Here is a 576,716-nt window from a genome sequence, read left to right as displayed (position 1 = left end):
TGAGTACTTCTTGTTTAGTTTGAACTGAGGATAATGGTTTAGGAAAAGGGGAATTAACATAAAAATATGCCAACTTTTGAAAGAGAGGCTAAGCCCAAAAGCAAAATTAGTAAAAGATGGAACTTGCATAAAAGAGATACTTAACTGTCTTGCCCTCTCCGTTTTGCCTCCCTCCATTTCCCCCTTCCTTTCTTGGGACACAATCCTTAATGGAACCACTAGATGTAAAGAGTTTATTCAACTAAAACTTTTGCCTGCGTGGCATTGCATTAACCCTATTTACCAACCAGTGTGCCGCAGACTGATTAATAGTCACGAAGCACTTCTAAGAAAGTAAAAATCATTGTTTTCTATTTATTATCCATTTTTCTTCTTATTCCAATTAATTGTCCTTCCTCTTCCTAAGGCTCACAAACTAAATGGCATCGGAAATCTATTGATGTTGAATACAGAGAGACGGCTGCTGTCAGGAAGCAGGACACCCAGAGTTCTAGTGTCTTCACTGACAGGAATGGGCTGTGTGCTCTTGGTTAAGTCACTTGGCCTCTCTGTGCCTACCTGTGAAATGGGCATGGTGATACTTGCCTGCTGTTTTGCCAGTCCTAATTTAGGATTAATTAAGTAACATTCCCAAAGTGATTTATACATGTAGTACATCTGCTATCCCTCAGCATGGATCAATATTGCTCTTGTTTTTTCATTGTGATATACCTTGTTGACTCTCATCTTCTTTGAACCAGCACTTCCTGCCCTCATGAATGATAAAGTTATTTGTCTGAGGGCTCGCCTTCATAGGAAAGTTCTCTCAAGTAAACAAAGATGCGTGTTAACAGTGCCTAGCAACTCTGCACTCACTCCCCATATAGATACTCTTAAGTGCAATAAGGTTGAGGTGACTTAGTCTGCCTTGAAACATTTTGTCCTTAACTTAAAACCTGTTCCTGTACCTCTCCGTGCACAGACTTCCCATTGAAGTCAGTGAGTGTTTGGTATGAAGAGTGGATAGGTGACTTTAACTGTAAACTCCTCAGGACATCTTCCTCCAGCATTATGGTTTCAACCAGACAGAGAGATTTTGGTTTGGTCGGGATGGTTGGTGAAACATGGATTTTCCATCTCTAACCTCTACACTCATTAGATATAAACTTCCTTTCTGGAAACAAAAATAATACGTGAACATCAGCTCCTTCTAAAATGTCTTCCAACACAGTGCATGTCTAGGGAAAACTAGTTCTAGACAGTTGCCTCTGAACTCTCAAATCATGCCTAGCCTTTCTTATTAAAATTGCATATTAAAAAGATAAAAGCTGTTGCTGTGTGTTTACAGCCTGACTGCAGATACAGTCATGGTTTATAGGACAGAAACCTTTTCTAGAGTGAGTTGTCAGCAACTGCAAGTGAAGTTTACCTGTACGAATAAGCAATCTTGCTGATCTGCCATTTATTGACAGGCATCACTATTAAATCCATAAGATCCTCTCTGTTTTTAGTAACAGCAGCTTTTATTGTGCTCCAGGCAACATTTCTCTGCATGTTTTGACTTCTTCCAGTCTCTAAGGAAAGCAAATTATTACAAAGTCCTCTCTGCATAGCGGAAAACATGGAGCATTTTAATTTCTATGAGAATTTCTGAGGGGTTTTAACACCCTTCTTTCTTTATTTTTTTTTCCTGGTTCCCACCATTCTCTCTGAAGTTTGGGAAGAGGTTATAGGGTGGCTGTCATAGAGGACATTCCAGTTTTCTACTACTCTGTCCTCTATTGATATGAAACCAACACCTTTATGTCCTTTTCCCTTATCTTGAGCAGAAAAATAGAGGACATAAAGGCGATGGGCTTTGTATCAATAGAGGACAGAGGACAACCAGACTGTCCTCTATGATGGCCACCCTAGAAGAGAATGGTCTTGATACATGAAAGGCATGAAATTGCAGCAGCTGTCTTATGGGAGAGAAAGGGAAGCATCCACTTGAACTGGGATGGCAGGGAAAAAGAAAAAAGAAACATGATTACCAAACTGCTTCAATCTTTTTAATAGGTTCTACAGCACTCTGTGCTCCCAGAGCCCCTCCCAGCGATAGCACAGCACTTCTCAAATATTACTGCATCAAGTGTTGCTTCAGGAGGATGTGTTATCCTTACTTGGCACATAAGAAACTTTACTTGACCAAGATTGTGGCAATAGCAGAGCTAGTAACCAAAGCTGGATCACCCATAACTCTATGCATGGAAATGGTTGATATTGAAAAAGGACTTCAAAACCACTCTCTCTCCTTTGTAAGCAGTATTAGTATTGACAATATTTCCCACCGCTGCCAACTCTCGCAATTCTGTTAGGATTCTCAAGTTGTTTGGCATTTTGTTTTTAAGCCCCACTTCCTGCAGTCAAGGGATTTCCACTATAATCTCAGCTTCCATTATAAGAGCAAAAAGGAAGTTTCTAGCCTTAGTGAAAGCAGCTTTGAGAGATGACCCAAAATGTACCCTCAAAGCTTAAAAAGCCAGAGGGCTAATGCAAGACAAGCAAAAAATTAAAGCCTCATGATTTTTAATTTGGGTATGATTTTGGAGGGGTCAGGGGGAAATGACATGCTTGTCTCATGCTTATTTTAAAACACTTGAGGGCTGGCAGAAGTGATTTACAAAAAATAATCTACAGAAGAAAACTGGTTATAGTGTTTTTACCCTATTTAAAAATGAATGCCATCAGGTACATACTAACAAGACAGAGATAATTGTAGCTTTTATGGTTATTATTAGTCCTTATGTAGTCTATTTTAGTGATAAAAGGAGCCTTCACATCTACTAAAATATGGCATTTTAAATAATAATACCTCTAAAAATAAGTATTTCATTAAGTCAGATGCATAGCTACATGTTACTGTTCTTATCACACCAACTTTCTGCACCATGAAATAAAATGCGATAAAAATAGGTCTTAAATTGCATTCAGTGACAGCACCAAATGACTGAGTGACATGACAGACGAGGCCATTTTCCTCTGTCCAGTTCAGTCTTGGGTGTGTGTAGGTGGTCTCCCATCTTCATCTTTAGGTAAAAAACTGTGATGAATTATTCAAAGTTAGCGGACACATTGAAAAAAACCAACTTAAAGATTTGTTGCTTCCCCCCATACAACAAAACAGAGCATGATCTCGGCTCCAGCACAAGCCCTGATATGCTGAACCCAATAGATCTTTCACTCATACCAGTATCCATCCATTGACTTCAGTAAATTATCCTAATTTAAGAGACTGCAAATGAGGGGAGAGCTGGACACAACCATGTGGTAATGCAAGTACAGTAATTTCCCTGTACAAGCCAGAATACTCAATAGACATACCCAATAGCCCCTTTTTAATACAGGCAATGGAGTTAGAATAAGATATCTTCCTACCATGAACTACAGGCAGGAATACTCTAACCTCTGTATTTTATATCTATAGGTAACTTAGCTCCATTTGGTTGCAAAAATCACCCAAACTGCTTGCATCATGTAATGATTGCCTGTGAGCTGAATATTTAGGTTTGTTTTTCTCTCTTACCCACCCTTTAGTCCCTGGCCCCTGCTTCTGCTGGCAATACCCAGGAAGTTATTTTAAGCATGCCTTTAGTACAATTACTCAGGTTTCTTTAACCAAAGAGAGCATTAGACTCTACAGTAGCATATTTTATCAACTTCTTCCTATCAGTATCCTGCTGTTAATCCCTGCTGTGAAGGATGGCTGCAGTTAGGCAGTGCACATCTGAAGATAATTCCTTGTTAAGAGTGTAAACATTACAGTATTTAAGTCAAAGTAGAGAGGATTTTCCAGGATGTTCTCAGAAGCTAAACAAAAAGGTAGTGTAACAGGAGGTTTTAGCTTTGTTTCAGTTCCTCCCTCTCCAAGTGAAGTATCTTTTTGGGTACATGTAGAACAACAGCTCTGTGTAGTCAGAGGGAGCTGCAAATGTTTCACGAGCTTATTTTCCTTAAGTGTCTAGACAGAAAGTGCATTTTTACATTGGAAAAAAAAGTGTTGGGCTAGAAGCTGCTCCTTAAGCAGCCAAGGTTCTTTGAGTAGATGTGATATATTTTATTAGACCAACTGAGTAGGTCTAATAGAAGATATCATATCTGCTCAAAGAACCTTGCTTGCCTATGTCCTTGGACTAACACAGCTATAACCACAAACAAAAAACCCAGCTCCTTTAGCAGCAACACTTAACATATAGGAGGATCTTTAGTGTCGCCATCAACTTGGAATCCAGTCAGTTTAAAAAGTTGAAGTCTTTTCAGATTCTCCACATGCCTTCCAGTCCCTTTGCCAATTTGTGGCTTCACAATACTAGTTTTTCCTGTTCAAAAATTATTCCAATTCATCTTTGATAGGAAAGGTCTATGCAAACAATAAGGAAACTGGCCATGTAAAACACTAATAAAAGGGTCACAACATAAATCAAAAGGCTACACAAAGGAAAGGAAAACAAAAAATATATAGTAAAATTAAGTGGGGTGGGGTGGGGAGCCACCTCCCCATCCTCTAATCACTTTTTGTTATAAGATAGGCAGGGCATTGCAAAACAAGCCTAAGAACCCCTGACACAAGTGCAATTCATCTTCAGTGGACAGCATCAGATTAAAATGGCTTGTAAAAAGTGCCTTCTCCAATTACTGGAGTTGTTAAAGGTTAATGCAAAGTTAGTCCCATTAAGATGGCAGAATGGCCATGGCATCTGGTAGGTAACAGAGCCCTTTAAGCAGTTGGCTCAAACTCAGCCTAGATTAGTGACTGAACAAGCATTTCACCACCTGCTTGGTGTTTGCTGGCCTGTGCATGTGAAGGACCATAGAATCTTACTCCACTTTCCCCACTGACAGGTGTCATGTCCACAACTAAGGTCTCCACCAGGATTAGACCTGCTCTGCCAAGAAATGAAGGAGCCAGAAAGAGTGTCTGAATCCTAAGCAAGATCCCTCAAGGGGAGGGCAGAGTCGCATTGGATGATGCTTGCATTGCCATTGCTTTAGTTGAAATTCTTGCAAAAACAAAGAATGGGTACAGAATTAGGTGCCTTTCAACAGCACTGCAAGTCACAGAGGTTAAAACACCAAGTAATTAAAAAGTCACATTACTTTTAATTTAGGTTAAAAAGCCAGGAATCATTTCATGCATGTTAATGCATTAAAAAGGCTGGCTTTCAGTTACTTTGTCCTTGAAGCACCTGTGGGTGTGCAGCATGGAGCACTATTTTACAGTTACAGGTAGTTTTCTTAGATGTAGACTCCTGAACACATCCTTCCGTCGTCATGCATTGCACTTAGGGAGTAAGAGTTAGAAATCTGGCCATGAACTGTTCTATTAAGGAAAGGAGCTGGAGTCATGACTGCAGCGTGATCAGTTGGTATTCCATAATTAATAAATGGGGCCTGCAGGAGTCCACTGGTTGATGGAGGTGGCAAGAATTGGGAGCATCCTATGATAGGAAAAGGTGGAGCCATACTCATGCAGATATTGTTGGTCTGAGTATGACCACCTAAGGAAACTCTGGTGGCAGAACTAGAGCTAGAACTGGAGAGCCGAGAAGGAGGATCAGCTTCTAGCAGCCGACTCTGGATTGGGGCAGGTCCATTTTGCTGCTCCTCATCTTGTGATTTCAAACACCTGCAGCAGCAAAGTCCAATAAGGATTCCAATGACAACGAAAGCCACAAATACAGATCCAACAAGGAGGAAAGGCAAGTACATGGGCACTAGAAATTGAGAAGAAGTTGATTAATTATTTTATATATAAATCAGAGGTATTTTCACCTCTCATGCCCCCCAAATGCCCGAATTTTGTTTTATAACATTTCAATTCAACTTTACAGCATCCCACAAGGAGAGAGCCAGAGTATTTTGCATACATCACAAGAAGCTCTGAACCCTTTAATACTCCAAAAAGATCGGCAAGACCCCAGATAAAGTAAAGCCACTGCTTGTGTTCTTGCTGGCAAGAGCTCAAAATACAGAGTCAGATACTCCACTAGCTTTCCATATTCAATCTATTGTTATACCGGTGTAAATAGGCATTCTAAATTTAGTAGACTTGTATTTTCAGTTTAATTGTTGATACAAAGCATAAAAAAAAAAAAGTGAAGAATGAAGCCTGTTCAGTTTAGGAAAAGAGACACTTGGGGGGGAACCTGAGAAGGATTGAAGACAAAGTGAATAGGGATTTATTAAGACAAGGTTCTTCAGGTAAATCTGATATCTTTTATTAAATCAACTCAAAGAATTGATCTGTCGCTATTGAACACTGGAGCTAGGGATACTGCCTCTGAATCAGAACTTAACCTTAAATATTGGAGGCTGCAAGTGAGAGAAGAACAGTGGAAAAGACCCTGGTCATGCCTTGTTCAATCTCCCTTTCAGCATCCACTCTCTACCACTGTCACAAGTACTAGGCATGATGGAACCTGTAGTCAGACCCATAAATGGCAGTTCTTATGTTCCAACTAATTTGCTCTGTTTGATTCATGAATACTAGGTAAAGCTTCCCTATACAATTTATAATGTGTCCAAGCCTTTTCTTACAAACCAGTCATCATTAAAGACTAGAAGCCCACAAACCCCAACCACATTAGCAGTCAAGAGGCTAGCTGCACACACACCACAGCACCTTGTCACACAAACTTAGCACTGAAAAGCAACTGAGAAACAGTGCTATATGGATGCCTTGCATGTACATATAAAGCTCCAAAATCTAAGCAAAAAAGAACACCAAGTGAAGCTCTGACACTTTGGTTTCCACCTGGCATCAGCTATCTGCATAGTAAATCCTTATGGAGAGACCTTAGTCCAATGCAGCCTAGTTATTTCTGGCCATGATCTGTTCCATTAAGGAAAGCAGCCCTGCTAATGGATCAGCCCTGCTAATGGATTTCTCACTTTCCTCTCCAGCAGACAGCACCACAAGGGTTGTCCACACTCAGAAGTGGTTTCTGCTTTGTAGGAAGCAAATCTAAAGGACAGTTATTCTGAATCAACTAACCATGCCCTGGCAGGTAAAACTAAATAGGGCTGAGGCAGTCTTATGCCAGAGAGGGTATGTCCACACACAGCTAAATCAGAACTAATTCCATGAACAGATAGGCTTGCAATTTAGCCCAGTGTCTGGGCAGCTTTCTTCCTACAGCACTCTACACTGGAGAAGGAAACAGGGTTTGTTTTAGATCAGTGGGACTGTAAAGATGCCTCCTTACTCCCAAGCTTTAGATGATTTCCCTTCAATTACAATTAAATCAAGTCTTCTGGGGCACAGGAGAAAGGGAGTCTGTAACTATTAGGAGCAGCCTGAGTTGACCAGCTTTGGAAGTGAGGAAGGGGAAAGAAGGTCATGAGGTGCAGCGGAAGGCAAGCGCTGCTTAAGTAACACCTGCAACTATAGAGGGAGGGTTTTGGGATAGTGGGTCAGACTTCTTATAAAGAACACAAGCCAGAAATCCACTCTGATCTGCTCATCCATCCCCACGCAGGTCCCTTACCTGATGGAGGCATGGAACTGCTCTGTTCGTGGTCATTAGGACACAAGCCTTGGTCCAGCCGGGCCTCTCTAGATGAGCAGCAGTAGCGCAGGCTGCAGGTGCCACAGCACAGGGTAGCCTCTGGGATGTCATAGCGCTCTGGACACTGGAAACCCTTGTGCCAGAGCTGTGAGCTATCTACCCAGCCATGGCAATACTCCCCATCCTGGCCAGAGGCATCCCAGAGGATGAGCAGCAGTACCAGGACACACAGCAGCCCCCTCTCCATAGCACAGGATTCCTTCCTTAAGAAAGTCTCCTGTAGTCTTGATTATAGGCTTCGTACCCTCTAACCACTCAGGCTGGGCTGCCCCCAATTCTAGTATCCCAAAGAAAAGAGAAAACTTAAGTCATCCCCAGCTCTGCAAGTCTGCCTACCTCTTAAGTGATCTGTAACCAGAAGCTCCCCCTGGATCCCGGCTGATTTATCTCCTGTCCAATGACCTGCCTCCAGTTCCCTCTCCCCCACCCCCAATAAACAAACAAGGATCCACTCAGTTTGAAACCACTGACAATCCCCCTCCCTCTTTCCCCTCTCCTTAATTCCAGCAGGAAAGAGCCACTGGTTCTTGCTGGGGATGGCACATCTCACACCCTGGATTAGGTATTGTCACTGACAAGGGCATAGATAGCAGGCAGTTAAGTGTGTGGGATACAGAAAGAACTAGCCCATTCCACAGATCCATCCCCTCAAGGGCCTGCAGATGAGCTGAGGTGTCAGAGGTGAGAAGCTGGGGAGTGAGGAAAAACAATAGGCCATGACAAGTAAGAAATTAAATTTCACAAGCAGAGAGAAAGTACATGGACCTTCAGTTTCCAGAGGGCTCTTTAGTGTAATTGGTACAAATTGCTAAGGGGCAGGCATACAGCACCATGGAAGATCAGCCACTGGTTGCCTTGATTACTGTAGATAATCAACTATGTAAATACACAGAACAGGATTTGACTGTAAAAGATGCATTTTGAAAACACCAAGCAAGGCTGTTTTTCTGTGTTTAGCTGAAGGCTGCAACTTGCAAAGAATTGTACCTCATAAAGCACAGTGCAATCAAATTCAAATGTATGTTTCTGGGAACAAGATGCCTATTTTAAGAAGCTGTAGGCTGCATCTACATAGAAAAAAAACCCTCCTGTGTTGCCAAGACCCCATTATAAAATAGGAATGCTGACACCAGTCAAGCTTGGGTTGTAAATAGAAACAGACTGTGCCTTGTCTGTAACCTTGCCTTTATTAGAGATTTGACTGCCTCTGGACCCATCCTGATGCAGCTGGACCAGGTCAAGCCTGTTATAGTGTAGGTCTCAGGTGCAAAGCCCCTGCGTTTGGTTACCTGTCACCTGCAGTTACACTGGTGGCTAAGTACTCTCTACACATGAGCTTTATGTTCCTGAATTGTGTTTAAGTCATGCAAAATGACTCAGTTGTGCAAATTGTCAAGGACAGGCCTAACTTCCCCAGGCATAGGTGAATCAGGAACTAAACAGAGCAAAAAACCTGGGTCCTTGCTGTTCCCATTGATGCCTTCAGAAGTTGGTTTGGTACTCATTGCATTTGAAAATCAGGCCCATGAAACATCGTTCACATCCATATCATGACTATTTGCAGCAGTGTTTGGTTTTTTTGTGTAAAAATAATTATTTTTATGTATATAAGTGTGTGTGTGTGTGTGTGTGTGTGTGTAACTCCCACATGGCCTGGCAGCTGTGAGCAGGTAGTGGGTCCATGGGCAATACAACGTCTCTTGTCCTTACTACCACCTACATCTTACAGTGGTCCATCAGGATCCCTGGGGCCTCATCATGCAGCTCAAATTTGTTTTGGAAATGCTCCAAGATCCGATAGAACCACAGCGATTCCACGGTCCCCAAACTGACCCAGTACCAGACAGGTGCTTTTGCTCACATTAAGCTTGGCTTCTGCCCCCACTCTGTATACCTGGGTGTGTTGTAACGCTCTTTCAGTCAGTCCCTGCATAGAATATTGAGGTCATCCAGGAGCCTCGTCTCTTCCTGGTTGCTCCTGGGGATTGGCACTGTGCTGATCCCAGGGTCCCACCAGAGCTCCTGGGCCACCAAGTCTATCACACACATGAAAAGAATTGGGGAGAGTGGGGAGCCCGCCTGGATGCCCAACTCCACCACGATCGGGTAGGTTAGGAACCTGTTTACAAGCACCTTGCTGCTCGCATCAGTGTACAGGATCTTTATCCAGGTGACAAAGGTCAGGGAAACCCCCATCCTCTTCAGTGTTTCGGAAAGGAACAGGTAGGATGCTCAGTCATAGGCCTTTTCTAGGTCAAGGTTCAGCATGGATGTAATGATCCATGTAACTGCAATATTCATGAATGCTCACAAAAGCCTGCTCCCATTCAATTTAATGGAAGCTTTGCCACTAATAGTAGTGTGAGTAGGACTGAATCCAGTGATGCAGACTCAGAAACGCAGCACAGAATTCTCTCTCCTAGGATTTCTCTTGCTATATTATTACACAAACAACATGAACATCTATGCTTTATTAACGATTTCATAGGTTTGGTTGAGTCATATTTCCAGTCTGCCAAAGGCTTCAGCTGTCATCACCTTTGGCAGTCGGTTACTTTTCATGCATCACTTTTTAATTGGCCCTTTGGCAAACATGTTTATAGAGATCCCTACTCTCAGAAATGTTACACTGAAAGCTAAACAGAGATTTCATTTAACTAGCAACCTTTCCAAATGCTGCTCAGTGAACTGAAATGCACATTCTGCCCTGCTGTATCTTAGTTCTGCAAAAGCCAGGCTGACACATTTGCCTAGGACCTGATCCTGAAAAGTAATGAATACTGCTTACAAGGTACTTAGCACCCCAGATCCCTGTGAAATGGGAATTTGGGGAGGCCAGCATGTTTGCAGTATTGTGCCCATAAACTACTGGGATGGTGCTTTCTATACTGTCTAGTCACAAGGTGTTAAATTTACCATGTGGCAAATTCTGCTTTTTGTTACAGATATTCAATTCTAGTTGCATTAAACCAAACTAATTGCTCTCTTTCTCATTAGTTATTAAGAATAAAGTAAACCCTGAGAGGTTCAGAGCAGTTGCTTGGCTCTGTCATAATAAAATACACTTCAATAATAATTATATACATAATCCTCCCATTTCTAATTTAAAAGAATATTGGTGTCACTGCAAACTCAGGTAGTCTAGGAAATGCATAATTTATTTATTTTACTGTTGAAAATTAAGGTTGCCTTTGTGGCCTTAATTCTTTCCACTGATGCATATTTACTATGACACAGCTTATGGTGACATAGTGATGTGTTTTTTCTCCATGGGACCTGCATTTATTTAGCATAGAGAGTGATTCTGAACCTGCGTACCTTGAATTCCTTTCAAGGATACCACGGGGTGCTATGCAATGTTAGGACTGTTGACTGCGCATACATGATTCACAAAATAAACCTAGAGATTTCAAATAGGAATCCATGGTGTTAAAAACGTTTAGACCTGCTGTGGTCTTTCTGAGTTTTTTGCAACAGAAAAAAATACGCTTTATTTTTTTTTCCCCCCAGAAGCTGGCATTTTCCATGGAATGCCTTGATTCTAAAAAGGCTAAAAACCACTGGGATAAAAAGCCATGAGGATCCTGACTTTTTTTCATACATTTTAGGCATTGTCCTGGTGTCCTGATCCACAATCTCCCCTTTTCACACAACTGTCATGGTTGTCTATCTGGCAGCTGCACTTTGCTCCTGAAGTGATTGTATTTTGGTTGTAGATGAAAGCACTACATGGATAGAGTGACTGATGGTTGCAAATGGCTAGAGAAATGTTGAATAAGTTTCCCTTCTCATTCCTTAAATTCAGGCATTCTCACTTTTCTGAATCTTTCACTTTCCAAGTTGAATTTTTTTCTGACTTGATCTGTGCCCATTTCAGGGGAAAATTTGAACAAAAGTGATCCTGTCTTTTTTTGCATGAAGAGAGAGTAAAAATGATTGCATGTTATTAACAGTGAGAAATAATCTTGTTACATATACAAAGCATCCCGACAGCCAAAACAACTTGGGCTTTGAATTTGGAAGTTACCATGGAAATAGCCCTTAGAGAAGACTATTCTTTGACAGAAGAGCTGTTCCTCTTGACTAGGGAAATAGTACTTTTCCTCCAGTTAATGTTATGTAGGCACCAAGATGATTAAAAATGGCTGTTATAATAAGAAAAGTGTAAGAATTTCCTCATTTGCAGCTATCCTGACTCCCTCATGCTAACAGTTCTTCAGTGTCAGTCATTGATAATCTTTCCTTAGGTTTAAAGTTTGACATTAGTACCAGATTTCAGGCATTTTTTTCTTCAGTGCCAACTACATGCGCTTCAGCACAAGAGAAAGACACAGTCCCAAGTCCAAGAAGTATACACTCTAGTGTTTTAATCTTGAGCACTTCTTGCAAAATGCTGAAAGCCCTAAAGTCAATGGGGGGAGTGGGGGGGATACTCAGAATTGGGCTTACAGTATCAGGCCATAAATAAATCATCAGATAACATTCTTATCATCTGTCCAACAGCACCAAAAAATAAAATAATAAAACTTTGACAAAATGCCCCAAATCCCCTTGAGAACAGTTTTGCTAATTCCTGTTCAAAGACTTTGGGAAATGGCTTTGATACCTTACAGTAACTTTGCTCTTTTACATTTCACCAGTACAATTATTGACTAAATGATGCCCTTGAGAGATTATGCAAATATTTCAAGATAGGTACCCAGGCATGTGCAGTACTGTGCATCTGCACATCCATGATTCAAGGGTGTAGATTGTAGCCATGTTGGTTTACGGACATAGGCAGACAAGGTTCTTTGGGTAAATCCGATATCTTTTATCAGACCAATTCAAATAGTTGGAAAAATTCTTCTTAGCAAGTTTTTGGGTACAAACGCCCTTTGTCAGGCTGAGGAAATGTCTATAGATGGTCTGCACTGTTCCTGGATGGAGTGGTAAACCAGCCAGAGACCAGTTCTTGCAGACGTAGTGACCTCTGGCTGCTTTGACAGACTAGTAGAATGAAGGTTTCTGCTCAGTCACTGTTGAAATAGTGCAAGCTTCTACCTCGGTGATCTCCCAGTATGTCTTAACTCATGTAACAGGACACATCCAGGAAATGAGGGACAGGTTTAGAGCCCTGGTTTAGTTACTGGGATTGGCAGGAACTCTGGAAGACAACGGGGCAATGGGAGGTAAAAGGGTATTAGATGAGAGTAGGGGGCAGGGAAACTGGAACTATCTGGACAGAGAGACTGGGAGTTACAGTTGGGGCAGAAATCAGGTAAGTGGGGATAGGAGCTTTGTGGGGTGCTAAGTCTAGATGTCCTGGGGAGAGATGTTGGGTCCAAGAGCTGGGGGAGGAAGATAGAGAGTGAGAGCAGAGGGAAGCCAGGAAACAAAAGGTTTATCTGCACTTCATACACAGAAACTGGCTGAACTCCATACTCCTGTAGGTAGACCAGTGGTGCCAAACCTTTATGACCAGTGGGCTAGATGGGCAGTGCCTGGTCTGTCTGTGGGCTGGATCTGGCCAGTGGTCCTGATCTGGAGCCAAGGGCATGCATGGAGGAGCCCCTCCTAGCCACATGTGGGAAGGAGGCATGGCCTGGCACCAACCCAGCCCCGTGGGGGTGGCGAGAGGAAGGAGTGTAGCCTGGCTCCCATTTGGTCCCACTGGGGGGGGCGGGGCATAGCCTGAGGGGCTAGAGAATTTGGAAGCAGGCAAGTGTGGCCATATTGCCGCTGCTTCCCAGCTGCCAAATGTCTTGACCTGTGAGGAGTCCTGCAGGCTGGATACCAAGCTCCATAGGCTGCATTTGGCCTGTAGGCTGGAATTTGAGCACCCCTGGGATAGACTACTCAGTACTGGTACCTGAACTGCCTGGCTTATACCTAGCCTGAGTATCTCTGTGCTATAGTGCAATCCCTTCTGCTCTCCCTCAGTAGGACTGCAGTGTAGCTGTATCTGGAGATTGGATAAGGAGCCCCTGGTGAGGGAGAAACTCAGGCCATCTGGTCAGGAGAGGTACTGGGAGGGAAATGGGGGGAACCAGGGAGCTGCAAGTGACAGATTGAGACTGGTTGCTTAAGGCAGGGGTTCCCAACCTTTTTAGGCTGAGGACCAGCAAACTGTGGACCGGAAATGACCACGGACTAGCAAACTGCAGACCAGCAGTGAGTGGCAGGTAACCAACAGTGAGCAAGTAACCAACCCTTTTTTATACTCGGTATAAAAATGGGTTGGCTGCAGTCTGCAGTATGCCAGTCACTTCCAGTCCATGGTTTGTCAGTCTGCGGCTTGCCAGTCTGTGGTCACTTCCGGTCTGGCAGCCAGCCCTCCTGCAGACAGGCGCCCCAACCCTTCGCGGTCTGGCACCAGGCCATGGCCCAGGGATTGGAAACCCCTGGAGATTGGTATGGGTGTGAGGGTGCCTGTAAGGTAGAGTGGGGTTGGGCTCTGCATGTTTTTTGGAGGGACTTCTGTGTACAAGTGGCATGTGCTCCTTATGGGCATCAAAGAGCAAAGCTGTTCAAATCATCTCTGTTAGTGTGTCTGGGATCAATGCTGAGGGGTCTCTGTTTTCAGTAGGGAGCAAGACCAGATCCTCTACTCATTTAGTCAAAGTCAAAGAGCTGTCAGACTCATGGCTTACTGGTTAAGACACACCAGACTCTATAGCCAACAGCATGAAGCTAACATCATGTCCAGCCACTTCTGACCTCCTAGACCAGGCTGCAGCATGAGGGTAAGAAGTGGCATGGGCATCCTGCATGTGTGGCATATGACAGACTGGGGAGGAAACAGGCAGCACAGCCATCATGCAGGGCTGGTCTGGCATAGGCCCTGCACATCAATGGGAGGGCCTATTGTGTGAACAGCAGGCCCGGGAGTGGGGCCGATGCATGCCGCTTGCAGGACTGTAATGCACACTGCATGTGAAATGGGTGGCTGATCTGGGCAGCACACTGCATGCAGCACCCTGCCAGACCAGCCATGCACGCTGGTTCTGGGGCCATTCTGGATGGCACCCACAGACTGGCATCATGCACTGGAGCACAAAGCTGGTCTGGCACAGGGACCTCGTGCAGTTCATGTCCTATTTTGGCTTTGTGCAGAGCCCTGTACTGGGGCTGGTGCATGTTGTACACAGGGCATAGCGCTAGCCCAATACATGGGCTGCATGAGGTGCCTGCACTAGACTGGCCCTTTGTGCTGGGTCCTGGCCATACAGCTGGTCTATAGGCCCAGTCCAGCCTGCAGACCAGCCCTGCACCTTTCATCTAGCTGGCAAGGCCAGGTGAGTTTGACACCCCTGATGTAAGGGAAAAGGATCAGAGTGGCACTCAGGGAGGGTGCAGTGTTAATTTGTGGCATGCCTGGCAAAAAGGTTGGCATGGCCTCCACTGTCCAGGCCCATATTGCTAGTTATCTACATGCAGCCAGGGCATCAGGGCACAAGATCTGGAGCAATAGCAAGAGACTTGAACTGTTGTGCCACATCTTTTCCTCCCCTGCACCTCTCTGCTTATCTACACTAATGGTACTTAGGGGATTGGAGCCGCTCCTGACCTACAGTTGTGGTCATTTCGACATTGTAATATGCTTGAGGAGAGGTGGGGTATTAAAGAGCACATCCTTTAGCACAGAGATTGCTTATTAGTAACAATGATGTCACTGCTTTTTACATTATAATTCATGGAAGGGGAGGATGCTGGAAAACAAACAGTAGCAGCATAATCTAAGGCCCAGGAGGCCCATCTGAGGAGGTGATGGGTGGCTATACACCTCTCTCCACAGATCATTAGCGGAGGTTGATTAGTGAAGGGGCGTCATTGTCAGACCAGGAGGCATGCTGGGGAGGGTTATTTGGCAGAACCTGAGCACTGCCACAATAATAAAGAAACCACAGGAGAAACTCGTAATCATTTCCTTGTTCACTGTAATGGAGGAGAGGAGGAGGCTGCATGAGCTCTGAAGAATCTGATCCTCCCTGCCCCCCGGATACAGTAGCAAGATATTCTCACACTAAAAAAGACAATATCCCTCTGTAAAATACAAACCTGTCTGACTGAGTTAATTTTGCTAATGCTTGGGGGGAAGGCAGATCAGCGAATGAACAGTGCTCGCATCTACCACTGTGGCTCCTGGATATGCAGCAAGGCAAGGAGAGACAAAGTTATTAGACTGGGAAAGGGAAGGGAAGGGTATGGAAACACAGCACCATCCCCTGCTTGTTTTTTGTTCAGCAATGTTTATTGCTTCTCCAAAGCCTTCTGGCTAACCTCTGTGCTGAGCATCACAGTGAGCAGCCTCCTGCTGGCACTTCGCCGCATTTCATCAATAGGATGGGTTAGCAATGCTAGAGCAGGGCCGTATTTGAATGCATAGGATTGCAAGGCCCCAGCTTAATGTCTTGGATACACCCTGGGTTTGGAATTCACTGCAGCGGCCATTGGGCTTTAGTTGGGTAGTTGTGTCCAGTTACCTGCCGTGAGCTACAAAGGAACATGATAAAACCCCTGCTTCTTTAGAAATGTATGTTGAGCTAAGCTAAAAAAAGAGGTGCCAGCAGGGTAAGTCATGTTTGTAGAGATGCAGCTGTGTGCCGGATTTGCACACATGGTTGCATACATGTGGATATTGAATACATGCATGGCCAAACACCAGTGATGTAACTTGTGACTAGAGAAGTCGGGACATTTTTTTAAACCTCCCATCCCCAAAGCTGATGCCTTAATGGCAAAAAATATGAATCTGACAATCACCATTTCAAAGTCCATCCCCTTCTCACCAGGATGGTAAGCCATGGGCCTCTCTCCCTAGCTTGAAAACAAAGTCTGTATTGAGACCTTTTATCAGGGTACTAAACTGATTGCAGCAACAGCTTTCAGCAAACCCCAAATAACACAGATCAGTATAAACCCTATAGCTATTTTTTCCCTTTACCCAAGGGTGAGACGCCAGGGCCTCCTTGCTCCTGGTACCTCTTCCTCAGTCTGCCTACAGGTTAAATGCCACGAGAGCTAACCTGCTTTCTGCAAAACTCACTACTTCAATTGAACCTGTTCACTAGGCTGTCACCTGACCTCTTCCCAGTTGGGTTTAATCACCTCTTCTACCAAATCCCAACTCCTGTTCTTAAATGGGCTCCCCATCAGAGCAAGACTGGCTATTCATACACCATGGGCTAATTTGCAAGGCAGATGAGCACTGTAACTTTAGTTGGCAGCAGTGAGAGCCACAGGTACTCAGCATCTCAGCAGTTTAGGCCCAACATGTAGAGACTTAATCATCTTGTCACAGTGTTGATTTTTAAAGCCTAACACCATGAAGTGAACTCAAACTTTCAAACTCGGATCAAAATATTTTTGGAGTTTAGAAAGTTTGCTTACATTTTTTTTTATTGTTTTAAGCATTTTTGTAAATCACAACACTTCTGAGGTCATGGGGACATTAGAAGGAAGAAGCACTGGAAATCTAACAAGACATCTTGTTCTGTTTAAAACTCTGCATTGGACAAGCAGTTGATCCCCTGGGTCCTTATTATACAGCATCAGAGTTTGCCTGGCACTTTGCAGGTGAATATGAAAGACTGTTTTGAGGAACCTAAAAGCTACATTTGGATTACAGTGGTCTCTTGCTAATTGCTAACGTGCCAATTTGAGGAAACATGTCTCATATGCCTAGTTCAAGATCTTGGAAAATACTTGGACTCATAAGAACACAACTGTCAAATGATCAGGAAATATGTCCAAAAGGAACGCCTGTGAAGCTGTGGAATAATAATTAATTTTGTTGTATAGCCAAGACTCACAGCAGCTCTAGGTGAGGACCACAACATCAGTGTACTGGGTGCTATTAGACACAGAGCCAGAAAGCAGATACTGCCCCAAATTGTTTATTAACTGAATGTGAGAAAAGGGACCACAGATGGACACAAAGGAGGAGTGCCAGGAAATAATGAGAAACTCACAGGCAGACAGATAGGCTGTGCTCTGAGCATATCAACAACCTAGCTAGTAATCACTCTTATGTACACATCATGGCAGAGGAGGGGTTTGGCAGGTTCTTGGATGGTCACAGGTAACTCTTCCCATTCATGAGGAGCATCTTAAGGCAAAGCAGACAGGTTTAATGAGAGGGCAATGGAAATGGCATCCTGGGCTGACTGGAGGCAGGAGTTAGCATTTTGATGGTGAACGCAAGATGGTAGCTAGGGTATAGCAGGCAATGAAAGATGCTGAAAGTGTGTGAAGTGACAGAGCAGGGCTGATCAGCTTGGCAGCCAGCCGCCACATATGTTGCTGTCATGCAGCCCCCAGGCCACACTGCACAGGCCACAGGCGGTGGGGCAGCTTCACCACACCCCACCAGTGGCATGCGCCCCTCCTCCCACATGCAAGCTCCCAGTGGCATGTAGCCCCAGCTGTGCAGGTGACACCAAGAGGACGGTGAGCCACCGGGGGGATTAAGAGGTGATATGATCAAAGTGATGGGGTCAGGAAAGTGCCCTCACAGCAATATTCTGAATGGAAGCACTGTGGCAAGATTGCATGTGTTGAGGGCAGAGAAAAAGGTGTTGCAGTAATCAAGGCACAATGAGATACTGGATGCACTTCCCCCAAAAAGGGTGGTGGAAGGCCTGTCACTTGTGGCACTGCAGACAGTGAAGAAAAACATGAGGAAATGTGGGGACCAGCCCTGCAGTGCTTCATGGGGAGATAATGCTGGGATAAGCTCAATACAGAAATACATCTTCCATCTCAGGCAAGGTTCTTTGAGTAGATGTGATATCTTTTATTAGATTAACTGAGTAGCTGGAACAAAGTTCTTAGCAAGCTTTGGCGTACAGTCACCCTTCTTCAGGCATAGGGAGTCTCTGCTGTTCTGAGACTCCAAGGAATAGGAGAAGCTACAAGTGTAGCAGGATGTCAGTAAGAATGTAAATAGGTAGAAATTAGGTGAACAAAAGGTAAAGCAGGGAAGGGAGCTGGAGAAAGGGGGGGGCGGGGAGTAGCCAAAGGTGAGTAAGGGATGTATGTGGTAGCCATGTTGGTCTGAGACAAAAATAAATGCAAAAATCTAGAACTCCTGGTTCCAAAATGATACCTTTTATTAAACCAACTGAGAAATGCAAAAAATATCTTTTTCTGCAAGCTTTTGGAGAGACTACTAGTAATTCAAGGTAGAAAAGAGGCTGTATGTGAATAAGAAAATGGCTGGAAATTATGAAGAAAAGGAGGGAAAGGGGAAATAAAAGTATAAGAGGTGAAGTCTGGCAGGTACCTGGTGAATCAGACCTTAGGCAGGTTGTAAATGTGTCATAAATCCAATGTCCATATTGAGTCCATGATTTTTTGTATCTGGTAGATTTATGAAGTAAAAGTCATAGATTTGCCTTCCATTAGGCTAAGGAATGAAGTGAAGCAAATGAGATCCACAGCTTCTGGGTCATATTCACCCTCAGAGAAAGGGGGAGCAGCCCTTTACACCTAGTCTGGGTTTAAAAGCCAGACAAGACTTCAAACTAAAAAAGGCTCAATGCCTTTAAACTATCAGGGTTAGGTTACCACATTTCCAATTTCAACAAAGAGGACACCTGGGGGGGGGGTGGCGGGGGACTGGGATGATTGGGATATGTCAGTGATGATTGGGATATGTGATTGGGATATGCCAGTGATGGCAGTGCTATGCCAGGGCCCTGCCCCTGCCCCGACTTCCAAGCCACAGGACCCCCAGTCCTGGTGCTGCCCCTCAGTCCTGATCCACAGTACTGCACCCCCCAGGCCATACTGATGCCCCTCACTCCTGACCTGCAGCCCCCTGGCACTGCCTGTGCCCCACGGTCCCAGTCCACAGTCTCCCGCCCCCCCAGTGCCTCTGACTCCCAAGCCACAGCCCCCCTGCCCTGACCTGCCGCTGCCCCTTATGCCTGACCTGGAGCCCTGTGCTCCCCTCAGCCCTGCAGCATTTCCCGGCTGCTTTGCCCTTGCAAGTAAGAGGAAAGGCAGCCCCAGTGCTGCCAGGCAGGCCACGCTACACCCTGCTGCCCCCAAAGGGTTTCCCCCACCCCTGACTCCCTTCCCAGCATCCAGACAGCTTCCCCCTGCGCTAGAAGGTACCCGCCCCCTCCCACACCCATCCCCCCCTCCCACACACCCTGAACAGTCCCCAAGCCCTGGCCCACCAACCCCCATACCCTATACATTTACCTGCATCCAGCTGGCAGGGCTGCTCCCACTACCCTGCCTGGCTGCATGTTGGCCATATGTGTTCGTGTGTGTGTGTGCAGATGCACATGGTTCCCCCTGCCTCCAATTTCCCTCTCCCTGCTCTCCCCAGCCTCAAGTAGCTCCTTGCTAGGGCAAGCCAGGAAATGCTAGGAAAAACATCAATGCCGAGCAGAGCAAAATCCTGGACATTTGTTGATATTTTTAAAAATTCCCTGGATGGAAATGGGAGGCCCCAAAAAGAGGACATGTCTGATTAAACCTGCATGTATGGTAACCCTAATCAGGGTGGCTGAGTGCTTTCCAAAAAAAAGGATTGAGGTAATGGCCCAGCATTGCTGGCCTGGACAGCTTTGCTTATGGATATTGCAGTGAGTTTAGGGAATTGAACAGAATGGTGATATAGGAGATGTGAGTTGCAAATGTCATTCTGGTATTTTTCGGTTTGAGTCCTCATAGTGCTTTCTGTTTGCTGCCTGTTTCTTGAAATGACTTTGATGTCTCATGTGATCTTCTCTCTTGACATGTTCTTACATACTGTAGACACAAGTTGTGATCTCCTTGGCAGTTCTGCAATTGCTCTGAAACTCTGATGTTGGAGCAAAACTTTCTATGCCAATCAGTTACTTATCACTGTTCTGAATTTATGGTCACTCATACGCTCCCTGTGGAGTTTTCGATCTCCACTGACTTGTGTTTTTGGAACCATTTGTCACAATCCATCATTTTAATTCCTTTCTAGGATGGCACTGATAAGATATGGCACAGCCTACTGTCAAACATGATTTGACTACTGTGGATCCCTTAATTGGCAATGTAGGAAACCATAGAGCCCCACAGTGAGAGGGATTCAGGGTATATTGCCAGGAATACAGGCTGTAGAGCCTTATACCTATAGGTTGCTTGTTCAGATGTGACCCAGAATTACTTGTGATCAAAACCAGCTACGCTAAAAGAAGCTCACTTATTTCATTTATGAGATACAGTTCTGCCATATGGGTTTAGATAAAAGCAGAACGCCATGGGGCATAAAGCCACAGGAGCAAGAAAAGGGCTGTGTCCACACCATTTTTAATTTTTTCCTGGTACAATACCACTGAAGTGACACATGGGATGAACTTGGCCCAAACTGCCTACAGATTTTGACAAAACCTGCATGAACCCAAATCGATGTGTTCAGCACAACTCTTACTGAGACGACACTGTGGTGATGAATGCCTGGAGAAGTCAGGATGAAGCAAGGGAAGCTAGGAATGGTATTAAACTGCAAGCAAACGCATCTAGACTCATGCAGAACTTCAGGCTGGTTGAAACTGGATGAAATAAACACTGATGCAATCAGTTGCCCTTAACTCAAGCCCCAAAAATGAAACCTTTCAGGTAGTTCAGAGCAATTCAGCTAATTTGTTTTCACTGCTCTTTTTTTCCCTGCCTCAGCATTACAAGTTCTAAAAAATAAAGAGTTTGTACAAAAAGTTCCTGGCTGGGATAGGAAGCAAGAGTGCCCAAATGTAGCCGTTTCAATATGCACACAAGCAGGAAGTAACAAAAATGATGCTAGAAATTGGGTCTCCACCCCTTCTCCCAATAGAGTAGAAACCATTCAGAGAAACATCCTCACTTCTGTGTGTGTAATCAAAGCTGCCTTGAACCTCAGAACCTTTTGCAGTTTGACCATCACCTCTTCTAAACAACGTTTTCATTTTCTTCTAATGGCAAGAAAAGTCTCTCATTTTCCCAAGCTGGCATCAGAGATAAGGCACTAAATCCCCCAGCCATTAAGACATTGAAGAGTTCTGTCATGTGTTACATTAGTGTCTCGTTCAAAGTCTTTCTCTTCATCTCCCTGAGTGATCTCCGATATAATGCAGAATAATCTGCAAGCCAATAAAGTAAACACATTTGAAGTGCTGTGTCGAAGCTCTGTGCATGGTCACTTGCTGCTGCTCTTCCCTTTCTTGGGGTATGTCTGTACTGCAGACCAGGCTCTTAGGCCAGGTCAACGCTTGGAAATCTTTTGCTGCTATGGTTATACAGAATATGGGATACTGGTCAAGCACTTGTAGTGTGGACACAGCTTATGCCAACCACTTTACATTTATTCTGGTGTATCTTATTCCAGCCCCTCCTCCCCCAAGCAAAGCAAGCTGTACTGGCAAAACCACTAGTGGTCTTTGCTGGTGTAGTAATGCTTTGACCAGCACAACTATTTCTATGCACGACTGTAATGCAGACTGGGCCTGACTTGGACATTATCCGTAAACCCCTTCTTATTGACACACAAAACTTCTCTTACAAGTCTGATACTTTAAACCTGGATTCGCTGGCTGGCCAGGGAGCATGGATGGTATTGTCTTATGGAGACATAACCTACCTATTTGGCAGTGAGGAGGCAGGCTAAATCAGTTGAATGCTAACAGTCCTCTGTTGTTTTCCCATAATTCCTTCCATGACAGATATGTTTTCCCACCACTCACTAGGAAAGAATCATAGAGAGACTCAGCACAATGGATGTGTTATGTGCCTTCCGAGTGTCCAGAAATGCACATGCATGGAACCAACACTACTGGGGACCTATAAACTCCAGTAGGGCTTTGCAGTGTGGCTGCTCACACCAGGGTAGGCTGGCTTAGGTGTGGAGGCTTACTTATGCCATGCAAATGTCAGTTTGCATATGTAAGAGAAAGAGCAGAGCAGGACTGAAATGTTTCTTTAGTGATGTTTGTTTGTGCTTTGCCTTTTCAAGGGCTTGGGTCCATTAAGGGCTTGTAACTTGATTGTTATCCTTACCTCCGGTCCCATCCAGACACAACCCCTAATTGCAATGTGGTGCTGTTTGTAACTGGGTGAGCTGGCCTGTTAGGGAGTGTGAGCTACAGCTTAAGTTAGCACAATTCAACACCTGCTAACACAATCACTCTGTGCTGTTAATGCAATCAGTTGGGGTAAATCTACACTGAAGAGCAAACTTAGGCTGTTACCTAGATTTCAGATCAACCCCTTACCATCCACACAAAACCCTTTTCAGTGTTTTCATGTGCTTTGAACCTGAGTTTGCTTGTGTGGCTGAGAGTGTATGTTGGAGTCACGTTTTCTGGGGCATAAGTTTCATAAACTGGCTTAGGTCAAACCAGTTTATGAAACTTCTGTTCCAAATCCCTTCCCAGTTCAAGTTAACTCAGTCCCCTAGCATGCCAGGATGCTTTGCAGCCCTGGGCTATACTGCCTCCCCTCTGCTCCTTAGCCTACTTCCTGCCTGTGTTTGTTGGCCCATAGGGGCAATGGAGCAGCCTCTCAGTCCCTCTAGCCAAGGTCTACACAGCATGTGGGGGGAGAGAAAGCCCCTGTGGTGGTGGGGTTTCAGACCCTGGCAGCCTTCCCCCTTCCCAGCTGCTGATTTGCTTCAGGGGCTGCCACAGGAAGGAGGGAAAATCAGTGCTTCAAGCTGGGTGTCTGCCTGTGCAGCCCAGCATGGGGGCACTGGGGAGCCCCCACCTTGAGGGCTTCCCCCCAGCCTAGGGCACCTCCAGGGAGCTGAGGGGAATTCTTCCCCTCCTGAACTGCAGAGCTGTTTGCCTCAGCCCCTGCCGGTCAGCAGAAGGAAATTATCCTGCTCCTCTGCAGCCAGTTTTGCCTTAGTTACTATGAGTCGGAGGCAAAACTAATGCAGGAGAGCAGAAGAATTTCCCTTGGCTCCCTGGGCTATCCCTGACATGCAGCAGCTAAGGCAAGGGGTTAGGGTTGGGGAAGGCAAGAATCCCCCCAACCCCACAGGGCTGCCTGGGCCAGGGAAAACCTCCTGGGGGGAGGCTCCCTCTGGGTGGGCCAGTACCTGAATAGGGGGTCTGTAATCCCCTGTAGGGGGACAGCAGAGACTTGGGGACACTTGGTTAGGCTGGCAATGGCCAGCAGGCTGGGAGACCTGCTCTAGCGGCCCCTGCCAACTGGTCTGGATCAGTTCAGGCATTCCCCTGCTTTTTCCCAATTGAAAGCTGATGTCAGTTCAGTTTGTTATCAGGTCAACCTATGCAGCTTAGAGGAAGCTGTCTAGATTGAATTGATTCAGCCTCAGGCTTTTTGACTGTCTGTACTTACCCCTATTCTGTTACAGGTTTAAATCAGTTTCTGATCACTTAAACCAGTTTATGTGTAACTTCTGTCTCAGGGTGATGCATAGGGGGTTCACAGGCATGCATGTGCACCTCCTGAGAGCACTGATGTACCCCCTGAAGGGGAGTAGGGGGAGCAGGCTGGGGGGAGGCTGCCCCCCCAACTGCTGGCCGGGGAGTGGGTGTGCTGGATAAAGCCCCGCAGCTGCTTCCCAATCGGTTGCGAGGGGCCCCCCCCAGTTGGCAAGATTGGTTGCTGGGGGGGCACGTGCCCCCACAACTCAGGTGGCACCAGTCACCCATGTTCTGTCCCTAGCTTTTGTGACAATTTCTAATCCACCTTCTTCGCAGGATGGGTACTGCTGAAATACATGGTATGGAGTCCTAATTCTGATAGTCTTCCAGTGTCATACCATGATTTCTATATTTTTTAACATCTCACCTATACTCTGGAAACTGTTTACCAGATTGTATACCTCAGCACCTTTTACACCCCTCATGCCATGTGCCTGCTCTATTTCTGAACAGCTTTCTCCAAACAGACCACAGACTGAGCATGAAGACATGGACTGTACTAGAAAGAAAGTAGTACCAGAGCCAGAAATCTAGTCAGGTAAGCAGTCATCACCATGACTGGTGGTAGAGGTGCCACTGGGCACAGATAGCCCATTGATAACCATGTTTTGGACAGAAGTTTCCTTCTTGTTCAAACACATAACTGCCAGTTCTTGTCAGCACCCATGTGTTAGGCGCTTTGTCAACACATCCCACGTTGCTGTTCATGATTGTGCTTTTGTGGGTGAGCGAGACCTGCAGGATGATTGAGTCGTGTCCTTTGTGGCTGGCATGTTCCTGTGCTCCGTGTAGCAGGGAAACTGTGGGCTGAACAGATGTCGAGAGCCTGCACAGATGTGAGGCATTTCTATCCTCTGCAGGCTGAAGAATTATGTTCTTCCGGAGGCTCCAACTAGTGGCGGATGTGCATGTAGTGATGTGTAGGAGAGAAAGGGGCAAAGCAATGGATTCTTATTTATGCAGTTTCCCCCAGCAACTCCTTTCCATTTGTGACAGGGGGCTGACACCAGCTGCAGAGTACAAACCCTGCAGAGCCTTTTCTCACAAAGATGTCTGTTCTTCCTTCAATATGTGCATGTCAGGTCCCACTAGCATCAACAAGGTCTAGGCATATATCGAGGGGAAATTAGACCTTAATCTGTCTTTTGGATTAATGCAGAAGGAGTAAATTCCCAAGCCTCATTATCTCAGAAAAATTCTGAAACAGATACAGCAGGTCAGAACCCCAGGGCGAACAGGGAAGGCTGCAGGGAGTAAAACTGACAGATCAGTAGCCAGACAGCAGGAGATCAGCGAGATCTGCCTTTTCTTAGTCCAAACCTTTCAATCCAGACAAGGCTATTCTGATGGTGCTTTTCAGCCAGTGTTCTCTGCCACCAGGGGGCAGAATTGATTGGGAAACTCAGGACTGCCACCGCAGCTTTCCAGAGATGAGGGTGAGGATCTGTGCATTCACCAAAATAAAGAATGAAACATGCTGCCATACCAGCTTTATGTTTTCAGCTCCCTCACTAGAAGAGAAATTGCTTGTTGGCTGAGCTGCTAGTTTTGCAATAAAACCCCAACATGGTCAGAGAGCCATTTGAGAGAAACAGCTGACTTGAGTCTCTGCCATGGACAAATCATTAGCATCCCTGGGTCTCTGTAACTGAGACACAGCAAGCCATATCATATGCCGTAAAAGCAGCCAGGGATGCATTTCAGGATACCATGGGTTATATCTAGTTATTGGACATCACTGAAAATACTTACAGTCAAGACTCTTTTATTCAAGGTGAAAATCTACTATGTGTAAAACTGACGAGCCTGATTCACATCAGCTAGAGATGTGGACTGGCATGAGTTTTTCTCTGAAAGGAATTGTGGAAAGAGCACCTTTTCACTTGCCAGGTCTGTTTCCAGGGTGGATTCAGAATTACAGAGGCTACCCTTAGAGAGAAGGGCAAGTTTTTGGGGGATTTTTTTGCTCTCTGTCCTCCAGTTAGTCATCTAAGATGAGCAGAACTGAGAGCAAGTGAGCAGGAATCTAACTTATTATCTACAGATATACCAGTATTAGTTAAGACCCACTTGCAAAACCACCTGGGCAATCCCTTCATTTTAAAATCAAAACATCAGCTACACAATAGTTTTTTGGATGGCATTGCTTGGCCTCCATATGTTTACCAGTGATGATCTGTGTGCCAGAAAGAACCCCAATTGAGGTTGGATCTAGGCTGAATTTTATGAATCCAGGCTGACTGTACAGGAATATCTCAGTTAAGAAGTATAAGGATTTTTTTCTTCTAACAACTATGCAATGAAGCAACTGATAGACAATGCATGTGCCACTCTGATAAGATTTGTTTTTTCCAAGACACTTTTCAGAGTGGATTTGCACTTTTGTATATTAATGTATGTATCAGATGCTCTGCATTATTGTTTTTTTGGAATTAGCTGCCTCGCAGGCAGGGACAGGCAGAATTGGCAGAGATAAGTGTTATCCTAAGTTTAAAGAACCAGCTTGCGTTCATGGATAACATGGTTCAAATGAGACAGTTCTGAGTATTGACCTAGTGACCTTGTCTCAGCACTCAGTAGCCTCATACAATACTACACAGTTTATCCAGGGGGGTAGACTATATAGGAGCGGATCTTGGCTCAAATAGCAAATGGTGGTGTAGGTCAGGACTGGAATATGCTGTGGACATTTCAATGGACTAACGGCTGTTGCAGGCTGGGGCTGAATTGTACTGACATGGGCAGGTTGGGGCAACTTGCTTGCTGCCTCCCTGTGACACAGAGCACAGCATTTGAACATGACACTAAAACTTTGTTGGCGCTTTCAGTGTGAATACCAATTACTTATTTGCATTTAGTTGGATAAACTTACCTTGGACTTTTCTATAACGTTAATAAATAAAGCATGTAATTGATAATTAGACTCATATGATGGGAGTTATACTGACAGACCTTGCAAGAAAAGGGGAGATACAGGAATGGAGAAAAATGCTTACTCACAGGCCTACTTTCACTCCGTATTACAGTTTATTTGTTCTGTGCATAAGGCAGTCCTCAAGCCAAGGCAGCAAAAAACAGAAAGATCACCCCCTTTTAGAGCTGATGGAGAAGTCCCTATTCTATCTTTTCTTCCTACAGCATGATTGGGGTTTTCCTATGTCAATCCCTTACTGTTACAACAGTCCCTTACAGCCATTGGTAACTGAGATAATTTTAATCCACCTTGAGACTGCTTTGCCTTGCACTGATCTTCTCGCAGCTGACCTAGGATCATGGGAGTACAGAAGTCAATTAAAGCTAACTGATCTTTAACCACAGACATGGGTACAATTCAATATAACAAACTCACATAATAAAATCAGTAAAAACTGCAGACGGAGAAGACCTAGAAGGTCATCATTTCCATTGTCCTTCTAGTTCATGATTGCTTCATATGGCATATTGTCCAGTGCTTTGTTTATAATGCAAAGCATGATATGTGCAGAGATTCAGAAGGCTTGCTGGTAGTCAAAATGCCAACAACCGAGGCAACAGCTGTGTTTATTGACTTCCAAGTTGTAGCATAATACTGATTGTCGGTCAACCCAATATTGACCCACCCCGTAATCTCAGTGAAATCATGGTTAGTGATCTCTTACAAGCTGGATAGCAACTCAGCTTCATGCGGGACATGTACATTAAATCATCATGCCAGTACAGGCATCCATTTATGTTACTGTGCAATTTGTTTTTAAAAGTGACCTTCCTGTCTGTCCTCCACAGGTTCTAGTTTGGAGTCCTATGGCTAAGATATTCAAGTGAAACACCTGCAAGAATGCATAGTGCAACATGCAGGTATGATTGCAAAGTAAGAAGTGTGTAGACCAGAATCTAAGGATTGCTGAGGGCAATGTTAGTCAGGATCCTGGGGTTCACACATTTCTAGGCTTAACAAGACCATGCAGGTTCAGATTTTTGAGTCTTTGGCATAGCTGTTTGCAAACGTTGTGGGTTGTCTTGGGAATCCCATTCTCAACTCAAATCCCTCTCTGACCTTTCTGATATTGGTAATTATAATTATTTTCCCTTTTTTACAGGCAACGAGACAAATGCTGGAGATCACGCAGGGAATCACTGGGAGAATGTGGAACAGACCTCAGGAGACCTGTTACCCTATCCTTAGTTTTTACTCTTTCCATTTGAAAATACAGATGGGAATATGATGATAAACACCACCGACATCTGTAGCTTAATAGGACTGCAATGTAAATTGTTATACAGGCTCAGTTATACATGTCCATGAGATCATTGTCATTCAAGCAGTGCTGGAGGAAGTGCAGTGGAGAAGGGTACTTAGAACTTACGCCTTGGTTATTTAAAAAGACATGCTACAGTAGACTCTTAGGTGTATACAGATTCCCACTACAAGAAATGGGGTTTGTATGTTTCAAAGTATAGAGTTATTGCCAGAAGTCTATAAAAGTTACCAAGAATGGAAACTTAGAAATGGAAAAAGAAATAGGAAGTGTTGCCTGAAGGAAGAATTCTCAAAATAGCCATGCAAAAAGCTGTAAACAGCTTTTCTTCTGAATCCAAGATCCCCTAGCTTTAGAGGGTATGTCAGAGAGCTAGTTACATAATTTATAAATAAGGAGCCGCAAAAATGAAGGAATCCAAAATTAGTGCACAAACTGAGCGAGTCTTGCTTTGATTTGCATGTTTATGACTTCAGTGAAAGAAATGCTTTAAAAAGAGAGGGAAAGCAAGTGAAACTGCCAATGTTGCAAATGATTTGGCTCATCTCAGTAAGAAGATTTAGGACTTGTGAATTATGTTTGCCTCCCAGTCCAGCTTTATTTCTGAAATGGCCGGATTTCTCTCTGCTGTCACTCCACTGAATTCAATTCACTGAAGATGCATTAGGCACAGAAAGCACAGTACCTGATGCACCAAACAGTGGGCTAGAAACAGCTTTCGGACAGGACTGACACACGGACTGCCGTTTTTGCCAGATACATGTTTTAAACCTCTACACTCCGCCTCCTGATACCTGATACCTCCTCAGTGCCTGTAAGTGACAGAGAATTGAATAAAACAAGCATTAAATAAACTACCCTTTCCTGGCTAAAGCAAAAAGCCAGCTTTAGTTCCTTTTGAAAGTAGGCTTTGGTTTCCTCCCAAACTTTTCTTATTCTTTAGTTATTAAGTATTTATCCATAGGCTAAAAAGTCATTACAGTACATGTTGTTGTTTTTAATTTAGCCTGGGAGTGAATCCCCTTTAAATCAAGGTGCAATGAGTGTGGGGCAGGCAAATGAAAGGCCTTTTTCATGTTTTCATTGTTGATGGCTAGTAATGGGTTTAGTATTTAGAGATCTAGCTCAGGTTCACAAAAGGCAGTAGAAAAAAGAAAACAAGGAAAAGAATATTTGTACTAGAGGCCAGTAGAGAAGCAATTGTTCTGCAGTAGCAGGTCAAATGTTTGTACTCAGCAGATCAAAGGATAATTAAGTTGGAGTGCTTGCTATATTTTATTTTCCTAGATTTCATTATGGTCTCTGACTTCTTCTAGGAGGTCTCGCCAACATGGCCCAGTGGTTGGTTGCCATAAAACATACAGTAGAAGAATTCTAGATTTAAAAGCTGGGGCTAAATGCTGTTTTCACAGATGCCATTACCTTCAGCAGGAAACAGCATTTGGCTTTGTGAGTTATCTTTAATGGTGTTCACTTAAATTTGCCTGATCAGGTATTTTACTCACTTGAATCATTCCCTCATTAACACAAGTATGGATATGACTTCAACTCTCTTGAAGTATTATCAGGAGAAGTCAACAGCAGGACTGTTCTAAAAATATCCTACTATTAGAATAATAAATAGCTGGCATGCATATGTTATTCCTTAGGTGTGTTCAGGTAACCTGGGCCTGGTATCCATTTAGGATCTGCTCCTATTTTGTAATGGCCAAGCTACAGTTGTTGCCTAGCACCATGTTTGCTATTCAGCATTAAATATGAAGCACATGGTATAGGGGAAGTGAGGAAGAGGGATTGTTCATGCCTCTGGTGGAATATTCCCATGGGTAAGTAGAGCACACTTCTCCCCCATCTCTCCTCTATGCTACTGTTTGCCCACAGAGGTCAGTTCAAACAGTGCTGCAATATAGACACTGTGGCAGAGATTCTGCCCCCTGCACCAGGCCCTGTAAGGAGATGGGGATTTCTCTCATGCAGACACAGGGCTGGGCTGCGTAAGGGACCCCATGACACTTCCTATAAGTTCTCATGTTGGGCTGTGTGGGGATCATGATGAAGGGGTGTTTGAAGAAGGAGGCCACAGTGCATTCTGGCTTGTGTTGGAAACAAAAGGCAGCACTGGGGAGACACCTAAAACTTAGAGCAGTCCCCAGGTTGCCTTTATCTGGCTAGGGACAGTTTTGGCCCATGTGACTGCCTACATATCAGAAGGCAAAATTATGCCAGAGATGTTCTGTGCTGGCCTTCCCGGCGGCACGGTACAGCAACTGATTCTGTACATTTAAGAGATGTAGCATGTTGGAATAGCAGCCACCTGGTCCTCTGGAGGCTGACTGCATCCAATCCAGCCACCCCCATGGGGAGACTCTGCTGCACATCTCATAAGGAAAGGCAAGCTTCGTTCTGATTTGTCTTCCCACCTGCTCTGACGTCAATGGAAGCAGGATAGGGTCCTGGATTCATAGCTGTGTACATAACCACTTAGGACTCCAACCTAACAGTCGAATGTGCCTTACGTATCTGTGCACTGTTTATGTCTCTGTGTGTTTTGAGCACACAGAATAGTGCCGATGACAAACAGCCTACAATTGTTCATCTCTGTTCCCCAGGGTGCCTTCTATGGCAATGGAATGATTCAACTCAATAAGGCTGCCTAAATGAACACATGATTTGACAATAAAATAATCAGTCACTTTAAAAAGAAAGCCAATTTACGCAGCTGCTTGATGGAGAAAAAAAAGAGAAATAAAATGGAGCCTAAAACTCTTGTTTACAATGGGAGGTGACATGTGAATGGCAATGGTTAGAACAGTAATTAGCAAACAAGACTGGATTCACAGAGATGCGCAACATAAAGATGTACGTTGGAAAACAACATATGCAATCATTCCAACATGTACAATGAAGATACCAGAATAATCCCCTTTGATTTAGTTTTTAACAAGCTGCTACCTCCAAAAGTCCTTTTGTCCACCTCTGGACATGGTCTGGGTCCCTAGTGTACTCCCGCTAGGAAAACTACCAAGCCTGCAGTCCATTCTGGCAATTGAGCTTCATTACAGGAAAGGAAAGAACAATTTTCTGAGTGTGGCAGGGCAAAACCCCAGATGAAATTCTGTCGGCAGCCAAGTAAAGCCCATGTTTGGCTCTGGTCCTGAATTTTATTCCTTTCTGTACATTCTCCAAGCACAGCTTCTTACTCAGTTCTCCAAATGCTGCCAACTTTCTAATATAATACTCCATTTCAATACCTTGCTTTCTCCCCCTGACTATGTAGCACAATCCTTGGCATGTTTTCAATACCTTCCCTAAACTCACAGCAGAATACACTTTGATACATTTTAATAGTTTGCTGAGGGGCAGATAATCCACCTTCTGTCACTGTGGACTGGGTCCTGTCTTGAAAGAAAGAACAACTCCATATTCACCCAGTGAAAAATAAAGTTAATAATAAAACTGCCACTGCTGACAAAGTTGGTTAGGTCAGTGTTTTGTTTACTGGAATAAACAGTTTATGGCTGTAAAGCTTGTGAATATTGCAAAGCTATTTTATTTGAGGCAGTCTTTCTAGACATCTGTTTTCTTAAGCACAGCTTCTCTTATCTTTGGTTAGACGGGCAGTTCTGTTACAGTGAAATCACAAATGGTGACCTAGTCAGATCAACTTAATGAAGTGTCTTATCTATTTTAGGTCCAAAGCAACATATAAAATGGCTCTTATCCCTACCTATTTTCAGATGTAACGAGATAGTGAACTAAATTCAGCCTCTAACTTACTCTAAAGCAACCAATGGCAGTATCAAGAGGAACTTCTGAACACAAAACAGCCCCAATTCACAGGATATTTGTTCAGAGATTAATAAACTTGGGAGCTGAGCCCTTCAGCACAGCAGAATTCCCTTGGATGAATGTTCCCAAGAAATAGTGCACACATCCCACCATAGCCATAGGGGACTGAGAGAATAACTCTGCATTGCCAGGATTGCCCAGGGTCTCTGAAGTTTGAAGGGTCTAGGAGATTATTCTTAGCCCGTGCTGGTGGACACACATTGTAAAGCATATTTTTCCTGAAGAGATTTGTTTGAAATTGTAAGTGCTTTTGCTCTGGCCTATGGACTTTTTTGTCCTCCACCCCATCCCACCAACCTTAGTCAACCAAGATTTTCTTAAATGTGCAATTCTACACTCACATCCTCCAATACTTGAAGCCAGCGAGTTTTCTATGGATGTGCCTCATTATGCTTCAGGACTTGTGTCTACTCAAGAAAAAGCAGCAGGGTTGTATAAAATATGGAACCATTCACAGATAAGCAACCCAGGTTGAATTCTGGCTTTTGAATCACAAGACACAGACTTAACCTTTAAGAAAAATTTGGTGGTATAATTTTGAATAATCAACACATCTAAGAACAACACAGTCTGTTCACAGAGCTTCCCAGGAAATGGCAAGCAACTTCACTGAATAATTTATCCATTATGAAATTATTCAGCTCAGCTCATAGAGCAACAAACCACATCAAAATACACATTCAGTAATTAGCTTCCTAAACTCTGCTGGAAGTGGACTTAGTACCAGGAGATTTCATCAGAGCTGCTGTTGATGTCTTTTGTTTTCTTTCCATTAAACATATCTAGCCACAACAGCTATAAAAATTAAAACACTCATCTGAACATTTTCCTACTTGATGTCTCCTTAGTGGTTTTCAGTCTCTGCAAGTGATGCTTTAATTAGCTGAAAAGTCTCTGACTGAGTGGGCTGGAGGTGTGGTGACAGCCCCACCACGGCATGTCCTCTGGCAGATTATCAAACTGAAGAAAAGCAACATGGGAGCTTAAAAGTACCACAGACACCTGAGCCCATCCATTTGGTTGTGCTGAATTTAACTGAGGTGAGCAACGGACCCCTCTGTGCAGTTTGCTTATTGTGTGTTAGCATTTGCCACCTCTTCTGCAGAGCAAGGCAGTAAGATGAGAAGAGTCACAACTGGGTAGTTTTGTATAAGCAACACCGCTATCGATTGACATTCGGCATAACATCTTGGAGGCAGTGCGTGCTGTGTTAGCTGCATGACTCCTGGAGAAGAAATGAGAGGTGAAATAAAAGCCAGCATCACACATTTGAAAATGTAGTCCTTCATGTCACAAGAATTTATTTCTGGAAGTTACAGTGCCAGTACCATGGGCCCTGACCAGGCCATTGGAACCATCCTGTGTGACACAGACAACTGGCATGGAGAAGGCTGCTACTGCCCAGGCTCATTTAGGGTGATCTGGAAGGATTGCCAGCCAAATTGGACAAGTGAGGGAAAAGCTTTTAAGACACTGAGGTACCACTTAAAGCTGTAATACAGACTTTTCTTTTGAGACTCCCCCCAAGTTACATAAAAATGTGTCTCTTTGTGCAGGGGTGCCCTGGAATCATACAGTAAAACAAAACCCTGGCACCCCTGAAGAGTCTTGAAAACTATCACTGCTTTAAAGCCTCCTTCCCCTGAAAGGCATCTTAAATAAAAGAGGCTCTTGAGGTCACAGCAGAGATTGCAGGAGCCTACATCTGTACCCAAGTCTGCCTTCATGTTTCTCACTGGCCTCACAGGACTACTTTTATAAATATTCTCCTCTGGGAAGTCACTTAAGAATATATTTGTGCCAGTCAAAATCCTAAGTACGAGATAAAATCCAAGCTACCCTGTTCCCTAAGGCTCTAAAGTCTCTTGAAAAGACAGCTATTTCTTGAGCATTAAAGCAAGAAAGACAAACACCAAAGGCCAAATTCATCCCTGTCCTTATTGTACCAAACTGGATGTCATTGTACCAGCAAGGAACTTTGCCCCTAGAATACACCATGGGTGTCACAGTGTTAGGGGAGACCAAATTTCACTGCTTCTTTCTGAAATGTTTATCTCAGCCACACACTTCAGAAATACATGTGGCTGCAGTGCCAGGAGGGCCTAGCTGAATTACCATATTTTCTCATGCATAACATGTACCCCATCTCCAACAGCCTCTCTCAAAATTGGATGTGTTTTAAGCACAGAAGCTGGTTTTTCTGCCTGAAAGAGAAGCACTCCACTTTGATCCCTGCTTCAACACCAGCTACCCAGAAATGTGGAATTTCTTTTTGGGCAGCTGAGGGAGTCTTGTGATTTAATGACTCATTGTTCTTCACTCCACAAGTGTTAACAATAGTGTCTCCTTCTTACTGATCTTGAAGTTTTGCTAATCAAGCTAGCCTTTCTTCTGGTAGCAATTTTGCTGTTTGCTAGCTACTCCTGGTTTTTCTTCTCCTATTTCACAGCCTTGCAGACTGTTTTGAGCCCTGTCCATGCTCTATTGAGCCATAACTCTGGAAATATCTTTTCATCTTTGTTCTGCCTTCCCAAAACAAAGTATGTATTTTATTCTGGGACATGCTATACATGAGAAAATATGGTAACTCACTGGAGAATCATGATCCACAAGGGCACTCACTGTATTAAGATCTCTACTTGCAAAACTATACAATCCAGCACTTATTTAGGGGTCTGTGCATGTTCTCCAAAAGTGTTTCTTTATTCAGACCCAAGCACGTTACCTTGATGTCTGTGGCAGCTGTGCTTCTGCTAACACTTTTAAATTAGGCCTCTTTGTTAATAGGTACTTGGATGTACCCTTCCCAGTAATCTGCAGTTACAGGTGTCTGGGATCTGCCATTATTTTATTGGTAAACTCAATAAAGAATTTCAGTTCTCCCCAAATGTTTCCTAAACAAAATGCAATTGGTCAAATTATCCCAACCTGACCATTTTGGTAAGTGGGATTTGGCCAACGTGTGGTGAAGCTTAGGTGTTTGCTTAGATTCCCAAATTATGGGTGACTACAATAAAAATGAGGTTACAGGTATTTCACTGGAGACTAAAACAGCACCCTCACTTCCTAACATGTACTCCTGGACTTAAATAGAGTTTCAGAATGTAAAACAGCTTTAGGAAGCTAATCTCCCAGGTTGACTGGTTCAGAATGGAAATCCAGTTACTCAGAAATACAAACACCAGGACTCTTAAAGTAGCTTAATCTATGCATAAGGACAAATGAATTTTTGTAGCAATACTGAAGCCTCATTTGGCAATAGCCCATAATGTCAATGGCAGGATTAAAATTAATATGTGCCTCATTTGAAAGCTAAAAGAATTTGCAGGTCTTTTCCAAGAAAGAAGAATATGTGCAGCGGTGATTTCACAGTAGAACACGTGAATGAATGGCGACTTAAGGGAGAAAGGAAGAGATTATAGGCTGAACATACTGTGGACTGGACATGAGGAACCATGGTTCTGACCCCAACTCTCTTGATGTCTTTGAGCAAGGCCTGTAACTGCTCTGCCTCAGTTTTCCCATCTGTAAAATGGGGTTCATGATACCCAGCAGGAGCATTTGAATTAAGGTACATCCAGGGGCTTCCCCAGGCAAAACATCCCACACCAGCCAGTTCTGTAATGGACTAAAATGGGTGCAAGGATGGGCACCAGGTGAAACAGGACACATGCTGCTCTTCTGTGACATTGCAGCCCTTTGGAGAAGCAAGCCACATTCCAGAGCCACAACTGTCTGTACTCTTTCAGCCTGATGGCTCCGCTTGAAACCTGGGGATAATGAGGCCTCTTTCTCTCATTCCAAGAGTCAATTTCTGGCAGGCATTTGTTACCCTAGGACTGCAGCTGTTTCTCTCTCAAGCCTGCCTTCAGTTCATCACAACAGACGCACTATTCCTTATGAGCAAATCAATGCTCTGGTGTGTTTAATGCAGAGGCTTTTTTTAAAGCTATTCCAAGAGCTTAGATCTCAGCTTAATTATAGGAAATGTAGCTCAGTCTTATCTGAGCAATGAGTTTGATCAAGCTTCTTTTCTTTTCTTTCTACCACCCTTGGAAAATCACTAGAAAGCAGGGCATTCTGGAACTAGAAAAAACAAGAGAGGCACTTTATGAAGAGACTGCCTTGTCTAAGGCCAATCATCTCTTACCTTGAGATATTAGGAAGAATTTTCTCAATAGGAGGATAGTAAAACACTGGAACAGGTTACTCAGAGAGGTGGTAGATTCTCTATCCTTGGAGGTTTTTAAGACCTGGCTTGCAAAGCTTTGGCTGGGATGATCTAGTTGGACAAGTTCCTGCTTTGAGCAGGGGGTTGGACTAGATGAGCTCCTGACGTCACTTCTAACTCTAGTTTTCTATGATTCTATGTTATGATCTTCTCTGTGTTTCACCCAGTCCCCAAATACATTCATAACATGATTGCTGATTGATGGAACAAACTTACTGGTTCATTGCTGTATGCTCATTCTTAAACCTCCTTCTTTGTTCCCCCAGTTCTAGCATGTTGAAGACAAACCTATTGTTCCTGCTTTCAGAAGCCTCAAAATTTAGATACATCTAAGTATACAGTCTAATATACCTTCTCTCTGCCAGTGACACCAGCCACCATCGCTTATTTCTGTGCCTTTGGTGTTTTTTCCTGTGCAACCACATGAGTCAATGGAAATGTTCCCAGTCAAAAGCCACCTCTTTAGCTTCCTTCAGGTCCCTCTTCTAAAGTTACCTCTACAATTTGGTAACAGCTGAGCAGGTGGTGAACTGTGGTAAAGCTATGGGAGGGCTAATAAATGTGCCCATTTTGCTATATTTATTATCCCATTTCCTCTGTCTCTTGTCCCAGCCTGTTTGCTTGTTTCTTCCTTTGGACTGTCTTGTCTGCTGGGGAAAGGGGCTGACATTGATTATTCTTGTACTGTGCCTCATGCAATTGGTCCAAACCTGGCTGTGGCCTTCCATTACTGCCAACCACTATCTGCATCCATTGTTATTAAAATTATTATTAAAATAATAATAATAATTATTGTTTATTATTAAAAATAATAAAAATAAAATAAAAATCCCTCTTGAAAGCTCACGATGGGGTAAAGGAAAAAATGTTTCGGACTGAAATGCAGCATACTTTCCAAGCCCAAACAAAGATGAGACCAGGGATAATGCACCAAATACATCATCAAATTAAATTAGATCAGAGATGATTTAGCTTCACAAATTTCCTTGTTTGAATGTCATTGTGCTTCATTTCCTCCCCATCACAGACAGAGTACCCAAAGGGCAAGGCAGATTACAGAGCTTGGGGTTCCCATCTATTTTACTGAGATGGTCCTAAGAGTTTTGTTAGAGAAATTGGAAAATTATGCTATAGTGAGCATTTTTTCTTCAACTAAATTACCTCTGACTAAGGATGCTTAGATTGATGGATAGCAAAATGGAGAGGAAATAGAGAAAATCAGTTCTTTCCAACTTTCTAAGGGGCAAAGAAAACTAAGGGTCTTTTTGCTCCATTTTTTTTTCAATTCAGCTTGCCTGTTAATCACAATTGCTAGTTTCAGGAACTGTAGAATGATACTCACAACTGATACAAGGATATCCTTCCTGAAGTAACTTCTCACCAAACTCAAGGTGATTTTAGGTTTCTAGGGACACGCCTGGGAAAACTTCATCATCCCTGAGTTTGCAAGGTGTCATGAATATTCATTATGGAGGCAGCACTAGGTGAATGGTAATTACAGTAGAACTTAGTTAGCTAAGAGGACAGCATGCCATGAATATAAAATGAAACAAATGTAGAATCAAGTACAAGGAATCTGTGTTGTAAAGCATATCATTATTCTGTGAAACTTGCTGATGCAGGATATTGTGTGAAGGCAAAGAGCTTAGTAAATAAAAAATACAGTATCTGTAATAACAAAGATGCATTAAGTTAGATAAATTTCCAGAACTAACATCCTCTCTCTTCATGATGGTGTAGGATCACCTGAGAGGCTTAGGAAGAAACCCGTGTACTCTACTTCAGTGCATATTTAATAATGGCATAATTTGCTTTATTTATTTATTTATCCCAATATGTTGACTAAAACTTTCTGTTTACATTGTAACAAGCACTGATTATAAATGTAGTGCATAAACTGATTACCTGCACAGCACCCCCACTGTCTTTTGAAATCTGATTCTACCCCTTTAACTGCATAAATGATTAAACTGACAAGGAGCCCTCAATTTCTAGGCTTTTAAAGCAACCATTAACTTACTAGATACATATACTATCAATTTCAAAGCAGCTATTAGAGGCCTAAGGCCCTCTTCAAAATAAGGGAATAGACTTTTGCACAGCATTAAAGTTGTAGTGCCAGCTGTCCTAGTAGCTAATGAGCATTGTTTTCATTGAGTTGTGAAACCTGCCAGTGCTGGTCAAGTGTGGAGCCTTTCCTCAGCGAGTAGGCTGTGCCCTTAAATGCCGAGCACAGTTTATAAGTTCTAGAAGGTGAATAATGCACTTTAATGCCATCTTTCTGTGTACCCAGATTGCAAGGCAGTTTTGTAGCCCAAGCTTTAGTAAAGTGTATTACTTGGAATCTATAAAAGGAATAACAATCTAGATTTTATGGGATATTGTTGCTTTTCATTAATTCCCTCTTATTTCCCTTTGTGAAAAGCTCTGGTGATCCACAGCAGGTCTGAGCAGCTCATCTTATCTACTGAGTTACATTAACAGCAAAAAAATATAAGAAATGTCATACTGGGTCAGGGTTTACCTAGCCCAGGAGTGCTCAACCTCTGGCCCAAGAGCCAAATGTGACTTGCAGAGCCATGGTGTCTGGCTTGTGGGGTGCTCTATGGCTTGGGAAATATGGTGATAGGGGAACAGTGGCAAATCAAAATTCTAAGTCCCATGTATATGGGTCGGAGCTGGGCTACACCGGCAGAGCCCCATCCGGCCATGCAGAGGGTGGAGGGGGGGCAGCCTGGCCCCAATCCAGCTTCATGGTGGAAGGGGACTTGCCCTGGCCCCAACCTGGCTGGGTGCAGGCAAGGGGGGTGGCCCCAACTGGGAGGAGGAGGGTGTGCATACTGACCCCGACCTGACTTTGTAAAGGGGACATGATCTGGCTCTTACCTGGCTGTGCTGAGTGAGGCTCGTGGCCCAGCTCTGCCCCACCCAAGAGGGCTTGGACTTTTGCCCGGGGGAGAAGGGGTGGCAGTATTACTTTAGACTAGTCAGCCTCACCTCCGTCCCCTGAAAAAGTGTGGAGCAGGTCCTCAAAAAATCCATTTCTAAGCACTTGGAGGAGAAGGTGATTAGGAACAGTCATCATGGATTCACCAAGGGCAAGTCATGCCTGATCACCCTGGTTGCTTCTATGATGAGAGGACTGGCTCTGTGGATGTGGGGAAGGCAGCAGACATAATACACCTTGATTTTTGCAAGGTTTTTGATACCATCTCTCACAGCATTCTTGTAAGCAAAATAATGAATTATGGGTTGGATGAATGGACTATAAGGTGGATAGAAAATTGGCTGGAGCATCAGGCTAAAGGGTAGTAATCTATGGCTCAGTGTCTAGTTGGCAGCTGGTATCAAGTGAAGTGTCCCAGGGGTTGGTCCTGGGACTGGTTTTGTTCAATATCGTCATTAATGACCTGGAAGATGGGATGGACTGTACCTTCAGCAAGTTCATGGATGACACCAAGCTGGGGGGTGTAGTAGATACATTGGAGGGTAGGGCTAGGATTCAGTGTGACCTAGACAAAATGGAGGATTGGGCCACAAGAAATCTCATGAGGTTCAACAAGGACAAGTGCAAAGTTGTGCACCAGTACAGGCTGGGGGCTGGCTGGCTGGGCTGCAGATCTTCAGAAAAGGACCTGGGGGTTGCAGTGGATAAACTGAATATGAGCCAACAGTGTGTCCTTGTTGCCAGGAAAGCTAACAGCATGCTGGGCTGCATGAGTAGTGGTGTTGCCAGCAAATGAGGGAAGTCATTATTCCCATCTATTCAGCACTGGTGAGGCCACATCTGGAGTACTGTGTCCAGTTTTGGGCCCCCTGCTACAGAAAGGACATGGACAAATTGGAGAGAGTCCAGCAGCAGGCAACAAAAATAATGAGGGGGTTGGGGGACATGACTTGTGAGGAGAGGCTGAGGGAACTGTGTTAATTTAGTCAGAAGAAATGAATTTAAGGGGGGATTTAAAAGCAGCCTTTAACTCCCTGCAGGGTGGCTCCAAAGAGGATGGAGCTGGACTGTTGTCAGTGGTGACAGATGACAGAACAAAGAGCAATGGTCTCAGTTTAGGTTAGATATTAGGAAGCATTTTCTCACCAGAATGGTAGTAAAACACTGGGATACGGTACCCAGAGAAGCTCCATCCCTGGAGGTTGTTAAGATGTGGCTAGATAAAGCCTTGCCTGGGATGATGTAGTTGGGGCTCATCCTGCTTTGAACAGAGGGCTGGACTAGATCAGTGGTTCTCACCCTTTTGCACCTTACATCCCACCATTTTGTCAAAAAACCCTGGTCCCACCATGATAAAAACAAAATCCCACAAAGTTGCAGTGTTTGAGATATGCATTCAAGTGCAAACAACTGACTTTGTTCAATCAGGAAATGAGTTGAAGTCCCATCTACACGAACTTAGTGTCCCGTCGGTGGGACACGTCCCACTGGTTGAGAAACACCGGACTAGATGTGACCTCCGGGGGTCCCTCCCAACCCTCATTTTCTATGACTCGAAGGTGCAGTGAGGGAGGTTTCGTTTGGATACTGGATTTTAGGAAAAACTCTCTCGCTAAGAGGGAGGCGAAGCGCTGGGACGGGTTGCCTAGAGGTGGTGGGATCTCCATCATTGGGATGATCTAGTTGGGGTGATCTGGTTGGCTGGGATGACCTAGATGCGGAGGGTCCCCCTTTGAGCAGGGGGTTGGTCTAGATGTGACCCCTTGAGGTCCCGTCCAACCCCAGCTGTCCATGACGATCTGCCAGTGACGTGCGCAGTGCTGCCCCCTGCCCCCACCCAGGGACAGAGGTTGCAGGGAGCTTGCTGAGCTCAGCCCGGGGGAGGAAACCTCTCCCCCTGGCTCCAGGCCACAAACGCAGCCGTCCTACGCCCAGCCCCCCCGTGTGCGGCTCCGCGGGCAGCGAGGGACTCCGCGCGGTGCACGAAACGCGCCTCGCCGCTCCGCTCCAGTCCGCTCCTCCCCGGGGCATTTTGCCCTGCTCCAAAATGGCTGCCGCGGCTTCGCGCGGGTGTCGCGATGTTTAGAGCGGGAGTTGCCCGGCGCAGATGGCGGCGGCAGCACCATGGAGCACATCACCACGCCCAAGGTGAGGAGTCCGCGACAGCTCCCGCCCCGGCATGGGCTCCGGCCCGGCCTGGCTCCCTCTCCTCCCTCGTCCCCAGGAGGCCCCGGAGCTGCCCCCGTGCTCGGGGCCTTCCAGCTGCCCTCGGGGCTTCGGCCCCTGCTCCCACGCCCCGCACCACAGGCCCGGTTGAGAAGCCCTGAGGGGACCGGGTCCCCGGTTGAGAAGCCTAGATGGGGCTGGGCGTCAGGGCCGCCCCCTCGCCCTGCTCCACGTTTCCAAAATGTGAGCATGTCCACGACACATGACACGGGCATCCTGCCCTGCATACTCGTGCGCCTCCCTGACAGAGCGTGTCAGGCAGGCAAATGCGCATTAACGTTACAGTTTAGAGACTGTCTAAATCCGATTCTGGGATCCAGGTTGTAGCTGTATGGGTCGAGAGGAAGTGGCAATTGGGACTCATTGGCAATGAGTCCCGATTGCCTTGTCCTCTTGACCCATATGGCTACAGCCTGGATTACCTGAAGGCCCCGATTGCCTAAAGCAGATTTGATAGTTCATGTTTATTTTAATGAATGCCCTATTCTTGATCTCCCGGGTGCCTCATTTGTCTTCATGTGATTTACATCAAATTTCCGGGGACTCCAGGACAACCCCAACTGGAGTTCTTTCTGCACAGGACGCTGTCCTCGCTGCATGCTGGCAGCTTACAAGCGCCGTCCTTTCCAGCGGTAGTTTGCATCCTGCTTTAGAGCCAGGTTAAAGGATCAAAAGTTGGTTCGCAAGCTGGGGTAAAGCTAGCAGTGACTGGTAACTGGCTTATTTCAAAGCAAGTTAAGATCCATGCCGAATAATCAAAATTATTTCCTTACTTTTTAAAGAGAAGAGGTGTGAATAGGGCTAAAGGTTTTAACATGTATGTAGGTCCTGGCTTAGCTGTACTGTACTTGTTTTCCTTTGGGTTTTGGAACTAGGCACAGAAATTTCCACTCCTAGGTCACTTGCAAATGAATTCTGGTCACATCAGGTCGGGGTCCAGCTGATGATTCTGTGCTTGCTTTCACCTCTTTGGAGTAAATTTACTTGCTGTACAGGCCTATCAATAGGTCTGGTAGAGGGAAGCTGAGAGATTTTGGTGAGATGAGGTGGATGGTCTTGAACTGCTGCTTCCCCTGTGGCCAATCTGTAGGTAGGACTTGGAGCCTGTCTTATACTGTGTTACTTTGGAAGATGGACTTTCTCACAAAATATTCCAAAGATCAACATTTGTTTTCATGATTTTTTTGGTGTTGACAGAAAATCTAACCTTTCAACAAAAACTTTCTTTAGAAGTTCTAAAAAAAGATTTTTGGTTGAAAAGTTTGACTAGCACCTCTGGTCAGCCTGTTACAGCTTGTTAGGACTGATTCAATTTTAGATCCACGTAAGTTCCAGGTAATGCTTTATGTCTTTGCTTTCATTTAAGAGTATATTTTTAAAGTCCCTCACATTTTGCTCAAAAGGTTCACTTTCGAGTTTGGGGAAGTCAGTCAATTTGATGCAGCTTTCAGATATTTTCTCTGATCTGTAATACAACAGCAAGAGGCAGTGGGGAAGTGGAAGCAGAAGGGAGCTCCTGATCTTTGATTTGGTTGGAGGAGGATTCTTTAAATTTACAACTGTTTCTTGCACTAGAAAGTGGTAGCAATCAGCAGGTAACTTAATTAGAGCAAGTAAACTCTCAGGATGGTGGATACTGTTGCAAATGTTACTGTTACCTCTCTCAGTTGCAGAAAGCATATCCTGCCAGCTCCTTGTTCATTGATATGGACTAGCCGTTAACATTAACCTTTTATTCATATGTTCTATAATGCGTGCAAGGATCCATTAACTACTGATGTTAGTTCTTCGGCACTTTAATACACATAGGGCTTGTTTTTATTGCACGGGTAAAAAAACATTATGAAAGTTATTGGTATGCATTGAAATGCAGTGGGAAAGGATCAGCAGTCTGAATCTTCAGTTTCAGTTGCTTAGCATTTTACTTTCTACTGAAATTTTCAATTTTGTTTCAGGTCAGTGACTATCTTTTACATGCATGCAAAGTTATTTCCTAACTTTTTGCCTGATTTTTTACTCATCTGCTAATATTAAATTCTTTTATCTGCTTAGTGTCCTTTTTGAGACAGAGATGCCTGAATAAAAGGTCTTAATTAATTTGTTTTTTCTCCATTTTTTTATGTTGCAGGTAGAAAATGTTAAATTACTAGATCGTTATACAAACAGGAAGCCAGCAAATGGGACACTCTACCTGACAGCTACCCATCTTATCTATGTGGAAGCTTCAGCTGAAGTTCGAAAAGAAACATGGGTATGTTGTAATGTGTGCTATTTTTTTTCCCCCCAAATGCATATATAAAAATTGCTGATGCTAGTTTTGTCTGTAATTGCAGGCTTTTAAATTTTGAAGACCTACTAATAGCATTTTTATAGCACTTTACTTCAAAGTGCTGTATAAAAATAGAAGTCTTCACCAGGGAAATGGGTACAGCGGTAAAGTGACTCGATCAAGGTCACAAAGTGAGTCGGTGTTAGAACTAAAAATAGAATGTAGCTTGTCGGACTTTGTTCTCCAAGTTTAGTACTTTGACAGGAGTTAAAAGTACTAAAGACAAAGACCTAGCAACTTGTTATTATTAGTAATAGTAATTGTGGTTCCTTTGGTTTTTATTTCTAAAAAAAAATAGGTGAAGGTACAGTTACAACTGTCTTCCCTTTATAAGCAGCTCTCAAGTGCAGCAAGCACACATCTTTATTATATTACCTTGGGTTCTACAGAATTTTCAGCGGAAGACCTTTGAACCTTTTTTTATTCGAGTAGGTTCAGCATCTTCAGAGTTGTTGTTTTGGCTTTTTCATAATGTAATTCATGAACTTTGGAAACGATGCAATAGTTGGTGTCATTATATGTGAGCAGTGTAAATATTTTTCTAACTTTCCACATAAAAATAATTTCCAGTGTCACAAATAGTTTCCACCATAGCTCTTATTTTCCTTTCTTCATTTTTACTGTGTAAAGAAAATGCATTATCATCTCTCCCTTCGTTAACTAACTCAAGTTGAATGACTGTTTGTATTTTTAACATGACTTGATAAAAAGTCATTAATTCGTAGAGAATAAGCCTGTGTATTGCAAAATTTTTGTATCCAGTCTTAATCCTACAACCAGTCAGTGAAGTTTGAAAGACTTTCCCTTCCTGTTTTTCAGATTCTACATCATCATATTGCTACTGTTGAGAAGCTGCCTCTGACCACAACTGGATGCCCACTGCTTATTCACTGCAAGAACTTCCGTGTGGCACACTTTGTCATCGGACATGAACGGGACTGCCATGAAGTGTATACCTCCTTGCTTAAACTTTCACAGCCAGGTGAGTGTGAGTCTGTTTTGAAATCTGTAAATGTAATTAGCTGGCAGGTTTGTTTTTGCAGCAAGGGAAGTTATTATCAGGCTGTTGGCTTTCCTCAGTTGGGACAGAAAGGAATGATTTGAAAATGCAAACTAATTTCATTACTGCCAGCTGCTCTTTGTGCTGCAGCAGTTTGCTGTGTAAAGTTCTGGCCCTTGAATAAGGCCACTGGCTTGCAAGAATATACGTTTTGTGTAAATAAGGGTGTTGGAAAAGTCCTGAGGAAAGAATTGCGAGGTCCTGTGGAACAGCCGCACAGGCTTTTGCACTCTCTAGGCGTCCTCTTCTGCTTGCTACTCCAGGGCTTGCAGAACCACATTTGGAATTTCAGAGTCTCAACGCTGTACTTTCCTCTGGGGTCCCTAAATAGCAATTGCCCATGAGAACTCCAAACAAATGAACATGTAAAATGTCATCTGTCTGCCCTAGTCTTGAATTCCTAGGATCTCTTCCATTTGTGCTCAGACTCTTTTGTTTTCTTGCAGAAAAGCAATCTACAGTGTTTCCTCCTTGGGTTTTTCCCCCTACCGTCTCAGGGCAGTTTTTCCATATTTGGGACTCTCCCTTAATGACCTTTTCCAGCCCCTTGTTAAGGAAACCTAACTTCTGTGGGGATGTCTGATAACTAACTGCCTCACTGTGAGATGAAGACATGAGGGCTAATTAGGCCAGATTCTTATTACCCCTTTCTGCATTAATGTGGATTCTGCATTACCCCTTTCTGCATCCTATTACTCACTTTTGAAATGTTTGTCTGTGCTCTTTCAGAAGAACACGTCAATGATGTTGAAAAGACTGCGTGATAAAATGGGGAGGGGAGGCAGGCCAAAGAAGCCTTCTGTATATGGGCAGCACCAGCAGGGACACTGCGGATGTGAAAGGGCTGATTATAATTACTTTGTTTTTAAATGACCAATTTTAGTTATAAGCCAATAAGCGGGGACATTTTGATTCTGGGTATTGTTTATTTTAATCTGTGGCGTCTCTACTTTTTTTTTTTTTTTGCTTATTTTCCTAAAGAAAGGTTGATTCTCATAGTTTAATGTAATTTGGTGGTGTCTTTTTGCTAACTAGGGTGATGCATTTTGACTATATACATTTATTTAAGTAGTTATATCACTTCGTGGCCTTTCTGGCTCAGGTAATCTGTATTCAATTTCTTCCTCTCCCCTTTATCGCATTATAAGGTCTTTGTGATCCATGTCAAGTGGTTTTGGATAGAAACTGCAGTTCAGTTGGATTTGTCAGTGTGACTATATTAAATGTACTGAGTGTGTGAGGGAAAAGTTAATCAGGATATATTTTTTGCACATAAAATTGTTATGTGAAACAAGTAATCATAGGTAATTAATCTCATCCTCATGCTTTGTTTTTATTCATCGATTAGAAAAGGAGAGTAAGGTGTTCTGCTTTTTAACCCCCATTCAGTTTCTCATTGTCACTGAACTAGTCGGTTTCATGTACAAACTGAATAAAGTAAAACATAGAAAATGTTCTCTCTGCACCTGCTGAAGAGATGTTGTCAAAGCTGGTTTACTACTTCAGAAGACACTGGTTCCAGCGCCCAGGCATTGGCTTTTAAAAGCTCAGTGGCTTGCTTGTATCCACGTCAAGAGGAGCCCTATTGCATGAACATCATCTTCAAAGTGTTTAAAAATTAAGCCTTACCCTTTAGGGCCTGGGTGAGGCTTTTATCCTTTCAGAATTCTCTTTAAATGGGTTTCATTTTATAAAGTGAAATGTGGATTTCTTTTGTTTTTGTTAACCTGTTTTATATCCACTTAGGTGTAGACTTCTACCCTGCTGCCCTAGGAAAGTGCCTTATCCCCAGTACAGACCATCTCAAGGCCTGAATTAATAGGTTGATGTTGGGTGCTCCCAGCAAGGGTGCCATTTACAATGGAATTTTGTGGTATTGCCAGCTGTCTACTGGAAAATGACCATGGGACAGAGATTTGCTTTGTATTAGCTGTCAAATAATAGTTATGACAATGCATTCAGTTGAAGTTTTGTTGACCTAGACTAATTTCAACAGTTGCATTCCCCTAACTCTTAAACTATCCAGTCTCCTCCTTTATGCAGTTTTAATTCTAGTACTGCATGTGACATAGGATCATAAATAAGCTTCTGGTGTTGTGCAGAGTGCACATCACTGCTTATAGCTATGAAATGCTACAGGTTTACTGTAGCATCCCTATGAGGGGGTAGCTGGAGCAGTAAAGGAGGGAATTATTAGCCATTTCCCTTTTCCAGCCAGTCAGTGTCTGATTTGGTAAAGTAGAATTCAGTCATCTGGATTTATTTTCACTTTGCACTGCTAGGGATGTGTAACCATGTTAACTTTGTTCTGATGGACAATGTTTGTGTGCTTGCACTCATGAATTAGACTGAGTGCTCGTTGTTACAACAAGTGTATAAGGATTTCCTCAAGGCAAATACGAGAAAAGTTTTTAACAAACAACTCGTAAAGCAGTAGTTCTCAGCCAGGATATTGTGGCGCCCAGATCCTTTGAAGGGTGCCACCACGTGTGAGGCAATAAGTAAGGTGTGAGATGCTAGTTATGTAAACCCAGCTCAGGCTTGCCCCTGTGTGGACAATCCCCAACACCTACTGCCCAGTCCCTGTTAGCACTGTAATACATAAATTATTTTTTGAAATTGGGTGACAATTACCAGGAGTCATGGAGCCTTGTGTCCAGTGAAGGGTGCCTTTAGTCCAAAAAGGTTGAGAACCGCTGAGTACAATTACTATATACCATAATCAACCAGTACTGCACATAGAGTGACTTGCTTGTGTTTTTCATCTCCTGGTATAATATAATGAAGTGTGTGTTTCTAAGCCTTCCAGTTACAGTACTATTTTCTGAGGGCTTCAGCCAGTATTCATTCATTTGGAACACTTCTGCTGGATGGTGATTTGCATAGTGACCCTGAGAAAACCTTTAAGACTAAGTGGCAAACCTCATTTTTCTGTGTAAGAGTTTAAACTTTATAACTCTCTCATGATTTAATGTTTTATTTTGTTTCCACAGTGAAACCTGAAGAACTTTATGCTTTCTCTTATAACCCCAAAATGCCTAAAGATAACCGTGAAATTGGATGGAAGATGGTTGATTTAAAAGTAGATTACCAGCGAATGGGGATTCCGAATGACTACTGGGAAATAACAGATGCTAATAAAGACTACGAGGTAATTCTGGTGCAAAGTAATTGCGGTTGGCACAGCAATCCCTTCTGTTGTTCTGATGATGTGTGGCAACCCACTGACCGCTACCTCAGCAGTACCATGGAGGAGTGAGTCAATTGGGTTTAGCTGAAGCAACAACATCTTGTGAAATCTGATAGCGATACTGTAAAAGAACAGAGCTACCCTGATAGAGCTAGGTAGATATGAGGTAGGTAGAACAGAGCTAACAGATACTGTAAAAGAACAGGGTTACCTTGATTTGCTTGATCACACTGATAAAGTAGCTGATAGTCATTTTTCTAGAGAAGCCTCAAACCACTTCTCAGCCCACTAGAGAAGCCTCAGACCACTTTTGCCAGTCCTCAGGAAACTGATGTTTTTTAGCTTCCCAAAGTAAAAAGGGAACCCCCATCCCAGCATCTCTGTACTCTGGTGGGTAACTGCCATATAGAAGAAGAATGGAACAATGGTGTGTCCTGTAGGTGGTACCAAAGGTGGTGTGGGGGAATAATAGCCAGCTGGCTAATTCTCTGTTCTATCTAGAAAAAAAGACTTCATCCCCTTGCCCTTAATAAAATGTCACTGCCATTTCCCTGCTTTCTTTCCAACCTTGAAGCAATATAAGGCAAAAAATAGTTTAGGTATGCAAAATATCATGTATTCAAAAATCATAACTTTCTGCTGCTTTTGATGTTGTAAAACGTTTTTTGGCTAAAAGGCGTAGAAGACAGATCTGAGAGAGATGGAATATAATATACTAAATTGTTACTCAGCTTGAATCCCTTTCACATATTCCTGCTACCTTGTCTTGGGTACCCATCAAGGCACACAGGCCTCAGCTTTCAGAACTTAGTAGTAATTTGAGACCTTTTAAGGGAAGCTGACATCTGAAGATGTGCACCCAGTAATTTTTGAAGCTTTAGGTCCCAGGCTGTAACGCTTACTTTTTTTTTTGATTTTCTCACTTTTTTTTTTCCATTTCCTTAAGGTTTCTAGCTTTAGATTTAACCCATAAAACCTCAAAGTCAAATGGTGAGAATAGATTTTATGTATGTGATTATACACATTTAAGTGATTCACACTTCATTTGAGGTGTTGAAAATTAGGTGCCAGAATAGCACTTGTATTTGAGGAAGTCAGAGATGTGTGCTGAGAACTCACTCTAAGATGCATAGGATTCTGTAGGGAGCATTTTTATTTTGTATAATTTAAGAACAACCACTTCTTTATATCCAGTCTTTGTTCCTACACACAAGCTGTTAATTTGCTGGAATACCAAAAGGAGATCCTACTGAAATGTGTTTGTTGTATGTAGTCTTGCTTTTTGCATGTGTTGTTGCACTGTTTCATGATGTAGAAGAACAAATTGAAATCATACCACATATTCAGGTACCACATACATTTTATTTCATGGTTCCTGGTAGATTCTTGTTTTGCTGCTTCTGCTGAGAGATGCAATTGAATCTATCAAGATAATCCATGGGTACTGTGTATTAATGCTAAGAAACAAATATTTAATTTCTCTATTAATAGTAATAACTGATAAGTATTGTAATATCTGTATCTCTCTCTACTTCCTATTTAGGTTTGCAACACATATCCTCCAGAAATAGTGGTGCCTAAAGCTGCTAGTAAGGCAACCGTGCTTGGAAGTTCAAAGTTCAGAAGCAGAGGGCGGATCCCAGTGCTTTCCTACTTCTACAAACAAAATAATGTTAGTTATGTTCATTTTACTCTGTTGTTCTTGTTGCCCTATCAGCGTTCAAGTGGAGGAGGATTGTGCTCTATTTGGAGCAAGAGGTTGAGAGCTGCAGCTCTTAGATTCTGTTCCAGTTTTCCTGTTGATTTGTTCAGGGTGTTCGAGCAAGTTAGTTGAAGCAAATTGGCAGGTTATCCCAGAACTGAGTTTGATGCAGGGTTTCCCCACCAATGGTATGTAGGTAGTAATAGCATATTTTCTAGGAAATGCAGACTTAATTGCTTCTTATATGCCATAAGGTCCTTGTATGAACAAAGCTATTCAAGTGCAATTAGTTTTAAACGTTCAGAGGAGTTCAGTTATTAAAAGTTTTCTGACATTTTCTTTCCTCTGCTCCTCTTTCCCCAGCTTTCCAAAATTAAAGAATGCTTGATATGACCCTGTCCCTTAAACCTACATAAAAGGCATGTGTGTTTCCTATCTTTTGAGTCTTCAAATTACCAAATTAGTTACTTTGGGCAATCTTTAACAAGTTGCATCTGAACTCAGCTAAATCTACCAAAGTCTGAACAGAAGGAAATAGTTTAGAACAACTACCTGATTTTATATTAACTGAGAATAAGTGAATTTTAACCTCACTGAATAATAGTGTAAGTTATTAACTTTGCCTTCTCAGCAGTGTTTTGGGCACAGAGGTTAGCAAATGCTTTCACAGTTAAATCGCTGACTCTTGGTCACTTCCTGAGGAAGTGTCTTCTGACCAAGAGATTGTATGGAGTTGTGTTGTTGGAAACAGCTGCAATTATATAATCGCGTACAGTGTTCCCTCAAGTCTGGAACGGTGCTACCATGTTAAAGTCATAAAGAAGAAAAGACAAAGCTGTTCTTCAACAGATTGAAGTTGAGTAGCGGGGCAACAAACAAACTGGTTAGGAGTCAGTCAGTAGAGGAGTGGACTTTAAGAAGGTGGTAAAGGAGGATGGGGAAGGGTGGATGGCTGTTTTCTTAGTACCATGTCCACTTCAGATTCCCAAAGCTCTTGTGAGGAGTAGATGAAAACACTATTAGAGTTATTCTTTCAGTCTCTCCATTTAATGGAAATTTTTCAATGAAACAGTAGAATCCTGGCAATATCCAGATATATTGTTCCTTGAAGCTATAAACATTGCTAGCTGTCTGTATTATAAGCTGTGTAAATTATCTGTTTCAGGCTGCCATATGCCGCTGTAGTCAGCCCCTTTCTGGGTTCAGTGCCCGCTGTCTGGAGGATGAACAGATGCTGCAGGCGATTAGACAGGCCAACCCGGGGAGTCCGTTCATGTATGTTGTAGACACAAGGCCAAAGGTATCACTTGATATAGGAGTTGTGGATGTTTTTAAAGTTCATATTTGTGTTATGGCAACACAGTTTCCATTGGATGCTGGTTTTCATATCCAATCTCATGAAGCATGAAGGAGCCTTTGTAAACCTATGCTAAAAGTATCAAGGTCATTCCTTCCTTGCCCATGAAGCTGGGTGTCCACCCGCTGTTACATTTTAATGGTGGATTTGGGATCCAGCTGCTGTTTTTGTCCTTAATGTGTCGTCTGCCTTCCATTAATAAAACTGCATTCATGTTAGGAGCACATCTATTTCTGGAGTATTATGGATTATTTGAGATTATAGTTAAGTACTGTCCAAGGTTAACAACAGTTTCATGGCTGAGTAGGATAGTGCATCGTTCCAGTCTGGAAGTTACACTCTGAATTTATCATTGAGATGGAAATGAGAATCTAAACTACTGTTTCCACAAGACTGAAGTGCCTATATCCATATCCACATTACCACCACTTCCTACCTATCTCCCTCTTCCCCCCAACACCAAATTCCCGGACCCATGGGGAGATCAGCCAGATCAGGCTGGCATGCAGGGTTCGTCTTTGGCTGATGTGCTGAGTCTGACCCAGCACATCGCCCTGGACCCATCATGTGGAGTCTGACTCCAGTGCTGCATGCCAGGGTGGACCAGGTGAGCCAAGTCTGAGACCACATGCTGGCTCTGGGGCTGTGTGCTGAGTTGGACTTGGTGCACAGCTCCAGAGCCAGTACAGGGCCTCAGACTCAGTGTGCTGAATCGGGCACTGCTTGTATGGCCTGAATGCCAGATTAACCCCCGCTGCCCATTTCTCCAAACACAGATGCCTCAGACCTCAGTTACTTGCTTGCACTCCGAGGTAACATTTCCTGCCCTCCCCTCCTCCCCCTGCTCTTCATCACCACCACTATCCCTTCAGTCCTTTCACAAAAAAAAGGTGTATATTATATTTGGGGGGCAAGTTATACATGAGAACAATATGGTATTTTGATGAGTGCCCCAGGGCATGTGCTTTGGCTGGTGTTTCTGAGAGCTAATCCCATTGCACCATTTAGGCTGTAATTATCATTCATCTGGCATTTTAGTGCCCCTCACTTGCACTTTCAGAGGTGTTCCACTGGCATTTGTCTTGAATTGCTGTTAGTGCAACAAAGGAGGGAATTATTAGCCACATATCCTCTTCCAGGCAGTCAGTGTCTAACCTGGCAAAGTAGAATTCATAGATTCATAGATGCTAGGGTCGAAAGGGACCTCAAGAGATCATTGAGCTCTGACTCCCCTGCCTAGGCAGCAAAGAGATGGGGTTAGATGACCCCAGCCAGATGCCTATCCAGCCTTCTCTTAAAGACCCCCAACGTAGGGGAGAGCACCACTTCCCTTGGAAGCCCATTCCAAAGTATGGCCACCCTTACTGTGAAGAAGTTTTTCCTGATATCTAGCCTAAATCTGCTCTCTGTCAGTTTGTGACCATTGTTCCTTGTTACCCCAAGAGGCGCCCTGGTGAACAGAGCATCTCCAATCTCTTGCTGCATCCCCCTAATGAATTTGTAGGCGGCCACAAGGTCACCTCTCAGCCTTCAATTCAGTTATCTAGATTTATTTTCACTTTGCACTGCTAGGGATATGTAGCCATGTATATCTCCCCTCCCCCATCTGCCTCTTTTATTTAGTGGAGGTAAGCTACTCTGTTTCCAAAAATCCATAATTTTGAGACTGGAAGGTAAAAGTGAGCTACTCATTTGAGCATTAAAGATCTTTCAGTAGTTTTGATAATAGTTCTGACTAATTGTTGTTTGTGGACTCAGCATTTTTCCAAACTGCTTCCTACATTTCAGTTGGGTTCTTGCTGCTCTAAGTTTAACATTGCTGGGCACTATTAAAATCTGCCATGTTTTCCCCAAGGTGGCTATAGTTCAGTGACGAATTCAATGATCTCTTGTAGGAGTACTGTTTGTAAAATGTTTTGGAAGCCTGTACTATTTCTAAAGCACATGTATATTTATGGTGTTTCTGTAAAGATGCTCCTACTGGATGAAGGAGCTAGGTCCATCTGTAACTAGCACTTTGAGCTGATTCATTTCTCCCCAATCCCCTCCTTACAGTTTTTGAGTTAAAAAGAAAATGAGTCAAACCTCTCTGCCTGATAACAGACTTGTCAATAGTAAGACCAGCATAAAAAGCTTGTCTAAGGAAGCCTGAAATTGGCATCCAGGTTTTTCATAGGCTTTTGCTTTGTGTTAACTCACAGCTGATGCCTATGTAATTGTAATATAACTATTGGAAACAATTTATAAAGCAAAAAATACTTCTATGAATGACTTTGCTTGATATTTGCTCTGGGAAATGAAAAGCGTTTCCAAGCCAGGTTCATTTATGCATTTTTTTCTGTATAATTTCTTCAGTTAAATGCCATGGCCAACCGAGCTGCAGGAAAGGGATATGAGAATGAAGATCACTATGACAACATTCGTTTTAAGTTCATTGGCATAGAAAACATCCATGTGATGAGGAATAGTCTGCAGAAACTCCTGGAAGGTAAATTTTTCACTTTTGGCTGCTCTGTGTAGTACTGGTAACTGTTGCTTGATATAACAGCCTTACCCATTCTGGAATAAGTACAGTATATATGTGCACTTTGAGGGCATGGGAAAGGAAACAAATTAGCAGAGGAATTCTTGCCTTTGTGCTCAATTTACTGAAGTGGATAAAAGTGATCTCTTTTGCAAAACTAACTGATACTAAAGTATTTTTAAAATGTCTGGCAAGAAAGAAATTCTTAATTTTATCCTAAAATTAGAATGAATATTAGTATTTAAATATCCTACAACATATAAATCTCTTAACTGTTTATACAAATTAAAGCACATTAAAAAAGGACTGCAGTATTTTGCCACTAGTACAGTTTATCAGTTAATTGGTGAAGTATTGAAATGTGACTAAAGTGTAAGGGTGTGTGGTTTTTTTGTTTTTGGTTTGTGTTGTAGTTTGTGTGATGCGAGACATTTACAGAGTTCTGTAGGAAGGCTGACAACTATATAGAAAGACATGACAAATGAAAATGTGTGTGTGCATGCAAAAGCAAGTACAAATCTAGACTGCTGTGTGAGGTTTTGAGCTATCAAAATTTAGGTAAGACTTTCAGGAACTGAGGACCTGATTCGTCTCTCATTCCTATGATTGTAAATAGGAGTAAGTCTTTTGAAGCTGATAGCTGTGTCGTGTTACAAAAGTGATGCTAGAAATGGTAATGAAAGAAGAGCATGAATATTATCGTAGTACTCTGGCTGACTTATTGACAATACTCTTAGTATTATGCTGCTGGCAGGGGGTGCTGAGAAGCGCTGTAAGCTGATGCTGTTAGACCTGTTGCTCAGCCTTATAAACAAAGCATAGGTGCCAAGTGTGTGGAGCCCGAGGGCCTTGGCCCCCTTTGGGAAAAGGACTGTCAGGGGCCCACACCTGAGGAAAATTACATAATATTTCTATATTTTCTGTTGTGCAAGTTGGATTCAGTTATGTTGAGCATGCTGGATGTAAGGTGATGTGCTTAGGAATGATGACTGAGGCCCTGAGCTATTACCAGGGATCCAGGTTTTTTGTTTGCTGCAGAGAAAAATAGATAGATTTTCTCCTTTAAAGGAAAAAATGTGGGAAATGGTGGGCAGAGTTCTGGCCTGCAAGAGGCTGTTTGGGGCTGGAGGGAACAGGGAGGGCAACTGGTGCCAGGGGACACCATGTGGATATATGCTTGCACATGCACGTGGGGGCAAAACAGTAGTGCAGAGTGTCTCCTGCAGGTAAATCTATGGGAGTGTGAGGGGACAGGGGCAGAGGTGACTCAGTGGGAGGAGCATGTGCTCCCCAAGATTTCTGTGCCGACAGTGGGGCATTGGGCTGCAGTGGGACCACACCAGTTCTGGGGCAGGAGCCACCTCCGTGGCTCAGTGGGTGGGACCCAGCGTGGGAGGTAGAGCCATACTGCCATGACCACCAAGAGGTCAGTGCACGGAGTTGTCTCTGCTGCTGGCGAGCAGCACAGTGCTCCTTGTGTCCCCAGTTGCATCCTCACACCCCACTGGGCACAGAAATCTCGGTGGGCACGTGTTCCCCATGCCCTCCACTGTGTAGCCTGTGCCGCCTCCTGTCCCCTCACACATGTGTGCCCACACACGCATCCCGTTCCTCATAAACTGGTGGGCAGGGGTCATATATCAATCATCTTAAGCCCCCTCCCGCAAAAATAAGTAAGTGCCTATGAGGCAAAGGATAAGTACTTGTATATTATTCTCATTTTGTTTTGCAGTCACTAATGTAATGGTTGTCTAACTATGAAGTGATCAGATCACTGATGTTACAGATCAGCTGGCTTGGTAGCATCCACAATTTAGAAGTGACCTTGGGGTACAATCCAGAGATTCATGGGATGCAGAAGATGACATGAGCCAAAGTACTACTCCTAAAGCACCTTTTGCTGGGTGATTTATTTTGGGATGAAGAGGCAGAATAAGTGCTGCTCTTTTGCTACAAGGCCTTGACAGTAATAAAACGTCTGTCATAGTTGCTGAGGGAGAATTGCACTGTAATGCTTTTCAACATAACATCTGAGCCCTTCTCAAGGTTAAGACATTATTTTCCTCTAGAAATTAGAGCTCTCCATCTTTCTCATAAGCCAGTTTCCTACAGTGATTACTTGGTGGAGGTGATTGGATGTGAGCAGTGGCAGTGAAGGGCTGGAGAAAACCATAACGCCTTAATCACCTACCTTGGACTGAAGCATGCACTTTTTGAAATAAGATTTTGATTATAACAGTGGACAGCCAAAGGAGGCCAGAGTTATTCCTTATTAGATCCTGGACCTTCTGTAGTCTAAAAAAATGGTTTGTACACAAAATCGTGCAGGTGCAGAGAAAATTGATGCCTGTATTTCAACAATCGGAAGAGTCGTTTTAAGAAACAACGCAAACTTCTTCCTGTTATGTGGGAAAGAGTAGGAAGAGGAGACAGATCTCGTGTGCTAGGGATTTAGTTTTTGGCATCTCAGCTAATTCTTCTATTTCTATGTTGTCAGTGTGTGAAACAAAATCTCCCTCCATGAGTGATTTCCTTACCGGCTTAGAGAACTCGGGCTGGTTGCGGCACGTTAAAGCTGTAATGGATGCTGGTGTCTTCCTTGCCAAGGTAAAACTCCTACTCCATGTGAAATTTTTAAGAACATATACACTACTATTAGTGACAGTTGTGAAAAAAGACTTGCTACAGCTGTGGGTAAGGCATAATGACTGGACTCAACTATAGAAAAAGAACCTGCAGTGGCAGGGCTTAAAGTGGGTGACCTAACTGGCTCTAATGCCTATCTTCCATGCTTATGCTTTCTTACATGAATTGAAATGAACCTATCCTTGTATTCTGACAGAAACAAATGTACCTCCTATTATTTGATTTTACTTATTTCCATTTGAATAGTTAAAAAGGACATTTGTACAGACATCTGACAGTATTGCATACTAGGCCTGTGTGAATAGGGAAGTATTCAATTCAGATTCGGCCAATTTGGAGGACAGTGATTCGATTCGGATCTCTGTCCTGAATCTATTCGGCCAAATCTTCCGAAGCTGATTCAAAGAGATTTGGTGATTTGGATTGGCCAAGAAGAGGCAGGCACAGCCAGGCAGCTCCTCGTGCTGTGCGTGCTTCTCTCTGGGCAGCGGGAACTGCAGGAGAAGCCCCCATGGCTGGCCTACCTAGCCCCGGCACTTAAAAAAAAAAAAAAAAAAAGCCTGGCACTCACCAGTTGCAGGAGTGGCACCTGAGGCCTCTGGGTGCTTGTGGCAGAGCCCCATGTGTAGTGGGGGGCAGTGGGGATCCCTCCCCACCCCCGCTTGGCACCTGCGCTGCAGCTGCCCAATGATATGGATGCAGCGTGGCTCAGCAGGATGCCATGCGCTGCCTGGGAGCTGGGGCTGAGTGATACTGGGCTCTGGGTGACTGCTGGTGCTGCCCCAGCTCCCAGATAGCACGTGGCACCCTGGCAATCGTGCTGCACCCGCACAATGCGACAGTTGCTGCGCAGGTGCCAGGTGGGGAAAGGTGATCCCCGCTGCCCCCCAGTGTTCCATGCTGCGCAGAGTGGGGGTTTGCCATGAGAGCCCAGAGGCCCCAATCACCGCTCCTGCAGCTGGTGACTGCAGAGCTTTAAAAAAAGAAGAAAAAGCCCTGCACTCACTGGATCTGGCAGTGGCAACCAGGGTGCCTCTGAGGACTCGTAGCAGGGCCCCCCCTGCAGTGCAGGGCAGCAAGAATCGCCTATTCCATGATCTTCTGAGGTCCCTTCCAGCCTTAATGTCTATGAAATGCTCCCCCACCCCACCCTGGCTTGGCATCTGTGCGGCAGCTGCCCCATGGTGCAGGTGCAGCATGGCGCAGCAGAGTGCTACGGGAGAGCTCAGGCCACTGGGGCTGAGTGCTGCCGGGCTCTGGCTGACATGTGGAGTGCCCCAGCTTTCAGACAGTGAGTGGCACCCTGCCGAGGTGCATTGCACTCATGCCATGTGGCAGCTGCCACATGGGTGCGAAGCGGGGGTGTGGCTCTACCACAGGCCCTCAGAGGCCCCCAGTTGCTGCTTCCAGAGCCAGTAAGTGCAGGGCTTTGTTTCTTTTTCTTTTTTTTTTTTTTTCTTTTAAAGTGCTGGGAGGCTGGGCTGGGCTGGGCAGGGCAGCCATGGGGTTTCTCCTGCAGCTCCCCTGACTGTGCCTGCCTCTGCCCCAGCGGGAGGAGCCATAGGGGCTCTTCCCTGCTGCCACATGCACAGCTGCTGTAGGTGGGCCTGAAGCAGGTGCAGCTTGCTTCGGGCGGCAGCATGGCATAGTGCCTGCACCCAGCACTACCATGTGCATCAGGGCTGGAAGCAGGGGCTTTGCCACGCTGCTGCTTGCCAGCTAGCATAGAAGGTGCAGGATGTGGGTGTGGCAGCATTGGAAGCAGGGGCTGTTCCCTGCTGCCACTTGCCCCCTTCTGCCTGGAGTGAGCTGTACCTGCATCCTGCACTCTCCCCTATGTGCCCCCCACCCCAGCTGGGCCCCAGCCCCAATCCCTCCCACCCCCAACAGATTTACCAGCTGGAGATATCTGTCAGCTGCCTGTTTAGTCTATGGCCGAATTTCTGAATCAGCTGAAACTTTCCTGAATCTTTTTCCAAATGATTCGGGGCTTTTACTTGGTCTCCCAATATGATTTGGATTCAGAGATTCATTCCCCGAACCGGGCTGAATCTCCTGAATTGAATCGGCTGTCAAAGCTTCACACAGCCCTATTGCATACAATACCCAACTTTTTCTAAACTCTTCATTGGTTGTCAAACACTCTGGTACTTGAAGTGAGGGGTTATTGCTGGAAGTTTGTTTTCTGTTGTCACAGGGTGCAGACAGACTGTTTAATTTTGAACCTTTAACCAAGCTTTTGTCTTCCCAAGGACTTTTAGGAAGAGTGTGACCTAGCAGAATGAGAGATCTTGCCACATTGCCCAATTTTTTAGTAACAAATAGATATGCAGAAAGTGACTGGCAGAAGTCAGTTGTCTTGCATAAATACTTCATAGATTTCATAGATATTCGGGCTGGAAGGGACCCCAGAAGATCATTGAGTCCAGCCTGCTGCCCAGGGGCAGGAAATCAGCAGGGATCATAGGATCCCAGCAAGATAAACATCCAAAAGTGTCTTGAAGGCATTCAAAATGGGTGCTTGAACCAACTCCGGCAGCAGTCTATGCCAAACCTTGGGGGCTCGGACAGTAAAGAAGTTCTTTATGTCCAGCCTGAATTGGTGGTGGTGGAGTTTGTGACCATTCGATCTTGTCATCCCTTGGGGCACTCTGGTGAACAGACATTCCCCCAGATCCTGGTGAACACCCCTCATAAACTTATAGGTGGCCACCAGATTGCCCCGAGATTTGCTTGAGAATCATCTATGGATGGAAGCCAGTGTTTTACTCGCTTTACTAGCCGCAGCATCACATTGAAGGCTCGTGTTTATCTTGTGGTCAATAACGACCCCCATAGTCTTCTCTTGCTCTTTTTAGTTATGTTGTCAGTGTATTTTCAGAGATTACCTTTGTTCCTCTAGGGAGGTGAGCATGCTGGTAGGGAGGGGAAGACTGCAGCAAGACCTGCGTAGGTTACAGGGGTGAGCTAACAAAAACACAATGTGTTTCAATACTGACAAGTGCAGGGTGCTTCAGGGAGGGAGGGAGTGGGGCAGGTGCTGCCCAGCCAGGGCGGTGAATGTGACTCCGGGGCCAGGAGCAGGACAGAGCCACAGACAGCTCATCCAGGGGGCATGGCTGAGGGAGGGAGGGAAGATGGCTCCCTGCTGCTATGTGCACCCGCATGGGGGGCATGTGCCCCCACTGGATTTGTGTGCAGGGTGCGGGCAGGCTGCCTGCTACAGGCCCAGGGGGCTAGGCCAGGACTGGGAGTGGGTTGGGCTCAGCTGTGTAGGGCAGATGGCAGTGGTGCTGGAAGGGGTGGTTATGGGGAGTTTTGGGGTGGCTCCAGCCCCCTAAGCCCTCCTGCCAGGACTTCCCCTCTTGGACCACTCTGCCCTGCTGTCTTATCCTCAGGAGCCCCACACTGCAGGGTGGGCAGGGGGCATGCAGTCAGCTGGGGGGGCTCCCAAGGGAAAGGCAGCAGGGGTGGTGTTGGGGGGGGGAGGTTGGAAGGCTATAGGCACCCCAAAATTCCTTGTAGGCACCCCTCCCAGCGCTGCTTCCACCACCACTTGTTCCGAGCCCAGCTGCAGCCTGGCCCCCCCACCCCAGGAAGAGGCTGGTGCTGCCCCTGGCCCTGAGCATGCAGTAAACAGCCTGCATACCTTGTGCACAAATCTGAGGGGTGCAAATGTCCTGCATACATTCCCCGTGGGTACATGCAGCGGTGGGGACCCATCCTCTCCCTCTACACCCTGTCCCACGCCCCCTGGATGAGCTGCCCACAGCTCTGTCCTGCTCCCGGCCCCGGGGTCTCATTCACCACCCTAGCTAGGCAGCGCTTGCCCCTGCCCCATTCTCTCCCTCACGAATCTAATCCCCCCATGCCCCTTCTCCCCTACAGACTTACTGGCAGGACGCTGCTTTCCAAGCTACCTGGCTGCATTCTTGTAAATTGGCTATTGGATTGGTATCAGCCAATATGACTGGTTAATAATTGACTATCTGTATCAGCCAAGAAAATCTTTATCGGGCCACCCCTAGTTTCTGCCCATGCAGAGGATTTGCATGAATAAAACCTATGCTCATCCACTACTCCCAGTTTATTACCCCAGAATTGTATATTTTGCTCTGAAAACCCTTTCAAGTGAGGAACATATCTTATTTGTTCTCTAATGAGCCTGCTATGTCTTTTGCAAAAATACACTATTTACTTGAATGTAAGACAAGAGTGTTCCCCCTTAAACAGCATGGGGAAAAAGCACTGTAGTCTTATATTTGAATGCAAAGTGGAGAGGGGAGCAGGTAGCTGCTGCTGGTCTGACTGGCGTTGAGCCCCTCTTTCCCCCAATTCCCCTCTGCAGCTGCTTTACACCCCACCCCTACTGTCAGGGGCAGCTCAGCTCTGGCTGGGGTCTCTCTTCAGCACAGAACACATGGAAATGCCTTTCCCTGCCTAGCCAATCAGTAGTGCTGAGACTGCTGCATTGTCTGCCTGGCCAGTCAGCTGTAATGACACTGATGTGAAGGAGCAGAGACTGGGGGGAGTTTGGAGCAGGGGGCAGAGGCTGTGGGGGGTGCAGGTGGCCGGGGGAAGAAGTGGGCAGGGCAGAAGGCAAGGGGGCCACCTGAACCACCTCCCCCCAGTCTCCAAGCCAGCCACTGCTTTCCTTGCTGTAGCAGTGCGGAAGGGGGAGGGGAGGATTCAAGACATCCCTCGAATACTTAGATTTTATGCCTGTAAAATTATGAGAAACTTATACATTTTCCAAATGTAGAATCTAATTATGGGGGTTGTCTTATTTGAGTAAATACAATAAGTTATAAATCTAGGAATAGAGGAAGGGATATTAAAACCCTCCAGCCTTGTGCCACAGCTTCTGTCCTTTCTTGCTTGTTCAGGCCTGGTTGTCTGAAAATTAATGATCACTTTATTGCTATCTATATGCTACATTGTTAGCATGCTCCCTCTAGTTCTGTCCTGTTCTATTCAATATAAGTTCTTGGACTTGTCTAATGTAGCTCCTTCCAGTATATTATTAAGTGATGTGACTACTATGTTGCATGGTGGGGTAAGGAATTGTATAAGTAAGATTCTGTTTTAACTGCATCTTCAGATTGTTCCAAATCCTATGAGCGCCTTTAGCTTTTGTGAGTTAGTTCCACAGTCTCAGGCTGGCCTCCCAAGAAAGCTACCTCCTGCACAGACAGACTTCACCCTTGCAGTATAAATGTCCGTTGCACCTAAAGTAATCGAGTTGGCTGTGGTATTCATTCTCAAGCTGTAGGTGATCATTGAGGTATTCTGGGCTCAGAAGGAGCACCTCCAAGAAGAGGACTGAGACTTGGAAGTCTGTTCAGTGATGCCAGGGTAGAGAGCAGACAATAAATCTTAGGCACTTGACAGCCCAGGTTGCTGAAGAGGCATGCTACAGTGTTCTGTACTAGTTACAATTTCCAAAGGGCTGGTGGCTTCATGCCCAGGTATGTTGCTTTGCTGCAATCCAGACATCAAGTGACCTTCTTACCCTTGGATTTTAGGCAACTTTCATAAATGAATAGTAGACAGAGATGTAAGGACTGTCTTTAGCTTCAATAACAAGAGTAGCAAGTTGCCAAGTTGTGTTCTGTTTTATTCTCTTTGCAGGCTGTGAAAGATGAGAAAGCCAGCGTCCTAGTGCACTGCTCTGATGGATGGGATCGCACAGCTCAGGTCTGCTCACTGGCCAGCCTCTTTTTGGACCCATTTTATAGGACATGTAAAGGATTCATGGTAAGAACAGTAGTGTTCCACATTTTAAAAATAAAATCAACTCTGACAACTCATTCTTGAAGTTGTTTGGAATGTAAATAAACTCTAATTAAACATTTTGTACTGCTTCTAGCAACTGACTTTAACGGACTCAATGACCTATAGACATGGAGTTGTTTTCCTGTAAAGTTATAATCACTCTGAACAGCATTGGCACAACAGCTAGTACATGATTTGTAATTCCCAAGTCTCTGTATTCATGTTTATCCTCTAATGAGCCATCTCAGCAAGCTGCTTGCAGGTATAGGGTGTGAACATGACAAAGGCTTATCAAGAGGATGGGGAGGGAGCTTGTTTTTAAAACCTACTGTGTAGCAAATTATCTTGTCTGTAGAAGTTCATATTGGGTGACATTTATTTCTGTGCAGTGGGCCAGCATAAGTCTTGTGCATCACTAAAGCCCTGTTTTAACACTCTGCACCTGGGTGAATTATCCATTTTCTTTTAAAGAAATGAGTTGCTTTTTTGTACTAAGTGTTCACTGTCAAAATATAGCTTTGCATAGTTGGCTACATGTTGCTGCTTCCTATTAGGAGCCCTGTAGGGAAGCCACTGTTTTTGGCCCTTTAAGGGAAATTTAAACTCAAAACACAGCTACCACTCACCATGCTAGTGTGTTTGCTGCTGTTGGTCTGCTGGTTTTATACAGAGCTGGATTCTGCTATGGTATTCTTTTTAACCCTTAACATTCTGTTGCAACCTGAGAATCAACAATGGCTTGCTTGATGTATGGGGCATGACAAGTGTTGCAGTGACAAACAATGAGATGTGATCATATTGGAAGCAAATATACTGAAATATTTTGTATTCTTTTGTTAAGAAGACAAAATACCTTGCAAATCTTAAGACAGTGATCAGAATTAGATGAGTTTAACAAAAACCCTAAACCTCACAAAATATTAAAGTGAGCAATAGAGCTTGCTTAACTGCCAAATAACACATGTTCTTTCTCTTGTTCTTTAAATCCCCGGATGATTGGTGACCTCTGGGCTCACTTTACCATATGTTCAGAGGTGTAGCAAGCTCCTTCAGTGCCCAAGGCAGGTGTAGGGAGTGGGGTAAAGATTATGCAGACCACTGTAGAAGAGGACAGAGTCTTATCTGTCCCTTATCTATGCTCTGATATGGCATTTGCTACTGCAGTAGCAGTGTGGTCTTTGGCTGCTGGCAGTGGGGTGCAGACTGCACAGCAGCTGAAGTAGTCCTTGGGTGCCCTGTTTACTCACCTTTCCTAACCAGGTATGCCACTGGGTGCAGGACTGTGCCTGTTGTGGCAAAGGTTCCCCAGGAAGTGGGATGGGTGTCATTCCACTTGCCCCCAAATTCACTCCTGGGTGAGGGGCTGCACCTACCTGCCTCCTAATGGCTAGGCAGAGCAGAGCTATTCTGATAGTAGCAAAGATGCCTGGTGGGTTTGGGGGGCATTTGATAACCTGTCAAAGATGCCATCCCCCCTGACCTGCCTCCACCCTGGGGCTGCTGCCCTATTTGCAGCCCTGCAGATACACTACTGAATATATTCTAAAAAAGATGCCTTTTAGAGCTGTGATAATTGATCAAGATTAAAGCACAGATTTGTTTATTCAGCATCTCATTACATAATTACTTGTGAAGGAAAATACTGCTCCCAGACATGTTCCCAGATTTAATGCAGCTTTAATCAATCCAGATATTTTTATTTTAAGTAAACATAGACAGAACCCATCCAGCATTTTTAATGTTAATGAAAAATATGCGCAACCTGTGCCATGTGATACAAAATAACATGTAAAGAGTGTTCAGTTATTTTCTTTTTATAATTCTCAGTTATGATTTACTACTCTGTCTTTTCTAATGGAAGCAGTTGTGTTGCAGAATAAATGGATGCTTTCAGCATATATCTCAAGAGAAAAATGTTGAGGCTGCTTGGGTCTTGAATAGGTTTGTTTGGGTATTATGGGTCTGTAATATGCTTATCACAATTAATAGAGCAAAAGCACTCAGTATGATGGAACAAAGGATCTTAAAGAAATGCTAATCCAATTTGGAATAAATTTGTATCCCCATGGAAGTCTAATACTGTTGGTGAATTACTCCCAACCCATAAATCAAATAGCTAATAAATAGGCAGTGCATGACAGATAATACCTACCAATGTAAACTATGAGATTGTTAATGTAATGCGTTTCATTTTTTCCAAGCAATTTAATTATTTTCTTTTGCTTTCTTTCTCTGAACGGAAGGTTCTAATAGAAAAGGATTGGATTACAGTGGGCCATAAGTTCTCACACAGGTAAAAGCAGATGACATTTTGGTTACTAATAAGGAGAAGGTTTGAAGGCAGATTGTAGCTTTCATGTGTTTAGAGTGATATTAAGTATGAAATATTAAGGTTTTAAGCAGATGTTTTGCCTGTTGTATGCAGAACTGTTTGCCTTGTATACTGATAGGAGTTAAGAAAAAACCCTAACAAATGTTTTCAAAGTATTTACAATGTGTAAAACATTCATTTCAGCCTGTAAGATAAGTATTAAACAAACTATGCTCAGAGCATAAGGATCATCAAGTAGAGAGAATAACATTTTTGGTACATTTATGGAATGGAAGTCAAATTGGTGTTTTCTTAACAAATGCAGAACACAGAGGCTTACTGGAACCAAACTAATGATAGGAGGAAATGGTCCAAGCTGTTTTATAATAGTAAATGGTGGCGAACTGGTGCTCTGTACTGAGTTGAATTTTATTTCCTGATGATAACTGTGCAAATAACTCCTATTTATACTTGAAATCAGTCAACCTTTTTTCTTAGAAACCACACCCTGGAAATAAAACCCATGTAGCGATCCTCATAATGTTTTCTTCAAAGTGATCCAAGGGTGAACTTTAGCTCAAACGACCTAATTCTAAAGTCATTATTTCTGCTTCAGAAAGGACCATTTTCACCCTTTTTTTTTTGCCTTGAAGGCCAAAAAGGTAAATGTGTTTTTCCCAATGTAAAGGAAAAGCTGTTCGAAACTTTGCTAAGCTCTTATGAAAGACTGACTTTTCACCACTGCCTACGGAAATAGTTTTTCTAGTAGTGGTCTGTGCCTAGTACTTCCAAGGAAGGTTAATCTCTCCCTTGTAATTTGTCCATCGTGTGTACGGGAGCAAAACCAATCTGCCTTGCAGTGTAGTTGAAATGGCAGGTGTGTTGGCTGGGATTGTGTCTTCTGGATCAGCTTTTTCTTTTAAGGAACCTTGTTGCTTTCCTTTTACTTAAGGAAAAAATAGTACTGAGCAATTCAGGTACTCTGAGCAAGTCTGCAAAGTCACAGTTTTATTTTGTTTGTGTGGATTTTAAAGTAGTGTTACTTTGCAAACACCAGATTTCCCTCCTCCCCGGTGTTTTTTTTCAGGTTTTTCCTGCTTCTTCCTCTCCCCTCCCCTCCCCACATTACCACAAATTGTCAGGCAACAGAAGGTTTGACTGACTTCACACTTGAATTTTTTTATAGAGTAGCTTTAAAGCTAAATTCATCCACTTACAAGACTTTCTGGCTTAGTGAAAGCATCTGTATCAGATATCTATGTTGGTAGATTTGTCCTGCAGTTACTTAGATAGGTTGCCTGTTGCTCACTTCCAAGCAAGTATTCAACTGCTTGTGAGGGATGTATATTTGTACAGTCACGAGAACAAAGAATAGTTTATTTCACAGTAACTGGGATGTAGTGGTCTCCTGGATTTCATGACCTACTTCCCTTCCTTTCTGCTATATATTCTTTTTCCTCTGGAATTTAGTTTTGTCAAGGAATGGTTTGTTCCACCCTTTTATGCCTGGATGTAGGGTGAAGAGGGTATTAAGGCATGTGGGACTTTGATGCTGCCCTAACAGGCCCAGCTGGCCAAAAGTACTATTCACATAGGATTTGTGCTAAGATTTGATCAATATGAGCAATATGTCTTGAGGAACCACAGTTCCTATAGGGTAAATAACTATTTTTACTATCTGTAGAATTGTCTTTTGGTTATGACAAAAAGCAGAGCAGTATACCTTAAAATCATTCGATAGTTTTTAAAAATTGTTATTATTTATTATTAATGGTGGTGATGGTATTGCTGTTTTTGCTGACTGCTTGTAGGATGCAGCCTGGTAGCTTTCTTTCTCTTTTCAGGTGTGGCCATCTGGATGGTGACCCCAAAGAAGTATCCCCTGTTTTCACTCAGTTCATTGAATGTGTCTGGCAACTCATGCAACAGTTTCCCTGTGCATTTGAATTTAATGAGCGTTTCCTTCTTGAAATCCACGACCACGTCTACTCCTGCCAGTTTGGCAACTTTCTTGGGACCTGTCATAAGGAGCGTGAGGATCTGAAGTGAGTTAGCAGTTTATGGAGCAACGGTCTGTAGGCCTCTTCATGCTGTCTTAAAACTGAATTGGAAAGATAACTACAGGTTGAGGGAAGCATTCTCTTTATCTCATGTATTTTGCACTGTAAAAAAAGATGTACATGCATGCACAAGAAAACAAGGAAATATTCTCAAACGTAGGAGGAAAGTGTCTCCGAAATTCTCATGTTTTAAAAGAGCATCTGTTTAGGATTTGAAGTTGTCAGTTTTAGATTTTACTTTTTCTAAATTATAGACTCCCTGGGGACTGGACTATTATTTGTTTGTAAAGTTAATGAAAGGAACTTTGGAAATAGATAGCTCTCTTACCCAGTCCTAAGAGACTCTTGCATAGGGTAATTTAGAATTATGCTGCTACACTATTTAACTTTTTAAGTGATTTTTCTAATTGACAGAATCTTTGAGAAGACCCATTCTCTGTGGCCATACCTCTTACAGAAGAAGCAAGAGTTCAGGAATCCTCTCTATAAGGGATTTACAGTTTACAAAGAGCTTCAGCCAAATACGCTACCTTTCAGTTTCCAGTAAGTAACTGGAGGAGGGAAGAATCAGGGACCATTCTTGTATGGGTGTGGAAATGGGCATCTCCCTCATATGCCCTTTATCCTGTTTGAGATGCTTTTTACCAATAAGTACCTCATGCCTCAACTGTTACGTGAAGCTAAGGATTGATGGATAGATATGAAATCAGTACAAGCATTGTTTTAAAACTATTTGTTCGCAATCAAGCTTCTTAGTGTTATTGAAAAATGGGAATTAAAATATGCAAATTGCCTCCCCCAAATTCCTTGTCACGCCAAGTTTGACAATAATACTAGAGAGAGAAGTAATTGTTAAATATAATGCTCCCTCCTCCCTCTCCCCCACCCTTTTAAATTGGGGGTATGCATATCTGAAGCTAGACTAATGTGTGCATTTATGAGTGGCATTGATGCTTATGAGCATGCAGTGGTAGCAGTTAGAGTTGAAATAATTGTTGCGTCTAGTGGACTTACCCTTATATTGTTTTGTATTTGCTTTCTTAGGGTGCTTCAGTTGGACTAGTGTATTTCATTTTAGGTTTATCAGTCACAAGTGCTTAATAGTGTTTGAGATCTATGGATGAAAAATGTGTTTTTAAGCGTTACACAGAGGGTACAGGCAGGAAAATATAAGGCTTGCAGATTAAGTGAAATTGCAAGAGCTCACAGTAAAAATCAGCTGAAGAACAAATGTTACTGGTTTCATCTGGGCCATATTTGGCACAGGGCAGGAATATTTAAATCCTTGATTTTTCACCAAATTCTTAAATTTAATGGAAACCTGTCTGTTACTAAAACATTTTATAAAACCTCAGTTGTGGACTTCTTCAATCTGGAGCTTTAACTAGTTGAAAATCTTTTCGTTTGAAGAATATATTGAATCTTGTTTGTTTGTTTTTATCCTGTCCAGCAGGTCTTCTAATTTTCTTTCTCTTGTTCTTGAGGTTCTGGTGTGGCATGTATAACCGCTTTGACAAAGGGATGCATCCAAAGCAATCTGTGTTAGACCACCTCCTCAGTTGCATGAGCCAGAAGATGAAACTGGAAGACAATGCAACAGAGCTGGAAAATGTAAGTTCTGCAGGTGATAACAAAAAAGAAAAGAAAAAAGCCATGATGTCTCAGTAAATGTTCCTAAGATAGAAAGGAGAATCTTGAGAAGAGGAGTTGCTTCAGGAAGAAAACTGAATTCTCCCTCTCCCTATTATGAGATTGACCCAAAATATTTACATTTTTCTCACATAAACACTGTGCCAAAGAACAGTTATTCACACAGCTCTAATATTTGGGTAATTAGTTTACTTTGTCATATATTTGGTTCCCTGAGAGCTGTTAGAAAGACTACGTCTTAGTGCAGGGGCAAAAGAGTACATGAGTATTACAGACTGGGTTGGGGTGAGCCTATGTTGTCCAGAGGCTCCTGTTTAACAACAGAGTTGATGTAGGTTGGTGAGACTATATGGGGGAAGCCCGAATTGTTAATACTCATACTTTAAATGAGTACATAGTATTTGCAACTCAAGGGTAGCTAATTGATCTCTTCCAAACAGTAGTGCTGAAAAGAAAATTTTCAGTGTAAAATGTTTGTAATTTAATCAACTTCCCCAGAGTTGGGGAGAAAGACCTATAGCACAACTTAAAGGGTAGAGCTGTTGTTTGGCTTTTAAGAATTGTAGTTTCTCCTTTTCTCTCCCATCTCTCAAAAAGAGCAGTTGTGGATTTTCATTGCAATTGGACAAGTTTCTAGTTATGATTTATTTTCGTATAACTACAGCTGGGCATCTAAAAATAGACTGGTGAAAAGGACTATTAAGTCTTTTGCTAGTGTGGCCTGAACTCTGGAAATTGGAGCTTTGTTTCTCTAAACACATTTTTAAGAGGAAAAGTTACTGATATTTGTTTATAAATGTTGGGTGCAGATTATGCAGTGCTGTGCTCAAGATACTAGAGTACAGTATGGCCACAGAGGCATTGACCAAGAAGATGTAGTGCTTGAAAAGTGGTTGAGATGGATAATGAGCACCAGGGCATTTATACCAGGACCTTATCATTAGGGGGCCTTATCTTTTTGTTCATCATCTTCTCTGATTCCTTTCTCTTGCTACAGAAGCTGCCATTCTTAGATGGTCCCTTGCCAAATGAAGCGTGCTCCTTATCTAAAATTGTGAATGTTACAGTTGAATCTTCAAAAACACCAATGCTCAATACTCCCCAGGATTATGAAGGTGAACCACCAGCTCTATTGACCAATGGTACCACAGTTGGGGAACTCGATGTCACGTCCCAGGTGGACCAAAAGAACAAAGAGAATCTTGCTCATCACCAGGACCTTTCTGGCCTCAGTAACACTGCTGGCGTTATAGATTTGGAAACTGAGGAGAACCTGCAGCCCCAGTGATCAGCTCTAGTAGCATGAACCATGGGAGTAAAGCCTGCAAGATCTGTGCCCTACTGGGAATTTAGCCTTCTCAGCCATTTACAGTTAAATGTGAATGTGTATGTTTGGAGGGGCTGTTTGTGAGTTGTGTGAGTGGCCTAGAAAAGAGATTTTGCCTTCAGCTTGGCTGCATTAGCACAGGTTAGTCTATAAATGTGCATGCCGAGCTGCCCCAAAGGCAAGAAAGCTATCTCAATTTACATGGTGAACCTCATTTTTCAGTGGAAATATGGCCCCCTCTCCCACTCTTAGAGATGACCTTCCATTGCTCCTATTTCAGAGTTTAAAAGACGCTTTTGGTCATTTTGATATGGAGAGTTAAAAACCAAACTGTAACTAGAGCTGGAGAGACAAAATCTGTTGTTAAATGGAAGTGAAAGGCTGTAAATGCCATTTTGGTTCATCCTCAAACCTGAGTAAGCTCTTAGCTCTTCAAAGATGCTCTGCATGGAATCCCACCCTGCTGCAGAGGCTGGTTATTTTTTGTTCCCTATGCACATTTGTAAGGAGCTGTGCCTTTTATGTGGAGACCATCTTAATGTCCAACTGTGGCAATGTCATAATGTTTTATTCCTGCAATGTGTATCAGTAGTATTTGGTGTCCTCTGTAGTTTTAAAAATACTGACTGGCTTTTGTATCTCTCGTTGCTGTCCACTTGCCCAAGAACTCAAATGGTTGTGTGAGGTGTCAGTCTTATGGCTGAAACCTTCCAAGACTACTTATTTCTCTATTTTCTAGCTAGTGTTTTTGAGTGATCAGATGGTGGTAAGTCCCAAGGAGTCTATAGAACATGCATTTAATATACTTTTTCCTACTCAAATCGTAGGAGTAAGAAACCAAAAAGAAAGGAAATAATTTAAATTTATACAGGAGCTTCCTCTTCAGTTTTTATTTTGCCTAGAAAGGTTAATGGAGAAAGAGGTTGACTTAGCCGCATTTAATTTTAAGATTTAAAGACATTCTCAAACCATAAGTGAAACGATGATAGTAAATGCAATATATTTTGCTTAAAATTGAAAGCTAAAATGATTGCTTCACATCACATCTTGAGTGACAGTAGAGAATGTTTTATGTCTGTTGCCCTGAATCTTAAAACATTCCTGCAGATCCATTTGACACTGGCTTTTCTTTCAGGTCATGACAGGCAAACTCATTTTTCCCTCCTTTCAAAAACGTTCTGTTAGTTTCAGTAAGAGAAGTAGGTGCTCAGCCTGAAATTGTATGCTCTTTCAGGATCATGCTCTTACTACACAAATATGTATGTGACAGTTTCTGATCTGACGAAGCCAGAGTTAAGACGTTTGTGCTAGTTCTTAATGGCTCATTTTAGTGCATTGTGTTCAAGCTGACAGAATTTTAAGGAGCTTTTTGCCTTGGGTCATTGAAAATTGCATGGAAATGAACAACAGATCTCTAGCATTGGGCTTCTAGGTTGAGATATGGACTCACTGTGCTGTTTGCCGCATTACTTGTGTTCCTTGAATCTCACTTGAATTTTGAAAAAAAATGGGAAAAAGAAAGGGCTTGAAATAAGTAGATTTTATTGGAAGAGAACTTTCTGCTTGGCTCCTCAGAGGAAAAAGCCTGGAGCAGCTATTTCTCAGGTGGGATATTCTGCGAGATTTCCCTATATAGACATGCTTACCCTGTACTAAGAATGCCTTGTCCACTTTTCTGCTTTCACTGGTTCAGATGTTTGGGTTTCTATTAGATAGTGTCCTCTGATCTTAAAACCCGTTTTTTTTTAGAATTTTACAAAATCTAATAAAAACAGATAGAAATGGTTTCAGGTTTTCTTTAAAAAAGAGTTCCACTGCAGTATTGTAAAACAGAATGAACAGTCCTCGTTCTTTTGCGCATAAGCTTGACTAAGATGGTTTCAGTGTTCAAGCTGAGCACTGAAGGGAGGGCAGAGGGAAGGAAAGGGGACTAGTTAAACAACAAAAATATTGAGAAGTTGCCTCACTCTGGTTTTATGCTGATAATGCTCTTTTTGAGTATCTGACTTCCACTTAAGGTAGAAAAATATTCTCTCATTAAAGGGATTGAAGCATCTGAGCTACAAAGATGGATGTTGGAGAAGGGATAATATAGTTGGCTTTCTAGCAATCAGAAGACAAGCCTGTCTTTATGTTAGTGGATTTTTAAACTTTTTAAGCAAACGGGGTTTTTGCTGGGATTTTTTATTTTTTAATATAGACTTTTAAACATAAATTTATTTCTATTCAGGATATAAGAGGGAGATAACTGCTTAGTATCTGAATAATATCTAAATATGTTTAATACGTGCATCAAATACAGCTACTAATAGTGAAAGGATCTGTTATGGAGAGAAAGTAGTGTTGTTACTTAAGTTGTGGTACATCAAAAAATTCTGTGCCGTTCAAATGATTGTGTATTTAATGTTACAGTTTTAGGTTAATGGCTCTGTATAATGTATACATCTAAATTCATTACAGTTATAGAAAGGGATCCTGGATCTCAAGAGTTGCAAATCCATTCTTAACTCCATCTGTCATTAAAGAGAAAAGAAAGAGCTCTGTCAAACTCCTAAAATAACTAAATTTGTCTACAAGCCTTTTCTTCCTCATTCTGGCCACATCGTCATAAATTACCAGACATACAAGGGACCACACCTTCAATTATAATTCATTGGTCTGAGTTCATATAAGGCTTGAATATATCTTTAGATTTCCCTGGAAAAGTGTGGTGTGGGGAGAAATTCTTTCCCTGCTCTTGCTGCACCCAGAAGTTTCACACACGCACTTTTTGCTATTTGAGGAGCAAGTAAACCCCAGTGTTACTTTGTGTACTAGACTCTGTGCAGGTCATTTTGACATCAAGAACTTTACATTGAAAAGGAGGCCAGTTAAGGCACTTTTCAGGACCAGTCATTTTGAACTTTCTCGTTCTCGTTCTTGTATGTGATCTTTAAGGAGAACTACGTACAGTCTTTAATTTTCACTCACTACTGATGGATTTAGACTTGCTGTTAATATTTATATAAGAATAGTTTGCAAAATGTTTATACCAATAATGTTACCTTGTCTTTGAAAATGTTACCTTGTCTTTGAAATCACCAGTAGATTTGTTTTAAAAAATATATGATAACTTTCCTGTTCATAGACTGATACAACACTCGGACATCTCCGCAAATCCATTGTATTCTTGAATCTTTCCTGGCATGCAGGCCTGGAAGGATTACTCTGAGTGCTGACAGTTGTGCTGGACATTCAGTAATCTTGTTGCTTTTGACTTCAGTAATAAAACCATGCATGGCTGTAAACACTGAAATATAAAAGCTAGGGAAAAAAGGGTCCAAGACAACAGCTAAAGCTGCCACTTTAAATCCTTTAGGTTGTGTAAGTGTGCACAGCTGCAGTATGTTTCAGACCTCATTTTGTGTTGGTCTGTTAAATAAGCAGGCCTGAGAAGGAGTCCAAAAACTTCTAAGGGAACTCTGCAGTTTTTGCTATCAAAAGACCAACTCATTAGATGCTGCTCATTTTTGAGGAGGAGAGGATTTTCTGTGTTTCAAGACCAAAAACAAAAAGCAGATCAAAGCAGTGAGGCATGTCATCCAGATTCTGATCAACTAGGATTGGCTTCCTGCTGTGTTTTTCTGCCAGACTGTACAAATATATGTTCAGTTTATAGTATAATGTCCTGCCTGCTGATAGTGGTGAACAATTTGAGTATTCAGCCAGTAATAACAGAAGGAAATCTAAAAACTGTTACTGAGCAATTGTCTTATACCACCATCTTCTAGGAGAAGATTTACTTTAACTTTCAGTTTCCCCTAGTCAGTGACCTGAATGTTGTTAAGTCAGGAGTACAGTCTATGTGACAGGTTACTTTCCATTTTGATTTTCATAACTAGGTGGAAATGACATGTTAATGTAGACAGATTTTTTATTTGTACAAACATCTGTCTGTTTTCTCTTCTGAAATTTTTTTTGTCTTCAATTAGCAGTGCTAATGGCTGCAAATATAATCTGTTTTCCCCATCCTACAAAACTGGTATAATGTTACAATGCTTGTGCATATCTGTGTAAAATGTATTTTATTTCATAAGGAAACTACTGTGTTAGAAGTTGGAGTGGAAGAGATGTTTATATGGCTTTATTTTTTTTCATTTTTTAATATCAGCTTCCTAATGCCGGAATTTTTAAATTATGCTTCACTTTGCAATTATTTTCCACAGTGAAAGTAGAGTCAGTGGTATCTTTTTTATTGTTTGAGAGGGTTAAGGGGAATGTTTAACTTGCTTATAGCTGCTGTAGTTTTCCACTGGCCCTTTTTTAGGGTAAGGAAACACTGTTTATTAAAAACCTTTTATATGTGTGTTTTGTAGCCATGTGGCATTTCTGCTCTTAAGAAAACCCATCCATTTAAAGTGCTGAAATGAAGCATCTTCCTAGGAGGAAGATGGTGGTTAGGATACTTTCTGGTTTCACTGTTAGGCCACCCTCAATGAGGTAGGAAAAAAGATGGCTAGTAACTTCATAGAAATTTGGGGGGGTGGGGAGGGGTTGAGGTCTAACTTGAGAATGTGCAGAGTGCATGGTTTCCTCCATGTCTAATGGCTTTCCACTGGGAACACACTGCAAGACTAGAATCTGTTGAATTAAGACACCTTCTTGCATTTGAACTGACATTAGGCCACAGAGACAGATACACTCCCCTCTGAGGTGTCTAGCATCTCCAATTTTGCTTGAAGCGGAGGTCGTTAGGTACTGACCATGTCTGATGAGACACTGCACCTTGCAAGAAGCAATTCTTAAGGAACATGGTAGTTCATATGATGATCAGAGTAACTATTGTAGTTTACATTCAGACACTGAACAAAACTTCCACTGAAGTGTTAGTACCTGTTGATTAGGCCCCTCCCCCCCAGCCTAATTGTTTGACACTAACTGTATAATACTGTTATTTTCATACAGAAATCATACAAACTGTGTGCTATATAATTCCTTTTCTCCACCCCAACCTTGCATTGCATTGGGGAATTATCTTTGCGTGGAAGTGACAAATGCAAATATGAATCTGGAAGCGGATCCGTGTTTACATTCTGCGCCGTTAACACGCAGCACATGCTGTGTTTGGGTTCCTATGGGAAACGTCCATTCTGAATGAATTAGCCTTTAATTAAAACAAGCTCTTATACATCATTTGATTAACATAAGCAGATTCTCACAACAGGCTATGTTAAAATCCTTGGTTTTCTGTATATCTTTAGCACTAATGGTATCCAGCTTACTGCCAGTTGCACTCAGTAAATTATGTTTAAGCATCCTGCTGTCTTCAGACTGTAAAAGCAATGCAGAAAGAGAACTGGCTGAAATGTTTTGACCCTTGTCTCTTTGTGTAACATTGATTCCTGTGTGTTTATGTATGTATATGTGTCCCTTCAGTGTCCTATTTGTATTATTTGTAGCACTGGATTACACCCTCTCAAGTGAGCACAGAAAAGTTTCTTAAACTATCCATGAGTCAGTCTTTGTAGGAATGTCTTTGAAATTGTGTAGTGTTCAGCTTAAAATTTTAAATGTTTTCTGCTATCTTTGGAGGTCACTTGCCATTTTTGTTGTTACTGTACCTTGTTGATGGATAGTTGTTTGAAAATGAGTGATTAAATCCCCTGTTCTGATGTTTTCAAATTTGCTGCCAGGACTGTGTACATGTAAAACAATTGAGCTAATGCACTGCTGAAAGCGTTATTTTTTACCATGTGTATAGGAGCACTGTGCCATTTTCTGTAAATGCGTTTGTCTCATGACATTTCATTTGTACGTATTAAATTTTATTTTTATTTCCTACAGAAAATAAAATACTTTGCATTTCTAAGGAGAAGGCTTGCGATGGGTGTCCCTGATGGGAATTAATGGTAGATCAGACCCCCGATTAAAATTTAAAAAATCTCAGGGTGACAGGTGAATGACAACAGCTTTGTTTCCAACAGTTACCTTGCAAAGGTTACCTGTGCAATATGGCCCCTTTGGATTCATGGAACTATTTGCAAAGTACGTATTGTTCCATGCAAGTTGGAGGCATCCTGACATCTTATAAATGCTGCCACATGTGTCACTTTGCTACCCGAACTATTTTGCTGTACTTTCCTCCTCCTTATTAGAAGCAAAACCCCTTTACTGTTATGTTACCTTCCTCTTCAAAGAAAAATCTTTGTTTGCTATAAAATGTGCAGGAAATGGTGTTAAGAACTCAGTAATTCAAGGTCCCTCGGTTTATATCAAGCACTTGGAATTTGGCATTTAACCCTTTTATATCCACTCCCTGCCAGCAAGTTCAGTGGGAGCACAAGACTTGCTTGTTTCCTACATGGTTTTTTATCTTGCTGAGCTAAGCCAGAGCTCTGTATTACAGGAATTGTTTCCTAGATACCCTGTTACCCTTGCACAAGCTTCTGTAGCTTTCTGCTACAGCCTTACCATGTCTGTGGGTTTTCTCACACATGCATGTCTCAAACCCCACACTTCCTTATCTCTGCAGTTCTATCTAGTGACATGACTTGAGGGAGGAAACTTTTGCAGGTTCAGATGAAACCACACCAGCATGGTGCTTTAGAAGGGTTAACGTCTCTAATTTGTAGTGGGTGCTTGAAAATAAACAGTAGCAGGCAGCGAGTGCTGCTGAAAAACTGCAAGAGGGAAGATGGGAGCATATATAAAGATAGATTTTTCCTAAGTGTAGGCTTTCAAGTTGACTTTTTTTCTAAAGCTGAAATACTAGTCTGCAATTTATATTCTCCGTCTTATGAGAAATGCAGTTTGGATACAAGACATATCCTTGAGACTGAATTGAATTAATATTCTAAAAATATCAGTTCAGTTAACTTTTGAGTACTGTTACAAAGTATAGTCTTAGATCTTGGATACTATTTAAAATGCTAGTAGATGAGATGATGGCTCAACAGTTACTTGGTTGGAGCAGCCTTTATAAAGTAACTGTTTGGGTGAGAAGGGCTTAGTCCTTTGCAGCAGGGGTGATCAACATGATCTTCAAAAGGACACTAGATGCACACCTTGCTGGCGTTATTTGACCCCAGCAATCTTTCCTGCCCACAGGGAGCTGGACTCAATGATCTCATGAGGTCCCTTCCAACCCTAAACTTCTGTGAATCTGTGACCTGAAATCCCCACTTCCCCTCCTTTGCTTCATGCTCTCATACCAGCAGGCAAAAAGTGGACTTTTTATATCACATTTCTTAAATGGTTCTCTCCTCTTGTAGGTCTTTGCCTTTTAACTGGACAGTTGCCCAGTAGTGCAGGGAAGGCCCTTGGGAACAGATAAAAATGAACAGATCAGGAATGTCCAGTTAATTTTGCTTATCAAACAAACATTCACAAGGGAGTATGTTTTCCTCATTGATGGCAGCCCCTTGTTTGCTGTATCTGAACCCAATTAAATTTGGATCTGAATAAGGTGGAGTAAAATAAATCATACCACTTGTTTCCTGCTTTCCAGCCATGAATCCTCTAGGAATGGTGCCGAGTTAGGTGGGTTTGGGGTGTTTTTATCCCCATTTTACAGATGGCAAAACTGAGGCACAGAAATGAAGCAACTTGTCCAAAGACATACAGTGATCAGCATCAAAACTGGAGCACGGTACTTTGGGGAACCAAAAATAAGTTCACTGCTTCAATGCAATCCAATCACTGCATTTGCTGACTGAATGAAGAATAACATCTAAATAAATGGAGCTCATGATCCTGAGGCCTACGTGCATTGACCAGGGCTTCTGATCAGTGGGTATCTGCTAGCTACTGTGTGGAACTTGAAAGTGCAAATTCTTTCCAGAATGGGTAGGTGGGGATTCTAAATCCTTGGCAGTTTTTAAAAATGTGATTCTTTCAGTAATCTGAAATATTCCTGACAGCATCAATTAAATTTTTTAGTTGCCTAAATGAGACTTTTCTTGTGGTTAATTGAATTGTTCACTTTAATAATAAATTTGCATCTACAAGGCTGTAATTTATGTTTCAGGGATGTTTATTGTCCCTGACAACTTCTTTGGTGTGGGTGATTGATAACTTCCCTTCATCGGTGAACGTTAAAGTTAACGTTGAGGAGGCACATTCCATTTTTAGCTGTTGTAGGTGTATTGTTCAAACCTCTTTAAGGCTGCTAGTGAGTCTTCTGGGGGGGAAAAAAACCCTGCATTCACTAAAAATACTGATTGGGGAACTCAATGGGAACTGCGTAGTTGAACTTTAATTTCTAAATGAAACCTACTTTTCCATCCATGCAGAGCACTAAATAATTCTGAGCTGGGGTAAAACTCAACATGAAAGGGCACCAGTTAAGCTAAATAGCCTACTTCTGAAGATTTCTTTTGCCTGGAGAATATGTTAAAGTCTTATTTGACCCATTCTGTTTAATTATCCTTTAATATGGTCTCCTTACAGTGCTAAAGCCATTAATATTTCACCTCTTGCTGACAGCATAATTGTTGCAGTGACTCAATTGAATTTGTCCAACAGATAAGAAGGCAGGAGATGTACAGAGTAAGCACGCTGAAGCATTCTGAAGCGTACGCAAAATGACAAGCTCCTCCAGCGCTACACTGCAGAACATTTATATGGAAATCCTAAGTCGGTGACAAAATGTATCTCCTGATTTAAATATATGGAGGCAAATAGTTTGAATGTTTTTGTGTGGGGGCATTAGCAGGTTAAAGCTCTTACTGATGTTCTTCACTTTTTTTTTAATAGGAAAAATGCAAAATTCTCAGGCTGGGTTTGCACAGGTCAGTGAAGCTGGAATGTGTCTTACACTCATGAGTTCTGACGTTCAGGTAAAGCAGAAGCCTACCCTGAACAAGGCTTATATTGGTTAAAACTAGTATAAGCTTTTGCGTTTTTATGCCTCAATCATTTCTATCAAATATACATAGATTTCAAGTTAAGCAGGGGTGTCAACTTGGACTTTGAGTTACTTGGAAGTGCCATTTCCCAGTAAACCTTTTGCAGACTGATCAGATCTTCACTCACCTGCCTTCAGTGTTTTTGCTCCAGTGTAGTTGACTACAGCTTAGTAAATAATTCTGTTGATCAATAAAAGACTAGACCTCAGCTCCCTCTCAGCTAATATGAACAAGAAGTAGTAAAAAAACCCAAACCCTTTATCTGGTAAAGTGCAGATGTGACTACACATACAGACCTACAGAGTAAAAGGGTGCGATTCATCTGTAGTAATTTTTCAGAGAGTTGCTCTTTGAATAAATCACACATGCAAATGTCATAGCCCCAAGCCTGTCCACTGTATGACATTTGACTACAGTGGTATTGTAAAATGTATCTTTTTCCATTAATTAAGGAAAGTCCCTGTGCCACAGCATGCGTGATCCAAATCAAGCTAAACAATAACAGGATGGAGAGGGAAGTTCATATCAGGTGTAGCAGATTAGGAAGAGTATAAAATGAGTTTGTAGAATTGTTAAGTTGCAGTAGTTTCCTATTGACTTCAATGAAAGCAAGACAGATTCCTTTTTTTGATGACATGCAAATTATCTAGTGATATTCATATAAAATACTTTCTGTGGCTGATACAGGGCTGCCAACAGCTTTTGAAAGCTATGAAGCTTAATTATGCAGAGAATTTAATGCACAGAAAAATTTGCTTTTCAAGTTTAAATGTGGCAATTTGCAAGACTGGGCTTCTCTGCACTTACTCTGGAAATGGTAATGTAAGAGTAATGGGATGATCTGAAAATTATGGAAATAAGAGTGCCTCCCCTCCCTTTTGTTGGGTCTTGATCTCCCACTAATCACCTTTTCTTCTGCTAATTAAGTCTGCTACCCCTGAGAATTTCTCTCCTCCCCTCCGCTGTTTCACTGTAGTGTGCCTGGATTCCTGTGATCAGAGACCTGAGGAAGAATATCTCGCATTGGAAATGTTGTCTAACTTTATTCTGACTGCATAGTTCTTCCAATAAATGGTGTCACCCTAAGAACTCCTTGCCTTATCTTGAAATACATTTCTGGTACTGCAGTTTTCTCCAACAGTAGCTTTTTTGAGGACCTTACTGCTCCTAGTTCATGGTTCTGTGGATGCTGGATAGTTTGCAAGCTCAAAAGTTTTTCACTTACAGAATATGTAAGTCCCAGTTTCTGTGATGTTTCTCAAAGCTTTACTACTATGGTTCTGACTCCCCTAAAACCTGCTGTACTGAAAACAAATGCAGGTTGAGGTTGAGAGGCACCCCAGATTTCCCCCTGTGCTAACTTCCCTGAAACGTCCATGGGTTGAAGCAACATTAACAGCAAATATCTGGGCACCTGCTTTGACGTGTGATTGTTATGCAGGCAATTCACGAATTAAAAATGGAAACAAACTCAAATTGGCTTTCATAATCCAGGCTCCTAATTAGTTTCTTCTCTGGTCCATTTCTGGTGCTTTGGCTCCACTGACCCTCTGGGAATCTACAGAGGTACTGAGACAACTGGAACAGCTGCAAGAACAAGGGAATAGTCTTCTGCAGTTTGGCTTTGGAGCCCGTTGAACTCCTTCACTCTTGAGAATTGCACATCTAGCTCCTCTTCCATGAGCTTCACTGGCAGCAGTCACTGATCTGATTCTTGTGGTTTAGAACCATCAGCACGGAGGCGGAAAAGGATCTGGGGGTCATCATTGACTCCAAGATGAACATGGGCCGGCAGTGTGGAGAGGCAGTCAGGAAGGCCAACCGCACCTTGTCATGCATCCACAGATGTATCTCGAGCAGGCCAGGGAGGTGATCCTCCCCCTCTATGCGGCACTGGTCAGGCCGCAGCTGGAGTACTGCGCCCAGTTCTGGGCGCCGCACTTCAAGAGGGATGTGGACAGCATGGAGAGGGTCCAGAGGAGGCCACTCGTATGATCAGGGGACAACAGGGCAGGCCCTATGAGGACAGGCTGTGGGACCTGAACCTGTTCAGTCTCCACAAGAGAAGGCTGAGGGGGGATCTTGTGGCCTGTTATAAACTAGTCAGGGGGGACCAGCAGGCATTGGGGGAGTCCCTGTTCCCCCGAGCACCGCCAGGAGTGACCAGGAATAACGGTCACAAGCTGGCAGAGGGTAGGTTTAGGTTAGATATCAGGAGGCGCGACTTCACAGTCAGGGCGGCTAGGGTCTGGAACCAACTTCCAAGAGAAGTGGTGCTGGCTCCTACCTTGGGGGTCTTTAAGAGGAGGTTAGATGAACATCTTGCTGGGGTTGTTTGACCCCAGTAATCTTTCCTGCCATGGCAGGGGGGCGGACTAGATGATCTGCTCAGGTCCCTTCTGACCCTAGAAACTATGAAACTATGAAACCGTGGTGCTCACGGATTTAGCCCCATGGGCTGGTCTGAGCCCTTGGATTGGGACTGCGCTGCCTCCACTCAGGCCCCACACACTGGGATCAGGCCCTGTGTGCCTGACCTGGTACACAGGGGTACAGCCCAGGAGGTTCCCAGTATATATGGGCAGGGGCTGGGGCTAGGGACAGAAGTTACACATAAACCAGTTTAAGTGGTTTAAACCCGTAACAGAAGAGAAGCTCATTGTACATAAACCAGTTTCAAAATGGCTGAATCTGGTTTAAGATAAACCTGGTTGAATATGGTATCAGACTAAACTGTTACAGGGAAGTGTGGCCACACTTGAATATAGGTTGCAGATACAAGGGGACCTAGACAGCCTGGCAAATAGGGCAGACCAGAACCAGATAAAGTTCAACATTGAGAAATGTAAAATGCTCCATCTGGGGATGAACAATCCCCTGCACGTGTACAGGCTTGGCAACGCCAACCTGACCAGGACTACAAATAAAAAGGGACCTGAGGGTAATAATAGACCACAGTATGAACATGAGCCGGCAGCGCGATGCTGTAGCCAGCGGGGCTAACAATACTTTGGCATACATCAATCAATCCACCTCCAGCAAAACCAAAGAAGTGATTCTCCCACTCTACTCAGCACTGGTGAGACCGCAGCTGGAGTACTGCATCCACTTCTGGGCACTGCACTTTAACAAGGACATGGAAAAGCTTGAGAGAGTCCAGAGAAGAGCCACCCATATGATAAGAGACTTGCGCAAGAAGCCATATGAGGAAAGGCTGAGGGACTTGGGACTCTTCAGCCTTGGGACTCTTCAGCCTGAGAAAGAGGAGACTGAGAAGGGACTTGATAGCAGCTTACCGCTACATCACAGGTGTACATAAAGGACTACATGAACAATGGTTCACCAGAGCACCCTTGGGGAAAATTAGGAGTAATGGCCACAAAGTCCTGGAAGACCGTTTCAGGCTCAACATTAGGAGAAACTACTTCACAACTAGGGTGTCCAGGCTGTGGAATAAGCTCCCTCCAGAGGTGGTGCAATCACCTACCCTGGAAATCTTCAAGAGGAGACTGGACAGTCACCTTGCTGGGGTTACCTGACCCCCAGTTGTCTTTCCTGCTTGGTGCAGGGGGCTGGACCTGATGATCTTCAGAGGTCCCTTCCAGCCCTGTACAATCTATGAATCTGTGAATTAATCTATGATTTGGGGTCAAACCAGTTTATGAAACTTCTGTCCCAGACCCCTTCTTGGTTCAAGTTAAATCAGAGCCCCCCAGCATCCCAGCATGCTTTGCAGCCCTGGGCTGGGCTGGGCTGTGCTGTCTGCTCCAGAGAGCAGGGTTGGCCCCGTCCCTCTGCTCCCTAGCCATAGTGGTGAGGGCTGGCTGACAAGGGGGTGGGGGAGGGGGCAACCCCGGCTGGGGATGCAGCCCAGTCTATGAGGGTCGCTGCCCCCTCCCCACTCCAGCAAACCCCAGATGGGGTCTGGGGCCAGGGAGGCAGGTTAAACACCCCCTCCCCCAATCAGATTTACTGTTGGCTGCAAATCGCAAAGGCACCTAGAAGCAGGAAGAGGACATGATGAGCAGCCCTGCAGAGTCCTATTTCTGTGATTCTAGACTGCAAATCCCAGAGATCTCAGGGGCAACAGGAAGAGGAAGCAAACACACAGCCAGCAAGCCTGCTTTAATGCGCCCCAGGGGCTTGAGCCACTGCAGGCATGTGGCTGCATTTCCTGAATCAAAACTAAATGTCTGTTTACCTGTTTCAATTTAATCTGTGCAGCTTAAACTAACCTTCAAAAACTGAATCAATTCAGCCTTGGGCTTTTTGACTGCCTGTACCTAGCCTAGATGACATTGCACCTGGGGGCTGGATCTGACCTGGGGGCTGAGTGCCTCTGGTTTAAAATAACAATATAGTAGATGTGGTGCTTTACAATAAAATTAATACTTTAAAAGCTCTTTGTAGCTAATGAGGCTTTAAAATAGAGAGAGAACATAATGATTCTCAACCAGCATGCTCAACCCTTGAGAACATTTTAAGGGTATTGCAGAGTTAGCACCGTTACATGTGCAAACAGGATTCACAAGATAAACCTAGGGCTTTCAAATACGAATCCATGATGTTAAAAACATTCTGATCTGTTGTGGTCTTTTTGAGTTCTTTGTAACAAGAGAATTGCTCTATTATTTTTATTTCATTAAAAAAGAAGAGTGAAAACTAAGAGCTGGCATTTTCTGAAGGGTGCCTTGAGTCTGCCAAGGGGTGTCTCAAGTCTGAAAAGGTCGAGAACCACGGAGATAGAAGGATGGCCAGACAAGAAGTGAGTTTGTGTACCACTGCCCTCTACTGAATGAACTGCAGAATGTCACAGACCTTGGACTGCTCATGGTTTACAGAGGTTGACCTTAAATTTAGGTGGTAAAGAGGTTTAAGCTTTAGGATAGCAATATATTAATTCTGCCCTTGCTACCATGAAGCAAAATGTTGTTTGTCTGCTATGACCTCTGCATCATTTTTAGTCACTGCTTTTCCAGATCATTCAGTAATTTGGCCTGCATTCCTTGTTCCTAGATGAAGGTTCAGCTTTACATTTGACTGTATTTAACAATTGTTTTGTTTGCATAGACCTAACTTACCAAATGATCCAGATTGCTCTGGCTGCTCTGTACTGCTCACTATTTTTTTTTCATACTGCTACCAGTCTTTGTATTTCCACATTATTGATGGAAATGTTGAATAGCATTGGGTATGGAACTGATCTTTGTAAAGCCCTGTTTGAAACACCCCTTTCAACTACAATTCCTCACTGGGGGGCTGTTTCTGAGATCTGCTAGCCAGTTCTTAATCCATGTAATGTGTGTTCTGTTGATTTTGTACTGTGCTAATTTAAAAAAAATCAGAATTGTTTACAGTAATAAGTCAGATTTCTTATAAAAAGTTTATTGACTCTTTGCTATTACCTTAATAACCAAAATGGTATTTCCCCAAGAAAAAAATCAGTTGTGTGATAGGACTCTTTCCGTAAAAGCACATTGATTGCTACTAATTATATTTCTAGCCTTTCCTTTTTCATTGATTTAATTCCCACATCAGCTTTGTAGTTATTTTGTGTGGATCTTGTCATGCTAGCCAGTATATAACTCTCTATCATTTCGCTTGCTGTTTTTGAGGTTTAGCACAGCATTAGGTAAAATGCTGTCTCCAGATTTTCCCAGTATTCCAAGATTTATTAAAAACTAATGTTGATAGCCCAGATGTCTCCTTAATTAACTGTTGGGATTTTGGAGTCTTAGTTACCTATGCTTGCTGTCCAAAAAGTATGTATCCCATGTAAATGTTTTTAATATCTTTCAGTTACTAATAGACTATAGCAAAGTACTGCTTCATTCTTACATTATATAAATGCATCATTACAAATACAGAAGAAATACTGAATGCATTTCCTGTATCATTAATTGTTTTACCATCTCCAGTAATAGGCCTATGCCAGTGCTAGAATTTCTTTTTATTTTTTAGATACTTTAAAAATCAAACAAACCTTTCTATAGTCTTAAGGTCTGACAGCCAACAATTTTTTCCTTGACATCATTAGCTTCCCTTATCAATGTACTATGCATCATAGCTTGTATTTTATCTCCTCTTTTCATTTGTATTATACAGCCTATTTTTATTTTTAATTGCTGCCTTTACTTCATCATTGAACCAGGGAGGGTTTTTACCCAGAGCTGTCTGTCTTGATTATAGAATCCTAATCTTGATAGTGGCTTCTTTATTACCTAATAAACCCTTCTTAAGTGTTCCCAATTTTTATTCAAATATTTCTGTGCACATTGTTCCACATAATTGCTTTCACTCATGATTTCCTCAGCTTTGGAAAAAATGAACATTTTGAAGCAATGGAATCTGCTTTACAGCACATTTGGAAATGGCAAAATTACAGGAGACTGAAGTCCAAACAATCTGCAGCAAATTGCAGATTTGATTAATTAATCATACTTAGCATTGCCTGGCACTTCACATTCTTCAACGTGCTATATGAACTATTCTGGGTATGCTGCTGGTGAAGGGCTTAAAGACTTCCTTATCAGAGAGCCCCCAGATTTAGCTCTTGCAGTATGGGAGATCTTTCTGCTGGATAATTCAGTTTATTTCTTTTAGTATCTCATAGCACTGATAATGCTACTTCACACTCAGACTATTTCTTCTTGTCTGCAAAAATGTTTAAAGAGAACTGGATAAGATAAAATGACACTTTTACCAGCTGACAGCTGTTGATAAGGCAGCCCCAAACACTACCAGTCCACCTACTTGTTTTAGTCACTATTCTGAGGCACACAGAAGCTTTTTTGCCTTACTGCAAGTTGTTTAGTTTTGTAAAATAAAAGAGGTGGTAGGCCGGGGAGGAAAGGCAAATATTAGCTAATCTGCCTGATTGTCCATGGTCTGGTAACCAGGCATCATAAAACTTCAAACTCTCACACCCAGTGCATCCTGGAGTAGCCAGCAAGTAGCACAGTCTGTCCATAATTCAGGAATAAACCAAAGTGTTGGGAATCATTAGCCATAATTCATGTTTCTCTGGAGGTGAAAAAGGCCTTGGAGAAGGGGATGCAGGCTGGGAGAACATCAGTTTGGGAAGAATTAGACAAGATTTAGAGAGCATGGAAATCCCAGGGACCAGTGTGGGTGTAATCGATAGTAGGAAGGAAGCTGCCAGCCCCAGGCAGGGAACTGACCAGCATCACGAGTGTTAGGACAAACACGTGAGTGAATCTGGGTAAATTTGACTCAGGATGGGAAAAAATAACACAAATGCCATGTGCGTGTCTGCTCTACTACCCCACATCTCACCCCCTGGAGAAGCACCTGTCTGCTTCCCCCTCTGGCTCAGACCTCCTCCCACCCCCATCTATATATACTCATCCCAGTGGGAACTTTCCAAGAATGGAAGTGGTAAGATAAAACGCCTGTGGGGCTAAAATTAGCTTGCAAGCCCTGGCCCTTCTCCCTGCCCCTGGCATTTCAGTTGTGCTCCTGATGGCCTCCCTCTCTCTAGTCACACAGAGCTTGATAGCTCGCCTCTTGGAGGAGAATTCTTCTTCTTGGAGGATTGTCTCCCTTCTGCACAAGGCGGAGGAGAATTAGCCCTGGGAGAGCAGCCTCCTGCACAGCACTGGGTGAGCGCTAGCTACCTCACAAAGGTCAGACAGCCACACAATGATAGCCAGGCAACTCTGGCAACTTCAAGGTAATTCGGCAACCTCAGCTTTCAGTTTGTGAGTATGTTTCCTGCTGTTCTAAACAGAACCTGTTAGTTTTGACCCGAGCCCCTTTTCTTTTGACTGTCAAATGTGCCGATGTTTTGCTTTAGGGGATTGTCTCAGTGTCTGGCATCAAGTGGCTATTTTGATCAGCGATCATGTGAAATATATGCTTTTTACTCTGGTGTTTACAAGTTGAAGGGAGGGTCACTATGTAGACACTGATTCCTGGTTTTAATGATCATTACAGCTGTCCTTTACTTTCAGCATCTTCCTTTTAAGTATAGCTGTGCTTTGCTTTCAAGTCGAGACTTGCTTAAAAGAAAATAAGTTATAAGTAATGTTGCTTCTCTGTTAGGTCCAGGGCTTCATTATTTTATTAACTGTTACTTTGGCTTTTGCTCATCCAGTTGAATAGATTCAGGCTCAATAGATTTTTTTTTACAAAACCTGCCTAACAACTTCAGAAAATATTGCTGCTAAAGTGATGTTTTAGGGACAGATATACTTTATTGCCTCTGGTGGGTGTATATATCATTTGTCCAAAGCTAGTGTGTATGTCCTTTAACATGCATCTTTCTGCAGTAAGTGCCACTCGTATTGGAAGGGGTGTAGGTTGTAGCCATGTTGGTCTAAGGCAGGGATTGTCAACTGAGGGCACATGTACCCCCAGGGGTACTTGAGAAGACCCTAGCGGGTACACATGGGTAGGCAGGGATGGAGCACTGCCATGCACCATCCCACACTGCTGTGCAAGTGCTGCCCACCTGGCTGGATGGGGGGGCAGGCAAAGTTTACACGTGGCAGCTGCTGCCACCCCGCATTTGGCCACGTGCCACCCCTTCACCCCCGCTTTTTATCCAGCCACCGGGGGTACACTGATCCAAAAAGGTTGAAAACTCCTGGTCTAAGGACATAGGCAGACAAGGTTCTTTGAGTAAATCCAGTATCTTTATTAAACCAACTCAAATAGTTGGAAAAATGCTTCTTAGCACTCTTATTGGAAGTGTATTTATTGGTTTCACGATGCAACTAACTAGAGGAACAGAATTTCAGCTTCGTCTGAAAGAGTTTGACACATCTTTTAGGGGTAGGAACAGCAAGGGCTGTCCCTTGTGGTGGCTTCTGTGGGAGGACTCCCTCGATGTTTGGGGAAGGGAATGTGTCAGGAATTCCGGTAGCCCGTCCCTGCCTCCTAGCATTTCACAGTGGGTCAGGTGCAGCCTGGGAGATTGCACATTCCTCTGGAGCATTATGTATTCTTGCAGAGGTTCGCAACCAGATCTGGATTGATCTCACAACTCCGATTATTTGACTTCATTACAGCTTCTGTGCAAAAACAAACAATTGGTCAGAGGTGGAGAAGATTTCCCCCATCCCCTCCCTCTTCTCCTGCTGCCCTGCTTTAGGGTGGGGGAGGAAGGGCTGAGAAGGGAGATATATTGGATAGTGAGATACCTGTATATTTAGTACAGAAAGACCCTTCCTGCCTTTCTGAAAACCCATAATTGGATTTGTCTGTTTCCATTAGCTGCACAAGTCATTTTTCAGCATAAAGAATTGAACCAAATCCTGTGACTTTTCCAGTCCCTTTCAAATTGCAAGGGAAAAAAAATGGACAGGGTAACTGTGTCTTCTCCTGAGTAAGCATCAGCAATGGGTCTGGCTCTCCAGCCTACTTAAGCATTTCCTTTAGATCTCAACGTGCTTGGGAAAGTGGCTGTTGCTGATCATTTTCCCATTTCACTGACGGTGTTAGCTGAGGCAAGGTGAGGGGGAAGGAGCCTGATTTTCACAGATGCTCAGTACTTGACCACTCTCATAAACAGCCATGGGGGCTGGGGAGTCCTGAGCATTCATGAAAAGCCAGCCTCCTTGTTCGCCTTTTAGATGCCAAAGTTTTGTTCATAAGTGACCTCCCCTAGTCACACCACAGGGCTGTCCTGACCAGGTGTTACAAATCCTAGCCCCAGCCCTAATCCAATGTCTTCTTCCTCTCACCTCAAACAACCACTGTAGAAACCATGGTTATAACTAGTGGCCAATACCCCAGGGAATGTGGCTTTCTGAACAGCTGCACAGGTGTTGCTTCGAGGCCTTGTGGTCCATGCTTACACTGAAGCAACTGGCTTAGATCTTTTTAGATCTAAACCAATTGGCTTAGATCTTTTTGGTTTCGATCTTAGCAATTGGTTTAGATCTTTTTGTCCTAAAACTTCAGCTTCCTGGGATCTATCAGGCATAAGAATGAACATATCTGCATGAGGAACAAAGGGTGTAACGTGATCGATTACTTCATCTTTATGTTCCCCCCACTTGAGTCTGAGGAGAATGAGACTGCTTTACTGAACGAATCCTGCTTTTGTTCCACAGATCTCATGCATTACAGCTCATGATGAAAGTCGTGCTTAGGAGACAAACAAACAATGAGTCTCATAGACGTAACCAAAATTTTCTCCATGCTCCAGCCCTGTGAAGATGAAGATGATGATGGAGAGAGGCAAGAGTTGAATCAGGCGGTGTCCCAAGACGATTACCACACTGTAGATGAACTCTTGTGCCAAGACAGATACAAGAGATTTATCAACAGCAGAAGTGGCTGGGGTGTTCCTGGGACTCTGCTTCGCCTAGCAGCGTCTAAGGGCCACCTAAGAAGTTTAGAGGTTCTCCTGGCTCACGGAGCAGAGGTGGACAGCCTGGACGTGAAGGCACAGACTCCGCTGTTCACTGCTGTTAGTAACGGCCACCTTGACTGTGTGAAAGCCCTGCTGGAGGCAGGGGCCTGTCCTTCTGGCAGCATCTACAATAACTGCTCTCCTCTGCTCACAGCTGCTCGGGATGGAGACCTCAGTATTCTGCAGGAACTCTTAGACCATGGGGCAGAAGCTAATGTTAAATCAAGGGTCCCAGATTGGGCTGCCAATACTGCAGCTTGTTCTGGCCCTTTGTACCTCTCCGCCGTCTATGGACACCTGGAATGTTTTAAGATGCTGTTGCTCTATGGAGCTGACCCCGATTACAACTGCACTGATGAGAAAATGATTGCACGCATCAAGCAGCCCAAGACACTGCTTGAAATCTGCCTGAGACATGGCTGTGGGAGTGAGTTCATAAGATTGCTCATTGATTTTGGAGCCAATGTGTACTTACCTAATATTGCAGTAGATAAGATCTCACCGAAGACTGAGGGTCTGGAACTGCTGATCAGGGAAAGAGGTAACCTGTGTGCACAACTATTGATTTGAAAACTTTTGCATTACCCATAAATAGGGGTCTACCTCAATTGTGGGGGCACTTACCAATTTTCACAGGTTTGTTGCAGAATAAAATTCTAACTCCACCGTCATTTCAGAGGCCCCACGCCTCGGTGCTGATTGGCAGAGGGCCTGCTCTTTGACACTGATTGGCAGGGAGGTCCTGGGGGGAGGAGGGATGATGGGACAGCCGTCATATTGTCTGATGCCCTGCCAGCCAGCTGTTTTCCCTCCAGGCAGCAAGGACTGCTAGCTCCCACTGGGGAGCCAGCGTTTTATTTTTATTAAGTTTTTTTGTTCATTTGGTAGATTTCATGGACAATCCCAGATTTCATGGTTTCCACGAAATCCATGAAGCTGCAAATGAAATCGATCCCTACCCATAAACTACTTGGCAATGATCATTTTTCATTCATCTTCTCCCCCAACAAACCAATTGCCGTCAATTTGGAAAAGGGTTTGCAGTAATTTGTCCCCCCTAAAATTTCAGTTGGGTGCCATATTCTTTACTCCCTGTCTTAAACCCTGGGAAAGTGCTGTTGTGCTATTAATTGTGACATTTACTCCAGCTGATATTGCTGTCAGTGCAGGTTACATAGGACACAAATCACCAGCTCCTAACGTTCCCACAGTGGGATGTTAACCAATGAGCCCATAGTCACTTTTCCACAGGGCACCTCTCCATTCAAAACTATTTAGCTCCTTTCCTTTCTTCTCCTACTAAAATATTCAGCTCACAGGGTATGTATCTGGCCTGAGTCAAGGCTACCTTCCTTTCCTCTACAAGTGTAGCTTGGTCAAGAAATGTCAGTTGCTTCTGCCCATGTTTGTTGACTGCAAGAGTTGTTACAGCCACGGGGGATGAAGGTGAGGGACGAAATAGGAGTGACTGTCCAAGTGCTCCAATGTAATCAGGAATCAAATCAAATGCATTCTCAGGGACCTCCTTCCCCTACCCCGTACTGGCAGGAGTCAAAGTGAAAGCAAAGTTATGTTGGCTTGAGGTTAATAAAAAATCTTGTATAGGGACAGTGAGTATTTAGTCTTCCAGAAGCAGATACAGCAGAATGTAGGATAAAGAAGGAGAGCAGATGGACCTATTAACTTCATCCCATGGATGTTCTCTTCAAAGGTATAATTCACCATTGATGCAGCTCCTCCATACTTAGTAAGTGTAGGAACATGAGCATTTATAGTGCTCAGCTGTCATTACCAATGAAACCTCTAGCCTTGTTCTCAGTCGGTTTAGGTTGCACAGTGGTGACCAATGTCTACTGATGTTTTCATCTCCAGCAAAGATGTAGTTGTACCAGTGAAGCAATGGGAAATGTTCCAAAAAGTGCCTAGGTAGGTACAGCTCCCATGAAACTCCTAGAGCTAAGCTTATTATTTAACAGGTACAGTACCCTGGCCATAGGAAGGACCTTGTCTTGTGCCTCTTACATGCTTTCTGCACTGACAGGAAAGCTGGAATGTGAAAATCTGTGTAAAAAAAGTGGTTTGCTGAACAAGCAGATTATTCTGTAGGTAGTGACATGGATGCGCTGCAAGTTTGTGATGGGCTGAAGGCTCACTGCGTTCACAGACGTGTGACAAAGGTTATAAGGGTGAGAAGACACAGCTAGAGGTTGTTTCACAGCAGCATTTGAATTCTGGCCATCTAGAGCAGAATGCTATCGTTGTTGTCACCGATGATCAGACCGTCCGCAGATTATCATTCAAAGCACAGAGCCAGGCCACTGGCGTTATGCAACCTGAACCATGCAGGCCCATCTGCTTTCAGGAACACTACTGTGAGACTGTGTCTAATGTCATGCCCATTGACACAGTCTCCAGGTGGCAGGCTGCATGGTGATGCAGTTTATTCATTGAAATGGTTGCAGTAGCCAGACACCTTGCAGCTGGCAGAAAGCCAAAGCGTGTGCATATTGCAGTGTACCACGAGCATTTGTGCGTGAGAGAAACAAACTGGGTTATCTATCCATGGAGTACTAATACTAATGCTTATGGGGGTGCATGAGGTTTGGAGGTTTTGTGTCCAGAAAGCTTGTGGTGATTCCTCAGTCTTTGTTTGTCATCTTTTTCCTCCACAGCTCATCCCAAATCCCTGATGTCTCAGTCTAGGTTGGCTGTCAGGAAGCTTCTGAAACGTGCCAGGAGAGCCCGAGCCATAGATCAGCTGGAGATTCCCCCTGTGCTAGTAAACTACCTCAAGCACCGATAGTAAGAGGGGATCAGAGTAATACCTTGGAAGAGTTACAAAGCTCAAGACCAAAGCCTTGCACCATGTGTTGACCACCTGGCTGAGAAGATGTTACCGAATAGCAATTATACGTGTATTACTGCCATCTGTTGCTCATCTGTACTGTCTGCATTTGCTTGCGTTAGACCTCTGAAAGGCATGTTCGCCGTTTTGAAAACAAACCACATAACAGGTATCGAGGACAGAAGCTGAAGGAAAAAGAACGAGCTCCCTCAGTGTGCTGAAAGGCCCAGAGCATGGTGTTAGCAAAGAATCGGGTTTAATTGCTTTAGATCGTCTTGGTTTTCTACCCTCATATTTTAGTACTTTGACCTCTTCATATTAGTGACTGTTAAGTGGAGACAGAGTCCATAGGGCTGTGGCAGAACAAAGCAAAATCTGAAGGAGAAAAAAAAAGAAAAGGAAAAGGCTGGTTTTCCCTCCTGCCTTTAACCAGGAAAGGAAAGATGGTGCAATAGGGTAAAAAGTACAGTAGTTGATCTTTCCTCTGGAGTGTGACCTTAGATGAATGTAATTATTTAAAGGTCTTATTTTACTTTTAAAAATCATTTTCCTGGGAAGTTGTACCATTGCTTATCATGCTCTCTCAGCTGGAATAAGAAGCTGCCATCAGACTTGTGATTTACATGAGGTGTGTGAATTTGGGAACTGATAAAAGTTGTCAGACTGGAGCCCTCCATGTTAGCTACAAGCAGTAAATGGGTAAGGTGGTTGGAGAAGAGTAGCATGCACCTCTTGCCCTTCTTCACAAAGCATAACTTATTTCTTAGCAAGTCCCAGTAGAAGAAGGCCTATCAGTCTCCACAGCCTATTCTCTGTGGTCCCTGCTAGGACTAGGAGGAAGAAGGACAACAGTACCTGATGCCACCCACTAGTAGCTGGCCTGAAACCATCTGCTCATTTTTTGGAAGATCCTTCAGGCAGTGACCATATTGTCTCCACTATTTTGTACAGCACCAAGGAAGTGATGGATACAGGGATACCCATCTACGTAGCAGCCATTCAATGGTAACAGCTTCCAGTCAAGGGCTGGATCTGAAATGGTGACCTGAACAAAAATCTGCATATTTTGTAATAGATCTCTTGAGCCTTTCTGTCCCTGTATGTTTAAAAGCTAAAACACACTGGTTTATACCCATTTGGTATAAACAAATGGGTTCAGTTGGATTGAAGGGGACAGGAGCTTCTCCTAATCTGTTGCATGCTTCTGATTTTACAATTTAAAAAAGGCATGTTCTAGTCCTAATTAAACAGTTCTGGCTTGTTTAATAACTACTGTTTAATTGTTAACTGGAGAGACTTGCTGCCTTCTGGTGTCATATGAAGTATGAATTTGGCAAATATCAATGGAAACTTGACTCTGTCTGTTAGCTGTTTCTTAACTGTTCATATCTTGGCTCATAAATACGTAAACAAGCATGGCGTGCTTTATTCTATAGAACAGGACTGACAACAGTCCATCTGATGGTAAGCAAAAAACATCCGAGCCTGGGATTCCTCCGACCCCATTTCTAATTGACATTGGTTGAGTACAATACTTGACTTGGATCTTTAAACTGAGTTAGTTAAAACTTTGACAAGGCCTTGGATGCAGTTTGTTCCCTGATCAAACTTCTCTGCAAGCTGTATCAGTTCTGATCGAATTTTAATGGATAAGTAATAAGCTGCTGGAAAAGAGATTTATGAATAACATCCCTGATCCATCCTCCTCAGAGGTGCCAACAGACCTAGTGCACCATGACTCAGAGGAACATTTAGAGTATGTGGGGCTGGAGAAGCATGCAGAGGATATGTTGACTCCATACCACACCAGGACCCCAAATGAGCGTTTTCTGAGGTTAGAAGCAATTCTGTTGGCTTCTGCTGCTTCTGGACTTCCAGGTTCTAGTGAAGGTGCTGGATTATTGGTGGGGCCAGTTCATTGGCATTTCTGGCTTGAATGGAAGCAAAGCACTGAAAATCTCTTGAGGAATCCTTTAATAAGACAAAACTTGCTACAAATTCCAGTGGCTTAAGTGGTATCTGATACTAGCCCTAGATCCTTGGCTACCCAGACCTTCAGAGATATATATCAAATCTTAAAAATGGAGTTAGCCCCAAAACATCACCATAGATGGAAACGTCCCTGTTTGGGGGCAAGGTTGGATCTACATCCAAGTTTGAGTCTCAGGCCCAACTCAGCAGAACAGTGCAGGCAGAGCCCTTGGGTCATAAAACCTATAAATTGCTTGCTTCACAAACAGGTTCTGTGTGTGTGTGTGTAAATTGTATCCATCTCTTTTAGGTAACAGACATTTATTGCCCTGCTAGACAAAGTCTTGGCTGGCATGATATAGTAGGGGTTGGTCCTGCTTTGAGAAGAGGGTTGGACTAGATGACTTCCTGACATCCTTTCCAAACCCAATTTTCTGTGATTCTATGATTCAAGCCAAGAGCCAAATGAAACAGGGATCAAAACTACTGCTGACTCCTGCCACAGATGATCAGCGGTGTTGTTATCGGGAGTCATCCCAGGCCAGATACTATTACAAGTTCTGTTCATCTGAACATATATTGCCATTAAATCATGGTTGGGAATGCTTACAGTCACTGGTGATGTAACTGTTCTTAAATGCTGATCATCATTAGTAAACCTTTAATGTTGTATGTGCTCAAGCACACCGGTTGGGGCCACATTGTGCTAGGAGGGTTTATAGACAAGATTCAATTGCAATCTTTACCCCAATGAAGTTATGTGTCTAAACAACCATTTCCTGTAGGTGGAAGAGAAACAAATGGGTTGGGGGGCAGAGGGTGAGTGAAGGGAGTGGGGATGAAAATGGGAAACAAAAATACACAGCACATTTGGTCACAGAGTGGCTTCATGTAAATCACTACGCCTGTCAGTAAATATAGCCCCAGCTCACAACAGTCAGGTCTGTTCTCTTTGTCCTTGTCAGCAGACAAGAAACTTGGCTTGTTAAGTGCAATCTGGAGTGCCTGGCACACCTGCATGCACACGGTGAAGCCCTCCCTGGAAGGTGCATGTGTATCAGTGACTATGGATTTGCCTGGCTTTCTGATTAACACTTCTTTCCTGTAGCAGCACATCCAGCTCCCTAATTTAACCCAGCCAAGCAAAAGAAAGACACAGTGCTCAGACATCAGTCATGGTTTTACACAGGCCCCAAAGTGTGCTGGAAACCTCCCCAGATAGCTGACAAAACTCCTGGCACAAGTTGCTTGCAAACTAATTGTAATGTGACACAAGGCAGGGCCTTGAAACACTAGGCAGCCAGCTGGGGGCAGGGGGTGGGTGGGTGACAGCAGGGGGACATGAGCAGAGAATATTAGTAAGGTCCCAAGGTTAGTCACCGAGGCACACAACATGATGGAAGAAAGAATTGAGGGTTAAAGAGATGCATAAAATTAACTTGTAGAAAATTATCTGCCAAGTTTATTGAGCAACAACTCAAAGTCCTTGTCTCGGGCTGAGATGGCACCCTGCTTAGTACTGTACAAACGCACAACAAAAAGAAAGGTCTTTCCATTGAACATCTCCCATGGTAAGTGTGGCCGTAAGTCTAAGTAATAGGTTAGTGGTGGGAACCATCAAAAAAAGAAGTGGTTCTACAGGGGAGTCTTTAAAGGTTTGATGCTGTTGTCCACTATCTGCCTTATTTCAGGCTTCTACTCTGCAATGTCTCCTGCCAGGTGGTGAGGGTCTGTCAGCCCCGACCTGCTGCATGATCAGTGTTGTGATGGGGTGATTTCCCCCCTGCCTTGTAAGGTAAATAAGTGGGGAGATGCCTGATTGGTTCCTCCTGTGGGGAAGATGAATGGTGCCATTTGAGAAGTGTCAAATAGGTAAAAGCTCAGAGTTGGGATTCAATGCAGATGCCCATTACACTCTTATTAACAGATGTTGTAAACAGCAGGGAGTTGATGTGCACCTGATTTTGTACTGCTGCGTTCCAATACGTATAGGGAAACAGCACTCAACTCGTGAGAGCCATATACTGTATGTGGCATGTGTGTCATGCACAGCACAGCAAGAAACTGCAGAGAGAATGAGTTTAGAAGACACTGTTCTTTGTTTTAATAAGACTATTTTTAACAGGCACCAGGAATGAAGGATCCCCCTAGTTGGATGCTTAGGTGGGTACTCACCTTGGATGCATAACCACACAGGGTCACTGTTGCTCCATGCACTTCTAGATGCTCCCACAGTCCTCTGGCACTTAAATTCTTAATTATTAAGGCCCTTCCTCCTCCTCTCTTCTATTTTTTGGATCTCAGGACCATATCCCTTGCATAGTTCCTGATATATTCTATACTTGTGTCCTAACCCTCCAATGTCAATTAGGCACAGGGAAAATAGAGACAACAGAAAGCTCTCAGGATACATGCCCATGCACACGCGTCACCATGGCAACTGCTGGAGTGGTTTATGATGCTGTCAGAGCCTCGGGGAGTACCGATTCCCTGAGTTGTGTTTTCTTCACTTGCTCCTAGTCTTTGCTGAACCCATGTGCCAGATATCCCCATGGCCTGGGTGTCAGTCAGATTACATTTGTTTGCAAAACACAGACAAGCATAGAAGAAAGTTCTGCATTATTTATAGGCTTATAATCTAATTGTTATTTCAGAGGTTATAGAATCTATTAATCAAAATCTATTAAGATAGGGAAGAGTTTCCTTGGGGAAGCATTAAGCTCCACGACTCCTGGCATATTTAAAATTAGACTGGACAAAACACTAGAAAATACTCTGTCGGGAACCATTGTGCTTTGGCTGGGAAACAGGCTGGATGATCTAAGAGGTCTTGCTCATCTGGGGATGATCTGAAATGGCCTATTGTTGAGTGCTAGGATTAATGACATGAGAAATAACTCATCCCCCAGTCATTTGGACACTCTAGTCCTGGCCTTAAACACTGTACCATTTGCCTTATGTTTTCTTCATGTATTATAAACAATCCCAGTAGCAGCATCACTTGGGAGGCACTGAACTAGTTGAGTGGATATTTTTTCCCTTATTAATACCTACAGCTGCCAGGGGAGAAACTCAGCAGAAGGGTCTTTCAAAATACTGTTAAGGCCAAACCAACTCCTATTAAAACATGTTTCCCGATGGCCTGAAGGTGCCAAGTATACTATCACACAGTACTTACAAACTTCTTAGATGCTCACTTTTCTATTAGGCTGCATGATGTGTATTCGTGGTATTTAGGGCAATAATGCTACGTATAGTGTATATTTAACTATCTCAGTCTGAGTGAACATGCTCGTTGGCAGGGGTTTCTAAGTCTGTGATTCTTTCATACCTGCAAGCTTTATAGTACATAAACATCAAGAATGGCTACATCATCCTCTTTGTTTTGGTGGATCAGGATGTCTTTCCTCAACCATGTAGAGCAGTAGTGGGCAAGATACAGCTCATGGGCCAGATCTGGCCCACCAAGGGATTTTGTTCTGCCTGTGTAGGTCCCTTGATCCCATCCAGCCCAGGTACAGGGGGCAAAGCAGGTGCAAAGCAGGGCTGGGGCGGCGGAGCACCTGGACTCACTTCCCAGCAGCCCTGCCAGCGGTGGCTCTTTCTAGCTACCAGCCCCACTGCCTAAGCACCCCAGTGAGTCCACCCCGCACCCACCACCAGGACTTGGACCCATGTGGGCAGGGCATGTGGTTGGGTGGATGGGATGGGACCGCGGGCAGGCCGAGAGCTTTGTTCGGGAGCAGGACATGTGGGCAAGGCCAGATCATGGCTCAGGATCGTGGGGTGGTGACAATTCAGGACCAAGGATGGGGCAGAGCTGCAATCTGCTCCCCGCATGCCCCTGTGACAGGTGCGGGTTCTGTGGGCAGGGGCATGCGGGGAACGTGGTGGCTCAGCCCTGGCTGTGGCCCCACATTGTCACCACCCCAAGATCTCATCCCAAGCCCTGGATGCAACTCCCCACCCATCTGTAGCCCCATCCAATCTGTCTGGATGTGCACCCTGCCCACGGGGGTCCCAGCTGTCTCCATGGAGAACCCAGGATCATGGGGTGGTGACAGCGTGGAGCTGCCTCTGCTCTCAGAACCAGTGCCTGTTGCAGGGGGTTGTAGGAAATGGATCATGGCTCTGCTCTACTTGGCAGGATGGAGCCATGGGCAGGCGGAGAGCAGCATCCTGGAGTGGGGTGAGCAGGCAAGGCCAGGCCTGGGATCGTGGGGCAGTGACAGCATCTGCCCATCCTACTCCCAGATGTCATTCCCTGCCCTTTCTAGGATTCATAAAAGGGCTAACTTTTTGTCTCATGAAAAACCCCCAACAATAACATTAGTTTTTTGCATGAGAAAAGGACATTATATTTAGTTACAAATACTGGCTAATAACAGCACTATGACAGGAGACCAAGCAGTCTAATGCACAGAGCTTGGACACGGGAGACTCAGATTCTGTTCCCAGTTCTGACACTGACCTGCTGAGTGACATGGTGCAAATCACTTAATCTTCCTGTGCTTGTTTTCCTGCCTTGAAAAACAGAAATAGTGACACTGACCTCCTCTGTCAAGTACTTGTTGAGATCTTGTAATGGAAACAGCCATAAAAGAGGTAGGTGGTAGTGGTGGGTTGATGTTGTTGCTGTTATTATCTAACTGTATGACATAATTTAAATGCAAACCACCATGATGGGCTTATTAGAAATTCATATGGAGAAGAGTTAGCATTCCATTCCTGTTAATATAGGAAACTAGTTTGACAAGTGTGGCGTTATGCTACTGTTTTCCCTGTGGATATATGAAGTGATATTAGTTTAAGGAATGGGAAAAAAAATAAACACACAGATATTTTCATCTTTTTTAAAAATGAAGTGGGAAGATTAAACACTAAATGCGATCCTGCTCCTTGAAGTAGCAACTTTGCACATTTGAAAGTAAGGAAATGATTGGATAACACATGCTGCACATTTGAAACCTGCTTTTACCCCCACTGCATCCATGAAACACTGTTTTGTCCTCACGTAAGTATGAACAGCAGTGGGTGAATTCAATGTCCATCAATCACTTAAGTGTACAAGGAAACCATCACTGCAACTCCAACACCCATTGGGTCCTCAGCCTCTCTTCTGAGACTGCTAACAAGAGTGCCATTATCCCAATGGCTGATTATGGCGGCTTTTCTGATGTTGTCACATCCTTTCTAGGAACAGGACTATGGCTATCCTCTCATTATACACAGGCCACTGAACAGCCATCAGAAGATAATGATTTTCATTCCCTGCTGACCTGGGATAGATTTGAACCGACAACCTGAAGGGGAAAGTAATTTGTTAATACTTGAATGGATGAAAATTTTCATTTTCATAGTAATCAAACCAAACAAGTACCAGCTGGTGGCTCTAATAACAGCTGCACATGTATATTAATTAATGTAAGTTTCATGATAAGAAGCAGCTCTCGCTATTGTGTCTAGCTCCAAACTGCACGGGATCTGTAGAAGTCGGATCTCTGGAAAAACAATTAGTTGTTCAGATGGATATAAGTGAGGACTATTTTATGTGACCGTCCAGTTAGGAAGGACTGCTCCATGGTGAGGAAGCTTTATCATGCTGTCTCCAACCATACCAACTGTGGAGGCTAAGCCTACATCAAATCTGACAAGAGGATCTGAGTAGGAATATGTCAACCATTTTGGATAAAATAGGAATTGACTCAAAAAACTACACCAAACCCAGGAAGTTGAGTGTTTAGTTTCCAACTGCATCTGCAAAGCTTCTGTCCAGCACAGGGGCTGAGCTACCATGCAGGAAGCTATTTTGCTTTTTCTGATATAACAGGCAGTGGCAGACATCTCATAAAGAGCTCATTTCTAAGAAATTTCCACTCTAAATGTAATGTTCTTAGAAGTTCAGATGAGACCTGGAGAATCCTTTGCCTTAAGCAAACTCTCTGAGATTTGTCTGTCGCTGTAACAGTGGATGATCTCCCATGTTCAGACACTAGATGGATGCTTTTCAGGTACCAATAATGTCTTCTTCCTTCTTGTATTTTCTATTTGAGGATCTTGGTGCATTTTACAGATGTTTTAAGCCTGATGTGCTGTGTTTGGATGTGAGTGCCCAATCCTGGTCAAAGACATCTTCCTACTTCCTCACAACTTGGCCCTTCCTGCTCATACATGGCAAAGGGCATCTCTGGGATTCTCTTGCTGTAGACTTACGCTGAGTTGTTTTAATAGTTCACTTCCTGTCCTCACGTGCAAATTTCTGATTCATGCTATTCATCTCTGCTTAGCTTGACAGCTCATCCATGGAGTTTCACCAGCTTTCAGGCACCATCTGTCCAGGCACCGAGTCATCTGCCCATTTACAGCCAACATAACATCCTCCTATCTTTCCCATGCTGCCCCTTGCCTCTACACACTTGTGATTACTCCTTCGGAAATTAGAATGATTAGGCAGGTTTACAGCAGATGAGAGTAATGGCTTAAGGTTACCATGGAAATGATAATGCTTTATGATTTGGAAGACAGATTTAGTAAAAAAGCCAAGGGCAAAATACCTTTTAGTAACACCTGCCATCCATGATGCATAGTTGTTCTTAATGTGTTATCTTGGTGTGTTTTTTCTTTTTAAGGGCACTCGGTCAAAATGATTTATTGTAAACAATCACTTATTTTCCTATATTACTGATAACGCAATCAAAAGGGAATTGTAGGTCTTCAGTTGACACCCTTTATAATTCATGCTGTCACTCAACTTTCCATTTCAGCTTTGACAGGAAACATCAGTGAAATTGGTTTTGTTTCTAAGGGAGCCAATATTTGGAAGTGATTAGCAGGTGAGGGGTAGGGGAGCTTGTTTAAAACCATACTTTTTATTGGATTAAAAACCATCAGACAAACATTTCCTTTTTGTTTTTGTTTTTGTAGGAAACCTACCAGAACCAGGTTGAAGGAGACAGCCAGTGTCCCATGGACACCCTGCACAACCATTTTCTTTTCATGGAAAACCACGACAGAGCTTTTCTCTTAATCATGAAGGACAAAAAACTCTAAGGGCACAGATGGTGCATTTTACACGTGTGCTAAGTGACACCGAGTGAGTTGAGCCTGGAACAATAAAGCAGAGCTGTATTCTTCGATGGATTTGTGCGTGTTGTTCTTGGATAGCAAAAAGTTAATAATACGTTTTATTTAGAAAGAACCGTCTGGTTGCGCCACTTGGAAGGGCACTGAGAGCACAGTACACTGACAAGTAACAAATGATAAAGGCATTATAAAATACAATACCAAAGAGAAGTCAGCAACTTGGCAAATGTGGCCCCACTGGAGCACAGTAGCATATGTGCTATGCATGAAATTAAACCTGTTAACAGCCACCCACCAAAATGGGCTGTAGACAGGCTTTGATTCCATCAGGTTTCTGAGCTGCTACCCAACTAAAACCACTAGGTGTCCTTCCAAAGCTAATCCAGAGTGATTTTCTCATGTCCTTTGACGCTGATGACTTAGTGGTTTGTGCTTCTGTGAAGTAATTTGGAACAAACCACACTATGATTAAAAAGTGAAGGTCTTGGAGGCATAAAACATAATTGTGCAACTGGAAGAGGAGGAGGGAAAGAAAATTCAGTTGGGCAGAATTAAGCACAGAACTGCTTAAAGATTAGTAAGTGGGAACTTCAGTTTCAGCAAGGAAAGAGTAAGTTATAAACAGTCAACTTATCAAACATAATAGAAATCATGATTATAAAGCAAATTGTGGTCTTAAAACAGTAATAGGTGGGGGAAGGTAAAATAGGGAGGGTTAATGGAAAATGGTATGATTTAAAACAGTTCTGAGTCATAGCTCCTACCTTTAATGAGAGTGTAACAATGCAATCTGTCCAGTTAATGTGACTGTTTATGCAAAGCAAACCCTCTTACAATGAACATTTATCCCTTATAGCCTAAGAAACAGCTTGCGTTTTTTCCAGTTTGATTAGGAGATTCTGAGTAGAATTTTCCCTATTATTTTTGTATTATTGCTGATTTAGTTGCATCTTAGATGTAACTTGAAAACAGTGTCTTTGAAGTGTTTATAGAGTGCTTCCACCACGGTGTCTGAGCATCTCACAAGGTCTGGTCTTTCCTGCTAAAAGTGAAAAAAGTGTATTTTTTTTCTGCCAATGGGCAGAAAAATCAAAGTACATAGCTGTCCTGGTCTGAAAATGCAGGGAAGACCAGGTTCCTGCATGAATTAAACTAGATGTGGTCAGAACTCTGTAAATACCCTCTTTTGAAGTAATGAAGATGATGTTCTGGTAAAGGGAAGTACAACCCCCGACCCTCATTTTATGTTCCAGTAGATGGACAACTGAGGCACAGTGAGTCACTGCATCCATGGAGCTCTTGGGGTCTGTCTACCTGCTTCTGCCAAGCCAAAAATGTGGTAGTGAAGCTGTTCCAGATGCACCCCTACAGTGTCCTTGAGCACACTGGAGGCAGATATCTCAAAAAGTGTTCCTTGGAAGGGCTTTACTGCTTCATTTCAGGTTTGGCAAATGAAAGCAGAAGTGGGTGTGTGGAGCAGGATGTATGCTTAAGACTGACCTTTCCCAGAAGAGCTGGGCACACAGTGCAAAAAGACCCAGAAAAATCCAGTGTATAGCTCAACATTTCTCACAAGGTCTGTGTCAAAGCAGAGATCTAAGTCTAGGTCCCTGAACTTGCAGCTGGGGCCCTAACTACTGGTCAGTCCTTTTTTTCCAAACAGTAACTATTAACAATGGGTGATGCACCCTTTTTCCATCCCCAAATGATTTTTCAGGGCCCATAGAAAATGTATTGGTGAAAATTATTTAGTTCAGAAATAATCATGACCAGAAGTTGTGAAGTCCATTTTCATTGACTAAAGCAGTTTTTACAGAATTTTAATTTTCCTTCAGAAATAATTTTCCATATTTGGGTTTTTGTCTCATGTTATATCATATTTGGGTCTTGACTGCTTAAGTGGATCATAGCAACTGTCAGGAGATGGGCCATTCCTAGCCTTGAGGTATAGGTTTTGGTCCTATGCAAGCATAAATAGGAGTCAATTTTATGAATTTTCTAAGGTGGGTGCAAGAGCTATACAACACAGGTGGCAGCCATTCATAATTCCTGCTACTGTACCTTAGCCATGAGCTGGAGACCAATTCTAGGGGAGTTTAGCATCTACAGAGCAATCAATATTTGACCTCTCTAGTGGGACTAATGACAAGGATAATGCCAATTTTAACATGTCACTTGTCCACAAGTAAATGCTGGTAAGTCTCGGAACAATCAGATGGCTACAGTTGCTCAATATTCAAAGCTCATGAGTCAGTAGACTGTCCTGCCCCCGTTCCCCACCTCCACCCCAAACCCCACCTTCAAAAAATGATGTCTGCTTTCTGGTCTTGAGTTATTAGGATTCGTAGTTTTTAAGTGTTCCACAGTGGCTAGAAATAAACCTTTAAAAAAAGAGGTTAAAGCTGTGACACTCATACAATCACTTGATTTCAGGAGCTGTAAGAGAGACACCAGGTAGTATAGGAACGGTGATAAAATAAGAGCTGGCAACACTGTGGCTCCCTGAAGTACCCCTACAGGATGCAGCTCACTATGTAAAAAAATCTAGTATTGTACTGATGCAAGAAAGCCACACAGAGGACTTTTCAACAGCAGGGATGATGTAAAATATGACGTGTTTGATATTAGAATCTGGTCTTTCACTGGCTGTGGAACAAGTGGGTTGAGATTCAGGCGCACCACAGGAACGACTGCGTTCTGCTTTCCTGCCAGCTTGACCTGGCGTGTTTGACTATGGAAACATGTTTTGAATTTTCTTTTCCAAATGCGGTAGAGATCGGTACTCTGAAAGCCTCAGACACTTATTCTTGTGATTACAAGATTCCCCTTTAGAAGCAGGAAGTACACCAAGCAGAAAGGGCTGAGGATTGTTGCTTACCAAAGAAGTTATGTAGTTCATACTTCAGCGTCCTAAGCAGGCTTGCTGCTTGCATTTCTTGATGCTTTGCTTTAAACATCCCAAAGGATGAGGCTGGTACTATGCCCCTAATGAGACTATTCCACATTGAAACCTCATCTCATAGATCATCAATTGAAGACATTCTCCCCATTGTAGTGTTGTAGCTAACAGGCCTTAAGTGATCCTGGGATATATAAGTATGGGAGTAAAGAAAATCATAATTATTTCTGTATATGGCATTAATTAAATGACTGTTGGAACACTGTGTCTAGCTTTAGTGTTTACACTTCCAAAAAAAGATATTGAAAAAATGGAAAGGGTTCTAAAATGAGTTACAAGAACAATGCAAAATCTGGAAAACCTGCCTGACAGTGGGTGCATCTACACGAGACACTTAATGCGCATTAGGCTAATTCTACTGTGCATTAGCATGGCTAGCAAAAATTATGCTAATGCTCAGTAGACTTAGTTTAATGCACATAAACATCACAAATAAGTGTTCATTTGTGCTACTGCGCAGTAATGCCAATTACAGTGCGTTAAGTTTAGTATCTGTTATTACAGCTACTAAACTGAATGTGTTGTAATTATGGCACATTAATGAACATGTAGACGTGCCCGGTGAGATCAGAAAGCAGCTTGCTTTATTTAGTTTACCCAAGAGAAAGTTAAGAGGTGACTTGAGCATACAGGTACCTACATGCGGAAGAGATTTCTGACACCAAACAGCACTTTAATCTAGTAGAAAAATACACACCCTAACAAGCTCCAATAGTTAGAGCTGAAACCAGACAAATTCAGACTAACAATAAGGTGCAATTTCTTCACCATGAGGGTGATTAAGCACTGCAACAACTTATTTAGAAATGTGGATTCTCCATCACTTGAAGCCTTAGTTCAAGATGAGATCACTCAGAAAGTACCAGTAATGGCCTGTGTTACATAGGATGTCAGACTAGAGGATCAGAATGTTATCTGTTGACCTAAGATCTCTTAAATGTATTAAAGTGAAGACACAAAAACTGTCAAGACCAAATGTCCAAGCCCCTACTACTTATAACTAGTCTTCTCTGGCAATCCCTCGCAGTCGAGGATGACTGTCTTCCATAGTTGTCTTATGTGTGTGCCCAAAGATGGCTGATGAGGCCTCTCGGGGATTTACAGACTCTACCGCAGCTCGGACATGTGTTTCTGTGTAGGTTGAATAGGGCTGGATTCTTGATTTGGTCTGTGACACACTGTTTCTGCCACTCCACTTTTTCATCTCCTGTTGTTGTTGTGAGGTTTCAAAATACTGAGATCCCTGCAGCAGTCTCTTCCTCCATTTGCAGTGGTCCTGGGTGATATACTCCCACAAGCTGACATCAGTGTTGCATGTTTTTAGTTGGCCTTTGAGGATGTCCCTCAAGCACTTTCTCTGCCCTCCTCTTAAGCTTATGCCTTGGCTACTACAGACCTCCCACCTAAAGTCCTGAGCTCAACCAGGAGTCCGCCTGGGAATTGGCTGAGGCCGCATGCTCCAGGACCACGGTTGTCATGGGTGACTTCAATTACCCAGACATCTCGTGGGAGGATCACTCAGAAAAATCCGAGCGGTCGCAAAGCTTCCTCTTGTGTGTGGATGACCTCCTACCTGACTCAAGAAGTCTATGGGCCAACGAGAGGCAAGGCACTGCTCGACCTGGTACTGGCTATGGGGGACGACCTAATCGGCGACCTAGTGATTGATTGGAAGCTGGGCGACAGCGATCACGAGCTGATCACCTTCACCATCCGCCATAAAGCTGGCAAGTCAGTCAGCCACACTGAAGTCCTTGACTTCAGGAAGGCCGACTTTGACAAGCTCAGGAGGCTTGTCAGTGAGGCCCTAAGGGACCACGACCCCAGGGGGAGGGGAGTTCAGGAAGAGTGGTTGCTCCTCAAGGGAGCGATCCTCAATGCACAAGCTAATTCTAGTCCATCTTGGAGGAAAGGCAGCAAGAGGGCACAGCAGTCCCCCTGGCTCTCCAGGGACCTAGCAGACCTCCTGAGGCTAAAAAGAAAGGCCTACAAAGGATGGAGGATGGGATTCACCTCCAAGGAGGAATGTTTTGCACTGGTCTGGTCCTGCAGGGAGCAAACCAGGAAAGTCAAGGCTGCAACTGAACTCCAACTAGCTTCGAGTATCAAGGACAATAAAAAGTCCTTTTTCAGATATGTGGGGAGCTGGAGGAAAAGCAGGGGCAACATTGGACCCCCGCTGAATAGGATGGGACAACTGATGCCCAGAAAAAAGCCAACTTATTAAATGGGTACTTTGTGTTGGTCTTTCATCAGTCCCATGGGACGCCCATGCCCGCTACAGGACAGGGAGGTCTGGATGAGGGAGATCCCCTGCCCTCTATCAATGCTGACCTCATAAGGGAACACCTTGAGAGGCTGGATACCTTCAAGTCAGCCGGCCCTGACAATCTGCACCCCAGGGTACTCAAGGAGCTGGTGAGCATCATAGCCCAGCCTCTGGCACGGATCTTTGAAAACTCCTGGCGCTCTGGTGTAGTGCCCAAAGACTGGAAGAAGGCCAGTATAGTGCCGATCTTCAAGAAGGGGAGGAAAGTGGATCTGGCTAACTATAGACCCATCAGCCTGACTTCTATCCTGGGGAAGGTGTTAGAAAAGTTTATTAAAGGGGCCATCCTTAATGGACTGGCCGACGCCAACATCCCAAGGGACAGCCAGCATGGGTTTGTTGCGGGTAGGTCTTGCTTGACCAATCTCATTTCCTTCTATGACCAGGAGACCTATCACCTGGACGAGGGAGAAGAGATTGATGCCATATATCTTGACTTCAAAAAAGCCTTCAATCTGGTATCCCATGGTCACCTCTTGGCGAAACTGGCCAGTTGTGGCCTTGGGTCCACCACGATCCACTGGCTGTGAAATTGGCTCCGTGGTCGGACCCAGAGGGTAGTAATTGATGGAAGTCATTCATCATGGTGTCCTGTGACCAGTGGGGTCCCTCAAGGCTCTGTCCTTGGACTCATATTGTTCAACATCTTCATTAATGATGTGGACATTGGAGTCAGAAGCAGACTGGCCAAGTTCGCCGATGACACCAAACTTTGGGGCAAAGCATCCACACCAGAAGACAGGAGGGCGATCCAGGCTGACCTGGACAGGCTCAGCAGATGGGTGGATGAGAACCTGATGGTTTTTAACACTGAAAAATGCAAGGTTCTCCACCTTGGGAGGAGAAACCTACGGCATCCTTATAGGCTCGGCAGTGCTACGCTGGCTAGCACTATGGACGAAAGGGACTTGGGGGTCATCACTGACCACGAGATGAACATGAGCCTTCAATACGATGCTGTGGTTAGTAAGGTGACCAAAACGCTGGCTTGCATCCATAGATGCTTCTCAAGCAAATCCCGGGACGTCATTCTCCCCTTGTACTCGGCCTTGGTGAGGCCGCAGCTGGAGTACTGCGTCCAGTTTTAGGCCCCACAATTCAAAAAGGATATGGAGAAGCTTGAGAGAGTATAGAGGAGAGCCATGCGCATGATCAGAGGTCAGGAAAACAGACCTTACAATGACAAGCTGAGAGCCATGGGGCTCTTTAGCCTGGAAAAGCGCAGGCTTAGGGGTGATCTGGTAGACACCTATAAGTTTCTCAGGGGTGACCACCAGGATCTGGGGGAATGTTTGTTCACCAGAGCGCCCCAAGGGATGACGAGGTCGAACGGTCACAAACTCCTGCAAGACCATTTCAGGCTGGACATAAGGAAGAATTTCTCTACTGTCCGAGCCCCCAAGGTCTGGAACAGCCTGCCATCGGAGGTGGTTCAAGCACCCACATTGAACACCTTCCAAAGTAAATTGGATGCTTATCTTCCTGGGATCCTATGACCCCTGCTGACTTCCTGCCCATTGGGCAGGGGGCTGGACTCGATGATCTTCCAAGGTCCCTTCCAGCCCTGATGTCTAGGAAATCTATGAAACCTATGAAACTTGCTTCAAGAGTCGGACATCCAGACGACATGCCCAGACCAACAAAGTTGGTGTCAGATGATCATTGCCTCAGTACTCCTGGTATTTGCTTGCAGGAGGATACAAATGTTGGTGTGTCTATCTTCCTACTGGATTCAAAGGATTTTCCACAGGTAATGTTGATGGTACTTCTCTAACAACTTTAGATGGCTCCTGTATGTTGTCCATGTCTCAGCTCTGTACCGCAAGGTGGAGATCATGCCTGCCTGATAAACTATGAGCTTGGTTTCTGATTTGGTGCTGTGATCTTCAAACACCCGTTTCTTCAGGCATTTGAAGACTGCACTTGCACATCTGAGGCAATGTTGGATTTCTTATAACTAGTAAGCAGCAGGCTGATAACAGTTGCCTGGCACTTATAAGTGGATATGACAACATAAAGTTAGGCAGTGCAATATATATTTCCCACCCAGTGGTTGGCCTCAGAAGCTACCACTCTCTCATGAACAGACTTAAGGCAGCATACTACCTCCTTTAATACCAGTAGCTTGTACCTTGGGTACCAGAAGTTCGGGGTTCATTCACTGATGACAACTAAATGACCACAGTGAGTCCGTAGAACTAATATGTTAACCAATAACCATCTGATACATTTGATATCAAATCCTTATGTACTTGTCCAGATCCTGGAGACAGCCATTCATCTTTCTTAGAAGATAAATAGCAGTTAATGTAGTCTTCTTGTCTGTCAGAGGAAAATTCAGATCCAACATCCTATCTGCTTTGAAATCTGCTTTGTACTGTAACAGTACCAAGAGGCAACAGTCAAGATCAAGGCCCCCATTGTGCTAGGTGCTGTACATGAAAACACAGACCCAATCCAGAAGACCCCTCAGCCTTGGGCTGTGATTATACCAGCATTTGCTTAACTCTGCTGAATAAGCAGATGAACAAGAATAATTGTGGTAGTAAAGTTAAGCAAATGCAGAGGTATTTACTGGGCTGGATCTTTGCACATTAAAGAATCCAAAGAAATGTGGTAGTTATTATTACTGCTGTTAACAATAGGTTCAACAAGGACAATGCAAAGTCCTGCACTTAGCATGAACCGGTGCAGGCTGGGGGTTGACTGGAAAGGCAGCAGCTCTGCAGAAAAGGGTTACAGTGGACAATAAGCTGAAGATGAGGAAGGAGTGTATGTACCCCTGTTGCCAAGAAGACTAATGGCATACTGGGTTGCATTGGTAGCCGTGTTGCCAATAGGTCAAGGGAAGGGTTATTCAGCACTGGTGAGGCCACATCTGGAGTTCAGTTTTGACCCCCACTATAGAAAGGATGCGGACAAATTGGAGAGAGTCCAGCAACAAGATGGTGAGGGGGGGTGGGGACATGGCTTATGAGGAAAGACTGAGGGAACCGGGTGTACTTAGTGTACTCTAGAGAAGAGGAGACCGCGAGGGGATTTAGTAGCAGCCTTCAACTACCTGAAGGGGGGTTCGAAAGAGGATGCAGCAGGACTGTTCTCAGTGGTGGCAGATGACAGGACAAGGAGCTAGGGGTTGGACTAGATGTGATCCCCTTCCAACCGCAATTTTTTACGATTCTGTGATTCTATAACAATAGTAACAACGATACTACTACTACTACTACTAAACATGCTTTGTATTTGTTGCGCAGCATCCTTCGTGAAAGGAGCTCAAACTATGGTAGGAGCACTCATTAAATTAACCTCGCAGCAGCCACTTGAAGTAGGTACTGTCTGGAGAAAGTGAAGTGACACCGTTCGTGTCAGGTCGCACCATGATTCAGGCAGAGCCAGGAACGGAGACGAGGGGTCCCGGCTCCATCGTTGCCTGCCTCTACCTGCCGCCCGGCCCTGAGCCCTCTCCCTCAAAATCTCCATCGTCCAGCTCGGCAGCGCAGGCGGGTGTGCCATCGCCACCGCGCCCCGGCAGCCCCCGAGACGGCTTCGGCTGCCCCTGGAGGACACAACCTCGTGGGTCGCCTTGGGGGGCTGGTTTGGGGCAGGCGCTGGGGGCTTCGGCGGGGGCCTGTGAAACGCTCCCCTGGAGCCGCTGTGGCGGGTGGGGGCAGGCGTGCGCGTCTGTGTGCGTGTGCTTGTGTCTGCTTGTGTGCATGTGCGCACGTGTCTATGTGCGTCCGTGCTTGTGTGTGCGCACGTGTCCGCGCTTGCCCGTGTGTGCGCGCACGCGGGTGTGTCCCGGCCCGTGGGAGGGCTGCGGCCCGGCCCCGGGCGCGGATTGGCTGCGCGACCCGTCAGTCGCGCTGGCCCCGCCCCGCGCGTGTGACGGCGCGTGTGCGTGTGTGACGGCGGCGGCGCGGGCCGGGCCGGGCCGGGCGGTTGCTCCGCGGGCGCCGGCGGCGGACAATGGCGGGCCCCGGCCTCCCCCTGGCGCGGCGCCGCGGCCCCCCCGGGCGGGTGAGTGCGGGCCGGGCGCGGAGCCGGGTGGGCGCTGCCCCAAGTGCGGCCTGGGCCGGGGGGGGAGGTCCCAGGTCCCAGGTCCCAGGTCCCGGCCCGCTCGGGTGCGCTGGCAGCTGCTGTGGCCGCCTTTGTGTGCGGGGTTCAGCTCGGCCTGTGCCGCAGCCTGTCCAGACCCGTCTGTCCGCCTGTGGCCCTGTCTGCCTGCCTGCCTGCCTGCCTCTCTCCCTACACCCGTTTGTACCCACCGATATCCGTATGTCTACTCCTCCCCCCCCACGGATCTACCTCTGCTGATTTACCTGTATCCTTACGTTGATCTACCTACCGATCTCCCTGTGTCCATCTGTCCTGTAAGTCCCTGATGTTGAGACTGAACCTGACGGCCCTTGCTCCTTTCTCCTCCAGTTTGTAGACAAACCCGCCATCCGTCTCCTCTTGCTGTAGCCCCCTGAAACAAGAATGACCAGACGTTGGTTAAAACCTCGGGTCCGTTTTGTCCGGTCTTCTGTAGTGAACCGGGGCAGGGAGCGGACTGGGTACAACTAGTGTTTTTTCCACTCTTCCTCTCTCAGTTGCAGCCTCCAGCATTTAAGGTCAAGGAAGTTGTGAATTTAAGGTCTGGGAAGTTGCCTTGGGTCAGCAGAGTCTCTTGGGGTTAACCTGGTCTGTCTGTGGGAAATGAGGGTTTTGAATTTAAGGTCTAGGACGTTGCCTTAACTCCTGGGCTGAGTGTGTTAAGGCAACATTTTCCTGGCATCAGCTGGGGAAAATGAGGCCCAGAGAAGCAGTACTTGCTTATCCTTGAGCAGTGAATGAGCCTCTCCGAGCTGGGAAAAGAAGCCCTGTCTGCCTGACTTGCTAGTCCTGCACTGAGTGCAAGTTTCCTTCCCCCTTAAACTTGTCCCATATAAACACTTATTAACATACTCGCTTTTGATCCTGCAGGCAAATATTTAAATACCACTTTTCTGCTCTCTTGTATTTCTCCTGACTGAGCTAATTCTTCAAAATATTTCAGCGTTTCTTTCTGACACTGTTCCTTGTCATTGTGGGAAAAGGTTTGAAGTGGTGATTTGGGGGGACTCCTTCATGTCGTGATTGCCTACAAATGCAAGGGGACAAGACTCTGGCCCAAGGAGCCCTTTCCAGTCTTGGGTTTCTAACGGTCAAGCTTGATCTCAAGTTTTTAGCAGAGTGACTCATGGGGGCAAACCACTACTTCTTAATTTTCAGATGCTGGGTTGACAAAAATGGCTAGGTCCTGTTGTTTAGAGCAACATCTAAATCGGGAGGGTGACCTGAAATTCGCTTGCAGAAATATCAGATTTATTGGACTCTGTTTAAAGACACTATATTTCATGTTCTGCTTAAATGCTTTCCTATATACAGGTGTCCTCTGGAAGCGGGAGTTAGTGCCTACATTTTGGGTAATCTGACAGTAGCCACCCAATTTCATTGCATGCCACTTTGGAAGATGAGGACTTTTCACCGACAATGGTAGTTGTAGTTCTTACACTTCCTACCAAGTTGATTATCTGTATCAGTCATTCCTAGTCGGGTACCCACATGTAAATGCTAAAAATTTCACAAATAATGTCGTCCCCTAACTTTTCTTTGGAAGGAAGAAAGCATGTCAAAACATTGTAGCAATGCAAACATCTAAGGCAAATCTTGGCCTTATATTGTATCCTGTGACAGTTATTATGTAACCTCGAGAATTTAGGCATTTTCATGGTTTGTAGCATCAAGCTCAGTGTTGAGATGAGCAGGACTTTACTTTGTTGATAACAAGGACAGTCGTGCGTGCTTTCGCTAGAGTTAAATGTGGTTCCTAACACTTTGGGCTACCGGGTAAATTGTAAAGGGAACCTGGTGATGTGATGAGAAACTTTAAGGTTTTGCCAGACTTCTAGGAACCAAGATGAGCTGTTCTGTCTCATTTTGTTGCTGAGAAGGAGACGGCATATACACGTGGTTGTTTTGCAGGCTATAGTGGAACAATTCATATAATTTGGACTAAGCCAAGTAGATGCTGCACATCTTTGCTGGTTGTCAAAGCCTTGATAAGCTCTTTCTTCAGTTCACCAGAGTGAAGTCTGCTTCTTCTCAACTGTTCTATGAAATAGGCTGATTATAAGCTGCTTTGCTTGTTTTAAGCCCTTTCCCCACCCCCACCCCAACCTTTTTTTGTGAGGATTGAACCCTTTGAAGGTGTTGCTCATTAGTGTTCCTGAGACCATCTGTCTGATTTGATGCACAAAATTGGTTGCTTTGATGACGCTAATATATCAGGGAAAGGTTTGTGTGAGCTCAGTGTGTATCCTTACTATGTGACCAGAGCAGGTGGAGGACCTTGCTTGAGACCTGCTAAGTTTGGGCTCAAAGTTGTATAAAAGCCTGTAGGCCAGGAAGAAAAAAAAAAAGGTTGATTTAAGTTTTGTTGTTAACTCAAACATGTTTCCAAACCTCTTTGGGACACGTGTCCCATTGTACTTCTCAACTGATACTTCAAAGTGGCTTCTAGTACTGAATTTGGCTCCAAACAACATTCTCTTTTGCCAAAATTATGTGTCACCCAGCAAGGACAAGAATACAGTATTTTTAAATATAGCGTGCAGTATGCCAAATCTTGCATATTAACTGAATATTTCATTGAGTTCATCAGTTAATGTTGATGTTGTACTTTCTGGACACGATCATATATAGAAGCCTGTGTATTACTTTTTTAGTTTGTGTAGGAGTTAAGCTACTTGACAGCCATTTTGTTGTTTGTATTTCTGTTTGCTATTGATGGGATCCAAGTAGGTCATTTGAGATCTGGTAGCCAGATCCCTGGCTTTGATTTGAAACTTACTGGGGTTTTTTTTTGCTTTTATTGTAATCATTCTTTTCTGTTTTTTGCTCCTGTAAGTGATTATGGGAAGGACACAGGATTGTTTTACTTGGTCTTCTGACCTTTATGCAGAACACACTGAACAGCAAAGAATAGACACAGAAGCCATGCATAGGAGGCTGTGAATGGGGAGAGGCAGAGGAATGCATATGTAGGAGGAATCTGCTTTCCAATTTTGTAGCAGACTAATGGAGGCGTTAGGAGCTCTTCAGGAATAGCTGTTACATTTACACTATGCTTGTAAAAATATTCACTCACAAATGTAACATGCTTACTACTTGCAACTACAGCGTAATGTAAATGAGTAGAGTGTGAGCAAGAGTAGATGACACGTGACTTAACTCTTGAGGTTTGACTCCTCTGTTATCTTTAAAGAGATGCATGAGTTAATGGGTGTTCTCTATTCCCCTTCACCCAAGTGATAGATAACAAGATAGATAAATAAAACCAGCTGGCGGGGTAAAGATCGGAGCCTGGGAGGCAGCAAGAGAAACTCTTGTTTTTGGTGGGGTTTTTTCCTCATCATCGCGTGCCTGATGCTAAAACATTATGAACATTAAATTGTTGGCTTTTTTAAAACAAGACCATTTTAGAGCTTAGGAAATTGCTGGGCTGAAAGCTGCCTTGATTGGATTTTTCTGTTTACTCCTAACATGGACAGTGAACTTAACTGAAACCCCACCCAGCAACTTACTTCTCACTGTGGTCAGGATCTGGGGGAAGTTCACTATTCCCATATCTGACTTACCTGGTACTGAGATGCTAGACTAGGGCCCAGGTACTGCAAGTGGCTTTTTGATGGGCACTTAACCTTGTGGGAATTGGATAGAAGCCCCACACCACACATTCATGTGAGGCCACAACACTGTGCTTTGTTTGTAACTTCATCCCGTCATAACCAAACAGGGCTGAATCCATAAGCAGGAGTTGGAAGGTCTTGTTTCTTCCCCCCTGAGCCATCCAACCTGCATTTTTCCCTTCTTTTCCAATATAGGTTTATTTCAAACATTCTCTTTGGAGCAATATAGGTTTTTTTAAAAGACAATTTTGATCTTATTGTTTTAGAGGGAACACATATCTAAACTTTAGCCAGGGCGTTATGTGACAAGGCAGACAGACCCCTGTCCTGGCATCTCAGGAACTTCCTGGAGAGATTTGGTATGTCTCTTTTAAAAAGAAAAAAAACATCAGTCGTAACATTTGTTTTATAACTAACAGATGACAAATGTCTGTCTGAGATGCAGGCGTAGTCCTCAGGCAAGTAAGGCCGTGTCTAAATCCACAAGACATAGCACTTTAATTACCAGTATACCAAGATAGCTTAAAGCAATAAAATGCCCTTTGCAGATGCTACTTGAACCCTTCTGGAAATAGCTATTCTAGTTCAAGATGGTTAAGACCCCTTTTATAGTGATGTAACTCTGATGATACTAGAGGGGAAACTGCCTCTAAGAAAGACAGATCTAGTGATATCAAACTTGTTTAGATTATAATGGTTTAAGTTGTCCCTTTGGAGGTAGTTTTATGAAGGGTTGGTAATACTCTGGTACTCCAACACGCTTTCTATTGCAAGAGGTTTTCAGAGTTTATTAATGAGGGTAACTAATGCAACAGTTTATTTTAGGTCTTGTGGAAGCATGTTGTAGCAGGTTCACATCTGTCAGTATTGACCCCTACGAGAGAGTCTCTCAAAGCATTAATGGCGCAAATAAATAATCTCTATAATGTGCTGTTGCTTTGCACACTGCTTCTGGAATTTGTGTCTGATTTATTGGAGGAGGGAGTAATATTTTTGTGTCTGTCACGTAGAACGCCTAATCTGTCTCTTGCAAGAGCATGCCCAAAGCCCTATGTCCTGTGGAGTAGGCTGGATTTAATTTATATGGAGAGATGTCCAGAAATATTCGGCTCTGCCTCTTGCTTTCCAGCCCTAACCCCCTCCTCCTCAATCCCTGTCTCTCTTTGCCCTTCCCCCCTTGCTGTTTGCTGTATCCTGTATATGGTAAATTAGGGACCTACTTAATTTGCGGTTTCATGGATTTCACAGAAACCACAAAATCCAGGATTGTCTGCAAAATCCATAAAATCAACAAAAAAACCCACCTTTATTTTTATTAAATGCTGGCCAGTGGTCCTCACTGCTTGGAGGAGAAGGCACTGGCTGGTGGGGCAGCAGACAAGATGGTGGCCATCCCCTCTCCCCCCTCCAGGGCTGCTCTGCCAGTTGGGGCTGAGGGGCAGGGCAGCCAGCAGCAATCAAGATGATGGTCACACCCTTGTCCCTCCTCCTCCCTCGCCCTCTCTGCCAATCAGTGAAATCAGGGCTGCAGTGAAATGCTTGCAAAAATTGGCTCTGCGCACCGTGAAGGGGCTGTGAAAAACCCTTTGTCTCGCTGTGATTTAGGTAGGTCTCTAGGTATAATCGGTCCGGCATATCTCATGTGTTTTGCCATCAAATTCAATTGTTGCGGTCCCCCCTGGGGAGTTGGAGGGTACTTGCTTTCGTGTGTTTGGCAGCCAGGTGAAAAAGGAAGTTCTTTGGTACTGTGGAGGAGCTGTCTCTCTCCTATCTCCCCCTTCAGGGTGGGCTAAGGGTGGTCAGGACTTGTAGGGTTTAAACTCCTCATTTTCTCCATCTTTCCCAAGAAATCTTGGCTGCTAGTTCCTGCCCTATTAACTCCTCCTCTTGTATCTGCTGCTACATTCCACACCCTGATGGAGAAAAAGGTCAGCAGTGAAATAATTAAGTGTTGGCATTTCAAACTATCCTTGATGGGGTTCAGAGCAGTATCCCAAATGAGATTAAAGGGATCCTAGCTTTCTGAACAGTCTGTGAGCTCAGGGTGATGTTGCTGCATTTCATCACTTCTGAGTGAGAAACAGTTGTTTTAAATGAAAATTGGAGCATGATTAAGTGCTCTTTATGTAACTGAATTGTCTTTTTACATGTGGGGTCCTCATGGAAGCTTATTTTAGGATTGTGAGGCCTGGTCTACACACAAGCTAACTGTTGATCAGCAGCTTCATTATCAAAGGTATGCATACTTGTAAAAATTGCAGCAGTAATGGAGTTGTATCCATATAACTAATGAAGCTTATTTTCACACACCATAGAGAAGTAGCACTCCTTTAACACTAGGATGGAGAGAGGTAGTTAGTAGCGTTAGTCTGAAGTCAGGCAGAAGGCAGGACACAGTGATACTTTGTAGGTCTCTCCGAATTAGTCTCTAAGGGCACTGTACACGAGCAGTGATCCAGCTTCGACACACTGTAGGATGTCGGAGCAGGCTTGATTAATTGAGTCTGCAGGAGCATGGTAATTACCATGCTCCAGAGTCTCAGGTATTAGCATCCCCATGTTTAAAAATGGCAGTGGGGGTGCTTTAACTAAAGCTCATTCAGCAAGCTTTTAGGGCCCTTTTGGTTGGAGCTACCCTGTGATTCTTCCCCACTTCCAGTGCCACCACCCCATGGACCTGGGGCAGCCTGGAGGTGGTGTGGTGTGGCAGCAGTGGGGAGGAGCCCTAGGACAGCCCTGGCATGGGCTCTGGGCAGCTACACCCAGAAGGGCCCTGGAAGCAGTGTGTATGGCTGCTGCTGGGTCCTGCTTTTGCTGCTTATCATGGGCAGGACCACCTCTCTTCTCCCCCCTCCACCAACTCCTACCCACACTGTCCTATACTTCCAGCATTGCCCCGCAACTTACACCAGCTGCCAGCCTGTGCTTTGGAAGCAGTACCAAGTGGGCGCTGGCATCAGCTGCGGGTACAGGCAGCTGGTTCCTACTGGGGATCAGGGTGTCCTCCTGGGTCTGCAGGTAACACTGCTGTGTCAACCGTGGTCCCAGGCAGTCGCCCCAATCCCTGGCAGGAACCTGCAGACAGCATCCACAGCCCATGCAAGTGTGTACCCAGCGCTGCTTCTGGTATGCAGGGCAGCTGTGGGTGGGGCTGGGATGTGCCTGCCTGCCCAGCACTATGCTGCAGCTGGAGCTGCCGGCTCCCTATGGGCTGGATCTTATGATTTTGCAGCTGCTGACCTGCATGCCAGATGCAATCAGTTTTCAGGCCAAATCCAGCCCATGGGCTGTATTTTGTCCACCAGTTTTAGGTTTTTATCCTTACTGTGATATAGATTCCTTTGCAGCTTTGAGAAATTCCTTAATTCATGGTCTCTCATTTATAAGGTAGGGATGATGGTAGTCTTCCCTCCTTGGCAGTTGGGAGAATTAATTGGTCATCCTCTGAGTGTGAATCCTTGCTTAATTGCAAGTTCTTCACTGGGAACCTGCACTTGGATGGGGGCAGCAGGCAGGCGACTTTGGTCCCTGCTTTGTGGGGGCTAAAAGGCAGCTGGGGAAGACCCTAGCTGGCCCCATAGGTGGAACCCTGCTGCCTCCCTCTCCCACTTCCCCTCCTTTCCCTCCTCTCCATCCCACTTGCCCTGCCAGTCAGTGGGCCCCAGAACCTGCAAAATCAGGCGCAGGGGCTGTGAAGGAACCAGGAAATTGCTAGCCCCCTCATGCCCAACTCTCAGCCCTCTGCCACCCCAGCCCTGCCAGTGAGGGCCCCCAGTTGTCCCCAGGCCCTGCTTACCCCAAAGGCTGCAGGAGGCAAAGTGAGTCTGAGCCAGCAGTGGCTGGTCTCAGATTCTCAGGCTGTGCCCACTTCCCCTCCTGCTCCAGACAGGGCTTAAGGTTTTGTACCCTTTTTGCAAGCAGCATCTTGCAGGCTGGAACTCTGCCAGCTGGTGGAGAGCTGTTTGCAAAAGGGGAAACCTGTAGTTTTTGGCTTTAAAGGGGAAAATCTATTTTTTTCCTTTAAAAAGGAAAATGCATATTTTTGCTCGGGAAACGGAAAACCAGGATCATTGCTAATTACAATCTGCTGCTACATAACGAATGGCTACAGCAGACCTGTTTGCTATAGAAAGTGTCATTTTAAATGAAGGAGACTGATTTGACAAGCTAAGATGTCACCCATTTTACTTGTTTAATACATGACATCTGGGGTGCAGAGAAGCTTTCCTTGGCTTTCAAACATCACAGCTATCAAAATAAGCAAGCCCGGTTTAATTTTTTAACTTTCCTATCAATGCTTTAAGAGCCCAGCTTGATCCCTTACCACTGACAGAGGCACTTTCTTTGCAAAAATTGGAAGAAAAAAAATCTTTTGCAGCTTGCCATTGTAGTTAAGGGTGTGTCTGCACTCTAGATTTGGGGCTTGCAGACTGGATCCAGCCCACGGATGTGGGAATTCTGCATCATTTGGTGGCAGAAGGCTTTGGCTGTGAGTGCTTACCATGTGTTGCTGCGGAGACAAGCGGCAGTGGCTGAGTGCTAGGGTGCCTGCCCATCCACTTGCCTCTGACCTTGGGGTGGGGTCATTCTGGCTTCAGCTGAAAAAGGTTGCCTGTGCATGCTCTAGATCGATCTATTGACTGTGGATCTTTGCCACAGTTAGGAGCATCCATATAAGGACATCTTTCTCAGTTGCAGCATGATCAAACAAGTTTATCTATAAGGTTAACACTTCCCTTGGTTCTTTCTGTGCTGTAGGAGAGGTAAAATTGTTTTCTACATAGTGAATGGGAAATACTAGAGAGCTATAGAGTAGCACAAACCTTGGTACTGCTTTAAAATTTAGACATGCAGCAGAGTAATCATCACAGGGCAGGACCTGTGTTTGACTGTTGCTTTGTCCAGTGATACCTCTTCATTAAGGGGGTTTCTAGATACTTCTGTACAAATAATCTGGAAAATTAGTACCCTTCAGTTAAAGTAGGTAAGATTTAGATGATTTCCCCCATTAAGTATTAATAAAGCCATTCCTTATGGTGGGATACATGAGATTTACATTCCTGTTAATAGCCCTAACACTGTTTCTACCATCAGTACACTTTCATCCATGATAGCAGTGCTGATATGTCTACTACAGAGATCTTCAGGTGGTTCCTCCTGTTTTAAGCGACCACTTTACTTTTAATGAGTTACTCTTGATGACTGTGGCTGAGTTTATTCCATTCTAGGATAAACAGACCTAGGCTGAAAAAAGCGCAGCGCACATAGCAGATGAGGTGCTTTTTGTCAGCAAGTTTGCTGTTGTTTTTCCTATTTTCTTTCTCTGTTGATATTTTTGTCCCTGCTGATCATATTTTTCTAGTGTCTATAAATATCCCCGTGGTTACAGTTGTGGGTGTGAGTTGATTTCAGTACTGAGTGTGCTAAAGTGAATTTTTATAATGCTTTTCTTTCTTTATTTTGCAAGGTTTCTTCTTTTTTTTTTTTTTTTTTTTTTAAATTTTGCTTCTGTGCCACTTGTAACAGGAAAATATATTTTATTGCAAGACTGGAACATTTCCCTAGCAATGTTGCCAGCCCCAAGGGACTTTTTCATTAAGTTGTGTTCTTGAAGTAGGTTTCCCAGATGATCTAATATGAAGCAAAATTATAGTGAAAAAAGTTATTTTTTTAACTGGGATTTATTTGAGGCAACTTGGGTCAACTTTAATCTGCTAGTTAAGGTAAAAATGTTAAAAATCATGAGATACTTATAAGACTTTCTAGAAGTTTTTTGTGCTTAAATTACTTCTGTATTGTTGAGCCTAAAAGGGTACATTTGAGTTGGGTTTTCAAGATTTACTTCACAATGATGAGGACTAGAAACTCCATTATTTTTTTTTCCTAACTGGAAGATGGTTTTCTTACCTAATCATAAGATAAAGTTTTAGAAAGACTTGGGATAAAATTGAGGGAGTTGCCAACAGAGATTTAGGTGGAGTCTTTTTTTCCTGTGAAAACAAGGATTGCTAAGGCATTCTTCACCTTTTCATATCCAGATGAGGTTTAGAGTTGGTTTAAGGCTGATCTAATATCTGGGTTGAGATTAGATGATGATCTTGCCAACTGCTGTCATGAGATTTAAACTAGATTAAAGGTCCCTTTTGTTCTTTTGAATATCAGAGCTGTAGAGGTGGCTTCTATCCAGGAACTGATTGCACAATCACCACCATCTCTAATTGCACTTCAGAAGGCCTTAAATCTGAGCCTAGAGTTTTGATCACTTTGTCGTTCTTCAGAGCAGTGGTCTCCAAACTTTTTTGATCGTGCACCCCTATCAGTAAAAAATTTTTGAGCATGCACCCCAATATATGTATATTTATATAAATAGAAATAGAAATTCTAGTATTTTCTTCCCGCACCCCAGTGGATGGTCTTGTGCACCCCCTGGGGTGTGCATACCCCACTTTTGGAGACCACTGCTTCAGAGGACTGGTGATTGACCAGCCCACCTTTTCAATAGCAGTTGCTCATTGCAAGAGGCATATACCCTTCTCCATGGCTTTTTCTTTCCCTTTTGAGCAAGCTCGGTATTATTAATACCATATTTACTCAAGTATAAGATGACCCTGAATATAAGACAACCCCCCCATACTTAGCTTCCATGTATAGTAAATTTAATAAATTTGGTATAATTTTCCAGAATCTGAGTATTAGAGGGGTGTCTTGACTCTTCCTCTCTGCCCTACCGCTTCCCCTTCCCACTGCTACAGCAGGAGAAGCTGTGGCTGGGAGGGGAGGGGTCAGGTGGTCCCCTGCCCTCTACTCAACCCACTTCTTCCCACTGCAGCCTTCCTACCACCTCTGCACCCCCCACACCCAGCTCCCCACAGCCTCTACCTCTTCCCTTCCCACACCCCTTTACTATCAGACACTGCTTGGGTTGCTCCTTAATGGAGCGCAGCATGTGGAAGCTCAGCCCTTCCTTGGCCATGCAGCAGTGTAGGGGCTGTTGATTGGCCAGACTGGGGGGGGAAGCATTTTCATGAGCTGAGCTGTGCCTGACAGCAATGGGGAGGGAAAGGTTGGGGGGGGGGGGCGGCGGCAGAAGCTGTAAAGTGGAATTGGAGTGGGGGGTAGGAAGTTTCTGTGGGTCTGATTCTGGCCCCAACCCAGACTCAGGGCCAGAATCAGAGCCACAGCAGCTACCTGCTTCCCCCTCCTCTTTGCATTCACCTGTAAGACAAGGGGCACCCCCCCCCCCAGCATGCTGATTGCGGGGTACAATCTTGTCTTATATTTGAGTCAATACACTATTACTACTTAGCTTTCTCTCTTCTCCCCCTCCTCCTCCAAACCACCAAGACTTCAGAATCGGAGGTCCTGTGATTGCCTTGGAGGATTCCTGAGCTAACTGCAATGCATGGTTGGGGTGTGATAGGTCTGAAGGAAAGAGAGAGTGGTATATGTTTTGACAAGACTTAGCTTCTGGAAAATGAAGTTGTCTCTTTAAATTTCACTCCACCCTTTCCATTCCTGCCTTGGAAGTGTGGGCATTGGTCAGGGATTAAAAGGGAGGAAAGAGCATTATCTTGCAACCTAATAATGTTGTTAATCACAACTTCCTCTTGTGATCTCTGACTTCAAAGCATTTGCTTGTCACTTGACAAGCTTCTAGAAGGGGTGGTATGTGGCTGTTCTGTGTAGGTCATAAAGCCGTGCTTTCCTATTGAGTATCTTTAACGGTATCCATGAAACTAGCCAGATAGGCATATAGATATAATTCCTGCTCCCTCATCCCATTTTCCCCTCCATCTGGAGGATGAACCTGAGGAGCAGAGCTGTTGAATTGGCCAAGGTCACACAGCACAGCTAGAAATATTGCTTAATGGCTGCTTAAAAGCTTTAATACTGTAGAAGTATTGGTTTGTTGTATGGAAGGGGTATGTATGCCTGTGTAGAGGCATGTTAAAGGGGTCTGTGCCTTTGCCTGTGTTTTCAGTGTCTGTATGAATGCCTGCCTATCTTGACATACTGCCCTTGCCTGACAGAGTCTATAGTAGTAGGGGGAGAACAGTTCAATGTTACAAATAGCTACCTGCCCATGGCTTTGGTCTGCAATGTTCTAGTAACTGTCATTTTAATATAATTGCACGCTGTCACCATCTGTTTTCTTACCTGCTAATTTTTGTCAGCAGGGTGAACACACCAAGGTTGTCATTAATAAAAGAAGCAAATAAACATTCTGATATTCTCCAGGCCCAGATCCCCCAAAGACTTGAGAACAAATTTTTCTTCTCAGGTTTTGCCCTTGAGTCTCAGCAATAGAGAGCCCATGTTTGGGGTGTGTTTGTCATATAGGATCTTTATTTAAACTCCATGAAAAGCTTTTCTGGCCTCGTACCAGAAAAATTCTAAGCTGCAGGCAGAAGCAGCCAGCAGTGCATTACAATTTTCATTGGATTTATTCTCTCGCCCCATCTCACCCCTGCCAAAGATATCTTTTTTTTTATTGATGTCAAGCCAGCATCAGATTAAAATCTTTCTCTGGTGTACCTGAGCTAATCTCATCAGGGAGGTTTGTATTGAACTGCTTTTTAATACAATTTTCACTCTTCTGAAAGGTGTTTTAAAAACAACTGAAATCTGGTACAAAAAATGTTCCCTTTACTCAGATGTGCAGCATAATTGTTAAGGCTTGCTTATTGATTTGGTTCATTGTGTAAATATTTAATAAAAGTTACAGCCAGAGGATACTGGAACATTTTCAGTGATGAAATGAGTTTGGAGAGTCAGTCTACTTCCTTGTGGAGACGAATACATGTGTATTCACATATGGACACACTCCCACACACCCACCCACCTTCCGACTAGGCCTGGCTGACAGCTTGGAGCCTAGAAGTAAGGGGAATGAATTGGAGAGTGCAAACCTTCTTATATACCAAATACCACTTCACAATTGTTCAAACTGAAGAGACAGTACTGCCGTGGTACGGATGAAACGGAGGCTTACCAGGCTAGCAGCCCAGCAGTCATCACTGGCATTACATTCATCCAAGGAGTAAGAACAAAAGGAACTAATAAAGTCGGTTGAGGTGGTCTCGATAGTTAGTGTTCCAGCTCTTGTTGTGAATGTGCCTAAGCTCTTTCTTGTTGCATCTATTCAGATGATTTCCAAGCCAACCACTAATTTTGTGTTTCTCCTCTCTCTCTCTCTCTCTCTCTCTCTCTCCACTTTAGATGAATTACCATGCTTTGGTCCACGTGCTCTGAAGAAGATTCTGCTGTCAGGGTCTTGGTTTTCAGCTAAAGACATCTGGGCCTAACAGCTGCCATGGAAACAGGCTGCACAGAGGAGACAGGCAGAACCAGTGCTCCATCTGTGGTCTGTAGGCACCTTGAGGGAGGTGACCCCCTGCAGCAGGAGGAGAACGGAGCAGCTGACTGTCTGTCTGAGCAGAGTGATGCTTCTGCAGCAGCTCAGGAACAACTTCTTCAGCAGCAAGCACCCTCTGGCAAGCTGAAAAAGACTGCTTTCAAGCTGTTTGGGGGGAAGAGGAGCATATGCACCCTACCAAGCTTCTTTGGGGGAAAAACCAAAGGCCAAGGGAAGGGAGCTTCCAAAAAGGGTCTCAGTAAGAGTAAGACGCACGATGGGATCAGCGATGTTGCATGTGAAGAGGGCAGAGGGGGGCATTTGGAGGGTCCTTTGAATGGGAGCACAAGCTCACACCTGTGCCAGCTGCCGAGCTCTCAAAGTGCTCATACAGCAATAGATGCTGGCTTCAGGTTTGATTTCAGCAGGCGGGAGAGCTCTCCACCAGGGAGCACAGAAGGTTTTGAGAAAAAGTCCAACGGGGACAAATCATTGTCTTTGCCTAGGCCCAAGAAAGGATTGAAGGGGCTTTTTAACAGCATCCGGCGCCACAGAAAGAACAAAACTGCTGAGCCTGAAAAGGTGGGACCGCATGAGTGGGTTGCAGAGGTTAGAGATGGAGAGCAAACCAGCAAAACACGAGGAACAGGAGCTGAACCCCAGCAAGCCTCTGAGGTGGAGAGTCTAAGGGGAGATCCTCTTTCTGCAGCATGCACTGGAAACTTGGTGGAAAACTGCTGCCTGGCATCCAGCCTTAGAGAAGCCACTGAGTCAGAGTGGCTGGTAGCTGAGAAATGTAGCTTGGAAGGGAACGGAGCAGTAGCGCCTATGAGCAAAGACTGTGTTCTAGATATGAAATGTGAGGCAGAGGCTATTGTTTGTGCAGAGCCAGGCTACAGCAGCCTTCCTGATGTCCTCCATTTAGATTACATAGAAAATTATCCTCCATCTGAACACTCAGGAGATCAGCTCAGCTTGATGTTTGGGGATGTCACTTCCCTTAAAAGTTTCGATTCACTCACTGGGTGTGGAGACATCATTGCCGAGCCAGATATTGAGAGCATTGCTGAGAGCACGATCTCTGTGGAGCGCAGCAGAGATGCTGCCAAGAGGAGTTCATGTCTTGTCACGTACCAAGGAGGAGGGGAGGAGATGGCCATGCCTGAGGAGATAGAGGAGTACATCCATCAGATGTGGGAAGGAACCACTGAGGCGGACAGTAGCTATGAAGCCAATCTTCCTCATCTCATGAACAGTCATGAGCCACAGGGAGTGAATAACAAGCTGGAAGGTCATGGCTTGTGCATGGAGGGAGCCCACCCATACACTGGTGGGGTGGTAGACGATGTAGAGCTCTTAACACCACAGAGTGACCAGCAGGAATCTGCCCCTAATAGCGATGAGGGTTATTATGACTCTACCACGCCTGGTCCAGAGGATGAAGCTGGGGATGGGCTTGGTGAAGGCAAGAAGGACCGTCTCCCAAGAGACAGTTATAGCGGTGATGCACTTTATGAGTTTTACGAGCCTGATGACACCTTGATGAGCCCATCCCAGGGGGATGAATCCTTATTCGAGGGCAAAGCACCTCATCCAGACATCTTCAGCTGCTTCTTAGACTTCACTCTCCCTGCTGAGAAGAACCTGATGCAACTGGCAGGGCAGAAAAACAGAGTGATGGAAACTGAGGAAGAGAGGCTGGCTGCCATTCAGAAAGAGCTGTTGTATTGGGAGCTGCAGAGGGAGCCGGTCTTGAAACGGCTGGATGTTCCAAGCAAAGATAAATGTGCCAGGGAAAAGCAATATATTGAATGTAAAACTAGAGCAGCCAACTTAATTGGCAAAAATCAGAGTTGCCTTGGAAGTGAACAAGTTGGTCCTCAAGCCTCAAACAGAAGTGTAAACAGTGGGGTTTCTCTGTCCAGACTTGAAAATTCAGAGTGGAGGGATTTTCAAGGGACACTATATCCAGAGAAGTATTGCAATGGCCAAAAAGCACAAGGAAGTTGCCTTATTGAGCTCATGAAAAACAGTTCTGTATTTGATTCTGATCTGGATCATACAGTGTTTGGAGGACTTGTCCACAGTGGGTTAGCCCCAACCAAAACGGTGACCTACCCCAGCTATAGAAAACATGACCATGATGGCTGCTTGCAAAATGAGAACCACAGTGGTGTGGAAAATAGCCCCAGAGAGCCCCAGACAGAAAGTGAATGTGAACCTGAGCATGCTGTTAACTTTTCTCAAGCTCTGGTGGAGTTCACCAGCAGCGGGACTCTGTTTTCTAGCCTTTCTGAAAGCCTTGGTAGCTCTGACTCTGGTTCTTCCTTCACTCAGAACCTTCCTGTCCTTCCAACCATGGTCACTTTTGATATTGTCGATGTGGAGCAGGAAGGCGAGGGGGAATGTGAGCAGCACCTGGAGATGAACACAGATGAGGACATTGCTGCATCCTTTGAGGCTTTTGATGACAGCTATGTGCAGAAGGAGTCCTTTGCTGAATGTGACGAGAGAATGTTCCCAGGGTATCCCCACGGCTCTTTCCAGAGCTGCAACTGGGGAGTAGCCAGCCTTCCCCGTCACCTGCGCCTTCATGGATTGAGCCCTTCCATGCCGGCACCTCTCTCCATCAACAGAAGGAGCAGGTCGCTTGACACCGAGAGCTTGGAGTTTGAACTTGCAGACTTGCAACTCTCCAAAAATGGCCTTAAGCCTTGTCAGCTCTGGTCTAAAAGGGACAGCAGCAAAAAGGACTTTGATGGATCCCTGCTGATCAGAAGCAAGGAGAGCACTCCTCCCTCTCCTTCAGATGGAAGAGAAGCTGATGGTGTTCTGGCATGGCCAGCTTTGCAGTGTGTGCAGTACAATGCTGAGTGTTCCTCTGGTGGGGTGACAGAATGGGGCTGTGCTCCAGCTATTGTAGAAAGCAGCTGGGATACATCTGAGCAGTCAGAAGTGGATTCTCCATTTGTGTCCCTTGCACGGAGCAATGCCTTGGAGACTCTGGACAGGAGGCCCCAGGATATGGAACCCAATAACCCAATGCTTCAGTCCCCCAGACACATGGTCAGGCCATCCAGTTTACCTCTGCAGATTGATACGAGACAGTCCCAAGTGGTATGTAGCTCCTATAGGTACCATGGGGAAAACATGGCCAAAAAGCTTGCTCATGTGTTACCTTTGGGAGAAAAAGGGGCTGACTTACCTCAGAGCTTCAGTTTCACTCAGTCCCCTGAGAAACCAGCAAAGTGCAAACCTGTTGGTGTTACTCAAGGAATACCCCAGCTTCACGATGACAACACTGAGACCTTAAAACTCCCAGCCTGTTTTGCTGAGCATTATGGAAGCCCCAGTGCCGACCTGCTGAAAGGGAGAGCTTCGCATGGGAACCCGCTGCCCATTAGCTGTAAAAGCACTACAGTGAATGTAACGGTAGCCAAATAGCCAACAACACAGGGGTGAGGGGGGTAGGGTTTAGGGTTCACTTTTCAGGGAGGGAGAAGGCAAACTTCCAGGAGTGATTTTTAATTTAGAATTGGGCCAACAAAGATGAACTCTTTTCTTGCGGCTGAAGTAGGGTGCAGCAAAGTGGCAGTGCTGCTAGCACTCTGCACGGCTTTGGGTGCTTTATTTGTGTTTTGTACAAGCAAGCTCCTAGACTCCTAGACTACCACTGAGACACCCTGGTTCAGCATGTACCACTCTTCGGTTGAATATAATACACAATGCAGAATGTATACTAGTCTTAGTACATAATATTGTCACTGCTGGAATAAAAATCTGGAAGCAGACAAATCTTTAGTACATCGGGCTAGTTTTTGGCAGCTTTTAATTAAAGGGATACCATCAGCTTCTAAAAATCAAAGCTTTTTTTCCCCTGAATTTTCTTTAAAATATGAAGCTGCCTTAACAGAAAAGTAAGAAAGAGGAGTAATAAATAATATTCAATTTGTTTATTTGCTTTGAGCATTGGGCAGCACTTGATATTCTCTGTTTTATCCGCGGTGGAGTCATTTCTCTCTGATTATGTGGCTCTTATACAGTGATGAGGATGAGAGAGGAAAAATAGGTAGACATGGTAGTAAAATCACAGGTCATTCTGAGACTTACTTCATAGACCCGGAATGACTTAATTGGAGATAGTCAAGAAAAGGGAAATATATTCTCTGAAAATGTCCATTAAGAGAAAAGGGTGTGTGGGGGGGAGGGATTGGAATTCTTTTGGCAAGGTTTGATTTCCTTTCCAGTGGAGAAAGGAAAGTATGGGAGGCGAAGGGAATTTCAACCAAAATGAGAATGTTCCTGTAAATGTTTTCATTTTGGTTTAAAAAAAATAATCCTCCAACCCCTCGCTCCAACTCCCCCTGCTGTGAGGAGCTTTGATTTTTTTTTTCAGGCAGCTCTACTTTTTATTGATTGGATTCCATGTTGATGATGTCCCTTTAAGAACAAAATGTTCACCCATTTATTCCTTTTGAAGTGATCACACTTCATAAAGTAGAACCTTCCCTGTGTGCATTCCCTGCCCCAGCCTCCTCTCCCCCACCTTAACGTGAATATTTGTTTTTTAAATAAGCTAAATTGACTCATGCCTGTAGCTGTTTAGTTGCAGATGCTGTTACTTTTCTTCAAAAGGAAGTTTTGTGTTAGGGATTTTTATTTTCTTGCATAAATGCATACAAGGAGAGTATTCTGTTAATTGGAATACGAGGTGTAACACAGCCTAAATTAGGCTTCAGAATTTCTCTTCCTCACACCTGGAGGAAATGAAAAAGCTGGATATACTGCCACTCTTCTTCATCTGTTGTTTTTCTAGGTTTTTTGCTCCTACACCTTGCAGGAAAGGTTGAGGAATGAAAGCAAGCTGTGGAGAGATGCACTTTGCTCTGAGGAGGTCTTTGGTTGCATGGATGAGAGCTCTCTGAGGCACGTGCGTCAGGCTCTTGGAGCACAGACTCCAAGGAGTCTTCTGTGTCCTTGTCAGTCTTGAATGACATGATTTTGGTTTCGTAAAATAGATTTCTCTTCTTCCTAACTGACTTTCTAAGTGTCCCTATGCTTCTATCAGTGTTACATGCTTTGACTTAATTTGGTTAATGGTGAACTGCAGAGCATTTAAAAATGCCCTTTTCTGCTTCTGTCATGCAAAAATACTTTCTTTAATGGCTTAAAACTAACTGCCATTTTTTAAATTGGGTCTTCCTTTGCCTGGAGGCTTTTGCAAAATGTTTTGGAGGATCTGAATAGTGGGATTACACAGCTGTCACATTCTCTTATATACCAACTTCATCTGATACCCATTTTCAAGCCCTGTGTAGATGCCGGTCAGAATGGATAACCTGGCTACAGTTCTTCTGGCCCATAACCAGATTACAACCGGGTTCCAAATTGCAGTGTAGACTGGGTCTTAATGTTTCTTCCTAACTGGGCTATAAGTTATTCCCATACTGATTTAGAGTTGCACTCTTCACTGGCTTAGCAAACAGCCGAGAACATCTCTGCAATCATTGCATTGGTACTAGTTAGGCATGAAATACAGACTCCCTGGTGAAAGAGGCACGTGAGGGTCTAATATGTCATATGGAAAAGACACCTTCATGGGGCTGCTGCTGTGCATATGTGAAGGAGCACTGAAGGACAGAACAACAGCTGTGCTCTTGTTTGGCTCTTCGCTTTTAAAAAAACAAAAAAGCTAAGAACAGAGAACACCTACTTCTGTATTTGTACGTTGTATTGTATCTTAATTCTTCAGTGTTACCGTGTTGGTTGCACTGCTGAGCATTACCCTCTAGGACCCATTGTGTCCCATTCTTCAGTGCACACTGCACAACTATACAACCCCACTGTAATAAACAAGATTGCATGGGACAAATTCAACCCTGAGAGAATGGGCAGACAGATTATTACTGCCAGGTTAAAAGGTGCAGGAATTTACTGTATGAAGGCCAAGCTCTCTCTAGCTTTCTACAGGGCAAGAGTATTCACACTGGTACAGCAAAGCCTCTTTTTTTATATCTTGCAGTAATTAATTCATTTGCTGATGTCCTTAAACTGGCCATCTGTAACTGAGAACTTAGTCGTTACTGCGCTAAATCAGCGTCCTTGGTGCGTTACAATCTGACAGTCTTACATGAAAAGGCAAAGAATTAGCAAAGGGAGCGACCTTGGCTTCAGGCTCATTCCTTTTCTGAACTGGGAATAAAATCCTATTGAAGGCAGCCTTTAAGTTTTCCTAAATCAGGGCCTGGAGTATCAGTCAAATTTGGGGCATATTCCAAACCAGATCCTAACTTCATAGATCTGATCCACTTTTCTCTACCTGCTGTAGGTCACAAATAAATTACTGTTAACAAGAGCAAAGAGAATACAGGCAAGCATTCCCAATAGTCACCTTTTTGTCTTGGTTAAAGCAACAGCCTCTTACTGAATTCTTTTTTTGAGCATGTCACCAAAGGCATCTTGTGGGGATGGGGTTTTGTTTTGTGTTTTTGTTTATCAATGATGTGGCCTTTGCCAAAGTTTGGGTGAAACATAAAAGTGTCTCAGTGCTAAAAAGAATGTTCAGTTACAGATGCATGTCTCTAATAAGCATTTTGGTTGTAGGTACGTAATGGAAAGACTTAATGCAGGTGGTTTCAATACACTAATGTGTGAAAGCAATACAGCTAGGACTTGATCATCTGACTTCATACCAAAGGTTTTCTTCTTAATGTGATTTAGACTCTAACAGAGAAAATATGTGACATTGATATACATTGACTAAAGTTATGCATTTTGGAAATATGCAAGCGTTAATTAATTTGCAGGATTATTGAAATATTCTGCTCCTTGGGCCCAAAGATAAAAGAAAAGTAAGGTTTTTTTAATTTGAATTGGGAAGAAGGTGTTACACAATGAGATCTCCTAACGCTACTAAAATTTTTGTCCGTCAAGGGATAAATAAGACCAGGTTTTCCATAATGATGATACACTTTTTGATGTTTCTACTAAAATCGTAAAAAGGGTCATGGATTTTATTTGAAGGTAAAAAAGCTTGTGGTAGGTGGAAGTGACAAGCAGCAATTTCTTAAGTGCTTGTTCATAAAGCAAATGGCATTTCTGAACTGAGTTTCAAATTCTGACTTATTTCCTTAATAACCCTTTAAGTTCTGTTGTAAAACTTAAGAGGAATTAAGTGAGAGGAATTAAATCCATTATGGAATCTCAAGATCTCCTATTTCATTGTGGGTGTGGGAGCCTGCTACAGGTTTTCAGAGTATGCTTTTGCTCCTGACTTCATTCAGTGTCAGAGCAGACTATGGGTATGAGCTGGTGGGTCTTGCCATTTTCCTGAGGGAGACTGCTCTAACCGCAGAGTTGAAGCAGTTGGTGGTCCTATTACAAATCTGTCTCTCCCCATCCCCCCATTTCCAAAGGTTTAAAACCAATTTGCCCTTTTCCTTTCTTCTTCCTTCCCACTTCCATGAGAAAAGAGATCTTGGCATGATGAAGTAGATTGAGACTCATCCCTTACACTTAATTAATTGGTAGTATAATTGATCACTTATCAGGCATAGTAGCCACTCTTTTAAAGTAAGACTTAAAAACTTAAGGATTTTTTAATCCAGTTAATATTGGCCAAATGCATGTCAGATTGGAGGGATGGACCCTGCGGGGTACATCTGCTTTTCTATGCATAGGATCTGCAACATCCCAAAAAGCTCTTCTGGGGCTTGGGTTTCTGGTGTGGGCTCTTAAACCTACAGCATTTACCAGTTTGAATTAAGCCCTTTGGCCAGCACTTTTGACCTGGGTTCCCAGTAAAATGCAGCTTAGAGCTGTTAGTATTCAACACATTGCAGAATCAAAATCTTGTCTTTACCTGGTTAAATGTGGAGTCACGTTTAGGCACCAAGTTGCTAAGTATCAGTTTAGGTTTTAGTAACAGTAGGGTCTACGGAGCCAGTCATCAACTGTCAGAAGTCAGGAATTGTCCAGCCAAGGCATTTAAAATAGCAGGATTGTACCAAGCAGTGGCACTTGCACAAAATGTTTTGCTATCACATGGCTAACCATGGCAGTTTTAAACCACTGACATTCAGGTCAGACTACCAAGTTGTGCTGTATTGCATTTTTATATGCATATGAAAACGGTCAATTTTATCTATTTTTGTATAGTTTTGCATTTTATATTCATGGAGAAATTTTATGGACTATTGTTTTACTTGTGTATTTTATGTTAAAATGGTGCGGTTTACAGTTTCGATGGAGAAAAAGCAAATGCTGCTGCTACCACTGCCACCACCTGTGCAATGAAGAAACCATCTTGCTTCTAAAATCCCTGTGTCATGTGCTATTCCACTTTTATACTGAAGGTTTATTCTGAAGATCAGAAGCCTGCCAACCCCCACACACCTTCTGTGGCTACTACTAAAATGTTTGTTTAATACTGGTTTGTCACTCTTGTCAAGTGCCGTCTTAGTTTTGTTTTGAATCTGGGTTTGTGGGCTGTATTGATCACTTTCCAAGAGTATTGTTGACTTTTTTTAAATTTAGAAATCAGGGGGGGTTGTTTTTGTGTATGTGGGTTTTTTGCCTTTGAACCCTTTTATAGCTGATTTCTGAAAGGGAATTCTATTAAGTAACTGCCTGTCTTGGAGTGGAAATCATGTTCTTTGTTGCCCTGTGATATTTTAATTGAAACTGTTGGGAAAAGCTCCTACCAAAGTCTGGTTTCAGTTGGGTCAGTCTTGGGATTTTGAATATTCATCTGGGGCCTAGTTAGATGCCATCAGTGTAGTACTGCTGCTTGCGGCCCTCTCCCCTCTGGAAAGGATACGATGGGGTAGCTAGCTGCCAGCCGGTTTACTGGAGAAGAGAAAACCACAGAATAGAGTAGGTAGGTCTTTCCCTCACCGGAGCAAAGCTGCTACTACAGGAAGAGGAAGTGAAGGAGGCAGCAGCTGCTGCATCTACACAGTCCTGTTCTTTCTGCCGGGCTGAGCTACAAGGGTATTGCCAGCCCTGCTTTAGCCCATCAGGAGTAACAATCTTGGTGCCTGCTTTTTACCTAGTGCAAAAAATTTTTCCTGTTCCCTGCTCCTATAGGGTAGCCTCTTTCATCTGGTCCCCAATCAAAATTGTACTAGAGGGATTTCCTGACCGCTGCTTCTGCTCTATCAACTCCTGAACTAGTCTCATACCTCAGCAGCCCCAGAGGTCTGCTGTCTTTTCAGCACTGTTCTAGGAAAACCTTTACCAGTTATAGTTAGGGACTCACTTCATTTGCAGTTTTGTGGATTTCGTGGAATATGTGAAAACGACAACAAAATTAAAAATAAAATGCTGTCTCCCAAGTGGAAGCCAGCAGAGAGCAAGTGCCGGCTGGTGGGGTAGCATGACAGCTCCCTCCCTTGTCTCCCTCCCTGCTGGCACCTTTTTGCCAGTCAGTGCCAAGGGATGGGATGACAAAGGGCAGCCAGTAATCAAGGTGGCAGTCACCTCCTCGTCCCTCCCCACTCCCCCAGGCCCTCTGCCAATCAGCACCAAGGGGTGGAACCACTGAAATAATTGGCTCTCTGTGCCAGGTGTGGACCGTAAAAAACCCTTAGTCTTCCTGTGATTTAAGTAGGTCCCTAATTATGGTAACTATGCTGTTTATTTTAAGAGCCCCAGAATCTTTCACTTAGCAGCTGCTCTTAGTTGAAAGGAGCACTGCCAGTAGGGAGGGGTGTTGAATTTTAGGGTTTTTTGTTTTTATTGAGGTTTTCTTATAAGTGCACCCCTGTCAGGTTTTGGAAACCCACTCTCAGTAGCAGCAGAACGGTGTATGAGAATCAGAAAGTGAAGCGAGTTTTCAAACAGGAAGTGAAATTGACTCACTTCTGTTCAGTCTCCAAGCTGAGTGCAAAAGGTGAAGTGGTGAAAGCTAAATTATGAAAAAGGGAAAGCAGTGATTCAGCCATAGACACTTGCTGTGCATGAGGGTTTTTGGTGTCTTCTAATTAAATGACTCCTTAAGCAGACAGTGTTCCTTTTCATTATTTTTTTTTTAAATGGGTTTTGCTTCTGTTTCTGAAGTGCAAAGTGGGCAGAAATCTAATTTGCAAACATTCCTGGAGTGTTTTGACCAACACTTCATTTTAACATTCCCTGAACTTAATTTTGAAGCTGTGTAATCTCATGCAGCTAAGTGTTTGCTGAGATCACTCTCCTCTGCACTGCTGTATTCTCCTGCAAGTTAGGGAAGGAGAAGACCCATCAACATATCCAAATAGTCTCCCTGCCAGTGCAGGATAGTTCCTTCCAAAGCATCATCGAGTGCCCTCTTTTCTGTAACATTCCAGCAGGGTGCCAAGTCACTTGCTCCTCTTCCTTGCATCCTCCACACTCTTCTATCTCATCTAGCAGCAAATAAATGAACAAAACTCAGCTGGGGTAAAGCTAGGGCTAGAGGGATGCATATGTCCATTACAGAGAAGTGAACCATTGGCCAAGTCTTCCTCAGCTCTCCTTGATGCCAGTTGCAGAATCAAATCTGTTTCTACAAATAATTTCGGTACAACTTGGAACCTTTGAAGGCTATGCACAGTTTGATCCACTCAAGGGCAGTTGGTTTCTCCCTTGCCCCTTTTAGATATTTTAGTTGAGTCACACTTTCTTTTCTTTTTGCCCCTTTCTTGTTCTCATGGCTACTGGTTCTTAAACTTTTTAATGTATTTACTGTGTTTTAAAATGAATGTTCCTTTCACTGAATTCTAATGAATAAACTTCAGGTTTCTAGAGAACATCTTAAAATGTCTTGGTGTGGTTTTTTTTGTTGTTGGTGTCTCTCTCTTTTCCCAGTGCTCAGTACATTGGACTTGTTTCCCTCTCTCTTAGCTGAAGAGTAGAGGGAAAGTTGCTTTTAAGAATCAAATGAAATGGGGAGTGGAACGGGAAGAATATTTCAGAAAGCACAGTCTGAGACCAGCTGGATTTTGGCTAGTTCTATACTTGCTATACCCAGCTAAAGTATTTGCTGTTAAATTAGCTCTACAGAATAACAGTCAGTCAAGAGACTGGACCCAAGAGTCAGATTTTCATTTTTAGGAGCATGTTCCACTGTTGCTTTGTGCAAACAATAAGTAGGAATTTCATTTATCTGTGAAGTGGGGAACATATCTCTTGGTACCATCAACAGATTCACTGAGTTCATGAAAAATTCCCTATGTGTACATCTTATGGCAAACAGAAGCACAAAGATATTTAAAAACAGAGCTAAATTGCTCTGACTTCATGGCAGAATAAGAATGAACAAATGTTTGTGCAGTTGCTCATCTGCTATCAGGAATAGGGAGAGCATAGTGAATCTGCCTGTGCTAACGCAGCTCCTTTAGAGCAATGATGACATGTTATTTTTGCAGTTTTTCTTTGCTGATTAGAAGGCACAGAATGGGACAGGAATGACTTGAAGGAATTTTTTTAATTTGTGTTGGAAGAGGCACTTGTGTCCCATGAGTTGTACACTCTGTAATAATATTTTTGGAATATTCTTGCTCCCTAAAAACCTTTGGGTTTACTTCCCTGGCCAGCTGTCTAAAAACTTGTCTCCAAGGGGTGGAATTTAACAGCATAACTGTAGCATAATCATACTGGTGTTACTCATGTGGATGTTCTTATTCTGAAATAAGAATTTCCACATGGGGAGTTATGCTGGTTTGATTACAGCTGTATACATTTCTTACTGTAGGCCTATCATCTAGCTGGGGTCAGCGCAAACTACAATTCCTTTTTCTGCCCAGGCAAAATAGTGGTCCAGAATGGATCTCAATTCCTGTTGAATTGATGGGGTCTGCAAATCACCAGAGCTAGGAGTTGAGGCAAGTATTTAGGTTAAATCCTGAACTTTAAATAGTAGAACTTACTGTGTTGTTGAGAATAGAAAATGCTAAAGCTGTGTGCTTGAATCTTGGGTTGGGCGTAGAAGAACAGAGCAGAACAGTGGTTCTCGGGTTTCCTGTTCAGTGCCTAATAGCTGGTTAAAAGGGCCACATCTATTTTTTAGTGCAGAAGAACACCAAACAATTGCACTAACTGGGACTTGTACACAGTTGTCATAACATGCAGTCAATAGGCAACTATGTGTGCAAACTCTAGTTGCAATTTAAGTGCAGCAAAACTGTAACATCTTCAACTCCGTTTCATTTAATATAGAACTTGTAGTGGTTTAGCTCATTTTGGCCACTGCAGAATCATGGCAGAGGAAACAGCCACAGCATAACAGCTAGTACGTGCTCCTAAGGGGTGGCAGCTCCTCTTTCGGAACAGTTTTATGTTACCACTGTCCATAGCCAGCAATTGCATTTTAAAGTACTCCTAACAAACTTCTAGATCAGGGGATATAGAATGGTGTTTCTCCCCACCCAAGCTTTCACAAACAGCAAGAGACTTCCTGATCAAAGAGGAGCAAGAGCTCTGTATAGACCCTTGAGAGGAGAGAAAGGACGCTAGAAATAACATACAGTTGATTGGAGTGGGGATGCTTGGCATTACTGTCACTGCACCACACTGTTCTGTGTGTCTTCATTCTTCAGTCTGGTTGTGGCCCTTATGTCTGTGTCCAAGGGGAAGTTCACTGAGTGGGATACAATTTGCTACAACTCCCAGATGAGCATGGACATGCAGTACGTGGTGCTGCAGACCCATCTACAGCACCACACACTGCACGTGCAGGTGTTCCCTGTGCTGATACGTTGCAGTGTGTGTGTGTGGGTGGGTTTGACCCCAAGAGATCCGGGAGTAAAAAACAAACAAACCCCCATGCCAAAAAAAGTGGAGTGGCACACTTACCAGCACTGTGCGCCACTTAAAGTGAGCCTGGCTGGCCAGAGCCATGCTCCAGCTGCTAGCCAGGCTTCCTGCTGTGGCTGCAGCTCCCAGAGGCCCCCAGGTACGGTTGCTGGGGGCAGCATGGTTGCTGGCCGTAGCCTCCCCTACTCCATGTGTGGTAATCTGATGTACGTCAGCACACGTAGCATGGGCAGTCTCCAGGGAAACAAACTTTTCTGCTCATCTGGACAGACCCCCTGAGTCCAGACAAGGTAATACAAGGTGGGTGGTGGCAGTGAGTCAGGTTAATCTGTGATTCCATGAAATGATACTGGGGTCCTTTTACAGTCAGTGGCATATAGGGTCCATTGTAATAAGCCAAACCATACTGTAAGAGAATTAGGGAGAGGCTGAGTTTTAGTACATGGTCAGGTACTCAAGGGGAACAGTAAAATGGAGATGGACCTTAGCAGCAACAGGTTACGGGAATCTAGACCTTGGCCTGAGTCAGCAAACTTTCAAATCTATTACAAAAATGGTGCTTGAAGGGTGTATAGACTTGAGCCAGGACAGAAAATTTTACTTCAGACAGAGTACTTCTGGTGTCTAAGGTCCGGTCTTTGATCCCTATGGACAATTCCTGATTGGGGGACACAATGCAGATCTGTAGTTATATGATCTATGACCTTCAACAAGAGGACTTGAGTACAAATCAAAGGGTAGTTCAAGCATAATGACTATCCCCATTGGGCTAGCATAGTTAAGGCCCTCAGGTTTCTATAGCCCATGGCATGCAAAAGAGCAACATGGCTAGAATGACCTCTAGCCACTTATGACCCCCTAGCCTGAATGACCATGTAACTGCATATGGATGGGTTGAAGTAGTGGGGGTAGCTTTCAGTATGAGCCTGAAGCAGGGCTTACAACTCTGGAGTCAAAGCAAAATGCCTTAACTTCTCTGCCATTAAGACCAGCTCTTGAGTTCAAAAGGGTTCCCAACACCCCAGAGAGCTTGTGTGGGAGCCTACCTGTAACTTTCCTGTTCTTTAGGGGTTTTGCTAAACCTTGTGATCATTTTAAAAAGCAATAAACCAACTAAAAGAACAATCCTCACCTTACAGGAGAGAAATTGAATTTGCAAAGAGATATAATTATCTGTAATGTATGACAAACTGATACATTAGTGTCTCCAGAGCCGTTCTCAAAAGATTCTGTCTTCTATGCCCAGCACCCTGGGGAGGGTTTATCATTGCCGATTCGACCCACTGGAAATCCATGAGTATTGATTATGCTAAAGGAAAGTTTCAACCTTCATCTGAGTGTGAATCTAATCTCTGCTTCTCCTTGTGCTTCTCTCTTGCTGTCCAGTACCTTCTCCCTGCAGAACTGGAAATTGTGCCTTTCCTACACTTTGGGCATGATTAAAGATTCTTTTAGGTTGTGCTTGCCCTTTGCTGTTCTTGGCTAGCCACCAAAAGAACTGAATCATTTATGGATTCACACCAAACAGAAATAAAATTGGAGAGGGACTTTTAAGTCAATCCTAGGGCCCATGTTGCAGTAGCATTTGCCTGTTTATCTAGGGCTCACATGCTGATCTGGATAGTTTATTCCTTAGCAGACTTTTGAAAGTCAAATTTAGAAAGGTTCCCCTTTTTGGGGAGTGTATAGTGGTCATTGATTTTGATTACAGACCACTAGATTGTGCATTATGATTGGTTACAGGTGAAACTGCTCAGTATTGGATTAGCAGATGCTCTGCTGTCCCACCATCTGTTACATTTTTGTTGTCCATTGCCCAGCTCCCTGGAGCGTGTGTTTGTAACCAATTAAAAGCTTTTGTGTGCACACAATCAAAATATTTCCACCTCCACAGAGATTGGTCATATTTGCACTTGATCTCTGCAATGAGAGGCAGTTGGAAAATATCAATGAGACAAGCTGTTAAAAATACCATTTTATTTTAATAGTCTTGTAGGGAAGTAGCACTCATGATGATGTATTTTATGGTCAGAAATAATTGCTGACTGATTCCTTTCTGTTTCTTGGTATTCCTACCTTTCTGCATTTACAGTGGGGGCTTTCTGTTTTTGTATTATGTTGCATTAAATGCATTAGGCACAAGGTGGGGAAAGGTCACACCAGAGCAGTAGCATAAATCAGGGGAGCAAGAGAGGTACCAGCCCTGCTTGCCACTTCATAGGAGGTGCCAGAATGGCAGCCCCCAGCTCAAGCTGTCACCACAACTCAACTGCAGCAGCCCCTGCCCTGCTCCACACTGCCCAGAGCACCAAGAGTTCAAGTTATTCCTCTGCCTTGGAGACTAACTGGTTCAGCGAGGGCCAGACTTTTGTACAAAACAACCTACTTTGTCACATGCTACGAATGGACACCTTGCAGTAGTGTAATGAGGGGTGGTCAGTTGGGGCATTCAGGGCACGCAGACCATGGTAATTATGCCTCTGCCCTACCTTCCTCCTGACTTCCAACTAATGTGGCTATCCATCTTTGTGCTTATTTGAATTTCACTAAGCTTTGCCTATGGTTTTGACTTCTGAAGAAGCACTTGAGTGGAGCTGTACAAATGCCTTTGTGACTTTGGCTTGGACATAGCAGAAATGCTTTCTAGTTGTGCCCTGCTAAGGCTTTAACAAGATCCTGTTCCATAAACTTGTTGCTAGCCTGTGAATCGATCCTTTTTTCAAGGGTTGCAGAGAGGAAGGGGTATTTAAACCTCTTTAATATGTTTTGCCATTTAAACAAAAATGCTTTCTCAATACTACAGATCAGGAGCTTTGAGCAAACAAATTCTCATTAACTTTTTGCTAATAAAAATACTGAATAAAATTCTGGCCTCACTGAAGCTAATGAGAGTTTTGTCATCTACTTGCATCTTTTGTTCAGCATCTTTAGCAACAAATGGGAAAAGGGGTAGGAATGGCAAGAACTAACTTCTTCCTCTAAGAAATATCTTTTTTTAATTACTGGTGCTTTGTGCGATTTAGCCATTTCTAAGGCAAAGCCAAAATTGCACAAACACCTGCAAAAGAATGTGGATGAACTTGAGGTACGTCCTCTAGCAGCAGGGATGAAGCTGAATGGAGGCAGGAGCTTTCCATTTTAAGAAGACTCTCCACATGGGTCCTTTGGAGGCTTGGTTGTCTTTGTTCATATATATCAACAGAATGAGTAGACTGGCCTCATATAACAGCTGGTAGTGATCCTGGAGGCATGAGGCTGAGAATTAGCCCTGGATGTGGAGCTTGAGCCTCTTGAGTTATACAGCTGCTGCAGGCACTAAAACAAGGATGCCAGGTTCCCTTGCCCTTCCTGGGTCTTCAAGACTTCTCAGGGAGAGTGCTTATAAAGGGAGGGATTGCTAAATTGAAGGAGCAGTGAAAGCACTGTAGGAAAAGCAGCATCCGTTAGCTTATTGAATGTGTTGCTGATACTGGTGAGAAACAGATGCCAACAGCTGTGTAATTTAAGTTTACCATAGAAATACAGAAGTTCATTGGCTTTTCTTGTTGTCTCAGAGGAGACTAGCTGGTTCAGGCCAAGGTCTGAAAATGAGATAAGAGATTTGTAGAGAGACAGGCTTGTTCTGAGCACAGGTGCGAGACTTGGAGCTGTTTCCTCGTCAAACTGGGCCAGTGCTTCATGTCTCAGAGGGGAGCTGAGAGGATTAATTTGCTAATATATGCAAGTGCTTTCCAAGGGAGAAGCACCATATTATAATGATGATGAGGCTTTGAAATTGAACCAGCCTCATGACCTTTCCCTAAAGAGCATCAAGATGGCAATTTACAAAAGAAACATCTGAGACCGGGTCTTCAGGAAAAAACCCAGGGCCACTCAAATCTGTGGGACCACAGGGAGCAGGTTAGGCCATCAGACTGGTATTTATCCTTTGAGACCAATGAAACTGAAAAGCAGCCTGTGCCTAGTTATGCTTAATTGAATTAGGAAGAAAAAACACAACAAGAGAAAAAGTAGAGGGCAGAGGGCAGGCAGTAACCGGCATTGATTGATGAGGTACAATTATGATACTTTATTTTAAAGCAGGGCAAAGAGCTGAAATGTAATCAGTTGTGAAAATGAAACACTAAGCTGAGGTAGGTGGGACACTGGTGACAGCTTCTCCATCTTGCCAGGGTAGGGATGATATAAACCTCTTCTGAAACTAAGATCATCAGGCAAAAAGCCATCCCTACTTCTGAGGAAATCACAAGCTCCCTTGTTCAATAGATCTGTTCAGCTGTCTACATTTTCTTTTATCACAGGGGGAAAGGAGGGAAACTGCCAGAGGAGCTTGGTGCTTCTAATCTTTTCAGAGAGAATCAGAAAATGCAGTAACTGGGAATGCATGGGGCAGTCTGCTTTGCTTACATTAATCTCCACCAGAAAACAACCTAGGTTTGACCTTTAATCGCTTTTCCTGATCAGTTTTCTGTTGGAATGGCTCAGGTGAGCTGTTTCAGTTCATTTAACAGCAAAAAGAAGCAGAATGCTAAGCATCTCCTTAGTATACCAAGCAGTCTTTTTAACTTTGTGGAGACTGGGGGTCTTCCATGCTGGCTCTTATTCACACCTCCATATCCAAGATCTTTTGATGCCTCAGATAACACTTTCAAAGTATTGAGTTCCCATTTGCAAAAGCAACTTATTTAAACCCAAAAGCTTGCTAAGAATTTTTCCAACCATTTGAGTTGGTCTAATAAAAGATGTCAGATTTACCCAAAGAACTTTGTCTGCCTATGTCCTTAGACCAACATGGCTACAACCTGCACCCCTGCAAAAGCAACGTAGGCATTTAGGAGCATAACTTCAAAGTTCTTACAGCTTAGGGACTGGAAGTGAATGGGCTCTTGAACTGCAGCAGGATGTTAGCTGAGATGTATATCTCATGTCAGCTCACTTCTTCTATATCTATAAAAAGGGCTATTTTTCCATACTGAAGCAAGTGGAGCAGAATCCCAAAGCTCATCTGGCCCACCGAGCACTACCCTATGCTCCTTATCCATGTGCTCATGAATGACACAGTTTGGAGCAATCCCAGCCAGGTCATGACAGGCTACAGGGCTCTGGGAGCAGGGCTTAGGGTGTTGGGGGTGCAGGTGGTGTTTTCCTCTATTCTCCCGGTTTTAGGTTATGGGCTGAGGAGGGAGAGGAGGATTGAGGTAGTTAACCAAAGACATGGCGCTGGTGTCATCATGAAGGCTTTGGCTTCTATGATCTCTGTCCATTCTTTGGTGAGAGAGGCAATGGTCTGCTGGGAAGAGATGGCCTCCACCTCACTGCTCTGGAAAGGAGGCTCTTCTCAGCCAGAATGGCTGATCTGCTCGACCAGGCTTTAAACTAAGCCTACCAGAGAATGGAGGGATTACTGCCCACTGGGCAACTTTTGCAAATCCAGCAGGCTAAGGCACTTAAGGGAACCCATCCCTACCCCAGCCCCAGAATGATGTGTAGGGAGGACTAGGGCCTCCAATGGGACACTTACATGCCTATACACCAATGCCAGGAGCCTGGGGAATAAACAGGAGGAAATGGTCCTCCTACTAAACAAGAATGACTATGATTTCATACGGATAATGGAGACCTGGTGGGACTCCTCCTGTGACTGGGCCACTGGTATAGATGGCTATACCTTGCACAGGAGACATCATGTAGACAAAAGGGGTGGGGGTGTAGCTCTCTTATGTCAAGGAAAGCTACACGTCCCTGCAAGCTGACATTGGCGTCCAGGGTGGATGACAAGACTCTCTGGGTTAAAATCCATGGTGAACATGGCACAGGGGACATAATGGTAAGAGACTACTACAGACCTCTTAATCAGGATCAAGAGCTCGACCAGGAATTCACCAAGGAACTGGCTGAGGCTGCACGCTCCCTGTGCATGGTTGTCATGGGAGACTTCAACTACCCAGACATCTTGTGGGAAGAGCACTTGGCCAAATCCAAACAGTTGCAAAACGTCCTTACGTGCGTGGACAAACTCTATCTGATACAAGAAGTCTATGGACCGACAAGAGGCAAAGCACTGCTTGACCTGGTATTGGCAACGGGGGATGATTTTGTCAGTGACCTAATGATCGAAGGGAAGCTGGGAGACAGTGACCATGAGCTGATCACTTTCACTATTCACTGTAAAGGTGGCAAGTCAGTCAGCAATGCTGAAGTCCTCGACTTCAGGTCGTGGAGGCTTGTTGGTGAGGCCCTAAGGGACAATGACCCAAAGGGGAGGGGAGTTTGGGGTGAATGGTTACTCCTCAAGGGAATGATCCTGAAAGCACAAGCAATGTCTATCTCATCTCAGAGGAAAGACAGCAAAAGGGCACAGCTGCCCCCTTGGCTCTGCAGGGAACTTCTGGACCTCTTGCATCTAAAAAGAAAGACCTACAAAGGATGGAGGACTGGAACCACCTCAAAGGAGGAATATTCTGCACTGGTCTGGATGTGTTGGGAGTGAACCAGGAAAGCCAAGGTTGCTACTGAACTCCAGCTAGCTACATGTATCAAAGACAATCCCCTTTTTTAGGTATGTGGTGAGCCGGAGGAAAAGCAAGGGTAACTTTGGACCCCTGCTATACCAAATGGGGCAATTTACAACCAATGCCCAGGAAAAAGCAAACCTGCATAATGGGTATTTTGCATCAGTTTTTCAGCAGCCCCAAGAGACAGCCCTGCTCAATATGGTACAGGATGGCCAGGGTGAAAGAGAATATTTACCTTACATCAATGTTGACCATGTGAGGAACACCTTGAGAGGCTAGACACATTCAAGTCAGCTGGCCCTAACTGTTTACACCCAGGGTATTTAAGGAGCTGTAAGGCATCATAACTCTGCTACTGGCACAGATCTTCAAGAACTTGTGGCATTCAGGTGTTGTGCCCGAATATTGGAAAAAGGCCAATGTGTGGTGCCTATCTTCAAGAAAGGGAGGAAAGTAGATCTGGAGAATTACAGGCCCATCAGCCTGACCTCTATTCTGGAGAAGATCTTGGAAAAAATTATCGAAGAGACTTTTCTTAACAAGCTGTCTGATGGCAACATCCTTAGGGATAGCCAGCATGGGTTTGTTGTGGGTAGGTCTTGCTTGACCGATCTCATCTCCTATGACCAGGTGACCTATCACCTGGACAAGGGAGAAGAGATTGATGTCATATACCTTGATTTAAAAAAAAGCCTTTGATCTGGTGTCCCATGATCTCCTCAAGGAAAAATTGGCCCACTGTGACCTTGGCTACATCACAGTCCGATGGCTGGGGAGTTGGCTCCGAGGTTGGACCCACAGAGTGATAATAGACAGAACTGAATCATCATGGCACTCTGTGACCAGTGGAGTCCCCCAAGGCTCTGTCCTTGGGCCTATACTCTTTAACACCTTTATTAATGATGTAGACATTGGTATCAGAAGAGGACTGGCCAAGTTTGTTGATGACACCAAACCTTGGGGTACAGCGTCCATGCCTGAGGATAGGATGGTGATCCAGGCTGACCTAGATAGGCTCAGAAAATGGGCAGATGAAAACCTGATGGTGCTGAACACCGAAAAATGCAAGGTACTCCACCTTGGGAAAAAAATCTATGAAATTTATGAAGTGCTGGTAGTTCACTAGAGGCATTTCACAAATGCTAACACAGGCTGTTGTGGAAAGTGAAAGATACTTGCATCTTCAGAAATATGGGATATTCTCCTTGACTGCCATCTTTCTAATGATGATGTTAAAATGCCATCAATAATTTTGGGGGATCCAATCTATTTTTTCCTGACCTGGGTCATGAACCTATACACTGGCATTTGGACAGCAGCATGGAAAGATGGAGCTACTGTCCAATCAGCACAGAATGACCACTGAGTACACTTTTGAAAGGTCACTGGCAATACTTCGTGATTAGGCTGGATCTCAAGGAGGAAAATATTCCACCTTGATTGCTGCATGCTGTGCATTGTGTAGTGCTTGAGGGAAACTTTGTCAGCAGAGTGGTAGAAGATTTTGAGCAGCTCAGATACATGAGCAATTAGAGCCCATTAAGCAGCTCTTTGGCTCAGGGATGCCCTATGGGCTCACTGTGCCTTAAAAGCATGTTGCTTTCTTTTCTTTTCTATTGTGGGTGTGTCTTGAATACTGATTAACAACAGCATGTAAGTTACTGCTATAAATCCTTTCCAAGGCAAGGGTGAATGGTGCTGTGGTACCGACCATTTCACAATAAAGCCTTTTGTATCTTAAATAATTTATTGCATGCAATAAAAACAGAATTAAAATGGAGTTGCACACAGAAAACAATGCCCATGTTGGTCCAATCTGAGTGCCAAAAACACATGGAGAGCATTTTGTCTGTGTTCAGAATTCATTAAATGTATTTTTTTCAGGGATTGAAAAAACAAAATGAAAACATTTCACCATTGAGGAAAGTGCAAGCTGTTTGCAGAGACTGTGACCCTTGGAGGCCAGTGCGTGTGGGTGTAGTCAGAGGTTTCTTTGTTGTCTGCAGGCCTGGAATGGAAGGAGCCTCCCAATGGCTTCAGTGTAAAGGTTGTTCCTCACAAGGTCATTCCAGCTGAGGACACCGGTAAAGGAAGACAGAGAGATTGTTGGCTTTACAATGGCAGTGGTAAGAGTAGGATTAGACTAACTTATCCACCATTCTGGACAGTTTTCCTCTGGACTGCGATGCAGCTGCAGGAATGTGTTGCTTGGGGTTTCTGTAAGGCCATAACTGCAGGGTGAGCTGGTGGTTGAGATCCCGGACTGTGAGCATGGGAACACTGTTGATAAGCTTATTATATGCAGTGATGGTTGTAGTTGAAATATCATTATGTAATGTATCACATAGCCCCCAAAACTCAGGATTGCCTGGGCATCTTTGCTGCCCAGCTGTCTGAGGTGATGGTCTCACCCAAATTTACCACAGAGTGGTATTTGATCATGGTTGAGGAATAAAGCTGCCAGTCCTAGAAACATTAATGAAAGAATCAAAGAGCATCTGGTAGAAAATAGGGTAGAGAGGACAAAAGTGACATCCGGGCTCAGGTCAACAAGATATTTTGCAAGAAAAGAAGGCTTTCTCCTGGTGCCTAATGTCACCAGCTAAAGGAAAGCTCATCCATGAGGCAGGTATATCGCTTCTGCTCCCTTCTACCTCTACCTGAGCGCAGATGTGTTTGATTCATTCTGGAGTAAGGCATTGCCTTTCACTTGCACCTAGTGAATACACCTCATCTCTTCTGGGTCTGGCTCCAGGAGGGGTGTTTCAAAGAGGTCCTTGGTCTGTATTGGAGGGTCCACATGATCTTTAGTGTCTCCTTCCTATCCATCTTCCTCTTTGTTGTACAGCATCAGAAGTTGCTTCTTCTTTTTCACATGAGGTGTCTGCATTAAGAACCCGCAGAAGTCTGGAGAAGAGAAGACTGAGGGAGGATTTAATAACCTTCAACTATCTGAAGTGTGGTTACAGAGAGGATGGAGCTGGACTGTTCTGAGTGGTGGCAGATGACAGAACAAGGAGCAGTGATCTCAAATTACAGCAAGGCACGTTTAGGTTAGATATTAGGAAAAAATTTTCTTGTGAGTAAAGCACTGGAACAGGCTACCCAGAGAGGTTGTGGACATTTTTAAGACTGGCTAGACAGAGCCTTGACTAGGGTGATATAGTTGGGGCTGGTCCTGCTTTGAGCAGGGGGTTGGACTAGATGACCTCCTGAGGTCCCTTCCAACCCTCATTTTCTACAATTCTACCGAGAGTGGGCTCCTCACTGTACGCTATGATGCTTTTTGTAGAAAGGTCCAGTTCTTAGGACAGCTCTACTTCTTCCCCTACCGCTGCTTATGGTAGACCTTATGGTAGGTCTGTGGCAGAACTATCACCTTTGCTTGACTTTGCTTCTCTTCCCTTTCATAGCCCTTGGCCCACATCCTCAGTGTCCACGCAAATGCTCCTGTGGTGATTGTGGTTGCCTTGCAGTGCACCTGTGCACTTCCACTGCTCTAAGCAAAGGTTAAATTGGTTTAAATGCATCTCCACTAGTGGGCTTGCACCCATTTAATTAGACTGATTGTTTAATAGTTTAAGCTAAACCAATTAAACTAATCTGGACACGGCCATAGTTAAACAGCAGCCTCCATTTTAACCCAATTGGAACTTTACTTTTTTGCCCTGCAGTTTTCCAGGGCTGACCTCTGCCTGAAAGTTTATTATTAAATCTGTGCAAAGTATGGTAGATAAGACTTATTGATGCATTTTTTCCATATGTTTCACCTTTTATATTTCTAACAAATATAAAGGCAACTGGTGTCAGCAAAGAATTTAATGGGCCAGAAAAACAGAAGTCCAATTTCTTTTGCGGTACTGCTGTGCATCAGACCCATCCTCTCTACAGTTAACAAATGCATAAAAGTGAATCATTTCAGCCACTTCCAGGAGGAAACACAGTGTCTGTTTAATAGCATGTAGCACCCCACAGTAGTCTAGGGCCTTAATTCAGGAAAACATGCACATTCTGAAAGCTGAGCACGTGCTGTCCCAAACCAGAACGTAGGGCATGAAGTGAAAAATAACAATCCCATTGAAATTGCAGAGGGAATGTAAGGGTAAAAACAACAGAGACAAGAGTTTTGTCTACTCTGACAAAAATATGTTGGGGTCTTAACAACACAAGTATTGAAGACCACTGCTTTGAGCTGACCTGAAAAAAGAAATTATCCAGTATCAGAGCAGTTCAGCAGTGACTTGGAGGATGGAGCACTAGGGCTCATGTACATATATTCATGGAGTCATAAGTTGTAAGGACTGGAAGGGACCCCCTCCCCCTTGCACTAGGCAGGAAAGACAACTGGAGTCAGGTGACCCCAGCAGGGTGACCATCCAGTCTCCTCTTGAAGATTTCCAGGGTAGGTGATTGCACCACCTCTGGAGGGAACTTATTCCACAGTCTGGACACCGTGACTGTGAGGAAGTTTTTCCTAATGTTAAACCTAAAATGGTTTTCCAGGAGTTTGTGGCCATTACTCCTGGTTTTTCCCCAAGGGTGCCTTGGTGAACAGTTGTTCGCTGAGCCCTTGATGTATTTCCCTGATGTAGCGGTAAGCTGCTACCAAGTCCAAGTCCCCTCTCAGCCTTCTCTTTTTTAGGTTGAAGAGTCCTAAGTCCCTCAGCCTTTCCTTATATGGCTTGCCTTGCAAGTCTCTGTTCATATGGGTGGCTCTTCTCTGGTCTCTCTCAAGCTTTTCTACATCCTTGTTGAAGTGTGGCACCCAGAACTAGACACAGTATTCCAGCTGCAGGCTCACCGATGCTGAGTCAAGTGGAAGAATCACTTCCTTGGTTTTGCTTGAGATCCATTGGTTGATGCATGCCAGAGCATTGTGTGCCCTGCTGGCTACAGCATCGCACTGATGGCTCATATTCATACTATGGTCTGTTATTACCCCTAGGTCCCTTTCAGTCATGATGCTAGTCAGTTTGGTGTCACTGAGCGTATGAGTATGTTGGGGATTGTTCATCCCCAGATGGAGCACTTTACACTTCTCAATGTTGAACTTCATCTGGTTCCAATCCGCCCAACTTGCTAACCTGTCTAGGTCCGCCTGTATCTGCAGCCTCCCATAACTTGGTGTCATCTGTGAACTTGGCCAGTTAGCTCTTTACCCCCACATCCAAGTCATTGATAAAGATGTTGAAAAGCACGGACCAAGCTCCGACCACTGAGGGACACCACTGGCCACTTCTCACCAGGACGACACAGATCCATTCATGAGAACTCTCTGGGTCCTACCCCACAGCCAGCTTCCTACCCACCTAACTGTTCATCAGTTAAGCCCGCAATCCTCCAGTTTTCACCATGAGAACATCATGGGATGCTGGATCAAAGGCTTTTCGGAAGTCTAGGTATACAATGTCAACCTTCTCCCTCCTATCCAGGTGGTGAGTTACCTGGCTGTAGAAGGAGATGAGATGGGCAAGACAAGACTTGCCTGTGACAAAGCCATGCTGGCTGTCATTCAGAATCCTACTTTCTGTAAGCCTATCACACATAGGTTCCTTGACGAAATTTTCCAGGATTTTCCCTGGGATGGAAGTTAGGCTAATTGACCTAGAGTTGCCTGGGTCCTCTCTCCTCTCCTTCTTGAAGATGGGCACAACACTGGCCCTCTTTCAGTCTTCAGGGACCTCCCCCAGGTACCACAAGTTTTGGAAGAGTTTTGCCAGAGGTCCCACGATGACTTTGGCCAGCTCCTTCAGTACTCTTGGATGAAGTTCATCCAGTCCTGCCGACTTATAAATGTTTAACTTTTCTAACTCATTATGCACCAGCTCAACATCAACAGTAGGAAGGAGGTCATTCCCACCATACCCATTCTGTACCCTGTCTAACATGATTTTCCCCTTAATCTGGTGAAATACCGAAGCAAAGTAGTCATTCAGGAGTTCAGTTTTCTTCTGAGTGTCAGTAACCAGCTGTCCTGAGTTGTTAAGCAATGGCCCCATGCTTCCATGTGTTTTCCTCCTGTTCCCTACATGCCTAAAGAAGGACTTTTTATTGTCCTTGATTTCTGTTGCTAGTTTAAATTCAGTTGCCACCTTAGTCTTTCTAATCTGGTCCCTACAAGTGCAGGCCATTGTTGTATAGTCCTCCTTAGGGACTGTCCCTAGCTTCCACTGCCTGTATAACTCTTTTTTCTTTTTCAAGAGGACCATGATATCCCTATTAAGCCAAGAGATCTTGCCGGCCCTTTTGCTACCTATCCTCCACACAGGAATGGTCTTCTTTTGTGCTTCGAGGATCGTGTCCTTGAGAATGACCACTCTTCATGTTTTTCTTTCACCTTCGGTCCCTGGTCCTGCATCACTTCCCCTACTATTGCCCAGAGCTTGTTGAAATTTGCTTTTTTGAAGTCCAGAATTTCAACCGTGCTAACTGATTGCCTGCCTTGCAACGGACAGTAAACGTGATGGTTTTGTGGTCACTGTCATCCAGGTTACTCTCTATATTCAAGTTGTTCAACAGACCATCTCCTTTGGCCAAGACTGAGTCTATTAGAGTGTTACCTCTGGTTGGCCCATGTACCTCCTGAGTGAGGTTGAGCTCTTCGATACAGGACAGGAAGCAATGCAACCCATCTGACTTTGCCGAGTGTTCCTCCCAAGAGTTGTCTGGATAATTGAAGTCGCCCATGATGACCATGTTCCATGCACGTATGGCCTCTGCTAGTTCTTGAGAGAACTCCAGATCAGACTCCTCCTTCTGGTTTGGTGATCTGTAGTATACAACTACAGTTAGGTCTCTCTCACTGTGCCCCGCTCCCCCACAGCAGTTTGATCCAGAGGGTTTTGAGCCACTCACCTTTGGAGCCAATGTTGGCCTCCAATGAGGTGTACTTCTCCTTCACATAGAAAGCTACACCTCCACCACCTCCATCACCACCACCTTGCATCTCCTCTTGGGGGGTGGCAGCTCGCTGTTTACCCTTCTTCTCCTCCGGTGTCTCCATTGGACCTTCCTCATGTGTGGTGAGGGGAGCATACCTGTTGTGTAGTGCCAGGGGAGGAGCAACCCTAGCCCTGCATGTCCTGAGACAACTGTCTTCCAGGTAGCTCTGGGTGGGTCATTTTGGCCAGTCTTTTTGTTGGCCACCTTCTCTATCTTCTCTTCTTCTGGAGAAGGGCCCGGCAGTAACTATTGATGTAGTCTTTGTGGGCCCTGATGGTACATAGCTGACATTCCTGCTCCTTGAGCTTCCACACCCAGCCCTCAAGAGACTCCACTAGGGAGCACACCCCACAAGTGGAGGTGCTCTCATCCCCAGATGCCAGCAGCTGTGCTCGGCAGTCCCCACATCCCAGATCCAGGGGCTCTGTTTGGGCGGGGGCCAGAGCCATGGGCTCCGTCTGGGTAGAGATCTCAGCGGTGCCAGGAAGCCTGTGGGCACGATGAGTCTCCACCATGGCTGAGAGTGAGTCCATGCCCCCACCTAGTCCCACGTGATGGGGTTTTAGTCCTTTGGTTGCATTTTATTCCCCCTAAATTGAAACAGTGAATTTTTAATTGAAACAGTGGGTTTTATTTTTCCATCACTGCATATATGTTATTGTTGTCCTGGTGGCTGCAGGTGCCTGCTGAAGGCAAAAGTGGTGAGGGGTCCAAGTCATTTTTTGTTTTTTGGAGGAGCCTTCCCACCTCTCTGGTGGCTGGGGGCAGGGGCATTAATCTGTCAGCTCACCCCTCCCAGCCGTGGGAGAGGCAGGCAAGCTCCATAGAAAAAAAAGGATTGGACCCTCGCCACTTTTTTCTTCAGCAGACTCCTGCAGCTGGCAGGACGTCTGGGGCTGCCCAGGAACAGGCTGGCTTGCCCCTAAGGCAGCACGGGGAAGTGGCAAGAGGGTGTCTGGGTGTGCTGGCAGCCAGCGAAGGTGGCGGGGATGATGCATGGGTCACACGGCTGCCCACTGCCAGCTTCCTTGAGCCGCCCAGGCTTCCAGTGCCCCGTGCACCATTCCCACTGCTTTCTCAGGCTGTCAGCCCACCCAGCTCCCCTTCTGTCACCTCTCTGCACTGCCCCAGGGGCAAGCCAGCCTGTTCCTAGACAACCCCAGGTGTCCTGCCGGCTGCAGGAGCCTGCTGAAGGCAGAAGCGGCAGGGGGCCCAATCGTTTTTTTTGGAGAAGCATGCCCACCTCTCCCATGGCTGGGGGGTGCGATCTGACTAATAGCTGCAATGTTCCAAGTTGCAATGTTGCAAACTACATCCCAATGTAGTTTAGTTTGCAATGATGGAAACTCATTTAAAACCCCCAAAACCCACATACATGTAATGTGTAATGCCAGTAAGCCACACAAAGGGAAATTTTCATTACATGTATATCATGACATTATCATGGGTACAAGCACCCTACAGCATCTAAATATTTCCCACTGGTCTCCTTCCAAGCTGAGTCCTAACTCTGTGAGATCTGATGAGATCACAGCTGGAATCAAGTGGTTGCAGCTGCTAAACAAAGCACAGGCTTTCACAATTTCTTAAGTAAGCTAGTAGCCATAATTAGTTCCCAGCCCATTAATCAACACAGTTTTCAGAGGTTTGGTTTTATTAAGACATTCTCTTTGATTCAGGTTTTGCCCCGAGCTCTGGTCTAACAAAGCTCATTATATATTTATTCTGATCTTTGTTTCTCCCAATCCTCGCTTTAAATAGGATCCTTTATACTCAAGGGCACTGGCTGTGAAAGAGAGAACTGCAGATGAACTCCATTAAAGGTAAATACGATTTAAAGATATCTTTGTACAAAGCCTAGAGCAATTGTGCAGGGTAGTAATGTATGAATCAGCGAGGACCTATTTAACATTATTAGTATTACAGAGGGAAATATTTCAATCAAAAACCCTCCTAAAGCTTCTGAAGTTGGCAAAGATGAGACACTAATTGAAACTGGTTTGAAAATGTTCTCACTCCTAACGTCAACTTGGAGTTTAAAATAATTCATCATCTCTGAAATGGGTAAATCAAAATGGCCTTTATGACTGTCCAGTCTTTGTGCTTGAAAGGAAGAAATGGCTTTCTGTTCATTTGTAGTGTTTGAAGTTGATGTTGTCTTTCACATAATTCCTGGACCATCATGACTACAAGGATTTTTATGGGTGATATCTTTTATTGGGCCAACTTGCTGTTTAATCAAGTAGGACTATTACAACCCTAGAATATCCTCTTATGGGGCAAAATGCCACAGGGCACAGCTTGGTCTAGTCTTGAGAAATGACGCATGCTTTTAGACCAGTGTTTCCTTCTGTTCCATTTGGACCCCAAATCTTCTCTTGTTATTTACCATGATCAGCCTTTGACATCAGAACTGATGGATGAGGAAAAGGAGGTAATCATTGAGGTTAGAGCCTGCAGGCCCAGGCTGAAGCCTACTGCACTGTTGAGATTTCTGGAATTTGCTCATTTTAGGTTTTCAGCTTGCTTTTATCCCTATAGTTCAAATTAAACCTCACAAAGCAGAGTATATTGTAAAGGGCAATCCTCTATTGGCTGAAAGGTGGGAGTTAAGCAGTGACATGCTATTTTTTCCAGTTACGCTTTTCCATAGACAAAGAGCAAATAGGTGCTTGAGTTGAAGCCTGAATGACTTTTCTTGTACGTTAAGAAAGAGCTGACCAAGAAAAATTAAATGTAAGGGCTCTTCAGGAAAGCACAGCATGAATGTGTACCCCCTTTAACAGCTAACAATAAATCCACTATGAAAGGGCTAGCGATAAAACATTACAGCTATGAAATCGTCATGGCCTCCCCCAGGGTCTTGCATCCGGATGTGATTAGAAGGAGATCCTAATATGGGGCAAAATCTCCTGGCCAGCCAGCCAGATTCGTTACTTCCTGGGGGTGTTTGACAATTTAGTGTGTGTGTGTGTGCTCACTCATGCATATTCAGTAACTTTTCTTCTGAAGCTATGAGTGAGGCCTCATTGTCTGTGATTGCAAGGGATGGGAGGCAGGTGCACTGGTAGCCCTTGAGCTCTGATACCTTCTTTTGTGTTCCTGTTGAATTAGTTCAGGGAGGGGAACCCTAAAAGGGAGTCAGTCATGGAGCATCTGTTTTTTTCCCCCCTTCTCTCTCATGGATCATGAGAAGAAAGAAAGAACAGGCAAACCAAACCCCCAGTATCATAAACTCCCAGGTAGCAGTCTACTCTTTTCTCTTTGGCCCCCACAAGCTGGGCATTAGTTAGAAAATATGCCAGCCCAGCCAGTGATTTTACTGAACCTATTTTTTACAGCAGTCCCGGGAGTGTTTTTATTCCAAGTCATCTTCATACAAACAAAATCATAAGTCTAGGAACTTAAGGTGCAGAACAAATGACTGAAAATGTGTCTCCTGCTGCTTTACTTGAAAGCTGTTGCCTGCATCAGATGGTAAGATGGGTACGTTCAGACCTCAGGTCACTGAAACGCTCCCTTTATGTCATGGCAACATTTTTGGAGAGTTATTAGAAAAGTGTAACTTGCTGTTTGTTTGTTTTTAAATGAACTTATGTCCTTCCCCCACATCTTTGTCATGTCCAGTTCCCTGCAGTGAGTGCTAAACATGGGAGCATTTCAGGTGTGAAGAAGAGAACTCGGCAAGATGACTTGGGGACGGCAAAATGGAGTTTTGGGGAGGTCCATGAGCCACATAATTAGCTCTCATGCTGATTGAACTGGAGCTGTATGGCCTCTGCGCTAACTTGATTAAGTCTCCCCTAACAATAGTCCCTTCTCCATCTGCTTCTGAACCCATGTGTCATGCAAGGCAGTTTAATACCCTAAGGATTATACTGCTGAAATGGTTAATTTAATTTTCTCCAGATTGCTATGGGCTCTGTAGCCTTTTGCTCCATTCCTTTCGGACACGGATTGACGTACCACATCCTGCTTCAGGCTGGGGAAGGGTCTGGGGGGCAGCATAGGGCTGGAGCCCCACCTATTTGCTTGGCAGCAGCTAAAAGGCAGCTCAAGCAGCAATGTTAGGGGGCTGTGCCACAGCCCTGCCTTCTCACGGCAGGCAAATGGGGTAGCTCCGGTCAGAAAGCAACCTGCCCATATTCCCCGTTCCACTGGGTACCAGGCCAGGAGATGTCTTGTCCTAACTATCTCTTTCATCAACCACTCCTGGGGAACAGAGGGGTACGTGACTGAGGTTGTCATGGCGACCAGATCTAAGCCTCTAGCATCGCTTCTCATGAGCTGGGTTTCTATAGATGTCTCGCTCCGTTCCCTGCTGCCATCTACAGGACAGCAGCAAAATCTCCATGTACCTCTCACTGGGAAGTACTGCATTCCCGAGATTTATTTTTAATCTTTCTATTTTTAGTACGATGCTGAGAGCTTGGCCTTGTTTTGAGTCAGAAGGGTTTTTGAAGGAAAAAAAAAAGAAGCAGCTGTCTTTGTGATGCACAAGCTATGGCTGAGGGTCTTTCTGAAGCCCTATTGCCTGTTAGCAAGCAAACGGTGGGAAATGAAAATGCAGCTGGAAGGAAAATGAATGGAACTAACACCACCCACTGCTAAACTGCACTTGCATCCGGGCTGTAGCACAGCAAAATGTTTACAGCTCCTAGCAGTGCTGTGCAGTAGCTTGGAGTGGGAATTGGAGGCAAATCTTGTAATTCTAATGCACGCTCGGGAGATGGGGAGTGATTGCATCTACAGGCAGTCCTCAGGCTTAGGATAGGATGGGTTCCGAGTTACAGTGTTTCGACTTGAGACGCTGTTTCCAGGAACCAATTTTCCCATAAGAAACAATGTTATACGTGGGGGATTGCTTGCTGAACCAAAGCCCCGTACCCTATTTTCACCAAAAATAACCCCAAATTTTGTACTCCTCAATTATAGATGAGTAATATAGCTACATTAATGTATTTATATTGTAAATAGTAATCAGATCGATTTGGAAGGACTTCTTTGAGGTGATTTTGTTGGACCTTTTGAAGGGTTCTTGGCTGAAGCCTTCTCAGGAGTCTCGGCTGCAGGCTTTTCTGGAGTCTTGTCTGCTTTCTTAAAGAAAGTGTCCAAGGCAGTTTGGACAGGTGTTCTCCAGGGAGATGGGTGACACAGCAAACTTGTTCGCTGGCATGGTATGGCATTGGATCAAGCATTGTAGAGTCAAAATTAACATCAGAAAGTTGAAACAGGGTGTCAATTTATAAATGTTGTAAGTGCGAAACAGTGTAACTCGAAACATTGTAAGTTGAAGACTGCCTGTACTGGAACTGGCTCTGAAAACTATCCTTAACAGTTGCTTGCAAGGAGTACCGTGGAGCGTCTAAGAACGTTATCATCCCAAAGCACCTTCAACAGCACTGTACCCCATCCAACACCATAACTGTATGTAACAACCATAGGCTAGATAATTACCTGGCTGGAGTTGTTTGACCCCAGCTTGCTTGCTTTCCTGCCCATGGCAGGGGGTTGGACTTGATGATCTGTTCAGGTCCCTTCCAACCCTACTATGAAACTATGAAACAACCATCATAGTTGTTTAGTGGGGACACAACCTCAGACCACCAGTACTAAAAGCACAAACTTTCTACCCCTTGAATTAAGCTTCCTTGGCTCACAGTAGTTGTAGGCTCATGTCCTCTCTGGACCACTGGGCTTCAGGTCTTCTCCAGATCCACTAGAGAGGGACATGTAACACACAACTACTTGTTATGTACATTAGCTTAGCACCAATGATTTGCAGGGAAGGATAGTACCTCCTGAGTCGCCAGCACAAACTTGTGGTAGTGGCCTTGATTCTCCCATTCTAGCAAGGACTTTGGCAAAGCCTAATTGTTTTGTGAGCTCATACATTGAGGTGATGGCCATGGACTACTTTGGTTGTTGGAGTTCAAAAAATGAAAGATATAAAAGATCAGCAGGGGAATCATTTATACTCTGAATCTTCTTCTTTGGCAGTCCCTTATAGTTGAGGATGATTGTCTTCCATAATTGTCTTATATGTGTGTCTGAAGATGGCTGTCCAAGGATAGCTGATGCGGCCTACCTGGGACTGACAGACTCTACTGCAGCCTGGACGTGTTTCCGTGCGGGGTGGGTTGCACTGGATTCTTGATTTGGTCCACAACATGCTGTTCCTGCCGCTTCCGCCTTTCCATCTTCTGCTGTCATCGTGAGGTTTCGAAGTAAGTCTGATTTAATCTGACTAAGGAGGACTAATTCGGCCTTTCTGCAAGATACGATCCCACTATACGGCAGGATCTTTTTGTCTAGCTGCCCTCACTCTTTATCGCTTTTTTAATTGCCAGAGGTTTCCAATGAACTTTATTATGAGGTAAATCAAGAATGACTGGGAAGCTAAATAGATTGCAATACCTGGGAGCTCTTGTCTGGCCAGAATGATGGATTCTGTTTATTACAGCCTGACATGGGTCAATCTTTTTTTTTTTTTTTAAAAAGGTTACATTGTTAGTGACTCTTCCCCTCTCCCCCCAGGTGAAAGGTGCTGGACTGACAGTTCTGGGGACTGAAATCTCCAATTGGTTTGCAGATTCAGTATGGGGCAGGCTGATAAACAAGTCTTTTGACAAGACTCATAAAGGATTCAGATGATTGCCATCACTGGAGATAACACCTACAACAACACATGCCAGGCTTGAAAATGGCAAGGGGATGAAATTACCCCATCCAAGGGAAAACAGTAGTACTGTTGGTCATGTTATAAGAGGATTTTTACTTTTTCTCTGAAACATTTTGCAGTGGCCTTGAGTAGAGGGGGCATATTGCCCTCGATCACTGGTTCTCACTTTTTTAGACTCAAAGCACCCATCAAAAATTGCCAGTTTAATTTTCACTCTTTTTTTTTTTTTTTTTTAACTACAGAAAAACAGTACAGCAATTATCCTCTTGCAGAGAACTCAGACCACAACAGGTCAGAATGCTTTTAACATTATGGATTTCTATTTGAAATGTCTGGGTTTATCTTGTGAATCAGGTTTGCACACATAACTGCTAACATGGTGTCATACCCCACAGCACCATTAAAAGCCACTCCCAGAATCAATGCCCTGGATCAGTGGTTCTCAAACTTCCTTTTTTCATGGATCACTTGAAAATTGCTGAGCATCTCAGCAGACCACTTAATAAACTTGTTTTTGTTCTACAAATCAAAGCACACAACTCATATTTTAGTATCAGTAGTCTTGCCTTACAAGTACAGATATTCTTGATTCTTCCTCAGCCTTTCTGTGGACACCTGAATGGAGCTTGTGGGCCAGTGGTGGTCCATGAACCACAGTTTGAGAACCTGTGCCCTAGGTGGATCCTTGGCCTGGTCAGGTAATTCTTGTTTGTCTGACATTTTCACCTGCCTTAACACATTATCATCTATTCATCCTCAAACATCAATAGACAAGGTTAGCTAAGGTTTCTAACAATTCATTCTGGACTTTAAGCTTGGTGCAAACCAGCTGTTTGAAGTCATGAGCATGGTACAGGACTTTCATGGACTTGGTAGCAAGAATTCATCCCTTCCTCTCCTTCCACTACTTTGTGAATGAGGTTAACACTACATTATCCACCCCTGGAGCAACTTAACCTTATCAACCAGTACTGATTAGACCCTTTTGTGAAAGCACCATGACTATACTGCTTTCCTGATTAGTTATTCATTGTTCCCCACCCCCACCCCCAGTCACCCCTATATAAAGTATTGTTTTATAAGTTCATAGAAATAGGGTCGGAAGGGACCTTGTAGATCTTCAAGTCCGACCCCCGCACCTGGGCGGGAGAAAAACTGGACTCAAATGAGTCCAGCCAGGTAGGCATCAAGCCTCCTCTTAAAGGCCCCCAGGGTAGGAGCCAGCACCACTTCCCTTGGAAGTTGGTTCCAACTCCTAGCCACCCTGAGAAGATCTGCCCTGTTGTCCCCAGATCATGTGGGTGGCCCTCCTCTGGACCCTTTCAATGTTGTCCACATCCCTCCTGAAGTGTGGCACAGAACTGGACATGGTACCCCAGCTGTGGCCTGACCAGTGTCATGTAGAGGGGGAGGATCACCTCCTTGGCCCTGCTTTAGATGCACCTGTGGATGCACGACAAGGTGCGGTTAGCCCTCCAACCGTGATCTCGCATTGTTGGCCCATGTTCATATTGGAGTCAATAATAACCCCAAGATCCCTTTCTGCCTCCATGCTCTCAAGAAGGGCATTTCCCATCTTATAAGTGTGCTGCTGGTTACTACTGCCCAAGTGCAGCACCCTGCACTTGTCAGTATTGAAACATATCCTGTTTTTGTTAGCCCACCCCTGTAACCTATCCAGGTCTTGCTGCAGTCTTTCCCCCCCTACTAGCATGCTCACCTCACCCCAAATTTTGGTATCATCAGCGAATTTAAACAGGTTGCTTTTCACTCCATCGTTCAAATTGCTGATGAAGAAATTGAACAGTGTGGGCCCAAGGACCGAGGCCAGGGGGACTCCGCTGCCCACTTCCCCCCAGGTCGAATATGACTGGTCCATCACCACCCTCCGAGTACGACCCTTCAGCCAATCTGCAATCCATCTGACTGTGTAGGCATCAATGCCACAGTCGCCCAATGTTTTAATGAGGGTGGGTTGGGAGGCGGTGTCAAAGGCCTTGCTGAAGTCTAGAAAGACTACATCCACAACAACACTTGCATCCATTGCCTTTGTGACCTGATCATAAAAGGCAATCAGAAACTGGAGGGCTGTGGTGTAGACACCCACACAGTCAAATGGGTTGCCAACTGGCTGGAGGGTCGCACCCAGAGGGTGGTAGTGGATGGGTCCTTCTCAACCTGGAGGGATGCGGGCAGTGGGGCCCCCCAGGGCTCGGTCCTCGGGCCTGCACTGTTCAACATCTTCATCAGTGATTTGGAGGAGGGGGTAAAAAGCATCCTGTTCAAATTTGCTGATGACACTAAGATGTGGGGGGACGTGGGAACATTGGAAGGATGCAACAGGCTACAATCTGACCTAGACAGGTTACAGGGGTGGGCAGACGAGAATAGGATGGGTTTCAACACAGACAAGTGCAAGGTGATGCACCTCGGGAGGAACAACCGGCACCATACCTACAGGTTGGGGAACTCCCCTCTTGTCAGCACGGAGGCAGAAAGGGATCTGGGGGTCATCATTGACTCCAAGATGAACATGGGCCGGCAGTGTGGGGAGGCAGTAAGGAAGGCCAACTGCACCTTGGCATGCATCCACAGATGCATCTCAAGCAGGTCCAAGGAGGTGATCCTCCCCCTCTATGCGGCACTGGTCAGGCCGCAGCTGGAGTACTGTGTCCAGTTCTGGGCGCCGCACTTCAAGAGGGATGTCGACAGCATCGAGAGGGTCCAGAGGAGGCCACTTGTATGATCAGGGGACAACAGGGCAGGCCCTATGAGGAGAGGCTACGGGACCTGAACCTGTTCAGCCTCCACAAGAGAAGGCTGTTATAAACTAGTCAGGGGAGACCAGCAGGCATTGGGGAAGTCACTGTTTCCCTGAGCATCGCCAGGAGTGACCAGGAATAACGGTCACAAGCTGACAGAGGGTAGGTTTAAGTTAGATATCAGAAGGCGCTATTTCACAGTCAGGGTGGCTAGGGTCTGGAACCAGCTTCCAGGAGAAGTGGTGCAGGCTCCTACCCTGAGGGTGTTTAAGAGGAGGTTAGATGAACATCTAGCTGGGGTCATTTGACCCCAGTACTCTTTCCTGCCATGGCAGGGGGGCGGACTATATGATCTGCTCAGGTCCCTTCCAACCCTACAAACTATGAAACTATGGTCTGACATGACCTGCCCCTAATGAAACCATGCTGGTTGCCCTTGAGCATCATCCCTGAAGCCAGCTCATCACTGATGTGCTCCTTGAGGGTCTTCTCAAAGAGTTTCCCTAGGATTGAGGTAAGACTGATGGGCCTATAGTTGCCTGGGTCCTCTCTCTTCCCTTTTTTGAAGATGGGGACCACATTAGCTATCTTACAATCATCTGGCACCTGGCTCGAGCACCATGAGCGCCCGTAAAGCCGTGCCAAGGACCCTGCAGTAACCCCAGCCAGCTCCCTCAACACCCTGGGGTGGAGAGCATCTGGACACACTGACTTGAACAAGTCCAGCCCCTCCAGAAGCTCTCTAATCCAGTCCTCCCCAACCTGAGGTCTGGAGGCATTCTCCTCAAGTCTGTCGTGCATCACAGTGGGGAAGTCCTGGTCCCTGCACAAGAAAACGGAGGTGAAGAATTGGTTAAAGAGGTCTGCTTTCTCCTCTGGCACAACCACCAGATTGCCCCGCCTATTTTGCAGGGGCCCCACATTACCCGGTGCCATCTTCATCCTCCCTATATATTTGAAAAAAGACTTTTTATTATCCTTGATTTTGGACGCTAGTCCTAGTTCTATGTCCGCTTTAGCTTTCCTGACAGCCCCCCTACAGGCCTGAGCAGAGGAGGTATACTCCTCTTTGGAGATACACCCGGTGGAAGGGGGTGTATGCTGCCTTTTTGGCAATCAGGCATTCCTGGACGCCCTTGGTGAGCCAGGGGGACTTTCAGGCACTCTTGCCCCCCTTGCTTCTTGTTGGGATGGACACCCCTTGGGCCCTGAGTATCGTCTCATTAAGGAACGACCACTCATCTTGGACACTGAATTCCCCTGCTCTCACAACTGGAGAGTTTTGAATGCTCTCTAGTTGTAGTTCAAGTTGTGGTGCTTCTTTATATAGGAAGCTGCTTCTGGATACACTAGCAACAATCCTTACCAGGAAGTTGGGGTAGTCTGTTTTGCTGAGTGAACCACAAAACCTGGTAGCAGAAAAATTAAAGTCTCACAAGTCTATTCAACAATCTCTCTTTAGGTCCCTCAAAACAATGCTTCGTTACTCCTCGCTTAGGAATCACTTTTGTTTCAGGCCTGTGGAATTGCCGACACCTTTATTCACTTAGTATGGCAGTGGCATTCACTGAGCTCTGCTTCCAGTAGACACAGCTCCTGGGAATAGCACCATTTTAAGCATGCAAGTGGCAAGTCCTTTGTCTGAAGGTTTTAAAGCTGCTTGCAAAGATTGAGTGTAACATTATTTCCTGTTGTAGAAATGGGGAAATTGAATTACAAAGAATGAATGGCATGCCCAAAGTCAGCAAGAGAACCCAGGACTTCCGCCTCTATACCTTATATGCTGCAGGATAAAGTGAATATGTCAGAAACATAACAACCATAGGTGATGTTGTCTTAAGCACCTGCTTAAATGAGAAATTGGTCATTCTCCTCTGCGATGCAGCTTGGTTTTGACTTAGAGAAGTCTTAGCTTGCTTTGTTTGACTGGGTTTGTTGAACACCTGATCCAAACCCCATTTCAGCTGGAAAGACAGATTCAAGCCAGAACCCCTTCGGGTTTTTTAGCTTGCACCCAGCTTTTGAGGAACAAGTGGCTTGAGCTCCAATATCTCAAAGTGGAGTCCTATAGGCAGGGGCTAACTTCAAGACTGCTCCATTTCTAATTGGGAGCCAGTGGCCTGGCCAGACTGGCTGGCTCTCTCCTTCATGCCCCACCTCGTGCCGAAGCAGAGAAGATGAATTGCTTTGGGAACATCCTCTGGCTAAACAGGCAAATAGCTCTGAATGAGTCTTGTCTCTGAGCCCCTCTGTCTCTTCCAGGAGACTATCATGTTAGGCTGGCAGGGGCAATCTGTTCTTTTTGTAATGTGTTTTGTTTAGCAGCCACTTGTCTGTGGGCAGGGAAGAATAAAATTACATTTCATTGGCTGGGCTTTAGTTTAGCTTTGTGGTGAAACAAGCCCAACTAATGGATTATACATCCTCCAAGTATGTTATGGTTTGATTTAAATGAGACATTATGAGAGTTTGGGATGGAAAGACAGTTTGTCAGATGCAATCGTTGTTTGTTAGTATGGAAGCGGCTCTGATTCTCGTCTCCCACATGTGCTATCTTAGTAAATGTCTAAGCTATAAAAGTGCTCCTTTGTATCCCGCTCATCGTTATCAGCCTAGGACTTCACAGCTGTCATTGTTCTGCACATTTGGTGCTCGCTATGTTTTGGTTATAGCAGGGATCAAACTCAGACCATCTTGTTCTTGGAGCAGCTGACCACTGGAGGTGGAGGAGACCCTCTGTTTGCTGGTGAGAATTATAACAAACAGGGAAGCGGCCCACAATCCATCACTACAGGGGCAGTTCTCAACCTTTTTTATATCACATCTTAACAATGGCAAAGTGATCTGCATAACCCCTGGAGGTGGCCTACCCAGAGCCAGAAGTAGTGTGGTATAGCCAGGTTAGTGGGGAGCTGTGTTTGGTGCAAGGCAGTGTCGTGTACAGTAGCATGATGCTAGTTAGCGCTGTGCACTCTACTTCTGGAGTCAGGGGGGCGGTGGTGACACAGCACCACACCCAAGTAGCTCTGCCTCCCAGCACAGCTGAATTGCCTACCTGCAGGCATTTGCATTAGCATGGCTCTGTGTTCCTGTTCTGGAGGCAGCATGCATGAAGTGGCATGTTTTCAGACCTGTGCTGCCTGGCTCTACAAAATATTTGTGGGAGTCTGGCTGGTCCCCTTGTTCCCACTTGTAGCATCTGTATGACTCACTGGTGGACCATGGGCTGAGGGTTTGGGAACTCTTGCATTACAAGACATTGGTTCACATGCTCAGTAGCTAACATATATACACTGATATAGCGTTCACCCTTCATATATATAAATATGAAGGGTGAAAGCTGTATCAATGTTATGTACATCAATCTTTCTCTTCCAGCTAAGAGGGAACAATTTTGCAGGAACAAAATAAGGTGAAGTTATTGCATCTTTGCATACGCTCTTCCAAAATCGCTGCCGCCTTTCTCTTTCAATGTATTGGTGAAGCACTATTCAGTCTCTCCATTCTGTTAAAAAGGGGTTAACCAAGATAATGCTACTTTCTGCCCTTAGATTCTGTTTGCTGGTTCAAATGCAGACCAGATTAGTAGTGACCAAAAGTAGCTGCTATCTGACAGCTGTTTTGTGACTGCTTACAGAATATATAGCAGGCCTCAAGCCTCAGTCCAGTTGCTAGTGGGCAGGTGTCCGCATGACAAGCACAGCATCACAAATGGCACTAATCAGGCTTCCTGTGGTCTCAGGAGAAAAGACCACGTGGGCTGAGATGACTGATTACCTTATCTCTCGCAGTCAGTCCATCCACACCAAAGGGAGAGCAGCATGTGGGGAAAGTTGGGGCTGTTGTTATCTGCACCATACCTGTTCTATAGACACAGAGAAACTTCAATCTTCAGTGTCAACCTGGTACTTGCATTAACTCTAAAACTATGCATGTGTGTGCATGCACATACTCATTCTCTCTCTCTCTCTCTCTCCCTCCCTCCCCCTGGCCAATATCCTCTCATTTCGAAATACCCAGCATGCTGTGTCTCTCGGCAGGAGAGAGAGACAGAGAGAGAGAGAGAGTAGGCTGGAAGTGGGCTTTTAAAACTCACATTCTGTAACCAGCACAGTTGACCAAGTGCTTGGAAATGACCAGGATGAGAACCATAAACCCCTTGTTGGCGTGCATTTTATGGTAGAGTGACAGGTGGTTTCATACAAGTTTTGAATGATCTAAAACCCTGAGCCCCTCCTGTGAGATGAAAGAGCTAGGATTGTTGTTATGAAAGCCGTATCTGGCTCATAAGCCCTCTGGTCCAACTACACAGCTAGTTTGTTCTGGGTTTAAGTAACCGTGTGCAAACCCCTGCCTTCCTACAGATCTAAAGGGCTCCGTCACTTGGACGGCTATGTAGGCACTGAGCCGAGGGATGGATCTGTTGCTGTGAAGGCAGTGCTCAATCAATGAAGTCTGTGAACAAATCCCTCTCTGCAGCAGCAGCTACTGTTCTTGACATGTAAATCCCTCTCTGGGGAAAGAGCCATACTCTTCGTAATGGGATCCCAGTTTTTATGCTAGGCTGACCTCTAAGGGGGACTATGAGTTACTGCAGTTTGTCCTTTCCCGGCTTCTGACAAAAGTAGGTTGCTGTCTAGGAAAGCTTGTGTGTCTCAGAATCAGTTAGTCTCTAAGGGTGCAGACAGATATAATGCTTGAACCTTTCCAAGAATACCATGGATCGGAAACCATTTGCAATTGTCCCTGGACAGAAGTGTCCATGCATATATCGCAAAGGGATTGTGGATTGCATTGTTGCCCAAATGCCACCCGGAGTGGTAGACTAACTAGACCATCATGCTTCCAGGGGTCAGTGCTCAGAGTTTCCCCAGGATTGCTTTAGAGGCGGGGGGGAGACCTGGATTGGGGCATGGGGATTGGAGTGGAGGGGTAGCCAGGTGCTGGGGGACCTGTGTGGCCCCCAGTGCTCTGCCCTGCCCCCTCCAAGAACTCCCTGCCTTTTCCAGCCACTTGCGTTGCCAGCGATTGCATCAAGATGTGTATGCAGGGTGAAACCTGCAGAGGCTGACTCTGGTCTCTATAGGCGATAGCTCTTTGGGCAGTAGAGTCCTGGTTGCATCCCAGAGCAGCCCCCCTGTTGGAGTTTTAGAGGAAGGACTGAACAGACAGTAGGCATGGCATGGCCTGTGTGTGCACAATACATTAAACTGGCTCCAGAAGAGCCAGCTCAAAATAGTACTTGATTTTCCTGCTGTACTTCTGAAATGTTCTGGGAAGTATAAACCAGTCTAAAGTGACCTGCATGTCTAGATTCCTGGGGTTTAAAGTGTATTTGGAGTAGGCATGGGAAATTATTTTGGTTGGAGGGCCACTTAAGGAATTTGGGTGAGCTGCCGGGGGGAGGATGCTGAGTTGACCCAGCACAGAGGTGGGGAGGAGGAGAGACTGATATTATTTGTCCTGGGCCCATCCACCCAGCACCAGATGGAGCAGGCAGGCGGGGTCTCCATGCAGACCAGCCAGGACCCCTGCAGACAGGGTGTGCTTTACTGGGCAGATGGGGTGGGGCTGTGGGCTGGTGGGGAGTGGTGTCTGGGAGCAGGGCGGGCAGATGGGGCCTGGGGAAGAGCCACAGTCTGCTCCCCACATGGCAGGGAGATATGGGGAATGGATTGCAGCTCTGCCCCAGACCCTGGCCCCACACGTTTACTGCCCTGTGATCCTGGCGGTGGCCCTGCTCACCCATCCCATACCACATCCTATCCACCCGGCTGAGTGTGCCCTGCCTGCAGGGGTCACGGCTGATCTTCATGTAGACCCTGCCCACCCGCTCGCCTGGTGCCTCCAGCAGTGGCTGTAGGGAGGACAGGCCAGAGTGCCCAGGCAGTAGGGCCAGGTCTGGCAGTGGCAGCAACACCAGCAGCCAGAAGGAGCTGCTGCTGGGAAGCGGAGTCCAGCTGCTGTGTCCCCCCTCCCAGCTGCACGCCTGGGGGTGGCAGGACCAGTCACGTATGTCATGGCCCAGACTGGTGGCCATCTCTGGGCTGGGTATGGCTGAAGGACCTACCACAGGCTAGATAAAATCCCTTGGTGGACTGGTACCAGCCCGTGGCTGTTCTTTGCCCACCCCGATATAGAACAATCTGTTGCATTAGTCCATACCGCATGGTGCCACTCTGCCCAGCTTTCTGCCTGCTTCTCTTTTGCTACTCCTATTAAACAATAACTATTTGCTTAGAAGGGTGAACCATTTGGAAGGACCCATGCTGAACAGATGAGCTCTCAAAAGTACAGCATCTATTCATTCAACCAGTGGTGCTCGTCTGGATCCGGCCCATGAAGCCATGTCATCCAGCCTACAGGGCTCCCCACAAGTCTGGAAATTTGACAGTGGGGGAGCAGTTGTAATGAATATTGCCACGGTTTCCCTGCTGCCTAATTTCCAAGCCCTTCAGGCCAGATGATGTGGTCCTGTGAATGGGGCCAGGGCTGTGGGTGTAATCTGGTTTGGGCTCATATTGGTGCACAGGGCAGGGGGCCACACACTGAGCTGGGTTTGCAAGCCAGATCAGGCTCAGAGACCAGACCCATCCTGTTAGGGGGCAAAGGTTAGGCACTGCCACTTAGTACTGTAATTAGGGGTGGGCAATTGGGGCACCAGTTTTGGGTACCAAGTAGAAGGGGCACCAGAATTGCCCCCCTGCTCTTGCAGAGTCTGTGCCCCAGCAGCAGAAGCAGCCCCGTGATTACTCCTGCAAGCTGCAACAGCAGCCACATGCATGAACACCGCACAACTGCTATTAGAACAAGAGCTGGGGTGGGCAGACCATGTTGTGACTCTGGCAGCAGCAGCAAGGGGCTGTTTTCCCTGACACAGGTAAGACACCTGCAGCCCTTCCTTCCCCCCCTGACTTTGGAGCCCTTGCCCCTCCGGTGCTCAATGTACCTCCCCACCCCTTCCCCCATTCACTCTCTCGCAGGGTTTGCCCAGGGCTTTGGCCAATACCTCTGTACTGCATTAAACCATTTGGCCATTAACATAAACTGAAGCTCATTTCCCTCCAAACTGCAGAGTATGTTATGACAACATGTGCATTAATGTAAGCCTGTCAAAGCACACTAACCTTTCAAAGGGACTTTCTACTGCGGCCCTGTCAGACACCCTTTTAAGACCATCTTTCCATTAACTCACCTTTTTTTTTCTGGCTATTCACCTCATGCCAATTGCTTTACTCAGCTGAACTGTAGCATGTGTTTATGGCCTTGGGGGACTGCTTAAAAAGAAGGTGGCAGTAAGTTCATCTGTAGATTCCCTGAAATGAGCTGCTTTTCCGCATGTCTAGTTCCTCAACGTGACAAGCAGCTTTTTACATGCTCTCATGTAGCAGCTGAATGGGAATTGGGGCTTCAGCTGCTATGAATAATATATTGATTTAGTTTGAATGTGGGTCAGTAGGTCTGACTCCTAATCCTGCGGTAGTCTTGGCCATCAACTGGCAGCTTGATCTATTCAGTTGGTGTAGGATCTGGGAAGGGGCTTGTAGTTGTCCTCCCTAATGATTTCTCTTCCTCCTTCTGTTAATTAACCCTGAGCTCTCTTTTGGGTCTTTCCAAGAAGAAACCCCTGGGAACTGAATTTTTCCAACTATTTAAGTTGGTCTAATAAAAGATTCATAGATGTTAGGGGATGGAAGGGTCCAGCCCCCCTGCACTTGGGCAGGAAAGACTGCTGTGGTCGGATGTTCCCAGCAAGGTGTGTGTCAAGTCGTTTTTTAAAGATCTCCAGGATAAGTGATTGTACCACCTCTGCGGGGAATCTGTTCCAGACCCTAGAACAGGGGTTTTCAACCTTTTTAACAAGTGTACCCCTTCTGCCTCAAAGTTTCACTTCATGTACCCATTTATGTTTTGTTCTTGTTTTTTAAAGGGAAGGGGGAGATCGAGACCCTGTCAGTGGGGGGAGGGAGGGGGGCTGGGGCTATTGGATTTACCCAAAGAACCTTGACTGCCCGTGTCCTCAGGCCGACACTGCTACAGCCCACACCCCCAGAAACTGCTATGCATTTTCTTGGTACAAACTAGCCTGAGTTGCAAAAGGCTCCAAAGATCAGAGCCTTGTCTCCTTCATTGTGTGAGTATGTGTTAAAGGAGCTCTGCACTCCATGTTCATAGTTTCATAGTTTGTAGGGTCAGAAGGGACCTGAGCAGATCACCAAGTCTGACCCCCTGCCATGGCAGGAAAGAGTACTGGGGTCAAATGACCCCGGCTAGGTGTACTTCCAGCCTCCTCTTAAAGACCCCCAGGGTAGGAGCCTGCACCACTTCTCTTGGAAGCTGGTTCCAGATCCTAGCCGCCCTGACCATGAAGTAGCGCCTCCTGATATCTAGTTTAAACCTACCCTCTGCCAGCTTGTGACCGTTATTCCTGGTCACTCCTGGCAGTGCTCAGGGGAACAGGGACTCCCCCAATGCCTGCTGGTCCCCCTGACTAGTTTGTAAATGGCCACCGGATCCCCCCTCAGCCTTTTCTTGTGGAGACTGAACAGGTTCAGGTCCCGTAGCTTCTCGTCGTAGGGCTGTCCTGCCCTGACCATGTGAGTGGCCTCCTCTGGACCCTCTCCATGAATGAACTGGGATCCACCAGCCCAGCAAAGTCACCTGCAAATGACTGAAAGCCTTCAACAAAGAAAATGGGACTCAGCCACCCCACTTTTCTAGTCCAGGTGCCTAGACATCGTGTTTGCTGTTGTGTGAATGGGTTCTTTCCTCCTAGCCCAAGCACAGATTCTCCATAGAAAGCTGGGTGCGTCATGCCCTGAGGGCCTAATTTACTGATCAGTTCCATAGAAGCAATGGAAAGGATCCCATTGGTTTCAGTAGTCTTTGGATAAGCCTCACTCTGGAATGACAGTGAATTTTATTGTGTAATAAAACAGGTTCTGTGTCCACGTCGGTAGATGAAGAACCAGCAGAGTATCTGCAGGACGGGAAATGACAAGATAAATACATTGCATAAAGTTGTCCAGCAGCATTAATGTTGCACGTAAACGAGACTTAAAACCTATTTAATAATCAGAAAAGGTTTTGACATTCCACAAGAGCTTTGCAATACAAGTGCAGGATTATTTCTTAAACATGTGGGCTTGGATTTCCAAAGGAGCTGACGGAGGGGTTTGGCACCCAGCTCCCACTGAATTTAGTTTGAAAATCCTGTGACTTGACCATTCCTGCATTGGAAAACTAGTGCGTATGAGAAGAGAATCAGACCATAGGAGTGCACGGGATTTTCCCTGTTGGTTTATAACTGTGTTAAGATGTTGTATAAATATGACTCAAGCCCTGATGTTAGCTTTTGTCACATTCCAATTCCTGGAACTTGGCAGCAGAGCTTCAGGACTCAGTTCTGTAAACAGAGCCCTCTCTTTTTAACATCCACTTTCCACCTGGCTAATTGGATCTTACAGACTCCAGTAGACAGGTGGCGAGGTGAGCATTCAATCAGCCCTCGTGCTTTTGATGGTACAGCAAATCTTCCTGTAATTAATGGATGCATGTCATCCTGACTTCATTAATGCTCAGCAAGCTGCCTCTGCAGGAGAAGGACAAAGTAAGAAAGCTGACTCCCCCCTGACATGCAAATGCCCTACCAATTAGCTTCATAAGTCCTTCAGCTCCTCATTGCTCCATGTCAGAATGCTGTAATGTGGAGGGTTTCAGTAGTAGGTGTTGTTTGAAAGGGCCCTGCTAAAGTAAAAGCCTTCCCTTAATATCATTGATAAACCTGTAATTTTATTGACCAGGAAAGAATGCTGACACTCAAAAGCAGGTTTTTCCTCTTGCATTTCAGTCCGTAGGTGGCCCTGACCTCCTGGATGGCATGGGCTGGGCACAGGTCTCTTGGGCCTTGATTCTGTTTGCCATTTGCATTGTCCAAAAGCCTCTAATAGGAGCTTCTGTCTCCTATTGACCTCAGTAAAACATTTCACTACTGAGTCCTGATACGAGACCCTGAGCCACAGGTGAGGATTTTGGCTTTGACTTCAATGGCAGTTGTGCTTACTTCTGCCAGGGCTGGATTTGGCTCCAATTAGCCTGTGTTCCTTAAGGGAAGCCTCCAGAATTTCACCTTTTTCAGCAATGGCAGAACAACAAATTTCAGTATTTCTGCCAGTGACACAGCTCCAGGGCTTAAACCCATCTCAGTGGGGTTTCATGGGGTCTCCATTCTTCTTCATGGATCCTGCAGGGCAGAAGCAGTCACATCATATGTTCTGGCCTCCGGAGTACCAGCAGGTTCAGGGCAGTTGTCCAGTGGATTTGAGAGTAGAATTTAGCCCTGCGGTTAAAATATAGTAAACCACATTATTGAGGATGAGCAAGCAAAGATACAATCCAACTTGCCCTCCTGTAGGTTTGTTGGCTTTGCAGTGAGAACTAATTTTAATCTGCAAAGTCAGCAGATATGACTCTGAATACACATAGGAAGATCAGCGGAGTGAGAGAGAGTGCAATTTTACATTGTCTTGTTGGGGTTTTTTCCTGCGGAGAAAATCTATAATCTGCCTGGCTGCCCAAGCATAAATGTTACTAGGTCATTTTTAAAACTTACCTCTTCATCTTCTAGTGGATTCCCCAAATAATGTTATTTATAGGAGCCAGGAATGGTAGCTCTTTGTCCCTTCAGCTCTGCTGAATGTCTGGTTGGTATATCTGGTTGGTATATCAACTGCCCTGTTTGAAGTGACTGTTTCATTTGGAAAACAGAAGAGACAGGGCACTGGGAGTGTCAGCAGCTCTGCTAGGGACTACGAGAAACCGGAGACTGTGTGGGAGGAACACTTCAGATTGATGCTACCATGTAGTACCATGGGAAGCAGAATGAGAATGTAATACAGGCAGTCCTGGACTTACAACATTTTGAGTTACAGTGTTTCGCACTTACAGCTTTTACAAATTGACACCCTGTTTCAACTTTCTGACATCAGTTTCGACTTCACAATGCTTGATTCGATGTGACGCCACGCCAGTGAACAAGTTTGCTTTGTCGCCCGTCTCCCTGGAGAACATCTGTCCAAACTTCCTTGCACACTTTCTTTAAGAAAGCAGACAAGACTCCAGAAAAGCCTGCAGCCAAGACTCCTGAGAAGACTCCAGCCAAGAACCCTTCAAAAAGTCCAGCAAAGTCACCTCAAAGAAGTCCTTCCAAATTGATGATTGCTGTTTACAATATAAATACACTAATGTAGCTATATTACTCATCTATAATTGATCAAGTACAAAATTTGGGGTTATTTTCGGTGAAAATAGGGTATCAGGCCTTGGTTCAGGAATGAATCCCCCATTTATAACATTGTTTCTTCTGAGGAAATTGGTTCTGAGTTATGACATTTCGACTTGAGATGTGGTTTTCAGGAACCAATTGTGTCCTAAGTCCAAGGGCTGCATGTAATATAACCCAAAGTAAAAGCCTGCAGGTTGCAAATGCACAGGTGAACGTTACGGAAGGCACGTGGAAATGATTCCCCCCCCTTTTTTAAATAGAGGAATTTTCAGCCATTTTGTGCAAAATGATCATTGGCCTTAAATAGGCACTGGAGCTGGTCAGCACAAGGTCTGGCCCCAATGGTGCAATGCTACATGGAAGGTAAGATTGGGAGGAAATATTTCTTCCTGATCCCTTGCAGGCAGTTGGCAGATGTGTGAGATTTGGTTACTCATGTATCCTGACTTGCATGCATGCAACTGACATTATCAGTATTGGTTCTCAAAAGAATTTGGCGGTAGTGTTTCTCTCTATGGCCTCTGCACAGACTGCTCAGTTTCTGGTGCCTTTGGGAGGTAGGCACCAAGCTCCTTGCAATCCTGAAACTCCCAACCAACAAGCTGTTTGTCCACTATACTGCGCTGTGTGCGCTGTAATATAACCTGGGCCCCCTTCCTGCTTCAGGGTATGCATCCTTAGGAAGCTATTACTTCACTTCTCCTTTCTTTCTGAAGGATCAGAGGTGGTGTTTGACCATTGCCAAAGGAGCTGTTCCTTCCACCTGGCAGCTGGCTAGAGCCCTCCCTTGGAAAACAGGAGTGACCTCATCTCTGAGTGGCACGGATATGCGAAGGCTCCAGCTTGTTGGTGGACATAGTAAAAAAGAACAGCTCTCATGGCCAGGAACAGCTGATAAATCATACATGAGACATGGAAAGTTAGCATGAAGATGGCACTTGCCTGGGAAGAAGTCAGGGAAAACTGGCAAAAAACACTTGGGCTTTTCAGAGCTCATTGTTATAAAAGGGGAAGTGAGTCAGAATGTAGTGAGGGGCTGTTTTTCTGGCTAAATACAGTAATTAGTTTACATCCTGTAAGGACATTAGAAATACCCAGGAAAGGTCTGACTTCCAGCCTCCTTGCTGGGACAGCTCTCCCTGTCTGGCTTGGATGCCTTCTTGCCTAGGCTTCTCTCCTCAGGTTCCAAGATTAATTTTTTCCTTGGCTTCCTGGAGTCCTTTGTGCTAGCACATCGTCTCCTCCAGGGCTTGCCAGTGTTAGAAAGCTATTTTAATAGAGACATTTGGAGGCAACAAAGGCTGCAGATGTACCTTTTAAATCCAGTGGAGGGCAGGAGACTTATAAGGATCATTGGGAGAAGGAGGTTGAAAAAAAATGCTAATTCTTTTACTGAAAATTAGGGCTAGTCTCTAGGTTAATAATAATCAATAATTCTGTTGCTCCCAATGCATAGCTTATTATCAAAGTCCAACCCTGCCAGGCTTTCCATACAGCTGTGTGAAGGTCCAGAGATGTTGCCTGCCTGGACCTTAGTGAAAGATCAAGGACTTAGTTTATAAGCTCTTTGGAGCAGGATCCTCTGCTATTTTGGGGGCTTTTCTCTGTGACCTTAGGGGACAGGACAAGAAGCAATGGCTTCCAGCTTCACTAGGGGAAACTGGGTTTGAGATTAGGAGAAACTGTTTGACTCTAAAAAGCGGTCAAAGCACTGGAATGGGCTACTTGGAGAAAATGTGGAATTCTTGGCAGTTTTCAAGAGCGGTTTAGACAGACACTTGGCTGGGGTGGTTTAGTAAGAGATGACCTTGCCTTGAGCAGGGGATGGACTAGATGACCTTGTGAGGTGCCTTCCAGCCCTACTTTCCTATGGGCTGTAGAAGTATTCAGCTTGCCGTGCTTCTGCACAGATGATATTTGCCTAGAATCCTTCCAAAAACACCGATAATGAATCTCAGAGAGCGGGATTTTTCCTGGTGTTTTGTTGAAGCTCTTTCTGATCATGGTTCGGGGGTGCAGGTTGTAGCCATGTTGGTCTAAGGCAGGGGTTGTCACCAGGGATATGCATACCCCTGGGGGTACTTGAGAAGCCCCTAGGGGACGGAGCACTGCCATGCACAATGCTGTACTACTGTGCAGGTGCCATCTGCCTGGACAGACATGGGGTGGGGGGGGAAGCTCACACACAGCGGCTGCCACTGCTCCACATCCGACTACACGACACCCCCCCCCCCGCTTGGCATCTGGGTGCAATACCACTCAGCGTATGCCCATGTGCCACTTCTCCCCCCCTCCCTGCTTGGCGGCCAGGGGTACGCTGCCCCACATCCAGCCACTGGGGGGGTACAATAAACCGAAAATGTTGAAAACCCCAAGTCTAAGGGCATAGGCAGACAAGGTTCTTTGGATAAATCCAAAATCTTTTATATTAGACCAACTAAAATCGTTGGAAAAATACTTCTTTGCAAGCTTTTGGGTACAAACACCCTTCATCAGGCTGAGGAAGCATCAGTATCCAAAAGCTTGCAAACAAGAATATTTCCAACTATTTTAGTTGGTCTAATAAAAGATATCAGATTTACCCAAAAAACCTTGTCTGCCTTTCTGATCATGGAGCTTTTTTATTTTATCACACATGAATTTTGTTCTATTTTTTAAAATTTCCCTACAGACAAAGGATGAAGCATGTTTAGTCACGCTTTATTTTAGATGAAAAGTGTGCAAGTTACATTTCCAGAGGAAAGCATGGTGTCTGCACTGAGCAGGGAGAACAAAATGGCAGCTGAGCTTGGTGCACGCAGGGTGAATGCTTAGCAAGATAAAAGTGCAGTATACAGAAAATAAAAGGCAGCACCACTTCAAAGCTTCATGCGCCATCTCTGTTACCATTCCTGATAAAAGACACACAAAGGAAAAATCCGTCTGGGATTTTCTACCATTTACATTTTGCTTTGAAATAATCCCCTGGGGTCTGCTGCTTTTTTCAGGTTTCCTTAAACATCCTCAAGTCCTCCTAGTCAAAAGGAATGGCCCACAGCAATGCAGCCTGTAGTACAGACTTGCTGCTGCCAGAGAGGCAGGTAAGGGTCAAACCCGACACTTGTGTACACAGCATGTGGGTTTATTTCACTCTGAATTGAAGCATTGTTTTTAAAGACTGACCGCTTCAAGTTAAAATTGGTTCTGAGTTATGACATTTCGACTTCAAGTTAGGGAGGATTAAACCGAAGTAAACCGCCGTGGCGTGTACAAATGCCCCTAGCTGCCAATTACCTTTCATTAGCTACTGGAATAGCAAATGCCCCTTTTCATTTCTTTTGCCTGATGCAGAGTGAATTCATCTCCTAACATTGATCTTATTGATTTCATTGGTCTATTGTTACCTGAAGAATGAAAATCATGGGCAAGAAATTTCTATGGCTGCAAAATGGAAACCAGGGTTTTTGCTATGTCTTACTTTTGACTGATTTATTTACAGGGTGGAGAACAGGGGGCACATTCCACTTTCTTTTCCAAAGGAGAGATGATACTTGTCATCAGAAAGATAACTTGTCATCAGGCTACAATCAGATCTAGACAGGTTACAAGGGTGGGTAGATGTGAATAGGATGGGATTCAACACAGACAAGTGCAAGGTGATGCACCTGGGGAGGAACAACTGGCACCATACCCTACAGGTTGGGGAACTCCCCTCTTCTCAGCACGGAGGTGGAAAAGGATCTTGGAGTCAGCATTGACTCCAAGATGAACATGGGCCGGCAGTGTGGGGAGGCAGTCAGGAAGGCCAACCGCACCTTGTCATGCATCCACAGATGTACTTAGAGCAGGTCCAAAGAGGTGATCCTCCCTCTCTATGCAGCACTGGTCAGGCCGCAGCTGGAGTACTGCGTCCAGTTCTGGGCGCCGCACTTCAAGAGGGGTGTGGACAGCATGGAGAGGGTCCAGAGGAGGCCACTCGCATGATCAGGGGACAACAGAGCAGGCCCTATGAGGACAGGCTGTGGGACCTGAACCTGTTCAGCCTCCATAAGAGAAGGCTGAGGGGGGATCTTGTGGCCTGTTATAAACTAGTCAGGGGGGACCAGCAGGCATTGGGGGAGTCCCTGTTCCCCAGAGCACCGCCAGGAGTGACCAGGAATAACGGTCACAAGCTGGCAGAGGGCAGGTTTAGGCTAGATATCAGGAGGCGCTACTTCACGGTCAGGACAGCTAGGATCTGGAACCAACTTCCAAGAGAGGTGGTGCTGGCTCCTACCCTGGGGGTTTTTAAGAGGAGATTGGATGAACATCTTGCTGGGGTCGTTTGACCCCAGTATTATTTCCTGCCATGGCAGGGGGTCGGACTAGATCATCTACTCAGGTCCCTTCCGACCCTAGAAACTATGAAACTATAACAGAAGTAGGCCCAGTAACCCTGGCTGTGGAGTCCTGACTGTCCCTAAGGTGTTGCCCTCTCTCTCTCTTTCTCAGAAAGCCCTTCATACAACTCTTCTGCTGTCAGTCCTGCTAGATGAGAGAGAAGCTGCCTTGGAAGCCAGGTGTCCCTGTACACCACTACAGTAACATGGTGGTTACCGCATGGTTTTCATCTGTAGCCCCCTGTCCAGATAAGTGATGTGGTGGCTAGCAATCAGTGACACTGGGCTCTCAAAACTGGCATTTAAAACATGTTGCCCTTGTTAGGGAAATGCTAGGCCAGCAGCTCTCCTCGAGTGACCTCAGATTTCATCCTGTGCGCTCTGCCGCGCTGTAAATCAGCCTAGTAAAATTCTCTCATTCACTGGCCCTGGGCAAGGCATTTCTGTTTGTTTTGACCAGCAAGTGAAATCTCATCCATCATCACTGGGACAAGGCCACTTCCAAGACCGCTGTGTCTCGCTGCTGTAGGTACTGAGCAGCATTTAGGATGATGCAGTCCTGCACTAATTTGCATGCTCCCAACACAGAGCTACAATCCTACACTGGAGATTTTAAGGTGATGAATTAATTTAACAGGACAGCAACTAAATCTCTCTTCAGAATACCCCAAAGGAACGTTAGCCTCTGGAGACCTGAGGTCTGATCCTTTAGCTAGATCACAAGCGAAACGAGTTTATAGGTTTCACGTAGCCCCCACACAAGCACGTTGCCCTGTGTCAAAGCAGGGAGCCAAGGCTCAAATACCTCTGGTGCCCCTGTCAAGTTGGAGACGCGCTGACAAAGCCGAGTGGTGATGCTCACACCATGCCTGGATCAAACCAGGGTTGTCAGTACCTCTCTCTGACCAGTGCATTCCCTGACGCATGGAAAAGCCTCAGGTGGGACCTATATGTGGTTTTCAAATACGGTGTTCGGGATGAAGTTGCCCGGAAGGGATCACTCTAAAATAACAGGAGGCAAACTACCTGCACAATCACCTTTAATGAGCACAGACTTGTAGTCAATCTCTGTCTGCTAAAGCCCTGCTGTTTCAATGCTTAGCCGCCAGAGGGCATCAATAATAAGTCCAGACTTACAGTTCTGCTCTGTTATCTGGTGCCTGCAGAGAGCACCAGCAGCAATAACATCCTGTATTCTCCAGGGATCAGCCAGGGAAAGGATTTCATTAATTTTGCTCCTGAGGAAGATGTTAAAGCCTGAAAATTTGGTACAATTTAAAGAGCTATTTGTAGGTGAAAATAAATGGAGGTTAGAGAACGTGTCAGAAGGATGCATTGCAGATGATTTATTTTTTTTAAGTGCCTTAAAATATTTTGGCTATTCTTTAGCTATTTAAAGGTTCTCAGCAAAAGGCCTTATTGCTGCCGTCCAGCTCCCTGGGGTCTAAGGCTCGGCTTCTGGCAGCAGCAAAAGTTCTCGTGCGCTAGTCCCGGGTTGGCACAGACGGTGCGTAGCCAGAGCTTCAGCTCGCCTGCTGCTTCCTGCCGGAGCGAACGGCAAGCGCCTTGCCCTCTCTGTGCCCCTTCAAAATTGGGATAACACTTGCTTCGCCCAGCCATGTTTTGCTTAGGAAATATCTATACAGCATCTGGAGGATTTGAAAAGAAAAATGCCAGCTATTGTGTTATTAGAAATACCGGTAAATTCACTTCTCATTTACCTAAATACAACCCATGGACTGCTGAGGAGATTGTGGGGTTTTTTCCAATTCTGTTCCATTGAAAACATTCCTGGCTGAAAACTAGATAGGCCAAAACGATCTGTTGGGTCACTGAGCATGGACCTGAGCTATCTGCTATATTATGTGTTAAGCACATTTTGGTGTTTTCCCACTGGTACCATCTATGCTAGGAGACCATCATTTGAGTGAAAACAGGATCATTTTCATTCGGGATGTGTTTTTGAGAGAGCCCTTTCAAACATTTTTCCTCTCCAAAATTGCACCAATTTGATGAATTCTTGAGGGGGTCACAGAGCTGTGATTTCTGGGCTGTCGCAGCTACAACATCACTCTAACGCTACTACTATTTCTAGGGGTTGGGATTTTGCTGGTGATATTAAGCATGGTCCCCATCTGCTGCTCAGAGACAAAGATCACTTCAATATGAAAAACATCTGGTCATGGAGATTAGCTCAGTGCAGTTAGCTGATCTCACCTTTCTGCCAAGGAATTTCTACGATTTCAGTGTATCTTGATAAAGCTGTTTGTATTCAGTGTCTGGTGCTGGCAGAGTTGCTTGGGTGTCTGCTTTATGCTGCAGAAAGATAAATGGCATTTTATTTCCCTGACCGCTCCTTTGTGTCCCTCGGGAAGTTTTAGTGCATCTCGGAGGACGGCTGGGGGTAAGGCTGATTGGAAGAAGGAATGGGGAAGATGCTGGGAGTTGAGGCACCTGAGACTGCGGAGGGAAATGAGGAAAATGCAAAGCTCAGTCAGGCAAATTAATCACTCTTCACTAGGGAGGCTCCTTTCATCCAGCCCCAGGGGAGCCGTAGACCAGTGTCTGACGGACAGAATGGAAACAGGACAGAGGTTGCAGTCTCCTAGGCACCAGCTTTTTATATATTTCCTCCTGCTCTTGTTTGTTTGGTTTGTCTAGCTATGAATTGGGAATGGGATGTGTGAAGCCTTTTGCCTCCAGGTCATGAGTTCAAACCCAGCTAGGGCTGTAGTGACTGTAAGCCCTTCTCAGTGAATGGGCACCTAGCAGTCTATATGAAATTACCAATGACTTCTCATCCAATTTCTAGCCTGTCTCTTGTAATCTATCATCCCAGCTAGCTCTTGACAGCAGTCTGTAACCTTTACCCAGGGGATAGGTGTCCATATTGGAGACTTTGTCCCATTATACACAGACCACTTACTGGAAGTATCAGAAGAGAGAGCAGCGACTGAATGCCTACCAAGATGGAACTGTCCTCCCAGCCACCTCCTTCAGTACAGACAGAAAGAGACTCTTTGGAGGTATCTACATGTGCGCTTTACTGCAGTTGACTAATTGGCTCCATAGTAAAGCATCACCATTAATATGTGTGGTGCTATTAAGCTGGAGTAAACTGATTAACTCCACTGCAGGATAGCGCTGCCCAACATATGTACTATCCTACAGGGGAGTTATTTACTCCATTGAAATGCACATGTAGACACTAGACAGTAACTGGGGCTGTCTGGGGCATGAGGGTGCTACAATGTAGAAGCTGCTTGTCAGCTAGCCCCACACTAGAGCACCCTCATGCCTTAGCCAGGCCCTCTGCAGCACATTGAGCCAGGGCAGAGTATCCCTATGCTGGCAGAGTGGCCCTTTGAGCCCCCTGCCAGCCAGGCCTGTGCTGTCCTGGCTCAATATATTGCAGTTCTGGGTGCAAATGTAAACACTGCTCCCAGGAGCAATAAACTCCAGCATGAACTGCACCAGCATTTATTCAGCCATGCTAATTGCACAAGTAGATGCCCCTTGAGGAGTTCACAGTTGTTTGCCAAGGCATCGTGCTACATATACAAGGTGAGAGATACTGGGCACGTCTATATGAGACATGACTGTGTAGTGGTTACTGCACATTTATTTAGTTCTTGTATAATCAAATACTAAATAAACACACAGTAACCAGAGTTACTGGCGAATGGCAGTAGTGCTGGCAAATGCCTTTTAAGTGGCACTACTGTGCAGTAGCCTTCTAATACAGCGCTGTAGCCTATTAGCACTGTCAGTGCTGTGACGTGCTACTGTACAGTATTATTCGGCTACTGTGCACTTAGCGTCTCATGTAGATGCACCCACTGAGTCAAGGACCTCAGGTGGATTAGGATTATGTCAAAAGAGACTTTTAAAACTTCAGAGGAGCAATTTTGATTTTGTTCTCCAGTCAATGAGAAACTGGTGGGTCTGTCTACGGAGGATCCCAGTAGATGCTGCACTGAGCTTATCTCCACTTGTCTCCCTGATGCCTGTCACAGGTAAGGGGAAAATTGGCTGAGACATTGCCATGCTTTCTTCTGGCTCATCTTGATGTATTTGTAGCCTAATAAGCCAAGACAAATATCTCTCTCTGAAGGTGACAGTTCCCTCACCACTGATTTCTTAGTCTCACCAAAAAGTCCTTTTTCTTCTGCATAAATCCTGGCTTTTAGGGGTGTTTTTACATAGCTGCCTCTCACATTCAGTTATTGTTCTTCTAATTTGCTGTCTGGAAAATACCAAGAGTGAGTAGTCAATCAGGGCCTTAATGGGAGACACTTGTTTCCTGTTCATTAGTATAAATGAATTGCCACCATAAATCTGAGCTAAATAAAGAGGAGGATTTAAGTGTGGTCATAGATCAAGGAGAAGGATAATGCAGTTGATGTTGGTTAATGTTGATGTTGGTGTTGTTCGGTACAGTACGGTACAGTAGCAGGTAAGTCTTTTCTTACATCTCTCCAAGTTCCTATAAATGGAGGTCTTCCTTGGCTGATGCCCATTTCAGGAATGTACAGATATTTTTTGGATGAAGTGTAAAATGTTGGCTCAGCCAACTTGGTCTATAATAATCACACAGTCCATTGCACATGAGTTAGGTTATATTGATCCTAGTGCCCTCAGGACATTTTAGCCTGGATAAATACATATTTCTCACTTAGCTCTTTCTTAGATGGGATTTCAACTGAACACAGCAGTCTTTACTACCTGTCCTACCACATTGCAGTATTTGCTACATTTTGCCCTTAGAAATAGTTGTATTTCTTTTGGGAGTGAAGCAATTCCTTAAGAGATAGAATCCAATTGTGCCCTCAGTTACACCCAGGCAAGACCACTTTATCACAGGGCATAATTCAGTTTCTAATCCGCTCAGAAGCTTTGCTGAGGATTTTAGGAACCCTCTGGATGAGAGACACCAAGTAAATGGAATACCTTTTGCAGGTGCCAAAGACTTAAGGTTGCCCAATCTACTTGTGTAGTCATCCAGACCTGTTGAAGCAGATTGTCTTGGCTATTTCTGCTTTAGGAGATAGTAAAAGGAGCAATTAGGAACGTTGCAAAACCTAAAGTTGTGTTGAATATTAGCACTTGCTTATAATAAAGTACAAAGAAGGTCTCTGTAGCTCAGGGGTGATTATCTGGTCCTAGGAGTGGTGAGGTCCCTTGGGGCAGCCAAAGCATGAGGGGAAGTGTTCAAAGGATGGAAAAGTGCCCAGTTCTTACTTAAAGTCAGTGGGAGTTGCCCACCTACCTTCAGAAATCTCCCTTGATGGCTGGGAGAAGCAGTAGTCCATGATGTTGTCTGTTTTTAGCTAGGCAGAAGAAGGTGGCAGTGTGATGGAGAGGAGAACCAACAAGAGATGTGGAAGGAATGGGTTCTTCCTAAGTAGTTATTGCTCTTCTGCTTGAAGCATGCCAGACTGACCCTGGCAAAGTGAAAGTGCTGCCTCAGGCCAGCCCCTGGAGTGAACACATGCCAGAGATGCTGTTATTTTGGCTCTTTCCTAATACATCCCAGTTGTGTGAATATAAGTGTTCCCCTTCTAGGGGTGCCCCTAATCATAGCCCTGCATGTTTGTCTCCTGCTTGCTAGTTGAGTGTCTTTATAGAAACCATAAGGTCCTCAATGGCCTTCCTTCTGCAAGGTGACCCCGCCCACGCTGTGCATCCATATCTTATGGGCTGGACTCTGTCAGTGCAACATGAAGTGAGAAATAAGCAGTAGCTGTAGGTGATCAAAGGAAGATCCTGTTTTCCCTGGGGGTTTCCGGCACCGAGACACTGCATCCCTTTTTAATAATGCACCGAGACACTGCATCTCTTTTTAATAATGTCCAGCTTTGTGCAATGTTCTTTAATAGTGGAGGATTTTTAAATAGACCCTCAGTTCCCAGTTCAAAAAGAAGTTTAGGGCTTCTTTCTCTTGCAAGTAGAGTAAAATTATGCTTTGTGTTCGATCACTCAGCGTAGTGTTGTATTACAGTAGCAGGCACAAAGCTGGACATAATTAAAAAGGGATGCAGTGTCTCGGTGCTTTTTTGGTCTGGGCAACTTGCTTAATAAACAAAGGTTGTCCTCCTCAGAAACAGTATGGACTGGAAACAGGCCCTGAAGGGGAATCAATTGAATGAAAGAAACCGAGCTGCATTTTCCTCCAAGACTTCTCTTTTGGCTGCTTTGGCTTGTTGAGTGCCAATCACAAACCCAACAGCAATAATGAACATCTCCCTCCTATCTTCAGGGCCAGAGGATTCAAGCTGCATCAAGGGCAGGCTGACCTGCAGCCTGCCTTGGAGGGATGAAAGGCAGGGCCCTGTTATTGGCAGCATCTTTGGGATTAGGAAATGCCAAAAGCTAGAAAGCATCAAATATGATTAAAAAGTGATTACGGCTGACTTTAAAGAGCAGGACTCAAGCAAGCAAATCCTGCGATGAAGATGGGGATTTCTCTGCTTGCTTTCTGTGGTGAAATCGCTAGAGGTGGGAAAGACAATGACAGATACTATCTATATTACCCAGATCTTGGGGACTCTACCTGATATAATTTACCTCCAATTTATTTGAAATGAAATTAGTCTCGCTGAAAAGGATTGGACTAAGAGCAATAGAAATCCCACCCAGCCCAGGCAGCATGGAAAAAGCAGGGATAAGGCTGGCTTCCTCCACATTGGTGGTTGCCTGTAAGTCTCCGCACTCATTGGGTGGGATGCCTCTTTAAGAATGAAGCCAATACACTTTAAAACTCATTTTAAATCAGGGCTAGTTTTGCTTTGTCAGCTTCAGCCTAACTTCTTGTTATTTCCGTAGCTGTTTTAGGCCTTGGTAACTGTTCTGTAGGTCAGATTCTGTGCTTTGCTACAGGACAGTCAGCCTGATCCAGGGGAATGAGGCAAAGCTGTAGACTATCTTTGAATTCTCTAGATTCTGGGTTGAAATAACTCTTGAGGTAAATTAGGGTAGTGCTAGCGATGGGCTACAGGTCCAGGCCAGATTCCCCGGCACATTGAGCACTATAACTTCTTCTCTTTGTGAAACCATCAGGTTCACTCCAGCCCAGCCACCGTTGGCATCTGCCTTCACTACACCTGCACTGTCGACCCTTAATTAGTTTCTATTGTCTTGACAACATCTTCAGGATGGGGTTGTGATGACTGTGTGGCTTGTTCCCTCCTGTTTGAGTTTCATTTCCAAAGAGAAACTCAAGTCCTAGAGTGTGGTGCTATTCAGCGCAGCAATGGCCCATGATAAAGAGCAAGGAAATGCTGCGGAGAAAATGGAACAAATCAGGGCCGAGTTGCCTGGCTCAGAGATTGGTGAATGCACAGGGGTGGGGTGCGAGGCACTCCCCTGTGTGCTGAACATAGAAGTCATGAAGGCGGAGTGGCAGATATGTGCTAACACGTCACTAAGCCGACCGTTTATTAAACCGAGTGATGGAATAAACACAATAAGTCTCTCTGGGAGGGGTGGCTATTGAGGATACTCTATTCTCTTCTCTGAGTTTGGGAAATGCATGGGAAAGGTTCCAAAGTGTTACACAGTGTTTTGATGATGGAGTTTAATTTACTGTGGCATTACTGCAGATTTATACCCATGCGACCTCTGATAAAACTGGAACAACACAATGGAAAGTCATGGGCATGGGCTTCAGGCCTGCTTCAGCCATCTCTGGGAGAAGTGCGTCTCCTTTTGAAATGCTACTCTGAAAACAATTAGGCTTGTGTTTTCAGAAACAGCAGGTATGTGGACACCGCTAGTTGGGACAACTCTAAAAGTTGCCCTCAACTACCCCAGACTATACCAACTGTTTCTCATTTGCTTACCTTGCTGCTCTGCACAAGGAAACCACTAAAGGAAAGAGCAGTAGTGGATGAACTGATTCCAAAAAAGGTTCCACAAGGGAGTAATAGGAACCCAAATGGAGCTCTTCAAGGAATCACACACCCAACTTGTCTCATTTTCCATGCTTTGCTTTTACTGTAGGCAATAGACACAGGCAGTCGGGTGCAGAAAGGCAGCTGCCAGACTTCCTGTGATTCCATCTTGCTTGGCTCAGGGCAGTTCTGGACACACAGCTGGGAAAAAAGGGTGGAGGAAAGCTAAGCCTTGAGATGTGATGCTCAGCAGAGCTTTTAGAGCAGGGATGGCCAGGGAAGCTGATCAAGCAGGGAGCACAGGGCATGAAGCAGAAAGCGGAGCAGCAGATTGAGCAGAGGAAGGGAATCAGAGTGGCACTTGGAGACGGTACAGGTCTAATTTGCCGCACAGCTGCCAAAAATATTGGCCCCCACTGTTCTAGAGTAAACGTGTTCAACCATAGGCCCACATGCCAGATCTGGCTCCTGATGCCATGTCACTTGGCCTGCAGGATTCCCCACAGGTCTGTGGAGAGCCGTGGGCCATGGCCCTTCCTGCTAGATAGGGCATGCAGGGAGGCACCGGGCCTAATCCCAGCATGTGGGACCACGCAGAGGCAGTGCAGGGCCCCCAGGGCCTGATCCTGGCAGGCAGAGGTAGCACAAGGCCCCCAGGGCCCAATCCTAGCATGCAGGGTCCATGACCTGCCCTGAGCTTCTCATTGGCCTGGAGAGCCAGAAGGTTAGGTGCCGCTATTCTAGAGAATGGCTGGATGGCTGCCAGAACCCAGCTTTCAGGGCTTTAATGTAGACGGTCAGTGGGTTAGTGCTAGACAGCAAGCCTGGGGGTGGGCCTAATTAGCAGTGTAACATACCCTGGGATGGGGCTTCATGCTTGTGTGTGCTGGTAGGCAAGGGACACATACCAACTTTGATATTCTTCATGATAGTATATCATAGCTGAGATATTCATGGGATCATAGACATCAAAGACCCCATAAGCTCTCTCATCATTCCTCTGCTCAGCATAGTACTATTTAGTCTCATTCCAAATGATGCAGGGGGAGGATTTCAGTATTTCCCTTGGGAGGTTATTTCACAACCTAACCAGTGTCAATCGGAAAACAATTTTTTTTTTATATCCAGCCTCAACATTTCTTTGCTTATTTCCACCCAGTTCCTCCTTACAATGCTCTTCAGACTCACTGTGAGCCACTGAAATAACTTAGTTCTTCATCTTCACACAGACATAGCTTCACCTTGGTATTGCACCCCATGATCTTCTTAGAATAAACACCGCCAGTGCGTTCAGATGGGAATCTCACGTGATTTTAGAATTGGGATGGTACAGCTCTAAGAGGGCTGAGGAATGCTTTACCAAGAAAAGGCTGGCATTCACATGCTAATGCCCGCATCCCTCCCCAGTGTACAAAATACAAACCTGTTTTTTTTTCTGCTCTAGATTGTTACTGTTCCCTTGGAACACACAAGGTTCCTTTAACTTTGATCAGGATGTTTCCGTCTGGTTTGATATTTCCCACTCACGCTCAAAAGAAGCATTCTTTTTTCATTCTTTGCCAACTTAAGGAAGTAAATTATATATTTGTGTTGCAGTGTTGTGACGAGAAGATAAAATGCCCACTTGCACCCTTGTATTCCACCTTGGGAATATAGTCAGTTGCTTCCAGAAACAAAGTGCACTTGGTTCGAAGCAGGAAAAAGGTGAAATGTAGAATTAAGCCAACATTTTGATTGTTTGTTTTTTTTTAGAAAAATGGAGCTGTGAAAGACTGTCTGGAATGCTTCTGAGGATTATGCATTACAATAATATTATCCACTGCAATGGAAATAGCTGAAGATGACTGTGTGGAACATCTGGTATTTAGAAGTTCAATGTGACGCCTGCTTTTCATGTTTTCATTCAGCACCCAAAACCCCTCTTCAGTTCTCCCATATTTTGGGACAGCACTGGGGTTTGAACCACAGCAGCGGAGTGGGGGTTGGAGGATGCTGTTGCATTTGTGCAATGAGCTGCTTTGTAGAGTGTGCTTTTCCAAGGATACTAGGAATAGCTCTTCCTGGCTTTCACTCCCTGTAACTGGGTTCAGTTAGGGATTCTTAAGCTTCATAGATGCCCACTGGGTATAAGAGATAACAATGTAAAGCTCATTACTTACTGCTGCTGAAGCAAATTGCTGAGGTTAGACTGAGCACTCTGCTGACCACAGTGGTGGGTGAGAGGTAAATAAAGAAACATTAGAGTTTGTAAGGAAAGATTCATACCTACAAATTTATACTGGTATAAACACCATTGACTCCAGTTGACTTTACAGTAGGGGTGAGTGGGGCTGCCTCCAATTTATTATTTTTTAGACAAAACTATTGAAGTCTTCTTTACAAGCAGCAGCTTTTCCTTATGTTTTTCTCACTCGTCTCCAAATCTACTGTTGTTTTAGTCATCCTGGTATTTCTAGCCACTGCATGATGAGGACAACCTCTGCTTGTGGTGCTTTCTGGCCCCGAGATGACTGGGATGTGCAACCTCCAATTGGACTCTATTGTGCATCTTACATGACCATTAGAGCAGTCTTGAACCCTCTGCCAAAGCAGCTGGTACTGGTTAGCGCTGGAGAAAAGGATGTCCCTTCTGGAATCCACTGGCTTCGAGGGGTAATTCATCTGTTCCTACGTTCTCTATCATCTGGTGCAGGCTTGGGCTGGACAAATCTTTCCATGAGGATGCTGGGAAGAATGTGTCTCAGTTGGCATTTCTGGCCTTTGTGTTCCACTTAAGTGAAGCAAACAAGGACATGGTCTCAGCTTGAATCAGTGTGATGTACTTTAGAGATGGACTGAGGTATGGAAGGGGTTTTGTCAGCTCTGTGGTTGGAAGCAAGTGGATTGGAAACAAATCAGCTGTGTAGGTGTTTGGGGGCACAAAGGTCGGGTTTAAATCTCTCATTGAAAAGCAATGAGATCCACAGGCTGGAAGCTGAGGCTGGATAAACTCCAATTAGAAGTAAGACGCACATTTTTAAGCACGCATAATTAACCACTGGTACAACATAGCTGGAAATAAAGTGGGTTCTTCATCACTTTGAAGTCTTTAATTCAAAATTAGTTGTCTTTCTAAAATACATATTTTAGCTCACCTCCGCCTTATGGGCTTGCAGAAATCACTGGGTGATTTCTAGGCTCTGCATGAATCATGAGGTCAGACTGGATGGGCTTAATAATGGTCCCTTCTGGCCTTACAGTCTGTTGGTCTATTTTGTTAAGCCCTTCAGAACCCAGAGTAATGAATCCCGCACAGGCCTCTTCTCTCCCCTTCTTCTCTGTCTAATGGCAAATTGTGTCCATCTTATTAAGGAGAAAGGTATGAAGATTAAGGTTATATAGTACCTTATGGCTCCAGGGGTGTGGATTTGAGTCTGCTCTGGATTTGTGCCAAGGGCTTTCCTCAGTTGACCCAGCTGTAAATGGACACTTGGTCATTTAGCCTGAGAAGTCGAAAGCAGCTGGTCATGATGGCAGCCACCTCACCCCCTGGTACGCTGTTGGCTACACAAGTCAGTGTACCTTTTAACCTCGCTAGGCTTGGGAGAACTTTTGGTCCATTAAGGAGGAAGGGTTTGTTCCTCCCAGGATTTATTTCAGTGGAAAGGAAGGAGTCTTCTAGACCACTGTTTCTCAGTCCATGGGTCACAACCCAAAAGTGGGTTGCAAGAATATATGAAAGGGTGGCAAACTTAAAAAATGGAGTCTCCTTTAAAGGGGAAAAAGTGGGAAACTGTGGCTTTTCCCCCACAGGCTGGCAGATTTCCAGGCTGCAAGGGGCTGCTTGGGGCCCCCTCTGCCCCATATACCCCCTGACCCACAGACTGGGGGGCTGGGGGCAGAGGGCAGTGGGTTGGCAGTGAGGGGCACTGGGTTGGGACTGACCATTGAAGTTTACAAATGGGTCCTGGTACAAAAAAGGTTGAGAACCACTGTTGTAGACTTTCCAGATTTCCCCCTTCATCCTTTCCTCCTAAAGCCTCCCTTAGTGTGACCAGTTGCTTTAACTGAGGAAGCTTAGATTTTGCTCTAAAACCCATTGGCATCAGTACCGCCTCAAGAGGACTTCCCTTCCTATGTGAGAGAACGGGGTCTGATGCCTCTGTGACGGGACTGGGGTTCCCTATGCTGGGTGCAGCCTGTCTCTGGGTGAGCTCTTGATCAGTGTGTGATGCTGTCTGGAAAATTCTCCTCCGGGCTGTTTCTGAATTGCAGTTTTGGAAATTACACTGTTTCTAAGTGCACGTTTGAACTGGTAGCCGTGCTGTTTAAATAGGTTAATGGCTTGGCAGAACCTGAAGGATGTGTGACAAGCGGGAGGGTGGGAGCACTCTTCTAAAGCTAAGGGAACAAGGGAAAAGCCCCAAATCCTCTCTTCTCTCCAGTTGCTGCCAACTCGGGCTCATCACCTCCTGGTTTCTACTCTCTTCCACAGCAGGAACAAACACCTTGAGCTCACAGACACTTCCTGGCGTGGTATTAGAGGTGCCTGGTGGGGGGCATAGCTTTGGGAGTGGAACAGCACCCCTGTGTATCGCACCTTTATTACAGGGAGATTACCAACAAATAATCCAAGCTGCTCAGCTGCTTACAGAGCACCCGACCTGTGTACAAGAAGGCGGCAAAAAAGGCAGTGATGTAATTGAGGCCTCTTTCCTTGTATTGTCAATGAAAGCAGCACTTCTCCCCACCTTTACGCCTGTAGCTACTGGCTACCTCCCTTTGCCTGTTGTGTAATACATCAAAGGGTATTGATCAGAGTCACTGCTGAGATGAACACCAGTCAAACAAGACTGAAAACCTCTTCATTTCAGGTTTAAGGTTTGCTAAACATATCATTGTTCCTCCTTGCTGCTTGCCTAAAGGGACATCACCAAGTTAGAAGGAATCATAGTAGACTTTAAAGAAGTCCAAATGGTCTTGCCTGGGTTAGCAGCAAGGGTTGAAGTAATTGCAAATGGTTCTACAAAAAAATCACATTGCTCTCAGCTTGGCCTGTAAAATTAGATTAATCCGTTTTGGTTTATAATCACGTTCTGCTTCTCATGCACTAGCCTAACGCTAACATTTGGGTTGCAAACACAGTCAAGGAAAACTTAACTGTGAACCAGTTCCCATTTTCATGGAATACAAAATAACTATACTGCTGGAAACATTTCTAGTTTGATCTTTAACATTTGCTTTCCAGCTTCCGTCCTGCAGCAGCAGAAACTGCTTAAGTATTTGTGTTTCCCAAGTCCTCACTTGATGACATTTAATTATAAATAATTTACATTTTGTGAAAAGTGAATATTATACGTGCTGTTTATTGTATGCTTTTTTTTTTCTACAGAAGCAAGCGCTGCTATTGTTAGCTAAATCAGGAAGCTGGAGGAAGAACTGACCAATCAGAACTCCCCTTGTGTTCTTCAGAGGGGCACAGAGGTCAGGACTCTGGGGACTCCTGAATGGCTGCTGACCAGGAGGTAATGCATGATATCATCTTAGAAAAACATGTGCAAGAGAATCCAGACTCGGTGCCGTACTATGGGCTAGCTCCAGTCGCTGTGTTCAGTGTGCTATTAATAGCCACGTCCACCGCAATTTGGTAAAGTCGTTAAAACTACAAGGAAATGAAGTTAATACAAGGGAATGTTTCCTTGTTTACTGCTCTGCACTTCTGGACCTGATTTTTGCCTCTGCTTTCCCCCATCCCAACGTACAGCCATCCTCAGACCAGAGCTCTGCGGGTGTTGAGTTTTGGTGTCAGGGTCTGGATGGATCCTGGGGGTGGAAAGGAGACTTTTAGCTTTGCATGAAGGATGCAGAGCTGTTTGGAGGAAGAGAGAGGCAGTTTCTTGAGGGAAGGGAGAAGAAAGAAGCAAGCATCTTAGTGGAGGGAGAGGAAGAGACTTATTTGGGCAAGGTGGAGAGAGACAATATAGTCCCTTACTGTATGACAGCTCCTTATTGGAAGTGATCAGAGAAGGAGGCAAGTTTTTAGACCTCAGATAATGAGAGGGGATATTCTGGAGGCAAGGGGATAGAAGGAAGGGAAATGAAGACCTTCAGTGGGAGGCAGAAAAGGGTGCACACTGGTGAAAGGGGGTCCTTGGTGTGGGTGTAGGGGAAGGGAAGGTTCTTCAGTGGAGTGGGAAAAGGCTGGTTGCCTAATAGGGTGGAGAAACTCTGCCTAGGCACAATGGAAGGCATACAGCCCAATACCTTTGCGTTCCCTGAGGGGAAGGGCTGATGGTTTCCCTGCAAGGCCTGAGTTTAATGCATTTATTTCTGAGAGGTTTTCCACTTTAATTTCCTGTTTGGAAACTGAAAAGCAGTTTACACCCAAAGGATTTGGGTGTGTTGGGCCCACACTGATTCTGGGACTGCCCAAAGAGCTCTCCTGAGTCAGAGACCCAAGTGCTTTCTCTGCCAGCTTCCCACACCAAAGAGTGTTTCTTAAACAAGTTAATTCCTGCAATCCTACCTAGGTTAAAATGGCAGAGGCTCTCACTCTACCTGCTTCAGGGCACAAACTGTTCCTCAGCTGGATAATCCTTCCCTACCACACCACTGCCAGTCTGACAATGACCATAATGTATGAGAGGTTTTGCTTTCCTTCAAAGCATCTAACATTAGCCATTTCTGGACAGAAGAATAAAGTTGGGCTAGATGAACTAATAGTCTATTCTCTATGCAACACAAACTCAGAATTGTTAAACATGCTTTTTAGTGGAAAAACTGGGAAATGAATTCCTTCAGGCTTTTTTTTAAAATGTAGAGATATGCTTAGAGAGAGAGAGAGATGTTGCTAAGATGGTTCTTATGAAAAACACCAAGCTGGTGGGGGGAAAGCATACATTTCAAATTGCATTTGATCCCAAGTTTAAACAGACTCTTTCTGACATTAATATTCACGTGCACAGCAAGCTCTGTCTTGCGTCAGAGGAAACATCTTTACACTGCTCCCCTGTGGTTTTGGAACGTGCATATTCCAAATGGGATCAGAGAAGGATCTTCTCGTCTCTTGTCTCAAACCAGGGATGAGTAGGAGGCATTGGCACCATGTCTTACTGTGGGAGGATTTGTTTGAATATCAGGGGACCTTAAAATCCTCCTCCTTGACCTTGCTCAAGGTTCTGGACCCCTTCTCCAAGCTGTGTCTCCTTGGTGTGAAATAAAGGCCCTGCACATCCACTGTCCTCTCTTTGGACACATGTACAACCTTAAGAACCCACAATGTGTCCTCTCCTTGATCCCCTGAAGCTCTCTGGCCACAAGCTCCTACTGCCTGATGGTTAAATCATCTAAACACTTGTAAACAAAAGGTTTCCATCTGACTGCACACCATATCCACACAACTGCTTCCTTCAACCCATACAATCTCAAGTAAGTCCCCCATTCACTCAGGACCCAATTCATCAAGGTGCATAATCACGTCAGTGCTTAAAACTAGGCCCTCTGCTGAACCATGGGCTCAAATCCTTCTTTTCCACACAGATAGCTACAGGTCCTTTAAGCTGACTGTTGCAAATGTCTTTCCTGGTGGTGCCACACAGAGAAGGCTCCTCGCTACACTGTACTCCTGTCAGCTGCTGCACTCCAGATTTACATGCTCGCTTTCTTGAGTCAGAGCTGCCCTAGAGTGCATGGCCCTCACCCTGATGCTGGGAGGATTTTACACTACATGAAAGTGTCAGCTAGTTCAGCAAGACACCCTGGAACATCAGTGCGGTGTCCCTCCCTGCAGTGTGGGAGGAGCTCTTCTAGTATCAAGTGGTGAGGAAAGAGTTGACTAAAAGCAAAGTATGAGCCATGCATGCATGAAGCATCTGAATCTACCCTACTTCATTTTATCCACCAAGGCATTGGCTTGGAGTCATGGTCCAGTGGATAGTGCACCAGATCTGGAGTTCTATTTTGAGACCTGTCACTTGCTCACAGTATGACTTTGGGCAGATTCACTGATTTCTGTGGCCCAAAGGGAGCATTGTGATTAATTGTGGACCAAAGTTTTCAAAAGTGTAGGCCTTGATCTTGGTGCCTCAAGTTTTTGGTGGCCATACATAAGGCCTCTTGGGCACAACCTTCAACTGGAGTTCCAGGTGCTCAGCACTACCGAGGATCATGGTTTGGAAACCTGGTTGGGCATCCAAAAATTCAGGGACCCAAAGTCACAGGCAACTTTTTACCATTCGGGCCTAATACCTCTCTCCATGCTCCATTATTAGCTGTCTTTTAAAAGAATGCTAATTATATTTAGCAGCCTTTGTGAAGTGTTTGACGATGCAAAAATGCCAAGTATTATTCAAGTGCTCACTCCTATTGTTGTTGTTTATTTGTCTCCCTGCAGGTCTATTTCTTGTTGAGACAAGTTCCTGCTTACAACTGTATTCTCAAAGCAGGCCCTTCTGTGAGTCACGGAAGGGTGAAGCTGCTGGAAGGGAAAGGTGTACCACAAGGATAGAGCATGACGTGTTGATGTGAGCAGAAGCAGGTCACACAGGACCGTGTGGGTGAAATAGAAGAAAGTGCTGTGTTAGAGATACTGCCCATGAGTGACACAGTCGGTTCTATGGCCAGGTGTAGTAAGTATCTCAGTCGTAAATCTTTAAATATTGGCCCACACAATGCAAACTCACCGTCAAGCAAGGGGAAATCAGCCATGAATATACAAAAAAAATTTTCAACAGGCAGAAAGTATTAGATTGTGAATTAGTGCCAGTGACATGCTCCTCTTTTAAGAATCTGGTCCATTCTCCCAAGTTATCTCCTCCTTAATCATTTTGCCTTTCTAATGGCTCTTCAGGGGTTGTTAGGAAGGAAGGAAGGAAGGGTCTCCCTGGGACACTTTCAGTGCTGTTACTTTTCTGTGTGCCAAGAACACCATTCTACAGTTTTTTCCCTGACATAAACCTGCATCATGGAAAAGAAGTAATTGAAGCTGAGAGCAGGAATTATAGTGTTACTTCTGGCCAAACAGAAAATGTACTCTGATTATTGAAAGGGGTAACACACGCAAATGAAAAAGCCAGGGTGACTTGTTAATTGTCATGAATAGGTGAGATATTTCAAAGCAGCATGTTTTTCCACTCCACCCTTGAAACTTACCCCCCCCTCCTTCTGTCAATAAATGGACCATCAGGATTTGGCTATTCAATAGAAACCTAAATTAGAGCAACCAGCGCCCTAACTCCAGGGTGAAGTTCTACACCATGCCAGCAGGCAAAAGGTCTGCTAGCATGTAAATAATCAAAACCAAAGTCTTGTGCCATAGCAAGCTATTGGTGCATGTTTTAATGAAAAGGTTAAAATGCATGGTTCTCATAGATATTGGGTTATGGCCTGCATGAACGGTTTTGTAATACAGCAAAATACTGGACCTGTATACTTTAAGCCAGTGGTACCCAATCTTTTGCCCCTGCAGACTGGATGGGTAGGGCACGATCCAGTCGCACAGCGAGAGAGGGCAAGTGGGGATGACCCAGCCCCAGTGAGGCTGCATGGGGCGGGGAGGGCATGACTTAGCACCGAACTGGCCATGTGGGAGTGAGGGGGCCACCCAGGTCCAGTCCAGCTGTGTGTGGCTTGGGAACTTGGCAGTGGTGTGGGGGTGGCAGTATTGATTGCCACTGCTTCCCTGCCACCAAATTTCCTGGCCTGTAGGGAGCCCCACTGGCTGGATGCCATGGCTCCATGGGCTGGATTTGGTCTGTGGACTGGGAGTTAAGCACCCCTGCTTTTAAGCAATTTGCTAGTAAGATATTCCCTCACTCATGTACTTGTACCAAGTCATTTGTTTAAGCACCGTGCTGAATTGCGATCCTACAAAAGAATCTGATCTAGCCAATGGGTCGAATAAAGGATTCATTTGGAGACTTCTCCTTGCTCCTTGACTTCAGTGAAATTGCAAGGTGAGAAAACAATGGGGACTAGGGAGGAGTCAGGTTTTGGTATTGGGGATAGAGGAAAAAGGACAGCTATAGGCTATTGGAACTGCGACTATAAATCCAAACCCTCTTGGACATCAGTGAGGTCCTGGCCTGAGAAAGGTACCTTACTCAACCTTTACTCACAGGGAAAGCTTGGCTGGGAACAAGTTTTTGCATTGCTATAGGCTGGTCCTCCCTACAGGCACTTAAGCAGCAAACAGGAAGCAATAAGGCTGTTTAATTATAGAAGTGCAGACACTTCTCTGATGCCTGAGCTGCTCTAGACAGCTTGTTTGGGTTTCTAAATGCTGTTAATTCCTTATCTGCTTTACTTTTTTCTTACTTCAGGGATATCAAAGGAGCTGTGTTTACAAGGCTCCAGAACAGTATATGTCCTACAATGCAATTTTAAGAGATGCATCTGCCTGGGAAAGAGTGGAGGGGTGAAAGAAAAATGAGACTAGGGAAAGGGTGGGAGAAAAAATAACCATGTCTGTTAAACAAACCTCTTGCAGATTCAAAACACTGAAGGGAGGTGGAAAGGGGTCTATCCTGCTAGATTTCTGGGATGCTACAATAAAAAGACTGGGAATAGGGAAGATGGTTGTGTTTGGAACATATTAGCTAACACATTATAATTAACAGCATTTTGCACCTAGTGTACAGAGGGCAAAATAGGTTTAAGAAAAGGCTGGAAGAACAAGGATTATTTAGTCTGGAGAAGAGACTGAGGAGGGATCTGATACCAGTCTTCACATTCCTGAAGGGTGGTTATAAAGAGGATGGTGATAGAATATTCTCTGTGGTTGCAGGAGACAGGACAAGGAGCAATGGCCTCAAATTGGATCAAGAGTCATTTACTTTGGATATTAGGAAGCACTTCTTTGCCCTAAAGGTGGTTAAGCGTTGCAACGGGCTACCTAGAAAGGTTGTGGAATTGCCACCCTTGGAAGGTTTTAAGTGCAGGTTAGACCTTCTGAGGTCCTTTCCAGCCCTGCTTTTCTATGTTTCTATGTGATGGCTGGTTGTGTTCAACCCCAGACTCCACCCTCAGTCCCATGGCAGCTTCAAGTTTTGGGAAACTTTCAGAGTAAATGGGGAACCACAGGAGTTTTAGGAAGGCCTCTTGTCAGGGATGCTGAGCAGGCAGACCAGCCTGAGCCAAGTAACTCAGCAACCACACCTGCAATATGCCTCAGATGATGAACTCTGCCCCAGCTCAGGAGCAGTGAGCATCCTGACTGTCTGCTGGGGATGCTGCCTATCCATTAGGCACTAGCTGGGGCCCTGGGCTTGCAGGCCAGTCAACAGTGCTGCTGTGGCAAGTCTCCCAATTCCTGGCCCTGGTTTTTGGCTTATTTCTGGACTTCAGCTTTGGATTTCCCTGCAGATCTGTTTCCTGGATCCTGACCCAGTTTGGCTCTGTTTTTGGATTTTGCCTTGTGGATTGCCTGGTACTCAGTATTTGACCCCCAGATCCTGACCCTGGACTGTGTTGCAGACTCTGCTTCTGGATTTTCCTCTGGTTTTGGTATAGGGCCCTGCTCAGTGGTCTAACCCCTTACACCCTTCATTTCACTTGCAGAGAACCATCAAGCTTCATTTAAACTCACATCAGAGCCACCTGAAATCACCAGTTTTCCCAGCTTTTGAAGTAATGTGACAAATTAAAATTAGGCCTGGGTTCACCCTAAAGCAGACATTATGCTCACTCACAAGACTTGATACTCTTTTGATGAAACTAAGGTGAACATGTTTTATTTCCCACACAAGGCCCATAATTCTTTGTCTGAGAGAAAAAGAATTGCTAGCATTAATGGAACAGTCTGGCTATAAATCCTGTAGCATAGTGCTCTGTATGGCATTGGAAAAGAAATCCAGGGGAACTTTCACATTATATCGATTTAGGGTCTCTCTCCTGACATTTTCCAATGTTTTCTGAAGGTTTTAAGGTTTCATTAGAACTAACAAAGTATGTGTCTGTTCCTTTTGATTCTAAAGAAAACCTCTGGAGTAGGAGTCAATGGACTGCTTGTTTCAGAGGCTACTCTTGTAAGTAGGAACTATATATGTTAGTTAAAATTGGCCCAAATCCTGCTTGTCTTACTTGAGTCAGAAGGACTTTAAAAGCAAGTGGGATTTGACTCATAGGTTGTAAAGTGTTTGGAATAAAAGACATCTCATCTGATTTTTGCAAAAATTTACTTATCTTAGTAGTCCCATTGGTCTCCGTGGGTAAGGATCACTCATGGGTAAGGATCACTCACATAAGTAAGGATTTCCAGTACTCATTCGTAACTGATATATATAGATCTTGGTTGGATAAACATTTACAAGCAGTGATAGTACACACAGTACAGTTATAGGTGACCACAGTTATTTCCATTTCAAAGGATAGAGAATGTGTTATTAACTTAGTAACCATGGTAAGTCAGCTGTTGATAAATGAACCTGATCCCATCTCCACTGTAGAAATAAATCCCATTGACTTTAGTGGAAGCAAAATTGGACCCTTACTTCTGAAGAGTCACTTGCAAGTGAATAAATTCAGTGTTACAGATGGCTTTTCATGAGGCATGAGCTCATTTTCATTGAGTGATAAGCAGAGACCCTGGTTTTCTCTGTTTAAAAAATCACAAATTCTCTGATAAAACACAAATTCACTGATTTAAAAACCCCAAATCTGTGTTTTTCAGAAACTAACATGAAACACCCGTGTGTGTGTGTGTGTGTGTGTGTAGGGGTATCAGTTGGGCACAATGTTTTATTGCTATATTTACAATTTTAAAGACATTTGGAAGGCTACTAGTGCCTCAGTTACTATAATAACAAAATTAACCTATAATTATTAAAATTAATAATAAAATTGATAAAAATATAATAAGTACTAGAATAATAAAATTAATTCTAAATACCTATAAATATTGGCATTTGATTTGGGGGGTTTTATCACGGAAAATCAGAGCTTTTGCTGCCCCCTTCACTCACCAGGAAATGGGTCCTGCTGCAACTGTCCCTCCCTCCTGCTTTATGGTGCTGAGCAGGCATGATATACCATGCCCTGTCCATGCCGTTGTCCCTCACTGCCAAGCCATAGCCCCCTGGCCTGGCAAGTGCCCCTCACTCCCCACTCACACTACCTAGCCCTGACAGAAAGGGCCTCCAACTGCCAAGGCTATGGGGCCAGGGACCTGGGTCTGCAGCCCCCTGCCCTCTGCCCCCAGCAGCACCCAAGCCCTGGTTGCCACCCGTGGAAGGCAACAGCTGCTTTGTGCAGAGCAGATCACAGAGCTTGGTTCCTCCTCTCCTGCAGGTGGTATGGCTGGAGTGGAGCCCATGGGTGGGGACAGGTATGGACTACCTGCTGTGGGCGCAGGGCTCCCCACCCTGCTATCCTCCCCTTGAGGCATCTGCAGCTCAGTGGGCAGAACTCAGTGAAGCAGGGCAGGGGAGATGGGGGGTGCAGTGTGGTCGCTGGGAGCCTCAAGCACGAGGGGCACAACCCTGTGCCACCACCCACACTGCTGCTGAATGGGCAGGGGGCACCTTGCCTTGGTGCTGCAGGGCTCGTGGTAGCGGCAGCAAGGCTTCCTGCTCTGCTATGCCCTGCTACACCAGGTCCCACCCACTGGGCCACGGAGGCCAGTAGGGCAAGGGCACCTGGGCAGGGAGCCCCAAGCTTGCAGCGGGCAGTCCGCATCCACCCCTACCCTGTGTACAAATCTGAGGGGCGTGTGCCCTCTATGCCCCCCCCCCGGGAGTGCACGCAGTGGTGGGAAGCCAGGCCTCCCCTCCCGCTGCCCCTGGACAAGCCACCCATGGCTCCCTACCACTCCTCACCTAGCCCCTGCAGGATGCATTTGAGCCCCAAGCCCCATGCACCATACAGGCGGCCAGCGGCCCCAGCCTCAGCCTTGCCCAACTTCCTCCCTCCCCTAAGAGTGACAACTAAGAGCTGGCATTTCCCAAGGGGGAGCCTGAGTTATCCAGGGGTGCCTGGAGTCTAAAAAGGGTGAGCACCGCTGTGCTAGAATGTGAGAGACTGAAACTGAAATTGTCTGCTACTAAGTTTAAGCAGCTCTGAAAGCAGTGGGCAGATTTTCTTTGATCAAAATGTGAGACGTATAAAATTGCTTTTCACCAAGCTACATTTTAAAAGTTTTTTCCTGGTTTTAATAATCTCAGCTATTGCCTATAATACAAGGAAAGATAATTGTGTTTTTTGAAAGTATATTATTTTTAATCCAACTTTGTCACTTTAAAAGATTATGCTGCGTGTATGTATGATTACAGATCAAACAGTGCCTCTGCAGAAAGATGGCATCCCCCATGAAGAAAGTAAATTCCTCTGTTTCCCACTCTATGGGCAAATGGTCATAGTTCTGTTACATCTTTACTTTATCTATGCAGCAACCTTACAACATTTTCTTGTAAAGAATCAAATCCTGCTGCGCTCAGGATTTTATATGGTTTCTCCAAGAAAAAAATTACTTTACACAAAATTACTTTACACAAAACCCCCCAATGTTTCTGCCTTGCTCTGCATGGCAGTGACTTGCTTGGGCAATTCTACTCATATAAGTAGGTCTACCGATTTAAAGGGAGCCAGAATAGTCCAGTGGATTGTGCCCTAAACTCAGGTTCTGGAGATCCTGGTCCTAGTGTCAGCTTGCCAGTGGCATGCAATACGACACTGGCAAATCATTTAACCTGTCTATGTCTCCATTTACCCATCAATAAAATGAGGCAATAGTGCCTCTCATATATTGAAACCTACTGATGAAAAGTGTTGTGCTTATATGCACTAGGAATGATTATTATATGGAATTACACCTGAGCTTTTTTGTCAGTATAGTTGAGAGAGATCAGGCCCAGTACATGTATTATACAACTTTACCAGTGTTATTAGGATAATATAAAAGCACTTGTGGAAGAATGGTGGAGTTTTTCTTTATATTTTTTACCTAAAGGATACTATGAAGTTGTGACAGGAATACCTTTACTTTTCTTGGACTCTCAGGGATACTGAAGGGGTGTGGGGCACTCACTGAAGAGTCCTGGGGGCCTCCTGGGGCTTCAGCAGTCATGATCTTGCTACTTAGAGCCTGGCCGGCAGCTGAAGCATGCTGGCCAGGCTCCAGTTTTGAGTGGCATGTGCTGCCTCCATGTGTGCTGCTCCACTTTTTTTTTGCACAGGTTTTTTTGACCTCTGGATATCCAGGGGTCAAAGAAAGCCCCCATGCTGCTTCATTGTAGTGCAGAGAACAGCTGAATGTGTGGTATGTGATTTGTATGGTTTATCTTTCTAGGCATTTATTTGGTAGTATTTTTCAGCAAAAGATTAAGCCTCGCTTCTCCTCATGCACCAACATGCAAACAAAGGTGAAGGTTCTGTAATGTTATTTTGTAGTAGGTGCAGTTTTTGTAAGGCTTTAAAAAACATCTTGGTGTTTGTATAAACACCAGTAATAGAAACTGGTCAGCCATGCATACTGTTTTTGAACCAGTATGGGGGGAAATTGAGGGGGGAGGAGGCCAAGCATGTCAGAACAGCATATGAATCCATCTTTTGCTTTGGTGCACTCAGCTGTTCGCTACTCCAGCTAGGTCAGAGAAAGGGCTGGGACTGAAAATACTCATCAGTAAGGCAATAAGAAGAGGGAAAGGGGCTGCTTTTGGCAGGGAGGAGGAGGGAACACGATTGCCTAAGGCAAGTGATTTGACAGGGTAGCTCATGGGAACTGCAGCTGGTGCCACCTGGCTAGAAGCACCAAAGCTGCTGGGAAAACACTGGCTTTCAGCCAGTTCCATCAAATGAAGCAAAATGGGGCTGAATAATGAAAGACAGGATGCTCCATGTCCAATTAAGCAATACTCTTTAAACAGATGATATGTGTAAATCATGTTAACGCTCTTAAGTGTGAAGTATTGCTCTTACTAATGGCCCGGATTTAAACAAAACATTTAGCATGTCCTACAGCCCGCTGACTTCAGTGACTGAATTGGGAGGCTGGTTACTTCTATGCCAGTTCTGTGATGCAGCAGGACTGAAAGGCAAGGGAGGATAGCCAGGGCTAGGAGAAGTGCAAGGAAGGGCAGACCTGCATGGAGGACCTGTGTGAGGGGCTCAGGACTAGAGTGACAAAGGGTGCAGTACAATGGATAAGGCAGCACAGTGGTGAGGCTGGGGACAGTAAGTCAAGGCAAAACCTGACTGAGGTGCAGTGTCAGAGTGTCTGAAGCTTCAAGATGGGAACAGAAGGTTTTCTGGAGGTCAGGCTTCAGGTATAGCAGTCCAGCATGAGGGATATTGTTAAGTACTTGTTACCAGTGCAGTCATTATAGGCCGTTCTCCCAAACTATCATCCCTTCCTGAAGGCAAACCAAATGATTCTTGTGTGTACTCTGCCACCTCTCAAAACTTTTGACTGGATGCACATTTTCAGTACCAGTCTCCTTTCCTGGTCATACTTCCTTCTCTACCAAATGGATGGATACTGCAAACTCTGCCGATCTGATGAATAGCAGTGTCCTCAGTCATAACCTAAGTCCAACACTAAAGGAGAATAGGAGCTAATAAATGGATAACCACTCTGTCTCCTATGGCTAATTTTTAATTCTTAGAAAAGTCTTTCATATAATTTTGATGGTGTAAAAAGTCTGGCTAAAGCCTTGCACCCTGTCTACAGGACATAGCCAAATGAAGCATTTAAAATCCATGGAAGCAATCAAAAAGCAGGGTAAAAAACACAGCAGGCTTTGCTACTTTGGGAATGATTGAAGAGATGATCCTAATTTTATTTAATCATGATTATCTTATTAATTATCCCAAGAATATATTATTTCTATGGTACCCACCTGGCTCTTCACATTTACATTCAATGAAAGGCAGCAATTAAAATTAATCTTTGCCTAAATAATACTTTCATTCTCCCCATTATTTTTTGAAGTTATAAAGAAAGATGTTTTTTGAAAACAAAATTTTGTTATTTCTCGTTTCCTCTAGGATCATTTATTTCTCAATGCAAACACACACCAACAGAAATACAGGTAAAAGCAGGATTGATAACCTTTGGGGATTTTGCGTTTGCTCCCAAAAGGCCTGCCTTGGTGTGCAGTGAGAGATTTCAGCATTATCTTCATAAAATATAACATGTGGCTCTGTTTACCAGTTTAATCTTATGCTGCCTGTTACCTGAATTCAAGGAGTTAACATCTCTGGAAGGAAGATGACTCCTTTCTAAAGACACTGGTTGGAGGCAGAAATAGGAAATCAGTTTGTGTGCGATATAGCCCTGAGTGGACTGTTAAGACTCATTGACATTTTAATAGATCTGCCTGGGCCAGTTAATAGATATGTTAAAGGTGGTGGCATAACCAAGAAAACTGCGTGTGCTAAGATGAGCTGCTGTGAAACGGTGCATCACCTGCTGAGGAACTCTGGTCAAAGGGGGAATATGTCATCTGCAAAAGAGGTGGGAAGTTATGCAAGCAAAACTCCTTCCTCGGAGACAGGGGAAGTCAGAGAGAGGCCCTGGCTCAAGCTGCAGGCTAGGAGCAGAAGCTGTCGTGTGGTTGTCAGAATAAGAGCCTATGATTTGGAGAAGGCAGAGCTTCAGGAAGGGAACCCTGAATGCCCTCCAGCGCTCTACCCCAAACCCAACACATGCTTCCGAGGGATGCGGTATCCAGGTTGTAGCTACATTGGTCTAGAGGAAAAAGCAGTCTGGGCTTGTAGTAGAGACGATATGTTTTATTAGACCGACATTTTTACAAAAAGATGTCTCTAATTACAAGCTTTGGGGCACAAGCACCCTTCATCAGGCATTGGAGAAAAGATTGTAAAGTTCTCCCGAGTAGAAATGAAAGTTCGTATTTCGTAGGATTTCCCAGAGGAGTCAATAGATGGAAAACTCCTCTGGGCAGGCGGTCCATAGCTGGTATGGAGCCTCTCACCCCTGTGTGAGGTGTTGAGTGGTGAGGGAACTGAGGCAGGAAAATGCCCATTTATCTGTTTGTCTAATCTGTGTGTTTCTTTTGCTACTGTGAGTAAGGAGGGACTGGTTTGGGAGGCCTTTACGGAGCCTGTGTGTTTGCTGCTGCTGTCCTGTCACTGAAGAAATGAAGCGGGAGCCTGGAATAAATATGCTCAGGGGACAGTCCAGGAGAAGGCTTGTTGAAAGTAGCGGGCAGTCTCCGCAAAGCACTTGGCTTGAGGCTGCTGGGCCGTGCTTCCCTAAAGAGATAACAGAAGAAACTGTGTGTGTGTGTGCGTGGTAAATATAAGGTTATATATATCCACACTCCAAGTATCACTCCACAAAGAAAACCTTCACCTGTTATAAAAACAGCACCCGTGCATCCTGCGTACCCATTCAAAGGCCCACTGGCCACCTGGACCCGTTACAATAGCTGCCTCGTGAGCTACACGCACAACCAACCTCTGGTCTTTCAGACCAGGCGACCCTTCCTTTCATCCCCGCCCGCTGGCGGGGTCACGTCCTCGGTTCACCCCAGCTCCCGCCAGGCCTGTCCTCAGTTCCACTTGTCCCTTCCTCTCCCCGCTGGGGCAAGTTGGGGCATCTCTGTGCCCAGTGGCTTTGGCCGTGTCCTCGCTCCCCCCTCCGCCAGGCAGTCGGTCTGGAGCGCGCTCGGAGCCACGGTCACCCGGCCGGGACGCCAGAAACACTGCCCCAGGGGCGCCGGGCCCACACCAGAGCCCGCTGCGGGGCACCCAGCCCCGCAGCGCCGGGGGTGCGACCCTGCGGGTGCGCGCCCGAGCCGCCGGGGCCGTGACTCAGTTTCCCCCGCGAAGCCGCGCTCGGGAGGCAGCGGCGGCGGCCGGCGCGGCGCTTCCTCCCATTGTCTGCGCGGCGCGGCGGCGCGGGGCAGGCGGCACCCCGCGTCCAGCCTGCGGGGCCCCGGCTCCTCCCCCGCCTCCGCGGCAGCCCCGCGCCGCCCGCGCCCGCGCCCGCCGCGCAGCCCGCGGAGGTGTGGCCGGGAGAGCCCGAGCGCCGCGCGCGGGCAGGTGAGTCTCGGCGGCCCCGCGGGGCTTTCCCAAACTCCCCCGGGCTGGGGCTCGGGGCAGCGACTTCCCCTGCCGCCCTGCCCTGGGCCCGCGGACCGCCCCCGCCCCCTTGTGCTCCCGCGTGGGGCAGGAGCGGGCTCGTGGGTTACGGACCCGCTGCCTTTGGCTGTGTACCTGCCGCTAGGGTGCCCCTGTGACTGGGGCTTTTAAGATCTGGGGATTTTTATTTTTTTCAGGGGAGGGAGATGTTTAATCTGCTCTGCACACATGTAGTCAGGGAATGAAACCCACCAGGAATACCCCACTCCTGCGGCACGTCCTACAGGCTTGACTAACCCCAGTAATCCCCAGGTGGGCTACTTGGATGGCTGGAGTTTGTGGACTGGCGTGTAGGCATCAGCATCACTGCAGTTCAGTCGTTTAAAGGAACGCTTGCGAAGGAATGGCTTTCGCTGCATGTCTGCCAGGGAATAAGGGATGCGTCCTGCCAGCCTCTGGAACAGGTAACTGCAAGCCAAGAAAGTTTTAGCGCTCTGTAATTTGGATTTTCAGCCAACCCACTCTGAGCAGAATTTGTATCTGTCTGCAGAAAGCAGTGTAGCACAGAGACACTTTACGTTCATAACTGAGAAATGTATTTCTTTTTTCACTGGAAAAGGTGCTTCCTAGATGGGCTAGATCCTGCGTTAAATCTCTTTGTCTTTGTAGAGCTCTACAGGCTGAAATGGGGCTCGTTGTGAGCGACACGGATGTAGAATCAGGACTTGTGTTAAGCGCTGAGGATTTGGTCTGAAGTCCAGGGCAGCATTTCAACAGACTTTTGGATTTGTGTCTTGGGGCTGAAACCCTACCGTCCTTACTCCTATTACTCGTCCCAATTAAAATCGATGGGACCACTTGCTTGAGTAGGATTGACTCATGTGAGTAATGTTTATAGGATTAGGTCCCTGTTGGATATGCTCGGACCTCTAGATCTGTGCTTTGGTTTTGTACCTTTTATACTTTGATCTTTCAAAGCATAACTACTAAACCTGGGAAGAACTGGTATTTTTAAGACCAGGCTTACTAATTTCCCTCCAGGAATGACTGACGCTCTTTCTTGACTTATTTACCAGTTTTTGCAAGGAAGTCAGCAAGTTCCTATTTTTAAACCAGGCTGGTCTGCAGGACAAACATTAATGCTTCACAGATCTGAGAGGTGGTTGATTGCAGGCGATTAAAACTTGTATGCTTGATAATGGCGAACTAGGTCTAAACTTGCTGCAAGTGTTAAATCAAGTATTCATGGAATGTTGGTCACTCCCTCCCCGATATCTTGAGTGATTGGCTCTAGGGAAATGGAGAGAGATTTGGCATTTTTTTTTAATCTCAATTAAAATAAGCCAACAAGGCTCAGCTGTGGCTAGAGACTTATGGGGGGAGGGACCCATTTTGCAGTTCTGCCTGCATGGAATCTGACCAAAGTTGGTGGGATTCATGGGTGGATCTAGAATTTTGAAAAGGGGGTGCAGAGGCCAAGGCGCAACATCACATATAAAACAGCACACATTGTTTTGCAAGTTAAAAATCAACCAAAAACTTTACTAACATGCTCAGGGCATAGGGCTGTGTTATTCCGATTAAGACTGAAGCAAAAACAAATGTAACTTTTATTGGAATGCATTTTAAAAACAGTCTGCAGGGCTGTGAAATAGGAGTTTCGACATCAGGAGCAGTGAACACACAGCAGAATTACAGAACAAAGGCTAGCTTGATTGCTGGAACTTCAAGACCATTAAAAAGAAGAGAGGGTCATTAATACTTGTGGGATGAGGAGTTTGCAAGGGACCAGGTAGATTACAATGAGCCATGAAGTCAATTGACTTCCTTAGCGTTGCCTGATTAGAAATTCAGGTTTGTTGCCACTGTCAGGCAGTTGGTTTTAAACTTTGGATGAAGCAGGAATCGAAGTGGGGTAAGTGCGCTAACGCAGCCCCGCTGGATAGACCCCTGGTGGGACTGCTCACCTGACTGGAATTCAACCATCAAATGAATGCATAGATTTGGGTTGTAATACTGAATCTTTGCTTTCCTGGGCTTTCTTCCTTATTGCAATATAATGCTAAAACATTCTGATATTCCCGAATCCAGTAAATTAATTTAAAGGATTGGATGGCTGGAGAGTTTATCTTGAAGTGGGACATTTTCCTGCTTGAAATAATCTAGTAGTTGGGTGATGGAGCTCCCAACACTCCCAAGACCTGTAAAACCAGACTAGATAATGCAGTGGGGAATATACTGTGAGCAGCAATTCTTGGGGTTGGGGGAAGGGTAATCAATTGAGCAGAGAGCTCTCTCCAATGTACTGCTCTGATTCTGAATTGTGTTGCTTTGCTGTTTGGAGGTCTTGTTTTATTGCTTCTCATTAGCTGGGGTGGAGATAGCAGCTTTCTTGACTATAACATTTCCAAGCAGTGCTTTTCTGGGAGGTCAATAATTTCTGAAAAGTTGCCCTAATGGATGGCATTTATTTTGGGTCCTTTGCTGTTGTGCCGTCTTATTGGAACAAATACCTGCTTTGAAGTCCCATCGCAAGCACTCCAGACTACTGCTGCTTTCACGCCGTTTGCACAAAGTGGTGGTGGTTGCTGGCAGTTGTTCACTAGACAGAATACCACCAACCCATCAGCCTGAACCACCAAGAAAAGCTGTCTATAAGGAGGAAGAAGCAGGTACATGTGACAAGTATGTGTGCATTGGGCATGTGTGTGTAGAGAGGAGGAGCAAAGGAAAAGAAAGCATTGTTTCATGCAAGGAAATTGCACCTAGAAGTGTTGAGAGTTTAAAAATGCTGAGTGAGTCTAGATCTGTTGAAATCAATGGGAGATTGGCCATTGTCTCCAGTTGGATCAAAATTTCATCTGCTGGCTGTGCAGTAGGAAGCTGATCTTGTGAAGCAGATCACGAGTGGACGAGAATGTCTGTGGTAGTATTACCTGTGGAGCTATTTGATGCAGCTTGCAGACATGGACTTTGGCAGCATTTGAGTGGGGGCTTCAGCAGCAGTCATTTTCTCCCTGCTGCCACTGGGAAAAGTCCTAGCACCTGCCTTTCTCCTCCTACCCAGACTGGGTCCGTTTGGGCTGCAGCCTTAAAAAGTTGCCAGCTGATGCCCTAGTCCTAGGCATTTACTAAACTTGATTCTCATTTACATCTAATCTTTTGGAAAGAAAAAGGGGGCAAGTAAAAAGAGCAATCCATGAAAAATGGAATTTAGCCTCAAATAAAAATTCCTGCAATAATATGACAGACGGGGTAGGGCTTTTTCCATGTTTGAGCGGCTCTGGCACTAAGTATCTTTGACCCTCTTTGCAGTAGGATGTGGCACTTAGCACCTCCCAGTGTCGGCACCCTAATTCGTTTCTCTATTCTGTGTCCATGTAGTGCCATTCTCTTTATTCAGGGAATATCTGTGATTCCAAAAGTCCCCTATAAGACACCGTCATCACAGAGAAATTGTAGCACTCGTTGCTTGCTATTTCCTAATAGAAAGTCTGAACGTGCTGGATAATTGCCTTTTGATTGTCTGTACCTTGGCAGGGGGTAGACACAGAAAATGACCTTAGCATAGAGCTCAGTTAATGCTGCCCCTGGTCGGCCAGCTGGATGTCCGTTATTTCCCCCTGAGAGCTGAAAGAGCTGCTTCTGCGGTGTCCTCCCCGATGTACCAGATCCCTGCCAACCCAAGCAGGGAGAAACAAAGGCTGGAATTTGAATGTAGATCTCCCATAAGGTGGCCAAGAAAGCGTGGCAAAGCTTTAGATTTTGCTCTTTAGGACTTGTCATGTTTCTCTGGACTTTCTGGGTCAGAGGGGTCCTGCAGGTGCACGGAGATGCATGGATCTATTGGGGAGCTGAGGACATGAGTATTTTTTTCATCCTCTTTTTTTTTTAAATGGGGCTCCTTCTTACAGGCCGAAAACCAGAAGCTTATCTCTGCTCATTCTTGAAATTTTGGACACTGGCATTATAAGAGAAAGCCTTTAATTTTCTTGTAATTAATAGATTTACTGTAGCTTTGCTCATTTAACGTAAGGCCCATAAACTCCAGTTATCACTGTAAGGGAGCATTTTACAAACATTGCAAAGCATGTCAGCTGCAGATGAAAACATTTTGTTGGTCTCCGTTTGATGATTAACAGGCAGCAATCCAGATATAGAAACCACCATGCTTCTCTGTGATGAATGCCTGCAGGCTTCTGCTTAGGGGAGTTTTTCAGTTGCATGAAATGTAGTAAACTTACTTTTCCTCTTTCAGGCAAAATGACCCCCTTAGGCTATTGTCCAGGAAGGAACAATAGTCTGTGGAGCCTTCTGATCGGAAGGCACCGGCCAGTGAATCCAGAAGTGCCAGTTACCATTCAACGCCTTACAGTTCACCCTCTGCCCATAAACAATAAAGAAACTAAGTGATATTTACTTTTTATCATAGATTCATAGAAGTAGGGTTGGAAGGGACCTTGTAGATCTTCAAGTTTGAGCCCCCGCCTGGGCAGGAGAAAAAACTGGGCTCAAATGAGTCCAGCCAGGTAGGCATCAAGCCTCTTCTTAAAGACGCCCAGGGTAGGAGCCATCACTACTTCCCTTGGAAGTTGGTTCCAGATCCTCGCCACCCTGACCGTGAAGTAGTTCTTACCGATGTCTGCTCTAAACCTCCTCTCCAACAACTTGTGGCCGTTATTCCTTGTTATGCCAGGGGGCGCTCGGGGAAACAAGGTGTCTCCCAAACCCTTCTGGTCCCTCCTGGTGCGTTTATAGACGGTCACCAGGTCCCCCCTCAGCCTTCTCTTGTGAAGACTGATCAGGTTCAGGTCCCACAGTCTCTCATTGTAGTGTCTGCCCTGTTGTCCCCGGATCATGCGGGTGGCCCTCCTCTGGACCCTCTCCATGCTGTCCACATCCCTCCTGAAGTGCGGCACACAGAACTGGACGCAGTACTCCAGCTGCGGCCTGACCAGTGCCGCATAGAGGGGGAGGGTCACCTCCTTGGACCTGCTTGAGATGCATCTGTGGATGCACGACAAGGTCCGGTTAGCCCCGCCAAGTGTGACCTTGCATTGTCGGCCCATGTTCATATTGGAGTCAATAATGACTCCAAGATCCCTTTCTGCCTCCGTGCTCTCAAGAAGAGAGTTTCCCATCTTATAAGCGTGCTGCTGGTTACTACTGCCCAAGTGCAGCACCCTGCACTTGTCAGTGTTGAAACACATCCTGTTTTTGTTAGCCCACCCCTGCAACCTATTCAGGTCTTGCTGCAGTCTTTCCCTCCCTACTAGTATGCTCACCTCACCCCAAATTTTGGTATCATCAGCGAATTTAAACAGGTTGCTTTTCACCCCATCGTCCAAATCGCTGATAAAGAAATTGAACAGCGTGGGCCCAAGGACCGAGCCCAGGGGGACTCCGCTGCCCATTTCTCCCCAGGTCGAATATGACCCATCCACCGCCACCCTCTGAGTACGACCCTTCAGCTAATCTGCAATCCATCTGACTGTGTAGGCATCAATGCCACAGTCACCCAATTTTTTAATGAGGATGGGGTAGGAGATGGTGCCAAAGGCCTTGCTGAAGTCCAGAAAGATTACATCCATGGCGACACCTGCATCCAATACTTTTGTGACCTGATCATAAAAGGCAATCAGGTTGGTCTGACATGACCTGCCCCTAATGAAACCGTGCTGGTTGCCCCTGAGCATCATCTCTGAGGCTAGCTCATGTCAGATGTGCTCCATGATGATCTTCTCAAAGAGTTTCCCTAGGATTGAGGTAAGACTGACGGGCCTATAGTTGCCCAGGTCCCCCCTCCTCCCTTTTTTAAAGATGGGGACCACATTAGCTATCTTCCAATCCTCTGGCACCTGCCCCGAGCACCACGAGCACTTGTAAAGCCTTGCCAAGGGCCCTGCAATAACCCCTGCTAGCTCCCTGAACACCCTGGGGTGGAGAGCATCTGGACCCACTGATTTGAACACGTCCAGCCCCTCCAGAAGCAATCTAACCCGGTCTTCCCCAACCTGAGGTCTGAAGGTGTTCCCCTCGAGCCTGTCATGCATCACAGTGGGGAAGTCCCATTCCCTGCCCAAGAAAGCCATTTAAAATGGCTTATATAATGTATTTTATGAAGCCATTTAAAATGCATTTCCCAGATGCCTGCCAGTGAATGGCTGCTTTGATCAAGGTTTTGTTCACAGATCTTTATGTAGTGCTGCAATGTCCTTACCAATAGCTTCTCTTTGCTCTTGGCCCATGAAAGAGGATGTGGCACAAGCTGCATACAGAGGCTCCACAGATCTCCTGGCAGTTCTGGTCAGGGTTCTTCCATTTGAAACGCCTCCTGAGAACTTTGCCTGTGGCCCATCCTGACCCAAGCCGGGAACGAATGGTTAAGCAAATGCTGCCTTTGCCCTTAGCAAACAGCACAGACTTTGTTGTTCCTTTTGGGGTTTTGTCCCCTGAAATCCTTCCTTGGCCCATTTCCTACCCGCTCTAGGGCTTCCACTGTGGTGATCTACCCTGTGCTTACAGATGGCTGGATGTGACTCTCATTGGTGCTGCTTTGTTTTTTTAGGCAGGAGGAATTTGCTTTATTTTTCCAGTCCCTGAAATTCTCCCAGGTTCTGAAGGGTTTGGGGAGAAAAGGACCAAATGCCAACCCTTTGAGTGTGGTTTAACTGTATGGTACCCCTAGCCTTTTTACCTGGGAGCCACCTACATGGTCTGATTGCAGTGCCTATACTGTACTTAAGTGGTATAATGCAGTTTAACACCAGTGAGACTTTTCAGGGTCAGGCTTGTGCCAAACTGTAGTGATGATCTAGGGGGACTTTAAACGTCATGAAACAAAACAGCAGGGAACATCTGGCGCACACATCTGGAATGTTGCTACTGCCAAGTGCACAGCCCCACTCAGGGTAAGGCATGCTCTTCTCTTCTTGGGGAGCGCTATGAGGTGAGAGTAGAACAGGCTGCTGCTAAGCTGTTCTTTTATCACAGAATCTTTCTGGATTCTGACGGCGAGCTACAAAATCTGATCCTGTCAAGAACGTGGCTGGAGCTAGTTGCACTCTGTCTGGACCTTGTGGGACTGAGGATCTGTGCCCAAAGCATGCATGCAGTGGGGAACCTATAGGTCAGTGTCTTCAACCTTTTGGCCTTGCAGGTAAGATTTATAGATTGTAAGGGGCTGGAAGGGACTTTGCAAGATCCTCGGGTTCAGCCCCCCTGCACTAGGCAGGAAAGACGGCTGGGGTCAGGTGACCCCAGTGAGTTGACCGTCCAGTCTCTTCTGGAAGATTTCCAGGGTAGGTGACTGCACCACCTCTGTAGGGAGTTTCTTACACAGTCCGGGAACTCTGACTGTGAAGAAGTTTTTCCTAGTGTTAAGCCTGAAACGGTCTATAATCTTAGTTGTGTGTTAACTCCTTATGGATGACCCTAGGCTCCCCCTAGCACTGATATACTGATCCCTTCAAAATCAGTGGCTCCACTTCACATTCAGTGAAAAAAGTTGATAGCACTTTTGTCCAGAGTTGCACATAAGTTATAAAAGGCATTTGTGGTCCAGGAGGTACAATTTCAGTAATATCAATTTTGACAGTGTTGATTCCTGGTCAATATTCTCTCTCTTCTGAAGATTTTCAGTTCTGTAATATATCAGTTATAAGCTGGGGGCAGTGGCAGAAGGTGTCCATGCTCTCAACAGCCTGTCTGACCTGGTTCAAAAACACTTGGGCTCTCCAGCCACTTTTAAATCAATTGCTGAATATAGTGATGAATGATTTAAACTGGGTTGGTTCCAGGAGCTCTGACCTGAACTCACAAGGCTGCAGGGGTGGTATGGATGTGTTGCTAAGCCAAGTTCAGGAGGATGGGGCCTTATTCTTCCTGATAAGAGCACTGAGGTCTCTGCAAGTCCAGAGAGTGATGACCTAGGCTACTGGGGAAGTGATTACCATGCTAGAGGAACCCTCTGATGCCCTTTGCAATCAGTCATTCACGAATCCCATCCCATCCTCATCAATAAATTAAGTGACTGTGGCATTGATGCCTACACAGTTCAATGGGTAAAAAATTGCCTGATAGGGAGCACCCAGAGAGTAGTGGTGGACGGGTTGTACTCAACCTGGTGAGATGTGAGCAGTGGGGTACCCCAGGGCTCGGTCCTCGGGCCTGCACTGTTTAACACCTTCATCAGCGACTTGGACAAGGGAGTGGAAAGCATGCTGTCCAAGTTTGCTGATGACACTAAGATGTGGGGCGAGGTGGATGCACTTGAAGGGAGAGAGAGGCTGCAAATAGATTTAGACAGACTACAAAAGTAGGCGGATGAGAATAGGATGGGGTTCGACATAGACAAATGCAGGTTGCTGCACCTGGGGGAAGGAATCCACAGCATACATACAGGCTGGGGAGTTAGTTCCCTTCTTGAAAGCACAGAGGTGGAATGGGATCTTGGAGTCATTACTGACTCCAAGATGAACATGAGCCACCAGTGCCAGACCGCAGCCAGCAAGGCCAGCCATACTTTGTCATGCATCCAAAGATGCATCTCAAGCCGGTCCAGAGAAGTGATACTCCCCACTCTATGTGACTTTGGTCAGGCCGCAGTTGGAGTACTTCAAGAGGGATGTGGCCAGCCTGGAGAGGGATCAGAGGAGGGCAGCAGGACAGGCCCTATGAGGAGAGACTGAGGGACCTGAACCTGTTCAGCCTCAGCAAGAAGAGGCTGAGGGGGGACCTGGTGGCTGCCTACAAACTCATCAGGAGAGATCAATAGCAAATAGGTAGAGCCCTTTTCTCCCCGGCACCACCTGGGGTGACCAGGAACAATGGTAATAAGCTGATGGAAAATAGGTTTTGGTTAGAGATCAGAAGGCAATTTTTTACAGTTAGGGTGGCCAAAATCTGGAACCAGCTTCCCAAGGAAGTGGTCCTCGCCCCTACCTTGGGCAAATTCAAGAGGAGGTTGGATGATCACCTGTTTGGGGTCTTGTGAACCCAGCATTTATTCCTGCCTGTGGCAGGGGGTCAGGCTAGATGATCTGTTCAGGTCTTTCCTGACCCTAGCTACTATGAAACTATGAATCTAAGCTGAGAGGCGTTTCCCATCTTATAAGTGTGCTGCTGGTTACTACTGCCCGAGTGCAGCACCCTTAATGAGGATGGGGTGGGAGACAGTGTCTAAGGCCTTGCTGAAGTCCAGAAAGACTACATCCACAGCGGCACCTGCATCCAATGCTTTTGTGACCTGATCATAAAAGGCAATCAGGTTGGTCTGACATGACCTTCCCCTAATGAAACCATGCTGGTTGCCCTTGAGCATCATCCCTGAAGCCGGCCCATTGCAGATGTGCTCCATGATGATCTTCTCAAAGAGTTTCCCTGGGATTGAGGTAAGCCTGATGGGTCTATAATTGCCCGGGTCCTCCCTCCTCCCTTTTTTAAAGATGGGACCATGTTGGCTATCTACCAATCATCTGGCACCTGGCCCGAGCACCACGAGCGCTCGTAAAGCCGTGCCAAATGCCCTGCAATAACCCCTGCTAGCTCCCTGAACACCGTGGGGTGGAGAGCATCTGGACCCACTGATTTGAACACGTCCAGCCCGTCCAGAAGCTCTCTCACCTGGTCCTCCCCAACCTGAGGTCTGAAGGCATTCCCCTCGAGTTCGTTGTGCATCACGATGGGGAAGTCCCGGTCCATGTCCAAGAAAACGGAGGTGAAAAATTTGTTAAAGAGGTCTGCTTTCTCCTCTGGTGCAACCACCAGATTGCCCAGAGGTTCTTGCAGGGGCCCCACATTTCCTGGTGTCTTCTTCATCCTCCCTAAATATTTGAAAAAGGACTTCTTATTATTTTTGATCTTGGATGCAAGTCCTAGCTCTGTGTCCGCCTTAGCTTTCCTGACAGCCCCCCTACAGGCCCGAGCAGAGGAGGTATACTCCTCTTTGGAGATAGCACCCCTTTACTGGTTGTACACCTCCTTTTTGGTTATCAGGCATTCCCAGACACCCTTGGTGAGCCAGGGGGGCTTTCAGGTACTCCTATTCCCCTTGTTTCTTGTTGGGATGGTCACCCCTTGGGCCCTGAGTATCATCTCATTAAGGAACGACCACTCATCGTGGGCACTGAGTTCCCCTGCCCTTGAGAACCCCAGTGCCTCTCCCACTAATCTCAACTTGTTGAAGTTGTCCCTCTTGAAGTCTAGGGCTACCACCTTGCTGTAGGCCCTTGATGCCCTGCACTGGATGGTGAATTCCAGCGAGTGATGATTGCTATCATCCAGGTGGTCACGAAACTGGAGGCCCCTTGCCAGGTTGTCACTTGTGGCCAGGACCAGGTCCAACAGGGCCTTTCCTCTGGTGGGACCATGCCCCTCCTGAATTAAGTGAGAGGTCCTGTATCTCGGCTAGGAACCTCCAGGAACGGTCTGACCTGGCTGACTGTTTCTCCCAGCAGATGTCTGGGTAATTTGAATCGCCCATGACAACTACATCCCTTGCCTTGCGTGCCTCTGCAAGCTGGCCCGAAAATTCCCAGTCCAGCTCCTCCCATTTTTTGGGGGGTCTGTAGTAGACCCCCACCATTGGATCCCTCTCCCACGGCCCCCTTGTATCTTGACCCAGAGCACTTCAGCTTGCCTCTCCTCTGACCCCATTCTGCTGGCAGAGGATGTGTATTGCTCAGAGCGCCACACGCCCGCCTTTCCTTCCTTCTCTATCCCGCCTGTAAAGCCTATAGCCCCTAATGCTAACTGCCCAGTCGTGGGATGAATCCCACCATGTTTCTGTAAGCCCTATTACATCTGGGTCTGAACTGGTTATTCTGAGGGCGAGTTCCTCCTGTTTATTCCCCATACTATGAGCATTGGTATATAGGCATTTAAGGTCTTGCCTAGCTGCGTGTGCCGCCCCCTAATTTGGGAGTCTGTACAGACCCCTGTTTCCTACCTGGGCACTCCTTGCTTTTGTCACCTGTCTTGCTCGGGTGGTATCTCCTTGTCTTCCTGTGGCCCCCTTCCCCTGCGAGGCTAGTTTAAAGCTCACCATACAAGATGTATGTAAATATAGTAGCACATCAAACAGCGAAATACTCTGCTTCATGATTTTTCCCCCTTTCAGACTGGAGGTGGGTGCTGGCATGCCTAATAGGTCTCTTCTTCTCTAACTTTTTTGCATTGTAAAGACAGAGCTGAGAGGTGGCTTTTGTGGGATGGCTGCTAAATCCATCAGTGAACACTGATCGATCCATGGTATAAATCAACTGTGAGCAGTTCTGCCGAACTGCCTGCTGGAGAGCTGGGAAAATATATGCAGGGTAAACTTAGTGATGGGCCAGAGCTCAGAATGGCTGTATTCAGAGTAATTTGGCAGAGGTACAGACACACATTACCTTGGACGGTCATGCACATGAGCTACAGAACTGTGGAAACACCTACTTACTGTAGGAGGGGCCTGTCGCGGACTAGCAAGAAAAGGGAGTTGAATATTGGTGGGATGTGTGATGCCTGTTAGGCTTACTGGTATAATGATTTTCGTTTGCTCACGGGTCTCAGATGGTGCTGTAACAGGCAGAATATAAAACCCTAGATGTGGGAGGAATTGGCCCATATTTCATGGAAAGATACAGCAAGAATTAATCCCTATTTTGTGGTGGTGTCAGAGGGTGACAGACTGCAGAACTGCATCATGCACTTTCATAGCTCAAAGGCCCTTAGTTCAGGACTCTTCTGCTAAAATAGTACAGTAGGGTGGTATTGGAGAAAGCTCCCCAGACAGCATGGAGCTTGGAGCAGGGCTTGGCAATATCGAAACCTTGTTGTTAACTTACATCTTTTCCAATTTTACTATTAATGCCTTACATTTCCAAACTGGAGATCTTTAAACATCAAACTCAGTCTTGATGCCTAAAGGGTTTTGAAAGGGGTTTTGTTTTCTTTCCTACTCAGCTTGGACAGTGAAACAAAGCCCACTCCCCTTTCTGCTCATAGTCTTTATGATTCTTGTGCTGCTGGTGTAGTGGGGTTACTAGTGTTTAAAGCACTCCCCACCCACTCATTTGATCTGGCTTGAATCGTGATGGAACTTTACATGCCTGGACCTGCATTGTCCCTAGGTCTGCCTATGTATTATGCCCAAGGATGGTACATTGGGTGTTTGTCCTTAACTTACAAAGAGGGCCCTAGTTCTGATCTCAGGGTCATGAAAGAAAGCAATGGGGTTAATCCAGTTTTACACAAGTGTGGCTGAGATTAGGGTCTGCCTGATTGTGTTCATAGAGATGTTCCCCACTGGCTATGACAGGGATACTATAAAAGAATCAAAATATGGCTTCTCCTGCCAAATGTTTTCACAAAGATTGTGTTAAGTAGTGGAATATCCGTGAGAGAGTGCCACATCCAGATGTTCCAAAATGCTGAGTGCGGTAATTAATTATCCACACATTTCCAGCCTGAATGGCTTTTGTTTTTATCTACCAGAGCAGTTTATTCCAGACTGGACTTCATCATAGAGCCCCTCTCCTCTTTGACATCTATAGCTATAGAACTGGTGTCTCCGGGAATCTTGCAGTTACCCTGCCTCGCTGTAATGCTGCCTTTCTTGTCACCGAAAAATTACTAATACAGTTTCTCACTGACTCTGGCATGCTTTGTTGTACAGGAAATTGTAGTTGTGTAGAGTTCATTATTACAACAGCTCTATTGTGCAGGGCAGACTTTCAAGAGTAGGGTACAGCTTTTGCTTTTACTGTGAAAATGTTTTGCACTTTGACAGGATGCTGTGAAGTCCTTGGACTAAGGTTGGCATGCAATTCTGAATGACCCCAGACTCCAGAGGTGTCTGGATCTGCGGTCTGGTTCTGGCCCAGCTTTGAGTTAGAGTAGATTTGTGCGCATCAGATGTTTGCAATGAAGCCCTGAATCCCCCAGTTTAAGTATAAATTTGACATGCTTCCTCAAAGGAATCTTCCAGGCTCACAGAAAGTTGAAGGGAAACTGGAACCAGTTTATGGTCTGAAATTAGAATCCTGTGGCTTCTGCAACTTTGTATGGTCCTGCGTGAGCCTTGATACAGGGCAGCCAAACCAGACTAAGAGAAGAACAGTGGTCACACAAGCACCAATGCAATGAATTCTCCATGTTTGGCTTTAAGTATAAAGACACCTACCTTTGAATGTCATAACATTGTAGAGATTATATCCTGGATTGCAAGGGCAAAATTCTCCAGTTGAATCCAAACGGAAGTCTTCTCAGATATATTCTGCACTTGGTCCTTAGACAGTTGAATTCCAGCACTAGGCAAAGAGGGGAGTCAGTGCACTCTTGTTAAAGCATGTGACTGGGAGTCAGCACTTGGCTCTGCTACTGACTTACTGCATGACTTTGAGGAAATATTGTTACTTTGCCTGTGCCTCAGTTTACTCTAAGATGAGGGGTAATATTTACATTGCAGGACTGTAATGGAGCTAAGAGGAAGATTGTAACATATCTTGATATATCCTGGAGAGAGATTCTATATAAATTCATGTGATTTATTCTCTATTGACTGGGATTGTAAAAAGTCTAGATTGAATAGCTGACACTGATTACTATAGCACTGTTTCCACAACTTTTCAGGTGAGGGACAGACATTCACAAAGCCTGAGCCTGAATTGATTCAATCTCTGCAGGTTAGTCTAACCTAGCTAAGCTAAACCAGTTTGTAACAATACAGACATCCCCTCTGGACTGAGGAAATGCAGGTGCATGCTTCCAGTGACTGGGTGGGTGCTAAAGCAGCCCTCTTTTCCCTTCTACAGTGCTGAGTTGATGATGTGTGGGGTGTGGGGGGGTCATGGCCAGGCCCCACAGGATGCTCTGATTAAGGAAGGGGTGCCCCCTTGTTGCTTATGACCAGGAGGGAGCCAGCAGGCAGTTGATAACACGGCATTTAGTTACACAGCAGGGAGTTCACAGGGCATGTTAACATTTATCAGCCCATCAACAAAACCAAAGCCTCTCTCATTAGTTCAAGCTCTTCTTAAGCAACTCTTTCCAAGGAAGGAACGGAGGGACGTTACCAGCTACCTGTTGATTAGCTCCAAAAAGCCCTAAGCCAACAATGTCTTGTCTGCCTTTGTCCTGTCTCCCACAGCATGGACCATAGCCAGCATGTGATATGCTAGCTAATGCTGAGAGTGTCTGTGTAAGGCAGAGGGGAGGGGGAATCCCTGCTTGAGCAGGGAGTGGTGGTGGGGAGGGAGCAGGAGGAAGCCAGGCAGACCCCCCCACCCCCCCACCCCGTACCTGTAGTCTCTGCCAGAGCTTCAGCCAGGGAAAAGAGGGGCAGGGCCAGCCCTGTTGGGCTGGAGCAGAGCCCCGCCCAGGGTTGCAAAGCAACTGGGATGCTGGGGTACTCTGGTTTAACTTAAAACAAGAAGGGGTCTGGGACAGACATTGCATAAACCGGTTTGACCCAAATCAATTAAGTCTGATACGACATTCAACCAGATTTATCTCAAACTGCTTTCAGCTATTTTCAAACTGGCTTATGTGCACTGAACGTCTGTTTTGTTACAGATTTAAACCAGTTTCTGATCACTTAAACCAGTTTATATGTAATGTCTGTCCCTAGCCGAGACGCTGTCCTGTTATTCAAATATTCAGCAGTCCTTCTGGTTAGCCTGATGTATGGCTTTTGGGATATTGCTTATGCATTGGCTAAAACAGAGGTTTGTCTCTGCTGAGGATCTGATAATATGTCTACCTTTGTTTCAGGAGCCTGCTCTCAGTCCTGTTCTGATTTCCCTGTCTTCTGGGACTTTCATTTTTTTTTGGCTGGTGTCCCAAACTAGAGAAGGCACCAATGCAGGGCAGGTGGAACAAGTGAAAGCTGCGTGCATGACATTCCTCAGCTGGTGTCACACCAGGGCAGCATATTTCCCAGGGCTTTCTCAAACTCTGAGTCCAAGTTATGTGTCATCACTGCTCTGTGAAAGCCCCAGAGAATTCCTCTCAGCAGTCTGGCTCCATGACGATGAATTGTGCGGAAAGGGGCAGACTGCAGCCATTATAATCCAGTAGTGGAAGCTTCCAAGATAAACTGATGCAGCATCTGTGTGTAGATACTATTACATTGGTTTAAAACTGGCTTCTTTATGTATTCATTAATTTGAATTGCTTATGCTTGTAAAATTACTAGCATTTTTGTTTAAATTTACATTCATACTCAAAGCAGCATCCATTTAACTAAACTGAGGTAAAATAAATTATTTTAGTCACTTAGTGGAACTGATGCAATTGGCTATACCTATTTTGCAGGCTTTTCTTAACTAGATTATAACTCAACTACCCACGGGCCTTTCACAAAGCTGTTATGCCTTTGATTAGGTGTTTTGAGCCAGGTTTGGCATGCTTATCCACCTGTTGTGGGTATAGGATAGAGTGTAAGTTTCTCTTTAAGGCAGGTTCTGACCTGATCAAAATGAAGTGAAAATACAGGTAAAACCTGGGTAGTATAACCACTACCATTTTGTTATTACTTGCACATCTACGCATGTGCTTTAATGCGCATTAGCCTATTATAATGCACATTAAAACTTCACTAAGAAAAACCCCTTGCTATTTAGTTAGTGTGCATTAAAATAGACTAAGTATTTAAGTATCACTGAAAACACATGCTCTTTAGTTGATGTGCATTAAGACTCTAATGCACATTTTAGTACCTCACAATGAGGGTGCCTATAGAGGTGCAGTGAGGCTACTCCAATGTGCTGTAATTACAAAGTGTTGGAGCAGACTCAGTTAATGGACTCTGCTGGAGCATGGTAATTACCGGACTTCAGCAGACTCCAGTGTTGTGTGTATCAGTGTGGCTGAAAAATGGCAGCAAGGATGCTTTAACTAAAGCTTGTTGAATGAACTTTAGTTAAAGTGCCCCTGCTGCCATTTTTCAACATGGGGACGCTGATATGCGTGATGCTCTGGGCACTTTAATTAGAGTGGCTCTTGAAGTTGCTCCAGTTAAAGTGCCCTCCCCTCCCACTCCTGGAGCACATCTATAAATGCCCTTAGGTACTAGATTTAATGCTCATTAACTAAAGTCCATTAACGCATGTGTAGACATGCCCTGTATGTAAGGTAATCTTCTACCAAGCACTCTGATATTGGGATTAGGCTTCATGAACCAGGACAGAAGAGCATAAGCAGGATCCTGAAAGGTAATAGTGAGCACAGATGTCCTATTAACTTACTTGGAAGGAATAAGGTCAATGGTGTCCAGTTCCTTCAGCACCCTGGTATCTTTTACTTTCCCAGTGTATTCCACTCTGGTTCTTCTGCATCTGCTTTGATAGTCAGCCAGTGTTAGCAGGACAACTGTAGTTGACTCATGTTTCCTTTGTTGTGGGCGTATTATGAGTATGAGTGTCTGGTGGCCCCAATGCACATAAAGGGGCCTATTCTTTGTGTCAGTGCAGGACAGCTGTATGGGCATGGGTTGCGTGCAGCTCTGCAGAGTGGATACTTGTAGGTGGGTTTTGCAAGCATTTGCAGCACAGTGTCATCATGTATGTGTATAGATTAGGCTTGAGAGGGAAGTCTAATAGTTCTGTGGTTGGAGACAGTGGTGCATATATGTTGGTATTGTATCATTTCCAAGGAAAATACTGTCGTACAATGAATGAGAAGAACTAAGCACAATTTACTGTAGAGCAGAAGGCAACCTCTGCAGGCCCTTTCTCTCTCTTTTACTAACAACTGTTACCAAATCTTCTACATTAGGGAATGTCTCTAAATTCTAACGTTTATCACTACAGTAAGTACTGCCTAAACACGTACTGTACAGACATACAATTGATCTCCACCTTCTGTCCCTACCTCACTGGAACACATTCCTTTCCATCTGTGTTACTATCCATTATCCATGTGACTCTGAGCTTATCACTTGCTTTCCTTTTTTTCTTTCCCTAATTTCTAGTTCCTTCCATGTATCCCTCACTGGGCTGAAAGAATAAATAAATTATCACTTTTGAATTTCACCTTTGCTAGCAGAATCTTTGGTTTCCTCTCTGCCTGTATAAACTGCTGTAATCCAGGCTCTGAATGGGGCTTTGCACTATTTGGAATGGCAGTGCCATATACCTGTAAGCTGCATGTCATTTCAATAGCAAAAAAATGGCTTCTGAAAGGTAACAGTAACCTACAACCACATAGATGCCCTGTCTCTGATCTACTTAATAAGAATACTAGTTCTAAAGAGACCAGCTGAGGACAGGGTGGTGGTGGAAATAAAGCAGGTGATGTCTGCTTTGTGTTGCTCCATAGGCAACACAGACATATACCTATGTTAGCTATTCTGAAGCATTTTTTCATGAAATATGTCTTTGGTTACTGAAGGAAATACAGTAGAATCCTGATTCTTTGGGGATATGTTCCTTATCTGCCCTGCAAAGATTGGGGTTTGGTAAATAATTGGAGGTATGGCTTGCAAACAGCTGTGTAGGATTACTGCAGTGCTCTGGCTATTTACTGCAGCCATTCTTTCAATGTACATCTGATTTAGTCTATAAAGGTACAAATCTACCCAGCCCTCTTCCATTTCTCTAATCAGTGGCTTGGGTCCACTGATATGCTCCAGTTGAACAGAGAGGTGGCACCCTCTGATGTAGAAAAGAGATGGAGCAAAGAACTGGGAGGCTTGTGCTTAATTTGGCAACTTGCTGCCAAGTAGGTTGTGAGCCACCTGCATATAAATTATCTCTACTGTAGATGGGAGGACCGAAGTCCTTTGACTTAGAAGCAGTTTCTTTGAGGGGCCATGTTAAGATAGAAGATCCTATATGTCTGCTAGAAGCTGAGTACCCTATGGTTTTATTCCACTCCTTTTAAAGCCAGTGGCAGGTTTTCAGTTGGCAGAGGGCTTAGGCCTTAAGGATGCTCATACTGTCCCCTCTTAGGCTGTTTTCTTCTCTGAGTCGATGTGCTATCTTTTATTAGACCTACTGAGTAGTTGGAAAAAGTTCTTAGCAGGCTTTCAGAAGCAGTCACCCTTCTTCAGGCATAGGAAGTCTCTGCTGTTCTGAGACTGCAAGGAATGAGAGAAGCTAAAAGTATAGCAGGATGTCAGTAAGAATGTAAATGGGTAGAGATTAGGAAAAGAAAAGGTAAAACAGGGAAGAGAGGGGGGAAAAAGCCAAAGACGCTTAAGAGAGACAGTGTAGTAGTAGTAATTCGAAGTAGTAAAGAGGATGTCTGTGAAAAAGGAAATAGCTGGAAATTAGGAAGACAAAGGGCAGAAAAGTAGGAGGGAGGAGGGGACAAATGGGGAGGGAAGAAAAATGTAAAAAGTTGCGTCTGGCAGGTACCTGGAGAATCAGATGTTAGGCAGGTTGTAATGTCATAAATCCAATGTCTTTATTGAGCGCATGATTTTCTGTATCCAGTAGAACTATGAAGTGCAGTTTGTGGGCTTGTCTATAAAAGATGTTTTGTGAGTTCCCTTTGACAATTAGAAGTGAGAGGTTGGGAAGAGAGTTATTGTCTTGTGAGAAGTGTGCCCTCACAGGTGGTTAGGTATTCTTGTCTTCGATAAATTTTCAGTGTGCATTCATGCTGGTGGGCCATTGTTTAGGTTCTCCGACATTTTCCATTAGGTCATTTGGTGCATTGGATGAGAGAGATACCATTCCTGGAGGTGCAGGTGTAAGATCCAGGAATGGTGATGGTTCTGTTCTGGGGTGTACTTATTGTATGGGTGGTGGAGATGTGTTGTCAGGTTTTGCATTTCTTGTCCTGGCATGCTCTGGATCCATTTGGTGCAGTTTGGGTCATAGGGAGGTTGCCTCTGGTGATGAGGTTAGCAAGGTTCAGTGCTTGTGTAAAGGATAGGATGGGTGGTTCTGGAAAGATCTCTATAAGAAATGGGTCGTCTTCTTCTAGTGTGGGTTGCAATTGTTTGAGGATTTTCTGTGTTTCAGGGAGGGGTGGTATGCCATAACTAATGGTGTGTGATTTGTGGGGATTTTCTTTTTGTAGTGCAGCAAATCTTCACATGGTAGCTGGGTGGCTCTTTTAAAAGTGCAATCTATCTCTCTGGAGGAGAGTCCTTGTTGGCTGAAGGCCATTTTGAGATTTGTGAGATGGCGATCACAGGTATTCTCCTTGGTGCATCTTACACCTGCACCTTTAGAAATGTAATATCTCACCCAGTGTGCCAAATGCCCTGATGAAAAATATGTAGGAGAAACCAAACAACAGCTGCACACGAGAATGAACGCAAACCGGATTTATGACGCATTGCAACCCGCCTGACGTGATTCTCCAGGTACCTGCCAGACCTGACCTCTTACATTTCTCTTCCCCCTCTCCCCCATTTCTCCCCTCCCCACCCCTACTTTTCTGCCCTTTGTCTTCCTGATTTCCAGCTATTTCCCTTTTCACAGACATCTTCTTTTCTACCTTGAATTACTACTACTGCACTGCCTCCCTTACTCATCTTTGGCTTCTCCCACCCTCCCTTCCCTACTTTACCTTTCCTTTTCCTAATTTCTACCTATTTACATTCTCACTGACATCCTGCTACACTTTTAGCTTCTCTTATTCCTTGCAGTCTCAGAACAGCAGAGACTTCCTATGCCTGAAGAAGGGTGATTGCTCCCGAAAGCTTGCTAGGAACATTTTTCCAACGACTCAGTTAGTCTAAAAGATACATCACATTTACACAAAGAACCTTGCCTCCCAATGCTTTGCTTTTGATCATAGTACTATATGTGTACCAGTGCTTCATAGGAGGCAAGGCAAATCCTTACTCCCTATACAAATGGTACAGTACAAGACTACCAGACCTGGATGGAGCTTTTCATAACCAAAATGCTTTACAGACTAGGCTAGTTTTTTGAAAGGGCAGATTTGCTTGGATTATATTTGATAAGAATGTGACATGTATCTTCTATTACTTTTCATCAGCTCTGTTATCACTTAGTTGTTTTGCCATTTCTTGGCAGATGGAGCTTGGTAGACGGGAGCGCCAGAGAGTCACAGTATACATGAGTAGAAAGGCATACCTCTACTATCCCCAAAAGGAACAAGGGCATAAGCTGTGAGGGTAACTGTTCTTACTGATTTTTTTTTTTTTGACACTGATTTGATTGCTGAGTGCTATTACTCCTGATTTCTAATTATCTAAAGGATAAATTCCTTATTTTTTTTACACTTAAGCTTATTCAATTGTACTAAATTAACACCCTGAGGTTCCTGGTCTAGCATTGATGGTGGCTTTTATTATATTTTCTACAAAATTTGCACTTTATTCCATGATTTAATCAGCTTCATTTTTATTTGTAATCAAGTTTCCTTTCCATTCACTGAGACAATGCTACTGTATTTTGGTTTCCAGCTCTTCTGGGAAAGATTTTAAATCCAAACTCAGAATACTTTAATTTTATATAAAAACAAGCCTTGGAAATATGTTTGTTTGTTTTTTCTATTGGGGTTTGCCACATTCCCCTTTAATTTGAGGCCTACCTTTTGAGATCTAAATGAACTGTCCTTTTTTAGTATGTGACCCTTGTCACAGAAAATGTCCCTGTATATGTTTGTGTATGAGTAATTTTGGTCAGTTGTGGGGTTGGGGGGAGGGTGATGGTAGAATAAACCTCTCTTTATTCAATCTGCCAGCCTTATAAATAGTTTGGGAGCAAAGTCGAGATGGATTCTTGAGTCATGCCTGGTTAAAATTCTGCTAACCATATGCTAGAGCAGAATTTATTCTCTGAATTGTGTAGATGGCTGATGGGCAAAAATCAAGAAATGCTTTCCTTTTATATATGTATACCTTATATACTATCTTCTGTATTGCATATACACACTCATGTTCAAAGTAACGCAGGGCAGATATGTGGTGAAAGAAGCTTCCATTTTTATGTAGTTTAATTCAGGGTAGAGCCATGCTTTTAACCAGAGGGTCTAGTGATATGAGGTACCTTGGAAGCTGCTCTAAGTAGGTTTGGTCATCTCTCTACAGACTGCTTGGATTACACACCTCTTGTTTACAGGGCTCTGTAATAAGAGTGTTTGGCTGCATGGTGATACTGGTTTTTGTTGCCTAATTGCTACATATGACAGCAGCACTACAAGAATCTCCTGCCCTTTTCATAATTTCATTACCCCTGCTAGTACTTCTGTCTTGAGTGACACTTCATCCCTGGGGGTCTTGACAGCCAGCCAGCAATTTCCAAGGAAAACACTTGCTGCCTGTTGGGATGGAGGCAGCTGAAGGTGGGGAAAAAGGAAAGGGGAATATGAAAGCAAAGAAAGGAAGAATAAAATCAATTAATAAAAATCCAACTGTGCAGATAATTTGCAAGCAGGAAGAGGGCTGAATTCCTCCAGACATTGTTCATTTTGAATAGCTTGCTCACATCTATTGCCGTAAACTGTGCAAAGCAATTTAGTGCCTGTAAACAAAATAATTCTGGAGTAGAGAACTCTTAGTTCAGCAACAAAGGCTTTGGCTTTGAATCTTCAATTGTTTGATGCCTTTCATGCTCGGTTGCAGGGACTTTAAAGCTAATTCAGCGTAAGCAGTGTCCAGCTGGTCCTTTCCTTTGTGCTTTTTGACACAGTGTAGAATTAACTCATAACTCACTGCTACAAAATGTTTAGGCCAAGAGCCATATTCCCAAAATGATTGGAAGTTTGTATAGATAAGGAATGAAAACCAACCTGCATCTGCGTATGAGACAGCCTCTGTCTGAGAGGACAAGGAAGATGTTTCTGTTATGGGCAGGCTATTCCATAATTGTCTGTTATTGAGCTTTTTGTATCATTCTTTGAAACTTTTAGAACAGCAGCAGACAGGATGGTGGAGTAGATGCACCTGGGGTCTGATCTAAGCTATGACTTATGTTCCAGCATTGGAAGAAAATTAGGGTCATGCTGCTTTAAATTATCCCCAGTACAGGAACATGCGGTCTTATCCTTGAAGCTTGCTAGTAATGGCTATTCTGCAAGCTATCCAGGCAGGTTATATTGATTGTTGCAATTTCTCCTTTCATTTAACTTGAATTTTGGTTGCTACAGCTTAAGTTCATTTCATGAAACAGTAGACCCTGAAGCACCACCAATAGCTTAAATGAATGGACTTGTTAAAAGATGCGACACGGCAACTTTGCTTTGGGTTTGTACAGCACTATATAGAAAGGGACAAAGAGACAGGTGCTGTTAGATTTTACACTGGAAAATGTAAGGGTTGTAAAGTTGCAGACAAATGCTCCCAAACGTAGGAAGGAATAACGATTTGTCTCAGCCCTCTTAAGTGAACGTGAGCCTAAGCAGTGAGCGTTGCCAGTCAGGGGGTGCACTCATTGCAAGCCTTGGTACCTCCTTTACGAAGCAGGGGTAACTCCTCCTTTCTGGGGGCGCTGCAAAGATAATATATTTCATAGACATTTGGGCTGGAAGGGACCCCAGAGGATCATCGAGTCCAGCCCCCCGCCCAAAGGGTAGAAGTCGGCAGGAATCGTAGGATCCCAGCAAGATAAGCATCCAAATGTGTCTTGAAGGCATTTGAAGTGGGTGCTTTAACTGCCTCTGGCGGCAGTCTATTCCAAACCTTGGGGGCTCGGACAGTAAAGAAGCTCTTCTTTATGTCCAGCCTGAATCAGTTGCGGTGGAGTTTGTGACTATTTGATCTTGTCATCCCTTGGGGTGCTCTGGTGAACAGATGTTCCCCCAGATCCTGATGAGCACCCCTGATAAACTTATAGGTGGCCACCAGATCACCCCTGAGCCTGCACTTTTCCAAGCTAAAGAGCCCCATGGCTCTCGGCCTGTCATCGTAAGGTCTGTTTTCCTGAGCTCTGATCATGTGCGTGGCTCTCCTCTGGACTCTCTCAAGCTTCTCCGCATCCTTTTTGAATTGTGGAGCCCAAAACTGGATGCAGTACTCCAGCTGCGGCCTCACCAAGGCCGAGTACAAGGGGAGAATGACGTCCTGGGATTTACTTGAGAAACATCTATGGTTGCTATACTAGCCACAGCATCACATTGAAGGCTCATGTTCAACTTGTGGTCAACAATGACCCCCAAGTCCCTTTGGTCCATAGTGCTAGCCAGCGTAGCACTGCTGAGCCTATAAGCATGCTGCAGGTTTCTCCTCCCAAGGTGGAGAACCTTGCATTTTTCAGTGCTGAAAACCATCAGGTTCTCACTTGCTCATTTCATGAGCCTGTGAAGATCTACCTGGATCGCCCTCCTGTCCTCAGGTGTGGATGCTTTACCCCAGAGTTTGGTGTCATTGGCAAACTTGGCCAGTCCGCTTCTGACACCAACGTCCACGTTGTTGCTGAAGATGTTAAACAGTATAGGCCCTAGGACAGGCCTTGTGGGACCCCATTGGTGACCGCGCACGAAGATGATTGGCTTCCGTAAACCATTACCCTCTGGGTCCTGCCACGGAGCCAACTCCCCAGCCAGTGGATCGTGGTGAGGTCAAGGCCGCAGTTAGCCAGTTTTGCCAAGAGGTGATCATGGGATACCAGATCGAAGGCTTTTTTTTGAAGTCAAGATATATGACATCAATCTCTTCCCCCTTGTCCAGGTGATAGGTCAGCTGGTCGTAAAAGGAAATAAGATTGGTCAAGTAAGATCTACCTGCAACAAACCCATGCTGGGTATCCCTCAGTATACTGCCGTCAGCTAGTCTGTTAAGGATGGCCTCTTGAGTCTGATTTTTTTCATAGATGCAGGACACTTGCAGGTACCACTGATTTTTTGGCGGGGGGGATTTGCAGGTGCTTGACTCCTCTAATTTGGGTTGTGGTTGTTCTGTAGGTGTGGTGATAGGGGGGTATTCCTCTAAGAGCAAGACAGGCTGGGAACCCTCTCCGGGTTCACCAAGGGGACCAATAAGGGGGAGACTCTACAGAAGGGTGTCCAGTAGGGAATGTACTTCAGTCATGGCTTATACTTGCTTTTCTCCTTATTTCCATTTTACTGTTGCTAAGCTGGGATTTGTCCTTTTACCCCTGAAGTCCTTGCAGTTCCTAGACTTGAAACTTTGAGATGCTGATTGAATCCCCATCATAGATTCCTCTGTAAGGATTTAAGTATCTGCATTGTAGTACTGTACTTGTATATACAAATGTTGGTTTGCACTAGATAAGACGCTGAGTTCTAGTCAGAGACAAATGATCAAAAAACCCCGTAAACTTCTATAAAATTAGCTTCCCCCTTGAGCTTCCTTATTCTCGCTTACTGAGCCCAAACTAGCTCTGAAAAAAAATATTTTAAAGTTTCAGACTCAAATTATCTTCTTGTTTTCTGGTAGTGGGATGGTGGATGGTGATGAAAGCTCTATATGTGGTAGTTCAGAGGAAAAGCATAAAGCCTAGATGTGAGTGTATGCCATCTCTGTACCTAAGGGGGTCAGAAAAGCTGAATTTAACTGGGTATGCAGGAGCCTCCTTTACCAGTTTCAGATTTTCCTGTGCTTGTTTGCATCATCCATGCAGGGCCTTGAATTTCCCTAGGACTGAGGAGCCACCAGTAATGTGCATGTCTGCGTAGAGTCAACCAGGTGGCTACAGTCAGGACCAAAGAACTCCCGTGATCTATGCACTGCACAGTTCTTCCAGTTGTTGTGTTTCAGAAAGGTCCTTTTTTTGGCACAGATTATAACTGATCTTAGTTTGGTTTTTGCCAATAGTAATAAAATGGCCAGAACTCTGTTCACTTCAGTGCAAATATCTTAATTTTATTTTCTTCTTTGCGTTTTGTTGAGATGATCAATATTGTTCTTTATATGTGCTGTTGTGGTGTGTGATACATAAAAACATAAGAGGCAAAATCCTGGCTTTATTGAAGTCAGTGGGAGTTCTGTTATGGGCTTCAGTAGGTTCACAACTTTCACCTAATTTGCCTGCTCTGTTGGTGGTTGGGAACTATCTGCCTGAGGTAGGGACTATACTTTAGAGAGAGCCTTTCCCAGACCCTCTGGTCTGCAGCAGGAGTATGCAAATTGGCCAGACTGAAGCTGTAGAGAGTCTCTGGGAGGCTTTTTCCAGTGGGGCTTTCATCCTTTCCAGCTGTGGAAATGAAGCCTGATTGCACTGCTGTGAATAATAATACTGTTGCATAATGTGCTAAGATGTAATTCAAATAATGAGACTGCTAGCCTTGCCAGAATATTTTTGCCTTATCCTGAAAGCCTATTCAGTCATTTAGCAGTCTGTTGCTGGTTGTCTTGGGCTAGTTAAGTATGACTGAGGGTTTGTTTAAAACCTTTTTTCTGATTCTAGAGTGAGACAAACTGATGTAATTATATACACTTTATTTTGAGAGAGGAGAGAACATCTAAGTATGGGATTGCTAATGAATTTTACTAAAGGAAGTAAACCAGTCACAACTGTCTTAGGCATCCAGCATCTCTCCCACAAACCAAAGGGATCTTTCCTGAGTTGTGAGTACTAATTCCCCTAGATTAGAAAATGCAGTGTAGAAACAACAGCCCCAAACCTCACATTAGCGGCAGTGCAGCTGAGTAGGAGCCAGCTCCTGTCCTGTGCTACATGTATGGACAAGTGAAGGAGGAGGGTGAAGGAGCTGCTTAAACCCTTGTGCTAGCTGAGCAGAATCTGAACCCAGTGGTAAAGTGATGGCCATTGGCTGGTATCCCATTGCCTTTTGTGGGGAGTGGGCAGTTGGCCAAGTGACATGACTAGCTCTTCAGAAGCTGAGTGTTCAGGCTACCACCAGCAGCACATGCTACAGAAAAGGATGCTGCTTCTTTCCAAAGCTGGAAATGTTCTCCTTCATGTCTGCAGGGGAGGTTCTTGTAGCCTCTGTTGGGGTAAGTACAAGAACACTGTACATGTAGCCTGTAGTATGCAGGGTTTCACCCTCTGAGCTGTGACTGAGGCTTCTAGAAATGTATATTTGACAGGTAAATACTATAGTGCACCAAGTTCTGTGCCTGTATGTCTGTAAGACATGGAAGCAACATATCTTGGTCTTACCTATGAAGGGTGAGAGAGCCAATGAGTAAAGTATACATCTGCAGACCATATGAGGGCCAATGCATACTGGTTGTATATATCCCCAAATTATTAGTGCTGTTCTTACTTGGGTGGGTGGGGGGGCAAAGACTAATGTCAGTGGGATTTATGGACATTCCTTTAGCAGACAATGTAATGGGGCATAGAGAAAATGGAAACTGGTGTAATAGCTTACATGGTGCTTCACAGTCAGTGCACTTTACCATGGTAGACAATATAGATGTTTTGAGCTAGTATATTAGTCTCTTCCCTCTGTAGATGTGGCTTAAAAGGGAATTTGGTGGTGTCTCTTGGCTGCTTTTGCAAACAGATGGATGATGTGCCACTGCTAACATTTTTGTTCACGGGAGTTGTAGACTTGGAGGTGTCTGTAGAGTACTAAGACAGATCTGATATGCATTGGCAAAACTATTGGTATGGGGTTGGACAGTAATGGCAGTGCTATGTGGAGTGTTGAAGTAGAATATTAGAGGAGTTATGGATAAAGTCTTCAGGAAGGGGAGGCTTAAATGGTTAGCCATGGTTTGCCATTACACTATACATGCCTTTAGCTGTTACCCTCACACTTTCCTCAATGATACATTCACTCGCTGCATCTAATTTGAAAGACAAATCTTGAAGACACTTAGCAAAAAACAGCAAAGTGCAGATTTAAACCCCCAGATTTAAACCCCAACCCTGGCCTGCAGGAACCCAAGCCAAAATGTGCCTGGAGGGGGAAGGAAGAACAACAGCCCCTGACAGGTATTTCCCACCCCTGCTCTCGATGCTTAAGTGGCAGGGGGCATGGGCAGCTCCAACAGCAGCATGAAGTGAATGGAAACAGAGGGGGGTTTAATCCTCCATCCCCTGTCCCACCAGCATGGACCCAAGTGAGGGTCTGCCTACCTGGGGCAAAGAAGCCCATGACAGTGTCCCATCCCCTCTTGCTGCTGCAGCCAGATGCTGGTCCAGATACATGGCTGGATGCTGGCTCAGCATGGCCCCCTGAGGCAAAGGGGAAGGGAGGGGGTTTATTTCCCCCCTCCCTCCCCCTGGGCCCCCAGCTGGGGTCTGCCTGGCTGTGGCAGAGCAGTCCCCATCAGGCATTCTCCCCCCGACCCCCGCTTGCTGCTGCAGGAATGGCAGGGGTTGTGGCCAGCCCCAGCAGTAGCCTGAAGGGAACCGCGGAGGGGGAAGGTTTAATTGCCCTGTCTGAGTGACATGGACCCAAGCCAGGGTCTGGCTGGCTGGGGCGGAGCAGCCTGTGTCAGGGTGTCCCCTGTCCCCTGTCTCGCTGCTGCAGCAGCAAGGGTAGGGAGGGAGTTTATTTCCCTTCCATTCCCTCTCCCAGCAGGGGACTGCAGCTGGGGTCTGCTAGCCATGGCCACCACCTCTACCACTTGCACCCATCTAGGCAGATCCTGACTGGGGTTCCCTTAGGGGAGAGGGGACGGAGGTGGGAATAACCCCCCTCCCTGCCCCCCTTGTCTCAGGGGGTCATGCTAGCTAGTATCTGGCCATGCCCCCATCCCTGCTGGAGCAGCAAGGCAGGGGGGACCCTGACACGGGCTGTTCCGCCCTGGCCAGGCAGATCCTGGCTCGGGCCCATGCCAGTGGGACAGGGCAGGGAGGGGGGACTTAAACCCTCTTCCTCTCCCGTGTGCTTGAGGCTGCTGCTGGGACAGGCCATGCCCCCCACTGCTCCAGCGGTGAGGCAGGGTAGAAATGCCTGATAGGGACTGCTCTACCTTAGCCAGGCAGCCCCTGGCTTGGGTCTGTGCCTATGGGACGGGGGACAGAGGCAGAAATTAAACCCCTCGCCATCTCCATTTGCTTCACAATGCTGCCGGGGCTGGCCATGCCCCCTGCTGCTCAAGCAGCGAGTGGGGTGATATGGCTGCCAAGGGCTGCTGCACCCCTGCCTGGCAGCCCCCAGTTGGGGTCTGTGCTGGTGGGACAGGGGAAGGAGAGGGAATAAACCTCTTCCCTGCCCCCTTCACCTTAGGTGGGCCAGCATGTAGCCATACCCCCGCCCCTACTCCAGATAGGGCTGGCCCTGCCACTCTGCTCTGCCCTGCTGGAGCAGACAGCACCGCCCAGCCCAGGGCTGCAGAGCATGTTTGACCTCAGTCAGTTAAGTCTGAGACTACATTCAACCAGGTTTATCTCAAACCGGTTTTGGCCATTTTGACACTGGTTTGTGTGTGCTGAACTTCTGTTCTGTTACAGGTTTAAACCAGTTTTTGAGCACTTAAACTGGATTATGTGCAACTGCTGTCCCTATCCATTGTGGCTGTGTTGACTGGGAGATGTTACTTCCAAGATTTTCTTCCTGGCCTGCTGTTGTCTTACATTTCCAACCCTTAATCAGGAACAGATGAGTACTTTACACCATATCTTGTCAGTACATGTTTCCAGTTAGTCAGAGCAGGGCGTGGGGAAGGGAAGGGAGAAGCAGAGAGATGGAAGAAGCCTGCCTGTAGTGATGCTAATTGAGTTTGATGTTGTTTCTTTATGTGCAGACACAGATTCTGTCTCGGTCACCCAGCTGAGTGTGGCTGCTTTGAGCAGGGCTCTGATGTATGAAGAATTTGAACTGACAGGCCCCTTTTTATAGGGTATAGTCCCAGCTATGAGGGTATATAGTGGGCTGGAGTAGGGATCCATTCCCAAACCCTCTGCAGGAAGCTTAAAGATCCCTTTATTTTGTTTAGCATCATCATCAGGTTGGCATAGTGGTTTTGACTCAAGGAAAGAGCAAGATTTCCCTCTTGTCTTGGGTGGTGTGAGCATGTGTGTAGAATGGCACCACTTAATGGCAATGTTATGAATTTCATTGAACTACACAGGCGTGGGGTGGCATTTCATGTGGCTTTATTTATTGGCGTTATTGTGGACTAACCGTGGTAAAAAAGTTGTTACAACAGAGATGCCACAGCTTCCACATGTACAATCAACCACTTCCCAAAACTCCTTCACTGCAGTGTCAATCACTGGTGTGTGGTGCCCAGAGGCGAAAATAGGCTGTTTAAATGGTGAATAATGGTTGCCCTGGAACACTAAGACAGAGGCAGAAAACACTGGTGGTGTTTGGTGGTTTTATTGCTCACTTCCTCCCATTGGTGAAGGAAGGCAGACAACATAATTCGATGTTGTCATCTTTGTCAGTTCTCTAGTACAGGAGGAGCCTTATGCCTTGTTGGGGATTAAGAAAAGGCATATGTTTTGGAGGTATGTTTTGGATTATTACTCTTACACAATTGCATCTTCAAAATACAAAGGTCAACACATGTTTACAAGCCTACTGTAACTCTTTGGTGGACACGTCCATTGTAGCTGATAAATCCTTCCCGTGTCCAAATGTTGTGACATCATAGTACATGTTTCTGTATTTGGCCTTGAATTTAACAGACTAAGCATAAACTAACATTTTCTCCCTCCTCCTATTGGATCCTAAAGGTTGTATCTCCTGTTTTTAGCCACTTACTATCACTGGTGCCAAAATCAGCTGGGACTGTATCAGTTTCATAGTTTCATAGTTTATCAGTGTAATTTGTGACTGCACTACATTTGCTATCAGCACAGTTAAACCATTGGTTAATGCTTCAGTTAAGACCAGGCCCTTGCGGCCAAATTTGTAAAGGCATTTTGGCACTTACGATGATCTCCTTTATATCTCTAAATACCTCTGACCTAGTGGGATTTTCAGAAGGAATTTGCTGCTCAGCTCAAAAATACCTATCTGAATCATTAAGTGTTTAAACATCTTTAAAAATCTTGTCCCAGTTTCTATACTGATGTTGCTAAGCTGCCGTGTGAGGTGGTAGAGTTACTTTCCATGCTAGTGGTTCCATGTTGCGGGGGAAATATAAATAAACTCCAGAAACAAAAGGAGCAAGGAAAAAATAATTCTTTCAAACAGTTGAGCAGAAACAATAGGATAGGATATGCCTCCTCTGGGGAAAACGAATGGCTGAAGTGGATAGGAGCACAGAGCCTGCCTTATGGTGCACCATGCACAGCACAAACGTTTGCTAAATGGAGTATTAATAGCAAACGTTATGGCAGAAGCATATGCAACCCCTAGGCTGCCTGCTGGGGAGGGAGAAGCAGAGGGAAGAGTTTTTCCTGTGCTGTCTGTTTTGGATACAATGGACAATTATTTGGACATCTCCATTGTCTCAGGATATAAACAGCACAAAATGCTACACAACAGTTATTGTTTTGCTCTCATGCTAAACTGTGGGGTGTTGCTCACTGTGTGTCCCAAATCATGTAAGGGAAAGTGTTTCATGATTGTAGATTCATTTATGAGCTAAGTGATGGATGGATGGCTCAGCAGATAAGGCAGAGATGCCTTCAGGGTGGGGACATAGTAATGAGTTAGACATGTTCTTCTCCCCTTTTTACCATCCTCTTTATATAGTTGTTCGAGTTGCTAAAGCATTTCACTGTCAATCTCCCCTTCCTCTCTACAAATGTTTTAAAAATGCCACTGTTCTCTGCAGTGAAACCATGATGGTAGGGATCTTGGCATCCTAAACTTCCATTAAATAGAGATCATCTGTTAGGATGAGACAAATATATTCCATGTGGTTAGTTTTGTGTGGTCGTTGAGGGATGAAATTAGCAATAGCCATGCAATCTACTGCTCATCTTATGTTTCCCTTTTGAAATTAAGGCCCCTGCACAATGCTTTTCCTTCTCTAGTAGAGATTGCTATATATAAATGCTGGCTCCTTAAAATGAAGCAGCTGGTTATGCCGCATCAGAGAGTCATGATGCAAAATATTGTAACATGAACAGCACAGAGTCATGCTGGAGAAGTATGGTTCAAAGAGACCTTCGCAAGAGATGATGAGCACCTGCCTTACATTAAATTTATACTTGATCCAGCCTCTTGAGTCACTGAGATAAGGATCCCAAAGTCACTCCAGACATTTGCACCAAGGCTTCAGAGTGCCTAAACAACACAGATATTGCATAATAATTAAATGTCACTTTGTGTCCTGATCCAATCAGTGAAATGTAGTGAACATTTTTAATAACTATTTAAGAACTTAAATGGCCCAGCTGTAACTGTACATGTAACTATTGTGTGATAGACATCATCACTGGTGTCTGGTAACTAATATAGGGAAGAAAGTGAAATGATTTAAGTCTAATCATTCTGTTGTTTTGCAACACAATGATGCTGGATCCCTTGTTTCCCATGGAACCTTTTACTATCCTGGAAGCCAAAGGTGAAATGATCCCTTCAGATCCACAGAGTTCATCTAAAACTATGCTCTACTGAATATGTATGAAGATGACGAGTATAGCTGAAGATGTAACAGAAAAGATGGGAAACTTGAACTCTGAAAGGAATGCAAGCCCTTTGCAGCTGCTGTCTAGCTTATGGGCATTAGATAGATTCTTCCATACAGGCCTATTGCAGGGTATTCTTCCTTTTCTTCTGAAGTTACTGGTGCCATTGACTGTCATAGATTGGATGCTAGGCTAAATGCACTACTAGCATCTTTCAGACTGGCAGCTCCTATGCCTCAGTATGCAACTTTGCAAAGCATCATGTTAGGGTGGGGAGCATGATCCAAAGCCATATACCACATCATAGATCTAGGAAAAATGTTTTGCCGTAGGATGTTGCATCACTGGTTGAAATGGGGTCCATCAATTAGAGACCCTCCTGATGGTAGGGTTTCAGCTGCCAGGGACCGTTCATAGCCTTAATCATCTGTTCTTGATTTTATTTTGGTCTGTCTTTGCATTCCCCACCCCGCCCATCTCACACCCTTTTCATGGTATACCTGCAACACCTTGGGTCCACTTCCCACTCGCACAGGGCCTCATTGCAAATAAAGTTCTTCCTGATTGGTAATAGGGTTTAAAACTCAATTGTGCTATGTAGATTTACTTGTTGAGGACTTGCTCATCTTTGCCATGAGTCTGCCCCATTCCCAGAGTCCAGTTTAGCTGACAAATGCATTAGTCTCATACTTGTGGGGAAAATGATTCTCCTCCTCTAACATCATTGTGCTTAGCCTGTACATGCTCGGCTTCCTGGAAGTGGAAAGAAATAAGATTTAAATTATACATGAGTGAACTAATTTACTTGAACTGCAGTCTCGAGTCGCATCTTTGAACACCCAGTTTTAGCTTTTTCTGTGCAGTCATTCACCCTCACATGATACTGAATTAGCAGGCAAGCCAAGGACCGCATGTCATGTAGGCTCTGACTTAAAGTAGCACAAGCCTGGCACGACAGGTGCACGCCTGCCACTGCAAATTCAGCTCACCCTGGTCTGTGTCTGTATCACTGTGTTAGGGTGCCCTGTTTCATGCTGCAACCAATAAGGATCCAACTGCAGCAAATGTTGGAGAATAAAACAGGCTACACTGCCAGCACCTGAAGTCTGTAAGGCTGAAAAAGCTCTCTGAGAGAACAGAATATCTCTTTTCTCCCCTCCTACATTCTCAGAGCCCATCTCTCACGAACACATGTGTTTGGGGAATGATTTTAACCATGCCAGTTTGAAGTCAGGCAGAAGGCAAAGCAGGGGGCACTTTAGAGGCTAACTGTTCATTAACCCTCTAATTCTTAGGAAAGGATGGGGTGTAGGCTGCACTACCTCAAACAGTCCCTGAACTAGGTGGAGACAAGCAGCAACCCTGTTGCTGGTAGCAAATTCTCACTTATACCATGCCAGCTCAGTTGTGCTAACTGGCAAGTTGGGGTTTGGGAGGATCCAAGGGTTGCCTCCAGGGAAGCTGCTTTAACTAGTCTGTCATTGCTATGCCAAATCTTGACCAAAGAAATCAATGTTTGTTGCAGAAATAACTTAAGCACCAAGTATCTGTGGTACGGTACTTGATTTTGCGGTTTCTGATGAATTGAGACTACCACTCCAAATACACACAAGTCACCAAAGCACCTTGGATAATGACTTTAGGCCCATTACTGCAGGAATGCGATTTGACCTGGTGACCTGGAGTTGAAGGACTCTTTTTTTCCTGATCTCCAGTCTGTCCAACTGGCATCAGCTGCTTTTGTCACTGAGAGATTTTATCTTCCTATGCAATGCATTTTTCAGCATGTGCAAAATAATGGGTAAATGCTAGGGTTTTTTCCTGTGGTACTTGCTCGTCTCTCCTCAGGGACCTAGCTCTGGAAGCTTGCTATAAGAGATCACTTTACCAGATGTTTCATATAATTCTCTCTGCTCTCCCCCACCCTTAAAGCAAGCCTAAAAAATAAATAACGTATGGGTTAGGGGACAGACATTCAACAACCTGAATTGATTCAATCTTTGCAGGTTAGTCTAACCTTCTTAGATTGAACTAGCTTGCAACTGAACAGACATTCCCTTTGGACTGGGGAAATGCAAGCACATGCCTGCAGTTGCTCAGGCCAGGAGCTGGAGGGCGCTAGAGCACACCATCAGCTACAGGAAGCTGTGCTGGGGGCATGGCCAGCCCCAGCAGTAGCTTGGAGTGAACTGGCCAGGGATGGTGTCTGGGAAGCATGAGCCTCCTCCTGGCAGGGGGGCTGTGAGTGGGGGTCAGAGCTGCCATGGTCTGCACAGTGTAAGAGGTGGCACTGGGGCTCAGACGGAGCCATAACTCTCCAAACCCCTCTAGTGCCACTGCTGCTGCTCCCTCTGCACAGTCTGTGGCAGCTTTGCCCACCTGCAGCGTGGCCCCCCTGCTGGGAAGAGGCTCGTGATCCGGGACATCATGACAGGGGGTGGTGCCAACCCTCCAGGATTACCCTGCGATCTCCAGGAATTAGAGAGAAATCTCCAGGAGACTGCTGAGAGTCACCCGGAAGATAAATGATAGGGTATTCATTAAAATAAATATTAGATGTTGAATCTGATTTATACAGATGTCCCGTGGGCTTTTAAAATGTAATAGTAATGTGCATTTGCCGCCTTGATGTAAAGTCATTAATGTCATTACATCATGTGATGAAACCTCCCGGAATAGATTCAGACAGAGTTGGCAACCCTATGCTGTCCCCATCATGGTTGATCCCCCTCGCTGCTCCTGTGGCACGGTGGGGCCCTGCCAGAGTCTGGGCCCCTTAGGCAGGGGTAGGTGGGGTGGCTCTGCCCTCCAGGGGATGCTGCCAGATATTATTCCCACTGCCAGGGTGTTATTCCCCAACTCTACCCTCCGCCAGATGCCAGAGGGAAGGGGAAATAACCCCCCTCCCTTGCCTAAGGGGCTGTACCAGCCTGCCTCTGGCTGGGCCCCACCCTGCTGCTGGAGTGGTGAGGGGGGGTGACCATGATGAGGGCAGCAGCCCCTGTCATGGTGTCATGGAGCACGAGCCTCTTCCTGATGGTGGGGTGCACTGCAGGCAGGGGCCCCACTGCGGGGTGGAGAAAGCTGTCACAGACTGTGCAGGGTGCTGGGGGAAACTTGTGGGGGCTGTAGCCCTCTCTGAGCCCTGGTGTTGCTGCTTGCCTCATGCAGTCTGTGGCAGCTCTGACCCTGCTTGCAACCTCCCCCACGGCCGGGAGAGGCTCGCGCTCCCTGAACACCACGGCAGGGGACGCTGCCCCCATCAAGGGCCCTGCCCCCTCACCACTCCAGTGGCAGGGTCAGGGCATGACCAGAGCCCAGCCAGTAGCACCCCTTGGGCGAGGGGCAGGGAGAGGGGTTATCCTGCCACTTGCCCCACACAGGTAGCGAGTGGCAGTGGTCGGGGCAGCAGAACCTACTGTGCTGCCCCGCCAGGGGCAGAGGGGGTGGAGTGGGGAATAACCCTCCCTCTACCCCCCTCCCCCACTTCAGGGGGCCATATCGGCCGGCCTCTGGCTATGCCCCCACCACTGCAGCAGTGAGCGGGGAGCACCTGGCAGACCCCAGCTCAGGTCTGTGCCAGTAGAACAGGGAGAGGGATGTTAAACCGCCTCCCTGGACAGTTTACTGTAGGCTATTGCCAGGGCTGGCCATGGCCCTGTCGCCAGAGCAGTGAGTGGAGAAATGCAGGTCATGCTGGTGGGACGAGGAAGGAATGAACCTCTTCCTTGCTCCCTTCTAGGCCCGGGTCAGGCCGGCTCCTGTCCCTGCCCTGTCAGGGGAGCAGAGGGGCAGGGCCAGTCCTGCTGGCCTGGAGCAGAGAGCCCAGCCCAGAGAGCATGCTGGGATACTGGAGGGCTCTGGTTTAATTTAAACTGGGAAGGGGTCTGGGACAGAAGTTGCCTAACCTGGTTTGACCCAAATTGATTAAGTCTGATACTGCATTCAACCAGGTTTATCTTAATCCAGTTGCGGCCATTTTGAAACTAGTTTATATGCACAGAACTCCTGTTCTGAAAGAGGTTTAAGCCAGTTTCTGATCATTTAAAGTGGTTTGTGTGTAATGTCTGTCCCTAGCCACAGTGTCTTATACAACATAGTGCAGGTTTTCCAGAAAAACACCTGACTGAAATCTGCCTGGGCATTTATGGGAGGCACCGAGAAGAAAATGCACTAGTAGGAATCCATCCTGGAGATGACTTTCTAATTGAAATCTTCAGTTCCTTTTACTCCGTTGATTCTCTTACTGTACTACAACTCCTCCTCTGTCTGAATGTACAACATGGAAAAAAACCCACCCAGGTTTTGTCTAGCATGTTCAGAGAGGCACTGAGGGTGACTGAAGAGATGTCTGGGGAGAGAGAGAGAAGTCATGTGTTCCTTACTATTTATTTGACCTAAATACATTGAGGTAACCATACCATGAAAGAGAATTTCCTGACACTATAGAGCTAAACATCTGTTTCCTCCCATTTTTTCCAGTGACAGAACATGGTAACGGAAGAACTGGCAGGGTTTTCTTTCCTTTTTTTCTTTTGTATCACAGGAGGCTCTATGTTCTGGAGCTAAATAAGTTCTCCTAGAGCAGACGGGTTTCTCTCAAGGGTTACATGATCATTTGTTCTCTATTTTCTCTCCTTCCTGTCTCCCCCCACCCCTCCTGGAGAGAAGCGGATATGCTGAAGCTCAGGCAGGACTTCCTCAGCTAAGCCATGCCTGCTGGCAAACTCAGCTGTATACCCTGTCCCTTTCTATGCACTCCCCTTTTCTCTGATAAAACAATGGACCAAATACTCCTTGTTGTTTGTTATTTTATGTTCTGCAGAGGAAGAACTGAATGCAAGTTTTCATCCCCAGGGGCTTCGCTGCATTCCACATTTTACAAGTCTTTCAAAAACGGGGTTATTCAGTACGGTCCTGTAGGATTCCCTTTTGTTCACAAGTCTGAATCCTTCAGTGGGAAATGCTACATACTCAGATTGTGATAAACAGCTGCTGTTCTTCAGGCCGATCATTTTTCGAGTGAATTTGGCACTGATGACAAATTGACGGCTTTGGAGATTTGTGCAAATTAAAAAAAAAAAGACGCAAGTCAGCAGTTGTATACGTGACATACTCACAGACACGTCTGTCTGATTTGTATGAGAGCTCCCCCAGGGATTCTTATGCACAGGAGATAATGGCTTGGACAGATGGTCACTTGCACGTGCTAGTTGCACACACAGTTGTAATAATGATGTGTGTATCTAATCACTGAACAAAATACAGCCCTTTCTAAGCTAGTACCACGTGGCAGAGCAAATACCCTGCACAAGCATCGTCTGCCAGCGTGCCTCAACTCTGCACTGGAGGAGCCTGCTTTAGGCTTAAGAGTAAGTCAGATTTTGGCCCTCCACAACTCCTTACCCTTCTGCTAAAACTACCTACAGGAGTCCCACATAGCCCTGGCTGTGGATCCATTATTGTGTTATGGATACCTGGCTGGAAGGGACTGAGTTGTCAGCTGCTGCACATAAAGCTTTGCTGTTCTGAACTTTCTTCCCTAGTGAACCAGGCTGCAAGGACTTGCTCCTATTGCAGCTATATCCACTCCATTTAGGTACTGCCCTGCTGTTGCCATGTGATACTGACATTCAAAGTGATAGATTCCAAAGCTTAAGTTATAGGAAACTGCATTTTTTCCCTGCAAGCTTTTTCCATCTTTTGCTGCTTTATTTGCTAAGTACCCAAATGCTTTAGGCATTTTTGGTGTGATTTGTACATGCTAAGAAAATTCACCTGTATTTTCTGTGCTACTCCCCAGTCTCTCTGTCTAGTGTAATGTCATCCAGGAGCGCATTCGTGCTTCATTTTTCACCTTAGGATATTAACTAGTGATGGCCAGTCAGGATGGAGTGACCATACATCCGGTTTGCGGAAGGTTTGGAGCTGTGCAATGTTTGTGCTGGAAATTACATGGTGGGCTTCTGTATTTATTCTTGCTCCGTACTTCCAAAATCTGACCCTCGGTGTAAAAGCCAAAAGATGCACGTTACTGTCTCCCAGCGAACTCCACCTGGTATATGAAAATGAACCAGGGTCTCCTCTCTATTGAGGCTGTGGCACTACAGAAACTGGGCATCTGATCTTTGCTTCTGCATCTCCATCTTCATGTACCAGTATAAAATGGATACAAAATGTGCAACCTTTTTGGTTTGGGTATGTTGCACTCGCATTGCACTGGCCTAAGACAGAACTCCATTTCTAGTTCAACAGAGGATCTTAGGACTAGTCTACCCAGGGCCGACCCTAGAGGGGTGCAGGGCCCCATTAAGAGAGATGGGCTACAGAGCGGGATAGAGGTGGCAGCCTTGGCCCTGACCCTGGCCCTGGTGCTGAGGGAACTGCTGCTGGCACAGCCCACCCTGGTGGGCCTTTTGCAGTGCAGAGCAACTGAGGTTTCATAGTTTCTAGGGTTGGAAGGGACCTGAGTAGATCATCTAGTCTGACCCCTTGCCATAGCAGGGAAGATTACTGGGGTCAAACGACCCCAGCAAGGTGTTCATCTAACCTCCTCTTAAAGACCCCCAGGGTAGGAGCCAGCACCACTTCTCTTGGAAGCTGGTTCCAGATCCTAGCCGCCCTGACTGTGAAGTAGCGCCTCCTGATATCTAGCCTAAATCTTCCCTCTACCAGCTTGTGACCATTATTCCTGGTCACTCCTGGCAGTGCTTGGGGGAGCAGTGACTCCCCCAATGCCTGCTGATCCCCCCTGACTAGTTTGTAACAGGCCACTAGATCCCCCCTCAGCCTTCTCTTGTGGAGGCTGAACAGGTTCAGGTCCCACAGCCTCTCCTCATAGGGCCTGCCCTGCTGCCCCCTGATCATGCGAGTGGCCTTCTCTGGACCCTCTCCATGTTGTCCACATCCCTCTTGAAGTGCGGCACCCAGACCTGGACGCAGTAGTCCAGGTGCAGCTTGACCAGTGCTGCACAGAGGGGGAGGATCACCTCCTTGGCCCTGCTTGAGCTGCATCTGTGGATGCGTGACAAGGTGCGGTTGGCCTTCCTGACTGCATCCCCACGCTGCCGTCCCATGTCCGTCTTGGAGTCGATGATGACTCCAAGATCCTTTTCTGCCTCTGCACTTATGAGAAGGGAGTTTCCCAGCCTGTAGGTATGGCGCCGGTTGTTCCTTCCCAGGTGCATCACTTTGCACTTGTCAGTATTGAATCCCATCCTATTTTCATCCACCCACCCTTGTAACCTGTGTAGGTCTGATTGTAGCCTATTCCTCCCTTCTAGCATGCCCACATCCCCACACATCTTGGTGTCATCAGCAAATTTGAACAGGGTGCTTTTTACCCCCTCGTCCAAGTCACTGATGAAGATGTTGAACAGTGCGGGCCCGAGGACCGAGCCCTGGGGGGCCCCACTGCCCGCATCCCTCCAGGTTGAAAATGACCACCACCACCACCACCACTATCTGGGTGCGGCCCTCCAGCCAGTCGGCGACCCAATTGACTGTGTGGGTGTCAACACCACAGTCCCCAGTTTCTTAATGAGAACGGGGTGAAAGACAATGTCGAAGGCCTTCCGAAAGTCCAGGAAGACTATATCCACTGCTACCCCTGCATCTAAGGATATGGTGATCTGATCATAGAAGGCCACCAGGTTGGTCTGACAGGACCTGCCTCTAATGAACCCTTGTTAGTTGCCCCTAAGCATGAAATCCCCTGCTGGCCCCTCGTGGATGTGTGCCAGCGTAATTTTCTCGAACAGCTTGCCTAGGATCCAAGTAAGGCTAATTGGCCTACAGTTTCCCGGGTCCTCCTTTTTCCCCTTTTTGAAGATGGGAACCACGTTGGCCCTCTTCCAGTCCTCTGGCGCCACACCAGGTGAAGGCCATAGTGGGCTGGGTTGGGGATACACTTGTGGCAGAGGGCCCTGAGCTGAGCCAAGCCACGGTGCCCGGCAGCACCTCTGCCGCAACCCTCAGATGTCAAAGTTCAGAGCCCCCCAAGCGCAGGGCACAGGGGCAGTTGCCCCAATTCACCATACCCTAGGGACAGCCCTGAGTCTACCCACAGTTTTTTGCATTGTTGTGGCTAATCCCAAGACAAGGAAACCCTATCCAAAACCTGGATGTAGAACTGGCTTTCTGGTCCGAGCGTAGACCTGGCGGCTCTACTCTGATGCCCAGCACAAATCTTGAAAGTTTTTGGTGATTCCGTTGATGCCTTTCTACAATGAGGGTGATGATATATACCTGCTAGCAGGCATGTGGGCAGGGTTTCTGAGTTAGTATTTGCTTAGCACTTTGTAGACATAACATGCAATCTCACTGCCATGTGTTACTATTGTAATAATCAGCACATCACTCATGACGAGTCTACAATTAAAACATAGCTGCTAGTTTTGCTTATGATGCCTGGTTAGAACTCAACTCTGATTCCTGAGTTGTTTGTAAGTTTAAAACCGAAGGAAAAAACCTTTTGTTCTGAAAAGAGACAGCTGTGACTGAAAGTTGGATCTGCTGAGGAGTAAGTTTTTAGGTTTTTTTAAGATGATTTTTCCATACAAACCACTGAATATAACCATCCTGTTTTCTATACAGGATTAACCACTGAATATAACCATTTTTTTAAAAAAAGAAGATAAACTGTACCATTAAGGTATTAGATCTGAAAAGCAGAACCAAGAAAGATTACATGCATTTTGGCCTGGTGACCTGGTTTACTGTAAGCAGTAGTTATGCATGTTTCTACCTTTAGATAAAATTGGAGAGCACAGGGTTGTTCAAAATGAAGAACAATAGGTAGGGGTTTACCAAATTTGAGGGCAGATCCCAGGGCTGGCTGCAACTTTTTTTTTCTGGGCTGAGTACAACCCTGTCCCTGCCCCTCCCACCCCCAGCTTCTGTTTGGCTAATGGGCCCCAGCAGTTCTGCCCCTCCCTGCAGCTTGCCAGATGGACCGAAACTGTAGCTTAATTTCCATGATTAAGTCCAGGGAAGCTATTAATCCATGCATTAAGTTTGGAATAATGGCTTCCCTGGGTTTAATCAGGTTAATTAAACTGTAGTTTCAGGCCATCCCCAAGCAGGGAGGCTGCAGGCAGCTACACGGGGTCCTGGACTGGTTGTGTCAGGCAGCTGGGAGGCTGCAAGCAGCTTTGCTGGGGTCCGTGGAGCCCCAGCTTGGCTCTTTGCTGGCAGCAGGTGCATGCATGCAGGGAGCTGGGGTATGGCTCTGTGGGCCTCAGTGCAGCCACTTGCAACCTCCCGGCTGCCTACCGTGGCCAGCCCCAGACCTCGGTGCAACTGCCTGCAGCCTCCCTGCCTCCTGCTAGGAGCAGCCCCACCCTGCCCCCTGTTTCCCCCCACCATGCTTTCTTCTTTTTGGTAAATTGTGCCTTCTGTTTGTTTGTGTTGCAGTGAGCCTGCCATTTTTCATGGACCTCGCCTGATTTTACGTTTTCCGCAACTCCCCCCCCCATCACCATTTTGGTAGGTCCCTAACATTAGGACTAAGAGATCTGAAAGAAATGTATGTGTGTATGGGGAAGAGTATCTGTTCCTATCCAAATTCTTTTACCTAGTTGTTTAAAACAGCTTTGGGGTGCTGTCAAACCAAAGGAGTGACTTGTTAAAGCCAAACCTGATGATTCAGTTGGAAACATAAGGCTCCTCGATTTTGACTGTAAGGCCCAGCTCTGCCTTAGGGGTACTTTTGAAGTTGCTTTTTAGCCTGAGGAAATGCTAGGAGAGACCCTTTGTTAGCTCTGGTGACCAGTCATGTACCTGAATGGAGGAAAGAGGAACTTATTGGAGCAATCTAACCACTGAATACTTTTTGTCTGAGCAGTCTTCCTCCTATAATGAAGATGAGATGTTTCTGAGGTGCTAGGTAGAGGGCATGAACAAGGTGTGTGGCTTTTAATCCTTATAAAACCTTTAAAGTCTTTCCAAGGGGGGAAAAAGAACACATGGGCTGTATTCATTTTTATCCAATTAGGCAGAAGACCTCCGACATGTTACAAGGCAGGCCTGAACTTGTTCTCTGTTTTTGGTGAAGTTGCTACAAGACTATTTATCTCACGTCCTCAGGGCTGTGTTGTGTTGCTCAGCTCTGGTGCTGCTAAAAGGGAATTTTACTACTGAAAGAACTGCTCTAGTTCAGGGGCTGCAAACCCTCGTTGAGGGCAGTAGACATGTTGCATCCTTTCATGAGGCAGCTCTTAAAACCTGAGCTTAGTTCTTAGGAGCTGCTAAATAATCCCACTAGAGATATGGTCTCTGCAGGTGACGTTCTCCTTTCTGTACCTGTGTGGAAGTCCACCATTGGAAGACAAAGATGATTCAAAAGCTGTGTATGGGACACGGTATGTTCAAGTGGGCTACCAGGTCATTTAGGATTAGAATGGGTTGTCCATGAAAAAAGAAAAAGCACTTGTATAGCAGTCTGTAAACCCAAAGATCTTAGGAAATACTACAAGCTTTACACATACGCGCTCTGGAATCACTTCACTATTGCTGTTGTGCATTCATCTTGGGGTGATACACAGAAGCCTATTTAACAGCACATCGCCATGCTATTTTACAAACTAAAAAGGAATGTTGCTTCCTATTAAATCTCACAAAGAATTTTAGGTAGGCATAAAATACCATATGCAGGTAGCCAAAATAATTATTACCATACCAATTTATATATGTGGTAATAAGAATTACCATACCAAATAATTGCCATACCAATTTAGACAAAATAACAGGGCCGTCATCTTATTCTTGTGAATGTTGTTAAGAGATTTTTAAATGCTCCAAGCAGTTGGACTTTGAATTTACCTTTTTTCCTGGAACACCAAACATTCCTCACAACATGGAGTCACATTGCATCAGTACCAAGTTAGAACAAAAGTGCCACCTATTGACACTTGGGATTTGGGATGTTCTGTGGGCCTGTCCCTTCCAGGTACTGATAGGCCCCTGTTTGGGTGACGATGAGATCCCCCAGCTCCGTATGAAGGCCAGTATATAGCTACTTGGGGTATCCAGTCTGGTCTGGGCGTTTTGCAAGACTTCTGTGCAATGCCACCATTTACTGTATTAACCAAACTGGGCTCTGCAGCTTGTTTTGCCAGTTTCTTGGACACTTCCCTTGGCAGTCTATTTTTTGTGTGAAGATAATTTCATTGGATGAAACTCTCTCCTTCAGAGAGGACCAGCATGAAGCATGCGTACTTCTTAAGCCCTGTTTTACAGGCTTTGTGCTGGCCCTGATGAATCTCACCCACTGAAGAGAATTTTTCCTCAAAGTTTGCCTTAACTTTTACTTTGATATCTTCTTCCACTCAGTGGAGCTACAGTTCAGGTGAAGTGTTAATGTTCTGGTAGCTTTGAAAATCTTTCACAATATGAAAACATGAAAAGTTTCTGCAGATTTCCATTTTAGATGGAAGCTCTACATGTTAAACATGTTATCATTTTGGGTTTCCCTCTGCCCCCCTCACAAGCAACAGGGCAGCTTTACAGCATCACATCTTTAATAAAAGTACTTTTTGCTTCTTGCCCAGGAGCTGTGACAGCAAAATATTGTTCTGAAACTGTTTTCTGCCAGCCTTGGAGTCATTGCAAGCCACCAAATGTTAAGTGAGTTTTCTTCTCTATCCCTGGAATCTCTTGAGAGAATCCAACCCCCCCCCCCCCCCCCCGGGGCCAATACATCTTTTAAATCAGAGCTTTTTCAACAATTGCTCTCCTAGGCTTCCTCGGGATCCTGGAGTACCCTGATTTTGCATAGGCTGGAAAAATAGACAGTGAGCTTGGCTGGCTCTGGAGGGTGTAAGTTTACAGCAAGGTAGGGCAATAGTTCCTGAGCACTGGGATTGTGGAGCATGTCAAATACCTGAGGAGAGCTGGTCTGTAACTTGGGCTGGATCCAGGACCTCTTAAGTCTGCGTGATCTTTTTGCTGGCTTAATTAGACAGAGAATTGAACCCTGGTTGGTATTTGTGCTTCTTGCTTCCACTTCATAAATCACACTATAACAAAAGCAAAAATCTATCTATTAAATACGACTTGCTTTAAGAAATCTCTGTAGCCACCCCAGGAATATGTGCTGATTAGAAATAAGGGCAGGTGCCCTTTGGTTATTTCTGTAGGATGTGGTTCAGGCTGACAAAATGAGAATCATGAGGTAGGCCGTGTCATGATGGCAACCCAATTGAGGGGTTTGCTCTTTTACGTGTAACCTGGGTGCACACGAGTATGTGCTCCCCTCTCCAAATAGAAGAGACGAGTGGCCAGCCAGGAGTGCTGTGGGAGGGATCTGTTCTCTATAAAGTCAGGCCAGGACACAAAAAGCTTAACTATATACAGGTTTATTAATATACATATAATCCAACAAGTGATATTAATAAATGCATACAATATATAGTTTTACATATAAGGCTATATTCTATAATTGATGACTAGGAAATTATACCACAACTAATGGGCTCAAACCCAGCACAGGTTAGTAACTGATCTGAAACAGGTAAGTATAGGTAAGTGTGCGCACACATGCACACGCACACATGCACACGCATGTTAAGCAACTCACATTAGAAATAACAAAATATAAGGCGCTGCCTACAAAATATGAGGCGCCTGCACACCCTTCAGGGTATCATCATCACTGTGAGTACTGGAGACTCCCCTTTGATGCCAGGGGCCTTGGCACAGCTCCAGAAGGGGAGGAAGAAGGGGCCTCAGTACCTCTCAGCCCCTCATGGGCTTGCTGGGGACCCTTTCCCCACAGGGCCCTCTGCTAGACCCCCTTCCACAGGCTTACCCCAGTAACTTACAGCCCCAATGGGCGATGTGGGGTCCCTGTCACCCCAGCCAGGGTTTCTTTCAGCAGAAGCAGGCTCCCAGCTCCTGTGGGGCCTTCGAGCCCCTCGCAGCCCTGTGCCCCACTTTGGGCACTGAGGGCTCTGCCCGCTGCTCGTGGCCGGGGGTCAGGCTGCCTTCTGCAGGTCCAAGGCCCAGGTCCCTGCCTGGGACCTGCTGCGCACCGAGCATGCACATGAGTCATGGCCACATGCCTGGAAATGGGGGACCGAGCCACCTAAAGCGATAGCCAGGGTTGGGGTCCCACCAGACTGTGCTGCACTGCACTGCCAGCTCCAGGTTCCCGGGCTCACGCTGCGGGTTGCAGACCTGAGCTGCCTCACGCAGCTCCAGGGTCTGAGGCTCTGTGCATTGAGTGGCTGGAGACCTGAGCTCCTGCACAGCTCCCAGGGTCACGGCCCGTGCGCTGCCCTTCACACCAACTGGAGCCGAAGCCATCCTCTGTTCCTGTCTGGTGAGAGGTGTCTTCAGGGGCTCTTCAGGGCAACAGCATTCACCTGCTGGGCTGCTCTTCCCCAGCTTTCTTTTCCGTCCCTTGGCACATCCGCTGTGTGCCGGGCACGCTGCTCCTCTTATGCTCTCTGGAGGCTCCGCCCCCAGAGTGCGGTCAGACCTGCAAGAAGCAGGCTTCAATCAGGTCGGGGGCTCTTCTCCCCTCCTCCCCCACTCCAGGCAGGGGTGGGGCTAGCCCCTCAGCAATTACCTGATTGGTAGACATGCTCCACCAATAGCAATGAAGCTTCTCCAAGCCCTGGTATGCCGGGCCGTCAGTAAGTCTGCCACATATGAACAACACTTCGGGGAATAATATGAGTTGTGAGTGGTCAGGTTTTATGGTAATTCACACTGTGGTGAGAGGACTCTTGCCCTAGGGTGTTTTTAACTAGAAAGTTGCATGAAAGTAGCGTATTATCTTGAGCGGTTGTGTTAACCCTGTATTGACCACAGTTTTGCATTCTGGATCATATACAGTTCAACATCATTGTATATGAAACTTGTAGGGCTAAAAGCAAGGCTTTATAATGCTAAAAGTGAGGCCATTTCTTTGTCCTTTCTCCTCTATTTCATAAAAGCGGACACAGCACTTACGAGATGGCTGGGAGGGAAGAGAGGTACTGGTACTGTGTGAGGGTTACTGATAAGATATGAAGCCAGCTGAATCCAGTCAACCGGGGAGTCTCGTCAACAGGGAAACCTTGAAAGTCGGCATGGATTGTGTTTGTAAGATAAAGAAACATCTTGAGACAAAATATATGAGGCAAATAATTCACGAGAGTTCAACTTCAGTGTTCACGCTCACAGTGCCGCTTGATTGGATAGAATAGTGATTTAGTTAATAGATGATTGGGTATTTTTACGAGCATGAGGTAATCACGAACTAACGCTGTCACCTTGAAAAGTATAAAAAAGTATGATAACTAGTAGGCGGGGTCCGTCTCCCAAAAAGGCACTGCGCTCGAGCGAATAAAGATTCTGTATTTGATTTTGGATACTTGCTCTGCCTGATTATTGCCCCAGCCTAGAGTGAACTGCACGTGGCTTTAAGAGCATAATTTGTAACAACATCATGCCATCAGATCTGTGCATAAGTCATTATAAGACCAGAGTTTATTCACGGTTAGATGAAATGATGTCAGTCACAGATTGTCCCAGTCAATACTATTTACAAGGGCTTGGTTGACATCTTGTCACTTAGCTGAACTCGTTTGGGTAGTATTAAAACTTGGCTTCATTAGCAAGATTACATCAAGTACCTAGCAATGAGTAAATGATTGCTTATTGCTTTACCCTTTGATAGGGCATTGTCTTCACAGTTTTGGCTTTGTTCAGATATATCCAAAATATTTAAGGACACAGCAAGTCCAGAGGCCTCTTAGGAGTTCCTTTTGGTGAGATGGGTGCTAGCCATCTTTGGGCTCAAGCAAAGCAACCTGAGTCCCATATCGCCTGCAAGTTCTGGAGCTTGGTAGTTGAGCCTGTTTAAGTGTCCTTACCTTGTGAAGGGATTGTCAAGGGGTTGGAGACAATTTATAACTGCCCCAGCACTGAGGAGCAGTAGTGTAACTAGGGGTGGGCAAACAGGACATCAGTCCCTGATGTCACATCAGGATGGGCACAAGCATGGCAGCGGCAGCAGCAACTGCTAGCTTAGCCACCACTGCACCCCAGGGAGCAGAAATTGCTTGTTACAGCTTCTCCGGAAGAGAATTCCTATGCCTGCAGGCTGGGCCCCTAGAAAGCAACATTAACACACACGTCTTGGGGTTGGGAATCTCTCAAGGACCTAAGGTTGCTCTGCAAGGAGCTGTGGTGTTTGTCGCTGTTCATCTCATCTGACCTCTCTTGCCTGTGACTTCCCTTCTGCTCTCTTTGGCCTGTTCAACCTGTAGGCCCAATGGGGAATTATCTGCTCCTGTGTTTGTACCATGCTTAGCACAGTGGGTTCCACATTTCATTTGTGGCCTCTGGGCAATCCTGGAATTATTTTCCTTGTTTGGATTTCATTAAAATCAAGTGAAGTTTAGCCATTAGCTTTCAGTGGGTGCATCTACTTGAGAGACTTACTGTGCATTATCTTAATAACACTGCTCAGTAGCATGTCATAGCAAAAAGTGTGCGAATAGCCTACTGTGCAGTATTATTAGGCTAATGCGCAAGTAAGTGTCACTAAATAACCATGCGCTGGCACTACTGTGCAGTAGCTCTAGGTACTGTGTATTTAGTTAGTACTTTATTAAGGAAGAACTAAACTAAATGCGCAGTATCTAAGACACATTAATGAATGTGTAGATGCACCCTGTAAGGAGCAAAGTCAGGCCTTTAATGCAGAGCTCCCCATTTGTTTTACTTCGCAAGAACTGTGCAAAGATTGAACAGACCACAGCACCTTAATTTGCTACCCACCACTGAACTTTTTTTGTTGTTGTTTTAGAAGCTTTGGATGCAGATTATGCAAAATTACAATTTTTTCACTTGGATTGAAAGCCTGGGAGAGCTGAATGCTTATTACACAGGTGGTTCATACAAGCCCAGGTGCTTAAGTAATTGCATGGAGCTGGCTGCCAAACATACAGGCTCTTCTCTAGAGGAGGGTTGAGTTTCATGTGCACAAGGAGAAAGGCCAGCAGCTGCCAAATATGCATAGCATGGGAAAGGGAGAGATATGATGAATGTAAAAAGTCCCACATGCTTAATTGGTGAGAAACGGACAAAAATAAGCTTGGCTTCCTGCTTGGAGTATTTGACAGTGGCCTGTTGACCTTTTAAACACTCCCATAGTTCTGCTTCGATGCCAGCCTGTGGTGGGGTGGCTGTAGGAGCTGTGTGGCTTCTGTTGTGTGAGTGATTTGCAAATGGGGTTGCAAATGGAGCTTTAATTTCTTTTCAGGTTTTAAAATGTATTTTAATAGATCCTGCTTCTGTTTTTCCAGTGAGTCCATGTGAGTCAATGGAGAGCCTGTGAGACTGACCAAACTGGCATACTGAAGTCCTCTGTTCCCAAAACCACTGTCACCTGGGGAGCAACATGGCACCATAACTGTACTTCAGTTAGCTGGATCATGGATTTCAATTCAAGTCTTGGCTTCCTTCAGGGAAACAAAGGTGCCTTTTTGTGCATGTGGTGGTGGGTAGGGAAGGGGCCACTGGGAACAAAACAGAGACTATCAAACTCATCTTGTGCAGGGTGCTTTGCAACAGCAGCAACTTGGCAGGGATTGGAATTGGTAATTTGAAGGCAAGAGGTTCCATATTATCAAATCTCTGATCCACCCATTTATCCTTAAAATAGATTGTCTCCTTAAATCCCCATCCTTGGCACAGAAGCAACTAAATTGCATGCTGTTCAGAGGGTCAGGCAAAGGTGTGGTAGGAGGGAACACAAAGGGGCACTATCTCAATGCTGGTCTTCAAAAGTAATACATCTCTGAAGTGGACACAGTGCCCTCACTGCACTTAGAGCTGGCTCTGTAGAGGTGGTTTGTACCCTGCTTTTCTGAGAGCTCATTAGCTGCCACTCATGATCTGGCTTTGCTGCTACTTGTTTTCCCATGGTGGACAAATGAGAATTGGTTCCTTGTTTTCTTTATAAGCATCTCTCAAGTGTTTGTGCCTAATCATGTTCCCTTTCACTCTTGTTTTCCTCAAATGGTATCCAGTAAAACAAAAACTAGACGAAAAAGTAGCTCTTTTGAATTTGCCTTTGATCATACTATACGCAGTTGTCTTGTAACTTTAAATTTTAAAAACTCTCCCTTTCCAGCTAAAAATCCATTTTGTTACATTCTTCTTTCCCTAATGATTACAGTCACTGACAATAATTTGTGCTAAATGATTTGAGCAGCCCTGGGAGTTGGAGTGTTTGGCTAGTTCTGGAGCTTCTAACAGATGAACAGGCCCATTTGGCAAGGTGTATTTAAAAAAACCCCCACACAAAACAAAGTGTGATTTCTTTATTTTATTTTCCCCCATTTAGTAGGGCTGTGGGAAGCTTCAGGTGGTGATTTGATTAGGAGGAGATTTGGCCCAATTCGGTGGCTGAATCTCCGAATCCAAATCGAATCAGGGGACCAATTAAAAGGTCCGAATCGGTTCGGAGCTCTCTGAATCTTCAGAAAAGATTTGGAGAGCTTTGGTGATTTGGGTAGTCCCTGGTGGCTGCAGCAGGGACCTGCAGTTGGACTCGGAGCTGGTAAGTAGGGGGCGGGGGAGGAGGGGCTGAAGGAAGGGGGAGGGAACCATGGAGGGACCCCTGCCAGGCCCCATCCCCCACCCACTCCCCCAGCCCCCCACGGCTGCCCTGCCTGCCCCAGCTCCTGGTGCTGTAAAACCCCCCAGCTGAGCAGGTGCTGCTGGGCAGGGGGAGATTACCGCTGCCCACAACTGCCCCATGCTATGTGGGGGGCTCTGCGCAATTCCTGCCCCCACTGCGGCTGCCCTGTCTGCCCCAGCTCTGGCCCATTAAGAAGAAAAACACTGAACACCCTCCCCCTGCCCAGACTCACCAGCTTCTGCAGGGGCCTCGGGGCTTTGGGGGGCTTGTGGAAGAGCTCCCAGTGTGTTGCAGGGAAGTGGGGGGCAGCATCCAGTGAGTGGAATTTTTTATTTATTTATTTTTCCTTAAAGGGCCCGAGCTGGGGCAGGTGAGGCAGCCCTGGTGGGTCTGGGAGAGCAGGGAGGGTTGGGGGAATTTTGGCAGAGCCCCCCATGCAGTGTGGGGCAGTGGGGATCACCCCCCACCTGGCAGCATCCTCTGAGTTGGGGCTTTTTGTTTTCCAAGTGCCGGGAGCAGGGATGGGCAGGGCAGCCATTGCCGGGTTGAGGATGGCTCTGGGTGATTTGGAGATTCAGCAACAGCCAAATCTTCAAATCAGATTTGGCCAGATCAATTCGGGACAGTAATTCGAATCACTGAACCAAATTTCTGTCCCCCGAATTGGCCGAATCTGAAGCAAATACTAGCTGCTTCACACAGACCTACTATATAGCTCCAAGCCAAGTCAGCAGAAACTACCTGGGTCTTCAAACTAGAGCTGTAAGTAGGTTTTAATTGGCATATAAAACACCAATGTTAAGCAGAGACAAATCATAAAGGGTGAAATCAATTCCCAAGCAAATGCTTAAGTTGCCAAAGAGCAGTGGACAGGTCTGCAGAGTCCAAAAAATCTTCGGGCTGGCAAAACCAGGACCGTACTGTGTTACAGCCAGATCCTGTGACGGGCAATCACTTTGCCTGGAAGTTTCTACATTTTTTATATGCTGGGGTTCATTCATTAGTCTTGTCTATGACAGCATTTGTTTTTATATGAAGTTCATCTCTGGCCATTTCCATTATTGTTTCCAGAGCCAAAAATGTTTTCACTGGCCCAAGTGACTTGGTGGAAACTAAAGAAGAGGACAGAAGTGAAATTCATGTAAAAAGAAATACTGTCTTGAGGATCTGCGGGCTCATAGGTCACATACCAGCTCTTATAAACATCTGAGTTCCTGGTGCTTCTACAAATGTGAGAGGTTCCCTGGTCTGTTTGTGAACAATCACCCAACTGATGCAGATTTTGATTTTATGTACAGCAGAGGAAAGACTACATGCTACCTTCTGTCCATGCATTATTTAGGATGAGAGATCAGGTTGGACCTTAGGCCACCATTGATGTAAAAATCACGGTTTGTTTCTTTGGAGGCTCATGAATATTAATGAACCTTTAGGCACACATTGTTGGTAATACAAAAGGTATATATTTGCAAATAGGGTCAGAGAGAGAAGACAAAAGACCAAACTCTCTGCCCGCGGGGAACACTTCTTAGCAGGCTTTTATCCCCCTCTCCTGAGCACGTGTACAGAAGCAGGAACTCTTACAACTCATTTCTGGTTCATACAAACATATATGAAATGGCGTCACGTCATACTTCGCATGTGTATTATAATTAACTACTTAAGTATGCGGGGCGGATAGGCTTATATGTATTAGCTAATTGCGCTTGCTCAGAAAGTACTTTAGGTTACAAGAAGTTCAAACCCAAGGACAAGATGGCAATTATTCTTATCTACCCTGAGAAATGTAGGGGGCATGAAAGGAAGTGTGATTTAGTGTAACAAAGAGATAGTAAATTTGCAGAACAAAGAGAGAGAGTGATACCTTAATACAAAGAGCCCTTAGTAGCTTTTTTTTTCAATCTCCAACCCCCCTTCTTTCATGGAGGGAGACAGGGAGAGCTGGCAGCTGTGTTGTTCTAACAACACTATTGATAATGCATTTTTAATAATATTTCTAACACCATAATCATGATTATTAAAAATAATGTAATGACCAATTGCACAGTCCAGGGGTGGGATGTTGTCTAGAGAGATACAAAATTACAAGCAATGAGCCCCACAGAAAGGGAACACAGAAAGCACTGCTGTGCTATTCCTTGCTTTTCCACCCTTGTAGCAGGAGTGGGGGGTGGGAAGGGGCCACATGTCCATTTACTGTTAAGTCTGTATCTTTTCCAGTGCTCCCTTTCTTTGCCCATGTTCACTTGAGAGAGAGGGAATGTGGGGCTTTTGTCTGCTCAGTGCTGCTTAGCCTTACTGATGTGTACCTGTAGGCTTTTCAGGCTGTTTCACTGATATGCACAGCTATTACCCCATGTAAGGAATTTCAGGATCATTGCTTTAGCAAGGAGTCCTGGTTTGTTTGGTGTGGCTAAACTGGGATGACCAGCCAAAGGGGTGCAGCTGTGAAAGGAGAGTTGGGATGTAGCCTCGCTCTGGGCCTATCTACATATGCATTTATGTTGCATTAAATTTACTTTTAGCAGGAATAGTCTGACATTTACACCTGCAGAGAGATGACTTGGGACTAGATTTAGTCCCATCAGAGCAGCCTGCCATGTGCCCCTGTGGCCCCTGGGGGGAGCTCTAGCCTCTGTTTACATGCTGAGGCCAGAGGCTGCTGCCAGCAGTTGGCAGCCATCTTAAAATCACACCCCTGCCCTCTGATCCCAGCCACCCCCCCTTCCCGGGAGCTGTGTGCCAAGCATAGGAGCAGCATGCTGCAGCTCCCTCCCTGCACCACAGCTGCTCCAGCTCCAGCTCCTGCCCCTGCCAGCAGTGGTTATTGTCCCACTGCTCCAGCTTGGCCCTGTCAGCAATGACCAGAGCCCTGCGCTGCTGCTGGTCATGGTGCTGGCCATGCTGGCTCCACCAGGCCCCCCTGCCCAGGCCCCAGGGCAGCCACGCGCCCACCAGCCGGGCCTAAGGCACTGACTGCAGGAAGCTCTGGCAGACCCCTTCCTCCTGCACTCCCCAGGCCAGCCTGCCTGCCCTGCCATCCACACCCCACAACTCCTTGCCCACCTCCAGCACCACTCCAGGGCACAGATTTAGGAGAAACCATGCAAACTTTATTAATAAAACAAACCCCCCCATCCCTCCTCCCTCCCCCCTCAACGAACAAAGCCCCCTTTCCCCTCCCCCCACATGCAGTGCTTCTCCATCATGCTCCCCACCAACCAAAAATAAAAACCCCATTCCCCAAATTTGAAAGACACATCAGGTGTCTGACCCCACCCCTTAGTCCACCTGTAAAGGGTGAAAAGTGGGGCCACTCAGGGTGGAGAGCCTAGCAGCAGGCAGCCACCACCTGAGCTGCAGACAGTTCCCCTGTGGGTCTGGGGGCTGCGGTGAAGCCAAGGGATGTCTATGGCCAGCAGGTGCTGCAGGACCTTCTCCAGGGTGCTGCCAAGGGCCTGCTGTGGGGTGGTGGGTGGTACCCAGGGGCCAGGGTGAGGGGCATGGCACGGCTTCCCCTGGGTGGTGAGCTGCTGCTCCACCAGCTCTACATGCTGCCACTCCAGGGCCATGAGCTCGGCTCAGTGGGTATGGCATACCTGTAGCTGCACCTCCTCCTGGGTGAGGTCCACCACCCAGACCTCCACTGTGACCACCAGCTGCTGGAGTGGGTGGGTCTGATCCTGGCTATGGCTCCAGCGGCAGGTGGCAGCGGTCCTGCAGGCGCCTGTGGCTACTTCCCCACATGCACATGTTGGCACTGCAGAGGCAAGAGACAGAAGGCTTTTGTGAGCATTTGCAACATTTGAGAGCTAAGTTGATATGCTGCAGGGGCCCTGAAGGGTCTGGTCTCATATTGGAGGTGAGCCATGTGTGGGTGCCCAGGGACCATGGTAAGCTGATCAGGCAGGCCTGGGCCCAGGTTGGTGCTGCCTGAGTCCCTGCCCCGACTTGCTCCCTGCAGGCTGGCTGCAAACCACCTGCCTCCCCTACCCCCTTCTCAGGGCAGCCCAGGACAGGCTGCTGGCCCTCCACCACACTGCCACTGTGCCCCGAGTGTGCCCCTGCTGCGTGTGCTGCAGGAGGTGCACAATGGGCTGTTTGTGCAGGCAGAGGGCTGCCTGAGCCACTACTCCTGCTTCTGCTGATCCTTCTGATGCCTCAAGCACACCTGCACTCCTGGATTGGGACCCTGAGCTACAACAATGTCAGGGGCAAGCCCAGCCTGCTCTGTGACTGCTGTTGCCACCTGGAGGGGTATCTGTTGCAGTGCTACACATTCCTACCCCTGGCTGCCAAGGAGGAGTTTGCAGCCAGGATTGATGCCTGCCTTGGCATGAGAGAGGCCCGTGCCCACTCAGCTGTGGGGATTCAGGCTGCTTAATAAAGTTCTGACTTGTGTCTCACCTCTCTGCATGCTGTGAGGAGGAATATGGGGCCAGGGTACTGTGGGTAGGCTGGGCAAGGAGGAGGGGCTGGGGCCAGGTGAAGGGCCAGTGGTGGGGTTGGGGACTGGGGCGGGGAGGGCCTTTCCTGTCCCACAGTGTGGGATTTACCGTGGGTCTGGGGTCAGCAAGACTGGCAGGTCAGCCCAGGGCTCCCTGGACCAGGGAGGATCTGGCTATGCCTGGTGTCTGTGGCCTCTGGTGGCTGGGGGCCAGTGCCCAGCTACGGGTCCCCCTGGGGAGGAGCTGGTGCTGCTGGCAGCCAGCAGTGGTATGGCTCGCCACTTCTTTTGGGTGGCTGTAGGGAAGGGCTGAGGCAGCTACTGGCCAGGGCTCCCCAGGCTGCTAGTGGGTGCAGAAGCCAGGAAGGAGTTCAGGGCAGGGCACTGAAGGACCATGGCCCCCTCCGCTGCTGACATGTCACTGGAGGTGCTAGGGTGAGGTGCAGGCACAGGCTCCCAGGGCACCAGAATGCAGGTCAGCTGCTGCATGAAGGGCATGGTCCTGGGGTCCCCACCAGACCGATGGTTGTGGCCAGTCACAGCCATCCACAGGTCCTTGGCTTTCACATGGCACTGCTGCACTGACCGGGAGTGGACACGTTCATGCATCTCAGCCACCAGGGCCTCATAAATGTGGGTGTTTGAGTGCCCACTCTGAATGAACTGCCTCAGGACATCCTCCTTGCCCCACAGTGCACCTCCTTCCAGGTCCAGTCCACACCCCTGTGGCTTCAGACAGATAGGCACACACAGACAGTGCTGGGGCTGGACATGGGAGAGGAGGAGGACATCCAGCTCTATGCCAGCTGACTGGGCTCCTGCACAGTTGGCCCTGTGATGCTGGCCCTGGAAGGCTGGGAGGAGCACCCTGACAGGGGCGTGGCTAGGGAATTGTGGCCAAGTTGCTTCACCACAGGCTTGCAAAGAGAGAGCGGTGGAGGGTGAGCAGCAGTGGGGAGCACATGCTGGTCCGGGTGGTACAGCCAGCAGCACGGGGCTGGGTGAGGGGTGTGGCAAACTGCAGTCCTTTGCAGCACTCGCCTGTGGCCCAGCAGCAGCTCTGGAGAGGGACAGATCCAGCAAATGCAGCTTGCAGGATGTCCAGGGGGGCACATGGGGTCTGCTGGGGTGCAGCCACAAGCAGCTCCTGCTGGCAGCTAGAATGTGTGCCCCAAGGCATAAAATGGCTGCAAGCTTTTATACCCTGCAGCTAGGGACTGCCAGAGAGCAGCTCAGCCCAGCCCAGCAGCAAAAGAGGGGGCCAGGCAGGAGCCCTGGGATGGGCTCTGGCTGGCCCCTTAGTTGCTGGGCAGACCAGCCAGGAAGCTCCCACATTACTGTGCAGTAAGGCATCTACATGTGCATTACTGCACAGTAACTAATTGGGCATAAATTTGATACCTACATCATGCAGGTATTGAAATTAAGCCCAAGTTGGCATAAATTGCCATAGTTGCTGTGTAGTGAGGGCATGCACATATAGCTACACATCTGTACTGCACAGTAATTTATGTTACTGCACCGTAAATGTGCACATGTTAATGCACCCTCTATGTATGAAAAAGATTCTACCATATGCCCAGAAGGTGACCTGAGCTGCTGACACTGATTTCTTTCTGTGCTGTGTTCCCACCATGGATATTGGTGTTTTGATCTCATTTCAAATAAACCTATGTACATTGGGATGCATTACAGTGGTGGCTATGGAGTCTGCATTTGGCACGCTCTTTTGGATGCTAAGTCCCTGATGCTGCTCATACACTATGGTATTAAGATCTAAAGATGAATTAGGCATGCCATCAGTTATCGGTATTTTACCAGGTAAGGGAACAATGCAGAGTTTCTTGGATCACTGTCCAGGAGAGATTTTGATTTCTTCATGGGCAATACCCTGTTGCTTCCTGACAAATAAAGTCAGGAAGGATATAATTCAATGGCTCCCCCATGTCAGGGGGTTTTTTAAGTCTTCCTCAGAGGCATTGGGTATTGACTGCAGCCAAACTGGTGATCTGGGCTGAGGTGTGCCAGTGCTCGTGTTGGATCTTAAAGCTGGAGGTACCTGCCTATAGAGGGTCTTGCCCCTCCTCTTAGGGTCAGACCTATCTGTATAGTCGGGGTCTGGAAGGAATTTTACCCCATGATCAGGTTGGTCTGGATTGTGGCGGGGTTTGCCATCTTTAGTGGGGGTCACGGCTCTCTACTTGTGATTTCTTAAGCATATATCAGTGACCTTTACAGAAGCAAGACATTGGCTGTCGTGGTCTGCTGACATTACCTGTGGCAGGTTAGGGTGTCATGCCTTGTGTTTGTGCCATGGTTGACTGTGTAGTTTTACTAAGAGGTTAAATTATGGATTTATATAGGACGATTTAGATAGGGATGATCCTGCCTCAGGGAGGGGGTTGGACTGGGTGACCTACGGCGATCTCTTCCAGCCCTGCTTCTCAGTGATGATTCTATAAGAGATGTGCCCTTAAGGAGAATTTTTCTGAAATTCCCCCACATATGCATTCGTGCATGTTTGGTGCCACCAGATAAGGAGTGATGCATATTAAGCTAAATACTTTTTTGTGATGGCTTCTATTAATGTTTGGAAGCCCATTTTCAGTCAATGCAATCTATATTTAAGCTTCTTTAAATTTTGTACATGTTTGTGGCAAAAACAACCTTGTTGAAATCAGTGAGAAAATCTCTGTTGATGTCAGTAGAACTAGGATTTGCCACAGATGCTTTTAGAAATGTATTTTTAAAAATACATTAGTGTTGCTAATTGTTTTCTTTTATTCTCTTTCCCTAAGCCCCATGAAGAAAATCATCTGAAGACAATGGTGCTGTGACAGTTTCTAATTGGAACTATGGAAATTGTAGAGGGCTGCCGACATTCTCACCCTCAGCTGGTGTCCAATGGATACATGAAAAAGGTTTTTCAAGCAAATCCAGAGAGGAGCACCGAAGTATTAAAGATTTGTGATATTGAGCCATGCAACTTTAGTGGCAACTACCAAAATGAAAAGGAAGAGGCAGCCAGGTATAAAAAGAAAACCAAGGGTAGCCGGCTATGGAATTTTGTTAGCCGAAAAAAAGGTTCCTCCATGAATAACAAAAGGCCCCAGTCCATGATCTTGTTAGGAGATACCTCAGAGACCTTAGAGGAAAAACACAAGCTGTCTTTTATGGAGAGGGTTAGATCCTTTAAAAAACTGAGATCTTCCAGCATGCCTAAGAATGTGGATTTGAGAGCATCCAAAGCAAAAGTTGCCTGCATTCCTGAAGAGGACCAACTAGACAATGGGCAAAGAGCAATCTACAGGATTAAGAAACTGTCTGACAGTCAGAGGCCTTTCCGTCATTCATATGCAGGGTACATTGAAGATTTGGATTCCTCTTTTGAAGACGTAGAGTTAAACATCAGCATTCCAGAAATTAATGCCAATGAAAATAAATGGCTCAGGGATATCAATGTCAGAATACACGGTGCAGATAGTGACAATAACTGCCATAAGATGAGAGCTAGAAGAAACGAGTCTCTGAATTTTGAAAACTTTAAGAGTCCTGTGATTACAGAAGGGGACAATCAAAAGAGGTGTCTTATGCTCTCACAGGAGAGCAGAAAAGGAAAAAGCTCTGATGTCTGGAACTATCTGAAAGGAATTTCATTAACCAGCAGAGATAATTCAAAGCTACTAGATCAAAGGGTTGAAACCAATTTCCAGAACTTAGAAAATATAACTGATAATTCTACTTCTCATTTTGACTTTGATATGAGATGTGAGCAGAATCTTAGCCAGCCTAAAAAATCAAATAACGCAATGAAAGCGGGTCATTTTGGTGGCGTCCTAAAGTTCTTTAACAGCATGGCTGATGCTGCTAGAAAGTGGCGAGCCTCTTCAAAGCCGTTTTCCCAGGAGGAGAAAAGATCTCAGTCAAATTTCAGAAGCCAGAGGCAGGACGCCTCCTCCCACAAAGAGTCTTTGGTTTTTGAGAATGAAAATGCCAGGGAATTCTCTTCAACCGGAATACCTTTATGGTCTGTGGATGCTGAGGTCTGGGATCATCATAATTCTGAAAGTTCAACGCAGAAACAACTACCCCAGTTGGATGTACATGCAGGAGTATCCCAAGAAGTTAGCTGCTCTGCTCCAGACAGTCAGAATGATACTTTTACTGAAATATCCCTCTCTCACCTTGAGCCAGTTTCACCTACCTCCCCCTTGCCTGAACTTATGGATGACTGTTGTACCTCACTCAACATGCAAGGCCTAACTATGCCTCTGGCTAAATTAGATGCTAAGGACCTTGGCAGCTCTCCAGCAGATGTTCAAGATCCTTGCCATAAAAACTTAGGCACCCAGGATTTGGGAAATACTGAGGTATGCCTGAAAGACTTGTCTGAAACTGTCCTGGGTGCCCAGGAATTAAGTAGTGCTTCAGAGGATGCCTGGGAGCCAAGCAATCATGAGGATTCTCCAGTGCCAAGTGATAATGAACTTGCCTTGGGGCTGATCAGTGATGAGGATGTCTATGAGCCAAGTAGTGTTCCAGATGATGTGCAGGATCTTTCCAAGAGTAATCTGGATGCTCAAGACCTGGGCAGTGCTATGTGGGATCTCTCGACACCTACTCTTTTAAAATATGGAAAAGGCAATGAGCAAGTGGTAGAACCAGAGGACACCCCTACCAGAGAGCGTGAAACAGTTTCAGCTGGAGAACGAAATTCCACTGAGGGACCAGACAGAGCGGACCACTTTGAGTGCGATGAAACGTGCCATCAGCTCAAACTGAACCTTTGTACAATTGTCTCCTTTGGTGAACTCAATAATGGAAAGGTATGACCAATTTCTACCATAATGCTGCAGCAATAAGAAGTTATACAATTATAATTACACAGTCCTTCCTTTGGCCTAGAAGGTTTGCAGATAAAATTGGTTTTGATGTAGCTCATTTGGGCTTTCAGGTGAATTAGACCATTGCATCATTCACAGATAATGGCAATAGTTTGTATCTTTTAAAGCCACCCAGAAGGCTTTAAAGGAAGCAGTTGGCTTATGTTATATCTGAGCTATGAATACAAATCCTGAGAGCTGTTAACTTAAAAACCATTTGGCCACATCACTAACATCCATGTGCCCAAGGAAAGAGCAACTGCAGCAAAAACAGCTCCAGTGCAGAGAGAAGCAAGAATTCTTGTGGGTGTGTAGCACATCAGAGTCCTGAGGCGGCTGTGATGCCCCCTGGTGGCTCCACAAATGTGCCTCCCTCTGCATCTAGGGTGCCTTCCTTTCTGTCATGCCTGCCATGCCTTGATATAATAATAAGATTAAAAGGGAGGCTGCCCACAGGCTTTAGCGTGGGCCCCAGTCCAGCTGTATCCCCACTGCCGTTCCCTGGCACACTACTGGCTGCAGCTACACTACTCCTGGGCCCCTTGCTGGGCCTTACTACTTCCAGGCCCCTTGCTGGGCCTCTCTTAACTGTGCCACTGCAGGGCACCTATAGCCTTAAGGGCTAATTACATGGCTCCATTCCTTCCCTACAACATGCCCCAAGCCTCGCAGGTGTTGCTAGATCATCACTGTCTCCTACTGAGGCTTCAGTGCCCTCAGCTGCCATCCCTTTCCTCTAGCTAGGCCTTCTAGCCTGGGCCAACTGAATTGGACCTGGGTTTGAGGCACTGGCTCTGGTCTAGCCCTCTCATGTGCTGGGCCCCTTACCCTCGTCTGGCTCTGTGGCCCCATGCACTTGCCCAGGCCTTGAGCTTGCCCCTGGCAGGGCTCAAGGTGAATGCATTCCCCTTGGGCACTAGGGGTGGACCGCTGTATACCATCCCTTACAGCAGGGGTGGGCAAAATCTGGCCCATTGGCTAGATCCAGCTGGCAGTGGACTCCATTTCCTAGCAGCCCCTGGCCATGTGGCTAGGGCTGGTTTCCATGGAGACCCCAGCAGCAGCCATGCTGTGATAATGTGAAGCTAGGGTTTTCAGAGACCGGCCCCAGCAGTAATGGCGCCAGTATCTTCCTGATGGGGGGATTAAGGAGAGGCTATGCTGCAAGCGGGAGTGGGGAGGGCTCAGCTGCTGCCTCCTGTACAGGGTGGGCAGCAGTGAGACCTCTGGGAGGGGTGGCTACAGGGGGTTATGGGGAATTTTTGGGGTGGCTATAGCTCCCCCCAAACCTCCTAGTGCTGCCTCTGCTGGTAGGGTGTGCGGCAGGGCAGGGAGCTGCTCCAGAGCCCAGCTGGGAACTTGCGGCAGTGACAGTGTGATCCAGAGCTAGGGCAGAGCCTTGAGCTGCAAGAAGCTGGGGTAGAGCCATGATCAGCTACCTGCATGTCCCTGCCTGGGGTGTGAAGGCTGCAGATCATGGCTCTGCCCTGGCTCTGAACCATGCTGTCACTGCCACGAGATCCCAGCCCAGCTGCAGAGCAGCTCTGCACCCTGCTGCATGCCCTGCCAGTGGTGCTGGGGCTGGTCTCCATGGAAACCCCAGCCTCACACTATCACAGTGCAGCTGCTGCTGGGGTCTCCATGAAAACTGGTCCCAGCCACACAGGCAGAGGCTGCTGGGAAATGGAGTCTGGCCAAATGCACTATTTTGCCCACCCCTTCCTTAGTCATAACCCAAACTGCCAGTGCTAAGCTGCAGCTCAGACAATAAGCTCCCAGACTGTAATATAAACAGTCCCCTCTGGGCCCACCAACATTAACACAGAAGGAGAAGCAGTCCTCTGCCCCTTTAATTGGGAAACCTTCCCTCATCTCTCATGCTGGCATAGCTCCTGGCTCTGGGCTCCTTGTGAGCTCCCTGAGCCTCACTGGGTATCTGCAAGCAGCAGAACAGTCAGTCTAGCGTCCCCTGGTAGCTGTCTTGGGGAAGAGTGCCTACCCCTGTGGTTTGCGCGGCTAGACTAACTTGATAGCTCAGGCACTGGGCTCATATGCTTGATTCCAGGGCCCTGCCCCTTTCGGTCAGGAGGCTACCCTGAGCAGCCTGCAGGTGCCTGCTAATTGGCTTCATTGCCTGATTGCTATGACACCCTACAGCTGCTGCACCCTGCCTGGCCTGCAGCACTCCCTCTCTGGGCTGCTTCTTTCTTAAAGGAACAGAGAGCTCGTGGCCCCAGGGTCTCTGTTACAGGGTGATGTCTTTTATTGGGCCAACTGCACCGCTGGGATAGACACATGTGAGCTTTTATAGTACCCGTCCTCAGGTCTCCGGGAGAGAAACAGAGCAAAGTAGCAGATGGAACGAAGCTTGTGGACCATCATGGTAACAACATCACGTCAACATTACTCCAACATAGAGAAAAGCTTGTATTATTTTCAATAAAGTATTGTTTACTTCTTTTCATTCAAAATGAAGTTTGCTTAAGCTATTAAGTGGATGTCAGTGGATAAATTGTATTCGGGACCTTACTTTTCACCTTAACTCTTGGCATTTCCTGGAGACCTAAGAGAGCTTCTGCTCTGCACAGAGCAAAAGGGTGGACTCTGTCTCTAAGAGATTATAGTCTGAGAGGTGTCTACCTCCATCTGAAAGCTAGTGTGTGTTGGGTGCATGAATCATTTAGCCCCCTTTTGAAAGTCTTGGCTCTAACCTGACTCTTGATAGGGCATGTTTAAAAATGTTTTCTAACTCATTTTGAAAAAACCAAAAAAACCAACCCAAGATATTTAGAAACAACTGAGTTCCTATGTATCTTCCTATTTATTATAGAGATGAGCAAGAGCAGTAGTGTGAGCTTGCCCTTCATTGTTACATGATGATGTCCCTCAACCTTTCCTTGAGCAGTCAGCTTTTAAGTTGAGAAGGATGACCAATGTATGTGATCCATTCAGTCACGAGCTCCTTTGTTGAGTTTTCCATAAAGCATTGCAGTCTAGGAACTGGGCTGAGTCAACCACTTCACAAGGCCAATACTAGTCTACCTGAGCCAGGAAGGATGACATTTTTTGACATGCCAGGTTGGGAACTCTGGCCAATTCAACTTTCTCTTCTGCAGGGTTTGTAGAGACCATAGATTGTGGAGGTGGTGTGTTTAGACTGTGGAAAAGGGAGTTGTGATACTCTCAGCCAGGAAGGGAAGTGTTAGTAATGGATGGCAGATTTGAAATAATAAGGCAGAAACCTCTGGCTTTGTGAGCCCAGGCTGAAATGGGTATGGCCTTTATATTTGGTCCTGTATTAATTCTTTAATGCTGTCAGTGTGTACATTGCTATACAATACATGGAATTAAGGCTGGCTTGATGTCTTATTACAGACACTTAAAAAGGGATGCATTGGGTAATCCAACAATAGAGAGCAATCCATTAATTGTTGAATAACTCACTTCTTATGGCCCGTGAGTGAAATGAGGGCAGTGGCTTGGTAAATAATGTTCTGATGGGGAAATATGCTGGAGTAGAGCAAGGAAGTTAACATTATCTACCAGGTGACCAGAATATTTTTTTTCTGGGAAAAGCAAAGATGAAAAATTGGCATTACATTTCTTGTGTGGCTTCATCTCTTAAAATGCAGAGCTAGCTGTTTGCCATGGCTGAATGTCTAAACACAGGGCTCTTATAGTGAAATCTAAATGATTTCCCAGGTCAGCTGCCTGAACAGGATACATGGCAAGTCCTCTGATCGAGGCTAACCTCCTGTAGCTTACAAATATTACCAACAAACTTAATCAAACATGGCACCAGAGATAATTGGACAGGAAGCTCCCTCTGGAATTCCTGTAGCATCTGCTGCTCTGCTGATAATAGTAACAACCTATTGACTCTTGTGTCTTCCGGACTCAGGCTTCTCTGGGCCTCACATTTTGTTGAAAGAATATCAGGGGTGAAAGGGAAAATATTTGGCTTATGTTACTTTGCAATCAGGTTTTCAAACCTAGATAGGCAGCTGCTGAGGGCTGGAAGTAATTATAGTTATCCAGTGTGCTAGCAGGAGCAGAACAGAGGCCAGAGCAATTAACAATCGGGCCAAAGGAGGAAGAGGCTGGAAGGCAGCGGCAGTGTGTGCTGGACCTGAAGGGTGTACACAGCCTGTCTGACATTCCTATGCAAAATACTTTTTTGCATCTGGGGGTTCTCCTGCCGGGGAGTGGCAATTGGAAATGTCCTTTTCCAAAATAAGTGCACAACGGAAATGGTTAAACTGAAACATCACATTAGCAGAGGACTCTGTTCTGTCAGCACCCACTCTTCACTCTTCTTGGTACATAAAATTGTGTTCACTACCACTTCAGTGGTGTCTGTTCCTTTAAAGAAGGGGCTAGATGCAAGATGAAACTCTTGGGCAGCATGTTGGGGGGAGCAGGGAGGGAAGGGTTGGTAGGATCCAACTTCAGTCCTGCTACTGTAAAGACAGGAAGTAAGAAATACTGTGGGAAGCCTGCCAATGACCTTCCAGACCTCTCTGAAGATGAACTACACAGAGCAAATATCCACAAAGCAACTTATTTAAACATCCAAACATGCACAAAGGCCCTGGACCTCCATAGCAGAGCTGGCCTCTCCCCTCTGCTCCCAGGCCAGAGGTCCAGCAGAGACGTGCAGGCCCAGAGCACCTGCCTGGCTTCTCCCAGATAAGCGGAGATTATTCCCCCCTCCCCTCTGCCTTACACAGAAGCCTCAGCGTTAGCTAGCATACCACCTGCTGGCTACAGTCCATGCTGTGGGAGAGGACAGGCAGACAGGCTTTTTGGAGTTCATCAATAGGTAGATTAATGTTCTTCCTTGGAAGAGCTGTTTAAGAAGAGCTCCATTCATTAATGGAGAGAGGCTTTGTTTTCTTAACGAGTTGATAAACACTGAGTTAGGGGTGATAAACATTCCCTGCTAGGCTGTTGGGGGGGTGCAGAGCATTCTGCCTGTGACTGGCTATGCCCCCCTCAGCTCAGCCCTGTAGAAGGGAAGGGAGGGCTGCTCTAGCACCCCCTAGCTTGTAGCCTGAGCCACTGCAGGTATGTGTCTGCATTTCTGGGATGTCTGTCTGGTTACAAAACTGATTTAGTTTAGCCATGTTAGACTAATCTGCAAACAGTGAATCAATTCAGGCTCAGACTTTTTGAACGTAACCAAGATTAATGTAAGCCAAGTCTGTACTTGTTGCAAAAAAAGCCAACAGCATCCTGGTTGTATTTACAGGGGTGTCGCTTGCAAATAAAGAGAAGTTATTTGTCCATCCTGTTCAGCACTGGTGAGGCCTCACCTGCCATGCTGTGTGGGTTCCACACTTCAGGAAGCATGTGGACAAGTTGGGAAGAATCCATTATAGAGTGACAAAATGATTAAAGCCTGGGAAGTAAGACTTATAAGGAAAAACTAGGGTTAGTTAGTCTGGAGAAGAGAGACTGCAGTGGGGAGGGTGTGGAGATTTGATAACAGCCAACTACAATGGGGATGGAGATAAAATATTCTCTATGGCCATAGGGAACAGGACTAGGAGCAATGGTCTTAAAATGAGCAGGGGGAATTTGTTTGGAGATTAGGAAGACCTTTCCAGCCATGAGGGTGGTCAAGCATTGGAACAGGCTACCTAGAGAAACTGTGGAATCCTTGGATGTTTTCAAGGGCAGGTTAGATAGACACTTAGCTGGGATGCCTTTCGTCATGGGTGATCCTGCCTTGGGGTGAGGGCTGGAGTAGATGACCTCACAAGATCCCTTCCAACCTTACTTTCCTGTGATGCTATGATCTCATTTTGAGGACCTGCAAACTTATGAAAGCTGCCATCTTCAGCAAAGAAACTCACTTTACCCACCCCAAACTAGCTTTAATGGAAGAAGCAATGCCTTCTGGTGGCAGCCACACCCAGCAGTTTGGTTCTCCAGCAACTTAAGGTGGTGGCTGGGTGGGAAGAGGCAGTACCTCAGTGTCATGGCTGTAGAATAGTGTAGAGCAGACATAAGCTCAAAACCTGCAGAATTCCCCTCAGGATATCAAACCAATTTAGCTTCTGGGGGAAATAGGGTGAGTTTATAGCTCAGTAATATCGGTTCTTCTCTATTTACATGGGGAGCCACTGAAAAATTGATGTGTGCACTTATAAGGCCAACACCAGTCCAGGGGCGTTTGGATCTGACACTTTGGTTTAGGTTCATTTCTGCTCTACAGACCTAATCTAATCCTGGGTTCTGCTGGGAATTGAATACTTCAGCCCAACTCTCGTTTTGTAGCAAACGCCGCTCTTACACAAAGTGCGGCGGCTCTTCACTGTGATCCTTTTGTGCCCTCTGCTGGCTGTTGCTGTAATCAGTGCATTTTGCTTTTAGGGAACTACAAGACCATGCTTTTTTCCCAGCTACTGAGAGTTTGAATTCTCACTCCAAAGAGTTTGACTCCCTTTAGTGGAAAATTCTTGCTCCACACAGTAAATAAGGAGCTGTTGTCTCTTGCATATGTCCAGTGGGATGTGTCAGCCAGAACTGTGAAAGCCAGGTTCTCTCAGGGTGCAGACTGGTCTGTAAAGTCTTCAGCCCAGGACTAGGTGCCTGGTTAAGGTGACACTATGCGTGTCATAAAAAATCACACACTAACATATCTTCTGACTTTTCTGCCATTGGGTGCAAGAACCTAGCACTCTCTTAATCAGATTAGCGTCTGAATACTGCTTAAGGCTGTTGGTGGGAGTCATCTTGTCAGGCCCAAGATTGCTATGGAGTAGTTCCTCATTTTGTGTTGGATGCTGCTAAGGTCATCAGGGAAACAGCCTCTCCTTCAACTCAGTGCTGGTGAATGTTGGGTATGGGACAGACTTACCTTTCTGCCACAATAGATGTCACAGACAGCAGCCTGCATTGGCAGGTAGATTCAGCAGTAGTGCCCCCTGCCCATCTACCCGTGTGCTACATTCTGGGGGCATGGGCAATGCAAGCAAACATTACTTATCAGGTAATATTTTAATTCCTGAGTGGCGCATGTAACTCCTGTTCAAAAATGCCTTGTTGAAGTACCCGGAAAATTCACAGGCGCAGGAAGGTCTCTATCCCTGCAAATACCTGATCCATCTGATGCCTGGTCTGGTAGGTTCTGTACAGTAGCAGGTACATAGCCAGGTAGTTAAAGCACTGAACTTGGAGTGTGGAGTTCTGGGTTCTGCCACAATCTTGTAGCTTTGCTTATCTTTGCTTTTTAGTAGCTAGTGCAATTTGCTTTTCACAGCAGGCAGAGGCTGCTGCTTTCTCTTAAATCTGACAAGAAACCACTGGTAATGTACAGCAAGTTCTGATAGTGGTCCTCATTTTGCACTGTCTTGTTATCCTGCATGTAACGTTGCTCAGATTGCTACAGCGACTAGCAATAGCTTCTCACTCCCCTTTCTCATTCTGCCTGCAACATGCAGGCTGAATCACAGTAGCTAGAAACAAGGTACTTATCCAAGAGTCGGTCTTCAGTTAGCTCATGCTAAATGGCAGCAAACTGGCTCATTCTCTGTTTGAGTACCACTAATTATTCTTTGATTATACAAAAAAAAAACAACTTGAGACATTTCAAATCAAGATATGATATTCACTTCCTTTTGTTTCTGAACCCTGCTGGCGCCAGCCTTTATGTTATGCTTTATTCCATTTCAGTGGCAGGAAATTGATCTGGCCAAGGCCAAATCCTGACTTTTGATGTTGGCAGGTGACCTTTCTTATCTTACTTAAAAAAAGAATTAAAACTCCAAGCTGTTCTGATTTTCAGATAGTCGGCATGTTTAATAACCACAAGGCACTAACAAAATCTTAAATTAAAAACCATCTATTAAGTGTCTTCTCTGGGAATACTCTTATTATGTTGTCAGTTGGTGCCTAGGCTTTGTATGCAAAGGCTGGTTGAGTATTTGAAGGCTAATCCATGTAACTGTGTGTGCTTCTGTCTTGTCTTTGAGCTAGTTCCCTGCTCCAGAAAGCTGACAAAATTTCATCTCTTATATATTTGTAAAGTGTTCAACACAAGACAATGAGGTCCTGATCCCAAACATGACCTCCGGTCATTACAAGACCAAAAACAGTGATGAACTATAAAATGTCAATACTCTCTTCCTATTAATCTTTCTTATTATTGGGCTATACAAGTCCCCTTGCATTCACAGTATGTGTATGAGGCTGTAAAGGCTGGTAAATTTACTTTGAAATTAAACCTACCTGCCTCTCATTCTGCCCCCTCCCACTCCCCGCAATCAGGAAAGGAATAGTGGTCCGGTATGTGTGTAACCTTGAACTTTGAAGATGTGGATTTAACTGTGTGGCCTGTGCCTCAGTTCCCTATGTGTAAAACAGGGATCAGACTTTTCTATGACAGATGGGTGTTCCTGCCACAGAAGGGTGTCACAAAACCGCTGCAGCATCCCATTGTTATGCTATATAAGATGACAGATGACCATTTCTCATTTACTTCAAAAACTTTTAGTGGGAAGATCTCCTGTTCATTTCTGACTATTGTTCACTGAAATTCTGCCAATTTCCTGGCTCACAGATTATATCTGAGACCAGCAATTTATCAGAATGAAAATAAAAGCTTGATTTTTTTGAATTGTGAAATACTGAAAATGAACTCATTCTTCAACATGTCACTTCACACTTGGCTGTTTCAAGATATATTTCTTAACTAAGATAATCAAAGTTAGTCCCTAGCTGGGAGAGTAAGAGTTATAACTGTTCCTCCTATTCGTTTTAAAAGATTAATTCTTACTTTGTCTGGATCAGCATTGCCTTGACTGAGGCATAACCAGAATACTTTTCCATGTTAGGGGTACTTCAGTCAATGGCATAGACACTTTTTGTTTCAAGTTGTTCTTCACAGACAGTAGGCATATCCACGTCTACATGTGCATTAACACAGTTTAATTAATGTGCATTAAATCTAGTACCTCTAGGGCATTTTTACACATACTCTGAGGGTGGGGAGTCAGGTAGTGCTTCAATTAGAGTGGCTCCAAGAGCTGCTGTAAAGTGCCACCAGGCCTTGTGTATCAGCATCCCCACACTAAGTGGCATCAGGGGTGCTTGAACTAAAGTTTGACAAGCTTTAGTTCAAGTGGCTGCACCATCATTTTTAGGTATGGGGACACTGATACACAAGATGTAGGAGGCTGCTGGAGTGTGATAACCAGCTAATGAAGTCTGCTCTGACACCCTCTAATTACGGCATATTGGAGCAGTCTCCACACTTACGAAAATGCACATTAGCTTGTCTTAATGCGTATTAACTAAAGAGCACAGTTTTTAAGTGATGCTTGTTGCACATTAGCCTATTGTAATGTGCATTAACTGAATAGCACTTTTTAAGTGATGCTTTAATATGCATTAAAATAGGCTAATGCATGTTCAAGTGCACATGTAGACATGCCCTTAGTGCATGTGACTGGTTATGACTCAAATTTCAAGGATACTGCTGGTGTTACCTTTGCTCTACCTGTGTGATCCCTTCAGTCAAAATTGACAATCTGAAATTAGTTTGGTAAGAGAGACTACACAGATGTCTGGGATGAAAATCTAGAGAGAGATCCTAAATTACATTCACATTTTCTTCATCCCTAAATTTTGAACTGTTGGAATCTGACTCTGGATCTAAATTTATGGCCCATCTCAAATGTATAAACATAACCCAGAACCAGAACCTGGGAAATGCACTGAATACACTAAGCATAATTATGAGAAATATTATCAATAACTTGTTCCAATGACGGTTACTCCCGAAAAAGTGTAAACCATAATCCAGCTAATCGTGCTGACAAATATATCTGGGTCCTGTTTCTATAATACTCCACCTCGCGCAGAACCTCTAAAGAAGTGTTTCCATTGAGAACTGAACTTTGTAAAGCTCACAAAAATAAACTGGGGGGCCTTTCTAATCAGTGGTGAATCTGACCTCAGAAAGAAGCTAATTGACATTTCAGACAAAAACATAAAACTCTTTGGAGGAGCCCCCTGTTCTGAATGAGGGGATTTGCATGGCTGGGGAAGCTGTAGGCAATTAACTCATTATTGCAGTCATACTAGAGGCAATATGTGAGCAGTATGGTATGAAGTAAGAATCTCTGAGAAAAGGAAAGCAGTCATGCTTGTAGTGAGATGCATTGGCAATGCATAGGGGGTACATGCACACCCCGAGTATGGCAATGCATCCCCTGCGAAAAGGCTCTTCCCCCCCTTGTTGCTGACACTGCCAGTGGCGTCTGTGGATGATCCATGATTGCCACTGTCCACCACCAACACTGCTGGTGGTGTCTGCAGGTGGTCGCTGACTGCTGGTTGGCGCTTGCCACTCCCCCCCCCCCCCCAGTGACAGCACGGCAGCTGCCTGCGGGAGCTCCCTGCTTGCTGCCGCCATGCTCCTGCCACCAACAGTGATGCCACTGCCTGCACGAGCTCTCTGTGCCCCCCACCCCAGCCTCCGTGGTGCCCCCCACCCCAACCTCTGGGGGTATGCAGCATTCATGGTGAGACTTGACTGAGGCAAAAGCTACTGGATTTGATTCTTAAAGGAGTAGGATAGTCTACAACTGCAACATATGTTTACAAACTTGTTGGATGAGCTTTAGTTCACATGTCCCCACCCCCATTTTGAAGCATGGGGATGCTGATACATGAGACACTGTGGCACTTTAATTAGAGTGGGTCTTGGAGCCACTCTAATTAAAGCACCTCAGCTCCCCACAACCCCTGGAGCATGTATCACAATGCCCTCCAATGTGAGGTACTAAATGAATGCACGTTAGGCTGCCCTAATGCGCATTAGCACAAGCGATGCTTTTTAGGTGACATTAAATGCTCAGTAGCCTATTTTACTGTACATTAGCATAATAGTATGTTTTTTACGCACCGCTTTAATGAGCTGTAGAATAGGTTACTGCACATTAAAGCATATGTGTAGATGCACCCAGTTTGTTGTATTTGAAAAGATCTAATATGGCCCTCACAAATGACTGGCAAGGGCGCTGTGGTTGTAAGATTTTTAGAACTCAGGGGATGAGATTCTACTACTAACATAATTCACTTTTATATAGGTGTTATATTAACATGATACACAACACCTCAAATATTGCTAACGTTTAGATAGGGTTTTATTGGCACTGGGTTTGTTTGTTTTTTGCCTGTAAATCCTAGTTCCCTTAGTTTTTGGCTTGGTCCTTGGTTTGTTAGCAATATTAAATTATGTTTGTAGTTGATACTTGTAATGTTAGATACTATTAGCCAGGACCAGGGAGTATTGTTTTTTCTTTCACTGTGGCTGAAACAAAGACAGTACAAAATGTACATTGTTCCTTAGTTGTGTGTGTCTTCCAAACTTAGAAGGGACCAGTCCAAAGGGCATTATAGTTCCATTCAATTACCATTCATTAATTAACCTGTCTTTTCAAGGTGGCCATTAACACTGATTGTGGGTGATTGCTAAGATTTATCAGCAGGACTGAATGAACAACTACTTGTTTCATGTTGGCCAACAAAGAGGTGCTGAGAAGGAACAATGTTTGTTCATTATTAACTCTTTTGGCTTTTAGAAATGCCTGGGAGGCCATGCAGCCTAAATTCCATTGGAAGTCGATAGAACTTATGTGCCTTTGAAAATTTTGCATCTCTGTCTGAATTCAAGTACCGTATTAGAAATGACCTACTAGAGGAAAGTCTCTATTTTCTTATCAATTGCTTGGGCCAGAAAATCTAATCTTTCTATTTCAAGCAATTAAGAGGTCACTGCTTTGTTTGGAAACTGCAGGGGGATAGTAAAATGGATCCAATATCTTGAAAAATGTGCACGCCTTCACATTCCAGTCAAAGGACTGATTTTTTGATGTTTCTCAAGCACTGGTGTGAGTAATTTTTTCTTCCTTGCCTCCCAATCTGTTTCTTTCCAGCCTCTGTGTCATCCTCTTCATCCATCACCACAAGCACCTCCTTTTAAAATCTTGTTGGACAGATGTCGCTCTTTACCCCTTTCCCAGAGTACACCTATGGGGTTGGATCAGCTGGGCTGGAGGCGACGTCTATTACTGAGCACTGGTGGTAAGTACTGCTTTGTTTGACTGTTTTTGTTGTCAGATCTGTCTTCTAACCATAACAGCCACTTAAAAAGGTAAGGACAGCACTGGTGTTGAGACTAGTAGATATGGTTTGGAAATGCATCTGGGGTCATTGTAAATCTAGAACTTGAGGAAGGAGGTTGCAACAGCTACAGATGTTCAGGGCTCAGCTCTGACTAGTGAGGATCTTCCTGTGTGTAACGTGTTCTGAAAGAAAGGCTATTTTCCTTCTTTAATTTCCATGAACCCCATATCTGGGGTGCTGAAGAAGAAAATGGCTGTGCAGAGTAAAAACCTTTTAACAACCTATGGGCAAGTTTTCACATCCCCCTGCCATGCAGGGTAATTTCTGCTCCATTCTCTCCCTCACTATTTCTTAGTCTTTTGTGAATACTGCCATGTAAGAAGTAAACTAAGATATAAACATACTCAGATCTTAACCAAATGAGACATTTATCTGGGAACATCACATTAGAAGGAAAAATTCCCATCTATCCAACACCTGCTTTCTTATTGAAAAAAGAAAGAATATCAGGGAATTGATAGAGCAATAGACTCTGCTGTAAAACAGTGGATGGAAAGGGAAGCTATAGAAGCTCCTGTCTCTGGGGATGTTCAAAACTGCATTGGACAAAACACTATAGAATGCATTTGTGGGACCAGAACTCCACTGATGGGGAGAGGGGCAGATAATTCAGTATATAAACTCTGAGTAAAAAGATTGAGGTGTAGAGGACGGAGGTTCTTTTCTAACACCAAGAATGTGGAAGGTGATGTAGAGAGGCACTAGCCATGCTGCTGGACTCGCCTGGTACATCCAGATATACCACTGATTGCACCAAAGTGCTAGACCAGTTGCTCTTAACCTTTTTAGACTTAAGACATCCCTTGTTAGATTTAAGGCGTCCCTCAATATTTATTTATTTTGCATATATGGTTTCATATATTGTTTCAGCCATCTTAAAGCAATGTCATCACCAGTGAGAAGAGCCTGAAGGTCACCAGGTAGGATAGTAAAGGGACACAAGTCAGCAATGTGGGACGTGGTTTGGACTTGTCCACAAGGGCATATGTTGTCATTGCGAAGGCCCCATTGGTATAGGTTTGAGGCACAGTGACCCTATTGAGTTAAAAAATGGTTGAAAAGTATCCACTAGCTGCGTGGCCAGTTAAATCTTGGTTGACTGACTGTAGGTTCAGAGATGATGTGATGATTGATTGGTGCTTGTGCTGACTATTCTTTGTGGCCCCCCACAGTAAGTGCTAGTTCTTGGTTTTCATTCATTTGTTGACTTTGGAAAAATAATAGAGCAGTTCTTCTATTTCAAAGACCTCAGAAAGACCGCTACTGTGGATTCCGATCTGAAATCTCTGGGTTGAGCTTGTGAATCACGTGTAGGTGTTTGCACACCTAACAGCACTAATATTGCACATCACTCCAGGCTAGACCTTAAAAGGGTGTTACCCTGGTTGACAATCACTGTGTTAGAGAATGGTCGCAACACAACCGGATATGAGAAGCATTGGTAGTGAATGGATGAAGCAGCAGCTTAATATAATTGTTCTTTTGTATTGAAACAGGCTTCTCTAGCATGCGTGGGGGCGGGGGTGGGGATCTCTTTAAGAATGCAAGTGTTGCTGTGGCTGCATGTTGCGTTTTAAGCCTGTTATCCTTCAGCTTTAATCAACGCTTGCACTACAGCTTGATTTTCTGAGAGCTTAGAAAGAGAAACGCAAGCAGCTAAAAATAATAGCAGACTGACTACGTCAAGAGAGTGTTTAGGAAATAGGTTCTAGTGTTATCATTCTCCTGGTAACACTGGTAAAATATTGGGTTCCCTGCTTTAGCAGCCTGAAATAAGCCATTCCCCTGAAACAGAACTCCAGATCTCTTCTTCCCCTTACCTTGGGATTCCCCTCCACCACTGACTTCACAGGGCAGCTAGATTAGACCCATGGCACTGAATTTCATAGTTAAAAAGCCAAAGCCCTATGTCCTAGCACCCCTGAGCACTGATGAACAGTACTGTAGGGTATGTACAAGCATTACATTTAAATTGACGTAACCAGGATTAGGTCGATGTAAATGCCCACTCATGCAGGAATTCACAGGGTTTAAATCACCCAGAAATGGTGTGCCCATCCTAAGTTAGTTCACCTCAGGAGGTGCACTAATTTAGGTCAAGAACGAGTTAACCTGGTCTAGCTAATGCTGCACACAGCGCTGGGGCTGGGAGAGCCCAGCCACTCACCCCAGCCCCATACCCCCAACTCTGACTAGGCTATTTTTATCACCCTGGTCCCCCACCCCCAGACTGGGCAACCTTCCCCTTCCCCCCCATGAACTCACCAGACCCTTCCCTCCCAGTCTCACCAGTTCCTCCTCCTACTCCAGGTTACTTATGTCCGGCTGTTTTGAATGCCTGCACATGCCACTCCCGGTTAAGGTAAACTGCCTAAACCTAGGCTGGGTGTGCTGAACATTTGTACATAACCATTGAAGCACAGCGCAGGACTACTGTTAAGAGACCTGTTAAATCAAGGTTCATTGAACTGTGCTTCAGATTTTAAAGACAATCCTTGTCCCCGCTTCCCACCATAGAGGGGAAATGGGTCCTTTTCTGTGGCTGTTTACTAAGGTCTGGCTGATTCAGTTGGTAGGTCCTACTGAAATGCACACCACACAGAGAGCGTGCCACCCCACTGCAAGGCAGAGCTGAGCTGGGCTGCCAAGTTGAGATTTTGACTCCTATCTCTACTCTTCCAGAGTTCAGAACTGCTTGGACTCAGGGGTTTCAGTCTATCTGGTCATTGGCCCATTCCACTGTCCCTATCTGACCTTTGAAGGTCAGAGCAGCATTGTGATCTGATGTTCTGTTTGCAAGCCTGAGTCAAATGACCATCATGGAGTAGCATCTGGTACAACTGTGGTCTGGATGTGTTACAATGGGCTGGGAGGAGGGAAATCAGTGATGCACATCTCAGACAAAATTTCCCTAATTCAGCCACTCTCTGTAGATGCTTTTCTCCCTGAAAGGGATGGTAGGTCCCAAGGGAAGCAAACACACACGCACTACATGCTGCTAGTGCTCTGCTCAAGCTGCATGCGGCCTGCTGACTCAGGAGCCTGCGCTGGCAGCAGCTGTGGACCTACACATAGTGTCTTTCTACAGCTTCTCTCTCCCGGTGGGTGTCACTCCAGGCCGCTGCTTTGTGGAAGGTGGACTGGAGGAAATGATTCAAACTGATCCGTGGCAAAAAGAGAGGGGGAAATACCTGCTTCTCATGGCTTCAGAGTGCTTTGCCAAATCTGGCAGAACAGGCAGGGGAGGGGGAGTTTGCTTCCTGGTTGAGTAGTAAAAATAGAACTGATTTTAAAGCAGGTAAGTTATTCTTTAGACCAGCTTACCCCTTGTTTAGGGAAGAATGCCCTGGGGACCACTGGTCTTTCTAAGCACAAATTCGGGTTTGGTGTAAGTGATGCAACTACCCTAAAATTGCAGGGGAATAGCACTCTTGGGTGGACTGGTCCAAAAAGCTTAGGGTGGTGAAAGCCCCCTGACTTCTCTAGCAGACAGTATGGCCTGTTTCCCTTTTGCATAGACCAAAGGAACAGTTTTATCTTTCAGCTTGTCACTTCTTGTAGATCACAAGGGCTGAGGACTTCAGATTGCCAGGGACCTGGAAGAAATACTTTGGAGCACTTCTGATTCATGAGCTATCATGCCATCAGTACAAATACATTCAGATTATACTTCTGCATTGTGCTGCGTTTTAAACTACTTGCTTACCCTACTGCCCCTACCCACTTACATCTTTCTGAATTTGGCCCTCAGCTCTTGATTTACACCTGAGTTTCTGCAGTATCCAAAGTGGGATAGGCAGGGACATACTCTGCTTTTTCTAAAAACAATAAAGTAAAGCTTGAATAAGTGTCTTGCAAACAGTTTGGTTTCTTTCATTTAGATGGAACAGCCTCCACCCACAGACTGAGCCAGAACACAGTGTTTATCTTTTATGATTCCTTCTTTATCCTGTGGATTTTGTCTTGGCAGCTGAGAACGACCTGGGTTCAAAGACTTTGGAGGTGCGCAGAGATTGCAGGAATGGTGGAAGGAGATGGAAGCCCCTGAAGCCTGGAGCTGAGCAGCTGCTAGTCGATAAAGTAAGGCATTGTTTAAAAAATCTCTCTATCTGCTTCAGGGGTGGCATTTATCTACTGCATACTTAGCCAGGGAAACTAACAACACGCATTAGTAAAAGCTTCTAGCAGCCAGAACAGTTTCTTTAGCGGCAGTTTTTTTTTCAATTAGTTTGAGTTATTTTATTGCAATATAAAAAATGGAGCATTAACCTTGTCCCCCCAGATTAGTTTCCCTCCGATATAAATCAGAGGTTTTATGACCTAACATAGGCAATGGGCCTTCCTTCCCTTTGGCTAAGTGTTTCTCACAGATGGGGGAAACTGTGAAATTTCAAATCATCTGTAGTTTTGCTCTGCTTTTTATTACCATATGTCCTTTGGGTTCATTACTGTCATTGAAGCTATCTCTGAGACATATTTATGTGACTACTGCTTTCCAAAGTGTTTTGCAAAGACAGAAAAAATCCAAGTACTTTTTTCTTTTAGAGAAGGTATTCTCCATCTTTGCAAGTGAAACCTCCTGGGTTTGGGAGCGGAGACTTTATCTCCATTTGTGTAGAGCGTTTACTCTGAGCTCTGAATTGTCCTAATGCCATCAGTGATCTCATGCCATGTGCTTGCCAGAAGTTGGGGTTATTGCATGTTATTCTTCAGGACTTTTGTCCTGTGTGAGCATGACCCTTTGAGAGAGATCCCTAGTTTCTATCATGATAGGAGTCTGAATTGCCTTCATCATGACAGATATACCAGCTACCTCGCTGATTTTTCTATATATTGAGGGGAGTCTCAGAAACAGCTGTGCTACTTGCCTTTAATGAGCAAAGCAATTTAGGACCAGATTCAGCATTGCCCTTATTTAGTTGCCAACATGGCAAACTGGGGGAGGGAAGACCTTTCCTCCACAAGCTTTCGGGTGGTGTGTTTAGGTAGGATGTGCCTCAATTGCTATATTGTTGACTGTGCTATATATATGCTAAGTCTCATCGATCTGATGCTAATGTGGATGGCATTAGCACGGAAGAGTTATTGGAGAATGAGCAAAAAAAGAGATGATGTTATTTCTTGAATAACTGCTGTCATGCCTCTTTAGCATCAGGGTGAGGGAAGAATGGGCAAGCAACCATGAATTCTGAAGTTCCCTGTTGGGATCAGCAATGGACCATGATATGAGGCAACTGGCTTAAATGAGATTAGCAGCCCAAATTCACTGAGGGAGAATGAGTTTGGCCTGTAGTGACAGAACCCAAAAAGGTGGCAAGCAGTCTTGTACTGCTGTTGGTTAAACAGCTCTGCGAGATCAGAATTCTAGGCCTGGCTCACCGGCTGTGCCTGCGGTTACAGCACATTAATTCTCTACACCCAGGAGTTCAGATATTCAAGTCAACATCTGAATATTCAGGTGCTTATCCAAACCGAGACTATTTTAATGCTTCTCCTGTTGCTGCTTTCTTCAGTGGCTGCCTCACTTTGTATAATTTTATACAATCAGCTGCCTTTCCAGAATATGAGTTTCAGAAAGGACTTGGCAGCTGTAGGTTTGTTTGTCATGACAGAAATAGTTGCTAGGGCTGTGCGAAACAGCACCATTCTGTTTTGACTTCCGTGTCACTGTTTCGAAGGGACAGCATTTCATTTCGCTGTTTTGAAGCACTGTTCCATTTTGTTTCGTCAAAACTGTTTCGCTGTTTCAACACGTTACGTTTCGCCCATAGGCTATAATGGGGGATCACGAAAATGCCTATAACTTTGTCATTTCTTGCCTAATTCAGGTGAAAATTGCAGGGTTGGTAGCATGATGCCTGCCAAGTTTCAAGGAGGTAGGTACAGGGGCTTTTGTGAAACTGCATCTCAAACTGTTCAAAGCAAAACTAGTATCATTTGCCAGCAGCATGCTCCATCCTGTGTGCAGATCCAGGGGGCTGTGGGGCTGTGCCAGACACCTCCTGGGGGGCGCAGGCCCCTGGATCTCCCTGCGGGATGACAACAGGCTGCCGCTGCTGGCTGGGGCCAGTGCCTGCATAGGATTCTTCCCAGCACTTAGCGTGGGCTGCGTGAGGCAGACTCGGGTGCTGGTGCTGGCCCCAGCTGGCAGCAACAGCCTGCTTTCATCTGCGTGCTCCACAGCTGGTGTGCAGAATTAAAAAAAAAAAAGCAAAAAAAAGCAATGCACTCACTGGCTCTGGCAGCGGTGACTGGGGCCTTTGGGTGCTCATGGCAGAACCCCCCTTGCACGCAGTGTGGGGCAGTGGGGATCGCTCCCCCCCTCCCGCTCCTGCCTGGCACCCATGCAGCAGCTGCACCATGGCATGGGTGTGCTGCAGGTTGGCAGGCTGCTGCACACTGTCCTGGAGCTGGGGCAGATCCACCTGTCAGCTGGAGCTCCTGGTTCGATTCTCCAGCTCACTGTTCATTCCCTCAGCTCTTCCCTTGGGAGTGCAGTTTCAAAGCCAGGCTTGTTTGCAGATAAACAGGAATTAAGGAGAGGGAGAGAAAAGAGTGGGGACGAGGGGGGAAGGACTGCTCTGATATTGACATCTAGCTCCCGGTTTGATTCCCCAGCTCTCTGATCATTTCCCTAGCTCTTTGTGGGGGGCACAGGCCCCTGGATCTGCGTGCCAGGTTTCAGCAGGCTGCTGCTGCAAGGTGGGGCCAGTGGCAGCAGTACAGTCTTCCTGGCGCTCAGCGCGAGCTCCGCCAAGCATCTGCTGCTGGCCCTAGCCTGCAGCAGCAGCCTGCTGAAACCCTGTGTGCAGATCGGGGGCTGCACCTCCCCCGGGAAAAGCTGAGGAAATGATCAGAGAGCTGGGGGAAGCGATCAGAGAGCAGGGGAATCAAACCGGGAGCTAGATGTCAATATCAGAGCAGTCCTTCCCCCCTCGTCCCCACTCTTTCCTCTCCCTCTCCTTAGTTTCTGTCTTTGTCTTAGCCTGGCTTTGAAACCCAAAATGTTTCAAAACTTTTGAAATGTTTCGAGTGCCCTGGTTTTGTTTCAAAGCCGTTTCAAAGCCTTTTGTTTCATTTTGATTTTGCTGTTTCGAGCTCAAAATGCATCAAAAGAGCTTCAAATCAAAACACCTATCAAAATTTTTCATGGTCCTAATAGTTACGCACCCATACATGATGTTGACCTCTGATTGGATGGATCTTATCTTGCAACTGTCACTGAAGGTTTGCAGGGGAAGACTTGTGAGCACTCAGGAGACATTTTTAATGTTCTGCCTTCCATTCCACCTTTATTTATTTCTCATTTTATTATTGATGTAAAGTACTGAAATAAAATCCCTGAGGAAGAATTTCATTAATTTATCCAAGGGTCAGGTACAGAGGGTGAGTCCTCCATTTTTGTCCCTTCCTTCTAAGGCAGAAATGCTTCATGTAGGGGTAATTCCACAGCAAAATCCTCTTCTGTCTGTGTTTCTATGGGTAGTGAACAAGCTGTTCCATCAGTGAATCACCTGGGATGGCTGTTTTGGTAATTAGCCTCTGGATTGCGTTGCTAACTATTTGCCATCTTGATAAACATGAACCAAAACCAGCAGAGAGATTGTTTGTGCTCAGGAGACAACCAAGAAAACAACAACATTATTCAAGGTGAATTGTTATTATAGACTACATTGTAACCTGTTGTACAGTATTCAAGGCGTATCTTGGAATGCCATCAGCTGTATTATATCAAAGGCAATATTACCATATTCAGGAGCTGGCTTTGTGATGCAGAGCTATGGTCAGCCAAGTTTAATAAATCAAATTCTTAATCTATTAAGAATAATCCTACACTTAACAACTTTAGTATTTTTCACACTTGTGATGATAAAACACGTTCCTAGTGTGACGTGGAGAGTCCATGGCTATTTGTTAGCTGTAACACACATAGCATGAAACTTTATGGGGAGTGTTAGGCCTCATTCTTTAAAATAACTCTGATAAACATCACTACTGTTCTCCAGGACCAGAGCCCCATTTTGCAAGGCACCATAGATCCAAAAAGTAAGGGAGTCTATACTCCAAATGATTTGTATAAAGAAATCTTTCTTACTGAAGTGTAGGTAGGTCACTCAAGGGGCCAGACAAAGGCCGGTTAAAACAAAGTCCAGAGCATCTTCTCCAGCTCATTTCAGACCTGTCCCCTCAAGCCAAGCCCAAGCTATGTCTGGGGGAAGAATCTTTCCTATCGAATTAAATGGCAAAAAGATGAGGTCCCAGGGTTAATGGGCTTCTACACTGTCTCCTGATGAGCAAAGAGACCTGGATGCTGGGGTTAGGAGCAGAAGCAGAAGTGCCAAAATGTTGTGCATCGTGTGAACTGCTGGAGATAATTCTGAGAAATGGCTTTTGGGCACTGATCAAGACTTCCTCTGAGGTTTGCTCATTGCTGCCATTAGGCAGGTTGTCGCTCAGTCTGAATTACAGAGGACAGCCAGGTGTGCAAAAGCTGATCAGAGTTTATAAATCAGATGTGCTGAGTTAAACAATGCAAGAATGGGATTTACAAATGTGGATCACAATAGCAGCCTTTGAAAACCCCATTTGTCACCTGTGTCCCAAGGTGAGTTAAGATCTTTGGATCTGTAAATCACCTCTGTGCTAGCCAGAAATCCCTGGCAAGATTTGTAAACGAAAGGTAAGATTTGTGGGCTGTCTCTTATCAATCCATTTATTTGCTGCCGTGGACCAAGCTGATGGTTTTAGAAGGAACATAGCTGAATCCAGGAGATCGAAACCACAGTCCCAGCTCTGGGAGAAGCAAGGCCCAGTTTTCATGCTGTGAATGATAATGCCTGAGATACAGAATGAGGGTCAGGGGCTGACCTAGCTTTGGTGATCGTAGCACCAGTGTTACCTTCAGTGCCTGAAAATCCTCGCATATCATGCACACCCTGGAGAACACAGAACTGCTGGTGAGCAGCCTCCCTGGGAGCCCCAGGAGGTGACTTCTTGTTCACTGGGCCCAGGGTACTGCTTCTGGAAATACCACTGCACGTCCCTGTGTTTCTGAACCACTGAACATGTGTTCTGGGCAGAGGAATGATGTTTTCTGATCACCCTGTGACCCAGAGGTAGGTGCGAAGAGTCACTGAACTCAACAAGGGGTTCCCATTGCCATGCCAAGGACATGTCATGTCCAGCAGCACTGTCAATCATATTGCAGCCCAGATGGGCCTTAATGCATCTGCGCTCACTATACAGAGACCTTTGTCATCCTCCAGCAGGCAAGTGGTCTCCTCTCTCACTGCTCCCATTAAGTTTGAGCAGGAAAAGGGGAGTAGGCAGCACTCAGTGGAAGAGGTTTTGACAGCTGGTAGGACTGGAAGATAAGGTGTCTAGTTCTCTTTCTAACCTGCTTTCATCCTGCCCTAGCTATATTTTTCCAGGAGCTCTTGGTAGTTAGTACCTTTCCACCTTGCCCACAAACAGACTGCCAGAGAGAGTGAATGTTTACAAAGCTAGACTTAAGTCTTAGCAATCCACTGCAAGGTAGCTAAGGATGAGTTGTGCAGGTTTCCCAGACAGGGGTGGGAAGCTAGGGCTCCAGGGTGCATCAAGTGTGGGAACTTCACTGGTAATTGAATATTTTGTTCCCCCAGCAATTCTGAAACATCAGAAAAATAAAGTCATTTCTGGGTGAATGCAATGATCTGGTGTCCCAACTTCTAAAAATGCTTCTAGAAGCTTGTTTTTCTTTAACTTAATGGAATTGAAGAACATTTTGGACAGTCATTTGGGATCAAAACTGTATTTAGAAAATGTTGACATGGGAAGTTTTGACTTTTCTGAAGTTCTTTTTTTTTTTTTTTGGAGGTGTGTAAGGGAGGTTGACATATGCCATTCAGCAAAATGGAGATGAATTTTCAAAATGTTTCATTGCCATCACAACTGCATTTTGGGTTGAAAAATTTTAGCAAGCTCTAATTAATGGTCTTGCCTGGGTGTGGTAGAGCTGGGAATGGTATCCAGGGTACTCTTATGCCTGCTTCTGCATTGCTTCCATGAGGGCTGTCTAGCTGCGTGAATGGAACTGGGGAGAGTGGAAGTGAAGGTAACTCCCCTTTTCTACCCCTCTAAAAATAAGTGTGAGATTTGCTCCCTGAGCTCCTTCTGGGTAGAGCTGTGGCTCTGGTTCTTTGTTGGAAAGGCTTCCTCCCAAACTGAATGGCCGACTTCAGTTGTATTTTAGTATCCAAGATTTGCCTGCTGCCTCATCCCCAGTCCTTCCTGCCTTCTTGTTATGAATCCTGTTAAATTGTCTTTTATGCCAAGCAAGCCCTGGTCTGATTACGTAGGATGGAAGTTTTGCATCCACACTGAGGACCAGTTTCACTAACATGCCCTCTGCTAATAGCAGGGATCATGCAGACCTGCTGCAGAAAGGTGATGAATATTCACAGAAAAACAACCTCCCCTCCCAGCCCTTTGCTTCTCTCTGAGATGCAGCCTATTTCTGGAGGCAGGAGGGGGGCTGTAATTGCAGTACTGATAGCTACGTGAGCTAGGTTCCTTATATGCGGTAATCCCAAGCTCCCCAAAGTTAATTCTATTCCAGCACATTTATAAGGGACAAAAATTCAACCAACATGCTGCCTGCAGGAGAGGGGAATGAAGGGAAAGTTGCTCTGGGTTTTTTCCCCTGTTGATGCCATGCTGTAATGAGCAGGCAGCTCTGTTTGGTATTCCGCGCTAGCTCTGTCACTTTCTATTTTTATCCTGTAGTACGATGCTGAGTGAGCATTTCATTTTGTGGGGATATTTTTCTATTTGAAATGTCCTGCACTGTGTTTCTCGTACCGTACTACTTCAGGGGGAGGGGGGAGATGAGCTTGTCAACTACTGCATTTTCAGACGTGAGCTGTATTTAATCACAGTGATTTTCGGTCCTTCCATCCGTATGAACAGGCTGACAGAGAAGCATAGGCCTATGGATTTATTTTTGCTAATTAGTTTAAATATCAGTGCACTGATGATCAGAGGTTTATTTATATGTGGGGAAGGCAGCCAGGAAAATGCATCCTCTCTAATCTCTTTCTTTCCCAATAATTTTGCTGCTAGGGACTGTCTGCTCTCTCTCTCTTTCCATACTTTGCTTTTTCACTTGCTAAACTCATTGTATCTAGTACAGTCCTCCTCATCCCACTCCAGGAGCTCCTTAAATATATCCGTGGCTACCTTGGCTTTCCAGCTCTGGAAAACCTGTGAGTGTGTGTGAATCCTGTATCATTGAACCCGTGAGCCTGTTAACCCATTTGCTGCTGTCAGATGCTGGCCATGAGTCTGAGCAAAAAGTAGTTTGAAGATTCCTACTGACCAGCAAGATTTGCAACACTGTACACTCTTCTGAGGTGTTTCAGGTTGGATGCTTCTGACCTCCTTCTGTATGTGTATTAGGCAGAATACTCTGTATGAACATAACCATCTTGCCATGACCTTGTTCATTCCAAGCCACCTCTGAATGGAGTTATTGTAACTATGCTACTCCTCTGTTGGGTTGCTTCCACTATCAGCACATCAGTGCCTACAAACTCTGCTTTCTCTGGGTATTTAACATGTAAATTTAAACAAGACAGTTCCTAAAGGAGTGTTAGGTTTCTGCTATCAGTAGTAGGTAGCACTATGCTGGAGCCGGTACCTTGACCACTCTAATATTACTATTGGCAGAGCGGTGCCAAGTGGTAATTCAGTGGTGGGGGATTTTATCATTGTGGATGAGGATCAAGTTGAATTCTTACTTAAATGACATGCAGTCTGTGGTTTGTCTCGAAAAGCAATAGAAGACTGTTTGAAGTTCCAAGCTTAGAACAAGAGATTCTTGGCTTCCAAAGGGTGATCTTCAAAATATGCTAGAAGTCTATATGCTCCCTGAGAAACTACACATGGAACTGCCTTCTGCATAGACCATAAACATGAGTTTATGATGATCTTCCCTCAGCCCTCCTGTATTTCAGAGCAACGTGTCCTTCCTTCCTGCTTTCCAGGCGATATTGTTTGTTGTGGGAAGTTTACAGCTTGCATTATCTGGCATAACCTTTCTACATATCTCCAAATTGCCAGCATTCAATCTCATATTGGACATCAGCTGAACACTGATCTTGTGTTTACCCCTCTCCACCCTGTCTGCCCATTCTTGCTTAGTTTCTCTTTGCTTCTTCTTTAATTCCTTATTTAACTGTGTCACCATATTCTTTTGCTCTGGGATACAGTTTGTATGAGGAGAGTATCTAAACCTCTCTTAGTTACCAAGGCTTTTTTACAAAAGAATCTTGAGGTTGGGGGATATAGATATTTGTAACTTCTCTTAAGTCACGAGCCTCAAAGTCCCCTTAAGGTGACTGTTGAGACCTCATCTGGAAGTGTATCCTCCATACCCAGATGCTTCTGAAGTCAAAGGGCATTATGTACATAGTACGGTACAACTGTTTCTGTGATGCTTTGATTGGATGCAGTATTCCCTATGGTGGTGACTTCAAGATGGCCTTGAATCCACAACTATATTTCCGTGTGACAGGGGGCCATTCTGGGCCAGTCATAATATTGGCCCACCCACCTTCTAAGGCAGTCTGCCCCAAGTCATCTGCCATGCCTTGGTATATCAAAACCAGATGGAAGAATGCAGGAGGCTACCCATTTAATGCCCAGAAGCCAGGGGCATAATACATGGCTCCAACCTACCCTTTACTGTGTCCCATGCCTTGCAGATGGCCTCCGTCACTGCCAGTTCTAATCAGGGCTTGCCCAGCCCCTCAGTTGGGCCATGCTCACTAAGCCCCTTTCCCAATCTGGCCTTGCTCTCCTTAGACCCATCGCCATTTCCTCAGGGCTTGGGATCCCCCCGGGTCCCTAAGAGCATCCTCCTTCCCCCATAGTTCCTCCTTGACCCCCAGAGGCTCTTAGGAGCAGAAGCTCTCCTGCAGGGCAGCGTTACCGCAGCAGCATCCCTGCAGTAACTGCCGGCTCTGCTCCTCAGTGCCGGCTCTTATACTGAGGCTGCTCTGCCCTGCTCCAATCAGGTGGCCTCCTGGTTGTCATGTGACCACCTGATTGGCTCTGCCCTCACCTGCAGGCTGCCTCACAGGTGCTCCGTTGCATTTTGCTTGAGGGGAGGTCTGTAACCAGATTAATGAAAATTGCCTGACTGGGGAGATCCATTACAGATTAGAAATTTAGGTCAGGTGTATCACCAGGGGTGATACCAGGGGTCTGGCATGAGTTCTGAATGAGCTTTAGCAATGAACTGTGGTACAAAGCATGTGAGAATCTGTGGTTTCACAGAAGTCATTGAGTGGCTTTAGTTGCATTTTCGGTCCCTAACGCTGACCTGAAACTTGGTTTGAATACTTTCACTCTCACGTAATACCCGTGCTTTAAAATATTCTGTGTTTTACCCTGGGAACAACAGATCGTCACTAGTATAACCCATGAGAAACCCAGGGTTTTTACATTAAACTGTACTTCACTATCAACCTCAAATACACAGCTAGCACAAGGTGGAGTATTAACCATATGTAGGGTACCTGGACTTGAAAGATGTAAATGCTCATGAAGGAGAAAGTATAAGTAATGAGGTGAAATTACAAAGGAAAACTTTGGTTAGATGTCAGGAAAACTTTATTTAATAGTGAAATTTAACAACTTGGAATGACCTCCCAAGTGAAATGATAGCAACACCATCACTTAAGCCACTCATAAATTAACTGAATAGAACGAAGGAAATTTCCCCAATAAGTTACACTCAATTTCTAAAATCTAGGAGTTTGTACACTGGCCAAAAATCAAGAGTTTTCTCATGAAGAGAGCTTTCAGGGCTGTGTGCAGATGGTTAGAAGTTAAATAATAGCCTACTGCAGTCCAATATAATCCTTTAGTCTTAATCAACAATGCCACCTGGGTATCTTCACCAGGATGCAAAGAAATGTTCCTGATCTACCTTCTTGAGAGGAATGGTGAAATGTTTTAAATGGGGAAGAAAAGCACAACTGTTTCAAGATGTCAGGCTGTATTCATGTCCATTAATTCAAAGAGCTCCAGGGGAATGCATTCAGGAGAGGTGCGCAAAAGCAAGCAGAAAGAACCAGTTGGTGGGTAGCTGTTGTGATGGCCTGAGTCTTCCAGTACGAAGCAGGGGAGGGATTTCCTGGCACAGAGGGAGTAATATGAAGAGGGAATCTGGAAAGTAGCTTCTGCATCTGAGTCTTGGCTAACTTCCTGGCTGTTCTTCCCATGACATTCCCCTGTAATACCCAGTCACAGTTTCACTTTGGCTACTGTAAAACTCTTCCTCTGCTTTCAGAGGATGAACTCCAGGTCTGTATACCACTTCGGACCCTAATCTGAGAGTTTGGTGGTATTTAGTTTGTGCATGATCCTCTTCTAATGAAAAAAAGGAAAAATATAGGAATGGATGAGCGTTATAGTAGGGAGTCTATAAATAATGAAATACATGTAAATTTATATGCATATTAGGTGTATGCCTTGTGTGTCCAGCCATTTGTCTTATTGCTTTATTTGTTGTCTTCAAAGTTAGGATGTTCCCCAAGTGAAGTTGTCCAGTACTATGTTTGACGTGGTGAGTGAGTGAGAGAAGGTAGTGCAAAATAATTGCTGTTAGGTGAAATAGTTCCTGAGTCAAATGCAATTTTGTGCTGAGTTTGTAGAGCCCTGGGTGCCAGGAGAAGTACTTTCACAGGAAACAGGCTGCTTAGTACTAAATGATTTTCCCCACCTTATCACAAAAAACCTTCTGTAGCTGAGAACAAATGCTTCCACCAATAGTCTTTGCATTCTGAGTACCTTTTTCTCTTTTTAAATGTAAAGTCCCTTTTGCAGATCTTTTAAGTAAGGTTAGTCCTTGAATGAGAAATAAGTGGACACCTATCGAGACCAGGCTGAAGTTATGCAGCTTTGTCTCCTGAGGTTGACTTGACATGCTGTCGATTGTTCTTGATCTCTCTAACACATTTGCATAGGAAAGTGGCTTGGTCAAGTCAGAGCCAGCATAATGATGGGAAGTGACTGTACTGAATTGTAAACAGTATGCTGCAGGTATATTTTCAGTGTAGGCTAGATGAGTGGCTGCCCTGTTGTAATAGCTTTTTCTTTAACTAGGTAGACTATAGCCAGACTGTGGCCTAATTTGGCATATCACCCCTAAAACCAAGAGAAAGGAATTGAAAGGAGAATGTGGCTTGCATTTTTCACTTATCACTTAATAGTCTGACCCTTGCTTCTCCCTGCCACTAGCCTCTCTATCTAGCACTGTATACCTGACTAAAATATGCAGTGTTTTTTTGTGTGTGAGAATTCCTGACATCTTTGATAACTGGCCTTTGCAAAGGGGAGTTGGGGTCCATGGTGAATTTTCATAGCTGGGGATGAATTTTTATAGTCATTTAAGAGATGAGAAAAGAATAGTTGTTTTAAAGCAAACCAAAGATTTCCCTCTGGCAGAGACAGTAATGAAGATGCCATCATCAATGTATACTGACCATACCCAGGACCATACAAAAGAAAAACGGATTTGCCGTTGTCTTCCTGTCTTGATACCAAAATACAGGAACAGCTATTAGCTAGTCTCAGCTTTCCTGGCAGGATGACCCAGGCTTGGCCACTGGGAAGCTTCCAAATCTATATCAGCACCTTGCATCGCAATGGAAATACTATGTTTGAGGAGCCAGTTCTGATCTATGATAGCCTTTCCATTAGAGCTTCTGAGCAGCATGTCAGGTGTTTGACCTGTAATTGAATAGTACAGCACTTGAGCCCCTTGCTGCCCCATTACCCTGTAAGCAAACAACCAAAATTGTAAGTAAGGAACCTAGTGCATACTGTCTTGGTGAAGTATAAGAACAGAGCCATTTCTAGAATCGCCTTCTATCTTCTGACAAACTAGTTCTGGGAGCAGGTGAGAAATGTTTTTCTTGGAGTAGAGTTAATCTTCACATTGTGCATCTCTGGAGTTTTTTGTGCCTGCTGCAGGTGCGTTTTGAAAAGAGCCTTGTGGGATAACAGCAGGTAGTGTTCTTGAATCAGTCACCCAGGAGGCTTCGCAAAGACCTAAGCATGAACTCCAGTGAAACCTGGCAACTCCTTTTTGTGTGCAGGGATGGGTGGGCAGACAGGATGAATGGAGATCAGCGAAGGAGGTGTTCTACCTCTCCATCTTAAGGTTTTTAATAGGAGTCTGAATGAACATTTATTAGGGAGGATTTAGGAGCAGCATTCCTACATTCATGGAGGGGAGTGGGCCAGATCACCTTTGAGGTCCCTTCCAACCCTATGCATCTATATCAAGTGTGCGGGGCAGAATGTTTTCCCTCCCCTCTCCACACTGTCCAAGGCCTTGAGAACAAAGGTCTTGCATGAGGTCATTAATGGCAAGTTAAATCAATGGAAGGAAATACCATTAGAAATAGCTTGGAGGAAGTATCTGCCAGGAGTTGTGTCAAATTATAGGGCTGCATTTTAAGAACTACAAACAAGAAAAAGCCCACTTGGATCTTGACGTCTTACTCAGAATTATCAAAGCCTAACCTTTGGATTAAACAAGGATTTGGTAAAGGTTAAGGATTAAACAAGAATCTGAAGGCTTGACTCATTTTAGGTAAGTATACATGGAGGTAAAACTAGTCAAAACTAGTCATGCTTCTGGGCATAGGTGGAGATAATCACAGGAATCGAGAACCATTGCACAATTGTGAAGTTGCCTTAGAATAGGCTGGATCACCTTCCTCTGGAAGCATCTGATATTAACTTCTGCCAAGTTGCTGGGTTAAATTAGCTGATAGCCAGATCCACTAAAATACAACTTGTCCTCCTAAGTGATTTTCTCTTCCTGGCTTCATTGTGTATCTCTGCTGCACAGCCTTATTCTTTTTGCATCCAAAAAATATAAAGCCTTCTTCAGGAGTGGTCTGTGGCTACAACTCAGCAACTCAGTTTTTCATCTGAAGCAGTGCTGCTCTAAGCTTTTCTGACAGGGCATTTCCACAGCGCGTTTCCCCACAAATTGTAGTTTTTAAAAACTGAATTTTTAGAAACCAGGCCTGGCTTACATTGAACTTAGGCACCTGCACATAAATACTTGCTATGTCAAATAGTCATCTTGCTAGATGACCTGTATTTTTTTACATCTCTGTTTTGCTAATCCTGGAGCAAAAACACAGTAGAATTAAATCCCCACAACCCAGTTGATCATCAGGTGTGTGTTGCTGTCTTGCTTTTTGCTGTAGCGTGTTTTACACCCTTGTTCAGGGAGATTAATTTATGCTTTTGCTCTGGGATAGGAGGAGAGCTGATTTGGGGAGCTGCACATTTTTCCAGCTATTACTTTGCAGTGTATTAGAGTGACAGATCATGAGGTGGGAACTCAGTTATGCAAACAAAGCTGCGTCACTCCTGCACAGAAATAGCTACAGTACATGTGCATTAAGTGGAAACAGAGCTCTTTGGTATGCATACAGCAAACAGGGATGGGAGAGAGGAGAGAGGGGGGCAGCAGCTTTTTGTTCATTCTCTTTTGGTTGGGAGATATTTTGAGAACACATTCTTTCCAGAGACAAGCAGAGTGTTACCAGGTGGCAGTTCAGCAGGGTGGGAGTACTTGTTGCCTTTCTCATGGAAAAGGAGGGACCAGGGTTTTAAGAGAGGTTCTGTCATTCTCAGGGATTAACAGGGGTTAAAGCAGGAGAGGTGTGGTCACACCCATTCCCCCCCCCACCCCCCCCACCCCCCCGGAGCCATTACCCCCCTCCCAGAGCCACTCTTTTTCTGCTCTAGCCATGGGATATGGCACTGCAGGGTGCCAGGCTCAGCAGAGGACAATGGCAACAGCACTCGGGTTCCTCCTTCCAGCACCTGCTTTCTGCCCACCCCTCCCCTGGAGATGTTTCCAGCTGGCCAGGAGCAGATGCTGGAAGGAGGAACCCACGTGTCAGTTGCTATTGTCCCCAGCTGACAGAGGCATGGGGGAGTCCCAGAGCTACTCCTGCTCTGCACTGCTGGGAGCAACTGCGCAAGTTGCTGGGCTCAGCCAGGGACAATGGCAGTGATGCACAGCTTCCTCCTTCCAGAACTTGCTCCCAGCTGGTGGAGGACATTGTGGGGCAGGGAGCAGAGGCTAGAAGGAGGAAACATCACACTACTACCACGGTCCCCAGCCAAGTCTGACTCCCTACAACCCCCAGCTGGGGCAGAGTAGGAGCAGCTCTGGCCCCTCACCCCCCATCCCTTGGCCAGCTGGGGACAGTAGTAGTGGCGATGGCAGGGTGCTCCCACCCCTTCATATGCCTGCTCCCTGCCCAGCTCTCCAATGTCTCCCACTGGCCCAGGGGTTCCAGCCATGCCTTGGTCCCATCTCCCCGTGGTCTGAGGGGCAGTGTGCTGCACCACCTTTTAGGAAATCCTGGATCTGCCCATGGGCATTGAGCATTTTTAACAGCAGTTTCTTCTATGAAGCATGTAGAAATAACAGTATGAGATAATGGCAGACTTGCTTTCTTTTTCTGGTTTTTATTTTTTCTCTCCTTTCCCTTTGGTTTCACTTAGTAAACTGCAAACCAGTGCAAGTTTTCGACCTCCTATGTGTTTTCTGAGGCATTGCTTAATCTAGGTCTCAAAGTCCAAAATGACAAGTCTGTCACTCTTTCACATGAAGACTCTTCTGTATCTTGCTGTTGGGAAGTTTGTCCTGACAGTCACCTTACAGTCTTCTCTTAGCTTCCTCTCAGCCTGTCTAGTTCTGTCCTTGAATCAGCCTATATGATGTTGAAAGAGAAAGCTAACACTTGACAATAAATCTGCATGCTTTGTACATACAGATATTATGATGGTTAGATGCACCATATGTTTGCATCATGAGAGAGAACACTCAACCCTTCCACTTGCCTGTATGTTAGGGTCTCTGCTAAGCTAAATAAAAGCATTATCTATAATACCACTACAATAGTTTGTCACTCTGATAGATCTACTTGCAGCACATTGTTGAGCTATTAGGCAGCTTTGTATACTGCACAGTTCCAGACCAAGGTATTGTTCATAGTATACAAAGGAGACAAGGTTGGAACTGGAGCTGTAGGAAAGTTTCTTTGTGCCTGTAGGTATAGTATCTTCTTTTAAAAATACCCCCTTCCTGTTTAAGGAGGCTTGTTATTTTCTGAACCATGGATGACCAAGTCCAATACAACTGAATTAGTGTATGACATTTAAGGCATTGGTGCTCAGACACTCATCATTACTTATTTCCATGATATTTCTCTGCCAGTTATATATACTCCAAAATTTAATATCATTTGGACAAAATTTACTTAAGCATCCAGAATTTGGATGTTTTAGGAAACATCTACCACAGCTTTTTGGATTTCCCATTCCTTTCCCCACGTCCAAAAATCTATCAGAATAATGTAAAAAAAATTATCTCAAAGAAGTCCCCAAATTAGCCATCAGTTTCTCTCTTACAGGCTTCTGTCATATGTACAAATTCTGGGAAGTGATAGGCTGGGGATAAGTGAACCTCTGAGAATGAAAAGGGTGTTTGACCCACTACAAACTAGGGCTGTGCGAAGCTTCGGGTGGTGATTTGATTAGGAGGAGATTTGGCCTGATTCAGCAGCCAAATCTCCGAATCTGAATTGAATCAGGGGACCGATTTAAAGGTCCAAATCGATTCAAAGCTCTCCGAAGCGTTGGCAAAGATTTGGAGAGCTTTGATGATTTGGGCAGTTCCTGGTGGCTGCAGCTCCCACTGGTAAGTACTAGGAGCCGGGGAGGGGACCATGGGGGGACCCCTGCCAGCTCCCCTGATCCCCCCAGCCCCTCCCCATGGCTGCCTTGCCCACCCTAGCTTGGTACTTTAAAAAGAAGGCCCGGTGGTCACCGGGTGCTGCTGGGAGTGGGGTGATCCCCACTGCCCCATGCTGCATGGGGGGCTCTGTATGAGCCTCCCCAGCCCCCCTCACTCCCCCAGCCATGTGGTGTGGGGCAGCTGGGATTGCACCCCACTGGCAGGAACAGTCTGGGGTTTTTTCAGGCTTTTTTTCTTTCCTTAAAGGGCTGGAGCTGGCCTGGGCAGGGCATCTGTGGGGGGAGCGGAGGAAGGCTGGGGAGCAACAGGGGTGTTGAAAGCAGCTGAATTTCCAAATCAGATTTGGCCAGATTGAGTTGGGACAGTGATTCGAATCACCAAATCGAATCACTGTCCCCTGAATTGGCTGAATCTGAACTGAATACTAGCCACTTTGCACAGGCCTACTACAAACTGAGCATTTTATAACTGGAATTTCCATCCAGCAGGGTGGGTGGGGCCATGCCAGCTGGAGCACTGCGGTTTCTTTAAATAGCTGACCTCAGCTGAAAATCAGCATACATAACTAGATATAAAAAGGAGGGGATTAGTGCTGATTTATTGGCCTGTCAGTTAAATGAGTGTGTCAGGTGTATGTATGAGAGGAGAAGTACTGTGATGACAGCAAAAGATTACAGGAAACCTGTGCCTTAAATGCAGCTGCTAGTTTCTATATAAGTGTTTAATTAAATAATCAGACATCCTGCACCCTTCAACATCCACGTGGAGGCTTTATCATGAAGGATTGTCGGTGGAAAACATTGTTATGGCTTCCGTTTTCCACATCCATTAGCAGGAAATGGCTAATTGAGGTCATCCCACACAGATTTAATTGGATGCTGTGGGCAGGAGGATGTGTGGGGAGATGTGGAACACAAAATAAAGGCAGAAGCTGGGTGGTGGGTAACTTGGCCTTGACCCTGAACAGCTGAGCTGAATGGAAGTGTGTAAGGGAATTTAGGACCTGCTGCAAATCAGAATGAGCTGGGTAATTAATAGGAGTTTCCTACTGTGACATGCATAAGCTGCCCCATATAGACTGGCACAGGCACAAGTGTTCCACATTTTGCAAGGTGTAGTTCAGCTGCTAGTAGAAAGTGAAAAGAGAGCTACTGACTTATTGTGGCCTTGTATGACATCTGCAAAGACTGTGGGATGGCTCTTGTCTCTGGCTTGTAGTCTGGGAGGTTAGAAGGGATCTGTGAAAGCTAAGGCGCTTCCTACTGCTCCAGGAGAGAAACAGAACAGGCTAAAATTGGTCAGAGGGAGAAGAACTGGGGAGGCCGTTTGAAGTCACTTTTGGTCATAAGGACCAGGTATAGGCATCCAAAAGCCTGAAGAAGAATTGATTTAAATGACAGGGTTTTCTGTAAGTGACATAGTTTGGATCAGTAATGAACATAACACACATTTGCCTTTTTTTTGAGGGGTGGGGGCGCATATCTTAGACTGGTTCTGCCATTTTTAAACTAGGCTATATGTGCTGAACTTCTGTTCTGTTATGGGTATAGAGCAGTTTCTGATCACTTATACCAGTAAAAGTGTAATGTCCGTACCTGGCCAAGGGGAAAATCTGTTGGTACCAGCTTGTGCCCTTGGCCCATCTGCCAAAGGGTCCAGTGGGATGATGCCTTTTCCAGCACATCAAAGAGTTACAGCTGTTCCAGCCTTAAGGCTGTAATAGCCCTTGTACGTCAGGCTCAGGGAGGTCAGGATGGTCAGCATTTTGCTCCTTCCGCTCTTGCTGTTTGCACCGTGGGGCACAATGTGCTAGGGCTCTCGCAGAGCTGAACTGCAAGCCCCTCAGAGGGAGCGTTCATTTCCCTGCAGCTCGGCCAGCCTGTCCCCTTGCTCAGTGGAATCGCAGCACTTCTGCTGTCAGTGAAGTCTCTGCAGCTTTGGAGGCAGGGCCAGGATTTGCCTCAAATGATGATGCTATTATTTGGTTTTGCTTTGACACAGCTGCAGCATGTGGCACAGTTCTGCAAGTCTGCTCCAAGGGCTCCTTTAACTGATTCTTCTCTCTCTGTCTGTTTAGATTTCAGATGCACCATAGGTTAAGCTCCAGATGTAAAACACTCATTAATCTTCCTGTCCCACTGGCATGGACCCAAGCCAGGGTCTGCCTGGCACTCCCTCCTCACTACTGCAGTGGCGGGGCCAGGATACAGCTAGCAGCTGGCTGGCATGACCCCTGAGGCAGAGGGGGCAGGGAGGGGGGTTATTTTCTTCTCTACCCCCACTGTCCCTGGGAGACTGCAACCGGGGTCTGCCTGCCCCAGCTGCCACTGCTGCCACTCTCTCCTTGTGCAGGGCGAGCAGCGAGATAAGCCCCTTCCTACCCCCTCCACCAGATGTTGGAGGGAGTGGGGAATAACCCCCCTCCCTGCCCGCTTGTCTAAGGGGGTGTGCTGGCCAGCCGCTGGCTGGGCCCTCAACCCTGCCACTGGAACGGTGAGGAGGCAGGGCCCTGATGGGGCAGCAGCCCCTGTCCTGGTGTCCGGGGAGCAAGAGCTTCTTCCCAGTGGGGGGCCACGAGCGGGAGGTCAGAGCTGCCACAGACTGCATGGGGTGAGTGGCGGCACTGGGGCTTGAAGGGCACAATAGACCCCCGAGCCCCCCCCAGCATTGCTGCCACTCACCCCATGCAGTCTACAGCAGCTTTCCCTACCCCAGTGGGGAATAAACCCCCACCCTGCCCCTTCTGCCTCAGGGGCCACGCTGACCAGCATTTGGCCTCACCTCGGACCTGCTGCTGCAGCAGTGAGGGGGGAGTGCCCAGGGGACCCCAGCTTGGGTCTTTGCTGGTGGGACAGGGAGGGGGGAATTAAACCCCCTCTCTGGCCAGTTCACTCCAAGCTACGGCAGGGGCTGGCCGTGCCCCCACTGCTGGAGCATTTAGCGGAGACATGCGGGTCTGTGCTGGTGGGACAGGGGAGGGAGTAAGGGGAATAAATCTCTTTGTTGCTCCCCTCCAGGGCCAGCGTCTGGCCAGGCCCCTACCCCTGTCTGCCTCCGAGGAGCAGAGGGGTGGGGCCAGCCCTGCTCCCTAGAGCTGAGAGCCCAGCCCAGAAAGCCTGCTGTGATGCTGGAGGACTCTGGTTTAACTTAAACCAAGAAGGGGCCTGGGACAGAAGTTACATAAACCGGTATGAGCTCAGTCGCTTAAGTCTGATTCTACATTCAGCCAGGTTTATCTCAAACCGGTTTCAGCCATTTTGAAACTGGTTTAGGTGCACTGAACATCTGTTCTGTTACAGGTTTAAATCAGTTTCTGATTACTTAAACTGGTGTATGTGTAACTTCTGCCCCTAGCCATGCAGTTACATTCTCTCCTTCAGGGCTATCAAAATATTTTGGCAGCAAAATTTTCTTAGGATGCTATTCTGTTGTCTGATTAGCAAGAATTTCTAGTCTAGTGGTTACACTCTTGGGTTGTATACTGTTTGGGACAGACTGCCCTTGTACAGTATCTAGCACAGTGTGGCCTTGATCCATGACTGGAGTTTTAAGGCAGTACAACACAATAATAATAATAATACACTACTCAATTCTGTTCCTACATCTACTACTGATGCACTGTATGGCTTTAGCTGAGGTTTCTCACCCTTCTCTGCCAGTTTTCTCAGGTCTAAGATGAAGATCATTGTAACATCCTCCTCAGAGGCTGGTGGTATGACTTACTCCTTAGGTGTCCGGCAAGCTCTCCTTTGTTTCTCAGCTGCAAGAAGCCATAGAAGCCATAGCTTTGAAAAGCATTTGGTTTGGTTTTGTGTGTTAGTTCTTCGGATTCTGTTCTCTAAAGTATGGAGCAGTTGGTTTCATTTTAGCAATTTCATGGCTTGAGAAAGATAGGGTAAGTGGATGGTTCTGTTATGTTAAGTAAAATACAGCAGAGGGTGCTAGTATTATTACACACCATGAACCATAGATTTTGATATCTGGGATCCCAACATCACAGGAAGTATCCTTAGGGTTAATGAGTGAATTTTGTCTGTGGAATTATTTGGTGCTTCTGATGGGAGAACAAGCAACATGTGACACATGTCAGTCACTTTGCTTGCAGCTCTACTAGAAGGCACTTGGATGCTATAGCAATACGTACAGTGTAAAAATCTGTGTGGAATAGAATTAGACTGAACTTTTCTCTGTTCCTAGGCAGGGGGATAGGATGGTCCTGTTTGGCTAAAACAGGAGCTCTGTTTTGCTGTGACTTGTCACTTTCCCAGGCCCAGACATTTGCTGGGAGCTGTGGGTGGGATGTCATATGTCAGAGTGGAGTCAGCCCAGTGGTGTGTGTCTCCAGGCTTGGAAGCAGAATGAAGTGAGAGATGATGTTAATGAGGGTTTCATGTGCAGTAATGCCCAGTGCCCTCAGTCAGGATTAAGGCTTTGCCCTATACAAGACGAAAGAAGAAACCCCTGCCTTGAACAGCTCAAGATCCAAGTAAAGACACAGGAAGAGTAATAGAGAAACAATATTTGCTTATTTAATATTTTTTGTTGTTAATTTTCCCATGCCTTTCTGCCATTAGCAGAGCTAGCTCCAACCATTCAAGAGTTATGAATCTGGTTTAAGAATCCAGGCCATTTTTTGAAAAGCCTATGAGTCAGCTTATGGGTTTTTGAACCCTTAAGGTGCCACTTTTCAAGTTTTTCTGCCTAGTAACACAAACAGGGAACTTTCTCTGCTTTCGTTAAACTCATGTTTTCATGTAATCACATGACTTCATGAGCTGGGGCTTAAAAAACACCAACTATCCTAGGATTCGTTGTCAAGCCACAGAAGTTGGCAGCAATGCCCTGTTCTCTCTTTCACATCTAGGCATCCTAGCCAAGCTGCTCTGCCTTTGCTGATCTGAAGTGCCATCCTTTTTAGCCTATTCATCTCACAGGCATGGTTTCTTTACTTGGAAGGAATAAATCGACATCTGGGTAGGGAGCACATAAATCTCTGAAGGTAGTTTCCCTTTCCTCACTACTACCGCACATTTGATAAGCCATTTCAGCCCTTGTGAAGTGGTGGGGCTCACCATCTTTGCCCTGCTAGAGAGGTATGGATCAGTGCCTAGGTTCCAACATGTTAGTCCCCAGCCCACTACAAGTGCTCTGCCTAGAGCTCAATTCCTTTCCTTTAATGACACACGTTAAAGCAGAGGCTCCTGAACACCTCATCAAACCCATTTGGGTGCCACAGAAATTGGTTCCCTGTGAGATGTTTCATACTTTTTAGATGTTTCCAGAAATAGATATTGCACCACATCTGCTGGGGGGATTCTCTATTATCTTTGCTTTTCTGTTCATGCAGGTTTTCTGGAAGCAAAGCCTAAATTTCCCCTTTCTTAACTTTAGCCCTTTAGTTCTGTTTATGCAGTGATGTCTATTATCCTAGATAATTCCTCTGTCTCCTTTCAGCCTGTTGCAGGCTAGTATCCTGTCCTTCCATGACAGAAATTGTATCATCAAGTTATGCATATCTAGTTCTTTTCTTCTAAGCAAGTCCTCATTGTCCTTTAATTTTTTTTTGCTTGCACTTCTTCCTCTAGTTTCTCTTGTTTCTGCTATAGTGAGGTGCCCAGGATTGCACCAACCTGGATCTCTAGCAGAGGCAGAGAGACTGATACTGCTGCCTTCCTGTTCAATGATGTAATGCCTCTGAGCATGCCATCTTATCCCATGAGCTTGTGTACAGTTTATAGTCCATCATCACTCTGATTTCTTCATCATCACTGCGTTCCAGGATCTGTTTCCACTGAAGATGCAAATTCTAGGGGATAAGTTTCCCCATTGTGTTGGCTTTACATTTTTTTCAAGATGAGTCTCTCTGTTGGATTTTGCTTGTCAGGGACTGTGGCAGGCACACCATCTTGTACAAGACAGCTCTCGAAGAAGTGGCCTTGCGCATACTGACAGGTGGTCTGAGAGCAGAGACTGGAAAAGGTCTCATTCTCCAGCAGTCCTTTTTCTCTAAGTGCATTCAAGAGAGAGGCAAAAAAAGTATATTCTGCTAAATCTAAGTTAAGAAGCTTGTTCAATTTTTAAACAGTTACATAAAACCATCAAAGTCTGACAGCACGAAGATGCAAGTTTGTAGAAAAAAGGGAGAAGGGAGGAAAAAAGCTGAAATGGAATGTTAAAGCTAATTCCTCCAGGCTTACACCTAAAACAGCTTCAAATCACAGAAAAATCCTCTCTGTTCCCCCCGCCCCTTCCTTGACAAAAGGCTTCATGTTGTCAAACAGGCAACTCCTCCTGGGTGAGCATGGAAACTTTTTATTTCAAGGCTCAGGCTGGCTTTTGCCAAGCCTTGTTTGGTTTTTCTTCTGAATGAGTGCCTCAGAACAGCTCCTGTAGGCATGAGCAATGGAGGCTGGGGCTGTCTGCTCAAATCCAGGTGTTCATTAGGGGGACCAGAACTGAGGATTTTCTGCTCAGGAAGCCCAACTTCTCTGCAGCCCAATCTGTACAAGGGTCTCTGCTTTGTGTCACCAGTGCTTGAATTTTTATAGTGACTTTGCAGGTGTTCAGCTTTGGAAGAGCACCGGAACTGCACAATGCTTAAAATGGGGTGTCAGGAGGGATCTGCCTTTTTGTCAGGCATGCCACGAGTTAGCCCTGAACCCTCCCTGGATGCAACAACGATCCCCTTCCTCTGCCTGATCTACTGCTCTGCTTTATCTCTGTGCCCTGTGTTCCTTGCCCAAAGTGCAGCTTTGCTTTCTGGTTGTTACCCGCTGCTCCCTGCCTGATCTCCTGCTCTGTTTTCTGTTCCCTGCCTTTGCTGCTGCTGTGCTGCCTGTCCCTCCTATGATGTGTGGTGTGCTACACAGTGGCTGCCTGTGCCACTTGTGGCACATGTTTTGTAGGTTAGTCACCCATGACTTTAAGGTGAGATGTTCACCTGCCACAGCATATCTCCTTTCCCCAGCTCTGTACACATGCTTGCATGAATGGTAGATCTGACACGTGCCCTCTAACGAAGGGTGGGGGGTCCATGCATTCCTGCACATATGCTGTGCTGGAAGCTCCAGGTTCCTGACATACTTTTTCCTCATGGTGAAAATTGGTTTAAGAAGAACCTAGGCAGGGAACAGTAATCATTTCAGGCATGGTGATTCCCATCGAAGAACATCTTACTTAGCAACTACCCTGCCTTTCCTCTGCCATTTTTAAAAGGTACCAGGGATTTTTGTTGCAAACAGGGCCCTCAAAAACATCTTAATTGTTGCTATATGGATTTAGTGATTTTGTAATGAGTTAAATTGTCTCTTATAGACAGAAATTCTGTATTCAGGCTGTTCTGGACCAGAAGCTGCCCAACGCTGCTTTGTCACCATGACTCCAGCCTTAGCTTTGACTCACTTCTCTAGGGCTGTGAAAGTGTCCAAGGTCCGCTTAACCTGTGGACTCTTAGCTCTGTTAAGCAAGAAAAATGCCAGTTTCTGATGGTGGCTTTTCTCATGTACTTGTACATTGGAATTTGTCTGCGATTTGCCAGGCTCGTTTCAGATACCTTTGCAGTTTCTTTGATGCTCAGTCTGTTCCCTACTTCTGCTTGCCAGTCATCTAAGTTCAAAACTTTGTCTGTGGCATTGTAGACCTCTTCAATGTGACTAATTGTGAAGTAACAAATGGGATCGTTCTGCCCGATTATAGCAATGATCCTTTTCACATGCAAGTTTTCAAAAGAGCAGTAGGATGGGGCAGGGGAGGGGGCAGAGATGTCATAAAGATTTGATGTTTGATCAGAACTGCTCAACTCCGTGTTTGAACATTTTCAAAAATATTTAATGAATAAAAGACTGAATTCCTATTGGTTTTGCTCCCTCAAATATCCCGGTGAGCTCACAGGCAGCCATGTTCTCAAAAAACCCAGCAGATCTTATATTTTTATGTTAGAGACTTTTCATGGCAAGCGGGCTTTGAACTTGTCAACACACGTGTTTGCATGTGCTGCTGGGTTCTCGCCATCCCTTTCATCACTGAAGCTGTAATTAAGGTCCTTAATCATGTGTATTATTTTAGGCAGTTGAGTAGCACAGGATCAGTGAGACTATTTATGTCTCTAAAGTTAAGAACATTCTTAAGAAACTTACTGAGTTAGGGCTCTGTTGAGGGAACATGAATAAGAAGAGGGAAAAGTGGACAGGGAGGCAAAATGGCCTGTGATATGGGTCTGTGATACTAAACCTGTGCAATAGTACCCAAACCATTTTGTAGAGAAGAAACTATGGTGACTGTTCAGTTTTGAATGTGTGCAAGGTTTAGGAAGTTACAGTTTCTCTGTCTGACACTCATAGCCCTTGTCCCACTTGCTTGGGGGTTTCTTTTTCTAATCAGTACCAGATTCAGTAGTATTGATCTCCGGAGGCTGTAACCCAAAGGCGGTTTGTGATCAACCCTAGGTTCAGCAGATGAATCAAAGTCCATTAACGTTGAAAAGCTCTATTTTTCTTTTTTTGGGGGGATATTGACTGTTATGGATGGAATTGATTTTAAGTTTAAAATCAGTCCAGAAAAGTTTCTTCTGCTTGTGGCTGAGTGAGATGCCGCAGTTTGATTCCTGGCAGTGACTGCATTGCATCTTAATGAGCTGGGTGAGAATTGCTGTCCTTTAGAGAGGGATTAACTTCTATTTTTTTTTTTTGGCGGGGGGGTAGGGGAGTGCATAGTGGAAAGGAGGAAGAAAGGAATTAAGCCCTTGATACAGTGAGCTTGATGCATAACTATACTGGCTCATAGATCAACCCTAGTAGTACCTAGGATTCAGGGAAAGCTTCATAACACCAGCACAGTCTCACAGAAAATAAGTCACTGTATAACACTCTGAATAAAGAAGAGGGGAGAGGGCCTGGGTAGAGAACTTTGCTGTAACTACAATAGTCCTGAATGGTGGGCAAGGATCGTTGTTACTGACGGACTCCCAAGTGCCAACAGAGCCAGAAATAAAGTCCCTGGACACTTCAGCTAATGTAGTCAAAAGTTGTAACATCACCCTGCATTTAACAAGCATAATAGTGCTTTCATCTCCTAAACATTTGGGGCCAAATTCATCCTTGACATAATACTGCTGTTCTCAAAGACATCTGGGTCTGCTGAGTTCATTGGATAGCTGAATTTCAGATCACCATCTTTCCAAAGGGTCCTGGCTGTAGCCTGGATGGCAAACTGCTTCCTGAGAGGACAAGGGGAGTCATCTTTTGTCTTGTGCGGTCCATCAGACAGCCAGCAGGGATTCCAGTATAAAGCCATGGAGTTAAGACCCAGATTTTGCTTTCTATCTGAACCCTTCCAAGGTCAGCAATGCTTTAGTCAGTTATAGACCAAGGCCTTGGGGTTTGTATCTTTTGGTAAGATGGCTGGTGTAGTTTGGATCCAGTGTTCTGCCTAGCAGGAGCCAGACTGACACCCATCTGTTTGTGTCAGATGGTTGCCAAACAGCCAATGGGGGTAACTTTTCATCCTTACTCAGCTGAGATGGATTTGAAGTGGTGACCTGAGATGAAAGCCAAATGGATCCTATTAAAATAAAAGATCAGGCTTTTTCACGAGAGTGTATCACAGCAATCCATCTAACCCAAAAGGAATTTTCTTTATGGAGGATTTTTCTGTCTTACTGGGATAAGATTAGGTTTCCTTCCATGTGTGCTTTTATATCTTAAGTAACTAAAGCTCTTGGAATACCAGCTCTAGAATGTTTTTGATACTGAAAACTAAAGGGAGCTGAGAGTATGTCTTTGATTATGTCCTGACAGGAGAGGTGCAATAGATTTTCAGATGTAAACACCAATGGGTTAATACTTGGATTGTTAGGAACGTCTCTGTTCATTACCTAGAGATGAGTAAATCTGGCAGCACATTCTCCTGCAAAGAGCTTGTTGTTTAATGAAAAGTGTTCTCTCCAGCTCCCAGGTCTTTCTATTTGCTAATTACCTGGAGAAAAGTGGGTCAAATAGCAATAAGAGGAAATTGTAGTAGCTTCATCTGTTTGAAACGAAGCAGATGCAGTGATGGTTTCTGACATGAGTTAGCAAGATAAAGGGCTTGTGATATGGAGACTGGGGTATAGAAACAAATAATGAATTGAACTTATAATATCCTTCAAATCTTTCAGGATCTCTAGGTTCTCTGTAAGCATCACTCTCCATTGCTTTGTTTGGTTTCATTATCTTCCAATGCAGGGCTTGTGTATTTGTTTTAAGGGACCTAGCACTCTGTATTGCACGTAGGTCTCAAGGCTTCATCTCCAGCCTTCTGGATTATATATAGATAAACACACACACAAACACATTTTGTGTGTGAGTATCTATAGTTACAGGTGTATATGCATGTTTGTATGTGTGTGGGTGTCTATATATATAGACACCCACACACACACGCACGTACATACATACACATATATATGTATCTATATGTTTGTGTGTACATTTACATATGTATGTATGTATACGTGTGTGTGCATATGCATGTATGCATATATATAATATGGCAGTAGCACACATAGGAGTTTGTGGGGGGCAGTAGCATATATATATGTACAGGGGGCTATTGCCCCATAAAAATCTGTTTGGGAAATTAGCAGAGCATGACCACTCTTAAATAGTCTCTTCCTTGCCTGCCTGAGAAGCCATCTGTTGGTGGTTTTATAATAGTGTTGTCCTGAAGATGTATGATGACTTTGTCTTCTTATTTGGGCTGGTCTCAGTGCTGTGAATAAATTCCAGTGGTTTCTTATCTCATATTTCCTGCCTTGTCTCATTGGTTCTGGTGGAAGAAACTCAGTCTTCCCTTTCTTGTTCAAAAGCACCATGCAAGCTGCTAAGCAGCTACTTTGTTTTGTTTCAGAGGTATTGTACTTCAGTGAGTAAAGAGATTCCCACTCTTTAAAGAGCTTTGGGATTCTTTGAGATGATGGGCATTATATATATGCAAGTAATTATCATTGTCTTTAGAAAAGCCTCAAAATATTTCTGTTCACATAGCCTCAGGAGAAGCACTGTTAAAGAAGATGGGCCACAAGGGAACCAACTTGGATAATTAAACCCACCAGTGTTTGTGTGACAGAGACAACAGAAATATCATCTCAGCATGTTACCAGTTGGGACTCACTGAGGTGTGCTGTGCTCTTTCCCAAACCCTTTAGGAAAAACAGAGACCATAAAAGTGCATCATGAAGCAATGCAGAGAGATTATTTTAAAGTTGAAAAATGGGGGCTGAGGGGAACAGTATTCCTTAGTACAGGTGTGGCCAAGTAGGCTTGACTCCACTAGAATGAATCCTACAATGTACCTATACAGGGTTTGAGGAAGGTTTGGAAGATGGGTCTGGAAGTTTGGGCAGTGAGGAGAACCATTGTGCTGGATAAGGTAAAAGTTGAAAAAGGATCCAGGTGCACCCCAGAGGCCTTTGCGTAAATGAAGTGTGTGCTTTGTTGCTTAATTCTGGAGACAAGGGCTTGGGCACAACGAATGTATGGCAGAAGATGAGACGGACAAGCTTCCAAAATTAATCTACAAAGATATAGGAAGCTTTGGAAATTGTTAAAAGGGAATAACTTGGTGAGAGTGGTAGAAGATGACAATGACAGCTGGGAGTAGTGTAGTAAGGAGGAGAAGGCGCTAGGGTAATCTGACTCAAGTTGACTAACTAAATCAAAGCATACAAATGAACCTCAGAAGAAAGGATATAACTTTCGTACCGATGCCTGTATTGGTCAGCAATTGAGGAAAACGTTTATAAACCAATAGCAAAGGTATTTCAACCACTGTGGCCTTTGGCCTCGTTAAGAATGAGGCACCCTGAACTGGCAATGTAATGTGTACACTATCTTCTGAAATTGCTACAAATTCGGTACTTACACTAATATATTCCAGCACTTTTTCAGTGAGTGCTTGCAAAGCATTATACTCATTTAGTCCTGGAAAAAATGGATTTGTGGAAGTGAAGTGGCCTTTGCTTTTTGGCCACTTCCTGAGATCTCTAGCAGTACACCTAGTCCTCTCTGGCCTTTTGTGCCTGTTATAGCACAAAGCATCCTTTGAAACATGGGATTGCAAAGTAAAACCTAATGAAACTTTATGAGGTTAACATTCATTCAACTTCTGGGCGAGGCTTAGGTCAATTCTTACTTTGTCAGAATGGTTTGTCCCTGTCCCTGCAGAGCAACTTTTCTGTATCAGTTCATTCATCAGCATGATATCTGAAACCGTCCATAGTGCATTAAGCACCATGACTAATTTTGCTCGCCTGTTTGTTCTTTCATTCTGTCCCTACAGGGAGGAGTGCATGCAGGGGAGTGTTGTGTTTTGGAAGACTTTTAAAAATGTGAATATTGGTAGGTTTGTGTGTTTGAGAAGGCAAAGTCAAAAGAATGCATTTTGTCCTTGGAGCAGAGGAAGGTGGTGAGATTTCTGATGGTCTTTCTTGCCTGGGAGGGCTCACTCCAGTCTCAGACCAGCCCCAAGGGAGTTCTTTCTGCCTCACAGGCAAGATTTACTTTCACTGAGGAGAGGTCCATTATGTCAGAGGAGCCCAGATGTCAGTCATGGCCCAGAGCTGTAGGCAGTTTTTTAGTTACCTTGGGCCTAGGCTGCTGAATGCTTCGAAGGGCTGAGATAATGAACTTAATTTGAAATTCAGCAGGAGCCAGTAGAGAGAATGGAGGACAGGTTTCATGTACTTGCTGCAACCTGTGTTGCTGGAGGGATGTGCTACAACATCCAATACCCAATGGAGTTTCCTAAGTTTTGAATGCGTCCTGGCCAGCTACCTTTCATGGCTTTAAACCAGCCAAAAAACAGAAATTTGAATACCAAAGCCAGCTCATTAACTGCCAGTTTGGGACAGAGCCACTTAGCATCATCAGGGAATTCAAGACAGTTCCTAACTACAGACTATATTGACCAGTTATGGATATGTGCCATCACTCAAAAAAGATCGTGAACTCTACTGAATGCTCCCCTCTTCCCACCAACATCCCCTCCATTTTGCACAGATTTGGCTTCAGCTAGCCATTTTTCTTCTATCTAGTGGGCCCTCTTGGTGATAACAGTTAGATGTTGTAAAAGCTGGATGTGAGGTGTATGTCATCTGTTTATAGCTGGTACTTGAATCAGTTGTCTGACTAGTTCAGCCAGTGGCTGCATGTAAACTGAAAATAAGTGGAAAGCCAGACGCTCCACAGCTGAGGGGTTCTAGCATTGGAGAGATACTGATTGGGTACATCTCAGTGCTGCAGTGTTGACTCCTATCACCTGGCAAGACAAAAGTATCCCCATAGTCAGAAGTGTCCAGGGTTTCAGAGATGTTCAGGTGGATGAAAATGGATCTGCCTTTATTTATTGACAGGAGGTGATCGTTGGTGCCATACAGGTCATTCCAGTTCCCTTTCCTGGCCTGGATCCACTGTTCTAGATCTAGACTGTTAACTTCAGTTGGAGGGACAGGTAGTTGGCATGTGTGACAAGATTTTCTATGAGCTTGCTTAGGAATAGGAAGGTTGATGTAAGAGGAAGATGCATCTTGTGATATATTGACTGCAGACTGTATGGTGATTGATGTCCAGCGGCTGAAAGTTCTTACCTTGGGTAGTTCATGGTAATAATAGTGATTAGTAATGGCATACCTCTATTTAATATTGATAACTTTTCAGTATTGAAAAATCAATTAAAATGTCTATAAAAAGCGTCTAGTTCCCTTATATAGTGCTTGACAGTTCATATCCTTTGCGATTCAGGAGCCATAATCATGACAGAAACACCAAGGTAACCCTCCAGATAAGATCAGCACATTATCCTCCATCCTGAATGTATTGTGTAGATGAGTGGCTGAAAGCGATGGATGGGGAAGGAGCTGGGTGTCAGCAGTGGAATAACCAGAGAGAGGTGCTGAACTGCAGGCAAAAGCAATACAGTACTAATCCCAAACCTATCTAGCAGCCTGATCCTCGGAAGTCCTGAAAACATTTTCCAGGGTAAGGAATACTGTCCAGTCCCACTGAAGTCACTGGGAGCTGAAGATGCACTTTGGCTTTCAAAAAACAGCTCAGACTTTAATTCTTAATTGAGCACACTGCACATTGATTTCCAGGTTCTGGAAGTCTCCAAACAGCATTTCTGCATTTCACCACCTGACACCACGTGTCCCAACTTGCACGTTTTTAAGCTTTCCATCATTTCCATTTTTAAGCTTTGCACTGGGGTTCAAGATGAGTGACTTCTGCTTATGCCCAAAAATCCTCATGTAGGATTACTGAGAATCTGCTTTTTATTAATCATGCCATACACTTGAAAAGCCTCTCTATGAACTTTTTGGCTCTCCCTTCCTCCCTTTTAGCCTGTTGTTTAAAAGAAAAATGAAGAGCAATTTTCCAGCCAATAGGGGTTTCCCTGGCACCAGTAATGATGTCAAAATGCCAGCAGTTGCAAGAAACAAGTAAGAAATGAAATCTCCCTTTTCCTCCTCCTAGTACAGTTCAGTTTATCCATCATGTCCTGTGAGCTCACAAGTATCCATCACTCAAGAAAGGATGGAGATTTGCATAATTAGTATGTGATGTACCAACAATAAAGCAGAAGGAGAAGGTACTCAGACAAATCTGAGCTCTTATCTAATGAAGTGCTGACACAGAGGTATCCATGGAGACATCTAGGATAAACCACTGCTCCAGTCATTTATTTCTAATACATGTTATAATGCCAAGGGGTTTTCTGAAGAATAATTTTCTACCTGTTTGGTGGCCCAGCCCTAAATAAAAGTAATCACTTTTGTAATGCAGATTGAACCATCCTTTCTGAAAAGAAGTTTCAGGTTCTTAAGAAAAATGGACAAACCTGAATTTGGAATAAAGGTGCTCTGATCTTAAAGGCAACCCAAAGGTTCAGCTGATACCCAGAGTTACTGTCTGAAATAGGTCTGAAAGCCAGGCAGCCCCCCTTGCCTCATTATCAGAAGGGCTGAGCCCCATTGGCTGCCACATATCCAAGATAAGAGAAAAAATTTAGCTTTTCATTGTAGGGAAAGGAAAGTACTGTGCCTACAGCTGCTTTTGATATTTAGTCCCCAGGTACTTGTATGTGATAGCTCCTGTATAGGAAGAATAGGAAATGTTAGGAACAGCACTGATTACAGAGAGGATCTTCATGGCTTGAAGGCCTGGAGGGAGATTAATGCTTGTGAAATGTTTTGCAGTAGGTTGACAGGTCTGGAGAATGAGCTCTTGTTCTGGGTGCGAGATGTATACAGTATAGACTTGTGCTTCTTGCTTACTGCACCCCATATCTGAGTTTGAGGGACCATCTGCATCTTCACTCACCTCTCAGAGTGTTTATCTTAATAACCACATCCAGCCTTCACCCCACAGCTTCTCCCAAGATTGGTAACACTGTCCTTTGCAGTGTCATAGTCTCCTTGCAGCTAGGAGAAAATTCTTCAGGGAAATGTTGCAGCTATAGCTGGTCATGAATTTTTTGGCTAAACAGATTTCATTAGAAAATGCTGAATTATGAAAACTACAACTTTTATTGGGAATGTGCCATTTTTTATTTTTGGTGAAACTTTAGTGAGGAAGTTTCTCAACTCTAGGCTAGTACTGCTGGTCAAGAATAGGGTCTCTGTATATGTGCATGTTTCTTAAAGAACGTTTAATTATACAAAGCATGACAATTCCAACAGCGGAAATTTGAAGGAGACCCACCAGCAGATACTCAAGAGTGGCTAGGGAAGAGTGGATTCAGACAGAGCAGGAACTTGAACCAGGGTCTCCCATACACTGTGAGTGTCACAACCAGCCAGCAACTGACTACTCATGTCTTTTGGTTTTTCACTGAAAAATTTTGGAGGGTTTCATTCTTATAGGGGCCCAGTAGATTCAATGACCTGAAAGTTGGTATGGAGTGCACCGCAGCAAGTTTGCAGATGACACCAAGCTGGAGGGAGTAGTGGATACACTGGAGGGTAGATTCAGAGAAACCTTAACAAATTGGAGGATTGATCAAAAAGAAATCTCATGAGGTTCAATAAGGAGAAGTGCAAAGTCCTACACTTGGGGCAGAACAATCCCATGCACCGGTACAGGCTGGGGACCAACTGGCTAAGCAGCAGCTCTGCAGAAAAGGACCTGGGGGGTCATGGTGGACGATAAGTTGAATATGAGCCAACCATGTGGCCTTGTTCTTGCCAAGAAGGCTAACAGCATACTGGGCTGCATTACTAGGAGCACTGCCAGCAGATCGAGGGAAGTGATTATTCCCCTCTGTTCAGCACTGGTAAGGCCACATCTGGAGTACTGTGTCCAGTTTTGGGGATTCCCACTACAGAAATGGTGTAGACTAATTGGAGAGAATCCAGCAGAGGGCAATGAAAATGGTTTGGGGGCTGGAGCACATGACTTCTGGGGAGGGAACTGGGTTTATTTAGTCTGGAGAAGAGAAGACTGCAAGGAGATTTAATAGCAGCCTTTAGCTTCCTGAAAGTGAAGTGGGGTTTGAAAGAGGGTGGAGCTGGACTCTTCTCAGTGGTGGCAGATGACAGAACAAGAAGCAAAGGTCTCAAGTTGCAGCGGGGGAAATTTAGGTTAGATATCGGGAAAAACTTTTTTACTAGGAGGTTAGTAAAGCACTGGAACAGGCTACCCAGAGAGGTTGTGGACTCTATCCTTAGAGGTTTTTAAGATCCGGCTAGACAAAGCCTTGGCTGGGATCATCTGGTTGGGGCTGGTCCTGCTTTGATTTGGGGGTTGGACTAGGTGACCTCCTGAGGTCCCCTCCAACCTTCATTTTCTCTGAGTCCTAGGAGTCTTTGTCATGGAAGTGGCAGCTTGCAGTGCTTCTGCCCACCCACAGGAGCTGGGCAGCACCACACTGAGCAGTGCATCGAGGCAGTAGGGGGTGAGGGGAGTAATTGAAAGGGTGCTCCCCCCCTGCCCCACCCCAGGGTGCCTTGCAGCCCTACACCCACTCTGTATGTATGGAGGAGGTGGGGTAGAGGGAGGAAACAGGGCACCGACTTTCAAGGAGCCCAGCCACAGAGCTGCTGCTGCTGGAGCAAAGCTGGCACTTACCCACATGCATCTGTTTTTCACTCCAGCCCCTTGCCCCGTGCTGTGCCATGGTAGGCTTACTGCTGGGCATTCAGTGAGCTGGCTATGCCTCTGCCACGTGAAACGGACATTTTTGAACTGTCAAATCTTGATGGCACAAGAAAAGTACTTCCCTCTTGTCTAGTTTGAAGCCCTTTACATATTAACTGACTCTACAAACACTTTTTCTTAGCTCATAGAGAAAGAAGCATCAGATCATCCAGGGAACAAGGACTTTCCTAATTCTAGGAGAGGAGCAGGCTGAGCTATTGCATTGCCATCTACATGATGTGACTTTCCTCCTCCAAGGTGTGAGTTCGCACCTTTCTTTAAAGATTCCATGGCTGGAGGCTATTTCTGCATCTCCGCTGAGCAGATTTGACCTGTGTTCTTGTTTCACAGGCCCTCAGTTCATGTCAAGGTGCTTTTTGTGATCCGAACTCATGCAGAACTTACGTAAGCATTTGTGTTGTTATAGTGATGTGCTTTACAAAGGAAAGATGGCTCCTAATTCTACCCACTCCTCTTAGCTTTCCCCCTCCCTTGTCTACCTAGTACAGACAGTCAAAAAGTCTGAGCCTGAATTGGTTTAATTTTCGCAGGTTATTTAGGCTGCGTAGATTGAATTGATGAACAAGTGAACAGACATTCACTTTTGATTCCAAACATGCAGCTGCGTGCCTGCAGGCCCAGTCCAGAAGCCAGAGGGTGCTAGAACAAGCCTCCCTGCTTGGCTGGAGCAGAAAGCTTGGGCCAAGTCTAGCCTGCCCATCCTGTGAGCGGGGCATTTGTGGGGGAGGTGCAAAGTATCCTGGGATGCTGGGGGAGTGAGTTAACTTGCATCTGGAGGGGATCTGAAACAAAAGTTCAATAAACAGATTTAACCTACATCAGTTAAGTCTGATATTACATCCATCCAGGTTTACCTAAAACTGTTTCTGGCTATTTTGAAAGTTTGAAGGTTTATGTGCACTGAACTTCTGTTGTGTTACAGATTTGAACCAGTTTCCAATCACTTATACTGGTTGATGTTTAATATCCATCCTTAGCACCTGTGCTTAAACCCGAAGATCTACAGAATCTAGCATACCTGACTGTATTTGTGGCTTCTAGCTATTCTGGGTTTATTTTAGGGTTGAGGTAACAGATTTATCTTTATCTGAACTGAGGAAAGAGTGAAGGGAAAAAACTCTTTTCCAGGTATTGATTAGAATTCAGAGAGAAATTATGATTCAGGCACGTTTGCTACCCTTTCCTGGTCTTTTCCTATGACTGTTTGAGCTTTGATAGTCTAACTGTTCTTAAAAAAATAATATTAAGATTTCATGCAGGAATATTCCCTAGAGGAAGATGTGAACTGTGTGTTCGACTGCAATATTTGACATTTGCAATTCACACTGCATTAGTTAGTTACATAAGTCATCCAGTTTGGAAACATCACCATGTGACTTGTTGGGAGGCTGGAGACCTGGTTCTATTCTAGTCTCTCTTGATGGCCCATCTGCAACCTGGAAAAAATTACATTACTACTACTGTGCATCTCAGTCTCTTTGCTGCAGTGGGAATCTTAGGACAACATCCTCTTTGTTACAGCATGTCAAGGGAACAAGTTGATTTCTATGGATAGTGCTAAGTAGATGTGACTGTTCATTATGGAATAGCCAACACAGTGGGAAATTTACATCTTTGTCACAAATTGTTGGTGAACTATTTACACGGGGGGAAAAGAACGCAACTAATTCCCAGTAAATTATGCACCCAAGAATGCCAGTTTGCAAATGGGAAGAGATGATTGCATGCAAGTTATTAATGATATTTTTGTGAATGACTCACTTCAATTGTTCTTAACTGAGAACCCTCCCCTCTGAAATCAAGAAAGGAGGCAACACCACTTGAAAAATCAGAGCCTAAAAGTCTGCACTGTTCTGACTCGAGGGCATTCTTTTTGACTGAGCTTTAGATGGATGGAGAGCTCTGGAGGGGTGTGCAGAATTGCCCAGTTGTTTGTGGCTGAGGGGTGATTCCCTCAGAACAGAAATGCTTTGGTATAGGGACTTCATGATGGACATTTGCACTGCTTTACCCAGGCTTTATGGCTGTTACTCAAATACATTCTACCCATACTAAAGAGTCTTGAAGGAAAAACCAAACGGACCTGCACCTTACTTCTAATGTAAAGTGAATATTGATCTTTCAATCCAACCAGGAAGTAGTGACCCCAGTACTTTTCCTCGGGATGGTGGATTAAACCATTAAAACTGCTGCAAGGACCCTACTTAGCTATTCTCATTTACTCTGGATCCTGACTGTGCACTTAGTAGCTGCAGTCTAATATTCTTAGTAATTGCATGGAAGGGGGAAAAGAAGCAAAAAAGGACTCAGCTGCTGAAGAAACTAAAATGATGCAAGCTTTTCAGGGCATTTGAAAGGGGCTGGCTCCTCTCTCTTGACAGCCTCATTTTAACACATACTGGAGGCATCATTTTCTGTTATCTGTGATATCTGAATATTCAAGTCACTGTGGATAATGCAGACCTAGATGGAGGGGAGGGAGGGTATGGGGGACCCAGCAGCTTCCAGTCTGACATCAGTCTCCAGCTGACACTTTGTTTGAATTGCAGGAAGGGGTGTTGGGGGAGGGAGGAGGGTAGGTGAAGCCTGTTTCCATGCTGAGCTGGAATTATTAAAAGCGCAGAGGAACTGCTGCCTCACAGATCTTTAAATACACCATTACTAAAATCTCAACAGGGAGCACCCCCTACGCAAGCCACTCCCCACCACCACCACTACCACTGCCTCCCCGCCCTCCCTCTGTCCCTGTAGATGCTGTGGCTGCAAGTTCTTTGATGTGCAGATAGAATGACGCATGTTTCATTCCCTAATCAGAGCCCTAATGGTTATAGAATAGGGAGGATATTTAGGGCACCAGCATCTACACAGCGCTGTGAAGGAATGGAGGGGGAGGGGGACTGGAGCAGACAGGAGAATCTGACATTGCTATTTCTGTAAGAGAAGGCAGCGAGATGGCATTGGGGAAACCCTATAGGTTTTTCACTTCTTCAACAGCCTTTTGATTTTCTATAGTCTTGCAAACATTTTGCAAGGGATCAAAGGAAAAGAAAGGTGGTTAGCACTGGCTTCATACATCTCTTGTTGTATTGCTAACCCCAAGTGCTCAAAAATCCTGGGTCAGACCCCTCCCCCATATTATACTATTGGTTTAAAAATCCCTTCTTTTGAAACATTATGTATTTGGGGTTCTTTTAACTGGTCTTGTTATTTGAACTTTTACAGTGCCACATCTTCAAGCTTTTATCCTTGACTGTGAGGGTTAGAAACTTCCTCTAACAAAGACTTTTATGCTTCTGTAACCCCCACAACTCTAAGAATTGGGACTTTCAGAAAAGTATTTGGAGAGCCTGAAAAAAGATGAGTGTTGCCAACATCTGTCAGGAAAGTCCAAAAATAAAGGGCGTGGAGGAGCAAGATTCACATCTGGGTTTCAAACTAGATTTTTGTTAATGAACTGTGGCTTGATCTAGACCCACTTAGGGGTACACCGATATACATGTTGGGGGCCGATACTAATAAACGATTTTTAAGGAGGCATATTGGCTAATACCGATCCAATGTCTGATACAGCTGAGTCCAGCTCTTGTGGTGAAGGGGAAGGGGTGTGGGGGGGCAGATCAATGACCCCCATGGTGGGGGAGGGAGTGGGGCAGGAGCTGGGGCAGGTGCTGTCAAGCTGGGGCAGGGCGGGCATGGGACGGAGCCGTGGCTCATCCAGGGGTATGCGGGGGAGGGGGGGGGGGGGGGGGGGGGGGGGGGGAAAGGAGGCAGCTCCTGCCACAGCACGCCACTCATCCAGAGACTTGTCCAGTGGCTCCCACTGCTGTTCCTGCTGCTTGTCCGGGAGGGCACGACGGGGGCAGGGGGCATGGACCTCCAGATCTGTGTGGGGTAGGCTGCAGCTGGAGGCTGGGGCCGAGCGGCAGGAGCAGCGGTGGGACAAGCCCCCAGACAAGTAGTGCACGGCTGCAGGAGCTGCGCCCACCCTCCCCCCTGCACCCTCCAGATGAGCTGCGGCTCTGTCCTGCACCTGCCCCACTCTGGCAGGGCAGCGCCTACATCATTCCTAGCCCCACTCCCTCCCTCACCATGGGGGCATTGATCTGCCCCCCCCTTATTCCCCCTCCCCTTCCACCACACTAGACTTACCAGCTGTACGCAGCTCTCCAAGCTGCTGAGCTGTGCTTCTTGCTGCCTGCAAGCTGCGATGTGGCTGAGTGCACACACGAACATTTATTGGCCAAATTATGAGGTACTTCAGGCCAATTTCTGATACAGTCAATTTTCTTTATATCTGTGCTGATCCAATATCAGACCTATGTATCAGTGCACCTCTAGACCCATCCTATACGACATGTCGTATTCATCACTGGGGTAACTCTCATTGACTTCTGTAGGGCTCAACTGCAGTGATTTTGGACCACTTGAATCAAGACAGGAGAATTCAATTTTAGTTCCGTCCTGTAAGATATCTCAGGATGGAAACTGAGTCCCATGGGATGGAGAAGGTGGGAAGTGCTTAGAAAGGAAATGTAACCTCCCCAAAAAAGAGAATCCTGTAAAGCTGTTGGGTGGAGAAGTGATGAAGGCTGAGCCATCAAGCTGAGGAGTGGAGATCTAATAAGTATTTATAGCACCCTCTGTTCTGCAGCATCCAAACATCTGAGATTTCCTTTCCCATCTGGTCTGCAAAATTGATAAGACATTTTCTATCATAGTTGTGGTTAGCATCAATTTGTAAATGTATATGCCACTCCTCCTCTGTTATTACTTCTGCTTTGGAAGAGGTGCTAGTTTTACTTAGCATGACTTAAAGAGTGCATGCATGTGCTTGGCAGGGAGTGTGGGAGAATATTGTAGGTAGCTCTTACTATCATGGAGGAGGAGAGGGCCTTTGTGAAAGCTGAAAATTTCTTTTGCTTTCAAAACAGGCTTCTAACCGCAAAATAGCAGCAGCTGATAGCTCAGTTTCTCCCTGTTTATTAGCAGCAGATGCTCCTAATAGATGAGGAGAGCTATCGGGAGGAGTGGTATGTGTGCAGGATACCAGGGTGAAGTGAAGCAGCCTTGCTGCTTACTGTTCCCAAATTCAGGGTCCTTACTTCACCACACCATCTAAGTACTCACTGTGGGATTTCCAAGCCATTCCTATTGCAAGGAAAACAGTGGCAACCATAACCTAAATCCTCCTAGCGACCCAAATCAGCAATCCTGCTGCTCAAGAAAGCAGGTGGCTACCAACTTCATGCCTGCCCAGGCAGAATTTCCCTCTCCGTGTTTGGACACACAGTCTCAGGAAGGATTGTAGACCTGGCGCTGCCATTCTGGGGATTTACTTATGAATACAAGTGCTCATGGGGTGTTCTGGCTGGGTAAGCCCTAAATGAATAAGCCAGAAGAGTGATGTTTAGTGTGATAATAAATAGGACAATTTGGGCGTGTCTGCACGAGATGTGTTAATGCGCATTAACCTAATTTAATGCACATTGCAGGCATGTGTTTACTTATGTGCTCCCTTAATGAGCATTTAAAATGATGAAGTTAGGCTAATCACACCTAAATTTGATACCTGCAAATGCAGGTGTCAAATTTAAGCGTGATTAGTTAAAGCACATTGATGCACATGTAGATGCAACCCAGCACTAACTTTAGTGCTGGGTCTGCCCAGCCACTAGGGGCACATGGCAGGGCTGCAGGGACTTGTGCCAAGTCTCTGCATGTGTAGATACACACCTACCAAAAATTGCTTAATGTGCATTAGCTTAATGCACATTAAATTTATTTGCACTTGTAGATGCGCCCTTTATGAAACAATTGCACAGGATATTTTGTATGCATCTATCCCTTGCCCCAGTGTGTGATGGGGTCCTTTTCTCTCAAAGCATGCTGTGTATATATGTGAGTGAGTTTCATATATTCCAGAGTCTAGGCCACTGGCAGTTTGACGCCTGACTCTTGTAATTCTCTGGATACGAGCTCTCACTGTACTCTGTAGGAATGTTGTCATAGATTACAAGAAATTACAAGAAATGGACCATTGGATTTTCAACTCTGTTACTCACATGAATGCCATTTTGTCTATACCTATGTTGTTGTGTGATTGAGAGTCCAAAGCTGCCATTGGCTGCTTTTTCAAACTTGATTTCCTGCCAACAGTGGCTCTTTGTACTATTTTACACGTTTTCTAGAGAAACTCATTTATGTCCAGGGATATGTGCAACCCCTCCTTCTTTTTCTTTTTCTTTTTTTTTAAGTATAAAAAAAGGCTCTTGCTGAATGCCAATAATTATAGTCATCTAGGCAGGCACATTCATGGTAGGCTTAGCATGGCGCCAGGATGTCAACCCTTTGTTTCTGAAGCATAAAAAATAACAACAAAGCCTGTTACTGCTGTACAGTATCTCCAGTAAAATGCCACTGAGCTTGCCTGCATATTATTTGCAAGCTGTTAAACAAGGGGCTGATAGTGGTCCAGAAAGGCAAAATGCAGTCACAAAAATGAGCACTTACTGCTCTGTTCCCCACAGCTACTAATCTCAGGATATAGAGAGTTGGACAACCTGGAAGAGTGGTAAAGCCTCAGCTGGTCATAGTTTCCAGTGCTGTAATTTTGCTCCTCTGTCGTCTTGGCAAAGCAAGAAGGACCCAATCTGGGTTAAATTTCTTGAGGAATAGCCTCTTTTCTTTATCAGGGTATGTTTAAGCCACAAAAAGACTTTGTGTTACAGAGTGAAAGTTGATCTCGGTGACATATGGTTCTCCTGGACATTCATATGAGTGGCAATTTACATGCTCTGAGAGGGTATGTCCTCCAAAGCAGCATTTCCCAACCAATGGGTCATGACCCAAGTGGGTTGCAAGAATATATGAAAGGTCATGGGCAAACTTTAAAAATGGATTCTTCTTTAAAGGAGAAAAAATGTGGGAAACTGTGGCTTTCCTCTTTCAGGCTGGCAGATTTCCAGGCTGCAAGGGGCTGCTTAGGCCCCCCCGCTCCACAGACCCACCCCCTGACCCACACATGTGGAGGTCTGGGGGTGGGGGATAGTGGGTTTGGAGTGAGGGCACTGGGTCAGGGCTGGCCATCAATATTTACAAATGGGTCCTGGAACAAAAAAATTTGAGAACTACTGGTCTAAGCAGCAGGAGGTACTAGTGAATGCAGGTTAAGCTAAAAAGAATTGTGTTCTTGAGAATTCCCACCGCTTGGCCCCATCTGGCTGGTTGTTCCAGCACCCTAGGTCTTCCTAATAAGTTTGAATTGTGTAGCATGCAAGGTGGAAGGGAAGAGCATGTTGGGTCAGCAGTATCAGAGTAGATTGATTGAGATACCTAGATATAGAAGAAGGAGAAAGGGAAGTGACTATTAGGAGGAATGTGTGTGGGGAGAATATAGACAGTACCTAATGAAGCATATGCCTAATAGGGCTGTGCGAAGCTTTGGTCCCTGATTCAATCTGGAGGAGATTCAGCCTGATTCGGTGGCTGAATCTCCAAATCCATAATGAATCAGAACACCCTTTAATCTCTCTGAATCAAATCAGAACCCTCTGAATTGATTCAGAGAGATTCGGAAAGATCCGGAGATTCGGACATAGACACAACTTTAAATGTTTTTTCTACATACCTCTAGGTAGCAGGAGCTGTGAGTGCTGCAAGGGTGGGGCGCATGGAGCATCCCACAGAAGTGCAGGGGGCTCCCCGGCACGCTGGGGAGCAGACCTAGAAGTGGACCAGAAGCACTTCTGGTTCACTTCTGGGCCTGCCAGGGAGTGCACAGAGGGTCCCCCCACACCTCTCCGACTCGGTGACTGGTGCCTCCTGGGTCTGGGTGGGGAGCATGCTTGGGGTCCCCCTGCGGCCAATCACTGAGCCGGGGGGGGAGGGCCCGGTGCACTCCCCAGCAGACCCGGAAGCGGATCAGAAGTACTTCCAGTCCACTTCTGGGTTCATCCCCAGGCACGTGGAGGGCCCCCACACTCCTGTGGCATGCTCCACATGCCCCAGCATTGCAGTGTTCATGAGCTGCGCCTGCTACCTGAAGGTATGTAGAAAAACTTTTAAACCTGTGTCTATATGTAAACCACTGATCCTCTGAATCAGCATTGAATCTTCAGATTTGGATTTGGCTGAATTGAATCAGGGACAGTGATCCAAATCAATGAATTGAATCACTGTCCCCGATTCGGGCCGAATCTGAATTCGAATCAAATTGGGCCTGCTTCACACACCCCTAAATCCTTGAAAATATTTTTCATGCTATTTGTTTATGGTTGGCTTGTCTCGTCTGGTTGACTTGTAAGGACTTTGAGGCATGTTTGGATGTCACATGCCACGTTGTGGATGCCACCGCAAAACTGCATTAAAATAACATTATGAAGGCTGCCAATCAAGTGCTGAAAAGTTAAAAAAAACCCCAAAACCCCCAAAGAACAAGAGTTATGTAATCTGACCCCGTTAGGCATATGTATGAGCATTCAGATATAGCCTTTTAATTATGTGACCGCTTACTCTTTTACTCACAGGACCCCTACCTCATTCAGTACATGGGATGGCTCTATTCTGATGATGAACAAGAGATAAGGAGTCTGTAAGCCTTCTGCTTCAATATTTTACAGAAATTGGAAGGTGTATTTTGAATGAGATAGGAAATGCAGGAAGAGAAATGACAGTCTCGTGGTTGAAGTAGGCCAGTGCTGGACTGGAGATTTTTCTTTTGTCTGCCTCTGTCAAAGATTTCCTAACTGATTTAAACCAGGTGGTTCACAAATAGTCACTAATTTTGTGTCCCACATTTTTCTGGGCATATGGCTTATTTCCTAGGGCCTGATTACCAGCAGTACTGAATATTTATTGTTCCAGCAGAGGTCAATGGAAGTTGTACTTTGTCCTGGCTTGAATATGCCTGTTTTGCATGGAAACATGAGGGAATTTAACTGCTATATTCAAAGTCTCAGCTTACCATGTGTGAACTGAGAATATTCAAAGGCTTCTAACTTTACCACATTTAAGCAGATTTCCATAGTGATGACCAAAGAGGCATATCCTTGTCCCAGCCACATTTCAAGTCTCCACTACTAATGATGAAGAAAAGGTCAGCAGAATTTTTTAGCAGAGGCAAAGTAACATCTGCTCCCTCTCCCCATCCAGATTTCTTGCTGAAGAAATAACTGAACTGTGGTAGATAGATAGCTGGCAATTAAAATTTCAGTCCCAGTGATTAAAGTTTTGCAAAGTTATAAGCAACTGTTGTAAGAAACAGGATCTTATAACAGGAGTGTCAGGCAGTATTAATAATAGGCTGCTCTACCAGCCCACTATAATAATAGTAGTTAGAGCAAGTGACGGGGAGTCTGGAGGCCTGGCTTCTCTTCTCACATCTGCCATTGACTAGCTCTGTGATCTTAATCAAAACCTTCTTCGTGTCTAGTTGTTATATCCATCTAAGATAAGGAAGCTGTAAAGCATGTAGTCTTTACCTAAAACACTTTGGGATTCTACCACAAGGGGTTTTGTATAAACACAAAGTATTTTTGACATTGTTCTTTATTACCAATAGCGACTAATCTGATATTTTAGATAGGATGAGCCACCCCAGGTGTTCTGTCACCTACCTGTACCCAGGATCATGCTTGCCCTTGCAACGTATTTGTGCAAGACCACAGGCCTCCAGTGGCATTAGCCTTAACTGAGGAGCCCTATACTCTTTTGCTGGTAAATATTTGAGTACTGACCCAGGTGTGCTATCCAGGCAGTCTATCAAATGAGAACAAAGGGCAGAGGCTGTAGAGCAGTGATTTTCAACCGGTGGTCCGCAGACTAATGCAGTACTTCCCAAACTTTTCCTCAGCATGACCCCATTTATGACTCCATTTCCTCAGCAGAGCCCCTCACTTGTGACTTGCAGCCCTCTGTCATCCCAAGCTCTGCTGGAGGGGGGGCCCCAGCTGTCAGAGCTGTTGGACCAGGACCCCCTGTCCCCCCAGCAGCTGAGCCCTGGCTGCTGCCCAGGGAAGGTGGTGGCTGCTGGGGCTGAAGCAGAGCATGGAGCTCTGCTTCCCTCCCACCCTGCCCGCCCTCCCATGGGCGGCACAGCTGGAGTGGAGCCCATGCTAGGGCTGCCTGCTGTGGGCTCAGGGCTCCCTGCCATGCTGCCCTTCCCCCTGAGGCCTCCATGGCCCAGCAGGTGGGACCCAGTGCAGGAGGGAGGGGAGGCTTTGTGCCACTGCCAGGAGCCCCATGCCAGCTGCACTGCCATGGCGAGGCGCCCCCTGCCCACCTGGCAGCAGTGGCAGCAGCATGGGGTTGTTTTCCTCACTGCTGCCAGCTGGGTAAGAGGCACCTCACCATGGTGGTGTGGCCAGCGTGGAGCTTCCAGCATTGGCACCGAGTCTCCCTACCCCACTGTGCTTGTGGAGGCCCCAGGGCAAGGGCAGTAGGGTGGGAAGCCCCAAGCCCACAGTGGGCAGCCTGCATCTGCCCCCACCCAGTGCACAAATCTGTGGGGTGCATGGCTCCCATGCCTCCTTCCCCAGGAGTGCATGGCTCCATTTTTATCATTGCAACCCCAAATAGGGTTGCAACCACAAGATTGGGAACTGCTGGTCTAAGGGGTCCATGAAAGATGACTATAATCAATCTAAAGTATGTAAATACCCACACTTACAATTCAAAGGGATCTGTACCTCCATTCACAATTTCCCAAGGGCTCTGCATCCCCATTTGAAATATTGTAGGGGTCTAAACCAAAAAAAAAAGGTTGAAAACCATGGCTGTGGAGGATAATAACAAGCTGGCAGAAGGAATGAAATCCTTTTCTATGGCTGCTTCAGCCTGTACCTATTCCATCACCTTTGTTCTCTTAATAGCTACAAAGGTATTCCTGGAAGAGCTAATATTAGCTCCCTCATGTCTGTCTGTTTCTTAGAAGTTGGGGAAACAAAAATCCAATTGAGTACCCTGTTTCTAATGCCTGAGTTCTGCAAAGTCCCATTCTCAAAACCCAGATAAGACGTTTGTTCTTGTTAAAGTTAGGCATTGAAACAGGTGGTTGTGGAGATGATGGCATCAGAGGCTGAAAGGTATTCAATGCTAAAAATAGATTCCCTGTGAGTTTAACTTTAGCAGCATGCTCAGAGGCTTCTGGTTGGTATATGTTTCCTTTGACTTCCAGTGGAATGATGAAAAATGTGTGTAGTCATGGGAGGAGGAGGGGACACCTACTACTTGAAACTGTAGAGAATAGATCTAGATATAATTTTAGTTAAGGTTGAAGACCAGAATTAAAATTTAGGCGGGATTTTAGTCCAAGGTTTAGTAGTGCATTGTGTCCTAACACAATGCCTCTGCATCACAGTCAGGATTCCTAAGGCTAGATTATAGTCAAGAAAATCACTATGGAAATGGTGTGTGATTTCATGTTTACTGTGTGAGCAATATCCATAGCAAATTTGCTCCAATTACAAGGAAAGGAAATTTGCTCTAGTTACATTCTAATAGCCATTCTCCGAATTTCAACTGGTATCTTACAGTTATGCTGTTCTTTTTGCATTTATGATCATTACTGGTATTAAAAAATCTGCAGCTGGAACTCAAGTAACAATGCTGCCAGTGATTTGCAAGTCAGAATAAACTCCAGCTCATTTTCTTATTCCTGTCTGGGCTCTGTAGCACTAAGAGGAACAAGCACCTGATATTCCTTGTGAAGAGCCTTCTCCTGACCCAAGCAAATTTGCAAAATGGAGATGATAAGGTGCAGTATGCTTCATGCAGGATAGGGACCGTGCAAGGATAACCTCAGCATATATACTAGCATCTACAAATGAACAAGATGGTTGGTGAGAGAGATGGGATGGGATGGGATGGGATGGGATGGGATGGGATGACACTCCATCCTGCCCCTGGCTGAGCTGGCTTCACAAATCACCATGTGATTTAAAACAACGTAGCAGAAACAGCTGGGACTCCTGGACTCCTGCTTCCCCAGAATCACTGGAATGGGCCCAGTCTTGATCTCTGAGGAAAAGCAAGGGTCAACCCATTGATATCAATAGAGTCCCACTGGGGTCATGTCAGAATTGAACTCAACATATCAGAGCAATGCCTCTCCATGTACATGCCCCAACCAGATCTCAAGGACACCAGGTGCTAGGCCATCAGTTAAAACAGGCCAATTTTACATAGGTATTTATCTTCTAGTCACTGCATTTCAGTATTTGAGTAATTCTTTCCCATCTCTGAAGCAGAGTCAAATCTGAAATGTTCTTAAAGTCCAATCCCATTCTGTGAAAAGCAGACTTCTTGCTAGCTCTTGTTGTATCCTTGAAGGACTGAGAGGAAAATACTATCTGTTTTGCCTTTCCCAGATGTCTAAAAGCTCAAAAAATAAGTGATTTCCAACCATTGCTAAAACATAATATAAAGCTGGGATCAGAGGTTTTTAATTATAATGGCCATTTTTGAGTCAGAAGGCAGGATAGATATGCACCTTAAAGACTAACTATGAGTGAATAAGATTATAGAAAGAGCATAAGCTTTTGTGAACTTGATCTCACTTCATCAGCAGCTGTGAAAAGACACACATAAAGCACTATATAAAGTAGAGTGAGTGATTTGAATACAAAAGATGGGAAAGGAAAAGGGAGAGCAAGAGTGTGGAAGGATGCAATAAACAAAAAGTGAACCCATAGGAACAAAGAAGTGCAGAGGCAGAAAAGGATCTTGGAGTCATTATTGAGGCCAATATGAAAATGGGCTGGCAGTGTGGGGAAGCAGGCAGGAAGATCAACCTCACCTTGTCCTACATCCACAGATGCATCTCAAGCAGGTCCAAGGAGGTGATCCTCCCCCTGTATGTGACACTGGTCAGGCTGCAGCTGGAGTACTGCAACCAGTTCTGGGCGCCGCACTTCAAGAGGGATGTGGACAACATGGAGAGGGTCCAGAGGAGGCCACTCACATGATCCAGGGACAGCAGGGCAGGCCCTACCAGGAGAAGCTACGGGACCTGAACCTGTGCAGCCTCCACAAGAGAAGGCTGAGGGGGGATCTGGTGGCCATTTACAAACTAGTCAAAGGGGATCAGCAGGCACTGGGGGAGTCCCTGTTCCCCCAAGCACTACCAGGAGTGACTAGACATAACGGTCACAAGCTGGCAGAGGGTAGATTTAGGCTAGATATCAGGAGGCGCTACTTCATGATCCGGGTGGCTAGGATCTGGAACCAGCTTCCAAGAGAAGTGGTGCAGGCTCCTATCCTGGGGGTCTTTAAGAGGAGGCTAGATGTACACCTTGCTGGGGTCATTTGACCCCAGTACTCTTTCCTGCCATGGCAGGGGGTTGGACTCGATCTGCTCAGGTCCCTTCTGACCCTACAAACAATGAAACTATGAAGAAGCTAATCCAAGTAATGAGATAAGAATCCATAGTTTTTATTTATACCTTACTTAACACAGTCCAGTTTGTGGATGATCTTTTGTTCTGCAGTTTTCCATTCAAATTGGTTTTTAAAATTTTGCTGCTTAAAAACAGCAAACCTGAGGTCAACGAAAAATGTTGGGGGAGGTTCAAGTGTTCTGTGACAGGCCTTGGTTTTTTTCTGCAGCTGGTGTCAAATCAGCATTCAACAGTTCTTACATGTAGAAATCACCCTGTCTCCCTGATGCAGACAGCAGATGGGCACTGGAGCAGGTGATGGCATCTATTGTTGGTAGAGCTGTAGGTGAAAGAACCTTAGGGCGAAGTACAGACATTTGGGGAGGTTAAAACAGGTTCAAAATGGCCACCCGATTTAAACTTAGCTCATCCTGGTGCTGATTTTACACTTACAGACCCGGTCTCAGTGATTGGCAATCAGTCTGAACCTGTAACGGAACAGAAGTTCCATACACACAAACTGCTTTAAACATTGCAGAACCTAGTTTAAGATAAACTTGGATCTATTTCAGGGTTGGGCAAAATACGGCCCAGGGGCTGGATGTGGCCCGCTAGGCCATTCTATCCGGCCTGCAGTGCCCCTAAAAAATCCAGAAAATTAATATTAATCTGCCCTGAGCTGCCTGTCATGCAGCCCTTGATGCCATGCCAAAACTCAGTAAACGGCCCTCTGCCCAAAATAATTGCCCGCCCCTGGTCTATCTAGTATCAAACTGATTTGATTTGAGTCGAACCGGGGCATGGAACTTCTCTATGCTTTCCCTACATTGCCCTGGGGCTGGGAAAATCCAGCCACTGGCCCCAGCCCCGAGGCTGCTCTTTCTCCCCCAGCCCTTCCCCTGCACTGGGCTATTTTTTCCCACCCCCCTGGCCTCTTGCTCCCCTCCGCCCAGCAGCCAGGCCTCTCAACCCACACCTCACAAGCTACTCAGGGTGCAGCCACTTTAATCAGCGTTTGCCACTGCTAGAGCTGAGCAAGTAAGTCCTAGTGGAGGAGAGTGGCAGGAGGGATGGGGATGTATATTCACTGGGGGTGGATGGGACAGGATGGACCCCACCCCATCCGCAGATCATGCTGTCCTCCCCATCCCATACGCAAGTTGTGCTAGCTCGCCCATCCCACCTGTGGGTCGGGCCAGCCCCATCCACCCCATCTGCAGGTTGTGCTGGCCCCCCCATATCACTCATGAGTCATGCCAGCCCTGTCTGCCCCCCTCACCGCACCTGTGGGTCGTGTCTGCTCCCCATCCCTCCGCAGAGCCCCAATCCCCTCCAACCTGCTGGACCTCCAACCTCCCCCCTGTCCCCTCTGGCCCCTCCATCCTGAGTTACCTGATATCAGGCAGCCATTTTGATCTGATTTAACCTCCCCCTAATCCCCCCAGATGTCTGTACTTAGCCCAGATGTTATAGTCCCTGTTATTCATCCAGGGATGACGTAGTCTATATTGCTGTGGGAGAACGGCAGGCCTTTGGGTCCATTGCAAGGCCTGGTACTTGGAGGTAGCCATATTGCAAAATGTGTGTGATACCACTTGGAGCACTGTCCACCCAGAGATGGAAGAAGTTTTCAGTGTGGCTTAAAAACTGCCTAAATAATTTAAAATAAGAGCTAACAACTTTTTAGGTTTAAAAATTCAACATTTTGATTAAATATTAAATACAAATTATTTTTTTCAATTGTTGAGCTGGCACTAATTATCTAGATGCTACAGGTATGTCTCTACACATTTATAGTTGTAATGTGTTATTAGTTTCATTAATAAATTTGCTAGATAGGCCCTAATCCAGTGAAACACTTAAATGCAGGCTTAACTTTAAGTACTGGAATAGCTTCCTGGAAGGCAATGGAGCAAGTGCCTTACTATTTAGGGCCTTAATGTCCTAGATGTCTAAATATTTAACTGTATGGCCAAAATCGTAGTGCCACGTAATGGCTTGGGGCATTTCATACATACAAAATAAGATAAAAGTTGTGCTCTGGGGATCTTACGTGCTATCAGAAATACATCTCCACTGAGGGAGGTGTCATCAAGATGCAGATTAGGTGAGTGGTCAAGCAAGATGAGGGGTGGGGGGGAAAGTGGCTTAGGAAATCATTTGTTTCTCATATTCTCTGTGCAATTTTAGGTTATGACTAATAGTTTTGTTACATGAGCTCTTTTATTTAATACATTAAATATAACACTTGCATGCTGAATGGGCAGCTGTGCAGTGCAAGGGGATGCTCCATCTGTATGTGCATTTTGTGTAAATATAAAAATGACATTGGCTTCCCCTCCCGTTGCTTTCACTTTTAGGACTATGGGCACCAAGAGCGGGAGTCTAAGACATGCCAGTTGAATAATGCACTTTTTGCAGCCTCATTTGAGAGAACTGTCTGCCCATCTCAGCCAGTTTTCCCCACGCCCAACTATGATTTTTTTAAAGCAGACACTTCACAATATAAATGTAGTTGTTTATTGCAAACTGTGGGAACCTGCTATAAATTCAGAGCCTTTATTTTCTATTTGTTCTTGGCAAGAGGAACACAGGGGCTGCTCCACAGGATCAGGAGCAAGGTCACCTAGCCCATTTCCTCCATCAAGGGTTCCACTGCCCTCCCCAGGCACTCATCTGCCTCAAGCCATTGGCACTTCCTGGGGTTTCCAGGTTAATTAACCACTACCCAGCGCTTGGCATTGACCAGTACACGTTGTACCACTTATGGTCATAGTGGTAGCAGGCTTTCAGTCTTGACCTGACCACAAACACATGCACATGTATCTCAGAATAACATTTGCAGACATTTGCAAGATTTGATAGAAGATACACAGGTGAAGAGGATGTGGCCTCCTGCTGCTGTAGAGGGTGCTCAAGGAGATGGATAAGACTGGAGGTAGCAGTTAGAGGAAGGGGTTTGGAATGAAAGAATCGGGAGCTGGCCACCATGCTTGAAGTGACTCTGTGAAGGAAGCCATGTGTTTTCCTCTTCTTAATGCTAAACATGTCACTTTTACATCACTTTCATTCTTGCTGGAATGTCCTTAGGACTGGGGCTAAGAATTGAACCCAGGCTTCCCATTTGATGGCACACAGTGTAAGAAATTATTAATTTGCATCCAAAAAGAGTGTAGCAGTCCTCCTGTAGCTTGCCCAGGTGGAGACTGAATATTGCCTCATCTGGTATACTTGTCACTAGTAGCCTGTGAGACCTGCCTCCTATGTTTTGATGATGGTAGCATGGAGGATTCATGTGCCCAGTAAACCAACCACCAACTGGAGGACACCTTTAAATGGGCATGTCCATTATGGTGTTTGGTTGTGAAAATAGCACGTGGGGATGAACTGGCTCATTCAGAAAATCTGCTTTCAAAAGAATGAAGAGATAGGCATGAGAAAGAGACAGGCAGTTAAGGAGATTTGGTACTGAGAATGGGCCCTTGAGGGCGTTAATGGATCTTGTGCAAGTTGGTAGTATGAGACACTGTCTAGGTTTTGGCTGGCCCCAAGCCTCCCTGCTTTTGAAACAGAGAATATTGCACAGTGTACGGACCTTAATCCAAATTCCACTAAAATCGCTGTAAAGAAAGATTACAGTTGACTTCAGTGGCAGATGGCCTAAAATGAGGCAGAAATAGGCCCTATTTTGATGGCTTCACGATGGGTCAAGGAATGGCTAGGACTTTCTTCCTCTTGGAGAGGTGGCCCCTTCAGGTCACATTTTAAGGACAACATAGTGCAGCTGGGACTGCTGCTGCCCATCCTTTTTACCTGTTCTGGAGTTTCCAGGCCTGTTAATCCATCACTTTTCATCAGCAAATTCACTTAAAATAACTTTTAAAAAGCCAAAACAATTATCAGTCTCTCTGGGAGAAGGGCTTTCAGGGGGAAGCAATTTAATGGACTGAAAGACTTCATATGCAACCTAATCAATGTGCTGTTCTGTACAAACGCACCAGGACTGGTTTTCCAGTGAGACTTACGTATGCTGATTTTCAAGGTTTTCCTAAACTTGAAGAAGTACTAAGTGCTTCCAAGGAACAAATAGATCATGTAGACAAAGATGGCAAGGATAAATTGGACCTATTGTTCACTGGTATGTTGACAGGAATAGCTATAGGCTTAGTTAGAGCTTTTGTTACCTCTGATTCATATAGCGCCAGGTGTAGCAGATATCATAGGTTAGGTTCCTTAGGCAGGTCAGACCCAGACCCAGACCCAGACCCAGAATCCCTCTGCTTTCCTCAATTACAGCTCTTTTCAGTGAAATAATATACTACTTTAGAACATGTCCAAAGTTTGTCTGGACTAGAGATAAAAGCTTGTTCAAGTGGGTCCTGTCAGTCAGCAATGCCAGTAAATGTGCCTGCCTTTTTAAGACAAGCCTTGATAATGCCACCAACTGTGCAGATTCAAGGCATGCTTGGGAAGTGCTCACAAGCATCATGATTGTATCATTTGTTTTTCATAGCTCATCGTCGAAGCTGCGTTCCACAGTTCTTTTCAGTGACTTCTCTACACTGAGTCCACTTTCTGTTCTCACTTCCTGTGGAGCAGAGCGGCTGCTGAGTCCTGAATTTGTCTCAGTTCTGCAAAACACTCTCCTCTGAATATCAATGCAGGCATGTGTTTATCTAAGGCTGATGCTGGAAATATATGTTCCACTATCTCCATATTTCTTTGAGGTCCAGCTTCCGTTAAATAAGAATGTGCTGCCAACCAGGCAGTGGGAACACTGCCTTTTGACCTACATGATCGATCTTTATCTTTCAGGGCTTTCTCTAAACTCTGAAAGCTTGCAATGGTACCATTACTGGATATCACCAGAGCAGAGGTTGAACGGGTTGTAGTTGTTTTTTACCCTAAGACGGGTCCTATATGGGCTGGAGTGGTTTCTGGAACAGATCCTGTAGAACTGGGCTACCAACTTTTCATATAGTGGGAATTTTCAACCTCTAAGGGAATCCTGAGCTGCCACTTTTGGACATCTTTACAAAAAATACAAATAGATCCCAAAAGGAGCCTGAATCTGGCACTGTTTTAAGAGATGACATTTGAATAGGAATAAGTCACAGGTTGGTGAGTGGGCGTGATAGAATCTATATAAATCTGCATTTGTGTGACTTCCTGCTAAGGAGCACAAAGAGGGAAGTGGCAGGAAAAGCAAGTAATAGCTGGCATAAGAAGGTGTAAGTTAATGCATCTCTCACCTCTCCATTATCATTATTTTGGGCTCCTTAGGGTGGGTCAGTTTGCCACTGACTCTTTTGTGCTTCTTGCTGGGTGTGCATTGAGGAGTCTGAGAGATATCCGTAAGCAGAGTGTTCCTCCTGCATGTGTCTCGGTGTCTGTATCACGTGGTAACCCTGTCCATGGGTATAATGCCATGCCCTCAGAGATGTAGTTAGTCATGTTAGTCTGAAGTCAAGTAGATGGCAGGTTAGTTTTGTACCTTATAAACTAATCAAAATAGGTAGGGTGTGAGTGTGTGAGAAGTACAAGCTTCCATGGGCTGAGCTCACTTAATTAGATGGTGTGCTGGCCAGCCCAGTAGGCCCCAAGCTCATCAAGTGGAACAGGCTGGACTATGCTAAAGTATTATCTGGGCACTTGTACACGTGACAAAAATTGGCCATTTTGCGGTTTACTTGTGGCACGCTGTACATGTGTGCGGGGTTTTATGAGTCAAATGAGTTTGCTACGTTGCAGACTAAATCACATCTGCATATAGTTTAGTTTGCAACATAGCTATTTGTAACTTTGCAGCCTTTGACAGGCACCGCCCTCCCCACCTGCCATGGGAGGAGTGGGCTGAAGGCAGAAGCAGTGAGGGCCCTGTTTTCTTTTTCTTTTCACAGAGCCTACCTGCGTCTCCAACAGCTGGGGGCAAGCTGCCAGTGAGCTGAGCAGCCCCGGAGCTGCAGAGGCCCCAGTCCTTCTTTCCTTCCATGGTGGTGGCTGCCCGGGCGGGCTGCTAGCAGACGGGTGCTGCCCTAGCTCAGGCTCAGGAAACAGTTGGATCGGGCTGGGTGCTGCCTGTGAGCTGCCCCACTAGCTGCCCAGCCAGGTAGCCGTGCGGCGGCACTGCCACTGTGGAGGGAAGGTCTGGGGCCATTTCAGGGCCTGCCGGCAACTTACTCCCTGGCCATGGAAGAGGCGGGCAAGCTCCATGGGGGGGAAAAAAAAGGATCAGGCCCCTCATCATTTTTTTTTCCTTAATGGAGCTTGCCCACCCAGGGAGCAGTGTCCAGCGGGCTTCTAGCATGTGGACTCTGGGAAGAGTTGGAGCTGATGGGTACTGCCTGCAAGGTCAAAACCCCTAGCAGCTTGGAGCAGTACCAGCACTGGTGCCTGTGTGGTAGAGTTTCTGCCTACCACATGGGAGAGCCATATTCAAGTCCCAGCTGGGATGAATCGGGGTGAGTGAAGTGACAGGGAGAAATACTTGTTGCAGTGGAAAGGGGTCATTGTGTTTTCCCTCTTTCCCCACCTCCAGGTACCTAGGTCCTATAATTCTTGTTATTTGACATTTTGTATTTTGTGCATTTTATATTTTGCCAACCAGTATTGTTTGTTCTGTCGTTTATGTTTTATATTTTTGTTAAACCTATCTTTTGTCAACTGGATGAATATGTCTATGATTGTAAGTGCCTAACCTTTATTGAATCCTGCCACCTCAGGGTATTGTAGTATCCCCTATGCCCCCTGGTTTATACATGTGATGTTCCCACTACTGTTTTTCTCATTAAAAGGTATATGGTTAAGTCCACATTGGTGGTCTGGCTCTGCTCTATAGGGCAAGGAGGGTCCCTACACCTCTCACAGCGCTTATGCATGTGCTCTGTTCCCTTCAGTTGGAGAGGGGGTACCTCTTGGAGTACCACCTGGGTTACATGTGTACATGCAGCCTCTGTACTGGGCAGCTTGAGGAAGGATTCTGTGCATCTTTAACCCTGCTGGGCAATGAAGTGTTACACCACCTTAAACTTAGGGCTGCCTCTTCACACCAGAACCTAGCTTTATTCACCTAAAATTATACCAAGTAGGGCTGTGCAAACTTCGGTCTCTGATTCGATTCAGCAGAGATTTGGCCCAATTTGGTGGCTGAATCTCCAAATCTCTGAAACTGAATTGAATTAGGAGACCCTTTAATCTCTCCAAATCAAATTGGAAACTTCCAAATTGATTTGGAGAGATTCAGAAAGAGTATTTGATTCAGACATAGGCACAGCTTTAAATGTTTTTTTTATATACCTCAAGGTACCAGGCCCATTTTGCACACCACTAATACCAACTGAGGTGCCATTAGACTGCCTCAGACTGCCATTCCCACCAGCACAGAATCTGGCCCTCTGGCCAAAAGTGTGCATATCTGGGAAAATAACTCTGTGTGCCTATATATGCACACCCCCCCAATCCGCTTTGTTACTACCAAAATTATTTGGTCAGTTCAACCAGTTTGAACTGACCAAATAATAAGCTTTGTTTGACAAGTGAAAGTTTTCTACTTCTTTTATTCCCTGACATCCTCACCATGATGTGTGTTTGTGTGTGTATATCTATGTATATAAATGCATGTGTATGTGTGTGTGTACAGGTGTGTCTGTGTATGTCGGCACACAGAAAATTTATGTGATATATATATATGAATGCTGCATGCCCCTGGAGGCTGGGGGGGGGTATGGCGAACGCCCACAAGCGGCGGCAGCACTGTTGACAGTGGGAGCATGGTGGCAGCAAGCAGGGAGCTCCCACAGCTAGCCACGGCGGTGTCTGTGGCGGGGGGGGGGGGGGGGGGGGGGTCGGCAAGCGCTGACCAGTGGTTGGCAACCACCTGCAGATGCCACAAGTGGCAGCCAGTGGCGATCCTGGACCACCCACAGATGCTGCTGGCGGTGTTGGCAGTGAAGTGGGGAAGTGGTGAGTGGTGATTGCCCACAGGTGCCACCATCAGTGTCAGCAGCGCCTTTTCATAGAGAGTGCACCACCATGCCCAGGGAGTGCATATGCACTCTCTTGCACCCCCTCCGCATTGCCACTGTTTATATAACATCTTTCCCAACAAAGGCTCATGGGAGGGATAAGAAAGCACCCTACCCTGGGTACCTTAGTTCCATGCAGTGTTCCTGTCACATGCTTCCCTTTGCTCACAAACACAATCTCTCACCCACTTTTGAATGCATTCTTTTGAGGCTCATTCTTAATCCAGAGGGGAACACCGCAGGGAGATGCAACAGCACAATCGATGGCTGTCAGCAGTATCCAGGAAATGCAACTGTGCATCTGCTTGGAATCATTGCAGTGGAAAACTCAAGCTGGGCTCTCTGTCTGCTCCCTGGAAATTAGGGGCTAGAGGGAGGATATTTGGCTCGGAGCCAGACTAGTGCCATCTGTGTGTGTTCAGAGTTCACTCTCTAATGGAAGGATGGAGAGCAGCACCTGTTCTTGTGCCTTGCCTTTCCATCCAAAATGCACTGTTTCTTCATTATTTGTTCTTCCCCATTACATAACAAGTTTATATAATCCTTGCTCATTCACGGAACTGTTTCCTGACAGAGAAACTGCAGGGCTGGCAAAGTTTGCTTTGCTTCACTGTATCTCAGGCTCTCTCTCTCTCTTTCTCTCTCTCTCTCTCTCAATCTCTCATTCCTGTTGTCATGGAAAGATTTTGAAGTAAGGCTGTTTGCAGTGAATAACAATGCCTTGACAGTTACTGGATGGATGACTAGGCAATGCTAGCACAGTGTCAGCTGCTGCATTGAGTCTAAGATGCTACTGTGGGATGTTGCAGAGGGAGGGGAGAGCCATGTTTTGTGGTCAGCTGTTAGCTACTGGATGCATGGGATCAGAGGGGGTTCCTCTTCTGCTCAAGGAAGATTTAGAGATACTAGGGCTGATTCTGATCTCTTGCATGCTGCTATAATTTCACTGAGTTCACTGGAGTTTACTGTAGGGTTAGAAGGAAATTGGGATCATAATCAAGCTTGTGGCATAAGTTAATTTTATGGCTATGGGAACTAAGGCTGTGTACACACATTCAGATAATCTGGGAGCATTCTCCCAGGTTTGTTCCCCTGGTAGAGAAACTTACCTAGAGCAGGATGTACAGACATTTGAATGCTAAGCCCTGAATAGTGCAGAGTTTGCACTGCTGACGCTATGAAGCCAAGTGATGCCCCTTTGCACACATCTCGGTGTGCTCTGCAAGCTCACTTAGTCTGCCTGGCAATAGATGGTAGCAGTGCGCAGGGCAGCCTTGACTGGCTGACCCAGACTGCCCATGGTCATCCTGCATTTCCCTGCAGCACAGTGTGGGGATTGTAAAATGTGTATGCGTTCTGCTCTCTGCTGGAACGGCAGCAGATTCAAGCAAGAAACACACCGCCTCCCAAGGGGAGAAACGGGTTGCTGGAGGACTGTGTTCTCTTCTGAGAGAAGCCACAGCATGTACAGACAATTGCTCTCTCAGGAGAAACTCCTGGCAGTGATTTAACCTTGGTTGTTCCCAACTTGTTTTTCTCCAGGAGCACCAATTTTTACTATAAGAGAAAAAAGTTGACCAACTGTATATTCATGGTTTCTCCTGGGAAAGCAGCAACTCTTACATTACCAAGGATAGACAGTAGTGCTGTGTGAAGCTTCAGTTGTTCATTCGATTCAAAGGAGATTCCGAATTGAATTGGGAGACCAATTGAAAGGTCTGAATCGATTTGCATATTCTAAGATGAGTTACTCTTAATGAAGATAGGATTATTCTGCAGAAGCTCTAGACCTAATTAGTGCATGCGTAATATTTACTGTTAGATCAACTGGTTTAAATCCTGTGCTTAGATCAGTGATGACTGCACCTGAATTTGAGGTTGCAGAGGTACATGGGCATAAATGACAGCTAAATTTGTCACAGTAGTTCCAAAGATCAGGAATACTTTACCATGTACCCAGTTTTGTTTTTGATTTTTTGGGTTTGTTTTTTTTAAATGATAATGAAAATTGGCTCTATGGCAATGGACACATGCTGATGCATAGGTCACTTATTCTGAACTTGTGTAATATTGCTCTGTACCATTAGTCACTATTTGTGTTCCATCCCAGGAGTGGCTTCATTGCAGTGCTGGAAGAAATCTCTGTGGTATTTGTATACAACTTTATAAGGGCTTTGAAATGGAAAGGCCCAGGCCCTTATAAACATGAGATGATACTCATTCAATGATGCCATGGTAGCATTTACCATTTTGATCCAGAGAACAGTGGAGGATTGATGTATACTTAACAGAGAAGTTTGCATAAAATTTAGTCAAATTCTCTTTATGATGTAGCTGATGTCTAAACATCACTATCCATTGAAGGTAATAACATTAAGTATTTATGTGCCAAAAAGTTTGTGCCAGTCATGCTTATCCAGACACAGAGTGAAAAATGGCAGAGTTCCTAGCTATTAATAGAACACAGCAGCCAACATATGGCTGCATAAGGGAAGCAAAGTAAAACATATGCCATGCATTTCTTTTTAAGAATATATATTTCACACCTTTTCATTTCCTACAAGAATATTTGTACAAAGCCTTCACATAGTTAGTCTGCCATCCCAGAAAGGTTATTTTGATATTTCCACAACATGGTTTCATTAAGAAAAATCATGTTTTGTAAACAATTCATGTGCATCTCAGATCCATCCCTTTTTGAACAGACCAGCAGGATCCAGGTAGCAAACTGCAAGATGACTCTTCTGCTCCCCAAACTCATTGGGTGGTTTTCTGGCAAACTTTGTAGCTTTTCTGACATCATGCTGGGATTCTGGTTCATTACATGTGGTGGGGGGTTTATATTCCAGGCTGGCTGAGGTCCCAGACATGCACAAACTCACTGCAGGAAAGAGCCAACCTGTCCAGTGTTAACTGTAAAATCATTTCTGAAAATTGTAGCTTCCTCTATATGTATCTTCATTTTCCATCATTTGGCTTGGAAGAATCTGCTGTGTATTTCTTTTTGAAACTTGCCTTTTGCAGCAGTGTGCTTCTTTGGTGTACAAGACATTAGATTTTTCTGGATGAATCTGAAAATTGATCTTTCATGCTTGCCTGCATTGCATGTGTAACCTTGAACACTTGCTTGCTTTTGACATGGGACTACATGCTGCTTGGTTTGGTGAAAACCTGAGATGAAACATAAAAATCTGCTTTTTTTGTGTCTGTGAATGTGTGTTGGAAATGAACAGTTTTACTGCCTCTTTCATTTAGTGAATGCATACAAGTTGGCTCACATTCTGGACCCAAACAAACTTTTTTAAAATCAGCAATTTATTGGGATTACGACAATGTAGGAGTTAGGACATGAAGCCAGTTTGAAGCGATTGATTTCTGTGAATTTGCACAGATTATTTTATGATGTAAAATAAATCCCTTGCTGAGGTTTATAGTGATGGGAAGGCATATGCATAATTTGTCTACGGAGTTGTTTTAACAACACAAAAATGTTTAGCATATGCATACAATAACCAATGGGCTTTCCTAGCGAGGAAAATTAATCTAAAGTGATGAGTAAAATCCTTTTAGTGCTGATCCAGACGGTTCTATAGAGGCAGAGGCAGCATCGTTTGTGACAAAATATTGGTAAATTTAGTGTACACATAAGCACAGACAAGTGCTGTGAACATCTAGAGTTCTGCTTTGACCCATCTTATATAGCTGTATAGTCTCATTGTACATAAACAGCATTTCATAGATGCAATTATGACCACAATTACAATCAAATAATGCAAATGTTTCTAACACAGAGATGTACCAAATGCCAAGAGGCATTTGGGGGAGGGTTGGATTTCTTACCTGTGGCAGTGAGTGCTGGGTGACCAGCACTGGATTTAGACAGGGAATGAACTAGGCTGGGGGTAGGCAATTATTTCGGGTGGAGGGCCACTTAATGAGTTTTGCGGAGCAATCAAGGGCTGAGTGGGTAGCCCCACCCCTTGACCACTACCCCACCCCCTGGCTGCCATCTTCGGACCAGAAGTCCCACCCCCTAGCCCCTGGTCTTTGCCACAGGAAGTCCTTACCCTTGCCCTCCAAAAATATTCCTTTTGGAGGGGTTGCCATCATAGCACCAGGAAATAAAACAGCCAAATTATACAGTAAAAGTCAAACACCTACTTGAACATATTTTTATTGCAAAAGTATTTTGTCATGATTTGTATTTGTGTAGTGTATATAGAGGGGATTGAACAATAACTCAAAAATGAATAATTAGTCTTGTATATTGTGATGTGTGTGTGTGTGTGTATGGTGGGGTGTGGGAAGTGAGTGTGTGTGTGTGTATGGTAGGGTGTGGCTGTGTATGGTGGGGTGTGGAGGGGGTGTGGGTATAGGTGTATGGTGTGGGTGTGTGTGGGGGGATTTGTGAGGGGTGTGGCTGTGTGGGGGCATAGAGTATGTTGGGGGGTTGTGTATATGTTGGGGGTTGTGGGGGGTGTGAGTGTGTGAGGTTTGTGGGGTGTAAGGGAGGGTGAGGGTTGTGGAGACCCCTGCTTTCCCCCTATGGTTCAGCAGCAACAGGCAGGGTGCTCAGGGCTTTGGTGCCTGGCTCCAGCGTGCGGGACTTCCCTCGCATGCTGCATAAGTGCATGGAGCACCAGCAATACAGACTGCCCAGCAGGCGGCTGCATGCCTCACCACAATGTGCAGCGCTGGTCAGAGCCACGCCCCATGCCCCACCAAGTACCAGAGCCCTGAGTGGCCCGCTTGCTGCTGCTGCACCTTTGGAGGAGAGTGGGGGGCTTCCACACCCTCCCACCCTCCTCCCTCATACCCACACGCTGCCCACCCAAGCACCGCACTCCTGTGCAGCTGCAGCTCTGCTCCTGCCACTTCCCTGGCCTCCTGCTTGCTTCAGGAAGGAAGTAGGGAAGCACAGCAGGTCCTTGGGGGCCGCAGCAGCAGTAGCCCTGCCCAGAAGCTGTGTGCTGGCCAGGCCAGGCCCTCCTGCCCACGAGGGTGGAAGTGAGGTGCAATACAGTGTGTTTGGGGGGGGGGGGCTGTACACATGGGCATCTTGCTCCCACCCTTGTGGGCAGAAGGTCTGGGTGGGGTGCAATTTGTTGTGGGGTGCATGGGCCAGATAAAAGTACTTGGCAGACCATATCTGGCTCACGTGGTGGGATGATTTTAAAGAAGAAATCTTTACCAGGCATGTGCATCATACAAAAATAATGATGGAGAAGGAAATACAAGAGAAGCATGTGATAGTTTTTAATGAGATTTTAGAATAAGTGTGATTTAATGGGATTAGGAGCATATATGGTTCTGAAAATTTATTGTTCTTTTTCAGTGTTTCTTTCAGGCACCTGCTTTCATATAATAATGTTATTAAGTAATAAATTAAAAAAATATTTTAGTGATGTAAGAAGACTTGAGTGGCTGGTAATGCAAAGCCATGGACATAATGGTTAGGGCTGTGCGAAGCTTCGGGTGTTGATTTGATTCGGAAAAGATCTGGCCCAATTTAGTGGCCGAATCTCTGAATTCAAATCAAATCATGGAACCAGTTAAAAGGTCTGAATCGATTTCAAGTTCTCCAAATCTTTGGGAGAGCAGGCAGGGGATGGGACTGGGTGATTCAGAGATTGGGCCGAATCGATTCAGGGCAGTGATTCGAAACACTGAATCAAATCACTGTCCCCTGAATTGGATGAATCCGAATCCAAAGCGAATACTAGCTGCTTTGCACAGGCCTAATAATGGTTACATTAAATTTCCTGGGAATGAATGGGAAGGAGGGATCTGGTCTAGTGATGAGTGCACAAGTCCATGTGCATCACAGATGTCTGTGGAGAGCTATACAAACCTTAGAAATATGTGAAATATGAATTTTCATTTCTACCTAGGAGCAATTTTACAATCCTTGCATTCTCCTGTGCCTGAGGAAGGGTGTGTGCACCTGAAAGTTTGCAAATAAAGAATTTTTTTTGCAGATATCTGGTTGGTCTTATAAAAGATATCACTTCTGCCTCAAGTTGTGATACAAACCTTTGGGCACTTTTACACATGCTCCAATGTATTGGAGCAGATTCAATTAATCGAGCATTCTAATCAGAACACTCCAGTGTGCTGCATCATCTCGTGTATTCAGTATCCCTGCATTTCAAAATGGCAGTGGGGGTATTTTAACCAAAGCTTGTCAAACGAACTTTGGTTAAAGCACTCCCGCCACCATTTTGAAATGTGGGACACTGAATACCTGAGACACTATGGGTGTTTTAATTAGAGCAGCTTCCAAGAGCCACTCTAATGAAAGCACCCCTCACTGCCACCCCAGAAACTGCCACCCCGGACCTTTTGAGTCCAGTTTGAAACAGCTTTGCCATTTGTGTGTTACATGGAGTTTCAAATCTGACCCCAGTTGTCTTTCCTGCTTTCCTTGTGCAGGGGGCTGGACCCAGTGGTCTTCCAAGGTCCCTTCCAGCCTTACAATCAAAGGAAACTGGAATTAGAGACCCCCCTCCCTTTCTAACTGGCCTGTTCTCCCAAGACTGACTCTTGTTTAGAAGAAACAGATTTAAGGTTGGCATGAAAGCCTGGAGAAAAAAAATTCCTCCCCCCCCCCAAAAAAAAGAAAAGAAAAAAAAGTGAGCATTTGGTTGAGTCAAAAGCCACCAGCCCACTTTCTGATAGCATCTCTGACCTTTTATAATCTTCTCCAGACTCTTCTTATGAGTCACAAATGTCTCTAAAGCCTAATCTATACATGGGATTTGGATTGATTTAACAGTCTCCATAATCAAAGTATTTGCCAAGATTATTAAATTGATGCAACCCTAGTAAGGAATTGGTAGGAGCAGTATGAAGGTACCTAGTGCAGATATTTCTTACAGGAATAATTTATTGCTATTTAGGAATATTTGAAGCACAGGGTTGTAGCATTTTAACTAGCATTTTATAGTAGCATTTTAACTACTATCCCAGTGTAGTTACATGTAGCACATTTTTGTTGTGTATACAAACTGCAGTACTACCACATAAAGACAGGGCTTTTGAACAAGAGCTGGGTGCATAACTTCAGACTCCTCTAGGCTAGGTACAGACATTACACAGAAACCAGTATAAGTGATCAGAAACTGTTTTAAACCGGTAACAGAACAGAAGTTCAGTGCATGGAGACCATCATAGGGCCAGTCCAGCTGGCGGGGGGGGGGGCTGGGATTGGGGCTGGGGCCTCCACTTTCTCCCCCTCCTTCTGCTGATAGTTAGCAGTGGGGGTGGGGAGGGTCTCTAGAGAAAAAGCTGGCCAGGGAGGGGAAGTACCTGCTGCACAGATCTGGATCCGGTCCCCCCCAGACTGAGCAGAATAGCTGGGGAGGGGGTCACACAGTAACCTGGCAGGGGCCTTCCCCCTCCACCCCCCCGCTGCCACTGGGGGGTGGGGGAAGGGGAGGGATGCTGGGGAGTGATTCTGTACTAGTCCCCCCACCACTGTGGCTGCTAGCAGGGGGTTGGGGGTATGTACATGACAGCCAGTTAGGGTTGGCCCCCACTTGGCTGCCCCCAGCTATCACCAGCAAGCTGGGAGGTGTGTGGGAGCACCCCCTGCCTTCTGGCTTCAGCCAGTGCAAGCATCTGCATGCCCTGCCCCACTGAAGGGAAAACATGCGTTCTGTTTGCTTTCAGTCCAGTCTACGCAGCTTGGAGAAACCCGCAAATGTTGGATCGATTCTGCCTCGGGCTTTTTGAATATCTGTAATTAGCCCTAACTATTATCTGATGTAAAAAGGTGCTGAGCTGTGGAAATGCTATATTATACTTGCATCATCTACAGTATATTGCCTCTATACCATCATCACTGTGACTAGTAAGAATGTGGCACTGTAGAATCAAATTTTGCCCTTCACATCTCAACTTGTCCAGGAAAAAGAATGTGACCCTTAAGTAGTCACAGGTTTTTAATGCTTTGACTTTTATTTACAATAGGTAGAATTAAATAGTAGCATTAAGACCCAGGTTAAGAAATGCAGTGGCAGTTCATTTTGGAGCATTTCAGATTGTATGATTTCTGTTTACTCATGTGGTTTACCCCATTCCAGTGCTCTTGTTAAATTCATTCTCTTATGGTACATCTTTAATACATTACACTTAACTACATGCAAACTACATCATAGCAAGTGAGTGGATCTGGCTGATTATTGGGTGCTTGGTCATACAGTGGAATGAGCACAGATTTGCTCCCAAAAGTTTTTGGCATTTGCAAATTAATACATTTTAGTCTTTGAAGGGTAAAATGATATTGTGAAAGAAAAAAACCCTTAATTCCAAGCAAAATGTACTGGTAAGTGATGCTGAATGAACATGGCAGTCCAATGAAAGCAGGCTGGATTTCAGATTTCAGCTGGTTGCATTATCATCCTTATCGCTCTTCAGAACGCTGATGGGAAACGGTGTTCACTAAGACTATAGTCCCACCTCTTTGTTTCAGTCTTGGCCCCTACTGGTAAGTCTGTGCTTGCAGAGACTACAACAGGGATCGTGAGATGGCAAAGCATCAGGAGAATACTAGTAGTTTCCAGGAACTGCAATAACCTTTCTGTCCATTTTGTATCCAAGCCTCCACCACTAGAGGGTGAGAAGGCTATATATTTATGGATTCATATGCTAGCAGAGATGCTCACTTAATCAAGTACATAATTGCTTTTCTGTAACAGCATTTTCCAGGCATTACTGTATCTATTTTTAATCCTCCTTCATTTATTTGACCATAATTTTCTATTCAGTCACCACCATAAAGTGGAACGGACCCCTCAAGACTTCTTTCTGCTCACAGCCAGGCATCTCAAAGGCTTCAGGGGGTGATGGGTAGAGAGGAGGTCAGGGGTTGTGAAGGTTTCCAACATAAGATAGTCGTATGTTACCCTAGCTGCCACTGTGGTGTATGCCCCCATACGCTGGAAGGCTGGTTGTGGCACTGGGTTCCCTGGGGACTGCCATTCTAGTACCCCTTCTAAATCAGCACCCAAAGCTGGTACCGTGTCTGCCTACTCCTGGTTAAGCTACTGACATTATCTCACTTGATGTTGCACTAGTATTACATAACAAAGCATGTGGAGATATGCAGTAATGAAATGAAAGACATGGAGACACAAAGAGAATCATTTGCCTTCCTGCTGCCTTTTTCTTAGCATGCTTGAGACATTTTTGGTCCAAGAGCTTGATTCCCTTTGCAATAATAACAGTAACATCTCCCTCCCTAGAGGAAAATGGAGGGATATTGCCCAGTTGTGATTAAAACAACTCTAAACAGATGAATGGGTAATCATTTCTAGGGATTCCAGCAAAAGGTGAAGGACCCAAACATTGGCATAGGCGGGGAAAATAGGGAAGAACGTTAAAAAAAAAAAAAGACCAAAAAATAGCAACAGAAACTGAATTTTAAATACTTTAAAACATGAAACCCATTTAATTCAATTACAGCAGAAAGCGGGATAGATTTGCACCTAACAGACTAAATCCAAGATGCATAGCATAAGTTTTCATAAGCGGAGCTCAGTGGAGTGTGACCTCATCCACTAACAACACTCTTGGAAATTCAGTAGAGGTTATGAGGTTGATGTGGTGTCAGAAAATGCAATGCCATAATTGAGGCTCAGTGGTGCTGGGAAGGAAACAGGCCTCTGTTTGTGGTAGTGGGAGGGGGGAGGATGTCTAGGTTTCTGTAAAGAAAATGCAGTGTGCCCTCCCCTTATGGGCTCTGAGTGAAAAAGCATATCTCTGCCTGGCTCTCAACTTTTGAGGGGTGACTTATGTCATTTTAGTGCTATGCTTCCTTTTACAAAATGACAGCATCGTATTGCCAGGGCCACTTAGGCTGGAAACAGATGTTGACTTTGGGCCACTGTAAAACTATAACTACAAAAGCCCCATATTGTGGCTATGACAATTTGGTTACGACAATTTGGTATAAATTTATGCTGCTTTTTTGTGACAGGCGTCTGTTTGCTTTATGATGGGAGAGTGATGTGCTGCCGGCAGGCACTCCCAGGGCTTCTGGGGCCTAATCCTGTGTGCCTCAGGAATTCCCATGCGTGGGGTGCATAGGATTGGGGCCCTGAAGACCAGGAGCCCCTACCTAGGTTCCCCACTAGCAGATGTGTGCCCCACAAATCCCCTGGCAGGGGATTGTCGTCCCAGGGTTCCCCCATTTGTAGGGGGATCAGGCCCTTGAAGCCCTGGGAGCAGCAGGGACCTGACCCTCCATGATAAGTGGTGACGTCTGTGTAACCCAGTGAAGCAGATCAGCCATGCAGTGGTCACATCCCAGCATAGCTAGTTTGCTTCATTTGCTGATCTCTGTTAATAGCCTCAGAGAATAAGGAGAGAGTTTGTCTTTAACTTTTCTAGTGTAAGCTGACAAAAGGGATTCCTCAGTGTTGCTTGTGGTACACACTTCTTTCTCCAGAGAAAGAAGAGCTTGTCATATCACTGGGGCTCGTCCTAGCTGTTCTTGTTTGTCTGGCTGTTCACTGGCTACTGTGTCTCATGTCGGAAATGAACTTGAATTGTTGGGGAAAAAGTGCAGGGAAGGGTTAGAAACCAGCAGAGTGACGAAATAAGGCATGTTAAGAAATGCAAACATAGCAGATATACAAAGTCCTACAGAAAGAGTCAAAAACACTCTGCATTGTACTTGCCCTGTTGAGTCATGTATGAGGACTAATTTCTTCCCGTTGTGAGTCCTGTGAGTATCAGACTATACAATAAAGCATATCTTTTTGCCCCACCACAGTCTACGCAGTGTGGATATTGTTAAAACCTTTGTCTCTGGGTGAATGTGCAGCATGCACTAGATGACATAGTGTTTGAATGCTTTGTGATGGTGCTTTTACCCTTGTCTGAACTTTAAGCTCAGTTACTAGAGTAACATTTTCAGAAGCAAGCACATGGTTCATCTGACCGTATTTCCAGAGGTTGATGGGAGAAATGACTGTGGGGTGAGTCTTTCCCCTCTTCTTTCTTTTCCCTAGTAAAGTTCAAACCTGCTGGTATTTTCTTGCTTACTAAGTATGTCTAATTGCATCATAATTTTTGAGTCTGCACATGTGGCTGCATTAACTGATCTTGGAGACAGCATGTTACTGAGGGCACTGAAGGCTGGATTCTGAGTCCATGTATTTACTGATGTAAATGCCAAGTAATGCTTGCTGCAATGGACTGTCTGGCTCTGCACCCATCAGCTGGGTAATTGAGATCAGAATCTGCTCCTTTGGGCTTTTAGCTGCTTTTCTCTATTTAAAAAAAAAAGAGAAAGAAAAAAAAAACCAACACCGAAAAAGCAGTCAGCTGACACCGTACTTCACTGTTAAAAAATGACACTGCTGAGCCTCTTCACTAGGGAGCAAAGTAGTGGTGTCACTGCGAGGCCTCAGCTCAAAACCCAAATGTACACCCTTCCAAACTAATGGTGAGCGGACTACCTAGTGAGGCTTCTCAATGCTTCCATGATTGCCCTTCTTTATTGTCTTAAAGGTGACCTTGCTTCTTATTAAGACTCAGGCTGATGGGCAATCTGTGCTAAGGGAAGTTGGGTGCATATAATAAAAAAAAAATGGGAAAAAAACGTGGAGCAGTGAATGCACGGGCAGTGCACGCTTGCAGCAGAGAGAACTCCGGACTGTGCGGTATGTGGTGCTGCAAGCAGGTTTGCAGCACCACATACCTCATGACCCTGCTTGTCTAGATGGACCTACTAAAGCTATTTGTATGGGTGGATGTTCAGTGCCCTTATGGTGATCTCTGGGCAGGAATGCAAGGGAATATGGAGCCCTCTTTGACTCGCTTTTTTCTGCCCAGAATCTCTTGCTGCTCAGCACACCTGACTGTTAAAAGATTCTCCTGCAACCTACTCTAAGTTCAGATTGACTGTTGGAGACCCAGAAATCATGGTTCTGCACTGTGTTGCTTACAGCCAGCCTTTAAGGCCCACAGGTTGCATCATTTAGTACATAATTCAACTAGGTGTGAGATCACTAAATACGAAAGACTTCTCAGCATTGCTCTGTGGCCTTCGATCATTTCCACTTTATAGCCATGACCTTATAAATATGAGCTGCTCAGTGCTTGTTGACTTCCAGCAAGCATACATCTGGGTAATCAAGATGTAGGAGTTTTGAGGCTAATCCGCTTGCCTCCTACAATAACTTCGCTACTGCTCATCATGAGTCAAATCCTAAAATCCCTATTCAGACAAAACTCCTGTGGATTTCAACAGGAGCTTTACCTCAGCAGGAAGAGACCCACTACTTCCGCGGTCCAAACAGTGCAATTTGGAAAGCATGATTTCCCTGCCTTACAAGGTGTGACATACGGTGACACAGGTACAGTGCCAGGTGACAACACCCTATGTGGGTTAGTACCTCACTTCTGAAGGTATCCCATTGGAATGAATGGGGGTCCTTGAGGAGTAAGGTACTACTCAATGCGAGTAGAGTGATCAGCATCTGGACCATCAGGCCTATGCATCCTGATCACCAGGGCGCGCCTAGATTTTCAGTTCCCGATCCCTGTGCCGAAAAGGCCTCTCCAGAGCAGTGGGGAAAATCCCATTTCAGACTTCACAACTGCAGTGATTTCTTCTGGCCTTAAAATCTATAAGTCGGGGTGCTAAATATTTGTCTGCATATACCGATTTGCGTGCATGTGTATATATATGTGGCCTGCACTTCAAAAATCTTTGGAAGCTGCAAAGTCCCTCCATAAATAAACAAAATGAAATTAAAATAAATTGGGATATTTGTTCAAATTCTCTATTTTTAGTTATTTTATGTCTTTACTACTTCCCCACAAAATAACACACAGAGGCCACCTTCATCCTGAAGAATCTTTCCAAAGGGGTTTTTGGTTCTCAATTGGGGTGACTGCTTCTTCATTCCACAAGTTTAATTTTCTTGCAGGTTATTAACTTTCGCCTCCGAAACAGGGGCCTTAGCAACAGATCGCTTTCCTTGGCAACGGACTTCCACGGTTTAATTAAAGCAGGTGTGGGAGTATTAAAAATGCCACTGTTGGAAAAAGTTGAAGGATATTAGCAAATCAAATGGGCTGAGGCATGAGTTGTCTTGTCAGTTAGACGGAGGTGGAAGTAAAAAAGAATAGTAAACAAGATACAAGCTGTGAGGATGTGGCAGGGTAGTTCTGGCTTCTCAGGTCTTCTGGGTATAGCTTGACCCAGCTGTTTTTCACAATTTGTACTGGAGAAGGAGGGTAGAAATGTGTGTGAGGGTATAGGTATTGGTGGGATGGAAGGGGAAATATACTGTCTCTCTGGAATGTTTTGTTTTGAAATTACCTTTTTTGCAAGTTTCCAGGTCGATGAGAATCATATTTGCCTTAGTTTTTACAGAAGGAAGGGCTTCGCCTCCCTTCATAAATGAAAACTTGTCATTTTGACTTGAAAAGTGTATTGTAACCTCCACCTTTAAGCCCTCCCCCCCGACCTAGAGGCAACATCTCTAGAGCACGTGGTCCATAGCCCATGTAGTCCCTGATCTCTCTGTCACCATAGGGGTCAGTTGTGTGATGGCTGCTTTTTTGTGGCATGGTCACACATCTGCTAGAAACTGGACTGAAGTGTCTCCCTCACAGGGTGATCACTTTGAATGTCTAACAGTGAACGGGTCCAAACCAAACTCTTGAGCTGACATCTCCCTTCACACTCTTCCAGTTGAAGGACTTCAAGCAGAGTAGTCAAACTCAATCAGAATCTCATGGCAGTCCCTTCTGTTTGCTGACCCAAATTCCCAAGTCTAACTACCCTCAAATTGTAGGGTGTGTGGGTGTGGAAGAGAAGCGTGTGAGGAGAAATCCTATTTTGCAACCAAGTGTCACCACTTGAGCAAACTATAAACCTGATGGTGTGGTTGGGTTGAGCTGCTAGCTTATATCTGAAAGTTTCATATTCCCTTGGCTATCTAGAATCTGGAACTTTGCTAAAACATTCTTAATAATAATAAATAATAAATGTTCGATACATTCAAAGTAATTATAATGCATGCCAGCAGATACTGAGTTTTTCAGGAAACTGTTCCAAATCAGGGAGGCAGTGCTAGCTGTTTTAGAGGAGAACATGGAGAGCCTGGGCTCCTCATAGTCTCTACCACTGATTTGCTATGTGACCTTGGCATTACTCTGTACTTCAGTTTCTCAATTTGTAAAAGGGAGATGATAAAAATAATTGACTGTGGAGTGATATGGGGTGATAGGGCACTTGTCTTGATGAGCTATCAAATCTATCGTCATCCCAACAGTACTGCTAAATCTACTGATATCCTTGTATAAAAGTATGAGAGCAAATTATTCATAGGAGTCTCTTGAAGTGAGGGAACCCAGTGCTGTATTCAAAACAAAACTGTTCAGAAGGCTACTAAAGGCTGGAAAGTCTACTGATACACATCTCAACTTCTACTTAAAAAAACACCTGATCCCACCCTTTAATATATTGTAAAACAATGCAAATTCTCATTATTATTACCCAAAGTATTGCAAGTATTGCTACGCTGATCTGAGAAGTCCTGGTCATTAGCAAAGCCATTTATTTTGCCTAGGGAAAGCACTCATTTCCCAGACATACAGCTTGGTTGATTTGTTTACAAAAGCAAGCTGTACAAATTGGAGCAGAGGTTAGACAAATTCTCCTTCCTACCCATTAATTAACCTATAGGTCTGGTGCCTTCTCTTTGCAGTTCAATAGAGACAATGGCTCTGAGAGCATTTTTGTGCTTTCTAGTAGGCAGTGAAGACCATCTGCCCTCTGCGGCAATGGAATACAATTATGTGAGAAGGCCCTCCATAAAGTGTTGTCATGCTCCCCCTCAAATGAGACAATTCAAGCTTGGGATATCAATGGGAATGTGTTTTCTGGGTCCTTCAAAGGGATGTCCTGAAAAGAAATTTGGGGGGGAACAGGTGTGTCCTTCAGTAAGGAAAACCCCTCCTTTGTACATACAGGGATGGGGAAAGAAAGAAACTGCTCGGGAATACTCTTCACAAGCACGCTGTCTGTATCATTCCTCATTGGATGGGAGTGAGGGAGGGAGACCATGGAAAGTCTGTGAGCCTCACCTCTCACTGGCACTAGTATATCAGGATCAGGTGTAACTAAGAAAAAAAGTTGTCCAAACTGCAGGAAAGCATCAGAGGTGGCAGAACCTGTAATCCAGCCACTCCCCTGCCTGTTCTCTTCAGACTCAGAGCTTCAATCCAGAGCAGGAACTAAATGTTGTTTTTTTGGACCTATCTCAGACCAGGAATCCAGACCTAAATACTGCCGAGGGGGTCTATGTCTGGGTTCTGCAGCAGGAATAATCTTGAATATAGGGAGGAGGAGATTCAATTTGTTAATGCATCAGAGTCAGGGAACAGGCATATCACCCTGAGAAGGGAACTGTGTTTCGATGCTTCATTATGTCACTATTTTGGCTTCAGATGTGCTCTCAAAGAAACACTGATGAGAAGAGGGTATAAAGATCCAGATTTGTTTGTGAATTTTAAGCGACAAGGTCTTAAAATGTTCTTCTTATGCACATGTGATCTGCTTTTCAATCAGTCTCTACAGCTGCAAGTAATTTTTTTAAAGTCATGCCAATTTGCACAGGAAAGTGGCATTAATCTAATAATTATAGCACTTGTACCAGTCACAACGGCATCTGTAAAGTAGCATCTAGTCTAACCTCTTCCTTTTTCTTTATGTGCTTCTAACCACCCAACATGTTGTCATTCATTGTTAATGCAAATCAAACAGGAGGGGAGGGCAAAATGATCTGAAGTATATTTTATATCAAAGGAAAGACTTCACCATGAATTTAACTTCAAATTATCTTGTATTGAGTGTGAGGTGCTACACAACAGCCCCCAAAAGCTATGGCTGGCTAGAGAGGGAAAGCATTCATGCTTTTGAAATTGTTGCCCACCAGTTTTTAACTAAGAATAAGAGGCCTGAGTTTTATTAAGAAGAAGGGAGGTGGAGAGAAGATGTCAGTCCCAAACCAAGAGGGTAGACTGGCTGTGGGCTACTCAGTGATTTTAGGCCAATTATCTGCCACTGCAGCAGGAACCTGAGAAAGTGATTCAGTAGTGTGGGGAGTGTGGTTTTTCTGGAGAGTGTGTAGCTGGCTTGATGTGGGAACTGTGGCAGAGAATTTTTATCCAGAGAGGTGGGAGTGATTCAGGAGCTGTCTCAGAGGGGTGGATCCTGAGAGTGGTTGAATACAGCCAAAAGATTCAGACCAGACTAGGAGCAGTAGGGAAGGACAGTCCAGGCAACAAGAATCAGAACCCAGCCATCAACAAAGCATTGTGGACTTCAGGAAAATTTTGGTCCTTACCCTACTGGATCGAGGTTGGGCATATGCTATTGCAACTATTAATCAACGTTAATATAGATGCACTGGGAATTTGGTATTATTGCTGTGGAATGTGGATGTGTAGTTTCCCACAGGGCACCCATCTGGTGGGATCCCTGACACACATTGAGGGCTTGCCACCTTTAAATGAATGTACTGTTTTACTGTTGACAACTGTGCATGTTTCTAGGGCTACTTCCTGTCTTCAGAGGAAAGCTGGCCCTGGTCAAAGGGAAGACAGTTGTCTCAGGTATGTGGACAATGATAAGGGATCTCTTCAGCCAACCTCCAGGAGGTCCTCATCTGGCAGGAACATGTCCAGAAAAACATCTGATTTGGTAGTTGCCATGTGCCTGGTATTGGAAGCCTGGCCAAGTTCCTACTTAAGTCTTTCACAGCCAGCAGCATTTACAGACTAGGTGACATCTTGATTGTATGCCTATCGGGGATCAATAGAAGGGTCTTTTCATGCTCGTTCCAAACAATATTGACTTGTTCCTAAGTATTGCTATCAGAGATTTGGAATATACTATGGAAGGGGAGGTGGGCCAGTCCTGAGATGCCAGTCATCTTTTGAAGGCCAAATATTACACATCTAAAGTTGATTGCTTACTTCCCCACAAGGCAATATGGATTTTACTAAGAGCATGGCGCCCTAGTCCAACCCCTTGCTCAAAGCAGGACCAGCCCCAACTAGATCATCGCAGCCAATGCTTTCTTGAGCCAGGCCTTAAATGCAGTGCCACAGGAGGGTAAAAAGCAGGGAGGAGCATTTTCTGGCAATGCAGTTGGTGTAATTTAGATGTCGTTCTGAGATTTCATTTGCTATTGAGGGTTCCAGGCCCAGCAATTTGGGGTGGGGGGGTGGGGGGAAAGACACAGACTCATATTCAGACTGAATCCAATTCAGGGATTTGGCCAGTCCCTCATCCCCCATGGCTTTTTGTCTCCTTCTTGTGGAATGAAAATGTTAACCTTGAAAGCCTTTGATTTACACGTTCCCAAATCAGCTCAGAATAAACAAGAGAGAGAAAATTAAACAATAAATTATTGACCTTATTGACAAGCCTAATCAATAACAGAAGGGAGGAGGGGAGAAGAAAAATCAGGACAATTTCTGCTTGTGTGTAGCAAATCCTCAGTGACAAAAGCCTTCCTCCCCCACACTTCATCAAATTGGGAGAAACTGGCTGGAGTCTGAGAACCTGTGTCTCCTACCGTTTACACAATTGCATGCATATCTGGAGTAAATTCAGTTCAGTCCGTGCAACTGCAGGTATGAATGAAGGCGAAATTTGGCTCTGGCTGAGAAATTATTCATAATTCAAAAGTCACCTCTGTGTTTCTCATTTCATCCTCTTCCCTGACCATATTTTTTCTTCTTCCTTCCTCTATTTTTCCTCCCCCCCTGGCAAAATCAAGCATAGCAATCATAGCCAACAGCAGTGTAAAGAAGAAAAGGATAAAATACAATAGATACCCCACTGTACACAGTGCATAGATTCAGTCAGGAAAATGAGACATGCCAGGGAGTAAGGCTGGTTGGAAGGCGGACACAGACAAACCAAAGCAGCTTCTGTGTTGCCATAGCATTTAATTTGCAATCTGGGTGAGGAGGTGTTTATGAAAGAGAACTTGGAATGCAAATTCCCTGATTGAAAATGAGCATGCATAAGTGTGTGCGCTTTCTTGGTTTCATTGCATGTTCAATGTGATAGACCATCCTGGCATGCGAGTCATATGCCCAGTGTCCTGTGGCCTCCAGCAGTTCAGAAAGTTACAGTACTTATTTTGGGGAAAGTTTTCTTGTGATATATTAGCGTCCTGCATCTTAATCCATAGCTGGTCATCCCTTACTATGAGAATACTTGAAGAGGCATTAGCTCCTAGAATATATTCAATACAGTGTTGCCAGTTCTCTTATCATGAGTCTTGTGCTGGTAAATAGTCTCTTAAAGCTGGAGTCGTAGGGTCAGGATATCATCTCAATTTTCATTTTTTAAAGAAAGAATGTTTCTCATCCTTATGGTTGCAAAGAAGAGCGTGGAAACTTGAGCAGAGCACTCCTAAAAGTTCTGAAACCTGAAAGTAGAGAACAACAAGCCCAGAAAGCATATTATTTGCAAAACAGCCTCATGATTTTGGGGGTTTACTGTGTCTTTTTTTTTTCAACACGCTTGGTCAACAGTGCTGCAGATAATGTGATTACTTGTGAGGTTGCCCCACAACTCCAGAACTAACACCTAAAACTTCTTCCCTTTTATCTTTTGATTTACTCCTTTGGCCCTTGTTCAAAAGTCTAGTCCTGGAGAGCTGCATGTTCAAAGCTGCTCCTAGCTCTACAGGAGTGTGATATTATGTCTATAGCTCTCAGTTGAATAGGATGGGTTCATGCCCCACTTTTGTCAGAGCCTGGATGGCAGCCTGGTCTCCCAGCTGGTGCCAAGTGTGTGAGGGCATTTTGAGAGGTCCTTTAGGAACTGGGTGGAGAACAGCCATTTGCACACTGGGTGTTGAAAAGCTTTTACTTATTTCCAGCCTGCTTAGAATGCAAGAGCCCTTTTGGGCGAAGACAATACAAAAAAAGAAAAAAGGAAATGAATGTATTGATGGCCATTTTCTCCTTATTTGTCCCTTTTCCAACATTGTCCTTCAGCTTAAATACTTCTTCTCCCTCCCTGGTGTCCCCCGAATCCTACCCTGAAATGTAATTAAAGCTAGCAGTCCTATCCTCTCTTACATCTGATTTGCTAGTCTAAATACTCTGTGCACTTTTATTTGTACATCGTTACTAGGTTCTCTCTGATCCCTGATTATAGGAAAGGAAACTGAGACAAGATCTTGAGGATCAAATATATCTCTCTTTCAAGCATATCCCATAGGGAAAAAAACCCTATAGAATTGGACAGAGGTGGTGAGAACTTTATATATAGATTTTAGAGGCTACCTTTTATGACGAGAGAATTGTATCCATGCTTTAGAATTGTGTATTGAGAGCAGAGAGCAGGGAGCCAGCATTCAGGTGCCATGCTGTCACCTTCCCCTCCAGCACGCTTTCTCCCATCACTTCTGTCTCTCCCCCTCTGCCTCTGAAGTAGTTTATAGTACATCAAGGTAGATTTCTGTTTCATCAGTTGGCATGAATGGGAGCAGAGGACCTGACAGTGGCAGCAGCAAGAAGAATGATACTTCCTGGTGTTTCTTTGGCTACTAAGAGGAAAAAAGATATATCTATAAAATATCACAATGAGATGATATTTCTGTTTTATTTAAAGACATGCCCTTCCAGCGTTGGATCATCCTACCCTCTTGGGATGCAGATAGGTCTACAGGAAGAAACAACTGGGTTGGGATCTGAATTTCTACTTCCGGCCATGCCACTGACTCTTTACATGGCCAGAGACAAGTTGTTTAGTTCCCAGGGCTTCACCTGTAAAATCAATCAATCCATAAATAAAATAAAGGGCTCATGGGGACTGATATTAAGCTCTCTCCCTCAGCAGGAAATGCTGTGAAGTTTCCTTCTGATGATAGTTCATATAAAACTTTTGCTGTGAGGGTGCAAAATTTAACCTTTGCCTTCCTCACCCAGCACGGGATGGGCTGATTCGATACGTTCTGATGATAGGAAATTATGCCATTCAGTGTGGATGTCCTCACTGGTGGAAAAAAACCCTCGCTGGGTGTCATTCCCTTTCAGTCATGCAGGGGTCTGTGGTTTGCTCTTCTGGTCAGACAACCTGGAAACAGAATGACGGGAGGAGGGATCTAAAAACTCAGGAGAGAGAAGAGCCCAAGCGGATGGGGCAGGTGTGGGGAAGAGCAAAACATGAGGGCAGGCGAATCGGCGCGGGGGTATGCTCTGGAGGGGCCGATGAGTTGGGTTGTTCGGTTTCAGTCAAAAGGGGGCTTTGCTGAGGGCTAAAAAGAGGCGAGAGCTAACTTAGCTCCTTCCTGAATGTCAGCAGAAACCCAAGCGACTAACTCTGAGCACAAATGGATTTGCTGAGTTGGCAGATTTGCGAATCCCACAGCGAAGGGGGACGAGGGGGGACGGGAGCTTGGAGGCAGCCGAGGAGGGGGGCGAGGGGGCATCATTGTGAGTTCTGCTGGGTTCTCTCACCCCTTCCCGCCCCCCGACCTCCCTGGTCTTTTTTTTTCTTTCCTTGACTCCCTGCTTCAACACATACAATTTTCAAAGCACAGGTTAAAAAAAAAAAAAGCTTTAAAAAAAAGAGAGAGAAAAGAAAAAGCCTCTGCCTGTGATTAGAATAAATAAATAAAATCCCAGGTAGTGAGAAGGCTGCTATTAATGTGCTCTTGACAGGCACGGGATTGCTGGGCTGAGGGCTGTCTAACTGAAGGGTTAGGGTGAGGGTGGGGGTGGGGGGCTTCTCTTTTCTTTCAGCTCTTGCCAAGCAGTGCATGTGTGTGTGTGTGTTTTTTCTCCCTTTCCTGATAATAAGGACATCATCAGAAGCAAGATGCAGTGGCTAAGGGATGGATCAGGAATGGTGAGTTCAGGTAGCTATGTCTTTCTCTTTTCTTCCTATTGCAGTACTTTGAAGGGGAAATCAGCCTCAATCCTTTCTTTGGGCTCTCTCTTTACTCCCTGTCCTTGAAATCATTGATCACACTGTAGCCATTTTATGGACCCCGTGTTCCAAACCTGCTGAACAAAAGAAGAAATTTTAAAAGAAAGAAGGGGAGGGAAGAAGGGAAGCAAGAAAAACGAGGGAGAAATTTGGCAGCTGGTGCTGGGGGGTGGGGGGTGCTCTGTAGAAGTGCATGTGTGTGTGCTGAGGGGAGGATTATCATTTTTCAGGAGTTAGCGTGTGTTGTCTGGTGAAGCAGCTGGGGGAGAAGGATTACGGAGACAGACACGAGTCCTAGAAATGGGGCTGTTGGCTGGCAAGTGCATATTGCAAGTGGAACCTCTCAGATCTGCTCCTGCCGTGGTAGAGGAGTTGGGGTGCATGGGTGTTATTTGTTACTATGCTGGAGCATTGCCGTTGCTCGGGTCTGTACTGTAAAGCACTCCTCTTCAGAGTGGAGGCTTCAAGAAGGCAGTGTTAAATGATGACAGCTCTGCTTAAAAATAGATGCTGCCCGTTTACAGACGTCCTCGCTGCTTCTGCCTGGAAAGCAGCTTTGCAGTGATTTATCTGTGGTGGGGGGGCTCCAGGGACGTTCCCCCACCTAGGCTAAGGCTATCCATTTCCTGGCTGCGAATGTTTAATAACTTCTGAGCTAAGAGACACCATGCCTCTTTCTTTCCCCGCTCCTCTGCCTCCAGTTGAACTGCCTTTGGTTTGTAATGTCTTTTGGCTAAGCCTTTTTTTTTTTCTTTAGGCACTGGGCTTTTCTTCAGCAGAATTTCCCATAGATGCTAGCACCAGTGCCTCTTGGACGGCAGGGCAAACCTGTTCTGAGCAGGTTTGGGCAAATGTGGTGCATAAAAGGTGGCTGGTCACCTAGTGCCCCATTTACACATTGGTGGACTCGAACCTGTGTTGGCAGAGGTGGGGAACATTTCATAGCAAAGCCAGTGGAAGAACAGCCTCGTGTTACCTATTGATCCCTGTCACAGCTTCAAGACCATTTATTTGGCTTCCTTTCCTACCTTCCACCCCTTTTTAATGTACCCCAATGAATAGCACTTAAGTGCTGAAGCCCACAATCGAGGCTTAGCATGGGGGTAGTAGCAGCAGCCCCTGCATCAGACACCGTGGTCTTTCGGTTCACATGTACCATTTGTCAAACGCACTACACTGATGGTTTTTAAGCCTCCCAGCTTTTTATTCTCCCCTTTTAGCCCAGCTCTCACATAACTCCCCCATCCATACAAGTGTGATTCTCCAATAACGGCACTTTTCCCTTGCCCCATGGTGTCCAAGCAACACACAGCGCCCTGCATCAATTTGCTTATTTACATGGTTAGAGATTATCAAGTTGAAAGAAAGTGGTGGAGAAAAGCCCAATGTCTTTCTTTCCTCTTTTATTTTACCTCCTAGGCAACTGCTAAGCTTAGATGGAGGAGCCAGGGCTGGAGGAGCAGAGTGGGGAGTTCAGCTTTTCTGACTGACACAGCACAAGGGGAAGCACTTTGTTTCCCCTCTTATCTTTCCAGCTTTCATTCTTTCTATTTGTCACAGAAGAGGGGCACTTTGTTATTTTGCACTGATTAGCTCAAGCCTCTGTCTCTACAACCCCTTTCTTAAAGATATAGTGACCGTTATTATTTTTTAAATTAATACTGGATGCTTTTTTTTAAGTTAGCCAGGTGACTGGTTCTGAATTAAATTATCTTCAGGAATTACCAGATGCTGTTAATTTTTTTTTTTTGGGGGGGGGGGCAGGGAGTGAACCCAGCACCATGGTTTCTGAAGGGTGAAGACTCAGTGGTGTTTGGAATTATTCTGTGTATCGATATACATCAAAAAACAGAGCAGCAAATTGATAAAAAACAAGTCACATTAATATAGGAGAGATTTATGTAAGAACTTATTAGAAGTTTTGCTGCAGCAAGTACCAAGGATCTTAATGCAGGTCTAAATAGTAGGACTTAAGAGGTGTCACTCCAGCATTTTTGGTAAGGGGCGCTGTGCTGTTGGTAGCTGTCTTGTGGCTGAGCTGCAAAGTCAAGGTCTTGGATAACTAGTGATCATTAAAAAATTCTGCACAGTATTTCTGCAAGACAAGGAATGCTAGCCCAGATGTCCAGGCTAAATGCCAATTCAAATAATTATATTCCATCCTACTTAGACTCCACCTGCATTTCCCAGTGGGTAAGTTACTTTTCACTTTCTGTCCTTAAACTGTTGGGTCACATTGCTGTGCTCCATTGAACTGTTGACACATTCCACACCAGTGATGGCTGTACTTCACGGAAGGGTGAAGTGATCTGAATATAGATAGTCTGGAAATCATCATCTGCGTCTTCTGGATAAAGAGCACTGTGCAGTTGTAAAGTGATTTTATTACTCCTCCTCCTCAAGTGAGGTTCACTGTCCTACTTTCATATGCTACACTGCTGTGGTCTATCATCAGATAAAGAACTTTAGCTCTCATCCATTTGAAACTAGACTTGCTTTCATGAACAGCAATTCTCAATAGTAAAACTGTACTTATTTTATGCATAGCTATTAAAGACCTTGCAGGAAGTATGCCTTAGTTGAAGTTGCAGGGCCAGATTCTGCTTAGTTCCAATGGTTTGAATCTAGAGGAACTTCGCTGATTTATAGCATGCTAAATAAATGCTGCTCTCTACTGTCCTCCTCAGTGGATCAAGTCAGAGTCAGACTCTTTCTTTTTCAGTACTAAGTCATACCTGTCTGAGAAATAGGCACATAAATTTTGCAACTGGTCAGAGCTTTCATGCTGCTGATGTAGATTGTTTTTTATTTCTAAATCAGCTACTTAACCCTTCTCCTGTTCTGTAATATTAAATTGTTGGGGTTTTTTGCACGTGCTGCTTTCCATTTTTTAAACAATTAATCTTTTGCCAATTATGCTGGCTTCCCGGGAGGGGATTTTATATGCTTCGCTGGTAGTAAGTCGCTAACTTCTGCAAGTATCTGTTTCTAACCCTGAAAGCTGAAACCAACTGTCATTGCTAGTGATGAGCATAAATATACACATCTGATCAGCAGATCAGAATATTGATCCATCATTTTAATCAAATGAGGGTTTTTTAAGTTATACATGCAATACAGTATTTTCTGAACCACTTTTTTATTTGAAAAAGGCACATATATTTCCCAAGTCATAGCCATAATTATTACATTTTTTAAAAAGCTTTTAATTATGTTGTCTTTGTTTTTCCTCTCAAGGTCTCACCGTAGGTTTAGTCTTGTGGTCACCAAAGTCAATGCGAGTGTTGCCGTTGTCTTCTATGGGAAAAGAATCAGGTTCTGTGAAGGCAAGATAGAAGTTCACTATATAGACTAACTGAAAGCAGCACACTTATTCTTTGAAAGCTAATTATTGGCACCAAGCCTTCTTTTGTGCATTTCCCCTCTTAATTTTCAAATCGCTGATAACTAGCAATTGATCTTTTTTTTTTCCCAACTGAAAAACCCCATGTAGAGAAAATGCAACTGAAATGCAGAAAACAAGTCTATGTATAAAAATACAAAATCTTGCTGGTAATGGAGATGCCATGAACAGTGCCGTTTATCACCCAGTCTGTTATACCATCTTATCATGCTGGTTCTTTCTCATTTAGCTGTTTGTAAATCAAGCTTGCCGTCCACGTTTCAAGCAGCTTCAAGATAGGTGGAGAAGTTGGCTGAGGATTTGGATGATTTTCCTTGTTTAAAAGATAATGTTGGCAAGAGAAATAAAAGCCTTCCAAGCACAAGCATGGGGGGCAACAGGACTCATTCTGTGGGGCACTGAGCACTCTCAACTCCAGCTGAAATCAGAGGGTGCTGAGGATGTTCCAGGGTCACACCTGTGTAAGGAGGGTCACCAAGAAAATCCCCAGGAACCTGCAGAATGCATTGGGAAGCATAGAGAACAACACAGTGCCATGCTGATCTTTTTCACCTAACCTAACCTAGAAAGGCCTCTTCTCTATAGAGAGAATGGGTTATTTCAAGTTTATTCCCATTTGGCTTGGGCTTGGTTGCCATAGGAGAGTGATGCTTTGAGTGAAGGGGACCAAATGTGCCTTGGATTTTCTGTGCTATTGTTGTAGTTCCCAAAGGAGTAAGCTGGTACCATGAAGCACATTTCATTACAGAATTGTAGCACCCACATCCTGCTCTTTACCTCCATTGGGACTTACATATTTCAGTGTTAGCTGCCCACTGATTTTATTCATGGAAAAGTGCACACATGAGATAATAAATACATGGTATTGGGAGGAAAACTATGTTGTGACTGAATCATCTGTTTGGGAATCAATAAACCTAGGTTCCATTTCTTTCTCTGCAACAAGAGTCGATGCATGAACGGGAGAAAATCATAGGCAAAAATCTTTTGCCTTAGTTCTTCCATCTGTAAAATAGACACAACGGTAACTTTTTTACCTCAACAAACTATTGTGATGATTGAGTCATTAATGACTGGATGCCCCCTGCTGATATTTGGAGGGAAGGTGCTGTAGCAGCACAAAGTACCTGTGTGACCTCAAGCAATCAGCACCTGCTATGAAACTAAAAGTGCCTTGTGGTCTGTTGTTCCATCTGTCCAGCTTTTGTGCATCATTGCAGTATTTGAGCAGTGCAGGATTTAAACATCATTGTCGTTCCTGGTATGTAGGCATGTTAAAAAAAAAGTCGTCTTGAGAAATCTCAAAACTGCTTCACACTAAGATCTTAATATGTTTATGACATTAGCTGCTTCTGCTCCAAAATAGTTGCTTTGGAGATCTTTGTGGCTGGCTGTTATTTTGAATATGACTAATTCCTCAAGTGACTAAGCTATTAGATAATGGAAAAACTCATCAAGTTATCTCAGCCTCCAATGGTTTGTATCATTATGAAAAGATGTCAGAAAAAAGCAGCCTATTATATAATGTATTTAAGTAATGGAAAGGTAAGTGCCATAAGTCTTGAGATCCACATTTTGGAAGCAGCGCCACTTTCTGATATCCCTAAAATGTGAATATGTTGAGATCTTGGCATCTGATTATGCCCAGCATAAAGACAGGGATCATGGAAAGTCTGCATCCTGGTCAGACCCCAATGAAACAAAACACCTAATAACTTACTCTTTTCCTATTGATTCCAATGTGTTTGTAACCACATGTTCAAATGCTTTCCTGAAATGGTGCCTCACTTTCTGAACACCTGTGACACAATTCTGGAACTGGGGAGATAAGGGGGGAGCTAAAGTTTCAGCAAATAATATAATATCAAACATTTTCTTAGTATTATACTTTTAGGATTGTGTAGTTAAACATTCAAAAAGTCTGAAAAGTCAAAGTGGATGCTTCATGCTTAACCTGAATTTCACATCATTGTATACTATACATATTTTGCTGTACATGTTTTAATTATGTGGTTGTAAACTGTTTCCCAGCTAATCTTACCTAGAATCATAGAATTTTCCCCTACACTTACAGATCAGTTTGATGCATTTACAGTACTGGTGTCCTACTCCCTGTACGACAGGCTACATGTGGGTCACAAGGACTATGGTGTTTTTTGTGACCTTGACGCTGCCCCGAATTCCCCAGTTTACTGTAGTCAGTGTCATCTTTGCAAGTAGAAGATTGTGAATTTTTTCTGATGTGGAGGATCTTCTTTGTTCATGGGACTATAGGAAAGTAGGGCTGGAAGGGACCCCATAAAATCTAGTTCAGGCCCCTGCTCAAGGCAGGATCATCCCTGACTAAATCATCCCATCCAAGTGTCTGTCTAACCTGCTCTTGAACATTTCCAGGGATGGAGATTCCACAGCTTCTCTAGGTAGCCTGTTCCAGTGCTTGGGCACCCTCACAGTTAGAAAATTTCTCCTTACCTCCAACTTAGATTTCCTCTGCTGCAGCTTGAGTCCATTGTTCCTAGTCCTGCCCCCTATGGCTACAGAGAAAAGCCCATTTCCATCCTTTCTATAACTGCCCTTCATATTTGAAGGGTGTTATTAAACCCCACCCCCAACCCCCAGTCTTCTCTTCTCCAGACTAAATAACCCTCGTTCTTTTGCAGTTCCTCATAAGTCTTGTTTCCCAGGCCTCTAATTATTTTTGTTTTCTGCTGAGTTTTTTTCACATCCTTCATCTTTCTTAATGTGTGGGGCCCAACACTGGACACAGTACCCCAAGTGAGACCTCACCAGTACTGAATAGGAAGGACGAGTCACTTCCCTTGATTTACAAATTATACTCTTGTTAATACAACCCAGTATGTGGTTGGCTTTTTTTTGCAACAAGAACACACTGCTGACTCATATTCAGTTTTTGGTCTCCTATAACCCCCAGGTCCTTCTCTGCAGTACTGCAGCCCAGACAAACATTCATTTGTTCCTGTATTTTTATAGGCATATGATTATAATGTACAACATGGAAGACCACAGTGCTATCCATTTGAAGTTACTATTTTCCTAGTATACTGGGGTTGCCTCTTTCATGAAACAAGTCCTGTTCACTTGTCTTTACCTTTGCTGAAAATGTTGGCGGGAGGTGTTTCGAATGCTCTTGGTTCATTTATATAAAATTCACATCAGTGGATTCACATCTTAACATGAGTTCATCCGCTCTCCGTTTGACCTCTTGACAAGTGGAAACTAAGGCCAAATATAACCAAGCAGGCCCCTGAAGAGGGCAGGTGGAAACATTCAGGGACCTGGTAGGGGAATTTTTAGTCTGTTCTCATAGTTCTTTGTGTGTTTTCTAGGAGTGGGAGCAGGAAAATTTGAGGCAGGACCTTAGATTCTTTTCCCACTGACTGACTGTGACCCTGAGCAAGTTGCGGGGCTTTCCTTGTGCTCCATTTTTCTCACGTGCAAAATTGATGTTAGTACTTTCCTATCCCAAAGGTTGAGGCTCAAATAATGACCACTAGTAACATTTTTAAAGGGTTCCTAGGATAAGAATCACTTGAGGAGTATACTACATTGTTGTTGGTAGGACTTTCAAATTCCCAGGTCTTTGACAAAGGGCCAATGTGAATTTCTTATGCCACATCCAGCAGGGTTCCTGAATTGGACATACACTTGAGCAGATTTGTTTATAATCTATGCTGTGAAGATGGGAAACTTTGTGCTGTGAAAGGTCTAATTAAACCATCTATTTCTGTCAGGTGAGTCAACAACCACTCACAGCTGAACAGAAAACTTTCTTGCCTGCCCTTACCTATGCAAGGCTTGTGGCGTGGCTATTTAGTATGTATATCATGGTTCGTACTGTTTTCATTCTATCCAGCAGGTTAGCCTTGTGCTGTTAATTGATGGACCTCCACAGACTTAGATAGGTGAAAATACTCCAATAGATTTGCTATTTATCTGCAGAGGAAAGGTGATGCATTGGATTTCAGAGAATCTTACTGCATGGAGGCAACACTAAAATGATTCTTGGTTCTTATGTGAAAAGCAGACTTCTTTCTACATTTTGAGCAGCCTTGACTCTTTGATCCTCATGGGCATCATCAAGGATCCTGCCATATGGATGCTGCCTATGGTTTGCTCCTAGAGAGTGAAAATCTTTTCCACTTGTAGCCAATAGGCATAATGTGGGGGTCTTTGCAAGCTTGTGAGAGGAAGTAGAATTTGCACCCCCAGCATAAGGGGGGAGGATAGTTACCGCTGCCCCCTGAAAACCACAGAGTTCATCTAGTTAAGGCACCAAAAGCCCCATTCCTGGACTATATATTCCCAAAGCATTAAATATGCCAGCCTTCTTGGACACTTAAGGCTGGCACAGAAATCTCCATCCATGACATGCAGGTGTGTAAAGACTTCAGTCCTGCCAAATCATGGATGTATCAATAGTCTTGTGCACATTCTCCACATCATCTGCAAATATCTCCTACCAAGAATATTGGGTATGTGATGTTTCCAGACTCTTAAAGCCTCAGTGGGAGGCAAGGGAAAGCAGCTGCTGTGGTGCCTGCTGAGCATACAGCCACCTCTGACTGCTCGCTATTCCTCTGCTCTTCTTGGCCAGGTAAGGCAATTGGGAAAGTAGGACTAGGCACTGGCTGCCTTAGAGACTTCTGTGCACCCGAGCTGTAGGGCCACTGGGACTATTAGGGAAATGGACCACTCTGGAGGAATATGGGCAGGCTTATTGAAGAACTGGAGTTGGTAAACATGCAGAGTAGGAGTGCAAAAGATGAACTGAGCACCAAAATGGACCCTGAAACCATGTCTGTTCAAGCTTCCACCAGTAACTCAGGGGAGGAAAAAGAGAAGCAGGTGGGCAATTGCACCCTGCTCCTTTCATGAGAACAGGACAAAGATATTTCTGTTTGCCCATAAGAAACAAGATACCAGCAATTCAAAGAGTGTCTTTTTCGACAAAAGATGATATCCTTATTTTCATGCAAGTGCCTGCTGTAAGATGCGTGTCAGGTGATCCTTTGAAATTTAAGTCAGGGGACAACTAATGTCTTCATATAAACCAAAAATGCACTAGCATCTTTGCACAGCATCTGAAACCAACAGTTGAATGCACCAAAATTCCAGACATCCTGAAAACAAGCTATTTTTGTTTTGTTTAGTCTTGTTTCCAGACTCAACTGGGAGCCGGAAGTATGGGAACCTCACCGAAAAGTCATTTCCCGTGCATTTTTCCTAGTCTAGTTTTGTAGGCTCAGTAGTTTCAGAGTTCAGCTGAGATCAGAACATGCCTCTAGACTTGGTGGCTTATCTTCCCAACTGATCCTCTCAATCCTTTGAGTCTTCTCTGGTGATAATTCCTGGTCTTTTTGATTATTTCTGATCTCAAGCTCAAGCTTTGGAGTTTGGAAGCCTTTTTAGTGTTCAAAAGGAAGTGAACGGGGATGTTTCTATCATGAACTAGATGACAGACAGGCTGGAACATGCAGAAGATGAGAGCGTGTAAGAAAAACAATTGAAACATGCTGGTTACTAGAGGTTTGGATTATTCTTTTCTTTTTTCTTTCACTGTTTTAAAATGATTTTTCCTATTTCGCACTGTAACTAAAACAAAAGAAAAAAAAATCCAAGTTTTGTTCTTTCCCCAGTAAAGAGAGGCACTACCTTAAACTAGGTGAGAGGTATCATCTCTGCCTCTGTCTTTTGAGGATTGATTGGAATACTACCTGGTCTAATCCCCAGGGAATTGTAGGTTAATATACCTGAAGGGATCTGCTCCATGCTCCCTTGAAATAGAGATGCCTTTGAAGTGGAACTACATAACTGTTGAAGTGTAGCGCTGTGCAGCACTGTTGAGCAGGGAAGAAAACACAGGTTACAATAACCAACTGAAACAGAAATAGAGATCTTGGTGGCCAGAATGTAATGCCCTCTCCTGGATCTCTTGGTCTGTGCACTTTGGGAGATGCTGTTGGGACATTTTAAATGACCAGAAATGGTAAGGGCTTTGGTTGCATTTTGTTTCAGAAAGATCCAGAGGTGCTGTGCTGCTTTCCTCTCTGGTATTATGCAAGCGCATTAACTCACTGATGGAAAGAAGGCACTGAGAGCCATTCTTTTTGAAGTCATTTTTAAGATTTTATGAGAGATCTCCTTTTTAGCTACTGATCAGGCAAACTTTGCTTATCCTAAAATGGACAGAGATTTCAGGTGCTGTTGTTATAGCTGGCAGCTGAAAATCTTTCTTTGCTCAAGACTTGTGTATCCAGAACATATTTTCTATTTAGTATGCAGAGGACTGAAACCATAGATCCTTGTGACTTTCCTGACCATGTGACCATTAATATTCGAGGAAATGCTTAAAAATAGGCAGACCCCCATGTGTTTGTGGATATTTCTAAGGTATGTTCTGACTTGGATGTCATCCTCTGAGGGGAGATTAGGAATGGCTATGAAGAAGAAAGGTCTCATCTTACAGAGCTTTCTACAGAACCCTTCACTTAACACAGATTAATCTACAAAGGTAGGTGTGAGGCTTTTTATTTTTTTGCTCAGACCCCATAAAACAGGGATGTCAAACTCACCTGGTTCCGTGGGCTGGATTGACCCCATAGACCCTCTCTCCTTCCCCTTTCCCCATCATACCAGATCTGGCACCCACTCCAGCCAGTTTGGGACCCACACTGTGTGCGTCATAGATCCCAGAGCAGCTCGAAAAAGTGCCACATGCTGGACTGTGCCACATGCAGTGTCCACTCTGGGGACTGTGCTGTGCATGGTGCCTGCTCCTGTTGGTCTGGGCCCTGCACTGCATGTGGCGTTTGCAGGCGCTGTATGTAGCATGGGTCCTGGACTGCCTGGAGCAGGTACTGCATGAAGCACATATCCCTTACCAGCCGCAGTGACTGCCACTTGTGGAATATGTCCCAGAAAGGGCCAGGTAACCAAGGCAGGCCCCATGTGTAGTGTGGCATCCACTCTGGCTGGTCCGGGATCCGTGCTGCATGATCCTGGCCAGACTGTGCTGCAGGCGGAGCTCATTCCACCCCTCCAAGATCTGCACCACACGTGCCCAGCTGTGCCATACAGCCCTGGTATGGCTGGGGCAGACACTGCTTGCAGTGCTCATCTCAAGTCCTGCTCACAGAGCTGATTGGATGTGGACCATGCTTATGCCCTATGTGGGTCTGTTCAGACCCAGGGGCAGCACCAGGGGTGGATGACAGGGCTCTGCAGGCCGCATCTGCTCCATGGGCTGCATGTTTGACACCCCTGCCATAGAAGTGATAGCAGTGACCTAGAAAAGCTCTGGTCAGTCAGCCACCTTTATATCGTCTGCCATTCCACCCAACTTAGCCTTTCCGCTGATTCAGGATGATGTAGTCTAGTTCCTCACACACGCTCGGAAGAGTCATTCTGAAAGTGTACTGCCAGTGACTAGTAAATTGACTATTAGGGCTTGGAAGCCTGGTGTCTTCATCCCCATTCTCCACATTTCAGTAAGGCCATGGATTCACCAAATGTTCCAAGGCCCCATTTAAAATCTTACTTCTTGGGTTTCTCATCTCCCCCCGGTCTTGCTCCAAGCACAGCCTGCTTTGTGGATTTTGCCATGCTTTGCTCTTGTCACCGCCCATGTGGCATTTGCTTCTTTTCTCTTCTTTCCCACAATCTCACCATTCCTCAGAATAATACCTTCTTCTGGAAACACCCTTCTGCTGGCTCCCATCCCATTTCAAATCCCATAATTTTACCTTTGCCTACATCTCTGTTTTCTCTAATTGTATTGTATAATATTAAGTCTTTAAAAATATTATCTACTTCCCTAACTAGTCTGTTAGTTTGGTAATGCACCTTGTGCCATTAGTATGTAGGATGCTGTATGAAGTTAAGCTTATTAATCCACTGCTTTTGTAGTCACATTGACATTTTACATTCACGTCTGATAAAGGACACTCAAGTTGTTGTAAGGTGGCAATTTGGGACAGAGGAAGAGGTGAAGGGAAATTTTTTATGGAAGAGATTTGGAACATCTGAAAGAAAAAGAACTAGGGTAAGTGAAAAGGAAGAACTAATAAAGTGAGCACTGGAAGAAAGAGTCGGGTTCATAGGAATTGTAAAAATAGGGCCTGATGGGATCTTGAGGAGTTATCTAGCCTATTCCTCCATCCCAAGACAACAAAAGGACTTTCTATTTAGAAGATAGGGACTATGAACAGGGGCAGGGTATGACTGGAATAGATAATTTAACTGCTGGAGCCAAATCTTCAGAAGTATTCAGCAATGTTTTGCACGCTTCCCAGTTTTGGTATCTGACTCAAGCTGTTTTGAGCTTGACTTTGAATTGAAGTCAGCCTTTGAGCTTATAAAATTATAGTTGAAAAAAACAGAACTTTGGCTGACCGTCTCTCTTCCCACCAGCAGGACTGGAGAAAACAACTCCTTGTGAGATTTGCATGTCTCCTCCACTGAACAGTGGAGTAGGAAGGCAATTTTAGCCTGACTTTATCCACCATTCTGGACATTTGGCAAATCATAAACCTGTCCCCACTATCCTCAACAGCTTTACATATCTGAGTTTAATTTCTGGCTGTACTTAAATATGCTGTGAAGTTCCTGGTGGTCTCAACCTAATTTATAAAAGATATTTGCCCATATTAAAGAAGCAGTTTCACTCTCTGGCTCTAGCATCCTTGCTCAGGAAGGTTCTTGCAACACCTGCCTGTATTATTCGTTGTTATAGCAAGGCTGCAGCTTGCTTCCTTGCTTCCACGAGCAATATAAATTCACTCAAATTAAAAAGGGAAGTTTCAAAGCCTTATCATGCAGCTACATTAGTGCCCTATGGGCAGGACTTCAAGATGGATGGGTCCTCAAAAATGCTGCGTAAAAGAAAGAGTAGGCAAGTTACAGGGCTGGTGACAATAATTTTTCTCTCAATCTTGTCTACCTATAGTCCTGACCAGACCAGTAGTGACTGAAAGCTCCTACTATTTGGTTTCCAGATAAAACTATAAACCGGGCTCAACATTTGTGTGAAAATTGGCCCACATTCACCAAAAGGTTCACCAACTTTCACTGATTAATGAGCAGACTGTTCTGGATTGTTGTAGCTGTGACATGAGCCAAACCTGAGAAACAAGTCCTGAAAGCAGGTGAATCTTGCCTCGCTTTTCGGACATAGAAAAAGTTTTTCTTTGTAATTCTATATGTATGTAATTTTTTATGTAATTTTGTCATAATTTGCTGGGTCTACTTAGAGTGCTTTATTCTCTCAGTGACTAGGAAATGGAGCTAACCTTTAATTAGGCAAACAAAACAGCCTAAAACTTTCAGAAAAGTTGCCCTGATGTAGTCTTCTTTTTTACCTCTCTCACACCTGCAATATATCAATAGCTAACAACAAACAGGAGGCTTAAACCAGTGAGCATCATCTGTAATTTGGATCTGTGAACCAGATTATGAAAGATAAACCCAGAATAAAAATACCTTTAGTAAAAGCCAATACCCTAGTATAAGCTACTTTAAGATGTAGTTCTTGAGGAAGGAACTAGATGTGAAATTTTTTGAAATTTGGCAGTTTCCTCAGCTATTGGGGGAGGGGAGGAAAGAATGAGATTTTGGACTTCTTTGTGAGCATCCAGTACCATTCACAGACATGCACTAATGCCACAATTGCCAGCCAGTCTGGGCTAAAAACAGTCGTGTTCTAGCTAACATTTTTAGGTACTTGTACGGCCAATTATTAGACAGCTGAGTGCTTCATAATCTTTAAAGTGTTTATCCTCACAATACACATCTAAGATAGGAAACTGCTCTTAGCTTGAATTTATTGACAGGGGAACTGAGACATGGAGAGACTGAACAACTTGCCTAAGGTCTTGAAGGAAACCTGTCACAGAATAGGGAATTGAGCCCATGTCTCTGAAGTGTCAGATCCTAAACATTGGACTAGCCTTCTTGTCTCTGCTGGCACGTGCAAAGACAGCATGACTCCCAGCATTCAAAGCATGACTCCTGACTCTTGAGTTAAGGGAATATTTGACTGAGCTGTAAGTAGTAGGCTTTTATAGTCACTAGTGCCATCCACCAGAAGGAGGCAGGCTCACATGCCTCAAAGCAGCGTATTGAAAAGGCTCATCATGGAGAACAGCAGCTTGAAATCTTCTGCTTCAAAGATGTGGCTCAGAATTAACATTATTACAGTTCCTCTGTATTCAGTGGTTCCTCTGTTTTCTGTCTTGGGAGCCTAGTCCATTAAAAACAAAAAGAATGTATTAGTGGCAGCTGCCTGAATCAGCCCTTATTGACTTGTGTGGGTGCAACAGAGTAAGGGTTGCTGAAACAATAGTTTGTATAACTCTGTTAGACTCCTTTCCAGATCTCATCTTTACATTTTGCTGAAGCGCATGCCACAGTTTTGGCCTTTCCAGGACTTTTCAGAGTTTGTTACCCAACATTGAGACCTCAGTGTTATTGCATATAGAACACTGATAAATTAGGTGTTAATATTGCTGAGTAAGTGTTTTGATGGACTACCACACTGTTTTTAATAAAATAGATATTTAATGCAAGCAGAAGACATTGCAAATAATATAAAACATGGTAAATGTTATTGGAAATACTATAAATACATGTTAGACAAAGGCTATCGCATATTGCTATTGCCTGTTAGAAGCAGTAGCAATACGCAAAAGCTACTGCATATTGCTATGGCCTGTTAGGCAAAGGCTATTGCATAGTAATTAGCTGCATATTTAAATATAAATGCAAAGTTTTAGCGTACCATTTCCACTTGCGTCTGTCAGTGTGCACACCAATACATTCCCGTCTGATCTTTCAGAGGTGATTTCTGAGTTTGTGTATTATATCCACATCCTTTTGTATGTGAGAATTGGAGTAAAAGGGCACAAAGGGTTGATTTTAGACACTTCAGTGTGCTGTCAGCAGTCAGCCAGGTTGTGGTCTCCGCTGACAATGCCTTCTAGCCCTGGGGTTACTAGTTGTCTGGTCCATAGTTGCCAGTGAAACAGAAATCTACAGTCTGTATCCAAAGTATTACAGGTATCAGGACCCTGCCCTCATAGCTGACAGAGCTCTCAGTCCTGCATCACCTGGTCAGTGATGCCACAGAGCTGTTTTTAACTTCTCTATTTATAACCTTTCTCTCCACCTGTGCTCTCAGTGCCTCAGCTCCTGGAGGGTGACCAGGTGTGACCTGCCAGGCAGATTGCCCATAATGAAATCTTTTACAGCTTCAGAAGTATCTACTGAACATGTCAAACCACTGTTGCACAGTATTTCTAGATATTTCTAAGCAATTCTGTCTGAGTTGCCTTGGCCTATCTTCTGCCTTGATGTAAAAATACAAATTCCAGCTTAAATGCAAGAGTCCTCCCTGCTGCCTTCCCTTTCTTTGGGCCCACAAGTCAAAGCATATGGATTGCAGCTGTATAGTAACATTATCATGTGGATGGCCTGGAGCAGTTCAGGTTTAGGTTCTGGTGTTTGGCTTAGAAAATGGCAAACATGAATCTCTCCTCTTGCCCAGGCTCCCTCACATTTTGATTCTCCTGATAAGTATTTTGCTGAACTTTAATGTGCTGAGCCACCTAGTGGCAGTTACAGGCCACCATGTTTGTCACATTAACAGACAGAAAAAACCTCCACTTGATTGTTTTCAAAGGAAGCAGCAATGAACCAGAGACACAAGGTTAGGTTCCAGATCCAAACTTCCTTGCCATTTATCCTATTTTAGAGATAAGGGCCAGGTATAGGATTTGGGTACCCCTAAGTTCATGAGGCCAACTGCAGATATCAGAGGAACTGCTCATACAGTTTTGACCCAACCTGGAATTTCCTTAAAGTACAAGGGTGTTCAGAAGTGGAGTTTTGGAACAGGCTTATTGATGGCATGAATGCAGAGAAATGAATCTATTTAGAAAATAAGAATAATAAATATTCTGCACATTTTCATTTGACCTTCTGGATAGTTTGGCCTTCCAGAAGATGTGTAGTAGGCCAAAAAACCTTAAAAACAGTCCCTTAAATTAGTTATAGAGAATATAAGTTCAGAGGAGAATTCTCCAGCAGCCCTGCAGTCTCACCAGTGTGTTAACAATGAAGTTGTGTTGCCCTGAGCAGGTTTAAAGAAGCTTCTTGTAAATATACAGGTGAAAAATCTCCCTTCACTCTCACCTCCTGAATGAGAGAGATTCTGTTTGATCTGGGCTGGGAATCTCAGGCATTTGGGACAGCTTTGGGCTTTTAGAAGCAGAAGACTCCATTTTACAATCATCCATAACCCAGCCCACACTTACTTCTAACATAGTTTAACACAGCACAATCCCCACTTATTCTGAAGCTTGTTAGATTTTGTGTTCTCAGTCTAATTCCCAATAAGCAGATGTTCACACCACAAACTACTAACAGCCTAAGCAGAGCCCAAGGAATGAATGATCCATAAAGACTGAGCTTCCCTCCCACGCCCAGGTATATTCCTTTCTGTAAATAACTTGAGGGAGAGCAGGAAGGTTGCACTGTTACTTCCTAGGCATACTTGTTCCCTGGAGAAATGACTTCTGTTATCTGGATCAAAGATCTAGCACCTTTCCCCAACACTGACTGTGACAGATGGGCAAAGTGTATGCAATATTCCCCTCTGGTGGAATAGAGGGCTATTACTGATCTAAGGCACAGGGAGATACTCATTTAGGTTGAGGGGTTGAAGCTGTGCTTCAAATCCTTTTGAACACCTGTGGAGGGGGGTGAGATATACACTCACCATAAGAGAATGTGGAAGAACCTGGGTCCAAGAGGAAGCATCTATCTTTTGTATTTACCAGAAGCCCCTGATTCTGATTCCCGCACTGGTGCTACTCCATCAAGTTCAGGGGTGTGGGATCAAGCTCAGATCCCTACCGATCCGAACGCTCACAGGTACTGCGTTCTGCTGTCCTGATTCTTTGTAACTGTCCCTAATCTGTCCTGGGCTTTCTTCCTGCTTAGTGACAGGACCACATAGGCCACAGGTAGCCAACCTGTAGGGCAGCCTCTTTGTGTGGCATGTAGCAGGCCAGGAAGGGGACAAGTAGCACAGAAGCAGATAGGGAAGACAGCAGAAAACAAAGCAGCCAGATTGGGCAGGGAGCACAGGGCAGGGAACAGAAAACAGAGCAGCAGATTGGGTGAGGGAAAGGGATCAGGGTGACACCCAGGGAGGGTGCAGGGCTAATTAGTGGTGCACTTGCTAAAAAGGTTGGGATTGTGAGTTTACTTCTGTCTTTGTCCGAAGAGAGCTGGTTCTTCAGCACAAGCAACAGTCCTGTGGTTTTTAGACCCAAAGTTCCTGGGTTCAGCCTCTGGACAGCTCCACTGAAGGGAACAATATCACCAGGGCATTAGAAGTAACCAGCCAGCTCAACTATGTAATGATTAGGCACGTGTAATCAGAGAGGATGGATTGGGACTACAATTCATTTGAGATAAAAGATCCTAAAATCCTTCTGAATTCTTGACAGTTTTCTCACCAAAAAAAAGAAAAGTCTGCTCATTTTTTGCATGTTCTCCTGGTCTCTGGACACACATTTTCTAAGTACGTTGTAAGGAGCAGATTTCCTGGAATGCACTGAAGATCAGCCCTGGTATTCATATTTCGGCATGTAATGCATGTGCATTGGCAGCATTTCTACATTCATCTTCCTGTTGCTGCCATAAATCATTTGCTTTTCAGAATCCTTCCAACCAAGAAAATCTCTGTTTTTAACTCATGATACATTTCCAAAGCAAGTGTGGGTGCTGGGATTTGAGGAGTGGGGCAGGGGCTGTAACTAGGAATCTTGGCATTGTGTATTTTGCTGTTAAGGACTTAAATGACCCATGTGTGAGCATTTAATGGACGATTTAACATCCTGGATTGTTAAATAAAGATGCTACCCCTCATTTCCTAATTCTACTTCTACATCCAAGAGATCAGGGTACAATTTAGTTCTCTGTGGGTATGTCTACACATGCACATTTACTGCACAGTAACTGAAATGACTGCACAGTACGGGCACACGTCGACACATGCACGTCCATACTGCACAGTAAATATGGTGACTTACACTGACTGGAGCATAAATTTGAAATCTGAATCATGCAGGTATAAATTTATGCCCAACTAGTTACTGTGCAGTAATGCACATGTAGATGCCTTACTGCAAAGTAAAACTGCGTGTGTAGACTGACTTGGGACTAACTTTCATCCCAAGTCAGTCTACACACAACGTTAATGTCTTTAATGCTTGCACATGTAGATGCCCGCTTGCTGCACAGTAAATTATTGCACAGTAACTTTAAGCCAGAGTAAATGCACATGTAGATATGCCCTGTATGGCAAAATGGATCTTGTGCAGTGCTGAGAGATTGATTGATGTATTTGTTATTTGAGAGACTGAATCATAATGTACAGAACTGAGATGAAGAGAGAGTCATTTGCCTTGCAAAATGTCTGTTTAGACCAGGGTGGGCAAAATGCAGCCCACAGGCTGGATGTGGCCCATTAGGCCATTCTAGCCGGCCCACAGGGCCCCTAAAAAATTTAGAAAATTAATATTTATCTGCCCCTGCCTGCCTGTCATGAGGCCCTCGATGGCTTGCCAAAATGCAGTAAGCAGCCCTGCACCTAAAATAATTGCCCACTCCTCGTTTAGACCCATCCTGACTTTTCAGATTACTCTGTGTGACTGCCTCTTCTTACTAGATACATAACAAATGCTCAGCTCTTCCTTTACACTCTTTCTCATACTAAGCAGATTCACAGAAATATTAATTCTTTTTAAATGCCCCCCCCCCACTTTTCTTTAGCACTTTCCATACAACAATTTCTCCACTCCTCTTCTCCCTGGCATAGGCTGATAGAGCCCCTCATTTTACAGAGAAGTTAAATGACTTCATCATGGCCACACAAAAAGTCAGTGGCAGAGCATGGGAGAGAGCTCATCAGGCCTGTGCCCCCACCACTTGGTTATGCTCTTCTTCCCCCCAGAGCACTCTGTTTTCTTAACTGCTATAAAAGTAGGAGAAGAAACATGCCTGCATGCTGCTCACTGCCACAGTAAATGGAAGACTCCCTTATTTATGGTTCCAGCTCTTCCTTTTGCTTTTGAATGACAGCCAAGTTCCCTCTGCTGCCTGGTCACTGGAGCTGATTAGTATGCGAAAGGGTCCGCCTCGCATCGAGAGATGCAGCAGCAGCAGCAGCAGCAGCTTGCAGAGCTGTCACACTCACACAAGCTTCTTATCTGCACTGGCTTGACGAATTAAAAAGCAAGCCAGCCAGCAAGAGAGAGACCGAAAGAGAGAGAGAGACAGAGGGGGGAAGAGAAAGAGAGAGAACCTCACAGACAGCGCCTGCTTCCTCTTTTTTTTTTTTTTTTTTTAAAGGAAGGATTTTGCCTCTTAAGTGATCACTGATTGTGATGATGCTTCACTTAGCAGACTCCAGAATGAGCTAGAGGCAGCAGCTAGGGGGATAAACCAAAAAAGCAGACCAAAACCAAATACCAACAAAAACAAAACCAGGAACAGTTTTCTCCTTTATTCTAGCATGGTGGATGTATGGACAGTCTTACAGAGCAGAGGTTGACATCTCCAAATCTACCAGCCCCACATCTTGAACACTACAGTGTTCTGCATTGCACCATGACCTTGGATGTTCAAACGGTGGTCGTTTTTGCAGTGATCGTAGTGCTATTGCTTGTGAATGTCATACTCATGTTCTTCCTGGGCACTCGTTAAATGGATTTTTTCTCCTGAGCTGTTGGGGGCTACTACCACTAGCAATTCAACAAGAGAGCGAGAGAGAGAGAGAGAGAGAAAGGAGAGAGAGAGAGAGAGAGAGAAAGAGAGAGAGATTTCTTACTGAGGGGGGAAAACGCACTGAGCTTCAACATGGCCTCGCTGTGATATGTATGACGTTGGTATATTATCTCTCCCTAAATCTTTTGTCATGTCTTGTCTTTTAAGTATGCCTGTAAGTGTAGCTGCTTATTGCCTGGGTTTTAAATGTGATGATAATAATCCATTCAGCTGTCTCTTGATTATTAGATTGATACAGTTTTACATTCCTAGGTAGAAGCAGAGTAAAAATATCTTTACGTAATAAGCACTGGTTATGTTATTTTGATTTGTTTTTTTAAAAAAATACAGTCTTGGATTAATCAAAGAAGGGTCATTTTTTTGCCGAAATTTCTAGTAAGCAATTAATGTCTGGTGTCTCTGGGAGTAACCATATAGGTGCCAGGTGAGATGCGGTGTGTGTTTATCGTGAATCTAGTACTGAACATCTTTGAAACGGGACAAGAAATCCTATTAAAGGATTAAATCTTTGCTAAAATAACATTCAGCCACAAAAGGAGAGAGAAATTCTGATGGATTGATTGATTTCTGTGGCAGGATAGTGTGACTTGCATTCTCAGTATTCAGCTGAAAAAAGCCTCCAAATTCTGTCTCCACGCTGGATTACTATAGCTCCTTTCTTTAAAAGTATAGTATGAATTGAAACATAATTGGGCTTTATTCTGTTTGTGTGTGTTTCATATCTTTGTAAATTGGGAAGATGAGATCAGAGAGAAAAAGAATTGCATGCTTTTCTTTTCCTTTGCTAAAGCAACAGATGGGGGGGGGTTGGCTTTGTTTTGATTTTTTTTAAAATGACATTTCAAGTTTCCTTTTTCGTATATACAAAAGAAAAATCTTTGCCCACCTCAGGGATAACAGGATTCCATTATGGGTAGTTTTCAGTGACTTCATTTACATTGATTTTCTTGAAAATGAAGTGCTAAGATGCATATTATGGGCTCGATGAAAAAGTGTCCACTAGTTTGAGGTCCTCCTGTTGTTAAGAGATGTCTGGAACAAAGTGAAATTGTTTGAAACTCGGGGAATGGATTTTGGGGGGCAATTCTAGTGCATGAAGTTTAGTAGGAATAGAAGAGGAATGACTGGAAAGAGTAATAGCTTTTCTCCATGAAAATGTCATGTACAGAAGCAGTGTTTTGGATCTGAAATCTTATCCACTCTTTATTAATTATTCCCCCTAAAGGAAAATATTCAGACTTACTCAACTTTCTGCCCCCCCCCCCCCCCCGCAGCATATTTTGGAACTGTTTACATCTCATGGTAATATTAATAGTAATTGTATATTTCCAAGGATAATTTTAGGCAGCTCAAACTAGTTCGATCTGTCTACTTTATTTTTCCTAGGTACTCTGCTACCTGGACTAATATATCAATTCATATGCCACCAGTGGCAATATGCATATAGACCTTCAGTTATATTCATGTGAGCATGTGTTTGCTACAAGTTAAATGTTCAGTTATAGTTAAAAATATAATTATAGAAGCTAGGTGTCAGGGTTTGATATTGAGTGAAATGCTGCAAATACGATATTTTCCAACCTGGCTTTAAGCACAAATATAGGGGAGAAAAAAATTCACTGGGGCCAAGTGCTGCAGCATTCAGCCACATAAACCGACCAGAAATGTTTGATGGGTACAGCTAGTTTTAATACCTATATTAACTCCATAAATTGTGAGACAAATCCATAGCAGTGCAGTGGCTGCCGGCTGTTTTTATCTTATTCACTTGTAGCTACCTATGGAACAGGTGATTGCTGCACTTGATAAAAGACTGAGTGGATCTTCTTTTTAAAAATCGTAATGACAAAGAAGAAGATTTAGATTGCTGAACAATAAGGTTTTGTGTTATTTCTATGTTAGCCATCGCATGTCAGTATTCTCAGGGGTTGGAGAGCCTTTTGGAAGCATGACTGAACATAGGTCTCTATAAAATGGGGATCAATCTAAGACCAACCAAAATAATCCTTTTGACTGAACTGTTTTCAGTGGTAGAGTTATTTGGAGGAGTGAGTGGGGGATTAAAAAGAAAGGGAGCAGAAAAAGAGACCAAACAGTGTCTGAATGTTTATTTTTTTAAAGTTAGATTTTGGCATGAAGGTTTATCTTTCAATAAGATTTCTACAAGGAATGCTTGGTAACTATTGTATATCTGTGTTTAACTCAATCCATTCCTTGATACAGAGGTTTTGCCTGAGAGTTTGTGCTCTGAAACGGTGTGTGTCTGGCGGTGTATGTTGCAGCATGTGTGAGAGGGGTTGTCTATGAAGTGTCTGTGTTTGAGTCTGGTAGCTCAGACAGTCTGATTTTGATTCCACCAGTGATGCAGATTTTGTATTTTATGTTGCCAGGGGATTAAAGTGTGGTGGGGTATGTTGGAATAAGGGATGCCCAATGCTATATTCAACTCTGCTCATTGTAGATCGCACATTGGCCATTGACTTAGTTTATTATTATTATCGTCATTATTGTTGCTGTTGTTGTTGTTTAGATTGAATGCAAAACTTGGGAATTATAAAGTGGTTTTGACTCAAATCTGCTTGTTTTTTATTTTCCTGAAGGCTGGTGGAATCAAATAAGTCACATTTATGTGTAATAATGTGAATATGAAAGTCCGAGAGGAGAAAAGTTTGATTGCCATTTTAAAAATATTGTTCTTGTGGGATAGAGCTTTCCCATGGACTTTTGGGGGAAAGAAAGGAAATGGGCATTTAACAGTGCACCCATATTTTACATCCTGTTCCCACTTGTCAGTGGCCACTGTTTCAGACAGGCCTTCATCTGGCTACTAAAATCACATCCGGATAATAATGCACCTGTCATTCAGTAACCTAGAAGTACAGGATTGAGCTAGCTAACTTCCTCCTTTGCAGAAGCAATCAGTGAGACACCTTTATTAAAAAGCACTGGGTCCCACAGAGTTCTGCAGTAATTCAAGTTATGGCAGCCCACAGTAGCAAAGTGGCATCATTTTGACCCGACATGGGCAAATATCTACATTTTATGACTTCCACTCGCAACATTTCAGGTGTATTCTTAGGGCTCGACCATACAGACACATATGCATAGGAATTCCTTTCTTTACATGTATCGAATGCGGCGGGGACTGTTCAAGCCACTCATGTGAATAGGTGTTTGAAGAGTCAGGGTCTTGGAAGTTTGCCCCTTTAATTCTCTCTTCCTTTGTATATAAATATGTGGGGCTCTTTATCTTTGGGAGGAGACATAAGCCAGAAGACAGGGAGATAGAAAGGGAAGTTAATTTTTAAGGAAAAATTATATTGCCCCTCCCCATCAGCTGCCCCTTAAAAATGCCCCATAATAGTAATAAAAATAAATAAAGAAAAGCTTTCTGGTGACTGCCACAATGTATATGTTATAGCTGGGTGATGGGAGACCTAGCTCACTGTTTGTCTGCTTAAGCAGGATTCAATGTTATTTGCCACAGGATTCAAGCAAATGCCTCTGACTGTATCATAGCAACCCCTGTATCACACAGTACATAAAACGTCCATTCCTTCTGAGCTGCAATCCACCTTCTTAAAGATTCGGGCACCTTTCTAGATAAGGGGAAACACTGGTGCATTTTTTCCCCTACTGGCGCTTCAGAAAAAGCATGTATGACCATTATCAACACGAGACCTATTATTCTTTCCAGTATGGAACTGACTTCTGTTGCTTTAAGGCTAAAAAAGGGATTTATTAAGGGGGAAAAAAAGACTTTCACTGCCCTCTCCCCCGACCCGCCTTCGCTATTTTCTCCCCCTCAGTTTTAAATCTCACATGACAAGTAAAAGGGGGACGGGACAGCTCAGAGGTCTCTGACGTGATTGTTTTATTCTGTCCTGCCATTTGGATTGTACCCTAGGATGGCATCAGTACAGCATTTGCTTATGCTTTATGGTGAATGAAGAGCTGAGTAGAATCCTTCTGTGGGAATGCAGAGGTGCTTTCTCATCCCATAGATGAATGTTGTTAAAAGCTGCATGTTCACCTGACTCCTACCCCCATCTGTGTGCATAATGTGGTTATATTTCTTTTTGGATCAGGTATTCAGTACACAGCCCAACTGCTGTGTATAATGTCTGAAGGAAAATTGCCAAAAATCCATGTAAGTTTTTTTTTTTTAATTGTTAAAGTAATAGAACCCACCTCTTCTTTGTGGTTCACTTCATTTTCTTGTTGTTTCTTCATTTTTATATAATGAATGCCGGTGGTTACTGGAGATGTAGTTTTTAATTCTCTTCCTGTACAGTGCTTGCTTGCATGTTTGTTTGTACCTATGCCTGTGCTGTGCTGGTGTGTGCTATATATGTTGTTAATAATGCATTTTTGTGTGGCAGGGAGGTGGGGTCTGTGTTTTGCATTCACAATGTATATCTTTCTGAACTTGGGGCGATAATTGTATTCAATGTATATCTCATCTAATGGGATGTTATCAGGGCTATTTTATAAATTGTATCACTTGGTCTCTTTTATCTGAAATATCCCCAAGCATCAGAGAACGTTGAAGAGGACAAACTAATAATGATGGTAGCTTACAGCTATATTTGTTGTGGAGAGGATGAGGTTCCCCCTTCCTTCCCACCTCCTCTCCTTCCCCGCACAGGTAGAGCAGGTGACTGAAGGATAGATCTCCTGGCACCCATTCCCTGTTCTGCCACTGATCCACTGTATGGCCTTGGGCAATTCACTTTACCTTTTTTGAGTCTCTTTCCCCAGCAGTAAAATGGAAATAATGGCATGTCACGGAGGTTTAGTAAGGACTGTTAAATTAATGTTCTATCCTAACTTGGCATTTGAATGTAAAATACTATTATTCCAGCCCAAGGACTTAGAAATGCGGTGAATTAGGTATATAGCATGTGTAGCCCAGTGCCTGCTACACTATACACAGTGGGATTTAGCATTCTTTTTGAGGGGAATCCTGGTTTTGATGTCAAGCTGTAGTGATTTGTGTTTCTGACTAAAAATAGATCCTCCTGGAGGAAGAGCTGCTGAAGAAACCCTGAAAGCTTTTTTTGTGCGTGTGTGTGTATGTTCAGTCCACTCCGGCTGAATTTCATGTGAACATGAGTTTTCCTCCTGAGAAAAGGGTTTTATTTTTAATCACAGAGAACCTGCAGACAACTGGGTTGTTTCTAACCCTTTCTATGATTGTTGCTCTCAAAGCATCATGCAGCCCATACTATTCTTCTCCCTTTGAGAGTCTCCCTGTCCACATTGTCTGAAATACCATATTACTGGGGTGTCCATCAGAAAGAAACTAACAGAAGCAGAAATCGTCTCAGAGGATTGATGAGCATGCCTGCTAGAGTCAGTAGACTTGGTCAGTGCAGAATAGACAAAATTAAAGTGGGCCTGAAAGAATGTTGCTGGCAAGTCATTTACAGAGAATAGATCTGGATTTGGGCTGGCTGTATTTAGCATAGTTGATCCGTACTCAAGATCTTAGAGCTGTACACAGAGCTGCTCAGCAATCGTTATCCCTAAGCAGAGATAAGGAAACTGATGTGTGGAGTGCCAAGTGCTGGCCACATGGTGAGATTATGGCAGAGCTGGGAACAGAACAAGGCTTCCTGACTCCCAGGCTCTGGCCAATCAGCTAGGCCATACTGACCCTCAGGGAGCAGAGGTCCACTTACACCAACCGTACACAAGTGAGGAGTCCTGCTTGAAGCCCATATTCATTTCCCTGAAGCTTGGCACTGGGAAATGTCATGTCAACAGCCTTGATTTGTGATCTGTTTCCAGCCCAGTAAAGAATACTGTTCTTACTGTGGGATTTCTGCTGCCACTCCCTCTGCATCCAAGAGCCACCAACCAGGATATGAACAAAGTCTGCATATGTCCAGGCTGGTTATGGATACCACATCAGGATGGAGAAAGGACTTGTCCAACCTTAGCATACCATAAAAAAACACATCAACCCCTCGCTGCAATTGTCTAGTTTCTATTCTTAGCAGAAGCCTCTGGCTAGCTAAACAGATAGGAATGCACTGTCAGCTAATCCTACTTTTCTTGCTTAATTGTCTATGGTTATAAATATTGTTGTAGCCTTGCTGCCCTGTGCTGTGGTCATATCAGAACTGAGGTGCCGAAGAGAAATAGCTCTGATCGATACTTGGACGGGAGACTGCAAAAGGAAACATTGAAGCATTAAAACAGTGGTATTGTTAAGTCAGTAGGTGGTGCTAAGTCAGAAGTGAAGCAGTATGTACTTCTACCTGGTTTCAGGAGACCCTGAGCTGCTGGATTTTTCTGTTTTTCTGACAATGTGTAAACTTAAGTTCCTGATAATTTCTGGTCATTAGATGTCTCATTGCACTTCTCACTAGAGCACTATGTGCTGAGAAGATTTCAGTTTGTATTTTGCCTGCATCAATTTCTCCTTTAAATTTCAGCGTGCTCTGGTATACTGTGCTCCTTCTGCTGAGCTGCCATGTAGGTGTTGCTGTGCACTGCTTAGTAGCTGTCCCAATCCACTCCAGAGAGAGCTGCATTTTTACAGTGGATAAAATAATTCCTTGTACCTAATTTGTTCATCTCTTCAAGGTGAAAAGCACTATTTCATCTGATTTTCTACTGGGAGTTGCAGCCCATATTTTCCACCTTCATTTTCATATCCTGCTGACAGCTTCACATGTTGACCTTTATAAAGAGATATCTTACTCATAATGATGAGGATAATTGTCACTGGGTTTATGATATGATAGTCAGGGATGTATCAGACTCTTCTGAATTCCTGATGCTGCTAAATAGCCAAGGCAGAGTATCCAGTTATTTAAGTCAATTTCTGTTGATGTGGTTTATGTTTTCTTCTCATGTTCCAACTTGCCCTTTTTAAATATTTGGGGCATTTGCATGAAAGCAAGACTCTGTTACTAAGGAGATATTTTCTCTTGTGGCTGTTTTTTTTTAATCCATAATCCTCTGTTTGAGACATCATAACTGATTGCTGCAAAACTGACTGAGAGATCATAATCCAAAGACTTTAGAACTGGACTCATCAGCAGAAATATGCATTTTTAAGGAGCAAAGTTCCAAGGTTTGGGAAAGATGAATGAATGAATAAATAAATAAATACTTCAAAAAATAACAGCATAGAAATTGGTCATTATCGTCTAAACTGTAGGTTCATTTGCAGAATGACTGTGGCAGAAAAGTTTTGATAACAAAGAAGAAAACTGGGAAAGTGGAATGAAGATTTCCTTGTGTTTTTAGGGATTTTTAAAACTAATACCAACAGGCTTGATTGCCTGTGTTAATCCTGATGATACTGGTCTCTTTTCTTTTATTCAGTTCAATGCATCTGTCAAGATTTAGTCAGTGTGTTGTTTGTGGTGGCTTCTGCTCTAACACAGAATTGCTATTAGGTAATGCTCATTATTCCTTCACTGTGACTTGATAAGCTACTGATCAGATTCAGTGCAGTTCTCCTTTCTTACCTAGCTGAGGTGTAGTGATTTTTGTTTTGAGCTTGCAAAAGAGTAATTACTCTTCGATGGTTGCTTTTTAACATCTATTTCAAGGCATGTAGTGATGCAGTTGCTTTGATTTTTGTAAGCGGCTATAAAAATGCAATTTAAAAATAACATAGGCATAAACCAGTCCCCAAAACTGACTAGAATGCATTTGAAAGGTTCCATGAAGCAAGCGTCAGCTTCTTTTAAATGGCAATGGGAGTTCTTTTAAACCCATCAGATCTAGAATTGTGCATTAAATTGCAGCTTCACTGTCTAAAAATAGTTCTATAGAAATAGAAGCACCCTCGAGTGTCTGGGTGTTTGTATTCCTCTGATGTGTAAAATATGAGAGAGACTCAGCATATGTGACTAAGATGGAGGAAAGAGCAGCATGAGTAGTCTTCCCTCATTTTTCCCATGGGTAGGACTAGCCGCTGTGGTGGTGGCGGCGACAGCAATGGCTGTTGCCAATGGAGGCGCTGCTCTCTTCGAAGCGGAAAGCAAGGAGGGTGGAATTTGGGCAGGGCCACCTCCTGCACTGGCCCCTGGCACTGATCGGTGGGTTAGCAGTGTGTACTCCTTGTGCCCTTTCAGAGACACGGTGACTGTCATCCCAACCTCTGTTCCCCTGCAGCCCCATGAAAATTTCAGCCAAATGAGGTGTCAACCAAATTTTTTCCAGAGCTTCCTGCTGCCTTTTCTCTGCCTCTCCAACCCAGCCTGTAGCTGAACACTTTGACATGGCCTGATTTAATCCGGTGCTGGGGGAGGTAGGAGTTATAAGCCATAAAGGCCTTAAAATGACATACATGCTCGGTCTGGTTGTACATTTGCCATCCCCGTGTGCTGGCATCACACCTCTGCCTCAGGAAATGGGCCATCCCTCCTTTAGTCTTTAGTGAAGGTAACTCCTTGCCTGCATCAAGCTCATTGAAATAGGGGCTCAAGTCTAAAGTATTGAGCAGAGTCAGCTGTAATTACTAGAAATAATTCAGCAGTGTTTAGATGACAGCTGGATAGATTTTCAGTCTTTGTGGTCAAGGCTAGATAAATCTTTAATCCGATAGTGTCCAGCACCAGATTGCGCCAATCTGTTGGAGATCCAGGATTTTACAGAGGCATCTGGACATCTTTCCTACTGATTAAAAAGAAAGAGAGGCGGAGAAGTATGTCTGTGTGCAGCGGGGGGGAGGAGGGAGGAATGTAGGAGCAGACCTGGAACGAGTGGGCTGGCTTTTTACATAAGGGCTAAGCGCAGGATCTGCCATTAGGAATAAATCTGAAAATATAAGATTGTTGTCTTCCTGAATGTTCAGTGTCAGGAAATGCACTTCAGGGTTGATAAATGAAATGAGGCGTCTTTAGGAACCTCTCCTTTTCTCTCCTCGACATGTCTAAAGGCTGCAAGAGGTGGTATGCAAGAGGCAAGGATCTTTGTAGGTATCTTTTATTGGATGAACTGCCTGGCTGGGAGAAAGTTAGACAAGCTTTGAATGCAAGGCATTCTTCAGCAGATTTCCCCTTCATCAGGAGGTACTACGCCTGGCCCAGCAGGGCTCTGAGTCAGCACTGACCCATTAGTCTGGCATGATTTTACAGAACAGTATTCTGGGCTCAGAGGTCATGTTTCTGACCAGGCATTAAATACCTGATGCAATTGCATCTATTCTGTAAGGATCAGGAACCTGGGGGTGTTGTGGGGGTGTTTGTTTCAGTGTCCTTCTTATCTTCTGTCCTCCTGGGAGGTTGCTTGTTTACTGGAGGCCACTGGTATGCGGCTATGCACTGATAAACAGTTGCTGTGTTTCACCCCAGAAGTGTCTACCTGTCACTAATGCTTAAGGAATCTCTCTTATCTGCTTTTCATGAGAATTTGCTGGGTTGCCTCTCTTTCCCTCACACAGAAGCACACATATCAAACCGTATCTGGGACTACATGTAAGTGTGAGTCAGTAGCAAGGCAGCAGCATGTTACATAATCTCTGGGAGTGAAGAAAACGTTGCGGTTCATTAGGAGGAAGGGCTTCTGCAAGCAGTATTTGTTAGCATCATTTAACCATTGATGTGTGCAGGTCTGTCAACTGGCTGTGTTTTTGTCTTATACATTTGGGTCTGATTTGCAAATCCAGTTCCACCAGCCTTTGATTTTGTTATATTTTTAATGCAAATAATAGCAGTGAAAAATTCAAGACAACAGTGTTTTTTTTTTCTTTTGTTATTTATGCTTTTGCCTGCAAGGATCCTGCTTCTTCCTCTCCCCACCCCAGCTCTGTTTTCTTTAAAATCACAGTACTTTGAGAAATCACACATGAATGCAGCTGGAAATAACTATTGCACCCATCCCCCTGTCTTTCACACACTCCCACCCACCCATCCACCTACACACAAATGGGAGAATGAAATCAACAGCTACTTTTAGCCAGAGCCTTATGGTCTTCGTGTTTTTCTCTCTCCAAGCTGATTTTAGACTCCCTTCTCTACCACTTCTTGTTGCTGTGTCTATGAATGGTAAAATAGGAGAGGATTCAAGTACAGTATTAATTGGCTCTGCTGCCTTAAAACTATTTGTCTAGTCCCGCAGGGGGTCATGCAATCATCCACATCAAACAGAAGGATATTCAGAGAGGACAGGCTGTTTCTTCTTGCTTGCTAATCATCCTAAGCAGGGGGAAGCAAGTGATTTGAAGGAAACAGGGGATCAGGAACAGATAACAAATAAGATGGTTCTAGACTGACCCAACAAGGAGTTCTTCTTCCTGTCTTCCTATTTCACAGATGAGAAAAGAAGGCACAGAGGGATGAAGTGGCTGGGCATTAATTTCCAGCCTGTAAAATGGGAATAAAGACACTTGGCTTTCTTCATAATGTGCTTTGAGATTGGCTGCTGAAAGCACTATGGAAGAACTAAGCAACATTTTTAGCATAAACTATGAACTGCCCAGGAATGTCTCCACTTCATCCACCTTCTCTCAGCAGCAGCCTGAGATGAGAGGACAAAAGAGTAAGCTTTGCAGTGAGCCCTGAAGGCTGACAAATCCTTTGCTCTCGTAGATGGAGGCTCCCCTCACAGAGGATGCTTTCTTCTTTCTGTTGAGGGAGCTGCCTCTTGTGCACCTCTGCTGGCACTCTGTTGTAGGAAGGCAGGCAGCAACACCTGGAATTCCACTTGGCACCCAACTAAAGGATTAGGGATTAAATTCACCCCGATGTAACTCTGCTGATTTCAGTGGAGTCAGAATAGGGATAAATTTGGCCCCAATTGTTCTGTAGGTATACCATCTGTATGTAAATATTAGGTAATATATGTGGGAGAGGAGTAATATACACAATGTGTTTTAAACACCATTGATCTTTATCATCTCAATTTATACCTTTTTAAAGTCTTCAATCCATACTCAACTAATTCAGGATCTTATGTTTTAACATTGAGAATTAATAAAATTATTAATTTTGGGGGACTCTGGTTTAATTGATCAAAAGGAGCAGCTTGGCATTTTTCTAATGCCTTTCAATATGCTTCCCAAACAGCATTGAATTAAGCTGCATCATGCATTTATATATACTTAAAAGAAGAGCTTTTCAGTTCTCATGTCTTGTGCTGTGTAAAATGGACTCCAACACAGTGCTCTTCAGGATGACCAACAAAGCTATTTATTCATATATATCAGTAAAATATGAGTTGAGCTCAGGCTTTGAGTTGCACAGCCCCAAAATGACTCAACCCAGCATGTCCCTGCTCTGAACTGTTAGTAAACTCTTGTGTTCTGTACCATGGAGCTTGTGACAGTCACCTGATCTTACAAAGTGCTGAGTAGCTCCCTGTGGCTGTTAATTCTTCTGGAAGGTCCATGGGAACTCAGCAACTAGGGACAGACATTCAAAAAGCCTGAATCTGAATTGATTCAATTTTTGTAGGTTAGTCTAACTTGGCTAGGCTGAATCAGTTTGTAACCCTTCAGACATCCCCTCTGGACTGAGGAAATGCAGGTACATGCCTGCAGTGGCTCAGGCTAGAAGCCAGGGGGTGCTAGAGCAGCCCTCCCATCCCTTCTACAGTGCTGAGCTGAGCTGAGCTGAGGGGGGTGTAGCCAGGCCCAGCAGAACACTCTGATTAGTGAGGGTCTCCACCCCGGCCCCCTGGCTGCTCCTCTGACCAGCCACAATGCCAGCAGGGGGTTATGCAGTGTTTATTGGCCCATCAGCAAAACAAAGCCTCTCTCATTAGTTCAAGCTCTTCTTAAACAACTTTTTTTTTCCAAGGAAGAAAGGGAGGGACATTACTAGCTAACCTGCTGATTAGTTCCAAAAAGCCCTAGGCGGTCGTGTCCTGTCTGCCTTTATCCTGTCTGCCTTACACAGACACCTCTCAGCATTAGCTAGAAGACCACATGCTGGCTATGGTCTGTGCTGTGGGAGAGAGGAGGGAGAGATCCCTGCTTGAGCAGCAAGTGGCGAGGGGGGTGGGGTAAGGGGAAGCCAGGCAGACCCTGCTGTGCCTGCAAGTCTCTGCCAGAGCTTCTGGTAGGGAACGGGAGGAAGGGGGAGCAGGTCTGCTGTGGACCAGAGAGCCCCGCCAAGGGCTGCAAAGCATCTGGGATGCTGGGGGACTCTGGTTTAAGTTAAGCCAGGAAGGGGTCTGGGACAAACATTGCATAAACTGGTTTGACCCAACTCAGTTAAGTCTGATACTACATTCAACCAGGTTTATCTCAAACCAGTTTCGGCCATTTTCAAACTGGTTTATGTGCACTGAATGTCTGTTCTGTTACAGGTTGAAACCAGTCTCTGATCACTTAAACTGGTTTATGTGTAATGTCTGTCCCTAGCCAGGGTGGTCATCAGCTCCTAAATGTTCATCAACACCTTGCAAATTCAAGGCCCAAACCTCTCAGACCTTCTTCATCTTCTCTAAGGTTTATCTTCACAGTGCAGAAAGTAGAGAGACAGAATGATGTCACTCCTTCTGGATAAAATACCCTTTGTGATAGAAAACACCCATCCCAGCCCTGTACATCTCTTCAAGGAGAAGAAATTGCAACAGCCAAGGGAAAGTAAGTTAGACACGTACATAAAAAATAGCATCAACACAGCTGTTAAGTGTAAGGGGAGTTGGGTTTTTCCCCCCCTCTTTTAAAGTCTGCATAATTTTAATTGCGTAATGAGAAGGAATATTTCTAACATCACCCATTCGCTCAATGCCTGATTATATCCTTGCATAAGGACTGAATAAGAGTAGTCATAAGTAGTTTGGGCTATGCCATATACTGCGGTTAGTACAATATTCCAGGTATCCTCCCTCACATATTTCTTCATGGTAAATCTCAAAGAAATGTTCATCTAATCATAGGCATGAGAGCTTGAAAAGGCTGGAAAGATCAGATGCCGCTCAGCTTTTTTTTTGTTCTGTAAGCAGTTTCATGAAGAGGAGCCCATATACCACTCTAGCCGCTCAACAGCCTGGTCTGGGCATTCAAAATGTTTCATGTTGGCCAGTGATAGTTCACATACCACAAGCTGGTGTTTTGTGGACCAGCCCCTAGAACTTCATTCCATCTCCACCCGAAGCAAGATTGTTCCCTACAGCCCATTACTTAATGCTTTGCCAAATCTAATTGTAAAAAGCTGGGACTGCTACCACTTCCCTTGGATAACTATCCTGGGCCCTAAAATGCCTCCTGGCTATTAGGGACATTGCACTTTTGTTCAGATTCCCCTTTTTTATCCCCCTTTCATCCCCACTGCAATTAATTTTACTTACATTTTTTTTCTAGCTCATGCTAAAATTACAGAGCCGCTCTGGTGATGATAATACTCAAAGCTTTTCATTCAAATAATACTTAATTATTCAAATAATAATTATCTACAAATGTTTTATCAAGATGAGTTAATTAAAAGGCTGTGAGGTAGATAAATACTGTCGCATTTCCCCGATGCCAGGGATGGGGAGACAGGGGCACAAAACAATGTCAGTGGCATGCAGAAGGTCACCTTGGGACTTGCTGTGGATGGGTTGAGCATCTCCAGACAGTTTCTCTAAATGACCTCAAGCCCAGAGGAGAGTCGGCCTGTTTGCAGAAGTCAGAACCTCGGGTTTCAAATCAAGCCAACCTGACTATCTGTCTTATGTCTTTGCTGTGAGAGCTGACAGGAGGGGTTATAAGGGAAAGACTTATGGAATTTCAGATAGGAACACTGGGAATCTGTAGAACTGAAGCTGCCCACGAGGACGGGTTTTCTGGGCTGATGTCTGACATTTCTGCTGGTAGTCCCGGTCAAAAATCCCACGTGACTAGGGATCTACTCAACTTGAGGAAGCAGCCTGCTGATTCATGGGGAGCTTGTGGGGCCAGTCACCTTTTGCATGGGCTGATCACAGCAGGTCTTCCCCAAGTCTCTGGCCAAGGGCCCCTGGTATCCCCACCCCTCACTGCTGATTGGCAGAGGGCCATCCATCATGCAGCCCTGCCCCTTCCCATTGATTGGTAGAGAGGGGCGGGGCCACATGACAGGCAGCCCTCTAAGCCAGTTAGCAGTGAAGGACAGGAGCAGCAGCCATCTTTGGCTCTCCTTAGTGCTAGTAGCCCCCCTCTCCCTTTTTGCCCGGGTGGGGTGTAGAGCCAGGCCGCATCACTGTGAAGACTGCTGGTTCCCTCTGGGTCACCATTTTATTTTCAGTAAGTTTTCGTAGACACTGCTTGCTTTTGCAGGTAATTCCAGATTTTGTGATTTCCGTGAAATTGTAATTTCAGTAGGTCCCTACATATAACCAACCATTTTTTACAATTTTTCTCCTATTGACCAAGGAGGGAGAAAGACAAGAATTGTGCATGAGGTGCTCTTGGGGTATCAGTTATACTGTGTTCCATACGCAGAGTTCATAGAAAGGCATCAAAGGCATAATCTAGTCCTTAGTTACTTCAGACAAAGACTGAGGTAGAAGAACCCTTATGAGCAGGATTCTGCTCCCTGCACTCATCCTAAGAGGTGACTGGCACTGCAAGCTGCCACAATGAACCACTCTTAGATTAATGTACTCTTTGGTTGGAGTGAGGAGGTCCAGTATGGATTCATTATGCTTTCAGCTTGATAGTGTCCATGCAACCTTTTTAGAAAACCCAAAGCTGTTCCTATGGTGTTCATTGGGGGCCTACATATTTGATGTCCTGGTTTTTTATTAGCTGGAATCTGACACTAGATACAGTTGATTTCTTTGCAAGAGCATGTGACACTGGCATCATTGGGGTACAGGTTGACTCAGCAAGCAGATGCCTCAATGGATAAAGGCATAAACAGTGCTCTGAGCCTTCTCTGAAGCCATTTTCAGTGCTTGCCACTGGAATTTTTACCACTGGCAAACTATAAATAGGGAAATGTAATAAGGGAGTATGATCTACCCACAGCATATTCCTTGTATTAATAAAACATAAAGATGGATGAGTGCAGTACAGTTTGGCTTGAGTAAGAGGACAGCAGAAAAGAAAAGAAAGATCACTATAAACCATGGGCTAGCTGATAATATTTAAAAGCATAAAAGGATCCAGAAAGCCAAGAAACATGAAAAAAACCTGAAATGAAAACGCGTAACCTTTTAATGGCACCATATAATTCATTTTAATTGCAATTCATCTAGAAATCTATTTGAGGCAAGAAATCAATTCAGGACTGTAAAGTGGAGCACCGGGGTCAGTGAATAAGACTGAATTCCAAATGTTTAAGACTTTCTGGCTCTGTGTTTTTAATCTACGTTCTTGTGTTAGCTTCTTCCTTTTGCTTCTCCTGTGTATGTTAGGGATGGTGCAAAAGGATGGAAGATCAGATGCCTTCTTCAGGTATGATCTCTTATATACATTTGTGGTGCTAGCATGTGCCATGGATTCTGAACAGAGATCCTTATGGTGATCACAGACTTTGCTTTGCAGAAGTATGTGACTGAGAAGCAATGTATGCAAAGGCTACCTGGTGATGTCCTACTTAGGTAGAGTGCTACTCATGCAAGTCTTTAAGAGGGAATCCTACTTTAGAGCAGGTTAACGTGCATCTTGCGAACTAGGCAGCTGTGGTCAAGCTGGAGCGCTGGGATGCAGTAGCATACCTGATGTTTCCCCAAGTTGTCTGGTCCTTGTGAAGGAGATTAGACTGGGCTTCTCTCTGTTGTTATCTGTCACGTGCATTCAAAGCTGCCACACATGATTCCCTTCCATCCAGTCCATTGGCCACCGTGGTGCACTGAGTGGCACAGGCCAGAAATCGGGGCTGCCATGAGGAGGTGTGAAAAGGGCCCTGTCAGGCAGAGTCTGTCTCACCGCACATCTCAAAAGTCTTTATGATGAAGATGTTCTTGTGGTCTATTGTTTTCCTAAATAGAAAAGCTTTGGAGGGTCACATTGGTGTTGGGTTTACATGGCATTCTAGCTAAGCGTATTTCTATTGACTTTCAGGAGACTAGCAGAGCTAAAAGCCCAAGCTCTGCTCTGCAAGTGTCCCTTGACGTATTGTATCTCTCTGCCTCGTGCTGTTTGCCTCTACTAGTAGATTGCTCTCAAATGACAGCACAATGAGAGAGAGTAAGACTCCATTCCTACTTCCAACCATATCCCCACTCTATCCTTCCCTCCCAGGTGCCATCCCCTTTTTCTAGACTAAATCCAACTGTCCCCACTCCTATCCCATTTGGGGAAAGTTGGTGCTCCTCATTATTACTTTGAGTGTGAGGGAAGCCAAGCTCCACAGTCAGGCTTGAAAGCAATTTCTCTCAGGGGATAGCAAAGTTTTTCAGGTGAGCCTTTTTCATGCCAGTGAAAGTTGCAGCCTATATTCCATATTGCTGGTTATAGGGGGACTGCATTCAATGCATTCAGTTCCAACTACTGTTCTATCAGAAAGATACAGGACACTGGAAGGAGAGATTCAGAGAAGAGTTTATGAAGACAGTCAAGGGTCTCAAGCGACTGAGTTGCATGAAAATGCTAGGGGAGCTAAATAGGTTAGAGGGACATGAAGTGCACAGATGTAATAGGCTACAAGTAGCTGGATCATGTGACAGTAAAGGAAAGAGAGAAATTATCTGAAGTGACGCAAAGGTGTAAGAAGGGGTAATAGACTGAAAGTAAAAAGGAGAAACTGCGTGTATCTACAGTAGTTATTAATGAACCTGCATAAACTCAGGTGCAGTTTACACTGGAGTCAGCTGCTTCCTGGGCGCAGCATTTTCACGTGCACCCAGGACCACAGCAATTTAAGCCAGAGCAGAGCAGAGTGGGCTGGAATGGGGCAGAGCAGTCATGGACAGGCAGCCCCTGTACTGTAGCATCCTTGTGCCCCAGCCAGCCCTAGTCACAGTCTACACATGCGTTTGAGCACACATAATTACTCTGCTGTAGGATAGTACTTGTCCCAGACAGTAGTATCCTACAGCAGAGTTAATTAGTTTACTGTGCCTAATATGGGTGCACATGTAAACAGTGATGCTTTACTGCATACCTAATTAGTCAGGTGCAGTACAGCGCACATGTAGATGCACGCCCTGAGGCTAGTCAGCAGGAAAAATAGCACTCAGTGTGATAGATCAGGCTGTGATCCCTACATCTTTGTTGGAGCCTAACCACTTGGGTCATTTTAAACTGATCTGGACAAATGTATTGTAGAGAAGAGCTCCTCATTGTCCCCTAAGAAGCAGAGAAGGGGTGATTTTAATCAGTTCTCTCCAGCTCTTCATTTACTGTCCATGGCAACATAGTTAATCAGTGTTGCTCAGAGTCCCTGTGATCCCCTCAGGTAGGCATAGCCGTGGTGAGGTATATCTTTCCTAAGGCAAAGCACCAGCAAGAGCTGCAGGTAGATAAAGCTTATTCTGGAGCAGCGGAAGCAGCAGCAGATGGTCGCACGGACAGAAGCATTCCCAAGCAGCATCTCTGGAAAATGGTCATTCAGTAATGGTTGGGGCACAGGGATAGGGAACGTTTTTATTAGTATTACCTGGAAGTGATTCAAGTCTTGTACCTCTGAATAACTATGGGATGCTTCATTTCAATTGCACTGGCAAGCAGGGCCCTTGGGTCTCAGAAGATAGTGTGCCATGCTGCCTCATCAGTCATTACAAACACCATGTAATGTATACCCTTCTGCTTTTTTAACCAAAGCAAGGCTGTTGTAAGCCCATTCCGAGCACCTTTGATTCTTGGCATGGTGCAGTTTAATGTGCCTTGCAAGCCAGAATTGGGAGGCATTTTAGAATAGCGTTGGCTTTGCCTCAAGAGTTGCTTTCTCCTGTTTTACTGTGGGGTGATAGATCTGGGTTACATTTCAAAACTGGAGGAACATGCAATCTAAAGACAACCTGTGGAGTTCGCTTGCCAGTTGGTTCTCATTCACCTTTGCCAAGCTTTAATTCAGTCTTTGTCGTAGGCTATAAGAGAGATGTACCATGTGAGGGATGCACAGAGACAGGCTTCCCTTGTTCCTCATTCTTGTCCTGCTCCCTGAGTGTAGTCTGCATCCGTAATCTTCTGTCTGGGGAAAAAATCATTTACAAGATGTTCTTTACTGAATGTTTTTGTCCTCCAAGTGAGCGGACACTGCTGAGCAACTTCTAGATTTCGAGCTTGTTCAGAAACACGTGGCCTACAAAAGTCAACATGGGCATTTCACTGAGAAGTTCTTTCCTTAACATCTGCTCACAGTGGATGCTGATAAGATTTGTGTATGTTTAGTAGTGATCGAAAGAAGACAGCCTTCTCCTAAAGTATCCCAGCTTGCAATGTTAGTTTACTGGTAGGCTTAGCTGGGGCTAACTTCAGTGGAGGTCTCAGATGTTGTCAGCTGAGCAAGATTTTTTTTTTGTGTGGTATCATGATGCCATCGGAAGGGTTGTCTTCTAGAAAGTCATGACCATTAAAAAACCCTTTTTGCAAGAGTAAAATGATGACTTAGAATGTCTTGGCAAAATGTTGCTCTTAGTAACTGCCTTAAAACATATGGCTCTGATTTTCAGAGGTGCTTAAAAGAGTCAGCAGCCAAGCTCTCATTGAATTTAAATGGGATTTAGGTGCCTGACTCAATTAGGCTCCTTTTTAATTCTAAGCCAAAATTGGCTACTGTAGTCTGCCTAGCTTCCCCACCCTTTCCTGACTCACCTCTTTATTATGGGCCCTTAGGTGATTCCTGTGTTTGACCTGAGTGGTGAGACACATGATTTCTGATGGCAAAGTATACAATGAGCTTTGGCATCAGAAGTTTCACATACACATGTATAATTATACTATTACTTATTAACAGGAGCATTTGTCCCCACCCTTATATACACCTTAAAATGCTTCCTGGTTTTTTTCTTCAATTTATGTTTATTTCACCTCTGACAAATTCCATTTTTTTTTGTTCTTCAAATAAAATACAGTCCTGGGGCTTTTGAAAATAGTTTGCATCTGCCTAGAAAATAATTGGATCACTGAAGCTAGTGAGTGATTAGATCATCCAGTTCATCTCCCTACCATTGCAGGATTGTGCCCATGCTCCCTGCTAGCATTTTGCCTGGTCTGATTTCATATGTACCAAACAGGGATTAAGTTTGTTACAAAACAGAGGGTTTGATCCTTCTCTTCCTTTTCTCTTGATGAGTAGGGTACTTACATGCTGCCAATCCAGTTTTGTGTGAGACATTAAATTGTTATTGTGAACTCATCACGCTCTAACTGGCTTTAGACTTTGCTATATGAGATACTGTCTCCCCATCTGATAGGACTGTAGCTGCTGTCACTCAGGAGAGGGTGGCAGGAGGGGGCTGAAACCGTAGTCTGTTCGCTATAAAAGGAAGGAACTTGCCACCAAGGCATTCTCAATGGGGATTGCTTGGCACTGGCTTCCTACTTTGGTCTGAAATAGTCCAAATCTATTGAGCTTTAGGGTATTCTGCAAAAACCATGTGTTTGCGTGAGCTGTGCAGAGAAGTTGAATGTATAGGGGGCGGGCAGAGTATCTCTGTCTTAAATGTCAGGCTTGTTAAGGTAATGTTCCTGTGCTGCTGATTGGTTATGCTTCTTTGAATTGTTATTCTAGTTGTCTGGCTCCTACAGCTGTGGATAGGGGTTCTTCAGCGTATGTAAGTCTAGGTAAATAGAAGTAGATAGGTGGGATGTTTGCATTTACTAAGCCACGTTTTGTTAACCTGTTTACTACTGCCCCTTGCCCAGGTTGCATTTGGTCAACCTGTAAATTAGAGAGGAAGGGGAATTACAGGGTCTATCAGCCTCAATAAATGCTGTTTTAAAAAAATGTCCCTTTTTATATTTATCACTGGGGCATCCTGTCTTTCCCATCACATCTGTGTTTATGTACTACACCTTTTTCACATTCATTGGCTTTTAAATAGACAACAGGCTTGCTTACCATTTGTTTTAGCAGCAGCCATCTTGCTAACTGCAAGCTGAAAATCCCAGGTTTGTGCTAATCCAAATGGACCTAACGGGGAGAAATACTGAAAAAAAGGAGTGTAGGAAGTTGGATGTGAATCCAAGACATTGGCAGTTGTGTGCTGGGTTCTTCTCCAGTTCAGGCATACCTGTTGGGATGCTAGAACTTCAGCTTTTGGGCTTTTTCTCTTTCTTCCATAAATCCAATTTTAGGATGATCATTGCTAGTGCAGATGCAGTTTCCCTCCTTCCTCCCTACCCTCATCTTGGCCTATCGAATATTGGGATGAGAAATTAATAATGTATAACTCATCCTATTTTAAGGAGAGTTCTTGTTCAATACTAATAAAGATGCAAGTGAGGTCTGGACAGAAATGAAAAGTTTGAGCTCTCTTTGAGTGGGAATTTGTACCAACAAATAATCAGGTGTCAGCGTATCCCCTCAGCATTTGCAAAGTTTTTTCTGAGTGGGTTCATAACACAGCTAACCTAGAGAACATGCTGTTTGTAAAATTTGATCTGGCAAAATGCAAAGAAAACATCAATGCTATCAAGCTTGGTATCACATGCCCACACAAGCCCACAGTCACGGCATCATCCACACACATTTGGACATTTATATGCAGCCAAAAGAAAATAGGTATACCTTATATGCATGTATGCTCAGCTATTGAATGGATGTATGAACAATTGGACTTATAATTGCAAACAGACAAGTAATCCCAGGTGTGCACCCACAAAATCCCAGCTACGTACTGATGTATATATTTGCATGGATGTGAGCATGGACATATAGATAAACACACTGTGTTTCTCTCCTGCACATGCATTCTCTCTCTCTCACAGACATACCTGATTACTAGGGCTGTGCAAAGGTTCAGTCGCTGATTCAATTCAGCAGAGATTTGGCTTGATTCAGTGGCTGAATCTCCGAATCTGAATTGAATCAGAGGACCCTTTAATCTCTCCAAATCGAATCGGAACCCTCTGAATCAATTCGGAAAGATTCGGCGATTCGGACATAGACACAGCTTTAAATGGTTTTTCTGCATACGTCTAGGTAGCAGGCAGCTTATCAATGTTGCAATGCTGGGGCTCATGGAGTGTCTCACAGGAGCACGGGGGGGTTCCCCAGTGCACTTGGCAGAAGACCCAGAAGTGGACCAGAAGCACTTCTGGATCCACTGGGAAGCATGAGGGGGCCCCCCCTGCATCCCCACCCCTGCTTGGCAACTGGTGCCTCCTGGGTCTGGGAACTGCTTCCAGTCCACTTTCAGGTTTGCAACCGAGCACATATGGGCCCCCCTTGCACTCCTGTGGGATGCTCCATGCACTCCAGCATCGCAGCATTCACAAGTTGCACTGGTACCTTGAGGTATGTAGAAAAAACATTTAAAGCTGTGGCTGTATCCAAATTGCTGATTGTCAAATCAGCATCAAACCTTCAGATATGGATTCGATTGAATCGGGGACAGTGATCCGAATCAACGAATTGAATCACTGTTCCCAATCCGGGAGGAATCTGAATCTGAAACAAATAGGGCCTGCTTCACACACCCCTACTGCTTACATGCATATGCAAATATATTGTATATAGATTCACTCTCTGAGTCTTACTCCCAGCATTTTATTGTCAGTTTGAAGAGCCTCCATAAAAATCTCCTGGCACTTTTCCCAAAAGACTGCCAATAGCATAAAAGTCAACTCATTTCCTTTAAACCAAATCATGGAACTCAACAATATCAATCTCAACATCCAAGAAGAAACATGAAAGCACTTTGGATTTGACGCTCTCCATTGTCTACTGGTAGATAGGTCATTTAGACTAATTCCATACCGGTAATAAACTGTGATGTATGAATTTTGAGAGTGAGGAGCAATGACCAGTTGTGTTTGATGTGATCTTGGTTCTGTGGTGCTGGTTATTGTTGTGAGTGCCAACCAAGTGTTGAATAACTCCCAGTTGTTATTATATAGAGTTGGAGAGCAATGTCTTATCATGGCAGGGCTTTGTTTGGAAAGTGACAAATAGATGGTGGTTTAGTGCCTCTTGCAGTCACTTTTATTAATGGCTGGCTGCGTCAAAGATAACTGGATACCCATGTGATTGCTACTGCTGCTAGGATGGTCATCTCAACTAGTGCTAATCAGTTCTTAGGTAGCTTTTCATATAAAGTTACTTTCCATGCTCCTTGTTTTTTTCTGAAGTGTTTCATGTGTGAAACAGGCACAAGAAGCAGGATGAACTAGCACTCCTGGTTGCACTAAACGCCTATGACTTAGTGGGGCTGACGGAAACCTGGTGGGATTCATCCCATGACTGGGCGGTACATATCGAGGGCTATAGATTGTACAGAAAGGACAGGGTGGGGAAAAAGGGGGGAGGGGTTGCGCTCTATGTTAAGGAGCAATATACATCAACCCTCATCAAGACAGAATCAAAGGATGAGGAAGTAGAAGGACTGTGGGTTAGGCTAAATGGGGGGCAAGGAGAAAAGGATTTGGTGGTAGGGGTCTGCTACAGACCCCCACATCAAGGGGAAGAAATAGATTTGGGGCTCCTGAGGCAACTCTCGGAGACCATAAAAGCTAAAGAGGCGGTGGTCATGGGGGACCTAAACTACCCAGACATCTGTTGGGAGACACAGACAGCAAAGTCCCACCGCTCACGCAGGTTTCTAACCTGTGTACAGGACCTCCACCTGACGCAGGAGGTACACGGTCCCACTAGGGGGAATGCCTTACTGGATCTGGTATTGGCAACGGGGGATGACATAGTAGGGGACCTACAGATCGGTAGCCATCTGGGGGACAGTGATCACCTAAAAATACAATTCAACATAAGGCGTCGAGTGGGTAAGGTAACTAGTAGGGTGAACGTGCTGGACTTTAGGAAAGCTGATTTCAGTGAACTCAGGCGATTAGTGAAGGATGCACTACAGAGTAGTAGTTTTGAAATGATGGGAGCCCAAGAAGGGTGGCTGTGCCTTAAGGAAACTATCCTTCGAGCACAAAGCGAGACGATCCCCGTGAGAGGTAAAAGAGGGAAAGGGGCCAGGAGGCTTCCCTGGCTGACCAGAGAAATCCAGGGCAGACTAAGGGCCAAAAGGGGAGCACATAAAAAGTGGAAACAGGGAGAGATCACCAAAGAGGAATATACCTCTTCTGCTCGTGCTTGTAGGGAGGCAGTTAGACAGGCCAAAGCTACCATGGAGCTGAGGATGGCAACCCAAGTAAAAGACAATAAGAAATTGTTTTTTAGATATATAGGGAGTAAAAAGAAGGCCCAGGGAGGAATAGGACCCCTGCTAAATGGGCAGAAACAATTGGTGACGGACAGAGGGGACAAGGCTGAACTCCGCAACGAGTTCTTCGCCTCAGTGTTCCTAAGCGAGAGGCATGACAAGTCTCTCACTGGGAGTGTAGGGAGGCAGCAGCAAGGCACCAGACTTCCATGCGTGGACCCTGAGGTGGTGCAGGGTCACTTGGAAGGAACTGGATGCCTTTAAGTCGGCAGGCCCGGATGAGCTCCATCCGAGGGTACTGAAGGCACTGGCCGACATCATTGCAGAGCCACTGGCGGGAATATTTGAACGCTCGTGGCGCACGGGTCAAGTCCCGGAGGACTGGAAAAGGGCCAATGTGGTTCCCATTTTCAAGAAGGGGAGGAAGGAGGACCCGGGCAACTATAGGCCAGTTAGTCTCACCTCCATCCTTGGCAAAGTCTTTGAAAAAATTATCAAGGCTCACATTTGTGAGAGCCCGGCAGGGCAAGTTATGCTGAGGGGAAACCAGCATGGGTTCGTGGCAGGCAGATCGTGCCTGACCAATCTAGTCTCTTTTTATGACCAGGTTACAAAATTCCTCGACGCAGGAGGAGGGGTGGACGTCGTATACTTGGACTTCAGGAAGGCCTTTGATACGGTATCCCACCCCATACTGGTGAACAAGTTAAGGGGCTGTGACTTGGATGACTGCACAGTCCGGTGGGTGGAGAATTGGCTGGAGGGTCGCACCCAGAGAGTCGTGGAGAGTCGGTTTCGACCTGGAGGGGTGTGGGCAGTGGGGTCCCGCAGGGCTCAGTCCTTGGACCGATATTCTTTAATGTCTTCATCAGCGACTTGGATGAGGGAGTGAAATGTACTCTGTCCAAGTTTGCAGATGACACTAAGCTATGGGGCAAAGTGGACACGCCGGAGGGCAGGGAGCAGCTGCAAGCAGACCTGGACAGGTTAGACAAGTGGGCAGAAAACAACAGAATGCAGTTCAACAAGGAGAAATGCAAAGTGCTGCATCTAGGGAGGAAAAATGTCCAGCACACCTACAGCCTAGGAAATGACCTGCTGGGTGGCACGGAAGTGGAAAGGGATCTTGGAGTCCTAGTGGACTCCAAGATGAACATGAGTCGGCAGTGTGACGAAACCATCAGAAAAGCTAATGGCACTTTATCGTGCATCAGCAGATGCATGACAAATAGGTCCAAGGAGGTGATACTTCCCCTCTATCGGGCGCTGGTCAGACCGCGGCTGGAGTACTGCGTGCAATTCTGGGCGCTGCACTTCACGAAGGATGCGGATAATCTGGAGAGGGTCCAGAGAAGGGCCACTCTTATGGTTAAGGACCTGCAGGCCAAGCCCTACGAGGAGAGACTAGAGAAACTGGACCTTTTCAGCCTCCGCAAGAGAAGGTTGAGAGGCGACCTGGTGGCTGCCTATAAGTTCATCAGGGGGGCACAGAAGGGAATTGGTGAGTATTTATTCACCAAGACCCCCCCGGAGGTTACAAGAAATAATGGCCACAAGCTAGAGGAGAGCAGATTTAGATTGGATATTAGGAGGAACTTCTTCACAGTTCGAGTGGCCAAGGTCTGGAACGGGCTCCCAAGGGAGGTGGTGCTCTCCCCTACCCTGGGGGTCTTCAAGCGAAGGCTGGATGTGTATCTAGCTGGGGTAATGTAGGCTCAGCACTCTTTCCTGCTTATGCAGGGGGTCGGACTCGATGATCTATTGAGGTCCCTTCTGACCCTAGCATCTATGAATCTATGAATCTATGAATAAGAAGCCAGTCCTATCTTTAAAGTCTTGTCTAACTTCTTTCATTAAAAAAAAAAATGGTTCTGACAGTTTGTCACATTGGCTTACCCTGCCATGTCGTGGGCAGTGAGGTGTTAGGAAGGAAAAGCTAAAGTATTTTGATGAAAGATCAAGTCAACTCATTAAATGGTTTTTGAATATCTCCTGTGTTGACTTCAGTTCATGCAGATATCACACTGCTAATCCAGCTCTGTTGTCTTAAGGAGAGATTTTGGAAGTGCCAGGAGAATTGGAGGTTTTCAGTGCAAGCTCTGAAGTAGATCTGCTGGATGTTTGTTTTTGCTGTGAAGACATTTTGTCAGTTTTGCTTGAATCAAGGTCTTTAGTGCATATGGGTTTTTTTAATCTCTGTGGAGGAGGGGAGTGTTTGTCAGCATTTTCATAGTTATATTCATGGGGAGAAGATGGAGGGAAAAATTAGAACTGGAGCCACTGCACCACAAAGCATTCTGTGCTGCATGTTGTTTGGCTTAAAAATAAAATGCATAGAGGGCTGACTTCAGATGTGTCCTCTTTTTGTGTTTCCTTTTACCAGACAAATACTTAATTCTTTTACCTTCTTGCTGCTGACAGATCAGCTGTGAGAGCAACAAGATAATGTGCTTCTATTTTTATATCACATGCTAATGAGGCTGAGGCTAAAATCAGCTCCTGCATGATTGGCCAAAGCAGGGTAGGATACATACTGACAAGGAACAGAGGGAGGAAGGGAGGATGAGATGCTGAATGGTTTGCAGCATATGCGTGCAAATCAGAAGAGATGTTTTGTGCAATTAAGGCCCTCTTGAAATGCAAGAAATCCAGAGGAAAAAGAAGGATTTTTCAGGTGAGGTCATCTCTAGAGAGCGGTCTGGTTCTCTGAGGAGCTGAGAGCATGCAGGAGTAAGCGCTCTGCTGGTTCTGTGGACCTCTGAATCAGGCCCCAGGTTTTGGTATGTAGTTTCTTGATTCTTGACTTCTCAGAATAGCCATTGAGTAGGGTGTTGTGCAACAGACTCCTACCCTGCATGGTTCCTGTTCATGAATATCCACAGAGTCTGCCCAGTTGTCTGTAGTGTGGCCTGTCAGAGTTGGCAGAATTGTGCATAACCGCAATCACAATCTGACATAGTCATCTATAGAGATGTGGTCACATTCAGCCTGCAAATGATGCTATGGTGATAAGCATGGTCCAAGAACTGGAGTAGCACAAGGGAACTGAGGATTTGTAAATGCTGTAGTAGTCGGGAAGCTGCCCTGGCAGCGGGGATGCTCAGGGGAGAGCAGACAATAGTATGTGACTGAGATCTAGTCCATATTGAAGCCTTAATCATAGACATTGTATTTGGAACCCAGATGCTACAGTGATTGACCATTCAGAAATACCTTAATGGATGCAGTGAGTGAGCTAAGGACTTATTCAGAATCAGCTAAGGCTGGTGTTTATGGTGCAGATGAAATCAAAACTTAGAGCTTTTCTGAATGAGTTAGTCTCTCAGGTGCTACCGTGCTCTGCCTTCTGCCAGACTTGATGGGATGTTTTCAAGCAATTTTAGCCCCAGACAGCAAAAAACTTGGTCTTGTGAAATTTCGACTAATTGGGGCCAGATTGCCCTGACAGTTGGCCTTGCAAAATTTTGTTTGCAGCTGAAGTGGAATAGATAGATACATTTTGGATCCAGTGTGGAAAAACCACATAAAGCAGGTCGGCTCAAATGTGAACTGACTCAATTCTAAGGAACTCCTTGATTTGAGGTTTTGCTCACTCACTTCTATATAATGGAAAGAGAATGTCCAGCATCTGGTACTGCTGGGTGGCTTTGCTAATTTACTGAGTTGTGGTGCTGTGGTTCACTGGATATATAAAAGATCTTGATTTTATTGGTGGAACCACAGGAAGGGAAAAGTGCTGTGTAACTTATAAATAGAATGGCTTTCAATTTGGACAAGCTTTTCACAGCTAATGCAGCCTAATCCAAAGGGACATCTTGGTTTTGACTAACCTGATGGATTTACTACCTGTGGAGCAGGAATACCCTAGTTTGTATTTTAGCTATGATTATGTATAGGATGCACATCCAAGAGAATCCAGTAGCCATATGGATGCTGTTGAGTGTACCACTGATGAAGAGACAAAAAATCTGGGAGACCAATGAGAAAAGTCACTGAAAAGCAGTGTGCACGATTGCAAAGTGACCCTTATAATAAAAAAGGTCTGTGTAGCTTTTTGTAAGTAGTGAATCCTCCTATCACAAAGAACCCAACTGCAGAACAAAATGGCTAGGAGAAGGATGCTTCATAGCAGACATCTAGGTGGGTTGGTCAAAAAGGTTCAGGATGGGAAGTGAAATACAGAACTTTTCCATCATAATGTCCACGGTGAGTCTAAATGCATCCCTGTTTGATGGTTGCTGGAAATTGCTAACATCTGTGTAACCCTTCTGCCAGGCACTGGACAGCAGTAACAAGGGCTAGGTTCAAATTTAGGGGTTTTACACCAACTTTTCAAATGGAGCTCCAGCCCCCACCCAAAATGCACTGAGAGAATGCATTTTTACTGGTTGTTCCAACGGCAGCAGATTTCCCCATTTGCAAGCAAATCTTAAACTAAAACAGGGGGGAGGGGCACTGGTAAGCAATGCTAGGATGCAATGCTAGGGAGTGATGGTCTGGCTAGCACCTCCATGAATGACCACCACTCCCCTGCACCACAAGCGGTCACAGCTGTTCCTTTACCAGTCCTGTAGGTTTCTCTGCAATCCTTGCTCTTTTAGGTGATGACTTCAGTGTTAGGTTCAGAGATATTCATCACTTTTTAGCAGTAGGAAGCATCAGACTTTCTCTAACTCACCGTGGGGGTTATGCTTATAAGTACTTCCCTTTGAGTTGATGAGCCACACGATCATCTGGGAAACACCTTCTGACTGGAATCTCTCCTATTCCTCATACACACCAACTTTCGCCTAAGGCTGAGGGCCACCCCACTGCAGACCCCTGCACAGCTCAGTGGGGGTTGCCCCATCAGTGACTGTTGTATTATTTTGTATTAACACCATTTGTATGCCTACAAAGTTCATAGATTTAGAAGGGACGGCTGGTAGACACAAAGGTGACCTACCTGTCTTTGTCAGTGGCACACTTGAACCCCAGACAGTGAACCCAGGCCCACAAACAGTGAAAATAGGTGCAAGTAGCCTCCCCACCCCCCCAACATGCATACAAAGGAGGGTATGGAGATAAAGAAAACACACAGGTACCATGATAGAACACAGCTATAGTCAAACATGCAGAACATAAGCAGGGTTACATCTGCTTGGTGGCCTGTGGACCTACATCTCAGCTAAGTTCCCACTGGATAGGTACCCACACCACCAAAATCGTCATCATTAGAAGTCACAGTATTCACACAGTCACCACCAAAGTGTGAATGACCACGGAGACTAAGCTGTCCCTGATCCCAAGAGGAGGGCCTGTTAGGGCAGCTTGTAGGTTGGCATGGAGGGAGGCTTGTTCTGTTTCTGTCCAGGCTGCTGTAGATGTTAGAGGACTTCATTGTCTAGGATGGACAATCCAGCATGACATAAATGATGGAAATAGAAGGAAAAATTCAAAGTATGCTGCAGCAATCAAAACCACTCAGGTCAAATGCATGCTTCCCATACAGGAAGTCTGGGTGTACCAAACATGAAGCCTATGTGTTGAACGTTAAAAGAAAGGGACAAGTAGGCAGGATGCACAAAATGCATTGTGGTTATTTTCCTCATCACACTTATGTTAGATTTTTCAAGAACTAATAGGACTTGTGGCAGGTCACTTTAGCTTCCCAGAAGAAGTAGCTGCATCCAAAGAGTGGAAATGTCATAGAACAAGGGGAAAGTAGAAAAGAATGATGGCATAAAGGAGTTATTCTTCATTCCTTAATAGAATAAATGGTGAACTCCTCACACAAAAAAACATTTAGCCTGACAACTGGAAAAAATACTTAGCAGTAGAAGTCGGCTGAAAGTTAATGGCTGAAGCTTTGTTAGTTCACTGTGAGCATATCCACACATGCCCCTCCCTGACTGCACATCTGGTACTGCGCAGTCATTTAGTATTTGTACTAAATGACTGTGCAGTACCCTCCAGTACCCTGCGCAGTCCTGGTGGCACATGGTTATTTTTAGACACTATGTCGCCATAGCGATGAGCTGTGGCAACATAGCTCATTGCTGTGGTGGCATAGCATTGGCATCACAGTTTGTGCCCTCCAATGCTATGTTGCCATAGAGATGAGCTACCTCACTGTAGCTCATCGCTATGGCAATGCAGCATCTCATGTAGATGCATCCAGTGAACTGAAATTTAAACCTAATACACTGGAAATCCCTGATTATGGCTGTCTAAAAGGATTATAATGAAACATGTAAGAACAGACATTTTTTTCTATAAGTTTTTCGGTTAGTCTATAGAATGAATAGAAATGTATTTCCCTGTTCTAGAATTCTGTACGATATTTCAAAGAAGTTGGAAAAATATCGACTTCAGGTATTGATTTCTGTGAGGTTTAGATTAATTTCTTCAGAGACTTATTACATTTTATACAATCTTAATGGTTCAGTAATATAAAAGTTTATAGGTTGGGGGCTTTTTGGGGAGGAGGGGGTTGGAAAGTCAGAAATCTCACGGGAAAATTGTGTTCATAGTAGTCCTACATTTTTACTTGAGGTATTATTAGAGCCTGTACGCTCATAGTGATGTAACTAAGTTGTTGAGGTTTTTTTCCTTCTTGACCTTCAAAAAGATTCAGTTTGAGTCTGCGGAGAAAGTAGAGAAGGATTCTTATTTTGTCTAAACTAGTTGTCCAGAGCTGTGACAAGAGTGTGAAATGTGTGAACTCCCTTAGTAAAAATATCATACTGGCATTATTTTGGTTTTGTAAAGGTTTGGCGCAGTCTAGTTTACAGTGCAGTTATAAACATGTTTGGAGCCATTATACCAGGGCTGCAAACAGATGTCACATTTATCCTAGGACAAAATGCAAGTGTACAGCCATTCATGTCCATTGTCCTGAGATAAATCCTAAAACACTTTCCCAAATAAGAAGGAGTAGCAGTTTATCTTAGGATATTCTGAAGTGTATCTATACACTTATCCTGGGATTGCATCTTTGAATCAATGGCATGAAAGCATCACTGATTTCAGTTGCTCACTAAACTCTGATTAGAAGGATGATATGTGTACATGCTAATCCCAGGATATTTTTGTTCCAGGACAAACACAGGCACAACTTATCTAGGGACGAATGTGACATCTGTTCCTAGCCTAGAATACAGTAGAATCCTAATTACTGAAGAGCTTTAAAGGCTACCAAAAAACTCTTTGGATAACTAGAAGTGCCTCTTAGCCACTTCTGCCAGGTATAAGTAGCCAGCTGGGATCCACAAGACCAGCCAGTTCAGTAGGACAAAAATGCATTGTGCTGCTCTAAAGTGAAGACTCGGTACTAAAGCATTCTAGCTGAGACGCCGAAGTCTAAATCTAGGGAAACCAACTGTCTTTCTTAAATTAAAGAGAAAATAATCATGGTTAAGATAGAGGTCCAACAAATATAGAGTCTTTAGCATAGTAGTGTTTTCCCCTCCTAAGAACAAACACAGCATTTTTATTCCCAAACAAAATTCCCTCAATTTGCTGTACCAGGTCACCAGTTCCATGGCATCTGAAACACTGATTTGGGTGTGTATTCAGACTTTGTATAAGGTGTTGCTAAATCTCTGTGGGTTCCTCTAGGCTGCTCCCAGGAGCACTGCTCTTGATCATGCCTCTCTCACCTTGCTCCCACTCTACACATGCCAGCCCTAGAAATGATGGAGTGAAACTGAGCTGAGGAATGCCACCTTACCACCACTTAAAGGCCTGCCAGGGACAAAGATTTCAGAAGGAGTGGGGAAGGGTGCTCCCAGAATAGCTTTGCTATCTCATAGCTGGGCTTGGCATGTGTGGCGTAGGAGTGGGTAAGCAGGATGTGCTTGAGAAACAGCACCCTGGAGAGTGTCATGAAGGCGGTACAGACCTCCCCCGTGTTTTGCAGCGTAAGGGCAGTTCCTTGTATATGCACATCTCAGTGGCATTTGGCGAAGTGGTCAGAAGAAATGTTAACACGCATCTTTAATGAGTGGAGTTTCACTGGCAAAATAAGAACACGGCTGCCCTTCAGAGAGATCAGATGGACTTTTTGAGAAGATGGAACACAAGTTCCTTAGAGAGCCTGCCATGTGATTTGATTCCCTCCAAGGCCACCCAGCACTGAGGCATTACCCCTTGTGTGCAAAAGCGTGACAGTGCAGTGGTCACCTGGGGCATCTGCTGTACATGGGGGCAGTGGCGACTTCTGGTTGCCATCATGTCGCTGCTTGATTGTGCAGCTGTGGTAGCAGCAATCTTCCCTCTCTCCCCAAGATGGTGCCCAGGACACCTGCCCCTGTCATCCCACCCTAGTTACACTGCAGCTTGTGGGTATTTAGCTAGTACTGAGCATCCCTCAAGATCATACTAGTAATGACAACTCAGTAGTGAGAACTTTGTCAAGGAAGGACTATAGAAATCCATTTTTTTTACTCTGCAAATGAGAGATATTGCCGTTCAGAACTGGAATCTTGTTATCGCCTCTCAGCAACTTCTAAGACAGTGTATAAAACAATTGCAGAATGGGAGTTAGTTGGTCAAACCTTCCTTCCTGGTAGAGGCACCTATATAGGGCATGTATTGTGAGGGATTCACATGGTCTTGAGAGGTGAGGAGGAAAGGTGAGATCACCTATGAAGTCTGTGATTCTAATGCTTTTGCCAGATAAGCATCAAAATACATGACCTGACATGTTGCCTTTATATTGGAACTAGAAGTGTTGCTCTGAGAGGGGTCATTAGAACCACCCTGTGCCCCCAGGTAAATCGTCCTAGCTGGCAAATTGGTTCTTTTTGTGGATCCTGCAGATCAGCAGAACAAACTCTAAATGCCAGATCATGATGTGGAGACGGATTCTTAGCCTTTTGGATGGGAATTTTCCTGGGCATTTGCAAATGAAGAGAAAAAAGTTTTAAAAAAATGATCTGCTCATCTGGCTGTTTGTGCAGTTGTTTGAGTTAGTGGGCAGCAAAAGGGAACTTGGGCAGCCTTCAGAGAACTAACAGATGAGATTATTAGTGCAGTGGACTCCTCAGGATGGTGATGGAAAAGGGAGGAAGATGGAGGTGAAGATCAAACTATCCTGAAGCTGGTCTCAGTCAAATTACACTGAATTCCTTTTGTCTTTGTGGATGTGCTTTTGGACTCTGGCATATTAAGTCAAGGAGATGCTAACGTGTTTGCCAAGCAACATGCCTCTCAACTGTCCACCTGAACTTTTCCCAACCTTGTCACCTTCTCTCTGTCCTCCCCACCCTTTTTTTTTGGCTTTTTCATGGTATTTTCCTAGTTCAATAATATGTTAGTCCTTCTTGTATGCTGCACTATTCCCTAGTCTCTCCACTGGTGGTGGCTAAGACCAGTCTTTTCTCCCAAAGATAAACTGTTTGCTATACTGTATTATTAGCATAGCAAAAGGAGGCAAACAAAGAAGATTGCTTTGATTTTACTGAGGAGCTGAAGTCCCGCCCTCTAACTCCTTACCCTTGCCACCAGAAGTCCCTCTCCTTGACCCCAGAAGTACTCCTTTCAGCAAAGGGTTTTGCTCTCTTGGAAGCAGAAAAATACCAAATTATATTCTAAAAATCGAACATCTACAACATTCATTCATTTGATTTCAAAAAATATTTTTGTCCTGGTTTACATGTGTTTGTGTAGTGTACATACAGGTGATTGAACAATAGCTTAAAATGAAGTCTTATTTTTATATATTGTTGGGGGGAGCATGGGGGCAGGTATAGGTTGGGAGGGGCTGTGGGTATGTGAGTATGAGGGTGTGTGGGGGGAGTTTGGGAGGTGGATAGGTGTGGGGGGGTGGGATGAGGGACCATGTGAGTGTGTGTGGATATGTGGGGTGTGTGTGGATATGGAGTTAGTGGGGAATGGTGTAGGGGGAGGCTGGCTGGGGTGTGGGGGGTGTGGGTATGGGGGTCTGTGTGCATGGTAGTGCGAGGTGGGGTGTGGGTGCATGTACATGGTGGGGTGTGCATGTGGGACTTGCCCTACGAACACACACACACACACACACTCTGTTCTTCCTTCCCTCATTGCATGCATATGTGCGCATGCACACAAACACACACACACACACACACACACATATACCCCTGCCTCCCTCCCGTACCCTTACTTGAATTTCTCTCTGGTGCAGGGAGGCAGCAACAGCCCTAGAGTTCTAGGCCACAAGGCTCTACTGGGAAGAGACTTCCAGTTGGAGGTGGAGGGGGCTGGAGGTAGGGCAGGGCTGGGTCGGACTTCCTGCTGGGTCCTGCCAGCTTCTTCTGGGCCCTTCTGATGCTGGCTCCTGTCATCTTTGACAGGCAGCCAGGAGCAGATAAATATTAATTTTCTAAAATTTTTAGGGGTCCTGTGGGCTGGATGGAATGGCCTGGTGGACTGGATCTGGCCTGAAGGCTGCATTTTGTCCACCCCGGGATTGATTCATAGATTCATAGACATTAGGGGCTGGAAGGGACCTCACTAGATCATTGAGTCCAGCCCCCTGCCATAGGCAGGAAGTCTGCTGGGGTCAAATGACCCCCAAAAGATAAGCTTCCAAATGCCATTTGAATGAGTCCAGAGTAGGTGCTTGTACCACCTCTGGGGTGAGTCTGTTCCAGACCCTGCACGCTCGCACTGTAAAGAAGCTTTTCCTTATGTCCAGTCTAAATCGACCTTCCAGAAGTTTGTGGCTGTTAGATCTTGTTATCCCTTGGGGGACCCTAGTGCACAACTGTGCTCCCAGATCCTGATACACCCCCCTTATGTACTTACAGGCTACCACCAAGTCCCCCATGAGCCTCCTCTTCTTCAGGCTGAAAAGTACCATGTCCCTCAGTCTCTCCTCGTAAGGCTTGCTATCTTGGCCTTTGATCATGTGGGTGGCTCTCCTGTGGACTCTCTCAAGCTTATACACATCCCTCTTGAAGTGGGGGGTCCAAAACTGGACACAATACTCAAGCTGAGACCTCACTAGGACCAAGTAGAGTGGAAGGATGGTGTCCCTGGTTTTGCTTGAGATGCATCGGTGGATGCATGCTAGAGTTTGGTTTGCTTTGCTGACCATGGCATCACATTGGTAGTTTATTTCATAGATTTCATAGACATTAGGGCTGGAAGGGACCTCGGGAGATCATCGAGTCCAGCCCCCTGCCCAAAGGGCAGGAAGTCAGCTGGGGTCATAGGATCCCAGCAAGATAAGCATCCAATTTACTCTTGAAGGTGTTCAATGTAGGTGCTTGAACCACCTCCGCTGGCAGACTGTTCCAGACCTTGGGGGCTCGGACAGTAAAGAAATTCTTCCTTATGTCCAGCCTGAAACGGTCTTGCAGGAGTTTGTGACCGTTCGACCTCGTCATCCCTTGGGGCGCTCTGGTGAACAGACGTTCCCCCAGATCCTGGTGTTCACCCCAATAAACTTATAGGTGGCCATCAGATCACCCCTGAGCCTACGCTTTTCCAGGCTAAAAAGTCCCATGGCTCTCAGCCTGTCACCGTAAGATCTGTTTTCCTGACCTCTGATCATGCGCGTGGCTCTCCTCTGGACTCTCTCAAGCTTCTCCACATCCTTTTTGAATTGTGGAGCCCAAAACTGGATGCAGTTTATGTTCATTTTGTGGTCAATCAAGACTCTCAAGTCTCTTTCAGTCATGGTACTAGTGAGCGTAGCACTGCCAAGCCTATAAGTATGATGCTGTTTTTTCTTCTCAAGGTGGAGCACCCTGCACTTCTCTGCATTAAATGCCATCAGGTTTAGGTCCACCCACCTTGTGAGCCTGTCCAGGTCAGCCTGTATCCTTAACCTGTTCTCCAGTGTGACCACCTTCCCCCATAGTTTAGCGTTGTCCATGAACTTTGCCAGTCTACATCTTATGCCCAAATCCAGATCATTAATGAAAATGTTGAAGATTACTGACCTGAGTACTGAGCCCTAAGGGACACCACAAGTCACCTTCCGCCATGTTGATTTGCTCCCATCAACCAGTACACTTTGGGTCTGACCCCAGAGCCAGTTCCTCAGCCACTGGACCATGAGATGGATGAGGCTTCAGTTTTCTAGCTTAGCCATGAGGGCATCCTGGGAGACCAAGTCAAAGGCCTTCTTGAAATCCAGATATATGACATCAACCTCATCTCCCTTGTCTAGGCAATGCGTCACCTGGTCATAGAAGGAGATGAGGTTGGTCAGGCAAGACCTTCCAGCAACAAAGCCATATTGGCTGGCACTCAGAAAGTTGGCTTCCATTAGCCTGCTGCTGATGGAACCCTTGATAATTTTCTCCAGGATCTTTCCAGAGATGGATGTCAGACTCATTGGTCTATAATTCCCTGTGTCTTCCTTTCTTCCCTTCTTGAAGATTGGGACCAAATTGGCTCTTTTCCAAACCTCCGGTACCTCTCCCAAGCACAACGAGTCCTCAAATATCTTCACCATAAGACATGCTTTGAAGTCCGCCAGCTCCTTCAGGACTCTTGGGTATATACCATCCAGGCCCACAGACTTGTGGATGTTGAGTGTTTTGAAGTGTTCCCTCATTTGATCTATGTCAGTTGTGGACCCATCTCCCACCCCCTAGATGCTTTGCTTCCCATCTGACAGAGTGACCCCTTTGGACAGGTGGAAAACCGACACAAAGTAATCATTTAGGAGTTTTGCCTTTTCCTGAGCATCAGTTGTCAGCTGCCCCATTTGATTTAGAAGGGGGTCAATGTTGCCTTTGTTCTTCCTCCAACTTCCCACATATCTGAAGAAGGACTTTTTGTTGTCCTTGATTCCCATGGCTAGCCTGAGTTCAATGTCTGCCTTAGTTTTTCTGGTACAGCTCTCTACAGCTGTGGGCTAGTGCTGCATAGACCTTCTTGGTGATGACTCCCATTTTCCATCTAGCGTACGCTTCTCTTTTTAGCTTCAGGAGGTCCAAAAGTTCCCTACTGAGCCAAAGGGGCACCCCAGCTCACAGTCTGCACGTCCTTGGGGATGGGGATGGTGATCAAGCCATTATTTCTTCTTGTACACACTCACACATACACATAGATATGCATGCACATATAAAGCCTAATACACATTTTTCATAATAATTCTGCTTGGAAATTATTGAAGCAACAAAAGCTACAGCTGTTACAGCAAAATGTAGCCACTAAAGGAATTTTACATGTGCTCTGGGAGGCCTGCTAATTAAAAGCACCCCATCATTACATGTATCATTACCTGCACTGAAAAATGGTGGTGGGGCACTTTGAACCAAAGCTTGTTTGACAAACCTTAGTTCATAACACCCTGCCATCATTTTTCAGTGTGGGGATGCTGATACACGTGATGCTGGAGTCGTTAATTTCTGCACCCCAGCAGACTTGATTAATCGAGCCTGTTTTGACACGCTGGATTTCCTGTGCATCAGGCTCCCTGCATGTGTATAGGAGCCATAACATTTTCTAGTGTTATCACTGAGGAGGGAAGAATTTGACACAGGACTTAAAAGGAGGAGTAAACTCTCCACAGGTTTTAATAATAGAATTATCCTGATGTATAACCCTCAGCCACCCCTAGTTTTGAATGTAAAATGTCCCTTGGGCCTGGCTCAATCTGTTGCTGTTTCCAGCAGTAAGAACTGGGAAGGAAGAGGTAGCAAACTGAGCTATCATTCCTACAATAGCTGTTGTGCTCTGCAGCAGCAGAACCAGAAGCATGGTAGCTTTGGGAAGTAGTATTGCTCTGATTTCACTGCTCTTGTGCTTGATTAGAAAGGACAAAAATCCGTCTGGCAGAGAGCTGATAGATCTGCTCCAGTGTTTGCAGAGGCTGTAATCATTAGTAGCAATGGGCAATGGTGCTTAAAAATAATCAGAAGAAATCTCCCCGGTGCAGAGTCCAACAGAAGGAAGACTGTTGAGATAAAAATAACATAATTGAAAAAACCTTGTGACCACCTCTACACGTGCGCTTAACTATGAAGTAAACTAATTAGCTGCTGAATAAAGTGTCACCATCTACACATGCAACATTATTAGGCCACAGTATCTTACAGCATAGTAATTAACTGCACATGTAGATGCTGCACCAGGAAGTAGTTTACTATATCTCAAATTACTCCAGAGTTTAATGCTTTGAATGAATTGTATGTGTAGATGCAGTGTTTCCAACAGCAACTTCATGAACTCAGCTTGAAAGTATTTTTAAAATTTACCGTGTTTACCACTGTTTATGGTGTGTGCTTGCCTTTTTTGTATTTCACTAGGCTCGGAGAGTGCAGCTACTTGTAGCCAATTTCATTTGCTGTTTTTTAGTTTCACTTTTAAGTTAAATTCCTTAATATCTGTCTGAGAAACAAAGGATTTTTATGTGCAGTATGTCAGAGCAAGGAACCAGGATTTTTAATGCTCTGTATGTAACTTTAAACAATACATTTGATTTTTCTCTGTTGCTTAGTTTGCCCATATGTACAAGAAGCATAATATTTCATAGATACCTGTATTTCTTTCAAAGTCTATAACTACTACAGTGTGCCTTACTTAATTAGGTTGATGTCTTCAGTGGTCTGCTCTGGTACATATGTTAATTACATTTGACTCCTTAAATGGTAAGAGGTAAATTTGGAATCAGATGTACTGTTTTAAGAACATTTTTACTATAGCAAAGAGTCATACATAGCTAAGCATGAAAAACAGATAATTTTAGGCTGTGCTGAGCTTGTGGAGCAATCTGTTTTAGACCATAAGGCAGCATTTTTCAAAATGTTGATACCAGGGGCACACTTCTTTTCTGGATTAAAGTTAGTAGCACACTTCAGTCACTGGTCTGTGAATCAGATCTAGTCCTTGGATCCAGTCCAGCCCAACCAGAACCCCATCCCACTGCCAAGGGTCAGCCTAGCTGGGGCCCAAACCAGCCCACGTTTAGCAGCACACTTTCTCCAGTCTCACAGCACACTCTTTGGGCATCACTGTCCTAAGGGTATTTTATTAAATATTGCCAGTGCACCCATTTCCTGCACTCCTTCAGAATGAATATGCACAAAGATCCTTTTGCTTTTTCAAGTGAAAGTGAGTGCATGAAAATGAATGCATGAAAATGCAGCATTTTGCACTAGCAAAATGGTGTTTAAATGATAACCTCCAAGAGAAAAAGCTTTTAGAAAGAACAATAAATAGAGAGGGGAGATAAGGAGGCAATTTGGCTACAATGTAATCAGTATGCAGCTGACACACCAAGTCTCATTTTCTTCAGACTTGGGTGGTATGATGCCTGGGCTTCACTGTGGCTGCCTGAGACTAGGATTTGGGTGAGAATGAGCTAGCTCAGCCTCATACAAGACAGAAAATGGACTACACTTTGGGGCAGGGTCATGAGGTATTTATGGACCCTTAATCTAGGAGGTTTGCAAGCCGGCTATGGTCTAGCACAGTTCCTGTTCTCAGCTACTCCAGTGTAAAACTGGGGAACTTCTTTCTGTAGCACAGAACCAGCAGACGTGCTCCAGGTTTATCCTTATGTTGCTGGGAGCTGAGTGTGCCTATACCCTAAACCCTACATGCCTCTTACCTGCTTCATCCTCTAGCATCTGTGACTTTTTCTTTTAGGTGCTGGACAAGAAAGGCACTTTTTACAGATCTGTGTAATATAAATGTCAATGGATGCAAATAGGAGGTGGAGGATTAAATGAAACGGCCATTCTGCTTGACACCTGCTTAATTTTCTTCTACCGTTCCATTATCACCTGGCTTGTTCCATGTCTCTGACAAATGCTTGTGTTCCTTGTCTCCCTCAGTTGTTTGGTGCTGGGCAGTGGAGGAAACTGTCAAATTACAGTATTGACTGAGAACTGCTTTTCAGATCAGGTATGGGATGAAAATTCCCTACTACTGAATAAGGGTACATCAATTCTTTCCAACTTAAGTGCTTTCTAGAATTGCCTCAATGGCATGAAAATGGAAGAGCTAAGAGAAGTGCTACATATTTGGAGCGCTAAGCTGGTTTTGTAATGAGGTTTTTTATTAGGCAAGAAAGAAAGCATCTTTATTGATGCAGATCCAGGAAACTCAACCTAGAAGCCTAGAGAGACCAGAGCAGTGTCTGAGCCAGGTTATTAAATTGGATTGAGTGTCAAAATGCAATTTTAAACCTTATCACAGTCTCTGTTTAGAATAACAAATGTGTTTCTTTGTTTTAACCCCTGTCTCTCTTTTCCCCAACTCTTTGTTTAGGCTAGTACCTGCTCTCAGCCCCTCCAAGGTAAACCTGGGTAACTTCCTGTAGCACAGAGCCAATAGACCTGCTCCAGATTGATCCTTGTGTTGCTGAGATCTGAGTCTGCCCTGTAGATACTTTCAGACTCTGCAGCTAATTTATCTCTTACCAGGAGGAACCATATATTTCTTTTTATTTGTGAAAACCACTAGGCAAAGTTATTATTGGAAATAAAAGGGGAGTAAAAACAATGCCACTGTATTTTAGTTATGAGCAAATGAATTATAACAATATGCCCACACACATGCCTATGCTCATACTGTGCGCCACCAATACTATATATACAAACCTATGCAAACACCTATACTCAAAAACACACAGCAGGCAAGCTATGTTTTGCCTGAGTATATAAGCATGGGCATAAGCATGTGTGTAGGCATACTGTTATAATTTATTTGCTCATAACTAAAATACAGTGGCATTGTTTTTACTCTCCTTTTATTTGCAATGGGAGAATATAGTTTAGATTGGACACACATTAGGTGGTTACCTAAGCACAAATCTTCCTTAGACTCCAAATGGCCTCCCCCACCTTCCTCCATTCTCTATCCCTTTAGTCTACCTCGCAAGAGGGGAAGAGAGCCCAGCCTCACCCTGGGACAAGACGGCTGGATTCCAGTATTACACTGGTATAAATCAGAAATAATTCCATTAAGGTTTATGATGTTACACTGGTTTCCAGTGGTGCAAATAGGAAAAGAAAGCTTTTGAAAGCAACAACATACAAGGCATTTTGGAAAAAAGTGAAGTCCTTTGTGATACAGTAGCTCAGACATTTCATATGTTTTCTATGCATCTCTCTTCTTTTAATGACTTGTTTAGTTTATAGAATTTTGTGGTGCTGGATTTTAACAAGCCAGACAGTTTTCAGCCTAGAGCTGTATATTTAATTATTTATTTAGCATTGCAGATGTATGTCGTGTGTTAGAAAACATAGACTAAGATGAAACATCTGCCCCAAAGATCTGAGGGTTTAATTCAGACTAAGGCAAGGAACAAATGGGGTACACGGTTCTTATACCTGAGTAACCTATCTCTGAGTTTAAGGAATTCTCATAGGAAGTTCTGGCTTTCTCACGGTTGCTTCCACAGTTCTTCTTGGATCATGTCTGCAGACAAGTTAAGAGGAAAAAGTTGCCAGATTTTGTTTTATGGGGATATCAGACTACAAGGCACCAGATGGGTGATCAAAATCTTGTGAATCCATGGGGCTGTAATGAGAATTTTAGATTAATTCTAGATTCGTGATTGCAGATTCGTTCTAGTACAATGTAGTAAAGTAAATATTTATGATTACAAATTGTTATAAAGCCCAGGGAAGGCCAGTTGTCCTATCTAATTTTGATCATTTGAGGACCACAATGAACAGTGTGCCCGTCCTATGCGCACATGAGGAAGTTTGAGTAGTATAGTCCTCTTTCCAAGGCCATTGCCTTTCAATTCACCAGGAATTTTGTGGGTTTTCAACCCAAGCAAAGTATGGAGTGCAGTGGGGGAGATATTTTATCTCAGATATATCAGAAGTGATTCTGTCTAGCAGAAAGGCAGTGGAGACTCAGTCTTTAGAAGCAGAACTGTTCTCTCTGTTCAGAAGACAAACGTTCTGAGAGCTCTTGGGGAAGCAGTTCAAGCTCCTCTGTCAAGTTCTTGGCAGCATGTCTGTACCTGTGCTGAAAGACAAATTCCTACCAGTAAAATGAGAGTTTATTGCCTACCCTATGTCCATTCATTCAGTGGCCTCTTTGCTGAATGGTGCCAATGAGAGAAGCAATTATGATGGTTGTTTTTGGACAGCCTCCTAATTGGAAGCAGACTGAGAGCCATCAATTCACTGAGTAGCTTGTGACTGTCTCCAAGCTGGGCTTGGTTTGGATTTATTGCATCAGTCTCAGTTGGTGCTAACTGGCGTAGTGGTGAGAGAATCTCCTACTCCAACCATCAACCCCCTTGATCTGTCTATTCCCATATTTCAAAAGTTTTAAGGGGAAAAAATGTTACATTTTCATCTTGCGTGAAATAAAAAGGAGTGTGGTTTTGGTAATCATGCCTTTGAAGGATCAGTAGTTCACCATAGAGTCAAAAAACCTCCAACGAAATCAATACTCATTTTTGGCTGACAGCATCCTATGCTATTCCAGTCCTGAGCAGAGGCTGCCAGTCATGATTCAAATGCTTGGTTCTAACACAAACCAATATCCATTGGGACACAAGGTGCGATCCGGCAGTTCACTATCCCTTGTGACTAGAAATAGTCTTCTTCACACCCGAGTCTCTCTAATTTCAGTTGCTCTTTACAATTCACAGGAGCCTTAAAGTCTAGATCACCCTGATGTCCAATCTTGACTCAACTCTTGTTCTTGTTATGCTTATGACCTTTCCAGAAGCTCTGAATTATTTAACAGTAAAAAGGAATCACTTGAAAAGCATCAGCCTGTGAAGGAAAGTTTCTCAAGCTTTTAGCACTAGTCACAAGCATGTTCCCTAGAGCTTGGAGGATATTTTGGGAAGAATGCTCCCATACTATGAAAGGGGTTTTAAAAGGTGTAAAAAATGTTTCCATCCTGTTTTAAAGACAAAGTTAATAAGAAGTTTATATCAGATAAGGAAAAGATGTAGGATTATTGATAGAACCGTGGCAAGTCAGATAGTTGTCTGGCAGCAGGTTCTTGTACAAGCTTTCATTTTACACCAGTTTTTGTAGGCTCAGTCAGCTCAATAATGAATCGCTGTTAACGTCATTAAACTCACCACAGATGTACAATGATGCAATCCTGGGAGTCTTCTGCAGGTCAAAATTGAGGTGGACTGAGATAGAGAATTAAAGTTGTTTCAGTCTGAATATCAAGGGGAGAGCTCTTGGTATGTGGACTCTGCCCTGGAACAGTAGGGCAGGCTATAAATCGGGACTAAGGTGTTTCCCTATAGTTATGTAGAAAAGCTTTCTGCCACAGTAGGTATGACTTCCATTAAAGCCATTTGAGGATTTGCATTGTATTCATGAGAAACAGGTTTATGTCTTTCTCCACCCAGTTGTGTCATAAGGACCACACTTTTAGGAAGGAAAGCAAAGGGGAAGAAAGGCAAAACAAAACTGATGGCTACAACTATTAGAACCAAAAGCTTTAACAGGCAACATCATTGTGGCTGTATTCAGCACAATCCATTCAACTGGTTGCATCTGAACTTTTGATCTCTTATTTCTTTTTGTGTTTTACAGTTCCAAAATGTTCTCTCTCTGCTATTTTAGAGGTATAGCTGGAAAACAGATATGGCTCAAGGGATTGGTTTGGGAATATGGTAAATAAGGAATTGGTCGTGCTGGTGAGGATTTGATCCTACCTTTTTGAGTCTTAATGCTGAGATGCAAAGCAAAGGTTTGCCTTGGTGTCATAGTGAGGGGGCATAGTGGTCATGCCTTTGTTTGACCAATGTTGGAGAGAAGGAATTGGCTAGTTACTCTTTAGTGCATTGTTATTTGTTATCATACCTCAAGATTTCTATGGCGTGCAGTAATTATTGGAGATAGATATGTACGTTTTGATATCTCACATGAACTTTAGCCCCAAATCCCAGACAAGCCTGATTCAGTTTGGTTCTTTCTATTGTCCAGGAATGGAAGCTACTGTAGGATTTCTGCAAACCAGCCTGCCTGGAAACTACTGAACTATCATGAAAATGGCAGCTGTCTCTAGGAATGATTTACAAAACAGCCAACTCTAATGGCATATTCAACTGGTTCTGTGTCAGAAGGGTCTGGGTTGGAGGAACGTTGGAAACTCCTGGGAACACCCCTGTATCTACATCTGAACTGAACTGCCTAATAGGGGTGTGCAAAGCAGGCCCTATTTGATTCAGATTCAGAAGCGGCCCGATTCAAGGACAGTGATTTGATTCATTGATTTGGATCACTGTCCCTGATTTGATTTGGCCAAATCCGAATCTGAAGATTCAATGGTGATTTGACAATCAGCAGTTTGGACACAGACACAGCTTTAAATGCTTTTTCTACATACCTCAAGGTACCAGCACGGCTCATGAATGCTGCAATGCTGGGGAACATGGAGCATCCCACAGGAATGTCAGGGGGGCCCCCCATGTGCTCGGCGGTGAACCCAAAAGTGGACTGGAAGTAGTTCCCAGACCCAGGAGGCACCAGTCGCCAAGCTGGGGTGGGGATGCAAGGGGGGCTCCTCACGGAAGTGCTTCTGGTCCACCTCTGGGCCTGCTGCCGAGCGTGCTGGGGAGGCCCCCGCGCTTCTGTGGGACACTCCATGCACCTAAGCATCACAGCATTCATGAGTCCTGCTACCTAGAGGTATGTAGAAAAAGCATTTAAAGCTGTGTCTATGTCTGAATCGCTGAATCTTTCCGAATCTCTCCAAATTGATTCTGAGGGTTCTGATTCAATTTGGAGAGATTAAAGGGTCTTCCGATTCGATTTGGATTTGGAGATGTGGCCACCAAATTGGGCCAAATCTCCGCCAAATCGAATCAGGGACCAAAGCTTTGCACAGCCGTACTGCCTAACCTTCTAAGGTTCTCTCTTATCACTTAAACATTCTTCAAATCTGTGCTCAATAAAAGCATGTTTTGCTTCAGTCAAGACCTTAGGAATTGGCAACTACCATTCCACTTGCTGTACTGATCCAGGCTGTGGTTTACCAGTAGAGCTAATTCTGTCATGTTCACTAGTGTTGCTTAGTTTCCATAACAAAAATTTGGCTATATGACACACAGGAGGGAAAAAAACTATAATTATTGATACATTAACCTGGCATTGTATGAAATATTCTGAATATGTTCCCTGAAAGTACATAACATCAAAGTACATAACATCAATCTCAGTTACTCACATGTAGAACTAGTAAGGAAAAAAGATATTTCTAAATTATTTCCACTCAAAATGGATCCATTGTTAGCTATATAAAAAGTGTTTGCATTATTTTAAATATAACTTGTAAAGAATTTTAATTAAGCCATTATCAAAATGATTAAGAACTATTTTGGTTTGTGTTTGATAAATTAAACATTTTCATAGCCATTTCAGTATTCTCAGTAACAATTATAACAATGTAAATGAAATCAAAAGGCATAGGATGTTAAAGTTTTAAACTTAAAAAAACCCAGAAAACAAAGCTCCCCTTAAAAAATCCAGCCAGATGTTTTGCTTGTATTTGCTAAAAAATTCATTGTATGCAGGAGAGATACAAAACTCTAAAACTCTTGGTTCAGAGGTGATACCTTTTATTAGACCAACTAAAAAGTAGAAAAATTTATTTTTTGCAAGCTTTTGGGCACATACACCCTTCTTCAGACTTCTTGTACAAAGTTTGTACAAGTCCTCTTGGGTAGAAAATAAATAGTATGACTATATGCAGGAAATAGTAACAGCAAGAGATGGCCAGAATATGAAATCCTAGGTTTTGACCCATTCTCAGTAGGTTTCAGAGAATGTTCAAAACAGGATCCAAATTTCACAGCTTGGCCCTGTTCATATTGTGAATGTGGCCATGGAAACACTAATAGAAGTAAATCAGGAGTGTGAAAAATGGCAGTTTTCCTATCTCTGCTAGGGATGAGTCACAAAACTAAGATTCTGATAAGATGTGGTAATTAAACATCCCTTAGCACTTTGGCTGGGAGTCTGGGTGTTAAGTTGCAGTGTCCTGGCCAAATTCTTACTCTGGAATTACATTTCACCTCCCTGAATTCCCCCTCCTGCAGGTTTAATTGGATGTAGCCATGGTTAGCAAACTTTTTCATAGCATGAACCACAACCTAATGGAATCTGTTGGATCTGTGATTATGAGACCTGCCTCTCCTCCCATTGAGAGCCACATAATATTTCTGGAATACATGCCACAATTACTTACATACAAATGCAGCATTAGGGATATCACAAATATATTTTAGATGTCTTTTAATGAGATTTCACTGCTGGAAACAGGAAGAGTCAGTGCCATGTGACCTGCCATCTCTCTGCAGAGTACCACCAAGTGCTCTGAGCACTGGCCATGTTCCAGAGCTGGCTATGTGAGAACTACTGATACCTCTGATTCCTGCCTCAGACCTTTGTGCAGCATTGCTGTGAGCTGTTAAAGAGTTGCTGTGTTCTGTCTCAGAGGGGGGTGCATTTTAGTGAAGAGAAGAAATACAATTCAGGGCTGATCCTGCTGTTAGCAAAATTCCTGGTGAAGCCAGTGGGAATTCTGCTTGTGTGAAGACTGCAGGGTGATACTGCAAAGCACTTTGGGTTGAACGTGCTCGATAACTATCAGATGTTATCATGGATGTGACTATCCTCTGCTGATATTACTGCCCTTTTTAAGTGCTACGTGTGTTTCATCACACAAAGGGCCCACCATTCTTGGCTATTGAATAGATTATTGTTGTTGTTATTTTTATATTTGAAGCAGATTAATGTTACATTTAATTCCTTCTCCATTTAATGTTCTTGCTCTGTCAGTGCCACACTTCAGGGCAATGGAGTTATCACACAGCTGTAAGGGTTGCTGGAGAGTAGGGCTATATGAAGCTTCAGGTGCTGATTCAATTCGGGGGAGACTCAGCCTGATTTAGTGGTAGAATCTCTGAATCTGAATCGAACTGGGAGACCAATAAAAAGGTCAGAATCAATTCAGAGCTCTCCAAATATTTCAGAAAAGATTCAGAGACCTTTGGAGATTCAGGCAGTCCCCACTTGCTGCCGCAGGGAACTGGACCCGGACTCCATGCTGGTAAGTAGGGAGCAGGGAGTTGGGGGGGCTGGAGGAGGGAGGGGACCGTGGGGGGGACCCCCACCAGGCCGCATCCCCTGCTTGCTCTCCCAGCTCCTCCCCATGGCTGCCCTGCCCAGCCACATCCCAGCTCTTTAAAAAAAAAAAAAATGCCTAGGCTCACTGGCTGTTGTAGTAGCCATTGGGACTTCTGTGGACTCGTGGCAGAGCCCCCCATGCAGTGCAGGGCAGTGGGGATCACCCGCCACCCCCAACCTGGCAGCAGCTGGTGAGTGTGAGCTTTTTTTTTTTTTTAAGAGCTGGGAGCTGGGGCCAGGCAGGGCAGCCATTGACGAGGCTTGGAGAATGGGCAGGGGATGGAGCCTGTCTGATTTGGAGATTCGGCCGATTCAGGACAGTGATTCCAATCAAATGGAACCACTGTCCCTGGAATCAGCCAAATCTGAAGTGAATACTAGCCGCTTCACACAGGCCTACTGGAGAGGACTGTTCGAGTTAAGGCATACAGAGTTATCAGTGCAATAGTGAGGTTCAGTGCCCACATTTGGGGGGAGGGATAGTATAAGTATCTGTCCTGAATATCATGTGCTGGCCATCCAGAGATCACAGAACCATTATAGGAGCCAATACCCTCACAAATGCATTTGCCAACCCCCAGTCCTAAACAAGTAAAAATGCTCCTAGGACCTGGCATTGGCGCTTCCCTACACTCACACATGCCCTCCTGATGTGTTAAAAAAATGTCTTGGGATAATTTTAAAAGCAAAGGTCCAATCTGCATTCCCTTTAAGTGAAATTCTCAAGTTCAAAAGGGCCAAAACAATCAAAATGCTTTTGCCAACGTGCCCAGAATAGCACTGAGATAAACAGAAAGCAGCAGCAAGAGGGAGAGAGGGATTTGGAAAAAGGGAGGACAGGGTGGATTGAGAAAGCAAATGCAGCAAAATGAAGACGGTGCAGTTCACACACTGCAGAGCACCTCAACCAGCTAAACCTGTAGGAGAGCAAGATCCTCAAAGGTAGAAAAAGGAAAAAAAGGTGATTTCTTCTGGGTCAGTCCAGAAAGGGAAATTACTTCTGGGTCAGTCCAGAGTGCAGAGATCTTCAGTTTGGCTCTGATAAGGTTCCAAAATCTCAGGGTTCCCTGGCATTAGGCCCTGATTCAGGAAACCAACCCTAGGTTATAGGTATCATTTAATTAAATTATTTCCTGACAAGAGGTAGACTTCAGCATATGTTTCCTTAATTTTGGAGCCACTGTTTCTGTTTGGGTGAAGATCAAGATGAAGAAATATTAAGAACATATTTTCTTTTGAAATTTCTAATATATCCTGTTTCTGCTGATGCCTGAATATTCTTTTCTCTGTAACAAATCTGTGCTCCCCTAGGAGTTTCACCATTGCAGCTGTGTTGCACAGCAAGGCCACTCAGAAATTCACAGTGACAGGAAGGAGAGATCTATCATGTTGTTTCTTCAAAGCACAGTGTGGGCAAAGGACCCATAGGGAGAATCTCTATTTGCCATTTACCCTAGTACAAGGCCTATGACACACTTTTGAGCAGGTCTGATTCCATCCAGTAGAGAGCAGCAGTGAATATGTAGGTAGAGGGGGAAAAGGGAAGGAGAGCACATGCATGCATCCCCACACATGGAAGTAAATATATTACTGTGATTTGCTCAACCTCTGCTTTTCAGCCGGACTGAAACCAGCAAAACGAGAAGCAGAAAATTGTGGTGGGGGGAGGGAAGGGGAGCCCCAAGCTTTCTAAATCATGCCTTTAAAAAAAAATTGCATGGGACAAATTACTGCTGAAGTCAGAAAAGTATTGGGATGGAGTCTGAGGTTTAAAGCAGTTAAGCAATTTGGTTGGTATGCCAAAAAAGCCTCAACTTTCATAGTCACTATGTAGCAATGTTTCCGCTACTGGGATTTATCTGGCAGAAGGATAAAGAAGCTGGGACTTTTACTGGCTTTCCTGAAGCCTACGAATTATATGACAAAGCTTCTCTTCTGTGGGCTCTGGGGATCAGAGTTTCTATTGCGGAAAGTCAGCCTAGCAAGAAACCTATGGCAAACAGGACCATGAATTATGTCTAAGAACACCAACAGTAAAGTGATAGGCTGAATGAGAGGTCAGCATTTGAGAAATGATTGCCATTCTCCAAAAATTCACCTATAAGCTGTTTTCTCAAAGAAGCATGCCAGTGTGTGCTTGGCTCTTTATTTGGCAGCTGCAGTTATTCATCTTAAGCCTGCAAATGCATGTTGCTCCCCAAGATACATGCAGAAGGGTGCAAAGCTACAAATTTCACTGGTGCTTATATTTAGGCTTCCTTCCCCTAGTGTTCATGAGCCATGCACTAATGGAATGAGGGTCATTATCTGGATGGACATAGCATTGCTGTCCTCTTTTCAGCTAGGCAACAGATGATCTGGGAAACAGTTTACCTCCACATTAGGCTTAGAACACCAGGTCAGACTATTTCTGTTCCATTGTGCAGCCATTACCATGCCACCCCAGCCCAACCAGAGCCCCAACAACAGATGATGCATGTATTAAATTTAGAAAAGAGCATTTCCACAAGAAATGAACAACTTATTCCATTACTGCTGTGTGTGGTGCAAAGGGCTTTCCCACAAGTTCTGCTAATGAACAAACAATGACTAAAGTTGCAGTGGGTTATACTGCAGACTCCTTTTTGTGGATATACTGTAAAATTTGACTGTATATTTTCAACTAATGTTACTTACGGGCCTGATCTTATAATATATATAAGATCCAATATCAATAGGAGTAAGACCAATATTTCCATAATTTGCAATATTCCCATTGGCTTAAATGGCTCCTGAGACAAGACCTAAAACGTTATTTGTGGAGCTACATTTCTAAGGCCTGTAAATAAGTAATGGAAAACTGATTACTTTTTGTCTTTTAGAGAAGGAACGATTCTTGATGTATTTCAGAAGCAATGAGTGCTAAGTAAGAAGGATGGAAAAATCTGAGATCCACTTGCAAAAATAGCAGGAAGACAAAAGCACTTCAGCGTAGTGACCTGGAAGGAAACTAGGGAGTTATTGTGGAAAACTGCCCTGAGCTTTTATCTGCACTGTGTGTACTTTCAGTAAAGAAAGCACACAGGAAGCTCTTGGTGCCAGGAGAGATGAGAAATGGAGGGAAGGTGGTATCTTTATTACTAGAGCGGTAGGCTTGGCTGTACTTCCGCAGTGTGCTTTGTATACAAAAGTGTTGTGACAAAAGAACTGTGCTTCAGACCACTCTGCATACCACAGGATTGTGATCTGAGAAAGTCTGGATGATGCAGAACAGGGAGCACTGAGTGTTTGTATACTGAAATAACTCTCTGCCACAGTGGGCATGTCTGCACATGCATTTACTGTGCAGCAACTTACAGCTCAGTAAGCAGTTTTTAGATCAGCGTCTACACGTCTAGTGCTACCGCACAGTAATACTGTGTGTGCACCACCTTGGGAGTAAGGTTACTCCCAAGTCAATCCACACAAACAGCGTTACTGCACAGTAAGGCATCTACACATGTTGTACTGCGCAGTAGGTACTCAAGAGTAAATTTGTTTCCTGCATCATGCAGGTACCAAATTTACTCCCAAGCCACATAAGTCACCATATTTATTATGCTGTATGGGTGCACATGTGTAGACACACGCCCATCCTGCACAGTAATTTTTGGTTACGATGTAGTAACGGTGCATGTGTAGACACACCCAGTCATCGTTTCTTGTTTCATACGTGTATGAGCATGTACAGCTCTTATAACAAGAAGACTTATTCTTCTCTCAGAGTCCATGATGCAGTGTACATTAGTAATACAGTGTTACTGATAGCCTTTGCTATGCGTATTTTACAGAATTATTCAGTCCTGGTTTGAACTCCCCATTTTGGTTCTCTAACCGTTACTCCAGAGAGACTGTTCTCCAGCCTATGCTTAAATTAGAGTGCACGTCCTTTGGAGAAAGGCTTGCTATTGTGACACACTGTTAGTAAAGCACCTACCACCTCTTCTGATTGCAGCCTTTAGTGCTGCTGAAATACAAATAAAAACTGCTACTACCTATCTTGCTGTCGTTTTTTTCCCCTGGATAGTCCATTTAAATTCTTTCCTTCCTTCATTTTATGCCATCATTACACCTTCAGTGCTGCCCTAAACAATACCTCTTCTCTGCATACATTCCTAGCCTAATATCACCTCCCTCATAATTGTAGTGAGCCAGTTTTTTAGCACTGCCCTCATATAATAATCCCTCCAGGCCTCCAGTCAGATTTATTGCACTTCTGTTTCCCCTCCACACTGTCAATGTTTGTCAGAAATGAGGCTTGCAAACCTGAATATAGGTTTAGTGTCAGTCAAGCAATGCAGGAAGGAGGATTATCTCCCTCTGCAGCAGCATGTTGCCTCATTGTAGGCAACCTGGGAAACCTCACTGGATTTTGTTGGTTTTGTTGCCCTGTTGCATTTTAGACTTGTACCTGATCTGCTGTCCAGCATTGTACTTATGCCAACTTCAGCACTTCTGCTCTCTCTGCTGTTAGGTGCAGATTTTGGGATGTATTAATTCGCTTGTCTTTTGCCTCTGGTTTCTGAGGCTTCCCTTTTGTCTAATGTCTGTGTCCTCAGCAATGTTGGCAGTTTTTCCTTGTTTAGTGTCATCTGCAAGTACTATTAATGAGTTACTTCCCCCCTCTCCCAGATCATTAATGAAGATGTAAAGAAGGACAGCAATTAGCTCCAGCCCCTATCTTAATTTGCTGGGCAGCTTCTCCCAATTGGATGTGCCGTTGTTTATCCTTGCCGTTAGTTTTTGGTTCTTCTTTGTTTTTGGTTCAGCTGAACCTGTGATTAAAATCACCTAATAGTGTTTTTGCTTGGAAGGGAGTGATGTCTTTTGCTCCTTCACATTACTGCAGACATGACACTATCCCGCCAGACAGTAGCACTGTTTAGGCACCTTGTTTGTACTATATTGGGTGTGAAGAAACAGGGCTGCAGACTTCAAATGAGCAAGTTTTCTCTCAGGATTTCTCACATTTCCAAAACTGAGTTTGAGCACCCGTGAACTTGCATTCAAATATTATGGCTTAGCTCCCTGTCAGTTATTTTATTCTTTTAAGAGTGCCCAAAGCATCCTAGATGCTTTATGTCCTGGTATGCTTTATGGTGAGTCAAACCAAAGCCTCAGAACCAAACTGGATACTCCCATCTGGATCTGAATTTCACATCTAAGCTTTTCTTTGGTCAAACATATAAAGGTCCTTCGGAAGTTGGCAGGGAAGAGAAGAGGGGTTCAGTTTCATAGTAGTTTGACCTAATATGAAGGCAGTAGCAGGGTAAAGGGCTTTCTTCCCTTGAATTTAATTCTTCAGCTGTTGCAGTGGTATTTGCACTGTGAATGTCCCAACATTCATATGAGAATCGATAGTTATCCTATTAAAATTCCTGCTCAGTTATAACTCTTTTCTTTTTACTATTATTTCCTTTTGAATAAACCAAATTTGAGGATGTCAAGAGACTTCTTCACCATATAGAGGAAGAAATAATTCATTAGTAGATACTTTGTTTTTCTTATGATTGATCTCCACAATACTGCATAGTTCTTGGGATGGAAAAAATGGATAAAGCAGGATGACAGGAGATTAAAAACAATGTGTGGGAGAACAGAGTCAAATGCTGAAGCCTGACAACGTTCCTGCCACATCAGCAATACAGCCCTCAGAAGGTATCTTCTGCCCTTGGGAGATGTATCCATCAAGTCACTGGAAAATCTTTATGAGATCATAGGGCAATGAAATACTGAGGCCAAGTGAAGGAGAAGCAATGCGATGCAAGCACTGCAAGAAGAAGAGAAATCCATAAGAAAAAATGGAGATTGTATATATCTCTATTCCAATTCTCAAAACCATAAAACAAATATAAATGATCCCATTTGAAATCATATCCCATTTTCACAGGGGTTGTTTAAATGTAGATTTACTCACTGGGCTATAACCGCTCCTTAAGAACCACTTATTTCTTTTTGGGAACACAGGCAGTCCTTGATTTACAGTGTTTCACACTTACAGCGTTTCTAAACTGACACCCTGTTTCAGCTTTCTGACGTCAATTTTGACTTTACAACGCTTGGTTCGATGTGACGCCCTGACAGCAAACAAGTCGCTGTGTCACCCATCTCCCTGGAGAACATCTGTCCAAACCTCCTTGGACACTTTCTTTAAGAAAGCAGCCAAGACTCCTGAGAAGACTTCAGCCAAGAACCCTTCAAAAAGTCCAACCAAGAGCCCTTCAAAATTTCCAGCAAAGTCACCTCAAAGAAGTCCTTCCAAATCAATATGATTGCTATTTACAATATAATGTAGCTATCTTACTCATCTATAATTGATTGAGTACATTATTAGGTATTTTTAATGAAAACAGCATATCGGGCCTTGGTTCGGGAACCAGTCCCCCATTTATAACATTTTTGCCTATGGGAAAATTAGTTCTGAGTTACAATGTTTCGACTTAAGAGGCCATTTTCAGGAACCAATTGTGTCGTTAAGTCCAAGGACTGCCTGTATATATTTAGGCCCATAGCAAAAATTCTTCCCAAAATTTACTGGGTATATTCATCGACCATTACTCCAAAATTAAAGTCGCAGATGTTTCCAGCAATTTATATTAGTTCTTTAAGTTACCAAATTATGTTGGAATGGATAATATAAGCGTGGCTTGGCATATCTCCTTTTAAACTTTTGTGCAAGATGTATCGATGGGGGAAGGATTAATTAACTAAAACTTAAACAAGCAAAAATGAAGCGAGCAGGACATTCAGCTCTGGTGGAATTATTTTTTGTGTATAGTTCCATAGAGTTATGCTGTACTATAGTCAATTTTAAATCCTAGTCTGTGATTGCAGGATCTAGCCGGATTGCAGTCTATGGCAGGATCTAGCAAAACCCTGTGTGATGACACTGTACAGAACAGGATGGGTTAATCAATGAAACAAGAAGGGAGGGAGAACAATGGCATCTGTCATTATCCAGCTGTTTCAGTAAAGAATGCCTGGCATTTTAATTTCTGTTTCTTCAGTACCAGAAGGGATATTACAGTGTTTTTATGTGAGGATGCATGTGAGTGGTCAAGAGTAAGAATGACTCTAGATAGGTGAGCTGTCTTCTCTCCTTCCTTATGGGATATACACAATCTTACCTTCAGTGATTAGTCAGAGTATCTCTTGCTAAGGTTTCAGTTTATTTTGGTGCTTTTGGCCAGAGCTTTACTGTGAAATAGTCTATTTTAGCTTGTCAATTTTTTTAATTGAGGAAACTGTATTTGCTGATTCCATTTGACAGAGCTGGGAGTGATTGTGGCTGCCTCCTGTGTTCAAGTTACCTCCACCATCTCCAAATATATAATATAGTCTAGGTATGGATATGTAGGGATGTATACCTATATTATATATACTGGCCATGTGGATCTGCATACATTTCCCACTGTGTGCGTGAAAGAACCATGGTATAGTGTGATCACTGATACAGACCTAAGTGTCATTTGTTTCCCATTTATAGTCACTGGAGTTCATCAGTATTATTATTTGTCATGCTTGCCAGATCTTTGATCACCAGCCAGTTTATCTGCTTGAAATCCATTAAAACAGATTCAATTACTTTGGTTGAAAGGATCACTGGGAAGAACTTGCTGTCTTTTCTTTAGAGAAGTACCCCACAACATTAGAATGTGGCACATTTTCTGCAAATACCGAAATAGGGACCCATATTCCTGAATGGATTCTCTACTTGGCTTTCAAATTTATGAAAATAATAATTACATACTAAGTATATTATGTATCAATAGTTAACCCAGGTTTGAATGTGGCGATAACATGCAGTATGACTAATGGCAGGCCCGGGCAAAACCTGAGATTACAACTCTCCTGTGAGAAAGTTGCAATCCAAACAACTCTGAGCTTTGAGGAAGGTTCTATCTAAATCTACACTTGACTTTCATATCACAAATTTACCTTTGCACGTCACACTGGGCATATCTACATGGGATGCTTAATGCACAGAAGACTAATTCTACCGTGTATTAGTGTGGCTGGCAAAAATCGTGCTAATGCACAGTAGATTTAATTTAATGCATATTCACATCATTTAAAAAGCATTCATCTGCACTAATGTTATTACAGGTACCAAACTTAATGCACCATAATTATGGCATATTAATGAACATATAGATGCGCCCACATGTTGATATAAGCTTCAGGATTTTATGTACCTTTTTTCACTATCCTTGCTCTGCAAAGCCCTTACTGACATCCATGACCTGATGCTTCAGAACCTTGAGTTATGAATTTCTTGAAGCAAGAGCCACAGTTTGTTTTATGATGGAAGAGACCTGCTACACATTCAAATTAAAGCTGGATAGAAACCAGCTATAAAGTTGCTGCACATTTTCAAGCACTGACTTTCTACCTGGTTAGCCCTTTTTATAGCTTGACAGTCATTTTTATCATGTGTGTAATTACTTTGCATATGTGGCTGGTCTAAGTTTATTGCATGATTAACCCATTAGTTGCATACTATATGTATGTGTAGCAGGGGCCAGAATATTATTAGTTGCATGAGTGGGCTCTACAAGTGTAAATCAGACTGTCCACGTGCAACAGAGAATCATGGAAGACTGAGATGTTGTAAAGTAGTGAGAAATAGCAACCTTCAGGCTTAGCTTTCTTTAAAGGTCTGCACTGTACAGCTGTTTAGCTGCCACTGGGACATGAGCTGGGGAATCTGTGTTCCTTGTGCTCCATTGAGTAAACTATCAAATCCCGTCAGCTAAGGCAGGAGCTGCATCCTTCACACTGCCTCAAGTGATAGCTGTGACAGGCAGCATATGAGTCCTTATCCAGAGGACTTGTTTTAAAAAGCATTGTCGTGTTATTCTTATCCCAGAAGCACAGGTCCCAAGTGGGACCCCTTTGCAGCTAGGGAGTGAATATGGAGTGATGAACTCCATACCAGCTTCACACAATGGAGCTGGACTTGATGGTGGGTGTATGGAGACCAGCAAGCTGAGGAAGGGAGACAGGCAAGAGGGACAGAGACAGGCAAGAGGGACAGAGATAGTCCCAGCCAGTCCAGTGCCTACAAACCCACCATATATGACAGTGCAGGGACTGAAGCTCCTGTTCCAGCCAGAGTTTGAAAGGGCAGCTAGAAGAAGGCTGCCAAGTTGCCCTTTACACTGTGGTGGATTCTGTCCCCCTGCCAGCTTGTGTGTTGTCTCTGTGAGTTACAGGTGTGAGTTTTACTCCTAGCGATCCAATTTTTTTCTATCTTTGCTTTCTAAAAGTAACATTTTGGTTCACCTTTAAAGTTGCCACTTAACTTCATTGTCATAGCAAGTCCTGTCTGATAAATGATTAATTGAAGAGAACATGTTCTGACTCCAGACCACATCCTGGGAGGCTTGTCTCAGCAGTGATTCACTAGGTGATTATTCACTCCTCTTAACCTGACAGCTGCATGTTTTCTTTTAACGGGCTAATGACTTTGTCCAGGTGTGTTGATGTAGGACTTTGGGGCTGGGTCAGCCTCTCTTTGGATGTGTGACATGCTTTCCATTTTGTCCAGATGAAAAATTATCTATACAATGGAACAAATGGAGGACTGTCTCTCAAGGTGGGTGAATAGTGCAAAACTTGATTCATTCATGACCCATACACCTAGAGTCCCATGAGCTGTGCCATGTTTGCCTTAAGGTAGCATCGCACATCCTAATGCAAGTACTCAGTCCAGCCATGCTGAAAGCTCTTTAGATCTCAATAATCATCCAATCCGTAAGCAGAAACAGAGGCACATGACTTCAGTAACTAATTACATGACCCAAATAGCAAATTATGAATAGTTAAAATCTTAAGCAATAAGCTGATATAATTAGCTTGTGAAGAAACCATAGGCTGCTGGATTAAAATATTTGTTGAATCGTTATGAACAACAAACAGTTATGTAACAATGAGTCTGCTCATGGATAATTCACAGAAAGAGAAAGCAGCCAGAAATTGTCAAATGATTTGTTCACTGAAGATAGTTCACTCAGCTCTCGTTATCCCTTAATGAATCATAAATCAAACCAGTTAACCAGAGAAAACATAATTTTGCCATGAAAACAAATCATCTTTGCATGCTGGCTTTCAATGTACTTGGGCCCATTTAAACGTGAATACACTAATTATTCCAATGAGATGACTTTGTTATGAGAGTGGTGAAACTGAGTTGGAAGCTGAAACTATTCACATGTGAAATACTAAAATGTGTGTGAGGAGAAATGAGTTTTTATCTTAATTCATATGTACTTCTCAGTATTTGTAGCCACAGGTTTTTATCAGTCGCAGTGCTTTTTCTAGTGTTTCTGTTCTCTTCGGTTTGGGGGCAAGGAGGCCAGGCTTGCAGGCCTCATGCTCTCGGCTTCCATTACTGTAATAGTCATAGAGAAGTAGACCTCCAGAGGAGGGGCATCTAGGGGAACCTCCAGAGGTCCAACCTCCTGCTGAGGTCCATAGCCTGTGAGCCCGTAGCATATTATAAGCACAGACATTAGCAGTGTAGTACATTCCTATGATTCATGAGGTGCTTATTGGTGTGCAGGGAGCAGTATAAGCTACATTGTATCATCTATGGCCTTTTTTCTGTTGGGAATTATGCTTTTTAATTAAACTTTGGAAGCTTGTTACAGTGTCAATGGGCACATTTAAGTACCGAGAGTGTTCACCGTGAAATTGGGTGATTGTTATTAAATAATCAGCATTTGCCAGCAGATGCCACCCAGTTGTAACTGAAATAGGGTGGTTTTCCCCTCTGCTTTCAAGAGATGGGTTGGTTTATCTGTCTGTCTGTGTGGTGCGTGTGTTAATTTTGCTATGTCAGATAGCCGAGGTTACTATTTCATGGATTCTTTTGCCGACAGAATACATGGAAGGGAAAGGCGAAAGATCTGTGCACATGTTGTACTTTTTGTCCTAGTGTTAGATGCTTGTTTCAAGTACGCAGCAAGGAGGGATCAGGACATTACCCTTGGTACTGTGGAGTTGATAATATGGCACATTTCTTCTGATGCTTTTATGAGGCACCATTATGTTTGACTGCACTTTGAACTAGAAAAAAAGCAGCACACATTGAAATTGCTCAGCCCACCTGTCTAGAAGTTCACTTGCTAATAGACATGTTCTCTCCATGAATAGTCCAGGAAGTGTTTGTGAAAGAAAATGATATTTCAGTTTATAATAGGCATGTTTGAATTACTTGCTATTGCTGATTGTTAACAACTAAAATGTGCATTATTTATGATCCTGACAGTGACAATGGCCTGTAGGCTTTTTCCATCCTATTTTAATTAGGGATTGTCCTCATCCTGCAAAGTTTGGAACCAAAAATTGGTCTAAACCTCTCCTAGCTTGAATAGTAGGACTCGGCAGGCTTTATCTATTTTTTCTCCTATTTGAGATTGATTTGGGTTGAGATCATTTGATGGATCTGAACACCTTCAAAGCCCACCGTCATTCAGACTTACTATGATTCTGATGAGATATCTGTGATTCTATGTCAATTTGCTAAATGAAAAATAACTTTTGTATTTAAAAATGTAACATATGGTTGCAATTTTCAAGAGTAGAGTTTCTTATTCAAAAGCTTGGTCAGGAGTAAAACTATATGAATAGTGAGAACAGCATTTGCAAACAAGATTGTTAAATCTAAATTGTGAATTGCGATGAATTCTGGGTTTGTTGCTTCCTTTTTCATTTTGTTTTTCTGCAGGTATTTCTGCAGTGTAATTTTGTTCACATGCAAGTTTAGGTGATATTTTCCTTTGTGTCAATATCTGTGCAATGAAGATCCTTAGTGCTGCTAAACAGAAAACTGAAATCATACCATCTGTCTGAGTCACCCAGTTACCCAGTCCAGACGCTGAATTGCAAGCATCATCCAACAAATGCATTGTGAACCCCTATGAGCCGTCTTTGACGTATGCACTTTGTCAACCAACAAGCAGTCCAGATGTATTTGTAGAGATACTTTACTGAACAATTTGAAACAGTGACTTATCTTTGTGAATAGAGAGAAAGGCTAAATTCCAAGAATAAACCATTCACCATGCACCATTTGAATCTTGTGAGCAGAGCTGCTTTCCCTTCTGAACTTCCTGACTGCTGGCCCTGAATAAGAAGTTTGGACAAAGGGTTCATAAGGAGTCAAGCTCAGTGAAATTATATCTGAAATTATTCAATTTTTCCACTGCACTGGAACCATCCAGCTATAATGCTGGAGTCCTCATTATTCTAGACCAAATTAAATAGTTTTTTTTCATAGTTCCCTTTCTTTTCTAACTTCAATTTAAAAAAAACAAAACCCCCAATTCATCCACTGCACTCTGCCAAGAGTTTATTTTGCTTCTGCTAATATACAAAGTCCTTTCCCAGAAGTGAGGAAAGAATCTGTAGGATCTGTAGGATCAGATTAATTGTCATTGCACCTGTTCAATATATTTTCAAAAGAAAGCAACAGACCAACTGTAGTACCTGGATCAGCGTGTCTCACAGAGCACATAGGATTGGAAGGGACAGATTGGATCATCACGTTCAGTCCCCTGCCATTGCAGTTTACCATGTCATAAACTGATCAAGCTTAACACTTATTATGTTTTTTCACTTCTGCTTCTCCTAGTAGAGCATTAGTATGGTTCTCCTTTCTACCCCGTCCACAAAATATGTGAATCTATGACATCCCCATGGGAGAGTTTGGCCCCAAAGGTAGGGCTGTGGAGACTCCTACTTTTTAGGTGTGGAGGTTCTTGGTTCAGTTTTGAGGTTGGCCAACGGACTGTTTAGTCAGACCAGGTTCCAGCTCATGTGTGAGATCAGTGGCTACTGGGTATTCCCCAGAACAAAACCCCTAACGCTCAGGACCATACAGTCACTATAGTTTACCACTCCGGCTTTGTAAACAATCCTTAAAAGAACCATGAATTTATTAAATTGGTTCCCTTGTTTTCTTTTTCAGTTTTATATAGGGTTTGTTTTCATTGTCTGCCTTACTGTCTTGTGTGGTGTAATTACATGTTGTTCAAGCAGAGGTGCATGACAGGTAGATGCATTTCATTTTGAGAAATATAATCTGTGCGCCACTTGGGCCTAGTTTCTGAGGTAGACATGCTGGCAGGGAGGAGGATGCGGGAAGTATAAGTAATATGAGCCCTCAAGACCCCGCTAGGAAGGATTCCTGGCTCCCATACTGGTGAAGGCAACATTGCCTCAGAGGGTAAGGTCTGTAGGATATGGAGTGTGTGGAACCCTCTGGGCTAAGTACAGACAGTCAGAAACCCTGAAGCTGAATTGATTCAATCTTTGCAAGTTAGTCTCAACTGCACAGATTAAATTGAAACCGGAGTGAACAGACATTTACCTTTGATTCAGGAAATGCAGCCACATGCCTGCAGTGGCTCAGGCCAGAAGCTGGGGGTGCTAGAGCACAGCTCTTTGGCTGTGTGTTCACTTCCTCCTTCTGCTGCCCCCAAAGGTCTCTGGGATTTGCAATCAGATTTACAGCAGCAGGACTCTGCAGGGTTGCTCATCACTTCCTCTTCCTGCTTCCAACTGCCTCTGGGATATGTAGTTCATAGCCACAGCCAACAGTAAGTTTGAGCAGGGAATGGGGTGTTTAACTCTCCCCCCCCACACACACCCCAGACCTCAGCTGGGGTTTGCTTGGAGGGGGCAGTCTAGATTGGGCTGCATCCCCAGCCGGGCTTGCCCACCCCCACCCCGTTGTCAGCCAGCTCTCACTGCTCCAGCTAGAGAGCGGAGGAGCAGAGCCAGCCCTGCTCTCTGGAGCAGACAGCACAGCCCAGCCCAGCCCAGCCCAGGGCTGGAAAGCATGCTGGGATGCTGGGGGACTGTGATTTAACTTGAACCAGGAAGGAGTCTGGGACAGAAGTTTCATAAATCGGTTTGACCCAAGTCAGATAAGATTGATACTACATTCAATCAGGTTATCTTAAACCAGTTTCAGCAGGGGTGTCAAACATAAGGCGTGTGAGCTAGATTTGGTCCTTTGATCCAGGCGATCAACCTGGCAGACTTTTGCCCTGGCTCTGGCTGTGGTGGTGGGACTTCCCACAGCGGCATCTGTTATCCAAGGGAGAGCAGCAGCAAGCAGCTCTGGTCAGGCTGCTGGCTACCATCATAGGAAGCCCCAGCACTGGGGGCAGAGTTTCTGCCTCTGGCACTGCTGAGGCTGCCAGGGCAAGAGCTGGGGTATGGTCTGCAGGCACCTGAAAAGGAAGGAGTGCAGTCTTCCAACTGATTTGAGTTTGACACCCTGCTCTAAAGTGTAACAAAGCATATCATACCATACAACTCCTGTGGAGCCCATGGGATCCTGCACTGTTGGCATTCCTTCTCCCCTGTGGGTCCTGGTCTCAGCAGGACCTGCAACATAGGCTGCAGAAAGTTTTTGGAACCATCTGGATAGAGTGGTGTATTTAGCAATCCTTTCTGTACTGTTTAGTCCAAGCCAAGACAAGAAAGATGACTCTAGACAGCAAAGGCATTAATTAGTCTGGGAACTAGAGAAGCAGAGGGTACCATAGAGTTTGCTTATGTCCACCAGCCTAAATTGAAAAGTCTCATGTGTACATCTGGGTTGGCACCAATGAAGGGGCCTATGGAACAAATACAAGATCTAATTGATACAAAGACATGAATTTGGTCTGCTGTGTATATGTTGCTTTATTTACTGGGACAATCATGGACTGGGACACCTGATCCTAGGGGTTATTAAGTCTCTTATTGGCTTTTGGGCCCAAGTGCTACAACACTGAGAGATTGGGCTCATATCCAAACGCCTCTAAATTTGAATGGAAGGAATCAAGTTCTGTATAAAAATTTGGGAGCTTACACTTGCTTCTCCCCACTTTTCTTCTGGGGGCCTGTCCAGTTTTTTTGCTATCTACGGCTGCAAATGTGACATTTTTCCTGGATGTCCCTTCATTTGCAAAAGGACAAGTTGGCAGGCTCTGCTTTCCATTGGTTCAGCTGGCAGCTAGCCAATTAGCCAAGGTCTATTATTAACCCTGCAAAGTCATCAGAAACCTGAGGTGGCATGTGGAGGAATATGTCCTTTCCTAAGCCTATCAGTTACTCCAGGGTCACATCTAATTAAACTGTAGAGCACCTTCTTAGCTGGGTTTGGGGCCTGCAAAGCAGTCACTAAATGGTCCTGTCCTTCTCATGCTCATCTGCAAATGAGCTACTGCCTGACATTATTAGAAGTAAACTGCAGAGTGACTTATCCTAAGGAATCAGGAGATGAGAGTATTGGATAAAAAGCCTGAGCAGCGACTGTAATCAGTGTAATTCAGGCATCTGAATTTTTATCTGTCCCAAGCAGCAATGTGCACTAATAACAGTGAAACTCCCAGCCTTATCTCTGCACTAAAAATATCAGTGTTTTTTAAACTTTACCATTTTATTCTTACAGCATGCAGAAATTGGCAGTATTAAGTCTCCATCTATGCAGGGTTTCAGTTACTTTGGGCCTAGCCTGTGAATTAATATGATACAACCTATGTCTTTTGCTGCATTTTAAGCCTGTTTAAAATGAAGTGCAGCAATTAATATCTTCTGAGGGGCTCTTGCCCCAGTTCTTGTACCTGGGGTCTCCAGGAGGGGTACCCCAGCTGAGAATCTTCTTTTCAATTTCCTCAGCTTCCTGGTCTTCCAGATTATGCCTGACTTTGACAGCTTTTATATCGCAAGGAGTCTATTTTCTTCGGGTTTAATTTGTTTTTGCTTTTTCAGTTTTTTTTCAAATGTTATTCCAGGCAATCAAGTTGCTGCATTTTATTAGGTAGCAACAGCAATTGATTTATGTGACTACAGTGTGTGCATGTGTTTCTGTCTACCTCTGCCCTTTTCTAGATGCAATTAAACTTCTTAGGTATGTGTCAAAAACCCATATTCCTCAGAGCTAATGTAGCGTCTCATTTAGTGACGCCTTGAGTTTTGGAGTAGGAAAAATTGTGTTCTCTATGTGCTTTTGCCACTGCAAGTAGCTATGTTGTGTTGAATAATGCAACCCATTATGATCAGTCTACATAATTTGCCTGTTTTAGTTTTTCCATGTAAGACCCAGTTAACCATGGTAATACATGTGATACCCATTTCTGAAGAGAAAAGTATTTCACTGCATTAGTCTGAAGTCAAGTAAAAAATAGAGTATCTGATTAATTGAACTCTTGAGCTCATGAAAGCTTATGCATCTCTGATTCAGGTAGTCTATAAGATGCACCTCAAATATCCTGACTTCTGCAATATATTTCTAAAATACATAAGTAGATCAAGTAAAAATCCCTCCAGCCTCTGAGCAATTATAGTGAAATCTTTCTGTACCACAAAAGATGCTATGTGGCTGAAAACAACTTGCTTTCATAACTATAAGTAGAATTCAGCCTTCCAGATCCCTGGGGGGCAGATTCCTATTCTCCGCCATTCCTAGAGAAAGACAGCACTTAGGACAAAATGTTAAATGGACATAGGTTTTATTATTCCTGATCCAGCCATTTTTCCATCTAATCTGTAGTGTTCAGTACCTGGTGATGTTTCTGATGATATCTGTAACAGCATTTCATATTGTATAGACATTTTATTAATATTTGAAACACTTATTCCGCATATTTTTTATAACACTGGAAGTCCTATGTTTCTTGCCCTACCCTCACAGCAGACTCACTAAAATCAATGAGATTCAACTGGGCATAAGTCAAGGCAGAATATAGCTATATACTTACACAAGCATTTTCAATAAGGCCCCAGCTCATCAAAGGCGGCTAACCGGACTTTAAGTATGTGTTCGATCCTATCTCTGTTCAGGAAACAAGGACTTAGATTAATGCTGAGATCCTCTGGAGTATTTAGGAACCTAACTCCCACTCATTTCTGTGAGTTAGGTGCCAACTAACCTTTAAGGATCTGAGGTTTAAAGCTTTACTGTATCAGGGTCCAGGTTTGTAGACTGCTCTGTACAGACTCCTTTTGGAGAGACTCTGAGCAGTTCTAGTTCTAAGCTTGCCATGCCCACAAGATAATTTACCCTTGCTAAGAGAAAGTGTTCTGTAGATATTTGTAATTACTTCATGTGAAAGTTGCTATGCCACCAAGCAAGCAAGGCTAAATGTGCCTTCTGCACAAAAGGGAACTGAAAAGTAAATATGGGAACATATGTACCGTCAAAGGAGAGTACTTGCCAAGGCTTCAGAGCCAATTAAAACCCACATTAGCAGGTCACATTGGAGTAACTCCATTTGAGTGCCAACTCTTTTCTTTATTACTGCCTTGATTTTAAAGGCATTTACTCCTTTCCAGGTATGTATGCATCTCTGGGTTGCTGCTGTTAGTATTAATGAGAGCTATGTGGACTCATTAAGATGGGAATCATCAGGACTGTATCCCGGAGTCTACTAAATGTAAAATATATTACACCAAGTGATTTCTCTTGTGTCAGGCTATGTCTCTTTAAGAAAAGCAAATTAATGAAGAAAGTAACCTACCCTAAATTAACCCTCAAATCTGCACTGATTTCTCACTTTTATATGTAAAGCATCTATCCCACTGCACCAACCATTCAGTAACCCAAGAATATCAGAGGCACTGTTATTCCAATCAGGCCTTTTCAGTTGAAATCTGTCTATTAGTCAGATTCATCGAAGGGCTTGAATGCAAAAAAGAGAAATTCTTTGCCTTATGCTTAACCTTTGTATGATTGTGCCTCTTCAGAGAATAAGCAAATTGAGTGCAAATGCCCTCCCATTTGAGTTATGAATGAGCCATGCAGATTATCCACTATGATTTAGCTTTATTCAGTTTGTATAATTTCTTTTTTAAAAAGAAATAAACCAGCAAGCCTCTGGGGAAATTATACATGAGCTAATGCACAGTGCTTGGCTTCAGTGGCATTTTCATATATGTTCTGTTCTTTGTGTTTCAAGTTTATCCTGATCATTAAGACCAGAAATATATTAGACTGAAATACACAGGCCTGATTTCTGCTGTATGTTCTGCTCTGGTGCCCATCCTGAAGAGTCAGTCCAGTGGCTGCGCTGTAGTTTGTTTTGGTGATAGAGATGCATGGGTATATCTTACCAGAGTTATGAATTCTTTCCCCTGAACCCCCCTGAGATGACGGCATGGTTACTGCAGGAAATGGTCTCATGAGTAACGGTCCCATCAGTCCATGCTGTAAATGTTACCAGTGAAAGAAAAATGCAGTTTGAACACAGGAGGGTAAGCCAGCATGGGATGCGTGTCTGTCTTATGGGAGTATATGAATCAAATGGTGGTATTCTTATTTGGCTGGGAATTTCCAGGTCATTTTTGTCTCTGATTCTCTTGCTTTTGCTTTTAATAATGACTTTTTTTTCCTGAGTGCCAGTTTCCTATATAGATTTGTTTGAAAGCATTTCAGAATTTCAGATGCTGCCCTTGTGGAAAAGGTCTATTGAGTATAATAACAAATGATAGTTATTTTATAGCCTGCAAGTCCTTGTCTACAAAGCAAAGTGTTTTCAACCTAAGATGTGAATTTAAATGGATATAACTATTCTGGCATAGCCCCTAGCTCCTTCTACTCCCTTTCCTACCCCATGGACACGTGTATTCCGTATAAAATAATCTTTATCAGTTTAGCTTCTAGTACTTGGAAAGAAGTTTACTTTAGACAAAATGATCCAGTCTTATCCTGGAAAAAGAGCATCCAACCAGAAAATATGCTGGTATAATTATATCAATATACTGTTAACAGATCTGACAAAGAAGTATGCCTGAATTATAAGATCATTCAAACTGCATAGAGAAAATAGATCATCCTCCTAGAAATTATGCAGGTGTTTACAGGACATTCGCTAGACCCTTATTTATTTGATCCCTATTCAGTTGTACAGGACTTTTCTGTACAGGTTAGGGTAAATAACTGTCTTGTTTGCCATGTTTTCCCATGAACATCTGTCATCTAATGAAATGGAGCTCTTTGGGTAGATTTGAGGGTGTGTGGAATTTTCCATATTTCATATTTAGTATATCTATGTTTTATAAGTGAATTTAGTCTGGTAAAATGTTCTGGATTGAAAACTGGGATCTGACACGAGTAATTTATCCCCAAAGATACACACAGGGAGAAAGGATACATCCCCGCCCCCCACCTTTATGTGTCCCACTCCTCATCTGAGGAGACCACCCTGAATGACTTCTAGCCTTTATACATTTTGGTCTCCGTGGCCCAGCCAACTGGGAAGCTAGTTAGTGCCGATTAGCAGTAAATGCTTAGCAAAATTTTGCAGCAGCAGCTGATCTTACCACCTAAAACATGTGGTTCCTACTTGTCTGCTCCACTGTGGAGTTTGGAAATAGTTTTTGTATGAAGTTATTCATTTGGAAATCAAGTAAGGAAGGGTGGTTTCTGGGATGGTGCAGACGGGACCCTTTAACTAAATCCTGACTTTATAGATCTGAATCAGAAGCTGGCATCTCAAAGGAAAATTCAGCCTGACGGGACCAAGACCAAGGTTCACTCATTCACAGTGCCCCCTTCTCATTCACCTACCACTCTAGTTCAACCTAGAAAAATGTGGAAACCTCATGCTTGGGCAATACTACTGTTGGGTGCTTTGGAAAAACCCAGGAGCCTGATCCTTCCACTATTTAGGTCAGTGGTTCCTGGTCCTGACTGGCTCAGAAGCCGTATAAGCAGTCAGCATGAACTAAAGTGCCACAACAGTTATCTACAAGCTGAGGTGAATTGTGGCAAACACGGCACTGTTAAGGAAGAAAACCTATAATACATTAGTTAAACTTTGCTCAACCTGTGTTGCATTATTCATGACTGGAGAAAGAATGGACCTAGTGCATGCAATAATTGATGAAAGGACTCTTTGCTAATATTTTCTGCATAGTGATGTAGGTGATAAGCTGAAGAGTACTTACGTGTTTTAGGAGCTATAGTTAGTATCACAGATTTAATTAGTCCATGCTAGATTTACTTGCAGTCTATTAGGAAGATGATGAATGAAACATGTGGAACTGTGTCATCATGAGAAATCCCTTCAGGCCATCCCCTCTGAATCTCTCATCTCTGCACAGTCATGTACAACTACGTTCCCTAGAAAGTGATTGGGTTTGGGGGCTGCTTCCATCCTAGAGCACATCTTCCTCTTGTGGTGCTGTCACAACAGAACCTTTCGGCGTTCCTTTCCCCATGGTTGTCCCTTGTTTCTCCTTTAATCTGAGCACAGGCCACTTTTATCTGAGTGTGGCAACACAAAGCCATCGACAGAGGGAAGCTTGCAGATCCCAGAGCCAAGCCACCACCTCCGGGTTTTTGAGTTTCTCTTTTCATTTGCTTGGAGGTTTTCCTTTTGGCTTTAACAATTATCCCTCCCCTTTGGCTGGGGCATTCGGAAAGCTTTAATAAAAATAAAGCAAGCAGGACTGCATGCCAAGCGGGAGTTTCAAAGCTTTCATAACATTAGTCATTAGGAACCTGGCTGAGTGAGCTCTGCAATCTGCAGTGGTGTTACGATAGCACACCACAACAAGTCTACTGAAGCACTGCTTGTAACAGTCTTGCCTTGCCAGTGTCAGGAGCTCCTCCCTGGCTCATCCTGATGTTGCTGGAAAGCTGGTCTGACTTTTAGCATCTTCATGTGCAAACACATAGAACCCGTCTTCATTATTGCTTTTGAGAGCATTATTTTTGGCAGCCTCCCTAACATTGTTAAATATCCACTTACGATGGTTCTGCCCTGGCCTGGAAACTAGATCAGAGTAGGATAGAAAAGAAAGTACATGAGAGCAGTGTGCTGTAATGGGAGGCTGGGTGCTCTGTTGAAAAGAACACTGGACCGGGACTCCGGAGAGGTGAGCTCCATTCGCGGCACAGTCACAGATCTGATGCGTGACCTCAGGCAAGGCACTCTCCCTCCCTCTGGGCCTCTGTGTCTCCTCACACCATGGGTCTCTCTTGTCTGTTTATCCTGAAACCTCCTTAAGGCAGGCTGCTTACTGCTGTCTGGTTTCATAGTACCTGGCACAACGGGGCTATAATCTTGTTTGGAGTTTCTAGGTACTACTGTAATGATCAGTTCCTACTAAGGCACAGCGAAATGCCGTGTGGTACTGAGCATCTGGTAAATCCATGGGATGTGTTGGTAACTCCAGTGAAAGAGCATTGTTTGAATATTAAATCCTCTGTGCATCATGTCATTCTGGCAGCTGGAGCTCAAAGGCTCCAGGAGTTTTAATCAAGTGGCAGTATATCCTACCTGTCACCTGGGCTAGGGACAAATGTTGGACATAAACTGGTTTAAGTGATCAAAAACTGGTTTAAACCTGTAACAGAACAGAAGCTCAGTGCACATAAAATAGTTTCAAAATGACTGAAACTATTTTAAGGAAAAGCCTGGTTGAATGTAGTATCAGACTCAACTGATTTAGGTCAAACCGGTTTATGAAACTTCTGTCACAGAGCCCTTCCTGGTTCAAGTTAAATCAGAGTCCCCCAGCATCCCAGCATGCTTTCCAGCCCTGAGCAGGGCTGGGCTGTGCTGTCTGCTCCAGAGAGCAGGGCTGGCCCCACCCCTCCGCTCCCTAGTTGGATGATTGGCTGGCTCACTGTCTCCCCCTGGCAAACCCTGTCTGGAGTCTGGGGCCAGGGAGGGAAGTTAAACTTCCCTTCCTCCACTCAAACCTACTGCTGGCTGCAACTGTGGACTACAAATCCCAGAGATACCTGAAAGCAGGAAGAGGAAGTTATGAACAACCCTCCAGAGTCCTGCTGCTGAGATACTGGACTGCAAATCCCAGAGACCTTGGGAGCAGCAGGAAGAGGAAGTGAAAACACAGCCCATGTTGGCTATGTACCAGAGAGCCATGCTGTAGCACCCTCTGGCTTCTGACCTTAGCAACTGCAGTCATGTGGCTGCATTACCTGAATCAAAGGTAAATGTCTGACCAGTTGTTTTTCAGTTTAATCTCTGCAGCTTAGACTAACCTGCAAAGACTGAATCGATTCACCCTTGGGCTTTCTGACTGTCTGTACTTAGCCCAGGTGCATTGTGTGCACTCCAGGGTTCTACTGCTTCAAAGGCCCATTGGAGTCAGAGGGCTCCTGCAGACCTCAGTGGGCACATCTACACATTTATTAATGTACTATAGTTACGGTACATTAAATTTAGTACTCGTATAACTGAGTATTAAATCAATGTGCAGGAACTGGCAGTATACACAATAGCACTGGCACACGCCTTTTTAGTGGCGTTAACTGCACAGTAGCCTAATACTACTGCGCAGTAGCGTATTAGCACAGTTTTTGCCATGGCACATCTACTGCACAGTAGTATTAGGCTACTATGTAATAAACATCTTGTGTAGATGCTCCCAGTGAGAGCTCTGTTATGTCCAAGAGTAACAGGACCAGGACCAGAGGCAGTCTTTGTTCTGGTTCACTAGTCCCATTTGTTCTCCCATTCACCCTTTCGGTTACTTGTTGTTAACACTCTTCCTCTCAGATTTTCTAAGTTTAGGTGAAAGTTCTAAAATATTATAATCTTCAAATTAGGCTGGATGTCAGGAGAAGTTAACTCATAGTGAGGTCAATGTAATTGTGGAACAGGGCTATCAGATATATGTTGACAAAACATTTCTTCATTTGGAAATGCCTATATTAGAGATGAGATGTATTGTGGAAATATGTTGGTTTCACTGGGAGAAGGCTGGGATGGAATTTCTGGCCAAAATAAGAGAAAGAGAGAGGACCACCCATGCCAGAATAGTGAAGAGCCCAGTGATTAAGGATACTCACTGCAGAGGTAGAAGATTACTCTGAATCAGGCAGAGGAAAGATAGGCACCTGGGTCTTCCATCTCTGAGGAGTGCTTTAATCACTGAACTGCTGGTTACTCTGCAGTCTTGGATTTCAGGAGAATGGGAAAACCATTTCCTTTCCCACCCCACTATGGAGCAGTTTCCCCTGAGGCAGGGCTGGAAGTCCTCCTTATTTGCTTGGGAGAGATTGGATAAAGCATTAGAATGTGTTCTGTAAGTCAGTCCTGCCCTGACTGTTGGGAGATGGTGCAGCTGAGATGTGAGAGGCAATTTCTCTCTCTCAGTCTTTGTAAAAACCCTCCCCATACAGCCACTTGCTTTGCAACAAGTCCTTACTACAAAAGATGTTTGTCTTGACCCAGAAGAGGCTGGTGCTGGGAGTCTAGATCTATAGCTTCTAATCACATCAGGCACTGACTTGCTCTCTGTGCTCAAATAAATCATTAAGTTTTTATATTCTGGATCAATCCATCAGCTACTAGGATGAGTCTAACCGTACTCCCTATCATAGTTGAGTGATGTGAAGCTGAATTTTCTAGATACATGGAAAATGATCTAGGATCCTGCAGTGAAAGGTGTTAGAAAAGCTGCAGTGGCACCAAGTGCAGTCAATGTATGTTCAGAAACAGGTCAGTTGTGAACTTGAGTTGAGGAGAGTCCCCCTCTCTCCTTCTCCTTACTAACTGGATTCTTTGTCTAATGATAGTGAAACATAAGAATTATAGTTTCATAGTAGGGTCAGAAGGGACCTCAGTAGATCACTGAGCCTGACCCCCTGCCCTGGGCAGGAAAGAGCACTGGGATCATATGACCCCAGCCAGGTGCTTGTCCAGTCTCCTTTTAAAGACGCCCAAGGTATGAGAGAGCACCACCTCCCTTGGAAACCCGTTCCAGATTCTAGCCACCTTTACTGTGAAGAAGTTCTTCCTGATATCCAACCTAAATCTGCTCTCTGTCAGTTTGTGGCTGTTGTTCCTGGTTATTCCAAGGGGTGCCCTGGTAGTTAGAGTATCTCCTGTTTCTTGCTGCCCCTCCCTGATGAATTTGTAAATGGCCACAAGATCACCTCTCCGCCTTCTCTTGTGGAGGCCGACGAGATCCAGGTCCCTCAGTCTCTCTTTGTAGGGCCTTACCTGCAGGCCCCTAAACATATGAGTGGCCCTCCTCTGGACCTTCTCAAGGTTATAAATATCCTTCTTGAAGTGCAGTGCCCAGAACTGGACGCAGTACTCCAGCTGCAGCCTGACCAGTGCTGCATAGATGGGAAGTATCACCTCCCTGGACCTGTTTGTGATGCACTTGCTAATGCATGATAGAGTGTGGTTAGCTTTACTGATCACTTTGTCACTGACGGCTCATATTCATCTTGGAGTCAACTATGACTCTGAGATCCCTTTCTGCTGCTAAGAAGGTCATCCCCTAGCCTATAGGTGTTTTGGTGATTCCTTCTCCCTAGATGCAGAACTTTGCGCTTGTCTTTGTTGAACTGCATCCTATTCTTTTCTGCCCACTTTTCCAACCTGTCCAGGTTTGCCTGGATTCAATCCCTTCCCACTAGTGTGTTTACCGTACCCCGTAATTTTGTGTCATCCAGATTTGGACAGAGTGCTCTCCGTGCCCCCATCCAAGTCGCTGATGAAGACATTGAATAGCACAGATCCAAAGACTGAGCCTTGCGGGATCCCAGTGCCCACATCTTTCCAGGTTGATACTGACCCATCCACTACTGCTCTCTGGATGCGACCCTTAAGCCAATTTGCCACCCAACTGACCATGTAATCATCTATGTCACAGCCACTCCACTGCCAGACTGAATTAGACCAATCGTCTAACTAGCCTGGTATACTAGCTCTAGCAGTAGCCAATACCAGATGCTTGACAGGCAGGTGGAATGAGCCTCATAATGGCTAATCATTCTGTTTTATTGAGATTCCGGTTCCAGGGCCATCACCCTGGAAGCTGAGGACCTGTAACCTGCCCACAGGAAAAATTGTTTCCTAACACCAGACAACTAGTGGTTGACTTATGCCCTGAAGCACAGTGAAAATTAAACAGCAAAAATTAAACCCAATGCTCCTGCTAAAAAATGGATTCTGCCCCAAGGCATTTGTCTTGTACTGTCAGTGCACGGTGAAAGTGCTGAGAGGAAGAAGTCTTTTACACCAAGTAGCTTGTGTTCTTTTTGGCTCTCCATTTCAACACAATGAGCTGACAAGTAGAATTGGTTTTAATGGGATCTGTGCTTTTGGTCTACAGGGCATGCAGAATTTACTGTGCCTTAGTCATAAATGCAAATGATCATCTACTGTGTTTTCCTAATGGGAAAAGTACCTGTCTCTAAAGTTTATCGCAGTCCCCACTGTCTGCCTGATGACAAGTGAATTTTCAAAAGCTGGGGGAAGCATTAAATCTATTTCATAAAAGGCAGATTCAAATTTCACTTCCCCAGTTACACACACACACACACACACACACCCCCTACCTGTCAATGCAACCCACCCAACCCTTTTTTGGCTCAATATTTGATGGGCTCATAAGATTCTCACTAATTCCTAGCATTATCCTGGATCAAAGTGCCACAAGAACAGCCTTATATTGTTGTCTAACATATATGGAGACAATGATGGGTAGTGGCATGTGGGATTAAATGGAAAGAATTTGTTTATTGATGTCTTTAGGCCTCATAATATCCTTCATAGGATCATAAGAGTTGTAAATCTGGAAGGGACTTCATCTAGCCCAGTTCCTTGTTCTTAGGAAGGATGAAGTACACCAAGACCATTCCTGGTGGACATTGTTTCAGGCTTCTTTTCAACCTGTTCAGAAAGGGCAGTTCTGTAGCTTTCCTAAGTAATCTGTGTCAGTGCTTTACGGTCCTTATACTTAGAAAGTTTCCTCTAATATTTAACCTAATTTTTTTGCTCCAAAGATTTGAAGCCAATAACTACTTCTCATACACTTGGTAGACAAGTGAATGCCTGCCTCTCTATAACAACCTTTTAGATAGTGGAAGACTATTGTCATGCATTGGTGTGTTTCATTTTTGTTATCAGACAGGAAGCTCTTTCTCTTTCCAGCTACTTATATTGCAGGGATCATTATCAAGTTTGAATCAGTTGTTTTAGACTAACTAGTTGGTAATCTCTGCTCTTATGAGTCACAGGTTATCTGCAGCCATAAGGTCCCTTTGTGGAGCTGTGGCTAAGCCATAGTGTTAGGACCCTGGTTTGAAACTCCTCATAGTTTAGGCATGTCCTAACCAGGTTCTAGTCTGGCTCAGGAGCTCCAGATACAGGGGCTTCCCAGAATGTTCAGTTCTTCAACTGGATTTTCTTAGAAGTTTTACTATTGATTTCTGGCCCTTCTCTAGTTCACTGTATCCTGCTGCTGCTGCAGGTGTCAAGCCCTGTCTCTCTAACCCTGCCCTGTGATTGTTGGGATGTTTTGTGGATGCGACGTGATGTCTCACAGCATGAAACGTGGGTAGAATTGGAGCTTGTGGAAGCTTGAAAATTCCCATCCTATCAACATCCTCTTTTGTTTTAGACAGTGCTTCGTTCTGTGTCCTAGAAGGCATTGCAGCCCTTGCTGAAGGCCTGTACAATGAGACCCTCATTCCTTTGCTAACATGTCAGGCTGAGGGTAGGAAGGAAAACTAGATAAAGAATCATGTGGCCTTTCTTCCGTCCTGTGGCAGTGAAAATTAAAGGTGAAGGAACTCCAGGCTTGCCTGTTTGCAAATGCCTTACAAAGTCACTTCAGAAACATCTAGTAAAAGAATCATTCAGATCCTTCCAGTGTTAAAGAAAGGAAAACGTTAGAGGAGTACCCGTCCTTATCTGGCTCATAGCAGGTGTTTTCATCTACCCCAGCTGCCCAAGTTACAGTTCTTAGTGCTGGAATTGTTTGCATGGGGCTCAAGTCACTGTACCCTGAAAAAGCGATAAAATAGCTCAAATTCAACTCCTCTGAAGTTCTGAATTCAATGCACTGGCATCTGTACACATGGAAGGACAGTGGATGGATACAAATTGTAGAAGGAAGGTGGAATTAAACCCTTTCTACAATAACTGTGTTCATGGGTCATCTTGAATGGAAAAATGAGATGAGACACAACATGAGATTACCAAAGGTAGAGCATGCCAGACTAACCTGGCATCTTTCTTTAGTAAAACAGCTAATTTTGTAGTCAAAGAAAATGCACACATTCATCCATGCCCGTGCCCTCATACAGACCATGGCCATAAAGTACCCTATGGAGCATACCACAGATAAAGAATAGGAAGGTCAAGGGCATGATCAGTGTCATGCTGCTGTGGTGCTTGGGGGATTTGCTGTCTATGCTCAGATGATCCAAGAAAGAGAACCAAAAGGTGAAAGTCTGTGATCCTTTGCAGTCTGACCTAGGGAGAAAACAGTACTTTTCTGACCCCAAATCTGGAGTGAGAGCACACTTGGATCATTTGACTTCTGATGTTCAAAGCAAATTAGTTCAAAATAGACCAGATACGTGCTGCTAGGATGATCCAAGCCTGATTTTCAGGATGAGATTTCAAGGATTTGGCTTGAGTACTCTGGTAAACTGAAGGTTGAGAGGGGATATGATTGTTTTCTATAAACACAGGGAGGTAAACATTGAAAGAAAGGAAAAGAGCTATTTCATATACAAAGACCATTGGCACAAAAGCAAATGGGTGTAGTTTAGCTGTAAATAAATGTAGGTGGAAATAAGGAAGTTTCTAATCATCAGAGGAGTGAATTTCTAGAACAGCCTCCCAGTAGTAGTGAGGTGAAAAAACCTATCAGTGTTAACGTGGAGCTTGATCACTTTGTGAAAGGTGTTATATGACTTGGTGTCCGAGACAGCAGAAGGCTGGACTTAATGACCCATAAGGTCCCTTCTTGTTCTCTGCTCCAGAGAAAAGTAGGATCCAATTTAATATTTGGTTGAGTTAGCAGTGGGTAGGTTTTACTTTGCTTAAGATTTTAGAACTGGAAAGAGCTAACAGTACAATAGTGTGTCCTGAGGAGATACTGTCCGTGATTCAGCATGATGATGATCTTAATGTACCCAAGAAATGTACATAAAGGGGGAAGTGAGATAAACCACAGACTTGGGAGTTAGATCTAGATTCCTTTCCAGTGCTGGCATTAACTTGTGTGGCACTGGTCATTTCACTTCATCTCTTCAGTACCTTGGTCCCCCCATATGTAGGGAGGGCTACTCCTTGATTCATCTTAAGGCTCATGCCTCTGAAAGCCTTCGGGAGTCTCAGATGTGTTAGGGAAGTGCAAAGTATTAGTATAAGGAAGCACTGCACTAGTTCTCATCCCAGCTCAAGGCATAGGCAAACAGTCAGTCATTTAAATGAAACATGTCATACAATTTATCCAAAACATTATTTGTAAGTATGAGTTGAGTTTCTTCAGCATTTCAGTTTTGTGAGTAAGATTTAAAAACATTGAATGAATGAATTAAGGAAAACAGCATGGAATTCATTTAAGAAATTATTCAATAAATATTATGTTTACTATCTCTAAGGCTTCTGAAGGACATGCCTGTAAGACATGCACTGTAGACCCCTAGGCCCAACAATCAATCACCATAACCCTTCACCACTTCTCCAGACCAATTATTGCTTAGCTACCACAGTGCAGTTTCTAAGCCTGGGCCAATGATGTGCTGAGGATCTGTATGGTACTAAATATTTTCAACTCTGATTCAATTTATTGGGACCTGAGGATTTTCAACCCCTTGCAGAGGGAGCTCTGCACCACATACACAGGCTTATAACATCTGCTTTTAAATTAAATACATTTTAATGCTTGAAGTTGCCCTTCACATGGGTACATTAAGTTCAATGCCACCCTACTGAAGGCTTGATATCGATGTCCCCTTATCAAGGGATTCCCTTATTTCTCTTTCTTTTTTTCTCCTGTTATGAGATTGCAGACAATCTGTCTTTGACAAGTGTATTGTGAGGCCTAGAAGGGCCTATACCTCAGAGTTTTGTAGGCAGAATATTTTTTCTTCACTTGGCTCTTGATTTAAAATAGATGAGTTGTTTTTATTAGCAGTGTGTTTAGGTTTACTAGTCCATTGAGGCTGGATGTATTTCAGGAACCTGTAACTCCATTATGAGAAGATACTACTAGCTATTGGTCTTCTGCCTTTAGAAAGAGGCAGAAGTGTGGTCAAGTGATCTGAATATAGGACACAGAGAGAGTCAGACTTCTGACTATATGCCCTGTCTCTGACTGACTTCTTCTTCAACTTTGGGCATGTCTCCTTCAATTTCCTCATCTGTAGAAAGTGAATAAATGATCTTACCTTATTTTGCGGGGATGTGAAGAGGGAGAAATAGTTAATGATTGTATTGTGCTTTGCAGATGAAAAGCACGGTAGAACAGGATCACATTTAGCTGTATAGATCAAGTTAGGGTGCCTAATAGGTAAAACAAGATCAGGCCCAATTGGCTTCATTTTCCATGTACATTGACTCTGGTAACAGATGGGTTGAAATGCCAAGTCTTCATTACAAGTCTGTGGCGTTTGGCCTCAAGCAAGGGTGTAAATAAGGTCCTAAAATCTATTGACTGAACTGTCTGTGGTGACCTGAATGCTCATGTATCCTTGCGGTGAGAACCTATGCAGTGGTTGTAAAAGATTTACTGCAAAAGCACTTACCACACAGGCAACTTTTTATTAGACATTTTTTACAGGATGAACTTGTAAAAGTGGAGTCAGAATCTTGTAACAGTTACCAGTCCCTGTGCTCTTACATAGTTTCTATGATGGGTTGTTTTCTCTCTGCCTTGCACTGTTAACTTAAATGGAGTGGTTGCAGAATCAGGTCTCTTGCCGGGTCTCTTGCCTTCCAAGCTGACATTGGGATTTGGAAGTGAACCCATATCAGCCATATCTAAAAATGGCTCAGGCTGGTGAATTAAAGAGTGGGGTTTGAAAAGGAGCTCCAAGAAGAAACTAATTGGTGCATGTGAAGTTATCCCTTCCTAGCATGGTCACTGAATTCAGTTCGCTCATCCTGTCTTATTGCTTGGTGCTGCATTCATTCAGTGGACAAAGAATAAGCACACCTTATTACCCCATTAAAAACATCAATATTCTCATTTAGATGTGCAGGGATTATGTTTTATGTGATTAGTTCTTGTGGACATTAATTAACGGGTTGTGGGAGATTCAGTAACTCAAAAGACTACTAATGGAAAGAAGCACCTTTCACCTCTAAGTCACTGTGGTGGCCCAGTTCAAAAGAAACTGAGTGCTTCATATAAGGGATATCCACTGGGGCCTGTAGAAAATGAGCCTGGTTACCTTAGTCTGATTTCTAGTGAATAGGTGCCTGGATCATGAAACCCATCACCACAATCAGCACTAAACTGGAACTCTCAGTAGACAGAGCAAGGACTGAATTAGCTATCGAGACAGATGCTCCCCTTCAGGTCTGGGTTGGGACGAATTGGTAACGTGATACAGTTCCATGCTTCACTTGCAGTGTGGACAGAAAATTGCAGAATCCAGCGGTGGTCCATTTGTCACAAGCAATAAATTCATGTCACGCACCATGTTAATTGGAAAGCTTACAAAAATTACAATCTGGACTTGTATGCGAATTCAATACACCATTAAGATATCCTTTTTTTGCTGAGTGAGCTGTGGTATTGTACTGTAGCTAAAATTCTTCAGCAAGAGGCCATAAATACAGTATGACATGGATAGGGACTCCAGGTCATATGCTCTGCTATCTAAAGTATACATGAAAGCCTAGTCTTTTGGAAAGCATGTGTGTGCATACGTGTGGTGTAGAAGTGATGTGGTGGTGTGGCTTATTATATGTGTTGGGTCTGATCCTGAGAGATGCTGAGCCCCTGCAAATACTGTGTACTTCAGCACCTCTCAGCATTAAGCCCACAGTGATCACAAACAGTATATTCTGTCTGTGTAAATCACTGCAGTTTGGATTAATGTATGATTACTGCATATGGGGGGAGGCAGTTATAATGATACTGAATGGGGAAGAATTGTTTTATTCTTGCTGAGTTTCTTTTTTGTTTTTATATATGAATGTGTCTATGTCCATGGACAGACCTCTGCTGACTGTCTCTTGTTCTGTTTTTTAAAGCTGATCAGTGGTGGTTCTATTGTCAGTGCTGAGGCAGTATGGGATCACGTCACCATGGCCAACCGGGAGTTGGCATTTAAAGCAGGAGACGTTATCAAGGTCCTGGATGCTTCCAACAAGGACTGGTGGTGGGGTCAGATTGATGATGAAGAAGGATGGTTTCCCGCCAGCTTTGTAAGGGTGAGCTATTCTCCTTTTCTTATCTTACTCTACTGGATTGTTACTGTTGGTGGTGATCTATGGGCCTGACCCTGCATTCCTCGCTCATTAAAAACTCCTGTTGTCTTCAGGGGGAGGTTGAGTTGTGCAGTGAATGTAGGACCCAGCCTTAGAGGTTAAATCCTGGGCATTTCTTCCAAAAACACAGCAAAACTCTATAACCTCCTCCCAAGTGGGGCGGGCCAGAAAACAGGAATTCTGCTCCTCAAATAAATTAGAGGTTATGAAATTTGTTTTCATTCTACATTAAGAAGAAAAGACAATGTTTAGAAATGTTTTGATGAAACCTGAAAAAGCAGGGAAAGACAGAGCAAGAGAGAGATGCACCTTGGGGCACTGGCCTGTGATGTGGGAGACCCAGAGAGTCAGACTTTGTCCTTCTGGAGCTGTTCTGCCTTCTAGAATTCATTAAGCATTTGCATTTATTGAAAGAAGGACTGACTTAAGGCAGTCGTGGTATGTAGGACACCTAGACTCAAGCCCCTAGTCTTCTTGATTGAGAATAGGGACTTACAAAAACTGTTATGTTCCCACAAACATGGTTTGGTTTTGATGCATTGTTCTTGTGTGCTTTAAAATAGAAAAGACAAAAAATCTACCAGCTGTACTCACAGACAGTCATCCTTTCAAAGGGACGTGGAATGATCTTTCGTTGTTTCCTGTCCTATACTGAAGCAGATTTTTTGCTACATTCATCCAGCTCTCACAGGGGCTAGAAGAACCCACTGTAGCAACACAATGCTTTTCATACATAGGAAAGCTACCAGAACCCACTTAATTTATTTATTTAGTCTTTAAGAGCAAGAGCATGAGAGGACACCTTCTTAGCTATTGTCACTGCCTGCTGTCTTAATAGGATTGTTTCACAGGCTTCTTCAGGGAGTCAGGAGCCAGCTGCCAACTTAAACGCCTCTCCTCCTCACTCTTTCTTTCTGTGATCTGATGGCAGTAATCAGGATCAGAGCAGGCACAGCCCTGCTCCCATTATGTATAGATTGGAGGGAGATAGGGAACAAACAGGGCAACAGGATTGGCTCCCAGGGATCCTAACCATAGGGCTGCATCTGCTAGAGCAAAGCTGACATTGCTACAGCAGCAGTGGTAGTTTGGGGAGGTAAGCCTTCACTTCATGTCCCCCTCCAGCCTTACCCTCATGTACAGTGGCTGGCATACCCCTACATTCCTCCATCCCTGCCCTAGGTGATCAGTAAGCTGGCTACATCTCTGATTGGTAGGAGTTTAGGAGACATGGTGCAGGTATGCACAATATTTCTCCCCCATTAAGTTATCTGAAGTGGCCTCTTTCCTTTAACTTCTCAGGCAAATTGACAAGTTCATGGAAGGAGAAGCTGCTCAAATGAAATGTGGCGAAGCCCATGCAACATCCAGAAGTTGTGCTCTGTCCCTCTGGATTCAGTCCACTTTCTTGCCTTTCCTTTTCTTTTTTTTGGGGGGGGTGGAGGGCCTCAGGATCAGCAAGACTTTCTTGCATTGAACAATTACTTCTTGGTGATCTATAGGAGGCAATGTTCAGCAACACCTGACCTACGTGCCCTTTCTCCCTCTCCCCCTGCCCCAGTCCTCACTCAGCCTTTTGTTTATGGGACCTGAATGTGCTCCTGTCAGTCCTGATGAGCACTAAGAGCTAGAGATCTGTAATTGGCATGAAAACGTGGCCACCTGAATGGTCATGTCCAGCCTGACGGCCAAACTAAATTTCCATTCTCTCATTTTGTGTAGTTCTGCTTCCAATGAAACCATTAAGAGTTCTGAAAATTGATTTTTCTGTCACTTTGTCAAAATAATGATCCAGTCTGGGAGCATATTCCCCATCTGTGCTGCAAAGAGCACCTTCAATTAGAAAAGTTGAGTTTTAAAAATCTAATTTTCTTTATTTACATCTGTTTAACATTTCATTCAACTCAGTGAGTAAAATTAGTTTGGTAGTATCACTTTGTCAGTCGCAGTCACTAAACCAGTACTGTTGTACATGGGTTGCAGGGGGAAATGTTTAATTAAAGTTTTATGTAATCATGTACATGTTTCTGTTCATACTAGGTTTTATAAACAGTCCCATCATCCACCATTCTGCCCTCTTTTAAGCATACAGACACAAATCCATTTACTTTGGGCCCTGAACTCATTGATCATTTGGATCAAGCCTCTTAATAATTTAGCTGCCCCTGAATCTATTCAAATGGTAGAAAGATGACTTTAGAAAACAAAAAAGACAAAGCAGATTGGAAAAATGCATCAGATTTTGGATTCATTACAGCTTAATAAAATGGATTCACACTGCAAGTAACCCTGGTGTGCCAAGGGAAGTGGTGACCTTTAAGTGCAAGTTACTTGCAATGTCATTTAGTGTTACAGCCTCGTGGCCTGACATTTCCCTACTGACATCAACTTTCCTATTACCTTCCTTGGGGGAGGATCAGTTCCTCTGATTGTGAGACACTTGTTCAATGGGCTTTGAACCCAGAGTCCCAACCTAGAAGTGAACCATGGGCAGTTGACAAGGGAGGCCAGTCTTCCCTGCTGTCACCACACTCTGATAATTAAGATTTAAAGATGGATACAAGGCATTTCGAAAAGACACAAGCAGAAGACTGCCAAGGGGCAGCTCTGCAAGAGAAGCCACAGGGGAAATCCCAACATTTCAGTTTACAAAACAGAGATGTGTCTTCCCTGAAGTAAATCTAGCTGTAAGCTGCCACATGCCAAACCATCTTGCCGTTGTTTTTGAACTGTGAAAACTGATGCTATTTGGGCTGTAAAGTTCCCCTCTTCTGGACTGGCTGAGGTTGCTACTAATCTCTGGCTTCTTCATTTCTATTCTTGCAAATTCTTTTTTCTTCTTCTTTGTTTACTAAGAAAATCTTCAAGCCTGTTTCTTACCAGGTGACTGCTACAACTTCAGGGGGTCATCTGGTCCAATTGCTGTATCATTTCATCAGCTTATAGAAGAAGCACTACCTTCTTTAGGTTTCTGTGGGCTTGAGAGTCTACATGCACATCTCTTCATTCACCCATCAAGAGCCCTTAATCCAGTGCAGATTTAGTTTTTCCTGCTCCTCCATCCTCTTCCTTCACTGTGTACTGTATAAGAAACTGACTATTTAACAGAAGGGATTATACTTTTTCCATCTATTTATTTTGAGCTATATATTTTCTCGGTGATTGCTGTACTTTGTGGCCACCCAGAGCTGTTCTGATTTTACTTAGATGTAAAACATTGGTGGTTTCTTTTTTATATTCTTAGTTTTAATCAAGCCATTATATGAAGGACAAAACTATAGAGTAAGCAGAGGATCAAAAGCAATATGACAAATACAAACCCAGATCGCAGAGGGACAAGACTGATTGGAGTACTTAGAAACACTCTGGGAAGAATTTCATGAGGGCACTGTTTTAGAAAGAAGGAATTTCACAAGGCAGACATGGTACATGGTGTTAGTAACAGGCAGATCTTAAGGTTTGGAATTTCACTATGGGGATCGAAAATGTCGATCCTTATCAGAACCATTTGAATATTTTCTGCCCTAAAAACCCCTGTAACTCTTAATTTCCATTAACATTTCTGGTGCCTCTTGACTCCTCTGAGACCAGGTGGGCAGTAGCTGGGGGAAAAAAGAAGCCAGAAATAGGGGAGGGGAAGCCCTGTACCATAGTGTGTAATAGGTAGTGCTTCCTGGAGGTAACCATCCTATTCTCATGGAGAGGAGAGACAGCTGAAACTTCTGAAATCATTAGAAGCAGACATGTACTCCACAGTTCTTCAGATTGTTGTCTAGATAATGTGTGTGGTTTGGATCAGACTGAAATATCTACCACATAGGTAACTGCATGCTGACAATTAAACATCCCAGAAGAGAGTGCAGAAGAGTGCAGGAGTGATCTGATAGGGTGCAAGTGTCAGCCTTGTTTTAGCTGCATGCTGTCGAGAGAGTTTCACGTGAACTGACTGGGATCTGACACAGCAGGACTTAGGTGTGGAAAAGCAGGATGAATTTTAGTAGCGATTCCATAGTTTTACAGCAGCAGTATAGTTGGCCATTGGTGCCTCTTCTACACTGTAGAGGGAGGTGTTCCTTCACTTCTAGCATTCGTACAATAGCATATGCATGAATGAGCCTGCTGCTGTATTTGCATGGTATTCCCTGGCTGGCTCCACCACAGGCCAGTATGTCCAGATCCTATTTGTGACCTCAGAAACGTAAGGTGAGCAGAAACATATGTGGGCAGAAACATTCAGGTACTGCAGAATTGATGATCACCATGCAGTAGGCTTCCTCCAAGGGTACCACAAGCTCCAGACCCAAACTGTTCTCTCTGCTCCATTGCTGAGGAGGACTTCTAAGCCAGACGGATGAAGCCCTGCAGCTGAAGTACTTGTCTTGCTGAGCCAGAAAAGAAGGGGTTGATTGATTTATAAAACATTCCAAGAAAACAGGGTGTGTTTGGGGATATATTTCCCAGTACCTAAACTTCAGTGATTCTCAGTTATAGCTCTTGAGGAGAGGTGGGGAGTGATGTGTAGCCCTCGAAGCACTGAACCAGGACTATGTAGAGACTCCACATGATCAGTTTCCTACATTTATGGTGAACACGTGGAAGTGCATTGATCACCCTTGTTCCACCTTGTCATTCTCAAGGTTTCCCTGGCTGTTGCTGTTCTAGGCTGACGTACTTGCTAAAATGCTGCCTTGACCCACTTTACTCGTCTTCTAGTGAAGAGGAAGCGCTAGATAAATCCTTGCAAGCTTTTAAAGTACTGTTTATAGAGACATACTAAATCGAAGTCTTGTTTAAGTGCTTAACAGTTCATATGCTCTACTTGGTAGGTGTGTTTAACTTTTATTAATGGGAGTTATGATTCTTCTTTCTATTGTACAAATATTATTCCAAGGGTCATGCCTGGCTGGTTTTTTCTTTCCATCTTTTTTCCCCTCTGAGCTTTATCGTATGTAGACAACTTGTGAGGGTAGCCAATCAACTTTCTGTTTTTCAGTCTCTGATTGTTATTAGAACATTTAGCATTGGTCACTATAGTACATGGGTGAGTTTTCAGAAGGTAAAGGAAGGGGAATAACATGTAGGGCACATTCACCTGCTTGAGAAATAAAATGATCCATGCTGCAGTGTCTTCTCTACAATCCATGTGTTGTAAAGCATGTATGACTTTCCTATGGCAAATCTACCAAAAGTGTAGCTTTTATCATTCTATACAAGTGTGAATGGCACCAAGGCATCATGACAGCTCGAAGCAGATGATGGATTTTTAAAACCAGGTTGCCTTTCAGCAACCATGTATTACAGATGCAGTTAATGCACTTGAACATTCAGCTTGGTTCAGTTGGATAGCTGAAGTGATGTGGTGGTGTGGTTATATAGATAACGGTTGACAGAAAGGGTTGCAAAGTGATATGTCCTAAAATCAAGCCCAGAAAACACAAGTCCATTGAGCCCAGGCCATCTCTTCTGCAACATGTGTACACAGTAGGAAGGAAGATCCCATGTCTATTTATTAGGGTGGGAACTTTTCTTCACCTGTCTGTTTTGCTGCATTTTTGCAGTGCTCCACATGATGTAACTGCCTGTATGTAATTGCCTGTATTAACTTTCTCCCATGCTATGCTGAAACATCACACACCAAAGGATGCTGGCTTTTAGGAGCTTGATGGGCTAAGTTGCACTGCAGTGTCACTAATGTGGAATACAACTGGAGGGTGTCATAATTTCTACTGCAAGTGGAGCTAGCAGTGCTGCAATCTTGAGCCACTCACTATGGGGTGATCTGCAGCAAGCATGGATTGATCCAGTGCCCTTTGAAGTCAATGGAGGCCTCTCCATTGACTCCACTGAGTTTTGTCTTGGGCCTTTAGCCTACAGGAAGCAGAAGGAGGAATCCCAGAGCAGAGAATACAAGCTTATTTGGGGGGAGATCTATACATTCAAAGATATATATAGTACATGGTCACTATGGTACATGGGCAAGTTTTCACCCATATATCATAGTGACCAAACATACAGAGAGAGAGAGAGAGATTTCACCACACAAATGTGGAGTACAAAGTTGCCTGCCTAGGCTTCCTGCTGCCTGCTTCTGCTTTTTCAGACCCCAGTAGGGGGTATTTCTGAGCTCAGGAAAGGGGACTTTTGACCCTAGTAGTGAAATAATTAGGAAGTGAGGAGGAATCTGAGATGGTTTATGAGGCTTGAAGGGCTGCACTGCAGGAGGGGGAGCCTTGGGTAAAAGATCAGAGCTCAGAGAGATGATTTTGAGCTAGGAAAAAGGTTGGATTCCTAGCCTGGAGAAAAAGCATGGAGGAGGCTGTATTGAAGAGAGCTGAGGGGGCCTGGGAGGCCCTAGGCAAGACTGAGACTGGTAGGACTGAGAAGAGAGGAAAGGATGGAGTCAGGCGACGGTGTGCATGGGAAAAGGCAGACTATACAGACCTGGAAGGGAGGGTGGGGAAAAGTTGGAACTGAGAGAGAACAGGGAAGGGGTCACAGAGAAAGATGCATTGATTTTTTCCACAGTACCCTCTACTGTCAAGTGTCCCAGTTTATCATTCTGAAACCCTTTGTCCCATTGCCTCTTGTTTTTACTTTGTAAATATAATCTGCCATCAGAGAGGGGGAAATGCTACAGTATTTGTCTGTCTGAATGGCAGCTTCTCCCCTCCATTTCCAGAGCCAGGAAAAGGTAAAGAACTTTAGTTTCTGTCTGGCCCCCACCATCAGACAGCTTCTCCCAAGCAGCATCTTCTTGACCCAGCAATTTGTACTGGATATGATGATGTATGCCCTAGGGAGCAGGGTCTATCTACATGCCCTTCTAATCAGTGTAGCAAATCCTACGGCAAGAATATTTTCTTTGTTATTTGCCTGCACACTGCCTCCCACGTTAGGGCTCTGATCCTCTCTTGAGGTTTTTTAGGTGCTGCTGTAAAACAAATAAGCAATAATTATCAGGTTAAAGCAGAAGAGTCATAAAACTGGAGCTCTTACAGAAATGCACAACATGTAACTGCAGCTGTATGGGCAGCCTGATCATGGCAAAGGCTAACCACAGGCTTGTGGCTTGAGGAAAACAGTTCATACCCTGAAGTTCAAGGCATTGCTTAGTGAGCTAGAGGATTATAGGGTAAACTAATTAGACTTAGCTGAATACGCTAGCTTGCTTATGTACAGTTTGCAAAGTATTATACCAGGCCTCTGAGTTTTGTGCTGCTGATGTGCACAGAACTGTGACACTAGTTAGTTGTTAACAGAAATGTTCATAAAAGTTGGGCTGCTTCCACTAGTTGTAGTTATAGGGTCACCAGTGAGTGGTGTTTCAGTTATTTGGCAGCAATGCTTTGAAAGGGCCTTCTTATATCATTAATCCATCATATTACTCAATTGTGTGCTAGAATCCAAATGACGCATTATCTTTTATTTGTGTCTTTGCATATCTCTGACAGAAGGTGATTAATAATCTTGGTGGCTGGTAATATGCTGGTTTTACCACATACTCAGGCTATTATGAGACCTAGTGTGCATTCAGGAAAATGCTTTTCTATGTAGCATATGCATTCATTAGTTAAAATATGTAATAATTACAGGTCAGCTACTGTTGGAACCATGCCACTTGGTTATTTCATACAGCATTTGGGAATAGCTGCAAATTAGTAAGTCCCATTTATATAGGTTTTATGCAAATTGCATGTAATATTAACCAGCACAATGAAACAATTGCGTAGCCTCGACTCAAAGCTGGGATCTTAAGTTGAAATACATATTTATCATTGGATTCTGTGGATTTTTTTTTCTTTTTTCCTGCCTCTCTGAGCATTGTTGTATTCCAGTACAGGTCATAGGTTCTTAATTAAAGTTGTGTTTTAAAATGAGCATAATGTGGGGCACACAGTTCTGTTCCTCTTTATGTAGGGGGCCTTTCAGCGTGAAATTTCACTTAATGTTAGTTTTTATGAACTCTGAATTTTCTCTGTAGCTTTTTGTTCAGATTCTTTTAATAAATTCGTAACAAGGAGTGTTTGAAATGGTCCAGGGCTGGAATTCTGCAGAACAGACTCAATTTGTTTTGGCAAGGGGTACCTCGGAAACAATGGATGGCATACAGTGCCTTTTTACTTCAAAGGAGCGCTTTGCTTATTGTTTTTCCATGGCAGAGGTGTTTCTGAAAGTATTCCATGCTGCTTTAAGGCTGTAGGGCTACAGATACATCCTGGATACCTACTGGGTTTTCTTCAAGGTGAAGCAATTCAAGCTGGTGATCCCAACTTAGGTCCTGCTCCTTGCCACAGTGACAGCCTTCCAGTGACAGTAAGGGGCAGTCTCTATAGAGCTTCTAAGATCAGAATAACTGGCAGCAATGACAGCTCTCAAGGCGATTGTCCCCCAGATGTCCTCCTTTGAGTGGAAGGCACCACAGCAGAGCATTACTTCCAAAAAATGCAGCTAGGGAAAAATAGGGATCCCAGGTAGAACTGGAAAAAGAAAGCAGAGGAGTTTGAAAATGTTCATTTGAAACTTCTTTGGCCTTCATCACCAGGTGCTGTGAGCCCAGCCTTGCTGTAGCTGAAGCCAGTGAGTGTTGTGCTTCTAACTTCCATGGAAGCAAGTCCAGACTTCCTCTGAGAAACTGCTTCGCCCTGTGCTCTGCCACGGTAGCTAAGATCAGCTAAGGTGCATTTGCTGAGAGTCCTTAGATTTCAACACCTGGGGGATACCAGTCCTGTGCTCTCAGCAGGTTCTTTGCTTCTGGACTTTGCCACTCCTAGCCCAACAGTGATGGAGCCTTTGGGCACATAGGATGTGGTGCATGGTCCAGCTGTTCACACAGGCTTCTGTGGGATGAGACAAGGTCCTTTCATGTTTTATTATGCAGTTGAAGTTACTTCAGCTCTCTTACTGTCATCACCTGCAGACTGAGACTTCTGCATTGTGGCTTTTATTCTTGTACCCTGTGACCATCTGTTTGCACCTTTTAATCTAATTCTCCTTCTTTCCCTCCTGGTTGCCTGTCACACTTCTTATCTGTGTCTGTCTGTCTTTCTGTCTACACATCCATTAAATTCCCAATCCCCAGGATGATAACAGACTGCCAGAGAAAACACATTTCTATCAACCAAATGATACGCAAGCTGAAAGGCAGGTCAAGCTTTATGCCAAATCCAATTTCCATTACAGCTTGCAGCCAATTAAAAATGGCAGAAAAATGGTCCATGAGGATGGGATCAGAGGAACAGCATGGTTTTGCTCAGTGCACTCAGTCTACAGCATTCATGAACAACTTTCAAACTTCTGAGATGTACATATATTCCCAACCTCACAGTTCCTGATTAGAAGGGTCTCCAAGATGCATGTGGTTTTGTGAATTATTAATGCTTCAGTTTTCTGTTGGGAACTCCTGAAAATCTGACCACTCATTTCCACTCGGGCTGCTTGCTCAGTCGTAGGGGAAAGCTCAGTCATCTTTCCCCTCGACTCAGTTGCGGGGAAAGAGATTTAACAGTGGGGGTCTACTACAGACCACCCAACCAAGGGGAAGAGCTAAACCAGGAATTCTGAAGTCAGCTCACAGAGGTAGTTAGGTCAAAGGACATGGTCATCATGGGTGACCTGAACTTTCCAGGCATCTTGTGGGAAGAGCAGTCAGCCAGGTCTGACCGCTCATGTAGGTGCCTAGCCAAAATGCAGGACTTCCATCTAACCCAGGAGGTGCACAGCCCCACCAGGGGAGACGCCTTGTTGGACCTGGTGCTGGCCACAGGCGACGACCTGGTGAGGGGGCTGCGGGTGCTTGACCATGTGGGCGACAGCGATCATCGCCAGCTGGAATTCACCATCCAGTGCAAGGTGGCAAAGGCATGCAGCAAGGCAGCAGCCCTAGATTTCAGGAGAGCGGACTTCAGTGAGCTAAGGAGACTAGTTGGGGAAGCACTGAGGTCCCAGAGGGGAGGGGAGCCAGGTGTCCAAGAAGAATGGTTGCTCCTTAAGGAGACGATCCTCCAAGCCCAAAGGGAGGCAATCTCAACACGGATCAAAGGGAGCAGGAGGGTGCAAAAGCCCCCATGGCTCAGCAAAAGCATCCGGGAATGCCTTCTAGCTAAAAGGGAGATGCACACCCAATGGAAAGGAGGGAGGATTATACTGCAGTTGCTCAGGGATGCAGGGGGGCAGTCAGGAAGGCCAAGGCGGAGATGGAACTGGGACTGGTTTCCCGGATCAAGGACAACAAGAAGTCCTTTTTTAAATACATAGGGGGCAAAATGAAGGTACTGGGTAACGTGGGGCCCCTGGAAGACACGCTAGGAAATTTGGTCATCGCACCAGGTGACAAAGCTAACCTATTTAACAACTTCTTTGCCTCCATTTTCCTGAGCAGGGGCCAGATCAGTGCCCCCACCAGGCCCCCCTCAGGCCCCAGGGGAGGCGCACCTAGGCCAAGGGTCAGTGAGGATCTAGTCAGGGAACTTCTGGAGGGACTGGATGTATTCAAATCAGCTGGTCCGGACGATCTCCACCCTAGAGTACTAAGGGAATTAGCTGAGGTCATTGCGGGACCCCTGGCATGGCTGTACGAGCACTCGTGCTGCTCTGATGTGGTGCCAGAGGACTGGAAGAGGGCCAGTGTGGTTCCCATCTTCAAAAAAGGGAGGAAGGAGGACCCAGGGAACTATAGGCCAGTTAGTCTTATCTCAATTCTGGGTACGTTTTTGAAAGAATTATCCTGGCCCATGTCCATGAGGGGCCAGCAGGGGAGATTATGCTTAGGGGCAACCAACACGGGTTCATTACAGGCAGGTCCTGTCAGGCCAACCTGGTGACCTTCTTCGACCAGGTCACCAAATCCTTAGATGCAGGGGTAGCAGTGGACAGAGTCTTCCTGGACTTTCGGAAGCCCTTCGACATTGTCTCTCACACCATTCTCATTAAGAAACTGGGGGACTGTGGTGTCGACACCTACACAGTCAAATGGGTCGCCAACTGGCTGGAGGGCCGCACCCAGAGTGTGGTGGTGGATGGGTCATTTTTAACCTGGAGGGATGTGGGCAGTGGGGTCCCCCAGGGCTCGGTCCTTGGGCCCGCACTGTTCAATATCATCAGTGACATGGACGAGGGGGTAAAAAGTACTCTGTTCAAATTTGCTGATGACGCTAAGATGTGGGGAGATGTGGGCACATTAGAAGGGAGGAATAGGCTGCAGTCGGACCTAGACAGGCTACAGGGGTGGGTGGATGAGAACAGGATGGGTTTCAACACCAACAAGTGCAAGGTGCTGCACCTGGGGAGGGAGAACTGGCACCGTACCTACAGGCTGGGGAACTCCCTTCTTGTCAGTACAGAGGCAGAAAAGGATCTTGGAGTCATCCTTGATGCCAAGATGAACGTGGGCCGGCAGTGTGGGGATATGGTCAGGAAGGTCAACCGCACCTTGTCATGCATCCACAGATGCATCTCAGGCAGGTCCAAGGAGGTGATCCTCCCCCTCTATGCGGCACGGGTCAGGCCGCAGCTGGAATACTGCGTCCAGTTCTAGGCGCCGCACTTCAAGAGGGATGTGGACAACATGGAGAGGGTCCAGAGGAGGCCACTCGCATGATCAGGGGGCAGCAGGGCAGGCTCTATGAGGACAGGCTGCGGGACCTGAACCTGTTCAGCCTCCATAAGAGAAAGCTGAGGGGGGATCTAGTGGCCGTTTACAAACTAGTCAGGGGGGACCAGCAGGCATTGGGGGAGTCCCTGTTCCCCCGTGCACTACCTGGAGCGACCAGGAATAACGGTCACAAGCTGGCAGAGGGTAGATTTAGGTTAGATATCAGGAGGTGCTACTTCACGGTCAGGGCGGCTAGGATCTGGAACCAGCTTCCAAGCGAAGTGGCTCCTACCCTGGGGGTCTTTAAGACAAGGCTAGACAATCATCTTGCTAGGGTCGTTTGACCCCACTACTCTTTCCCGCCCTGGAAGGGGGTTGGACTTGATGATCTGCTCAGGTCCCTTCTGACCCTACTGACTATGAAACTATGAATTTGATGCATCCATATAAATTTAAGAGAGAAACTTTAGGCTGATTTTTTCAGTCAGAAGTTTGATTTTGAAATGAATCCTTTTATGTTTTGGGGAGTTGCATCTGACTAAATCCCAGAGCAAATGCACTCACTGACTTTAATGGCTATTATGGATTGAGCTAAAAAAGAACACAAATGGGAGCATTAATGCAGTATCTAGATTAAGTGAATACAATGTATAATAAAGTACCAGAAAAAATAGCGTCATCCACAATTTGCCTTTTTCACCTCTGTCGCCTACAGCAAACCATCAACTAGGTTTGAGCGAGCAAGTCAGTGAAGCATAGAAGAGCTGGTTTGCGCTGTTGTTATTGGGTCAGAGGGCACAATTAGCACTGTAAGAAGTGAAACTCTCCCAAGCCTAAATGCTGCACTGCCACTTCTCAGCAATAACATCCAGCTGAGAAGGTACCAGAATATATGAGGGCTCATCTAAGGGCCATGCAAGCCTAAAAACTGAAGTCTAATATCTAAAGTCTTTTCTTGGCTCCTTTTGCCATAGCACCTGAGCCCCTTGGACACAATAAACAACTTTATGGCAAGGTCTAGTTGTAAACCCATTTTATAGGCAAGAAACCAGGCTCATGGAGATGAAGTGTTTCCAAAACAATACAGGAAATCCTTGGCAAATCAGGGAATCTGACTCAGATTTCCAGCATCCCAGTCCAGGCCAGACAGTGATCCTTCCTCTCTTAACAGCTAGCTACTCTTGTCAGAATACCTGAAATCTGACAAGTATCAGGAGAGAATCAGGTTTTAAGCTGCAATAGGTGATTTTAAGAGGTTTGGACAGTTTGGATCAGTTGAGATCCAAGATCTAAACTAACCTCGTTTTTTGGTACTTTTGGCTTCTGGCTGAAACTGGTATCTAAAACCAAAAAGAATAACAACTATCACCACACCAAATTGCGGTCATGTCAATCAAATGTTCTCAATATACAGGAATCTGCAGAGATCAAGACAGAAATGTCCAAATTCTGTTGGGTGGGGGTTGTACTAATAAACAGTTCAGGCTGGAGCATATGAAAGTGAAGGACACATTCTGCTTTCTCTCTACTGGACATGTAGTAATTGTTCTTTATTATTTGTTCCTTGAATTTAAAGTAGAGGCCACCGAGACTGAAAATCACCTTTTGTACTTTGCATGGTGAAAATTCTAATGGGAAACAGCAAAAATCTGCTGCATGAGGGTCCCAAACTGGTTCTGACTGCATGCATCCAAATTCCGTGACTCAAACCCCCAAAATCATAAAAATGGCTTAAAAAATATAAACTTTTCAAAACTAATGAATTGTGGACTCTTTTTATTTCTCTCTTGGTTTCTGAGCCTTGAGAGGTCATACTTTCCACCACCATGAAAACTAAGAGGGTCTTACCTAATCACCTGACTCCAGGAGCTGGGACTTTAAAAAAAAATTAAAAACCACTGTATGACAAGGTATGGGATAACATCATGAGAACTGGCAATGCAGTCTACCAGGCCATTCTATCTGGTCTGCGAGGCCCCTAAAAAATTTAGAAAATTAATATTTATCTACTCCTGGCAGCAGGCATGTCATGTGGCCCTTGACGGCTTGCCAAAACTCAGTAAGCAGCCCTCCACCTGAAATAATTGCCTGCCCCTGAGTTAGAAAGAACTTTCATTAGGGCAGGAAGATGGGATGAAAAAAATCATTTAAATTTAGCTGACATGAGCAGAGGGTTTAATATGAACATTGGCCCTATTTGATTTCAAACGTATATTTGATTTTTCAGTAATGATAAAGTTATCACTAGGTTTTATCTCCCAGTGGATTCTTTGTGTAATTCATTCTTCTACAGTTTTAGCCAGGTTACTATTCCAGGTGTGGCCCCTAGGATTTCAAAGCTTCCTCCCCAGTAAAATCAGTAACATCCATGTAGCTAAACCAGGCCCCCGAGAGCTCTTTGAAAGCCTAATCCATTGTGTCAGAGTTATTTACAATAAGCTTTCTCAGAATATATCATATTACTTGGCTTATGCAGTCACAATATCATCCAGTTGCAACAAGGAGCTCTTATGCAGAGGGGATGTTCTGTTCACACTGCTGGAGAAATATCCCTTCACTGAAGAACTAGATGAAACCTGCAAAACACTTGTGATTAAATTTTTATTGCAAAAGTATTTCTTTAAATATAGGATTTTTACTTATTCTTTGACCGAATACTGTAACGGAATCAAAACTTCTCAACCTCAAAAAGGCTACATAAAGCTGTCCATGTGTAAACACAGGCTTAGGAATGTTCTATCAGATTCACATTCACTAGCTGGACTTCTTAGTCTTCTAGACATGTCAAATTTTCTTTCTAGATATCTTCTTATTCCAAAATTCTAAATTTTTCTATTATAATAACATGCTTATTCTCTCTAGGTAATCATTGTGATAGGCTGCCAAGAATTGATAGTCTACTGCGATCTGTTACTGGCGGGGATGGTGCATGGGGCGCTGGAAGGCTTCCAAGACCGAGCTTCCCCGAGCACACCTGGGCTTCCAGCACCCCATGCACTGTTGGATCCAGTGGGTGCTGCCTGCAAGCTGCGGCTGCACCTGCACAGCTAGCACCCTGCCCAGGGGCACCAGTGCTGTGGAAAGAAGCACTGGGCCCCCTGCAGCTCAGGGGCTGTGCAACCCGGTGGCAGCTTGAATGGGCAGGCTCCACCAAGGAAAAAAAAAAGCAGTTACACAACCCCTGAGCTGTGGCTTACCCTCGTGCTTCCCTCCGCGGCGGTGGCATCCCCCGGGCATCACCCACCCACTGGCCCCCCTTCAGCAGCTTGTTTCAGTAAGCATTGTGATTGGCTGCCAAGACAATGAAACAGAATAAGCCTATTATTATTATAGCTAGATTGGTTTGTAACCAGCTGTCAGGTGTTCCTGTGGACACCGTAATGGAGCTGTTTTCCCCCAACCCATTTTCAGGTCCTGGGAGGCCTGCTCTGTTTAGCCCAGTGCTGTATCTTTGTAGACAGCACCTAGCCCCAAGAAAAAGCTTCAGCCCAATCTTCCAGGGCTTATGGTTGACAGGAATCCTAAAAAATGCCCTTTCTAGGGTTATTACTGCCTTCCTTTGCCAGGAATGCTGGGCAGCTCAAGAAGTGGGCCGTACAGGCAACGAAATGCTGCCAGTGGGGAAATGGAATAATTCAGGTCCAATAGTTTCAGCAGCTTCTACTGTGGCCGAGAGCTGTGGAAGCTGCCCCACCTAGCAGGAGATCCCCAAAGATAAGAAGGCAATGGTATGACTACTTGCTTTCATCCTGCCAGAGGGTGAGAAAGGGATTGGAGGCTGGCAGTTAGGAGGGCATCCAGGTATGCTTAATAGTTCCCTGCACTAGCATGGGTGAATCTGGCTCATCTTCTTTAATTTGCATCTGTTTAGGTCTGTCACTCAGCCCATTTCCTAAAACACAAGGCTCATAGGTAAACACTGCCTTTTATAAGAACCATTGTGTTTAACACCAGCAATGCCACCGCTGGAACTGTCGGCACCATGGCAGTGTGTGACAGTTCGGTGGCCATCCTCAGCCGTTCCATCTTAGATGCACTTGGACATAAAAAACAGGAACCGACAGCCCTATTCACTGTGTTTCATTTCTGCTCCATCACACAAGACATTAAATTGACTCTCAGCTGTATCGTCTTGGGGAAAGGTGCAGAGCATTAGCAGTAGGTGGATGATTCTTTTATGTAACAAGAAAAGAAAGGCATTGCTTTCTTAGGAGGGGAGGAGTGTTTTCACCTCACTTTCAAGTCTCCAAAGCTCCCTTGTCCTCCGTCATTCTGAAGAGCAGGAACAGCTTCAATGTCTGGAGGGAGAATCAGGAAGATCCATGGTACTGAGTCAGGGTTATTACAGAGGGGGTGTCATTGGTTGTAGTTAGTACCATCATGCCACCTGGTTCCCACGCCTGGTGACCCCACCTCAGTTCAGTCCAAGGCTACAAATGCTGTTGTCTAGTTTCGTACTCTCCACAGTAATGGCAGGGCCTTTAGCCTTGAGTGAGCTTAAAACTGGCCCTCTCTCCCACCTCTAGTCTGCAAAGCGTGGGCTCTGCTCCTAGCTCTGCTGCTGACCCACTAGGGCCTCTGCTGGGGATAATCACGCTGGGTAGATTGTTTCATTCAGCACAGCACTGAGCAAATTGCATCTAGCTAGGTGTGACGCTGGGAGGTGCTGTAACTGAGAAAACTCTCCGAGGAATAACTCTTTCCCTTTGGTCTCAGGGGCAAGAAGTACCAGTACATTTTAGTTTGTTCAAGGACCAGGTAGCCCAAACAAGGGGTCTTACTGCTCAACAAGAAAGCCTAGTCCACTACACCCACTTGCCTTGTATAGCATCTGGTTCTTTCATCACCAGATTTCAGAGTGCTTTACTATGGAGGTGAGTATCATTGACCTCATTTCACAGACAGAAAAGTTTCCTAACCCATCTCCTATAGAAAAGGGAAGCAACTTGCTTAAGGTCACCGAGCAGAACAGGGGCAAAGCCACAAGTAAAAACCGAGTGTTGGTCCCAGTCCAAGTCCCAAGCCATTTGGCTATACCAGAGCCCTCATAATGTATGTCAAGAGGGTACATTTTATTCATGTTTGCCGAGTGCTTTATAATTCTTGGATCCAAATTGGTTTATTTTCAGTGACTTGAGTGAGGACAGGATTAGGCCATACAGAAGTATAAGGTTTCTTTGTCTTGAAAAAGTGATCTTGTCACATTGCTTTGGGCTCTCAGTTCAGGTTTTTAAAATCCCTGATAATCCATAGAATTCCTTTTTTTTTTTTTTAACAATAACTAAAACCAGATTTTTTTTTAAATGTAAACATTCCTCTGCAGTGTCCCGGAAAAAGTTATGCTGACACATATTTGTCTGTATACCTCTCCAGATGTTTGGACCATAGTCAGAACGGTATTCCACTGCTTGAAAAGTAGAAACTGAGATGTAGTTAGCGTTTTGTTAGTCTGAAGTCAAGATAGATTTGCACTTTCTGGACTAATCCAGCAGTTCCCAAACTCTGACAGATTGCGCACCACCAATTTAAAATGGTACAACTTTGAAGCAATTTTTTTCAGTTCAACCTTAAGTACCACTAGCAAAATTTTGTCATATAAAGTAACTATAATAAATTTGTTAACATGTACCACTGACAGCTTGTCTGTGCACCACTGATGGTACGCATACCACAGATTGGGAACCACTGGGCTAATCAAAGCATGCTCACATCTATGTGTGCATGTGTATAGATATAGATGTAGATATATAGATACAGATACAACATGAGCTTTTGTGAGCTGAAGCTCACTTCATCAGAGGCAATGAATTACAAATTACAAATTGAAATGGGCTGGAACAAATTAATCGATTTTTGCTCTCGATGTAAGTGCAACAGTGGTGAAAAGCGAGGCTGCCTCTTGCATGTTTAAGCTCTGTTCTTTGCTGTGTCATTTTCTGTGTTGTCATTCACTCATCCAGGACAAAATTCGGGTGCGTGTTCCCCTCATCTCTTGTCTGTGATGAAGATCTCTATTGCCTATTCTGTGGTTGAAAAATCTGATGTGTATAGTGGGAAGGATAACTTTTTCCTTTGCCGTTGAAAGAACATTTTTTCCCTTTGTGTTTACTGTCTCATTAAAACTGCTGGTAGAAAAGAGGCGGGTTTTCTCCAAAAATCTCCACTTCTTGACCTTTCAAACTCACTGGAGAAAGACAAAACATTGGAACTGTAATAAAAGGGACATTGTTTTATGGAAAAAGTAATTATCAGTTTGAAAGACAGAAACAAGCTAGAAAAAGGCTGTTAGGCTTTTCCTTCTGGCAATGTAAAGGGATACAGTCCATTTAAAAAACATATTTTGGAAGCAAATAAAATTTCTCAGCCTATTAATTTATATTGTAAAAAGGGAAAGAATATTAAAAATAAAGTTTTCTCTTAAATTTTTATGTTGTTTCCTTATTTTGTTTCCTCACAGTTTAGACAATGGCTAGTAATAGAGTTAGTTGAATGTTTGCTTTTAAGTAGAGTTCTTTCAGATTTTCAGTGCTGCAATATTTGAGTTGCTGATTCTAAAAAAGGAATATGTTTATTTTAAAACAACTTTCTCTTAGAAAGTTTTTAAAACCACATGACTATTTCTGTCAGTCTTCATAAAAAAAATTATTTGTTTGTAAGCTGAACATTGAGCTCAATTTGCCTTGCTAATGTTTTTTAACCACTTTCTATTTGGGGACAGATGTAACAAATGGAGGAATTGTATTAACAGCAAGACCCACATACTTGCAAACACATTAAGAGCTTTGCTAAAACAGAAATAGCCAGCAGCTAATGGTATTTTTTAGTTTCTAAGCTGTGGATGTTTTATTTATTTGGTGAAGGAAAGAAAAATTGTGAATGTAGCAGCTCCTATTTATTGCATTTTGGGGCAAGCAGTGTAAATTCAGAATGTTTGCTGGCTAGTCCAAATCCTTCTAGATCAGTGGTGCCCCCCCCCCAGTGTTTGAACTCCATGGACTGGAAGAATGGCACAGGGTCACTCCACGGGCTGGATTTGACCCCATGCACTGGGACTGGGTCCTGTACTGCCCCTGCTGTCTGGATCAAGCCCTGGGGCCCCACACCACCCCTGCCTGACCCCATGCACTGGGATTGGGCCTCACGCCAAGTCCGCTTGGTCCTATGTGCTGGGATCAAGGCTGTTCTTGCCCTCACTCAGCCCCACACACCAGGATTGAGGTTCTGGGGCTCCAAGTGTTGGAATCTGTCTCCAGGGCCCCTTATAACCACCAAGTGGCCCCATGTGCCAGGATCAGGCCCTGATGGTACCTCCACCCAACCCTGTATGCTGGAATGGGGGCTCTGCATTGCCCCCCTGCAGCCCCATGTTCTGGTATTGGGGCCTTGAGTCCTCCCGCACCAGGATTGGGCCCTGCATGCCCAGTTAAGCCCACAAGGCCCCCATGCACCCAGATGACCCAGCACTGAGGCCTGGGTCTGGCCCGCAGGCTAGGGGCTGAGCCCCCTGTTTTACATTGTTCACCAAACTCGCACCCATTCAAACAATTTTTGGATGATTTCTTAATTCTGTCAGCTGTCTGTGTAGCAGAGGACAGCTCACAGAGTCTCTCCATGTGGAGGTAAGTGTTTTGTCCAGCTAAGGAACATTTCAGGCAAGGAAAACTTGTCATGTGAAATAAGAGAGATCACAGAAAAAAAGCATTCCTTTACACATCATATACTGTGAAGTTTATGAAAACCTCAGTGTCCTAACAAGGCTTAGACTAAGGTGAAGTTCAGCTTCATTCAGATTTTTGAACCAGACCTATGTTGCCCTTCTTAAATCATTCACCTGGGATAAAAGGAAACAGTTTATCTCTTCTTCAAAGGATGTTTTCCTTCCACATGAAGCCCTGACTGGTGTTATGTGAGACATGGGAAGGTTAATAGTATATCTTTGCAACAGATATTTCTCTAAGGTGGTTGATAATACATACGGCCACGTGTGCTACCGAACATGCCCTGTCCTAATAGTTATCTTCATTTTATTACGTAAGTATTATTTTCTTTGGGGTCAAAACTGACACAATTTAAATTCCATCTACCTGCGAGGGGAATTCAGCTGTATTCCATGGCCACTGTGAGCCAGCTAGGCTGTTTCAAAACTGACTTCAGAGGACCTGGAAGGTCCCCAGGGAAAGACCCTGGTACAAAGCTCCATCCTGTTCTGCATGGGATTGGCCACAAAGGCTCTTTATTCCTTCAGTGAGAGCTCCCCATGCAATGCGCATGCTGTGATCAGGAGGTGGAGCTAAGGGACATCCCTAGCTATTTTCCTTGCAGCCACATAGCCCAATTGGTCATGGCAACCTGAATGCAATTTAGGGTGGCCCTAGTGCCTGCTACAATGATCCCAAATTTCTCTTTCCTCCCTTCCCCACTGGGAACCTCAAGATACAGATGATATGTATGAGCTGTCCTCCAACATCCCTATGTTGGGCTCTGCAGTAACACAAGCATGGGTTCAGATCTGTTTATTAATCAGAATTGTAACCTTTCCCATTAAAAATCTGCACTGCACACCTGGAAGGGAAGCCAGTCCTGAGCATCAGGCACAGCTGAAGTGTGTTCCCACTAGCTATCTCTTCTCAGAAATAAAGATTAATAAATTAACTGAGATGTAATTAGCCATGCTAGACTGAACATACACAGAAGGGAGAACAGGGTGGCACCTTATTGATTAATTCACTCAGAGAGGCACGAACTTTCATGGGTTACAGCCTTCTTCATCAGATGCTAGTCCATTCGTAGCATGCCAAAATAGACTGTAGCCTATGAAAACTCATACCTTTTTGAATGAGTTAGTCTATAAGATGCTACCCTGCTCTGCTTTCTGACATATTAATAGAATTAAAGGACACCTATACACATGCCAGTCATTTGCTCTGATTTGTGCTATTTAGCATGCGTTGGAGCAGACTCAATTAATCAAGTCCGCTGGAGCGTGCTAAATAGTATGCTCCAGTAGCCTCCATGTTGCATGTATTCAGTGTCCCCTCCCTGCACTTCAAAATAGCAGCAAGGGTGCTTTAACTGATGCTTGTCGAATGAGCTTTAGTTAAACCAAGCCCCCTGGTTCTTTATAATGTGGGATACTAAATACATGTGATGCTGTGTTTGCTTTAATTAGAGCAACTCTTGGAGCCACTTTAATTAAAGCATGCTTCCCCCCTGCATCCTGGAGCATATGTAAAGACACCCGAAGTGGCCTTCTATATTGTATCCAGGCAAAGAGCACTGCAGTAGTATTGTGTAGATGAAAAAATGTAGATGTCTATGACTGTGGAGGGTGCCACCTCTGAGAAGACAAGTTGCGACCTGCTGTCATCCTTTGTTTCTCCTCCAGCATCTCTCTGTTAACTTTTCTATTGTTGCCATGGATGTCTTGATTAATAAGGCTCCTGATGCTTCCACTAATAAACATGTTGCCATTCCCTTTTCTTCCTCACAGCTATGGGTGAACCAAGAAGACGGAGTAGAGGAAGGAACCAGTGAAGTACAGAATGGCCATTTGGATCCAAGTGCCGACTGCCTCTGTCTTGGCAGAACCCTTCAGAACCGAGACCAGATGAGAGCTAATGTGATCAATGAAATCATGAGCACAGAGCGCCACTATATCAAGCACCTCAAGGACATTTGTGAGGTACGTTGGGATTGTGTTAAAGGTTCATGATAGCAATCCTCAAATATCTGAAAGGCTGCAATAAAGAAGAAGGGCAGTATACAATAGCTTTGATTTTCAGCAAAGCAGATTTAGATTAGATATGCAGTGCTTTACCAATGCGCCATAATCCTGTGTCTTCAATACCTCTTGATTCCAGACTCCTCACATGCTTCTGACGGTGCAACACAATGCTGAAATGAAGCACAAACTGCTGTCCCCAGTCCTGGACTTCTGTGAAGCTTTATCAGTTTACCTTAGTCCTGCCTTGAAGTCCCCACTGCTGTGTGTGGTACTGCCCCCTCACACCATTCATGATGTGGATCAGGCTGCAGGCCTTCCTCGTGCCATTGTACCCCTTTTGAATTCACTTTCACCCTGATTTTGACCTTCTCCTGCTGATGGGAAGTTCTCAAACTCTCCTACCTACGTTCTTAACAGAGACAGGCATCTGTACCAAATTGCCCTATGCTTGTCACTGTTGTGCGTAAAAACTTAAACTGAGGGCTCTCCAATGTTTTCAGCTGGTAAAGTGAGGGTCTATTTCTTTTGAATTAGATGGATTAGGTTCCAGAAAGTTTAATGTGTGGAAAACATTCAGATGAATCCTTAAAAACCAAGGTGTTGTTGACTATGTGTGGTCATTAGAAATCCTAGGATAATGTTTTATGCGGGTTAATTTTTGGATTACTCTTTCCATTGATCATGCATTCCTCTCCTCTCACTACTGTCCAGCTGTGCAATGCTTGCCTCTCCATTCCTGCAGAGGTTGAGTGGCTGCCTTTCTTCCATTGTGTGCGTATCCATGTGCTTATGCGTGTGTAATAGCGAAGCAGTATCTCTAAGTAAGGATTGAAGTTTCTGAGCATTTTCAGCTAAATCTGCTACTTAATTTGAGTTTATAATAACTGGACAATAGGACCTTTAAGAAAATGTTCCAATCATTTTTATTTTGACTAACAAATGCCTGGATTGTTATCCTTCAAACATGCCCTATAATTAAAACTCATTGCCAGCTACTTCTGAATGTGCGTTTGAAGAAATGAGGTTGTAATTAAGCAAAGTTAGTAGCAATTTTTTTTCACCATTTTCCCTATTATGTTCACAATATTTCCTTATTCAAAATGGCTGCTGTTTCTCCTTGTAAAGGTACTGAAGTGACTCATGCCCTGACTGCCCACAGAGTTTTCTCACTGTTTGAATTAAATGAATTATTTAATTATACTATGTACAACTTGAAGAAAATTGCAGGCAGATTATCTTTAGGGGTTCAAGCTGGACCTTTAGATTCTCAGCCTGGCCCTCCTTCATGGAGTTACAGTGGCTGTTGTCTTCCATGTGGAATATTACACACAGCTCATTAACCTTCTTCATTATATAACACGGAGCCATAACTCGAACCTCAGGAATGTTAGTAAATATGCAAAATTAGACACAGGCCCAAGTTAAGTGTCTCAAGTGTAGTGTGTTTATGGAGGAAAGTGTGATGGTGCAATTAACCTTTTGGGTGATACTGCTGGGAGGTTAATGTTTTGGGTACCACGTATATGTTTAACAGTGAGAAGCAGAAGGAAACTTGTGGTGATGAAATGGAGTTGTTATTGTTGGAAGAACTGTTATTTAGCAGGCAATTAAGATATGCTTAGGAGGCGTCCTGTAACTTGCCATTTCCTTCTCTTTAGCAATTGTTTTGGGAGGCTTGGAGGATGACAAGTAGATTGAGGCTGCCTGTTAAACCCTTCTTAAAAGGAGTCTGTCTGTGGAGTTAAAATTCATGCTTTCTCTTATATATCACCATATCCTTGCATGATGTAACTGGGGTAGCTGCACTGAGCTGTTTGTTTATCCCAAGCTGAGAATCCAACACATACTTTCTCAGGTGTATTGAGATCAGTCAGGATAAAGGCACTATACAAATGCATTGATACTATGAACTTTGGTACCTTGGTACAGTCTGACAGATGGTTGGTGAATCATGCTAAAATTGAGATCGGGTTCCTAGAAATTGAAATTGGCTTCCTGTTGTCTACTAGAAGTTTAATAACAATAGCTTTCCTTTCCAACAGAAAAAATTCTTCATTTTAAAAAGTTAATTTGTCTTAATTTGGGATAAAAAAAGGTTGTAATCACAAAATTTTGGTAGCAGAAACTAAGTAAAATTAGGAATTATCAAAGTAGTTTATGCTGGTAATTGCATATATTTTGTTCTGATTTTACCCACCTTTATATTTTCATTATTTTATTATAATCAGCATATATTTCTACAGAGGAAGTATTTTTGAACCAGAACATTACGTTGACATTTAGCATTTTGACAGTATGAAATTTTTAAAACTTTTTTTCAAGTTGAGAAATTTGTTGAAACTGACTTCTTTCCATGACAAGCTTCAAGTTTGAATTCTACCACAAAAACATACTGGCAAAAATAACGAACTCTTCTCTCTAAGCCAAACGTAGCCTTTTCTTCTGACATTTTGGGAAAAGCATGCAATGCCATTGAGGGATCATGTTTTTATCACATGATTCATGGGCTCTTTTTTTCTCTTCACCACCCTCCTTCAGAGGATAGCGTTCTTCAGAGCTTGATTTGCTCCTTACTCTTAATGATCTCCAGTGAAGTCTACTACTATGAACTCAGGCCACTGACAATTTTAAACATAAAATCACGTGTCCGGTCTTTGCAGAATTAATACTTTATGCCCATAAGGACTTTGAGTTATTTGATGTCTTCATTTACTTTAACCTGGCCTTGTCTTGGTGAGAAAGCAAAAATCCATCAAAATGGGAAATGGGAATTTCTGAAAGGGTGGAAGAGTTGTGAAATCTCAGTTAGAAGCCAATGAGTTTGATTCAGTTCTTGTTCTAGTCAGAAGTATTTGCATTGAAGAAGTGAAGTATTGTAACAGTTTTTGTATATATTATTTCTTTACCTCCACTGGTATTTTTTTATCTGATAAACCATGAATTTACTACTAGACAGCCTCTAATTAGGTCTTTTATTGGGCCAGATTGTCAACTGGTTCAAGCAGACATCGCTCCACTGACTTTAGTGGACCTACACTGATTAAGGATCTGGTCCACTACATGGGAAGATGTGTGTCACCAAAACTCATATCTTGCTGTGCATTGCACTAAGTGGAATTGAAGGATAAATCTTACCAGAAGGTGGAGTACTAAAAAGTGATACCAATGCTTTTTTTAAACCAGGGAAGACTGAAATGAGCATTTTCATTTGCACAGTGATGGGCCATCCGTTGCTGGAGAGAAGCTCATCTTGCTTGAATTAAGGAGACAAATCAGAGCAATCTGTTTGCCCTGAGAAGGCTTTGAAACAGCTTGATCACTCCAGGCTGTATCCAAATAAGTTGACTTGACTGTGTGTTTTTGTGCTTTAGCAGAGTGTAGCTCGAGTTAAGAGCTAAGCAAGACAGCTTGATTTCCTATCTGTGCTACAGGGTGAACACAGGCAGAGGTGCTAACCTGTGCTGGGGAACAAACCTCCTTCTGACAACAAACTGACAAGGCACTGAAGTGTTGTTGACACTGCAAGTTTTATAAATTCCCCCTCATCCTTATTTACGGGACTGGAGGAAAAGCACAGCCTTGTTATAAATCAGGTAACATGAAAGCAAAAACCTGCCTGGCAGATGAAGGCTACACATGCATTGGGACTGGGTATATCAGCATGAGCCAGGTCTCATTTCTCATATATAACCAAAAACTTCTTGTAGAGTTGTTGAAACATCTCAAGATGTGCATTTGTACTAGACTGCTGTTTGATTTAAGTGATTAAGGGCATTCAGCCTGTGGTGTCCTCTCTTGGAACATACCCAATGTCCAATAATGTATTATTATGCACTGTTATTATTATTACATTGAACGTACCACATTGAAAGAACATGAAGGTCACTCAGTCAAGAACTCAAAAGCTAGGGAGTGCCAGAATTAAAATTGCCTGCTGCCTGAGCAGACTGAGATTTGTCAGAGGCGTGTAACAAGGCCGAGTTTGGATGAATCTTCACAGGAACAGCAAAAGATACATCACGGACACCTTTGTCAAATATCATGCCCTTGCTGTAAAGCATGGTGGCACTAGCACTTCTCAGTTGAAGCATTGTAGGAATGTTTTAACACAGACAAAATAATGTATTTTCCTTACCTACATTATCAGAAATGCCTGAATCATTTTTTTTTTAAATGTCACAAAAAATTTTAGCCTGAAGCAGACACCCAGCATGGAAAATTTCTGCTCAAACAGCTAGAGTTTGGCAAAGTAATAAGCAACTGAAAACAGGGTCTTCTAATGGGAAGTGTCAGGTAACCTTAACTGTAGGCGGCATTGCTAGCTCCACCTATGATACAACTCCATAGATGTGCACAGTATTAAAAAGATATTAAAAATGTAGTCCTTGCTTCCTAGTCTAAGGTTTTGATAGTGTAAATGTGCTGAGCACCTTCAGCTCTCGCTGATTTAAAGGGTAGTGATGTAGGAGGAATCACACTATATACAGCATTGAGCATTAAGAGGAAAACTCCAAACTAAATGCAGAGAAACACTGGAAAGCCAGTGCAGGGATTCAAACAGTGGAGGTTATATCATGAGAGCAATGGGCAAGGGAGGTGGTTTTAACTGTGACATTGTCTGCACTGAAGATGGAAGAGTGAGCTGTAGGATAGTCAAAATGGAGAAGGTATGCTGGAGTTGAAAAGAGATGACTGATTACCCAAGGCAGGATTTTACACATCAGGGTGCAGAATACAAATCAGATTAAACAAAGGTAGTTAGGAGAAGTGATAAAGCTTGGATAGGAAGACAGAAGAAAAGAATTTTTTTTTTTAAGATAGCCCATGTTATGAGTGACTTGGATGGATGGCCTTTTCTCTGTCCTGAAGTCCTCACCCTAAAATTTTGCTCAAATCCAAGCACAGGAAAGCTCCAGGACACAGACGATTTTCTTTTTTCTTTATAAAGCAACAGCTTTCTAGCATTCATCCGAGCGTTATCAAGGCACTAGGACAGCTCTGAGCATTTTGTGGGAAATTCCAAATGTGAATGTAGACTGTCACGCTGAGTTTATTGTTCAGGGCCGGTCATATGAGTCCCCCCAAACGGACGGGAGCCCACTGGGGTAACAAGCTGACATTATTTTGACTCATTCTGTCAGAAAGTAGGTCTATATTTTGCATGCTGCCTCTGAGCCAACCAGCATAATGTGCTGGTAACTGTGAGGGCCCTTGGTGCGGCATATAAGGCAAAAGTGTTACTTATCATCTATCTTCCTCAAAAGCCCATCAAATATCTGAGGAGATATTAGCCCTTCCTTAGGGCCTCTTCTGTCCTCAGACAATACGAGACTGGACAGTGATGCATCCACAAAAAATGTCAAGGGGAAAACCGTGGGCCATGGATCCTTCCCTATTAAAAAACACAGACCAGGGGTGTCAAAAAGGACGTATGGGGAATTGACTCTATGGGAACCGTACCAGCAGGGTGATCCATCTGTATGTTCATGAAGCTTCAAGTAATAATCAAGCCCAGCATGTTTTCACTTTTCCCACCCCAAGGTTTGTACCCGTAGTGTACAGTCTGCTGGTGCATGAAGTCTTTCTGTACTGGAGCTGCTTACAGTGTCCTTTTTACCTGTACTTTTGCTGGGGTGATACTCTTCTACTGTGTGCTCCTTCATGAACTTGACTACCTTTGTGCTAGGCATCGTGTATTTTAGACCGCATCTCCTTGTGGTTATGATGTCTGTTTCAAAAATCAGTTCTGCTGATGAGAATCATCAGTACAGCTATACTTGTTTTATATATACCTCATGCATGATACTAGGCATATTCAGATATGTTTTAGAATAATAACAGCCTGGAAACAGAGACAGCCCAATTTTTTCCTTGCATTTAAGGCAACATGAGCTTCATTCCTGTGGTTGCTGCTGATGCATATGCATATCAAAATGGCTCTCAAACTAGGCCTATAGGTCACTAGGAGCAGTGGGCCCTACCATGATGCCCTACAGAAGGAGATATTTTGAGAACTGGGCGGTGGTCAGAGCTGAGGGATTTATCCATACAGGGAATCTCACTCTGAACTGGTCCATAGATATGAAGAAGTCAGAGAGCCATAAAATCACAGAATGATAGAGCTGGAAGGAACCTCCTGAGGTCATCCACTCCAACACACTGCTCATGGCAGTCACTCCTACCCTGTCACATAACTTCAAGGCAGATTGCCCCCAAAATACCAAGAGCACCCTAACCTGCCACAGGTAAAGCAGGAGGATGAGGACTGTCAGTGTCTTGCCACAGCCAAGGTTACTAAAATGCGCTTGAAAGATCCAACAAAGAGGCCCTTGTCCCATGATACAAGGGAAGGCAAACCCCAGAATCCATACCAATCTCACCCTGGGGTAATGCCGCCTTATGACTTCCCATCCCATCTTCTTTTTTTTTCATTTCAACCTCCCACTCAGTTGAAGAAAAGAGAATGGGTCACAGTCCATGTTTCTCTGTGCACCAACCCCAGAGCTTAGAAAACTTAGCACTTACCCTCCTGCAAATACTCTCCAACTTTGGCCTACACCTTGGGGACTACATGAAAAAGTACTTTAGAAGGAGACAGTTTGTCAGCTATTTTTAGCTCTTCATTGAGCAAAGCATTCTCCAACATCTGCCCATCAGTCAGTTATCCTCTGTCACTGAGCAAACCTGATGGAAGGAGCAGGAGAAAGATGACATTGTTTTATGTAACAGAAGCAAATTTACTGGAAAAACTATGCAGCAGCCTTCTAGCTGATGCTTGCTGTGTGTTTATATATAATCTTCTGGCTCTTCCATTTGCTCACTCACATTGGAAACCAACCAACCAAATGCACAAACTGAATACAAAGCAAAGGCTTGGGAAGTTAGGATACGTATTTGTTTATTTTCCTTACAGTTTCATAGACATCTATGTGGAAATGTGCTGCTTCAGCTTCCGAGTAGCATGTGACTTAGGCAAGCTGTGTGAGAGGGAATATTCAGGATGGTAGCAAACAGCAATCCCAAGCCTGAACCTCATTTGCATATCTCTCCATGAAATGGTTTAAAAAATCAAAGTTTGTAAAGGAGGGGTGGTAGGTGAGCCTCTCCACAGATAATTTGCAAACAAACAAAAGAGTTTAATTTTTTGACTGTTTTGCAACAAATAATGCACTAAGGCCTGCCAACCATGGTGCAAAAGCCAGAAAAACCCACTTAGACTTAGATGTCAGGCTGAAGTTTATTTCCCTTTAACGTGTGGGGATAGCATCGAAACGCCTCAGCCATCTTGAGCCTCCTCAGCTAAGTACAGACAGTCAAAAAGCCTGAGGCTGAATTAATTCAATCTTTGCAGATTAGTCTAAAATGCATAGATTGAACTGACAAGCAAGTGCACAGACATTCACTTTTGATTCTGGAAATGCAGCCACATGTCTGCAGTCGTGCAGGCCAGAAGCCGGTGGGTGGAGGGGGGCTATAGAGCATGCTTCCCTGCTTGGCTGGAGAGACAGCTTCAGCCAAGGGTTAGCCCACCCATCCTAGGAGGAGGGGATTTGTAGGGGAGGTGCAAAACATCTTGGGATGCTGGGAGACTGTGAGTTAACTTGAATATGGAGACCGTGTGGGACAGAAGTTCAAAAAACTGATTTAGCTTAAATTAAATCTGATACTACATCAATTAAATCTGATACTACATTCATCCAGGTTTATCTTAAACCAGTTTTGGCCATTTTGAAAGTGGTTTATGTTCACTGAAATTCTGTTGTGTTACAGATTTGAACTAGTTTCTGATTGCTTATATTGATTTATGTGTAATTTCTATCCCTACCTCTTGTGCTTGGGAACATGCATAGAATAAATGATGGTCTCTGTCCCAGAGACTTTGTAGCACCAGCAGTTAGATAAGCTGCCTTTACTAGTAACCTGAGGAAATGTGTTCTTTTATCAGTGAAAGGCATTTTGCATAGGACCTGTCTCCTCATGCTGTCTTGCCTACAGTCATTTATCCTAGACAAGAGGACCATCCTTGGAAGGGCTTTAACCTGAAACATTGAGGAAAACGCTCTATTCAGGGACATTTCTGTCAAAATGTGAACTTGTTTCTGAGTTATTTGCTGCTTTACACATTTTATTTCTAGAAACTTTTACACCCTAAAGCAGTTAAATGGAAAACTGACAGGTCAGTTCCCCACAGCTCAGCTCCCTGTGGATATTCAGCATCACAGATGCAGTAGTGGCAATGTGAGATTTGACTGCTTTTTACTCCTGTTAACACTGCAGAGCCAGCGTGGCTAATGTCGGGCAAGATGGAATCTATTCCCTCTTCTGCATCTGCAGCCAAGTTGTTGATTAATTTCCAATCAGTTGAACCTCTGCAAGCCTGCTGGAGACGAGGGGGCTACCCAGAGGTCACTGAAGATATAATTTAGCCTCCTGAACTTGTATTACTGGTGATGGTGCGTGGGATGGGAATAACTGCTGGGCAAACAAGATACTGAAATCACTGAGACACAATACACTTGGAATTCAGCAGTGCTATTTTTTACAGTTGTTTTTCAGTCAAGGACCATTCTTAGGAGTTCATCAGCTCTTGATGCTTATTCATCACAGGACTGTGATAGGTTGTGACACCTCAGCATTTGCTATATTAACCAGTTTTGATGTTGCAGATCACATTAGAGCGCAGCTAGTGTGTGTGCCCAGGTACCAGGCCAAAGACCAAATTTCTTCATGCACCACAGAAGTCACAGCATGCAGACAGCAATGCATGCGCAGCTGCATACACAGCTGCTCTAAAGTGAAACAAGATAAGGGAAGGTCAGATCTGGTAGTTAGAATACAGGTCTGCGAGTTAGGTCATTTAGGTTTGATTTCTGGCTCTGACATGGGCTCATTATGTTACCCTGGAAGAGTTACTTAACTTTTCTGTGCCTCAGCCTCCATCTCTAAAACAAGGATCACAACGTGTTTGTATTTCACAAGAGTCAGGGGAAGGTGCAAACATGAGCTGTCATTTGCAAAGTGTTTTACATTCTTCTGATGGGAGGCAAAATATTATTACAAAAAATGCCTTGATTTCTATCTGACTAATATTATTTATTTGCTGAGCAAGTACTGTATTTTTAAAATTGCAGGACTGCAGATCAGGATGTTCCTTATCATGCCTTTTAAAATTAGAATAAGAGGGGTAAATCCAAGATACGAATCATCAAGGAATTCCAAAGGAGGCACCTGAAAGAGTAGAAGCCCAGATTCGTTAACTATATTGGGGATTCTATAATAAAACCCTCCTAGGCTAAGAAAGAGAAACAAGATCCTTGCAAAAGACTGATTTGGTATTAGTTAAACTGGACTGTCAGGAAATTGGTCACTAATCATCAGTGTGGCCAGAAATAAGTTACAAATTTGATTATCTGTTTAAAGGCTTCCACCGAGGAGCTGCATGGTGAACCTTAAGAGTGCTATATTATATCTTTTGAATATTTTGTATTGTTTAACAATAGCTGGGGGCGACTCAGCAGCCACAGTTCCCAAAGTGAGCTGTTCCAGTGGAACTTCTAGGATTTCATTCTCTTGATTTTCACCCTTTGTGAAGTAAAGAACAATACAATCACCTTGTGAGGTCCTAATATTATTGTTGTTGGAGGCTTCATTGATGTTGAGGTGCCATTGTGTTATATATTGTGGCCTGCAGATTTTAGAGTCTAAACAGACAAGAGAGAAAGAATGATGGAGGAAAAATAGACACAATGAGGCAAAGGGATGTGCCCACGGTCATAGAGTAGGGTCAGAAAAAATAGACGTCTCCTGGCTCAAGCTTAACTGCCCTGAACTCTAGAGAAGACTGTTCTAGGCAATTATTTGGATTTGATTGTGCTTCAGAAGAAACTAAAAGGTTAATTTAGTGGATTGGGAAAAAAGAAAGATCTGCAAGTAGGGAGGCAAATAGAGACTAGTACACTGCATCCTTTCCCAAACCTTTTGTCCAGCTTGTCTATTTATATTGTAAGCTCTTTGGGACATAGACAGTGTCTAGGCCCCGGTCTCAAGCAGTCATTAAGTACTACCTATTTTTATTGTTGCTGTTGTTGTTGCTATGTGGCTACTGATGATGATGGTGATGAATAGGAACAGGGAAAAGATGAAGGGATGATTTTGTAGATGTACTGGTTTGAAACTCAAGGGATTTGGGTTCAGTTTCCCACTCTGTATCCCAGTCTCAGTCTCTGATTTAGGAAAGCCATTTACATTCCCTCCACCACAATTCCCCATCTAAGAACACAATTATTCCTTTTTTGTCCACCCTTTTCCTGTCTTGTGTAATTAAGTTGTACGTTCTTCAGTGTGGAGACTATCTTAGCATATGTATGTATAGTGGGATGCATGATGGGACCCAACAACAACTAGGAGTCTAGGCAATACTATAACAATAATACTAATACTATAACACATATAATAAACAATTGTTTACTAATAAGACAATAATTGAGAAACTAGAGAACAAAATCCCCCTATCAGTTATAGTGATGCCTCCCCGGTAGTTTAAAGTACTGATATAACTGGGGCAATAGGGGAAAGAGAAACGAAAGTGGGAGACAAAGTAGAACGGTGCTGTTTTGCTTTTCTTCTATGACATTTAATCAATGGCCTTAGACTTTAACCACTGTCGTTCCTAAGTCAGGCATCCAGTAAACCAAGACTGCCTGGAACCTGTTTTTTAGCATTCAGAATTGCCGCACAATGACATTTTTAGAGCAGCCAGACCAGACCACCTGCTTTTATTGCTGATACATCAGCAAATAAATAATTGTGTGTTACACCATGTATCATTTGGGACTGGGGAAGCTTCACGAGATTTGGAAAGGTGGCCCATTGCCTTTGGCCGCCCACAGTTTTTTGCTGCCTTCGCTCAGTATTGGGACAACAGGAAATACAGCTGTGTAGTGCGCTCTTCTGCCCCCACTCAAGAAAAAGGTTATGTGATCAGACAGTCATCAAGCATTCTGCCGCTCGATTGGCAACTTCCTCATGCTGAACTTGTACATTTTTGAGCTACAAAAAGGAATAAGACTGGCCGGTCAATCAAACACACCATTGTGATCATCATGGTAACACGGTGCGCCCATTGAAGTGGAAGCACGGGGATCCATTCCTCAGGTCAAGTGTTCACAACAAGGATACAAAGATTATGGATTTGTTTGCACCGCAGTGATTTTTGAGGGCTGAGACAGTGGCAGAAAGGCGTAGCCAGATCTCTTTACTGTGAAGGACCAAATGTGGCTCTGTTCCCCGCTGCAGCACTAATAAAGACAGAAAAGTGCTGAGTTAAGATGATTGGTTTGCTCTGAGGAATGCTTCCTTCATGCAGTGAGTGCAGGAAAATGTGCAGGGGCTGAGAGGGGAGTTCCCTGTGGCCTTCCTTACACTTATTTATGTATGGAACAGCAGACACTGTACGGCGCCACCTGACCAAGACTCGGAAGCCCGTCTGGGTGGTATAATGCTCGCCATGTTCCAAAACAGGCTTTCTGTACCCCCAGGGGGCCACAGAGTTTCAAGGGTCCACTTGGTGTGTCTTGCATCTAGCTCATGCATGGGGGTAGTAGAAGGAGAAAGTCAGGGAGCACAGGTGGATTTTGCCCTCAGGACTAAGTCCTGACTCAGGTTTTTTTTCATGCTTTGCTCACCCAAGGGGTCTTTTTTTCTTATTCTTACCATAGCAAGATGTATTTTTCTGCCAGTTGCTATTTCCAGTGTCTTGAGACTGTAAGTATTTGAGTAATGTTATTAATTCCTTTTCCTTCTTTCTGCAGGGTTATTTAAAGCAGTGCCGGAAAAGGAGAGACATGTTCAGCGATGAGCAGTTGAAGGTCATATTTGGCAACATTGAAGATATCTATAGGTTTCAAATGGGTTTTGTCCGGGACTTGGAGAAACAGTATAACAATGAGGACCCCCACCTCAGTGAAATTGGACCTTGCTTCCTGGAACATGTAAGTTTTTGAGGCAGAAGGAAAGGAAAGGCAAGGGCAATCAGAAATTAATTGGTGTTCATTGTTTTGGGTGGCAAGTTTCTCAGGTTACAGTCTGCAGACTACTTGATATTGTGAGATATGGGTATGGGGCAAACCCAGAAGTGAAGCATAAGATTATAAGTGACCTCTTACAATCAGATCTCATCAGTCTATTTCCATTCATAAAACTGAGTGTAAGGTCACTAATTGGTCACTAATCATCAGCATGGCCAGAAATAATAGTCTAAATTGATCTTACACTGCATGCACCTTGCTGAAAGAAAAAACAGATGCATTCTCTGGGTCCTTAGGCTATAATTTACACCAAGAGGGACTCCATTCACTCATCATGATATAGACATCATAGGAAATAAGGAAGATCAAGTTAATGCAAGGAGGTGTAACTTACTGCCCCTTTGCATCATTTCTGAATGTGGCCCTGTTGGTCAGGATCTTTGAGTAAAGCTGTTCAGAAATGGAATTTTTTTGTGAAGCAATTATAAATGTCTGAAGACATTTTAATTCTTCATATTTAACCAAAGGAATGATTTTAAACAAGTTTTAATTGTAAATTTTTACTTTAGAAAAGTTTGAGTTCTCACTTTGGGGGGGGGGGTTTCTTTCCTTCACTTCCACCTTTTTCCTTCCTCTTCTTTTCTCATTTTGCTACTGAAGCAAGACAAGGGTGAAAAGAAGGAAAAGTAGTAACCTGAGCGAGAGAAAGGAGCAAAAATAATTCCATTATCTAGTTTTATTTAAAAAATCAAACAAAAACCAACAGCAGCAACAACCCAAATCACACGACCTGAGAACTGTGGGGAGAATGCTCCATCCGCCAACTGTTTCTGAGTTTGGAAAAAAGATGTTTTTGTTTGATAAAATTGATATCTCAGACCCTACACTGTTTCTTTTTCTGTTCCTTGGTTTTGTTTATCCCTATGAGGTTATGTATCCCCTTGTGTTTCAGCTTCCCTTTCTACAAAATGGAGACAATACTTATCTGGGGAGAAGGTTGGCAAGATTGGACTAGCTAATCTTCATAGAGTGAATTGGGTTATATATAAATCAAAATATCCTGTATAACTGCAACAACAGACAATATTGATATCCCTCTTGGAGAGGTATAAGCCAATCTAATAAGCTTTCAGGGTCACACAGATATAGAGTATGGCTTTATAAAAACTATTCTTAAGGAATTTGATAAAGTATGAGATCTTTCCTACTTTTAAAACCATCCAGGGGGTATAATTTTTCATTATTAAATTTTATAGCATGGTTTGGAAATGTTAACCCCCACATTTTCTTTGTCTGTTGAATTGTTATAGAACTTTGCCATAAGAGAGGTATTATTTTATCATATGCACTGATGATGGTGGCCATGATATAATTACACAAAAACCTCCATGCTTGACACCTTGATAATGATAGTAAAACTAATTAGAGCAGTAAAAAAATAACAAAGATTTCTTGGAGAGGGTAGAAACCCTCAAACTTTGGAGCATTAGCTGGCATATATCTACTAGGAGTCAGGAAAAAAAACCTTTATAAGGCATGTTATTCCATACTGGTCTTCTACACAGTGTTTCTTGCACTGTCATCTGAAGCAGCTTGTCCTGGCCACAGTTGGAGATGAACTCTTGATCTGATCATAACTGGCAATTCCTATGTCTCTGTTCCTCAAGTTATGGGACACCTGAGATTTAGCTTTGTGGAAGGAATTTGCAAATATCTGGCTCATCATATTATAGGTTGTTTTCAAAGGATGGTTTTAAAAATAACTCTTAAGCTGCTCTCAAACCCATGTATGACAAGAGCACCAGTTGTTTGGTTAAACAGGAAAAAAAATCACCATCATCTGGCATTTCTAACTGCCTGCCAACTGAGTAGAAAGCACACATCCTTGACTAGCAGCAAGGTATATTAGTAAGGAATAAAAACCCAGCCAAATGTATCCCCACCCTCAGCCGCTCCTCTTGTGACTTTGCTTCTCTGCTGGATGGGAGGGTACAAGGCAATGCTTCACGCTGCCTGAATGACAGCAAGGCAGCAGATAGCTTACTCATGCTAAACACACACTGAATAGGACATTTTAGCTGACAGTATAGCCTTGGAGCGTTTAACCCACCCCATCTTGCCAGTTACATAAGCCATGTATTATGGGAGCTGATAAATTGGCCAGTGTTGTAAATATGTCAGGAAATGTCAAAAAAATTACAGTTCTGCTTTTTTAGGCTTTCCTTTAGGGAGAATGAAGTGCTAAATCGGAGCTTATGTAAGAGGTGCTGTGATCCAGGATGCAGATCCGTTTATGTATAACTTCATTACTTACAGTCATGGCTGGGCTGAGCTACATTTCACATTAGCAACACTTCAGTTATTATTAGAGAAACTCATTGTAGACAGTAATAAAACTTCATGGGATATCATTAAAACCACTCACCACTCACTTCCCTTAACTGCCACTGGTCTTTTAATCAAAGAGCATCCTTATTTTTGAGGAGCTATATTGTAATAGCATCATCCCTCATTATATTTTTAGGCCTGGGGCCTAGATGTTACAGGGAATCTGCAGATAAAGAAGCAGATTGGATAACCCATACCACAGAACAGTAGGCTCTCCCTTGGGCTGCCAAGCTAGTCTGCTCCTGAAAGCCTCCCCACATGATATGACGGGAGGAGTTTGGCTTCCAACTGGGACGTAGGTCCCTTGAACTCACATGCTCTTCAAGAGCCCTTGAAAGAGAAGTGATTCTCAGTCAGCTTGCTGAAGCACTGTAAGGTAGTAATCCAATACTAGGCCTCCCTGTGGTTGCTGGGGTATCTTTCTTTTATTTGTTTTAATTTATTCTTGTTAGCAAGTTGAGCAGTTGATTGTTCCCAGTGTTTGTCTGATGTGCTCTCCTGTCTTCTCTCTGTGTGTCTCTGCATGCATTCTTCCCTCCCGCCTCTCACAGCAAGACGGGTTCTGGATCTACTCAGAGTACTGTAACAATCACTTGGATGCATGCATGGAGCTCTCCAAGCTGATGAAAGATGGCAGGTACCAGCATTTCTTTGAAGCGTGTCGTCTGTTGCAGCAGATGATTGATATTGCCATAGATGGTTTCCTTTTGACACCAGTGCAGAAGATCTGCAAATACCCCTTGCAGCTGGCAGAGTTACTGAAGTACACCGCACAGGATCACAGGTATAGAGAGCTTTATCGCTAAGTTTGTGTTTCAAAAGCTTTTACTAATTAGGCACTTGGGTAGGCTTTTCTGTATATAGCATTTACACACAGTAAATAGCAAGTGGTTTCCTCTCTTTCCAGTTCTTGTATCCAGCTACTCCTCTTCAGGATAACTTGTTAAAATGAAAGCAGGACAAAGCTGTAGCAACCTAGTTAGAAAGTGTGTTTGAAGTATTTGCCGTCTCTGGAACCAAACTGAACTTTAATGTAGCCAGAGACCCAAACTAATTATATGTAGCTGTGATTTTTGATGCTACCTGCTGGCTCAGGTGAATTATTGATTCAGATAGGTGGTTAGGATGCATTAGTCAAAAAGGTTCATTTCCCTCTTGTGACAATCCATTCCTTACATAAGGACCTCTAAGATATGAACAGAAATGGGTGAGGGTAGCAATTCAGATCTGAAAATACACAAATTTAAGGAAAATGCAGATCCTGATCTGATTTTTCCAGCTTGGTTCTTTCCCTGGTTGTGAAACATGAGTTTGGTTCTGAGAAGCACCTGAGAAATGGAATACTTCTCCCTACTACCAGGATCTGCCAATCCTACATGACTTCTGATGTCTCTTGCTATTTTCTGAGGTTTACTTCAGGACAGAAGTATCATGGGTCTGATTACTTAAACTGGTGTAGATCTGGAGTAACTCTGGTGAAATCGGTGGCGTTCAAGTGGTGAGACACTTTTTTAAGTAAGAGGAGAATCAAGTCCTATAAGAATCTCTGTCTCCTGGCAGAAAGAGGTTAAAGGAAAGGGTTAAAAAAAAAAGCTACATGTCTCAGAAATATCTCTAAAGATTTTTACCAGTTTGTGAATTGGTTCTGGGAATGGACAAAATAGTAACAAGAGTAAAGGGTTATGCTGGTTTGATCTGGTTCACAAATCTCTAATTTACGTTAGCCAGACTGAATGCAAAACTCTGAATATAAATGCCTCTACAGATTTGAGAGGCAAGGATTTCTCAGGGTGATATCTTTCAAAGCAGGTCTGCTGATGAAGAATGTCTTGCATTCAATAGTTTATCTAACTCTATCTCTACTATGCAGCTGGTCCAATAAAAGATTTTGCCCTAAAAAATCCTTGCCTCCAACATAATTTCTGAACCATCACAGCTACAACATTACTCTTAAGCTACCATCTTCAGATTTGGATATTGGATTTGCAGTCCCAGATCTCAATCCAAATTTTCTCTCTACCTTTATCCTAGAGCCAAATCAAACCCTGCGTTCTGAACTTCATGAATTCTAGGGCACTTGTGCTCCACTGATCTGGAGCACAAATCTTGCGGCTTCTTCTCTTTTACAATCCCAAACCATTGTCACGTAATTGCTGTTTTGTGGTGCAAATGTGGTTTGTGGTTTCACAGAGCTTACAAAAAGGCAGCCTTAGAAAAGACAGCCTCAAATATATGTCATTAAAAGCATCCTTCTCTTAGTTAATTAGTAATAATATCAAATGGGACATTTACAGTATGATTACACCAAGAGTAAATTACATTTTTGGGATCCAGCTTAGTTTAAAACATTCATTTTGCATTGAAAATTAATACGCAAATTAATTTCAGCATCACCTGTGAGTGGATACTGGTAGGTCTTTTTCTTAGACGTTTCTCTTAGAGCTTTGTGTCTGTTATACACAAGCGTAAGACAATGGGCCTGAATCCAAATTCCTGTATCGTTCTATTTTAAGTTAGCACATGGCAATTTGACAAAAGTCCACACTTACATCTTGATGGAGCCCTGAAAGGAAACCATTGTATCCCAAATATAGTCGGCAAGCAATTTATTGACCTTTAATTTTATTTTTAATGTTATCCTAATATTAATCCACAAGCCAAAAGCTTTGCTTCTGCCATATTTCTTCCAGGTTCTTTATCGGCTCAGCCGCAGACATGGGCTGAGAGCCCAAAACGTTCAATCAGTGATTCTTGCTTTATTAATGCATGGAAGGAAAAATACACATGTTGGTTCCTCTTCAAAAAGAACATTAGAATTAGTGAATTAGCATTACCAGAATAAAGCCCAGTTCAATTGGCACCAGCCCCCTCCACATGGGTGCAGGAGTAGGAATAGTTTCAAAACTTGGCTCTGTTCAGTTGTTCATTGTCTCTGGGCTGATTCATCTGAATTTTTCACAAAGGCACATCTGTTCAGCTTCTCAAGATTTACACCATTTAATACGAATGGAATATTTGAAGGTTTAAGTGCAACATTGCCTTCTGAGCACCTGGCCTTGCAAAGGCCACTGACTAGCAGTTTCATCAGGTTCCTCAGTGAGGAGTTTAAAAATAGATGAGATTTAAGAGAGGGAGTTGGCTTGGGATAAAAGGTGCCCTGAGGTTTTCCTGTCCCTTTGACATTAAGAGCCCTTTTAAAATTTTGTATTTGTTTGTTTTGTTTTTTAATAAAAATGTAATATCTTTTCATTGTACAGGTAATACCTAGTGCCTGACCCAACCTCATCTGTCATCTGTGTCTGTTGTCAGGTTATTGGCAATGTTGTCAGCTTGCTTTAAAAAATTAATTTCTACACTGGTAATGTCATGTTGTTGAGAGACCAGTGCCTGAGATCTGAGTCTGAGTTTAGTGGGAGACTGTTCTAATCTATGCACCCAAGTTAGTTACCCTTATGGCCATGCATCACTTTTCCATGAATATAACTGCCAAAGGCGCAACTATGACCTTGTTTGCATAAGCCATGCACCGTTCCTTATCTTTACTGCTCTCTCAGTCCTCATGTAAGCAATTTTCTATGATCAGAATGCACAAATATTTAAAAGACTATATAACTGTCTCCATTATAGCATGGCTTCCCCTCTGTTCACACACCCACACACACACATTCATGATAAATACCAAAAGGTCCTCAAGAGCATTAGCTCAGCAACTTTTCACCATCTACCTACACATATTCCCCTCCTGAAAGCATCATCTCCATCCACCATCTCTTTGTAGTAAAAGACCAAAACCGTTCACTCGCTAGGTTTGGAATCAGTAGGGGCCTTGTGGAGTTGGCCAGGGTATTGCCTAGATTCATAGATTGTAAGGCTGGAAGGGACCGCGGAAGATCATCAGGTCCAGTTCCCTGCACCAAGCAGGAAAGACAAGTGGGGGTCAGGTGACCCCCCCAAGGTGAACGTCCAGACTCCTCTTGAAGATTTCCAGGGTAAGTGATTGCACCACCTCTGGAGGGAGCTTATTTCACAGTCTGGACACCCTGACTATGAAGAAGTTTTTCCTAATGTTGAGCCTGAATCGATCTTCCAGGAGTTTTTGGCTATTACTCCTGGTTTTCCCCTTGGATGCCTTAGTGAATGATTGCTCACTGAGCCCTTGATGTACTCCCCTAGTGTAGTGGTAAGCTGCTACCAGGTCCCCTCTCAGTCTTCTTTTCTTCAGGCTGAAGAGTCCCAGATCCCTCAGCCTTTCCTCATATGGCTTGCCTTTTAAGACTCTGACCATATTAGGTGGCTCTTCTTTGGACTCTCTCAAGCTTGTCCACATCCTTGTTAAAGTGTGGTGCCCCGAATTGGACACAGTACTCCAGTTGTGGTCTCACCAGTGCTGACTAAAGTGGAACAATCACGCCCTTGGTTTTGCTGGCAGTGCATCGATTTATGCATGCTAGAGTATTATTTGCCCTACTGGCTACAGCATCGCGCTGCCGGCTTAGTGCTGCCAAGCCCATAGGTGTGTTGGGAGTTGCTCATCCTGAGGGGGAGCATTTTACAGTTTTCAACTTTTCAGTTCATCAGGTTCCAATCCGTCCAACTTGCCAACCTGTCTAGGTCCGCCTGTATCTGCAGCCTGTTGTCAGTTATTTCAGTCACTTGCAGACCTGTAGGACACCGCTTGCCAGCTGACTAGGGTGGGACCATTTCTAATTGGAGATCTACATGCCCACGTTTCACCTGCCATGACTTGATGTTAAAGGAGTTAGGTCAGTACTTGTACATGTAGTCCCATTAGTAGTCTCACCGTCGTCCTGAGAAGGTCCTACGTTCCTGAGGGCTCCGCCACCCCACACCTTTGCCCGTTCCACCGGGTTCTGTTCAGCCAGTTGGTCTTTCGACGTGACCTCAATTCCAAACAAAACAGGAAAAACAAGAAAACAAAACCAGGCACTCTTGGCCTGGGTTATTATTCCAGCTGCTTTTAGCTGAGAGAAAAAACAAAATTGACTTTTGTGAAGACAGTCCCTGTTTTCTGCCCCTTTCCTCTCTTTAGTGGCTCTCTCTGAGCTTCTTGCTGAGGTTGCCAGGATTCCCTTTATCACATTAGGTTCATCGGTGACACCATTTTTGGGCTGTGCCACTTCTACATGCTTTACAGTACCGCATAGCTAAAGTGCCCCTCTATTAGGGACATTACGGTAGAAAACTCTCCCGGGCTCCTCCTGCCGGGTCAGCAGGCTTCGCTCCAAGTTCCCTCAGTGGGGCTTACTCTCTCCTGCTGGCTCTCCACGTGGCTCTCAGGGTTCCCTGCAGCGTGTGTCGCCTCGCTCCTCCTCCTCCTTCCTGTTCTGCGGTCCCCGCTCTTGCCTGTTCCCGGCTCGTCTTTATACCTGCGATGGAGCTCCCTGCCCCTCCCCCCCAGAAACACCTGGGTAAGGGAGATTTCTGCCGGGCTCTTTGGGGCTGTGGACCTGGGGTCACCGAGCCTTTGTTTAGCCCTTGTGATTTGGAGCCGTGGGACTCTTTCTCGCACCTATCTTCAAGCATGACCACACTCCCTATAACTTGGTTTCATCCACAAACTTGGCCAGTGAGCTCTTCACCCCCACTTCCAATTCGTTAATAAAGATGTTACAAAGTACTGGACCGAGCCTCGACCCCTGCGGGACACCGCTGCCCACTTCTTGCCAGGATGACACAGATCCATTCACTAAGACTCTCTGGGTCCTACCCTGCAGCCAGTTGCTCGCCCACCTGACTGCCTCGGAGTTAAGCTCACGATCCTCCAATTTTCTCATGAGGACATTTTGGGATACTAGATCAAAGGCCTTTTGGAAGTCTATGTATACAATGTCAACCTGCTCTCTTGTGTTCAGGTGGCGAGTTACCTACTTGGCCAAGCAAGCACTGAAAAAGGACCTTAAGATTTGATGCTATAATAATGTTAAAATAAAACATAAAATGATGCAATGTAATATATTGCAATAACTTCTAAATTTCTTCCCTACCTAGGTTACCTATTAAGAGGGTATGATAGCTTCTCTCTCTGGGAGTGTCAGATGAGAGAAACTGTGAACTATAAGTGGATTGGTATTTTTCATTATCCAGTATTGAGGTATTTATTGCTCTAAACTTACAAGTCTGCAGATCTTGAAGAAAATCCTATCACAAAAATTCCTAGTGTAGTATATTACAGCAATAACAGTGGAGTTGGCTTAAATTGACAGGCTATTTCTTTAATGTAATGAACAGCATGATGACACCAGGGAGAGTAGAAGCTAGTCTTGGTCCATAAATGACTCTCCTTATATGGGGTATGCTTTGTGTAGGCCAGAGAATAAGAATATAGAGATCTACTAGAACACAAAGTTTTTATGGTCTGTTCAAAACACCACAAGTGGGATCTTGAGCAATAACCAATAGAGCCATTTCCTCTGCAGCTGCCGACGATCTCCATTTTTCTCATTAGTCAGCAGTCAATATCAACCCTTAAGTTAATCATAAATTATGGCAACATTATGGCAGCTGGCCTTGTCTGTCTTTCCAAATTAAATGAGCATTAAGGTCTCCTGAAAAGGAAAATAAGGCACAAGGTGGAAATCAATACCATTGATTTTAGCATCATTTTTTGAAAAGACCGATCATCATCCTTGCTGGCCCTGATGGGAGGCTATTTTCACTCTGTGTTATTAAACTTACACACATGCATGTCCAGGAAGGAAAAAAGAATTGCTCTGATTTGCTCACATAGCATCTGCAGTATGAGCAAATGCTACAGGATAAATGTTGTGCACCGCTCTTTTGAGTGTCTCTGTGGTCGGGAAGGAGCCTGTCACAGCCGAACAAATTAGGTTCCAGCCTTATGTCTTAAGGATTGTAAGATCTATTACTTATTGTGTATTCTTTCCTGACCAAGTTAGTTATATCTGCACTCAATCCTGATATAATGAATTATGAGACTGCAGCCTTATAGTGACAGACTATTCTTTTGGGGCTCCAGTAAACACATACTTCGTTTTATTATTCAAAGCCAAGCATAGGCAAACATTAAGGCCAGTAAGGTCCTTAGCCAGGACTTGCAAGAATAGACTGAGAGGAGAGATCATTACATTCCCAATATTTTGTCCTGACTTTACAGGCATCAAGAACAGTGATATGCCAGGAGGAGATAGTCAGAAGTCTCATTTGGAGCTATAAAAATGTAGGTGTGCACCGATAGATAGATAGATAGATAGATAGATAGATAGATAGATCTATCTATATTTCATAGACATTTGGGCTAGAAGGGACCCCGGAGGATCATTGAGCCCAGCCCCCTGCCCCAGGGGCAGGAAGTCAGCAGGGATCATAGGATCCCAGCAAGATAAGCATCCAAATGTGTCTTGAAGGAGTTCAAAGTGAGTGCTTGAACCACTTCCGGCGGCAGTCTGTTCCAAACCTTGGGGGCTCGAACAGTGAAAAAGTTCTTTCTTATGTCCAGCCTGAATTGGTCGCGGTGGAGTTTGTGACCGTTTGATCTTGTCATCCCTTGGGGCACTTTGGTGAGCAGACATTCCCCTAGATCTTGGTGAGCACCCCTGATAAATTTATAGGTGGCCACCAGATCACCCCTGAGCCTGCGCTTTTCCAGGCTGAAGAGTCCCATGGCTCTCGGCCTGTCATTGTAAGGTCTGTTTTCCTGACCTCTGATCATGCGCATGGCTCTCCTCTGCACCCTCTCAAGCTTCTCCACATCCTTTTTGAATTGTGGAGCCCAAAACTGGGTGCAGTACTCCAGCTGCAGCCTCACCAAGGCTGAGTACAATGGGAGAATGACGTCCCAGGATTTGCTATATATAGATATATACACACACATATATCCACAGAGAGAAAAAAAAATTGCTTATATTACTCATCCATATAATTTGATTTTAGAACTAACCCATTCTATCCCAGATGACCTGAGAAAGATGTGTCCAGAAGTGTCTTTGGGGCATAATATTCGTTCCTTATAAATCAACATGATAGGGAAACAAGTTTTATTAAGGAATAAAGTTTTTAAAAAATTTAAAAATTCAACTCTTCTTTAAAAAGTGGAAAACCCAGGAGCACAGCTTGAGGTCTCCCAGCATCTGTTGGAATTAGGAATGTTTAGATGGCCCAGGAACCTTTAGCACTTACAGGGGGAGACCTATGCCTGCTGTCGATGGGTACAGCTCCCCTGACACCAATGGATCTGCACTAATATACAGGAGCTAAGTTGCTGTGTTACTGACCAGTTAATATTACTCATGTTTCTGTCACTTTCTCTCTCTCTGTCATTCAACCTTAGTCTGAAATAAGGTAATTTTGGGGGACACTAGAAAAAAAGCCAATGGTGGAGGAAGAGCTGTATCAGTAGTAGCAACAGGTGCCAAATCCTGATGATGTTTTCCAACTGGTCTTTCAATAATCCTGTTAATGTTGACAGACTCCTGTACATGTTCACTGCATGCCAGGTGTCACTTCATGTGCTCCTTTTTGTCTTTTCCAGTGACTACAGGTACGTGGCTGCTGCACTTGCAGTCATGAGAAACGTGACTCAACAGATCAATGAGCGGAAACGGAGACTGGAGAACATTGACAAGATAGCTCAGTGGCAGGCCTCAGTCCTGGACTGGGAGGTACAGTATACATTTGGCAGTGTTGGGCTCTAGTACTTTCCAGAACAGGGTGCAAGGTGTCATTGCATCATATCAGTCTTATGCTTTTTATTTAAATGTACGTAAGATAGTTGCAGCTACTCATTTTATAAACCTTATATGTGGAGGATGTAGCTGAATATTCCATATAGCTTTCTGTGTTGTGTAATGCAGGCAGCTGGTTTCCTGCCTTCTTTCTTGGATAATGATCTTTGGGAGAAAGTGAAAGAACCAGGGTGCCTGAATTAAACACAGGGCAGAAAGATACCCTTTGTCTACAGAAGGCAAGAATATCAGTGATTGATTCTAATGGATACTCCATCCAGAATCTGATCCTGATTTCATTTGCATCCATGAAAATCACTTTTGTGTGATCTGTTCTATATAATAGTAGACCTTCCTTCTGCTGAAGTCAGTGGAATTACGTGGGAGAACTTGAGATGTGACTCAAGTTCCTAATTTTTATTCTGGTCCTTTAAACTTTATCAGGGGACAAAAGGGAAAATTGTCCTAAACAGAGGTGTAGGATGTAACTGTGCTAACAAGGCAGTTAAAACCCCTGTGGTAATCCTTTAGTGAATGCTATGTTTTTGTTATTTATTGATTAAATGCCAAAAATACACAGTGCTGTACAGCTATATACATTAAAATAATTATCAGAATAATTAAAATGAGAAATACTTCTTGTCCCAAGGAGATTATGCTCTTATGCCCCAATTCAGTAAGGTCATCAATTGCATGTGTTGACTTGAAATCAATAGCACCACATGCTTTATTATGCTCAAGCATTTTCTTGAATCAAGACCTAACTGTAATCACGTTGTAAGAAATAAGCATAGTGAGGCAGACTGCGTCAGGGAGGCAGAGGGATTCTGCACACAAGGTGTTCAAGCTGATTCTGGTTTGCCATGGCCTTATTTTGGAGTTTTCGGAAATTCTTCGTTTTGCTTGCTTTTTCCCCCCTGCTGCTTTATAGGAGAGTGGATAGGGCACTGGCCAAAACAGGCTTGATCAGGCCTTAGAGGCTCAAGGCCCTGCTAACTCCAGTTTTTGGCACCTCAAACCAAAAGTGCAATCTTCAGAACTCAAGTTCAGCTGATGCTTGATCCCAAAAGTACCCCAAATCCTTAGGGACCTCAGCTTTTGCCAGTTCTGTGCAAACTTCCTGGAATGTCCTATAGTGTCTCAGTCTGAGCAGTGCTGAGCAGCTGAGCACTCATCTCATGCTCTGAGATGCCCAATCTTCTGTCTTGTCTGCAGGGCCAAATATAACATACATTTTCAGAGCATGTCTGCATGATCAAACTCTGCACAAAAGCAGCCAGAGGAGGTGATGATCCATTTTCCCCTAATAACTTGCTGGTTGGAGTACATAATCAGGATGTGGGAGTCTTAGATTCTTACTTGAAAGGATTCCAACCTACATTTGCTCCCCACCAGCAAAGTGCCCGTACCACAGGATCATAGGCTGGGTTATGTTTTGGGGAGGGGGAAGGATGATTTTATCCCTCCTGGTAAAACTTTTCCAGCCAACATGGAATAACTGCTCTAGGGTGAGCAGAGACCATGACTGTATCCTAGTGGTTAGGGCTCTCCTAGCAAGTGTGGATTTGAAACATCCCACACACAGAAAGAAGTTGAATCCAGATCTCCCAGGTCCTGAAGTGAGATCTCTTGTCACTTTGCTACTGCATAAAAAGAGAAACTGCCCCCTCCACCCACCTTTTTTTAAAGAAAGGACTTGCCTGTCCTTTGAAAGAAAGGGCTATGATGTTCAGCGGGATGACAGAGTTTGAGCATATGCAGGTCACTCCATCTTTCTTTCAAATCAAATGGTGAGCTCTTTTCAGGCATAGATTCTCTTTCACTGTGTTTATTTAGTGCATAGTACAGTGATTTTCTTATCTCAGCTGGGCCTCTAGATGGAACCATAATACAAATAAGTAATTATAATAGAGGTTCAGTGTATGCCAAAAGACTCTAAGAGAGGTCCAGGACAAAAGAATAATTGGAAACATGAGTCAGGTGGAAAACTAGTAGGTTCAGTTTCTCTGATCCGAAAGTCAGATAGAATACAGGATAGAGGGATATCAGCCATAGTTTAAAATAGGTGAAAGTTTTCAGCAAATAATATATTCACTCTTTTAAAAAAAGCAGTATTGGGAGGACTGAAGCTATTTGAAAATTTGATTCAAAACTGGCAAATCATTTGAGCCTAAAAATGAAATTTATATTTCAAAAAATAGTATTAGGGTTGGAGTGTTGTTGTAGTTGGGATGGTCCAGGAATTGTGTACAAGAGGCAAGGATTTTCATGGTATCTTTTACTGAACTATGTTTATCATTTTGGGAGTGGTTGAACAAGCTTTTGGACATCAAGGGCACGTCCACACGTGCAGGCATGTGCGCTTACAGCAGCTCAAATAACAGCATTGCAAATTTGAGCTGGGGCTTTTTGCCTCAGCGCATGTGCCTGGACATGCACTTTGGTGTAAAGCAAATTGTGCCACTCGGGGCAAAATGACCCTGCCTGGCTCCTCCCAGATCTGCAGCCAGGGGGAGCTAGAGCCCAGGGCCCGCACCTATGTTGTCCCCAGCAGTATAAAAAACTGCCCTGTCCTGGCCTCAGCAATACAAAAAGCTGGCCTGGCAAGCAGCTCAGGGCTGCTAGCTCTCAAGAGCTTCTGGGGCCCTTGAGCCAATTGGTACCTGGGGACACTACCCCTTGTGCCAGCTGGACTGCTGAAGCAACCCTGAGAGTTTTCTGCACCCTCTACTCACTGCAGAAGTCTAGCAGTAGGGGCTGCTGCCTGGCTGTGACTTGCTACACACCTGCCAGATCTTATGGGAACTGCACAGCCAGTAGAGGCATTTGCCTCTCTGGGCCAGCTGCCAGTGGGCTGTGGCTGCAGGGTTGGCCTTTTGTGTAGCACTACTACCATGTGTGTCCCTGCCCAGCCATCTGGGCAGCTGTCATCTGGAAGATGTTCCGGGTGTGGTGGCCTGCTTTGAACTGTCAAAGCATGTCTTCCTGGCCCCAGTTGGCCAGGAGGTCAGCCACAGCCAGCTGGGTCCAACATGCCAGCTCTGAGCAGGATCCTCTGCCTGGGTCCTGCCACTTGCCTCCATAGCAGGAATTCTGGTGTTCCCTATTTGAAAACTGAAAAACCCTTGATAAAAAAAAATCCCAAAGTCACTCTGTAAAATACCCTAAAATCCACATTCCTCCACAATTAAAACAAAAGACCACCATAGAGAGAGAGTGAGTGAGAGGCAGAGAGACAGCCGTCAGCTGGGCAATGTTTTATTGATATTTCTACAGTGTTAAAGCAATTTAGAAGCCTACCAGTGTCTCTATCATCATAATAAAATGAATTCTAAATACCTATATGTTTTGCTGTTTGCCTTTGGCTAGAGCTCCCCCTAACCCCTGCACTAACCAGGATGTGGGGACAGCTGCCCATGCAGCCACAGCTTCTGCCAGCAGGCCTCATCCCGTCTGGCAACTGGGCATGCAGGGTATGTGCTAGGGGAATGTGGAGTTTGCAGGACAGGGGTGGGAATGGGGGTGGGGAGATGTGGGTGGCTGTGGAGGGCTCTGGGGCCATGGGGCAGAGCCCCCTGTGCAGCCCCTGCTCCCTGATTGCCCCTCCCACCCAGCCCCGCCCCTAATGCCCACCCCCCTGCCCAGCCCCAGCAGTCCAGGACTCACAAAAAAAAAAAAAAAGCCCCACACTTACCAATAATAGCAGCTGCTGTTCGGGTCTCTGGGGCCTCGTGGCAGAGCCCCCTGCACAGCACAGAGCAACAGGGGCACTACCACTGCTCCATTGCGTGTGGCCAGAGTTGGCAGGGCACTGTGCAGGTCCATGCGGTGTTGGGCAGCTGGGGTCACTGCAGCTGTAACCCAGGCCCCGTGTTGCGTGGGAGGGGCTCTGCCACAAGGCTGCAGTGACCCCAATGGCAGCTGCTACTGCCAATGAGTGTGGGGCTTTTTTTTTTAATTGCCAGGATGCTGGGGCCAGGTGGGACAGTGATCTGGGGGCACAGGGGGCAGGCGGGGGCTGGGGCTGGGCGGGACAGTTATCAGAAGTTCAGGGGGCAGGCGGGGGATGGGGCCAGGTGGGGCAGTTATCTGGGGGGGGCTGGAGGAGCAGACAGGGGATGGGGCCAGGTGGGGCAGCGATTGGGGGGGTGGGGGAGTGGGTGGGAGATGGGGCTGGACAGGCCAGTGATAAGGGGCTGGGGGGAGCAGGCGGGGCTGGCGGGGGTCCCCCCATAGTCCAGCCCCCCCACCTCTTACTTACCAGCACGGAGCCAGGGTCAAGCTCCCTGTGGCTAGCATGCTACCTGCCCTGCATGGGTAGGCAGCGTGCTTCAGCCCTGGGGCGAGGGCCAGCCATAGTCCCACTACCAGAACATCTCTGTGGAGGATGGAGCCTCCAGTTGACCTGCTTTTTTCCCCCATGCATTTTTTTGACTCCTGGATATTCAAGGGTTTAATTTTGCCTATTTTGTTTTTATTCCCACACATCTCTCTTGCAGTGTTTCAGAGGGCTTTGAGAAGCTGCAAGATGCACGTACGCTCTCGTGTAGATGCCCCCCAAGTGTTCTTCCTCAGGTCACAAGGAACCTGAGGAAGGGCACTTAAGGCCCAAAAGTTTTGTTCAGTTACTCTCCCAATAATATGCTTGGTCCAATAAACAATATCACAAAAAATCTTTGCCTCAAAAAATGGTGAAATAGTGCATTAAAAAAATGTCAAAATGTTTTCTTTTGACATTCTTCAAACCAAACATTTTAACTTCCCCTCTCAAAGTGGCAATTTGATTTCTAAATTTACCTAAATTTAAAAAAAAGAGTGAAGAGGTGGGAAAAAGACTGAAAGGGGAAAAACAGATAGATTTTTGGTCATCTCAAAGAAAAAAACCCCCAAGTGTTCACTTCAGCTGTTGAACCAAAAAATCCATTATTCACACAGCTCTAATTTAAACTACTTTCAGGCATACATCTTTATTTATCAGTCTGAGAAGACTATTAAGGGAAGAGAAATCTTGAATTCTATTCCTTGATTTTGATACTTTTTTTCCTCTGCAGCCGTGGTCAGGTTATTTACTTCTCCATGCCCTGATTTTCCTACATGTAAAATAAGGATGGCAACACTTTTCTTTCTCTCTCATGTATCTGAAGTCAAGATTCTGCAGGGCTCGGTCCTCAGGCCCGCACTGTTCAACATCTTTATCAGTGACTTGGACGAGGGGGTAAATAAGACGCTGTTCAAATTTGCTGATGACACTAAGACGTGGGGGGATGTGGGCATGCTAGAAGGGAGCAATAGGCTGCAATCAGACCTAGACAGGTTACAGGGGTGGGCGGATGAGCATAGGATGGGATTCAACACCAACAAGTGCAAAGTGATGCACCTGGGGAGGAACAACCGGCACCACACCTACAGGCTGGGGAACTCCCTTCTTGTCAGTACAGAGGCAGAAAAGGATCTTGGAGTCATCATTGATGCCAAGATGAACATGGGCCGGCAGTGTGGGGATGCAGTTAGGAAATCCAACCACACCTTGTCATGCATCCACAGATGCATCTCAAGCAGATCCAAGGAGGTGATCCTCCCCCTCTATGTGGCACGGGTCAGGCCGCAGCTGGAGTACTGCGTCCAGTTCTGGGCACCGCACTTCAGAAGGGATGTGGACATCATGATCAGGGGGCAGCAGGGCAAGCCCTACGAGGAGAGGCTATGTGACTTGAACCTGTTCAGCCTCCACAGGAGAAGGCTGAGGGGGGATCAAGTGGCCTGTTACTAGTCAGAGGGGACCAGGAATAGATGTACACCTTGCTGGGGTCATTTGACCCCAGTACTTTCCTGCCATGGCAGGGGGTCAGACTCGATGATCTGCTCAGGTCTCTTCCAACCATAGAAACTATGAAAGTATAAGTTTAACTAGTTAATGTTTGAGAAGACCTAATATATAGATTATCACAAACCTATATGCACTTTATCATCAGGAATATAGAGACATGTTGATCGACATTGGTGATCCTTGTTTCTTTAGGAAGTAAGAAACATAACTTAGAATGTGCACAGTTCTTTTAAAAATATATACATATAAAATCCTTAGACTCTCAGGGAGAAGGTTGCATATATAAGAAACATGTAAGTGGCTGATTCTAAAAAAAAAAGAAAAACAGAGGGCCCAATTCACAGCTGACTTAAGTGACAGCAATTCTGCCAGCAGTGAATTTATTCCTTAAGATTTTCCAAATGATTCCGTGCTGAAGGTTAACTTAAGGGTCAACATGTAAAAAATGTAAATGTCCCTTAGTTGAACAGGGCCTGATTTTAAATCAGATGGGTCACCGAGGTCCTACATTGCTTTATTTCATTCAGCATTAGCTCATTGGTCCTATAACACTGTGTAGTATATAAATGATGTAGGTGAAGTTTTAATGATATGAGCTGAAAAGGGAAACTGAGAAAAGATGACTTGTCTTTGTTGATAACTGTGCTGCATAGAGTCCTTGGAATTGATGTCAGTGGGAGCTTTACTTGAGTAATGATTGAGGAAAAACGGAGGGGTGAGAGTTTAATCTCAACTACTGTGGTCTAAAACAGGACCAATTCCAGTGGTTTGGATGAGGCAACTTCAGACACCTATGTGAATCTCTGGATCTGACTGTTGCCACATGTCACCTGATTTTCTGTCATTTGAATTACAAATTTATAAATAAACCTGGAACAAAGTTGTTTCTACCCACATCAGACTCTCTACTGTGCTTTGTCCAGTTCACTTATTAATGGTTTAGAACATAAAGTTTCCACTGTTTCCCTTGAGAGGCCATTTGTCAGTTGGATGGGTCTTGCTGTCACAAAATGTTTCCAGATATTCAGCCTGTATTCATAGTATCATAGAAAGCTGGGGTTGGAAGGGACCTCAGGAGGTCAACTAGTCCAACCCCCTGCTCAAAGCAGGACCAGCCCATTACCAGCTCAGTGTCATCCCATTACCTGTAGTTAAATACCCTCAGATCAGCTGGTGACCTTTGAAAATGGATAGACAAAATGGGCATGTTAAAATAACTTTGAGGTAGTTCACAGCACCATGCCTAGACTCATCTGGACTGTACTCAAAACATGCTCGGGCAATGCTCACCCTAAGCAGCCATTGCATCCTCAGTAACCAGTTGTCCCAGTGCTTTCTGCAAAGTAGTCCTGGATTTCTGTGGTTAGTGAATACAAGAGTAAAGAGATTGTTCCCATAAGGCCAGTTGTCTTCCCAAATGGTTAAAACATAAAAGCAGCCCCCTACATAGGACTGTTACCATTATTTAAACAGTCAAGGAACTTTGGGTAAAGAAAGGCGATCCATTGGTTAGGGTACTCAAGACATGAATTTAGCTCCTTGCTGTGTTGCAGGCTTCCCATGTGACCATAGACATGCCCCTTAGACTATGAACAGATGTTGCATTTGTCCCAAGACAATCCATTTTCTCCCAGGACAAATTGTAATAAGTCAGAATGTGCACTTCCATTGTCCTGGGATAGACCCTGAAAAGGCTTATGGCATGAAATCCACTAACAGTTTGTCCTGGCATATCATGAAGTGCATCTTAATGGGTGTCCTAGGAGTGCATCATTGGATCCTTGGCACAAAAGCAGCAGTGCATTCAGCTGCCCACTAAACCCCAACTGGAAAAGCAACATGCACATGCAGATCCTGCACTTTTCTGTTCCAAGACAAATGCGGTGTCTGCTCGTTCCCTCAGTCTCTTTATGCCTCATTAAAAGCAGTATATTCAAGACTGGAATATGCTCAAATGCATAATAGGAGGAACTCTAGATCTTAAATTGTTACGTTCTAATGAGAAATTATGAGTGTCTGTCCTACTTTATAGTAGTAGTTGTCCCAACAAATAGTTGTCCCTACTTTAGTGATAATGCCTAACACAGAACATTTCAAACTCCTGCTCTTTCTGTGGTAGCAGATCATTATGACCCCCTTTTCTTCTCCAGCCTGTAAGCCCCTGAGTGGAAGAAAGGGCAAATAGCAAAGCCATACTTTGCTGTGCTAGGCTTCCACTGGCACAAACTCCAGGAAGGACCCTGAGCCAGGGCAGAAGGTCTGGCACAGGAGAGAACCCAGGTCCACTTCCTGGAGGACATTTGAATTACCACTGCCCATGCCATAGGCAGACTTCTAGACATGTCTATCACTTATTCTCTAGGATTGTCAATGTGGCAGTTTCCAAGAGTATTAAGCTCCCATAAATAACAAAGGAAAAAAAGAAGGGAAAATTTAATCAACTAGGTCCTTTTATGTTTCTTCTCGCTCTTGTTCTTTATGGATTCTTTAATGCAGAACTCAGTGCCCTTAATTATGTAATATACAATCGTTGGCTTCAGCTTAATATTTGCATTATTAAATCCAAAGACTGGCATGAAAAAAAAAAGATGCATGCAACAAATGTACTGTTTTCAAAGCTAGGACAGCTTGATGAGAAAACCTCCTGGGAAAAATCAAATCTGGGATTGAAACAGATCTTTTTCCCCAGCAACAGAAGGCATCAAAAATGAGCCTGATGAAAAGGACGACATTTCACTCGCTACTCGTTTTCTGATCTTTCCATCGCCCAGAGCGTTAATCAGACGATCAGTCTCTAATTAGAGCAGAGCACCGTCAGTCAGGAAAGTATGTCAGGAGGTGGGCTGGTGCACCCTGTTTCTTGTAATGTTAAAAAATGCATGCAGCATAACCACCTTGGAATACAACCATGGGCTGGTAGTACTGGGCACTAGTGACAGTACTGTTTTCAGGAGCTGACCATTTTTCAAAAGCCTTTGGTAATGTTTATTGAAACTGCTTCTTGGTCAGCTTCTGTTATCCACACTGGAATGTTGTTTCCCACACCTTTTCTTTTCTGGGCATTTGTTGAAGCCGTATTTTTGGCCCCTCACAATTTCCCTCCTATGCCTCATTGTAGGAAGCAGTGGTTACTTACAGCATAGCTGGGAAGCTGATGATTGACAGCTTTCAGCAGCAGCAGAGGCACTGACCCTTCACTGCAGCGCTGGCAACTGGCCCTCAGGACCTTTACATGTCACATCTCTGATGCTAGCTCCTCCAGGGAGCATGAAGCACAAGCTCAGCCTAGAACTGGTTGACCTTCTGGTCTCTACTGCTGTGCGCTAAGTTATCAGGCAGTGCATGTGCCTCCTTGAAGGAAAGATGAGAATGCAGCTTTTATTTATTTAATTATTTATTTTTCTATGTCACACTCCATGTATATGCACTTTGTCAGCGGTGTATGGTTCCTACTCCGTATGGAGCACTATCACACTTTAGGCTGCCTGTATGTAGATCAAATCTGGACTGTTTTCGAATAGTCGTGTTATTGATTCAGGGTAGCAAAGTGGATGGTTTAGCAGGGCCTGTAGACTATGCAGATTAGTGTCTGAGCTCTAACTCTAACTACAAGGGTCAAATTTCTCAGAATATTCATGGGCAAAATTAAATGTTAAAAAATGCGTGAGGCATAACCACCCTGGAATACAACCATGGGACTAGCATGCACAGCCATGCACCTAAAACTCCGTGCATGTGCATTTTGTGCACTCCCGTGGCCCTGACTGACCTCTGATGTCCAGCGGCTCAACCCCACCCTTGTCCTTGGGCTGATTACTGTACTGAGCCAGATCCTCAGCTGCCCTGTGTCACTGAGGTCTGGAGAGTTATGCTGGTTCAAGGCAGCTGAGAATTTTATCCCCATTCTGTTTAACCTTGTTTCTCAATCTACAAAACCAGCTTCACTGAGGAAGAGGAGATCCCAGCCCTTCCAAGGTAGATGCAAGCCGGTACGCGGAAAAAGAGAAGACAATTAATCGTCTCTCTTGATTTTGCTCATGTTAGGAGAAATGAGGCCCTGGGATTGACTACCCAGGGCTGTATACTAAATAATCAAGAGAGTTTCTCGTTGGTAGGCTGCCTCCACCCAAATGCACATTCCATTACGCCGAGTCCTCCAGGTGAATTTTGTCGGGTGAGGCCCAAGTGTCTTGGCTGTGCTTGGAAAAGGAATAGGCATGGGGGCCGTCCAGGGAAAGCATGCCCTACGGCAGATGTAATGGAAACTGGTCAGTTGTACTTTAATATAAAACTATCTGCAGGATGTTCCCAAACACACAAACAAAGCCTCAGATTGCATCTATTTATAGCCCAGATACTGTATATTTAAATTGTTTTCACAGGATACAAGATGTGATAAAAACCCTATTATTTTTTTTTTATCTCATTTTTACATCCCTTGCAGGAACTACGCAGTTTGGGCTCAGTTAATCAAGTAGAAGTGTTTACAGAGTCCTCTGCATGTCCTCAGGCCTTCGATGCTACCACAGGAGTAAAACAGTCACACAAAGCTCGCCTGCTATTTTTAGCAAGCAGCCTTTTCCAGCCCTTCCCCTTCCCTTGTAAGGAAAAATAGCAGCCCCAAAGCTGGAGGAGTCCTGCCTCCCAGCATCACTTTGTGTTGTGTAAAGGGCAGGGGTTTCTAGAGCCCCCGTGCTCTCGGGAGGCTCTTCGTCCGGCAATACCTGTACGGACCCAACAAAGTGCAATTCATGGCCTCTAGGAAGAGCAGGGTCAGACCAGGAGATGAGCCAGCCTAATTCCTGACTCTTCATGGGGGCTCTTTGGTGAGGTGCCGGGAAACGTGTGGCCAGCTATGCCTCTTGCTATGTGCGAGTGTGAAGAGCTCAGCTATCTCTAATGAGGTTTTCGACTCACAATTGACAGATAGATACTAGCTACAAACCTACCAGCCCCCCGCTACTAAAGCTATTTGAGAGTTTCTGTGCTGCAGTTGCTATGGCAGTGGAGACTGCAAACGCATTCACTGTGACTCAATAAAGTTTCCTTTGTCACCGGTCCCATAGGTTTGTGTAGAATAAATGAGAGTTTAATTACAGATTCACCTCAGCAGGAGTCTCAGAAACCCAGCCCTAGAAATTGGGACTGAAGGGTGACTTTTCATTCACATGCACATACAGACCCAGGATCTGGTTTTGATGGCGAGGAAATGACAGCAGAAGGGCTGCGCCCTTAAAATGTCTCCTGTCTCCAGCCAAACCTTTGCCAGCTGTTCACTGAGGTTTCAAAATCATCTTATCCTTAACTTATGCCTACTTCAGCCTCAAAGCCAGGACCTAATCTGGATTCAGATCCAAAAACCTGTCTTTTCTCATTTTAACTATGGCTCCTAAATTTGGTCCCCTGCCTTGAGCCAGAAACCATCGGATTCTGCCTGTGAGTCTTCAGTGCTAGATGCATGCAGTGCTCACAGAGTAAGACACACACATGGTGCAGGTGGTGGAGAATTCGCCTGATTTAATAAATAGATTTTAATTAACTTTCAAAAAAAAAAAAACTCGTCCCAATTAGTGAAGGGTGATGCATTTGTTCTCTCTGAGAGTGGGAGATGAGCTGTGTTTGCAGGACCATCTGCTCATGAATCCTTAAAAAATGTGGGAGAGGAAAACAAGCTTTAGCCCAAGGCAGAGGAAGGGGTGAGGGCACTCTGGCAGCCTGTGGTGGGGGCGTTACCAGCCTGTGGGGACGGACTCTGGCAGCATGAACTGAGGTGGTCCTGAAAGCCTGCTGGAGATGAGAGAGTGCAAATAGCCCGTAGGACAATGGCCTCTGCGTGCTGGGAGAGGTGGGGTAGGCAGTCTATAGAGATAAGTTTTGCCAGCCTCAAGAGGTACCAAATTGACAGCCTGCTGTGTAATACTTTGATGCCCGGGAAGAGTGGGGGGAGGGGGGCACTGTAAAACTCAGGGAAGGTCTTCTGACAGTCAGATGTGATGACTGAGGGATGTGGCAGGGAACGTGCTCTGGTGCTCTGAGTGTGGGGCTCTGCAAGGCCACCCGGGGCATTGCTTTGATGATCGGCATGTGAAGAACTCTAAAATCCTGAAAAAGAGAGAGGACTGCCCCTTGCTGCCCTGCTTGATGAGGAGCCTGAAGTCCAGGTTTCTCCTGAGATTCTGTCGCCAAGAATCTGGACTGCGGAGCAGGGGGTGGCACAGGCGACTGGCGGGTGAAGGTGGGGCACTGAGATAAGGAAGAGGAGACTTTTGTTGGAAGAGCAAAGGTAGCTCTGGCCACATGTAGGAGCACTATGAGAGCTTGCAGCCTGTGAATGGAGGGGGGCTTGGGCCAGCTGAGAGGAAAGCCCCCAGTGGTGAGGAGTGAGGGGAGTCCTCTGGCAACCCAAGTGTAGGTTTTTGGCTGCCTCTTTTTCCACTTTCAGTTTGAATCAAAGGATAGAAACAAAAACTCTGTTCTTGTTGTTGTTTATTTTATTGTTTTCCAGGCCAGTTTTATTTCTTCCCTTCCGTGTTCTGCTTAAAAATAAGCAGAACCTCCTGTCATTCCTCCCCTTCCACCTACCTCGCACACAAGAAAGTCACCTCCCAGTGCCCAAGGTTGGCCTAGTGGCTTACCCTGCCTCCTTCTCTGTGCCCCACCAGGGAGATGACATCCTGGATCGGAGCTCCGAGTTGATTTACACAGGGGAGATGTCCTGGATTTACCAGCCTTATGGACGGAACCAGCAGCGCGTTTTCTTCCTCTTCGATCACCAGCTGGTTCTCTGCAAAAAGGTACTGAAACCCAGGGGGAAATCAGCACTGTGCTGGGCATGCTGCAAACATAGGAAGGAGGGCACACTTGGTACAGACTATAAGCAGAGAGATCATCCCAAACTCCTTTCTGGGGCTCACACAGACAGAGAGGGAAATGACAGATACTAAGAGCAGTGATGGAGGGACAGAGGTGAAAGTTAGAACAGGAAGAGATCATTCTTCAACACTGGTTACGACCGGAGGAGGAGTAAAAGGAAGAGGATGGCCTCCTGCATTGAGCTCTGTTGGACCATCCCAATTTTAATAAGAGGAGCCTGCCTATTCACAGGTTGCAAAGCCAAACCTCAAAGCCATGAAACATGATAACTTGCTGACACTGCATCAGAGCTTGAAGACATTTTATCATAACCTGAGGATGATGGGCTATTATGGGGGGAGAACTTAACTGAATCATCTAAAAAAATGGGAGTTTGAGGTGGTAGCAATGCAGAGGAAGGTGGGTGGGAATGATAGTTCCAGTAAAGGACAAAAGGAAGCTGAAATACCAGAGAAGAATAGTCGTGGGTGAGGATATCCCAGTGAGCAGGAAACAGAATAAGCAGAAATGGTGAATGTTATAGTGAGGAATGGATGGGGGCAATTAGGGCAAGTTACAGTGAATGTGATAGATGGTGTTCTTCCCACTTAACAGATATTTCTGTTACGAGTCATTTTCTGAGACCTACAGCTGTGTTCTTGCAAATTCTATAACTTTCCGAAATAAATGTGAAAATTCTGGCTGCGTCCTGCAGGCATTCCCCCAAGGCCCATGGCAAGCACCAAGCACCCACATGCATACACCAGAAGGTGACTGTCAAAACACCGAAAAACTGAAAAGCCAATTCTCATCATGGGATGGCTTGACAACCTGAGCTGAGATGCAATGAGTTGTTGTTCCACATTTAAGGATCTGGAGGAAGGGAGAACAGTGGCTCAAACTGCTGAGCTTTCCTCAACAAGAAGCGTCCTCATCCATTTTAAGGCTCAGATTTCCCTGGCCTACCCACGCATGTGTAATATAATCATGGTTGCATATCTACCTGGCCACCTTTCCCCCACATACCATTGGTAGACACCAGGAAGGCAGACTGACTGTGGTTATGATACGCTGGAAAGTTTCTAGACTAGGGGTAAATCCAACATCTTTTTGTTAGCTTGATGCTTTGTTGATTTTTCTTGCTTGTTTCTTATGTTGGCTCTTGTTCACATCCACTTTTAGCCTTCAGCTGTGGTGCATGATTTGGAAACAGGTAGCCCAAACATTTCTATATGAACTGTGGAACCTGGCTTTTGAGCAGGCTATTTGATTACTGTAATAAAATGGTGCTTTCTGCTTCTAGAGCAGTGGCTTTTCAACCTGTGGTCTGTGGACCCTTGGGGATCCGCAGACTATGCCTAAGGGAGCCGCAGAAATGACTACGATCAGTCAAAAGTATGTGAATACCCACACTTACAAGTCAAAGGGGTCCACACCTCCATTCAAAATTTTTTAGGGGTCCACAAATGAAAAAAGTTTGAAAACCACTGCTCTAGAGGTAACACCAGGCAGAGTCCTAGGATATGCCAGCCAGTGCTTACTGCCTATAATTTACTGGAGTGTGCTCTAAACCTGATCCTCATGAAACCCACATCACAAGCTCCATAGTAACTTATGAAGTACATATCTGAATTGAGGTTCATCATTAAGCTAGGGAAAGGTAATAAAGAATACCAGTTGTGTAGTCTTACTGAATTAGTATCTGCATACATACCAGTAGGAGGAAGCAACTCTGTCAAACATCTCTGAAAAAGAGCGCTCTGCCCAACAGGTAGTTCTGTTGCTCTGCTTTTGCTAATGTGCTGTCAACTCATCTTTATTAAGAAAGATTGAAGAAAGCATCAGCTTTTGAAGTGACAGAATTCATAAGGCCCAGGATATTTCTGTCTTCTGAAATATCTGGATTTGTTGCCATTTTTGCTGTAGAGACACACGCACACACACACGTGTTTGCATGTATATAGCTATGCAGAGTCCCTTGGATCAGCTTCAAGCATGAATGAAAACAAGCCACAGATGTCAGCATCCATACTCACCCAGCCTATTTTCCTGTCAAATATCATATGCTAAGTGAGTGTTAAGTAGGTTCAGCACTTGCATAGGTGCCCTCCAAAGAATGCCCCAGTGCTGCAGGAAGTGTTGAGGGTGATACAATGGGTCCTTCAGTCACTGTGAAAACACTGCCCCAGCAGTAAAGCAGTGGTGTGAGCAATTCAGTGGGTGGTACTTTCCTTCTGAGTCATAGCTGAATTGTCCTTCCTAGAGATTTTCTTCTCAGTGCTTCATTCCTTTGGCACTGTTTTAAAAAAACCACACATCCTATGGTCAGAGAAGGGACATGCTTGAGAGTGCATAAGGCACTTGGTTTAAACATTAACCTTCAGGTCCTAAACTTCTCCTGTGGCATTCTGGATTTACAGTTTCATAAAGCAAAATTTAGTTAACATTGAGGCTCATCTGGGAAAGCACTGAGCTCTTCCTGCAGCCTATCAAGTACCTCCAGCTCCCACAGAAACTTTCATGGGCTTTTAGTAGAGTCCTTGGGATCTGAGCCATACAATTCTTTGCAGTAGACAGGCATCCCCTTGAAAAAAAAATGGATCTGGTATATACAGAGTGTCCATGCTCCTTTCATTCATTCATCCTGGCATTTGCTGTTGTTCATCTATATTAGCTCCTGCTCTCACTAGGGTTAGGAGGGTACTCTGCTCCATGCATTTCTTACCCAAGGAATCCTCTCCACTTCCATCTGTGAAACTACCCCTCAGGTCAGGCTCGACAAAAAAATTAGAAGCCCTGCCTGTCTCTGCAGCAGTTATTGCCCTTGTGGTGTCAGTCTGGCATCTTTACCAACACTAAATTCCAGGTTTTATTTTTAAACGTAGTATATTATTTTTCATTAAATGGGTCTTCCTTTCCTTGCAGCATTTCCTTGAGTATTACTAAGAAAGATTGCCTGAATAAAGGGATTTATAATAGAGTTAGCCTGAGTTTGGGGTTCACAAACACTATAGACTTAAATCAGTGATTTACAGCATGCGATGTCTTGACACTGGGTCAGACTCTGCTACTGTGGATGACAGAAGGCAGCTGATTAGTGAGCTAACCTCCACTTTAGACAGAGATGGCTACCCTCTGTTGGCTGAGGGGCTGTATGCTTTTATGTAGCATTTTCCGAGATCATCACAGATCAGTATTGTCTGCATGCCGTAACAGGGAGGGAAGGAGCTTCGTCCTTGGTTTCCAGGAAGATATGGACAAATTGAGATTACTACAGCACTATTTCCACACCTGTGTTCAGGGAAAAAAAAACAAAGGGCTCCCCAAGGTGCAGATTATATAGATCTCCTCTTCTACATCAAGAAAACAACATAACCAGTGCAGAGACTGCTCCCAAAGAAACTCATCTGGGTTTGGCAAGAGATAACTTGCTTGTTGGCCCAGGACCACCAGAGGTTTAAATAAATGATGTGGTCACATTAGCTATATCAGTACAGCTACTAATTCCTTCTTTCAGTAAGGCCCATAGGATCAAAACTCTGCCCCCTGGTACATTTGCATTGAGCTACTGCTACTGATGATAGAGGCCAGGGCTGAGGAGCATTGGCAGAGATCTTAGAGCAGGAACAGAATGTGGATAACTGTGACTGAGGTTCAGTGGTAGAGAGACGCTCAGTTCTTTGCAAGACCAGGTAGCTTTGGACTATTGGATTAACTCCTCATTTTTCTGATGAACTTTTATGCTGATATAACCTATATCAGTGCATTTTTCCTGCTGTATTTTCTCAGGATAATCCTGCACTCTAGTAAAGCATACTGATGTACAGCTATTTGCTGTGTGTCCGCATCTTTTTTACACCAATGTGTAAAGGGACATAAATGAGTTGTGTGTCCAGATCCTGTGGTAGAAGTGATAGAAGTTATGCTTAAACAGGATGTAGGTTTTGTAGAGGGATGCTGGGTCAGTTTTCTTAAACCATGCAGGAGACAAGCACTGGCCTCTGCTCAATTTACCATATGTCTGTGATGAGAAGATGACTTCCCCAATATATTCCAGTACAGTAACCTTAATTACCAAGAAATAAAGTCAATCCTAACTGATGTCAGCATTAAAAGATATTGCCTTAAAGGCACAGGATCTCCTTTCCTGTCCTCCCTGAAGTTGCAAGAGTTTGACACAGAGATACTTTAAATTTGCAAATCATACTGCTTACCATCCAGCATTTTGACAGTGGGCATTAATTATGATCTTAGCTTGTTATGTCGTGGGGTGCTTGTGATGCATATCATGTAACAGATGGCAGATCTGCAATTTTTCCTCCTCTTGCTTATATCTTTGATTGCCCAGATGGGCATAGACATATCCTATCATCAATTGGAAGTGATATTAGACTGTGAAAAGGTTAAAAATGTTTCTTTATTAAATTAGGACTTTCTTTTGCCAAATGATTGAACAGCTCTTGCTGGAGCTCTCTATTAAGCACTTCTTGACAGAGTGGCCACATGAAACGTATTTAGATTTTATTTGCACTTATAGAGAGCATCCAGATGCGTGTGGATGTATGCAGCACCGCAGACCCATCTGTAGCACCACATGCTGCACACACTACGTATGCAGGTGTTTCCCACACTGCTACTTTGCAGCCAAGAGGTTTTTTTGACCTGGGGAGATCCCACACCTAAAAAAAACAGGGCGGTGCACTTGGTGGCAGTGTGTGCCACCCAAAACCAGGGACTGGCTGGCTGCACCCACACTTGAGCTACCAGCAGGCTCTCTGCTGCAGGAGCACCATGGCTACAGTTGCTGGCCCCAGCCTCCCACCCCACAAGCTGCATGCCAGGGCATGTGTGTCACGGGCATTCCCTGGGGACAAGTAGCAGCGGCACAAGGCGTGCCACTGCTACTTGTCCCTAGGGAAATGCATGTTCCCGCTTCTGGGGACGCGCCCTCAATATGTCTCTTGACATCAAGATGTAATGTAAATTGTGGTTTATTTCTACTGCCTATCTTGTCTTTGAGCTCCTTGAGCAAAGCATACTGAGTAAGGAGCAAAATGAGAGGTAACAGTTCTGCTTATTTTAGGTACTAATTACACAACATGTCCCAGGGGATTAGGAGGCTCAATCCACTCTGTTGGCGTAGTTGGTGAAGTTCTCCTGACTCATTGTGGCAGTGTGGGTTTTTAGCTGCACTGAAGATGTCAGAAAAGTGGGCATTGGGCTTTATAGAGGTGGCTAAGGCCCCGTTCTACATGTTACAGGTATAATGCGATTACCCAGTTAAATGCACAATTACCTTAAGACCAGCTACACATGCAAAGTAACTATCCCACAATAAAAAGCTCCAATCAGCTATAATTTAGACCTTGAAAATATGTACTTACTTTATAGCTGGTTGTGGTCGAGCTTTCATGTGCACAGGTAGCAGGGCCTCCCCTGTGGCTCAGAGCCTCATCAGCTGACAAGGTTCCCAACCACAGGGATGCACCATGCCCAGCATGAAAACCCTAGGCTTGGGGGAATCAAAGGAGCTGTGATCCCCAAAGCTCAGGGATGCATGAAACCCCTGGGCTCACGTGTGCAGCCGGGACCAAGAGTCCCACACCTGACAGGGCTCTCAGTCCTGGCTGCCCATGTGGCAAAGCCAAGACTGAAAGCCCTGTCAGGTGCAGGACTCTTGGTGCTGGTTGCACCACATGGGCAGCTGGAGCCGAGAGCCCCATCAGGCATGGGAACTTTAGTCCTGGCTCTTTGTAGTCCCTGTGGCTGGGGGCCTCTCAGCTCCAGGAACCTGCTTCTTGCCAGTGTAAGGGGAGCCCAGGGTCAGGCAATAAGGCATAACTGGATCTAATGCACAATCACACAATCACACCTCCTGCTGTGCATGTGAGTAAAGGGGGCCTAAGACATGAAGTCCTGGTGGGAAGAAGCTGACACTAGCATCAGTGAAAGGTAAAAAGTTATTTTTCCATAGTTAACCCAGGAATGGTCTGAATCCAGATCCTTAGTCAGGCACTGGTGTGGATGAAAGGAGGACTAAGCTCGTTTATAGAAACATGGACATGTGCAAAGTGTTTTACAAAACACCCAGTTTCAAATTCACACTGGTATAATTGTAGCAGGTACAAATTTGGCCCCCCAAGAGCTGAAAACCCAGTGTGCAGTATTTGCCCATCGCCATCATTTGAGAATTAAATGAGGAGATGCACTTCAAGAGGGATGCGGAGACTCTTGAGAGGGTTCAAAGGAGGGCCACTCATGTGGTCAGAGGCCTGCAGGAAAGTCCCTACAAGGAGAGACCAAGAGACCTAGATCTCTTCAGCCTTCACAAGAGAAGGCTGAGAGGTGATCTTGTGGCTGCCTATAAATCCATCAGAGAGGGCAGCAGGGAATAGGAGATGCTCTATTTATGAGGGTACCCCCTGGAGTAACTAGGAACAATGGCTACAAATTGATGGAGAGCAGATTTAGGTTGGACATTAGTAAGAACTTCTTCACAATAAGGGTTGCCAGAATCTGGAATGGGCTTCCAAGGGAAATGGTGCTCTTCCCAACCTTGGGGGTCTTCAAGAGGAGACTGGACAAGCATCTAGCTAGGGTCATCTGACCCCAGCGCTCTTTCCTGCCCAGGGCAGGGGGTCAGACTTGATGACCTACTGAGGTCCCTTCTGACCCTACCATCTATGAATCTATGAGGAAAACAGAAAAGCAAACTGATGTGTCTGTGGAAGGCTTTCCTATCTCTTCCTATTATTAATTCCTTGGAAACACCATCATCCTCACTTCACTGCTTTGAACAAAGTGTGACTGGACTTTAGATTGATGGAGACACCAAAATCCCTCTGAGGTTCCACTAAATACATTGAGTAAAATGGCACTTCTGCACAAATGTGTTTGGTTCCAGTCCCTCCACCATCCCCGATACACATCTCCCCTCCACTCCCCCCACCCCAAACACACACATAAATACTTATAACCATACAGCTGATTCATGGAACAGGAAAGGATGAATCAAATGTATTTCTTCAGAATCCCTAGGTGGTCAGGACTGAATATTTTGGCAAGAGGTTAGTGACCTCTCCAATACAGCTGGCCTTCTGAGGGAATTGATTATATAAATAGCTCTCATGGATATGGATTCCCTTCTTTACGGGTCAGACATTAAGGACATAACTAATCAGCATTTCACCTCTTCATAGAGACTGTGTGGCAGGAGCTGAGTGGCTGGTGTGCTGTCCAGGGGGTTCATGCTGTATTTCAGTGCTGGTCATGTGAGGCAGCTCTCACTGATGCATTCTACAGACTGCATCACCTGCATGCTCAGATAAGGCTCACTGTACACTGCTGTTCACCAGAGTGTAGGAGCAAATTGCATAGCTGCTGACATTCTTTGTCTCTTGTTGAGTTAATACATGAGAAGAGCAGGAGATTGACCTTGAGCAAAGCGGAGCAATAAAAAGTTCCGTTCTAAAAAAATGAGGGAGTCATAAGAGGTACAACAAATTTGATGCCAAAAAAAGGAGAATCCAGACAATGAAAATTACACATCTGAGGCCCATGATTTTCTGTCTTGGATGGCCTTGGCCCATGGTTTAACCCAGTGGGGGCCAACCTTTTTGGCAGGCATGCTACAAGTTAATCCGGCATCCCCCTCTGATGTCTATCTCCAGCCTGATCTGCTGCTCTGGTTTCTGCTCCCTGGCCTATCTCCCAGTGTGCTGCCTGTCCCCTCCCCAATCTGCCATGTGCCATATACGGAGACTGCCTATGCTACAGGTTGGCCACCCTGGTATAAGTCCACTGACCCCAGAAGAGGTAGTGTGGATGGATGCAGTCCCTTGAGTCTTAGATTAAGTACTACTGTACTAGAGGACCTGTTGCAGCTCTAAATCAGATGTCATCCTTCTAGGTTCAGTGCTAGAAACAAATATTAGTGGATCATCGCATGTCAGATAGGTTCGTGCACCTAACTGGTTAGAAACCAACTGTTTCTCAGTAATAGGTGTTTATGCAATGCTTTTCATACCAAAGGAGCTCAAAGCACCTTACCACCACTCAGTGCCACAGGAATGTGGCCAGTTCTGGGTGTGAATAGCAGTGCTGACATACAACATAGATGAACAGAGAATATTGTCATGTCTTTGTGTCTAGGATTTCATGATGCTCATTACCTCCGTATTTGAGCACCTCTTATCATCAGAAAAGGTACTCATGTATTCATATCCTTCTCTCCCCTCCAGTCAACAGCTCCTAGCTTTGTTTTCTGATATCAAAGATGCTTCCTTGGTAAATTTAGGTAAAAAAAATTAGAATGGGGAGTCATTCATTTTTAGGTTTCCATCTTGTTACAAAGAGAGTTCCAAAATCTCCAGCAGGAATCAGTGAGAACCTAGGATGCACCTTTCGTTCCAGTTAGCTGAATTAAATGAGCAGACACTTTAGAAAATGCTTTTCTTGTGGTCCATGCAAAGACTTGCTTTTTGACAGAGTCACTGTAAGGTGTAAATTAGGTTAAAAAGTTAGATCCTTGGATCTCTTTCTTTTAACAAAATTGAGTAGTGCTGAAAGAAATATGAATAAAAATCCCCTAAAACATGGTAACAGAGCATAGTGTACCACCCTGCTATGTCATAGGACTATGGGAGGTGGAGGGGAAAGGGAAGCAGAAGAACAAGGACCAATTTGAGGACAAAATTGAAAATGATTTTCATTTTTTAGTTTGACTGCATCCAAATGGGACATTAAAAAGACATTGGCCTGATCCAGTGTTCAGATCCAGAATGAGACCTGACTTTTCCCAAAACTGGGGTGTTTAGGTCTGTGGTTCTTTTCTGGGCCTGGGACCCAGTAAAGCCCTAATTTAAGCGTTCTGCCTGCCAACTGTCCCAAGATGGCTTCAAAACACTTGACAGAGACAAGGCAAATGGTATACTGCAACTGCTGCTTAACCCACTAATCACACAATCATCTCCCCCTTCCCATGTGTCCTCCTCCAGTTGTTGTATCCACCTATGCCTTATTCTTAAGTTATTAGCTCTTTAGAGCAGGCACGGTCTTTTCATTACAATACCAAAAGCAACTGGGCTTAAAAGTCTGATGCAGCTTATTGGCATTACTGGAGTACCAAAGCCACTACTGTATAACAATAATGATACATAGTTCCAAGTAGAAAGTTCACCTTTTGCTTTGCAGTCAAAGAACAGCATGACATTTTCAAATGGTTTGTGCTGAGTGAAGAATGTAGAAAGCAGGTGAAAGATTCCCCAGATCCCTTGAACTTCCCTTATAAGAAAAAATCCAGCTGAGTTAGTATTTGCCAATCTCCTTCATTTCTCCCTTTCTTCTAAACTTGCTAAGCAATACCTCAGAAGCTCAGAGTGCCGATTAAAGTACTGCATCATCTTACATGGAAGAGGAGTGATTGGACCTCTTAAATGGCATGCTTGGTTAGGAAAAGGGGAACATAACCATAAATAGAAACATGCTGAATCCAGAAAGGGGAGTCAGTTCAATTATTCTGAGTGGATATGGCTCAGGCAGGAGCCCCTGTTACTATGGTAGCGATGGGAGCGGGTAGTTATAGATAGCACCTTTACACAGGTAAAGGGAGTTGCACACCGGGGAAACATCAGGTCAATTAGCCCACTGTGAATGAATGCACTTCGCCCTCGGGTACTGGAGAAAGAAGAGCGGACCGCGGTGAAGAGAGAGAGGGAGAGAGAAGTGTGATCAACAGCCAAGGAGAGCCAGCAGCTGGCCGGCAAGGTGGCAGAGTACTCACCCAAGGCCCATAACCAATGCAGATCGCCCAGGGAAGAGTTGGGGCTCTGGGGGATCAACACACTGAGGAAAACCCCGAGGTAGAGGGTGGTGCACAGGCAGCAAAAGTGGCACGGAGCCATCTGCTCCACCGGACAGCTGAGAGCTGAACTGGGTTCAGAGTCAGATGCAGGAGGATAATGGTAGAGGCACCTCCCTGCTCACTACTGGCAGAGACACTGAGAATGCGCTCCGCTAATGAGTTAATTAGTGGGGAAGTTACAGCCCGAACTGAGATAGTCTAAAGCATCCGGGACACTCCCTGATTGAAAGAGATACCTGATCCACCGAATGGTTCTCCCTGCTAATGAGGTAATTAGCAAGATGGATGTGACAATGTAACCCACTGCTAAGAATAAAATCAGCACCGCACAAGTTTACCACCTGGGTGGTCTGTGGTGTTTTCTCACCTTAACGTGTAACACTGAACCTTTCTTCTTTTCAATCAAAGTCGTGGAAGGCGAGTTCAGAGGGAGACTGAGATAGACCCAGCAACCCTCTCACAAGGGGAAAATGTTTGTTTTTTTCATATTTCATATTATTCCAGGCACATAAACACCAGTGACCCCAGCACACACAGGACAGTGCATGCTCACACACCAACACTGACACCCCCTTACACAGCTCTTCTTTGACATGTCAGAAAGGCAATAAGCAACTATGGCTGTGATACTTTACTCACCCCATATATCGCTGTCTGACTTACAGCATTACTAAACCCACCATTTATAACTTCTTACCTATTTATTAGGGGCCGAGAGGTACGAATGGAAGAAAATAAATTGTCCTTCAAAAGTTGTTTTGTGAGTCGCACTTAACCAATGTCAAACAGAACTCAGGTCTCAGAAACCTGTTTTGGAGAACAAATCTGTAATAGGTCACCTGTCTTTCCCCAAACCAGCAGTGTCATTCTCCTTGTACAGGCAGGGGAAGGATGTTTGGAATTGTTTAGGAAACTCTGCTCGTGTGTCATTTTTGCAGCCTAGGAGGCTTTCTGTGTGACAATTTGATATTCAGATTCTAAAGATGTTAAGATCGTAGCGGTCCAGTGCCAAAATCCTGTTGTTATACTTTGATATTTTAAAGTACTGTCCTGTGGAAGATTCCAGTGTGTCTTTCACAAGTGCCTTAAACAACCCTGTGAAATAGGCAAATATCTCATCCACATTTTAAAGTTGGGGAAACAGAAGTAGAGAAGAGTTGCAGTGCACCCACCATTAGTGGGGGTGTGCAAAGCAGGCCCTATTCGATTTGGATTCAGATTTGGACTGAATCAGGGACAGTGATTCGATTTGTTGATTCAGATCACTGTCTCTGATTCGATTCAGCCAATTCCAAATCTGAAGATTCGATGCTGATTCGGAGAATCAGCAATTCAGACATAGACCGTTTTAAAAGTTTTTTTCTACATACCTTGAGGTAGCAGGCCATGGATCGTGATCGTTGTGGTGCTGGGGTGCATGGAGCATCTCACAGGAGTGAGGGGGGGGGCCCTCCATGTGTTCGGCAATGACCAGAAGTACTTCAGGTCCACTTCTGGGTCTACCAGGGAGTGTGCTGCCCACCCCCCACCCCACACCACTCCCCTCTGGCTTGGCTATCAGCCTCAGGGGGTCCCTAGGTGCCCCCCCCACCCCAGACCCAGGAGGCACCAGTCACCAAACCATGGAGGCGCAAAGGGAGGCCCCCGTGCACTTCCCAGCAGACCTGGAAGTGGACCGAAAATGCTTCTGATCTACTTCTGGGTCTGCTTCTAACTGCACTGGGGAGCCCCCTGCGCTTCTGTGGGACACTCCATGCACCATAGCATCGCAGCACTCAGAAGCCCCTGCTACCTAGAGGTATGTAGAAACAATACTTAAAGCTGTGTCTATGTCTGAATCTCTGAATCTTTCCGAATGTCCCCATATCGATTCAGAGGGTTCTGATTTGATTTGGAGAGATTAAAGGGTCTCCTGATTCGATTCGGATCAGGAGATTTGGCCACCAGATCAGGCCAAATCTCTGCCAGATTGAATGAGGGACAGCCCTAATAGTCAGTGCTTGCTTTGGGACTGGAACTCAAGATATCTGCTACCTCTCCTTCTGCCTGAAGCCTGCATAATATTTCCTCTTTCTGTAACCTTTTATATTGGCTTTGCATCAGGACCTGCAGGAACGTGGTAAGCAGATTGATAACTTACACATGGAACAAAATATCAGTAACACATGTTACTTCTGTCAGTAGCATCTTTGTAGAAGAGTTCTAGTGACTCATCTGAAGAAGCAAACCTTTCTGTATGTCAGTTTTAGAGGTATTTTATTTAAAGTAGACCTCATAGCAGATGACCTAACATACAATAAAACATATGATACTTTAAAACTTCTATATATCAAATGCCATCTGTAAAAGCATAACCCTTGTTAGCCCCTGTGAGATACAAGATAATCCCCCCAGAAACTTCACACGCACATAATATATATGTTGACTTTTCTGAAATGTATAACGCAGACCACACACAAAGATAACATATACAAAATATGTGGTGTGTTGTCTAGGCCAGATTCCCTCTAGAGGGCTGGAGAATTATATATTTATATCCCAATTTGGAAGATAGATTTTAATTTTTCAGGCTCAGTTTTGTGCTTGCAGCTGGTGGCATGTGTAAACTGTTATCATTGTTATTTGGATTTCTACTGCAGTAGCACCTGATGATCCCAACAAGGGATCAGGGTCTTACTCTACAACCACATAACACAAGGAGAGTCCATGGTCCAGAGAGTTCACAAGCTAAGATACTGACAACCCAAAACAGGGGAATAATGAGAGAAAGGAGTGGAGAGGTAAGAGGAGAAGACAACACCAAAGGCAGGTGCACTTGTAGAAGTCAGATTAGTAATAAGCTTTCTTCAGTTACATGATTCACGGGCAGAATTGTTTTGTTAAAATTATAAGTGGGGATAGCTTTTTGCAGATACAATATTGTCCCCATCTAGGGGTAGGTCCAGGGGGAGTGTACTGGTGCAGCTGCATCCCTTCTCCCTACTTTGATTCCTGTTGCACCCTAAATTTAAAACCAACTGGCTGGCAGGGGCAGCAGCTTTTCTATTCATGCAGCAATGAGAGCATCAATTGAATTCATGGCTCATTAAAATCTACCTGATTCCTTCTAAACTCTTCATGCCACAGATGTTAACAACTCTCTCTTCTTTTTTTAATGGGCTTAATGTTGTATTAATCAAGCCAGCCTTTCTTCTGCAATTTTTCTGTCTGATAGCTACTCCTGGTAATGTAGCTCTTATTTCACTGCCCTGCAGATAATTTTTAACTCATTCTAATACAGTTATATTTGGGGGTTTTTTGCTTCTATTTTAAACTGAATAATGTAGATTTAGGCCCCTAGCGTATTAGTAAAGCTTCTAGTTTATTTTTCGTGGAGAAGAATATGTGTTGTGTTGCATGGGATAATACACCATACCATCTGCACTCCCTTTCCCCCTTTTCAAAATCCTAGATCTTCACCAGTTGAATTTTCCTAGGCAAAGCTGCTACCCTATGTAGGAGTGCCCTGATATATTGAGCCATATACCACCAATGAAGCAAATGCAAACAGCAGGATGGTGGTGGGTTTATATAATTTGTCAAAACTTAATTTTGTGCTACTGTAAAACATTTTTGGCTTCATCTTTTCTCTGTGAATCCCTAGTACAAATTACGTGAACAGACTGCCAAGCATCTTATTCAGAAGGGCTTAATTAATCTCAGGGAGAGAAGGAGAGAGAAACTGCTGAGGCTGTATAAAACCATCACATTTAAACAAGTGTGTGCAAATGACCTAAATGCATTAGTTCTCTGAAGAGCTGGGCCATGCCGTCTGGACACAGAATGGAGAGCCTGTGCTCTTCCTAGACCTTGCACTTCACAGCTTCTTGTCTGTCTTCTCCTAGTCTGTGATTTGTACGTTCTGGCATGCTTCCATATACACTTAACAGTAGCCCGTAAACACCCTTCATTTCTACTTGCACATTCCTCCTTCATCACAGAAATCATGGAAATGTAGGGCTGGAAGTGTCCTCAAGAGGAATTCAGTGCATGTGTCTGTGCTGAGACAGGTTAAATATACCTTGACCATCCTGAGAGACAACTGTCTCATCTGTTCTTTAAAACCTCCGGTGAAAAGAATTCCACTACTTCCCTAGGTAGTCTGTTCCAGTGCTCCACTGCCCTTCTAGTATAAAGTTATTCAGAATATCCACCCTACGTCTTTTATTGCTGTGACCCAAGCTGATCACTTTTTGCTTTGGGGCATGGGAAACGCTTGATCACTCTTCTAATATTACAAAAGCCCAAGTCTCGGCAGCCTGTCAGAGTGCCCTACACAGACAGGGACAGACAGCGGAGTGCCTCCATGACAGTGGGGACTGAGTGTCCGGAGGGGAATGGGACAAGGCTCTCTGCTGCTCCTTGGAGGCAGAGCGGGATGACAGGGACCGGAGTGCTGCCATAATGAAGGGGACAGAGTGAGGGAGTCTGCTCCTTGGAGCCAGGGGCCAGTGCCCCGCACCCTAACACCAGCCAGCAGGGAGGGGAGGTGGCGGGAAATGGGAGGGAAGGGAGCAGAAAGGGAAGGGGGAGTTCATGGTGGCTGTGCCCCACTGCAACCGTCGCCGCAGTCTCAGGCCCCGGCCCCGGCCCGAAGCAGAGCGGGGGAGGCGGGGAGCGGCCCTGGCCCTGACCCAAAGTGGCGGGGGCAGGTGGGGAATGGTCCAGGCCCCAGCCCCAGCCCAGAGCAGCAGGGGGATGGGGGGAATGGCCCAGGCCCCAGCCCAAAGCACCAGGGGGCAGATGGGGAGCAGCCCAGGTCCCAGCCCTGGCCCAAAGCAGCAGGGGGAAGGGGAAGAATGGCTCTTGCCCAAAGCGGCCGGGGGGGGTGGCAACAGCCCACACCCCATGCCCAGCCATGGCTGGAACCAGCAGGGGGAAGCAGGGAGTGGCCCCGGCGCTGGCCCCAGCCCCGGCCTGAGGTGGGGCAGGGGAAGGGACACAGGCCTCTGTCTCTCCCGCATCCCCCCACCCTGTCATTCTTGACAGACAATTTGCTAGTCCTGTTTACAACCGTCTTTCACATATTAGAAGGCTGTTATCATGTTCTCCCCTCCGTCCTCGCTTGTCTGGATGGAACAAATCCAGTTCTTTCAACCTTTCCTCATAGGTCATGTTTTCTAAACCTCTTCTCATTCTTCGTGTTGTTCTCTGGACTCTTCTTTTTGTCTACATCCTTCTTACAGTGTGGTGGATATAGTACTCCAACAGGTCTCGCCCACAGTGTGGAACAATTCCCTCTCGTGTCCTGCATGTGACAGTCCTGTTAATACATCCCAGAATGAGATGAGTCTTCCTACAACAGTGTCATATTGTTGAATGGTGCTCAGTGTGCAGTCCACCATAATCCTTGGATCCTTTTCTTCAGTACTGTTGCCCAGCCAGCTACTTCCTATTTTGTGTTTGTGTGTTTTATTTTTCTTTCCTTATAATGCTTACATCCTTCTTCAAACCGTCCCTTTTCCTCAGTCTCCAAGCACACATTTTCCTTTGTCTTGTGTTCACTATTCTGATTTAGATTGTGAGTTTGCCGAAAGCAAGTAGAGTCTCGTGTTAAAGACCTTGAATTGGTGTGCGGAAGACCTTGGTTCGTGTCTTAGCTGTGCCACAGACTTCTCATCTGATTCTGAGCAGGTTACATGCCATATTTTCTCACATATGGTGAAGCCCATAATAAAATATGCATTTTTTTTGAAAGGCGGAATGAAGAAAATCAAGACCTTTCCTTGTAATAGTGACTCAGTAACAGCAACTAGGGACCTGAGCCTGCTCATTGTTCTGCGCCCTGTGGATTGGGTGCAGATTTTCCTTTCATTTTGGCCTGGTAAGCAGCAGGGACTGCTCTTACCATGTTTCTTTGCATATAACGCACGCTCCAATTTCCAACAGGTGGGAGTTGTTGTTTTTTTAAGTTATGTGTTGTATGCAAGTAAATACAGTGATTTTTTACTCTCTTTTTTTCTCTTCACACTGTATTTCTCTTGTCAACATATATTAGAAACTTCTCAAAAGAGGGACTGTGCTTTACTATGGGAAATGTACAGCATGTAGTATGATTGAATTACCAATCTTTTTGAGAGCCTGTGGGTTCTCTGGTAATCTAAATACTAAAAAGCTCTCTTGGGCACTTTTTGGGATGCCTAAATCTGTGTTTCATTTACAGATGAAGCAATTCCTGTTTATAATTTTTAAAGGTTTTGGGAACCTTGGGGAGAAAATACATATTGTATAGACATGCATTAGATTTCAGTCTTTAATAATATGTATTCATTGCTGAATACATGTGTATATGTATTGCTATGTATATCTTGCTACCTGTGAATACTGTGGTTAGATATTGATGATGGGAAGTTTTGTACATTGGGTTAGTTATAGAGACAATTTGCATTTTGAGAGTTGCTATTTGTTTCATGGGAGGATAGGTAGGCCTTTTGTTAGAGATAGTTAATTCTAGGTTTGTGTTCTTCTCATATATACAAGCTTGTAGCGCTGTGGAAAGAGGACTTAAAATCCAGTTGATCAATACACAATATCCATCTTTCAAGGCGTGTGTGGGAAGCAGTGATGGCAGGGAATGACTAATCTAGGAACCAGTTAGAAAATGATATCATCTTGTTCTAGGTCCCACATCTTCCGGTATGGATTGAACTTTCTGGGAAATCAGTAGGATTGTGATGGTTATTTCAGCCCTAAATGCTTTTTCTGTGGTTTCATACTTGTTCTAACACTGCATGAAAGTCAAGAATCTCTAAAACACAGGGCTCTGATCATTGTGTTGGAATATGTGGCTAATCAGTAGGGCAGTGTTCCTCCTCCCTTCTTCCAGCAGGAATAAAAAAGGAATTTATCTCATGCTCAGAGCTGTTAGCGCAGGTTCCTGATGCACTTCATTTGAAATCTGCAGCTGTACTGTCCCATTTTGAATGATTTCATCTTTTGTCGATTTCAATATGTTTCCATAACTTGAAAACATTGGAAACTTATTCCTAGCAGCCTTACATGTTTGCCTGGCATCACTCAGATGGCGAGTTCCACACCTAAAAATTCTTGTTACGATAGAAGCTAAAGACTGGGTAGTCTGGTAGGAAAAAAAATAAGAGATTTGGCTATCCTGGATTGGGATTCTTCAAAAAATCACAATATGCAATTCTAATGGTCTTTCAAAATTATAGCATGTTAAAATGGCAGTGAGGGGCTTCAGGCCTTCTGCTAATTTCCACATCAGGTTTTTTTTTTCATTTGAACCCACCTACTCTGCGAGCACAGCCTGGGTGGGATCTGGCACTCAAGTAAGGTTCTTTTATTAGTTCATCTTCACATGCCATTGCATTTGACCCCAACAATAGCTGTACAGTCCTATTGCCACCATATCATTCCCTCAGTAACGCTGATGCATCCCCTTTATCTTAATATATACTTCCAATTACATCCACGAAACTCTGTTGTCTTTTGCATGGGCTCCATGGGCTTAACTGAAGGCCAGATTTTAAGGCATTTGGATTGTTACACTATTGTCCTTGCAGCTGAAATTTACTTAACAATTCTACAGGAGATGTCCAGCTAAGACAGGACTCCAACTCACTATCCCCAATCTGTGTTGTCTGTGAAGAGGCACAGAAGCAAAATGTCAATTTGATACTAATATGAAGAGACTGATTCATAATTTCCTAAATTAAAATAGAGAAGATGCAGGAATTAAAAATTGTCATCCAACATGCACAAAAAATACTAACTGGAAGGAAAAAAATCACAGATGCATATGAATGGAGCCAAGTTAGAAGAAACATTGCTGTTATTCAGTCCAATAGTGCCTTATTTGTGCTATATAACTGCTGAGAGCATACTATACTAAAAATACTGTTTTATTTTTCATGAAGCATACTACATGAAAAAGTATGGTCGAACTACTCCATCTAGATCAGCTCACATTTTGTTTTTTTTCATGTAATATCTAAAGTATTTTGATCAGGTAATTGTCTCAGATGGCACATGTGTTTCTATCCCCTTTTTGAGAAATTATCTCACAGTTTAATATATCTCATAGTAAAATTTTACCACTATATATTTAGCCAGAAATTTCCTTTATCCATACATAGGGTTAGATCAGAATAGAAAGCCACATTGTACTCCAGGAAGCTACTCACATAGCATATTGCTTAATAAACTGTTTCATAGGGAGTTTTAGGGTGAAGAACAGGCTATTTAAGACTTAACATTTTTAAACATTGTCTTCACCCATATTCATTAATACTGTTAAGCAAATTAATGGAAAAGCTCTTCTGAGACCCTGTGATGAGTTAATTTATTTTGTGCATTTAAGGAGTTTTAATGAGAGACATTACTTACCATAATTTACCATTTGCTTTCAGTCTAGTTCAACTGAATGAGTATTGTGCATTGATTTTCAGTTTTTGATCATTCCTTTGATACTTTTAGATTATCCTTTTGATCTGGTATTTGATCTTCATAACACTTGAAAAGTGTTCTTATAGAGAAAAAAAGCAGCTTGCTATTTAAATGGTCAAGTTACATGCATTTTATGCCTTTGAGTATTGGTTTATAACTCCTGGTAAAAGGACATAGTTTTAATTTTGTTTTGTTAAAAGTGGCTATTTAAATATGAATGCCTTATAACTGTTCTCCTTATAACATCATGCCTCTGAATGATCAATTTCCTATTTTTGATGACTTGGCTTTTTATGCTCGGTTTGTATAAACAAATATGTTATTCAGGGAGCCTGACTCTCCTCTTAGTTACATCCATGTGAATCAGAAATAGCTCCATTACACACCATTGCAAATGTTACTTACAACTAATGCAAGAGAAATGAGATCTCCAAGGTATCTATTTTCTGTCTTCTAATGTGGAAGCAACCAGAGGGGAGAGGGTGAGAGAAGAATGTCTGAATATTATTTTTTGCCACAATTCATCAAAACCTACATTTCATACCTATGTTTGAGCAGTGAACATAACAGCTCTCAAAATACCTATTTAATGACATGTGCCTGCAACTCTGTCAAGCAACTGCACTGAGCCCATTGCATGGCTCAGTCAAAGGAAGTGGAGCAGCTGATGTAGATCACAGTGACAAAGGTAGCAGGAGGAATGAGGCTTGGGATCTGCTAGACCCATCAAGTGGGTCAGCAAACTGTGGAGGAAGTAGATTTAGCCTGATGCTAAAGGTACTAGCCTGGAAAGTGGGCGGCTTGAGTTCCATGTCATGCCACTGACATCTTACGTCAATCTTAAGGTTAAGTCCCTTAGGGCCACATCCTATTTGCTCTTCACGTGCCTGAATAGCAGGTGGAGCTCCACCAAGCTGCAGTTTTGGGAAACTGGACATTTTTGCACAGTTTGGGACCCTGTTTCCTCCTAGTGGAAATAGAATCACACTGCCTAAAAGAGGGGTGGGCAAAATACAGCTTGCAGGCACAGTCTAGCCCACCAAGGGATTTTATCCAGCCTGTAGCAGCCCAGCCTGGCCCAGGTGCGGGGAGCAGCCCAGGCCATGGTGAGTGCACCTAGTCCTGCCACTCCTGGGCACGCAGTGGGGCTGGGTTGGCATGGTGGCCAGAGTCATTTCCCAGCAGCCCCTGCACTGGGAGCTCCATTGAGGCTGCCAGACCCAGTCCTGCTGCTGGAGTACCTTGGCCCCGACCGCCCTGCACCCACAACAACTGGAGAGACACTTAAAGAGTTTTAGTGAGCTGATGCAGGCCAAGGGGAGGGGGCCAAGGGAAAGGGGTGCTGACCAAGTCCATGATAACTCACCAAAACTGCTTAAGTGTCCCTCTAGGCCAAATAATTGCCCACCCCTGGCCTAGGACACTCCACCCTGGACACTCTTACCTCAGCCCGGTAATGCAGTGGCTGAGGCCATTACCCAGAAAGTAAAAAATCAAGGTTCTAGATCCTCTGTCCCAGAGGAGGCTGAAACTTCTCTCTAACCACAAAGCCACAGGCTAGACCAGTGCTTCTCAACCAGGGTGCCACAGCATCCTGGGATGCCTTGAGATTCTTTCAAGGATGCCCAGGTTGCCACACAATATCAGGACTGCTTGATTTACAAACATAGTTCCCCAGATAAACCCAGAGATTAAAAAAGAATTCCATTGTTGTGGTCTTTCTGACTTATTTACAACAGAAAAACTGCTCTATTTTTTTGGAGTAAAAAAAAGGGTGAAAATTGATAGTTGGAATGTACTGACAGGTGCTTTGAGTCTATCCATAGGTGCTTTGAGTGTTAAAAGGTTGAGAACACCTGGGTTTGACATTGCCTGGACCTCTCTCTCAAAGTTGGCTTGCTTTTATTTTCCAATTAATATCAATTTGATAAAAAATACTGGGTAGGTTTCTTCCCCACTGGGAAGATGGACCGAACTCAGAGCCCCAGATCCTTTCCAGGGCAGCATCCAGCTCACTGGGCCACAAATGCTCTGGAACACATCTTCTCTTGGCTGCAGCTTAATGGCCCAGATCCAAGAGGACATCTGGAGAGGGGACCACGTCTAATGCCTAGCTTGTGGCCTGGTGGGTAGAGTACTTTACTGAGAAGCAGGACAAGAAGGTTCAAACCCCCTCTGGATGAGGGGTGCTTAAAATGAGAGTTCTCTATTTCCTGGGCAAGAGACCTAACCACTGGGCTAAAAGGTAGGAGGATCCTCCCACATGGGGACTTGTTTAGCCTTACATGTCTGCCCAGGTTTTCCCTGGGCAACTGCTTGGCTGTAGCACAGCCCAGCTGACCATGCTCAGGAGACTTCCATGAACATTACTGAATCCTAAACTATGTGTAAGTGCCAAAACACTGAAGTTATGCAGCTACAAACCTGACACTATGCATATGAAGGATAAATAGGATCTGGCCCATAGTCTTCTTCTGGGGGACCCATAGAGGAAGCCTGCTTATCTTGGGCTCCATCAAATTATTTGTACTCCACAATTTTGCTATCACCAGGGTACATATAGGATTCAGTATGAAGTTGGCATAAAGGACACAAAAGGAATAAATTAGTGAGGTGTGGACATCAATATATAAATAATGATGGCTTTTTTTCCTACCTCCAACATAGTAAAGAGAGGTTAAAGGGCCATAGACAAGTAAAGGGTTAGAGGAATGCCACAGAGGCTTATATGTGTGCAGGGATGCTCCGTATTGCTCCAATGCTCTGTAATTACAGCACTGGAGTGGTAATTACCACACTCTGGGAGACTCCAGATTCACATGTATCAGCATACTTGTGCTGAAAAATGGTGGCGGGGCACTTTAAACTAAAGCTTGTTTGATAAGCTTCAGTTCAAAGCACCATGCTGCCATTTTTCATTGCAGAGGCACTGATGCACATGATGCTCTGGGGGCTTTTAATTAGTTCAGCTCTCGGAGCACCCCCCCCAACACACACACACCTCTGGATCACATCTGTAAATGCCCACAATGATCAAATATGGTAGTGGGGACTAAACACCAGTGAGTAAAAAGAAAGGTATGAAGAGTCCAGCAGGTTAGGAATATTTGGATGGAGTTGAGCTAAGGATAATTTGGAGTGAACATGAAGATAATTTTCCCAGCAGGGAAGTTTGTATGAGGAAAGTGATGGAAACCCCACTTCTTGTGACATTTAGAACTGGTTTGATCATCTGCCTTGGATTTCTTGAGCAACAAACTGTTTCTGTCCCTGCAGTGGTAGAGCATGACAGTGCCCTGGCTCCCCTACTTTTTCTGTGGTAAGCTGAAGGGTAGTTTTGATGTTTTGGCCAGTTTGCCTAATAGCCATGTGTGAGGGTTGGTTCCAAAAATTTTAAGAACATGTTAGACAAATACTTGTTTAGAATGGTTTAGGGATGAGCCTGCCTTGAGGTCCCAATCAACCCTACTTTTCTATGATTCTATGATAGTTAGGGATGGACCTGCTCTGAGCAAGGGGCTGGACTAGATCACCACCTGAAGTCCCTTCCAACACTAATTTTCTATGATTCTATGATTTTGCATTCTCAGTTCTGCATTACTGGGGACATTTGTACAAAATGTCCATAAGATTTCCTCATCAATATCTCTTCTTGAGGAGCATATGAACTGGATTAGCCAGTGGCCTATGTTGTCCAGTTATCTGTGCAACAGGGACAGTGAGAAGATGCAAACCCCATATAATCATGATGGATTAAGTTAAATCAAAACAGTTCAAGTAATCTAATTTCAATCCCCAGCCTCAATTAAAATGATTGCTTTAAATGCATTTATTCCATTTGTTCTTCAGTTGATTTCTTAAGAAAAGGCATTATTCTTGGTTGATATAACTATTAAAGTGTGTAGAATAACATGTAAATAGGGCCTTTGCACTAGATTTGGTACATCTTTTTGCCACTTAGGAAGGCATTTTATATGCTTGAAGGGTACACTCTAACTATAAACATTTATTTAAGCAGTTATATAGCTTAATATTTCATATACTTACTGATTCCACATTTTACTATGTTAGAAAATGGTGTTTGATTATTGCTTATTTACTGGATAACTTGCCTTTTGCTCATGATTTGTGTCAAGCAGCTGCATTACGATGGTAACTGGAATTTAATTAAACATGCAAAACAGCCTATAAAATTTATTGTTCTTGAACAAACCCACTGAAGTGTTTTGGAGGCATCAACTTTTCTTATCAAAACAAGTTTCACACTTACAGCTAAATGATTTATTGAACAGAAAGATTAACTGTAGCCGGGGAATTGCACCATTTAATTTAGGCTAGCCTGGGAAATTTTTCAAATATGCCTAAATTAAAGTGACAAACTCCTATTGCTATTTGCCTGAGGCTTGGGAAAATCAGAAGATTTCCCAGCTTATTTCCTAAGTTAGTCCTAAACTATTTATCCTTCAGACATTTAAAATGAATAGATTTCATCCCCTCCCTTTTGTTTTTATTCATACTGAATTCGAATGGATTCTGCATGTTTTTTTTATTTACATTTTTAAGACATTATAACATCTTTTTATTTAATTTAGATTTCATTTTAATAGCTTTTAATAGAAGAAACATGTATTATAATTTAATAACATTTTTAAAATGTTTTTTACTTTTAAAAAAATCATTCTTTTTTTTTATGAACCCTCCATGCAATGGACACTTACAGAATAAACAACTCAGTTGGGGCAGTTAATTCCTAAGTGCAAGCAAATTATATTTTTTCTCCTAAAGTTTAAGGAATATACCTGTTTCACATTCTATCCTCTGTAGCCTTTGTCTATCCTGTTCATTTAGCCAGCAGTACAATTCTCTACAGCAAATTAAGTTGTAAGAATTAGATCATATTTTGAGAATTAACTCTTTCAGTTCAACACTTCAAGAAATGTCAACTGAACTAAGACTTAGTGTGTACCTCATGAGACAGACTTCAGTCTACTTAGAAGTAAACCCATCCCTCTTTTTCACCTAGGACCTGATACGAAGAGATATCCTATACTACAAAGGTCGCATTGACATGGATAAATATGAGGTGGTGGATATAGAAGATGGGAGAGATGATGATTTCAATGTCAGCATGAAGAATGCCTTTAAACTTCATAACAAGGAGACTGATGAAATACACTTATTCTTTGCCAAGAAGCTGGAAGAGAAATTGCGATGGCTGAGAGCTTTCAGAGAAGAAAGGAAGATGGTACAAGAAGATGAAAAGATAGGTAAGGGATTCAAAATGAATGGCTGGGTGCTGATGGCATTTGGTTTATCTCTTTCTGAAGGAGAAGGGTGAATTATTGTGCATTAGAACTACCAGTAAATTTCATTCTAACATCCTTGGCTTATCTCACTGTCAGGGAATAGGTACCAGCTGATCATGCTTGGTCCTGACCATTCTTCCATTCAGTTACTAGTATTGCATCTCTGTTTGCTTAGGAGCAAATCCTACCCTTAGCATCAAGCCTCTGTCCAGATGTAGGAGAGAGGAATCAGGAAGTCCTGTGCCCTGAGAGGCATCAAGGCCTCCTGGCTATATAATTTCTGCCCTAGTTAGGCACCTCCTGAGTAGGGAGAAAGGCAAAAGATATTGCTGATCTGCTAGCCTTACCCTTCTTTCTGCATCAGCACATATGGCTGCTACAACAAAGATTACAATCAGTCCCATTATCCATAAAGCACTGCTTACATTTATGGTACAGTATAACACTACTTAGAGGCAGGAAGGTTGCTTTCCATGCAGCTCCTCCCACTGTCCCCTCCCCCCAGCCTTCCAGTTGATGTTATAAGGAGGCTTCATTTTAAAATAAGATCTGTTTTTTGTTCAAATGTTTCTCCATGTGGGCAGCCACACCAGGTAGTGCTTTGTCCCTCAAGGGTTAGTTGTGTGATAAATGGTGCATGAAGAAATATTCCAGAGAGGCCGAGTAGTAAGCAATTTTCTGAATCGTTTGCCATGTTCCCTTTTCCAGGCTTTGAAATTTCTGAAAATCAAAAGCGACAAGCGGCAATGACAGTAAGGAAAGTCAGTAAGCAAAAAGGTAACCAGCAGCATATGCCATGATAGGTGCCGTGAGGGTTTGGTGGGGCTTTATGCTGGGCTAGAGTCCAGATTTCCTGGTTTTTTCCCCCCTTTCTTTTTCTTTTTTAATACCATGTTTGTGGTTCATATACTGCGAAGATGTCTCCTTGGGTCAAATTAGTCTCTGATGTGACTCTGTTGACGCCAGTGGAGTTAGACCAGTCCAGTCTCCAGAAGTTGTCTTGTGGGCATTTTATCTTAAACCATATGGAACGTATAGATGCACTAGCTCACTCCAGACTGAATTGGGAATGACTGGGAAAATGCGTAGGAGCATTGCTAACTCCCCGAGTCTCCCACTTGAAAGGAATTAAGATGGCTGTCTTTGGATATGGTGAGTTCCTATCACTCCACCTCTTTTTCTTCTTGAAGTGGGACACTCATGGATCTTGTATGTGTACTTCTGGGAGCTACACGCAACATAGCATCAGCTCTCACAAAAATAACATGCCCTGGTAAATGCATGATATACCTATAAAATTAGATTCATCCCCCTGCCTCAGCAGAGTATAGTCAACTAATAAACAGATATTAAACTGATACACAACTGGCTGAAAGTTCACTACTAATCATCTTCTGTAAATTGTATCATGGTAGATGTAGGAAAAGTTCAGAGAGAAATTGTAGTACAAATGTTTTAAGTTGTCCAAAGCTTCAGGAACAATTTGAGACATCATGGACATGCTGTCTAGCTACTGAAATATGTTAGCATAGTCAGGTCCCCCAAGAGCTTCAAAGTTTTGAGAACAGAGCTTCATTTCTTGGGTGCCTGATGTCCCCAGCTGGCTTGTCCCTGTTCTGTAGCTGCTGGGAGGTAAATACTTGGATTTTTCAACTCTTCAAGCGAGGTCTTAGTTCTCTTGCCTGCTTGCTCATCCCCATATTGCTCTGGTGATCCAGTAGTGGTTTACTAAGCTCAGTGTGACTCTGCAGCTTTCCTTTATCCCTGCACTGTTATTGAAGATGTTCTACTCCCTCATCACTTCCTAGCTTGTCTCCTCAGCTGCTTTCTAAAGAGTTTTGAGGACAGATTTTCTAAACATGGGATAAAAAAAGTATTTTTCATTTAAATACCAAATATATACAGCTGATTTTGGCAACAGTGCACCCCATACTACACTATCAATAGACAATTTTTGGAACTTAGTAACTCCTCATACATGCAAAGTTCTGTAGACTTGTCCCTGCCCTATCTGCCTGCACACACCCATTAAAAACCATGCAGAGATTGCTAAAATTGCAGCCACTGGAAAAAAAAAAACCAAAAAAAAAAACCCGCCTGTACAATCTGTGACTCTCATGACAACTGTGCCAAATCCAGTTTTAATTATTCCTAACCAAACTGACTCAGCTCAAGTGTGCTTGAGCGTACATATGAATATTTCCAATTAAACTCCCAGCCTTGCATTTTGACAAACTCAATGTACTTAACTGTATTTATTTCTTACACCACAATTGCTCTCTTATTCTCTCTCTCTGTGGGACAAAAAATGGGGATTTTATTAGCCCAGGCTCTTTTGACTATAAAATTAATTAGTTCATACTTTCGTTGAACATCAGTCAGCACTTTGCATATGCAGAGTGAGCCGATACTGTAATACTGGGAATTCTTTTTATGATCTGAGGTCCTTGAGTCTGACAGAAACTCGTTCTGACTCTAAGCATCAAGTGAAGCAAAGCCCAATCATTTTACCTCAGACATTAATTCTGAAATAACAACAAGCCCCTTTCCATAATATCATTAAATTAGCAAGTCTGCCTCTCTTGTGCCGTCTTGTGCTTGTGTTATCTCAACCCAGTCTAAAGTTAATTGAATTAAGTGCTGGTACTGTACATTCTGTTAAAGTCAAGCCATTGCTAAGCACCATCAAAGCAGATTGATTTTATTACCCCATGGGCAGGGGGTTGTGTTCTGCACAGTACTTCAAAGGTTGGCCCTGGCACAGATGATTGCACTCAGCAACGGGGTCCTATGTGCCTGCTAAGAAAGCAGGTCTTAATACAAAGGAGGGGACCAGAACTATCCCCAAACTGATTCCAGCTTGAGGTGCTTTTCTTGACTGCTTCTGTGACATTGTCATAGGTATGTTACACATTTCACCAGTAAGGTTTTACCAGAGACATTGCCATGTGCTTGGAGACTAGTATTGGTACTGACTGGTTGTAGCTATTCGTGCTGAGAGAAGAATAACCAACTCTCAGGCTTCAGGATTATGGTAGACAGGAGGCACTTCCGTTTCCCTCCACGTACAGCATCACACAGTTAAATATATGTTTTGTTGGTAGGCTTTGGTTGCCTTCGAAGCATCTTTTAAACCTTGAAACTAGTAAAGCACTTAAGTATATGCTTAAGTTAAAATGTGCAATAACTTCCATTCACATCACTTGGACTGTTTGCATATTTTAAGTAAAAGACCAGGATTCTGCAGCTGTAGAAGGACTCTGTGTAATAGTCTGTAATAACCTGCTTTGAAGTCTCAGGATCTCTGTTCTGGTGCTACAGGCCAATGCATGTCTATCACAACCCCACTTCTACCAGCCCCTACACTATCTCAGTTGTTCCCTTCTGTCTCTCAGATGGGAAACAGGAATAATATTCTTGCTCAAGGAAGAGATGGAAGCTGTTAAGGAGATGAAATGGAAAATCCAATATCCCTGTTAGAGCTGAACCAGAAGAATGTTTTCCAGTAATATAAACTGTGGCTTATTTCATGAACTGTCATAAAGCTCTTCCCTGAAGCATTACTCTGGGGCTGGGGCTAGCCTGTTTATTAAAAGGCAGCATTTAAACCACCACAGGCTGCCATACAGCAAGAACAGAAAGTGAGGAAGAATATGCAAAGAGAAAAGAAGCCTCAAAACTTGATGAAAAGTTAAGGAAATGATTAGGAACTGACCTAAATCTTTGCATTTTTAGACCTTTATCCTTAAATCATAAGGGCATACTCCATAATATATAAATCATTTCAGTTGGAAACAGTCTGCCTTTCACACATCTGTGTACACCAAAACTCACGTGCACATGCACAGTGCCAAGATTCCTCCAAAATTGGCTTGATGATGAGCTAGATCAGATTTCAGCAACATGCCAGGATTTGCACTGGATTGTGGAAAACTTGATATTCGATCAGGTGGCTTAAGTCAACTTTATGTATATTCTCTTATCTTCTTTATATTAATTAATCACAGAGTGAATAAGTAGTGTTTGCCATGCCTCTTCCCATTGGTCAGGGCAGTTCACCTCTGTTTCTTCATTTTAAAAACACCTCTAGTTCCTAGGTCCAGTTACAGCCATGGATGTCAGTGACGGTAGAATTCTGCCTAAGGTCTCCTAGGAACACTAAAGTGAGAGCTAGAAACATCATATTTATTTGATTTTTTTTAAAAAGCAGTCCACAGCCCTTATAACTCACAGTCCATTGGGGCTGTAGCCATGTTGCAAATAATGTGGAAGCTGCCAATGACATTCAGAATCTTCTTGGCTGCACTCAAAAATCAGGCAGTTGGACAGTTAAATGGCATCAATTGTGCCTGAAGAATTGCATTTGTAACTGACTGCAGGTGCTAAATTGGAGGCTAGATTAAGGTGCCTTTGAAAACCAGGCCCATTAGGTCATCCAGTCCATCTTGAATGCCAGTATAGGATTGTTCACTAACCATTTTCCATGTCTTTGTCTGTTCCAGTTAAGGGACTCCAAGAACAGGCTTTCAGCTCTCCCTTACTTACTCAGACTATGAGGAATTTCTTTCGCAATACCTAAGTTTAACTTTCCTGAGTTTAATTTAAGCTCATTACTCCTGCCTCATCATGCCTTCCTCCAGTTAATGCTCCAGATGGATATCAAATCCCCTGTTTCATCCTCTTCTGTCCCCTCGTCTGGCTGTTTGTAACACATCTCTTTTTGCATTCAGTTTGGCATATGTTCCTAGAAGCTATCGGCCAAGATTTGCAAAGATCACTAGAGATTCTTTGTGCATTGAGTTTTAGGTGCCCAACTGGAGTATCCCCATGCTGGTTCTGTACTTCTTTTAATCACTGTTTAATGTGAAATATAGAAACAGTCCTGGAAACAAAGACCAGGACTCTCCCCCTGCTAAGCAAGTATCATAACCACTAAGCAGCAGAGTCCTGCTCCCTCTGGCCCAAATAACTTTAAATCTTTTTCTGTATAGTGCACAGCTTCAACAGCAAAGGTGGAAGATGCACACCCCCAACACAATGTAGCCCACAGCCTTGTGGTTAGAGTACTCACCTGACGGGGGGTCAGAGATGTGGGTTTGATCCCCTTCAGTCTTAAAAGACCACTGAACCTGGATCTCCTACTTTCTTTGTAAGTGGTCTAAGCAACAGTCTATTATCTAAAAGGTAGTGGGCACCAATAGCTTAAAAAGAAAAGGAGCTGCCACATAATTTCATGAGGGTCCCAGGCCAGAGGGTGTGTGTTAGGCAAGTTCTTAGAATGGCTTTCTGTCTCAGGAAAGTGTGACACACACAGGGCCCTTCAAAGCCACCTTGGGTGCTTAATTTTCAGCCTTGGGCAAAAGCAAGTGGGCAGGGCTTGGTTCTCAGCAACAGTCCCAAACTCAGCAGGGACACAGTATAGTCATGGCCTAAGTGACCCCAACCTTTCACAGGTAAACACCCACCTGCTCAAAAAATTATGATGTGTTGAAAATTCAGCATACCTCCCCCAGATAAGGTCCCAGCCCTGCCGTGCAACCTCTTCCAAGCTGCCAAGCCTACCTATTACTCCCTTTCCCATCAAATGACTCCTCCCCTCCCCCGCCCAAACCTAGATAATATCACCCCCACCAGGAACCTTTAATTCTCTCAGGTTAAATTGGTCTATATTCCCATCACATCTCACATTTCTGCAGTTGCTATGCAGTTCCTATGCCAACACTTCCACGATATATCTGCACTGCAAAATGAAGGTGCAGTTGTATCATGTGTGACATATTGGTGCTGCCTTAATCTAGCCAACTTGCATAAGAAGAGCAATGAAAACACATCAACATGGGCTTTAGCAGAGGAGCACACTCTGGACACCTTGGGTTTCTACTGTACAAGCTAGTGCATGCAGAGGTCTTTGCTACTCCTTCTCAGTCACTTCTGTTACTCCTGCTAGCTAGCTTAAGCTAGCACCTGCTAGCTGTCCCTCCTTCATTTTGGTGTGTAGATGTAGCCCCGGTGTCATTCAGCAGTGTTAAGGTACATACCAGCTAAACTCTAAAATAAAGGGGTTACTTATATTTTTAGGCATAATCAACATCATTTCCCTTTTCTTCACGAAGCTTTCTACACCACAAATGAAACACTATCATTACTAGGTGTATTCACATTATCAATACCACTTCCCAACATATACAGAAAAGACACAGCACAAATCTCTTTGTACATAAATTACATTGACCATAAACTGAACCTTCTAAAAAATGAATGCTGAATATGCACTGACAATAGTATTTCTGGATGTAGTCTTTCTGGACTTTCGGAAGGCCTTCGACACTGTCTCTCACCCCGTTCTCATTAAAAAACTAGAGGACTGTGACATTGACCTACACAGTCAAATAGGTCGCCAACTGGCTGGAGGGCCGCACCCAAAGAGTGGTGGTGGATGGGTCATTTTCGACCTGGAGGGATGTGGGCAGTGGGGTCCCCCAGGGCTCGGAACTTGGGCCTGCACTGTTCAACATCTTCATCAATGACTTGGACGAGGGGGTAAAAAGCACCTGCAGATGAAAGCTGTGGGGGGGGATGTGGGCATGCTAGAAGGGAGGAATAGGCTGCAATCAGACGTAGACCGGCTACAGGGGTGGGTGGATGAGAACAGGATGGGATTCAACACCAACAAGTGCAAGGTAAGGTGATGCACCTGGGGAGGAACAACCGGCACCGTACCTACAGGCTGGGGAACTCCCTTCTTGTCAGTGCAGAGGCAGAAAAGGATCTTGGAGTCATCATTGATGCCAAGATGAACGTGGGCCGGCAGTGTGGGGACACAGTCAGGAAGGCCAACCGCACCTTGTCATGCATCCACAGATGCATCTCAAACAGGCCAGGGAGGTGATCCTCCTCCTCTATGTGGCACAGGTCAGGCCGCAGCTGGAGTACTGCGTCCAGTTCTGGGCGCCGCACTTCAAGAGGGATGTGGACAACATGGAGAGGGTCCAGAGGAGGGCCACTCACATGGTCAGGGGGCAGCAGGGCAGGCCCTGTGAGGAGAGGCTACGGGACCTGAACCTGTTCAGCCTCCACAAGAGAAGGCTGAAGGGGGATCTAGTGGCCTGTTACAAACTAGTCAGAGGGGACCAGCAGGCACTGGGGGAGTCACTGTTCCCCCGTGCACTACCTGGAGTGACCAGGAATAACGGTCACAAGCTGGCAGAGGGTAGATTTAGGCTAGATATCAGGAGGCTCTACTTCACGGTCAGGGTGGCTAGGATCTGGAACCAACTTCCAAGAGAAGTGGTGCTGGCTCCTACCCTGGGGGACTTTAAGAGGAGGCTAGATGGACACCTTGCTGGGGTCATTTGACCCTAGTACTCTTTCCTGCCATGGCAGGGGGTCAGACTTGGTGATCTGCTCAGGTCCCTTCCAACCCTACCAACTATGAAACTATGAAACAATCTGGAATTTGCCCTGATCATTTATCAGTGTTTCTGATCCAAAAGTATTGATTTTGATTAGGATTTTCATAATATAGATGTAACTGGCTCCTCACTACTCATTGTAATTATGGATCCAATTCAAGTCAGCAGCTTTGGTTATATGTATTTGATTAGATTTCACAAACTAAGAAAGGGTAGGTAAAATAAATACCTGGAGAGGAGACCTCCAAGAATACCTATGTGCACAAGCATGTGGCAATAGTACCTCTGTGTTAAGGAGAAGTGGTCTTTCTTCCAAGCCATTTTTAAACAAATGGTCCAACAGAGTACAGGGAGAACATCTTTTGGCTGAGATACAAAACTGACCTCTTATGTTACTTAGGGATCGCAGAGTACTGTTTAAGGAATTAAAATGTTTAGTTTTACATGGTGACTTTAAGCAGGGTTATGGTGTCAACTTACATACTCCCTGCCATATCATCTAGATATGGCATTTTTCTTCCTTTCTTGTCCTAAACTGTCATTTGAGTTGCTGTGTGCTTTTATAGACCTCCCATGTTTCACCCTAGCCCTAAACAGCTGTATGTCAGTAAATCGGCGAGTCAAGTAATTTGTGTAACTCAATAAAGTGGTTAATCTCTGTACAGCACTTTATAAACTACTTGAGCATGAGGAATTATGTAAGTACTTGGATAATGCACTCTTTACCTGGCTTTGTCTGATAAGGCAGGTAAAGTATTACTCATTGTTTCAGTGCTAAAGTCTCTTGATGTTAGTTTGCAGTAATGGACTCATTTGCACAGAAGGTAGAATTGCCTTGCCCTGTGTAGAGACTGCTGGAGAACTGATTACAGAGTAGCTGAAGGACTCTTACCTTTCTCAAGCAGGAGCCTAGAATGATAGCAACTAACTCTTTCCCCGCCTTCATCCTACAAAATAAAAAGTTTTGTCTAATGGGTAGAGAAGGGAGCGAGGATTCACATAGGATTCCTATTCCTATGTAGCATTTCTAATAATACCAAACTCTACAAGCATGTGAAGTTCTCTGCTCTGTTCTACATTAATGCAGAACCTCAAGCTGGGTGAGCATGGCAAAGTAATGGCAATCTCCTTGGGCAGATAAAGACTTTTGCTCATGACTTGTTACTTGCATCTGTATCTATGAAAGCAATGTCTATCCTACCTGAGAGCAGAAGCAAGACCTGTGCTAGTTTTGTGACTAAAATATTGGGAAAAAAACCAAAACAGTTCAGTAACTGGCAACAAAACAGAAGTTTTTTGTTGGACAGTGGCAAACATGCAATTCATTTCTCAGCAAATCACAGCTTGCTTTTGGGCAGTTTGAGAGCCAGATTTTGACCACTCAAAACATGAGAGCAAATAAATGAAAAATTGTGTCGTGTTTTGAGAGCCTGTGCTCAGAAAAGGCCAAAGGTCACCCACAACTGCACCTAATTCTCCCTTTAACTGAATTGTACCATTGTTCTCTGGGTGTGTAACCACATAGAGAGTCATACTTTAATAGGGCACACTCCCTAGCACCCCACAGAAATGCACTATGCATGTAGGAAGGTAAACTTGTGAGGCTGTGTGCCTCCTAGGAAGTGTGTTCCCTCAGTTAACCCCAAGACCAATAATAATTGAGGGCTCCTAACCTAGCATCTTCTCCACTCCCCAGCACTGTCACAGTTTCAGCCCCTAGAGAAATGGAAGGCACTTATATTTCACCACTCATCTTTTAAAGCTAGCTAATGGACAGCACAGTATCTAGATGGAAATACAGGGATAAGAAACATGAAACAGCTGTTTATCAAGGCATGAGGTGAGAATGGAATAAGCACAGAGGGACACTAGATAGTTACTGCTCTCTCCTAATTCTTCCAATGCCAGGGAGATGCTTCTTTCTGTAGAAGTTGGAAAGAGAAGTAGAAATGGGTTTAAATCCCTTCAAATTTGTTTCTGTGCTGAGAGATCCAAATGATTTGAACTGACATTGCTGGATGCTGAAGTACTGCTCTGTTTCAACTGACAGTGCATCTTTCTCTACCCATTGTTTCTGTCCTAAGCTTTTCTTTTGCTCATGCCATACAGAATCCACCCCCCCCCCAATTCCAGTCATACTGAACAGTCTCTCTGCAGCTGCAACCCGTGTGTGGTGCAGAATTATGCATGAACCAGCAGAAGGAGCTCCAGTTCCGATCATGGTGTATAACTGGTTCCCTGTGCCTGGGAAAAGCAGCACAACAGCTGTGCCTGGAAATCTTTTCTTATCTATCAATTCCCCTCCTCTCCCTCCTCCCCAACTTTGCATTTTGAATTCTGTTCGCTAAGGCAGTGAGAGATTACGGCCTTCTCTGTTGGAAAAGAGCTTTGCTCATTTGTTCAGATGAATTGCAGGGGAGTTATGGTTTTGCATATTAAAAAAAATCCCTAGAGAGAAAATCTTGCACAACTGCTTGAGGTTCTCGTGAGGGAGCAAAGCAGTTGGTTCAGATACAAATATATCAATTCCTTGTTCATTTGGAGAACTGTTCTTTTTTTGAGGTTCTGAAAGTAAGTGGATTTCCTTCCCCATTTCTGATAGTTCACTTTGGCCAGGAACACCCAGATACCAGTCAAGAAAAGCTGTGGCATTCCCAGCTAAAACTCACAACAGAAGCCTGTTTGACCCCCAAGTGCTTCATTTAAATTAGAGCAATCTCAAGGCTTCTTCTCTAGCTTAGCAAACTGTCATGGCCCTTTGAATGCAACATGATGTGGCCACCATCCTTTCCTGTCATAAAAACATGGGTATAAAACATATGAGATGCCATAGTGGGCCAGACCACAAGTCCAGCTAACTCGGCATCCAGTATCTAACAGTAACACCAAATAGATGCTAAAGGGAAGAGTATTTATTATGCAGGACATATTCAGACTGATCTGCCTGCTGCTCCTCTCCCCTTAAAGCCTCAAGCTTGTAGAGGCCTGAGAAGTCCTAATTTGGAATTTGCACCCAGAACTATAATATCTAATACCCACTGATGGACACATCCTGCAGGGATTTGTCTAGTCCTTTTGAACCTGGTTTAATTGTCAGGTTCAGCAACGACTTCTGGCATTGAGTTGCACAAGGCAAGTTATGTCCCATTTTGGCCCACTACATCAAACAAGCCAACAAGAGTTTGTAAAGAGCTGACCTTCCAGGTTCCAGGTTGCACCAAGTAGATGCAACAAGAATAATCAGATGCTAGGTTAGGACAATTTTGAGCTGCCTGAGCAATCTAATTGGAGAAGGGGATCTGGCCTGTGGTCTTTAGCGAATCCTGATGCCAAAACCTTTAGTGTTTAGCCCATCTCTGTAATAAAGACTCCATACAACTAGCATTCTACTGCACAGACATCTTGCCCAGATTTGTGCCTTTGGGGTGGGTACTAACAGCAACTTTGGAAATTTGTGAAATGAGTCTGCTTAAGTATCTAAGAACCTACTGGGAAGGTGTAGGAATCCTGCAGAAGACCATTATCCCATACACTGAACTGCATGGGCTGGATCATGCCCTTCTTCAGTGAAAAACCAAGGGTGGACGTCTCCATGAGGTTTCTTCCCTTTGCAGGTCTTGGTCATCTTTATTCAGGGGGGAGGTTCCTGCCCTACCCACAACCGAATAGTGAGTTCTGCCTCCAGCTGAAAGGATCCACAGAAGGAAGAAGACCTCACTACACCTACTTCAAAGCCCTCCAGCCTATACCTTTTTGCTTATGGGGGTTCTGTGTGCCCACCTTGCTTAAAGAGGGGTTATGTTTTGTGGATGGCATCTCAGGAAGGGAAATACAGCAAATAGCTATACTACCTTTGCCTGATACTCTTTAATATAGTACCGATGCACATCTCTTCAGTTCCAACCTCAGCAACTCAGGGCACCCCTTCTTCACCTCCTCATGACTGTGAATCTAGGTTCCCACTCTGCAGAGCACCTTCTTTGCATTCAGTGAAGGTGTCTTAAAGACAGTACCCCTCGCAACCCCTGCTGCATGCTGAGGAGGGGCTATCTGACTCACAGTGATCCTGGTTCACTCCATGTTACATCACAGCAGTACAGGGTGTTACATGTACAGCGCCATTAATAGACCCTCTCACTCCCATAGCCCAGTCACAAGAGTATTCCTTCTTTGAAACACTTTGCACTGGAATTTAACAAGAACATTCTGCCTTGTGAGATACCCACTATTCCCAGGTTTGGGTTGACCAGAAAGAGCCCATCAGTGGCATTATATCGCTTCCATATCGAGATGAAATCTGGCTGTTAAATTTAAGGCAAACCTTCTGGAAAAGTCCTACAGACTGTACCAAAAAAAACAACAACCTCATGCCTAGGGGCTTTTTAAACCAGCAAATGGACTTCAGTAGAAAACATACAGTTCCCTACAGTGCAACATCTCTACTGCTATTCAGTTCTATTTGCCCATTTCTAGAAAGCCCTGTTTAATGGTTCTGTGGAGCTTTTTGCCCTTGTTTTCTAACCATCAAGGGAAGGAGGTTCTGGAACAGCCTTGCAATAGGAATAGTGGAGAAAAAAACCAAACGAGTAATAAGAAGGAGCTTGATAAACTTATAAATGCGCTTATGGACTCTAACACAAGAGATCCTTCCCATTTTTATGTTTCATCCCAATTTCATAGCATAGAACTTGTCTATAAGGAAAGCCAAAGTAATTGACCCTTTTCAGATCTCCAACTAGGTGTCTGATTTAGGTGGCATTTGAGGTGAGAGTTTTGGACAGTTGCTGTTTTCTTCCCTAAAACTGCTTTTTCTTGTATATGTCCCCATTGTTTGGGGCCTTGGTTTTTAGAGATATAAAAATATATAGCATGAGTAAGACTTTTGACCCAGCCGCACTCTGACTGACCTCTTTCTTTTCCCCCCAACCGTCGATGCAGGTGTCAGCTACTCCAGGTCGGTTCCTCCAGCCTACCCGCCACCCCAGGATCCATTAAATCAGGGACAATACATGGTGACAGATGGCATATCCCAGTCCCAGGTCTTCGAGTTCACCGAACCCAAACGCAGTCAGTCACCATTCTGGCAAAACTTCAGCAGGTTAACGCCATTCAAAAAATAATACGTAGAGTGAGATGGAGAATTTTAAAATAAAAATTTTAAAAATTTAAAAATAAAAAGAAATAAAATTATATTTATAGATGGACCTTTTTTCGGAGAAGCACTGTTGCAACTAAAAATTATATATATATATACATATATATATATACATATATATATAGAAGGACCAAAAACTTTTTTTGTTGTTTTTGGGAAACAATCTGCTACTAGATTCTAGGAAGCACCAATGACGTCTAATCACGTGACCTATTTTATTTTATTCCATTGGTCAAACAACACATCATTTTTTCACTTCATTTCTGTATTTTTCCCCCCATTGTCATTCAGGATTGTCTTTGTCTCTCCAGAAGGATTTCTTGTTCGTTGTGAGTCCATCTCTGAAGTTCTTCACAGGCTACATTGATGTATATTTTATGTTATTTTATTTATGCCTTTTCCCCACCCCCCTTTTTAGATCCCTGCTCCCTCTCCCTTTCCCTTCCCCTCTCCCGAGTTATTGGCTGTCCCCAGAATTATAGTTAAAGTGAGCAGCCCTCCCCCCAGCATCGCCATTCTGAGTTGTGCCAGTCTGGGTGTGCTCTGTTGTGCACTGTGACCCGCTGCTCAGTATTCCTATTGCTTTTACTGTTTTATAGGTGTTCTTGCAGGGGAAGTGGGGAGGGGGCATAAACAAACACAAGGGTTATCAGCGCTTTATCGTGAGATGACTTCTGTTCATTTCATTTGTTGCATTTTTTTAGACGATGTTTTCCTCAGAGCGTTGTGTTAGATCACCCTCCATTCCCAGTAATGCCAAGAAGGAACCTCCAGAGCTTTTGTTGTTTTCAATTTTTTTGTCTTGCTTTATTTTCCTCAGGTTATTTTTTCCTGCTGAGAACTTTCTCTGTGAAATGCCCGCTACTGTCCTTTTCCTACACAAAAGACAACAGATGGCTAAAAAATTGGTTAATGGCTTCGTGCCCTCTATTCTAGCTAGGGGAAAACTGGCCATTGAGCTGCAATGAATGGCCAGTTCTCCTTCTGCAAAAACTAACTTTAAGGACTCCTTCCTGCCACACACACACACACACACATCCCCACACCCACAATATTCCTGTCATGAACCACTGATTGCCATTTACAGAAGCAATGATCCTAAATATAAATGGCCATTACTGTACTCTCTGTCTGGTCTATTATGTTTTGTTTAAGCATCTCTAGCTCTGCCATGAGCCCTGAGTGACCAAACAGCACATTAGCTACAAATAATGACCTATTAGCTTAAGGATCTTTGCCTAAGTAATCAGAAGTATTTACCTGATGTCTAATGCATCCCAGCTGTGGAGGAGGTTGAAAATCGCCTTTCAGAAAAGATTGTATTGAAATTGATGTGACCTGAGAAGTCCAGCATGTGACCATGATTATACAACCAAATCGAGATTAGTGAGCAGTCTAGTCTAAATTGTAGCAATGGTTCAGCAAAAATGTCCCACAGTCAGTAGGCTGCATAATAATTAGCTAACCATTCTGTCTTTCTCTCTCTTTCTCACTCCATAAATGTGAGAGTGCATTTTCAAAGACACCTCCTACAATGGCACCTGCAGATTTTCACATTCAAGCACACGGTTTGCGGTGTGCAGTTGCTGACATTTGGCCTTGCAAAACAGATCTTTGCATACACACACAAATGACTTTTGCATGGGTAAATGTGAGAATTTAAATTGCATAGAAGAGTGTATTTTCACATTTTGCAGATGCAATTTTATAGGATCCTTTGAAAATGTCAGATGAGGTGATCCAAACCCTTATTTGTATTGATTCTTAACTACCACCCAAGCAAAGCAACCCAACTAGGAACAAAATGCACGGGCACAGATTTTATTTTTAAACAAGAACCTGGGACGACCACTAGCAAATGTGATTTCAGCATTCCAACCTGTTCTCTTTCAGGAGTGGAAAAAGCATGGACATAAAACTGACAAATCGTGCTGGAAGGAGTAACTGTATTTTTCATTAAAGCACAAAAATACTCTTGGCATTCCGTTGGTAGTCCAACAAGTATAAATAAGCATCAATGACAGACAAGCATTTTAGAAAAAAGCAGGGTCACCCCAAGATATGAGGGATACTGAGCAGGCAAAAGAAAAAAGGACATCTAAATAGGAAACAACACTATTTTATATTGGAGAATATTTGTTTTTAATCCTCTTTTGTATCACTGCATTTTTTATGATTAACATCTTAGATGTGAATACAGAATATGTGGCAATTATTATTTGTCTTTGTTTAACAGGATGGGCATTTAGAGACACAAATTGGATTATTCCTCAAAAGGTTCCCATAGAGGATGAAATGAAATATCTTGCTTTTTCTGAATGGTTGGAAAGAGACAGGACAAAGAGAGAGAGAGAGAGAAAGGAAGAGACAGAGGGAAAGAGAGAGAGAGAAAGATGAGAACCTACTTGTCAATATGATGGAAATTTCACTTATTCCTTTGCCTTTTTAATTGCTTAGGGGAGAAAAGTAACAAGCACATTAGTTAAGCCTGTTCATTTACTGTTTTGTGCCTCAGAGAGTGAGAATGAAACATCCATTATTTTTATGAGAAGATGCTTCCTAAATATTCAGCAGTAGAAAAAAGAACCACCACTACCATACCATTATTTGCATCATAAATCAAGACTCGCTTGATCTGACAAGGCCACTTGTTGGACTCACAGCTTCTTTCTTAAGTGGAAAGCCAAAATGAGATAGCTTTGCTAACAATAAATGATCTGCGTCAAAGCCAGGCAACAGGCAAAACAGATGCAGGTGCTTGTTTGGTTCTCAGTAATGGCATTCAAGAAAGCTCTTTCCCTCCATAAGTTGCAAAGTTGCTGCAAGAAATGAAGCACTAATACAAAGAAGAACCAGCACCGGGACCCACTTTTACTACCTGCTCTTGATTTTCCAACAGGGAGCAGGGTTGGGCTGTCTTGCGTGTTTGAAAACTCTGGAAACAGATTAGATCTGACCAAATAAGGGGTATTTTTTACTGAGTATGTTATAGAGGCTTTCATTTCCATGCCAGACAGGAGGAACCCCCATAACATTCCATGTGTGATGCAACAAGAGCGTTGTAACAAACCTAAATGTAAACAGGATTTCTCCGGCTGAAACTATAAAACCTATATAAAAAAAATCCCTCTTCCCTAAGTAAATGATGCTCATTACCCCTTGACCTGGCAGATACTACAGCAAAGGATCTAAGTTCAAGACTTCCACCTCCCTACCCTCTCCAGATAAGATCAAACAAGAACCAACCTAGGTGCATCTTACAGTTGTAAATAGAAAATAATACATAGAAAAATATATTTGAAAATTGTTTCAGTTCTTGGATGGGCACCAGCCATCCAGTGCAATGTTATTGATAGTACACTGTGGTGCTTTGGGTTTCTGGTTTTGTTCTCTTTATGCTCTGTCATCTTCTCATTGCAGCTACATTTCAGGGAACATGTATATTTAGTAGCTATTGTAAGTTCTGCATGGCATCACCAAGCTTATTTTTCCTTGAGAAGAAAAGAAGTGTCCGTAAGAGTTTAAAGGCACTATGATGATGGGGATTTGTAGCAGAGAATTTAAAAAAAAAAAAAAATGGTTTTTAAAATTCTAGTTTGAAGCCAAATACTGATATTTTAGTGCTTTTGGGGTTTTAACAGTAAGAGCAAAAAAGAAAAAAAAGGGGATTTTGGTAACCCAGCTGATCCGCTGATCCGCACTTGCCAGTTTTATTATTTTGTTTATATTGGACTGTTTGACCCTGTCAAACAAGTGTCAAAGTTGTGTGTATAAAACAAAAAAGTGTTTAAAAAGTGTTGTAAAGACACTGAGCCTTATGAAAATATTTATGGAGTTAAATAAAAAGAAGTGAAAAGGCATCTGAAGGCATTTTTAAATCATTTTCCTACTCAGAGTGGTCTTACTCTTTTTCCCAAGGACATGCAAGAATTGTCTGGATGGGGCGCCAGTATGTCAGGATAGCAGACAGTAAGTGATTCATACGGGATCAGAAAGGGGGCATATCCTGAGAAATATCCCTTCTTTCCCTGCCTGTGCCCTCCACCTGTACTGAGCTGAAACAACCGATTAATGGTTAGAGGTCCAACTCACATAAAATACTGGATTTCAAGTGCTGTCTGATGCTGCGTTAGAGTTTGGGAGAAAACTCCCTCCTGGTTTAAAAGGGGCATTCTCTGTTACCAAATTCTGCTTCACTTTACAACGTAAAAGAAAGGTGACAGAATTCCATAAGCAGATGTCAGATTGCTGAGATATTGCTGCCAACACAAGAAACATTACTGCACATATAGATAGGGTAAGAGCAGATAGTGATTTTCCAAATAAGGAACCAGTGGCCACACGTGAGTCATTGCAATAGTCTTGGCTTAAGAAGATGAACAGATTCTCACCTTGGTGTTCCCTTGAAGTGAAAGCACAAGGGGACATTCATGAAGAAAGGAGGGTGGTATTGCACCATCTGAATGTCACAGTGCCCACTTCAGAGTCTCATTAATGTTTTCCAAGAGAAGACAATGGAGGAAAATAGATCTGAGGTAGTACTAACATTAGTTTGGAATGAAAACAGCCATCAGTATTAAACCATGGTGTCCAGTGTCCACATCCCTTAGAAACCAAGGCAATTTCCATTCTTATTTCACTCTATCTGGAGTGCGCGGACACACATACACACGTTCCAAGCATGCAGACATAGCTGTAGTCTGGATGCTTTTCTCAGCAACTGATTGCCACACTGCTAGCATGCTGAGTGAGTGGATGTTTAACCACTTGTCCATTAAGAAAAAATCAGCAATAGTAATAAATAGAAAAGCATCCCTGCAGTAAAAGTTAGAGAGAGGCCACATCAGCATGGCAAACAGGGTTTGCTTCAGAATTTTACCAAGCTAAGAAATGGAATCAGTGGCATCAAAGAACAATTTCCCACCATTTCATTCAGTGCGTTGACACAGCTTCATGTTATTGCCGAACTTTTACTTTCAGTGGAGAGACAGGCAAACACTGTTACAGTATCAAATACAGTGACTTCATTTCTGCTATACCACGTGGCCAGTGTGGACTATTATAGGGTTTTCATTTTTTTTTTTTTACCGAAGGGAAGTTGCTGAAATCGAGCAGCAGCTGCTGAGGATTGTAGCATTTTCAAGCAACTCTGTCAGGAAGTTTAGGTTTGAAATTTTGCCCTTGTCTTCCAAAAGGAGGTTTTAGTTTTTTAAAAAACAACTTATGAAAATAGCTACACAGATATATTCTGTGTGTCAGGGGAAAAAAGTTTGTCAGATTATCTACATTTCTCTGCTGTGCTTATAACCCAAACTGGAGAGGTGTCCCAGCACGTGCCAACTGATAGGTGAATCTGATCAATCAGGTTTTGTGGTGCAAAATGAGTGAAATCCCAGCTTTTATCAGTTATTTCAGTTTCCACACACAAGGGTATTTTAGTAACAGCTCAGGCTGCCAGTTGTGTGTATGTGTGCCTGCCTGCTTTTTTTAAATACTTTTTTATATTCTTAAACTGAGCCAATCATTAGCATCCTTTTTTTTCTATTTATCCAGTACAGGTTTTATTCATTTTTTGTTTCTTTGGTCTTCCTTCAACCAGCCAGCATTCAGACAGCTTCCATTTGATATAATCCATCCCAGATTCCACAGAGGACAAATTTTAAATTGATACACACCTTCTTATGTTGTCATTCATACCGATATACATTACCAGTCTCTTCATGATGCCACTGGAGAGACTTCTAATTGACATTAGCGTAAGAGACCTGAATCTGATCCTGGTACCTTAGGTAACATGGGGTGCAAAGCAGGGCAGAGTTTACCTTACCATCTTTAAGCCCATCACTTGTCACCAAAGCATTTACACACACACTGAAGTAGTGTGCTAATCCGTGTAAGTTTGTGAAATCATAAATGTAAGGAAATGCCCTGAAAAATGAATTTACCTCTATTAACTATGCCTGTTTAGGTTGTTCATATTACATCTGCTAACCAAAGCATTTCCTTAGCTACATCTCTGTAAACCACTGTATCATGCAAAACACATATGGAATGCAGCATACACCTGCAGGCTCACGGTCAGGTGGAAGGCACCAGCTCCAGCCCGAGAGCTTTTGAGCAAGGCAGTAGAGCCTTGAAATTGTGGGGTAAGATATATACAGCATGATAACTGACATGATACGAGTACACTGTACATCAGAATGCTTCATGTTCTACCAATGTGTACTTGCTTATGATATTGCATGCAAGCTCTTTTAGGAAGCAGTCTTTGAATCTGACTAATGAAGCTGGACTGTCTATCCAAGTACAGCCCAGTCACAAGAGTTCCCTATTCTTCTGTATTTGCTGCCTACAGCACCAGAATCAGCACCAGCCTCTACAGTCCCAGTTCAACATCCTCCAATGCAAAACAATGCATGTAAGTGCACCATCTCTGCAAGATTATTCAAGATTGACATTGAATGTATGCTGGTGGGGCACAAATGAAGTAATTCATAACTGACAGGGTATCACTAATCCCTGACCTATACATTGACCTTTGAGGATTCTGTACTAAGAGAGGTGACTAGGAGTGGACCCACAAATGTGACCTACCCAAAACGTGTAAGCCCAGACTGTGCATACAAGAGTTTAACTACTAAGGGTATCTTTGCCTTTGCTCCAGAAAAGTGCTTCAGGCTTTTTCAAGGCTAAATTCATCCTTGTAAGTGTGCAGAGTTCCACATTTTGGATCAGAAAGAGGTCCTTAGCATGCAATGACCCAAAAGCTGCTGAGGCCCTGAGTGAAGCAATTATTTGACGGGCACTATTGCTAATTTTGCTGCTTGGCCTAGTCAGTCAAGGGCTAGTGCTCTGCACTATTACCACACTCTTGAGAGCATCGTTAAGAATATTTCTCCATTTTCAGTTGCTTTCCATTCCCAAAATGATTGGATTCCCCCTTATATCACCAAACCTAGCAGATAAAATCTAGTTGCATGCAAGTCACTTGATCAATATGGATGTTTAGCTCTTCTTTCAATATTAGTTACAACAGCCGCAGCTATAAAAAGCTTTAAGCCACAATCATGCTGTTTGTTTTAATTTTTCATAAAGGAGAATATATAAAAAAATTAAACTCTTGCAGGAGCGATTACTTCATAAAGAAAACATAAGAGTCCTGAAGAGGTGCTTCGACCATGGACATCTGGTTCTGAAGTAGACATCACTCCCTGCCACCCCACCCCCTGCCCTCCTGCCAGAGAAGAAAGTTGTTAAAAGGATTTTGGGAAAAGAGAAAAAAAGGGATACATGTGGCTCTAATTCTTATTCTGTCTGTGGTCCCAATTGTTGTAGTGTACTAGTGCCTCACAATTTTCTATTCATTATCCTCACAACCCCTGTGAGGCAGGGATTCTCTGTTCTCTCTGTTTTACAGAATGGGAACTAAAGGGCAGATTTTCAAAGGCATTTAGGCACCTGGCAAGACTTTTGGAAGAGTCTAGGTGCCTAGTTCTCATTTAACTCGATGGGAGTTGGATTTCAATGGAAATTAATTGCCTTTGAGAATCTGCATTCAAGTGACTTGACCAAGGTCACACAGAAGGTCCATAGAAGAGCAAGGAATTGAGTGCTCCACCCTGGTTTTCTAAGTTGCAAATTAACATCCTAATCATTCTGTTATCCTTGCTCCATTACTGTTAGGACAATCACTTCTATAATGGATTTTATGGGTACATCTTGGCTTTATTTACCTTTATAACAGTTGAAAAGCATTTCTTTGGATATGATTTGTCAAGCTATGCAGTAGAACATGTACTGATATGGTGTTGTGTATAAACAAACTGATCTGCACAGCACTGAGGTTCACGGGAGCTTTTCCATTGGTTTCAAAGGGAGAGGGATTGTGCCTTTAGCAAAATCTGCCCTAACCAGTCATGCATAAAGGTCTAGGGAAAAAAATGTCTTATGGTAGCAGGGTGGGAACCCCTAACTCACATAGAATGGGACAGAAGAATGTTTTGCAATGAGTTGTCTCATTTTAATCAATGGGACTTCACAAAACTAGGTAGTCAGTACAACTAGAGCATGCAGTGACAGAATCAAGCCCATGGTGAAGATTGGGCCAGATTCTTCTTTCAGGTGCAACTAGTATAAACTGGAGAAACTCCCTTGAATACACCAGTGTTACTCCAGATTTATACCAGATATAACTGAACACAGATTTTGACTCATGCTTTAACTAATGCTTGGAACAACAACATTGGTACAGTGACCTAGTAAATACTCGAAGGTACTTTGATGTGGTCATTTTAAGCCTAGGACTTTTCTACTGAAGATACCATTATTGGTGCAGGGTGGATTGGTTAATGCTACACTGTGTTTTCTGTAGATAGTATTTTCCTTAACTTCAACGGGAGTGGTAGTCCATTACAGAATTTGCCATTTCCATCTGAATGTTGGATTGCTCCAAACAGATGGTAGGGCTCCCTTATGTATAGCGATGGAAGAAAAGGTTTAGCTTTCCCTTTCTCATGGCAGATTTCAAACGGAAAGGTTGAAAATGAGATGGGTTTACCTGTTCTACTTCAGCTGATCCTGCTTATTGCGTCTGCTACAAGGTGTTTAATTCTGGAGTTGATTTAATCAGGAATGGTGCTTGACACTGGAAAAACAGAGTAGCCTAGCAAAATATGAGAAATCCAGAGATCGTATGGACAAGTATCATACCTGGAGAGACAGAATTTAGTTTGAAACAGGACTGTACAAATAAGAGAATTAAAAGAAAACAGTGCCAAATTAACTCTCTGATGGAGCCCTGGCAAGCTGATTTGGAAAGACTTTTTATCTCACCAGACTCCATGGAATAAAATAAACGTTCCCTCACAGGATTCATCAGACAAGCTCTATTCATCCCACAATAGGAAGTTTTTGAGAGTTGTGGAGTTTCTTTGGACACGTGGTCTGAGGAGTCTAAGGATAGAAGAACATCTTCAACAAATTACCTCAAAAAAAGTCATGATCATTACCTGGGTGAATATACACTGAAAATATTCAAATTCTTGGGAACGTGATCAACAAGGAAATTATTTCTGCTTTGAAACCTGCCAAGAGGTATCCTGTTACACTTGACTGCATCCGAGCCATCAGTAAACAAGAGCAAATGCCACTGATTGTTAGATCTGTTTCTGTGGAAGACGCAACGGAAACCAGGCAGAGATACAATCCAAAAACACTTTGGTTTTTGAGCATGACATACTCCACTGACAGTACAATGACAGAACCTCTCCTTGAACAGTCAAAAGAAATGGAAATTTCATTCAGTGATTTGAGTGGTCAAGGCTATGGTAGTGGGACAATTATGAAAGGCAAACAGTGGAGAGAATCTGGGGCAAGAGAGCATTTTTTTTTGGTCCTGAACAAAGCACTTTCTTTTAATCTTGTATTCAGCAATGGTGCAAGTTATTGCATTAAAGCTGCAGTACTTTTTTATATGGATCAAAGCATTTGGGGGGTTTTCCACAGCCTCACAGCAACTTTAGGATGTTATGCACCAACATGCGATTAACCTCTTTCCAAAACCTTTAAGTGAAACAACAAGGGATAGCCTAATTGGTGGGATCCATGCATTTTGGTGCCAACTTTAAGAAGTCTATGATACTTAAGTATCCATTGCCAAGAGTTTAAACCTAAAGGGACCCACAGCAGCCAAAACTCAAAGCAATACTGCATTGTTAGCTCACAAAATCTGTGGTTTGAAGTGTTTGCACAGTGTGGTACTTCAGTATGATATGCCCTATGAAGGCAGCACCACCCATAAAATGCTTTAAGACAGCAATGTAGATTCTGATCAAACTATGGCTTGAAGGATTTCCTTGTAAACTACCACTGTGATAAAGGACTCACATGCATCCTTACTGATGCTAAGAAACTGGTCAATGAGCTGGAAATTGAAGCTTTCCACAAGAAAAAATCAAACAGAGTATGAACCCAAAAAAGCAAACGTTTGATTATGAGGCCAGAGATGAACCACTAACAAATCTAGGAAACAACTGTGAAGCCATTTTTCTTATGTTATGTTTGAGATACTGTCATTGGTCACTTGAAGAGCACCACAAGCTGCTTGCCAATGTGAGGGAGAGGGTTGCTATTATTTCTCTAAAACATCAAAGGTGCCCTGCAAAGGATTGCAACAGCCATGCTTTGTTTTAAGAAGGGCATTAGACGATGATCAGCTTGGTGCAGCAACATCCTTTCACATTAATGCCGATCTTTGCAGTGGATTTCAAGGTCTTGGCAGACAGCTGAAACCTAGAATATGCCCAAAAGTCACATTGGAGTTTCTATGCAAAAATAAGCTTTTGTCCTCATTTCCAAAGATATCTATTGCCATCAAGATTCTGAGATCATTGGCTGCGTCTGTCTGAAGTGGAGAGCAGCTTTCAGAAACATAGAAAGATATACGTGCATTCTGTGATGGCTCGGTCTTGCCTCGTGTGCCTTGCTTTAATTTCAATTGAAAGCCAGACTTCAGGGAGTAGTTTCCTGTGCGGACATCCCTTTACACATCTTTGTGTTCTCCCAATTCTGGACCAGCAGGTTTAACCTCTAGCTTATTTTAATATCATCTAAGAACTACTCTAAACATATGTCTGTGTGGCAAAATGAAAGTTGATCACAACATGTGGTAATATATCTAGCTAGCCCGGGTAAGCACAGCAGTAAAGACCCAGCAACATGTGCTTTAGCACAAGTTAGCAGCCACAGGGTCCCTGACGAGCTTATAACCTGGTACTAGCACATATTTAAAGTCTATGCTGCTGCATCCTCACTGCTATGTTACTCATGCTAGCTTGGTAGGTAAGTACAAGCTATGGTCAGGTCATGCTTCATTTTGCTGTGTAGACATCCTATAAACTGTTTCACTGACTAGTGGTCACCAAATGCCCTGCTCCACATGCCCAACTGTGTCCAACTGTGGCTGTAGGTGATGAAGATGAAGTGCCAAAAGGCCATTTAAGAATTCCTACATGAGGGAAAGTCTGGAAGAGAAGAAGGGGTGTCTGAACCAAATGAGCTGGACAGGTGGGGAAGGCAGAAGAATCTGAGAGAAAACTAAAGAAATGAGCAGGGAAGAGAGACTAGTTAAGCAAGAGGAGAAGACAGATGTGAGGAATGGCAAGCTGACTTGTCCGTGGTCTGGGTGGGCAAATTTGCTATTAGGCAAAGCTTGATTCGAATCTCACACTTCTGTATATCCAGTTACTCCAGTGAGAGAAGCCTAGTTCAACCACTACAAAAATCCTAGTGCAACTAGAGTTGAGTGAGCTGAGAACTGAATTTGCAGCACTGCTACACAAACCAAGCTCAAAACTCCCATGGACATGAATGGAAGCAGTGCGGGGGGTGGGGGGCATGTGCAGAACAAGCCTGTGAGATCTGCACCGTACTTCAATTACTAGACCCAGGAAAGGACATCAGGGCTCCTAGCTACTATTCGCAGGCCTGCCACTAGCTTGCATGATGACCCTGGGCAAGTCATCTAAGGCCTCATGCTAGATTAAAGAATGACTCCAGCTCCCACCGGCAGAACGACAAGTTGTGATGCTCACTTCCTCTGCCAATAGGCCATGAGTATTTTTTCCTGCCTCTGTTTACATTATCTGCCCTCCCTTCTCCCCCCTCCCCACCAGCCCCTGGCTCCAATACCTACCTCATGGGAAAGTCAAGAGGCTTTAAGAAATGACACATCAAATTTGACAATGGATATATCCATTTTTAAGACCCTCAAAAATCCCCTGGATGAGTTGATTTGGACCCATTTGCTTTGTCTGGCCTCTGCAGAGTAATAGGAGAGATGAAAGTACCAAATCATAGAAGTGCATTGTTGGGAAGGGCTTCGTGAGCCAGCTAATCCACCCACCTGCACAAGTGTAGGATTCACTTTCAATTAACTGGAATGCCAAGACATCTTTATTTAAACTTAGAGCTGCTGCTTGGAAGAAGGAATGAGTTGGCTGAAATGTGGATTTCTTTTGCAACATTAAATAATTGACAGTGCTGACAGTGTGGGGCACCCTGCATTGTGCTAAAATCAACAGAAATAATTGAGAGTTTGTATGCACAAGAGTTTTACCAAATCTGTGACCATTGGAAATATCTTTATGGATTAGCTTTCTGCTAGTGGAGCAGATGTTTTAAATAAATAACCATTTCCCAGCAGTGTTTGCACTCAAATATTGCAACACTGAGGACCTTCGTATGAAGCTGAATCGAAATACACAAAACAAGAAACTAATCGTGGTTATTTTTGATTGTCCAACCAAACTGAAGTGTGAGAAATAAACAGCAGGAATACGCTGCAGAGTAATGTTTTCAATACGCTAAGGTGGCAGTAATGCTACAAAGGTGTTTGTATAAAATATATCTAATTGATGCCCCTTTAGGACTGTTTCTATCCGCAGATTAAAGCTGCTCATGGAGAAGTAATTATTACTATTGGGACTCTGAGGTCAGTGTTTGGGGAGTCCAGGATGCTATATTAGCGGGAAGAAACAATTAGCATCTTAACAGAAAGACAAGGTCAGAGGTTTAAAGAATTAACGAAAAGGCAATAAGTGATCAAAGAGACTCCAGAATGCAGGCACCCAGGGCTCCAGGGTGGGATGGGCTCAAGCTTGTCTTTGGTTCCTGTTTACATGATGTACCTTCTTGCTCCATGGTCCCTGATAGCCATCCTGAATAGCAGTCTGTGCATGCACTGATAACACAACATTTATGAGTTCCAACCCATCACGGGGAGCTCCACAGCTACTGCACGTCTGGGAGCCTGCTGCAAAACAGGCCCTCAACAAGCTGAGGCTTGAAGTCAGGCAACATGCCTCCCAGACCAGAGTTTCTGCAGAGCCCCTGCACATCAGCCTAGCAGGTATGGCCACACATTTCGTACGCAAAACACAGTGAATGATATTCATGGCAACGCAGGCAAGGCCACGAGGGAGCTTTTGTCTGGGAACGCAGAAAAGTAGCATCAGCTCTAATGAGACTAAATGACAGCCTCCTGCTTTGCTACTTTCCCTTTTAGGCATGTCCCTTAACTTGATGCAGCTCTTGTTTGTTTGTTTGTTTCCTATTTAGTTTCAAGCTACCGTACCTCCCGTTTCTGTTCAGTTATTGCCTTTCCGCAGCTCAGATATGTGTCAGGAGTGCATCTTGCCCAGACAGTTCCCTAAGCTACTTCCACCAACTCCCTGTACTTGCCCTCTAGGTCCAGAACTGAGAATTACTAATCCTTGATCATAAGAGGTGGATTTGTAAGAGGCTCTGATCTCTGCTTGTTCGTCTGCATGTTGCATGCGAAGGGCAGAATTCTCCTTTCAGATGTACGTAGCAATTCTCACCTCTGTTGCCTATTTTTGATCCCTGCCCAGAGCTCTGGGAATCAAGATTCACCGCACAGATTTGAGGGGGGGATATCCCTGTGGGAGATTGAGGCCTCAAACCTACCAAGATTAAGGTGTGTGCTTAATTTGATGCATGGTAGCATGTCAGAAGGGCCCAGAGTGTATATAAAGTTGAGCATGTGCGTGTGTCTTTGCACCATCAGGTCCTTATGTTCCTACAATTCATGTGGCTCCCCAGAGTGACACACATCAGTCCTTTACTATTCACCCTCACTCTTTTGCCTTTGTTGGTGTCCTCCGTGTGCTCTTCTAGCAAATACGTGGATGCATAAAATCTCCGTCTTACAAAAAAAAATCAAACAATTTCTTCAACCTCTTTTCTATCCTAAAAGGGTCAGTTACTGCACTGTGGATACCCATACAGTCTGCTTGATAATGACATGTACATAAAATCTCATATGTCTCTGTGATGTTATACTGTTGCACAAATAAACTTTGCTTTTGTGTATTCATTTTAGAGAGGTACATTGTTATCACTTTAGTGACTGGTTATTGGTCCTGTAAAGTGAAACCAATAATATTTTGATTTCTTTCCAGAATCAGCCTCTGGGTCTAGTTATTTCATCAGCAGTGTGTGCTTGAGTGCAGTTAGTATTAATTATAGTGCAAAAGCACCACAGTCAGGGACCAGGAGTCCTTTGTGCTAGGTGCTGCCCATAATTCATTTCAGTTGCCTGAATATTCTGTCTGCAACGCAGAAGTGACTTCATTTGACTTCCCTGCACTAACAGCAATTGATTATAGCCAGGGTAGCCAATCTCAAAGGCAAGTACATTCTCAGACCCCAAGAAATGTCCTTCATATTCACTGCACGTCATAATTTAAAACATCCAGAGCTGTATCAGTTACTATTAAGGATATGGTTGTGTGCATTAAGTTGTATGTATAAGGTTGTTGTATGCATTAGTTTGGGAGTGACAAGTGATGGGGAGCAGAAGCTATACTATCTTATCAATTCAGCTTACAGATACTTTTTTTCCCTTTCATTTCAGTCTTCAGTCCCTTGTGACCCTGTTTACGGGGAAGGTGTGAACAGCTGATGTAGAGCTGCACAGAAAAGCCACTTGCACAACGCATTTTTTATCCTATAAAATGTACCTATTTTACTGTAGGTCCTTGAGGCTCACATCTCTAAGCATCAGCTCCTAGCACTTTATCTATTGCCTAAGGACTAGATCCAAAAAAAGGCTTAGGCACCTAGAAGTGGCTGGGCAGGAGTTTTGTGGGCTGCAATTCAGACATCCCTCTTTCACCCTAAGTGCAGCTTGGGCATCTGAGAGGCCCAAATTCTCTGGTGAAAATTTACTTAGGGCCCCAACGTTTAGCTTCTGCACATGCTTAGAATTTATCACCATGTTGTTTGTGCCAAACATTCAGGAGTTGAAACCCTGCATAACTGTCCAGTGGGACCTGGTGGGGTAGATATGCTTGGAGCACACCGAACCTGACCTCATTGCGCCCATGACCACCCATCCTAGAACATGGGCTGTGGTGGTACCTATGCTGACCCTCTGCACGATCACCTTAGGACTCACTTGCTCACAAAATGGAAGACCTGAGTTCTGGTCCCTGTTCTCAAAGCTGTTTATGCCTCTTACCCAGTGACAGCTGCATGCAAAGTACTGTGCGCACCTAGGAGCAGGGCCTGGCACTCAGGCCCCACTCTGGCCCAAGAGTGTTGTAATGGGCACCTCGCTGGGCTACTGAATGGTGCTCCCTCTTGTTCTCTCTTTGGCTCCTTATTCTTCCACTTGTTTCATAGATTTCATCGACATTAGGGCTGGAAGGGACCTCGGAAGATCATCGAGTCCAGCCCCTGTTTCATGGAAGTCCATTTTGGCTTAGCCCGTTGCTTGGTGGTTAGGGCATTATCCTGGGAGAGGTGGACTTGAACTCCTTCAGACTATTCAGGACCTAAAATCCAGGTGCCTCACTTCCAGGTAGAGTGCCCTAAGCAACAGATCATTAGGCAAAAGGAGGTGCCGTCACCACTGGCCCTCCTTGAAAAGAAGGAAGCCAGAGAGTTGCCCATACCTGAAAGGATAAAGGAGGTGCCTACGTTTAGGGGCAGGTTTCAAACTGCCAAGTCTAGACTCAGTCATTGCTGAAGTCCAGGAGAGATGAGAGACTCCAGATACATCCCTCTTCTCCAGGATATCTTATCAATGGGCTGCTTTAGGTATTTCTCTTCTCAGTGCTCTGGGGCTATGAAACCCAATCCAAGGCATCTAACGCTCTCTATTTAAAATGTAAGTTGCTTAGGTGCCTAACCTGGGTCTGTGGATTCACTGTCCCAGAACAAGGCATGTGAATGTTAGGCATAGTGATCCTGAGCCTGCCTGTGCCTAAATTCTTATTTGGATTTGGCCCTAATGTCACATATGAAGGCACCCAGAACATCCTGGAAACAGGAAAGGGAGCAAGATCGTAGCACGCCACAGTGAAGGAGCAGAGTAGGTGTGAGTGCAGTAGGTGTGAGTGCTGCAATGCAGGGGTGTGAATAAGTGCAGGAGGGAAGAGGCTGGGGAGTAGACTATATACTAAATATACTGTATCTACCCCCTCTCTCTAACCTACTGCACCTCCCTGACTTAGGCAGCAGTGCCTTGGCATTACAGTGCACAAAGTTTAGACAACGAGCTCCTTCATTTTTTTTCAGTGTAGGTCCAGGAACTCATTCAAGAACTGGGTTAGAGGGGCTCAGCTCCAAACCAGGGGCTTGGATTTTTGGCAGGCTTTGCTCCAGGGTTTGAAGACATTTGGATCTGATTTCCCAGGCCTAGCCCAGGAGCTACCTCCTTATGCTAATCTCTTTCAGAAGTGATTAAGTGAGGTAAGGACAGAGCAGCCAATTTCATGTATTTCCTGATTTTTTAATGGCTTTAACCATTTTTTGTCAGGTTATTTCAGCATGTTCCTTTGGGGTTCTGTTTCTTTAAATTTAGGGTTATACCAAAGCCACTGCTGTGTATACATGTCTGTATTTGCTGTGGCATGTGGCAGCCTTGCTACACTATGTCAGGGCCTGTTTTTACTGCTACCTTGCCATGCCAGGTGATGCCATGCTGAAACACGCTACGCATTCATGTTCTTGGGACCTTGGATTTCATTTTCAAAGCCCTTTCCAGCTTCTCATCTTGCCTACTGTCCCAGCAGGTTGATTTATACCTCCAACCAGCGCCAGGGTGCCAGTTCCCATCACCCACTTGTCCCATCTTTCCCATCACTTCCCACAAATACCTGCAAAGCTTCCTCAGTATCCTCCTTCAAATCTCTGTTATCTTGATGCCTAGAAAAAAACTTCATGGCACTTAGGTTGCCCATGTGCTATGATCACTGCCTCTTGCACTGACTTGTGCAACACTTTTCCTTGTGCTCCACCTGTTTCTTATAGATCAAATCGTAAAGCCACTGGACAGAGATCGCCCCTTTGTTATCCGTCCAGCACTGAGCACCATGGACCCCCGGTTCAGGAACAGAACTTGTAGGGCCTGTTTATACCGCTAGCTTGCCATGCCAGGTGGTGCCAGGCTGAAACGTGCCATTCTGATCTGCATAATGAACTGGAACCAGATTAGCTGTCTTAGTGCAGCGCTGAGGCAGGCTAACTAGCCCTGCTGAGATACAGACGTAATTAGCAAGGCACTGCACAAACACATGAGAGGAAGCATGTGTGAAGCAGCATGGCCCATCTTATCCCATTGCCACCTGGAACACCAAGGTAGCTGAGCAGCCATACCCCTGCATGCTCCAGTACCGCGCATGACAAGCCACTAGTAAACAGAACGAATGTTGGGTTAAGGACAGTAGTGGGATGCTGTTCATTCCTTTTATAAGGAATAATCCTTTTAGCACCAGAGACAGGCCTGAGCCAACACTCTGATTAGATCCAGATGTTGTTCCTCTGGCTCACTTCTGCTCACTCCCGTGGATTACAGCAGAAGCAGGAGGTATTTGTTTTAACTGCCGAGGGTCCTACTGAAGGAGTTCTAGGTGGAGCTCTAAGTGTATAGCAAATCAGTGCCCTGATCCAAAGTCCTTGAAAGTTACAGGAGTCGTACATTGACTTCAATTGTCTTTGGATCACATTTGGAACTTCATACTACTTTTATTAACACCTGATTTCTATTATTGAATCCTGTGCACAAGCAGCTCAGCATTCTCCTCTCAGATATACATCACAGCACTCTCCCTTGCCTAGTTACTGGAAGGTCACCACCAGTACAGTATCTAAGTGTTCCCCAGCTGCAAACCCCTGCTCCAGTATGTGATGTTGGCAACATCCCTAAACTCAGGAATTGGGCCTAGTTTCACATCATGGACATAATCTATGCTTCCATCATAAAAGCACCCCTCAGCTCACTGGGGGAATGAATTGAACATCAAGAACTGAGCAGGCCAGGCCTGATTTTTCACTTGTCAAGTTCTGTATAGAGTAAGAGACTGGGACTCGCTTTCACAGCACCTGTATTCACTATACTTGCCTCTTGCTAGTGCCATCAAGGCAGTTTTCTGTAGCACTAAACCCATTCAAGTTAATGAGAATTTTGCTCAGGACTTCAGCTAAGCCAAGGCTCTCCTCTAAATTTTATGTGCATGGGATTTTTTGTTTGTTTTTGGGGGGTTATTATCAGATACAAAGTTCTTACTGAAACAGTCATTGCAAAACCCTTATTTATTCCAATGGAACTTCACTACTTACTGAAAACCTATAAAATTCCCCAAATAACATTGTTACTTAAGCAACAGCAAAGCTACCTTGGAGCACTGGCATCTTAAAAGTAGTTTGCAGGACCAAAAGTCATTTTATTCAAGGAAAATGAAAGCTCTGTGCAACAGGGCTTGTACCAGCCTAACAAGAAAAGTAGGATTCAAACTGGCAATGAGATGAGGCAACAACAACTAGGAAAATAAAGTACAATCTGTAACTGCCAGGGACTCGGTGTGTTGCTGCTACCCAAAAATAGAAGGTGTGTGGGAAACTATCCTTGAACAGGCGCCAATGCTCACTGAAACGGGCACTGGCCCAAGTTTATTTTAATTAAAAATAAAACTAAGGGATCCATGAGGTGAACCTTACATTTGCAGTAAGCACTTACATGCCTAAGTAAGGTCTTTGACATGGGCCCTTGCACTAGTGAACACTTACAAGTTGTAGTAGCAATTTGAACTTTTATGTGCACTGGCGAGCACTTGTTGTAGTCATCATGCCCATGGGGCAACTATGTGTGTAAATGCTCACCATCCTGGGTTCTTACAGAATCGCAGTCTGGCCATCAGTGGTCCAGTTAATGAGCTGATGCTTTATGCTACCTGAAAGACTTTAGTTCTTATTTGAATGTTAGGATCATAAGAGAGAGAAGGACAGGAAGGGACCTCACCAGGTCATCTAGTCCAGGCCCCTGCTCAAGACAGGATCATCCCTGATTAAACAGGTCCAAAAGTCAACAGAAAAAATTACACAAAGCCCTGAAATGTCATTCTGCGTGCCAGTCTCAAAATGGAGAGTGCTGGATAAATACCTGAATAATTTGTGATTGATTAAAAAAAAACAAAACACCATTTTTTAATAAATAACTTTCCACCTGGACTGACCTCCTTACCAACTGTTAGCACAACAGCCCTGGAACAATCATTTCTTGCGTGAGGTGATCTTTAAATATAATTGGCCCCTCAAGGGGCTGCAATCGTATATCAACATGGTACCTTCCTCCTTCTGTCTTGAATCCATTTCTTTGTTTATTGATTGAGGCTGTTCCTGCTCCCAGTCTGGCACGCTCCTCCTAGATACCCAAGTAGGGTTGCACTCTTAAATGACTGTAAAAAAAAAAGTACATGCTCCAATGTTTATTATTCCCATTCCAAATGTGTTCAGCTAGCAAATTAAAGGATGTCTCTTAATGGGATACCCAGCCTGTCCTAACAGGCAATCTGAGGGTCTTTCCTTAAAAGTCCTTCCATTCCAATAATAAATGTCCAGAAAGCAAAATTAGGCCATCACGGACATCCATACAGCGCAGAGGCCTTGGGCAAGTTAGCACACATATAGCAAATTCAAACATAGCAATCAGCTACCGTGCTACCGCAGGAGCCAGAGACAGCTCCTCCCTTCAGTTCTGGCTCTGCAGAGCTAAAGGGAGGGAAATGCAGTAAAAAAATGGGGAGCGTGATTAAAGTGAGCAGAAATAAAGTAGATCACACACTAGGCAGTGAAGGAGAAGCTGCTGTTTTTCCAACTCACATTTCTAAATGTCCTTGAAACTAAAGTGATAGTTCCTGGCATTTAAAGGAAAGAATGGCAGCTAAACAGACCATGTGGATATTTCTGTTTTAAAAAAAAAAAAAAGTCTTATTTACCCAACCAAAATGAAATTTTTGTGGGGGAAAAAAAAATCTTTTTGGCCAAGATACCTTTTTCTTTTCTTTTTTAAAAGAAAATATATCTTCCCCCCAAAGATGTGGCATTTCATTGAGTAGAAAACACTGCATCTTTTGACTTAACTTCCTGTTCCACATTTTTCCATCAAAAAGTTAAAAAAAGAAAGGCTATCTTTTGCTATCATTTTTTTTGTTTTGTTTTTCCTGAAAATATAAAATTCATTTTAAGTGAAACTTCTTCATTTCTGTTTGTAAAACAGGTTTGCTTCCCTTTATCAGCCAAGTCTATTTATAATCTTGCGGATTATATAATCTTGTGGATTATACCTTGTGAGCAAAGGTTCAGATCCTACGCTGATTGAAGATTTTTCCTGAAGTGTACAGTAATAGGAGGCAAGACAACAGGGCCAAAAATTGTTAGAATGCGGTTAATGTTTGAAGAGGCTCCCTTTGTTCACATCTCTGATTTGATTTCACAGTTAAATATCTGTTCCCACAAAAGCACAGCTGGGGAGGATTTGCAAGAAAAGTGTTCACTCCAGACCAGATGTGTAATGTAGTTATTGGTTGCTGAAATCAGTGCAAAAGATAAATAACATGAGAAATGTTTCGTAAGGCAGTTGTGCGCATAGTTTGTATTTTCTAAGTCATGATTCTTTCACTAGCATTATTTGCTTCTATGAAAATAGATCCTTTCTAGAAAAGAGGCTGGCTACTGCTTTTCTGTTCTGATTGCTGCTTAGGTGTTTTTTATTTATGTCAAATATGAAGAATGCATTTTTCAGTGTAATTCTGTTGCTCTGTTAATATAGAAAGGTATTTTTCTGTGTTTCTAATTGGGGGGGGAGGCAACTGATGTGGCATCATTATTTGAGTTTACTTTTGCAAATGGCTACATTACCCTTTGTAGTTACATTTTGTATTTGTAGTTAAAAAAGGATAAGTATGGAAAATAAAATGCTTTAAGCTATTTGAAACCTTGTGTGTCTGTTAAAGGAATTAGTAATAAATAAGACAGGGCAAGTGTTGCGTTTCTCATTTTTCTGCTCAATAATGACAAATTGTTGAATTTGATGGTGTAGGTTACCATTCTGTCTTCACTGCTGCCAGGTACACTAATTTATCTCTATTGTGTCATTATTTGAGGAAATGCCCATGAAATAACAGCAGGAAAAGAACATTTATAAATTGGTGCTCAGATGCATGGGAGACTATTGAATAGTATAGAATAGCACCGGGCACACCATAGAGGTAAAATGGTTTAGTGGGCTAAGCCTTGCTAGGAATCAGCCCCCTTAGAATCACTGATCATAGAAAATGAGGGAAGGGACCTCAGGAGGTCACATCTAGTCCAAACCCCTGCTCAAAGCAGGACCAGCCCCAACTAGATCATCCCAGCCAAAATTTTGTCTAGCTAGGTTTTGAAAACCTCCAAGCATGGAGCTTCCACCCCCTCTCCGGTATCCTGTTCCAGTGTTTTACTACTGTCCTAGTGAGAAAATTCTTCCTAATATCTAACCTAAACTTCCCTTGCTGCAACTTGAGACCATTTCTCCTTGTTCTGTCATCGGCCACCACTGAGAACAGTCCAGCTCCATCCTTTTTTCATTTCCGTGTAGGTAGTTGAAGGCTGCTATTAAACCCCCTCAGTCTCCTCTTCTCCAGACTAAATAAACACAGTTCTCTCAGTCTTTCCTCATAAGTCATATCCCGCACCCCCCTCACCATTTTTGTTGCCCTCCTCCGGACTCTCCAATTTGTCCACATCCTTTCTGTAGTGGGGAGCCCAAAACTGGACACAGTGCTCCAGATGTGGCCTCACCAGTGCTGACTAGAGGGGAATAATCCCTTCCCTTGATCTGCTGGCAACACTCCTACCAGTGCAGCCCAGGATGCCATTAGCTTTCTTGGCAACAAGGGCACGCTGTTGGCTCACATTCAGCTTATTGCTCACTGTAACTCCAAGGTCCTTTTCTGCAGGGCTGCTGCCTAGCCAGTCAACCCCCAGCCTGTACTGGTATGTGGGATTTTTCCATCCTAAATGTAGGACTTTGCACTTGTCGTTGTTGAACTTTATGAGATTTCTTTTTGGTCCATTCCTCCTATTTGTCTAGGTGCCTCTGAATCCTAGTCCCACCCTCCACTGTATCTACTACTCCCCCCAGCTTGGTGTCATCTGTAAACTTGCTGATGGTGCACTCCATCCCATCTTCCAGGTCGTTGATAAAAATATTGAACAAAATTGGCTCCAGGACCAATCCCTTGGACACTCCACTTGATACTGGCTGCCAACTAGACATTGAGTCATTGACTACTACCCTCTGAACCCGTTTTCTGTCCACCTTATAGTCCATTCATCCAACCCATACTTCCATAGCTTGTCTGTAAAAATGTTATGGGAGACTGTATCAAAAGCCTGGCTAAAGTCAAGGTATACCAGATTCATAGGTCTTCCTGCATCCACAGAGCTGGTCATCTCATCACAGAAGGCAATTAGGTTGGCCAGGTATGACCTTTTCCTTGGTGAATCCTTGCTGACTGTTCCTAATCATCTTCTTCTCCAAGTGCTTAGAAATGCATTCTTTGGGGACCTGGTCCATGACTTTTCCAGCTACTGACTAATCTGTAGTTCCCTCCTTTTTCCCTTTCTTAAATATGGACACTATATTTGCTAGCTTCCAATTGCCCAGGACCTCTCCTGATCACCATGAGTTTTCAAAAATGACCAGTGGCTCTGCAATCACATTGGCCAACTCCCTTAGCAGCCTTGGGTGCATCCCATGCAGCCTCATGGATTTGCATACATCCAGATTTTCTAAATAGTCCCCAACCTGTTCTTTTGCCACTGTTGGCTGTTCATCTCCTCTTCTAATCCCATCATGGCCAGTGACTAGTTTTTTTCAGTACTGAAAGTTGAAAATGCTGGAAAATATTATGTGAATATTTTTTCTCTTCCATTTCTACTTGCCCCTGCACTTTCTCTGTGTATTTCAATGTTTTCAGTGTTGGGTGGCAAAAAACGAGACTAGGTGACTCATTCATCTCTTTCTGTGTTGCATTTCTTGCCTGGGCTTTTCTGGTGGAATTTCTGCTTTGCATGAAATCAGGAATGAATGGAAAAGTTGGGAAAGACCCTCTTCTAGCAAGATTTCCTAATTAAGCAGGCACAGCTGAGCGTCCAAAAACACTGCCTCTCAAAAGTAAGAACAGAACAGAATATCTTATATTTCTAGGGACATTTCAACCCAACACAGATGATAATTTGCCATCTCAGTGAACACACATGCACAAAGGAGGATATCCCATTCTCTACTATGTTTAAGAGGATTCACGATCTATGTGGGCTGCTAGAAAGACCTTACTGGACTTGGACTGGGTAGACTTGGCCAAGCCTCTACCCTTCCTGCCCTGCCTGCATAAGTCCCTGTGTTTCACTTAAGAAATGCCTAGACTAGAGAAACAACCCAGAGAAATGACAAAAACGGGCCTTTGTTCCACAAATGATCAAGAAGTCTTCTACCAATCGGGGTATCACCAGCCCTGGTGAGACAATGGTTACTGTTCCCATGCTCAAATTGTGCATTATTTCTTCAGGTACAAAATCCAAGGATTGTCAGCCCATATGGATAAGCATTTCAGTCCCTAGAGGTCTCTAAAAGGATGAAACACATTTCAAGGAGGCCTTTCTTAACAGACCAGCTGATGGCAACACCCTAAGGGACAGCCAGCCCAGATTTGTTGCGGGTAGGTCATGCTTGACCAATCTCATTTCCTTTTATGACCATGTGACCTATCACCTGGACAAGGGAGAAGAGATTGATGTCATATATCTTAACTTTAAAAAAGCCTTCGATCCGGTATCCCATGATCACCTTTTGGCAAAACTGGCTAACTGCGGCCTTCAGTCCACCATGATCTTCTGGCTGGGGAATTGGCTCCGTGGTCGGACCCAGAGGGTGGTAGTTGACGGAAGTCACTCATCATGGTGTCCTGTGACCAGTGAGGCCCCCCCAAGGCTCTGTCCTTAGACTTATTTTGTTCAACCTCTTCATTAATGATGTGGACATTGGATTCAGAAGCAGCCTGGCCAAGGTTGCCGATGACACCAAACTTTGGGGCAAAGCATCCACACCAGAAGACAGGTGGGTGATCCAGGCTGACCTGGACAGGCTCAGCAAATCGGCAGATGAGAACCTGATGGTGTTTAACACCGAAAAATGCAAGGTTCTCCACCTTGGGAAGAAAAACCTACAGCATGCCTATAGGCTTGGCAGTGCTACGCTGACTAGCACTACAGACAAGAGGGACTTGGGGGTCATCATTGACCACAAGATGAACAAGAGCCTGCAATGCAATGCTGCAGCTAGTAATGTGAGCAAAACACTGGCTTGCATCCATAGATGCTTCTCAAGCAAATACCAAGACATCATTTTCCTGTTGTACTCGCCTTGGTGAGGCCACAGCTGGAGTACTGCATCTAATTTTTGGCTCCACAATTCAAAAAGGATGTGGAGAAGCATGATAGAGTCCAGAGAAGAGCCACACACATGATCAGAGGTCAGGAAAACAGATCTTATGATGAGAGGCTGAGAGCTATGGACTTTTCAGCCTGGAAAAGCGCAGGCTCAGGGGTAATCTGCTGGCCACCTATAAGTTTCTAAGGGGTGGTCTCCAGGCCCTGGGGGAACATTTGTTCACCAGAGCACCCCAAGGGTTTACAAGGTTGAATGGTTATAAACTCCTGCAAGACCATTTCAGGCTGGACATAAGGAAGAACTTCTTTACTGTCCAAGCCCCCAAGGTCTGGAATGGCCTGCCGCTGGAGGTGGTTCAAGCACCTACTTTGAACACCTTCAAGAGAAACCTGAATGTTTTTCTTGCTGAGATCCCATGACCCCAGCTGACTTCCTGCCCCTGGGCCAGGGGGCTGGACTCAATGATCTTCCAAGGTCCCTTCCAGCCCTCATATCTAGGAAATCTATGAAATCAAACACGCAAACCAGGAGCATACAAAAGCACACAGGTAGATCATGTTTGTCTTAAACATAAGTAAGAGCTCCTGGAGTTACTGCTCAACAACCTGCCCTCATTTGTTTCCTGAACAAGGACAGGAACTCTCTACATCACATAGCGGTCAGAGATGATTTCATGAAGGCTGTTTCACTTGTTACCATCTCTTCCCTTATCCCAGTCATACCCTGGGGCAAGATGCAACACCACAGGGAATTTCTCATAAAAATACCTATCTAGTTTGTTCCCCATCTGGATAACCTGCATTTCCCATTGGCCCTGAAAGACATTAGACTGGGTTATTTTTCTTGAAGAGCCTGGCCATTCATTACATGTATAAAATGATTTGAACGTGAACTGCAGTGCAAGCTACTGTGAAGGCTTTCAAGCCATGTCACTATTCTCCAGTAAATGCTCATTCTCAAACCAAGGTACTTTTGGCTCACTGCTCCCAAGCATCGCCAGCACAGACAGAATGTAATTACAATAAATGTTCGCCATGCAGATCCTTTTAAAATGAACACAGCCAGCACTAGACGAATGATCTTGGCTTTGGCTGGGGAAGGCTTTAAAAAAGCCACCCAGATACTGCAGCATTCCTGCTGCTAGAAAGGGCAGACTTTGAAACTATCCTCCGCTTCCTCCAGCGGAAAGGCTAAGTGCTGGGAAGGGTTGTGTGGTTTGTCCTGAAGTGGCTGTATCCACAGGAAGAATGAAAGACCCAGCAGTTTTAGCTCAAGTGATTTAAAGCTAAAGGGCTAGACTTAGTGCCCTAGGGCAGTGGTTTTCAACCTGTGGTCCACAGAGCCCTGGAGGTCCACAAAAGATAACTATGATCAATCAAGACTCTGTGAACACCCACACTTACAATTCAAAGGGGTCTGCACCTTCAATCAAAATTTCTTAGCAGTCTGCAAATGAAAAAAAAGGTTGAAAACTACTGCCCTAAGGGACGTGTATGGGTTATATAGCAGGTAGGTCTGCAGAACTAACATTTGTTTCACAGGGGGGTAAGTCCAATAGGGTATGTGGAAGCTCACAGAACTTAAAACTGTGGCTATGTCAAGAATGCAAGAATCATTGCTATCCCACTCGTAATCTACTGAGACATCTAGTCCTTCCTGTATACACTACTGCTCTACCCAGAACACTCTGTACCCATGCACACGCGCACGCACAAAAGGCAAACACAGACAGGCATACAAGAGCTTGTAAAATCTATTTCCCATCCAAGCAGAACATCAGGTTGCACTGATCAACAACCAGGAAGATGAGAAAGACTATTTAGACCCATCAAATTTTCTACTAAAAATCCCCTGTAACTTGCTCCTATACCAGAAAATGAAAATGGCTCATTTCTAGCCATTTATTCATAGATTATGACTCACATGGAGCAGTCCTTGAGTTATTAAAACATTTGCATGGCCAATACAGCAAGTTGAAAGACAATTAACAAGAAATGAAAGATAATCTATAGGATGCCATCACAGCAAGACCTGTGGAAATGAGGATAAGCTGGTCAAGTCACAAAGAAATTGCTCAGATTCGCTTGGCCATGCTGACAGCTTTTGCAAGTCTTGCCATATATTCGATGTTCCTCTTAAAGCTCTTACTCCTGGAGTTATTCGATTACATGAGACTCTCACCTTTCTTTTAAAAAAGCAAAGTATTTTTCTGGCCCTGTTGCTTGTGGAGAAAAGTATGAGTCAGGAAAAAAATAGAGGCAGAGACTGAAGATGTGCAGCCACATCTTCCCATTCTGTCTCCTGGCATTAAGCTTATACCACTATTTATACCCACTCTCAGTTTGACCCATGGTTTGCAGCTTGTTGCCAAGCTAGGTCAAAATGCAGCTTTTCTATAGCAATGATGGGTCCCAAAAACTGAACTAGCTGTCAACCCTCAATGAAAAGTCACCACGGACATGAAGCTGTTCTGTGGCTCAGGGTACAGAGAATACTATACTGGTCAGACACCTCATAACTCTAATTAAATGATGCGCTGAGATTTGGTATACATTACTGCCAAGCACAGTCCACTCAGATCAGCACACTAACTCGAGGACTTCCAAATGGGCTTCCTTCCTAAACTATTTATTCCCTTTCTACAAACACAATTGATTTTTCATGGTTGATGCCATTCTGGAGCTGTTGGAGTATGAGGCCAAAGGCAATGACTGCCTACTAATATCTTTTGTGAGTCTCATTCATTTCAGAACTGCCCACATTTTTAAATTATATCTTAAGGAAGTTGGACATGCACACAAAATTCCTTGTTTGCTTAGTCTGATCTGCCCATGTATGCATGCATGGACACCCACACACACATACACACTCTGCGTTTAGTGCTGCTAAAGAATTCTGGCTTGGATTTTCTGGAGACTGAAGGAAAATGGACAAAGCCAAAGTCTGTTTGTGGATGCCTTAGCTTTACATGCTTAACCTGCCATCCCCATGTGTCTCAAGTTGGGCGCCCAAAATCAGTGACCATGTGCAAAAGAAATGGTTGTTGTTAGACCCCAACTCCATGTGGCGCCCAACAACTAGGAAGACGACGGTCCAATTGCTCATGGATCCTGGTCCTTATTAGCCAGAGCAAGCAGGGAGCAAACACCAGCACACATTGCTTGCAACAGCTTTATTCAGAATGGAGACAGCTTCGGGTGAGCTCCCTCACAGACACCCAGTCCATGAACATGGGGAGCAGCCCTGAACAACAGTTTTTTCTAACATTTATACACCTTGGTTCATACATATCAACATTTGTTCTGCCCTCATTCTACCTTCGGTTCCACCCATTTCTCTTCCTATCTCAAGCTCTACCTCTGTTTACTGTTTGCTTCCTTAGCATGGTCTTGCCTATGCATTTCATTCATTTGCATGCCTCTCCGCTAAGCGTGCAGGCGTAAGACTTTGACCCCTCTCTTTTCTCAGTCACCAGCGGTTTCTCGTTGGTTCGTCCTAGTTTTCTTGCTGACTTCCTCATCTCCAAGGCTGTATTTCTGCTTTTGTCTCCTGATGTTACTTGGTGCACTATTCTATTTTTAACACATCATGCACTTTGCACCCTACCCTTTTGTTAAGAATCCACTTCCTTAAGCATTAGCTAAGTTAGTTGCTTTTAATATCTCAGCTAGCCATGTGACCAGCAGCTTTTTGCTGAGACACAGGCAAAAACCTTCATTCAGCTGCACACTCAGCACCCCCAGATTCCATATTGTTACCCCAACATCCAAAATCCATATTGTTCCCCTAACAGTTGTCACAAGCCAGACAAAGTAGCTGGAAGCAGTGCAAGATTCCTACTCCTCCATCACTTGTGTATCACCCCAACCTTTCTGGAGATAGGAGAGATCACCTGGGGAAGGAGGCCAAGTGTGAGCCAACAGCAATAGCACTTTCTGTGGCAGAGACTCTCTAGGAATGTGCATGAGACTCTTAGCTCACTGTGTGCAAGGCCAATGAGTCCTTGCCATTGCCCTTGATGTTTTAACCATGTGCATGTTTGTCTTATGGGGATAACATATTGTTTCACATTTGCTGTTATCCCAAGAGAACGTGACAGATATGAAGACGGCCTAATGAATGGGCAGCATAAGTGAATGACACATGGCCAGCATCATTATCACACTGGGCTCTTGCACAACTGCTGCAGTGATTCTGTTCCCACTCCCATGACCAGCCTCATAGATCTCCTGCTGCTTTTATTACAACATAGGCAGCACATTGGTTGCCAGCTCCTTTATAATTGTGTGCCCAGGCAGATAATTTTCCTCACTGATGAAGTCGTCGTGCCAGCTTTCCAAAGTGACGATGATTGTATGTGGGAAGGGAAGGGGAGGTACCCATCTTTGCATCTATCTCTGTTTTCTTGAGTAACATTTCTACATGGGAGGAAAAAAGGGGCTGAGGAGGGCTCCCCCACCCACAGCTATTTTGATGAAAAAGGCAAATGAAGAAGATAAGACATGTTGTACTTTTACAGGTAGCACAATGAAGCAATAATAGGATGGGTGTTGGCCTGATTTAAACTGGTTTGGGACTGGATAAACAAGGATGAAGATCAAGTCCTGTTCTTCATTTTAGCTGGGCAACTGAGTTAACTCTTCAAGCAATTAGAAGGGACCAGATTTCTAGGCAGGTAAATGTTTAAGGAAATTGGTGCCTCTCCACCTGCAGCCTCCAGAGGCATAATGCTCAGACTCAGCACTTGGCCCACTTTGCTACACGTAACAAAAAGTGAATAAAGAGACAACTCTGCAAGCACGTTTTAAATGACTGGAAAGCGAAGGGGATGGAGCAGCCACAGAGGAATGGAGGGAGGCAGTTGTCAGGCAGTGCCTCCCTGGGGCTCTCAGCAGAGCTACATTTTAGCAGCCAGCCAGAAGCTACATATTAAGCTAAGGAAAGAAGAAATGTTGTCCTTAAGTGAGAGCTCAGCTTGTGGTTGAGTGGAAAGCCCTTCATTTTCCCAGGTTTCCCATTTTGGCAATTCGGTGAGAACAGGACACCAAACACACAGATGAACTCGTCACCACATGGGAGAGCGCAGTGGCCTTTCTTTTGCAACAACACCCCATGCAACATCTGGTCCTGTTAATAAATGTGCCAGACAACCTCAGGCTAAACCTGAGCTCTGAAGTGTTTGCATTTGAAATAAGACAACACCTGAAGCACAGAGGACAAGAGACTCATTTGATAATGATGTGCACTTTTATATTTATTTATTCCATATCTACCTCTGTATCTATATATTCACACACACACACACACACACACACACACACAGGTCTCCTTGATTTATTAATTTTTTTTTATGCCAGCACTGAATATTCAAATAAAATAACATGTAATAGAACAAACTCCTTAAAACATAGCCCCTGCCTGCTGACAGTGTGCCCGACTTGAAAAAGGAACAATTGCCACAAGCCAGACAAAGAAGCTCTTACAACATTTCTGCCAGAAGATGTCTGGACTTGCTCTCTGCAGACAACAAGCTGGGGAATTCCAGAGCAGACAAGTGACTACCATGAATAACCTCCCATACACTCACAAAATGGACTTGACCTGCAGATAGTATTTGCAGCGGTTGCTCCCAACTGACCTTGGGGATTGACACACCCACACGCCCACCATCTTGTTCCAGTTACAAGTTTATTCATCTCTGTTTCCCCAAACCCAAGGTGACCCCCGTCCAATAATTAGATTCTATACATGGGAAATGATGGATTCGTTTTCATTTTCTATGTGTAGACTCTAATTATGGATCACCTTAAAGTCATGCACCCCATGGCCATGGTGGGGGAAGCGGTGGAATGGAGGCAAGTAATGGGGAAAGCAGTGGTGGGAGGAAGGATGGCTTAAGCCCTGATCCCAGTTGATCCCCCACCCTACCTGTCCCCCTGCCATTTGCCCACCTTGGCACCTGCCCCTCTGCTACCTGTCTTCCCTGCCACTTGCCATCCTCTGCTGCCTGTCTCCTGCCCAGTATCTGCCCCCTGCTGTCCCCCCCACCACTTGGCCCTTCCCTGCCTGCCCTTCTGCTGCCTGCCCCCCCATACCACTTGCCACACCAGTGCCTGCCCCCACACCTCGCCATTTGCCCACCCTGCAGCATGTCTGGTTCTGGCTCTGGTTCTGGTCCAGTAACTGTGCCAGTGGTGGCAGCAGCAGTGGCAATGTTTGTGGCTCCAACTCCAGCCCCTGGCTGGGTTGGGGCTGAGGCTGGAGCTACAGCAGTTCCCCTGCCATTATGTGGTCACCTCCATGCTCCCCTCCCTGCACAAGCCACCCCAACCCACTGTGTGGTTCCAGCAGCAGCTCTGGCCCCAGCTCTGGTACTTGAATCCAAGATGAAGTTTCCCCCATGTTAACTTCACCTGGGGAACAAAACCTCATCTTGGATCAGTGACCACTCATCCCCAGAATACAGGACATCTCCTGGGTGAGAGGCAGGGCCACCAGCCCCCTTGGCCAATCAGCAGTGAGAGGGCAGGGCTGCCACCTCCTCAGCCAGTCAGCAGCAAGGGGTGGGGCCACCAGGCCCCTTGGCCAATCAACAGCAAGGGGTGAGTCAACCACAAAAAGGCCATCTCCCTACCGCCCTGGCTAACTCAGAGCCTTGTTCCTCCTGGCTGTGCACCGCCCTACCTCTAGGCACAGCCAATAGAACCGCAAGAATAAATGATTGACATATATTTCCACCAATAAATGAACTGAAAAACAGGACATGTTGCAGTCCATTCTTCATTTAGAAACCAACAGGGGACAAAGGGTTTGAAAAACAGGACGGTCCAGTACAAAACAAGACCAATGGCCACCCTTTCTTGGATTCAAGTGAATACAAGAAGTCAACCTCACAATTTCAGGTTCAATTTTAAAAAAAGCCGCGTTTGTTTCCCCTGTCAATAATTACAGTTAAAGCTGTTGCAGGGCTATTGCCCTAACAAACTTACACCACGCAAACGACCCATGGGGTTTATGTACTAAAATATATTTTTTTTAAAGCATGGTTTGTTATATTTACTACAATTACAAAAAGTCAAGGCTGTAGGGGGCTGCTTATTGGTCACCCACTGTATAAATCAAGTGCGAATTGTTTTTAATTCTTTTGGAGAAAAAGAAAGGTGGACATAATCAGAAAAATATAGGATGATATTAAATATTTGTGTGTGTAATTATATATATAATCAAAAGTGCTCAATCTCCAACCCAGGGCCAAATGTGGCTCGCCGAGCCATTGCATCTGGCCTGCAGGACTCCCCATGAGTCAGGAAATTTGACAGTTAGGGAATAGTGGCCATTAATATGACCATCCTCCTCCCTGCCAAATCCCCAAACCCCAAGCCCTGAGTGGCCAGTCAGGATTGGACAGGCCAGGCTGGGACAGCTTCCTCTGCGAGGCTGGGCTACTCCCTCCCCTCCCAGCTTCTGAATCAGGGCTGGGCCATGCCCCCTTCCCCCCATGGAGTCAGGTTGGGGTCTGGCCATGTCCCTTCCCTAGAGTGACCACCCATCCCTAATTGGGTAGGACAGTCCCAAAATCAAGTCCCAGTCCTGGGGCTAAATGACTCTGGGACAGCGTTTGCCATTCACCGTGGAAAAATGCAGGAAATGGCATGTTCCCCTTGCAGGTTAGCAGGGTTAGAGCCTGCAAGGGGCTGGGGGGAGCAGGACACATGGGATGCCATGTGCATGTGTGCATGCACATGCATGCACGTGGCCAGGAATACAGCCCCAGCTGCCTGCAGGTACATCTAGGGGGGTGGGGGGGAATTGAGGCCCCCATGGTAAGGGAGAGGCATGGGGTACTGCCCAGCTGGGGCAGTGCATGGGTCCTGGGGCTGGGGTGAGGAGTGGAATGGAGCCATGGGAAGCTCATCCAGGGGGCAGCGGGGAGTAGGGAACAGTCCTCTTCCACTGTGAGCACTCCCCAGGAAGAGAGCATGGCGGGGGGACGACATGTGCCACCCATATTTGTGTGGGGGATGGAGGCAGATGCAGGCTTCCCATTGCAGCCTCATGGCTTCCCACCCTGCTGCCCTCCCCGCAAGAGCCCCACACCAGCTGCACCACCATGATGAGGTACTCCCTGCCCACCTGGCAGCAGTGTGGGGCACAACTCCATGTTGCTGCTCCTGCTCCTGCTCCTGCTCCTGCTCCTGCTCCTGCTGGGTGAGCAGGAGGCACCTCACCATGGCAGAAGGGCAGGGAGCTCTAAGCCCACAGTGGGCAGCCCACATCCTCTCCTGCCTCCAACAGGCTTTGCTCAGCTCTGCTCCGGCCATGTCGTTGAGGGTGGGGGGCGGGCAGGGGGGAAGGAGGGCATGTGTCCTGCCTCTCCATTTTGAAAAGGTGGTCACCCTCCCCCTCCCCCATGCCCCATAGGGCCAAGCTATGCCCCCTTCCTTCCCTGTGGGGCTGGGTTGGTGCCTGGCCATGTCCCCTTCCCTCCCACTGGGGCGGGGCCATGCCCCCTTCCTCCATGGGGTCAGGTTGGGGCCTGGCCTTGTCTCCAGGGGGCTGGGGCAAACTCCTTTCTTCTGAAGGGCTACAGTAGGGCTGGCCTGGCCCCCTGCCCCCTCCACGGAGCCAGATGGTGCCTGCTCTGCCCACCTGGGCACCAGATCAGGAGCACCAGCTGGATCCAGCCCATGGATGGACTGGGCACTGCCAATCCAGCCTGCCAGGCAAAGAAGTTGAGCACCACTGATATATATTATACATATGCATATGTGTATGTGGGTATGCATCCACGCGCCTCTAGGAAGGGAAAGCTAAAAGAAACTAAAAGAAATTATCATTCCCTTGTCATCAGTGCCTGAGCATGAGGGAAAATCACCTTGCTACTATCCTTCACCCATCCCAAGAAAGAGTATAATGCTCTGATCACATATCTCAGCTGTTAATTTTTTTTAGCTTGTTCAGGGAGGAAAAAATGATTGAGGAGGAAACAGTTAATTCAATTTGAATGTATTTAAATCAGGATTAGTGATAAGACAAAATTGTGTCAATTTTCTCTCCATCCTCAGGAGAGTAAGCACAGAGATAATGGATGACTTCACAAAGTAGGAGCAAGACCTCATTGGAACCTGTGATTACAGGTCACATCCTTTCCTTTACTGCACCAAATTGCTAAGAGTCTTTACCCATGTGTATGCAGAGAGCATAGGAGAGTCAGATTTCTATCTTGCATAAGGAAAAGACCCAAAATGAACCATCTTGGGTAGCTCTCAACACCTTGCAGCCCTATCAGCTACGAGATGTGGCTAACCTCTTCTTTGGCTAGCATGACAAAGTCTGGCAGTGTGTGCTGGCTGAGGAGACCAGACTGATCCAAATTTGCACAGTACCCCCGAATGGGCAACCAAATGGCTTCCACTTCAAGTACTGGGCTCTGAAAAAAAAGGAAAGTTAAACAGTGGCAGGGACTGCTGGAGAGACCTGATTCTCAGAAATCAGTCACTTTGAACGGCATTTTACAGGAAAACTGATACTTGTTTCTTAGGACTTTGACTCAGGCTGGCAAGCCATGCCACTCCCAGAATCCAATGGTCCCACAGCAGAAAGTGAGTTCTGTCTACAAAGCGTCAACTGCAGCACAGCACAAAGCAGACCGGGTTGCAAAGACAGCTTTTTGCTTTGCTTCTGTATGTGTGTGCCTTACTTGCACTCTTATCCCTCGAGACATAAAGGAGCCTTGTTGTCCATTGTGGTACATCCTGACCACATTCCTACAGAGACTGAACAGTGACAAGGGGTGCTGTTTACTAGGGCTGTGCGAAACAGCACCATTTCATTTCGACTTCCATTTTCCCGTTTTGCTGGGACAGTGTTTTGTTTCGAGTTTTGTTTTGTTTTGAAACCGCTGTTCCATTTCAGCATCAAGGGGTGAGGAACAGGCTGGGGTAAGGGAGGGATGTAGTAGGGGAGGGAAGTAACAGTGCAGGTAGAAGTGCAGAGGTACCTGGGGAGTCAGACATCCAGCAGGTTGCAGTGTGTCAGAATTCCACTGTCTATATTGAGTCCAGGAGTTTCTGAGTGCCCTGATGGAAAATACGTGGAGATACCAAGCAACAACTGCGCACCAGAATGAGCGCACACCAAAACTATCAAAGACAACAACAGGACACCACCTGTCTCCAATCTCTCAGGCCTTATCCTCAAAGGGAACTTACAAACCACTTTTTACAGACTAGTCTATGAACTGCACTTCATCAACCTCCTAGGTACAGGAAATCATGGACTCAATATAGACCGTGGAATTCTGACACACTGCGACCTGCCGGACATCTGACATCTGATACCTAATATGCCACAAGGTATAAATGTATAGAAATAAAATATAAATGTATCTGCCTTCCTATATAAATTCTATAGTATAATATGCTGCCAGATATACATGTGTAGAAATAAAGATACATGTATCTGCCTTCCTATAAAATTCTATAGTTTAATATCCAATATAATTATGAAATTGAAAAGAATAAATCAATGAATATAGTAATAAAATAAAAGGGTCTAAAAGAAAGCAAAAGATATTGTGGAATCCCACTTGCTAGGCTAGCAAGTAGGAAATCATTCAAATCAATGGTAGTAGCCACCTTTGTTGTCTAACACTCCTGAGCTGCTGGAAGCAGACCCCAAGGCAGAAAGCAGGGCAGTTCAAACAGTGCTGCCTTTTATATTGTTTTTCTATGTCTCCCCCAGAGCACTGGGCTTGGAAGGGACCTCAGGGAAGGATCACACTCACTGGCCATGTACAAAATTAATATGAGAACAGTCCTTCCCCCTTCTTCCTCCTCCCTCTCCTTACTTTCTGTTTCCCTGCAGGCAAACCCAGCTTGAGCTTTGAAACTCAAAACATTTTGAAAGTTTTGAAATGTTTTGACTGCCCTTGTTTCATTTCGAGGCTGTTTCAAAGCCCTTCATTTCATTTTGATTTTGCTGTTTCGAGCTCAAAATGAGTCAAAACAGCACCAAAACGAAACAACCAGCAAAATTTTGCACAGCCCTACTGTTTACACACACATGCGCACACACAAAGGACTACACAGATAGACCTTAGAGCAGCCATTGGAACAAATTACTTAAAGTCTGGTCCAAAGTCTTCTACCCAAGGATAACTCCTAGGTGCTGTTTTAGGGTACCTTTAATACTTCTTACCATCCTTGGGGATAATAATAAAGAACTAAGGATGAGGCCCCACATATTGTTATAATCCTTGAAATCCAGAGAAATTGGATTAGCTCTGTGTTGATCCATGTTTACACTATTTTAACTCTGTTAAAATCAAGTTGTTAAGACCATGGAGATCCCAGAGCTTTCCCTCCAC

The 576,716-nt window shown here is 44.4% G+C and overlaps 6 protein-coding genes and 2 long non-coding RNA genes across 13 annotated transcripts; 7 read left to right on the top strand and 1 right to left on the bottom strand.

Moving 5' to 3' along the window:
- Positions 1–5,253: 5,253 nt before the first annotated feature.
- LOC149858166 (protein shisa-1-like) lies at positions 5,254–7,773 on the bottom strand. The gene is made up of 2 exons (XM_090061626.1): positions 7,506–7,773; positions 5,254–5,732 (listed from the first exon to the last, which is right to left on the bottom strand). Exons 1-2 carry the CDS (start codon positions 7,771–7,773, stop codon positions 5,254–5,256), a joined length of 747 nt encoding a protein of 248 aa, XP_089917752.1.
- A 33,313-nt stretch (positions 7,774–41,086) lies between these two features.
- On the top strand, positions 41,087–73,559 carry MTMR8 (myotubularin related protein 8). Its single transcript, XM_090060206.1, has 14 exons — positions 41,087–41,390; positions 43,597–43,719; positions 44,617–44,779; positions 47,851–48,008; positions 49,591–49,719; positions 50,915–51,049; positions 53,462–53,594; positions 56,128–56,237; positions 61,908–62,033; positions 64,295–64,344; positions 66,207–66,407; positions 66,837–66,965; positions 67,907–68,033; positions 69,070–73,559. The coding sequence occupies exons 1-14, from the start codon at positions 41,367–41,369 to the stop codon at positions 69,358–69,360; spliced, it is 1,899 nt and encodes a 632-aa protein (XP_089916332.1). The 5' UTR covers positions 41,087–41,366; the 3' UTR covers positions 69,361–73,559.
- A 4,401-nt stretch (positions 73,560–77,960) lies between these two features.
- ASB12 (ankyrin repeat and SOCS box containing 12) lies at positions 77,961–92,924 on the top strand. The gene is made up of 5 exons (XM_090060344.1): positions 77,961–78,012; positions 78,133–78,215; positions 85,715–85,906; positions 88,459–89,206; positions 91,338–92,924. Exons 1-5 carry the CDS (start codon positions 77,961–77,963, stop codon positions 91,466–91,468), a joined length of 1,206 nt encoding a protein of 401 aa, XP_089916470.1. The 3' UTR covers positions 91,469–92,924.
- A 1,911-nt stretch (positions 92,925–94,835) lies between these two features.
- On the top strand, positions 94,836–100,617 carry LOC149858163 (uncharacterized). 3 transcript variants are annotated; one of them, XR_016443861.1, is made up of 5 exons: positions 94,836–95,052; positions 95,201–95,276; positions 98,018–98,086; positions 100,246–100,314; positions 100,406–100,617. It is a non-coding gene; the product is annotated as an uncharacterized LOC149858163 (long non-coding RNA). The 3 variants fall into 3 exon arrangements; XR_016443860.1 differs by having other exon boundaries at positions 95,173–95,276; XR_016443862.1 differs by lacking the exon at positions 100,246–100,314 and having other exon boundaries at positions 95,173–95,276.
- A 9,117-nt stretch (positions 100,618–109,734) lies between these two features.
- AMER1 (APC membrane recruitment protein 1) lies at positions 109,735–133,695 on the top strand. 3 transcript variants are annotated; one of them, XM_090060275.1, is made up of 3 exons: positions 109,745–109,869; positions 111,262–111,369; positions 122,784–133,695. In XM_090060275.1, exon 3 carries the CDS (start codon positions 122,878–122,880, stop codon positions 126,361–126,363), a length of 3,486 nt encoding a protein of 1,161 aa, XP_089916401.1. In that variant the 5' UTR covers positions 109,745–109,869; positions 111,262–111,369; positions 122,784–122,877; the 3' UTR covers positions 126,364–133,695. The 3 variants fall into 3 exon arrangements, with proteins under 3 accessions (XP_089916400.1, XP_089916401.1, XP_089916402.1); XM_090060274.1 differs by lacking the exon at positions 111,262–111,369 and having other exon boundaries at positions 109,735–109,869; XM_090060276.1 differs by lacking the exons at positions 109,745–109,869; positions 111,262–111,369 and adding an exon at positions 109,936–110,222.
- A 17,212-nt stretch (positions 133,696–150,907) lies between these two features.
- Positions 150,908–191,683, top strand: LOC149858161 (uncharacterized). The gene is made up of 3 exons (XR_016443925.1): positions 150,908–150,970; positions 187,497–187,629; positions 190,497–191,683. It is a non-coding gene; the product is annotated as an uncharacterized LOC149858161 (long non-coding RNA).
- A 9,279-nt stretch (positions 191,684–200,962) lies between these two features.
- On the top strand, positions 200,963–561,886 carry ARHGEF9 (Cdc42 guanine nucleotide exchange factor 9). Of its 2 annotated transcripts, XM_090059155.1 has the most exons (19): positions 201,044–201,103; positions 201,455–201,606; positions 229,384–229,554; positions 248,760–248,931; positions 257,345–259,372; positions 271,378–271,525; positions 275,598–275,707; positions 447,528–447,707; positions 468,845–469,036; positions 480,889–481,068; positions 484,044–484,276; positions 492,002–492,131; positions 504,684–504,815; positions 528,204–528,447; positions 529,195–529,263; positions 540,837–540,996; positions 544,972–545,022; positions 547,409–547,471; positions 548,180–561,886. In XM_090059155.1, exons 5-19 carry the CDS (start codon positions 257,402–257,404, stop codon positions 548,205–548,207), a joined length of 3,891 nt encoding a protein of 1,296 aa, XP_089915281.1. In that variant the 5' UTR covers positions 201,044–201,103; positions 201,455–201,606; positions 229,384–229,554; positions 248,760–248,931; positions 257,345–257,401; the 3' UTR covers positions 548,208–561,886. The 2 variants fall into 2 exon arrangements, with proteins under 2 accessions (XP_089915282.1, XP_089915281.1); XM_090059156.1 differs by lacking the exons at positions 201,455–201,606; positions 229,384–229,554; positions 248,760–248,931 and having other exon boundaries at positions 200,963–201,103.
- LOC149858160 (uncharacterized) lies at positions 369,748–370,377 on the top strand. Its single transcript, XM_090059157.1, has one exon. The coding sequence runs from the start codon at positions 370,055–370,057 to the stop codon at positions 370,232–370,234; it is 180 nt and encodes a 59-aa protein (XP_089915283.1). The 5' UTR covers positions 369,748–370,054; the 3' UTR covers positions 370,235–370,377.
- Positions 561,887–576,716: the final 14,830 nt, after the last annotated feature.

The sequence above is a fragment of the Crocodylus siamensis genome, chromosome 8, assembly GCF_052110815.1.
Source record: "Crocodylus siamensis isolate JL-2025a chromosome 8, ASM5211081v1, whole genome shotgun sequence".
In the NCBI taxonomy this organism is placed as follows: Eukaryota; Metazoa; Chordata; order Crocodylia; family Crocodylidae; genus Crocodylus; species Crocodylus siamensis.
Note: the sequence above shows the minus strand (reverse complement) of the source record. Positions and strands in the feature narration are given on the sequence as shown.

Coding starts and splice junctions, on each gene's coding strand:
- LOC149858166 (XM_090061626.1), bottom strand. CDS start 7,773: ATGGAGAGGGGGCTGCTGTGTGTCCTGGTACTGCTGCTCATCCTCTGG. Junction 5,733..7,505: donor CAGTTCCATGCCTCCATCAG/GTAAGGGACCTG, acceptor CTCAATTTCTAG/TGCCCATGTACTTGCCTTTC.
- MTMR8 (XM_090060206.1), top strand. CDS start 41,367: ATGGAGCACATCACCACGCCCAAG. Junction 48,009..49,590: donor ATGCTAATAAAGACTACGAG/GTAATTCTGGTG, acceptor CTTCCTATTTAG/GTTTGCAACACATATCCTCC. Junction 53,595..56,127: donor TCTGCAGAAACTCCTGGAAG/GTAAATTTTTCA, acceptor CTATGTTGTCAG/TGTGTGAAACAAAATCTCCC.
- ASB12 (XM_090060344.1), top strand. CDS start 77,961: ATGACAAGCTCCTCCAGCGCTACACTGCAGAACATTTATATGGAAATC. Junction 85,907..88,458: donor AGCCTCCTGCACAGCACTGG/GTGAGCGCTAGC, acceptor TCCATGCTCCAG/CCCTGTGAAGATGAAGATGA. Junction 89,207..91,337: donor ACTGCTGATCAGGGAAAGAG/GTAACCTGTGTG, acceptor TTTCCTCCACAG/CTCATCCCAAATCCCTGATG.
- AMER1 (XM_090060274.1), top strand. CDS start 122,878: ATGGAAACAGGCTGCACAGAGGAGACAGGCAGAACCAGTGCTCCATCT.
- ARHGEF9 (XM_090059156.1), top strand. CDS start 257,402: ATGGAAATTGTAGAGGGCTGCCGACATTCTCACCCTCAGCTGGTGTCC. Junction 275,708..447,527: donor AGCAGCTGCTAGTCGATAAA/GTAAGGCATTGT, acceptor TGTTTTTTAAAG/CTGATCAGTGGTGGTTCTAT. Junction 545,023..547,408: donor GTATGTCAGGATAGCAGACA/GTAAGTGATTCA, acceptor TGCTGCCTACAG/CACCAGAATCAGCACCAGCC.
- LOC149858160 (XM_090059157.1), top strand. CDS start 370,055: ATGGACAGTCTTACAGAGCAGAGGTTGACATCTCCAAATCTACCAGCC.